The sequence below is a fragment of the Chaetodon trifascialis genome, chromosome 8 (genome assembly GCF_039877785.1).
Source record: "Chaetodon trifascialis isolate fChaTrf1 chromosome 8, fChaTrf1.hap1, whole genome shotgun sequence".
NCBI lineage: Eukaryota > Metazoa > Chordata > Actinopteri > Chaetodontiformes > Chaetodontidae > Chaetodon > Chaetodon trifascialis.
In genome coordinates, this window is record NC_092063.1 from 28,749,570 (window position 1) to 29,317,694 (window position 568,125).

At 42.3% G+C, this 568,125-nt stretch overlaps 9 protein-coding genes and 1 pseudogene across 17 annotated transcripts in view; 3 read left to right on the plus strand and 7 right to left on the minus strand.

Annotated features, from left to right (window-relative positions):
- ephb2a (eph receptor B2a) overlaps positions 1-23,947 on the plus strand; it is a 240,101-nt gene extending 216,154 nt beyond the window's left edge. Inside the window, exon 17 of the transcript XR_011602439.1 lies at positions 23,932-23,947. The gene's annotated coding sequence lies outside the window, so the exon portion shown is untranslated. The remainder of the gene's footprint in view (positions 1-23,931) is intronic.
- Positions 23,948-48,626: 24,679 nt separating this feature from the next.
- Positions 48,627-310,579, plus strand: vps13d (vacuolar protein sorting 13 homolog D). 4 transcript variants are annotated; one of them, XM_070967714.1, is made up of 70 exons: positions 48,627-48,796; positions 49,870-50,074; positions 51,175-51,252; positions 53,503-53,693; positions 54,137-54,217; positions 54,935-55,051; positions 55,905-56,009; positions 57,238-57,408; positions 61,830-61,930; positions 62,114-62,282; positions 74,139-74,240; positions 74,492-74,681; positions 74,815-74,997; positions 76,339-76,469; positions 76,622-76,673; positions 77,245-77,424; positions 77,940-78,070; positions 78,336-78,468; positions 78,584-80,857; positions 80,970-81,121; positions 81,761-82,816; positions 83,225-83,315; positions 83,455-83,581; positions 83,685-83,865; positions 84,089-84,271; positions 92,259-92,400; positions 92,737-92,953; positions 95,829-96,000; positions 96,623-96,738; positions 97,515-97,739; positions 97,859-98,160; positions 102,572-102,705; positions 103,121-103,276; positions 103,659-103,845; positions 104,055-104,129; positions 106,155-106,355; positions 110,377-110,466; positions 118,186-118,326; positions 118,488-118,613; positions 120,306-120,380; positions 123,039-123,141; positions 123,944-124,096; positions 135,012-135,147; positions 135,242-135,289; positions 144,052-144,202; positions 211,770-211,986; positions 212,070-212,317; positions 212,401-212,592; positions 212,717-212,843; positions 213,018-213,160; positions 230,610-230,740; positions 231,211-231,386; positions 233,516-233,639; positions 236,504-236,739; positions 236,849-236,951; positions 237,732-237,889; positions 238,085-238,193; positions 256,101-256,271; positions 261,919-262,017; positions 262,154-262,303; positions 262,992-263,141; positions 281,948-282,044; positions 282,132-282,280; positions 283,015-283,149; positions 292,035-292,202; positions 292,389-292,521; positions 296,104-296,299; positions 307,199-307,330; positions 307,438-307,678; positions 309,431-310,579. In XM_070967714.1, the coding sequence occupies exons 2-70, from the start codon at positions 49,978-49,980 to the stop codon at positions 309,560-309,562; spliced, it is 13,143 nt and encodes a 4,380-aa protein (XP_070823815.1). In that variant the 5' UTR covers positions 48,627-48,796; positions 49,870-49,977; the 3' UTR covers positions 309,563-310,579. The 4 variants fall into 4 exon arrangements, with proteins under 4 accessions (XP_070823815.1, XP_070823816.1, XP_070823817.1 ...); XM_070967715.1 differs by having other exon boundaries at positions 74,818-74,997; XM_070967716.1 differs by lacking the exon at positions 120,306-120,380.
- LOC139334899 (uncharacterized) lies at positions 67,216-68,082 on the minus strand (annotated as a pseudogene).
- Positions 310,580-318,369: 7,790 nt separating the features above from the next.
- On the minus strand, positions 318,370-443,919 carry icmt (isoprenylcysteine carboxyl methyltransferase). 2 transcript variants are annotated; one of them, XR_011602403.1, is made up of 6 exons: positions 443,680-443,913; positions 442,683-442,771; positions 442,121-442,290; positions 439,702-439,919; positions 437,696-439,529; positions 318,370-318,379 (listed from the first exon to the last, which is right to left on the minus strand). XR_011602403.1 is itself a non-coding variant. In XM_070968031.1 (5 exons), exons 1-5 carry the CDS (start codon positions 443,896-443,898, stop codon positions 439,350-439,352), a joined length of 876 nt encoding a protein of 291 aa, XP_070824132.1. In that variant the 5' UTR covers positions 443,899-443,919; the 3' UTR covers positions 436,959-439,349. The 2 variants fall into 2 exon arrangements, 1 of the variants encoding a protein (XP_070824132.1); XM_070968031.1 differs by lacking the exon at positions 318,370-318,379 and having other exon boundaries at positions 436,959-439,529; positions 443,680-443,919.
- On the minus strand, positions 327,087-406,127 carry igsf21b (immunoglobin superfamily, member 21b). Of its 2 annotated transcripts, XM_070968025.1 has the most exons (12): positions 405,895-406,127; positions 403,765-403,869; positions 399,845-401,410; positions 378,300-378,424; positions 373,483-373,604; positions 372,220-372,338; positions 371,275-371,387; positions 363,774-364,296; positions 350,080-350,180; positions 328,349-328,541; positions 328,208-328,246; positions 327,087-327,343 (listed from the first exon to the last, which is right to left on the minus strand). In XM_070968025.1, exons 3-12 carry the CDS (start codon positions 399,906-399,908, stop codon positions 327,261-327,263), a joined length of 1,482 nt encoding a protein of 493 aa, XP_070824126.1. In that variant the 5' UTR covers positions 399,909-401,410; positions 403,765-403,869; positions 405,895-406,127; the 3' UTR covers positions 327,087-327,260. The 2 variants fall into 2 exon arrangements, with proteins under 2 accessions (XP_070824126.1, XP_070824128.1); XM_070968027.1 differs by lacking the exons at positions 378,300-378,424; positions 403,765-403,869; positions 405,895-406,127 and having other exon boundaries at positions 399,845-399,915.
- On the plus strand, positions 405,119-424,255 carry rcc2 (regulator of chromosome condensation 2). The gene is made up of 13 exons (XM_070968024.1): positions 405,119-405,229; positions 411,818-412,032; positions 412,664-412,757; positions 414,825-414,968; positions 415,124-415,255; positions 415,597-415,685; positions 417,794-417,908; positions 418,276-418,442; positions 419,133-419,313; positions 419,535-419,640; positions 421,071-421,143; positions 421,288-421,365; positions 423,181-424,255. Exons 2-13 carry the CDS (start codon positions 411,832-411,834, stop codon positions 423,283-423,285), a joined length of 1,485 nt encoding a protein of 494 aa, XP_070824125.1. The 5' UTR covers positions 405,119-405,229; positions 411,818-411,831; the 3' UTR covers positions 423,286-424,255.
- On the minus strand, positions 424,611-426,950 carry LOC139334836 (large ribosomal subunit protein eL22). 2 transcript variants are annotated; one of them, XM_070968033.1, is made up of 4 exons: positions 426,897-426,950; positions 426,135-426,245; positions 425,732-425,856; positions 424,611-424,806 (listed from the first exon to the last, which is right to left on the minus strand). In XM_070968033.1, exons 1-4 carry the CDS (start codon positions 426,906-426,908, stop codon positions 424,662-424,664), a joined length of 393 nt encoding a protein of 130 aa, XP_070824134.1. In that variant the 5' UTR covers positions 426,909-426,950; the 3' UTR covers positions 424,611-424,661. The 2 variants fall into 2 exon arrangements, with proteins under 2 accessions (XP_070824134.1, XP_070824135.1); XM_070968034.1 differs by having other exon boundaries at positions 426,135-426,242; positions 426,897-426,934.
- A 335-nt stretch (positions 443,920-444,254) lies between the features above and the next one.
- Positions 444,255-513,707, minus strand: rtel1 (regulator of telomere elongation helicase 1). Of its 3 annotated transcripts, XM_070968021.1 has the most exons (33): positions 513,422-513,707; positions 504,509-504,707; positions 497,669-497,762; positions 497,322-497,403; positions 497,022-497,082; positions 496,694-496,769; positions 489,511-489,595; positions 489,066-489,131; positions 488,586-488,742; positions 488,393-488,431; positions 488,108-488,183; positions 481,628-481,725; positions 479,270-479,325; positions 478,674-478,745; positions 478,477-478,558; positions 478,012-478,144; positions 473,131-473,244; positions 472,706-472,746; positions 472,092-472,177; positions 471,647-471,724; positions 468,699-468,776; positions 464,928-465,074; positions 464,724-464,839; positions 456,754-456,877; positions 453,654-453,819; positions 453,380-453,537; positions 453,091-453,186; positions 450,441-450,651; positions 449,856-449,993; positions 448,467-448,598; positions 446,653-446,841; positions 446,410-446,532; positions 444,255-445,630 (listed from the first exon to the last, which is right to left on the minus strand). In XM_070968021.1, the coding sequence occupies exons 1-33, from the start codon at positions 513,521-513,523 to the stop codon at positions 445,560-445,562; spliced, it is 3,546 nt and encodes a 1,181-aa protein (XP_070824122.1). In that variant the 5' UTR covers positions 513,524-513,707; the 3' UTR covers positions 444,255-445,559. The 3 variants fall into 3 exon arrangements, with proteins under 3 accessions (XP_070824122.1, XP_070824123.1, XP_070824124.1); XM_070968022.1 differs by lacking the exon at positions 504,509-504,707 and having other exon boundaries at positions 513,422-513,637; XM_070968023.1 differs by lacking the exons at positions 496,694-496,769; positions 497,322-497,403; positions 497,669-497,762; positions 504,509-504,707; positions 513,422-513,707 and having other exon boundaries at positions 497,022-497,037.
- Positions 513,708-513,841: 134 nt separating this feature from the next.
- ndufb11 (NADH:ubiquinone oxidoreductase subunit B11) lies at positions 513,842-521,024 on the minus strand. Its single transcript, XM_070969036.1, has 3 exons — positions 520,814-521,024; positions 515,350-515,480; positions 513,842-514,641 (listed from the first exon to the last, which is right to left on the minus strand). Exons 1-3 carry the CDS (start codon positions 520,985-520,987, stop codon positions 514,512-514,514), a joined length of 435 nt encoding a protein of 144 aa, XP_070825137.1. The 5' UTR covers positions 520,988-521,024; the 3' UTR covers positions 513,842-514,511.
- Positions 521,025-543,538: 22,514 nt separating this feature from the next.
- On the minus strand, positions 543,539-553,692 carry LOC139334579 (tubulin alpha-1B chain-like). Its single transcript, XM_070967547.1, has 3 exons — positions 553,549-553,692; positions 550,642-550,675; positions 543,539-544,113 (listed from the first exon to the last, which is right to left on the minus strand). Exons 1-3 carry the CDS (start codon positions 553,690-553,692, stop codon positions 543,539-543,541), a joined length of 753 nt encoding a protein of 250 aa, XP_070823648.1.
- Between the last annotated feature and the right edge of the window lie 14,433 nt (positions 553,693-568,125).

Consider the following 568,125-nt stretch of genomic DNA (forward strand, 5'->3'; position numbering starts at 1 on the left):
TTTCAACTGTGTCCTTTTAACAATTGTATCTGTCACCAAGAAATTAATGATCTTGGTATATTACAGTTTTTTAAAGCAAGGCTACAAGGCTGTTGGTTTAATCTACCATACACCCATCCTCTGTTATGCCTCTAACGGCATATAATTGAAACCTCATCAATAGCAATCAGGAGTAGAACAGTCTGACTGCAGATCTGACCATAATATCACATTTTACTGCTTTTACAGCTGTGCAAACGTCATCAGTAATTGACGTCGCTTCGGACTGATGCTGTGGAGCGAGGATTTTTCATTTCGGAGTTTCGTTTCCTCCATCCTCACGTCCCTTCCTCGCATCCCTCTTTCATGTCCTCACTGGGCGGAGCTAAGACGCGAGGAGAGGAAGCGAGTGGAGGAGACGAGGAGACCAATTTATGGAATGAAAAGCAACCAGTGAGGTGAAGCCACCAGAAGCCATGACGGCGTCTGAGCAGCCCACCGACCAGTCAAAGCCTGGCCGGCAAACACCCAACACAAAACACACAAAAACAAACTAAAGCTCTCAGAAAACAACACTAAACCCACTCAACTAACAATATATCAAAGAATATCAACGTGAGAAAGTAAAGAAAGAAAATAAGTCTGTCACTCGAGATCACTCTCTCTCTCTCTCCCACTCACACACCTCTCACAAGAAGAAGAAGAAGAAGATTTTTGATTTTTTAAAGTTACGTTTATTTAAACATGTTTCTTTTCACTTTAGCAGGTACATAAATAACATTTTTTCAACAGAAACTTCAACAGAAACAGGCTAATGAAGACAGCTGTTGAATATCAGCTCCTTGTTGGACACACAGTTCATTAAAACGGTCTAAGATCCCCATGGCCCTATGGAAGCAGAACTCCAGCCTCAGCCTGGCTCTGACGTTGGTCCTCCACACGGCCATGGGGTCCAGGTCTGGTCCATCTTGCAGTCTGTCTCTACATGTAACAAAGATCGCCATCTTGGCTTCCCCAATTAAAAATTGGGGTCCTGCTGTATTTTACCCCACAGATAAAAACTGGGCTAGTAAAAACAACATTGAACTGATTAAAAACTCCAGTTAAAAAGCTAAAAAACCCTGTCAGTCTGCTGCACTCAGTAAAAACATGGAAGACATTCTCAGACAGACCACAGAAAGAACAACGGTTTAAAACAGTGGGATTGATTAGAGATAAAAACGCGTTGGTGGCAATAGCACCATGTAAAACTCTCCACTGTAAGTCACCCGTTCTCTTCTTCATTGGGGGCTTGAAAAGAGTCCTCCACTTGGGGGTCTGTCCCCCCAGTCTCTCTGTCAACACATTGACCAGTCTGTCTGCCAGGTTCTTTTTGGTTACGGTTTTCACACACAGACAGTACAGAGTCTTTTTGTCAGCATCATGCAGGGTTAGCTAAAAAAAAAAGTGGACCTCCTAAGTCTGCTAGTCGGGGTCTCCGGTGAGTTTCAGGGAAGGTGTCTGTGGGGTCCGGCTGCACCCCTCCCCCACTGTATTGTAGGGCCACTGGCCAGGTGGACCAGGCCCTGGCCCCCCTCCTCTCGGCGTAAAAACAGTACACTTTGTGGCACCCAGTGCTGGCCGCTCCAGAAGAACTCCACCATTCTCCTCTGGATGTCAGCGAGCAGGCTTGATGGAGGATCTAGGCAAGCCAGCTGGTGCCACAACAGAGAGGCTACAAAGTTATTTAAAACCAACACTCTGCCTCTGTAGGACATCTCTGAGTGCAGCCATCTCCATTTTAATAGTTTACAGCTGAGTGTGAAGCTTCTTTTGCAGATCTGTCCTGGTTTACTTAGTTCCCCTCCTGTGGCCGAGAGCAGTGAGTGGATAACTCTGCTCTGCCCTTTTTTCCTCTCCAAACCAAAGAAATAGCCAGAGGGAGCCTCCATCTCAGAGATGTTGTCTATCCAGGACCAGACCAGCGCACCCTGAACTTTACTGTCAAGCAGGTTGGCTAAAGCCATTCTTTTAGATTTGAGAGTTTCAAAACACTCTCATTTTCCCGTGGACTCGCTCAGTCTTTCTAAATCCACAACACCGGTCTCCAGATCTCTGATGCTGCTGGCATAATAATCTAATCTGGACTTTCCCATGGTCCCACAACTGCCTTAGACAAGTAAAATCCTTCTTCCTCTGTCTGAAAGCAATTTTTCTCATAAAAATTTACAATTTTTCTAATAAAAACACTACATAAAACTGAGTGATCAGTAAAACCAACAGGTAAAATTTTACGTGATTTAAAAACATTAAAACAATGTTTAAAACTATAGAAACGATCCAGACGAGCTAATGAGATTTTTTTTCACTCATGTGGGACCATGAGTACTGCCTGGAGCCTGTGTGCATCCTCTTCCATACGTCTACCAGGCCATGGGCAGAGGCCAGCCACCAAGCTGGATGAGGCTCTGCATGGTTCCGATATAAAATCTCATTTAGAATACAGTTAAAATCCCCACCAATAAAAACATATTTTAATGGCCCAAACTGTTTCAGTTTTTCATTTATGTTTTCAAAGAAACACCTTCTCTCCGCACCGCTGTTGGGAGCATAAATATTCATAAAAACAATGTTAAAAAGATCAAAAGCAGCCGGTACTAAAAGATACCTTTCCTGGACAACATGTTCTGTTTCTACAGACTTGAATCTCCTGGAGAACAGGACGCCCATCCCGACACTCTGTGTTGTGCCAAGATTTAAAAAGACTTCCCCTCCCCATTCCCTTTTCCAGTCCACCTCATTGTTGTTATCGCTGTGGGTTTCCTCCACAAATAGGACATCTAACTGCTTTAGCTTGGCTGCTTCGTATAGTAGTGTTCTTTTTTTAGCCTCTCTGGCCCAGGAAAGTTTTAAAATTAGTGAGTGGGTAGATGAACTCCTGACTCCCTGGCTGAGTGTTGGAGACACTGCTGTGGTCAGACACCCAGCTCTCACTGTCGCTGCCGCCTGAGTCCAGGCCTTCCCCCACACTAAGCCTGCTCGCCTGCTTACAGGCCTTAGCAGTAGCCACCACACACACACTCCTGCCTCACCTCACTGCTCACCACACACCTTCTCCATCACACACACTCCTGCCTCACCTCCCTGCTCACCTTCTCCACCACACACACTCCTGCCTCACCTCCCTGCTCACCACTCACCTTCTCCATCACACACACTCCTGCCTCACCTCCCTGCTCACCACACACCTTCTCCATCACACACACTCCTGCCTCACCACTCACCTCTTTTTCCTCACCCTTCTTCCCTACAACACCACTGCTGACACACTCAGGCCACTTCTCAAAAACGCCGTCTCGCATAGGTAGCACCCGCACCGGCAGCCCCGCCACCGCAGCCCCTGGCACCGGGAGCACCCGCACCGGCAGCCCCGGCGCCATGACCTGGCGGCTCTGTTCTGCCGTGTGTGCCAGCGCGCTGCGCTCCCGCCCCCGGCAGAGCCGGACCAGCTCGGCTTGGATACATTTTTATAACCTGGCCTTCCTCAAGAAGAGCTGCCTGCGGTGCAACACAACATGTTTCAAAAGGGAGACTTACATCCAGACAACATCTTCTTAAAGGGAGACACCACCTTCCCGTGCCTCGACAGCTCTCTGCTCAGAAACTCGTCGCTGATGAACGGTGGAACATTAGCCTGGCAAGACAGTCTTAAAATATACAGGAAAGCCCAATCCCAGGTTTCTCTTCAGTACTGTAGCCAGGCTGACAGCCATAATTCTGTTGAACCAAGTATTCCTTTAGCTCTGAACAGTAATGACTTCATGAGCTTCTTTAATGATAAAATTCTAACTATTAGAGACAGAATTCATCGGCTCCTACCCTCAACAGGTACTGTTTTGTCTTCAAACACAGAAACCGTAGAAACTGTTACTCATTCTGTCGCAGTTTTAGACTGTTTTACTCCTGTTGACCTTCACCAACTAATTTCAATAATTTCATCATCAAAATCATCAACCTGTATTTTAGATCCAATCCCGACTAAGCTGTTTAAAGAAGTATTACCTCTAATTGACTCTTCAGTATTAGACATGATCAATCTGTCTTTATCAACAGGTTACGTACCACGGTCCTTAAAATAGCTGTGATAAAACGGCTACTTAAAAAGCCCACTCTTGATCCAGGGGTTTTAGCCAACTATAGACCGATATCCAACCTTCCCTTTCTCTCAAAAACTCTTGAGAAAGCAGTTGCCAATCAGCTGTGCAACTTTCTAAACAATAATAGTTTATTTGAGGATTTCCAGTCAGGATTTAGAGTGCATCATAGCACAGAGACAGCACTGGTTAAAGTTACAAATGACCTTCTAATTGCATCTGATAAAGGATTTGTCTCTGTACTAGTCTTATTGGATCTTAGTGCTGCATTTGACACCACTGACCATGGCATCCTATTGCAGACACTGGAACATTCCATTGGCATTAAGGGAACTGCGCTAAGCTGGTTTAAATCCTTCTTGTCAGATCACTCTCAGTTTGTACACGTTAATGACGACTCCTCTGTGCTCACTAAAGTCAGCTATGGAGTTCCGCAGGGTTCTGTGCTTGGACCAATTCTATTCACCTTATATATGCTTCCTTTAGGTAAGATTATCAGAAAGCACTCAATAAATTTTCATTGCTATGCAGATGATACCCAACTATATTTATCAATGAAGCCGGAAGAAACCAGTCAGTTAACTAGACTACAAGCATGTCTTCATGACATAAAGACCTGGATGACCTGCAATTTTCTGATGCTAAACTCAGACAAAACTGAAGTTATAGTAGTAGGCCCTAAACATCTTAGAAAGTCACTTTCTGATGACATAGCAGTTATGGATGGCATTGCGCTGGCCTCCAGCACCACTGTAAAGAATCTGGGCCTCATCTTTGACCAGGACATGTCCTTTCACTCCCATGTAAAACAAATTTCAAGGACTGCCTTTTTTCACCTACGTAATATCGCAAAAATCAGGCATATTTTGTCTCAAAATGATGCAGAAAAACTAGTCCATGCATTCGCAACTTCCAGGCTGGATTACTGCAGTTCCTTACTATCAGGCTGCCCAAATTCATTGCCGAATATTCTCCAGTTGCTCCAGAATGCTGCAGCACGTGTTATGACAAAAACCAGGAAGAGAGATCATATTTCTCCAATACTAGCCACTCTGCACTGGCTCCCTGTAAAGTTTAGAATAGAGTTTAAAATTCTCCTTACTTACAAAGCCATAAATGGCCAGGCACCTTCTCATCTTAAAGAGCTCATAATACCTTACTGCCCCACTCGAACACTGCTTTCCCAGAATGCAGGTCTACTTATGGTTCCTAAAGTCTCAAAAAGCAGAACAGGAGTCAGAGCATCTAGCTATCAAGCTCCTCTCCTGTGGAACCATCTTCCAGTCTTTGTCCGGGAGGCAGACACTGTCTCTACATTTAAGAGTAGGCTTAAAACTTTCCTTTTTGATAAAGCTTATAGTTAGGGCTGGCTCAGGCTTGTCCTGGACCAGCCCCTAGTTATGCTGCTATAGGATTAGACTGTCGGGGGACCTCCAAAGATACACCGAGCTCCTCTGTCCTTCTGTTCCTCTCCATCTGCACGCTTTCATGTCCTACCATGGCGTGTTACTAACTTAGCTCCTTCCCCGGAGTCTCTGTGCTTAGTTGTCTTGCAGGTTCCACAGTGGCTGAATCTGAATTGTGGATTGCAGCTGCGTCTCCTGCCTTGGCCCTGCCTGACATCCACTGCAACTGCTACTAAGAGAATTTCCTTTATTCGTCACAACACACAACATGCAGTTGAGGAGGAAACTGTACATGCCATGCATATGTGAAATTCCATCCTGCTATTTGACCCATCCATGGTCAGTCCTTCCTCCACGGCAGATCAGGAGCGGTGGGTTGCCGGTTGACCAGCGCCCGGGGACCAGTTCCTTTTCATCACCATTGGTCAGGTGGTGATCTTCTTGCATGTTTTTAGTGGGGGTATTTTTATGGAGGATACCCCAGGTAAACACGGGGAGAACATGCAAACTGTTGCATGCAAGCCACCGTACTACTGTTATTACATCCACTGTCACTGTTACTGTGATTGCGTGTCTGTCTCTCTGTCTCTGTCTCTGTCTCTCTCTCTCTCTCTGACTGCATTTCTGTCTGTCTGTCTGTCTGTCTGTCTGTCTGTCTGTCTGTCTGTCTGTCTGTCTCACTCTCCCTCTTGCTCTCCCTCTCTCACCCAACCGGTTGAGGCAGATGGCCGCCCACCCTAAGTCTGGTTCTGCCCGAGGTTTCTGCCTGTTAAAAGGAAGTTTTTCCTCGCCACTGTCGCCAAGTGCTTGCTCATGGGGGAATTGTTGGTTCTCTGTAGATAAGAGAGCTTGATCTGTACCAGCTCTATATGGAAAGTGTCCTGAGACAACTTCTGTTGTGATTAGCGCTATACAAATAAAATTGAATTGAATTGAATTAGACAGAGTTACCTTGGTGGCAGGCAGAGTCAGAGGCGTCACCTGCACAAACTGCCTGTCCACCATGATGCCTGTCTCCCTCAGCTGGTGAGCCTGCTCCACCTTCTCCACAAACAGAACCACAGCACCATTCATCCTGGCTGCAGACTTCATGGAGCTGTGTCCGATCAGCTTCCCCACAGCCAGGGCCACCTCCTCCGCACTGAGCACATAGCCCGAGCCTACCTTCACGCCGTGCTTCCTGCTCAGCCCAGCCAAGCCGCCGCTGGTAGCCATGACGGCCACACACACCTGGCCGCCCCACACACACACACACACACACACACACACACACACACACACACACACACACACACACACACCTAAACTAACACAAACCCCGAAAAACACAACACTACATGAACAAACAAGTCCAACAAAAACAACTCGAGATCACTCTCTGCCTCTTCTCCTCACACACCTCTCACTGGAATCAGAAGAAGAGGAGGAAGAAGAAAATCGGACAAATTACAGTAGATTCCCCAAAACAACTAGTCTGGCAGCCACATACTTCCATGCATGCATAGACCCCAGCCTCCTTGGGATTGGATCACAAATAAAAATCTGAATAATGACAATACAGTTCCCTGCATCAATGATACTGGGAGCCATGCTGCATTGCATGTGTGGCCACCAGGCCCCTTGGGCTTGGACCCCCTAATATTAGTATCAGTCTTGACAGAATTGTAAATCTAGATATCAGAATTGGATCAAGACAGAACAAAGGTGGATTGGTGCATCTCTATTCACTGATCCAACTTATCAGTATTAACAGCAACGACATTCAAAGTCATTCAGGATGGTGCGATCAACTGGGGGTAAAAAGAGGAAAGGTGGTGAGGACTGGCTTAGGGTTAAGGATTGACTTGACGTTATTGATCCCAATTTGGGAAATTCTTTTGTTGGAGCAGCAGGTTAAACAATACACATAAACAGAATAAAACTAGGACAAAAGAGTGTTGTAAACAAACATAAGTATGTAAACATAGAAAAGCAGCAATTCTGAAAATTCAAATAAATAAGATGCCGGCGCATGCACAATGCGAGGCTCAGTGTCTCACTAGAATTCATCGTTATTTTGTACTAGTTTCGAGTCACTGTTCACTCATTACAGCTTTGCAAGCAATTCCTACACCAGACAGCAACTTTTGGATTTAAGATTTTGATGCACAAGCAGTGTATTCAATAAACTTCGGCTCCCCCAAGAGATCGTCAGAACAGTGAGACCAAGCGACTCAGCTACGCCAACCGGAAGAAACCGTCGGCGGCGGCGAGATCGTAAACAAAGGAGAGGGAAGCGCGGAGGTCTACAAACTAACTTACGGCTAACACCACACCGGCTACCGCTACCACCTATCTTCCTCACCAATGTTTGGTCTTTGGCAAGCAAATTGGATCACATCACAAAGGATGTTTATGGACTGCAACATCATGATTTTCGGTGAAACATGGCTTAACAACAGCATCCCAGACAATGTGATAGAGTTGCACGGATGCTGCATCTTCAGAGTGGACAGAACGGCAGAGCACTCCTTTAAGACCAAGGGCGGAGGACTGTGTATTTGTGTGCACAAAATGTGTACAGACTCTATTATCACTGGGAGCCACTGTTCTGCTAATCTGGAATATCTGATGATAAAGTGAAGGCATTTTTATCTGCTTAGAGAGTTCACAGTCACTGTGATAACTGCAGCTTATATACCCCTGGATGCTAATGCTAAACTAGCAATGAAAGAACTGTATGCTGCTATCCACAAACAACAAACTGCACACCTTGATGGAGCCTTTATTGTTGCTGGGGACTTCAACCACTCCAACCTGAGGACTGGTCTCCCAATTCCAATTTCACCAGAATGTCTCCAGCCCTACTAGAAGAGACAAAACCCTGGCCCATGTTTATACAAACATTCCTGAGGCTTACAAAGCCACCCCCCTCCCCCACCTGGGACAGTCTAATCACCTCTCATTGTCCTACTCCTCAAGTACACACCACTCATAGACGTGTGAAGCCATCAGTGAGGACTGCTAAAGTATGGCCAGAGGGAGCGGAAGCCACACTCCAGCACCAGTTCCAACACACAGACTGGAGTTTGTTCGCCACCCCAGCCATGCTGGACTCAGGATCCATTGACTTGGACTCATATGCCTCCTCTGTTCTGGACTACATTAACACATGTGTTAACAACGTCACCACCCACAAACAGACAAGGACTTTCCCCAACCAGAAGCCTAGGGTGAACAGTCAGGTCCACTTCCTACGAAAGGAACATGACACTGCCTTCAGATCTGGCAACGCAGTGGCCTACAGCTCATCCAGAGCTAACCCGAAGAGGGGCATCAAGGAAGCTAAACACGCTCGCAAGCTACGGATTTAGGAGCACTTCCACAACACCAACCCCCACCGCATGTGGCAGGCCATCCAGGCCATCACAGAGTATCAGCCAAAGACGACAGCCCCACCAACCAGCAATGCCTCCCTTAACAACTTCTATGCCCTCACGCTCTCCACCTACAACGTGTGTTCTAAACTAAGCAGGGTGAATGTCCGTAAGGCTGCTGGTCCTGATGGCATACCTTGCTGCGCACTCAAGGCCTGTGCAGAACGGTTGGCTGGGGTCTGGCCAAGGCAGCAGTCCCAACGTGCCTCAAGACCACCACCACTTGCACTCACCCCCATTATCACCAACTGCTTCGAGAGGCTGGTCTTGGCCCATCTCAAAAGCTGTCTTCCCCCCACACTGGACTCCCATCAGTTTGCCTACCGACCAAACAGGTCGACAGAGGATGCTATCTCCACGGCACTGCACTCCAACCTGAAGCACCTGGTCAACAACACCACGTACGCGAAGATGGTGTTCATCGACTTCAGCTCAGCATTCAACACAGTCATCCCCTCCAAGCTGATCAACAAACTTACTGACCTCGGCATCAGCACCTCCCTCTGCAACTGGACCCTGGATTCCCTGACCAACAGACCCCAGTCTGTTAGGTTAGACAACCACACCTCTGCTACCCTGACCCTGAACATCAGTGTCAAGTTCCTGGGCATCCACATTTCTGAGGACCTCTCCTGGACCCTCAACTCCTCCACCCTGATAAAGAAAGCTCAACAGCACCTCTACTTTCTGAGGAGACTGAGGAAAGTTAACCTGGCTCATCAGATTCTGGTCAATTTCTACTGCTGCACCATTGAGAGCATCCTGACCAACTGCATCTCAGTATGGTACGGCAGTTGCACAGCCTCCGAGCAGAAGGCCCTGCAACAGGTGGTGATAACTGCCCAGTACATCATCGGTGCCCAGCTAACTGCCATCGTGGACCTCCATCACAAGCGGTATCTAAGAAGGGCACGCAGCATCAGCAGTGATAGCGCCCACCCCAACCATGGACTGTTTGCCCCCCTACCATCTGATAGGAGGCCCAGGAGCCCCCATTCCTGCACCAGCAGTCACAGGAACAGTTTTTTCCCCAGAGCTGTTACCCTGCTGAACTCTGTGCACCAGCAGCACTCCCTCCAACCCCCACCACTCTCCCATTGATTGACACTGACACATTCTCTTGCCACCTAAATATTCTGGTTTGTGGGAATGGTGGAGATTAATTGTTTGAATTAATGTCGTATAGTGTGATGGCTCCTGGCAGGAATAATTTCCTGAAGCGGTCCTTGTGACAGCTTTAACCCTCAACCAGGAGAGGTTGAGGGTTGGAGACAGAAAGCTTGGCCAAAGGGGGGTTATGGAAGCCGTTGTGGAAAGTGGTGAGGTGTGAGGGGGTGGGGGAATGCGAAGCCACTCTTGGCTGTGAGCTAAACCTGTTAAAAAATGGTTTTGCTCATTGGCCCTCTTAAGGCTGCTGGCTGCTGGTCTCTTGCCTTGAGCCCTGTGATCTCCTCCAGTAAGTATCTCTGCTCTGCCTCAGCTTCTCCCTCAGATCATTTTGAAAACTCCTCTGTTCTTTTTATCCCCTGACCTGAAGGTTTGTTACTTACTGTTTAGCAGACTTGTTGTTACAGAATCTCGTGGCAAGAAATAAGGCCAGGACCCAGGAAGCAGAGACAGGTTTCACAGTTTTTTGAAAAAACGCAAACTCTAACAAAAATCTCCACACAGTGGGAAAAAGACAACTCCAGCTGAAAGCTCACTATAACTAACAAAAAGGCAAGACCAAAAGGGTCGCTAGAAAAAACACAAAATCACCCGTTCTGGGAATCTAAGTTTAAACAAAAAATCACCTTCACAGGAAATTAACAACACGAGAAAATAATGAGGATGGAAAAAACTTGAGAAAACCACAGGGGCTGGAGCACGGAGGCAGACAAGGCAGAGCTACGGCGTGATACACGTGCACAGACCAAGAAATCTTCCGGCACTTAGCAGGTGGAAGAGCTCGCTGAAGTAGTCAGCGGCTGATGAGCCGATGCCGCTCAGGTGCGTCTCCTCAAGTGGCCAGGAGATCGACCCCGCCTCCCTCCGCGCTCCAGCACTGCAGCTGAGAGAGAGAAAAAAGAAAAGAAAAACAGAGCAGAAAACACTGCACCAGATCTAGACCATAACACTTGTCAGTTCACTGGTGATCCATGGCTTATTGGGAAAGCAGTGTACAGTCCAGGTTGGCAGTATAGTCTGTTCACAGAATTTGATGTACTCTGTGGCGCAGATTGTTGATGTCCTCCCCAGGTGGCTCACACAACACATCATAGGCTGTTGTCTCAAAGCAGTCCTGCAGTTACGGTGGAGTGGATGACGTCACCCGCTGTTTCCCATCAGCCGTTGGAGGGATGTAAACAGAGATCACAATGGCAGGCATGAACTTCCAAAGCAAATAATAAGGCTTCATCCCCACAGCTAGCAGCTCAATGTCTTGGCTACAGAAACGTTCCTTAACAGTAACATGTCTGGGATTACACCACTTCTTATTCACAAACAGCACAATCCCTCCTCCTTTCTTCTTACAGCTCCAAGTTATGTCTCTTTCCACCCGCACGCAGCTGAAGCCAGGCATCTCCACACTCTGGTCAGGGATGTCTGAATGAAGACACGACTCAGTAAGGGCCATTAGACTGCACTGTTGGTATTCCCACTGAGTCCTGACCAGTGCAACAAGCTCATCTGTCTTATTTGCCAAGGACCTAACATTCCCCATGAAGATGAAGTGTCCTGAAACAACAACTGTTGTGATTTGGCGCTATACAAAAAATAAATTGATCACGGAACGGACGGTCTGTATCTCCCTGCCTTGGCCCTCCGTTTGGCTCTGGCTCTGCAGCCCTGACGTCATCTCTTCAGCTCGTCCAGGACTACAATCCTCTCTCCAGGCATCACCATGGGTTTACACAACGTGATCAGCTCCTCACGTGTGTAGACAGTGCCCCCACTCCCCTCTGTACGGCCCTGCAAAAAGTAACAGGAGAGCCGCCAAAAAAGCTGTGCACAAACATCACGACACAGTTACCAAAGCACAGTAAGAAATAGAATTAAAAAGAACAGAAAAAACACACTAAATGAAAAAAAAAACTAACAAAAACCACAGAGCTACTGCAACAGGTGGCACCTAACACAGCGCCATCTTGCTTCTAGAGCTAAAGCAGGGCTGGAGAATCATTTAGAGCCAAGGACGGGATGTTACTGGTACTTTCTGGTAGGCAAGGGACTGATGACATCAGAGTTGCCAGATGCTGAAGGCCTAGAGCATCAGGAAATATGGTTTGCCGAGCACAACAGAGTACGGAGATCCATGTTAAGAGATGGAGAGGACTTTGGGAGTCTGCTGACCTTTGAACAGATCACTGTGTGAAGGGCTGAATATTAGATTAGATTAGATTTGATTTAACTTTATTGTCATCGTCAGAGTGTAACACGGAGACAACAAAATGCACATTAGCATCTAACCAGAAGTGCAAATAGTCATAATATCCAAAAATATAAATACATGCAAGTAGTGTAAGTGGTATTAAGTATAAACAGCCTGAGGTAGGTGCAGGTAGTGCAAGTAATTTCTATGAAACCATAAAAACATGAGCAACACAGTGTGTAAAAAAGTGACATGTGCAATACGGTATGTAGACAGGTGACGTGCAACAGGTAGTGGCAGCGCAGGAAAAAAGTAAAAAGTATCAGTGAACAGATGAGGTATACAGCGTATATAAAATATAAAGTAGTATATACAGTATGTGCAATTTGGCATGGGCTGAGTTGTAATGTTCATCTTTATTGTAGACCCACAATGTCAATGGGAGGGTGGTGGGGGGTTGGGGGGCACGAGATGGTAAGAGGGTGTGTCAGTATCAATCAATGGGAGGGTGGTGGGGGTTGGAGAGGGGCCATGAGGTGATAGAGGGGGTGTCAGTGTCAATGGGAGGGTGGTCGGGGTTGGAAGGGGGGCTGCTGGTGGACAGAGTCCAGCAGGGTAACAGCTCTTGGGAAGAAGCTGTTCTGTGCCTGCTGGTGCAGGAGGCTGTGCAGCTGCCGCACCAGATTGAGATGCAGTTGGTCAGGATGCTCTCAATGGTGCAGCAGTAGACGTTCACTGGGATTTGACAAGTCAGGTAAACTTTCCTCATTCTCCTCAGGAAGTAGATGGGCTGAGATAGATAGATAGATAGATAGATAGATAGATAGATAGATAGATAGATAGATAGATAGATAGATAGATAGATAGATAGATAGATAGATAGATAGATAGATAGATACTCCTAGGTATTTGTAGGTCTAACTCCACACAGTCCCCTTTGATGGTCACAGGCTCTGGATGAGGCCTGGGCCTCCTGAAGTCCACCACCATCTCCCTGGTCTTGGTGGTGTTGAGGTGAAGGTGGTTGGAGTCGGACCATGTGACGAAGTCCTGGATCAGTGTCCTGCACTCCTCCTCCTGTCCACTCCTGATACAACCCACGATAGCAGTGTCGTCTGCGAACTTTTGCACGTGGCAAGACTCTGAGTTGTATTGGAATTCCAATGCGTACAGGGTGAACAAGACTGGAGAGAGCATGGTCCCCTGCAGTGCTCCTGTGCTGCAAACAACAGAAACCTAACAAACAATCAGACTATCATATAACCTGACAGATTGGCGTCTGTTGGTCAGGGAATCCAGGGTCCAGTTGCAGAGGGAGGTGCTGATGCCGAGGTCACTGAGTTTGTTAACCAGCTTGGAGGGGATGGCTGTGTTGAATGCTGAGCTGAAGTTGATGAACAGCATCGTTGTGTATGTGTTGTTGTTGTTGTCCAGGGGCATCAGGTTGGAGTGCAGTGCCATGGAGATGGCATCCTCTGTCGACCTGTTTGATCGATAGGCAAACTGATGGGGGTCCAGTGTGGGGGGAAGGCAGCATTTGAGGTGGGCCAAGACCAGCCTCTCGAAGCAGTTGGTGATGATGGGGGTGAGCGCGATGGGGCAGAAGTCATTAAAGGTCCCACATCATAAAAAACTCACTTTTTCTGGGATTTGGGGTGCTATTTTGGGTCTCTGTTGCTGCCACATGCATACGAAGTGTGAATAAGACCATCCATGCTTTTTTGAGTGAGATAGAGATTTCTGAAAGCACTGTAGTGGGACTTGCCCCCCCACCACCACCACCTTTGGATGTTCTTACAGTACTAAACTCGAGATCTGTATGATCTCAATGCTTTTCCCGTCTTTCTAGCTTTAAAATGACAAAACTAGGATCTTTGTTCTCCTCAAGAGTTTGTCTGAGTTTCTACCATGGAACCATACTGCTATCTAGACACTGGTAGTGGTTAGGTTTTAGATACTTGACATGAGACAATTATAATTAGTAGTGCTTATTTTGGAAAATGTAGTCTGCCTTTCCTTATTCCTTTGTTTTATTAGTTAGTTATACTATTAGTTATCATATATGTTAGTATGAGTATTGAAGAATGTTGTCATTATTCATCAAAAAGTGTCTGACGCATGTTGTGAACGATGTTGAAATGTCATTGAAAATTGATATTTTAAAATATATGTGATTGACTGTAGTGAGAGGCACTATCTCTCACTATTGCCAAACTCATTCTGCTATTATTTTGCTATAGTTTCTTCATCCAGTTGTTTGTGTTACATCATATCATCCATATTATTTGTCATATTATTCGCTATTCATATCCATTCTGATTATTGTGTCAAATAAATAATTCTTTTCATTTAAGTCGTTGTCAGACGGTGTCCTTTTAAGCTGGAAATAGACAATCCCTATATCGAGAATTTACGCTTCAGATTATCAGACTGATCTACCATTAATTAATTAATTATTATTACATCAGCATTAAAAGAAATAATAAATAAAATCCTTCTGAGCTGACAAAGGTTGGTGCTCCTTTCATATTGAGTTCAACATTAAACTTAAAGGTTTAGTAACCTTGTTCCCCTACAGCACCCTGCCTGCAGCTTCCAAATGAGCAGATTTCGAATAGAATTTGGCGCTTTCTCTTACGTAAAAAGCGGGCACATTTGCATATTGCAATGAGTTTTTTCTCTTGGAGTTTATTCATGAGTGATCCTTTTTTACGATGTATGTAGCTGTTGGCATAGCTATACATGTAAGATAAGGTTGATGTCACTTCTCTCTTTTTATATAGGCCAGTGCATCATTACATTTACCTGCAGTTGATCAAGTGTAGCAGTGAGCTGTTTAGCAGCCTTTAGTGCATGAACTTATACTGTAACAGTGCTGTCCTGTTCACTTCGAGGTATGCCTTGTTATCATAAAAATATATTTTTGTTACAGCTGTCCAGGCTACTAATGTTGTAATGCACTGCATTACAGCAAGAATGCTGATTGAGGACAAGCCACTGCATCATCAGGGGATCCTCTTTTCAAACTGAGCTTTGAGGAGAGTGCAAAGCCAAAACAGTGAAGACTGAGGCCACATTCGTAAGTGTTAACTTCTTCTTTTTTTTTTCACTCAAAAAATGAACAATATATTGTACATGACACAAAGTACTGCAACTCGGTACTTTCAACACAATAAATAAACTAAAAACCACACTTCAATACCTGAGAAACTACAAAATTCAAAGGGCAAAATGTCACTATATTACCAGTTGTTGAATAATTTGTAAATGATGCTAGTGATTCACTTTTTTTGTGTGTGTCTGTGTATTGCACAGGGTGCAATACACAGGGATGGACATGATCATGGAGAAGGTCTTTGTCGATCCATCATCGTACAGAGCTAAGGTTCTGAAGATAAACATCCTGCTGAACGTGTCTTCACAATATGGTCATCCACAGCTATGTGGCAACATTCAGTCGGGGGGTGGTGAAGCCTCTGTATCTTCAGGTTCTATAATGTCAACATCTGCATTCACATTTTTCTAATTTGGATTCAGTGAATCCTTCATTTGTACTGTATTTCCATGTACAAATATTCATGAATACAGTCAATAAATATTTATTGTATATCTGTAAAATGTTTCATGTGAGTAAATGTGCAATATACAGTATTTGCTTAGGAAAATATGATTTGTATTTGTGGCATTGGCTATATTTAGTTTATGTTTATTGTGGTGTATGAACAGTGAAGTTATGTAGGGTATTATAGACAAAACTCACTGCTCTATCCCCCACAGCTGTAAAGGACCGTCGTCAGCCCTGTAAATGTTGCATGCGTTCTGCAGCAAGAACACGCCTAGGCAAATATGTTTTAAATCTGGATGGTCATAAATGGAGGCCTTTCGTCCATGTCCAATCATGTATGTATAAGCTAAAGAAATATGAAACCTTGCGTTTTAGAATTGAATGTGTGCACACTGTTAAAAGGGATTTGGGCTTTTAGTCAGAAGGACTATTGCTGTCAAGCTGAGAAAACTCATTGCCTATTACAACAAAGTAAGAGGAGTTACAACAATTTCAACTTGAAAAAAGCACGGAAACTCATTAATAACCCATGATGATCCATTCAGTTAACTTCAGAAAATACGTGGTGGGCATTTCAACCAACGTGCATGCGCACACAATGTGACGTCACGCGCAGTGTTGAACTTTAAATCAAGCCGACCGCCATCTTTTTTTCTCGGAGCCGAGTAAGTACATTTAAAATTATTTTAGCTTAGTTAGTTCATCTGTTGGTAATGTGCACTGGCCGTCTAATGTCTCTCCATCTCAAATGACCCGTCAAAATATTAAACCTGTGATGAATATTTCATGTTCATTCATTTTCGGAAATACGTTAGCATGTAGCGCTAGCTGCTAGTGCCACCAGACTGAAACAGCAAGTTAATGTAGGGTTGAGCCTCATATTCGAATGTAACAAGTATTCGGCACCGACAATATACTCTTATAGGAGTGAAACAGTGCGAGACCTGTCCTTATTATTACGGAAATGGTGTGAACTGTGGGAATATTATACCTAGATCAACCCGCTAATATATGTGACGTTGTGACTTGTACAAGAGGCTTTGCTCGCACTCGAACAACCTGGCGCAGGATTGACAAGACAGCGAAATAACAGAGCAACTTATGGTCCATGAGGAAGAGGAGTGGAAAAACACTGACTACCGCCGTAGTGTATGGATATTTTTTATGTAGAGTTACATGCTGTATAAACATGTAGTGATAAGTGATTGTTTTCAGGTGTGCCATTACACTCTGTATCCATGGTAACGCGCAGCAGTGGGGGTGAACGGCCACAGGTTTTTTGGCCACTGGGAAAGGAGCCCTATGCCGTTTAAGCCCTATGGGTCAGCCCGGTAACCATGAGCCGCTTCCCCACTGGTCGACTAGCGTTTAAAAACCCGCATCGACCTGCTAACGCTCGGCATTTAGCTCCTTTCCTATTGACCAAAAAAACCCAGGTCTGATCTCTAGCTGGCTACTATACTTTGTATTTGTTAAAGAGCACAATACAGACATTGGTATGGCATATTAATACATTTATAAATTAATTAATTTTATATTTTAATAAAGAAACAGTTTGATTGTTAATTTGAATTTATTTCACTCTCTCTCTCTCTCTCTCTCTCACACACACACACACACACACACACACACACACACACACACACACACACACACATACAAAATCATGACCCTTCAGTACACACCAATAACACAAGAATTTCTTCATTTTTGTTTTTGTGCACTGAGTATATTTATGTAAAGTTAGGCACAGGCACATGCACGCGTGCGCGCGCACACACAACACACAAACAAAAAACAGACATAACCTGTTGACATGCGTATTAAACTTTGAGTAAGATTTTTTACTCAGTTGTGTTGGAATAAAACTTCACCAAAACAAACTGTCGAAACGAGGGAGGTTTTTTTCTTTTTGGCCAACTCATCATTTGTGTTGGCCCACAGTCCATTGCTGCTTTCAAACACACACACGTACACAAACAAACACACCTTCTGGCCTGATGTCTAAATTTAAACAACTGTTCACAGCTTTAAGATGACAAAAATTCCACAATAGCCTGGACTGAAACTGCTGATGTTTGTGATATACACTGATTTTAACACATATACATACATACATACATACATACATACATACATACATACATACATACATACATACCTTCTCAGTCCATTTTTTTCCTTTTTTTTTTTTTTAGGCCTGGAAAAGCAAGCTTTAAAATTCCAGGTCATTCCAGCGTCTTACACTACCCTTTTAAGCTTGCAACTGGGGCTGGGAAGCTACCCACCAAACATTGGACGTCGAAGAGACGTGCAAATCATGTCAGTCTTGGGTCGGTCCGTCGAAGACAATATCTAGAGGTCAGTGTGACGTGCAAAATAGGTTAGAGATTTAACGTCTAAATTGGATCTTTTTTAGACGTCATAATGACGTTCAGAATTTGGATGTCATCTGAAGACCAAATCTAGACGTTAAATCGACGTGCAAAATGGATCCAAGATTTTGACGTTGTTATTGGACATCTTTTAGACGTTAATCTGACGTTCACATTTGTATCTCATCTGGACGCCCGTGAAGGACCAAATCTAAACGTCAGCAGAACGTACAAAATAGATCCAAAATTCAGACGTCATTGTTAGACCTCTTTTAGACGTTAATCTGACATTCACATTTGTACCTCATCTGGACGTCTGTCAAAGACAAAATCTAGACGTCATCAGAACGTGCAAAATAGAACTAATATTTAGACGTCATTATTGGACTTTTTTTAGACGTGGACCTGACGTTCACATTTTTACCTCATCTGGACGTGTGCGTGTGGTTCGTCAAGTACCAAGTCTAGATGTTAAAGCAACGTGCAAAATAAATCCAAGATTTAGACGTCATATTAGCACGTAGCTGGATGTGCTGTCCACCACCAAATCTAGACGTCTGGGCAGCATGCAAAATTGGTCCAAGATTGACCTGTTTCAGATGTCAAAATTACATTTGTATGTTGTAGCCTAGGTGAGTGTAGTTAATGGTGTTGACAACATCCTATAATGCTGAAATGTTTTCTGTCATTCTGTCAGCATTCTTCCACCTCAGGAATATTGCAAAAATCCGGCCCATCCTATCATTTCGTGATGCTGAAACCCTCATCCACTCATTCATATCTACCAGATTAGATTACTGCAATAGCTTCTTCTCTGGTCTTCCCAAAACCACCACTAGGGGTCTTGAACTTGTTCAAAATGCGGCAGCACGATTTCTGACCAAATCCAGAAAATTCATTCACATCACACCCATCCTAGCCTCTCTTCACTGGATGCCTGGTTGCCAGCACGTTCTCTCTGTTCACTCAATGCCGGCCTTCTGGTTCTACCCCCTGTTAAAAAGAAAACTGCCGGTCATAGAACATTTGCCTACCGTGCCCCCCTTCTTTGGAACAACCTCCCTTCTCATGTTAAGGAAGCTCACTCAGTGGATATTTTTAAATCAAGATTAAAAACTCACCTTTACTCATCTTACTATAACCATTCTTAGACTGCTTTATTCCCTCCTCTTATTTTTATTATTGTATGGCATTTTTAAACGTGTGTTATCAATATACCTGCATATGTGGCCATGCATGTGTTATGTGTACTGTAATTTGTATTTATTCATGTTACTGGTATGCCTGCCACATGCATAACTTATTTTAAATTGTAAAGTGTTTTGAGACCATGCTGCATGGTGATTCTACACTTTTGACTTGACTTGATTGACCACCATATTTGATTTTGTTTTTCAAAAAAGGAAATGTAAGACACATGATAGAACATGGATACAAAAGGTGATGCCTAATTGGGAATCGATATTTTTCGTTTTAAGAGGGACATTCCAAAGTTTCATTAAAGTCGATGATTTAAAAAAAATCATCATTTGGATTTGAATATGTGAAGCACCATTGCCTTGTGGGTCGTGTAGTTCTGTTAGCTAATGCTCGTGTGTAGTCGTGTCTCACTTTCCCCTCAACATCGTGGTCACACAGTTCGACGAAAAGTTTTCAATTACTTAAAGGTAAGACCATATAATGTTATTTACACGTCTCACTTCATCTAGCCTACTTGCTTGAGCGAATTAGAACAGTTGTCCAAACTTTTGGTAGAGTTGTCAAAACTTTTGGGCGAGACCAGGAGCTAGCTGAAGGCAAAACGCAGTAGCGGATAATTTTAGACGCCATGTCTGCCTTTCGGAGATTTGGCTGAAGTCTAAACGCAGTAGCGGATAGTTTTAGATGCCATGTCGGCCACTCGGGAACTCAGCGTTGGGCCTACACAGGCCTCAAACTCGTGGCGTCGGCCAAAAGTTTGGATAACTCTCCCCCGTGCAGTTAGCCTTCAGTTAGCCTTCAGCTAACTGCACGCCATCTCTACCCCCGCGCTATATTTTTCATGTTATTTTAGTATTTTATATGTAGTTCAGTGTTTCCTCCAGGTAAGATCTCTTGGCGCTCTGAGACATCTGACGGGGGGAGGGGGGGGCACAATGTTGCACGGAGCCGTCACATTGCCTGCCGCTATGCGATCACTCACATGCTGCCCGCACATTCTGCGGCGGTGGTGGTGATGTCAGCAATTTAAAAAAATAAATAAATAAATTCAAAGGACTGATGGCTAGGATTTGGGAATGGAGGGCCTCCACTCCCAAATGAATGTCAAATTAAAATACCCAATATATCACTCAAATGTATACACTTAAATTCTAGGCTCCTTACCAATGGCTTGATGGCAAAGTTTAACCTTAAAGGAAAGAGAAAACAAAAAAAGATGGCCTTTGAAAAAACAAAGTGCTACACAACTGTGTTAGGTAAGACCATTCAGTATTTCATGTTGTCAACGAAAAACAGTCAATCTTTTAATCCTTTAAATTTGGCTAAACGTGTTCTGTTTTGATAAAATGGTGTTGTAATGATGACTGTGCACGTTTTACTTTTCCTCTAGATGCTGTCATGAGGTCTCAGGCTGACGCCACTGAGGGGGCCATTAAACAACACATTGCTGACCATCTGAAACATGCGCCAGCAAGGAGGGGAGGCCGGGATAATCCCTAGTCCCAGAATTTATGTTAAATAAATTGAAAAAAGTTCAATAGTTTGAATAGTGGCCAAAAAATTACTTAATTAAAAAAATCAATGTTAAGTTGATATAAATAAATGTAACAGTTTGTGGAAAGAGTTGGTCGTGTGTGTAATTTTTTTTCTGAGAATTCTTTGTTCTCCTTTTTCCTGAATGGCAGTCTAGAACACTTTGGAGGAAAGTTCTAAATTTTGGAAAGCCATGTAACTGTATTCACACAGTCAATATGCTTAAATCTCTCTCATTTTATCATTCTGTGCTACAATCAACAAAATGCTTTTTTTGTACAACTGGCAATTCTAATTACAATATGCTATTTCTGCATTATGTCAAGCTTAAACTGACAGGTTTTAGGTGCTGTAAAGTTTCAAAATTATAATTACAGAAGTGATTCAATATTGGAATTGGCCAGTTTTTATTCCACCCCCCACCCCCCCTTTTTTTTGTTGTGATTTTATATAAAAACCTCTATGCATAACAGTCTCTGTTCTACGTATGTAGTCTATGTTATGGATGGCGTGATTATGATGTAATTAGGACATCTTGTCTCGATGTCCTGTGGACGTTGAAATTGGGTTGATCAGGTGTTGTTCAAATGTAATCTAAAGGTCATGTGGACGTCAAGGTCGGATGTGTAGACCACGTCAGAAAAAGACGTAATAGAAACTTTCATTTTGCACCTCCAGAAGGCCTGATTCCAACGTGCAATTTCGACAGAATTTGCACGTCATGTGAACATCTGAACTGGAGGTCGGCAAGACGTCAGAATCGGACCTCCATATGACGTCCGAAAAAGATGTAATAAAAACTTTCATTCTGCACCTTCATGAGACCTGATTTGGATGTCAAAAAATTACGTTATATATATATAATATATATAATATACGTCATTTAAACGTCTCATTGCGCAGTGGGTAAATAAAATAAATAAATAAAATAGGGACATAGTTGCTCTCTTTACGTTGACTTCGGTTGGCTCTGGTGCTAGCGGAGACCCACAAAATATGGCGGCGATGCTGGATTACGCTCAAGCACGTAATGAGGCGTCTGTATTATGTCTATGGCTGCCATGGCAGCACGTTGCCATGGATACAAACTGTAACGGTACACACTCAGTGCTGTGCCATGTGGCTTCTGTTTTTACAATGTAATCACTTCCCATTCAAATGAGTGACATGGCCAAGTGTGTCCACTTTATAATAAAGTCATGTTTATTTCATGTTAGGATACATTAAAATCTGGAAGCTTTAAATTGTGAACTGTGCAATTTTTCAGAGACTTGTGGTGATGCACAGTATTTTGCACATCTAAAAATACACATACACATTAAGGAAACTGAACTTAGTGTGTTTTGTGCTGATAATGGTTGTATATGTTCTTTCTTTCTATCTTTCTTTCTTTCTTTTTTCTGTACAGGGTTACTTCACTTCAGTGTAGGCTGTGCTGTTTGGGGCAACTGCCCCTCAATTAGGTGGTCCCGGCAAGTGTTTCTCCTCGCCGAACCAACACACGCTAATTGTCCATTATATGTCCACCTTGTTTTCATTTTCTGACTTATTTCTATTGCTCTGTTTGGAGGAACACTAATCCATGTGATGTTATAGAGAAAGGAGCATAGACATTTCAGTAATGTCTGAATGTTTTCATTTTCAACATTTTGAGCAAGTTTCTCAGATACATTTTTTTGTTTGTTTTTATGAATCTTTGCAATTTACTGCAGCAACTCTGAACATTCACTCAGAAAGGACTCTGTTGAACTCGGAGAGTTATTGTTTTTCCCCAAAGGAAGGGTGCTCTTCTTTTTATGTATTATTATTATTATTATTATTATTATTATTATTATTATTATTATTATTATTATTATTATTATTATTATTATTTCGGCTATGTGTGGGACAGTGTAATTTCAGTTTGTAGTCCCAAGCAAAAGTGTGTTTGAGGGTGTAAGGGCTATTTTTTTAACATGTCCCAAGGAAGGTCTTTTTTGACGTCTCGACATCCATTGACACTTATTTTGAAGCAAGGCTGCTTCAAAATAAGTGTCAATGGAGTTGGACAACAAGTTGGACTTGTTGGTTTAAATAAAGGTCCTTATTGAATTGTCTTTTCCACTATTTTTTTCTTGTGTTAATATTTCGTTTGTCTAATTCTCATGTAGATTCTTTATAGATATTATTTTGCTTAAAATTTTGAAATCTAGCAATTTCTGTAAACTCAAGTAACTTGGCAATAGAGCACGAGAAAAAATAATAATGTTGCCCTAACTTGATAAAATATGTTCAACCAATATCTTTTTCAGTTCTCTTAAGTAATGTTTTCCAGTCCACATTACTTGATACAGAAAGTTGAGTCAACAAATCCCAAGTTGTATCAATTATGTATTCCATGTTGAGCCAACTTGATTCACAGTTGTAGGAACTTAATAAAATAAATTCAACCAACATCTCTTAAAGTTATCTCAAATAATATTTTTAAGTTCAACTTACTTGATACAGGAAGTTGAGTCAACAGACTGTATGTTGCATCAACTCATGTTTTGAAGTGTAAAAAACTTGACACTATGAGTTGACTCAAATTAATTCAGTCAAAGCAACAAGATGACTTCTTTTTTTACAGTGCACTCTCGCTACCTACTTTTTCTCAGCCTAAGGTGAATGGCCTGTAGTGCTGGTCAGCAGTGTCCTCTGTGTGTGCTCTGCCCATTCATGTGTAAATGAGATGGAGCGCTGAAACTAACAGTGCAGTTAGACCGGTCAATGTCTCAGCAACCCAGTGGTCGAATTTGATGATCAACACCTCTGTTGACCAGTCAGAGCCAAGAAGAGTCGAGGGGCAGCACCCAAGTTCACCACAGAAACACCAATGACAATCCAGAGGGAAGTAACCCCCAGAGACAGTGTATCACATGAGAGTGAAAAAGAAAACTTTGTCTCCAAATCAAAAATCACTCTAAACAAAACCAGGTACGAAAGCAAATCAGGAATTTATTGTTCTAACAAAAAGAGGCCTGATGTACAGGTAAAAAGGACCAAAGCCAAAACAAAACAAAATAGTGCTAAATATATACAGTGTTATCAGTTACAAACAAATACCTGGAGAAGATCAAAAACCACCACCAAAAACCACACTACTAATACTAACACTACCACAAATACACAGAAGATCTGGGGACAAAGTTCTTAAGTTAAATGCCAGAAACACACTGCTGTGCAACTGAGTCCCCCGGTGAATGAAAAAATCCCTGGGTTAAAACACGCTGGATTCGGCAGCAGGGACCAATGGGACAGCAACACCACTTGCTGTACGGAGGAGGGCAGGACCAGCACAGCTGCTACAAAAAGAGAAGAGCGCACACTCGGACACAGAAACATGGTCCAGACAAAAGGACACCACAGGACCACACAGGAACAACCAAACAGAGCGGAAGCAATACGGCCAGGGTCATAACACCCCCACTCCAGAAACCCCCTCCTCTTATAAACAACAAGGACCTTCAGACTCTCTGCTTTCATTTTACTTTTCACTTTACAGGGGGCGCTCGTATTGAATAGAAAAAAGATAGAAAGACATTTTTTGACTAATCATTCAGAAGCATCCTGCTGAATTCTCTGAGTCTGACGTTCTGTGGGAGCCTCCCCTCCCTTCAGGATCTGATTCGGTTCCGAACAGTTGAACTACTGAAGCACTCGGTCATTTCATTGCCGCCATGTCCGCTACTTTCACACAGGTAGTGCTACATTAGAGTCCAAGCTCTCCCTGTTACCACAGTAACATGGGTGGGGCAGCAGCAACTCATTTGCATTTAAAGTTACAGACACCAGAAACAGCGCATTCTGAAAGGGTCTGAAAAAGATGGAAATAGAGGGAGGCAAGAATCTTTTCCTAAGAGCTATTTCCAGCAAACAGCTTCAAAAACTTTCTGATTTTATGGAAATCGTAGACCTATCTAACTTGTGGAAAAAGCTTCATAAAATGGGACATTTAAGGCCCACAGCAGTTGACTGCTTCGGTATCGGCTCAATGGTGGTGGTCTTAAGGCACATAGGGACTGCTGCCTCAGCCAGTGACAGGTTGAAGATGTCAGAGAAGACACCGGCCAGCTGTCCTGCACAGGCCTTGAGCATGCAGCTGGGTATGCCGTCAGGGCCAGCAGCCTTACGGATATTTACCCTGCACTCTGCTGAGTGCAGAATGCATGTCATAAGTGGAGAGCGTGAGGGGGCTGTTCATCTGTGTGGGGAGCAGTTTTGATGGCTGTTTGTTTGTTGTCCCTGTCGAAGTGAGCATAGAAGTTGTTGAGCTCGTGAGGGAGGGATGCATTACTGGTTGGTGGGGCTGTCTTTTTGGCTGATAGTCTGTGATGGCCTGGATGCCCTGCCACATGCAGTGGAAGTGCTCCTCAATCTTTAGCTTGTGATCATGTTTAGCCTCCCTGATGCCCCTCTTCAGGTTTGCTCTGGATGAGCTATAGACTGCTGTGTCGCCAGATCTGAAGTCAGGGTTGGCTGTTTGAGGTGGAGGAGCCTAGAGCTTTTTTGCATTTCGCTTGTGTGGATTACGTGTGGGTGGGTAAATCAGTAAAACGAGGCTGACAATAGTTACCAACAAGGATCTGTTGCCTGAGCATGGCAAGCGATGGTTGGACTGGAGGTGGTGGCTAGGGAGAAACTATTTGGCTAATAACAGCATTGTTAGTCGCTGTTGGGAGGGTGGATGGAGCGACAGAGCTGGCTGGTATACCGTATGACGTACCGAGGAGCTGTTGTGGCTGATGAAGATGTAATAGGAAAGGTTGAGACACAGGAGAAAGAAAGGATGCTGGGATGAAGGAATGCATGTGCTTGGGCTGATTGTGAAGTTTTGGTGGAAAGGGGGAGAAGATGAGAGAGCTCATAAGCGAGGTGAGCTTGAGTAGTGTCTAATAAAACCTGGCCCTGTGGAAGGGCTGATGAGGAAAATGAGGAAGGCTGAGTTCAGCGTGCGTGCCATACACTGTGACGTCATTGCCGTTGGCTTCAGCACAGCACTGAGAACCCAGAAGTGCTTGGGATGCTCGGGAAGAAGGAGAGGTAGTTTGTGAGACTCGTTGAGCAGTTTGAAGAGTTTTGCTTTCCTGTCAGAGTTGTGGAAGTGGATATTTCGCTGCCTGAGAACATGTTTCAGAAGAGATACGGTCCACTCGGATGTGTTTGACACTGGGGAGCGGTTGGGGTGTTGTCTAGAAGTGTGCGTATGTCGAAGGCTTTGCCTGTCACTAGACTGGAGAGAGGTGTCTGGTGGGAACGGTGTTTCTTGGACGACGGAGACAAGGTCTTCCCCTAGAGCTTGTGGCTGGCAACAGACCGACGTGGGAATTGTCGGGGATTGTGAGCTACGATCGTCAGGGGAAGTGGATTTCTGAGTGCAGCCAGATTTCTGGCAGCATTGGATTGCAGAGAACAAGACCATGCAGAAAATGAGTTGAAGGGGGAAATGAATGAATTCGGAGCACCTAAATACATTGGTGCGGAATTAGTGTGTGTTTGAGGCATGGTCATGTTCCTGAACTTAATTAAACTTCAGAAATGATACCCCGTACAACAGCGGTGGATGCAGAACGTGACTGATGGGCGGGCGTGGATTAAGTCTGGGCGGGTCTGATCACCACTTCGCCAAAATTGATAAGGTGTGTGTGCTCACGCGCGCGCGCACGCACACGCACACACACACACACACAAACACACACACACACACACACACACACACACACACACACACACACACACACCTTATTGTGCACACACACACTGAAGCCACCACACATCAAGTATTTGATCAATCACGTGCGGCTTGAATGGAAAAAAGTTGAGAAAAATACGAAAACAAAACCAAAAACAAGCCCAAAGCGGCTCGCTCTCTGGCTCCAATCGTTCCCTTCAAACACACATCACTACTGTGTTACGCTAGAAAGTGTTCAGCCCCTACCTAATAGGGGGTTTGGGGCTTAATCCCCGATTATTATTAGTGATACAGTGCTTTCGCCCCTGCTGTGTTCAGGGCAAAAGCAAAGCACTGAACCACTATTGTTCTTCTGTGCGCTTCTTCTTCTTCTTCTTCTTCTTCTTCTTCTTCTTCTTCTTCCGTACAAATTTTGATTCGCTACTAGTCCTACAGTTTTGAGAGCACCCAGGCGAATTATATATCAAAACGTGCGGCTCGATCGGACTCGGTGTGCTATTATTTTTCTCTACAGAATACGCGTTTTTCGCGTCGTAAGACGCGAAAAACGCACGAAAAAATCCCATAAGAAATGAATGGGACGAGCCGAAAAATGCGAAAAAATCTCCCCCTTTTTCAAAGGGCTACTGCTCCGGCATACTTTCACCTAGAGACGCCGTTCCAACTTTAAAACGTAGACACAAGTCTCGTCTATAGGTGTATTAAGTCTCGTTTTGATAGGTCGTATAGTTTTTGAGCAGTCGCCGTTCAATAACCGTGAGTGTTTTGGGAGAAATTGTGAGTTTATAATGGGTGTGTATTGCACGGAATGTTCGCGCTAGAGTGGGGGGATTAACTGCCAGAGTGGAGAGACGCCCTGAAAATTGTGTGAAACTTTCGTCTTTCCACGCTCCTCCAAAGCACAAATTCAGTTCCACAAGTTCAGTGCCACTTGCGCTGATTCTCACGATGTGCCTGGCTAAGCGACAGGACTTACGGTTTTTGAGTTGTGAGCCTCTGAGCGAGGAGAGCGCCTCTAACCTCGCCCATAAGGCCCAATACAAATGAAAAATGGGAGAGACAGAAACCAGCCGTTTTTTAACTCGCTCTAAAATCCGCATTTTTCAGCCCAGCGAAAAAAGAAAGTGATCAGAGTGTACAGCAAAGCCTTGTGGCTCTCACGGTGAAGAAATTTCGGCAATAGGAGTTTCGGTGTCGGCGTGAGAAGCGTTTGTTCGGAGGGTGCGCAGAGGCCAAATTCAGACGTTTCTCAGAGTCTCGCAGACCCGCAGGTGGCCTGATCTCAAGTTGCCATGGCAACCTCTGAGCCTAATTGCCTCTCCCACACACACACATATGTAGCATGAGCTGCAGCTGTGCAGCTCAGTCAAATGATCAGTTCTCCATTAAGCTCTATAGTGACATGCTAACCAGCCACAGCCAACCTACCTACTGGTGAGTTGTATGTGTTAGTGATGTAATGAGTGATGTTGGCCTGTTAGCGTTAGCCACAATGCTAACATGCTAATGCTAACATGAGGTCCTATGAACTTGTTGGTGCCTGGAGGTATACCTGTTGATGTCGGTTTGGTGTGCTAACATGCTAATGTTAGCATGCTAATGCTAATATGCTAACTTAGGCTAAAATGAATCTTGAAGGCGTTCTAATAATGGTTCAGAGGTTTTTAATGTGTTATTTGACATGCTAATGTTAGCATGCTAATGCTAACATGCTAACATATGTTAAAATGATTGGTAAAGGCATTCTAAGGGTGTTTCAGACCTTTTCAATGTGTTTTTTGACATGCTAATGTCAGCTTAGCATTGTCGCCGATGCTGAAATTGGGTCCCATGAACGGGTTTGACTTTGATATCGGGCTGCCGTGCTAATAGCCACGCGCACGGGCCGGCGTTTGGCACACGGCCCGGCGTTTGCGCACTGTATCACTCTCCAAATTTCCCGCCGAGGGGAATTTGTCTAGTTATTATTATTATTAGTGATACAGTGCTGAGCACTGAACACTATTGTTCTTCTGTGCGCTTCTTCTTCTTCTTCTTATATTTTATTAGGGCCACGGGGCATTCGCAGAAAACACGTATTCTGTAGAGAAAAATAATAGCCATCGATTCCCGATCGAGTCGCACGTTTTGATATATAATTCGCCTGGGTGCTCTCAAAACTGTAGGACTAGTAGCGAACCGAAATTTGTACGGAAGAAGAATAAGAAGTTGAAGAAGAAGAAGAAGAATAAGAAGTTGAAGAAGAAGAAGAAGAAGAAGAAGCGCACAGAAGAACAATAGTGTTCAGTGCTCAGCACTGTATCACTAACTACTTACAAAAATCACAGTCACTCAGTTATACTTTCAAAAATTCTTATTGCACATAATGGAGTATTGAATTGAAGTAAGAATATAGTACTGCACATATGTATTGTTATTGCACAGGTTCCAGGTGAACATCATCATGTATCTCTGAGATTTTGGCCTGCCTCTGCTAGGGCTGTGGGGCTGCCATCACTGGCAACCTCTCAGGTTACTATGGCAACCTCTGACTTCCAGTTACAGGTACACAGCTGAGAGTAATTGATGGATTAGGGAGTCTAATATTTGATTTCGATGTGTTTTATCAACGATTTCAATGAGAAGACAACAATTTAAACACATTTCTATAGTTTCTGTCCAGTTTTAATCACTGATTTGTTGGCAGTTTCTCTGTGTAAATTACTTCACAGACTGAGAGAAACAGTGGGAGAGAGAAATGCAAGACAGACAGACAGACAGACAGACAGACAGACAGACAGACAGACAAGGTGACAAACTACATTATACTGTATATTTGTACATATACACGTCAATCAACCCCCTTAACTGAGTCTGAAAGTCATGAAAGTTATTTTTTTGTTTTGCCTTTATTGATACGGATGGAGAAGAATGAGAGTAAACGGGAAGTGCATAATTCGCTGCACGTTGACCCGTAATTACGGCGCAGCGTGTTGGCCACTTCTCCAAAGCGCAGCGCCGTAATTACGCGACTATCCGGACGCCCGTGAGAGTCTCTGTCGCCATGAGTGATCGTGTGCGTGTCTTTGTGTGCGCGTTGCAGTTCGTGTGTATGTGCTTTGCCTGCTGCGCTTGCATGTGTGTATGTCGGCTGTGTGTGTGTGTGTGTGTGTGTGTGTGTGTGTGTGTGTGTGTGTGTGTGTGTCTGTGTCTGTGTGCGCGTGTTAGAATGTGTGTGTGTGTGTGTGTTAGTGCGCACGCGCGGACATGCGCGATTTTCGTGCACGTGAGTATCCACCTTCTTTATCCTTAAATGATCAAGAAATTAATTAATGATTAATTAATCTTATGTATTTATTTTTGGTATTTAAACTGGTTTTCTTACGTGTGCTTTTTTTGAACTCATAGAAAAGAATGGCTGTTGTCAAGACATTTGTTGGTTGGATTTCCTGCATTATTTTTTACCTTTTATCTGTTTTGTCTTTTTATAAACAGGCCGCGGTACTGGTTACCGCCACCGGGTGCAGAGATGGCCAATTTCGCCCTTCACCGGGCACAGCCACAAATTGGTCATCCCACCTGAGACTCCTGACAAGAAGGTATGATTATTGTCCAGTTTAGAAAGGAAGTACTTGATTTTGAGAGGAATTTTTCATGCTAAAGAAATTATCTTTGTTGTTGCAGTTTGTTCTGATTGTCGGAGACTCCCATCTACGAGCCCTTGTAGATGGTTTGGTCGCGATGCCAGAGGGAAGCTTTTCCTTTGGTGTCATGTCGACCGGGGGCCTCTGCCTCTCAGCTGCGGACCGAGGTACTACACACTGTGGTTCCTCGGATCCCTGAGGCAGTTTGTGTGCTGGCTCCCAGCAACAACCTGACCGCCAGCAGGACCATCGACGAGGCAGCCGTCGATTACGCTAAGCTCCTCACTGCTGTGAGGAGCCGCTGGCCGAAGGTACGCCTTTTTTTATCTCTTGCTTGTTCTGGATTCTTGTTGGTTTAAGTATAGTGACTACTGTAATTAGATTAAATATATGAGATTTTTTAGGATAATGCGTATTTATTGTAACGTGCGTATGATTTTGAATGAAAATGGTAACAATCGTGTTTTGTTTTACACAGGTTTTCGTGGCTGACTTCCCTCCCCGCCTGACTGTCGAGGAGTCTTACCAGGACCTCCTTCGACAGGAATACCACCGGGTGGCAGCTCGTATGGGTATGTAAAAAAATATCATCTTTGGTGAGAAAAAATAGTAGAAGAGGATAAAAATGAAAAGAAATGTAATTAAAATATATGTTAAGATATATTATGAATTAAAAGTCATAATACATATATGGGCACTATAATGACTGTTATTTATTTAATTTTTGAAAATACTTTTAGGTGTGAGGTACTTCTCTACTGTGGAGCACTTCCCCCGTATGCGTCTGGAGCTGTGGAGCAGAGATGGTGTAAGTAGAATATCTGTGTTTGAAACAAAAAATCAAATTTGCATGTCTTGTGTGTTGATATGAAATGCTTAGTGGAGCTACTTTTTTTGAGTCAAAGTTTGTCTGCAAATGGACATGTAATGTCATTTTGCAGGTCCATCTGAGCGATCGTGAGGGGATGGGGATCCTCGTGCAGTTGCTGTGGTCCGCTACAAAGCAGCAACTGGAGACACCATCTCCAACGCCACGGGTCTCTCCCAGGCCTTCACAGCCACTTAGGAAAGTCTCTCCTAAGCTGGTAGTGAGGGGAGAGGTCCCTGCTCCACCGTCCCCTGACCCCTTTGAGTGGAGGCTTGCTGGTCAGGGCGGCAAGGTAATTATTACAGTGTAATGTGTTTGTACATTTTTCTGAAGCGATTCAGAAGTAATTAAAAAGCATCTATTTGTTTAATCCAATATGACTCTGCTTTTTTCATTCCAGACGAGCCAGCCTGGTGAACCCTCACAGTCCCAGGGTTCAGCCCAGACCAGGATGGCTCAGCAGCTGGTGCATTATATTGCTATATGCTATTTTTTTGACGTGTTTATTGGTTACTATTTAAACTTTTAAACTTACTATTTAAATCTTCATTGTTCTTTGTGTTGTTCTTTCACAGGAGAAGGGGTGCTTCCTTCCACAGAACCCAGTCTGGTTCAGTAGCACAGTCCTGCGTGCTATGGAGGAAGTCTCTCCTTCTGACCTGTCTTGCCTCACGGACTGCAAGCCTCCTCCAAAGTTCAAGAGGGTAAATTGTCTAATATCTATTCTAGGCTGTATTACAAACTTTCACCTGATTTCTGAACAGTCAGTACTGTGTACATTTTTAATGTTCACAATACTATTAAAATTAGTAATACGTTTTGAAAAGATGTACATAATTGTAATATGATTTAAGTTTAATTGGTGTTGTGTTTTATTTGTTGTTGCAGGTGGCCTCCTCAGCAGCAGCCAGACGGCGTAAGACCACGGACCGACCCCCCCGCAGCCACCGGTCTCCAGTGAATGACGTATGCTAATTTTTACCACAACTGACACACGCTCTGAATGTTTACAGATTACAGTGTCTTCACAGAGACATTGCTAAACTGTCCGCTCTGTCTGAGATTTAATATATTTGTTCTCATGTGTCAACAGCTGGTTGGATCACCCCCATCCAGGTTGTCCTGGAGTTCGGAGGAGGAGGCCCCTGCCAGCCCAGCTGCTTTGGCTCAGACGGTATGTTTTGTGTTGTTGTTTTTTTTTCTATGTTTGTTTGTCTGCACAGCTCTTCTTCAGCACAAGAGGTTACTTGCATGTTTGAAATTGTATCTGTTGATTTAGACTAGATCAAGACGTGCTTATGTTTTCCAAATGTAGCTGTAATAATACTACCACTAATATTTAGCTTTTGAATGAAGTCATTTACTTGCCCAGTGAGTATCTTGTATAATTATATTGATGTTTAGTATAAGTGATCTCATGTTTTAATTGGTGTGTCAGATGGCATCCCCCGTGGCAGTGAGACGGTCCAGGACCAAGGATGGACACCCCCCCCCGCACCCAAACTTCAGTGAACAACGTGTGTTACTCTCTGCTATAACAGACACAATCACACATAGCAGTGTGTTCACCGAGACATGTGAAGTTTAATATGTTTATTATCATGTGTCCACAGCTGGTTGGATCACCCCCAGCCAGGTCGTCCTGGAGTTTGGGTGATGCAGCAACCCCCAGCTGTTCACCAGCAGCAAAGGTAAATATTATTCCTCTTGAATAAAGTGTATAGTCTCATCAAAGTCTTCATTTTACTAAATGTTTTGCTCTGTATTCTCAGATGGCCAGGATTAAGACGCCTTCACCTGCTGGACCATCCTGGACCATAACAGATGCAGCCTGCGACTCTCCTTCCCCAGCTAAGGTATAGTCTCCCCTGTGTCTACTGACAGACACACAGAATGTTTACAGTTCAATCAGCTATATCTAAATAAAACTGGTTCATTTAAAATCTCTGATACCATCACGTTTCTCTGCATTTCACAAATGCCAGGGAATAACTTAAACAAGTTTGAGAGACTTTTCGTGTATCAACTTGGTGCATTGTCTTGCCTCATGTCTTAATATTCATTGGCATTATGTCTAATTACAGGCTGTGCGGACACCAACTCCCTCATCAACCAGTTGGCCCTGGATCCTGGATGATGCACCCTCCACCTCTCGTTCCCCAGCTAAAGAGGTAAGGACATTTACATTTACTGTTTAATAAAGTGTCTTTGTGTGAGTGTGGTTCATTTATACTGACATGCACAAATAGTCATTAAGGACTGTAAGGACAGAATTAATTAAAAGATAGGTGAATACAGGTGAAATTATTAACAAAACTCTACAAATAGTTTGATTTAATTTTATCAACTGCTTAAAGATAAACACAAATATTGGAACAGAGGTTTTCTGAACTTTATTATATTGTTATTATAAATGGAGTTAATATCCTCAGGTCAGTCTGGTGAAGGTCATAGCCTCCTTTAAAAAAATTTTTAAAGCCTCTTTTAAACTTTGTTCAAGAGGACCATGTGACAAAGGAGAACCGATGATGGTCTCAAAATATTTGAATTAATATCAATATGGATCAAATATGGATTAATGTACAAATAATATGTTCAAGTCAAGTATGCTTAACAATAATGTGGGTTTAAGATTGTGTCATCTCTTTTTCATATGTTCACTTGACATTGCAAATTTGTTTGAAATTATATTGAATAATTGTTACGTTACGATAGTGTAATTTGAATTTTTAATGCTTATTATTACTACTAGTAATAATAATCATAATAATGTTAACAGTGACAACAATGATGCTTATAATAGGTAAAAATATGGTAATGATAATACTAATTAAGTAATCCTTTAAAACCTAATTTCAGGTCAGGGTAAGTACTCAGCATGTTGTGAGGGCCAGTCATAGTCAGAGTGACAAGAGATACAGACACTTCTCTAGAAATCACCAGTGTTCTTGTATGTCCCTGACTTTTCTGGCTTATGAGAACGAGGGCTGTCAGTTCAACACGACTGCCCTCGACACGGTGCTGGCGCAGGGAGACTCGCTGTACGTTGGAATCAAACAACAGTTAATACTGGAGAACAGATTCCAAGATAACCGTCTGACAGTGGAAGAAATGCCGAAACAAGTCCTGACAGGCAGAAATATGTACAATGTCCGCATGGCCGATGTCAGATGTGGTGCCCTGAAAGCCCAAGCACTCAGCCCTGGAAGGCAGCAGTGGTATTTGCCCCTTGCCACACAATTGGAGTGTCTGTCAGGTGAAGTTAGCCACGCTTTGATCATAATAACTCCAGAGGTCATCGCGGTATTCCGTGACCGATCAGGAAGGTACGGAGTCTTTGATTCCCACACCAGAGATGCAGCAGGCTTACCACACCACCGTGGCACTGCAATCATGAAGACCTTCTCTAAAATCAGTGACCTGGCTGACCACCTGCACAAACTGTTTGCAAATCGTGGACCCTCTGCTTCCTATGAGTTTGTGCCCGTTTCATTTGAAGCTGTCAATTCTGGTGAAGATTGGCAACAGTCATCAGAAGACAATATTTCCAGGACAGCTGTCACACCGGCAGCAAAGAGTAGCGTGCACCATGTCATGCGCTAAATTGGAGAGCCCAATATGAAAAAAACAAGTATGTAAGCTGTCCAGAATTTCGAATGAAAAAAATTCAAGCACAGAAAATTAAATATGCTCAAGACACTTATTATCAGAAACAACGGTTATTGTCAGTCAAACGCTATTACGCAAATCCCAACGTTCAAAGTAAAAAGAAGGAAAAAATCACCCAAAGATATAAGGCAGATCCTGCTTTTAGAAATAGGCAAAAAAAATATTTTAAAGAGAAGTATCAGACAGATCCCGCTTTTAGGAGCAGAAAGAAAAACAAATTTACAGAGAGGTACAAGGTAGATCCTGCTTTTAGGAGCAGAAAGAAAAACAAATTTACAGAGAGGTACAAGGTAGATCCTGCTTTTAGGAGCAGAAAGAAAAACAAATTTACAGAGAGGTACAAGGTAGATCCTGCTTTTAGGAGCAGAAAGAAAAACAAATTTACAGAGAGGTACAAGGTAGATCCTGCTTTTAGGAGCAGAAAGAAAAACAAATTTACAGAGAGGTACAAGGTAGATCCTGCTTTTAGGAGCAGAAAGAAAAACTAATTTACAGAGAGGTACAAGGCAAATCCTGGTTTTAGGAGCAATAAGAAAAAATACATGTCTCAGAAGTATAATACAGATCCTGAGGCAAGAAGAAATAAGAAAATTTATGGTACAACCAGGTACGCACTGAACCAGAGCTATAGGCAAAAGAAAAAGGCAAATTTTAATTATAGATACCACAATGATCCAGAATTTAGATTGTATTGTATACAGCGTGTTACTCAGCGTAGAATTACCAAATTGGCCACAAATGCTGCTTTTTGCATTCATTACAAGATGCAGAGAGCACTTAGAATTAAAAGAAAATATAGAGAGATTGTAAACCCCAACCCTCACCATCCCCAGCCCCTTATCAACCCAGTCATGGAAGCAGCCATAGCATCCTTCCGTGAACGCATTAGGCATGGCCCCACATACGTTTGTACAGTGTGTAACAGAACATTGTTTCCAAATCAGGTCAAAGTATGCAAGAGAGGAAAATATTGTAAAAATAGCAAAGTGGCAGCAGCATGCTTGACAGGAAACTATGTTCATTTTTGTGACAATGACTGCCCTTCCCCTTGCCCTGTGCCACGAGAGAGACTGCAGGAGTGGATCTGCCACATATGCGACAACCACCTTAAGAGGGGACGCATGCCACCCATTGCAGTAGTAAACCAATTGGAGTTAGCACCTATCCCCCCACAATTGGCTATACTTAATGTGCTTGAAAGACAGCTTATAGCAAAAATTCTGCCATTTGCAAAAGTTGTCGCTTTGCCGAAAGGCCAACAAAGAGCTGTGCACGGAGCCGTTGTGTGCGTTCCGTCCGAGGTCGAAGCAACCGTGAACAGTCTCCCAAGGCCCAGAGATGAAGCACAGCTACTGCAAGTCAAATTAAAAAGACACATTAAATTCAAAGGCCACCAACACTTTTACACCGTCAACATGAAGAATGTGCTCGCTTCTCTGGCTAAACTCAAACAGCTTCATCCAGAATACAAAGATGTGTTTGTCGACGAGAGTGCCACTTTTGAGAGTCTCCTTGATGATGAGTCAGTGGATCAAAAAGACTCACATCACAACGCTGCAGAAGCTGCGCAGCCAGAGCAGCGCCAAATCCCAGATGAAGATGTGGAGACTGATGTAGATTTGGAAGAGGTGTTCAGCAGCCATAATGAGCCAGACCAGTCCAATGCAGTGGCACAGCAATCCAACGAAGTGGAAGAGGAGGAGGAGCTTAGACCTGGTCTGGCTCTGGACACCTGCATGCAGCCACCAGACATTGCACAGGAAATCCTTTCGTTTGGCAACGGAATCTTCAGTGTTGCTCCTGCCCAAGGAAACAAACCTGTGAGTTTCTTCGCCATACCGAAACTGGAAGCCATGGCCTTTCCTGTGCAATTCCCAACTGGAGAAAACACACTGGATGAAGCCAGAGCCATCTCACTCTCTCCCAGCAAGTATTTCAACTCCAGGCTATTTGCTGCAGACATACGCTTCACTAGTGACCAAAGTTACCTTTTCTTTGCGCAGTTTGTCACAGAGACACATTTGGCCACCAACAGCATGTCGATTCAAATGCGCAAAGAAAAAGTCCAAAACCAGAGACGGTCGATGAATTAACAACCTCATGCTCCAAGACAGAGAGGAGGTAGAGGGACTTATTATGAATCAGGACGCGACTCGATTTATGCAACCCCTCAGAGGCACTCCAGCCTATTGGAACAAAGCACTGAAGGATGTCCACGCCATGGTGAGACAGATTGGCACGCCAACATTTTTCCTCACGTTCTCCGCTGCCGAGATGAGATGGCCAGAAGTCATCGAGGTCATCAAGGCTCAGCAAGGTGAAGTAGGGGACTTTTCAGAGCTGGATTGGATCTCCAAATGTGACATTTTGCGAAGCAACCCCATCACAGTGATGCGTATGTTTGAGAAGAGAGTAGATGCTCTGATGAGCAACCTCATCCTCTCACCAGCACAACCCATCGGCGAAGTAGAGGATTATTTTTATCGCGTGGAGTTTCAAGCCAGAGGAAGCCCACACATTCACATGTTAATTTGGATTAAAGATGCCCCTAAATTTGAAGATGTTCTCGACAGCACCGTCATCAAATTTATTGATAAATATATTACGTGCAAGATGCCTGATCCCAAAATTGACCCAGAGCTGCACAAAATTGTTTCAGAGGTTCAGGTGCACAGCAGGAAACATTCAAAGTCGTGCAAAAAAGGTAACGTTTCCTGCAGATTTGGCTTTCCTAAACTGCCCATGAATGAAACAATGATCACCAGGCCCCCCATTGTTCAAACAGATAAAAAATCAGGTGATAAAATAGATCCAGCTGCGGAGTTAAAGCAGGAGAAGCGGGCACACTTGAGGATCCAGAGGGAAGCCAAGGAAAAACTGAAAGCAGTTCGGGAAGCTCTCATGGATCCAGGTGCCACTTACAGCAGCTTGTCAGACCTGCTCCGCCAGTGCAACTTGACGGAGGGAGATTACCTGAAGTACGTCAGGGGTCTGTCAAGCAGCAATGTAGTGATGCTGAAGCGGGATCCAAATGACTGCTGGGTCAACGGCTACAATCCGGACCTAATTCGAGCCTGGAACGCCAACATGGACATCCAGTACGTTGTGGACGACTACAGCTGCATAATGTACATCATGTCCTACGTACCCAAACCAGAGCACGAGATGACCGAATTCCTCAACAACGTCATCAAAGATGTGAAGAAATCCAATGTGAATGAGCGCGAAGAAATGAAGCAAATCATGCAGGCCTACGCGAAACACCGAGAGGTCAGCGCTCAAGAGGCTGTGGCTCGTACCTGCAGCTTACGATTGAAGAAGTGCTCTCGTTCTGTGGTGTTCCTCCAGACCGATGAGGACGCTCTGAAAATGAGTCATCCCATCAGCAGACTGCAGCAAATGGCACCGGATTCAGAGGAGGTGTGGATGTCAGGACTCCCCGAAAAATATTTAAACAGACCTCTGGGGCGAGAGTTTGAGGGAATGTGTCTGGCCGAGTTTGCGTCAGAGTACAGAGTACTGTACGGCCAGCAAAGAGAAAGCAAAAGTGCCATTCCCCTCAGATACGACGCAGGATTTATTCAGAAGAGAACTGACGGCAAGCCAGCCATCATCAGATTTGCTCGCTTCTCGGAGAGGAAAACACCGGAGAAGTTTTACAGGAGACTGCTGAAACTTTATCTACCGCACAGATCTGATGATGACCTGACAGATGAAAAGTACCCCACCTATGAGCGGTTTTACAGGTGTGGCGAGAGGTGGGATACGTCCGTCCAACAAATCGTAGACGCCAACAAAAAACGATACGAAGGACGAGGCAAAAAGATTGATGAGGCGTTCGAACAGTATCGGCTGATCGGTCCACCTGTCAACGCTTGGAACACGTTTGCGCCCGAGGTGGAAGTGGACCGGTTGGAGTGTCTGGCCGAGCACGAACCCATAGACACGGAGCATGAAGACATCCCTGACTACCAAGTCCAGAAAGACGTGGGGAGCTTCATGCCGAGGATAGAGGTGCCACAGTTGAGTCCAGACTTTGTGCGAAAAATGTATCAAAGTCTGAACGAGACGCAAGCTTCCATCTTCTACAGTGTGCGTCAGTGGTGCTTCAAACGTGTCTAGGGCATCAATCCGGAGCCGTTTTATTACTTTCTGTCAGGAGGAGCTGGCTGCGGGAAGTCTCACGTCATCAAGTGCATTCATCAGGAGGCAACGAGGATTCTGCGTGAGCTCCCCAGATTCTGCGACCAGGCCGACATGTCCCAGCCTGCCGTGCTGCTGACGGCCTTCACCGGCACGGCGGCCTTCAACATCTCAGGCGGCACGTTGCACTCCATCCTCAAGCTCCCAAGGTCCTTGAAGCCACCGTATCAAGGTCTTGGAAATGCACTTGACGAAGTCAGAGCGGCACTGTCCAACGCTGAGATTCTCATCATCGACGAGATATCCATGGTTTCCAAAGAGCTGTTTGCCTACGTCCACTGGCGATTTCAGCAGATAAAAGGAAACCGGAGACCATTTGGAGGGATGTCTGTCCTTGCTGTGGGCGACTTTTACCAACTGCCGCCCCTCGGGAGGGCCAAGCCACTGTGCGTGTATGAGGAGAATGAGTTTGATCTCTGGAGGGATGACTTCAAACTGGTCAACTTGACAGAGATCATGCGACAGAAAGACGATTGAGCTTTTGCTGAGCTCTTGAACCGCCTCAGAGTGAAGCGAAAGGAAGAACGTCTGAGTGAGGAAGACAGAGCGTTGCTCGTACAGACAGTGGCTAACATCCAGGATTGTCCAGCTGACAGTCTCCACATCTTTGCCACAAACAAAGAAGTGGACCGTCACAATGCGGATACTGTTGCCGCCCGGCACAAGGAAGCCATTAACATTGCAGCTGAGGACTTCAGGAAAGACCCCACAAGCGGCTGCATGATGATCCTGGACGTCAACATCAAAGGCCACAAAAGAGACTTGCCTGACAACGTAATGGCGGCTCAGGGAGTACGCGTTATGGTGATCAGGAATCTCGATGTGGAGGACGGGATCGTTAACGGCGCCTTCGGAACGATTACAAACATTGTGATGACGGAATGTGGGGCAACGGCTGTGAAGCTGATCGGACTGCAGCTAGACAATCCTACGGCAGGACAGAAATTCCGCAAAAAGATCCTGGGTCCCTCAGATAACTCGGTCTACATCGAGAGATCTGAGGAGAACGTGATCAGCAAGAAAGGAGTTGTTCGATGTCAATTTCCCATCAAGTTGGCCTTTGCATGTACGGCCCACAAAGTGCAAGGCATGACCATGACGTCGGCGGTTGTGTGCCTCAAACGCGTGTTCGAACCAGGAATGGCGTATGTCGCTCTCAGCCGCACAACTTCGCTTCAGGGTCTCACCATCACGGACTTCGATGAGAAAAAGATTTATGCTGACCCAGCAATCAAGACAGCTCTGGAAAATATGAATGTGGCATCTTTCCAGAGTGCCAGGCCACTCGTTGACTTTTTTTAAATCTATGGACCAAACTCCAAAGGCTCTGACAGTCATCCACCACAACACACAAGGACTTCCATCGCACATTGTGGACCTGAAAGCACATCATGAACTCCAACTGGCAGATGTGTTGTGCCTCACAGAGACACACCTTTCAGGGTCCTCCGTGTCCCCCATTTTCCACCTGGAGTGGTACAACATGTTCGCACGCAGCCGACAAACATCTTACAACACCTGCGCGGACATGGCAAGTAAAGATGGAGGTGGAGTTGCAGTGTACTGTAGATGCAATGTTCAGGCAGAGCCTCGCAGGTACATGCAAGACGTCACAGATTTGGAGTTTGTTGTCGATAAATCGAGGCTCCGGTCAAAGTGCTATTAGCGACTGTTTACAAACCCCTGCATTTCCGATTATGAACATTTTTACAAAACATGAAAAACCTCTTGGACTCATTGGACCTATTAGATCACCATCCCGTTGTTGTTTGTGGGGACTTCAATGAGGATCTCCTGTCTTCAGGGAAGAAAAGTATAAAAGATTTGTTTCAGTCCAGAGGTTACACTCAGCTAATTATGGACTCCACAACTGAAAAGAACACACTGATTGATCACATTTATATTTCACATCTACAGTCAGGTGTTCTCCAAACATATTATAGTTACCACAGTCCAGTGTATTGTACTTTGACTGACTAATAGCCTCTCTAGCCACCACATCCTGCTGACAATTTCTTCATTTTGTCTAATCACATGCATCTGAGTGTGTCTGAGTGCTTTCTGTCTCTTTGCTTTCAGTATAATTGTTTGTATGTTGTGTATGTATATATGTATATCTATGTATATTTATGTTGTTTGTATTTCTCTTCCTTATAAATGTTTCTTCTCTACACACTAATCTTGTTGTCACAGTGGCATGTGTGGACTGGAAATGTTATATTTGTGTTCTGTATAATAGTTCTTTTTATGTATTTATTTTTTATTTATTCGTGGGGTCAGCAATATCTCAGATATGATGAGTTGATGAGAAGGACAGTGCCAATTTATTGAAATGTAAAACAGGGAGCTGAAGAAAAGATTTAGGTAGGGACAGCGATGCCAGGAAGGAAGCTGAAGATCCAGGAAACAGAAGATCCAGGTAAATGCAAATTCTAGGTTAAGTTTAAGTTTGAAATACTCTCAATTTCGGTTCTTTTTCTGATATCATGTTAAATCTGAATTTTATATTAACTTGTGGTCAAAAGCACAGAAGTGGAGGAGATCCAGGAAGAAGACCCCAGGAAGAGGACTGCAGCAGATCTCTCTCCACAGACGACAGCAACCATCACCAAAAAAAGAAAGTTAAGACTTATTTCATTGACTTTTGTGATCAACTGTTTACAAGATGCTTTGAAACCTGTAACTTATTTTTGTCTTTTAAATCCTGCAACAATGCTAGGAGATCCAGGGAGAAGACCCCAGGAAGAATACGCCAGGAAGAAGACGCCAGGAAGAGGACCTCCAGAGGACTGCAGCAGATCTCTCTCCACAGATGACAGCAACCCATCACAAAAAAAGGGAAGTCTTATTTCATTGAAATTTGTGATTAATTGTTTACAAGATGCTTTGAAACCTGTAACTTATTTTTGTCTTTTAAATCCTGCAATAATGCTAAGAGATCCAGGAAGAAGACCCCCAGGAGGAAGACCCCAGGAAGAAGACGCCAGGAAGAGGACCTCCAGAGGACAGCCACAGACGACAGCAACCCATCACGAAAAAAAGTGGAGACTTATTTCATTGACTTTTGTGATTAATTGTTTACAAGATGCTTTGAAACCTGGAACTTATTTTTGTCTTTTAAATCCTGCAACAATGCTAAGAGATCCAGGAAGAAGACCCCCAGGAAGAAGACGCCAGGAAGAGGACCTCCAGAGGACTGCAGCAGATCTCTCTCCACAGATGACAGCAACCTATCACAAAAAAAGGGAAGTCTTATTTCATTGAATTTTGTGATTAATTGTTTACAAGATGCTTTGAAACCTGTAACTTATTTTTGTCTTTTAAATCCTGCAACAATGCTAAGAGATCCAGGAAGAAGACCCCCAGGAAGAAGACGCCAGGAAGAGGAGCTCGAGAGGACAGCAGCACATCTCTCTCCACAGATGACAGCAACCCATCACAAAAAAAAGGGAAGATTTATTTAATTGAATTTTGTGATCAACTCTTTACAACGTGTTTTGGAACCTCTAACTTATTTTTGTCTTTTAAATCCTGTAATAATGCTTAGAGATCCAGGAAGAAGACGCCAGAAAGAGGACCTCCAGAGGACAGCAGCACATCTCTCTCCACAGATGACAGCAATCCATCACAAAAAAAGGGAAGATTTATTTCATTGAATTTTGTGATCAACTCTTTACAAGGTGTTTTGAAACCTCTAACTTATTTTTGTCTTTTAAATCCTGTAACAATGCTTAGAGATCCAGGAAGAAGACGCCAGGAAGAGGACCTCCAGAGGACTGCAGCAGATCTCTCTCCACAGACGACAGCAACCCACCACAAAAAAAAGGGAAGACTTATTTCACTGAATTTTGTGATCAACTCTTTACAAGGTGTTTTGAAACCTCTAACTTATTTTTGTCTTTTAAATCCTGTAACAATGCTTAGAGATCCAGGAAGAAGACGCCAGGAAGAGGACCTCCAGAGGACTGCAGCAGATCTCTCTCCACAGACGACAGCAACCCATCACAAAAAAAAGGGAAGACTTATTTCATTGAATTTTGTGATTAATTGTTTACAAGATGCTTTGAAACATGTAACTTATTTTTGTCTTTTAAATCCTGCAACAATGCTTAGAGATCCAGGAAGATGACCCCAGGAAGAAGACGCCTGGAAGAGGAACTCCAGAGGACTGCAGCAGATCTCTCATAACATGGAAGATCACCACTGTGAAACATCCCTCTGACAACTGTACACACAACATGAAATGGCTTGTTGATTGTGATGTAAATAAACACGCAAAAAAGTAGTTTGTTTGAGGAGTGCTTTCTCTTATAAATATTTGAAATGTTTTAAGAAAGTCATCATAACGGCATTAATCAGAAACACGTAGCTGAGATGTGTGTATTTATGTGTGTGTTTTAATAACACTGCAGTGCCATAGAGGTCCGTGTTCTGTTGGTGCATACAGGTTTGACTTTTGATATCGGGTTGTTGTGCTAATATGCTAATGATTAGCATGCTAATGCTAACATGCTAACCTACATTAAAATGATTCTTGAATGCATTCTAATGGTGTTTGATGTGTTATTTTACATGCTAATGTTAGCTTAGCATTAGCCAGTGTTAGCATTGTTGCTAATGCTAACATCAAGTCCTATGAACAGGTTTGACTTTGATATGACGTTGTTTTGCTAATATGCTAATGTTAGCATGCTAATGCTAACATGCTAACCTAGGCTAAAATGATTGTTAAAGGCATTCTAATGGTGTTTGAGATCTTTTCAATGTGTTATTTGACATGCTAATGTTAGCGACGTGTTCTGCTTTTTGTACTGGACACTGACCTCTGTAGCGGTAACCGCACGGCCCGGCGTTGGCGCACTGTATCACTCTCCAAATTTCCCGCCGAGGGGAATTTGTCTAGTTAGTGATACAGTGCTTTTGCCTGAACACAGCAGGGGCGCACTGAACCACTATTGTTCTTCTGTGCGCTTCTTCTTCTTCTTCTTATTAGGGCCACGGGGCATTCGCCCGGGCCCTATTGCCCCTACAGCTATGAAATAGCTGTAGGGCAATAGGGCTCGGGGCGAAGACAATAAAACTGTCTGGAGGGACCAATGCCATGCCTCAGAGGAACCTCTAAAATCAGATAATGCTGATGGGTTGTAAATTAAACATTCCTGAAGCAAACTATGCTGTATGTATGTGTGCTTTTTCTCAATACTCCAAGATAACCAGACTTTTATGTTAAACTTAACTTTTGATATTTTCAACTTACAGGACTCGTTGTACGTATAATATTGATGTTTTCCCAGTATCTCTGACCTGAAGTATGACCAAGTTGTGATTTTAACGGTTTTATAAAAGTTTGTCTGAATTGTCACCACAAAACCATACTGCCATCCAGAGGTTCCTAACCGTCAGATTGAATATGCTTGACTTGACACATTTATCGATAAGTAACCGTAATCGTGATAATTATTTTGGCAAATATAGTCTGCCTTTCTTTATTTCTTTATCTTTATTTTTGTGTTAGTTATACCGTGAGTCATCATACATATTAGGATGAAATTGTTACCATGATTATCTTTAATGTTGTCATACAATCATAGGAATTGCCTAATGCATGTTGTGAACAATGTTGAAATGTCATTGAAAATCGATTAATTAATGATTAATTTGATTAATTCCAGCTCCATGAGGTGAGATTACATTGTGCGTCACAAACCATCTCACGTGTGTGATGGCCTGCCCATTGGACACGCCCCGGAGCGAGATTTAAATGTCTGCAGCTGCGGCATGAATTCAGTGCGCGTTACTCTGTCTTGTCTTAAGTTATGTTATGTTATGTCTTAGTTTTGTTTGTTACTTCTTAGTTGTCTTAGTCTTGTACAGTCGTTTTGCTCTTTAAGTTTTTCCCGTCTTCGAGCTACTCAAAAGCCAAACCGAGTAGCGTGATTTAATTTTCCGAAGACGTGTTTCTATAGTTTGCCGTAAACCTTCCTTTTTCTAAGCCACACGTTTTTGTTTTAGTCTGTAAATTTTAGTCAAATAATAATAATTTTGTAGACCCTCTTCGATCGGCCATCGAAGAGACTATCAATTTTGTTACTATCCGTCCAAAATAATTCTTCACGGACTCAACTGAACCAAAACCCTGCAGCCAATTGTTGATCCTTGGTCCGACTAACGACCATCCGTAGCCATCCCTCATCTGTAACCGACACCTCAGAACCAGTTCCAAAGACGTCACCGTCCAACATCAGCTCGTCACCTTGGTGCGCTTGGCCTTCACCAGACCACTGAGCAGATCGAGCCACGGACGACCATCTGGGCATCTTCGAGTTAGTTCGGAGCAGAACACAACGGGACGACATCAGTCAAGTAGGCATGCTAAGCGGGTTTGAATAAGAGTTGGTCCGTGAGGTTAAGATACTGCTAATTTATCCAAATTCTCTCGACTGCTCGTTTAATCCCTTAACTTTACGTTCGCGTCCCTATTATCCCCTTTACAACTACTTCTCACTATCGCCAAACTTGTTTTACCATTGTGTTGCCACAAGTTTCTTTTGTGTTCTGTCACATCACCTCATATCTTCTGTTGTATTATTCATGATATATCACCCATTATCCATAATTCTGCTTAATAAATTATATTTTGATTTAAGTCCTGGTTAGACGGTATCCTTTTGAACTGAATATATACGATCGCTGTATCCAGAGTTTACGCTTCAGATTATCAGCCTGGTTTACTGTTAGTTCATTCGTTAGTATTTTATGAGCGTTATAGCAGTTAAATTCTGCAGTCCTTCTTAGCTGAGGAAGGTGGTGCCCCGACATTTTATCAACGAATGCAACATCAAATTAAGGTAGTACACACTACACATATCATCTGTCATAATAAACAACTATCTTTGCTTCTGGTCACCAAGAGCTTGCTCAAGGGGGAACTGCTGGGTCTCTGTACATTGAAGAGTATGGTGCTGACCTACTCTACATGAACAGTGTCCTGAGACAACTCTAATGCACACACAGTCTCCCTCTACAGAAGACTATTGAATGAATGTCATAACACTCATTTTAGACTAATATGATGAATAACTGACCTTTGTTGGGTTACTCTGCATCAAGTGTGTGTCACTGTATGGCTGTCTTTCCTCCACCACTGCTCTGAGAACAGCCAGGGTCAACCTGTCCTCTGGCATCAGGAAAAAGCCAAACATCAGTAAATAAAGAAAAAAAAAACACTGCCATTTCAGAGACAGCAGAGACAGACTGTGCCTGTATTTGGTATTCAGACCTTTATCGACTACAAACCCTCATAGCAGACCTGTGACAGAGACATCTCTCTGCCAAACAATCTCAACAACTTCTTTGATTCTGATGATCAGGTCCAAGATTAACACCCCAAAAGCTGCTGGTCCAGGTTGGTTGAAAGAATGACCTCACCATCTCTCTGAGCCAAGCTGTTGTTGTTATGTGCTTGGAAGCCACCACTATCATACCTGTGCCAAAGAAGTTATCTCCATCCTGCTTCAATGACTACTGCCCTGTTATGCTGACCTGAAGCATCATGAAGTGCCTTGAAAAGTTACTCATGCAGCAAAAAAGGGCCATTCTCCTTCCCTCCCTGAAGCCATTTCAAATTGCATATTGGGCCAACCCATCCACAGATGATGCAGTCTCCTCTACTCTCCACTCAGCCCTCACCCACCTGGACACAAGAGACTCAGCCCTCCATCCTGAAGCTCCTTGACCACTTTCCCTTAATGTATTCCTGGTCTTGTAAGTTCCTCTTGTATGTCAGTGACTTTTTCTGCTATGTCAAAAAAAGACTTCCTATTTGCTATCTACTGCCCTACATTTACTTTCTAACATAATTTCGTCATTGTCATTCTCTGTCATCGTAACGAGAAACTATTGCAATGCGATAAAGTCTATGATACAGATCAATAATGATGATGTATAGTCCTTGTGTCAATGTCATTTTTTGAATTTCTTATCTATTGTGTTGGAACCATGAAGGTATTTATTATGATGAATATAAATAGACAATTTTGTGGTTTATATTTGGATTATTTTGGTTGTTATATTTGGGTTATTTTGGTTGTTGTATGTTTTTGATATCACAGTAATTGGGTCACGGGGATATGGGCGGCACGGCAGGGGGTAACAAAGAAAGAGAGGGTGAGTGGCTGGGAGGCCGTATTTTTTTGTTGACTGCCGTTTTGCTTTTGATCGCTGTGAGTGATTTTTTTTTTTCCATATTTTGTACATGTTATAATAAGTGGTTCTATTTCTTTAACTAGAATTGCATTTCCTGAAGAAAATGCGTGGGAAAGCTGGTAGATGCAGAAAACCGGAAACACATTTTTTGGATCTCAGCGAATATTTTGTACAGCATGTCAGACAATCAGCAAACACCCTACCCTCAGCCTCTCAGCGACTGCTTTGTCTCTGATACTAGTCGCTACACATAGTTTTATAAATAAATAAATATCTAATTTATGGAATATCACAGAATTTTGTCCAACATTCATAGTTCCCAGACAATGTAGCCTAATGCCAATGACCTTTTCTCAAATGCCAGAGAATCATCATCATCATCATCATCATCATCATCAGCAGCAGCAGCAGCAGCAGCAGCAGCAGCAGCAGCATTTTAATTTGTCTCTTAGTCTGGTTTATGGCAAAGTATCTGCAAAACTAATGGCATTTCCATCACCCCTTGATCATTAATTTAACCAGGTAAAAATCTTATTGGGATCAAAATCCATTCTTCAGGAGAGACTTGGCCAAGAGGGCAGCATTTGTCAATCAGACTAAGAGGTTTTTTTCATGAATGAGGCCAGGCAATATAACATGATTTCTGGAGTTGGAGACAAAATACAGCCCCTTTGATATTCAGTGAGTACTCTATTGATTGCATTTTTTGGCCTTCATTGGTAGTGATGCAGAAGAGACAGTTGGAAAGTGGGGAAAAAAAGTTTGAATGATGCACCAAAAGTCTTTGTCCAGAATCAAACTAGGGATGCTGCTGTTACATGGCATGTGTCTTTACCGCTCTCTCACTGGGACACCTCACCAGTTATCTTTAAGTCCTTTCACATATGGGTTAATAAACATTTTAAAATGGGCCTGCGTCTTATTTTACTTCTCATTGCTTTTGAATGCACACAGCTGAGACGTCTTTCTGACATACAGAAAAACAGAGCACAGTCATCTTCATCTACCTATGCCTATTTTGTACAACTGACCTTGTGCTAGGTCATATTAATATTCACCTCAGTTGCAGTTTGACTGGAGCAGAAACGTTAAGAGACAGATATATCAAAACCTGAAGGTGAGAGATAAAATCTTGTTACATTTTTTTACTCTCATGTATTACACAGTGCACATCCTGCAGGCTTCTGTAAATATAGATAATAAATAACATTGAACATTTAAATTCGCATCTTAATGTAAAATTGCAAGTTGTTTGATTATTTTGACACAAATCTGATTCCGTAGAGTTTTCCCGTTTGGTATCAACGCAGCACGCGAAGAATGGTTTGTTTTCGTCACGTGACAGGAAGTACATGTTGGAAGCGCAACCTTATGAGGAAGTATGCATTTACGATGTGGCGAACTTTGAAGTCTTGAAATATAACTACCACCCTCTGCTCTGGCAAGATTAACAGCTCTTTCGATGAAAATGGACGCGGTTAGTGTTTCATATGCGTCTGATTTATAGCCAACTGTCTGTTTTTGGCTGTGAGGACCCAACCTTTGCATGCTAGTTTTAGGTAAGTGGCTAGCTAATTTGGATCACAACCTTGCTCTGTCCGTTACCCCAACCATGCAAAGTTTTTGCTGTTTTGTGGTGGTGAAATCTTTTCAATAAGCCATTAGCCATTTTCACTTTGTCCTAGTTCAGCTATTGTCTGTTGTTGAGGCTGTCCACGGTATGCAGTTTTTGCAACGCTAACTATACATGGAGTCCTGTCCTGTTGTTTTGACAAGACATGTACACCTAACGTTAGTGACTGTGGCATTTAGCTGGCATTGACATGACCTCAGCAATGCTCGGTCGATAAGGCGATGAAGAGCTGCAATGTGGCCTTTGGCTTTTAGTCAGTAACGCTGCTGATGATATGTTACAACAACGCTGAGTTCATGGTAGCTGTAGTAAGGTCATGGTGACGACACTGCTTTGCAAACAGCGAACTTGAATATCTTAAATGTCGGATAAGTGAAGACAGCATTGGGTAAGCCATGCACTGTGAATAGTTATTGCCACTCCTTTAATTCTCTAACTAATCGTATTCGGGGACATTCCGCGTATTCCGAGTTCCGGGACATTCAGTCTGGTGTCAACCACCAAATTGTTGCTAGTCATATTTGCTGTCAAGTTCCTAAAAGCAACAGTACCAGTTTTTAGATAACGTGTTCCGTGGACATTCAATTTCATTCAAAGTTACCGTGAAACTCTGTGAAATAGTGTGGCCATGTTTAACATTGGAAAATAAGCATGTACCGTATCAAAGTAGACTGCAGCCGAAGGAACGAATATATTCCCCGTGCAAATATTACACAAAGGCAGTAGCGGGTGGTGTAATATTCAGGTTTTGTAACGGAGTTGCCTTATGTCTTGTATGCCGAATTTATCGACCGGCTAACCATTCTTCAGTTGTGTAAAAAGTCATACAGAAGCGTGACTATGAACAAATTGACTTTTTAAAATTCTCAATTCAAGAATGTACTGCAAATGATACCTCTCTAAACAGGAGAACAGAGTGTGTTTGCCGAATGAAGGCAGAGTTTTGATCAACTTAGAAATTTACTGCCTTTATGAAACCATTTGTCTTGTGTTTATTAGATATTGAAAACCTCCCCTGTGGTGGTTACAACTGGGAGGGTTGTGATTTCTTCATCTCAATTTCCCCCCACGCCTTGGAGTAGGTCTCATTGTCCCTGAACCACCAGGATGTTGGAGGGTCTTGTTGCCTGGGTTCTAAACACATACCTGGGAAAATATGTCAGCAACCTGAACACAGATCAGCTCTCCATTGCCCTTCTGAAAGGTAATTTCACATATGTGTGTTTTTCTGCATCATCATTATCATGCACTCAGTTCCCAGTTCATTCTCTCCACTCAGTGAAAACTAAAGTAGTCTGATACAACAGCTCAGCAATAAATCCTCTGTTTATGAAGATTCTACTGTTCAATTTTTGTTGAAACTGTTTTCGAGATAATTTTAGAAGATGTAGTTTGTAGTGCTGTTGACATGTCTTGTACCATACAACAATACAAAGAGACATTTCTGTTATTTAGCCTACCCTCTTTGATGTAAATAAATAAATATGTTCATTGTCACTTTATTAATTGCAGGGGGTATTGTTTGAACTGATATATGGAACACATGCATTGTTTATGATTCATCCCAGCTCTATTATCTAATGTTGAATGGCTTACCTTAATGTTTTCCAAAATTGTTTTGACTTCTGAGGCAGTGAGAACCAGTAAGGCTCTCTGTTCACACTCACTCTTCAGTAGCCATACACATACCATCATATATGCACACACATACATAAATTGCCTAAAACAATAAAGAACTCTTAGACAAAAGTGCAAGTTAGTAGAGACTACTATAAGTTAGACACAATTAAGTAAATGAAGGAGGGGATGAACACAGATTAGGAAGAGAAGACCAAACTACATAATTCAGTTCCATTATTCGATTCAGAGGAGGAGTTTCCGTTATTTAGCCTACCTTCATTAATATGAATGGGTGGACAAAATATAAGGAACACATGCCAGCATAGCATAGTGTAGTTCAAAAGTACCACAAACTACATCCGCTAAAATGATAATGAAGTTGAATCAACAGCTCTAAAACAGTTACAAAAAACAAAAAAATTTACCTTCAAGAATGAAGGACTGCTGTATTAGACTGCATTGGTTATAGCTAGGTATAGATCCTAACAAACTGGCAACTGAGTGTAATTTATCATAGGAACTCATTAAGAACTTCAAACCAGTGGTGTGGTCCTTTACATGCGACAGTCATTCAGACACTGTAACATACAGTTATAACCAGTTTCATTGGATTAATTGAAATCATTAGTATTTGTTGGGAAAGTGAGCAAAGACAACATTTGTCTGTTTACTGTCATTCCTCAGGTGCAGTGGAGCTGGAGAACCTCCCTCTGAGGAAAGATGCCCTCCGAGAGTTTGAGCTGCCATTTGAAGTCAAAGCAGGTGAGATTTACTGACTGATGACCTCAGCAAGTTTTAACAAAACTGACAAAAACTATAACCAAAGTGGAATAAGGGAATGCTCTGAAAGGCAGAGGCTGCACATTTATTGCATGGATGAGTCTGGACTGCTTTCATCAGTCCTTTTTTTTTGCCCATGTATTTTCCCTCAGATTGCTGTGCAGGAGCCAAGTTTATGTGATTAGTTTTGTGGAAGGAGGTGGATCACAGTGATGAATCAAATCTTTATTGATCTGTAATGATATTATATCTAACTGTGATAGGGGGCATGATGTCAATCGTAAATATAGCCATACATGGACATTCCATAAAGTTCATTGTTTTAATCAGCCCCACTTTTTCAGTCGGTTACTGACACCGCTGGCATTTCATGCTAATGTTGAAATAGTTAATCTCCACTGCCATTAATCTAGTAGCTTTTTTCAGTTTAGGTTGTTGACACATTGCATTTACTATGTTTTACATTGTGCCTGAAAATTGAAGATTGCTAAAAATGTTTGATGATTAAAGCTATGCATGTTGGAGAAGAGTTGTGCAGCATGTATAATTTTGATGGACTAATCTCATGCTTTGGCAATTGCTAAACATTGCATAATATTAAAGGATGCATATCTCTCTGTCCCCCGTGCATCCTTGAGGCTGTCCGATCACTGTTTGGTCCATCTTCTTCCAACCCTCAGGCAGAGATTTAAAACTGCTTAGCCTGTAGTTAAGACTGTGAAAAGATGGATCACTGACACAACGCTGGAACTAGGGTTGAGCGATATGGCTGAAAACTGTATCACGATATAAGTGTTTTATATCGGTCGATATCGATAATTATTGAGATTTTTTATTACCTATTTAAAATAAGGACCAGGAGAAAAATATATTCAATTTAAACCTTCCTCTGATTATAATCCCCTCAGCTATCAAGGCAGAAAGGAAAGGAAATGTCAACACAACCATGGAAAACACTCAAATAATAAATGTAAATAAAAGTGTAAAAATGTAAACAGAGAGAAACCTGAGAACTTTTTTCCTGCAGGTTTAGTGCAGGAAGTTCACAAGCTGATTCACCTTCTGTTGAATAAAATGTTTTCAAATGTGTGCAGTGTTTTGTAAACATAGCAGAAACTGAGGTAGACTTGACACGTGTAACATACAAAAAAACAAACATGATAGACAGCACAGTAAGATTGATTGAACTATAAATCCATCCTAGACACATGAATAATTTTAGTCACTCTTCTTACTCTAAACATACAAGAACTGTTCAATTATATTTTTATTGCAAGTGTGTTACAAAAAAAAGGCTTCTCCACAGCGCTCAGCGGAAGCATGTCTTTAGCTATATAATATGCCACTGCCTCCGTTATGTCTTTGTGCCTTTTAGATGATTTGTCATAAGGCACTGAAGGAGAGTACCTCTGCATGGTGGTCTGCTGATTGTGCGGTGGTGCTGCGGTTGCAGATGTTGTTGGACGTTGGTGAATACGGCTGCACTCCAAAGAGTGAGCGCGGCTAAGGTGGTTAAACAATTTTGTGGTATTACCGGTCTTGGTTGCATAAGTTACAGACCACATTGGCCTGACTACGGTCCAACTTATAAAATCCAAAAAACTGCTATACTGGTGAGCTGACTTTCCCTGTTTTATCGACAATTTCTTCACTTGCTGCAGCACTCACTTTCTATTTCTCATCTCACTCCTCGTGAAGAATCAAACACGAGACAACGAGATGGTGCAACCGAACATGATACTGTTTGATTGCTATGATTGGCGTGTTAGCGTGTCACTCCCACTGATCAGTGATTACTCCCTACGTTGCTCGGTTACCTGAGAGCGAGTGCCTTTCTTCATGCAACCAACCTTGCTTTGCAACTTCTGGTTTCTTCGGACAAAGAAAAAAAAAAAAAGGAATGTTTTATTGAAAGCATTTTTTATTGATATTTATTATGTATTTATATTTATTCGCGAGACATATTGTTATCGTTTTATCGCCCAGCCCTAGTCAATACAGCACTTATAGCACATGATTAAAACAGGTTGTCCATAACATCTTGGCTCAGGAATATTTTATATGCTTCTGGGTTCAGCCTAACCAATTCTAAACACTGAATATATATATAGTCAGAAGGATTATAGTTAAATACAGTATTTGTCAAAATTCAGAGTTTGGTGTTTATTATTTCTTCAGCTTCAGCCTATGTTTCCTTTAGTGTGATTCATGCATCATGTTGTCTTTCACTAGGCTTCATTGGAAAGATTACTCTCCAGATCCCTTTCTACCGGCCTCACAGTGACCCATGGGTCATATCCATGTCCCAGCTCAACCTGATCATTGGCCCCACCCAGCTGCAGGAGTATGACGTAGAGAAAGAGAGAGAGGAGGAGAGACAGCGCAAAAAACGCCTCCTCAAGGCTCTTGAAGACAAATTTATAGTAGGTGGTTCAACACTAAAGATTAAAAATTGTCTTTTTGTTTGTCTCACTAATGGTAACAAACCCAACCTCACAGGAAGCAGTAGCTATAGACATATTCTTTTTTTTGTGCTGCATGTTGCATGAATTGAGGTGTGTCTCTGAAATACTAGACCTTGGGGTTCTTTCAGTGATTTGCTCTCTTAGCAGCAAAGAGGGTTTATGTGTCAGCATTGTCAGATCCCAAAAAAATCCCACTCAGGAAAACAGATCTTAATCAAATAATGGAACTGAATTATGTAGCTTGGTCTTCTGTTTCTAATCTGTGTTTGCTCCATCCTTTATTTATTTATTTTTTGTCTAATTTATATTAGTCTCTACTAACTTGCACTTTTATCTTTAGAGTTCTTTGTTGTTTTTGGCAGTGTATGCATATTAAGATGGTTTGTATTTGTCTCCTGAAGAGTGAGTGTGAACAGAGAGGAGAGTCTTACTGGTACTCTGTCACTGCCTCAGTGGTCACCAGGATTGTAGAAAACATTGAGGTAAGTTATGCAACCTAATACACAAGAGCTGGGACGATTATCATGAACTACCCATGTGTTCTGTGTACCAGTTCAAACAATATCCCTTGCAATTTATACAGTGAGTTGGTAACATGCCTACTCCATTAAGATCAGTGAGGGTAGGCTAAATAACATAAACGCCTCTTTGTATAATGTAATAGAGGTTTAACAGCACCACAAACTACATCCACTGAAATAATCATGAAGTTGAATTAATCCATCTCTGAAACAGTTTCCAGAAAAACATTATAACCTTCATGAACAGAAGATTTATTGATTGAGTTAATTCAGACTGCTTAACTTTGCAATACATTTCCTTAGGGATCTACAACTGTGAATTTTGTCCCCCATCACTGACTTTGAAAGGAATCTTTTAATTGCCATTATGATCAGGACAAACGATTAAAGCTAGAAAAAGCTGTTTGAGTGTCCATATGCACCTGACTTGTTTTAAGACAAACTTTAAGCTAGGTGTACTTACTAAACTGGCTTGGATTTTTTTTTATGATACAGTACAATTAAACACAACTTAGACAATGTTTTAATCCAAGCAAACACTTAAAAAATGGACAAAATAAATATCAGGACAGAGAATTTCCATGTTCTATCTTGACACTGTGGTTGGCCTGCTCAAAGTCATCAGGCAGTCTGATCATGACTTACATGCTGAACTTTTATTATCTGGCTTATGCATAGCTAAAGATCCAAGATGTGCATCTTAGATTTGAGGATGACTTCTCCAACCCAGAGAAACCCTTTTCCTTTGGGGTTTGCATCAACAGCGTTTCTGCTCAGAACCCTTCCAAAGAGTTGGTAAGTGTTCATTCAAGGTGATTTTAGCCCAATAATATGAAATTACACACACACATACACATTCCTTTTCAGGTTGGCCTTTAGTGGATCATGACAATTTAAAGATTAGTACTGGAGTATAAGTTGCTCCGTAGTACAAGTCACATCAGTCAAAAAATGCGTCATGAAGAGTAAAAAAACATATATAAGTTGGACTGGACAATAAGTCGCATTCATTTGGAAATTTATTCCACAAAGTCCAAGACCAAGAACAGACATTCAATCTAGAAAGGCAAGTTATTCAACTAAACGATAGCACACAGAAAAACAGGCTGAATAGGTGTCCGGTATGTTAACCTAACACATTAACAGTTATTCAGCTTCACAATAACATAAAGAACATACCTGGGAGGCTGAATAGGCTAAATTAACATAACAAGCCAGCGACTCCAACAAGAAAGTTACCGGAAAGCAAGTTCACTAAGCTCCCGATATCATTCCACATCACTGATTCCGTTAAATTTTTCATCCTCGGTGTCGCTTCTGAACAACTATGTCAACTCCGAAGGAAGATGAAGCACCGTCTCCTCTTCTGCGAGGCTGTCACCAGACTCTGCATTCAGCATTCAGTTAATTTTTTCAGTGGTACAGGAGCAGCATATAGTTGTCACAAGCCTAGAGCGCCCTAGAGTAAGTCATTATTGCATTGCGTTCACCAAAGAAATTGTTCTTCTAAAGATAACTCAGTATCTTAAGGTTATGAGATTGGTATGATAAAATTATGAGATCTTTACATGTTAATTGGTTGTCTCAGTTGATTAGGGCTACCGCAGGCCTTTGCATTTGAGGTTAATGAAGGAGATTTTCTTTGCAGGTCCAAAAACTTCTCCGACAAAAGCAGCTGGAGATAGAAGATTTCAGTGTCTACTGGGATACTGAATGTGAAATGCTGGGAAAGCTGCCTGCAAATCAGATCCAGGTCAGGCATTCTACGACCTTCAACAGTTAGGAACCAGTGTCCAGGACAAAGAGTATTAGAGCTTAGTTCTGAACTGCATCCTGAGTTTTCCATATCACTTTTCTTTTGCATAAGGTACACGTTACAAAATAAATTTATTTATCCTTCTGTAACACAGGGTTGTCCAAAGAAATGCAAGTTGTAGTCCCTTGATGCTTCTCACAAAACATTTATTTATTTAGGATGGAGTGTGGAGAATGAATTGAGGAGTCTCACAGCCTGAGGAACCACTGTTCTGAGCCGGTTTAATCACCTGCTTCAGAGCTCTTCAGTACTGGGCCGTGCAGTGCATGTATACACATGGTCCCACTCAATACTCTTTGTATTGCTCCTTTGTAAAAGTTAACAAGAACTTGGCATAGAAATTTTGCTGTCTCAAATTTTTTGAGCTTGCTTTACCAGGGTGTACATGTGGAGCATCCATCTCTGTGATACTGGTTGCCAGGAACCTTTAGCATGTTCACCTGCTCCACCTCATCTCACTGATGTAGACAGGGGTGTGTCTTTCTCTCCTTTTTTCTAAAAACAAAAATCAGGTTGTTGGTTTTGTTGACGTTGAGCAGTAGGGTGTTCTCTGTGCACCACCCTACAAGATTGCCGATTTCCTCCCGTTATGATTATATGATGCTGGCATCATCTTCAATTTTTACAACAGAGCTCTCGCCATTTCTGGGATTGCAATAATGGGTATACAGCTTGAACAGGAAGTTTCTCAGGGTTTATTGTACCTGGCCACAGTAAACCACAAACACCAGAACATTTTTGTGTCCTGGAGCACAGGCCTCAGTGAATAAATTGATTTGATTGAGATTTGTTTTTTGTACTAAGGGTCACATGTGACTGATCATGGTAATTTCAGGTGCTTTAAAGGAATAGAAGACCACCTGTCTCAAGGAAATGACTTTAATTTAAACATTATGCAAGACTTGTAATGTCTTTTAGGTAAATTTTTAATATAATGGGGTGATATGTAGTCATGAATATCATCAATTATGAATTATCAATTATGAATCACAAAATACATGCTGTATGGTGTAACCTGACTTGACCTGATCTGAAATCTTTTGAATTATGTACTGTGATGATGCAAAACCAAATTAGATGTAAATGCATTGTCTAGGGTCAGATTCTCTTTTGAGGTTCGAGGCATAAAGTTGTCTGATAATCTGATTCTTTTGTAACTGTACAGGATGCAATGACCCAATGTATGCAGAGCCGTGAGCATCAGTACATCTTTGAACCAGTATGTGCCTCCATGTTGCTGAGAAGAAATGCCTCCAAGGAACCTCTGAGATCCAGAAACACCCCACGGATTGAAGGCCAAGTTCAGCTGGAGCCCCTGTCCTTACGCCTATCACAGGTCAGTATGAGCACCTGACAATTTTCTTTGTCACCAATGGCAGTTGAATTAACGAGTGATATGTGCGTTTCACTGAAGTTCTCTGGTGTCAGAAGAAAAGACAAATGATGTTTTCATCTGAAAACATATGCCTATGCGAAATTGAGATATTGAAAATGCTTACTTCATAATTTAATACTTAAGATGGCTCAGCACCGTATTAATGGATTGACCTCTACTATTTAGTCGGAGAAATCTTCAGTTCACAGCCGAAATATTTATTGAGATCACAGGTAAAGTATAGCAGCACTGATCTCAGAATGACAGAGCTCTCACAGGATCTCCATCAGAATGAGCTCAGATCTCTGATAAAAGTTCACATTTATCTTCTTGGGTTTGACCCAATCCCGTACAGACTTACGCGACCAAACGTAATTGGCCAGTTACCAAGACCTGGACAGCCCAACTACTGTCCACATCTTGTCCTTGGAATGTGATAAGCAACCTGTGTTTGAGTGTTGTTTAGGCGTGGATCTAATGCAACAGATGTCACTAACAGTAATGGATGAGAGGCGAAACGTCTTCCAAGACAAACTGACAAAGTCCAGTTGCGATCGATTGAATGCCTTGAAGCAGAGAAGAGAAAAGTGTCATCTGCTTCCTGTTATCAAAACTGTTTTTCACCAGTCATGTTATCTTATAACGCTAAACGGTACAAGGACATTCATTGGTTTACACAAGTGCAATAAAAGATCACAGGATGAGAACACATAAGATCACTTGAAAGGACCAAATCGTTATACTATTAACACAAATAATCATGATAATAACAATAATTCTAATAGTAATAATAATAATGTTAGAGAGCCGCTCTGTCCACTGGTACCAAAGCAGGATCAGTGCACTATCAGCAAACTCTGCTTTAACCATGTTTTCTATGTTGTTTTGTATATAATTTGGACTAAAGGAAGGATCAGGTACATTGTATCTTGATCTTTATGATACTGCCCCCATATCTGGAAGAGGGTTTTTTGGGGGGGATTGTCAATGTCTTTACATAAGGGAAAAGTGGGGAAATGAGGAAAACATGACCCAGCCTTCCTTTCCCATGCCCCTGTTCCAGAGAGAACTGTCTAGCTGCCACCTAAATATAAAATATTATGGTGGTGGAGGAGTATTACCCCTGATTTCCACCGGACACGTAATGTTCGAGTTCTGTCTGTGTGTATGATGATATGAATAATATTCATGACAAATGTTACCAAGTATTTTATAATAGGTACGCAACTTCTAAGTGCTTTCCAAAGGCAACTGGACTTGCTTGTGGTTCTAGATGTTTTGCCATGTTTTGTAGAAGTACCATTACCCAGATGAATGAGAATCTTCACAGAGGCAAGTATGCAAAGGAGGTGTATACATTTTCCATAGAAATATAATAAGTTTGTTTTTCCGGTGTGCAATATGTGTGGTGTTCCTTGTTATCCATTTCATGAAGATAGTTGTCTTGGCGATTGTTAAGGCTATGAGATGTAATCTTCTGTTTAATTCTGTTCAGGTTGATTGTTGATAGGTCTCCTGGTAAGCAGAACAACAGCAATAATGAGATATGGTAGAAGATATTAGGTGACTCTGATTTCTATCCAGTGTTTAACTGGTGTGTAGTGCCAGGTAGCATGAATATAGCTATCTAGGCTTTTTGTTTGCAATTTGAACAGATTTCTCATGAAAATCTCATTTGAAATATTTTTTGCTCATTGAAGTAAATTCTTTGGAGTATCCTATACTGTCTGAGTTGTAGGTTGGCATTTTGTGTCATGAGGTCGATTTTTTTTTTTTCAGAGTTAGTTCCACAAGTTGGCATCAGGACTGATGGAAGAGACCCATTTTAATGATGTATTTACAGTGTTTTCTTGGACTGTGATATTACTCTGCATATTTTGGAGAGGAGTACAAATTGTTGGTGATGCTGCTGTGAATGTAGTTCACACAAGATTGTGCAAGATCCAAGATAGCAGCCCCTAGATGCTAGACTACTGATTTAAACTGTCTTCTTTTCCATTTTTCCTCAAATTACACACGTTTGTGTGTGTGTGTGTGCCCCACATATTGTATTTTAAAATACAAAATGTCTCACCTGTCAATACCACCACCATCCTAGAAGAATGTTGAATGAATGCATGAACAGCTGCTCAGTAAAAATTGATAATGTTTATGCCCCAAATATGGACGACCCATCTTTTTTCCAAAATGTTTTTCCTCCTCATCTCAAACATTTCCAATGAAGCCCAGTCATAGTAGGAGGTGACTTTAACACAGTTATTAACGGAATGGAACCAATCTACATGAACCCAAGACCAAGACCAAATCTCTTCTGCAAAACCCAGAGGTTGACAGTCTCATTAAAAAGGAGTGGGCATCCTTCCTAAAAATAAATGATTCCCCAAAGCCATCATTAACTCCTCTGTAGGAAACAGGGAATGCAGTTTTAAGTTTTCCATTTATAAAAAATAAAGAAAAAGGATAAGAAGCTGAACTGAAATGAAAAATCTAACATTCTGAATTATTATTTTCTGATAAATGTTGGGATTGTACTGATGGAGTTTTACAGGTGTCACATAGATTATGAATAGCCTCTTGTATTGTATCAGTTTTAGTGCTGTGCTGATAGTCTGCTTTTGTGCTTTTAAGCAAGCATTTTTCCACTCATTCTCAGTAATATCTACTTTTAGATCATCTCTCCAAGCATTAAGTCTTGAGTGGGAATTGTCCTTTGATTTGGACCGCAACATACTATACAGTACTGACAACTAGCCCTGAGCATCCTTATTATTTACAGTAATCCTCTCTATAGCTGACATGGGGGGCTCATCCAAGGAGTGGGTCTGTGATTTTATGAAGCTCCTTAACTGCAAATATAAAAAAATGGTTTCTAGGGATAGCGTATTTACAGACCAGTTGATCAAAGGACATTAGTTTTCCCTCTATATATAGGTAATTTATTTTACTCAAATTTTTGCTACCCCATTGTCTGAATCCACCATCAGCTCTACCAGGTACAAAGTTATCATTACCCCATATTGGAGAAAACTGTGAGAGTGTGGACACATGCCCTATATGGCATGTGTCTCATGCCAAACAGAGAGGGTGTTTTTAACAAATTGGTTTTTGTCTGTTTCTTCAGTTTTTTTTACATGGGCAGAATACAAATATGATTGAAGACCTGATGTTGTAGTACGTTCAATAGCAAGCCATGCTGGAGGATCAGAAGTGGAGAAATAAAACATTGCTGTACGCAGCTGTGCTGCCCAATAATACCATTGTATATTAGGAACTTGAAGCCCCCCTCCATCATAGGGAAGATACAACAAGGAAAGTCGCAGTCTTGGACACCTAATGCTCCATATGAAATTTGAGAACAGTTTTCTGAGTTTGCAAAAAAAAAGGTTGTGAAAGTGGGAAAGGAATGGATTGAAATAAATAAAGAAATTTGGGCAGAATTGACATTTTAAGAACATTAATGCGGCCTAACATGGAGTTGGATATAGGCATCCATCTGCTCAGAGATTCAGTTACGGACTGCACCAAAGGATCATAATTGAGGGAGACAATATTTTCAATTTCCGGAGCAATTTTGATTCCTAAATATATAAAACCTTCTTGGGAAGCTGAGAAAGGCGTGATAATCTGCAGATTTTGTCTCTCATTCTTATTCAAAAACATAGTGGTGGATTTGGAATTGTTGACCTTATATCCAGAGAATTTTCCAAAGGTTTCTATTAGACTAACAAGTGATGGTATAGATGATGTCAGATTGGATAAGTAAATAATAAAATCATCTGCAAAAAGCAAGATTATATGCTCTGTTTCTTCTATTTTCAAACCTAGGATTCCTGGGTGCTGCCGGACAGCCAAGGCCAATGGCTCAATAGCAAACACAAATAAGACAGGAGACAGGGGGCAGCCTTGTCGCGTGCATCTATGTAGACTAAATGGCTGCAATATCTGATTATTTGTTAATATCTCGGCTGTATACAGGAGTGTCAGCCATTTGAAATATTTGTCACCCAACCCAAATCTTGCCAAGACTTCCATCAGGTATTTGCATTCAATCCTGCCGAAGGCCTTTTCGGCATCCAATGACAAGATTGCACTATCTTTAGCATCACATTTTTCATATAATATATTCAATACTTTGCGCATATTATGAAATGCTTGGCGTCATAGAACAAAACCATTCTAATCATTAGGGATCAGAGACGGAACATGCGTCTCCAATCTTCTTGCTAAGCCTTCGCAAAGTATTTTTGTGTCGCAACACATTAAGGACAGAGGGCGATAGGATCCCCTTTCTGTAGGTGGTTTGCCAGGCTTTGGGAGATGTTATGGTACAGATGATTCTACCCTGCACCGCTCTCACCCAAACCTAACCTGGTGTTTTGTAGGTCCAGTACCAGCAGATCATGTTGTTCCTCAAAGAGCTGGACCGTCGGGAGAGAGAGATGCTTTACCGAAAGTGGAGACCCAAAGTCCCCATATCAAGGAAGTAAGTTCACACTCAAACTACACACAAGTTCTTTATAGTGGGAGCAGTCTTCTTTTTCACCCTAGTCTTTCAGCTCAGCTGTAACAACATGCCACATCGCAATTCACTGCACATATTGTTTGTGTCATAAAACATTGAATCCTTGAATCAGATCTGAGCTTGAAACAGTGTAATTCCCTGCAGCTGCCGGCAGTGGTGGACGTTTGCCATCCAGGCTAACCTGAGTGAAATCAGGGAGCAGCGGCAGCGAGGCAGCTGGGACTTTGCCCTGCACAGGGCACGAGATGCCCAGACCTACACCAGCCTCTACTTTAGAAGGCTCAAAGGAGTCCCACTGAGTCCTCAGGAAGAGGTAATACACAGAATCAGAATCAGGTTTATTGCAAGGTAGGATTTGGTGACTTGTTAAAATTTTTCTAACCGGCCAGCCCAACAACCAGTGATTGCTGATATATTTTTCCCCCCTTCCACCCTCCAATGGGTGGTGATTTCACTACATCAAGAATTGTAAGTAGATTATAGAAAAATTGACAATAAAATATTTTAAAAATATCTTAAAAAAAAAAAAAAAGTATGAATGAGCTTCCCAGACCTTGTTGATGAGGACAGCTGCAGTTAGAAAGAAACTGTTGTTGTGGCATGAGGTTTTGGTCTTGATGGATCAGCCAGAGGGGAATGTTTCAAAGGCTTTATGTCCAGGGTGGGAGGGATTGCTTATAATCTTTCCTGCTCGCCTCAGAGTTCTAGCAGTGTGCAGGTCTTGGAGAGGTGAGACACTGCAGCCAATCACCTTCTTGGTAGAGTGAATGATATACCGCAGTCTGCTCTTATTGTTCACAGTAACAGCAGCATACCATATTGTGATGGAGGACAAGAGGAATGACTCAATAATGATGGTGTAGATGGTGGGAAAAGACCAGGGTTTTTATACAGCAGGGGATGGTTAGGGATCAGGTAGCCTTGCCTAGCTCAGGTCAGACACAAAGACACACATACAGAGAGAAAGACACACATGACACACCAGGAAGGGAAACACATAAGAAATCCTGACACATTCTTCTTCACAGCTACCTAATGCCACGTTTGCTCGGCTCATCAGCAGCACTTTCAGTGTTAGTGTCCACAATTGCACATTAGCTGCTGCTTCTTCTTCCTCAGCAGTATCTAACATTGTCCGATGTGTGTTCAGTTCATCAGCGCCACTTTCCGAACTTTATTATCTCTGTCAAGTCTCTGACCTCTGTACACTGACCCACAATCACCCAAATTCAGGCCCTGAGGACCTGCACTACATGATCCTGTACTCTGAGCTTGATCTCTGTTTCAAAGGGGACAACTGCACCATCTGCCTCTCCGTTTGTTGACTCCATGCAGAGCTTGGAGCTTTTCCATCTGGAGCCTGTAATTCAGCAAAAGTATATTTATTCTGCCACAGAGTCTCTCTCTACATATCTGACATTTAAGTCTATGTAGATGTAGATGTGAAAATATTCTGGTTCCATGCGGTTTCCTCTGCTGCTTCACTGATGTCAGACTAGAATTAGTGATGATTGGTGGAATGGTGAAAAGACAAAAAAAGGTTTTGTTGATTTTTATTTTGTTTTTGTCACATTTGAATGAGGTGTGTTTTATGATGATAAAATTTGTGTTTTTGTGAATGGAGTCAAGGACCTTTGGCGAGTGTTATAACAGCAGTTTCTGGTTAAATGTCACGGATCTTACTCTTTAATCAAAAGGTCTATCTCGCTCGGGATCCTTTCCATAATTTTGTCAGATACTTATTCTAACAATCTGAGCCTGTCAGTGGCAAAACAAATTTAGTGGATATATATTGATAGTGCACAAACTTATTAAATTAAGGGATTAAATTGCAACACGTTTTGTGGCTGCTGGCTGCTGCCCTCTTATTCAATACTGAAAATCTTAAAATTTTTTTGTCCTCATTAGTCACTTGTACACAAAAACATGGAAAAATAAGGTCCACAATCAGATAACATCTGACCTGAATTCCCCCCTTGCTCAGGCAATCACATTCATTGATTGAAAATGAAATGTAGGTCAAGCCGAAATGACAGCGGCATGTTTAACACATGGTAGAGGACATTATATGTTGTTTATTCTGTAATATGTAGCCCTTTTTTAGAGAAGAGCAGGGGACTGAGCACACAGCCTTAGGGGGCCCCTGTGCTCAGTGTGATGCTGCCTCAGGTGTTGTTGCTGACTCGTACTGCTTGTGGCCTCTGACTGAGGTTTGTCAAGTTTGCAGATGAGTTGTTGTGGTATTATGGTGTTGAATGCTGAACTGAAGTCTCTGAACAGCATTCTCACATATGAGTCTTTTTTGTCCGGGTGGGTGAGGGCTGGGTGAAGGGCAGATGTATGACGTGACTAGCTGTTCGAAGCACTTCATGATGCTGGATGTCAGTGCCACAGGGTGGTCGTGAATAAAGCAGGATGGAGCAGATTTCTTCGGCACAGGTATGATGATGGCGGCCTTGAAACGTGATGGAACAATGACTTGCCTCAGAGAAGTGTTAAAGATGTCCGTGAAGACATCCGTAAGCTCCTCTGCGCAGTCCTTCAGCACACGACCAGGGATATTGTCTGGACCTGTTGCCTTGTGGGTGTTGATAGTGGAGAGTGTCCTCTTCACGCTGGCGGCAGACAGACACAGAGTCTGATCATGGGGAGGGAGTGTGTTCTTCTCTGTTCAGGTTGTTGTGCAGAGAGGTGCTGCACTCGCAGCTCTATGGTGTGGGCTTGTAGTCCGTGATGGCCTGAATGCCCTGCCATAGGCTCTGTGCAGTGGCGCAAGCAGGTAGTGAGAGCAAGAAGGTTGCCGGTTCGATCCCCGGGTGGGGCCTTTCTGTGTGAAGTTTGCATGTTCTTCCCGTGCATGCGTGGGTTCTCCACGGGTACTCCGGCTTCCTCCCACAGACCAAAAACATGCTCATTAGGTCTTTGCATGTTGCCCTACAATCGGCTGGCGACCGGTTCAGGGTGTACCCTGCCTCTCACCCGTTGAAGCTGGGATAGGCTCCAGCCCCCCCCCCCCCTTCATTGATAAATATAGCTGGGTATCATCTGCATAGCAATGAAAATTTATTGAGTGCTTCCTGATAATCTTACCTAAAGGAAGCATATATAAGGTGAATAGAATTGGTGGAACTCCATAGCTGGCTTTACTGAGCACAGAGGAGTCGTCATTAACGCGTACAAACTGAGAGTGATCTGACAAGTAGGATTTAAACCAGCTTAGCGCAGTTCCCTTAATGCCAATGAAGTGTTCCAGTGTCTGCAATAGGATGCCATGGTCAATGGTGTCAAATGCAGCACTAAGATCCAATAAGACTAGTACAGAGACAAATCCTTTATCAGATGCAATTAGAAGGTCATTTGTAACTTTAACCAGTGCTGTCTCTGTGCTATGATGTACTCTAAATCCTGACCGGAAAAACTCAAATAAACTATTATTGTTTAGAAAGTCGCACAGCTGATTGGCAACTGCTTTCTCAAGAGTTTTTGAGAGAAAGGGAAGGTTGGATATCGGTCTATAGTTGGCTAAAACCCCTGGATCAAGAGTAGGCTTTTTCAGTAGCGGTTTTATCACAGCTACTTTTAAGGACTGTGGTACGTAGCCTGTTGATAAAGAGAGATTGATCATGTCTAATACTGAAGAGTCAATTAGAGGTAATACTTCTTTAAACAGCTTAGTCGGGATTGGATCTAAAATACAGGTTGATGATTTTGATGATGAAATTATTGAAATTAGGTGGTGATGGTCAACAGGTAACAGTTTCTACGGTTTCTGTGTTTGAAGACAAAACAGTACCTGTTGACGGCAGGAGCCGATGAATTCTGTCTCTAATAGTTAGAATTTTATCATTAAAGAAGCTCATGAAGTCATTACTGTTCAGAGCTAAAGGAATACATGGTTCAACAGAATTATGGCTCTCTGTCAGCCTGGCTACAGTGCTGAAGAGAAACCTGGGATTGTTCTTATTTTCCTCTATTATTGCAGAGTAATAGGCTGCCCTGGCACTGCGGAGGGCTTTCTTGTATATTTTAAGACTGTCTTGCCAGGCAGACCGAAATTCTTCCAAATTGGTAGAACACCATTTCCTTTCTATTTTCCGTGAAGTTTGCTTTAACTTGCGGGTTTGAGGAGTATACCATGGAGCTAACCTCCTCTGTTTAATTATCTTCTTTTTTAGGGGAGCAACAGAGTCAAGTGTCATACGCAATGAACCTGTAGCATGATCAATCAGGTAGTCAACCTGGGCGGGACTAACGTTAGCATAGGAATCCTTTGTTGTATTGAAACATAGCATTGGATCAAATACTGATGGGATCATATCCTTAAATTTAGCTACAGCACTATCAGACAGGAGTCTGGTAGAAGAATTTTTGCCTACTGGATGGTAGTCTGGTAATATGAATTCAAAAGTTATTAAATGATTGTCCGATAAAAGAGGATTCTGTGAGGAGACTATTAAGTCTTCGATTTCAATGCCATATGTCAGAACAAGGTCGAGGGTGTGGTTAAAACAGTGAGTCGGTTCATGTACATTCTGATGGAAGCCAACTGAGTCTAATACTGAAATAAACGCAGTGCTAAGGCTGTCATTATCAACGTCGCCATGTACATTAAAGTCACCTACAATAATTACTTTATCTGCTTTAAGGACTAAGCCTGATAGAAACTCCGAGAACTCAGCTATAAATTCGGAGTAAGGACCAGGAGAGCGGTAAAGTATAACAAATAAAACTGGCTGCACTGTTTTCCATTTTTCATGAGAAAGAGTGAGAACAAGGCTTTCAAATGAGTTATAGTCGAGTTTAGGTTTAGGGTTGATCAAAAGGCTTGAGTCAAAAATGGCTGCAACTCCACCTCCTCTGCCGCTGCCTCGAGGAATGTGAGTATTAATATGGCTCGGAGTAGTAGCTTCATTTAGGCTCACATACTCTTCAGGACACCAATATTCAGGACCAATATTATGGTCTGATATTAACTCATTTACTAGAACAGCTTTAGAGGACAGAGATCTGATGTTAAGGAGTCCACATTTAATTCTCCTATCTTGTTGTACTATTGCAGAGGTTGTTTTAATTTTAATTAGATTCTTATGTTTAACTCCTCTTCTCAGTACTTTTGGTTTACTTAGTTTACGTGGTCGGGGGGCAGACACAGTCTCTATGGAGTGTTGGGTGGGTAACTGCTCTAATGGAGGCGCAGAGAAGCGTGTAGGACTGCAGCTCTGCCTCCTGGTCTGAACTCTGAGTTGTCAGGGGTTAGGTTCATAAATAAAATCGGTCAGATTTCTAGAGATGAGAGCTGCTCCTTCCAAAGTGGGATGGATGCCGTCTCTCCTAATCAGACCAGGTCTTCCCCAGAACGTCTGCCAATTATCAATGAAGCCCACACCGTTTGCTGGACACCACCTTGACAGCCAGCGATTGAATGATGACATGCGGCTAAACATGTCATCACTGGTCAGATTTGGCAGCGGTCCAAAAACTACGGAGTCCGACATCGTTTTAGCATATGTACAAACCGATTCCACATTAATTTTAGTGACCTCCGATTGGCGTAACCGGGTGTCATTACCGCCGACGTGAATAACAATCTTACAGTATTTACGCTTATCCTTAGCCAGCAGTTTCAAATTTGATTCGACGTCGCCGCTCTGGCCCCCGGCAGGCATTTGACTATGGTCGCTGGTGTCGCTAACTTCACGTTTCTCAAAATGGAGCTGCCAATGATCAGAGTTGGTTTCTCAGCGGGTGTGTCGCCGAGTGGGCAGAACCTGTTAGAAACATGAAGCGGTTGGTGGTGACCCGTGGGCTTCAGCTTGGGACTATGCTTCCTTCGAACAGTCACCCAGCCTCCCTGGTTTCCTGGCTGCTCGGGAGCTATCGAGGGACGGCTAGTAGGAGCTGCACTTGGTCGGTCCGCACCGGCTACGGGGGCCTGGCTAAGGTTTGGTTTCCATGGTGCGGAGCCGAGCTTCCAATTCACTAAGCCTCGCCTCCAACTCACCAAATAAACTACATTTATTACACGTACCAGTATCACTAAAGGAGGCAGAGGAGTAGCTAGACATGTGACACACCAAGCAGGAGAGAGCTGGAGAGGGACAGAGGGAAGCCATCGCTAGCTGCTAGGCTAAGCTGGTGTAGCTAGCAGAGCAGACAAGCACGTAGACAAATGAAATTGACGGTCGCTAAATAAACAGACTTATGGGTGCTTGAGCAGAACTAATGTTACTTTAGAGCGCGGACAAAAGGCTGCTGTAACAAAACACAGAGCAAATTACACTCAGAGGAACAAGAGTGACAAACGCACGCTACTCCTAAGGCAGCAACCAGAAACAGGAAGTGAGACTATACGCTTACCTCAGCACATCCTCCACCGGTTTATGAGAATCCACTTGCCCGGCGATGCGCCGCTGGCGCACAGAGTTGACCAGGTCTGGGGTGGCGAGCTTTCAGCGCACTTTTACGCCGCCGGTGCAGACCAAAATGATCGAAAATCCCAATACGCCGGCTCATTATGCCGACACCTCCCCCCTACTGCGCCGCAACGCCCATCCTGGCGCACCTCTGTACGCCTCAGTTTACCAAAATACCAAATGCGCCGTGCGCCTGCCTGGGCTGATCGAAAGTACCACTGCGCCGGTGGCGCAGCCTGCGCTGCGCCGGCGGTGGAGTCGAAAATCGAGCCCTCTGTATGCTGGCATTAGCATAACAGTGATATAGTCAGAGAGTCCGATGTCTGGGAGGGAGGTGGCTTTGTCTGCTCCTTTGTGAGTAGTGTACACCAGGTCCCCCCTTGTTGGGAAATCAACATGCTGGTGAAGTTTTGGAAGGACAATCTTGAAATCAGCATGATTAAAATCTCTGGCGAGGATGACCTTATGATCATAATCTCCACCAGTGGTGAATAGTGTTTGCATAACACCAGAGCGTCCAGGCACCACGCATCACAGATGAAAACACAGACAGGACTTCAAACTCGGAGTATTAAGCATGACGCTTCTGAATAGCTAGTCAAAAAATGTCTCACTAGAAGTCACTAGAAGCTGGCGGTTAGCCTTACATCATTCTCAATGGCAAAACACACGCTACAACACGTAAGAGTTCACGCTAATCTACAAAAGAAAAACACACAGCTGACTCTTTGTATACTTACATGTCCGTCGTCTGCGGGTATTCCATGCAAAGTTGGAAGTGACCCCTCATTTAGAAAAAGTCTCCCAGCTAATCCTGCCTTCTACTGACACAGGTTGGAGAAACAGTCAGTCTTGAAGTGGTTAGCACACACCAACAGTTTTTTGCCAACTGTAGCTGGGACGTTGCCTTCAAAAATGAATTCAATCCAGGCCGCTTTTCTGTCGACTTCGTCTGGGAGCCAATGGAGTGATGTGTGCTCGTCTTTACAGCCAACAGAACACTTCACATGGTGTTTTCGATAACATAATGGTGGATCTCTGAGAAGGTAGCACTGTATCTGGTGGGTGGAGAGCATGGACGGTCTTATTTCACAGTTTGTATGCGTGTGGCAGCACCAGAGACCCAAATAACACCCCAAATCCCAGAAAAAGTGAGTTTTTCTTTATATGAGACCTTTAAATAGCTCTCGTTCCAGTGGCCATGTTCCCTCCTGCCTTAAGTTGTAGTGCACCCACTGCTTAAAATACCTTGCCTTGACCCTTTTGGATTTAAAAAAACCCATTTCTAAATGACCATATTTGGCAAAGAGAAGGTTTTTTTTACGCAGGGTTAATTTCTTTTCTGATTATAATACGTATCTTTGACAAACTGCATGTCATTGCACCAAAGCTGCTCTCATTTAAGTTACAAACATGCATCTGACTCTGGGGATTATTCACTTGTAATACCCCTTGCAGTGTTCCCCAAGGCACCATCATGGGTCCTCTGTTCTGTGTACGTGCTGCCACTGGTACATACTGTATCATGCCTAAACACAAAATTCAGTTAGTGTTATGCAGATAACAAACAATTTTCTGTCCAATTAAAATCAGTGAAGGCAAAACATCTTGGCTCTTTGTCTACAAATGTCAAACTTTTGTGAATGTAATATTTGACAGTGACCTATCATTTGAAAAACAAACAACAAAAGTTGTCCAATCTTGTTTTCAAACAGTTGTGGACCATGTGATCTCATCTCTCTCTTGGCCTGATCTCAAGAAGGTCATTCATGCTTTCATTTCATCTTGGTTATATTTTTGTAAATCATTGTATTCAGGGTTAATCCAATAATCTCTTGCCTTCAGCTGGTCCAAAACACAGCTGCTTGGCTTTTAACAAATACCAGAAGACAAGATCATATAAGCCCTGTTTTGGCCTCTGTTTATTGGTTACCACTAAGTTTTAGAATTGATTTTAAGACTTTACTGATTAGCAAGCAAGCAAGCAAGCAAGCAAAGTTTATTTATATAGCACTTTTCATAGACACCAGTCACAAAGTGCTTTACAGTTACACAACATTAAAATCAAAATATGTATACGTACAACAGTCATGGATACATGCAATCATATATAGCACCACAAAATGAATAAATGAATAAAATAGGATAAAATACATATATACATAAAATATACAGTCATACAAGAAGCATTAAGAAAGATGTAAAATGTCAGAGTTTATCCAAATGCCTGTCTGAATAAGTGGGATTTTAAGTGTTTTTTAAAGCTCTCCACATAATCAATACAACTCAACGTAGCTGGAAGGCTGTTCCAGAGTTTTGGAGCCGCACAATCAAAAGTACGATCACCACGAGTTTTGAAATTAGTCCGAGGAACTCTTAGCAGACCTGCGTTAGATGATCTTAATGCTTGGCCCTAGTTGTAAGGGTGCAGGAAGTTACTGATATATTTTGGAACCTGGCCGTGTAGGGCTCTGTATTGGCTGTTGAATTCTAAATTTGACTGGTAGCCAATGCAGTTCTGTTAAAATAGGGGTGATGTGAGACCATTTACTAGACCGGGTTAAAAGCCTAGCAGCAGCATTTTGAACCAGTTGTAGATGGTGAATTGAGGATCCATTGAGGCAGGTAAAAAGGGAGTTACAGTAGTCTAAACGCGAGGAAATAATGGCATGAATTAACTTCTCCAAATCATTTATTGAGACAACGGACCGTAATTTAGCTATGTTTCTTAAATGAAGGAAACTAGATTTAGTCAGTGCCTTAATATGAGCATCAAAGCTCAATTACACCAAGGTTTCACATGTTGGAGCAAGTAGAAAGGGATAGGGCACCAAGTTTCCCTTTAATAGGGACATTTATCAGGGGGCAAAAGATCATGACCTCTTATCATCATTTAGCTGAAGAAATTTACCTTTACCTTTAAAGTACTTTGTGGTTTAGTTCCCAGGTGATTGGGCTTTTGCAGTGAGGATCCCTCAGCTCTGCCTGAGGATCTGAGGCTTGCAGAAGCTGTCACATCTTTTAAATCACTTCCAAGAACATATCTTTTTCACAACTATTATTACTGCTACTACTCTGTTTAATTTTCAACGCGTCTTATTTGTTTTATTATTCTTGTTGTTCTTATCTTTATTATTGGGTGTTTTATTGTACTACTACTATTGTACTACTTTAAATTGATTTGATTTGCCTCAGTCCTTAAATGGTTAATGTTTTTATCCTGGTTCAACCATTTGAAGCACTTTGTAACTTTGTTCTGTGATTTATAAGTGCAGAATAAAGACCATTTGTACCACCAGTGATTAAAATCTCAACTGAATGAGTAACAAGGTCTGAGATAAAATTCTTTTAAAATGGATGATGTGGTCTATAGTGTACCATGGAGTGGAATTATCTGAGTCTGTTGCCCTGGACAAAGTAATTCATAGTTGGAGAGCCTCAAATCAGTTAAATTTAATGTCATGTTTGGAGGTTAAATTTAACATTGCCTCATAGATCAGGCCAAAGCTGCCACACTGTTTAGTGGCTTGAGCAACACGGGTATTGGTATAGTCAGATCAGAAAGCTTCATTTAATGGTAAGAAAACATTTGGTTTCAGCCATGTTTCACATAAACCAATCGTATCAAGGCTATGCTGAATTAATCTAATAATTTATCTGAAGACTTTGGTGTTTTCAGAAATTTCATATAGATTAGGCAATGAATTGGTTAACAAGGAAATGAATTAGCATATGAAATGTTAATGAAAATGCTAATTAGTTTCCAGCCAAATGGTTTATCCTGGAAAAGTTTTTCTTATGCCATGCTGTCTGAACATGTCGGACAGACTCTCTTAATCTGATGTTTGCAAAGGTGTGGAGGGAGGGGTTCTTTGTCCAACAAGCTGTACTGATGAACTGTACTGGCAACTTAAAGGTTACCACATTAACTTCATTATACATCTTAAGTCCCCTCATGTTTCCATAAAGTCTGAGTTGTCTGCCCAAGAATAGTCACAAGGTTGCATGTGCTCTTCTTTTGTGCACGTCCTGTGAGGCAATAATGTAACCTTGTCAGGTATTTTAAGATGATACAGTGGGGGAAATAAGTATTTGACCCCTTGCTGATTTTGGAGGTTTGCTCACTTACAAAGAATGCAACGATCTGTAATTTTCATTCATCATATCTACATTCTAACAGTGAGAGACGGAAAGAAAATTCCAGAAAATCACATCATATGAATTTCTAAAAATTGATAACCATCTGATGAGGAAAAATAAGTATTTGACCCCCTACCAAACAGCAAGTATTCTGGCTCCCACAAGCCAGTTAGTCTTTCTTCAAGACACTCCCCCAATCCCAACTAATTATTTACATCAAATACACCTGCCTCACCTCGTTACCTGTATAAAAGACACTTGTCCACACCCAAACAACCAGATTCCAACATCTCCACCATGGGCAAGACCAAAGAAGGAGGACATCAGGGACAAGATTGTTGACCTGCACAAGGCTGGTATGGGCTACAAGAGAATCGGAAAGCAACTTGGAGAGAAAAGATCAACTGTCTGTGCAGTTATCAGGAAATGGAAGAAGCACCACACCACTGCCAACCTCCCTCGGTCTGGGCCTCCACACAAGATCTCGTCTCGTGAGGTGTCCCTGATCATACGAATGGTGAGGAATCATCCCAGAACCACAAGGGGGGAACTGGTTAATGAACTGAAGGCATCTGGGACCACAGTTACAAAAGAAACGGTTGGTAACACACTACGCCGTCATAGTTTGAAATTCTGCAGCACACGCAAGGTCCCCCTGCTCAAGAAGGCACATGTACAGCCCCGCCTGAAGTTTGCCATTGACCACCTGGATGACTCAGAAGAGGCCTGGAAGAAGGTGATGTGGTCAGATGAGACCAAAATAGAACTTTTTGGGCTCAACTCAACTCGCCGTGTTCGGAGGGCAAAGAACACACAGTACAACCCAAAGAACGCTATCCCCACCGTCAAGCATGGTGCTGGCAACATCATGCTTTGGGGGTGCTTTTCAGCCAAGGGGACGGGACAACTCCATCGCATTGAGGGGAGGATGGACGGGGCCGTGTACCGTGGAATTCTGGACCAACACCTCCTTCCCTCAGTGAGAGAGCTGAAGATGGGTCGAGGATGGGTGTTTCAGCATGACAACGACCCTAAGCACACCGCCAAAGCAACAAAAGAGTGGCTGAAGAAGAAGCACATCAAGGTTGTGGAGTGGCATAGCCAGTCTCCAGACCTGAATCCAATTGAAAATCTTTGGGGGGAGCTTAAAATTCGGGTTGCCAGGCAACAGCCTCAGACCCTGAATGATTTAGAGGCTGTCTGCAGGGAGGAGTGGGCCAACATCCCTGCCGAAATGTGCACAAACCTTTTCACCAACTATAAAAACCCATAGCCATTATTGGCCATGGGTTTTTGTGCTGGCCAATAATGGCTTTTCTACAAAACATTAACATGCTGTTTGTCCAGGGGGTCAAATACTTATTTTTGACCAAAAATATGCAAATAAATTCCTAAAATGCATACAATCTCTTATTCAACTTTTTTTGGTGATATTCTGTCTCTCACTGTTAAAATGAACCTATCATTAAAATTATAGACCATTGCACTCTTTGTAAGTGGGCAAACCTGCAAAATCATCAAGGGGTCAAATACTTATTTCCCCCAGTGTATACTTTTGAACACGCTTAAAAAAAAACATTAGTGAACTGATGTTTGCGTTTGTCATTGTCACCTAGAATGAGCTGGAGCGAGTGGAAACGGAGCAGACATTAGAGGAGCTGCAGAGTCTCAGAGAAATTGTCCATGACTGGTTTCGAAAACAGGAAGAGATTGCTGAGGTAAGCTTACGTGATTTATACTGGTGCTTAATGGTGTTTGAAAGTAAGATTCCAACACGTAAGTGGTCTTTGTTGCCTTTGTGGCCATATTGGGAAGATAAAGCCCTTCTGCTTTATGTTAACCCTCTGTTACCTGCACTTTTCTTGCAACTGTTTGTCTGTTTGTGACCTCACAATCAACCGCTTTTGTTGTTAGTTTTTTTACTGTTAGTTAGTTGCAGCCTGTGTTCTTCCTCTGTCTCTTGTTCCAGAATGTGCGAGAGCCCAGCAGTGCCACTCAGCCTTGTTCACCCACCACATCCATCCCCAAAAGCGGGAGCTCAGGGATGATCCAATACCTGCAGTCTTGGTTCCCAGGATGGGGAGGCTGGTATGGAGAGTCTCAGAACGCAGACAGGCCTGAAGAGCTATTGCCAAATCCTTCCTCCTGGGATATTTTAGGTGAGAAAGTCCTAGGAGGTCTGAAGTTCTTAAAATGTTATTCCTGTAGTGACAGGCAGAGAAATGTGCCAGAGAAATCGGGTATTATCCAGGTATTCTGACTGCTGACCCTGATAATATAATTCCTCTTCAGCAGAGACAGAAGACCTGTTTGATTCATTGGAGGACTCTCACACTCTAAACACGTTCACCAGGCGAGATTACCTGTTTGCCCGGTTGGAGTTCTTTCTGGAGAAAGGCAGAGTCACACTCTTCCACCAGGACAGGAGAGGTTACATGCTGCATGAGAGTGGGGTCATCCAGCTGGAATTCTCAGGTACACAGAAGTGTTTAGTCAGATGGAAATTTGGTTTTGGGTTTGTTTTTGGTCGAGTGTAGTTTTTCACAACGGTGAAGTGCACGATTCTGCTAGTTTATCAATATGCGATCAATAGCAATTGGACTTTTTTTTTTAAATCTAACTAGACAGAAATGTCAGTTTTTGGCTAATCCTTTAAATTTTTAATACCTTAAAAGTCAAATCCTGTGAATAATCTGTCCTGCTAATTGAATTTTGCTGCATTTACCACAAAGGTTCTAATATAACCAGAGATACCAAAAGCAGCAACCTTGTTTCATCTGTTTGGGAAGATCTCTGACAGTTGCAGATTTTGTGATATTACTATATACACACTATATTGCCAAGTATTCACTCATCCATCCAAATAATTGAAATCAGGTGTTCCAATCACTTCCATGGCCACAGGTGTATAAAATCAAGCACCAAGGCATGCAGACTGTTTCTACAAACATTTGTGAAAGAATGGGTCGCTCTCAGGAGCTCAGCGAAGTGTGTAGAGGTCGGCAACTTCATGGATGAAAGAGTTTGGTGTGAATGAACCTCACTGGCCTGCACAGAGTCCTGACCTTAACCTGATAGAACACCTTTGGGATGAATTAGAGTGGAAACTGAGAGCCAGGCTTTCTCATCCAACATCAGTGTTTGACGTCACAAATGCGCTTCTGGAAGAATGGTCAAAAATTCCCATAAACACACTCCTAAACCTTGTGGAAAGCCTTCCCAGAAGAGTGGGTGGACCAACGTCATATTAAACCACATGGATTAAGTATGGGATGTCACTTAACTTCATATGCGAGTCAAAGCAAGTGAGCCAATACTTTTGGCAATATAGTCTATGTCTGCATACAAAAAACTCTGGTACCTGCTTTTCAAATGGACCATTTTCAGCTTTTTCTGATTTCTATCACAGTAAACTGAATATGCTCAGGGTTTGTGCTTATGTCCCAACAAAACAAGACATCTTGAACCCTTAATGGACATTTGTCACTATTTTCACACTAATTAATTGATTGAGATATTCTAAAAATCAATTTAGAACAATACAGTAATTCATTCATTTTAAATATAATCAACAGATTTGATTATGAAAATAATAGGTAGTAACAGCCCAAGAAATTTTACAGATGAAAAACTATTGAAGGGTGAGAGAGTTGTACATAATTATCAACTCCCCTCTATTTTTATTTTTCAAAACGTGTAGTTCACCGAGGTCAAGGAGTTTTTTTCTTTTCCCAAAAACTGATTTAGTTGTGACAATAGACTGAGAGCATGTTTACAGCTGTCTTGATTTAATTTACTGTGACCATGTTTCCAAAGGGGTGAAGGTGATTGTGGAGTCTCTCCCTCGTTCAGAATCCTCCCTGCTGTCCGTTAAACTTGGAAGTTTGCTCCTGAGAGACTTAATTACTCAAGGGACCATCTTTCCATTCCTGGTGTCCCCCAAAACGGTAAGCAGTGATGGAAAGAGGTGGGCAAGGAGTTCATAATGTGAAGAAAAGTTTAAAACAGTGAATTGCAGCTCCTCAAGTAAATAATATTTGTGTAAATTTTTTATCTTGTATCTCGCTTTTCATTTTTTAACGTCAGTCTGTTGTTGTAGGACCAAGTTGTTGCGATTAACCAACCATCTGGCCAGTCAAGCAGTATCTCAGGTAAGATTTTTGAAAATTGACTGGTTTTATATGGGCCATCATAAAATAATTATGACAAGATTTCACACATATGAAGAATGGGATAAAATGATGAAGTGATGTCCAAAAGGTCAAAGTTCAACTTCACTGTGACATGATAGTGTCTGCAAAAACACTTCTCTGGCCATCGTTCAATGCCATAGCTCAGGAACAGAAGGGAAGATTGTGTACCATATTTCACTTTTGGTCAGATACTGAATTGGTGACACTAATCTCGAGTGTCCTTCTTGAAACTGTGGTGATTGATCTTCTGTGCTGTAGATTTGTATACAGTCACAGAAATCAATCCTAATGCACTGTGTGTCTCTACTGCAAAGCTTCAGAGAGCTCTGTCAGCTGAAGTGTTGATTAAATCACAGTGGACAGTAGTAAAGGTAGCACTGCCAGCATCTGGTTCATGAGAGTTTAGCTGACTTCACTGCATTCAGCACCAGAGCTGAGAGAATTGGAGCAGTGAGCAAAAAAAAAGCTTTCACTGAAATATTTGTCTCTTAATTTGTTTACTTAGTTTGTTTTGTTTTTGTGTTGTCAGGATGCAATGCAGAGTGCTCTTCATCACCAGTGTTTGAGATGATTTATGAGCGTAATCCTGTGAGGTGTAAATTTGAGAGAAGACTGGAAGTGAACACAAGTCCATTGAACATCATTTACAACCCACAAGCAATCAAAAAAGTGACTGAGTTCTTTTATAAAGGACGAGTTCATACCTCGGGTAAGGACTGAAACTAAAACTACCCTATTATGGTGTACATACATTTTGTTGATTGATGAAATTTCACATTGTAGGCAGATACTCAGCACAGTTTTGTAGAAATACAGTACAGTTGCAGTTGTACAGTTGCAGATTGGATTATATTTAGTTTCCTGTCAACAGGGAATTGTAAACAGTTGCTAAAAGTAAAATTAAGCAACACATTAAATGACTTAAAAAAACAAATTCAAACAAGTTAGAAAAGTAAGGGATGGATCAATGAAGAACAATCCAGATAAAGACAACTGATCAAGCAAGCATTTTTTTCCCCAATCACAATTTTAAATTGTATCTGGAACTCTAGAAATCCATAAAATCTTTCACCAGCACTCTAAAGAAAGGCAACCCACAACATTACTCACTCATCTTCTAAGTTATTTCAAGCCACGTAGTACAAGTATAATTTCTCATTTACTTCTGATACCTTTTAATACTAGCAGATTGTTATATTTTCTACGTATTGCTTTGATACCCAGGTTTTGGCTATCAGTCAGAGATGGAGCTGAGAGTGGCGGAGGCTGCTAGAAGGCAGTACAACAAGCTGAAAATGCAAACCAAGGCCGAGATCCGACAAACCATTGATCAGCTACTAGTGGGAGAGTTTATTGTAAGAAAGATTTACTAAATGGTTACATAAAATAATTGCTATTTGACACCTGGTAGAGCTTGTACCATGTATTAAGATTGAGTCCTTACCACAGCAGCTCGCGCTTGACTCCAGCCCGAGCCCTTTACTGCATGTCATCTCCTCTCTTTCTCCCCTGCCTTTCCTGTCGCGCTCCTGCTGTCACTATCTAAATAAAGTCAACATTTCCCAGAAAATTATCTTAAAATAACAATTTCTGAATTCTGCTTATGTGTTTGCTTTGTAGGAAAACAGTAAGCGCTGGACCATGAAATTGGACATCTGTGCACCCCAGGTCATTTTCCCCGATGACTTCCAGTCAGGGGACTCGATGCTAGTTGTTGTTGATTTAGGCAGAATTCTCCTCACAAACTCTCAAGGTGAAACAATCAACAATTTTACCCCCAAAAATGAAAAGATACATTCAAATATCTCCATTCTTTAACCTAATGAGATTTCTAACTTAGCTGTTACCTGTAATTTTTTTCTTCGAAGATGATGCTAAGACCAGCTCAAAAGCTACTCATCCTGAAAGGGAAGACATGAGTGATGATGAGTACCAGACACCCCTTGCCACCCCGCCAGAGTCTCCACCACCTGAATTAGACATGTCTTTGAAAGAACAGCATAAAAGTCCTGAAATTTCCTGCCTCAGATCTCCTGAAAGTACACAGGCCTACAGCAGAAAGCTCTATGAAAAATACTCCTTGTCCTTTAAGGACTTGCAGATAATGGTTGGTCGCTGTAAGGACAACTGGAAACACCTTCAAGAAAGTGAGGTAGGGCCTACTCATGTGGTGGAGAAGTTTAATGTCCTGGTGCAGCTTGAACAGAGACTACGCTACACATCAGACCCCCAGCTACCTGGGGCTGTGCTGTCAGGAACCCTACCAGACCTCAAGGTCCATATCAACCTTGAGAAGATGACTGCCCTTAGGAGTTGTTTGGCTCAGTTAAGTAGTCCATCTGTAAGTGAAGGGGACAAAAGCCAGGAGAGAGACCCCAATATAAGGTCTCCTGACCCTCTTACCCTCCGCCATGACAAGATCTTTCAGAGGGAGGACAGCTCCTGGAAATTGCAAGGTTCAACCAAGAACCTGACCCAGAGCGTGATGATTTTAGAGCAACACACACGGGAAGTCCTGGTAGAATCCCGTCTTCTATTGGCTGAGTTTAACATTAACTATATGCAGCTTGGCATAGAGAGTGATGGCCGCTACATATCTGTTCTCAAGGTATTTGGCACAAATGCTCATTTTGTCAAACGGCCGTATGATGCTGAAGTCTCTCTGACTGTCCATGGTCTTCTTCTTGTGGACACTTTACAGACATATGGATCAGACTTTGACCTCCTTGTGGCTTCTCATAAGCATCTCAGTTTTGACATACCCACAGGCAGCCTCCGAGAGAGCCAGCCTTCATCCCCTGTGTCATCTGATGGCAGGTCTCCACAGCCTCAGGGCCACTATACTGAGTCATCCTCTGGCATGCCCATGGATGGACTCTCCCCCATCAGTTCCTTTCTGAAAGACCAGGAGGCTCTGATTAAGCTTGAGTATCAGTTTGTGAGTTCAGACTGCCCCTCCATGAACCTGGACAGCTCCCTTCAGGTGACAAGCATGCAGGTCAATAACTTAGACATCATTCTCAACCCTGAGACCATGGTGGAGCTACTTAAGTTTCTCCAGAAGTCTTTCCCCAAAGAAGAAAGCACCTGGACATCATCAGCGCAGCATCATACAAAACAGCCTTACAGTGAGGAAGGGGAGGGGACATACCAGGCCACTTATGACCAGAACAAAGAGTTGACTGTAGAGATCCATCGCCTTAACCTGCTTCTCCTTCGGACTGTGTCCACTGGCACTGTTCTGGGTGCTGAGAAGAAAGGGTTGAAGATTGCCACCGCTAGCATCACTGGTACCAAGGTCAACGTGTCCATGGGCAGTCGGATGGACATCAATGGTTCACTTGGGTCCATGCAGTTGGTGGACCTGACCCCAGAAGGAGGCCGAAGCCAGTTTGTGGTCAGCATTGGCAGTGTTGAGGACAGCTCCTCAACTCTTGGCAGATTAACATTTCTTTCTGACACTGGAGGTTCTTCCTCAGAGGCTTTAAATTTTTGCCTCAGGGAGAAATCCCATGGGGAGTGTTCCTTACAACTTCAAATGGCATCCTTGCACTATAACCACTCAGCCAAGTTCCTGAAGGAGCTGAGTCTGTCTGCCAATGAGGTAGAAGACAATTTCCGCTCCATGCTGAAAAGTGCTGCAACCAAAGTGTCAACTGTTCTAGCCACCAAAACAGCAGAGTACAGTGGTATGGTTTCACTCTTTGAGACCCCGTCACGGAGAACCCGAACTCAAAGTCAAAGCTGGGCTTATCCATTTGAGGATGAGGAGGACTTTCTCATGGAGGAACCAGAATCTACCCTAGACACATTCTTGGTCAAGCTGACCCTTAATGTCAGCATTGAATCACCAGTTGTATCCATTCCCCGTAAACCTGGACACCCAGAGCTATTGGTTGGTCACCTGGGAAGTATAACAATCCAGAATTTTGTTACTGGGCGAGACTCAGAAGGAGAAAGTTTGGAGGTGTTAGTGAAAGATATTCGACTGTATTCACTCAACATGAGTCATTTGGTTTTGAAGAGAGCACCCAAAAGGGATGCTGCTAGCAGCATGTCACCATCCCACAATGGGAGAACCAATCAGGATGAACCACAGTTCACACGTCACGACTTCTTTGAATCCCTCAGCCGTGGTAAAGGTGAGAATGTTACAAATTTATGGACAGGTGTGTTACAAATGCTAGAGTATACAGCATACTTTGTATATGCAGCTTGTCACACAAGTTCACATAATTTGTTTTTCTTCATCAGCTTTCCATATATTGAAAGATACTACTATACAGTTCACCCTGGAGAAAGTCCCACTTGAAGAAGACACCCAGTTTACCTTCCTCACTGCAGAGGAGCCCTATAAAAGCACAGGGTTGCTGAGAGTTGAGGGCAAATTTGTCAACCCTGTTCAGGTATAGACTTTATCAATACTACAATAAATTTAATCCTCTATTCTAATAATGATAAATCACAAGTACCAGCTGTATATTGTGGCCAACTTGAATAAAGAAACACCAGTCACCAATAAAGGCCTTGTAAAAAATACACTAAGATTAGCCTCCATAGCATCGGTACAACAGTCATGTCAGTATTTATTAAGTGGAAATAGCTATTTTAAAAAGAAATTTAGAGTGATATTGATATTTAGAGTGTTGTATAGTAATGCTGTGGAAATGTACACACTCATGAATGAATCAAGACAGTATGTAAATATGGAGAAACGTTGAGTTTGTGTTAACAGAAAATGCCATCAACAGTACAACAGAAAAATGAATATTTAGGAGAATACTGGAATTTACTGTTGTTGAAATAGATAAAGAACCTGCATACTATTTGAGAATTTAAAGTAATTAGAATAGATTGCATTGCAAATCAGCATAAAGCTAGATGTAGGGGCCTTTTTATCATTGACTTAGAGCACAATTTTTAGTCAAAGTTTTTAAAGGTGCTGCACTCCCATGGTAAACTTGCATTGTTAATTTTAATAAAATTTTGATGTGGGGTTACTGATTAGTCACTAATTGTATCAATATTTGACACTGTGGTGATAGGTGTTCCTGTGCAAGCCTGTGTATGAACAAGTCCTCCAGACACTGGACAATTTGTTCCTGATTGAGGAGCATCGTGTCACACCCAGCCAACCGCCTACACCCCCACCGCCAACTCCTTCCTCCACCAGACCTCACCGTTTTCCTGACCCACAGGGAGGTCTGTTTGCAAGGGACCCTCCCCATATCAGCTTCTCCCACTCATCGCTTCCCTCTCCTTTGCCTCTACAATCTCACAAACCCACTCTCCACTCTCCCTCATACACTCAGCTCCAAGTCACCTTGCATGTGGCAGAATTACAGGTCCAGCTCAGTGCTGACCTGACCCAGGGCTCCCAGGGCTTAGTCAGTCTGCGCTTCCAAGATCTTGAGGGAGAGTTTATCAAAGACCACCCTCACCTACTGGCAGTCCAGCTGGCTCTGCGCTCCCTGCTAATGGAGGACCTCCTGGAGCAGAACCCTGAGTCTAAGTACAAACATTTGATGGTGTCTCGTGGAGCTCCCAAGCCCTCCACCTTCAGTCCAAAGGAGTATCTTTCTCAAAGCTGTCCTTCAGCATCCTGTGCTTTGTACCCAGACATGCCTCGCTCACTGCCTGCACACATGGAGGAGGCCCAGAACGTTTTCCAGCTCTACCAGAGGCATCCCAGTACTCCTTCAGCTAGCAGTCGCAAATCCAAGAGAGACCCAGACTGTCCTACTACTCCACCTCCCTCTCCTACACATCATACACTTTCTCCTCAGCCACCCCCAGACTTTGATGACTCCTTAGTTCATATCAATGTGCTCCTGGTGGACCAGAACCATCCAGAGTTCAAAACGCGTTATGGCAGTGTGGGAAGAAGCGTGGATGTTGACTTTAACTGCCTGGATGTTTTGATCACACTGCAGACCTGGGTGGTTATCCTGGACTTCTTTGGTATTGGCTCTACAGCCAATAATCATGCAGTGAAGGCGCACCCTATGTCACCTGAACCTGTACCAGGACATCCTCTGTATGAGTCTGACATCATTGAGGAGGGGACAACAGAGGCCATAAACACGAAACTGGACCTAAAGGTTGGTTACTGGGCCTGGGCGTGCTGCTGAAATCGCTGGGCTGTCCAAACTGGTAGGCTGCACTTGTGCAGTTGGTGCAAATGTTGGTGTGGATACTATTTATTATGCCACACCTACCAGCATTTTAAAGATTGTTTTGATTTATATTAGTATCCACTGTTGGGATGGACAGATGTGCTATACTGCACTTTTAAGAGTGAAACCATGGTAGATATTGTAGCTGCTTTATTTTACAGAGCCATTCTATATGGTAGAACAGCAACCAGTGTGGTGACTCATAACCCTTTTCCTTTGAAAATATATGATTTTATTTTTTTATTCTCTCTATGTGTTTCTCTGTAAAACATTAAGAATGATTTCTGAAGTAAATGCTTCATTCCTAAAGATGTCAATGTTTTTTTTTTTTAGGTTCATTCTTTGTCTCTTGTATTGAACAAGAAACTCAATGAGATTGCCAGAGCAAGTGTGTCCAAGTTAGCTGCTCATCTGGAAATGTTTGGTGTGTATGAAAAATTACAAATTGATCTTGCTTAGATAAAACAATCCCTTCTCACAGCATAATTTTCTTTTACATAACTACATTCAGTCATGGAAGTAATTTGATTTTTAATGTAATCACATTTTGTCTAATACTTCAGATGGTGACCTGTCATTACAAGGCAGTTTAGGAAGTTTATCCCTGAGTGACCTTACCCCACATGGTGATCTCTACAGAGAGCGGTTCACTACTCAAGGAGGGGAGGCCCTTATTTTCAACATCCATAAGTATATATCACAAAGCTTTGAACAGACACCTACTCTGCATGATACTGAGGAACTTGGAAGAATTGTTCTTCTTTTAGTCACCTTTGTATTGTGGTCCATTCAGATACGGCCAGCCTGATCCTTACCTGGAGCGAGAATGTGACATCAAGGTGTCCTTGCAGATGGCCTCAGTGCAGTATGTCCACACTCAGCGCTTCCAGGCTGAGGTGGTGGCCTTCATCCAACATTTCACCCAGCTGCAGGATGTCCTTGGTAGACAGAGAGCTGCAGTGGAGGGCCAGGCTGTGAGTACTCCCTGCTCGGGTGCTTTACCATGATAGACTTACATACTGTAATAAAGATAACTTAACTATAAGTATTCTCAGCTGCTTCTTGCTCATCTTATTGCTGCTTGTCTTTCCTCTACTCTGTCTTACCTGTATTTGTTCTTCTGTTGTCTCTTTCCTCTTTTCCTCCAAACCCTGGCCTTCTGCCTCTCTGCTCTCTTTCTCCTGCCTCTTCCTGCAGGTGCGGGATCATCCTCAGCGGGCATCCAGGGTTCTGCTGGATATTGAGGCTGGCGCTCCGGTCATTCTCATCCCAGAGAGCTCGCGGTCACCAAAGGTTATTGTGGCCAACCTTGGCCAGCTGAGAGTGCAGAACTGTTTCCTGCCAGCTGGGGCTCATGGGACATTTTCCCTCAGAGACAAGGTAGAGACACTTACCATTGCACATGTCATTGAATGAAACATGAGTGGTGCAATAGTGAGTGTCTGCAGGTAACAGAGAAGCATAATGGAAATTCCTTGCAAGTTTGGGGCTGCATTTTTGCAAATGGAGTTGGAGATTTGGTCAGGATTAATGGTGTCCTCAATGCTGAAAAATACAGGCTGCCACAGAGCCCTGATCTCAACATCATTGAGTGTCTGGGATTACATTAAGAGACACAAGGATTTGAGGAAGCCTACATCCACAGAATATCTGTGGTTAGTTGATGCTGTTTTGAAGGCAAAGGGTGGTCACACCAAATACTAATTTGATTTATATTTCTCTTCTGTTCATTCACTGCATTTTGTTAATTGATGAAAATAAAGTATTAACAATTACATTTTTGAAAGCATTCTTAGTTTACACACCTGCGTAGGTGAAAGATACATCTTGCGGATGCGCTGGGACACATCATCAGTGATCTAACCTGGGGTCATTGGGTATTTCGGGTCTTTCAGCATCAGACACCCTCGCCCAGGCAACCCGACTGGGGTTGATCAGATCACAGCCTGTGTCCCAGCAGTGTTTACCCACGGATCTGCCCTCTTGATCCATAGCCACCTTGTGGCTTTCTCTGCGGCTTCAGTTACAGACCTGATGGCCTTCCTCTTTGCCTCCCTGGTGAGGCCCAGCACCATGAATACTTTGCAGGGGGACCACCCAGCAAATCCTTGGCAGCGCACCTCCGGAGGTTCACAGCGATTTTTCCAGCCTTGCCTTCTGGTACTTGGCATGCTTCCTCTGATTGGCCTTATCCATGCGCTCTTCCCAGGGCACTGTGAGCTCCAGAATGATCAACTGCTCGGTGGAATTTGACACGATGATCATGTCTGGTCGTAGCTGTGTAGATGTTATCCTGGCTTGGAACTTAAGCTGTTTGCCAAGATCCACTTCCAGTTGCCAGTCAGTGGCGGAGGTGAGGAGGCCAGACTTCGCCCGTGGTTGAATGTTAGGCTTCTCTCTGGCTCTGTGGAACCTGATGGTCATTGGCTTGTGGTGGCCCTTGATGGTGTTAACGGCCATGGCTATACTGTCAGCAACTGCCCTGAGCACCTGGTTGAGGTGCCAGTGATAGCGCCCGTCTCCAAGGGCTTTTGGGCAGCTGCTGAGGAGGTGTTCCGGGGATCCCCGTCCTGGACACTGGGGACAGGATAATGTTTCTGTTTTGCCCCAGACATGGAGATTGGATGGATTTGGTAGGACATCATAAACAGCCTGGACTAAAAACCTGATGTGATGGAAGTCTACTTTCCAGATGTTGGACTAGGTGATCTTTTGTTGCAGATATATATATATTCTCCCATTTAGCCCATGCTCCTTGTTGCCCCATTCCCTCCATCCTGCTAGCTCGTTCCTCCTCTGCGCCTCCCTGCACTTCCTCCTGAGTGAGATGTTGCCACTCCAGAGACCCCAGAGCTTTGTCTGCCCTCCATTTCCTGCCTGTTCACACCTGGATGCCAGCCAATGCCACCTTTGGATACCTAGATTCCCTGTACTGTAAGGCTTTCCGTGTTCTGGACACCATGAACTCTTCAGCAAGGCCACTGAATGGGAGCTGAAGGCTGTGAGAAGCGGAATTTGCCCACTACTTTTCCCCTCTTGAGCACTAGAGACTTTGATTTTGCTGGCTTTAAGCTCATTCTTGCCCAGGTGATGAGCTTCTCTAGACATTGGAGACTCCATCTACTGCTCGGGACAGATGTGGTGGTGACAGTCAGGTCGTCCATAAAGGCTCTTATTGGGGGCTGGCGTACTCCTGATTTTGTCAAGGGTCCCCTGCAGTCCACCTCTGCTAACTTGACTATCATGCAAAGACAAAAAGTATGACTGAGATAATGCACCCTGTTATTATGCCTTTCTCAAGTCGGTGCCAGTCTGATGTACCTGACCCAGCAGTAACTCTTAGCCTGAAATTATTATAGTAATCCAGAACAAGGTCAGTGACTTTGCTGGGAACATGATGTCGTCGAAGAGTGAGCTCAACAAGCTTGTGCGGTTTGGAGCTGTATGCATTTGCGAGGTCCAGCCAGAGTACATTGAGATCTCCTTTCCCTTCACGGGCCTCCTTGAGTTGTGTCCACGCCAGTGTGTTTCAAACATCCAGGCACTCCAGGGATTCCACCCTTCTGAACAGAGGTGTCAATGTAGCTGTTCTTCAGAAGGAACTCCGTCGTCGTGACAAGATGCTGAAGAAATTCTTGCCTTAGATGCTTAGCAGCGAGATGGTTCTAAACTGACTGATGATCTTGGAGTCCTCTTTCTTGGGGATCCACACACCCTCTGCACACCTCCATTGGCCTGCAACTTTTCCCCTGTGCCAGATCACCCTCTTCCAAAGGTCCAAGAGTTGTGGGCAGCGCTTGTACACAGTGTACGGAACACCGCTGGGGCCTGGGGCTGAAGCTGTTCTGGCTTCCTTCACAACCTCCTGAACCTCAGTCCAGCTGGGCTCCCTTGTTACAAAGTCCGTTGTTGGAGGTTGTGGGCTTATGAGGGCCCTTTGTGGTTCAAGCTCCTGGTCTCTGTCTGAGTTGCTCAGGGTGTTATGCAGGAAGGAGTTTGTGTCCTCTGTTGAGCACATGAGGTCGCAGCTACGCTTGTCCCCCAGCAGCTTCTTGGTGAAGGTAAAAGGGTTGGAGATGAAAGTGGTGTCTTCGCTCTTTTCTTCCCCCGCCTTCAGTGCCACTCTGCCCGGTGCTGCATCATCAGCTTCTTCCTGAGGATGTTGCGAAGCTCAGCGAGCGATTCCTGGCTGGTCTCCTCCTGCATCTCACCAGGATCAGATCCTGTGCGTTGCAATATGTTCTCCTGCTCCCTGCACTTCATCCTGGCCAGATGTATTTTTCAGCCACATGGGTTCTTGCACACTTTTCCACAGATGCGTCTTGCATTCATGGTTGAATTCCTGTTCTCATAGGTCAACCCCATTAAGTCTGTCCTCTTGGGCTCCCGTGGGGGTATATCTCTCAAGGCGTTTTCATAGCAATTTTGGGTTTCTAACTCGCAGAAGATACATGTTGGGGTGCTACCCCTCCCTGTCCTGGTTGCCGTCTTTCCAAGCCGTCATTTGTCTTTCCAGTTGTCACCAAACTGTTCCTGGTTGCCTAAAATAGTACTGTACTCACTGGCCACTTTATCAGGCACACCTTGCTAGTACCGGGTTGGACCCCCTTCTGCCTTCAGAAAGGCCTTAATTCTTTGTGGCGTACTTTCAACAAGGTGTGGAAACATTCCTAAGTGATTTTGGTCCATATAGACATGATAGCATCACACAGTTGCTGCAGATTTGTTGGCTGCACATCCACGATGCAAATCTCCCATTCCACCACATTCCAAAGGTGATCTATTGGATTGGATAATCAGTTGGATTGAGATCTGGTGACTGTGGAGGCCATTGGAGTACAGTGAATTCATTGTCATGTTCAAGAAACCAGTTTGAGATGATTTAAGCTTTGTGACATGGTGCATTATGCTGCTAGAAGTAGCCATCAGAAGATGGGTAAACTGGTCATAAAGGGATGGACATGGTCAGCAGCAATAGTCAGGTAGGCTGTGGCGTTTAAATGGTCAGTTGGTACCAAGGGGCCCAAAGTGTGCAAAGAAAATATTCCCCACACTATTACAACACAACCATTCTCCTCTGACCTTGACCTCTTACATCAGCGAGGCATCTTTGTCCAAAAAACTGCTGCTCACTAGATATTTTCTCTTTTTCAGACCATTCTGTGTAAACCCTAGAGATGGTTGTGTGTGAAAATTCCAGTAGATCAGCAGTTTCCGAAATACTCGGACCAGCCCGTCTGGCACCAACAACCAAACCACCTCGGTTTGAACTTCAGCAAGATGTCTTGGCTACGTCTACGTGCCTAAATGCATTGAGTTGCTGATTAGCTATTTGTGTTAACAAGCAATTGAACAAGTGTACCTAATAAAGTTTCTAATGACTATGTGTGTGTATATATATATATATATATATATATATATACACAAGTGTATCTCAATAAATTTGAATATCATGGAGAAGTTCATGTTTTCCTGTAATTTAATTTAAACAGTGAAACTTTAATCAATTTTAGATTTATTGCACATAAACTGGAATATTCAAAGCCTTTTTTATTCTAATTTTGATAATTATGAGTTACAGCCAATGAAAATAAAAAAATCCATCTCAAAATATTAGAATATTTCATAAGAACAATAATAATAAAAAAAAATTATAATACAAAAAAGTCAAACTTATGAAAAGTATGTTCATTTATGCACTCAATACTTGTTCGAGGCCCCTTTTGCACGAAGTACTGAATCAACATGCAACACGTGGCATGGCATGGAGGCGAGCAGCCTGTGGCGCTGCTGAGATTTAATGGAAGCCCAGGTTGCTTTGATAGTGGCCTTCAGCTCATCTGTATTGTGGGGTCTGACGTCTCTCATCTTCCTGTTGACAATAACCCATAGATTCTCTACAGGGTTCACAGTAATACCATGGTCAGCAAACCAGTTCTGAGTAGTTTTGGCATTGTGGGCAGGTGCCAAGTCCTGTTGAAAAAGGAAATCAGCATCTCCATAAAGCTTGCCAGCAGATGAAAGCATGAAGTGGTCTAAAATCTCCTGGTAGACGGCTGCGTTGACTTTGGACTTAAAGTTGAAGATAAAACACAGTGGACCAACACCAGCAGATGACATGGCACCCCAAATCATCACTGACTGTCGACACTTAACGCTGAACTTGAGGCAACTTGCATTCTTTGTCCCTTCACTCTTCCTCCAGATTCTAGGGCCTCTTTTTACATGAAATTCCAAACTTTACTTTCACCTGAAAAGTGGACTTTGGACCACCGAGCATTGGTCCAGTATTTGTTCTCATTTGCCCAGGTAAGACGCTTCTGACTTTGTCTCTGGTTCGGGAGTGGCTTGACACTAGGAATGTGATACTTGTAGCCCATTTCAAGGACACATCACTGCACTGCACTGACTTCAGCTTCAGTCCACTCCTTGTGAAGCACCCCCACATTCTTGAATCAGCCTTGCTTGACAATGTCTTCAAGGCTCCGGTCATCCCTGTTGCTTGTGCAGCCAGAACTTTCAGCAAAGATCTTCTGTGGCTTACCCTTTGTGGAGGGTGTTGAGTATAGTTGCTTTCGTCAATGAAAATTGTTACTTAATATTGTCGTCAACGAACCTTTATCACGTGACGAAAACGAGATGAGACGCAACGTAAATGCTGGTGATGTGACGATAACTTCAATTAAAAATATAATGCAATATTGTTGACAAATAAAAACAAGACTAAATGTGGTTTACAAAATAAAAACTCTGCTAAAATGTCTCTCCATTTCCGTTGACTAAAATTAAACGAGACAAAATGTTCTAACGTTATTTCATCTTGTTTAGTCGCATTGTTATTATTTTTCTGTATTTCTGTTTCCCGTGTCCCACTTCAGGGGCTGCATCAGGTCACACTGCGTAGTCGCAGGTGACATCACGGCATTAGTTCCCACTCGAGGCATTATTTAGAAGATGTAGCTGAGGCAGGTTAACGTAAACGTCAGACAACCGACACAGAGAACGAGACTGATGGCCGGCCAGCTGGCTTTGGTTGGTAAAATAAATATGTTGTAAATTCAAATCAGAGCATCTTCGTGTCTGGAATGGATGTATTCTTGAGTCTATAAGGTAACAATAATATAATAATAAGACAACTTTGTTTGAATTGTGAAATAGGTTTGACTAAAAGAAAATTTTTGTTTCGTCTATACTACTAGATACTATATTGACTGGGTTAAATAGAATTGCATTACTAAAAAGAGACTACAATTTTCATTGACTAAAACTAGACTAAAATATCATCAGTTTTCGTCGACTAAAACTAGACGAAAATAGTCACGGATAATTCTGACTAAAATAAGACTAAAATGCTCAGACTTTTAGTCGACTGAAACTTGACTCAACTATGAAAGTGACTTAAACTAATAAAAACTAAAACGAAGGTTGCCGGTTCGATCCTCAGGTCAGGCGGGGCCTTTCTGTGTGAAGTTTGCATGTTCTTCCCGTGCATGCGTGGGTTCTCTCCGGGTACTCCGGCTTCCTCCCACAGACCAAAAACATGCTCATTAGGTTAATTGATGACTCTAAATTGTCTGTAGGTGTGAGTGTGAATGTTTGTTTGTCCTTGCATGTGGCCCTGCAGTCGGCTGGCAACCGGTTCAGGGTGTACCCCGCCTCTCGCCCATTGTAGCTGGGATAGGCTCCAGCCCCCCGCAACCCCAAAAGGGATAGGCAGTATAGATAATGGATGGATGGAAAACTAAAATGGAAAGACTAGACTAAGATTAAAATTAAAACAGGCCGCCAAAAATAACACTAGTTGTCACAATACGATTTTTTTCCTGTTCATCTACACCAAGTTTCAAAGTACCAAAAATCTCAATTACACACTACAGACAGCTGACAGGTGACAGAATATTTCACTTATTTTTTTGACATGGACGCAGCGGTTAGCGTGTTGCTGAACTTGAAAACAGTTTTGAACTTTGTTGGAGCATTTGGTTTGGGTTGTATATTCACAGTACTCCTATATTTCTGAACCCCTTCAGGATATAGTTTCAGATAATTTGGTGTTGCATTACTTTAGTAACAACATAATAATTGGTTCTGGTTTGCAGTTTTAAAAGTCAATCATGTTTAAATTTACAGTTGAGGCCAAAATGATTAGCCCCCCAGGAATTCTGGAACATTTTCCTAAAATTCTTCCCAATGTTTGCCGCTCTAATAAAACTTGATATAATCAAACATTCACCAGTGCTATTTAGTAGCTTGTGTTGAAAAATATGTTGAAATTTGAGGAATAATATGCAGAAATCTGCTCATAGTGTAGCCTTAGGTCCTCGCTTGGTCTTCCAACAAGACAATAACCCAAAGCATACATCAAAATTGGTCCAACAGTTCCTGAAGGATACCAAAACCAAGGTCCTGGAGTGGTCCGCACAGAGCCCAAACCTCAATCCTATTGAGAATCTGTGGGGGCTGCTCACAGTGAATGTCCACGCTCGGAAACCACGCAACTTGGACCAGCTGGAACAATTTGCAGTGGAAGAATCGGCCAAAATCCCTCAGGAGACCTGTGCCAACCTAGTAAAGAACTACTCTAAGAAGTTGTTGTCAGTTGTGGCTCAGAAAGGGCACACTATTGACTATTAACGGCCAGGGGGCTAATAATTTTGGATGTCTCATTTTTGCCCTTTCTTGTTTTAACTGAGTGTATTAATAAAATATCCTAATCAAACTTAGTGGACATTTTGTCTTTGTTATTTTGGAAACAAATACACTATAAACACTTGTAATTTCATAAGGTGGGCTTATAATTTTGGCTCAACTGTATATTAATGAGAATGGCTGATCAAAAGATAAATCCCATAACACCACAAACTGTGAGATTTTTATCTCCTGACTGTCAAAACCAACTGGCCTGTACTTGCAATTTGGTTGAATCAGAAATGCAACATAATAATTCTTCAAAATGCATGAGACAAATTGTTTCAACAGTAGAAATAGTAGAAATGACAAACTCAATGCTGTGTTGAATTGTTTTTTCTATCTTAGGACATAATGGTACAGTGTCAGTGAGTTATCATTTTACCAATGATTTTCAGTGAATATAGTGAGCTATCACCTTTATCATTGTCCAAAGTACTTGTTCTCTTACACTGTCAATGATAAAAGTATGTGTCCCAGCCCTCTCATTCCTTTAAGTTTGAACACTGTCTTCTGTAGTGTTAAGAAAATTCTTTTAAGTGTAGGGGGATTGGTAATTGTCTTCAGTTTATTTTGTGCATAGGCCCCTTTAAAGTCATCTGCTTTCATGGGCATGTATTTTTTCCTATGTTAATGTGCAACTTTATGTCTCTTTTATTTGTTTTCTGTTAAAAAAAAGGAGCATGTCCTGAGTGCAGCAGGGAGGAGTAGCGAGCAGAAGAAGCCAAAAACCTCCATCTCCTCCACAGTGTTCAACCTTGGCAGGCCACAGGCCCCAGACACAGGCAGGACACTTGAGGAGGACAGCCCTCACATTCAAGGTTAGCATTGCTGCATAGTTTGAACGATAACTATTACAAGTATTGTTTGTATAGAGAGCTGAGACACTTGAAAATGTGGACCTCAGTAATGATAAGAGGCTTTCTAGTTTGCTTTGAACCCTTTCCAGATGCAGTTAAATGTTTGTTTCATCATAGAGCGACAAGGGTCACCTTGAAAGAATCACTTAACAGAAGATGCAATCTGGACTGATATTCTTCTAAGTTCCAGAAAAAGCCCTAACCTTTGTTGTGACTTGTCCCTTTATCAGTTATGCCTTTTTTCTCTCTCCACTCTATACTCAAAAAAGTGCAACCTAATGTGTTTTTCTGCCTCAGAAGACCATGTATGCCTGTTAGACTGCATTGCCCTGGACCTGCAGGAGATGGATATCTTTGCTGCAGAACGTCTGCCCTGTCAGCCCTGGGACAGTGGTACTAAACCCCCTAAATCCACCGACCTCATCTTTCCTTCGTACTGTGTTCGTCGCACTGGAGACAACCTGCTAAAAGACTGCTGCCGCCTCAAGCTTAAAGTGGAACGCAACCTAGACAAGTACGTTTTTTGTTTTATCAATGACAAAAATTATAACCTTTTAAACAGTTAAATCATGTTGAGAACTATGGTTCAGTCTCCACTTGTTCATCTATTTTTCATAGTTGTCATCGTGGTGTCTCTATGTCAAAAGAGAATACATAATAGAAACATTATATTTATACCTCATATTGTACAGTCAGGATGTAGTGGCCCATGAGCCAAAGCTGTCTCTCCATCAACAACAGTGCTTTCATCTAACCATAAAGCCAGTGGCGGCTGGTGAAAAAAATTCTTGGTGGGGCTGGTGTGCCAACAGATTTCCCTGCCTAATCTAGCATAAGCATTCAAATGAACAGTCAGAAAATGACGACAGTTCCACAATAATAATTTAATTTCACAGTTTCAAAGACAAAGTAACAATTTACAGCTATATTAAACTTCATGCTATCAAATACTATACAATACAATCAAGGGATAATTTCACAACAAGGGTATGATTTCAGCTGAATCTATACAAATCAACAGTGTGAGTGAGTGAGTGAGTGAGTGAGTGAGTGAGTGAGTGAGTGAGTGAGTGAGTGAGTGAGTGGAGGGGGGAAGTGTCTAAGGTGAGTGTGGGTTGACTTATTATATGAAGGGAGAATGAAACAGAACATTTCCTATTAAAATGTAACATATACAAAGAATTGGAAACCAAGTTCAAAAATTAAACATTAAACATAAACAGATGATTTTAATACCCTCTCTAACAAGAAAAAAAAGCAACATTTACTTGGAGAAAACAGCATCAGTGCCATAGAAGCAGCAAAATTTGTCATTACATGTCACAGCCTGAGAGAAACAACAAAGCAGTCTCCACAACTACATTATTACATACGGTTTTAATCTACCTCTTCATTGTGCCTTCTTACAGCAATGCGGTGCCCATCATCTAGCTACATTGCTATGCTAATCGTTTCGAACACAGCTAGCTTGACGCAGTTTTCCATGTGAACTTTGGATCTCTCATGCTTCTTGATCTGTTTGGAGAGGTGCTTTAAGTCAGTTAGTCCAGTCTTTGTCCAAGTCGAATCACATTTGTCACTTCTGAAGAGGATACCGGGGAAACAGACAAGTGCATAGGCTGCACCACAACCTGCCAGCCACGTCTTACGGTTGAACCAGGTCCGACAAAAACTACTTGCACAGTTTATCTTTCTCTGTGGTTTGCTGGTAAATGTTGATTTCAGGCTTGTCAGGTCCTAGCTCCTTAACAAGAAGTTTTTCCTCCGTCGTCCATCTCGCGAAAGGGTACATTAATAATGATTTCACCAAATTTGGTGGAAGCTGCTCTTGACCTCCAGTTCTTACCGCCATCGGCATCATCTCTCCTCGTCACCGAATTTTTTTCCCCCACTACGAAAAAAAACCTATCGCTGGCTCCTCACGTAGCTCTAGCAATCCTAAACCTTAATGTATTTTATGTAGCACTTGGGGCAACATTTCCAGCGCCCCACAGGCGTTAAATTTGGCAACGTTGATAGACCGATTATTCATCATTTTTCCCTAGCAACCATAACCGGATTGGCTATTTAGCTGAAAGTTAGGGGCGCTTTGCCAAGCGCCCCATGAGAGAATGATACGCTGTCTGTCAGTCAGTGGAAATTCACTGTTTAAGGAGTGTCAGTTGGTGGAAATGTTTTTTAAATGATTTAAATTGCATGTAGGGACACACACATACACAGACACACACACGCACGCACGTTATTAAGTAAAACTGACATTGATTAAAAAAAACGCAAAAATATCTTTTCCTTCCACAGCTGGTGGGGCGAAGCCCCAGCGGCCCCTATGGGCCAGCCGCTGCTGCATAAAGCAGGTCACTTGCTGGGAAAAAAAACCAAAGGTGGATAAACTTGTGGTGCTTGTTATATGATGTGCATGCTTGTAATAAGAGCATGATGAAGAGCAAACATTTAATAGGGCAAATGGGATCAGATCAGTAAATGCTTTGTACTTAAATATGACCAAATATACATGTCAAACATAGGAATTAGAACAAAAGCCCTGACTCCAATATGTGCCAGCTTCAAATACAAGCCTGGTACACTCTGCAGTTGAGGTAAATTCAGGTCTCTGCCACTATTTGTGAATTTGGGAAATACAGTAGTCTTAAACGAGCCTGAGGATTGACATTGGGGCAGATCTGGGCATATTTTAATGGATTGATAGTGACTAAAATAAGTCAATCAAAATCTGATCCTTTCTTTACCCGTTTGTGTTTATCTGAGCCTGCTACTGTTGCAGCATTGCTCTCATTTTACCACAGCAAGGCTCTTCAATGCAGCATTTCACTGCATATGAGAGTGAAAATTAGTTTGTCAGTGTAAAACATTATTTGCCATTGATGCTGAGAAACCTGTGACTTCTCTCAATCTTACTAGCAAAGAACAGTGACCAAAAGATATTGGTGGAAGCTGCTAATTTTCAGCCAAAATTGTCATTTTTGCTAAATGTCATTAACAGCAGGCCATATCAGCTGTTGCTAATTAACTTTGAGTCTGTGAGTTGCTCGATGGCAGGCCAAAACTAAACTTGGCTGTTATCAGGTTATTTGTGTGCTTCCTCTAGCCATTTCAGTGTTTCAGATACATGTTGAATAAACATTTACTGGTTGGCACAGTACTTTAATACATCAGGCTTATTAGCTTTATGATTAAGTGCCTTTTGTTCTAATCTGCAGCAATTTTACATGAATAATTGGAATGGTTTATGGATAGTAGTTGTGGGCCCGGTTTATGTTTTGGCTATAAAAGTTTGTCTGTAAGAAAGCAGTTAGTATGATTGTACCCAGTGTCAGTGTAGGACCCTACTCATTATCCAAACCCATGCTTGTGTTCATTGATGTTGTCAGGGAGCTGAGCCATGCGGTCCCTGACATGTCCATCCACGGCAGCCTGTCGTCAGTACACTGCTCTCTGGACCTGGAGCATTACCAGCTAATTAGAGGGCTGCTGGAGAACAACCTGGGAGAGCCTGTTGAAGATTTCCTGCGACCTTACAACCTGCAGGACCCCAGTACTTATGTGAGAAAGCAGGCACCCACACAGACACTGACCAACTAACTGAACGACTTACTGCAGTCTGTGCAGCATATCTATAAACAAATAAAAATATTAGTAGCAAATGCTATTTGTATTCATGAAATCCACTTGACTTGCCCACTAGGGCCAGCTAAAAAAGTTTGATATTCTGTAAACATGGGTTAGGCTTAAATATTATGTCAACACTTTAAATACACTGTCAAAAGAATGATTCATTGTGAAATTTTGATTTGAGACTTGCACACTTTGCAGATGATTTAAGTTGCTTTCATCTATATAGCCCAATATCACAAATGTGCCTCAAGGGGTTTTACAATTTGTGGCCACCTTAGACCCTTGATTACAATTATGGTCCTACCAATACTATGATATTGCACAGCAACATCAGTTTTTTTCAAAATTTTGTTAAATGCAAGCTGCAAAAATTGACCGTCATTGGGTTTATAGTTTACAATACATTGAACGGTATATCCATTATTTTATACTTCTGTTTCTCTTTTAATGATTGTTATGTCTATTTAGTGATGTAACTGTCACTTTTTCTCATTTCAAAATATCCCCTATACATGTCCTATTTATGAACTATTGTTGTATCTGTCTTCAGACGGTGTTAAGTGGAGATGTTTACACCAACTTGTCATTCCTGCTGGACATGATGGATGTCAGTCTGGAGCTCTTTGACAGCCCCAACCCCACTGAGGACAATTGCTCATTAGCAAGGTGGATCTTTTCTATCATTTTACAGCTCTATAAAAAATTGTTTTTTGCATTTTTCTGTGAATAGGTATACATATGATGTATTGTGGAAAACATCTAAGACCATGCAAATAATTGTTAAAAATAACCAGAGTTTACTTGACTTTTCTTGTGGAAATCCATGTGCCAGCATAGTTTGGGCATTTGTATTACATGCTAATAAAATTAATAATGGAACAGAAAGTATGCAAATGAGATCAAAGCCCCACACAGCAAATTCTCAAGGCCATAATGCCAGTACCACGGCGCACAGTGTAGAGACACCAAATATCTCACAGCCATAAACTATGAGCCAGATCAGCTCTTCTTTTTAGTGTCATTACTCTAACTTAACTGAAATTCTGAAAATCAGTGTTTCACTGCCCTTTCTGGTTGAATATGATTTGGTAGATTCTATGTTTAGGTAAAAAAAAAAATATTGCTGCCATTTCACAATCAGTTTTAGTGTGTCACCTGATGCTGAGCTCTTCAAAATTCTAGAATTTACACCTATTCAGTACAAATTGTACCATTTTAAGTTTGCTGGAAATATAACACTGAGGAAACTCTGAGATAGATTAAGAGGACTTGGTCTAACACTCATTTTGAACTCAACTCTCTAGGACAGACCAACATCCCTCACAGCTTATAGCTAGTTTATCAAAATACATTTCATGGAATAGTTATAATTGAGACAGGTTTCTACAGAGAAGTTAAAAAGGATGTCTTTTTAAAATTATGTTTGTATTTCTCTAACAAAGATTTGACTTCATGAAATCCAAGCTGCTCTTTGAGAGTTTCTCCAATGGATCCAAGTCTGTCAACTTGGTGTCTCACTCCCTGCTGGCATATGACACTCGGAACTCCAGGATGGATAAAAGTACTGGTCAAGCTGATGGCACAAAGCCCAATGTCTTTGACTGCATCCTCCAGCCCTCTAAAACAGGGACCAATCGGGCATCACTGCAGCTGGAACTACATTATAGGTATCACTGGAGAATGTTCAAGCTCATGAATATTTCTAAACATAAGTAGAAAGAGAAATTTTAGGTAGTGTTACATATTAAAGAGTTGGTCACACAAGTTGTATTCCACCTTCCTGCAGATCTACACGGGACTTCTCCTGCTTCACTGTGGTCCTCAATAACTTGAGGGTCTTTCTCATCTTTGACTGGCTCCAGCTGGTGCGAGACTTCCTGCAGGTGCCGGTGGAGAAAGCGTTGGGCGGTACTGAGTCTCTCTCTCATCAGCACTGGCCCAGTAACCCTAGCACTGACTCAGGCACAGCCACCAGTAGCACCACTGGGGCCGTCATGCCAAAGACAGTCAAGAGTGGTGTGGTCACCAAAAGGTCCACAGTGCCGGTTACCCAGGACAGCTGCTTGGAGGTCAAGATCAATGTCACAGGTCAGGGAAGAATGATAGATCACTGAGTAACCCTTGAAAACAGATCTGGGAACAGTAACCCTTGAAAGTTTTTGATTGTTGTTGTTGTGTGATTAGTTTTAAAGTCTGTGATTGTTTCCAATACAAGAAATAATGGACTATATATCCTATGGACATAACAATGTCAAAAACTCATAGTATGACAATACTTTGATATTCAGGCCACAATACAATATGTATTGTGATATTTAAAAAAAAAATTACTTGAAAACAATGTTAATGCATTTGCAGGTTTAACAGGCTCTGGTGGTCAGCTCAGCTGTGGTAGTTGAACTGTGGTGAAAAAACGCTGCTCAAGGCCTCACTCTCACCACCACATCTATATTTCGTGCATTGTCTGTACTGACAGCAATACCATAATTGTTTTTATTCTTCATATTGAGATGCAAAACAGCTGATCTCGAATCCTCAGCTATGTTGAGTCCAGTGTGTGATTGAAAAGGAGGCTGAATCTTTCGGACTCATCTCCCATTCGCTGGTCATAAAATGAGCTGTGACTGTAATCTAGCTGTGAGTAACTCATTAAGTCCACCCATCCGTGGTTATTGAGATGCACTTTGGTTCTGTAAGGCTCTGTGTCACTTTAGCTTTTATCTCTTAGTACAGAGTTACTATCACTTTGTGACTAAAGTGTGGCCTTGGTGGAATTATATGCTTTGACTTCAGCGTTTTTACTAACCTTGTTGTTGACCACAGAAAACGGCCTTAAGTCTTTGGCTATTTATTCATTGATGCATCTTGTTGTTTTTTCAGCTCTGGGACTGTTATGTGGAAGGGGGCTCAACATGATTCTTTCAAGCTCCCTCTGCTGTTCAAACAGAAACATTAAAATTTTTGACAAGGAGAGGTAGTAGATAACTATATAATGTCACGGTAGATAGCATCACAGTCTCACAACAGTAACAGGCCATATATCTATGGCTATGGTTGCAATATTGCAACATTTGATATATTGTCACATATACAAGGTAATTGATTAGGACTGATGCATCATTAAAGGTACAATGCATAAGATATAATAATAATAAGAAGAAGAAGAATACATTTTATTTTCAGAGCGCTTTTAACAATGCTCAAAGGCACTTTACAGGAGAAGGGTCAGATAAAAACAACAAGACCATACAGGATAATTAAAAAACAATCAGTAAAAGCAAAGCAGAGAAGAAGGAACAAGACAAAAACAAAAAGGATAGGCAAAAACAGAAGAAATCATCCTAACAATTCAAACATTAAAAGCTGATCTAAAGCAGTGGGTCTTGAGCAGTGTTTGAATGTGATGAGGTCAGTGCAGTCAAGGAGTGATTTGGGGAGTGAGTTCCAGAGTGTGGGGCCAGCAACTGAGAAGGCTCTGTCCCCCCAGTTCTGGCGCTTGGTCCTGAGGGGGGTAGAAAGGAGGTTGGCATCTGCTGAGCGGAGGTTATGGGGGGGATTGTATGGGTCAGTGAGGTAGGAGGGGGCAGGGTTGTAAAGGGATTTGAAGGTGAGGAGGAGCAGTTTATATTGAATGTGGTGAGGGATGGGGAGCCAGTGGAGGTTCTGGAGGATGGGGGTGATGTGGTCATGAGAACGGGTTTGAGTGAGGAGTCAGACAGCAGAATTTTGTATACTGGGGTCTATTGAGAGCTTTGGAGGTGGAACCGAAGAGAATGCTGTTACAGTAGTCGAGGCGGGAAGTGACAAAGATGTGAATGAGGGTTTTGGCAGTTGAAAAAGAGAGAGATTGGTGGAGACAGGCAATGTTGCAGAGGTGGAAGAATGCAGTTTTGGTATTGTGATTGATGTGACTGGGGTTCAATTGTTTGTGTTTCAAAAGTTTGTGTCAAATATCACGCTGAGGTTGTGGATGTGAGGGGAAGGAGACAATGTGCTGTTTTAGATGGTGATGGAGAGGTGGGGGGACTTTGTGAGGGATTTGGGGCCAATTATGATGAGTTCCGATTTGTCACAGTTAAGTTTGAGACAGTTTTTTTGCATCCAGAGTTTAATTTTGGTCAGGCAGTTGGTGAGAGTGGTGTGGGTTAGGGTGGAGATGGTTTTGGTGGAGATGTAAAGTTGAATGTCATCAGCGCAACAGTGGAAGTGAAGGTTGTGGCGATGGATGATGTCACTGAACGACACATTCTAGAGTTTTTGATAAGAAGGAGAGGTTGGAGATAGGCCGGAAATTATTGGGGAAGTTTGGATTAAGTTTTCTTGAGGATGATTGTAACAGATGCAGGTTTGAGAGGTAAAGGGACAGAGCTAGTACTGAGGGAGGTGTTGATGATTTTGGTGATGAGGGGGGAGATGACAGGGAGGCAGTTCTTGAGAAGGCTGGATGGGATGGGGTCCAGGCAAGATGAAGAGTTATTTGTTCTGGAGATGTATTTGGGCAGTTCCAGGGGGGAGACAGGGGAGAAATGAACAAGAGGGGGAATGTTGAGAGGAATGGGGGGAGGAGAGGGGGAGGAAAGAGGTGCAGATGAGATGGATAAGCTGCTTTGGATGGAATCAATTTTGTTTTGGAAAAAAGGAGAGAAAGGAGTTGCGCTCGTCAGTTGTGAATGAGTTAGAGATGTTATCGGGGGGGATAGGAGTTTGTTGATAGTGGAGAAGAGAGTCTTGGGGTTATTGGAGTCAGAGTTAATCAGGTGAGTAGTCAGTGGATGGGGCAGATTTCAGGGTGTCTTTGTACTCTTGGAGGAAGTTGGTGTAGACTTGAAGGTGAACTGTGAGGTGTATTTTCTTGTAGAGTCTTTCCAGCTGTCCTTTATGGGATTTCATATGGTGAAGTTCAGGGGTGTACCAGGGAGCAGAGTGGGTGAATGTGACTGTTTTAGATTTAAGGGGAGCTAACTGATCTAGGCAGGAGGAGAGGGTGTGGTTATAGTAATTGATGAGGTCCATAGGGTTGTCAGATGATGGGGGGGTGGGGGGCTGGACATGGCAGTGGACAGTGAAGCAGAATATATGGAGGGGGAAATTGATTTGATATTTCAAAGGAGATTGTCCGTTTTTCCTTGGGCATGGGGTTTATGTCCATAATTATTGCCAGTGATCAGAGATGTGGAGATTAAGGCTGGAGATGTGCAGGATTGAGAGACCAGAGAAGCAGACCAGATCGAGGATCTGCCCCTGGTTGTGGGTGGGGAAGTTGGCGTGCTGGGTGAGGTTGAGGGATTGTAACAGATCCATGAAGTCGGAAGCAGATTTGCAGTTGGCATTGTCAATGTCAAGGTTAAAATCTCCAAGAAGGAGGACAGAGGGTGATATGGCAGATATTGGGTGACCAAGTGGGAGAGGAAGTCGGAGAGGAATGAGGGATTTAGTTGGGGGGGGGCAGTGGATTATGGCAGTGACCAGGGAGTTTGAAGGCTAGGTGTTTGAATGAGAGAGCAGGGGAAATGAAGATGGGGTTTTAAAATCCTTCTTAAAAACAGCAGCAACACCACCTCCTCGCCCCTCAGGATGTGGTTGTTCCATGTAGGAGTATCCGGTGGAGGTGGTCTGGTTGAGTGTAATATAGTCCATTGGTTTGGTTTCAGTGAGACAGAAGACATCAAAGTTATTGTCAATGATGAGTTTGTTTAGAATGAGGCTTTTATTGTTGAGGGAGAGGGTGTTAAGGAGGGTGAGTTTCAGGTGAGTCTGCTGGCTGATTGGTTGTGGATGACATGGAAGTGAGCAGAGATTGGGGCTGGGCTGTTTCACGTGCTGTTTGTTGGGATGACATGGGAAGTTGCAGAAGCTGCAGGTCCAAATGGAGGGAATGGCGTTTGGGGCCAAGAAATTGGGATTAATTTCATCGACCAGGGCTTTCATAACAACAGGAATGGAGGTCTTCATGATTGTGGAAGTGTTGTGGGTCCATGGTGGAGGTGAAGAGCGGAGGCGTAATGGAACTCCTGTCTTAAATCTGGCTGATGTTTGCTTCCTGCCAAAAAGATGGATGAACTGCTTCTCCTAAACAGAACAAACAGATTTTTTTCCACTTCTGCTACCCTTCTGCTTCTGCTTTATTGAAACCTGGCTCAATGAGCACATACCAGTGACCAGATACAGTAGCCACACCCAAGCAGTCATCTTAGACACCATACAGTTTCTGCCACTCCAAATTTAAGAAACAACTTAAGTAGATCATGAGCTCCCAGATTTGGTTTAGTCCACAATAACATTTTCATGAATAGGGGTTATTCACTTTTGCCTGATACAAAAAATGTGTCTCCAGCATTTCGTTTTAAGTATTTCATTAAACATGAAAATGCCACTCACCTGCAGTTTGACAAAATACTTGACGCGGTTCTTTATACTAGCTCCTAAATGAGAGAATTATCTGCTCTGCGGATTTTACTGAATTTGTCTTTAAAATATTACATTGTTATTTGGTCTTCAGGCACTGAGTTTGTGGTTGTGGAGGACTCGTCATCTCTGGATACCAATGCCATCATTCTAAAAGGCACCACAGTCCTCACCTACAAGCCCCGTCTGCTGGACAGACCCTTCTCTGGCAGCCTCGCAGGAATAGAGGTGAAATTCTCACTATCATAGCATCATTTGATGCTCAAATGTTAAGACTGCTATGTCTACCAGCATTTTTTAAATCAAAGAATCCTAATCTCAAAGAGAAAACTTTATTATAGAGATGATGAATGATCAAAATACTGCTGCTGCTGCTACTATTCCTCTAATACCAGAAGTACTTTTACTGCCATTGCAAATACTATGATTGCTACCCAGAAAGCAGCTAAAAGTATTGCATTTGCTACTGCTAAAACTGTTACCAGCACTGTCTTACAATTTCAACTCCTCTTCCCCATTCTCTTCAGACCTCCTCACACCCTTTGTTCACATTGCATTATTGCAGGAGTACTACTAACTGCTAACCCAATATCCAGATCATAATTTTATTAGTTTTGATTCAGACATATCTTGTCACACCCAGGTGTTCTCATGTCGGTTGGGCAGTGAGCAAGAGACGGCGCTGTCCATCATCGACCCAGTCAATGTTCAGGTGGAGCTGTGTGGGAGCCCCACATACCAAAGCAGCTCTGGTCTACTGGATGCTTTCAATGTGGATGACATCCCACCACTACTGGAGGTAAGGAGTTAGCGGTAAGGCAGTGGTTATCACTGTTGCCTCACAGGAAGAGGGATATCCTTGTCAGCTGGCTCCTACATTTCCTGTAGTATAATTTGATAGTGTCTTTCATTTGCTTATTTCTGTCTCATAAATGCCGATATCTCCACACCTTTGGTTTATAACACAGGCTCTCTCTCACAAATGTGTAGTCTCCAAGAACAAGATAAGACACCCAGGTGTTGTCATAAATTATTTTCTCAGTCTTCCCAAAGCAAAACCAAAGAAGATATTTTTCAACTTTTTTCACAGGATAAATGGTACACCTCATTGCTAGTAAAGTGACTTTGGTATATGAACAGGGTGAATTGCCCCTTTAATTGTGAATGTGATTTTCTGGCAGATTCAGTTTCCTGCTCTGGACATCCGTCTGTCCTACAATGACATTCAGCTCTTCCTGGCCATTGCCAAGTCCATCCCTACTGCCAGCACTCCACTGCCCTCTGACTCGGATACCACCACTGCATCCAACATTGAGCCCACTGCTACACCCAAAGAAAGTTTCAGGCAGAAGACTGAGACCGTCATAGGTATGTAAAGACCAGTGCATAGACTAATTTTTAGTCTTTTACACTATGCGTTTCCTTCCTCAAAACAAGTACAATCCAGGGTTTCGTTGGCAGAATTGTTACAGGGTTGTTAGACTATTTAGTTATAGTGATGGCAGTGATACTGTTATTCCACTGCTTATTACTGTTCCTGGAAAAGCTATTTTTAAGGTTGTGGTTTGTCCCCACAGAGGGCCACCTGACCCATTTACAAGACCTCGGCTTCAGGAAAGAGGACTGCAAAAGAGCCCTGATTCACTGTAAAGGTGACACTGTGAACACTGTAACCTGGTAACACTGAAACCAGGGGCCATATTCACAAACATTCACAAGCTTCTGATAGTAGTCTTAGAGAGCTCCAATCTCAGCCTAAAAATTTCTAGCAAGTAGCCCCAGTATAGTTGCTTTCGTCAACGAAAATTATGAGTAAATATCGTCGTCAACGAACCTTTATCACGTGACGAAAACGAGACGAGACGCAACGTAAATGCTGGTCATGTGACGATAACTTCAATTAAATATATAATGCAATATCGTTGACGAATAAAAACAAGACTAAATGTGGTTTACAAAATAAAAACTCTGCTAAAATGTCTCTTCATTTTCATTGACTAAAATGAAACGAGACGAAATGTTCTAACATTATTTCGTCTTGTTTAGTCACGTTGTTATTATATTGCAGTATTTCTGTTTCCCGTATCTCACTTCAGGGGCTGCATCAGGTCGCACTGCGTAGTCGCAGGCGGTGTCACGGCATTAGTTCCCACTCGCAGCATTATTTAAAAGATGCAGCTGCGGCAGGTTAACGTTAACGACAGACAACCGACACAGAGAATGGGACCGATGGCTGGCCAGCCGGCTTTGGTTGGTAAAATAAATATGTTGTAAATTCAAATCAGAGCGTCTTCATGTCTGGAGTGGATGTATTCTTGAGTCTATAAGGTAACAATAATATAATAATAAGACAACCTTGTTTGAATTGTGGAATGGGTTTGACTAAAAGAAAATTTTTGTTTCGTCTGTACTACTAGATACTATATTGACTGGGTTAAATAGAATTGCATTACTAAAAAGAGACTACAATTTTCATTGACTAAAACTAGACTAAAATATCATCAGTTTTTGTCGACTAAAACTAGACGAAAATAGTCACGGATAATTCTGACTAAAATAAGACTAAAATGCTCAGACTTTTAGTCGACTGAAACTTGACTCAACTAAAAAGAGTATGAACGTGACTAAAAATAATAAAAACTAAAATGACAGCTTGACACAAAGACTAGACTAAAATTAAAACAGGTCGCCAAAAGCAACACTAAGCCCCAGCTTAGGAGTGATTTAGGACAATTTTCAGAGGAACTCTCCGAAACTTTTATCGAGTGATGAGGCCTGGTTGACCTTGTTGCTCGGTATGATGCATACTTTTAAAAGATGTGATTGGCTGATAAAAAGACATGTCATTCCTGGTGATAAGGGACAGTCAAATAGATAGTCCTAATCATAGAATTTAGTGTTTATTATGACAAGGTGTAATTATGAATACTGTTTGATGTAATGAACATCTCTGTTGAATAAATTTTAAGCCATACTTAAAAAGTAGCCTAAAAGAAAAAACCACAGGCCTGCTTGTGCAGTAATCTGTTCACATGCTGATAGTTAATATTTATTTGCTTATGATTTTTATCATGCTCTTAATTTTAGTATGCAGTCTATTTGATAGGCCTATTTATGGGGAAAAATGGCTCAGCTTTCATTAATTTCTGTGATATGGCCAGCTTATTTAAGTAACTCCATTAATTGACATAACTGTACCATAACAATATGAGTCTGTGAAGGCGCTGTAATTGTTTGTGTCATCATTCTGCTGATGAAGGTTGCAACAGACCAAAGTCTTCACTGCTGCCCTGCTGCATTTTCCAGCTTCCAAATATCTAGTCAAAGTTTTGTGATCATTTTTATATCTGGCTTCATAGTGTTATTGCGATGGGTGGGAGATGTGAGCACACACAAGCTTCTTAAAAATCCTCCTCCCTCTTCCTAACAGTTTTTCACCTTAGGAACTCTCTTAAGATGTAATATTTTTTGGGCATAACTTTTTTCTTTATCAGAATCCAGTCTAAGGAGAAATTCTTCCAAAAAGTCATCATCGAGAATTTTCTTAGAATTTCATCACTAAGTGCAACTCTTTGCACTCAGTATGGCCTGTGGTAACCTAGTAGTAGAACTCAATAAGAAGTCTTGACCCTTATTTAATGAAAACATATTTAAAGACAAAAGGATATATCCCTCAGGCCAGCTGGACCAGGCTGCCACATGGCTGCTGGAGAATGCTGAGAACATGGCAGGCTATCCCAGAGCCAGAGCTGACTCTGGTTCCAGCAGCCATTCAGCTCCTCTGTCTGGGGTGGAAGTGAAGGCTGAAAGTGTCTGCATCTGTTTCATCGATGACTGCCTGGACTGTGACATACCACTGGCTGAGCTCACCTTGTCCAGTAAGTCTCATTTATTATGTACATCTCACTGTTTCCCCTAGAATTTTTTCAGGCCCGGTGGCACCCATTGAAAAAACCCTAAACAGACAAGACGCGTGGGATGGTGTATTGGCACAGTTGGATTAAGTCAGGTGGCACAGCAAGCAATTTCAATTTCAATTTTATTTGTCTGCAAATTGTAGTCTGCAATTCTGCAATTATTATATTTGCATTCAAGTTTTTGTTCACCCAGACTGTATTCAAGATCACAAGAGAAAGGGTGAGAGAGGAGAGGGTGACTTAATAAGGTGCATTTATTGCATACAAATGGAACATGCTTGATTACACATTGGCACAGTGTGCATTGTTCTGTGCTGCACTTGATTTTTCTCGGTTTAGAGAAGAACTTCACGATAGCATTGTGGTAGGGGAATTTCCTACACATAATTGAGAATCTATCATTTATAAATAATTTAAACATTTAACAAACATTAAACATAGAAGTTTTTTATTTGTTTTATTATAACAGAGTTACATTCATTTGACAATGCCTGGGGAAAAATGACCCCTTAGTGGTTCTAGTGGAAAACTAGCCTATTGTCTGTGTTCTTTTCATCATAATTGCTTACCAAAAAAAAGAAACTCAATCAGAACAAAAATGTAAGGTGAACAACAAATTGGAAACTTACCATGGGAAGTGTGGTACAACCAAGGGCTGTATTTGTGGTTACCTCTTCAGTACCAGGCCTATTTTGTCTGCCTCTTCTCCCAAATGACCTACCCAAAATAAATAGAGTATATCTTCACAACTACATGGGCTGTATGAATAATCTTTGTCTCAAAGAAAGCTAAGACCTGTGAGATTACTACAGAAGTGCCAGAATCAAAACATATGTTACTATGTCAGAGTAAATTAATCTTGAACACAGTAGAAATTATTAATTAAAAAAAACAACAACATTATTTTGAGTAAAAACCACCTTTAAATCATGTGATAAAGGCCAAATTCTTCTACGAATTAGTAAAGTCATATCTGATGAGTAATTGTGCAAAAGTACATGCCAATTTGGTCATTTGGGGGGCAGGACCCAAGTTCACCATAGAAACACCAATGACGATACAGAAGGAAGTAAGCCCAAAGATAGGGTATTTGATGTGAGCACTCCCCCCACTCTTGAAACCCCCACCTCTTTATGGAAACAACCAGGACCCTCGCGGTCGATCGTAAACTAACACAGAGTCATAGGAGCAGACTGTAGCAGCGTTTTTTCGAGCTGGAATATAACTTTTGACCATAAAACAGCAAAGGTAAGACATACTGTATGCTTTTGAGAAATTTTTTTTTAGGACTGTCAGTTTAACGCGTTAATTAGATTAATTAATTACGCTGCAAATTAACGCGCTATTAAAATTAACGCAATTAATCATGAGTGGCAAGTCAATGCGCAAGCATTTTAGATTTGGCCCTTTGAGTGACCGGTAGGCTGCAGTGGCAGGTCGCATCCTACCTGAGCCACTAGTCAAAAACAGGGTGACAACAGACGTGGATGCGACACCGGAGAGCGAGGCAAGCCTACTTGGACCTTTGAATGGCAAGTTTATTTATAAAAAGAACAAAGACGGGACTATTAACAAGAACGCAGTGATTTGTACCTTGTGTAAAAAAGAATTTTCCTATCACCGTAGCAGCTCCAGCCTGAATTATCATTTAAACGCTAAACATGTAGTTGCCGCTAGTGCTACCGTGAGCTCACTCCGCCAACCCACACTTGCTGAGTTAGGAAAACGAATGAGTAGAGCCACGACAGAAAAACTGACAAACTCAATCGCAAAGTGGGTTGCTGCTGATTGCAGGCCGATTTCAATAGTGGAAGACGAGGGCCTAAAAGAGGCGTTTCAGATAGTGTCATCTGACTCTAATTTCCAGCTACCGTCGAGAACTACAGTGATGAAAAGAATTCACCAGCTGTAATGTGAATGTCAGTGAATTGTAATGTCCTAGAATTCAAATTCTTTATTTGGGGACCTTTAGCAGATACGAGATTAAAATGCGATTAATTAGATTAATTAATTACAAATCCTGTAATTAATTAGATTAATTTTTTTAATCGCCTGACAGCACTAATTTTTTTGCTACTCTTTGGCTGCTAGCTCACAGAGTTTTGGTCGCACAGTGCGGAGGCAGACATTGTCGTGATCATCAGACTCTCTGCTTTCATATGATATCAGGCTTTTGTGGTTTGTATAAAGTGGTGAACACAGCAGACGCTCTAAACTGGATGTACGCTGTTTTCGCGTTTTCCTTATATGCCCATATAATTTATTGCAGTATGAATTAGGTTTCGTTTTGGTGGCAATGCTTGATAGAGGCTTTTAGCTGAGTTTCTTCCCTTATTCTGGTATGGTACAAGTTAGGGCTGGTGGTTATGAGTGTGACCATTAATCATCAACGCACGCATCCCAGGTTGCCCCCTGTAGAGGGGGCACCGTACAGAAGAGGTTACGCCATTCGGGATCCCAGCCAGATTTTCTGTGTTTAGCTGTATTTTTTTTTTGACTAGGTTACCAGTCGGACCGGGCCCGTGGTCACCTGTCAGACGGGGGTTGGCAATCAGAGGCAGTAGGCAGTAGGCAGTAATGGTCCTTGAGCAGCCCCCCTCTCCACTGCAATCTTCCCCTGTCTCACCTGCACCTGTCATTTTTTTTTTTTTTGAGAGTTGCCTCTGTTACTCTCTCTTCATCTATTTTCCTTGGCTCCAAAGCCTGGCAGAAAAACTTCTTTATATTAAGACCCTGTTTACACTTGGGAAAACGCATATGTTTTCATGCGGTTTGGCCTCTCGTTTACACGCAAACAAGTTTTTTTCACGGAAAACGATCATCTTTAAAAACGCGTGTAAACTGGGTTAAACAGCGTTTTAGTTTCTGAAACGTCACAACATGCGACTGAATACTTCATGTGAGCGACTTATGTTTACACTCGCGCCCATAGGTTTGGCATACTTATGATGCGCTCGACGGCATATTTATCTGGGTTCATGTTAACGACAACATTTTTGAAAACGATGTTGTGTGCACGATGTTAAAATATCCGTTTTCCAAAGTGCCCTGCTACGTGTAAATGTAGGGTAAGTTGTCTGTCGCCCGCGATATTTTTTCTTTTCTTCGGTGGTGCCATAGTTGGCTAGCTACAAACCTTAAACATCCCATAAAATATGCCCGCACTCTCAGCAGCGGTGCTCGCATTGTTACTAGGCAATGAAGCAGGTTGACTCATGTTTCGCTGCACAGAGGCGCTCCTAAATGTAAATGATTATTGATTTATGAATGAATGGCTAGGCAGCTTATTTTTGGCATATTGATTTTTTTTTTGGCCTGGCAGGGGGTCTCCTTGGCCTGGCAGCCTGCCAGGCCTGTACAATGGTAGGGGAAACACTGCATCTGCATTATCAAACATATGATGAAGATTGGGGAATTAATTTTATTAAACTCATAACCAGTAATGTAATTATGATGAAAGGTTACGCAGCTCCTGCTTCAGTATTTGGTGCTCAGCAAATTCCTTTTTGAGTTTACTTAGAAATCACTGTCGTTCACTGTCAGTGACTGTTGTGGTTTATTGTTGCTTTTATTTGGCTCTGCTTATTTAAACCTGGGGTGGTTCTGTGGCCTGATGGTTAAGATGCATAGCATATAACCAGTGTCCAAGTTTGATCCCTGCCTACCATTGTCTCATCTATTTCTCTCTCTCTCTTTCTCTCCTTGCATTTCTGAATCACTTGCTTTCACTATCAAATAACTACCAAAATATTATTGTAAGCAACAAAACAAACTGAAATCACTTCTTTGTTGTCAGCGGAGTAAACACTCTGTATTAAGGATTGTAAAAGTTCTTAAGAACTCGCTAAGTGTCCCTCACTATGCTACAAGGAACAGTGCTTTAAAAAAGCCTTGATAAATAAATAATTTCAATCCAGGATCTTGAGGATGAACATCTCTTGTCGCAGCCTGACTGTGATCTACATACTGTTTGTTATTGCAGGGCTTTATGTTCTGCAGCGCATTGGTTCCAGCCAGGAAGGCAACACCAGCTTCACCCTGTCTGGAGACTACTACAACAGAGAGTTGTCAGGTAATACGGTTTACTTTAGTGTAAGTATAAAAACATTTGTTTTATCTTTTAATGTGAATGTGATATATACTTTTTAGTCAATCTTTGGAAGAAACTTGTTTTTGGCCATGAAGATAATTCAGCTCCATGTTTGTTCATACCTATCAAAATAAGAGTGGTTAAGTGAGTTCATGAACTACCAGCTGAATGACCTGATTCAAGTGGGCTCAAGCCAAGAATGATGAGTTAGGCAGAAGTGCCAGCCCTATACCATCTGAGTTCCAACACATGGACTGGCTTAGGTCGCAACACTGTTGCCTCACAGCTAGAAGGTCCTGGGTTCGATTCCTGCTGTGGGCGCTGGGACGTGTCCTCCACCATGCCTTCGGTGCCTGCTCTTTGAGGAAAAGGGGGCCTTTCTGTGTGGAGTTCGCATGTTCTCCCTGTGTTCACCTGGGGTATCCTCCTTAAAAAAATAAAACATTAAAAACATCACCACCTGACCATCTCATCACCTCTCATCATCCACCACTTATCCGGGGTCCGGTCACGGGGGCAACAGCTTCAGCTTCAGCAGGGGACCCCAAACTTCCCTTTCCCGGGCCACATTAACCAGCTCTGACTGGGGGATCCCAAGGCATTCCCAGGCCAGTGTGGAGATATAATCTCTCCACCTAGTCCTGGGTCTTCCCCGTGGTCTCCTCCCAGCTGGATGTGCCTGAAACACCTCCCTGGGGAGGCACCCAGATGCCCGGACCACCTCAACTGGCTCCTTCCAACGCAAAGGAGCGGAGCCTCTTCTCCAAGTCCCTCATGGATGACTGAGCTTCTCATCCTATCTCTAAGGGAGTTGCCAGCCACCGCCCTGAGGAAACCCATTTCGGCCGCTTGTACCTGTGATCTAGTTCTTTTGGTCATGGTCCAGCTCTCATGACCATACGTCCCTGCTGCTCCGATGTCTCCGACCAATCTCACGTTCCATTGTCCCCTCACTTGTGAACAAGACCCCGAGGTACTTGAACTCCTTCACTTGGGGCAAGGACTCATTCCCTACCCGGAGTAGGCAATCCATCGGTTTCCTGCTGAGAACCATGGCCTTAGATTTAGAGGTGCTGATCCTCATACCACCCACTTCACACACGAACCGATCCAGTGAGTGCTGGAGGTCACAGACCGATGATGCCAACAGGACCACATCATCTGCAAAAAGCAGTGATGAGACCCTCAGCACACTGAACTGCAGACCCTCCTCCCCCCGACTATGCCTTGATATCCTGTCCATGAATGTCACAAACAGGATTGGTGACAAGGCACAGCCCTGACGGAGGCCAACCCCCACCAGAAACAAGTCCGACTTATTGCCGAGTACCCAAACGCAGCTCTTGCTTTGGGTATATAAAGATTGGATGGCCCTGAGAAGTGGCCCCCTCACCCCATACGCCCGCAGCACATCCTACAATATCTCCCGGGGGACCCAGTCATATGCCTTCTCCACAAAACACATGTAGACTGGCTTGGCATACTCCCAGGCCCCTTCCAGGATCCTTGCGAGAGTAAACAGCTGGTCCGTTGTTCCACGGCCATGACGGAATCGGCATTGTTCCTCTTCAATCTGAGGTTTGACTATCAGCCGAACCCTCCTTTCCAACACCTTGGAGTAGACTTTACCAGGGAGGCTGAGTAGTGTGATACCCCTATAATTGGCACACACTCTCTGGTCCCCTTTTTTAAACAAGGGGACCACCACCCCAATTTGCCACTCCCTAGGCACTGTCCCAGACTTCCACGCAATGTTGAAGAGATGTGTCATCCAAGACAGCCCCTCAACGCCCAGAGCCTTCAGCATTTCTGGGCAGATCTCATCAATCAGGCTTTGCCACTGCGGAATTGTTTAACTACCTCAGTGACTTCCACCAGGGTAATTGATGATGATCCCTCATCAGCTTCCAGCTCTGCCTCTACAATAGCGGGTGTGTTGGTCTGATGCAGGAGTTCCTCAAAGTGCTCCTTCCACCGCCCAACTACCTCCTCCGTAGAGGTCAACAGTGTCGCATCCTTACTGTACACAGCTTGCATGTTTCCCCGTTTCCCCCTTCTGAGGTTCTGGATGGTTTTCCAGAAGCACCTTGGTACCGACCGAAAGTCCTTCTCCATGGCTGCTCCGAACTCCTCCCACACCCGCTGTTTTGCCTCCCCTATGGCTGCTGCCCGTCAGGCCTGTCAGTACCTTGCAACTGCCTCTGGAGTCCTCCGAGATAACATATCCCGGAAGGACTCCTTCTTCAGTCGGACGGCTTCCCTGACCACCGGTGTCCACCATGGTGTTCGAGGGTTACTGCCTCTTGAGGCACCCAAGACCTTTAGACCACAGCTCTCCGCCGCAGCTTCAGCAGTGGAAGCTTTGAACATTGCCCACTCAGGTTCGATGCCCCCAACCTCCACAGGGATGCCAGAAAACCTCCGCCAGAGGTATGAGTTGAAGATCTGTCGGACAGGGCCTCCTCCAGACGTTCCCAGTTCACCCGTACCACGGGGTTGGGTTTGCCAGGTCTGTCTAAAGTCTTCCCCCACCTTCGGACCGAACTCACGACCAGATGGTGATCAGTTGACAACTCTGCCCCTCTCTTCACCCGAGTGTCCAAAACATGTGGCCTCAGGTCAGATGATACGATAACGAAATTGATCATCGACCTTCGACCTAGTGCACTCTGGTACCATGTACATTTATGAGCGTCCTTATGTTCGAACATGGTGTTTATTATGGACAGTCTATGACTAGCACAGAAGTCCAGTAACAAACAACCGCTCGGGTTCAGATCAGGGGGGCCATTCCTCCCAATAATGCCTCTCCACGTGTCTCCATCGTTGCTCATGTGTGCATTGAAGTCCCCCAGAACGACTATGGAGTCCCCTACCGGAGCCCCATGCAGGACTCCAATCAGGGAAGGCCAAATACTCTGAACTGCTGTTCGGTGCGTATGCACAAACAACAGTCAGAGTTTACCCCCCCATAACCCAAAGGCATAGGGAGGCGACCCTCTCATCCACTGGGGTAAACTCAAACGTAGTGGCACTCAGCCGAGGATTTGTGAGTATCCACACACCCGCCCGGCGCCTCACACCTTGGGCGACTCCAGAGAAGAAAAGAGTCCAACCCCTATCGAGGGGATCAGTTCCAGAGCGATGCTGTGCAAATGCATGTCTTTCTTTCTTTCTTAACTGTGGCTGGTGCAGCCACCAAGCCAGCACTTCTGCTGGGAACAGATGTCAGAGCTTGGGTGCCTCTACTGCCTCTCTGTCCTTGCCTGTCCTCACCTCACAAAACTGGCAAGAGTAACAATAGCAGTGTTGAAAGCTTTCTGATGTTCAGCATGTGGTTGAAGATGCTATAAAAGTGATGACAGAACTGAGAAGTGGTCATGATTGCACGTCCTGTGACAGATTCTCTTCAGCAGGAAGAATTAGAAACAACAGGTGGCAAACGCAAGTATGTTGGTCCCCCAAAAAATACAACTGATGTGGTTTGGGATCATTTCAAACAGAGACAAAGATCGCCTTCTCTGGTGACCAGTCAAAGTGGCTGGTATTGCACTGATACTGAGGGCAGCCCAGGACATACACAATTTAAACAGTTGATCTCCACCAACCTCTCAAACTTTAAAAGTTCAATCATTACATATTATTTGCACTACTACAATAATGCAAATTATTGTTTACATTTATTTATCATCTGCAATTTACACATATATTTTCTGGTGCATAGTTTATAGCTGTTGCTCTTTCTCTTTAAGAACTGCTGTTATTCTTTGTTGAAATAGTTATAATTCCCAAATTGGGATCAATGAAGTAACAATCTAAGTCTAAGAAATTGTGCATATGTGCCAGAAGCTCACCATCAGAGCGGGTGTTCAGTACTGCAGGCAAAGTTGTCAGTCTGTTACATGTCCTACTCAAGCCTGAAAAAGTAAATATGCAGGTTTTTCTGACAAAAAAAAAAAAAAAAAAAAAAAAACTAGAATAGGCTCAAAGAAAAGCCTAAACTTGGTGTGTAGAACACACTTTTATGCTCATTTTCATTACAGCTTTTTTTGTTATTTGTTACTTTGTTATAATATGATATGCTGGCTGCATGCTATAGACTGTGGCTTTAAATTAATATTTGTCCTGGATTGTTGCTATAAACAATTTGTTGTTGATTTAACTCTGTTCCTTGAGAATTAGAATTGGGAATTTATGTCATGTCACTGAACTATTTGCAGGCCATCCACTGTATCTACACTCAAGTTTTATAATTGTTGTCAAGTGATGTTGCCAATGTTGTTAACATTTGCTATTCCATTTCTGATGTTGCTCAGAGACACTGTAACAAGTATCACATTTTGTTAGTGTGAAAATATTAATAAGAATTGTTAAAGACTTTAGTTGTATATCACCTTTCATACTAGAAATACTGATCTAAATACTTGACAGTGAAGAAATTATATGGACTGTGTGCTTCACATAAAAATGAATGTAAAATGAATATAAAAATATGTTAAAAACATGAATGTAACTTAAGATGGAAAATTACAGTAGAAGTGCGCAGGAAATACTATAGCAGCAATTGGCAGCTCCATCAAAGTCCTCCAGTGTGATTTCCAATCAGCTGGTAATACCATATACAACGGGAATATTTGGGGAGGGTTTAACAGTACCAAAAATTGGATATAGTCCAACCTTAAAGGGATCTGAAAAGGGGCTCCTCTTAAAAGATCCCAGTAAAGCTAATAAAGAGAGAATACTTACCTTGACTAGCATAGCAGAGCTTTTGAAGACACATGCATTAGCCTGTCAGTCACGTTAAATGACAGACTTTATTGATCCCAACTTGGGAAATTATTTTGTTGCAGCAGCAGTTTAAACATACACATAAAATATATACAATAAAGAAGAATAAGGATGCGCCTAATAACTAAGAAAAATAATGTTCTTAAAAAATTTAACTAGGAAACATAGAATAACAGCAATTCTTGAAATATAACTAAGTATAACTAAATATATAGTTACATAATATAGATTCTAATATAGAATACATGTTATATAATATTCTAATAATATAATAAAAACACAATATAACTAAATATAGAAACAAGTATTACAGTTTTTCTCCATTGGTTTGGCTCATTTCTTGAAACAGAAGTTACATTCTCAAAATAACATGGACAAACCTCCAAACCACTTGGCAGTTGTTCACAACAGAATTGAATTTTTCACCACTTTCATTTCACCAAATTGCAAATGTCTTAGTACATGTCTCGATGTCTCAGAATATCTTTGCAAATGATTAAGTACAGGTAGCCTACAGTTAGCTCAGTTAGCCTTCATTTAGTACAATTTCAAAGATCTTGTTGATCTCAACTGATTGTTGATTTCTCAGTCTAATGGTTGTTCTCTCCAAAACATACCAGCATCATTTCATTGTATAAGTCATCACATGCATAATAGTCTGTTCAATTGTCAAAATTAATCAAGAACATAAAACATGAATACCATGTATGAATCTCTTGGAACATTTGATAAATTGATTACACTAATTGACAGTCTCACACAGTTTTGAGAGGAGTTTCACACATCTCAGATGAGAAATCAAACAGTATTTTTAGTTACCTGACAGGTGCTGTCCATGATTGTGAATGCTGCCAAACATGTATATATAGAGCTTGACCAGGACCATTACAATCCCCTACAATCAGTGTAGGGGATGGTCGCGACATGCACTCCGTTTCTTCCCTCATTGCATTGCAAGGGAGAATATACGCTGTGATGTGGACGAGAATCTGTGGCCAGATAGACAGCAGCGTGGCCAGGAGGGTGAGGAGGATGGCTTGGGGGGCGAGGACGGTGGCCAGGAGAGGGAGGATGAGGACAGCGACCAGTGAAGAAGTGTTAGTTGTGAAACTCCAGCTTTACTTACAGCACTGTACAGGCTACATATAAGTTTTTTGTTTAGGTGTTTAGATTACAGTATATTGTGCTGTATACATATTATTTTTACTCTAATGTATGGAAGTTACTTAATAATGGTTACAATATCCTTGGCATTATCAGTGCAGTGTGTGATGTCAAACCTTGGAGGCTACTCTTACTGTAAAACCCTATTTTTTATTTTTAGTCTTTTTTTTTAGTTTTATGCACAATTGTATTCTGTTAGCTTGACAAAAAAACTAGTACAGTAACCATTATCAATGAAGGACTGGGCTAAGACTGAGAGGTGGACATGAGGGATATTTCAATGGCCCTCTGCCATAGTGACAAAACATCTAAACATTTTGACTTGCAGTGCTTACACAATGCCAAAGGGACAATGCATTTTAGGGGCACTGACTATTTGTATGAGAAAGGAATTAAGTTTTGACACATGAGTGAACTGTTTTGGGAGAGATATGAGCTTTTGCAGGTGAACCATGGTGTTGTGCTGAACCATCCAGGTTATTTTGGCAAAAGCACCAAGAGTGTTGAGAACGTCCGGTCTGTTTCAAGAAATGAGCCAAAGCGATTGAGAAGGATCTTTGCATTTTGGTGGCACTGACTATTTATATGGGAAAGGAATTTAGTTTTGAAGCATGAGTGAACAGTTTTGGGAGAGATATGAGCTTTTGCAAGTGATCTATGTTGTTGTGTTGAACTGTAAGACTGTTTTGTCAAATGATCTTAGAGTTTTGAGAATGTAATTTCTGTGTCAAGAAATGAGCCAACCAATGGAGAAAAACTGTAACAGCAGTTCTGAAGACAGAGACCAAGCCAGCGGGATGAACTCTATACACTAAATAATAGAAATGCTGAGCGTATGGAGATTGTCACCAAAACACCATGTAGTTACAGGGCTACTAGTAAAGAGTCCCCGCCTGTCTTTTATAGACAGGGCTGCCCTGTGTCATGTGACTTTTTAATATTAAATATTTGACCTAGCGGTCAAGAAAAAGAAATGGAACTTAAAACAGTAGTTTTGAAGTTCATCTCCTGGCACTGATAAAAGCCCTAAAAACTCACCTCTGTTTATCACAATTGCTTATGTACAGGGTTTGTCCATAAAAAATTCTCTAGATGTAACTCTATACCTTTTGCCTTCATTAAGTATGTATGGATCTATGAATATGTAAATAGTCCTTGCCTCAATCTCCTGCAGTCTGTTTTACTAACTACTGTAAGCTACACAATGGCAAGTGGTTATATAGGATTAATTCAGCCATACATGTTCCAGCTGGAAACTACTTCCAAAGAAGAGTGAAATGTACAGGGTAACAAGTCAACATATCAGAGTGGTAATGTATTGTATGTATTGCTTTCTGCAATGTTAGAAATGTAACAGGAATAGTTAATATGAGGCATTGGCATTGGAAAGCGCCATCCCTCAAATTGAAAGGATTGGTTCCTTAGGTGTTGTGACGTATGAAACCCTGGCTGTCTGAATCCAGTTTTTGAGACTGTAACTGAGGTTCCATAGGAGAAATGTTAAGCCATGGCGTTGACTGCTTATTTTGCTTCTGCAACATCCCATGGACGTGTTTGTTATGTTTAAAGTATTCTGATATTTATCAAGATGTGCAACAGCGAAGTACAGAGCAATGAATGATGAAATTATCTACAGATTGATTAGACCTCCAAGCAAACTGCAGTGGATCAACAAAAATGTTGCTATTTATGAATGATAAAACATAGTTTAAAGTCACAAAGTGGTAATCAATATCGTGTGTGTGCCAGGGTGGGAGCCCTTCATTGAGCCCTGGCCCTGCTTCCTTTCCTGGCAGCAGCAGGCTGCTGGCCGTCTCCACCCTCCGCGTCTGAAGATGGGGATTCGAGCCAAGCAGAGACTGGATGTAAACATCACTTCTGTCCTGTTGGGTGAGTATATAAAGAAACATGCACAGGCTGCAAGTTGTTTGAAGTGTTTTGAGGTTCACACAATCTTAAGTCAGATCACTTAAAACTATTTGGTGCTGGCTTCCAGTTACAGTTTTAAACTTGTCCCACAAGCCAGAAAAGCCTTTATCCTCTCCTTCCAGAACAATACAACACCACCAAGAGCTCCTGGATAGCTGACTACTGTAGCAAAGAGGAACAGACCCCCCAATCTTCGCCCCCCCTAGCCAGGATGGGCTCCTCAGTCGACCCACCCGGCTTTGGACAAAGTGAGTTCCAGCTACACACGGCTACACAAACAAATCACTGGGTAGTGAAGAACTTCACTTTGTTGAAAATATGTTTCGAATTGATTGAATGGATGGCCAGATGTGGCATCTTAGATAATGATTTTTTATGTGAAAATGATCAAAATAAATGAGACGATAATAGCATAGCCAGGTAATTGTTTCAAACGTTTAAGCTTATGCAGCCTCTTAATATAATAATAATTTATCTTGTACTAGTTGTTATCATCTTTATTTGCTGTTGTCTTTGTAGTTGGATATACCAGAGCTAGTCAGAATTAACATGCCAAGATAGCAACACAATCTGAAATTTGTACTTCACAGTGATGAAAGTATGATGGTCTTGGCCTGCTAGGGTTGCAGCGGTATACTGGTGTCAAATCAGCAGTTGTCATACCATGTACATTTGCTTATCTGCAGTATTGAATTCTATTATATTAGTGTTAGAAACTTAAAATAGATACATTTTAATATCAAGTTTCATGTCTGTCCAGACACAATATTTTGTGAAATTATATTAAAGTGTTTGTTCAGCCAAAAAAAAACATCAGATTTAATTCTTTTAAGGGTCATTATAACTGAAAATAAAAACAACTGTTATAGTCTATACTTTGATACCATGATATCATGATGAGATTACTGCAGAAAAATGTCATACCGTTGCAGCCCTAGTACCAATTCAAAGCACACTGAAAGACATTGTTGCCAGCATAAATTATATGTCTTGATGGTGATATTCTTTATTTTCCCCATTATCAACAAATATCATGTGCAGAACCAAACCAACACTGAATATATCTGATAAGTATGCAGAGGAATAAGTATATCTTATCTGTTGATTATTGTTTTGATTCATTAATTATTGATTGGATAAAAAAAGAAAAAAGCTAATGCCAGAAATCCACAATTCAAGTTAATTTAAGAACAAATAGAAGGGACAGAATAATCTTAAGCCTTAGCTTTTCTTTTTTTTGGGGGGGGGGGGGGTGAATTATAATTATAATCATCTGTTTCTCCTCTCAGTTGTTAGTCTCTGTCTTTGCTTTTTCAATTTGCTTACCGCAGAGACAAAATAGAAAGCCTAATTTCCTGTAATTCAGTATTAGTATCAAGAAAGTGTTATGACTGAATAACATATAGTTGGTTTTGATATTTTCATGGGATTTGTTGATAATAAAGAAAACACAGTATAACACTGGTAATCCCTTAAGCAGCTGTTTTAGGACTGGTTGCATTTCAGATGGTTACTTTGGCTGTATGAAGAAACTTGGTTAATGGGTTGCTCTATTCTGATGAGCTGTTGTCAGAACAGGAGGTTTAGCTGCTTTTGTTTTTTTTTAACATGAGCTAAGAAGTCCTAAAGGCATGAGTAGCATCAATCAGTAGAATTAACTGCAAAACCTGCCACTCATCAGCCAAGTTCTTCTGGTCCCTCACCTGAATAGGAAATGAATGGACTTTTGTTATGTTGGTTGCTATTCTTAACACATGTATATAGAGAGGAGATGACTTTAATTGAACCATGACTTACACTATTCTTAACAGTATGCATTTGCAGAGAAATTCTGATTTCCAATACAGAGTACAGAATGAGGATGATGAACCTCTAACCCTCATGTGTGTTCCCTCTGCACGTGTCTCTGTTGTGTAGTAACTGTCTCTCTCTGCTGTCAGGTGTTCCGCTTGCTCATCTTAGAACTAGGAGCACAGCCAGTTTGACCTGCCTCGAGCAGCAGATTCACTCCAGAGGTACAGTTCAGAGTTTAGTCGCCTAGACAGACTCCCTCAGCAGCACACTCAGCATTGCTGATCTCATTCACTCATTATAAGTTTCTCCCCATGGGTGTTAGACATCTTGCATTGTTTTGACGATTTGTTTGTAGAGTAGCTTTGGAGTAAGCATGAGTCAAAATAGAGTCATAAGTCTCTTAGAATGTTTTCTGCGAGCAAAATGTTCAAAAATGATGGCAGTATACATTTAGTATACAGTGTACATTTACCATTTTTAATTCAAAATTGGTCACCTAAGTGAAATGTGCAGATCTGATGAGAAATGGATTGATGAAGTGACTTCCATAGAAAGAAAATGGAGCATGCATATCAAATGTTGTGGATGTGCGGTTGGATGCATGTGCATTGACTGCCAAAGGTAGCAAGTGGCAGTAGAAATGCCCAATCAATTTGCTAGTCATAATACTGCATTGACCCACACCATTGGTCTGTGACCTGCTGTGGGAAAAAGCTGAAAGGTATCGAACACCAAATGTTCATGAAGCACCTTGTTTTTCCTCATCTTTCTAATCATCACAAGGCATTTAAAGACACTGTTCTAATTGTCACCAGGCTTTTAATAATTGTGGTTTCCACACACCGTAAATTTGAACTATAATCACCTAATCAGCAAAGAAGTAGTGGACAAAACCCTAACCAAGCACTGATCTCCCTTGTTGTTTGTTTTGGTAGCCCAAGGAAAGCCCTTCACAACAAGTAAGCTGCAAGATGCCAAGTAAAAAATGTAGAATGGACAGTAATATTGGCTGCTCCTTTGTTTGTGGCTGTTGTTCATTAGCCAGATGTATAAAACTCTGTAAGGCAGAAATAAACATGACCCTTCTTTTTGGTAATTGTCATTAAATGTAATGTAGTTTATATCACTCACTAAATCAAATTGTTTCACAACAAAGAGAAAAATTTAAAAAAGAACATAAACACATGGACTGGAATCCACAGGTTGCAGTAACATGCCAAGATCAGCTCTTATGTGTCAGCAAAGACAGCAAAGAAGAATGCTGCAAGCCTGTAAACATGGATAAAAGTTGTGGGAAAGGTGCCTGTGAACAGTGAGTGGTTAATTATTGTTACAACTTTCTCTGCGAAACTGTTCAAAAGCACTTTTAAAGTAGTGAGAATGGGATCACGAGCACAGGTAAAGAATTTTAACTCACAGACAACTTTCTTGATCATGTCAGGTCCCCTGCTGTAAAGCAGTGCTTGGTGCATTTGGATTTTGAGTTATACTTTGTGGTACATTCTCCATCCTTTTCTGAGTTATGTTCGTTATGATGGCCAGCATCTTATCACTAAAAAAAAAGTCAGAAAATGAGCTCTTCACACTGTCCATGAGACTGTCAAAAGTTCTCTTGAACAGTTAAAATTTCTATTTCTAAGTTCAGAGAAGCAAGATCATCTGGCGCTTCTGACTGCAACAGTTTCTTTTGAGTTGATGTTCTGTTTCTGTGGTAGTTTTTGTTTAGAGCAAAATGCTGTGCAACGTTTCTTTTCAGTGGCCTGTAAGAAAATCTTTTTTGATCAATAGTTTCTGTTTGTTTGTGTGCTTTTATTTCATAGTTGTTTCCACGTATTGATGTGTATACTGTAAGAGAAATTCTCCCTGTTGATCATTGAGAGTTGCTAATTCTCTGAAGAATTGCAGACTCGGTGTGATGAATCAGGTCTCTTTAATACATGCAGCATGGAGGGAAGACTCATGCGGAGTGTTCTCTGCAGATCTCTACAATGTCTTGGCTTTTATACTGTTTAGCAACAAAAAGGACAACTGGTTGTCGTATGCACCTGGTATTGGTAAATCAGTCCCTCAAAACAATGACCATTTGGGGGAATGCACTCATCGTTTCCCAGGGTTCATACTATACCATAAATTCCTCAGGTACAATGAATCGCACCCTAAATTTCCCCCTTCATCCTGTTTCCCTCATTGAATGTCCTTTTGTCCTCTTTCTCACCATTGTGAGAAAGGGCAACTACAATTCATTGACTGATTCATGGGATTAGTAATTCAATCTAACTTCTACAATATACAGACTATTCATGTGTAAAACATGAAAAATTATCAGTAGGCCAAGGTCATAATTGTTTACATTACAAAAATCAGAAGTAGGATTTTTCCTTTCTAAACAAGTTGCCTTTCTTACAGGGGTACTCCAATGATTTTTATGTTGTTGGGGGCACATTTAAAGAAGGAATGGTAAACATCAAAGCAGGTGGAGCAGATATATCATGGCTTTTAGTCCTTAGTAAGTGCCAGACTCAAGAAACACTGGATAAAGTAGCTTAAAGTGTATTTTCACACCCACTGTTCATGATGTAGGCTTTCTGTTCTATTTTCTGTTTGTAATCTTCAACTTCACCTGATGATGTGAGTCTCCAGAGCCACAGAGGGTACTGTACAGTTGTTATCACAGGCTGACCAGTTGTCTGGTCCCCACTTAAAATAAAAGAATTTTAATGTACCTTTGCCTTGGCTGTGATTTTAAGTCTCAAGGAAAAGTAAGGATGAAAGTAAGTGCATGACTATTAGAATTGAACATAAACTACCAAAGTTAATGCTGAATAATGTAATAGGCCTAGCATACTCATGTTCTATTTTTTCACTTAATTTTCCAACAGATGTCAAGCTGTCCAAGAGGAGGCAGCCGTTCGTGCCATATGCTCTGCGCAACCACACAGGATGTACCATGTGGTTTGCCACTCTGACTACAACCCCCACAAGGTAGGTGAAACTACAACCACAACTCCGTATGTTACCTTAACTACATGTACTGCAAACTGGTACAGCACGTTTGGGAGATTTTGAGTGATAACTAGACAAACTGAATTTACTGATGCCTAGCACGCTATGCTGATTAGTTTTCAGCAAGCAAAGTAATTGGAAACATTTGTGGAGGTAAAAACATTATTGTTATAGTAATTGCAAGAAAATATGTGACATCACCTATTTTGGTTTGCCGATTTGGTATAACATTATTGTGTGACAGACTATATAAGAATGCCAAATTTGGTGTCATTTAAACAGTGCTATGAAAGAACAATGTATCACATCACCATCCGTTGTTGGATTTGCATCAGATTCCATATGTTCAGCATAGAATTTTGGATCAGTGCAGCATGCTAATAAGTTGTGTAAATGTGTCAACAGTTCTTAAGATGGAGATATTAGCTGGTTTGTTCGTCTGTTCAGCACTTTAGTCCAGAGCAAGATATCTCAAAAACTGCTGTCGAGATTGACAATAAATTGAGCCAAATACCTCTTGATGTACAGTAATAAGCATGTTACAATGTTACAATTAACTGAGCGTATTCATGCTCCCATTACTTTTTGACAGTAATGATCCCATGGAACTTACTCTAGGACATCCTTGAGAACAAAAGATTTCAGTTCTCTAGCTATTAAAGCTATGAGAATATATTGTTGTTCAAGGTACTGCTTAGACAAATGAGACCAACAGTTCCAATGTCAAAAACTGATCTCTCATAAATTTCTCAAGCTAAAGCTTTTCACATGTTCCCTACAGGGTGGCACTGTCTCACAGCAGTAGTGCAGATTCCATCTCAGATGTCCACGGCCCAGGAACTGATGACACTCACAATGTTAGCCAGTGGAGAGAGGTCATGCCTGGGGAGGAGATTCCCTTTGAGTTCGAAGCCCGTGAGAAGCTCCGCCACCGGTACAGTTCTGATTCACATTCACAGCACCTGTAGATTTCATCCCACGAGTATGAAATTGTTATGATACTTTTATATAATATTGCTGGCATCATTCTTTCTTACTTAACAACATTTCACCACACACTGTCAGATTTGTCTTTTATTTCTATTTCTCCCCCTCTATTATGCTTTAAAATGTGATGAATCAGCTTGATTGCAGGGAGACATGCCAGCTTGTCTAGTCCATTTCATTTATATAGCAAACCAAATCAAAACAGATTTACCCGCGGTCACTTTTCATATAAAGCTGGTCCATACAGTGTCTAATATTATTAACAGAGACCAAACAATTCTCACCATGAGGAAGCACTCAGTGACAATAGCGAAGAAAGACTCCCTTTTAAGAGTAAAGAGAACATACAGTAGCATAATGCAAATTCCACATAGAGATGGAAAGTTATAGTAATAATAATAATACTAGTAGTAGTAGTAGTCGTAGTAATCTTGCAAACACAGATCCAGGCTCTACAGTTCCGGAGGCAAAAATACCTGCAGAAAGCGACAGAAAGAGCAAGACGAGAAAGCACAAAACTGCAGCACAGAGAACATGTTAAGTTATTAACATGTGTTGTATTGTACTGTATCTGTTGTAGATTTTGAAGTGTGCTTAGCTTTGTTATGTTGTTGTAGAAGCCATCCTCTTTGCATCTTCAGCTTTTTCACAGGCGGTGTGACGTCTCTTCCCCTATCAATGAAATATCCCCCATCCATTCGAGCCAGTGTTTAACAGTTGGAGAGGTGTTCATTTTCTCCAAACATACCTTAGCTGATTGGGGGCAGAAAGTTCTGTTTTAACTTCATGTGCATTAGAACAGCACACCACCACTCAAGTGTTTAGGTCTTTTGCATTCAAACAGGATTTTGATTTGCCTTTCTAGCAATTCAAGTTGTTCTCTTGGATCATTTTCTTGGTCGGCTCAACCTCAACATGACCTCCATTATTCCTGTTGCCTGTCATTTCGTAATTAGATCACAAACTGAGGAAACGCTATCTGAACACACTTTGCTATACTCTTATAGCCCTCTCCTGCTTTGAGTACATCAGTTATTTTAATTTTCCGAGTGCTAGCTGCCAGCTGCCGAGAGGAGCCTGTTGCTGTTGAGTGTTGGCACAAGGTTTGAGTCAGCATATTTATAAAGCTTTGAAATTTGCATCACCTTGCCTGATGATTGTGAACAAGCAATAGCCCTTAAAAGCTAATTGTTATATTAAAAGTTATGAGAGCTGAAATCTCTTTGGGTGCCCAAACATTTGTGTGTTTCTCCTTCCCTTTCCTTTCCTCTACAATTATCCAAAAAATAATACATTTTTCTTGCTTAAAATGTTGAAAAAAATGTTTCAGACATCAGGTCCTCCTCACTTAACTATTCACAGTAGCAGAGGTTTTGACCAAGAGAACCCAATTTCTTCATGCCAGTGTATGTGATAAAACAGTTATTTAAGTTTGCTTTATGTGGCAGTTAAAGGACCGATCCTGGTCAGAGATAACTAATGAAGAGACAAGTGTGTTTGTTTTTTCAGAAAATCTTTGGAAGGTGATTGGATGAACCATCTGTCTGTCTAACTCTGTCACAAACTAATTTCAATCAATCAGATCAACAAACCTTATGATGCGGTAGGACAGCTGAAGCACACCAGGAGGATAGCAAAAACATCTTCCATCGAGGAAAGCCTTCAGTCTGATTCTGTGCTCTTCTTTCGATGAAGAAATACTCTCTAGTTATGATACACCTGAAACTATAGTGGCTTCCATGCTAACCCCTTTAGGAACAGCCATTGTTGTTTTCAAACAAACAGTTGTGTGTCACACCCAAATCACAACCCTGATAGCTGCCAGGAATTCATCATAGGACACTGATTGGTCATAACCACTGTGATTCGGCCACAAGCACATAACGTGAAGCCTTGCAAGATACCTTCTTTATCAAATGATCTTGTGATTGTCCAAATCCAACTGCCTCACAAAATAACTGTCAACCTGGGTACAATGCTGAGAAGAAACATGGGGTTGTTTAGGGTTTTCCTCTATTAGTGATGAATGATAGGCGTACGCGTCACAGATGGCCTTCCTATATGTTTTTATATTATTTTGCCAGGCTAAACAACGATCTTCTCAAATTTTTGTGAATTTGTGGGTTTGGAGATTATACCGTGCCGCTGACCTCCTTTGTTTTATTGTTTTCTTTTTCAAATGGGTAATAGAGTCAAGTGTCATTCATAAGAAGCCTGCACCACAATCAACAAGATGAATAATTTTGAGACTTAAGTTAGAATTCCTCCGTTATGTTGAGGCATTAGTTTAATTCCAATGGAATCACTTCCTTAAGTTTAACTACAGCACTATCAGATACATGAAGTACTAAGACTGTCATCATAGACATCCACATGATTATTAACATCACCTACAATACTTTACTTTATCTGTTTTGAGGTCTAAACTTGATAATGTGGGATGTCCACCACTAAATCTTTGCTACTGTGCTGGAAGCATCAATAAGTACAAACTGATAAGAGAGTTCTGCACATTTAAATCTATGGAATGAGTGAAATATGGCATAGATCTTAAGTATGGACACATATCTTGACTTAACGTGAAAACTCTAAGAATTCAGATTAAAATTCAGAATACAGGCTAGGAGTGTAGTACAGTATCACATATAGAATTGGCTGTCATCTTCTCAAGGTAGGGTGTGAAAGACTAAGAACAAGGACTTCAAATGAGTTAGAATTGAGGTTTAGGGTCGATTAATAGACTTGAATTGGAGACGGCTGCAAGTCCCCCTCCTCAGCTGGTGCCTTGAGGAATGTGAGTATTAAAGTTACTTGGAGGGAGCAGATTCATTTAGACTAACTTACCCCTCATGACAGTCTCTGTAAGACAAAATAAATCAGTCTGATAATCTGATGTTAAATTGTGTACTAATACAGCTTTAGATGACAGAGATCTGATGTTAGAGTCCACATTTAATTCTCCTATCTTGTTGTACTATTGCAGTAGTGGTGTTAATTTATTCACTTTTGTATGGAGCATGTAAAATTTTAAACATTTAATTAAGCCAAAAACAGAAAACACTGACAAAACAGCACGAGGAAGACAAGGCATGTGAGAACATAAAGAACATTAATATCGTTAGAACAGGGTTACGTCAGCTGTTGTGTATTGCGTTGGTTTAATGTTGGCTTGTGTGTAAGTGTGTGGATGTGTGAGCATAAAAAATAAGGGAAAGCATTCGAAGGCAGATTAAAAAAAGAGCAAGACAATTAAATTGAAGAAAAATGACAGAAAAAAATAAGAGATAGAAAATGTACACTGATCACCCAATGATGCTTCCAGTGCTGCTGCTACTACTGCTTCTATTACCAATACTAATCATACTAATACTAAGAATACTAATAGAAATATTAATGAAACTACTACTATTGCTATTATTAATAATAGTAATAATAATATGCAGGAGGGCACCCTGTCCCCTGGTAGTGAAGCAGGATTGGGGTACCATCAGGGAACTCCAGAACGGGTCTTTACAGTCAGTCTGGTATGATCAACATAGGTTTTGTTGTTCTGTCAGTGCTCAGACCATACGTCGCACACTGTATCAAATTGGTCTGCATGGCTGTCGTCCCAGAAAGAAGCCTTTTCTAAAAATGATGAACAAGAAAGCCTGCTAACACTTTGCTGAAGACAAACAGACTAGGGACATGGATTACTGGAACCATGTCTTGTGGTCTGATGAGACCAAGATAAACTTATTTGTTTCAGATGGTGTCAAGCATGTGTGGTGGCAGCCAGGTGAGGAGTACAAAGACAAGTGTGTCTTGCCTACAGTCAAGCATGGTGGTGGGAGTGTCATGGTTTGGGGCTGCATGAGTTCTGCCGGCAGTTCATTGATGGAACCATGAATGCCAACATGTACTGTGACATACTGAAGCAGAGCATGATCCCCTCCCTTCGGAAACTGGGCTGCAGGGCAGTATTCCAACATGATAATGACCCCAAACACACCTCCAAGATGACCACTGCCTTGCTAAAGAAACTGAGGGTAAAGGTGATGGACTGGCCAAGCATGTCTCCAGACCTAAACCCTAGTGAGCATCTGTAGGGCATCCTCAAAAGGAAGGTGGAGGAGAGCAAGGTCTCTAACATCCACCAGCTCTGTGATGTTGTCAGGGAGGAGTGGAAGAGGATTCCAGTGGCAACCTGTGACGCTCTAGTGAACTCTACGGCCAAGAGAGTTAAGGCAGTTCAGGAAATAATGGTGGCCACACAAAATATTGACACTTTAGGCACAATTTGGCCTTTTTCACTTAGGGGTGTACTCACTTTTGTTTCCAGCAGTTTAGACATTAATGCCTGTGTGTTGAGTTATTTTGAGGGCACAGCAAATTTACACTGTTATACAAGCTGTATACTGACTACTTTACATTGTATCAAAGTGGCATATCTTCAGTGTTGTCCCATGAAAAGATATAATGAAATATTAACAAAAATGTGAGGGGTGTACTCACTTTTGTGAGATACTGTATATATCTTCTCAAAACATCATTAAACAATCTCTTCCAAACATATCACAATGAAAAAGAAATCACAATTTACCTTTACAAACTGTAGTCAGTGTACGGTTTTATTAAACTATCTTGGTTAATCTAATAACTCCCACCGCACGGGGTGTATCTTGACTAATGAAATGGTGTCATACTCAGCTCCGACACAATCTCTGTCCTTTTCCAGGTGTTTATTTTCTTCATTAGCAACTCCACACATGCTATGCACTAGTATAAACATTGAACGTGCCGTCGGTAGCAGTAGTAGGCTACAGAAGCAGGTAATCAACTGAAAAACACATATGTAAACAAAATCACTACATTAATGCCACAGATACATTATCCATTTCGTAATCATCATACACAAACATTATTATACATATGAACTCACCAGCTCAGCTTCACTGGTCAAAACGTGGCACAAGAAGTTATAATAATAACCACCTACTGAAACAATACGCGGTGGACCGCCGTCGCTAGGGAGCGCCACAAACTCGCACCAGTATAAAACAGTGTTAACCATCCAACATGCTTGGAATAAAGAGAAATCCACACAGTCAGGCTTAAACAAAATTGGGGGTATTGAAACAATAGGATTAAGGCTTTGTTTAAATTCTTAAGCCTTGATCAGCTTTTCAGGAAACACATATTTGAGAATATTTCATGCATATGAATGCCCAATTTCATTGGGCATTCATATGCATGGTATGGCCACCCCTGACACGGATCAGTGCATTAAGACGTTGTGGCATACTGTCCACAAGCTTGTTGATATTGTAATTGGGCAGGGCATTCCACTCTTCAGTCAGAGCCTGGGCTAACTCCCATAGAGTTAGACGAATATTGTACTTCTCATTGGTGGCCCGGCTTAAGGCATACCAGGCATGCTCAATGGGGTTCATATCAGCGGAGCAAGCGGGTCATGATATTCTCTCACTGCAGCTGCCCAATGTGCTCTAATGTTATCGTCTTGTGGACGAAAGTTGTTCCCATATACCTTGTCTTGTATGTGGGAGGCAATGGTTCTCCAGGATGTCCCTGTACACCATGGCATTGACGCTTCCATCCAGCATTACCAATGGTGTCTTTACTCCGTAATGAATACCAGCTCATGCCATCATTGAGCCGCCACCAGCTAGAGTGGTTTCCTGGATGCAGTCATCGCAAAGGTTTTTGCCACATAATTACCGATTGTCTTCCATCTGTATGGTTAAGGAAGTAGCAGCTCTCATCCGTAAAGATATGGAGATTTTCATGGCCTCAAATGACCCTCCTCTAGATGAACTTTGAGGATTTTATAGACCGTACCCTGGGCTATTCCGAGCATATCTGCTTGTTTGTGTCCATCCTGTCGGAGTGCAAGCACTCTTTGACATATTGCCAGTGGCATTGGACAAGGCATAGCCTAGGGAAGTTCTGTGTCAAATTATTTTAGACAGTTTTGGAAATGGGGGCCTATTGCATACAGTCTTTAGGCCGGAAACGGACAACACAGCAAATATCTTGTTTTATACTGCCAAACAAATGTTATGCATGAATTCATTCATCTGGGTAATTGGGACATATAATGAAATCAAATCAAATCAACTTTATTTATATGGCACTTTTCATACGTTCCTGTAGTAAAAAGTGCCTCACGGGGTAAAAACAAAAACGGACAGACATACATACACTAACTGTCACTGAGGAGACATGGCTGGGCACCGAGAACCGAGGTGAGGAAGAAGCTGCCTTCACCTTCATTACACCTGGTCAAAAGTGATTACAGTTGCATTTAAATAGGAATAAACAGAGGATTGTGTCTGAAAACAAAATTATTTCAACTTTATGGGCAACTGTTATAATTCGCAATGTTATTGCTATTATTATGGTATTGATATTCATGCTATTATTGTAATACTGCAGATAAATGCAAAAAAAATATTACTATTGTCATTATTGATTTTTCTCCCCTTTTCTGTTTTTGCTCTATTTTTTTTTCTTTTCATTCTTATATCCTTTTTCCTTATTATTCTTTTCTCTCTCTTATATTTATGCATGCATGTATCTGTGTGTGTGTTCATGTCTGCATGTATGCATATATGTAAGTGGTTATCCATGGTGGGTGTGTTCAAATTGTTATGTAATGAATGAGAGGTAACCAGATGGAGTAGAGTGGGGCTCTGTTTACATGTTTTTGAGACAGACATGTCAATTTTCCATAGAAATATAATCCATAAGGAAGTTTTTCCAGTGTGCAGTATGTGTGGTGTTCCTTGATATTTAGTTCATGAGGATAGTTTTCTTGGCAATAGTTAGGGCTACAAGGAGTGATCTGCTGTTTGATTTGTTCAGGTTGATTATTCATATGTCTCCAAGCATAGAGAAGGGCATAAGTGTATGTTGCAGCCCAGAAATATAAATAGAAACTTTGATTTCTTTCAAAAAAGTTGATACTTCTTCTGGGGGAAAAAAAAAAAGAACAAAACTATACTTTTAGTGCTTTAGACTATGTGATCGCCCCACCAATCGTACACGGGATAAGATTGCAACAAAGGATTTATCTAACAAGTTTTGAAATTTTTTTCAGTTGAATACATTAGATTGGATACCATGAGGTACTGCTTCACAAGGACACCTCTTATCTGAAGTGCGACAGTTAGGAAGTCAGCTAGAAGACTTTGACATTTACTACTTTGCTCGTCCCAACCAGGTGGCGTGAATGTAGCTCTCAGCTATTTTCTGTGTAATTCGACCTTATTTCTGATGAAAATCCCATTTTAAACACTTTTTGCAGTGTGAAATGGATTCTGTAGAGTATCTTAAATTGTATGAGTTGTAGGTTGGTCTATTTTGTCATGACGTTGACATTTTTTAAAAGTTGGTTCCGGAAGTCGGCAGCAGCAGCAATGGATAGGTTTCGTTCCCATTTTATTGACATTATGTACAGCGTTTTGTTGGACTGTAGTATTGTTCTATATTTGAGGAGGTATTTTTTTTCCCCTTTTTTCAGAAGAAGAAGAAGAAAAATTTACTTTTATTTATCACACATAGTTAGTTGCATCAATTCTCCTTTGTCACCATCAGGTGGTGATCTTGCATGTTTTTAGTGGGGGTTATTTAAGGAGAAAACCCCGGGTGAACACAGGGAGAACATGCAAACTCCACACAGAAAGGCCCCTTTTTCCTCGAGCAGCAGGCACCGAAAGGCATGGAGGAGGACACGGACACACAGGACCTTCTAGCTGTGAGGCGACAGTGTTACCACTTTGCCACCGTGCTACCCAAAGAAGAGATGCTAATTAACTGTGCTTGATGTAGGAAGGTTAAAATTGTTGGTGTAATGTAACATTTTTTTTGGATGGAAGTTGCAGATATTCCAGAAATTGATTGCTCTCAATGACCTTCTTCTTGACCAAGTGGGGGAATGATACCCCCACTTGTGCATTGTTTTGGAAGATGTGTTTGGAAGATGTGTTTGAGTTGTGTAGTGCCATTTTTTAGACCATGTGCAGAAATTAAGTGGGTTTTTTTGTTACTTATAAAATCAGAATTGTTCTAGATGGGAGTAAAATTACATGGTGTAAAGGTTGTGTCTGTGATTTTGTGGAATTTCCACCAACCTGTCAGAAATGCTGCTGGTATTAATGTTTTGAAAAAAAAAATTTGGCAGACTCTTTTATCCAAAGCGACCTACATATGAATTCACACACCGATGGCACAACATCAGGGACAGTTTTTTGGGTTCAGTATCTTGCCCAAGGATACTTCGGCATGTAGCCTGCCAAGGCCAGGGATCGAACCACCGACCTCCTGATTGGTGGACGACCGCTCTAACTCCTGAGCCACAGCCACCCCCGGAACAAGGATGGCATTTAATAGATTGACTATATCCAGCCATGTGTAATCTGATTGATTGGAGTGGAACCATTTGAATATGTGTTGCCAAAAGTAATGGCGATGGTGCTTCAAGTCCTTGTGTTTTTGGTTTTTGTGGAGTGTCTTGTTTTTCCAGTAGAATTTAGAGAAAATCGAATCTTGAAATTTGAACCAGGAGAGGGTGGGTTGGAATCACTGTGAATAGATCATTTATTTCAGAAAGTAGTCATTTTAACGGTGGCTGTTCTGCCCATAATGGATTGTGGAAAGTGTATCCAACAGTGGAGGTCATCATTTATTGTTTTGAGTAGTATGATGAAGTTGAGTCCAAACAGCTCTGAGAAAAACATTAATCCCTAAATATGTGATATGATCTGTGCAGAAAGGGATTGATGTGTGTAGGCTGCCACATTCCAGCTGTCACTATGTAATTGAAGGATAGAAAATGTATTCATTAATGGAGTCATCATTTTCAGAATATGCTTCAGTTAGCTTAATTGATTCTTGTAGCAGTTAGTGGGGGCTTTGTGAGAACCGTTCTGACAAATGGCTGCAGCTAATGGTTAAATGAAAATAGTGTTGTTTTTCTTTATTGCTTGCAGTTTCCCACAGAAGAGTTCGGGATGCCTTTGGGCAATCATTGATTTCTATGAAGGATGCCCACTCCTTTTCAAGGCTGTCATACTCAGGGTCTTGTAGGAGAGAGTGTTACCACAGCATGGTCACTAATAATGACAGGGTCGTTCTTTGACTCTGAAATATTAGACAAAATTCAGTTGCTGGTGAGGAAGAAGTCAATGCAGGAATGTGAGTAGTGGACTGGTAAGAAAAAATTATATTCTCTTGCAGGTGGGTGTTGCAATAGCCAACCATCGACAAGACCAAGATTGCTTGTAAACTGCTTTACTGTTTCTGTTGACTGCCAGATATGCATATTGTTTGAAACTTAGTATTGAAGAGTTGATGACTGTGCTAAAGTCACATCCTGTTATGACTGGGCAATTGGAAATATTTGAGATGAAGGGAAAAAAATCTGATAAAGGATGGATCGTCATTTTTGTGGGCCATAAACATTACTGATTGCTAGCTGTTATTGATTCATATGTTTGATGTTGGTAAAATATCCTTCAGGATCTGCAAGTGTGGTGTTGAGGATGAAAGTTCTGCAATAATGAATGAATAATCCTGCCTTGGGCATAATAATTAACGCTTGATATCTGGATCATAAGAGGAATTGAGAGAGGAGGAGAGGGGAGGTTGAAATAGCTTGGCTTCATGTGTGTAAAGTGTGTTTGTAGGTAATGGGGCATGGGCAGAGAGAGAGAGAGGAAATTGGTGGAGGGGAGGGTTAGAAAAGTCAGGGGGTTGTGTTCTTGTCTTTTTTTTTTTTTATTTTTATTTAGTGCTGTCAAAAATATCGCGTTATTAAGGCGTTAACGCAAATCAATTTTAATGGCGTCATTTTTTTTATTGCGTGATTAACGTTCTTTGTGACCTAGTGAACTTGTAGTTTTTTATAAGCTGGGACCACTGCTAGTAATGTTACAAAAACTACAGGATCCGATTGTAAACTGCAAACAAAACAATAGGCACGCCCCATGCATGTTTTTGTCTCGCCTGCTTGCTAGCTGTGAAAGTGTAGGCGGATGTCAAGCGCGAAACGCCGAAATGGATGCGAACAAGATTCTGAATAGAAAGTTTAGTTTCAAAAAGTTGCCAGATGGGTCGACTGACAAGACCAAAGTTTGGACAGGGGCATATGGATACTGCAACTAAAAACAAGCTTACTGCAGCCATAGCCGAGTAATGTTCATTGTTTCTGGAGAGAAATAAAAGGCTGGGTTGATAAGCCTCTGGTGAATAAATAGAAGAGCATTATAGTCTGACTGCTTGTATGTTCAGAGGAAACTTAAGAAAGGAAAGTTTAAGCCATGGTTTAACTGCACTATAGCCTGAGTCCTAGTTTACAATGATGTGCACTTTGTAACTTTATTTTGTATCACCCTGTTTTGATCCCTTAGAAAGGGTTGTTGCAGGGGCTTTTTTGTAACCAAGCATTTATTTTTTTGTCATCTGTTTATTGACAGTGTTAAATTGTGTGAGATTTGATTCATTCAAATGTGAATGACTGCTCAAAGTGAGAATGATAGTGTGAAATATAACACTACACATTGTTTTCAATAAAAAAACATTTGTACAAAGCAAGCCTATCCACTTTTCCATGTTGATAAGAGTATTAAAATGATAATTAATGGGACATTTAGAACGGATAAAAATGTGCGATTAATTTGCGATTAATCGCGATTAGATATTTTAATAGATTGACAGCACTATTTTTATTTTATTTCAATGCCATTCCAGTCTAGTGTAAATGATAGAGTGATGAACTGTCAACTATGAACTGTTATTACACAAATACGTTTCAGAAATTAGAATTATGTATCACTGATGCCTTGTTGCCTCCTCCTCTGTAGTCACACTCATGAGCTGAAACTGCACCAGCTCCTGGTTCGGGTGTGTGGATGGGAGCAGGTCAAGCCGGTATCTGTGGACAAAGTGGGTGTTTTCTTTCGTTATGCAGCTGCGGACAGAAACAACTCTTCCAACACTGTGAGCCAAGTCAAAACCTCAAAAACAAAATTAATGGTTACAATGTTAAGTGTTTCTAACAAGTTGATGTTAAACCTTTCTTTGCTTTCCACAGGTTGGCAGTCCTATTAGCAGAACCAACATCATCCACCCACATGTTTATGTAAGTCCGGCAAGTCTTGTTTCTAAACTATTGAGTTTAGACTATTAAATAGTTTATAGACTATTTAATAGTAAATAGTTTACTACTATTAAATCTACAGCCACAATAGCAGCTATTGTACACCAGGAAACAAAACACTGTATTAGAAATGGAGAAACAATGTTGGTTGGTAACTTAAATTTTCAACTTATTATTATTTTTTTTTTACACATATTTTTATTGGGAACCAATGCATTACAAAAATCTGGTTTGAAATTACAGGGATGCATTCCCCAGTGGTTTTTCCCCACTTTTTTTGTGCCGGAACAAGAACAGGGCAACACTTTCCTTCCCCATCCCACCCAATCCAGAATTCTAGAAAAAAGAAAAGAGAGAGAGAGAAAAAAGGAAATAGAAATCATAAGAGTAGTAATAATAATAATATCCACAACAGTAATAATAATAATAATAATAATAATAATAGTTATTATTATTATTATTATTATTATTATTATTATTATTATTATTATTACTATTATTAGTGCTGTCAAGCGATTAAAAAAATTCATCTAATTAATTACAGGATTTGTAATTAATTAATCTAATTAATCGCATTTTAATCTCATATCTGCTAAAGGTCCCCAAATAAAGAATTTGAATTCTAGGACATTACAATTCACTGACATTCACATTACAGCTGGTGAATTCTTTTCATCACTGTAGTTCTCGATGGTAGCTGGAAATTAGAGTCAGATGACACTATCTGAAACTATCTGGCCTCTTTTAGGCCCTCGTCTTCCACGATTGAAATCGGCCTGCAATCAGCAGCAAACCACTTTGCGATTGAGTTTGTCAGTTTTTCTGTCGTGGCTTTGCTCATTCTTTTTCCTAACTCAGCAAGTGTGGGTTGGTGGAGTGAGCTCACAGTAGCACTAGCGGCACTAGCAGCAACTACATGTTTACATGTAGCGTTTAAATGATAATTCAGGCTGGAGCTGCTACGGTGATAGGAAAGTTCTTTTTTACACAAGGTACAAATCACTGCGTTCTTGTTAATAGTCCCGTCTTTGTTCTTTTTATAAATAAACTTGCCGTTCAAAGGTCCAAGTAGGCTTGCCTCGCTCTCTGGTGTCGCATCCACGTCTGTTGTCACCCTGCTTTTGACTAGTAGTGCAGGTAGGATGCAGCCTACGGGTCACTCAAAGGGCCAAATTTAAAATGCTTGCGCATTGACTTGCCACTCATGATTAATTGCGTTAATTTTTATAGCGTGTTAATTTGCAGCGTAATTAATTAACCTAATTAACGCGTTAAACTGACAGCCCTAATAATAATGATAATAATAATAATAATAATTATTATTATTATTATTATGGTAAAGACTTTAATAGTGATAGAAATAATAATGGATGTAAAATAAATTACATTAATTAATTAACAGGAGCAAAGAAAAAATAATAATAAAAGGAATAAAGTAAAGTAAATAAGGTGAAGAGCAACAGAGGGAGATGTAGAATAGCAACATTAACACCTAAATAACGGAAACTATCATGGGCTAGTTGAAAAGGAAGTGTGCCTGACGGAATTTGTTTGGCTGCTTCATTAATAGGAAAAACACTCGCTTTTGTCAATATTTAGTTTATAGCCCGAGAAGGACCCAAAGGTTGTTAGAATGTTTAAAATGTCGCCTACGCAATTAACCGGGTCTTTGACATACAACAAAAGATCATCGGCATAGAGAGAAACTCGATGCTCCAGTCCAACTCTACAAACACCAGTAGAGAGGAAGACTTCAGAGCAATAGAGAGAGGCTCCACTGCCAGGACGAAAAGCAGGGGTGACAATGGACAACCTTGATGAGTTCCTCTTGTTAAAGGGAAATAGTCAGATCTTTGTGAGTTGGTTGTCACACATGCAGTAGGGGCAGAATATAACAGTTGTATCCAAGAAATAAATTTAGTCCCAAAACCAAATTTCCCTAAGACAAAAAACAAATAATCCCATTCAACCCAGTCAAAGGTCTTCTCCGCGTCCAGAGTTATAACCAGTGGTTAAAGTGGGATTTGACAGGTGGGGGAGCCCTAAAATTCGGTGTTGCAACACAGTAGGGAAAATTAGGTAAATGATAATTAATGATAATTAAAACATGAAATAATCTGTCTAAAGCAGTGATTCCCAAACTGGGGTAAGTGAAGTAGGGGATATGCGAAAAATTAAAATGAAAATAAAAACGTGACGCAAACAGCCTGATTACATTTTGAAACTGGCATATAAATAGACATACCGTCTGGTGCCTGCTCACATTGCAAAAAAATATATATGTATAGGTTAACCTGTTCAGGGAATTGCACTGCCAAAATAAATACACGTGCTTGACTCTCTGTGACTGATTGACACTGTGGGTGTGTCTGTGTAGAGTTGCTGTCACTCATACAGCTAACTGCCGAAAAAAGATAAATGGCTAAAATGGATCAAAACTGCTACCACCAGTCAGCCTACAGTCGAAGATGCACTTGCCAGCGACAACAACCAAGGTTATTCTTCAACTTCAAGGTCTACCTTTGACTGGGATGTTAGTAGCAGTGCAGATGTAGCTAGCGAAGCTGCTAGCATAGCCACGGACAGCGATGAGGAGTCGGATGCAGAGCCTCCTGATGCGGGAAAGCATGCAGCGGCAGCCTCAGGTAGAGAGAGTATCTCGTCAAAAAGGCGCAGGTGGCAGCAGGCTTACAGACACATTTCTTTTTCTAGCTGCTATAAGTGCGTGAGAGTAGGGGGTGCGTGGCTAAAGGTCAAATGTCTGAAGGGGTACGGGCTGTGAAAAGTTTGGGAAACACTGGTCTAAAGTAATTGCTAACATTTTTAATCAAATAAAACCATTATTCTACTTAAAAAATATTTTGACTCCATCGACTTCTCACTGGGTGATCTATCTTTTTTAAATCCTTACCCTTAAAAAATAATCAGTGATTCTTCTTCGTTTGTGCCCTCTCTTTTCTTCATCCTCCATCTTTAACCACAAAATGATCAGATATTATGTTTTCCAGTGGCTAAATAAATATTCATAAACATAACAATCTCACCAGTAACAGCCATAGGTAGCCTAGACAGCTTCTGCCTTTAAGTTAACCGGGATAACCGTTAACATTTTGCCATTACACAAGGCACATAATCTAAAGCAGCTAGCCATTTTTAAATTTAAATTCTTCTTATTGGCCTGTTTGAATTGTTGAATATTACAGAACTTCTCCATCAATGTAAATTTAACTTAACCCACTTACTTTGGCTTAAAAGCCGTTTCAAGCTCCCGCGAACATGCTCTCATTCAAACAATAACACTGACACGGTAGATGCTGCATGTTAAAGAAGGTGGGGCCAGCAGAGGGTGATGTTGTGCTCTGATTTGCTGAGCATCTTGGTGATGAGCGAGCCTTGCAGACTGTGCATGCGAAAATGATCTGTAGTCTGCGGCGGTACTGCCAGTTTGAATTGAATCATTTATTTATTTGACTAAGGAGGCAGAGCTCGGCTCCGGGGTGCCGAAGCTCAGCTCTGAGGTGGCGGAGCTCAGCTCCGGTGGGCTCCGGCCCACTTTAACCCCTGGTTATAACCATTTTAGCAACTTGAGCGACGTCAGGAGAAAGCACAATGTTTAACAGTCTTCTAATGTTAGATAATTGTCTTCCTCTGACAAACCCTGTTTGGTTTTCTGAAGTAATATCGGGTAGGCAGGGATCTGAGCGGCATGCTAGAACTTAAGTTAGAAGTTTAACATCTGCATTTAGCAGACTAATCGGCCTCCATCTACCACATTCCTCTGGGTCCTTGTCTTTCTTGAGAATGAGCGAGATTGACATTTGATTTAGAGTTGGAGGGAGGAACCTTGTTGCAAAAAGTCATTGAACATATCTAGTAATAATGGGGCAAGTAAATGAGAAAGTCGACCGGAAAGCCGTCTGGACCCGGCGCTTTGTTGTTTTGCATTCGTTTAAGACAAGTCACAATTTCCTGTAACTGTATGGGTTCGTCCAAATTATTTTTAATGTTAGGATCTATGCAGGGGATATCTAAACTATCTATAAAATTTTCCATTGTTGTCTTGTTTGTGGGGAGTTCAGATCTATAAAGATTAGAGTAAAAGGAGGCGAAAACTGAATTTATTTCTGTTGGATCTGTAATTGTGAGGTGGGAGGAGTCATAAACTTGGGATATAAAGTGAGAAGCAGACTGACGTTTGAGTTGGAGGGCTAAAAGGCGGCTGGCTTTTTCACCATATTCATAGTATGTCCCTTTAGTTTGTCTTAAGAGATATTCTGGCTTGCTTGTAGTGAGCAAATCATGTTCGGTTTGTAGTTTGTCTCTTCTGGTATATAAGTCCAGACTGGTAGAACTGGAGTATTCTCTATCTATGTTGAGGATTGCATCAATCAACTCCTGCTATTTTTGTTTATTTTCCCTGGCCAAATGTGTGCTGTACGAGATGATGTCCCCTCGGATTACAACTTTAAAAGTTTCCCAAAGCAGAGAGGGCGAAGTTGAGTCAGTTCTATTGGTCTCAAGTAAAATATTAATTCTTTTGGAAATAAAATCACAGAGCTCGTCGTTAGCTAGAAGACCTGTGTTGAATCGCCATTGGCTCTTAGTGTTAGTGATAGGTGAGAGTGATAAATCTAAAATGTGGGGGGCGTGATCAGAAATAACAATAGCAGACTACTCAGTGGATTTTACAGCGGAAAGGAGGGACCGATCTACAAAAAAATAATCAATGCAAAAATAGGCTTGGTGGACTTTAGAAAAATAATAGAACTCTGTAACTGGATGGAGGAAGCGCCAGGGGTTGATGCAGCCCAACTGATTTATGAGGGAAGACAGGGTCTTTGACATAGCAGAGGGTGAGAATGTCTTAGGATGTGAACGCTCAAGCTTAGGGTCTATTACTAGATTCAGGTCACCACCTAAGATAAGATGATGAGTGTCCAGGTTTGGAATATGAGAAAAAAGGGAAGTCATGAAATTTGGAGGACCCATCTGTTCTTCTCTGGGACGGATTTGGATTAAGCATTGATCACATCTAGGCGAATTGCATCCAGAGTGGAAAAAACCTTATAGATTACAACAGCTATGAAGTGGGCATCCCAATAGCACCCAGAGGAAGAGGGAGAAAACAAAAACAAACAAAAAAACAATTAAGTAACAATAAACAACACATTCCCCAAAAACAGAAAACATGAGTTTGATAGGGATGGAATCCAAAACCAGTCAGTGAGACATAGCCTAAACTCGTCAAAGCAGAACATAACAGGTTGCAGGACAGAATTGTACACAACCGATTTACTATGCAGTGGCTCATGCCTCCTGGCGAACAAAAGTTTACGTCCTATGAAAATTTTAAACAGTTAAGATTAGCGAGGAACATAGAGCAAACAGGGCAGAGATGAATATGCCAACCTAATCTTGGTAATGCATGGGAAAGTTAGAGAAGAAGAGCACGCTAATCTCTCTGTATCTTCCTAAAACTTCTTCCCATCTGAAAAGTACTCGTGGAGAACAATATGAAATGTGATTATACACAGCCAACTCCGTAGTGAGGGCGTGACAAAAGAGAGAGGTATAATTGCCAGGCTACTTGCATGGGCCTCCAGCCAAAATGCAGTAACAGAAAATACACTAAAAATCAAGTGACAGTAAAACAAAAGAATTGCGATTAATACACCGGTGTGACCATATCATATCAAGTGTGGCATAAGAAGAGCCATGGACTGTAAAAGGGTGCTTATGAATTAAAGAAGCCACATGTGCACCCACGCATGTGCTGACGCCCACACACACATACACAAACACTCAGACAGACAGACAGACAGACAGACAGACAGACAGACAGACAGACAGACAGACAGACAGACAGACAGACAGACAGACAGACAGACAGACAGACGCACACACACGCACACCAAACTAACATTTGTCATGTGCTCTAGGTGGTGTTTTTTATTTTTATTTTATTTGTTTATTTGTTTATTTTGTTTGTTGTTTGTTTGTTTTGCTTTTTGTTTCTCTCTTTGTGCTCTGTTTTTTTGTTTTGATTTGTCTTGTTTTGATTTGTTTGTGTTGTTTATGGTTATTGGCACATACATTATGCTGCTATTTTTGTTTACAAATTTCAAAACTATTAAATAAAAAGTATAAAAAAAAAAATAACATAGCTGAAGTCTTAACCTTGTGTGTGAGACGTTTTCAATACCAATGCCTCCCATTATTAAACCTCTGTGTTAGTTCAAAGTAAGAGGGAGAGGAGGAGTGGCGACAAACTAACACTCACGCACATACACATACACAAAAGACATGGCTTAAAAAAAAAAGCACACTGCCCTATCTGGCATTAATCAAGCAGTGCAAGCCTTAATTTACTGTCAGTTTCAACTGGAGGTGAGATAAACAAGTATAATAAAGTAAAATACCCCTTCTTAACTCTCTTGAGACATCTAGGCTGTGTCTGGAGTGAGACTGGTGCGCACGCAACAGAACAGAGAGAACCCCTTAAGAGTGTGTGGAGTCCAGTGCTTTAATGTCAGTGCCTCTTACTTCGATCATATTTTCACGAGTCCTGGATGCGCTCTCGATAAAACAGTTCCGCTTGTTCCGGGGAGTCAAAGACATGATTCACGCCCCTGAATGTGACATGCAGCCGGGCAGGGTAGATAATGCCGAACCGTATCCCTCTCTTAAACAGCGAGGATTTCACCTGGTTGAAGGCAGCCCGTCTCTTAGCCACAGCGGCGCTGAAATCCTTGGAAAACTTGATGCTGTGGCCCGGTAACTGATGTCGCAATGTTCCTGCGCCCACTGCAATACTCTCTCCTTGTCGATGTAGCGATGGAAACACACAATCACAGGGTGAGCTCCTTGATGGGGCTTGGGTCGGAGGCTGCGGTGAGCTCGGTCAAGTTCCGGGCGGGAGTCTGGTAGCGCATTCCCTGTTACCTCCTTGAATAAATCAGCCATGAACTGTCTCGGGTTGTTGCCTTTAATGTCCTCGGGCAGACCGATCACTCTTAGATTTTGACGTTTTGAACGACAGATCAGGTCTTCCACGGCCGTTTGAAGTGTAGTATTTTCCTCTGTTAGTGAGATTAGCTTGGTTCGCAGCTCGGCGACTTCTTGCTCTAGGCTAGCAATGCTATCCGAGTCGGTCGTCAAGGCTGTTTCCATCTCCGAGATGGTGGAAGTGTGCTTGGCCACGGTGCCGGTGATTGATTCAAGGGACGAGTGAATCAGGGCAAGGGCTTCGTTCAGCAAGGTGTTGAACTCTGCAGCCATGCTTTTCCTGGATTTTTCCAGCTCAATTACGAGCGCTTCTAGCATGAGAGGAGAGGGTCCGGCACTGGTAGCCATCTTGCTAGCTGCGTCTCCAGAGTGAGGAGAGGTTTGCTGTACCTGTTTTTTTTCTGACTGCTCGTGTGGATTTACTCATTCTCACGCAGAGTTAACGTACTAGTGATTAGAACAAACTATCTCACTAAGAGTAGACTTAAAAGACAGACGTAATCAGAAAAAGTTACTGAAATAATACAGAGGCACACACCAGGCGTCTTTCCACTACATCGCTCAACCAGAAGTTTTCAACTCATGACAATTTTATTTATATCCTAATATGTCAAATCACAATTTGCAGCAAATTGCTTTACAATCTGTACAGCATATAAGAACCTAAAAGTAAAAGCTGTTTTTCAAATAGTGGCCAGCATGAACACATAAAGGCCCAGTGTAATTCCTTGAGTGGATAAGGAATTACCTGTATTGTAATAGTTAAACATAAACTCAGCATAATGTACATTTGCATAGCACTATTTCCATCAGTACATCAGTACAACAGCACAGTCATCAGATACAATAATCAATCGCTCTTGCTTCTACAGTTTGTGAAACTTTACATTTCCTTTCAAATTAAATGCCTACCAGAACAGAGACTGAGTTAGGGCTGCAAGTAAGTATTTTCATTGAATACTTGTTGATTATTATCCTGACTTATTATTCACACGGTCTGTAAAACATCAGATTATGGGAAAAAAAAGTTGTATCACAATTCCTTAGAATGAAAGGTATCCCTATCAGAGATATTTAGTTTATTATGACATGGGGCAAGTTAAGTCTGAGATGATTTTTCTGTTTTCTTTGCAACACACTTAAATTCATTCATATGTTCATACACTGATGGTAGAGACCGCCATGCAAGGTGCTAACCGCTCAACAAACATTCTATGAAAGTGCCACATAATTCTATGCTCACTGACACTCTGTGTGTGTGTGTGTGTGTGTGTGTGTGTGTGTGTGTGTGTGTGTGTGTGTGTGTGTGTGTGTGTGTGTGTATGTATGTATGTATGTATATATATATGTATGTGTGTGTGTGTACACACACACACACACACACACACACACACACACTGTGTATATGTTTATTTTTTTGAGAAATAAGAGCACCAGAGAAGTGAGAATGCATTGACTCTGTTGTACTGATGGAGTTGGTGCTGTGGAAAAGGACATTATACTGAATGTGGAGTAAGTGTTGAGGATTAACAGTACATTCAAATAGGAGCAAACCAGAAAACAGAAAGGACAGAATTCCTGTCTCTAATAATTATGGCAGTGATAATTCAAATAAAGGCCAGGGTGAATGTCTTGAGCATTTAATGACAGCCCTGAAGTCGGAAGAACACAAATGCTCAGTATGAATTTAAACCTGATGTGAGTTTTTGTGTTGTGTGTGAATCCCTTTGACTTCTCAGTTCTCAGCCCTGCCTCCAGTCAGAGTAGTCTTCTCCATCACAATGGAGGGTGGTGCCAGGAAGGTCATTACTGTCCGATCTGCCCTCATGGTGAAAAACCGGCTGGATGTTCCTATGGAGGTCAGACTGGACAGCCCATCCGCTCCTGACAGTAAGACACAGCTGTTTTATCTTTCATATTTTGTTAGTTTTGTGTTTTATCCTATATATTTCAGCTCATTTACATTTCTTTTGTCATTGTTTTTAGTTTAGTTTATTATTTATTTTTTTATGAAATATTTATTGTATAATATTATCACATCGTTTAACATTATTGAATTTTCGATTTTTAACTTGTGTTACATATATAATATTCTTGTTATTAGGGCCACGGGGCATTCGCCCGGGCCCTATTGCCCCTACAGCTATGAAATAGCTGTAGGGCAATAGGGCTCGGGGCGAAGCCCCGAGCCCTATTGTTATTCTGCGTGTTTTTTCTTATTAGTGATACAGTGCTGAGCACTGAACACAGCAGGGGCGAAGCCCCTGCTGTGTTCAGTGCGAAGCACTGAACACTATTGTTCTTCTGCGCGTTTCTTCTTCTTCTTCGCCCCTGCTGTGTTCAGTGCGAAGCACTGAACACTATTGTTCTTCTGCGCGTTTCTTCTTCTTCTTCTTATTATTAGTGATACAGTGCTGAGCACTGAACACAGCAGGGGCGAAGCCCCTGCTGTGTTCAGTGCGAAGCACTGAACACTATTGTTCTTCTGTGCGCTTCTTCTTCTTCTTCTTATTATTAAAATTATTTTTCCTCTTCCGTACTTTTTTCGGTTCGCTACTAGTCAAAAACGATAGCGAGCACCCAGGCGAATTATATATCAAAACGTGCGGCTCAATCGGACTCGGTCTGCTATTATTTTTCTCTACAGAATACGCGTTTTTCGCGTCGTAAGACGCGAAAAACGCACGAAAAAATCCCATTCAAAGTAAATGGGAGAAGGCGAAAAACGCGAAAAAATCTCCCCCTTTTTCAAAGGGTTACTGCTCTGGCATACTTTCACCTAGAGACGCCATTCCAACTTTAAAATGTAGACACAAGTCTCGTCTATTGGTGCAGTAATTCTCGTTTTGATAGGTCATATAGTTTTTGAGCAGTCACCGTTCAATGACCGTGAGCGTTTTGGGAGAAATTGTGAGTTTATAATGGGTGTGTATTGCACGGAATGTTCGCGCTAGAGTGGAGGGGATTAACTGCCAGAGTGGAGAGAAGCACTGAAAATTGTGTGAAACTTTTGTCTTTCCACGCTCCTCCAAAGCACAAATTTCGCTCTATGTGCGCGAAACTTTCCAAGGTTGTAGTGCCGCTTGCGCTGATTCTCACGATGTGCCTGGCTAAGCGACAGGACTTACGGTTTTTGAGTTGTGAGCCTCTGAGCGAGGAGAGCGCCTCTGACCTCGCCCATAAGGTCCAATACAAATGAAAAATGGGAGAGACAGAAACCAGCCGTTTTTTAACTCGCTCTAAAATCCGCATTTTTCAGCCCAGCGAAAAAAGAAAGTGATCAGAGTGTACAGCAAAGCCTTGTGGCTCTCACGGTGAAGAAATTTCGGCAATAGGAGTTTCGGTGTCGGCGTGAGAAGCGTTTGTTCGGAGGGTGCGCAGAGGCCAAATTCAGACGTTTCTCAGAGTCTCGCAGACCCGCAGGTGGCCTGATCTCAAGTTGCCGTGGCAACCTCTGAGCCTAATTGCCTCTCCCACACACACACATATGTAGCTTTAGCTGCAGCTGTGCAGCTCAGTCAAATGATCAGTTCTCCATTAAGCTCTATAGTGACATGCTAACCAGCCACAGCCAAGCTACCTACTGGTGAGTTGTATGTGTTAGTGATGTAATGAGTGATGTTGGCCTGTTAGCGTTAGCCACAATGCTAACATGCTAATGCTAACATGAGGTCCTATGAACTTGTTGGTGCCTGGAGGTATACCTGTTGATGTCGGTTTGGTGTGCTAACATGCTAATGTTAGCATGCTAATGCTAATATGCTAACTTAGGCTAAAATGAATCTTGAAGGCGTTCTAATAATGGTTCAGAGGTTTTTAATGTGTTATTTGACATGCTAATTTAGCATGCTAATGCTAACATGCTAACATATGTTAAAATGATTGGTAAAGGCATTCTAAGGGTGTTTGAGACCTTCTCAATGTGTTTTCTGACATGCTAATGTCAGCTAAGCATTGTCGCCGATGCTGAAATTGGGTCCCATGAACGGGTTTGACTTTGATATCGGGCTGCCGTGCTAATAGCCACGCGCACGGGCCGGCGTTTGGCACACGGCCCGGCGTTTGCGCACTGTATCACTCTCCAAATTTCCCGCCGAGGGGAATTTGTCTAGTTAGTGATACAGTGCTGAGCACTGAACACAGCAGGGGCGAAGCCCCTGCTGTGTTCAGTGCGAAGCACTGAACACTATTGTTCTTCTGCGTGTTTCTTCTTCTTCTTCTTCTTAAACTTATTATTATTCATCATCCGTACTTTTTTTGATTCGCTACTAGTCTGAAACGATAGCGAGCACCCAGGCGAATGATATATCAAAACGTGCGTCTCGATCGGGATCGGTGTGCTATTATTTTTCTCTACAGAATACGCGTTTTTCGCGTCGTAAGACGCGAAAAACGCACGAAAAAATCCCATTCAAAGTAAATGGGAGACGGCGAAAAATGCGACAAAATCTCCCCCTTTTTCAAAGGGCTACTGCTCGGGCATACTTTCACCTAGAGACGCCGTTTCAACTTTAAAACGTAAAAACAAGTCTCATCTATAGGTGTATTAAGTCTCGTTTTGATAGGTCGTATAGTTTTCGAGCAGTCGCAGTTCAATGACCGTGAGCGTTTTGGGAGAAATTGTGAGTTTATAATGGGTGTGTATTGCACGGAATGTTCTCGCTAGAGTGGAGGGGATTAACTGCCAGAGTGGAGAGAAGCTCTGAAAATTGTGTGAAACTTTCGTCTTTCCACGCTCCTCCAAAGCACAAATTTCGCTCTACGAGTATGAAAATTTCCAGAGTTGTAGTGCCGCTTGCGCTGATTCTCACGATGTGCCTGGCTAAGCGATAGGACTTACGGTTTTTGAGTTCTCAGCCTCTGAGCGAGGAGAGTGCCTCTGACCTCGGCCATAAGGTCCAATACAAATGAAAAACAGGAGAGACAGAAACCAGCCATTTTTTAACTCGCTCTAAAATCCGTATCTTTGAGCCCAGCGAAAAAAGAAAGTGATCAGCTTGTAGAGCAAAGCCTTGTGGCTCTCACGGTGAAGAAATTTCGGCAATAGGAGTTACGGTGTCAGCGTGAGAAGCGTTTGTTCGGAGGGTGCGCAGAGGCCAAATTCAGACGTTTCTCAGAGTCTCGCAGACCCGCAGGTGGCCTGATCTCAAGTTGCCATGGCAACCTCTGAGCCTAATTGCCTCTCCCACACACACACATATGTAGCTTGAGCTGCAGCTGTGCAGCTCAGTCAAATGATCAGTTCTCCATTAAGCTCTATAGTGACATGCTAACCAGCCACAGCCAAGCTACCTACTGGTGAGTTGTATGTGTTAGTGATGTAATGAGTGATGTTGGCCTGTTAGCGTTAGCCACAATGCTAACATGCTAATGCTAACATGAGGTCCTATGAATTTGTTGGTGCCTGGAGGTATACCTGTTGATGTCGGGTTGGTGTGCTAACATGCTAATGTTAGCATGCTAATGTTAATATGCTAACTTAGGCTAAAATGATTGTTGAAGGCATTCTAATGGGGGTTCAGAGGTTTTTAATGTGTTATTTAACATGCTAATGTTAGCATGCTAATGCTAACATGCTAACCTTGGCTAAAATGATTGGTAAGGCATTATAATGATGTTTGAGACCTTCTCAATGTGTTTTTTGATATGCTAATGTTAGCTTTGCGTTGTGTTTTTAGCACTGGACACTGACCTCTGTCAGCAACACGGCCCGGCGTTTGGCACACGGGCCGGCGTTTGCGCACTGTATCACTCTCCAAATTTCCCGCCGAGGGGAATTTGTCTAGTTATTTTTCATCTTCCGTACTTTTTTTGATTCGCTACTAGTCAAAAACGATAGCGAGCACCCAGGCGAATTATATATCAAAACGTGCGGCTCGATCGGACTCGGTGTGCTATTATTTTTCTCTACAGAATACGCGTTTTTCGCGTCGTAAGACGCGAAAAACGCAAAACGTCGTCCCCACGGCAACCGCTGGATTTTCAATGGGTGTGTATTGCGCGGAATGTTCGGGCTAGAGTGGAGGGGATTAACTGCCAGAGTGGAGAGACGCTCTGAAAAGTGTCTGAAACTTTCGTCTTTCCACGCTCCTCCAAGGCACAAATTTCGCTCTATGCGCGTGAAAATTTCCAGGGTTGTAGTGCCGCTTGCGCTGATTCTCACAATGTGCCTGGCTAAACGATAGAACTCACGGTTTTTGAGTTCTCAGCCTCTGAGCGAGGAGAGCGCCTCTGACCTCGCCCATAAGGTCCAATACAAATCAAAAACAGGAGAGACAGAAACCGACCGTTTTTTAACTCGCTGTAAAATCCGCTTTTTTGAGCCCAGCGGAAAAAGAAAGTGATCATCTTGTAGAGCAAAGCCTTGTGGCTCTCACGGTGAAAAAATTTTGGCAATAGGAGTTTCGGTGTAGGCGTGAGAAGCGTTTGTTCGAGGGGTACGCAGAGGCCAAATTCAGACGTTTCTCAGGCTCGTCTCATGCGTTTCCCATAAGAAATGAATGGGACGAGCCGAAAAATGCAAAAAAATCTCCCCCTTTTTCAAAGGGCTACTGCTCTGGCATACGTTTACCTAGAGACGCCATTCCAACTTTAAAACGTAGACACAAATCTCGTCTATTGGTGTCTTAATTCTCGTTTTGATAGGTCATGTAGTTTTTGATCAGTCGCCGTTCAATGACCGTGACCGTTTTTGGGAAAAATTGTGACTTTATAATGAGTGTGTATTGCACGGAATGTTGTGTTAGAGTGGAGGGGTTTAACTGCCAGAGTGGAGAGAAGCTCTGAAAATTGCCTGAAACTTTCGTCTTTCAACGCTCCTCCAAAGCACAAATTTCGCTCTACGTGCGTCAAAATTTTCAGAGTTGTAGTGCCGCTTGTGCTGATTCTCACGATGTGCCTGGCTAAGCGATAGGACTTGCGGTTTTTGAGTTATGATCCTCTGAGCGAGGAGAGTACCTCTGACCTCGCCCATAAGGTCCAATACAAATCAAAAACAGGAGAAACAGAAACCAACCATGTTTTTAACTCGCTGTAAAATCCGCAATTTTGACCCCAGCGAAAAAACAACGTGATCAGCGTGTACAGCAAAGCCTTGTGGCTCTGACGGTGAAAAAATTTTGGCAATAGGACTTTCGGTCTTCGTGTGAGAAGCGTTTGTTCGAGGGGTGCGCAGAGGCCAAATTCAGACATTTCTGTGTCTGCTCCTCATTGACTCTAATCAAATGCATGTGTGTCCGCACCTGTGTCTGAGTGGGTGACATCATGGATCAGGCCACCTCAAGTTTCCATGGCAACCTCTGAGCCTGATTGCCTCTCCCACACACACACACATATGTAGCTTTAGCTGCAGCTGTGCAGCTCAGTCAAATGATCAGTTCTCCATTAAGCTCTGTAGTGACATGCTAACCAGCCACAGCCTAGCCTACTATTGGTGAGTTGTATGTGTTAGTGAGGGAATGAGTGATGTTGGCCTGTTAGCATTAGCCACAATGCTAACATGCTAATGCTAACATGAGGTCCTATGAACTTGTTGGTGCCTGGAGGTATACCTGTTGATGTCGGGTTGGTGTGCTAACATGCTAATGTTAGCATGCTAATGCTAATATGCTAACATGCGTTAAAATGAATGTTCATCGCATTCTAATGGGGGTTCAGAGGTTTTTAATGTGATATTTGACATGCTAATTTTAGCATGCTAATGCTAACATGCTAACCTTGGCTAAAATGATTGGTAAGGCATTATAATGATGTTTGAGACCTTCTCAATGTGTTTTTTGATATGCTAATGTTAGCTTTGCGTTGTGTTTTTAGTACTGGACACTGACCTCTGTCAGCAACACGGCCCGGCGTTTGCGCACTGTATCACTCTCCAAATTTCCCGCCGAGGGGAATTTGTCTAGTTAGTGATACAGTGCTGAGCACTGAACACAGCAGGGGCGAAGCCCCTGCTGTGTTCAGTGCGAAGCACTGAACACTATTGTTCTTCTGTGCGCTTCTTCTTCTTCTTCTTCTTCTTCTTCTTCTTATTCTTCTTCCGTACAAATTTCGATTCGCTACTAGTCCTAGAGTTTTGAGAGCACCCAGGCGAATTATATATCAAAACGTGCGGCTCGATCGGACTCGGTGTGCTATTATTTTTCTCTACAGAATACGCGTTTTTCGCGTCGTAAGACGCGAAAAACGCACGAAAAAATCCCATAAGAAATGAATGGGGAGAGGCGAAAAAAGTGAAAAAATCTCCCCCTTTTTCAAAGGACTACTGCTCCGGCATACTTTGACCTAGAGATGCCGTTCCAATTTTAAAACGTAGACACAAGTCTCGTGTATGGGTGTATTAAGTCTCGTTTTGATAGGTCGTATAGTTTTCGAGCAGTCGCAGTTCAATGACCGTGAGCGTTTTGGGAGAAATTGTGAGTTTATAATGGGTGTGTATTGCACGGAATGTTCGCGCTAGAGTGGAGGGGATTAACTGCCAGAGTGGAGAGAAGCTGTGAAAATTGTGTGAAACTTTTGTCTTTCCACGCTCCTCCAAAGCACAAATTTCACTCTACGTGCGCAAAACTTTCCAAGGTTGTAGTGCCGCTTGCGCTGATTCTCACGATGTGCCTGGCTAAGCGATAGGACTTACGGTTTTTGAGTTCTCAGCCTCTGAGCGAGGAGAGCGCCTCTGACCTCGCCCATAAGGTCCAATACAAATGAAAAATGGGAGAGACAGAAACCAGCCGTTTTTTAACTCGCTCTAAAATCCGCATTTTTCAGCCCAGCGAAAAAAGAAAGTGAACAGAGTGTACAGCAAAGCCTTGTGGCTCTCACGGTGAAGAAATTTCGGCAATAGCAGTTTCGGTGTCGGCGTGAGAAGCGTTTGTTCGGAGGGTGCGCAGAGGCCAAATTCAGACGTTTCTCAGACTCTCGCAGACCCGCAGGTGGCCTGATCTCAAGTTGCCATGGCAACCTCTGAGCCTGAGTACCTCTCCCACACACACACACACATATGGAGCTTTAGCTGCAGCTGTGCAGCTCAGTCAAATGATCAGTTCTCCATTAAGCTCTATAGTGACATGCTAATCAGCCACAGCCAAGCCTACTACTGCTGAGTTGTATGTGTAGGTGATGTAATGAGTGATGTTGGGCTGTTAGCGTTAGCCACAATGCTAACATGCTAATGCTAACATGAGGTCCTATGAATTTGTTGGTGCCTGGAGGTATACCTGTTGATGTCGGGTTGTTGTGCTAACATGCTAATGTTAGCATGCTAATGCTAACATACGTTAAAATGAATGTTCATCGCGTTCTAATGATGGTTCATAGGTTCTTAATGTGTTATGTGACATGCTAATGTTAGCATGCTAATGCTAACATGCTAACATAGGTTAAAATGATTGGTAAAGGCATTCTAAGGGTGTTTGAGACCTTCTCAATGTGTTTTCTGACATGCTAATGTCAGCTAAGCATTGTCGCCGATGCTGAAATTGGGTCCCATGAACGGGTTTGACTTTGATATCGGGCTGCCGTGCTAATAGCCACGCGCACGGCCCGGCGTTTGCGCACTGTATCACTCTCCAAATTTCCCGCCGAGGGGAATTTGTCTAGTTATTTTTCATCTTCCGTACTTTTTTTGATTCGCTACTAGTCAAAAACGATAGCGAGCACCCAGGCGAATTATATATCAAAACGTGCGGCTCGATCGGACTCGGTGTGCTATTATTTTTCTCTACAGAATACGCGTTTTTCGCGTCGTAAGACGCGAAAAACGCAAAACGTCGTCCCCACGGCAACCGCTGGATTTTCAATGGGTGTGTATTGCGCGGAATGTTCGGGCTAGAGTGGAGGGGATTAACTGCCAGAGTGGAGAGACGCTCTGAAAAGTGTCTGAAACTTTCGTCTTTCCACGCTCCTCCAAGGCACAAATTTCGCTCTACGCGCGTGAAAATTTCCAGGGTTGTAGTGCCGCTTGCGCTGATTCTCACAATGTGCCTGGCTAAACGATAGAACTCACGGTTTTTGAGTTCTCAGCCTCTGAGCGAGGAGAGCGCCTCTGACCTCGCCCATAAGGTCCAATACAAATCAAAAACCGGAGAGACAGAAACCGACCGTTTTTTAACTCGCTGTAAAATCCGCTTTTTTGAGCCCAGCGGAAAAAGAAAGTGATCATCTTGTAGAGCAAAGCCTTGTGGCTCTCACGGTGAAAAAATTTTGGCAATAGGAGTTTCGGTGTAGGCGTGAGAAGCGTTTGTTCGAGGGGTACGCAGAGGCCAAATTCAGACGTTTCTCAGGCTCGTCTCATGCGTTTCCCATAAGAAATGAATGGGACGAGCCGAAAAATGCAAAAAAATCTCCCCCTTTTTCAAAGGGCTACTGCTCCGGCATACTTTCACCTAGAGACGCCATTCCAACTTTAAAACGTAGACACATATCTCGTCTATTGGTGTCTTAAATCTCGTTTTGATAGGTCATGTAGTTTTTGATCAGTCGCCGTTCAATGACCGTGACCGTTTTTGGGAAAAATTGTGACTTTATAATGAGTGTGTATTGCACGGAATGTTGTGTTAGAGTGGAGGGGTTTAACTGCCAGAGTGGAGAGAAGCTCTGAAAATTGCCTGAAACTTTCGTCTTTCAACGCTCCTCCAAAGCACAAATTTTGCTCTACGTGCATCAAAATTTCCAGAGTTGTAGTGCCGCTTGTGCTGATTCTCACGATGTGCCTGGCTAAGCGATAGGACTTGCGGTTTTTGAGTTATGATCCTCTGAGCGAGGAGAGTGCCTCTGACCTCGCCCATAAGGTCCAATACAAATCAAAAACAGGAGAAACAGAAACCAACCATGTTTTTAACTCGCTGTAAAATCCGTAATTTTGACCCCAGCGAAAAAACAAAGTGATCAGCTTGTAGAGCAAAGCCTTGTGGCTCTGACGGTGAAAAAATTTTGGCAATAGGACTTTCGGTCTTCGTGTGAGAAGCGTTTGTTCGAGGGGTGCGCAGAGGCCAAATTCAGACATTTCTGTGTCTGCTCCTCATTGACTCCAATCAAATGCATGTGTGTCCGCACCTGTGTCTGAGTGGGTGACATCATGGATCAGGCCACCTCAAGTTTCCATGGCAACCTCTGAGCCTGATTGCCTCTCCCACACACACACATATGTAGCTTTAGCTGCAGCTGTGCAGCTCAGTCAAATGATCAGTTCTCCATTAAGCTCTATAGTGACATGCTAACCAGTCACAGCCAAGCTACCTACTGGTGAGTTGTATGTGTTAGTGATGTAATGAGTGATGTTGGCCTGTTAGCGTTAGCCACAATGCTAACATGCTAATGCTAACATGAGGTCCTATGAACTTGTTGGTGCCTGGAGGTATACCTGTTGATGTCGGTTTGGTGTGCTAACATGCTAATGTTAGCATGCTAATGCTAATATTCTAACATACGTTAAAATGAATGTTCATCGCATTCTAATGGGGGTTCAGAGGTTTTTAATGTGATATTTGACATGCTAATTTTAGCATGCTAATGCTAACATGCTAACCTTGGCTAAAATGATTGGTAAGGCATTATAATGATGTTTGAGACCTTCTCAATGTGTTTTTTGATATGCTAATGTTAGCTTTGCGTTGTGTTTTTAGTACTGGACACTGACCTCTGTCAGCAACACGGCCCGGCGTTTGCGCACTGTATCACTCTCCAAATTTCCCGCCGAGGGGAATTTGTCTAGTTATTATTATTCTTCATCCGTACTTTTTTTGATTCGCTACTAGTCCTACAGTTTTGGGAGCACCTAGGCGAATGATATATCAAAACGTGCGTCTTGATCGGGATCGGTGTGCTATTATTTTTCTCTACAGAATACGCGTTTTTCGCGTCGTAAGACGCGAAAAACGCACGAAAAAATCCCATAAGAAATGAATGGGACGAGACGAAAAATGCGAAAAAATTTCCCCCTTTTTCAAAGGGTTACTGCTCGGGCATACTTTTACCTAGAGACGCCGTTCCAACTTTAAAACGTAGACACAAGTCTCGTCTATTGCCGTCTTAAATCTCGTTTTAATAGGTGGTATAATTTTGGAGCAGTCGCCGGTCAATGACCGTGAGCGTTTTGGGAGAAATTGTGAGTTTATAATGGGTGTGTATTGCACGGAATGTTCGCGCTAGAGTGGAGGGGATTAACTGCCAGAGTGGAGAGAAGCTGTGAAAATTGTGTGAAATTTTTGTCTTTCCACGCTCCTCCAAAGCACAAATTTCGCTCTACGCGCATGAAAATTTCCAAGGTTGTAGTGCCGCTTGCGCTGATTCTCACGATGTGCCTGGCTAAGCGACAGGACTTACGGTTTTTGAGTTGTGAGCCTCTGAGCGAGGAGAGCGCCTCTGACCTCGCCCATAAGGTCCAATACAAATGAAAAACGGGAGAGACAGAAACCAGCCGTTTTTTAACTCGCTCTAAAATCGGCATTTTTGAGCCCAGCGGAAAAAGAAAGTGATCAGCTTGTACAGCAAAGCCTTGTGGCTCTCACGGTGAAGAAATTTCGGCAATAGGAGTTTCGGTGTCGGCGTGAGAAGCGTTTGTTCGGAGGGTGCGCGGAGGCCAAATTCAGACGTTTCTCAGAGTCTCGCAGACCCGCAGGTGGCCTGATCTCAAGTTGCCGTGGCAACCTCTGAGCCTAATTGCCTCTCCCACACACACACATATGGAGCTTTAGCTGCAGCTGTGCAGCTCAGTCAAATGATCAGTTCTCCATTAAGCTCTATAGTGACATGCTAACCAGCCACAGCCAAGCTACCTACTGGTGAGTTGTATGTGTTAGTGATGTAATGAGTGATGTTGGCCTGTTAGCGTTAGCCACAATGCTAACATGCTAATGCTAACATGAGGTCCTATGAACTTGTTGGTGCCTGGAGGTATACCTGTTGATGTCGGTTTGGCGTGCTAACATGCTAATGTTAGCATGCTAATGCTAATATGCTAACTTAGGCTAAAATGAATCTTGAAGGCGTTCTAATAATGGTTCAGAGGTTTTTAATGTGTTATTTGACATGCTAATTTAGCATGCTAATGCTAACATGCTAACATATGTTAAAATGATTGGTAAAGGTATTCTAAGGGTGTTTGAGACCTTCTCAATGTGTTTTCTGACATGCTAATGTCAGCTAAGCATTGTCGCCGATGCTGAAATTGGGTCCCATGAACGGGTTTGACTTTGATATCGGGCTGCCGTGCTAATAGCCACGCGCACGGGCCGGCGTTTGGCACACGGCCCGGCGTTTGCGCACTGTATCACTCTCCAAATTTCCCGCCGAGGGGAATTTGTCTAGTTAGGGCCACGGGGCATTCGCCCGAGCCCTATTGCCCCTACAGCTATGAAATAGCTGTAGGGCAATAGGGCTCGGGGCGAAGCCCCGAGCCCTATTGTTATTCTGCGGGTTTTTTCTTATTATTAGTGATACAGTGCTTTTGCCCTGAACACAGCAGGGGCGAAGCCCCTGCTGTGTTCAGTGCAAAGCACTGAACCACTATTGTTCTTCTGCGTGTTTCTTCTTCTTTTTATTATTATTCTTCATCCGTACTTTTTTTGATTCGCTACTAGTCCTACAGTTTTGGGAGCACCTAGGCGAATGATATATCAAAACGTGCGTCTTGATCGGGATCGGTGTGCTATTATTTTTCTCTACAGAATACGCGTTTTTCGCGTCGTAAGACGCGAAAAACGCACGAAAAAATCCCATAAGAAATGAATGGGACGAGACGAAAAATGCGAAAAAATCTCCCCCTTTTTCAAAGGGTTACTGCTCGGGCATACTTTTACCTAGAGACGCCGTTCCAACTTTAAAACGTAGACACAGGTCTCGTGTATGGGTGTAGTAATTCTCGTTTTGATAGGTCGTATAGTTTTCGAGCAGTCGCAGTTCAATGACCGTGAGCGTTTTGGGAGAAATTGTGAGTTTATAATGGGTGTGTATTGCACGGAATGTTCGCGCTAGAGTGGAGGGGATTAACTGCCAGAGTGGAGAGAAGCTGTGAAAATTGTGTGAAACTTTTGTCTTTCCACGCTCCTCCAAAGCACAAATTTCGCTCTACGTGCGCGAAACTTTCCAAGGTTGTAGTGCCGCTTGCGCTGATTCTCACGATGTGCCTGGCTAAGCGACAGGACTTACGGTTTTTGAGTTGTGAGCCTCTGAGCGAGGAGAGCGCCTCTGACCTCGCCCATAAGGTCCAATACAAATGAAAAACAGGAGAGACAGAAACCAGCCGTTTTTTAACTCGCTCTAAAATCCGCATTTTTCAGCCCAGCGAAAAAAGAAAGTGATCAGAGTGTACAGCAAAGCCTTGTGGCTCTCACGGTGAAGAAATTTCGGCAATAGGAGTTTCGGTGTCGGCGTGAGAAGCGTTTGTTCGGAGGGTGCGCAGAGGCAAAATTCAGACGTTTCTCAGAGTCTCGCAGACCCGCAGGTGGCCTGATCTCAAGTTGCCGTGGCAACCTCTGAGCCTAATTGCCTCTCCCACACACACACATATGGAGCTTTAGCTGCAGCTGTGCAGCTCAGTCAAATGATCAGTTCTCCATTAAGCTCTATAGTGACATGGTAACCAGCCACAGCCAAGCTACCTACTGGTGACTTGCATATGTTAGTGAGGTAATGAGTGATGTTGGCCTGTTAGCATTAGCCACATTGCTAACATGCTAATGCTAACATGAGGTCCTATGAACTTGTTGGTGCCTGGAGGTATACCTGTTGATGTCGGTTTGGTGTGCTAACATGCTAATGTTAGCATGCTAATGCTAATATGCTAACATACGTTAAAATGAATGTTCATTGCATTCTAATGGGGGTTCAGAGGTTTTTAATGTGATATTTGACATGCTAATGTTAGCATGCTAATGCTAACATGCTAACCTTGGCTAAAATGATTGGTAAGGCATTATAATGATGTTTGAGACCTTCTCAATGTGTTTTTTGATATGCTAATGTTAGCTTTACGTTGTGTTTTTAGTACTGGACACTGACCTCTGTCAGCAACACGGCCCGGCGTTTGGCACACGGCCCGGCGTTTGCGCACTGTATCACTCTCCAAATTTCCCGCCGAGGGGAATTTGTCTAGTTAGGGCCACGGGGCATTCGCCCGAGCCCTATTGCCCCTACAGCTATGAAATAGCTGTAGGGCAATAGGGCTCGGGGCGAAGCCCCGAGCCCTATTGTTATTCTGCGGGTTTTTTCTTATTATTATTCTTCCTCTTCCGTGTCAAATTTTAATTCGCTACTAGTCCTAGAGTTTTGGGAGCACCCGGGCGAATGATATATCAAAACGTGCGGCTCGATCGGGATCGCTGTGCTATTATTTTTCTCGGCAAAATACGCGTTTTTCGCGTCGTAAGACGCGAAAAACGCAAAAGTTCGTCCCCGCGGCAACCGCTGGATTTATAATGGGTGTGTATGGCGCGGAATGTTCGTGCTAGAGTGGAGGGGATTAACTGCCAGAGTGGAGAGAAGCTCTGAAAATTGCCTGAAACTTTCGTCTTTCCACGCTCCTCCAAAGCACAAATTTCACTCTACGCGCGTGAAACTTTCCAAGGTTGTAGTGCCGCTTGCGCTGATTCTCACGATGTCCTTGGCTAAGCGATAGGAATTACGGTTTTTGAGTTCTCAGCCTCTGAGCGAGGAGAGTACCTCTGACCTCGCCCATAAGGTCCAATACAAATGAAAAACAGGAGAAACAGAAACCAGCCATTTTTTAACTCGCTGTAAAATCCGCTTTTTTGAGCCCAGCGAAAAAACGAAGTGATCAGCGTGTACAGCAAAGCCTTGTAGCTCTCATGGTGAAGAAATTTCGGCAATAGGAGTTTTGGTCTTCGTGTGAGAAGCGTTTGTTCGAGGGGTGCGCAGGGGCCAAATTCAGACGTTTCTCAGGCTCGTCTCATGCGTTTCCCATAAGAAATGAATGGGACGAGCCGAAAAATGCGAAAAAATCTCCCCCTTTTTCAACGGACTACTGCTCCGGCATATGTTGACCTAGAGACACCATCCGAACTTTCAAACGCAGACACAAGTCTCGTGTATTGGTGTATTAATTCTCGTTTTGATAGGTTGTATAGTTTTTGAGCAGTCGCAGTTAAATGACCGTGAGCGTTTTGGGAGAAATTGTGAGTTTATAATGGGTGTGTATTGCACGGAATGTTGTGCTAGAGTGGAGGGGATTAACTGCCAGAGTGGAGAGAGGCTCTGAAAAGTGTTTGCAATTTTTTCTTTCCACGCTTCTCCAAACCACAAATTTCGCTCTACGTGTGTGAAACTTTCCAGAGTTGTAGTGCCGCTTGCGCTGATTCTCACGATGTGCCTGACTAAATGATAGGACTTGCGGTTTTTGATTTATGAGCCTCTGAGCGAGGAGAGTACCTCTGACCTGGCCCATAAGGTCCAATACAAATCAAAAACAGGAGAGACAGAAGCAAGCCATTTTTTAACTCGCTGTAAAATCGCCATTTTTGACCCCAGTGAAAAAAGAAAGTGATCAGCGTGTTCAGCCAAGCCTTGTAGCTCTGATGGTGAAGAAATTTCGGCAATAGGAGTTTCGGTCTTCGTGTGAGAAGCGTTTGTTCGAGGGGTGCGCAGAGGCCAAATTCAGACGTTTCTCTGTCTGCCCCTCATTGACTCCAATCAAATGCACCTGTGTCTGCACCTGTGTCTGAGTGGGTGACATCATTGATCAGGCCACCTCAAGTTACAATGGCAACCACTGAGCCTCAGTACTTCTCTGAGCACCCCTCTCCCACACACACACATATGTAGCTTTAGCTGCAGCTATGGAGTGGCCTGACAATGAGCCACAGCCTAGCCTACTACTAGTGAGTTGTAAATGTTAGTGAGGTATTGGATGATGTTACCCTGTTAACATTAGCCACAATGCTAACATGCTAAAGCTAAAATGCTAACCTTGGCTAAAATGAATGTTCATTGCGTTCTAATGGTGGTTCAGAGGTTTTTAATGTGTTATGTGACATGCTAATGTTAGCATGCTAATGCTAACATGCTAACCTTGGCTAAAATGATTCTTGAGGGCGTTCTAATGATGGTTCAGAGGTTTTTAATGTATTATTTGACATGCTAATGTTAGCCTAGCATGCTAATGCTAATATGCTAACTTAGGCTAAAATGACTCTTGACGGCGTTCTAATGATGGTTCAGATGTTTTTAACGTGTTATTTGACATGCTAATGTCAGCTTAGCATTAGCGGTTGGCATCGTCCGGCGGCGGCACCCGTGGCCCTTTCAAAATTTCCCAGGGGGAAATTGTCTAGTTATTATTCTTCCTCTTCCGTGTCAAATTTTAATTCGCTACTAGTCCTAGAGTTTTGGGAGCACCCGGGCGAATGATATATCAAAACGTGCGTCTCGATCGGGATCGCTGTGCTATTACGTTTCGTAAATTTATCGCAGTTTTTCGCGTCGTAAGACGCGAAAAACTGCGATAAATTCTCCATAAGAAATGAATGGGACGAGCCGAAAAATGCGAAAAAATCTTCACCTTTTTCAACGGGCTACTGCTCCGGCATACGTTCGCCTAGAGATGCCGTTCCAACTTTAAAACGTAGACACAAGTCTCGTCTATTGATGTTGTAATTCTCGTTTCGATAGGTCGTATAGTTTTTGAGCAGTCGCCGTTTGATGACCGTGAGCGTTTTGGGAGAAATTTTGAGTTTATAATGGGTGTGTATTGCACGGAATGTTCGCGCTAGAGTGGAGGGGATTAACTGCCAGAGTGGAGAGAGGCTCTGAAAAGTGTTTGCAATTTTTTCTTTCCACGCTTCTCCAAACCACAAATTTCGCTCTACGTGTGTGAAACTTTCCAGAGTTGTAGTGCAGCTTGCGCTGATTCTCACGATGTGCCTGACTAAATGATAGGACTTGCGGTTTTTGATTTATGAGCCTCTGAGCGAGGAGAGTACCTCTGACCTGGCCCATAAGGTCCAATACAAATCAAAAACAGGAGAGACAGAAGCAAGCCATTTTTTAACTCGCTGTAAAATCGCCATTTTTGACCCTAGTGAAAAAAGAAAGTGATCAGCGTGTTCAGCCAAGCCTTGTATCTCTGATGGTGAAGAAATTTCGGCAATAGGAGTTTCGGTGTTGGCGTGAGAAGCGTTTGTTCGAGGGGTGCGCAGAGGCCAAATTCAGACGTTTCTGTCCCTGCTCCTAATTGACTCCAATCAAATGCACCTGTGTCTGCACCTGTGTCTGAGTGGGTGACATCATTGATCAGGCCACCTCAAGTTACAATGGCAACCACTGAGCCTCAGTACTTCTCTGAGCACCCCTCTCCCACACACACACATATGTAGCTTTAGCTGCAGCTATGCAGTGGCCTGACAATGAGCCACAGCCTAGCCTACTACTAGTGAGTTGTAAATGTTAGTGAGGTATTGGATGATGTTACCCTGTTAGCATTAGCCACAATGCTAACATGCTAAAGCTAAAATGCTAACCTAGGCTAAAATGAATGTTCATTGTGTTCTAATGGTGGTTCAGAGGTTTTTAATGTGTTATTCGACATGCTAATATTAGCATGCTAATGCTAACATGCTAACCTTGGCTAAAATGATTCTTGAAGGCGTTCTAATGATGGTTCAGGGGTTTTTAATGTGTTATTTGACATGCTAATGTTAGCCTAGCATGCTAATGCTAACATGCTAACTTTGGTTAAAATGACTGTTCAAGGCATTCTAATGATGGTTCAGATGTTTTTAACGTGTTATTTGACATGCTAATGTCAGCTTAGCCTTAGCAGCTGTTCGCATGGTCCGGCGGCGGCCCCCGTGGCCCTTTCAAAATTTCCCAGGGGGAAATTGTCTAGTTATTCTTCCTCTTCCGTGTCAAATTTTGATTCGCTACTAGTCCTAGAGTTTTGAGAGCACCCAGGCGAATTATATATCAAAACGTGCGGCTCGATCGGGATCGCTGTGCTATTATTTTTCTCGGCAAAATACGCGTTTTTCGCGTCGTAAGACGCGAAAAACGCAAAACCCGTCACCGCGGCAACCGCTTGAGATTTCAATGGGTGTGTATTGCACGGAATGTTCGCGCTAGAGTGGAGGGGATTAACTGCCAGAGTGGAGAGAAGCACTGAAAATTGCCTGAAACTTTCGGCTTTCCACGCTCCTCCAAAGCACAAATTTCGCTCTACGCACGTCAAAATTTCCAGAGTTGTAGTGCCGCTTGTGCTGATTCTCACGATGTGTCTGGCTAAGCGATAGGAACTACGGTTTTTGAGTTCTCAGCCTCTGAGCGAGGAGAGCGCCTCTGACCTCGCCCATAAGGTCCAATACAAATCAAAAACGGGCGAGACAGAAACCAGCCATTTTTTAACTCGCTGTAAAATCCGCATTTTTGAGCTCAGCCAAAAAGGAAAGTGATCAGCTTGTAGAGCAAAGCCTTGTGGCTCTCACGGTGAAAAAATTTCGTCAATAGGGGTTTCGGTCTTCGTGTGAGAAGCGTTTGTTCGAGGGGTGCGCAGGGGCCAAATTCAGACGTTTCTTAGGCTCGTCTCATGCGTTTCCCATAAGAAATGAATGGGACGAGCCGAAAAATGCGAAAAAATCTCCCCCTTTTTCAACGGACTACTGCTCCGGCATATGTTGACCTAGAGACGCCATTCGAACTTTCAAACGCAGACACAAGTCTCGTGTATTGGTGTATTAATTCTCGTTTTGATAGGTCGTATAGTTTGTGAGCAGTCGCAGTTAAATGACCGTGAGCGTTTTGGGAGAAATTGTGAGTTTATAATGGGTGTGTATTGCACGGAATGTTGTGCTAGAGTGGAGGGGATTAACTGCCAGAGTGGAGAGACGCTCTGAAAAGTGTTTGCAATTTTTTCTTTCCACGCTTCTCCAAACCACAAATTTCGCTCTACGTGTGTGAAACTTTCCAGAGTTGTAGTGCCGCTTGCGCTGATTCTCACGATGTGCCTGACTAAATGATAGGACTTGCGGTTTTTGATTTATGAGCCTCTGAGCGAGGAGAGTACCTCTGACCTGGCCCATAAGGTCCAATACAAATCAAAAACAGGAGAGACAGAAGCAAGCCATTTTTTAACTCGCTCTAAAATCGCCATTTTTGACCCCAGTGAAAAAAGAAAGTGATCAGCGTGTTCAGCCAAGCCTTGTAGCTCTGATGGTGAAGAAATTTCGGCAATAGGAGTTTCGGTGTTGGCGTGAGAAGCGTTTGTTCGAGAGGTGCGCAGAGGCCAAATTCAGACGTTTCTGTCTCTGCTCCTAATTGACTCCAATCAAATGCACCTGTGTCTGCACCTGTGTCTGAGTGGGCGACATCATTGATCAGGCCACCTCAAGTTACAATGGCAACCACTGAGCCTCAGTACTTCTCTGAGCACCCCTCTCCCACACACACACATATGTAGCTTTAGCTGCAGCTATGCAGTGGCCTGACAATGAGCCACAGCCTAGCCTACTACTAGTGAGTTGTAAATGTTAGTGAGGTATTGGATGATGTTACCCTGTTAGCATTAGCCATAATGCTAACATGCTAAAGCTAAAATGCTAACCTTGGCTAAAATGAATGTTCATTGCGTTCTAATGGTGGTTCAGAGGTTTTTAATGTGTTATTCGACATGCTAATGTTAGCATGCTAATGCTAACATGCTAACATTGGCTAAAATGATCCTTGAAGGCATTCTAATGATGGTTCAGAGGTTTTGAATGTGTTATTTGACATGCTAATGTTAGCCTAGCATGCTAATGCTAACATGCTAACCTTGGCTAAAACGATTGTTAAAGGCATTCTGATTATGGTTCAGATGTTTTTAACGTGTTTTTTGACATGCTAATGTCAGCTTAGCATTAGCGGTTGGCATCGTCCGGCGGCGGCACCCGTGGCCCTTTCAAAATTTCCCAGGGGGAAATTGTCTAGTTAGTGATACAGTGCTGAGCACTGAACACAGCAGGGGCGAAGCCCCTGCTGTGTTCAGTGCGAAGCACTGAACACTATTGTTCTTCTGCGTGTTTCTTCTTCTTCTTCTTATTAGTGATACAGTGCTGAGCACTGAACACAGCAGGGGCGAAGCCCCTGCTGTGTTCAGTGCGAAGCACTGAACACTATTGTTCTTCTGCGTGTTTCTTCTTCTTCTTCTTATTATTAAACTTATTTTTCCTCTTCCGTACCTTTTTTCGGTTCGCTACTAGTCAAAAACGATAGCGAGCACCCAGGCAAATTATATATCAAAACGTGCGGCTCGATCGGGAATCGATGGCTATTATTTTTCTCTACAGAATACGCGTTTTTCGCGTCGTAAGACGCGAAAAACGCAAAACGTCGTCCCCACGGCAACCGCTGGATTTTCAATGGGTGTGTATTGCGCGGAATGTTCGCGCTAGAGTGGAGGGGATTAACTGCCAGAGTGGAGAGACGCTCTGAAAAGTGTCTGAAACTTTCGTCTTTCCACGCTCCTCCAAGGCACAAATTTCGCTCTACGTGCGTCAAAATTTCCAGGGTTGTAGTGCCGCTTGTGCTGATTCTCACGATGTGCCTGGCTAAGCGATAGGACTTACGGTTTTTGAATTGTGAGCCTCTGAGCGAGGAGAGTACCTCTGACCTCGCCCATAAGGTCCAATACAAATCAAAAACAGGAGAGACAGAAGTCAGACATTTTTTTAACTCGCTGTAAAATCCGCTTTTTTGAGCCCAGCGGAAAAAGAAAGTGATCATCTTGTAGAGCAAAGCCTTGTGGCTCTCACGGTGAAAAAATTTTGGCAATAGGAGTTTCGGTGTAGGCGTGAGAAGCGTTTGTTCGAGGGGTACGCAGAGGCCAAATTCAGACGTTTCTCAGGCTCGTCTCATGCGTTTCCCATAAGAAATGAATGGGACGAGCCGAAAAATGCAAAAAAATCTCCCCCTTTTTCAAAGGGCTACTGCTCCGGCATACTTTCACCTAGAGACGCCATTCCAACTTTAAAACGTAGACACAAATCTCGTCTATTGGTGTCTTAAATCTCGTTTTGATAGGTCATGTAGTTTTTGATCAGTCGCCGTTCAATGACCGTGACCGTTTTTGGGAAAAATTGTGACTTTATAATGAGTGTGTATTGCACGGAATGTTGTGTTAGAGTGGAGGGGTTTAACTGCCAGAGTGGAGAGAAGCTCTGAAAATTGCCTGAAACTTTCGTCTTTCAACGCTCCTCCAAAGCACAAATTTCGCTCCACGTGCGTCAAAATTTCCAGAGTTGTAGTGCCACTTGTGCTGATTCTCACGATGTGCCTGGCTAAGCGATAGGACTTACGGTTTTTGAGTTATGATCCTCTGAGCAAGGAGAGTACCTCTGACCTCGCCTATAAGGTCCAATACAAATCAAAAACAGGAGAAACAGAAACCAACCATGTTTTTAACTCGCTGTAAAATCCGCAATTTTGACCCCAGCGAAAAAACAAAGCGATCAGCGTGTACAGCAAAGCCTTGTGGCTCTGACGGTGAAAAAATTTTGGCAATAGGACTTTCGGTCTTCGTGTGAGAAGCGTTTGTTCGAGGGGTGCGCAGAGGCCAAATTCAGACATTTCTGTGTCTGCCCCTCATTGACTCCAATCAAATGCATGTGTGTCCGCACCTGTGTCTGAGTGGGTGACATCATGGATCAGGCCACCTCAAGTTTCCATGGCAACCTCTGAGCCTGATTGCCTCTCCCACACACACACATATGTAGCTTTAGCTGCAGCTGTGCAGCTCAGTCAAATGATCAGTTCTCCATTAAGCTCTATAGTGACATGCTAACCAGCCACAGCCAAGCTACCTACTGGTGAGTTGTATGTGTTGGTGATGTAATGAGTGATGTTGGCCTGTTAGCGTTAGCCACAATGCTAACATGCTAATGCTAACATGAGGTCCTATGAACTTGCCTGGAGGTATACCTGTTGATGTCGGTTTGGCGTGCTAACATGCTAATGTTAGCATGCTAATGCTAATATGCTAACATACGTTAAAATGAATGTTCATCGCATTCTAATGGGGGTTCAGAGGTTTTTAATGTGATATTTGACATGCTAATTTTAGCATGCTAATGCTAACATGCTAACCTTGGCTAAAATGATTGGTAAGGCATTATAATGATGTTTGAGACCTTCTCAATGTGTTTTTTGATATGCTAATGTTAGCTTTGCGTTGTGTTTTTAGTACTGGACACTGACCTCTGTCAGCAACACGGCCCGGCGTTTGCGCACTGTATCACTCTCCAAATTTCCCGCCGAGGGGAATTTGTCTAGTTATTAAACTTATTTTTCCTCTTCCGTACCTTTTTTCGGTTCGCTACTAGTCAAAAACGATAGCGAGCACCCAGGCAAATTATATATCAAAACGTGCGGCTCGATCGGGAATCGATGGCTATTATTTTTCTCTACAGAATACGCGTTTTTCGCGTCGTAAGACGCGAAAAACGCAAAACGTCGTCCCCACGGCAACCGCTGGATTTTCAATGGGTGTGTATTGCGCGGAATGTTCGCGCTAGAGTGGAGGGGATTAACTGCCAGAGTGGAGAGACGCTCTGAAAAGTGTCTGAAACTTTCGTCTTTCCACGCTCCTCCAAGGCACAAATTTCGCTCTACGCGCGTGAAAATTTCCAGGGTTGTAGTGCCGCTTGCGCTGATTCTCACAATGTGCCTGGCTAAACGATAGAACTCACGGTTTTTGAGTTCTCAGCCTCTGAGCGAGGAGAGCGCCTCTGACCTGGCCCATAAGGTCCAATACAAATCAAAAACCGGAGAGACAGAAACCGACCGTTTTTTAACTCGCTGTAAAATCCGCTTTTTTGAGCCCAGCGGAAAAAGAAAGTGATCATCTTGTAGAGCAAAGCCTTGTGGCTCTCACGGTGAAAAAATTTTGGCAATAGGAGTTTCGGTGTAGGCGTGAGAAGCGTTTGTTCGAGGGGTACGCAGAGGCCAAATTCAGACGTTTCTCAGGCTCGTCTCATGCGTTTCCCATAAGAAATGAATGGGACGAGCCGAAAAATGCAAAAAAAATCTCCCCCTTTTTCAAAGGGCTACTGCTCCGGCATACTTTCACCTAGAGACGCCATTCCAACTTTAAAACGTAGACACAAATCTCGTCTATTGGTGTCTTAAATCTCGTTTTGATAGGTCATGTAGTTTTTGATCAGTCGCCGTTCTATGACCGTGACCGTTTTTGGGAAAAATTGTGACTTTATAATGAGTGTGTATTGCATGGAATGTTGTGTTAGAGTGGAGGGGTTTAACTGCCAGAGTGGAGAGAAGCTCTGAAAATTGCCTGAAACTTTCGTCTTTCAACGCTCCTCCAAAGCACAAATTTCGCTCTACGTGCGTCAAAAATTTCCAGAGTTGTAGTGCCGCTTGTGCTGATTCTCACGATGTGCCTGGCTAAGCGATAGGACTTACGGTTTTTGAGTTATGATCCTCTGAGCGAGGAGAGTACCTCTGACCTCGCCCATAAGGTCCAATACAAATCAAAAACAGGAGAAACAGAAACCAACCATGTTTTTAACTCGCTGTAAAATACGCAATTTTGACCCCAGCGAAAAAACAAAGTGATCAGCTTGTAGAGCAAAGCCTTGTGGCTCTGACGGTGAAAAAATTTTGGCAATAGGACTTTTGGTCTTCGTGTGAGAAGCGTTTGTTCGAGGGGTGCGCAGAGGCCAAATTCAGACATTTCTGTGTCTGCTCCTCATTGACTCCAATCAAATGCATGTGTGTCCGCACCTGTGTCTGAGTGGGTGACATCATGGATCAGGCCACCTCAAGTTTCCATGGCAACCTCTGAGCCTGATTGCCTCTCCCACACAAACATATGTAGCTTTAGCTGCAGCTGTGCAGCTCAGTCAAATGATCAATTGTCCATTAAGCTCTATAGTGACATGCTAACCAGCCACAGCCAAGCTACCTACTGGTGAGTTGTATGTGTTGGTGATGTAATGAGTGATGTTGGCCTGTTAGCGTTAGCCACAATGCTAACATGCTAATGCTAACATGAGGTCCTATGAACTTGTTGGTGCCTGGAGGTATACCTGTTGATGTCGGTTTGGCGTGCTAACATGCTAATGTTAGCATGCTAATGCTAACATGCTAACATAGGTTGAAATGATTGGTAAAGGCATTCTAATGGTGTTTGAGACCTTCTCAACGTGTTTGCTGACATGCTAATGTCAGCTTCGCGATGTGTTTTTAGTACTGGACACTGACCTCTGTCAGCAACACGGCCCGGCGTTTGCGCACTGTATCACTCTCCAAATTTCCCGCCGAGGGGAATTTGTCTAGTTAGTGATACAGTGCTGAGCACTGAACACAGCAGGGGCGAAGCCCCTGCTGTGTTCAGTGCGAAGCACTGAACACTATTGTTCTTCTGCGTGTTTCTTCTTCTTCTTCTTATTATTAAACTTATTTTTCCTCTTCCGTACCTTTTTTCGGTTCGCTACTAGTCAAAAACGATAGCGAGCACCCAGGCAAATTATATATCAAAACGTGCGGCTCGATCGGGAATCGATGGCTATTATTTTTCTCTACAGAATACGCGTTTTTCGCGTCGTAAGACGCGAAAAACGCAAAACGTCGTCCCCACGGCAACCGCTGGATTTTCAATGGGTGTGTATTGCGCGGAATGTTCGCGCTAGAGTGGAGGGGATTAACTGCCAGAGTGGAGAGACGCTCTGAAAATTGTCTGAAACTTTCGTCTTTCCACGCTCCTCCAAGGCACAAATTTCGCTCTACGCGCGTGAAAATTTCCAGGGTTGTAGTGCCGCTTGCGCTGATTCTCACAATGTGCCTGGCTAAATGATAGAACTCACGGTTTTTGAGTTCTCAGCCTCTGAGCGAGGAGAGCGCCTCTGACCTGGCCCATAAGGTCCAATACAAATCAAAAACAGGAGAGACAGAAACCGACCGTTTTTTAACTCGCTGTAAAATCCGCTTTTTTGAGCCCAGCGGAAAAAGAAAGTGATCAGCGTGTACAGCAAAGCCTTGTGGCTCTGACGGTGAAAAAATTTTGGCAATAGGACTTTCGGTCTTCGTGTGAGAAGCGTTTGTTCGAGGGGTGCGCAGAGGCCAAATTCAGACGTTTCTCAGGCTCGTCTCATGCGTTTGCCATAAGAAATGAATGGGACGAGCCGAAAAATGCAAAAAAATCTCCCCCTTTTTCAAAGGGCTACTGCTCCGGCATACTTTCACCTAGAGACGCCATTCCAACTTTAAAACGTAGACACAAATCTCGTCTATTGCCGTCTTAAATCTCGTTTTAATAGGTGGTATAATTTTGGAGCAGTCGCCGGTCAATGACCGTGAGCGTTTTGGGAGAAATTGTGAGTTTATAATGGGTGTGTATTGCACGGAATGTTCGCGCTAGAGTGGAGGGGATTAACTGCCAGAGTGGAGAGAAGCTGTGAAAATTGTGTGAAATTTTTGTCTTTCCACGCTCCTCCAAAGCACAAATTTCGCTCTACGCGCATGAAAATTTCCAAGGTTGTAGTGCCGCTTGCGCTGATTCTCACGATGTGCCTGGCTAAGCGACAGGACTTACGGTTTTTGAGTTGTGAGCCTCTGAGCGAGGAGAGCGCCTCTGACCTCGCCCATAAGGTCCAATACAAATGAAAAACGGGAGAGACAGAAACCAGCCGTTTTTTAACTCGCTCTAAAATCGGCATTTTTGAGCCCAGCGGAAAAAGAAAGTGATCAGCTTGTACAGCAAAGCCTTGTGGCTCTCACGGTGAAGAAATTTCGGCAATAGGAGTTTCGGTGTCGGCGTGAGAAGCGTTTGTTCGGAGGGTGCGCGGAGGCCAAATTCAGACGTTTCTCAGAGTCTCGCAGACCCGCAGGTGGCCTGATCTCAAGTTGCCGTGGCAACCTCTGAGCCTAATTGCCTCTCCCACACACACACATATGGAGCTTTAGCTGCAGCTGTGCAGCTCAGTCAAATGATCAGTTCTCCATTAAGCTCTATAGTGACATGCTAACCAGCCACAGCCAAGCTACCTACTGGTGAGTTGTATGTGTTAGTGATGTAATGAGTGATGTTGGCCTGTTAGCGTTAGCCACAATGCTAACATGCTAATGCTAACATGAGGTCCTATGAACTTGTTGGTGCCTGGAGGTATACCTGTTGATGTCGGTTTGGCGTGCTAACATGCTAATGTTAGCATGCTAATGCTAATATGCTAACTTAGGCTAAAATGAATCTTGAAGGCGTTCTAATAATGGTTCAGAGGTTTTTAATGTGTTATTTGACATGCTAATTTAGCATGCTAATGCTAACATGCTAACATATGTTAAAATGATTGGTAAAGGTATTCTAAGGGTGTTTGAGACCTTCTCAATGTGTTTTCTGACATGCTAATGTCAGCTAAGCATTGTCGCCGATGCTGAAATTGGGTCCCATGAACGGGTTTGACTTTGATATCGGGCTGCCGTGCTAATAGCCACGCGCACGGGCCGGCGTTTGGCACACGGCCCGGCGTTTGCGCACTGTATCACTCTCCAAATTTCCCGCCGAGGGGAATTTGTCTAGTTAGTGATACAGTGCTTTTGCCTGAACACAGCAGGGGCGAAGCCCCTGCTGTGTTCAGTGCAAAGCACTGAACCACTATTGTTCTTCTGCGTGTTTCTTCTTCTTCTTCCGATTATTATTCATCTTCCGTACTTTTTTTGATTCGCTACTAGTCTAAAACGATAGTGAGCACCCAGGCGAATTATATATCAAAACGTGCGGCTCGATCGGACTCGGTGTGCTATTATTTTTCTCTACAGAATACGCGTTTTTCGCGTCGTAAGACGCGAAAAACGCAAAAGTTCGTTGCACGGCAACCGCTGAATTTATAATGGGTGTGTATTGCGCGGAATGTTCGTGCTAGAGTGGAGGGGATTAACTGCTAGAGTGGAGAGACGCTCTGAAAAGTGTCTGAAATTTTTGTCTTTCCACGCTCCTCCAAAGCACAAATTTCGCTCTACGCGCGTGAAAATTTCCAGGGTTGTAGTGCCGCTTGCGCTGATTCTCACAATGTGCCTGGCTAAACGATAGAACTCACGGTTTTTGAGTTCTCAGCCTCTGAGCGAGGAGAGCACCTCTGACCTTGCTCATAAGGTCCAATACAAATCAAAACAGGAGAGACAGAAACCAACTGTTTTTTTAACTCGCTCTAAAATCGGCAATTTTGACCCCAGTGAAAAAAGAAAGTGATCAGAGCGTAGAGCAAAGCCTTGTGGCTCTCAAGGTGAAGAAATTTCGGCAATAGGACTTTCGGTCTTTGCGTGAGAAGCATTTGTTCGAGGGGTGCGCAGAGGCCAAATTCAGACGTTTCTCAGACTCATCTCGTTGATTTCCCATAAGAAATGAATGGGACGAGCCAAAAAAAGCGAAAAAATCTCTCCCTTTTTCAACGGACTACTGCTCTGGCATACGTTCACCTAGAGACGCCATTCCAACTTTAAAACGTAGACACATGTCTCGGGTATTGGTGTATTAATTCTCGTTTTGATAAGTCGTATAGTTGTTGAGCTGTCGCAGTTCAATGACCGTGAGCGTTTTGGGAGAAATTGTGAGTTTATAATGGGTGTGTATTGCACAGGATGTTGTGCTAGAGTGGAGGTGATTAACTGCCAGAGTGGAGAGACGCTCTGAAAAGTGTCTGAAATTTTTTGTTTCCACGCTCCTCCAAAGCACAAATTTCGCACTACGTGCATGAGACTTTCCGAGGTTGTAGTGCCGCTTGCGCTGATTCTCACGATGTTCCTGGCTAAGCGATAGGACTCACGGTTTTTGAGTTCTCAGCCTCTGAGCGAGGAGAGCGCCTCTGACCTCGCCCATAAGGTCCAATACAAATCAAAAACAGGAGAGACAGAAACCGACCATGTTTTTAACTCGCTGTAAAATCCGCTTTTTTGACCCCAGCGGAAAAACAAAGTGATCAGTGTGTACAGTAAAGCCTTGTGGCTCTCACGGTGAAGAAATCTCGGCAATAGGACTTTCGGTCTTCGTGTGAGAAGCGTTTGTTCGAGGGGTGCGCAGAGGCCAAATTCAGACATTTCTGTGTCTGCTCCTCATTGACTCCAATCAAATGCATGTGGGTCTGCACCTGTGTCTGAGTGGGTGACATCATTGATCAGGCCACCTCAAGTTTCCATGGCAACCTCTGAGCCTGATTGCCTCTCCCATACACACACATATGTAGCTTCAGCTGCAGCTGTGCAGCTCAGTCAAATGATCAGTTCTCCATTAAGCTCTATAGTGACATGCTAACCAGCCACAGCCAAGCTACCTACTGGTGACTTGCATATGTTAGTGAGGTAATGAGTGATGTTGGCCTGTTAGCGTTAGCCACAATGCTAACATGCTAATGCTAACATGAGGTCCTATGAACTTGTTGGTGCCTGGAGGTTTACCTGTTGATGTCGGTTTGGTGTGCTAACATGCTAATGTTAGCATGCTAATGCTAATATGCTAACTTAGGATAAAATGATTGTTGAAGGCATTCTAATGGTGGTTCAGAGGTTTTTAATGTGTTATTTGACATGCTAATGTTAGCATACTAATGCTAACATGCATTAAAATGATGGGGAAAGGCATTCTAATGGTGTTTGAGACCTTCTCAATGTGTTTGCTGACATGCTAATGTCAGCTTAGCATTGTCGCCGATGCTGAAATGGGGTCCTATGAACGGGTTTGACTTGTGATATCGGGCTGCCGTGCTAATATGATGGCACTAGGCATGCGCACGGCCCGGCGTTTGGCACACGGGCCGGCGTTTGGCACACGGCCCGGCGTTTGCGCACTGTATCACTCTCCAAATTTCCCGCCGAGGGGAATTTGTCTAGTTAGTGATACAGTGCTTTTGCCCTGAACACAGCAGGGGCGAAGCCCCTGCTGTGTTCAGTGCAAAGCACTGAACCACTATTGTTCTTCTGCGTGTTTCTTCTTCTTCTTCTTATTATTTTTCTTCCGTACCTTTTTTCGGTTCGCTACTAGTCATAAACGATAGCGAGCACCCAGGCAAATTATATATCAAAACGTGCGGCTCGATCGGGAATCGATGGCTATTATTTTTCTCTACAGAATACGTGTTTTTCGCGTCGTAAGACGCGAAAAACGCAAAACGTCGTCCCCACGGCAACCGCTGGATTTTCAATGGGTGTGTATTGCGCGGAATGTTCGCGCTAGAGTGGAGGGGATTAACTGCCAGAGTGGAGAGACGCTCTGAAAATTGTCTGAAACTTTCGTCTTTCCACGCTCCTCCAAGGCACAAATTTCGCTCTACGCGTGTGAAAATTTCCAGGGTTGTAGTGCCGCTTGCGCTGATTCTCACAATGTGCCTGGCTAAATGATAGAACTCACGGTTTTTGAGTTCTCAGCCTCTGAGCGAGGAGAGCGCCTCTGACCTCGCCCATAAGGTCCAATACAAATCAAAAACCGGAGAGACAGAAGTCAGACATTTTTTTAACTCGCTGTAAAATCGGCTTTTTTGAGCCCAGCGGAAAAAGAAAGTGATCATCTTGTAGAGCAAAGCCTTGTGGCTCTCACGGTGAAAAAATTTTGGCAATAGGAGTTTCGGTGTAGGCGTGAGAAGCGTTTGTTCGAGGGGTACGCAGAGGCCAAATTCAGACGTTTCTCAGGCTCGTCTCATGCGTTTCCCATAAGAAATGAATGGGACGAGCCGAAAAATGCAAAAAAATCTCCCCCTTTTTCAAAGGGCTACTGCTCCGGCATACTTTCACCTAGAGACGCCATTCCAACTTTAAAACGTAGACACAAATCTCGTCTATTGGTGTCTTAAATCTCGTTTTGATAGGTCATGTAGTTTTTGATCAGTCGCCGTTCAATGACCGTGACCGTTTTAGGGAAAAATTGTGACTTTATAATGAGTGTGTATTGCACGGAATGTTGTGTTAGAGTGGAGGGGTTTAACTGCCAGAGTGGAGAGAAGCTCTGAAAATTGCCTGAAACTTTCGTCTTTCAACGCTCCTCCAAAGCACAAATTTTGCTCCACGTGCGTCAAAATTTCCAGAGTTGTAGTGCCGCTTGTGCTGATTCTCACGATGTGCCTGGCTAAGCGATAGGACTTACGGTTTTTGAGTTATGATCCTCTGAGCGAGGAGAGTACCTCTGACCTCGCCCATAAGGTCCAATACAAATCAAAAACAGGAGAAACAGAAACCAACCATGATTTAACTCGCTGTAAAATCCGCAATTTTGACCCCAGCGAAAAAACAAAGTGATCAGCGTGTACAGCAAAGCCTTGTGGCTCTGACGGTGAAAAAATTTCGGCAATACGACTTTCGGTCTTCGTGTGAGAAGCGTTTGTTCGAGGAGTGCGCAGAGGCCAAATTCAGACATTTCTGTGTCTGCTCCTCATTGACTCCAATCAAATGCATGTGTGTCTGCACCTGTGTCTGAGTGGGTGACATCATGGATCAGGCCACCTCAAGTTTCCATGGCAACCTCTGAGCCTGATTGCCTCTCCCATACACACACATATGTAGCTTTAGCTGCAGCTGTGCAGCTCAGTCAAATGATCAGTTCTCCATTAAGCTCTGTAGTGACATGCTAACCAGCCACAGCCAAGTTACCTACTGGTGAGTTGTATATGTTAGTGATGTAATGAGTGATGTTGGGCTCTTAGCATTAGCCACAATGCTAACATGCTAATGCTAACATGAGGTCCTATGAACTTGTTGGTGCCTGGAGGTATACCTGTTGATGTCGGTTTGGCGTGCTAACATGCTAATGTTAGCATGCTAATGCTAATATGCTAACATATGTTAAAATGAATGTTCATCGCATTCTAATGGGGGTTCAGAGGTTTTTAATGTGATATTTGACATGCTAATTTTAGCATGCTAATGCTAACATGCTAACCTTGGCTAAAATGATTGGTAAGGCATTATAATGATGTTTGAGACCTTCTCAATGTGTTTTTTGATATGCTAATGTTAGCTTTGCGTTGTGTTTTTAGTACTGGACACTGACCTCTGTCAGCAACACGGCCCGGCGTTTGCGCACTGTATCACTCTCCAAATTTCCCGCCGAGGGGAATTTGTCTAGTTATTCTTCCTCTTCCGTGTCAAATTTTGATTCGCTACTAGTCCTAGAGTTTTGAGAGCACCCAGGCGAATTATATATCAAAACGTGCGGCTCGATCGGGATCGCTGTGCTATTATTTTTCTCGGCAAAATACGCGTTTTTCGCGTCGTAAGACGCGAAAAACGCAAAACCCGTCACCGCGGCAACCGCTTGAGATTTCAATGGGTGTGTATTGCACGGAATGTTCGCGCTAGAGTGGAGGGGATTAACTGCCAGAGTGGAGAGAAGCACTGAAAATTGCCTGAAACTTTCGGCTTTCCACGCTCCTCCAAAGCACAAATTTCGCTCTACGCACGTCAAAATTTCCAGAGTTGTAGTGCCGCTTGTGCTGATTCTCACGATGTGTCTGGCTAAGCGATAGGAACTACGGTTTTTGAGTTCTCAGCCTCTGAGCGAGGAGAGCGCCTCTGACCTCGCCCATAAGGTCCAATACAAATCAAAAACGGGCGAGACAGAAACCAGCCATTTTTTAACTCGCTGTAAAATCCGCATTTTTGAGCTCAGCCAAAAAGGAAAGTGATCAGCTTGTAGAGCAAAGCCTTGTGGCTCTCACGGTGAAAAAATTTCGTCAATAGGGGTTTCGGTCTTCGTGTGAGAAGCGTTTGTTCGAGGGGTGCGCAGGGGCCAAATTCAGACGTTTCTTAGGCTCGTCTCATGCGTTTCCCATAAGAAATGAATGGGACGAGCCGAAAAATGCGAAAAAATCTCCCCCTTTTTCAACGGACTACTGCTCCGGCATATGTTGACCTAGAGACGCCATTCGAACTTTCAAACGCAGACACAAGTCTCGTGTATTGGTGTATTAATTCTCGTTTTGATAGGTCGTATAGTTTGTGAGCAGTCGCAGTTAAATGACCGTGAGCGTTTTGGGAGAAATTGTGAGTTTATAATGGGTGTGTATTGCACGGAATGTTGTGCTAGAGTGGAGGGGATTAACTGCCAGAGTGGAGAGACGCTCTGAAAAGTGTTTGCAATTTTTTCTTTCCACGCTTCTCCAAACCACAAATTTCGCTCTACGTGTGTGAAACTTTCCAGAGTTGTAGTGCCGCTTGCGCTGATTCTCACGATGTGCCTGACTAAATGATAGGACTTGCGGTTTTTGATTTATGAGCCTCTGAGCGAGGAGAGTACCTCTGACCTGGCCCATAAGGTCCAATACAAATCAAAAACAGGAGAGACAGAAGCAAGCCATTTTTTAACTCGCTCTAAAATCGCCATTTTTGACCCCAGTGAAAAAAGAAAGTGATCAGCGTGTTCAGCCAAGCCTTGTAGCTCTGATGGTGAAGAAATTTCGGCAATAGGAGTTTCGGTGTTGGCGTGAGAAGCGTTTGTTCGAGAGGTGCGCAGAGGCCAAATTCAGACGTTTCTGTCTCTGCTCCTAATTGACTCCAATCAAATGCACCTGTGTCTGCACCTGTGTCTGAGTGGGCGACATCATTGATCAGGCCACCTCAAGTTACAATGGCAACCACTGAGCCTCAGTACTTCTCTGAGCACCCCTCTCCCACACACACACATATGTAGCTTTAGCTGCAGCTATGCAGTGGCCTGACAATGAGCCACAGCCTAGCCTACTACTAGTGAGTTGTAAATGTTAGTGAGGTATTGGATGATGTTACCCTGTTAGCATTAGCCATAATGCTAACATGCTAAAGCTAAAATGCTAACCTTGGCTAAAATGAATGTTCATTGCGTTCTAATGGTGGTTCAGAGGTTTTTAATGTGTTATTCGACATGCTAATGTTAGCATGCTAATGCTAACATGCTAACATTGGCTAAAATGATCCTTGAAGGCATTCTAATGATGGTTCAGAGGTTTTGAATGTGTTATTTGACATGCTAATGTTAGCCTAGCATGCTAATGCTAACATGCTAACCTTGGCTAAAACGATTGTTAAAGGCATTCTGATTATGGTTCAGATGTTTTTAACGTGTTTTTTGACATGCTAATGTCAGCTTAGCATTAGCGGTTGGCATCGTCCGGCGGCGGCACCCGTGGCCCTTTCAAAATTTCCCAGGGGGAAATTGTCTAGTTAGTGATACAGTGCTGAGCACTGAACACAGCAGGGGCGAAGCCCCTGCTGTGTTCAGTGCGAAGCACTGAACACTATTGTTCTTCTGCGTGTTTCTTCTTCTTCTTCTTATTATTAAACTTATTTTTCCTCTTCCGTACCTTTTTTCGGTTCGCTACTAGTCAAAAACGATAGCGAGCACCCAGGCAAATTATATATCAAAACGTGCGGCTCGATCGGGAATCGATGGCTATTATTTTTCTCTACAGAATACGCGTTTTTCGCGTCGTAAGACGCGAAAAACGCAAAACGTCGTCCCCACGGCAACCGCTGGATTTTCAATGGGTGTGTATTGCGCGGAATGTTCGCGCTAGAGTGGAGGGGATTAACTGCCAGAGTGGAGAGACGCTCTGAAAAGTGTCTGAAACTTTCGTCTTTCCACGCTCCTCCAAGGCACAAATTTCGCTCTACGCGCGTGAAAATTTCCAGGGTTGTAGTGCCGCTTGCGCTGATTCTCACAATGTGCCTGGCTAAACGATAGAACTCACGGTTTTTGAGTTCTCAGCCTCTGAGCGAGGAGAGCGCCTCTGACCTGGCCCATAAGGTCCAATACAAATCAAAAACCGGAGAGACAGAAACCGACCGTTTTTTAACTCGCTGTAAAATCCGCTTTTTTGAGCCCAGCGGAAAAAGAAAGTGATCATCTTGTAGAGCAAAGCCTTGTGGCTCTCACGGTGAAAAAATTTTGGCAATAGGAGTTTCGGTGTAGGCGTGAGAAGCGTTTGTTCGAGGGGTACGCAGAGGCCAAATTCAGACGTTTCTCAGGCTCGTCTCATGCGTTTCCCATAAGAAATGAATGGGACGAGCCGAAAAATGCAAAAAAAATCTCCCCCTTTTTCAAAGGGCTACTGCTCCGGCATACTTTCACCTAGAGACGCCATTCCAACTTTAAAACGTAGACACAAATCTCGTCTATTGGTGTCTTAAATCTCGTTTTGATAGGTCATGTAGTTTTTGATCAGTCGCCGTTCTATGACCGTGACCGTTTTTGGGAAAAATTGTGACTTTATAATGAGTGTGTATTGCATGGAATGTTGTGTTAGAGTGGAGGGGTTTAACTGCCAGAGTGGAGAGAAGCTCTGAAAATTGCCTGAAACTTTCGTCTTTCAACGCTCCTCCAAAGCACAAATTTCGCTCTACGTGCGTCAAAAATTTCCAGAGTTGTAGTGCCGCTTGTGCTGATTCTCACGATGTGCCTGGCTAAGCGATAGGACTTACGGTTTTTGAGTTATGATCCTCTGAGCGAGGAGAGTACCTCTGACCTCGCCCATAAGGTCCAATACAAATCAAAAACAGGAGAAACAGAAACCAACCATGTTTTTAACTCGCTGTAAAATACGCAATTTTGACCCCAGCGAAAAAACAAAGTGATCAGCTTGTAGAGCAAAGCCTTGTGGCTCTGACGGTGAAAAAATTTTGGCAATAGGACTTTTGGTCTTCGTGTGAGAAGCGTTTGTTCGAGGGGTGCGCAGAGGCCAAATTCAGACATTTCTGTGTCTGCTCCTCATTGACTCCAATCAAATGCATGTGTGTCCGCACCTGTGTCTGAGTGGGTGACATCATGGATCAGGCCACCTCAAGTTTCCATGGCAACCTCTGAGCCTGATTGCCTCTCCCACACAAACATATGTAGCTTTAGCTGCAGCTGTGCAGCTCAGTCAAATGATCAATTGTCCATTAAGCTCTATAGTGACATGCTAACCAGCCACAGCCAAGCTACCTACTGGTGAGTTGTATGTGTTGGTGATGTAATGAGTGATGTTGGCCTGTTAGCGTTAGCCACAATGCTAACATGCTAATGCTAACATGAGGTCCTATGAACTTGTTGGTGCCTGGAGGTATACCTGTTGATGTCGGTTTGGCGTGCTAACATGCTAATGTTAGCATGCTAATGCTAACATGCTAACATAGGTTGAAATGATTGGTAAAGGCATTCTAATGGTGTTTGAGACCTTCTCAACGTGTTTGCTGACATGCTAATGTCAGCTTCGCGATGTGTTTTTAGTACTGGACACTGACCTCTGTCAGCAACACGGCCCGGCGTTTGCGCACTGTATCACTCTCCAAATTTCCCGCCGAGGGGAATTTGTCTAGTTAGTGATACAGTGCTGAGCACTGAACACAGCAGGGGCGAAGCCCCTGCTGTGTTCAGTGCGAAGCACTGAACACTATTGTTCTTCTGCGTGTTTCTTCTTCTTCTTCTTATTATTAAACTTATTTTTCCTCTTCCGTACCTTTTTTCGGTTCGCTACTAGTCAAAAACGATAGCGAGCACCCAGGCAAATTATATATCAAAACGTGCGGCTCGATCGGGAATCGATGGCTATTATTTTTCTCTACAGAATACGCGTTTTTCGCGTCGTAAGACGCGAAAAACGCAAAACGTCGTCCCCACGGCAACCGCTGGATTTTCAATGGGTGTGTATTGCGCGGAATGTTCGCGCTAGAGTGGAGGGGATTAACTGCCAGAGTGGAGAGACGCTCTGAAAATTGTCTGAAACTTTCGTCTTTCCACGCTCCTCCAAGGCACAAATTTCGCTCTACGCGCGTGAAAATTTCCAGGGTTGTAGTGCCGCTTGCGCTGATTCTCACAATGTGCCTGGCTAAATGATAGAACTCACGGTTTTTGAGTTCTCAGCCTCTGAGCGAGGAGAGCGCCTCTGACCTGGCCCATAAGGTCCAATACAAATCAAAAACAGGAGAGACAGAAACCGACCGTTTTTTAACTCGCTGTAAAATCCGCTTTTTTGAGCCCAGCGGAAAAAGAAAGTGATCAGCGTGTACAGCAAAGCCTTGTGGCTCTGACGGTGAAAAAATTTTGGCAATAGGACTTTCGGTCTTCGTGTGAGAAGCGTTTGTTCGAGGGGTGCGCAGAGGCCAAATTCAGACGTTTCTCAGGCTCGTCTCATGCGTTTGCCATAAGAAATGAATGGGACGAGCCGAAAAATGCAAAAAAATCTCCCCCTTTTTCAAAGGGCTACTGCTCCGGCATACTTTCACCTAGAGACGCCATTCCAACTTTAAAACGTAGACACAAATCTCGTCTATTGGTGTCTTAAATCTCGTTTTGATAGGTCATGTAGTTTTTGATCAGTCGCCGTTCAATGACCGTGACCGTTTTTGGGAAAAATTGTGACTTTATAATGAGTGTGTATTGCACGGAATGTTGTGTTAGAGTGGAGGGGTTTAACTGCCAGAGTGGAGAGAAGCTCTGAAAATTGCCTGAAACTTTCTTCTTTCAACGCTCCTCCAAAGCAGAAATTTCGCTCTACGTGCGTCAAAATTTCCAGAGTTGTAGTGCCGCTTGTGCTGATTCTCACGGTGTGCCTGGCTAAGCGATAGGACTTACGTTTTTTGAGTTATGATCCTCTGAGCGAGGAGAGTACCTCTGACCTCGCCCATAAGGTCCAATACAAATCAAAAACAGGAGAAACAGAAACCAACCATGTTTTTAACTCGCTGTAAAATCCGCAATTTTGACCCCAGCGAAAAAACAAAGCGATCAGCGTGTACAGCAAAGCCTTGTGGCTCTGACGGTGAAAAAATTTTGGCAATAGGACTTTCGGTCTTCGTGTGAGAAGCGTTTGTTCGAGGGGTGCGCAGAGGCCAAATTCAGACATTTCTGTGTCTGCTCCTCATTGACTCCAATCAAATGCATGTGTGTCCGCACCTGTGTCTGAGTGGGTGACATCATGGATCAGGCCACCTCAAGTTTCCATGGCAACCTCTGAGCCTGATTGCCTCTCCCACACACACACATATGTAGCTTTAGCTGCAGCTGTGCAGCTCAGTCAAATGATCAGTTCTCCATTAAGCTCTGTAGTGACATGCTAACCAGCCACAGCCAAGTTACCTACTGGTGAGTTGTATATGTTAGTGATGTAATGAGTGATGTTGGGCTCTTAGCATTAGCCACAATGCTAACATGCTAATGCTAACATGAGGTCCTATGAACTTGTTGGTGCCTGGAGGTATACCTGTTGATGTCGGTTTGGCGTGCTAACATGCTAATGTTAGCATGCTAATGCTAATATGCTAACATACGTTAAAATGAATGTTCATCGCATTCTAATGGGGGTTCAGAGGTTTTTAATGTGATATTTGACATGCTAATTTTAGCATGCTAATGCTAACATGCTAACCTTGGCTAAAATGATTGGTAAGGCATTATAATGATGTTTGAGACCTTCTCAATGTGTTTTTTGATATGCTAATGTTAGCTTTGCGTTGTCTTTTTAGTACTGGACACTGACCTCTGTCAGCAACACGGCCCGGCGTTTGCGCACTGTATCACTCTCCAAATTTCCCGCCGAGGGGAATTTGTCTAGTTAGTGATACAGTGCTTTTGCCCTGAACACAGCAGGGGCGAAGCCCCTGCTGTGTTCAGTGCAAAGCACTGAACCACTATTGTTCTTCTGCGTGTTTCTTCTTCTTTTTAGTGATACAGTGCTGAGCACTGAACACAGCAGGGGCGAAGCCCCTGCTGTGTTCAGTGCAAAGCACTGAACCACTATTGTTCTTCTGCGTGTTTCTTCTTCTTCTTCCGATTATTATTCATCTTCCGTACTTTTTTTGATTCGCTACTAGTCTAAAACGATAGTGAGCACCCAGGCGAATTATATATCAAAACGTGCGGCTCGATCGGACTCGGTGTGCTATTATTTTTCTCTACAGAATACGCGTTTTTCGCGTCGTAAGACGCGAAAAACGCAAAAGTTCGTTGCACGGCAACCGCTGAATTTATAATGGGTGTGTATTGCGCGGAATGTTCGTGCTAGAGTGGAGGGGATTAACTGCTAGAGTGGAGAGACGCTCTGAAAAGTGTCTGAAATTTTTGTCTTTCCACGCTCCTCCAAAGCACAAATTTCGCTCTACGCGCGTGAAAATTTCCAGGGTTGTAGTGCCGCTTGCGCTGATTCTCACAATGTGCCTGGCTAAACGATAGAACTCACGGTTTTTGAGTTCTCAGCCTCTGAGCGAGGAGAGCACCTCTGACCTTGCTCATAAGGTCCAATACAAATCAAAACAGGAGAGACAGAAACCAACTGTTTTTTTAACTCGCTCTAAAATCGGCAATTTTGACCCCAGTGAAAAAAGAAAGTGATCAGAGCGTAGAGCAAAGCCTTGTGGCTCTCAAGGTGAAGAAATTTCGGCAATAGGACTTTCGGTCTTTGCGTGAGAAGCATTTGTTCGAGGGGTGCGCAGAGGCCAAATTCAGACGTTTCTCAGACTCATCTCGTTGATTTCCCATAAGAAATGAATGGGACGAGCCAAAAAAAGCGAAAAAATCTCTCCCTTTTTCAACGGACTACTGCTCTGGCATACGTTCACCTAGAGACGCCATTCCAACTTTAAAACGTAGACACATGTCTCGGGTATTGGTGTATTAATTCTCGTTTTGATAAGTCGTATAGTTGTTGAGCTGTCGCAGTTCAATGACCGTGAGCGTTTTGGGAGAAATTGTGAGTTTATAATGGGTGTGTATTGCACAGGATGTTGTGCTAGAGTGGAGGTGATTAACTGCCAGAGTGGAGAGACGCTCTGAAAAGTGTCTGAAATTTTTTGTTTCCACGCTCCTCCAAAGCACAAATTTCGCACTACGTGCATGAGACTTTCCGAGGTTGTAGTGCCGCTTGCGCTGATTCTCACGATGTTCCTGGCTAAGCGATAGGACTCACGGTTTTTGAGTTCTCAGCCTCTGAGCGAGGAGAGCGCCTCTGACCTCGCCCATAAGGTCCAATACAAATCAAAAACAGGAGAGACAGAAACCGACCATGTTTTTAACTCGCTGTAAAATCCGCTTTTTTGACCCCAGCGGAAAAACAAAGTGATCAGTGTGTACAGTAAAGCCTTGTGGCTCTCACGGTGAAGAAATCTCGGCAATAGGACTTTCGGTCTTCGTGTGAGAAGCGTTTGTTCGAGGGGTGCGCAGAGGCCAAATTCAGACATTTCTGTGTCTGCTCCTCATTGACTCCAATCAAATGCATGTGGGTCTGCACCTGTGTCTGAGTGGGTGACATCATTGATCAGGCCACCTCAAGTTTCCATGGCAACCTCTGAGCCTGATTGCCTCTCCCATACACACACATATGTAGCTTCAGCTGCAGCTGTGCAGCTCAGTCAAATGATCAGTTCTCCATTAAGCTCTATAGTGACATGCTAACCAGCCACAGCCAAGCTACCTACTGGTGACTTGCATATGTTAGTGAGGTAATGAGTGATGTTGGCCTGTTAGCGTTAGCCACAATGCTAACATGCTAATGCTAACATGAGGTCCTATGAACTTGTTGGTGCCTGGAGGTTTACCTGTTGATGTCGGTTTGGTGTGCTAACATGCTAATGTTAGCATGCTAATGCTAATATGCTAACTTAGGATAAAATGATTGTTGAAGGCATTCTAATGGTGGTTCAGAGGTTTTTAATGTGTTATTTGACATGCTAATGTTAGCATACTAATGCTAACATGCATTAAAATGATGGGGAAAGGCATTCTAATGGTGTTTGAGACCTTCTCAATGTGTTTGCTGACATGCTAATGTCAGCTTAGCATTGTCGCCGATGCTGAAATGGGGTCCTATGAACGGGTTTGACTTGTGATATCGGGCTGCCGTGCTAATATGATGGCACTAGGCATGCGCACGGCCCGGCGTTTGGCACACGGGCCGGCGTTTGGCACACGGCCCGGCGTTTGCGCACTGTATCACTCTCCAAATTTCCCGCCGAGGGGAATTTGTCTAGTTAGTGATACAGTGCTGAGCACTGAACACTATTGTTCTTCTGTGCGTTTCTTCTTCTTCTTCTTATTATTAGTGATACAGTGCTGAGCACTGAACACAGCAGGGGCGAAGCCCCTGCTGTGTTCAGTGCGAAGCACTGAACACTATTGTTCTTCTGCGTGTTTCTTCTTCTTCTTCTACTTCTTCAACTTATTATTATTCCTCTTCCGTACTTTTTCGGTTCGCTACTAGTCAAAAACGATAGCGAGCACCCAGGCGAATGATATATCAAAACGTGCGGCTCGATCGGGAATGGTGTGCTATTATTTTTCTCTACAGAATACGCGTTTTTCGCGTCGTAAGACGCGAAAAACGCAAAACGTCGTCCCCACGGCAACCACTGGATTTATAATGGGTGTGTATTGCGCGGAATGTTCGCGCTAGAGTGGAGGGGATTAACTGCCAGAGTGGAGAGACGCTCTGAAAATTGTCTGAAACTTTCGTCTTTCCACGCTCCTCCAAGGCACAAATTTCGCTCTACGCGCGTGAAAATTTCCAGGGTTGTAGTGCCGCTTGCGCTGATTCTCACAATGTGCCTGGCTAAACGATAGAACTCACGGTTTTTGAGTTCTCAGCCTCTGAGCGAGGAGAGCGCCTCTGACCTCGCCCATAAGGTCCAATACAAATCAAAAACCGGAGAGACAGAAACCGACCGTTTTTTAACTCGCTGTAAAATCCGCTTTTTTGAGCCCAGCGGAAAAAGAAAGTGATCATCTTGTAGAGCAAAGCCTTGTGGCTCTCACGGTGAAAAAATTTTGGCAATAGGAGTTTCGGTGTAGGCGTGAGAAGCGTTTGTTCGAGGGGTACGCAGAGGCCAAATTCAGACGTTTCTCAGGCTCGTCTCATGCGTTTCCCATAAGAAATGAATGGGACGAGCCGAAAAATGCAAAAAAATCTCCCCCTTTTTCAAAGGGCTACTGCTCCGGCATACTTTCACCTAGAGACGCCATTCCAACTTTAAAACGTAGACACATATCTCGTCTATTGGTGTCTTAAATCTCGTTTTGATAGGTCATGTAGTTTTTGATCAGTCGCCGTTCAATGACCGTGACCGTTTTTGGGAAAAATTGTGACTTTATAATGAGTGTGTATTGCACGGAATGTTGTGTTAGAGTGGAGGGGTTTAACTGCCAGAGTGGAGAGAAGCTCTGAAAATTGCCTGAAACTTTCGTCTTTCAACGCTCCTTCAAAGCAGAAATTTCGCTCTACGTGCGTCAAAATTTCCAGAGTTGTAGTGCCGCTTGTGCTGATGCTCACGATGTGCCTGGCTGAGCGATAGGACTTGCGGTTTTTGAGTTATGATCCTCTGAGCGAGGAGAGTACCTCTGACCTCGCCCATAAGGTCCAATACAAATCAAAAACAGGAGAAACAGAAACCAACCATGTTTTTAACTCGCTGTAAAATCCGCAATTTTGACCCCAGCGAAAAAACAAAGTGATCAGCATGTACAGCAAAGCCTTGTGGCTCTGACAGTGAAAAAATTTTGGCAATAGGACTTTCGGTCTTCGTGTGAGAAGCGTTTGTTCGAGGGGTGCGCAGAGGCCAAATTCAGACATTTCTGTGTCTGCTCCTCATTGACTCTAATCAAATGCATGTGTGTCCGCACCTGTGTCTGAGTGGGTGACATCATGGATCAGGCCACCTCAAGTTTCCATGGCAACCTCTGAGCCTGATTGCCTCTCCCACACACATACACATATGTAGCTTTAGCTGCAGCTGTGCAGCTCAGTCAAATGATCAGTTCTCCATTAAGCTCTGTAGTGACATGCTAACCAGCCACAGCCAAGTTACCTACTGGTGAGTTGTATATGTTGTATATGTTAGTGATGTAATGAGTGATGTTGGGCTCTTAGCGTTAGCCACAATGCTAACGTGCTAATGCTAACATGAGGTCCTATGAACTTGTTGGTGCCTGGAGGTATACCTGTTGATGTCGGGTTGTTGTGCTAACATGCTAATGTTAGCATGCTAATGCTAATATGCTAACTTAGGCTAAAATTAATCTTGAAGGCGTTCTAATAATGGTTCAGAGGTTTTTAATGTGTTATTTGACATGCTAATTTAGCATGCTAATGCTAACATGCTAACATATGTTAAAATGATTGGTAAAGGCATTCTCAGGGTGTTTCAGACCTTTTCAATGTGTTTTTTGACATGCTAATGTCAGCTTAGCATTGTCGCCGATGCTGAAATGGGGTCCTATGAACGGGTTTGACTTGTGATATCGGGTTGCTGTGGTAATATGATGGCACTAGGCATGCGCACGGCCCGGCGTTTGGCACACGGGCCGGCGTTTGCGCACTGTATCACTCTCCAAATTTCCCGCCGAGGGGAATTTGTCTAGTTATTTTTCATCTTCCGTACTTTTTTTGATTCGCTACTAGTCAAAAACGATAGCGAGCACCCAGGCGAATTATATATCAAAACGTGCGGCTCGATCGGACTCGGTGTGCTATTATTTTTCTCTACAGAATACGCGTTTTTCGCGTCGTAAGACGCGAAAAACGCAAAACGTCGTCCCCACGGCAACCGCTGGATTTTCAATGGGTGTGTATTGCGCGGAATGTTCGCGCTAGAGTGGAGGGGATTAACTGCCAGAGTGGAGAGACGCTCTGAAAAGTGTCTGAAACTTTCGTCTTTCCACGCTCCTCCAAGGCACAAATTTCGCTCTACGTGCGTGAAAATTTCCAGGGTTGTAGTGCCGCTTGCGCTGATTCTCACAATGTGCCTGGCTAAACGATAGAACTCACGGTTTTTGAGTTCTCAGCCTCTGAGCGAGGAGAGCGCCTCTGACCTCGCCCATAAGGTCCAATACAAATCAAAAACCGGAGAGACAGAAACCGACCGTTTTTTAACTCGCTGTAAAATCCGCTTTTTTGAGCCCAGCGGAAAAAGAAAGTGATCATCTTGTAGAGCAAAGCCTTGTGGCTCTCACGGTGAAAAAATTTTGGCAATAGGAGTTTCGGTGTAGGCGTGAGAAGCGTTTGTTCGAGGGGTACGCAGAGGCCAAATTCAGACGTTTCTCAGGCTCGTCTCATGCGTTTCCCATAAGAAATGAATGGGACGAGCCGAAAAATGCAAAAAAATCTCCCCCTTTTTCAAAGGGCTACTGCTCCGGCATACTTTCACCTAGAGACGCCATTCCAACTTTAAAACGTAGACACAAATCTCGTCTATTGGTGTCTTAAATCTCGTTTTGATAGGTCATGTAGTTTTTGATCAGTCGCCGTTCAATGACCATGACCGTTTTTGGGAAAAATTGTGACTTTATAATGAGTGTGTATTGCACGGAATGTTGTGTTAGAGTGGAGGGGTTTAACTGCCAGAGTGGAGAGAAGCTCTTAAAATTGCGTGAAACTTTCGTCTTTCAACGCTCCTACAAAGCACAAATTTCGCTCTACGTGCGTCAAAATTTCCAGAGTTGTAGTGCCACTTGTGCTGATTCTCACGATGTGCCTGGCTAAGCGATAGGACTTACGGTTTTTGAGTTATGATCCTCTGAGCGAGGAGAGTACCTCTGACCTCGCCCATAAGGTCCAATACAAATCAAAAACAGGAGAAACAGAAACCAACCATGTTTTTAACTCACTGTAAAATCCACAATTTTGACCCCAGCGAAAAAACAAAGTGATCAGCATGTACAGCAAAGCCTTGTGGCTCTGACGGTGAAAAAATTTTGGCAATAGGACTTTCGGTCTTCGTGTGAGAAGCATTTGTTTGAGGGGTGCGCAGAGGCCAAATTCAGACATTTCTGTGTCTGCTCCTCATTGACTCCAATCAAATGCATGTGTGTCCGCACCTGTGTCTGAGTGGGTGACATCATGGATCAGGCCACCTCAAATTTCCATGGCAACCTCTGAGCCTGATTGCCTCTCCCACACACACACATATGTAGCTTTAGCTGCAGCTGTGCAGCTCAGTCAAATGATCAGTTCTCCATTAAGCTCTGTAGTGACATGCTAACCAGCCACAGCCAAGTTACCTACTGGTGAGTTGTATATGTTAGTGATGCAATGAGTGATGTTGGGCTCTTAGCATTAGCCACAATGCTAACATGCTAATGCTAACATGAGGTCCTATGAATTTGTTGGTGCCTGGAGGTATACCTGTTGATGTCGGGTTGGTGTGCTAACATGCTAATGTTAGCATGCTAATGCTAATATGCTAACATACGTTAAAATGAATGTTCATCGCGTTCTCATGATGGTTCAGAGGTTTTTAATGTGTTATTTGACATGCTAACAGGTTAAAATGATTGTTAATGGCATTCTAAAGGTTGCTCAGAGGTTTTCAATGTGTTATTTGACATGCTAATGTCAGTTTAGCATTGTCGCTGATGCTGAACACTAGGCACGCGCACGGCCCGGCGTTTGCGCACTGTATCACTCTCCAAATTTCCCGCCGAGGGGAATTTGTCTAGTTAGTGATACAGTGCTGAGCACTGAACACAGCAGGGGCGAAGCCCCTGCTGTGTTCAGTGCGAAGCACTGAACACTATTGTTCTTCTGCGTGTTTCTTCTTCTTCTTCTTCTTAAACTTATTATTATTCATCATCCGTACTTTTTTTGATTCGCTACTAGTCTGAAACGATAGCGAGCACCCAGGCGAATGATATATCAAAACGTGCGTCTCGATCGGGATCGGTGTGCTATTATTTTTCTCTACAGAATACGCGTTTTTCGCGTCGTAAGACGCGAAAAACGCACGAAAAAATCCCATTCAAAGTAAATGGGAGACGGCGAAAAATGCGACAAAATCTCCCCCTTTTTCAAAGGGCTACTGCTCGGGCATACTTTCACCTAGAGACGCCGTTCCAACTTTAAAACGTAAAAACAAGTCTCATCTATAGGTGTATTAAGTCTCGTTTTGATAGGTCGTATAGTTTTCGAGCAGTCGCAGTTCAATGACCGTGAGCGTTTTGGGAGAAATTGTGAGTTTATAATGGGTGTGTATTGCACGGAATGTTCGCGCTAGAGTGGAGGGGATTAACTGCTAGAGTGGAGAGAAGCTCTGAAAATTGTGTGAAACTTTCGTCTTTCCACGCTCCTCCAAAGCACAAATTTCGCTCTACGAGTATGAAAATTTCCAGAGTTGTAGTGCCGCTTGCGCTGATTCTCACGATGTGCCTGGCTAAGCGATAGGACTTACGGTTTTTGAGTTCTCAGCCTCTGAGCGAGGAGAGTGCCTCTGACCTCGGCCATAAGGTCCAATACAAATGAAAAGCAGGAGAGACAGAAACCAGCCATTTTTTAACTCGCTCTAAAATCCGTATCTTTGAGCCCAGCGAAAAAAGAAAGTGATCAGCTTGTAGAGCAAAGCCTTGTGGCTCTCACGGTGAAGAAATTTCGGCAATAGGAGTTACGGTGTCGGCGTGAGAAGCGTTTGTTCGGAGGGTGCGCAGAGGCCAAATTCAGACGTTTCTCAGAGTCTCGCAGACCCGCAGGTGGCCTGATCTCAAGTTGCCATGGCAACCTCTGAGCCTAATTGCCTCTCCCACACACACACATATGTAGCTTGAGCTGCAGCTGTGCAGCTCAGTCAAATGATCAGTTCTCCATTAAGCTCTATAGTGACATGCTAACCAGCCACAGCCAAGCTACCTACTGGTGAGTTGTATGTGTTAGTGATGTAATGAGTGATGTTGGCCTGTTAGCGTTAGCCACAATGCTAACATGCTAATGCTAACATGAGGTCCTATGAACTTGTTGGTGCCTGGAGGTATACCTGTTGATGTCGGTTTGGTGTGCTAACATGCTAATGTTAGCATGCTAATGCTAACATGCTAACATATGTTAAAATGATTGGTAAAGGCATTCTAAGGGTGTTTCAGACCTTTTCAATGTGTTTTTTGACATGCTAATGTCAGCTTAGTATTGTCGCTGATGCTGAAATGGGGTCCTATGAACGGGTTTGACTTGTGATATCGGGTTGCTGTGCTAATATTATGGCACTAGGCATGCGCACGGCACGGCGTTTGGCACACGGCCCGGCGTTTGCGCACTGTATCACTCTCCAAATTTCCCGCCGAGGGGAATTTGTCTAGTTAGTGATACAGTGCTGAGCACTGAACACAGCAGGGGCGAAGCCCCTGCTGTGTTCAGTGCGAAGCACTGAACACTATTGTTCTTCTGCGTGTTTCTTCTTCTTCTTATATTTTTTTATTATTCATCTTCCGTACTTTTTTCGGTTCGCTACTAGTCCTAGAGTTTTGAGAGCACCCAGGCGAATTATATATCAAAACGTGCGGCTCGATCGGGAATCGATGGCTATTATTTTTCTCTACAGAATACGCGTTTTTCGCGTCGTAAGACGCGAAAAACGCACGAAAAAATCCCATAAGAAATGAATGGGACGAGCCGAAAAATGCGAAAAAATCTCCCCCTTTTTCAAAGGGCTACTGCTCCGGCATACTTTCACCTAGAGACGCCATTCTAACTTTAAAACGTAGACACAAGTCTCGTCTATGGGTGTATTAAGTCTCGTTTTGATAGGTCGTATAGTTTTCGAGCAGTCGCAGTTCAATGACCGTGAGCGTTTTGGGAGAAATTGTGAGTTTATAATGGGTGTGTATTGCACGGAATGTTCGCGCTAGAGTGGAGGGGATTAACTGCCAGAGTGGAGAGAAGCACTGAAAATTGTGTGAAACTTTTGTCTTTCCACGCTCCTCCAAAGCACAAATTTCGCTCTACGTGCGCGAAGCTTTCCAAGGTTGTAGTGCCGCTTGTGCTGATTCTCACGATGTGCCTGGCTAAGCGACAGGACTTACGGTTTTTGAGTTGTGAGTCTCTGAGCGAGGAGAGCGCCTCTGACCTCGCCCATAAGGTCCAATACAAATGAAAAACGGGAGAGACAGAAACCAGCCGTTTTTTAACTCGCTCTAAAATCGGCATTTTTCAGCCCAGTGAAAAAAGAAAGTGATCAGAGTGTACAGCAAAGCCTTGTGGCTCTCACGGTGAAGAAATTTCGGCAATAGGAGTTTCGGTGTCGGCGTGAGAAGCGTTTGTTCGGAGGGTGCGCAGAGGCCAAATTCAGACGTTTCTCAGAGTCTCGCAGACCCGCAGGTGGCCTGATCTCAAGTTGCCGTGGCAACCTCTGAGCCTAATTGCCTCTCCCACACACACACATATGTAGCTTTAGCTGCAGCTGTGCAGCTCAGTCAAATGACCAGTTCTCCATTAAGCTCTGTAGTGACATGCTAACCAGCCACAGCCAAGCTACCTACTGGTGAGTTGTATGTGTTAGTGATGTAATGACTGATGTTGGCCTGTTAGCGTTAGCCACAATGCTAACATGCTAATGCTAACATGAGGTCCTATGAATTTGTTGGTGCCTGGAGGTATACCTGTTGATGTCGGGTTGGTGTGCTAACATGCTAATGTTAGCATGCTAATGCTAATATGCTAACTTAGGCTAAAATGAATCTTGAGGGCGTTCTAATGATGGTTCAGAGGTTTTTAATGTGTTATTTGACATGCTAATTTACCATGCTAATGCTAACATGCTAACATATGTTAAAATGATTGGGGAAAGGCATTCTAAGGGTGTTTCAGACCTTTTCAATGTGTTTTTTGACATGCTAATGTCAGCTTAGCATTGTCGCCGATGCTGAAATGGGGTCCTATGAACGGGTTTGACTTGTGATATCGGGTTGCTGTGCTAATATGATGGCACTAGGCATGCGCACGGGCCGGCGTTTGCCACACGGGCCGGCGTTTGCGCACTGTATCACTCTCCAAATTTCCCGCCGAGGGGAATTTGTCTAGTTAGTGATACAGTGCTTTTGCCTGAACACAGCAGGGGCGAAGCCCCTGCTGTGTTCAGTGCAAAGCACTGAACCACTATTGTTCTTCTGCGTGTTTCTTCTTCTTCTTCTTATTAGTGATTCAGTGCGAAGCACTGAACACTATTGTTCTTCTGCGTGTTTCTTCTTCTTATATAATATTATTATTCCTCTTCCGTACTTTTTTCGGTTCGCTACTAGTCTAAAACGATAGCGAGCACCCAGGCAAATTATATATCAAAACGTGCGGCTCGATCGGGAATCGATGGCTATTATTTTTCTCTACAGAATACGCGTTTTTCGCGTCGTAAGACGCGAAAAACGCACGAAAAAATCCCATAAGAAATGAATGGGAGACGGCGAAAAATGCGAAAAAATCTCCCCCTTTTTCAAAGGGTTACTGCTCGGGCATACTTTTACCTAGAGATGCCGTTCCAACTTTAAAACGTAGACACCAGTCTCGTCTATTGATGTAGTAATTGTCGTATTGATAGGTCGTATAATTTCTGAGCAGTCGCCGTTCAATGACCGTGAGCGTTTTGGGAAAAATTTTGAGTTTATAATGGGTGTGTATTGCACGGAATGTTCGCGCTAGAGTGGAGGGGATTAACTGCCAGAGTGGAGAGAAGCTCTGAAAATTGCGTGAAACTTTTGTCTTTCCACGCTCCTCCAAAGCACAAATTTCGCTGTACGTGCGCAAAACTTTCCAAGGTTGTAGTGCCACTTGCGCTGATTCTCACAATGTGCCTGGCTAAGCGGCAGGACTTACGGTTTTTGAGTTGTGAGCCTCTGAGCGAGGAGAGCGCCTCTGACCTCGCCCATAAGGTCCAATACAAATGAAAAATGGGAGAGACAGAAACCAGCCGTTTTTTAACTCGCTCTAAAATCCGCATTTTTCAGCCCAGCGAAAAAAGAAAGTGATCAGAGTGTACAGCAAAGCCTTGTGGCTCTCACGGTGAAGAAATTTCGGCAATAGGAGTTTCGGTGTCGGGGTGAGAAGCGTTTGTTCGGAGGGTGCGCAGAGGCAAAATTCAGACGTTTCTCAGAGTCTCGCAGACCCGCAGGTGGCCTGATCTCAAGTTGCCATGGCAACCTCTGAGCCTAATTGCCTCTCCCACACACACACATATGTAGCATGAGCTGCAGCTGTGCAGCTCAGTCAAATGATCAGTTCTCCATTAAGCTCTATAGTGACATGCTAACCAGCCACAGCCAAGCTACCTACTGGTGAGTTGTATGTGTTAGTGATGTAATGAGTGATGTTGGCCTGTTAGCGTTAGCCACAATGCTAACATGCTAATGCTAACATGAGGTCCTATGAACTTGTTGGTGCCTGGAGGTATACCTGTTGATGTCGGTTTGGTGTGCTAACATGCTAATGTTAGCATGCTAATGCTAATATGCTAACTTAGGCTAAAATGAATCTTGAAGGCGTTCTAATAATGGTTCAGAGGTTTTTAATGTGTTATTTGACATGCTAATTTAGCATGCTAATGCTAACATGCTAACATATGTTAAAATGATTGGTAAAGGCATTCTAAGGGTGTTTGAGACCTTCTCAATGTGTTTTTTGACATGCTAATGTCAGCTAAGCATTGTCGCCGATGCTGAAATTGGGTCCTATGAACGGGTTTGACTTGTGATATCGGGTTGCTGTGCTAATATGATGGCACTAGGCATGCGCACGGCCCGGCGTTTGGCACACGGCCCGGCGTTTGCGCACTGTATCACTCTCCAAATTTCCCGCCGAGGGGAATTTGTCTAGTTATTATTCTTCATCCGTACTTTTTTCGGTTCGCTACTAGTCATAAACGATAGCGAGCACCCAGGCGAATGATATATCAAAACGTGCGGCTCGATCGGGAATCGATGGCTATTATTTTTCTCTACAGAATACGCGTTTTTCGCGTCGTAAGACGCGAAAAACGCACGAAAAAACCCCATTCAAAGTAAATGGGAGAAGGCGAAAAACGCGAAAAAATCTCCCCCTTTTTCAAAGGACTACTGCTCGGGCATACTTTTACCTAGAGACGCCGTTCCAACTTTAAAACGTAGACACAGGTCTCGTGTATGGGTGTAGTAATTCTCGTTTTGATAGGTCGTATAGTTTTCGAGCAGTCGCAGTTCAATGACCGTGAGCGTTTTGGGAGAAATTGTGAGTTTATAATGGGTGTGTATTGCACGGAATGTTCGCGCTAGAGTGGAGGGGATTAACTGCCAGAGTGGAGAGAAGCTGTGAAAATTGTGTGAAACTTTTGTCTTTCCACGCTCCTCCAAAGCATAAATTTCGCTCTACGTGCGTCAAAATTTCCAAGGTTGTAGTGCCACTTGCGCTGATTCTCACGATGTGCCTGGCTAAGCGACAGGACTTACGGTTTTTGAGTTATGAGCCTCTGAGCGAGGAGAGCGCCTCTGACCTCGCCCATAAGGTCCAATACAAATGAAAAACGGAAGAGACAGAAACCAGCCGTTTTTTAACTCGCTCTAAAATCCGCATTTTTCAGCCCAGCGAAAAAAGAAAGTGATCAGAGTGTACAGCAAAGCCTTGTGGCTCTCACGGTGAAGAAATTTCGGCAATAGGAGTTTCGGTGTCGGCGTGAGAAGCGTTTGTTCGGAGGGTGGGCAGAGGCCAAATTCAGACGTTTCTCAGAGTCTCGCAGACCCGCAGGTGGCCTGATCTCAAGTTGCCATGGCAACCTCTGAGCCTAATTGCCTCTCCCACACACACACACATGGAGCTTTAGCTGCAGCTGTGCAGCTCAGTCAAATGATCAGTTCTCCATTAAGCTCTATAGTGACATGGTAACCAGCCACAGCCAAGCTACCTACTGGTGAGTTGTATGTGTTGGTGATGTAATGAGTGATGTTGGCCTGTTAGCGTTAGCCACAATGCTAACATGCTAATGCTAACATGAGGTCCTATGAACTTGTTGGTGCCTGGAGGTATACCTGTTGATGTCGGTTTGGTGGGCTAACATGCTAATGTTAGCATGCTAATGCTAATATGCTAACATACGTTAAAATGAATGTTCATTGCATTCTAATGGGGGTTCAGAGGTTTTTAATGTGATATTTGACATGCTAATGTTAGCATGCTAATGCTAACATGCTAACCTTGGCTAAAACGATTGGTAAGGCATTATAATGATGTTTGAGACCTTCTCAATGTGTTTTTTGATATGCTAATGTTAGCTTTACGTTGTGTTTTTAGTACTGGACACTGACCTCTGTCAGCAACACGGCCCGGCGTTTGGCACACGGCCCGGCGTTTGCGCACTGTATCACTCTCCAAATTTCCCGCCGAGGGGAATTTGTCTAGTTAGTGATACAGTGCTTTTGCCCTGAACACAGCAGGGGCGAAGCCCCTGCTGTGTTCAGTGCAAAGCACTGAACCACTATTGTTCTTCTGCGTGTTTCTTCTTCTTCTTCTTAAACTTATTATTATTCATCATCCGTACTTTTTTTGATTCGCTACTAGTCTGAAACGATAGCGAGCACCCAGGCGAATGATATATCAAAACGTGCGTCTCGATCGGGATCGGTGTGCTATTATTTTTCTCTACAGAATACGCGTTTTTCGCGTCGTAAGACGCGAAAAACGCACGAAAAAATCCCATAAGAAATGAATGGGGAGAGGCGAAAAAAGTGAAAAAATCTCCCCCTTTTTCAAAGGGTTACTGCTCGGGCATACTTTTACCTAGAGACGCCGTTCCAATTTTAAAACGTAGACACAAGTCTCGTGTATGGGTGTATTAAGTCTCGTTTTGATAGGTCGTATAGTTTTCGAGCAGTCGCAGTTCAATGACCGTGAGCGTTTTGGGAGAAATTGTGAGTTTATAATGGGTGTGTATTGCACGGAATGTTCGCGCTAGAGTGGAGGGGATTAACTGCCAGAGTGGAGAGAAGCACTGAAAATTGTGTGAAACTTTTGTCTTTCCACGCTCCTCCAAAGCACAAATTTCGCTCTACGTGCGCGAAACTTTCCAAGGTTGTAGTGCCGCTTGTGCTGATTCTCACGATGTGCCTGGCTAAGCGACAGGACTTACGGTTTTTGAGTTGTGAGCCTCTGAGCGAGGAGAGTGCCTCTGACCTCGCCCATAAGGTCCAATACAAATGAAAAATGGGAGAGACAGAAACCAGCCGTTTTTTAACTCGCTCTAAAATCCGCATTTTTCAGCCCAGTGAAAAAAGAAAGTGATCAGAGTGTACAGCAAAGCCTTGTGGCTCTCACGGTGAAGAAATTTCGGCAATAGGAGTTTCGGTGTCGGCGTGAGAAGCGTTTGTTCGGAGGGTGCGCAGAGGCCAAATTCAAACGTTTCTCAGAGTCTCGCAGACCCGCAGGTGGCCTGATCTCAAGTTGCCGTGGCAACCTCTGAGCCTAATTGCCTCTCCCACACACACACATATGTAGCTTTAGCTGCAGCTGTGCAGCTCAGTCAAATGATCAGTTCTCCATTAAGCTCTATAGTGACATGCTAACCAGCCACAGCCAAGCTACCTACTGGTGAGTTGTATGTGTTAGTGATGTAATGAGTGATGTTGGCCTGTTAGCGTTAGCCACAATGCTAACATGCTAATGCTAACATGAGGTCCTATGAACTTGTTGGTGCCTGGAGGTATACCTGTTGATGTCGGTTTGGTGTGCTAACATGCTAATGTTAGCATGCTAATGCTAATATGCTAACTTAGGCTAAAATGAATCTTGAAGGCGTTCTAATAATGGTTCAGAGGTTTTTAATGTGTTATTTGACATGCTAATTTAGCATGCTAATGCTAACATGCTAACATATGTTAAAATGATTGGTAAAGGCATTCTAAGGGTGTTTGAGACCTTCTCAATGTGTTTTTTGACATGCTAATGTCAGCTAAGCATTGTCGCCGATGCTGAAATTGGGTCCTATGAACGGGTTTGACTTGTCATATCGGGTTGCTGTGCTAATATGATGGCACTAGGCATGCGCACGGCCCGGCGTTTGGCACACGGCCCGGCGTTTGCGCACTGTATCACTCTCCAAATTTCCCGCCGAGGGGAATTTGTCTAGTTAGTGATACAGTGCTGAGCACTGAACACAGCAGGGGCGAAGCCCCTGCTGTGTTCAGTGCGAAGCACTGAACACTATTGTTCTTCTGCGCGTTTCTTCTTCTTCTTATTATTATTAGTGATACAGTGCTGAGCACTGAACACAGCAGGGGCGAAGCCCCTGCTGTGTTCAGTGCGAAGCACTGAACACTATTGTTCTTCTGCGTGTTTCTTCTTCTTCTTCTTCTTAAACTTATTATTATTCATCATCCGTACTTTTTTTGATTCGCTACTAGTCTGAAACGATAGCGAGCACCCAGGCGAATGATATATCAAAACGTGCGTCTCGATCGGGATCGGTGTGCTATTATTTTTCTCTACAGAATACGCGTTTTTCGCGTCGTAAGACGCGAAAAACGCACGAAAAAATCCCATTCAAAGTAAATGGGAGACGGCGAAAAATGCGACAAAATCTCCCCCTTTTTCAAAGGGCTACTGCTCGGGCATACTTTCACCTAGAGACGCCGTTCCAACTTTAAAACGTAAAAACAAGTCTCATCTATAGGTGTATTAAGTCTCGTTTTGATAGGTCGTATAGTTTTCGAGCAGTCGCAGTTCAATGACCGTGAGCGTTTTGGGAGAAATTGTGAGTTTATAATGGGTGTGTATTGCACGGAATGTTCGCGCTAGAGTGGAGGGGATTAACTGCCAGAGTGGAGAGAAGCTCTGAAAATTGTGTGAAACTTTCGTCTTTCCACGCTCCTCCAAAGCACAAATTTCGCTCTACGAGTATGAAAATTTCCAGAGTTGTAGTGCCGCTTGCGCTGATTCTCACGATGTGCCTGGCTAAGCGATAGGACTTACGGTTTTTGAGTTCTCAGCCTCTGAGCGAGGAGAGCGCCTCTGACCTCGCCCATAAGGTCCAATACAAATGAAAAACGGAAGAGACAGAAACCAGCCGTTTTTTAACTCGCTCTAAAATCCGCATTTTTCAGCCCAGCGAAAAAAGAAAGTGATCAGAGTGTACAGCAAAGCCTTGTGGCTCTCACGGTGAAGAAATTTCGGCAATAGGAGTTTCGGTGTCGGCGTGAGAAGCGTTTGTTCGGAGGGTGCGCAGAGGCAAAATTCAGACGTTTCTCAGACTCTCGCAGACCCGCAGGTGGCCTGATCTCAAGTTGCCATGGCAACCTCTGAGCCTAATTGCCTCTCCCACACACACACATATGTAGCATGAGCTGCAGCTGTGCAGCTCAGTCAAATGATCAGTTCTCCATTAAGCTCTGTAGTGACATGCTAACCAGCCACAGCCAAGCTACCTACTGGTGAGTTATATGTGTTAGTCATGTAATGAGTGATGTTGGGCTGTTAGCATTAGCCACAATGCTAACATGCTAATGCTAACATGAGGTCCTATGAACTTGGTGGTGTGTGGAGGTTTGACTAGTGATGTCGGGTTGTTGTGCTAACATGCTAATGATAGCATGCTAATGCTAATATGCTAACATACGTTAAAATGAATGTTCATTGCGTCCTAATGGGGGTTCAGAGGTTTTTAATGTGATATTTGACATGCTAATGTTAGCATGCTAATGCTAAAATGCTAACATAGGTTGAAATGATTGGTAAAGGCATTCTAATGGTGTTTGAGACCTTTTCAATGTGTTTTTTGACATGCTAATGTCAGCTTAGCATTGTCGCTGATAGGCACGCGCACGGCCCGGCGTTTGCGCACACGGCCCGGCGTTTGCGCACTGTATCACTCTCCAAATTTCCCGCCGAGGGGAATTTGTCTAGTTATTTTTCATCTTCCGTACTTTTTTTGATTCGCTACTAGTCAAAAACGATAGCGAGCACCCAGGCGAATTATATATCAAAACGTGCGGCTCGATCGGACTCGGTGTGCTATTATTTTTCTCTACAGAATACGCGTTTTTCGCGTCGTAAGACGCGAAAAACGCAAAACGTCGTCCCCACGGCAACCGCTGGATTTTCAATGGGTGTGTATTGCGCGGAATGTTCGCGCTAGAGTGGAGGGGATTAACTGCCAGAGTGGAGAGACGCTCTGAAAAGTGTCTGAAACTTTCGTCTTTCCACGCTCCTCCAAGGCACAAATTTCGCTCTATGCGCGTGAAAATTTCCAGGGTTGTAGTGCCGCTTGCGCTGATTCTCACAATGTGCCTGGCTAAACGATAGAACTCACGGTTTTTGAGTTCTCAGCCTCTGAGCGAGGAGAGCGCCTCTGACCTCGCCCATAAGGTCCAATACAAATCAAAAACCGGAGAGACAGAAACCGACCGTTTTTTAACTCGCTGTAAAATCCGCTTTTTTGAGCCCAGCGGAAAAAGAAAGTGATCATCTTGTAGAGCAAAGCCTTGTGGCTCTCACGGTGAAAAAATTTTGGCAATAGGAGTTTCGGTGTAGGCGTGAGAAGCGTTTGTTCGAGGGGTACGCAGAGGCCAAATTCAGACGTTTCTCAGGCTCGTCTCATGCGTTTCCCATAAGAAATGAATGGGACGAGCCGAAAAATGCAAAAAAATCTCCCCCTTTTTCAAAGGGCTACTGCTCCGGCATACTTTCACCTAGAGACGCCATTCCAACTTTAAAATGTAGACACAAATCTCGTCTATTGGTGTCTTAAATCTCGTTTTGATAGGTCATGTAGTTTTTGATCAGTCGCCGTTCAATGACCGTGACCGTTTTTGGGAAAAATTGTGACTTTATAATGAGTGTGTATTGCACGGAATGTTGTGTTAGAGTGGAGGGGTTTAACTGCCAGAGTGGAGAGAAGCTCTGAAAATTGCCTGAAACTTTCGTCTTTCAACGCTCCTCCAAAGCAGAAATTTCGCTCTACGTGCGTCAAAATTTCCAGAGTTGTAGTGCCGCTTGTGCTGATGCTCACGATGTGCCTGGCTAAGCGATAGGACTTGCGGTTTTTGAGTTATGATCCTCTGAGCGAGGAGAGTACCTCTGACCTCGCCCATAAGGTCCAATACAAATCAAAAACAGGAGAAACAGAAACCAACCATGTTTTTAACTCGCTGTAAAATCCGCAATTTTGACCCCAGCGAAAAAACAAAGTGATCAGCGTGTACAGCAAAGCCTTGTGGCTCTGACGGTGAAAAAATTTTGGCAATAGGACTTTCGGTCTTCGTGTGAGAAGCGTTTGTTCGAGGGGTGCGCAGAGGCCAAATTCAGACATTTCTGTGTCTGCTCCTCATTGACTCTAATCAAATGCATGTGTGTCCGCACCTGTGTCTGAGTGGGTGACATCATGGATCAGGCCACCTCAAGTTTCCATGGCAACCTCTGAGCCTGATTGCCTCTCCCACACACACACACATATGTAGCTTTAGCTGCAGCTGTGCAGCTCAGTCAAATGATCAGTTCTCCATTAAGCTCTGTAGCGACATGCTAACCAGCCACAGCCAAGTTACCTACTGGTGAGTTGTATATGTTAGTGATGTAATGAGTGATGTTGGGCTCTTAGCATTAGCCACAATGCTAACATGCTAATGCTAACATGAGGTCCTATGAACTTGTTGGTGCCTGGAGGTATACCTGTTGATGTCGGTTTGGTGTGCTAACATGCTAATGTTAGCATGCTAATGCTAATATGCTAACATACGTTAAAATGAATGTTCATTGCGTCCTAATGGGGGTTCAGAGGTTTTTAATGTGATATTTGACATGCTAAGTTAGCATGCTAATGCTAACATGCTAACCTTGGCTAAAATGATTGGTAAGGCATTATAATGATGTTTGAGACCTTCTCAATGTGTTTTTTGACATGCTAATGTCAGCTTAGCATTGTCGCTGATAGGCACGTGCACGGCCCGGCGATTGCGCACTGTATCACTCTCCAAATTTCCCGCCGAGGGGAATTTGTCTAGTTAGTGATACAGTGCTGAGCACTGAACACAGCAGGGGCGAAGCCCCTGCTGTGTTCAGTGCGAAGCACTGAACACTATTGTTCTTCTGCGCGTTTCTTCTTCTTCTTCTTATTATTATTTTTCATCTTCCGTACTTTTTTTGATTCGCTACTAGTCAAAAACGATAGCGAGCACCCAGGCGAATTATATATCAAAACGTGCGGCTCGATCGGACTCGGTGTGCTATTATTTTTCTCTACAGAATACGCGTTTTTCGCGTCGTAAGACGCGAAAAACGCAAAACGTCGTCCCCACGGCAACCGCTGGATTTTCAATGGGTGTGTATTGCGCGGAATGTTCGGGCTAGAGTGGAGGGGATTAACTGCCAGAGTGGAGAGACGCTCTGAAAAGTGTCTGAAACTTTCGTCTTTCCACGCTCCTCCAAGGCACAAATTTCGCTCTACGTGCGTGAAAATTTCCAGGGTTGTAGTGCCGCTTGCGCTGATTCTCACAATGTGCCTGGCTAAACGATAGAACTCACGGTTTTTGAGTTCTCAGCCTCTGAGCGAGGAGAGCGCCTCTGACCTCGCCCATAAGGTCCAATACAAATCAAAAACCGGAGAGACAGAAACCGACCGTTTTTTAACTCGCTGTAAAATCCGCTTTTTTGAGCCCAGCGGAAAAAGAAAGTGATCATCTTGTAGAGCAAAGCCTTGTGGCTCTCACGGTGAAAAAATTTTGGCAATAGGAGTTTCGGTGTAGGCGTGAGAAGCGTTTGTTCGAGGGGTACGCAGAGGCCAAATTCAGACGTTTCTCAGGCTCGTCTCATGCGTTTCCCATAAGAAATGAATGGGACGAGCCGAAAAATGCAAAAAAATCTCCCCCTTTTTCAAAGGGCTACTGCTCCGGCATACTTTCACCTAGAGACGCCATTCCAACTTTAAAACGTAGACACAAATCTCGTCTATTCGTGTCTTAAATCTCGTTTTGATAGGTCATGTAGTTTTTGATCAGTCGCCGTTCAATGACCGTGACCGTTTTTGGGAAAAATTGTGACTTTATAATGAGTGTGTATTGCACGGAATGTTGTGTTAGAGTGGAGGGGTTTAACTGCCAGAGTGGAGAGAAGCTCTGAAAATTGCCTGAAACTTTCGTCTTTCAACGCTCCTCCAAAGCAGAAATTTCGCTCTACGTGCGTCAAAATTTCCAGAGTTGTAGTGCCGCTTGTGCTGATGCTCACGATGTGCCTGGCTAAGCGATAGGACTTGCGGTTTTTGAGTTATGATCCTCTGAGCGAGGAGAGTACCTCTGACCTCGCCCATAAGGTCCAATACAAATCAAAAACAGGAGAAACAGAAACCAACCATGTTTTTAACTCGCTGTAAAATCCGCAATTTTGACCCCAGCGAAAAAACAAAGTGATCAGTGTGTACAGCAAAGCCTTGTGGCTCTGACGGTGAAAAAATTTTGGCAATAGGACTTTTGGTCTTCGTGTGAGAAGCGTTTGTTCGAGGGGTGCGCAGAGGCCAAATTCAGACATTTCTGTGTCTGCTCCTCATTGACTCTAATCAAATGCATGTGTGTCCGCACCTGTGTCTGAGTGGGTGACATCATGGATCAGGCCACCTCAAGTTTCCATGGCAACCTCTGAGCCTGATTGCCTCTCCCACACACACACACATATGTAGCTTTAGCTGCAGCTTTGCAGCTCAGTCAAATGATCAGTTCTCCATTAAGCTCTGTAGCGACATGCTAACCAGCCACAGCCAAGTTACCTACTGGTGAGTTGTATATGTTAGTGATGCAATGAGTGATGTTGGGCTCTTAGCATTAGCCACAATGCTAACATGCTAATGCTAACATGAGGTCCTATGAACTTGTTGGTGCCTGGAGGTATACCTGTTGATGTCGGTTTGGCGTGCTAACATGTTAATGTTAGCATGCTAATGCTAATATGCTAACATACGTTAAAATGAATGTTCATCGCATTCTAATGGGGGTTCAGAGGTTTTTAATGTGATATTTGACATGCTAATTTTAGCATGCTAATGCTAACATGCTAACCTTGGCTAAAATGATTGGTAAGGCATTATAATGATGTTTGAGACCTTCTCAATGTGTTTTTTGATATGCTAATGTTAGCTTTGCGTTGTGTTTTTAGTACTGGACACTGACCTCTGTCAGCAACACGGCCCGGCGTTTGCGCACTGTATCACTCTCCAAATTTCCCGCCGAGGGGAATTTGTCTAGTTAGTGATACAGTGCTTTTGCCCTGAACACAGCAGGGGCGAAGCCCCTGCTGTGTTCAGTGCAAAGCACTGAACCACTATTGTTCTTCTGTGCGCTTCTTCTTCTTCTTCTTCTTCTTCTTATTATTCATCTTCCGTACTTTTTTCGGTTCGCTACTAGTCTAAAACGATAGCGAGCACCCAGGCGAATTATATATCAAAACGTGCGGCTTGATCGGGAATCGATGGCTATTATTTTTCTCTACAGAATACGCGTTTTTCGCGTCGTAAGACGCGAAAAACGCACGAAAAAATCCCATTCAAAGTAAATGGGAGACGGCGAAAAATGCGACAAAATCTCCCCCTTTTTCAACGAGCTACTGCTCCGGCATACTTTGACCTAGAGATGCCGTTCCAACTTTAAAACGTAGACACAAGTCTCGTGTATGGGTGTATTAAGTCTCATTTTGATAGGTCGTATAGTTTTCGAGCAGTCGCAGTTCAATGACCGTGAGCGTTTTGGGAAAAATTGTGAGTTTATAATGGGTGTGTATTGCACGGAATGTTCGCGCTAGAGTGGAGGGGATTAACTGCCAGAGTGTAGAGAAGCTCTGAAAATTGCGTGAAACTTTTGTTTTCCACGCTCCTCCAAAGCACAAATTTCGCTGTACCTGCGCGAAACTTTCCAAGGTTGTAGTGCCGCTTGCGCTGATTCTCATGATGTGCCTGGCTAAGCGACAGGACTTACGGTTTTTGAGTTGTGAGCCTCTGAGCGAGGAGAGCGCCTCTGACCTCGCCCATAAGGTCCAATACAAATGAAAAATGGGAGAGACAGAAACCAGCCGTTTTTTAACTCGCTCTAAAATCCGCATTTTTCAGCCCAGCGAAAAAAGAAAGTGATCAGAGTGTACAGCAAAGCCTTGTGGCTCTCACGGTGAAGAAATTTCGGCAATAGGAGTTTCGTTGTCGGCGTGAGAAGCGTTTGTTCGGAGGGTGCGCAGAGGCCAAATTCAGACGTTTCTCAGAGTCTCGCAGACCCGCAGGTGGCCTGATCTCAAGTTGCCGTGGCAACCTCTGAGCCTAATTGCCTCTCCCACACACACACATATGTAGCTTTAGCTGCAGCTGTGCAGCTCAGTCAAATGATCAGTTCTCCATTAAGCTCTATAGTGACATGCTAACCAGCCACAGCCAAGCTACCTACTGGTGAGTTGTATTTGTTAGTGATGTAATGACTGATGTTGGCCTGTTAGCGTTAGCCACAATGCTAACATGCTAATGCTAACATGAGGTCCTATGAATTTGTTGGTGCCTGGAGGTATACCTGTTGATGTCGGGTTGTTGTGCTAACATGCTAATGTTAGCATGCTAATGCTAATATGCTAACATACGTTAAAATGAATGTTCATTGCGTTGTAATGATGGTTCAGAGGTTTTTAATGTGATATTTGACATGCTAATGTTAGCATGCTAATGCTAACATGCTAACCTTGGCTAAAATGATTGGTAAAGGCATTATAATGATGTTTGAGACCTTCTCAATGTGTTTTTTGATATGCTAATGTTAGCTTTGTGTTGTGTTTTTAGTACTGGACACTGACCTCTGTCAGCAACACGGCCCGGCGTTTGGCACACGGCCCGGCGTTTGCGCACTGTATCACTCTCCAAATTTCCCGCCGAGGGGAATTTGTCTAGTTATTATTATTCTTCATCCGTACTTTTTTTGATTCGCTACTAGTCCTACAGTTTTGGGAGCACCTAGGCGAATGATATATCAAAACGTGCGTCTTGATCGGGATCGGTGTGCTATTATTTTTCTCTACAGAATACGCGTTTTTCGCGTCGTAAGACGCGAAAAACGCACGAAAAAATCCCATAAGAAATGAATGGGACGAGACGAAAAATGCGAAAAAATTTCCCCCTTTTTCAAAGGGTTACTGCTCGGGCATACTTTTACCTAGAGACGCCGTTCCAACTTTAAAACGTAGACACAAGTCTCGTCTATTGCCGTCTTAAATCTCGTTTTAATAGGTGGTATAATTTTGGAGCAGTCGCCGGTCAATGACCGTGAGCGTTTTGGGAGAAATTGTGAGTTTATAATGGGTGTGTATTGCACGGAATGTTCGCGCTAGAGTGGAGGGGATTAACTGCCAGAGTGGAGAGAAGCTGTGAAAATTGTGTGAAATTTTTGTCTTTCCACGCTCCTCCAAAGCACAAATTTCGCTCTACGCGCATGAAAATTTCCAAGGTTGTAGTGCCGCTTGCGCTGATTCTCACGATGTGCCTGGCTAAGCGACAGGACTTACGGTTTTTGAGTTGTGAGCCTCTGAGCGAGGAGAGCGCCTCTGACCTCGCCCATAAGGTCCAATACAAATGAAAAACGGGAGAGACAGAAACCAGCCGTTTTTTAACTCGCTCTAAAATCGGCATTTTTGAGCCCAGCGGAAAAAGAAAGTGATCAGCTTGTACAGCAAAGCCTTGTGGCTCTCACGGTGAAGAAATTTCGGCAATAGGAGTTTCGGTGTCGGCGTGAGAAGCGTTTGTTCGGAGGGTGCGCGGAGGCCAAATTCAGACGTTTCTCAGAGTCTCGCAGACCCGCAGGTGGCCTGATCTCAAGTTGCCGTGGCAACCTCTGAGCCTAATTGCCTCTCCCACACACACACATATGGAGCTTTAGCTGCAGCTGTGCAGCTCAGTCAAATGATCAGTTCTCCATTAAGCTCTATAGTGACATGCTAACCAGCCACAGCCAAGCTACCTACTGGTGAGTTGTATGTGTTAGTGATGTAATGAGTGATGTTGGCCTGTTAGCGTTAGCCACAATGCTAACATGCTAATGCTAACATGAGGTCCTATGAACTTGTTGGTGCCTGGAGGTATACCTGTTGATGTCGGTTTGGCGTGCTAACATGCTAATGTTAGCATGCTAATGCTAATATGCTAACTTAGGCTAAAATGAATCTTGAAGGCGTTCTAATAATGGTTCAGAGGTTTTTAATGTGTTATTTGACATGCTAATTTAGCATGCTAATGCTAACATGCTAACATATGTTAAAATGATTGGTAAAGGTATTCTAAGGGTGTTTGAGACCTTCTCAATGTGTTTTCTGACATGCTAATGTCAGCTAAGCATTGTCGCCGATGCTGAAATTGGGTCCCATGAACGGGTTTGACTTTGATATCGGGCTGCCGTGCTAATAGCCACGCGCACGGGCCGGCGTTTGGCACACGGCCCGGCGTTTGCGCACTGTATCACTCTCCAAATTTCCCGCCGAGGGGAATTTGTCTAGTTAGTGATACAGTGCTGAGCACTGAACACAGCAGGGGCGAAGCCCCTGCTGTGTTCAGTGCGAAGCACTGAACACTATTGTTCTTCTGCGTGTTTCTTCTTCTTCTTCTTATTATTAAACTTATTTTTCCTCTTCCGTACCTTTTTTCGGTTCGCTACTAGTCAAAAACGATAGCGAGCACCCAGGCAAATTATATATCAAAACGTGCGGCTCGATCGGGAATCGATGGCTATTATTTTTCTCTACAGAATACGCGTTTTTCGCGTCGTAAGACGCGAAAAACGCAAAACGTCGTCCCCACGGCAACCGCTGGATTTTCAATGGGTGTGTATTGCGCGGAATGTTCGCGCTAGAGTGGAGGGGATTAACTGCCAGAGTGGAGAGACGCTCTGAAAATTGGCTGAAACTTTCGTCTTTCCACGCTCCTCCAAGGCACAAATTTCGCTCTACGCGCGTGAAAATTTCCAGGGTTGTAGTGCCGCTTGCGCTGATTCTCACAATGTGCCTGGCTAAATGATAGAACTCACGGTTTTTGAGTTCTCAGCCTCTGAGCGAGGAGAGTACCTCTGACCTCGCCCATAAGGTCCAATACAAATCAAAAACAGGAGAGACAGAAGTCAGACATTTTTTTAACTCGCTGTAAAATCCGCTTTTTTGAGCCCAGCGGAAAAAGAAAGTGATCATCTTGTAGAGCAAAGCCTTGTGGCTCTCACGGTGAAAAAATTTTGGCAATAGGAGTTTCGGTGTAGGCGTGAGAAGCGTTTGTTCGAGGGGTACGCAGAGGCCAAATTCAGACGTTTCTCAGGCTCGTCTCATGCGTTTCCCATAAGAAATGAATGGGACGAGCCGAAAAATGCAAAAAAATCTCCCCCTTTTTCAAAGGGCTACTGCTCCGGCATACTTTCACCTAGAGACGCCATTCCAACTTTAAAACGTAGACACAAATCTCGTCTATTGGTGTCTTAAATCTCGTTTTGATAGGTCATGTAGTTTTTGATCAGTCGCCGTTCAATGACCGTGACCGTTTTTGGGAAAAATTGTGACTTTATAATGAGTGTGTATTGCACGGAATGTTGTGTTAGAGTGGAGGGGTTTAACTGCCAGAGTGGAGAGAAGCTCTGAAAATTGCCTGAAACTTTCGTCTTTCAACGCTCCTCCAAAGCAGAAATTTCGCTCTACGTGCGTCAAAATTTCCAGAGTTGTAGTGCCGCTTGTGCTGATGCTCACGATGTGCCTGGCTAAGCGATAGGACTTGCGGTTTTTGAGTTATGATCCTCTGAGCGAGGAGAGTACCTCTGACCTCGCCCATAAGGTCCAATACAAATCAAAAACAGGAGAAACAGAAACCAACCATGTTTTTAACTCGCTGTAAAATCCGCAATTTTGACCCCAGCGAAAAAACAAAGTGATCAGCGTGTACAGCAAAGCCTTGTGGCTCTGACGGTGAAAAAATTTTGGCAATAGGACTTTCGGTCTTCGTGTGAGAAGCGTTTGTTCGAGGGGTGCGCAGAGGCCAAATTCAGACATTTCTGTGTCTGCTCCTCATTGACTCTAATCAAATGCATGTGTGTCCGCACCTGTGTCTGAGTGGGTGACATCATGGATCAGGCCACCTCAAGTTTCCATGGCAACCTCTGAGCCTGATTGCCTCTCCCACACACACACACATATGTAGCTTTAGCTGCAGCTTTGCAGCTCAGTCAAATGATCAGTTCTCCATTAAGCTCTGTAGCGACATGCTAACCAGCCACAGCCAAGTTACCTACTGGTGAGTTGTATATGTTAGTGATGTAATGAGTGATGTTGGGCTCTTAGCATTAGCCACAATGCTAACATGCTAATGCTAACATGAGGTCCTATGAACTTGTTGGTGCCTGGAGGTATACCTGTTGATGTCGGTTTGGCGTGCTACCATGCTAATGTTAGCATGCTAATGCTAATATGCTAACATACGTTAAAATGAATGTTCATCGCATTCTAATGGGGGTTCAGAGGTTTTTAATGTGATATTTGACATGCTAATTTTAGCATGCTAATGCTAACATGCTAACCTTGGCTAAAATGATTGGTAAGGCATTATAATGATATTTGAGACCTTCTCAATGTGTTTTTTGATATGCTAATGTTAGCTTTGCGTTGTGTTTTTAGTACTGGACACTGACCTCTGTCAGCAACACGGCCCGGCGTTTGCGCACTGTATCACTCTCCAAATTTCCCGCCGAGGGGAATTTGTCTAGTTAGTGATACAGTGCTGAGCACTGAACACAGCAGGGGCGAAGCCCCTGCTGTGTTCAGTGCGAAGCACTGAACACTATTGTTCTTCTGCGTGTTTCTTCTTCTTCTTAAACTTATTATTATTCATCATCCGTACTTTTTTTGATTCGCTACTAGTCCTACAGTTTTGGGAGCACCTAGGCGAATGATATATCAAAACGTGCGTCTTGATCGGGATCGGTGTGCTATTATTTTTCTCTACAGAATACGCGTTTTTCGCGTCGTAAGACGCGAAAAACGCACGAAAAAATCCCATTCAAAGTAAATGGGAGACGGCGAAAAATGCGACAAAATTTCCCCCTTTTTCAACGAGCTACTACTCCGGCATACGTTGACCTAGAGACGCCGTTCCAATTTTAAAACGTAGACACAAGTCTCGTGTATGGATGTAGTAATTCTCGTTTCGGTAGGTCGTATAGTTTTGGAGCAGTCGCCGTTCGATGACCACAAGCGTTTTGGGAGAAATTGTGAGTTTATAATGGGTGTGTATTGCACGGAATGTTCGCGCTAGAGTGGAGGGGATTAACTGCCAGAGTGGAGAGAAGCTCTGAAAATTGTGTGAAACTTTTGTCTTTCCACGCTCCTCCAAAGCACAAATTTCGCTCTACGTGCGCGAAACTTTCCAAGGTTGTAGTGCCGGCTGCGCTGATTCTCACGATGTGCCTGGCTAAGCGACAGGACTTACGGTTTTTGAGTTGTGAGCCTCTGAGCGAGGAGAGCGCCTCTGACCTCGCCCATAAGGTCCAATACAAATGAAAAATGGGAGAGACAGAAACCAGCCGTTTTTTAACTCGCTCTAAAATCCGCATTTTTCAGCCCAGCGAAAAAAGAAAGTGATCAGAGTGGACAGCAAAGCCTTGTGGCTCTCACGGTGAAGAAATTTCGGCAATAGGAGTTTCGGTGGTGGCGTGAGAAGCGTTTGTTCGGAGGGTGCGCAGAGGCCAAATTCAGACGTTTCTCAGAGTCTCGCAGACCCGCAGGTGGCCTGATCTCAAGTTGCCGTGGCAACCTCTGAGCCTGAGTGCCTCTCCCACACACACACATGTGTAGCTTGAGCTGCAGCTGTGCAGCTCAGTCAAATGATCAGTTCTCCATTAAGCTCTATAGTGACATGCTAACCAGCCACAGCCAAGCTACCTACTGGTGAGTTGTATGTGTTAGTGATGTAATGAGTGATGTTGGCCTGTTAGCGTTAGCCACAATGCTAACATGCTAATGCTAACATGAGGTCCTATGAACTTGTTGGTGCCTGGAGGTATACCTGTTGATGTCGGTTTGGTAATGTTGGTAATGCTAATATGCTAACTTAGGCTAAAATGAATCTTGAAGGCGTTCTCATAATGGTTCAGAGGTTTTTAATGTGTTATTTGACATGCTAACTTAGCATGCTAATGCTAACATGCTAACATATGTTAAAATGATTGGTAAAGGCATTCTAAGGGTGTTTGAGACCTTCTCAATGTGTTTTCTGACATGCTAATGTCAGCTAAGCATTGTCGCCGATGCTGAAATTGGGTCCCATGAACGGGTTTGACTTTGATATCGGGCTGCCGTGCTAATAGCCACGCGCACGGGCCGGCGTTTGGCACACGGCCCGGCGTTTGCGCACTGTATCACTCTCCAAATTTCCCGCCGAGGGGAATTTGTCTAGTTAGGGCCACGGGGCATTCGCCCGAGCCCTATTGCCCCTACAGCTATGAAATAGCTGTAGGGCAATAGGGCTCGGGGCGAAGCCCCGAGCCCTATTGTTATTCTGCGTGTTTTTTCTTATTATTCTTCCTCTTCCGTGTCAAATTTTGATTCGCTACTAGTCCTAGAGTTTTGAGAGCACCCAGGCGAATTATATATCAAAACGTGCGGCTCGATCGGGATCGCTGTGCTATTATTTTTCTCGGCAAAATACGCGTTTTTCGCGTCGTAAGACGCGAAAAACGCAAAACCCGTCACCGCGGCAACCGCTTGAGATTTCAATGGGTGTGTATTGCACGGAATGTTCGCGCTAGAGTGGAGGGGATTAACTGCCAGAGTGGAGAGAAGCACTGAAAATTGCCTGAAACTTTCGGCTTTCCACGCTCCTCCAAAGCACAAATTTCGCTCTACGCACGTCAAAATTTCCAGAGTTGTAGTGCCACTTGTGCTGATTCTCACGATGTGTCTGGCTAAGCGATAGGAACTACGGTTTTTGAGTTCTCAGCCTCTGAGCGAGGAGAGCGCCTCTGACCTCGCCCATAAGGTCCAATACAAATCAAAAACGGGCGAGACAGAAACCAGCCATTTTTTAACTCGCTGTGAAATCCGCATTTTTGAGCTCAGCCAAAAAGGAAAGTGATCAGCTTGTAGAGCAAAGCCTTGTGGCTCTCACGGTGAAAAAATTTCGTCAATAGGGGTTTCGGTCTTCGTGTGAGAAGCGTTTGTTCGAGGGGTGCGCAGGGGCCAAATTCAGACGTTTCTCAGGCTCGTCTCATGCGTTTCCCATAAGAAATGAATGGGACGAGCCGAAAAATGCGAAAAAATCTCCCCCTTTTTCAACGGACTACTGCTCCGGCATATGTTGACCTAGAGACGCCATTCGAACTTTCAAACGCAGACACAGGTCTCGTGTATTGGTGTATTAATTCTCGTTTTGATAGGTCGTATAGTTTTTGAGCAGTCGCAGTTAAATGACCGTGAGCGTTTTGGGAGAAATTGTGAGTTTATAATGGGTGTGTATTGCACGGAATGTTGTGCTAGAGTGGAGGGGATTAACTGCCAGAGTGGAGAGACGCTCTGAAAAGTGTTTGCAATTTTTTCTTTCCACGCTCCTCCAAGGCACAAATTTCGCTCTACGTGTGTGAAACTTTCCAGAGTTGTAGTGCCGCTTGCGCTGATTCTCACGATGTGCCTGGCTAAGCCATAGGACTTACGGTTTTTGAGTTCTCAGCCTCTGAGCGAGGAGAGCGCCTCTGACCTGGCCCATAAGGTCCAATACAAATCAAAAACTGGAGAAACAGAAACCAAGCCATTTTTTAACTCGCTGTAAAATCGCCATTTTTGACCCTAGTGAAAAAAGAAAGTGATCAGCGTGTTCAGCCAAGCCTTGTAGCTCTGATGGTGAAGAAATTTCGGCAATAGGAGTTTCGGTGTTGGCGTGAGAAGCGTTTGTTCGAGGGGTGCGCAGAGGCCAAATTCAGACGTTTCTGTCCCTGCTCCTAATTGACTCCAATCAAATGCACCTGTGTCTGCACCTGTGTCTGAGTGGGTGACATCATTGATCAGGCCACCTCAAGTTACAATGGCAACCACTGAGCCTCAGTACTTCTCTGAGCACCCCTCTCCCACACACACACATATGTAGCTTTAGCTGCAGCTATGCAGTGGCCTGACAATGAGCCACAGCCTAGCCTACTACTAGTGAGTTGTAAATGTTAGTGAGGTATTGGATGATGTTGCCCTGTTAGCATTAGCCACAATGCTAACATGCTAATGCTAAAATGCTAACCTTGGCTAAAATGAATGTTCATTGCGTTCTAATGGTGGTTCAGAGGTTTTTAATGTGTTATTCGACATGCTAATATTAGCATGCTAATGCTAACATGCTAACCTTGGCTAAAATGATTCTTGAGGGCGTTCTAATCATGGTTCAGAGGTTTTTAATGTGTTATTTGACATGCTAATGTTAGCCTAGCATGCTAATGCTAATATGCTAACTTAGGCTAAAATGACTCTTGACGGCGTTCTAATGATGGTTCAGATGTTTTTAACGTGTTATTTGACATGCTAATGTCAGCTTAGCATTAGCGGTTGGCATCGTCCGGCGGCGGCACCCGTGGCCCTTTCAAAATTTCCCAGGGGGAAATTGTCTAGTTGTATATTATTATTACAAATATTCATTTTATTTTTATTTATTGAATTAGCTTAGAATGTATTTTTGCATTTCTATTATCTTGGTTTATGTGTTCTCATCTGTCATTTTCTTTTTAATGTCTTTTTAATATTTTATTATTCTTATTTTATTACATTTTAGTGTCATTTTATGTATATGTTTTTAAATATAAATTTGATTATATCAAAAATTCAAATCATATTATTTACACCAGAACCAGTGGTGTTGCCTCCTATCTTGCCTGGCCAGGCCTTGGCGGTCCCCCTCCACCTGACATCCTGGCGGCTGCAGGCTCGGCCCAAAGGCCTGGGCTTGTTCTTCTGTAAGGTTCCTATTCACTGGACCAGCGTGGAGCGAGCTGGAGAGATCAGCAGCAGTAAGAGGGAGTGTCAGTCAGCAGACTTTGAGGACAACCTGAAGCGCAGTTTCAGGTGAATAGAGTCAGACATCTGGTTCTTGGTTCATGTTTTACTCACATCTGGTACTGTTCCCTTAATTCCTCTGTATCTTGCAGGTTTTGCGTGGTCATCAAGAAGGAGAACTACCCAGAACAGCAGCCTGCCAAAAGGGTTTCTGGCGGTGCAAAGCAGATCTACCGACAGCCAGGCCACACCATCTACCTGCTGCCCACCATGGTGCTGGCCAACCTGTTGCCCTGTGACCTCAACTATTATATCAAAGGAACGTCCATCAAAGGCTCAATGAAGCCGGGAAAAGAGGCCGTACTTCACTCTGCTGACACCTCGCAGAACATGGAGCTAGGTCAGGATTGTCATAGAGTGCTGTGTATTTGCAAAGTGTTTCCCGTGTTCTCTCTTCTTGTATTCATGATGTGTGTCCATCAGGGGTCCTGCTGGAGAACTTCCCTATGTGCAAAGAGCTGCTGATTCCTCCTGGGACGCAGAACTATGTAGTGCGCATGAGGCTGTATGACACCAACAAACATCTGCTTTGCCTCACCATCCGCATTGTTCTGCGGGCACAGGGGGCACTGAAGATCCTGATTTCTGCCCCCTATTGGCTTATCAACAAGACTGGTAACGTTTTCTTCTTGTTGTTAAAAACTGCAGTTGTGCAGATGAGAAAAAAAACCTAATCCTGTCATTGCTTTAAGAGCAAGCTTCTTTATTAACATTCCGTAAAGCAATGTTCTTCCCACAGGTCTGCCGTTAATTTTCCGTCAGGACAATGGCAAAGGCGATGCAGCAGGCCAGTTTGAAGAGCACGAACTGGCCCGAAGCCTCAGTCCATTACTATTCTGCTACACTGACAAGGAGCAGCCTGCTATGTAAGTGTGTGTCAGAGACCAGACCATTCTTTTCCTCTTTCTAGTGATGAGTACCTGAATCTGGATGATACATAATCTCTTAGGTAGTCAGCAATGTTCTACCCAACCATCTTCCTGGTGTTTTCATTCATAAATTTTCGCTTTCCATTTTGTCCCCATCTATTTTGATCGCAGGTGTACTATGCGGATCGGGAAAGGGATTCACCCAGATGGAGTTCCAGGCTGGTGCCAAGGCTTCTCCCTGGATGGAGGCAGTGGAGTCAGAGCGGTGAAGGTTATCCAGCATGGGAACAGGCCAGGCCTCATCTACAACATAGGCAAGTTGTTACATTCGCAATCAGCTCATTCTTCTTTAGCCACTGCTTTGTTGCCTTGGCCGTATGTTTTGGGTCATTGTCATGCTGGAAGACCAATCCACAACCCATCTTCAATGTTCTTGCTGAGGGAAGGAGGTTCCCCTTCAAGATTCTGCAGTACATGGCCCCGTTCATTGGCCCCTCAACGCTGTGAAGTCTTCCTGTAGCCTTTGCAGAGACATAGCCCCAAAGCATGATGTTACCCACCAGTGGGGATGGTGTTCTTGGGGTCACTAGTGAGCATTTCTCTGCCTCCAAACACGGTGAGTCAAGTTGATGCTAAAGAGCTCAATTTTGGTCTTATCTGACCACAACATATTCTCCCAAGCCTTATCTGAATCATTCAAGTGTTCATTGGCAAACTTCAGACGGGCCTGAACATGTGCCTTCTTGAGCAGTGGGACCTTGCAGGCACTGCAGGATCTCAATCCATTATGGCAAAGTCTGTTACCAATGGTTTTCTTGGTGATTGTGGTCCCAGCTGGCTTGAGATCATTTAGAAGTTCCTTCCGTGTAATTCTGGGCTGATCCCTCACCTTTCTCATGATCATCCTTACCCTAATGTTGCAATCAAAATTATCCCCATTGCATTTTAGGCTTATTGGCAAAATATACAATTCCTCAGCTGTTTGCAATAAACAAATTACACAAGAACTGTTTAAGTAGTTCAGTGAAACTAATATTACAAGGGTTTTGATCCAAATTCAACACAAAATGCTACTTTTAATGACTACTGCAGTGTCAAAATTATTCAACTCCTTCTTGGTATGCGGTCAGGCCCACACCGGACTCAGGGACTTGGACTCCCCTGCCATGCATAGTCCCCCGGTGCCCGGCTCACAAGCCAGCTGCAGGGAGTGGCAGGGAGATGTCCCTGACACTGCCCCACCACCCCGAGATGTTCCGGGATGAAAGGGGCGAAACATCAATGAGGGGTGGCTCCCGGCTGGCGACCCTGCAGCGCGCCCACTGGCACCGTTGGAGGTGCGACAGGCACTTATGCCCAGCAGGCTACATCTACCTGTACTCCCATCTATACAAGCATCTTTGATACTTAGTAGAGCACCCTTTTGCTGTTATGACGTGCTGCAAACCAACCAAGCCTTGGTGGACTTTGAGGTATGCTTATGATCATTGTCCTGTTGGAAGATCCAATGACGCCGAGCTTCAGCTTCCTCCCAGATGGCATGACATTTTTTCCTAAGATTTCCTGATACTTGACTGAATCCATCGTGCCCTCCACACACTGCAGGTTTCCAGTGCCAGGGGCAGCAAAGCAGCCCTAGAGCATCACTGAGCCACCGCCATGCTTCACTGTAGGCAGGGTGTTCTTTTCAACATATGCTTCATTCTTCGTCCTCCAGACATACTGCTGGTCCATATGCCCGAAAAGCTCCATTTTCATTACTCCACAGAATAGAATTCCAAAACCGACTTTTCTTCTGCTTTTGGGTCAGTAGTGGTGTACGTCTTGGAGTCTGGGCATGGAGCCCTTGAATGTTTAGTATGCGTCTTACTGTGCAAACTGAAACCTCAGTACCTTCTGCCACCAAGTCTTGCTGCAGGTGTTTTGCAGTCACTCAAGGGTTTTTTACCACTTGCCTCCTCAGGAATCTGGTTGAAGCCACTGATAGTTTCCTCTTTCTGCCATGTCTGGGTAGTGTAGCCAGTGTTCCTTTAACTTTGAACTTGCGAACTATGCTTCAAACTGTATCTCTACAAACATTCAGAGCTTTTGCTATCTTTTTGTATCCTTTTCCTTGTTTGTGCAAGGCAATGATCTCTTCTCTGAACTTTTTGGACAATTCTTTTGACTTAGCCATAGTTCTAACATCAAATCAAACGTATATCTCAACAAACTCCTAGCCAGTCCAGGTATTTATGTGTTCTATCTCAAGCACACTATGAACTAATGAAAAAAACTAATGAAGCCCTTGATTAGTTGCACTAAGGCTGTGTCTCAATTCAGGGGCTGCATCCTTCGGAGGACGCATTTGAAGGCCGATTACGTCATAGCGCTGCGCGAAGGCTGTCCCAATTCATCCAAATTTGAAGGGTCCTCCAAATGCAGCCGACAAATGCGTCCTCCTTTTCCCTGTTTTCGGAGGATGCATTGCTGCTATCCTTCGCGGCCTGCCATATCCCAAGATGCGTTGCGCACCGATTGTTTTTTTAACATTGGCGACCAACAGCACCAGCAGCACCATTATTATTGCTATTGTCGTTATTATATCGAACAATAATTTTGTCTGTTGACATAAAAGAAAAGATGCTTTACATGTCATTTTGTGAGCAAGGAGCAGACAGAGGAGTTTATTAAATTCCGTGGTCAAAACGACCACCCGTTTACAGGGGCCAAAAACACGGCCACACTCGGATGGAGGTAAATGTTTAGGCATAAATAAATAGCCCATTTGTTCTCTATACATGCTGTGTATGTGAAAGTTACAGGAACAAGGAACAAATATAATCTTTGGATCACATCAAATGAATGTCTTGTGTGTTTACCTTTTGTCATGCTTCACACATGTTTAGAACAATCCTGCAAAAAATGGGATTGACAAAAAATGATTGACAGGTGCTGATTTTTTTATGTTTTTTTTTTTCTGTTTGATTACGTTCTGTGTTGTTAGATTTAAATTGTTAATTAAAAATATTGTGTTCTAAATTAAAATCTTATAACCTCGTTACGTTATCTTTTCCATTTCTTATTTACAATATAAGTAGACTTTTGAACTACTTTTCAGTGACAACATAATTAGTTTATTTTTTCTGATACAATATGAATATTTCTATTTACAAGTGGGCATTCTTAAAATGTGCAACTGTTTACAAAAGATCAGCAGAAATTACTATTTACAGAGATTTGCAGAGAACATATATACAGTTGAGGCTGAGCAGGAGTCCCTGGTGGTGCTGCAAGATTATTGAAGCAAACAGTTTGCTGTTCCGATAACCGTGACCATCAGGACCGCTTGGAGGCTTGATCCTCACATGGCAGCCGTAGATTGCTCCAGCAGCTTTTCGAAAAGCTCTGTGTCTTGCTAGCCCTGCAAACCCCTGAGTTACTGCCGCCAGGTCTTCTGTGGACAGAAGAGACAGACCAAGGTCTCTATTGTGGCACCCCATCGGTATCGCCTTTCCTGGTGGAGAAGCTCCAGCAGCACCGCCAGGGACTCTCTGCTCACCCTAAAATCTTGTCTGGTGTCATGATTGTTGAAAAATAATAGCAGAACAGGAACACTGATTTTTATGCAGCAGTACATCGCCCTTGCCTGGATGGAGAAAGGAGGGTAAGAACAGGAGGATTAAACAAGAGCAACTGAATTTTAGTTGATACAACAACTCTAGTGAATGTTAAAGCTTAGACCAATAATGGTTCATTTCTCCATCTATTACACTTTGGCTTCTCAATATGGTTCTGAAGTTTAATACACAGCATTTTAATAGGCTATTGAATTAAGTCAGGGTTATTTACAGGGTTTGTACACATTTAACTATTCAATTCAAGCACTTTTCAGATCTTGAAAACATAGCATTAAAATTACAGCATACAGAACCCTGTATCAAGACTCATGGTTAAATGACATATATGTCAGACCATAGTTTATATGGCAAGCGTTTGTCACTAAACGGTATCGTTTATTAACAGGTATATTAATTACCATGAACTATGGTAGCTATGTATGAACATTAATATGGGTTAAAATAGCCGGTTAATGTTACCTCCCCACGGCGCTCTCCCAGCCAGGAGTTAAACAAGCCGCCAGTGTCGCAAAACCTCTGGCCCCATTGTCGTCTGTCATCTGTCTGTTATGTTTCCGTCGTCTTTCGGTCATGTTTCTGTTGTGTCTTCTGTTAAATTTTTGTCTCCGTACGTGTGTTTTTCCTGGGTTAGGTTATAAGTTATGACGTCGTGACGCAATCAGGAAATGCTCTGAAGGCTAGACCGTCCCATTTACCAATAGTGGCCTCTGTGGGCCGCATAGGCTGGGTCCTCCGAAGGATGCAGCCCCTGAATTGGGACACAGTCAATGTGTGCTTGAAACAAGAGATTGGGTAATTTTGATTAGTTGCATCAGATGTGCTTCAGACAGGGGGTTGAATAAATTTGAGACAGCAGCAGTGATTAAAAGTAGCATTTTGTGTTGAATTTGGATTGGAAGATGGCAATGCGGACGGCTGCCTCGGTGTGTTGGTGCGCATTGTTTTGTTTTGTGTTTTAATTCTGTTTTTTGCGACGGTACCCGGAGCTCTTTCACCAGAGAAGAGTTTATGAACATCAGGGTAACAACACCAGAGGATTTATTTCCAAATTTTCTGCTCCCAACACTGGAAACACATCCTGGTCAAAGGTGCGCGCACTTTTGCTCACGCAGCAAAAGGCTGGAGGAGAGAAAAAAGGGCCAGTGTGCTTGTGCGTCTTCGCCAGTGCCTACTACGCAGTGTTACTGGGAATATTTCTCTCTAACATGCGTTCACTGGCCAACAAACTGGAGGAATTGCAGCTGCTGTTGGGTAAAAACAGAGACTTTTCTTCATCTGCAGTTTTGTGCTTCTCAGAGATGTGGTTGTGTGGATTAATACCGGACTCTGCCCTGCGGCTGGCAGGCTTCCAACTATACCGTGCGGACAGAGACACGGAACTTTCCGGCAAAACTACAGGTGGAGGAATCTGTTTCTACATCATCAGTGGTTGGTGCAACAACATGATCGGCGTTTACATCCCGCCGCAGGCCAACGTGCAGGACGCACAGCGCGTGCTCGCAGACCAGATACTGTGTGTGGAGCGGACCAACCTGGACTCTTTAGTTATTGTCCTTGGTGACTTCAACAAAGGTAACCTCACTCACGAACTCCCTAAATACAGACAGTTTATTAAATGCCCGACCAGAGAGGAGAATATTCTGGATCACTGTTACACCACAGTCAGCGATGCTTATCACGCCGTCCCCCGTGCTGCACTGAGCCACTCTGACCACGTCATGGTCCACCTGATTCCTGCGTACAGGCAGAAACTAAAGCACTGCAAACCTGTAATGAGGACATCAAGGAAGTGGACCAGTGAGGCTGTGGAGGATCTCCAGGCATGTTTGGACTCTACTGACTGGGATTTGAAGCTTTGAAAGACAAAGGGAGAGTCCAGCAACCATCCCCCACGACACCTCCCAACAGTTTCAACTCCAGTCACCTCCACCAATATCCACCTTAAAGGTACCCCCCCCCCCCCCCCCCACCCATCTCCATGATGACTCTTTTCATCCATGAGAGGGACGTCAACAAACTCTTCAAGAGACAGAACCCCCGTAAAACAGCTGGACCAGATTCTGTCTCCCCATCTGCCTTGAAGCACTGCACTGATCAGCTGTCTCCAGTGTTCACAAACATTTTCAACGCCTCACTGGAGAATGTCACGTGCCAGCCTGTTTCAAGTCTTCAAACATCATCCCTATTCCCAAGAAACCAAGGACCACAGGACTCAATGACTTCAGACCCATCGCCCTGACCTCTGTGGTCATGAAGTCCTTTGAGCGTCTTGTGCTCTCACACCTCAAGGACATCACCGACCCTCTCCTGGACCCCCTGCGGTTTGCCTACAGAGCCAACAGGTCTGTAGACGATGTAGTCAACTTGGCCCTCCACTTCATCCTCCAGCACCTGGACTCCGGAGGAACCTATGCTAGAATCCTGTTTGTGGATTTCAGCTCTGCCTTTAACACCATCATCCCACCTCTGCTCTCCCAGCTGACCGTGTCTGACTCCACCTGCAGGTGGATTACAGACTTCCTGTCTGGCAGGAAAAAGTGCATGAAGCTGGGGAAATACGTCTCCGATGCTCTTCTCCCTGTATACAAACAGTTGCACCTCCAGTCACCAGTCTGTCAAGCTCCTGAAGTTTGCAGACAACACCACCCTCATCGGACTCATCTCTGATGATGACGAGTCTGCCTACAGGTGGGAAGTTGACCATCTGGTGGCCTGGTGCAACCAGGACAGTGGAGATGGCTGTGGACTACAGGAAAAACTCAGCCTCACCTGCCCCATCACCCTCTGTGACTCCACTATTGACACTGTGAAGTCTTTTCGCTTCCTGGGAACTATCATCTCCCAGGACCTCAAATGGGAACCGATCATCGGCTCCCTCATCAAGAAAGCACAGCAGAGGATGTACTTCCTACGGCAGCTGAAAAATCCAATCTGCCAAAGACAATGATGGTGCACTTCTACTCAGCCATCATTGAGTCCATCTTCACCTCCTCCATCACCATCTGGTACGCTGCTGCCACTGCCAAGGACAAGGGCAGACTGCAGCGTGTCATTTGGTCTGCAGAGAAGGTGATTGACTGCAATCTCCTGTCTCTTCAGGACCTGTACACCTCCAGGACCCTGAGGCGTGCAGGAAAGATTGTGGCTGATCCCTCCCACCCTGACACAAACTCTTCGAGACACTGCCCTCTGGCAGGAGGCTGAGGTCCATCAGGACCTAAACCTCATGCCACAAGAACAGTTTTTTCCCATCTTCTGTCGGCCTTATCAACAAAGCCCGGAACCCCCCGACACTCTTCACACTCCCTCTGCCTCTACTTGTCACATTGACATTGCCATAACTCTATGCGTTACATTAACGCTCAACTTGGATTTCCCTGTTATTTTACTGTTTCACTGCCAGCTGTAGTGCTCTTTTTATTCTGAAAAAAAAAGACTGTGTATATATATATATTTATATTGTTATTTTTTCTACTTTTTAATAGCTTTTTTCTGGAAGATTGTCATACACCAACTTCACCAAAACAAATTCCTGGTATGTGTGAAATCATACTTGGCAATGAAGCTTTTTCTGATTCTGATCTGATTCTGATGAAAACCATAGTAATATTAGTTTTATTAAACTGTTTCAACTGTTCTTGTCTACTTTGTTTATTGCAAACAGCTGAAAATTGTATATTTTGCCAATAAGCCTAATGTGCAATGGGGGTTGAATAATTTTGATTGCAACTGAATGAGGCGAGATGCATGGAGCTCCAGAGCAAAGGGGATTGATGGTTATTTTGTATTTCTTCCATTTTCGAATAATCGTGCCAACAGTGGTCTCTTTCTCACCAAGCTTCCTGCTGATGGTCTTGTAGCCCATTCCAGCCTTGTGCAGGTCTGCAATCTTGTCCCTGATATCCTTTGACAGCTCTTTGGTCTTGCCCATGGTGGTGGAGAGGTTTGAATGGAAGAGACTGATTCTGTGACAGGTGTCTTTCATACTTATGACGAGTTGAGGTTGGGAGAACTTTCTTAAAGTAACAGCTTTTTAGGTGCCCCATGGGCAACTGGTCTGTGGAGGTCAGGATTCTTGCTGGTTGGTAGGGAATCAAATAATTATTTCAAACGATCGAATGCAAATCAATTTTTTATCTTTATATAATGTGTTTTTTCAGGATTTTTTGTTGATATTCTGCCTCACTCTGTTGAAATACACCAACCATAAGAATTATACACCGTTCATTTCTTTGTAAGGGGGCAAATTTACAAAATCAGCAGGGGATCAAATAATTATTTCCCCCACTCTATGTATATAGAGTACAAAGAATGCTTTTATAGTTTATTTTTATCAATTAACAAAATGCAGTGATTGGACAGAAGGTGTGACCACCCTTTGCCCTCAAAACAGCATCATTTCGTCTAGGTCACTTGCACACAATTTTTGAAGGAACTTGGCTGGTAGGTTGTTCCCAAAATCTTGGAGAACTAATCACAGACCTTCTGTCGATGTAGGTTTCCTCAAATCCTTGTGTCTCTTCATGTAATCCCAGACAGACTCAATGATTGCTGAGATCAGAGCTCTGTGGGGGCCATACCATCACTTCCAGGACTTCTTGTTATTCTTTATGCTGAAGATAGTTCTTAATGACATTGGCTGTATGTTTGGGGTCATTGTCCTGCTGCAGAATAAATTTGGGGCCAATCATACACCTCCCTGATGGTATTGCATGATGGATAAGTATCTCCCTGTATTTCTCAGCATTGTGGACATTATTAATCCTGACCAAATCACCAACTCCATTTGCAGAAATGCAGCCCCAAAATTGCAAGGAACCTCCACCATGCTTCTCTGTTGGCTGCAGACACTCATTATTATGCCACTCTTCAGCCCTTCGGCAAACAACTGCCTTCTGCCACAGCCAAATATTTCAAATTTTGACTCCTCAGTGCAGAGTCCTGCTGCCATTTTTCTGCACCCCAGTTCCTATGTTTTCATGCATAGTTGAGTCGCTTGGTCTTGTTTCCATGTCGGAGGTGTGGCTTTTTGGCTGCAACTCTTCCATGAAGATCTCCTCTGGCCAGACTTCTTTGGAGAGTAGATGGGTGTACCTGGGTCCCACTGGTTTCTGCCAGTTCTGCGCTGATGGCACTGCTGGACATCTTCCAGAGCTTGAACAGCACATCTTGAAACTCAGCCTGCTTTTTAATCTTTGTTTGGGAGATACCTTGCTGATGCAGTATAACTACCTTGTGTGTTGTTGCTGTGCTCAGTCTTGCCATGGTGTATGATCTGTGACATGAAACTGTCTTCCCAAACCTTACCTTGACAGCAGAGTAGAGTTTGGCTGTTCCTCACCCAGTTTTAAGCCTCCTACACAGCTGTTTCGGGTGAAATTTATGGAAAATGTAAAACATTCATGCTACAGTGATATTATATCATGAAAGTAGAGCATTTAAGTAGAAGTATGCAATGGTGATTTCCTCATCTCAAACAACTTATTGAAACAAAAGCCAACAACAGTAGTGGGTATACCACAACAAAAAATGTCAATGTCTCAATAACTTGTCATGTGCCCTTAAGCATCAATTACAGTTTGACAACAATGTCTCATGCTGTTCACAAGTCGACTTATTGTCTGCTGAGGCATGACATCCCACTCTTCTTGAAGGGCGGCCCTCAGGTCATTGAGGTTCTGGGGTACAGAGTTATGAGCCTCTACACAGCGTCTCAGCTTATCCTATAGGTTTTTTTTTCATGGGATTTAGGTCTGGAGAAAGTGGAGAAAGTGCAGGCCACTCCATTTGAGTTACTGCAGTCTCCAGCAGCCATTCTCTATTGATGTGACCTCGATGAGCTGGAGCACTGTCATCCATGAAGATGAAAGGGCACTTTTCACAATGAAGTGGTCATCAGTGTGGGATGGACGTCCACTTCTATGCCTTTCTGTGACTCTTCCAGTCTCACTGTATCTCTGTTGCAACCTGCTGATGACACTGTGACACTCTAAGGTCAGTGGCCACTTCCCTCTGAGAACATCCTGTTTGAAGCCTCGCAATGGCGAGGAACTGTTAATCAGTTGTTAGGTGTTGTCCTTCTCATGATGTCAAAATGTGAACAGCATGATGAAGAGGACTGTTTAAATACCAATTCTAATTGAACCAGGAAATTTATTGGTCGATTCATGGATCAAACACCTGTTGTGAATTTTGCCATTCAGCTGTGCAAAAAGTACTGAAACATTGAACAGTTGGACATGTTCATTCCAAAGTTTAGAGAAGTTCAAAGTAAGTTCACCTGTAAAGGTTATAGTGCATTTTAGGATCATCCTGAAATTTCACTGAAAGCTGAATATCTCTTTCAGTCTATCTCTACACTTTTCGTGAATACACTGATCAAGCATGCAATTTTGTCCTCAAAGTTGATGTGTTAGTAGCAGGAAAATGGGCACACGTAAGGATTTGAGTGAGTTTGACAAGGGCCAAATTGTGATGGCTAGTTGACTGGGTCAGAGCATCTCCAATACTGCAGCTCTTGTGGGGTGTTCCCAGTCTGTAACGGTCAGTATCTATCAAAAGTGGTCCAAGGAAGGAACCGTGGTGAACCAGCGACAGGGTCATGGGTGGCTCAAATTGCCAAAAAAGTCAGTGCTGGTTCTGACAGAAAGGTGTCAGAAAACACAGTGCATTGCAGTTTATTGCGTACAGGGCTGCATAGCAGCAGACCAGTCAGGGTGCCCATGCTGACCCCTGTCCACCACCGAAATTGCCAACAATGTGCATGTGAGCATCAGAACTGGACCACAGAGGAATGGAAGGAGGTGTGGCCTGGTCTGATGAATCAAGTTTTCTTACATCACGTGGATGGCCGGGTGTGTGTGTGTGTGTGTGTGTGTGTTGCTTACCTAGGGAACACATGGCACCAGGATGCACTATGGGAAGAAGGCAAGCCGGCGGAGGCAGTGTGGTGCTTTGGACACCGCTCTGGTGGGAAACCTTGGGTCCTGCCATCCATGTGGATGTTACTTTGACACCTACCATGTACCATGTACACCCTTTCATGGAAATTGTATTCCCCACTGGCTGTGGCCTCTTTCAGCAGGATAATGCGCCCTGCCACCAAGCAAAAATGGTTCAGGAATTTAAGGTGTTGACTTGGCCTCCGAATTACCCGAATTCCCCAGATCTCAATCCAGTCAAGCATCCTGTGGGATTTGCTGGACACCAAGTCCGATCCATAGCCCCACCTTGCAACTGCTAACATCTTGGTGCCAGATACCACAGCACACCTTCAGGGGTCTAGTGGAGTCCATGCCTCAACAGATCAGGGCTGTTTTTGCAACAAAAGAAGAAGAAGAAGATAATATACTTTGTTAATCACTGCACACACATGCTAGAGGGGGGAGACTGCACACACGTCATGCTTAGTGAAATTATTTTTCTCCGCATTTAACCCATCCTGGAAAGTCCTTCCTCCGCGGTAGACCAGGAGCGGGGGGCTGCCAGCCGACAGCAGCGCCAAGGGACCCAGTTCCTTTCGTCACCAACGCCCAAAAAGGAATAGTTTTGGATGTGGTGGCCACGGACAATTTCTCTCTGCTTATCCTTCCTTCTTTTCTAGTTTTGAGTTCTGTAAGTGTCCTTGTCACTACTTGTAGCAGGAGGCGGTATCTGCAGCCCAGTCAGGTTGCACATATAGTCCAGCTCTTCCAGGGTGGCACATCCATATGTGCAGTTGCAAGAAGGTTTGCTCCCAGCACAGTCTGAACAGCATGGAGGAGATACACAAGGAGAGCTGGCCAGAGTTGTAGAAGGGCATCAACCCAGCAGCAGGACCGGTATCTGCTCCTTTGTGCAAGGAGGAACAAGAGGAGCACTGCCACACTACAAAATGACCTCCAGCACACTACTGGTGTGCATGTGTCTTACCAAACTGTCAGAAACAGACCCCATGAGGGTGGCATGAGGGCCCGACGTCCTCTAGTGGGATCTGTGCTCACAGCCTAGCACCTGCAGCTCGATTGGCATTCGCCAGGGAACACCAAAATTGGCAGGTTCGCCACTGGTGCCTTATTCTCTTCACAGGTGAGAGCAGATTCACACTGAGCAAAGACTCTGGAGATGCTGTGGTGAACGTTATGCTGCCTTTTACATTATCCAGCATGACCGGTTTAGCGGTGGGTCAGTGATGGTCTGGGGAGTTATATCCTTGCGAGAGTCGCACAGACCTCCTTGTCATAGCCAATGGTACCCTGACTACTGTTAGGTACCTGGGTGAAATCTTCAGAGCAATTGTCAGACCTTACGCTGGTGCAGTGGGCCCTGGGTTCCTTCTGGTGCAGGACAATGCCTGGCCTCATGTGGCCAGAGTCTGTAGGCAGTTCCTGGATGACAAAGGCATAGGGGGATCAGGTCAGTAAACCAAACAAACAAATTAATGGTAGATCAATCTCATCATCTGAGGCACAAGCTCTCAATAGTGATTGTTTAGTCCCAGCTCAAAAGGACACTGTCTGACAACAACTTAAATGCAAAGTATTATTTATTTGACACAAAAATGAGAATTAATAAATATATGAATATAATATGAATAATGAATGATACCATGAAGAATATGGATTATATTATGTAACACAAACAACTGGAAGCTATAGCAAAATGATAAAAAGAATGAGTTTGGTAATAGTGAGAAGTAGTTTTGAGGAAAAATAAGAGCGAAGAATGTAGTGTTAATTTCTTGCATGAATGACTAAGCGGTTCTAATGAAAATTGAGATTATTATAGCCTATGACACCACCTCTTATTCAAGCAGCATGGAAAAAGCCTACTTCTGTGCCAGCAGCACTCCAATGGTGGTCGGTCCCGAACTGAAACGGAGGGGCCCCAGGCTGTCATTCGTGGTTCCATTCTGCGCTGCAGTCCAACGGGGTGAACCAGTTGAACCACGATTGAGAGCCAATATTGGACAGAGATGCTGCAGGAGCTGGAGGGCCTCCAGTGTTGGCAGCAGATGAGGAGCGGCTCTTTCGGTTGCTATTTGACCCAGACGGATGGGTTAAGGCTGGCTGCAGGACTTCAGTCCGAAGAAGTTGACGGCCATATGGCAAAAAGTTCTCGGTTAACAATAAAGTCAAGAATACTTTCGATGGCCAGTCGAAAATATCTACAAAAATATTCTTAAGTGATTCGGCTTTAATGTTTAAAGACAAGGGGAGTTCGGCTTTAACTCTGAAAAAGTTATGCAGTTTAATGTGGCGAGGAAAAGTAGACAAAAGATTAAAATAACACGCCAATAGGCGGGCAGAAGAACCGACGAGCAAAAATTGAAGTTACAAAAATTAAACAAAAACTAAAATGCCAAAAAAGTGTCACGAATAAAGAACATGTAAAGAGTGTGTCTAGCACAAAGAAGTGAGACCAAGGAGAGACAAAAAGACATCCAAGAAGAAGTGTAACAAAGAAGAGAAGTGAGCACTTCCGCACGCTGCGGGGCATATACCATCCGGAGCTCCGGGGCGTGTCTGTGACGAACAGACCTTCATGCATGTTGAATGATTTACAGGTGAATGCTGTGATTTCATCTTATAGAGAGAAAACATTAACACATTATGATTGCGTGCGATGGACTCATCTGCTTCTCACTATGGTCAATGACATATATTGTAAATGATCAATTTTTCATAACATTTCAACATCGTTCACAACATGCGTCAGAAGCCTTTTGATGAATAATGACAACATTTTTTAATACAAATACTAACTCATATGATGACTAATACTATAACTCTAATGGAACAAAGGAACAGGGAAAGGCAGATTATATTTGGTGAATTAAAGGTTGCTAATTATAACTGTCTCTTTTCTCGTATCTGAAACCTAACCGCTTCTAGTTTCTAAATGGCAGTATGGTTCCATGGTAGAAACCCGATAATAAAATAATTATGAGAGTTAAGATCATAGTTTTGTCATTTTACAAGCAAGAAACACAGTGTTAGCCCAGTTCTTTTATTGGAAACCCAAGAACAAACCGGAGAAATCTTCAGTTCACAGCCGAAGTATTTATTGAGGTCACACATAAAGTACAGCGGCGCTGGAGTGAGCACAGATCTCTGATAAAAGTTCACATTTATCTTCTTGGGTTGAGCCAGCCCCGTACAGAAGGCTAATTGGCCCGTTACCAAGATGTGGACACACCCACCACTGTCCCCATCTTCAATTCAGTTCATCCATCCATCCATTATCTATACCGCCTATCCCTTTCGGGGTTGCGGGGGGCTGGAGCCTATCCCAGCTACAATGGGCGAGAGGCGGGGTACACCCTGAACCGGTCGCCAGCCGATTGCAGGGCCACATGCAAGGACAAACAACCATTCACACTCACACCTACGGACAATTTAGAGTCATCAATTAACCTAATGAGCATGTTTTTGGTCTGTGGGAGGAAGCCGGAGTACCCGGAGAGAACCCACGCATGCACGGGAAGAACATGCAAACTTCACACAGAAAGGCCCCGCCTGACCCGGGGATCGAACCGGCAACCTTCTTGCTGTGAGGCACGCGCACTACCTGCTGCACCACCGTGCAGCCCTCAATTCAGTTCAATTCAGTTCAATTCAGTTTTATTTGTATAGCGCCAAATCACAACAAAAGTTGTCTCAGGGCGCTTTCCATACAAAGCTGGTACAGACCGAGCTCTTTTATCTTACCCAATAATTCCCTCATGAACAAGCACTTGGCGACAGTGGCGAGGAAAAACTTCCTTTTAACAGGCAGAACCAGGCTCTGGGTGGGCGGCCATCTGCCTCGACCGGTTGGGTTAGACAGGGAGAGCAAGAGAGAGAGAGTGAGACAGACAGCGAGAGATCGACAGAAATGCAGTCAGAGAGAGAGAGACACAGACAGACAGACAGACAGACAGACAGACAGACAGACAGACAGACAGACAGACAGACAGACAGACACTCACAGTAACAGTGACAGTGGATGTAATAACAGTAGTAGCAGTTGCAGTGGATGTCAGGCAGGACCAAGGCAGGAGACGCAGCTGCAATCCACAATCCAGATTCAGCCACTGTCCATGGGAACCTGCGAGACGACAAAGCACAGAGACTCTGGGGAAGGAGCTAAGTTAGTAACACGCCGTGGTAGGACATGAAAGCGTGCAGATGGAGAGGGAGAGAAAGACAGAGGAGCTCAGTGTATCTTTAGAGGTCCCACGACAGTCTAATCCTATAGCAGCATAACTAGGGGCTGGTCCAGGACAAGCCTGAGCCAGCCCTAACTATAAGCTTTATCAAAAAGGAAAGTTTTAAGCCTACTCTTAAATGAAGAGACAGACAATGTAGTCTTGTCCTTGGAATGTGATGAGCAACCTGTGTGAGTGTTGTTTAGGCGTGTATCTAATGCAGCAGACCTCACTGACAAAAAAGAGAAGCATCATCTGCCTTCTGTTATCCAAACTGGCTTTCACCAGTTATGTTATCTCACAGCTCTGAACAGTACAAGGACATTCATTAGGTTACACATGTGCAGTGAGAAAGTACAGAATAGGAACACATAAGATCACGAGGCAGAGCCAAATTGTTAAAGCGGGAAATACATTGATACCATAAAAATTGTGAGTTTAGTGCTGTGGAACACCCAAAGTTGAATCAAACATATCATTTGCATTATCCTGATGTGGTAGTAAAGAAAGCACACAGGCACACAAAACAGTTTGCTACAGGAATGTCTGATTTATCTGATTCTTGTGGTCTCTCTGAGGCCTGCAGATTGTCCATTTAGACGTTTTTAATGCCTTCATCTGGTGTAGAGCTGTAAAGAACGAATTAGCATCTCCATGAAACGGTTTAAGTGATAGGTAACAATTTGAAGTTGAAATGTCTGTTGTCTCCTGTCCTGGGGGGGGGCCTTCGGGCCAGACATTACGTGTCCCTGCATTAGCACCTTTCTGTAAACAGTCAAAATGATAATTAACTCAGTCAAAAAAAGAGGTCTTTTTCATCCTGCTACAAAGGCATTGATGCCATTGACTGCCCTTGATGGTCCTCTGACTTAAATCCAGTTGAATATCTGTGAGATGTTATGTAACACTGCATACAACGTCATGATCCAGGTCTGGGTGGAGATCCCCCAGGACATCATCCATGGACTCATCATGAGCACGCCCAGATGTTGTTGGAAGTGCATACAGGCACCTGGGGGCCATACACACATTCCTGGTCACATTATGAGCTGCCATGATGAAATTCATGCAAGTTGGATTGGCCTGTGATTGAAATTTTTTACTTTGTTTGTGATTTTGAGTCCTGCCTGTTAGCTTTGAAGCTTATTGGAAGCTCAAGAACGGTCCGTTCTTGAGCTTCCAGTCTTCAGTTCACAGTCAAAGTATTTATTGTAGGTCACAGGTAAAGCAATGCAGCGCTGGACTCAGACTGACAGAGCTCCCTTAGGATCTCAGCCAGAATGAGTACCGTTCACAGACAATCGTTCACATTTAAGGAGTTGGGATTGACCAGCCCAGTACATTAATCAGTTCAGGACATTCTAGACATCTTCAAGTACTAACCACTAAACATGTGATAAGTAAAACATATGTGTGTATGTGTGTTGTGTCTGGCGTGAGGATAATATTGCAGACATCGTAAATAAGGAGTAGAGGTGCCATGGACATCTTGTTTGCCACTACTGATTGTCTCTGGGGATATGATATTTATGACTCAGGGCTAAGAGTCACACCTTCTATCACAGTGACAAGATGTTTTCGTATGCCAGAGTACAAAACAAGATGTTAGAGTGTTTAAACAAGATGTTCTCCGCAACAGCCTTCAATGGGTTGATGATTTTGGTTTCCACTGACCATTGTTACATCATTTTGTTCTCAACAAATTATACAATGTGCATCAGTAAAGATTTTCAACTTGAATAATTTGTTCCTCATGATCCTATGTGTGATTTAAGTGTTGCCTTAATTTTTTTGAGCTGTGTGTGTGTGTGTGTGTGTGTGTGTGTGTGTGTGTGTGTGTGTGTGTGTGTGTGTGTGTGTGTGTGTGTGTGTGTGTGTGTGTGTGTGTGTGTGTGTGTGTGTGTGTGTGTGTGTGTATACACTGCCAACTATACTATAGTATAGTATAACTATAGTACTGTCAACTATTGCACAGAAACCTGCCACCTTCAGAAGTTTTCTGATGACTCTGTGATAGTTGCATGTATCAACAAGGGTGATGAGTATGAGTACAGGGCTGCTGTGGACAACTTTGTCACATGGTGTGAGCAGAACCATCTGCAACAAAATGTGGCAAAGACTAAGAAACTGGTAGTGGACCTGAGGAGAGCCAAGGCACCGGTGACCCCTGTTTCCATCCAGGGGGTCGGTGTGGACATTGTGGAGGATTACAAGTACCTGGGGGTACATACTAACAATAAACAGGACTGGGCAAAGAACACTGACACTCTCTACAGGAAGGGCCAGAGTCGTCTCTATTTTGTGAGGCGACTGAGGTCCTTCAAGATCTGCCAGACTATGCTCAGGATTTTCTATGAGTCTGTGGTGGCTAGTGCTATTTTGTATGCTGTTGCGTGCTGGGGAAGCAGGCTGAGGATGGCAGACGCCAACAGACTCAACAAACTGATCTGCAAGGCCAGTGACGTGTAAGTGTGAGTGAGAGTGTGACTCTCTGATGGTGGAGGAGGATGCTGACTAAACTACGGACTATCTTGGACAACGTCTCACACCCACTTCATGATGTGCTGACCAGGCACAGGAGTGCGTTCAGTGAGAGACTCATCCCACCAAAACTCAAGACTGAACGCCACAGGAAATCATTCCTGCCTGTGGCCATCAACCTGTACAACTCCTCCCTCTGAATGGCCCTTGGACTTCTCACCGCCTGTTCTGATATATATTTGACCAAATTCAATTTTGCACATCCTTCTGTATACACTCTGTTTATTTTTTCTCAGTATATATATATATTTGTTTAATATTTTGTTTTATATATATATTCTCAGTAAAGATATTTTGTTTTTAATATTTGCTTTATATATATGTGTGTGTGTGTGTGTGTGTGTGTGTGTGTGTGTGTGTGTGTGTGTGTGTGTGTGTGTATTGTCACTAAAAATGTTTGTCAGGCATTCATTGTTCCCTGTCTGATCAACACAGGCATTAGTGTGCGGAAAGGAAAAGGACGCTACAGGGACACCCACATTGTGACCTTTGCACCACGCTACCTGCTGGACAACCGCTCTACACACAAACTGGCCTTTGCTCAGAGAGAGTTTGCAAGAGGAAAGGTGAGAAATTCACTTAAAAATTACTGTACAGGGGTGTTCAGGTAGTCTAGCAGTTAGGACACATACCCTATACAGTGATGGAAACAATTTGAGATCAAGGATCTTTGTTTCATGTCTGTTTGCATCTCTACTGAGACATATCTAATAAAGGCAAAATACAAAAAAAGAAAGAAATGAACTGTTCCTAGGGCATCTCTGTGGCTTGGACCTTTGTTCCATGTTGCCAGTGAAATTAAACATGGCTCTGTTCAGTGAGTAAGTAAGTAATTTCAGTGAACCAGCAGTTACAATAACAGGCCCTGGGACTGGAACCTAAATGGAATGCAGCTATGTTATATTTGCACCGTTGCTTGATAAGTCAAAATGTGTGCTGTGAGAAAGCTCTGTCTGTAGCCCTTGTCCCTGTTTCACTCACAGGGGGAAAATAAATACAACATGACAGAAGTCATTAATGACTACATTTGTGCTAGGGTACTGCCAACCCGGAGGGATACATCTCCACACTGCCAGGCTCCAGCGTTGTCTTCCACTGGCCCCGCAACGACTACGACCAGCTGCTGTGTGTGCGCCTCATGGACACCCCCAACTGCACCTGGTCTGGAGGCTTCGAGGTCAACAAACCCAAGTCCTTTCACATCAACATGAGGTAAACCACATATACATAATACGCTCTCCAGCACCAGCAAATGGTATTTACTCTCTTTCTCTCTCCGTTTATCTATATAGATAGATAGATAGATAGATAGATAGATAGATAGATAGATAGATAGATAGATAGATAGATAGATAGATAGATAGATAGATAGATAACTTTAAAAGTTAGAATGCATTTAAATTGAAGAATATACTGTATGCCCTAATTTCCCAATAACTTCTCCTAATTATATCTATATATTCACCATTAACTAGTTGCTTATTAGCGTTGCATATTGAGAACTCCTGGGCACATATATAAATTAATATAAATATATATAAATATTAGTGCTGTCAAAAATATCGTATTAACGCAAATCAATTTTAACGGCGTCATTTTTTTATCGCGTGATTAACGTTCTTTGTGACCTAGTGAACTTGTAGTTTTTCTATAAGCTGCGGCCACTGCTAGTAATGTTACAAAAACTACAGGATCTGATTGGAAACCGGAAACAAAACAATAGGCACGCCCCGTGCACGTGGTTTTGCCTGCTCGTTAGCTGTAAAAAAGTAGGCTGCCGGTTTGTGTGGATGTCAAGCGCCAAACGCCGAAATGGATGCAAACAAGATTCTGAATGGAAAGTTTAGTTTCAAAAAGTTGCCAGATGGGTCGACTGACAAGACCAAAGTTATCTGTGTGTATTGTCGGTGTGAACTAAATTATGACCGCACCCAGTCTGAGATGCCACTTGATGGCCAAACACACAGTGAATGCGAATTCTCTGCCGCCTCCTTGTCAAAACCAGGCGACAATGGATGGCTTTCAACAGAGGCATATGGATATCGCAACTAAGAACAAACTTACTGCAGCCATAGCCAAGTAATGTTCATTCTTTCTGGAGAGAAATAAAAGGCTCTGGTGAATAAACAGAAGAGCAGTATAGTCTGACTGCTTGTATGTTCAGAGGAAACTTAAGAAAGGAAAGCTTAAGCCATGGTTTAACTGCACTATAGGCTGAGTCCTAGTTTACAATGATGTGCACTTTATAACTTTATTTTGTATCACCCTGTTTTGATCCCTTAGAAAGGGTTGTTGAAGGGGCTTTTTTGTAACCAAGTATTTTTTTTTGTCATCTGTTTACTGACAGTTTTAAATTGTGTGAGATTTTGCTTCAAATGTGAATGACTGCTCAAAGTGAGAATGCTAGTATGAAATATAACACTACATGTTGCTGTTGCTATCCACTTTTCCATGTTGATAACAGTATTAAAATGATAATTAATGGGACATTTAGAATAGATAAAAATGTGTGATTAATCGCGAGTTAATTATGACATTCATGAGATTAATTGCGATTAAATATTTTAGTCGATTGACAGCAGGTTGATGCCCTGTGATGATTAATTCCTGTTAATAATTTTTTAGATATCATTGTTACTACTAAACTACATTATTACTAATAAACCAACCTGCCCTTTGCCATGCAAAGATGAAACTGTATATAAGCCAGATCCAGAAACACTGCCACCTTCTCAGGTCCTGAGCTCAATTAAGATGGCCTGAGGTGAAGTGGGAAAACTGTGATCTGATGAGTCAAAGTTTGACATTCTTTTTGAAACTCATGGCCACGTTCTACTAAATAAGAAGGGGAGGGAAAATCTGTTAATACAGGCCTAATGTAGAAGACAGAGCTTTTATCGAGGGTATATCAATGTTGTGCCATTTGCTTTCAAAATGTCTTATATTACGTATTAGAACTGCAGTCTGTGTCACTGAGATCCACAGTTGCTTTTAAGTTTTGTAACTTATTGCTTTAAAGGAGAGAATTTAAGTGCCCATCGCCCATACTGGAATCCAGTCCCAGGTGGTAGCCTTACTAGTTGCTGCCGCAGTCCTGCCTTGGGTCCAGCCCGGACAGCTGAGCCAGTGAGGCCTATAGCTGTGCCAGCAGAGCAGAGCTCTTTAGCTACTGCTCAATTAAAAAAAGGGAAACAGAAGTAGTTCACAATTTACACATTATACTTTACTTTCTAATATGCTACTGCGTGAATCTATTACTTCACCAGTTCCATCACATCACGTGCAATACAGTGGTGGAGAACTGAAGATTTAATAGAGAAATTGGATCTTGACTTGAACAGGGACACACTTGGGAAATGTTTCTTCCTGCGGACAGAGATCACCCTGAAAGGAGCCACCTACCAGATCTCCTTCACTGACACTGACCAGCTGCCACCACCCTTCTGCATTGACAACATCTCTGAGGTAAGCCAGTGTTATCATCAGCAGTATGACCTGTTACTAAGGGGTGGACATACTCAACAAAGAAAGGACACTTGTGGTAGAATCATTTATTGAAGTCCGAGTGCTCTCTTTCCATGAACTCATGGCCATTCACGGTGTTTCGTTCTGTTGTACATACAAAAAATTTGGCAGAAGTTTTGAGTTATTAGTTGAGAGGAAAAAAGAAAGTTCAAGATGCAATTTCAAACCTGGACTACTTTCATAACTTCACACACCTGGCCAGTCACTGTATGAAGTGATTGTGATTGCTGGATTTTTTTGTTTCAGAAAGTTTATCAGATTCAGCCAAGTCTGATTTGGCAATGACAGTGCGCAGCGGAGGCGTGGTGCAAAGTCAGGTCTGCTTCGCCGATGGGGCGTGGCGGCGCAGACTTTGGTGTTTTCATGTACTGTGCTGCCGGCAACTACTGCCCCTTCTCATCTCAGTCCCACCCAGCAGCGCAACTGGGAAGAAGGGAGGGGAGAAGGCGTGGAGTGGATTTTACACAGCTGAGTGTGTAATGTTCACCAATCACACCAGCTCCTCGCCTCACCTTAAAAACCCTGCTGGCGAGGCGCATGGCAAGTTTCCCGTGCAGGAAAGTGTCCGACGCCCAAACTTCTCCCAGGAGGAGACTGACGTTCTGGTCTGGGAGGTCCAGGCTCGCAGTGGCTGTATCTACGGCCTCGCGAAATGTATTTCAACACTGTCTATCTGTTTAGTGTGGAAAGTTATTGATTGTCAGGTGTTTTTTGAACTGATGTAACCGCAAATACTCACTTAATGACAATGCTGGACGGCGAGGCGCTCCCTCCTCTCCCGTGCGCTCTGCTGCTCTCCCAATTGACACGGCACATGCAGTTCGGCCTCTCTCTGTCTTATGTCCCTTAATGTGTCCTCCGTGAGTTCATAGTGACATCCACGTCGTACAGCCATGTTGTGTAAAACGCAACATGCCACAAAGAATGCACTGACACTCTGAGGGCTGTATGTTAAAGAACCACCTGTCCAGTCCAGACATCTAAAACGCATTTTGAGAACCCCAAATGTGCGTTCGATGACTGACTGAGCACTGCTGAAAACACCGTTAAAACCATGCTGCCGTCTTGTTGAAGGTGTAATATATAGCGTCCACGTTTTCAGTGGCCGTTATCACCTAGCAGCCACCCATCCAGAGGGGTGTCCCCCTGAAAGCCAGGATGAACAAGTCATGTGCCGCCCTGAGGAAAATGGCATACACGTTTGTCTCCAGGCAATTTGAGTCACAGATCACCAGACATCCCTGTTTCACCTGTGTACATTCAGCCAGGTTGAGTGATCATTACACGTGCCGAACGCGCTTGCGATGTGGTCAGATGAGATACTAATCATATATGTAAATGTAGGTCTGACTGTATGTGCTGACTCAGATAGTTGCATTGAATCATGGCTGTTGCTAATTATTGATTGCAGTGAAATGCCAGACACTGTGGAAACCTGCCTGTGAGTTATTGGTGACGTGAGCGCACGACTCTGCTGGTTTACAAAAATACACTTGCCCAGCAGCGCACCGCTGGCGCACAGAGTTGACCAGGTCTGGGGTGGCGAGCTTTCAGCGCACTTTTACGCCGCCGGTGTGGACCGAAAATCCAAATCCTCCGGCTGATTATGCCAATACCTCCCCCTACTGCGCCGCAACGCCCATCCTGGCGTACCTCTGTGCACCTCGATTTACCAAAATACTAAATGTGCTGCGCGCTGGCCTGCGCTGCATGAAAATACCACTGCATGGGGTGCGCACCCTGTGTCCCGCCAGCGGTGGGGACAGAAATAGAGCCCAGAATGTGCCTGATATTTATAATAATATATGAGTGAAAAAGGCAGTCATTGAAATTTGTTTTATGTGGGAGCTAAAGGACATATCCTGATCAGAGATAATTTCCAGATTCCTTATGGTGGTGCTGTAATTAGCCTGAATAATGAAGGAGCACACTGTAGCAATATTGAGATAAGCTTTGAGTAACACAGCATTCAGAAGTGAGATAATACGCTTTCCTCAGCATGTCAGCAGCATGCTGTGTAGGAATTTCTAATAGATAGATTTATCAGAGAAGTTAAAGACTTATGATATCAATTTTTAACTTTTTTTTTTCAACAATATCTAAGACATCCTTAGGCTTAGACCCTCTTAGGCAATCAAATGCCTTAATTTCTGTAGATTCTGAGGCATTTCCAGTTGCAAAAACAGGGAATTCATTATTTGCAAGTTCAAGAACTCTTGATCTCACAACACTACTGATTCCACAAAGAGTTAAAGATTGTACATATTTCAAGATTTTCCATATTTCTTCTTTATCTTCTTACTTTTGATTGTTCTTTCATTACCTAGTTTTGAACTGTATCACCCTGTGTAATTTGATTCATGTTTTACCTTGTAATTTACTATTTCCCTTAGACTTATTGATTAGTTTAATAAAGTAAACAACTTAAAAAAGGAAACACACTTATTGTAAAACAAGCACTTACAAGCACTTAGTTTGAAAGTTGCTGAGATTTAATGTGAGTATTCAGGTCTAAATTACAAAAATGTTATTTTTCAATGAGAATGCTTGCCAACACAGTAGTCTCATTGGATGGCTGAGGGGGGCTGTGTTTTTATTATGCTATGCTGCTGTCAGCCTTCCAGACACAAATAAAAGACCGAATACAATACATCATCGAATTGTTGGTTTTCTGTAGATAAAAGAGCTTGGTTTGTACCAATTCTATATGGAAAGTGTCCTGAGACAACTTCTGTTGTGATTTGGCGCTATACAAATAAAATTGAATTGAATTGAATTGAATTGAATCATTTGAATCTCTTCAGGTGCCTATCCAGTTTTGGCAGCATAATGTGGCTGACATCCGACTGCACACTGAGGTAAAGGCAGGTTCTGTGCTGGACTATGCCTGTGATGAACCCACACTCCCCCCCTATCTCACGGTGACTGTGAAGGGAGCTGGATCCTCAGAAGTCACAGCTGACATGAACTTCTTGAGAGAATACAACAAGCTCTACTATGAGAACTTCATCTACATCGCAGCCACACACACTTTCTCACAGTATGGACCAATGATATTATTAACTAATAATAGCATCATTTTATATCATCCAGATTTCTCGCATATAAAAGTTTGCCATAAAGGTAAGCAGCATCATTTGTTGATGCAGGAGTGTTGAAAGGAGACCTGTTGGGAAGAAGTGTCTGGTGAGCTGTGCTGAACTCGTTCTTGATGTGGACACCAAGACTCAAAGAGTCATCCTGAAAAAAAAGGTACTGTTATTAGTTTAAAATAATCAAGAATGAACAGACATACATGGATGTATGTGTGGGTAACATGGCAAACAAGGGTACTTCCCATGTTAGGATCTTGTAAGACAGGTTGGGTTATTTGCTGATAGTAACTGTGCTTATTGATATCAGTAACTGAATTAATATCTATAAAATTATTCATATAAATTAACAGTAACAGGGCACCACCCTTAGATGAGGGATGAGTAACCAAACAGTGGATACAGTCTCAAAAAAGGGCTGCACTTGAAATGCCAGTGTTCAGAATACCATTTTACATTTATCAGGTGGAGGGTTGAATCGGAACACTGACCCACACAACCAACTATTACCACAACACATATGTACAAATGGACTCAGATTATATTTTGATGACATCATGGCTGTGCCATGGAGATTCCCCTGGTTTCAGTGGGTGCCATGAATTTGGATTCAAGCTAAATCTGACGCACGTGTGATTTGCAAGGCCTAGCAAGATTTGGTGGTTTTCCTTTATTCTGAGTTTAGAATCAGGCATTTGATTCTGCATTAGGACCTTTTTCAGGCTTCACATCTAGGACCCAACAAAAAGTTTGGAAAAAACATAGACTTTTGAAGATGTACCATTGGGCTCTAGGAAAAAGTGATCAACAATCTTATCATTGTTTTCCAGCATTTTATAGCTTAAAGATTAACTGGTAACAGAGTTGTAGTCCAAGAAAAAAGCATGGTTAGAAATTCATTTATTAACTCTGTAGTAAAATGTACTTCGTCATCTTGCAGGAGCCAGGGAAGCGCTCCCAGCTGTGGAGGATGACTGGGTCTGGCATGCTATGTCATGAAGGCTCGTCTCCACCACAGAGCAAGCCAGCCCAGCCACGGCCACTGGACTCTTCTTTGGTGCTGGACATCGCCGGTCTCGCAGCTGTTAGTGACAACAGGTTTGTACTGTGTGTTTCTGCAGTGTGTCTATAAGCTCAGCACAACAGATATTTCACTCAGGAGTCTTTTACTGTCAATTTCCTGGAAAGAAGTCTATCATGGAAGATTGCATGTAAGAGGTCTCTCTCCCTCTCTCTCCACCTCTACGTTTACCTTTACCTGTACCTGTACCTGTACCTGTTTATCTCCCCCAGTTTTGAGCCACTGATGCTGAGGAGGCCAGATTCACGCCGCAGCACCACCCAGACATGGTACTTTAGCTCAGGCATGCTGACCTGTGGCCTTCCCCGGCTGGTAGTACAGGTGGGTACACCTAGCTCTGTTGATTTGTCTTAGTTGTGGAATTTAAAAAATGTCATGAGGGAAGAGATCGTTTTACACTCATTCTGGGCAACATCTCCAAAGAGGAAAATTAATAACCAGCTTAATTCAGTGAATCCAAGTCATGACTTCCTGATTAAATTGATCGCTGCACTGAGCCTGACCCCTGCTGGCATCTCTTCTCCTCGGATCGTTTCCGGTTCCGGTTGCTTTCCTGTTGCGGTAAAACTAACCTGGGTAAATCAAGTGAAAACACGGATTAAAACTCTGTTGTGAGTGTTCGCTTTGGCTTTCCAACTCTGTGAATCTGTAACTGAACAAAGGTGGAAGCTGGGTGGAGATATTATTAGGGAGGATGCGGCGATTGTATTTTAATAGCCGTGCCCGCGTTAGCAGTTGCCATGGCTCCACTTACCTCGCCGTCCGACTGTCAAAGCTGTGTCGACCTCGGTAAGAAAATTGCTGTGCTGGAGCAGAGGATCTCCACTCTACAAAATCCAAGAAGCTGAGAGACACCTGGACACTATCATCTTCGGCCCTGCACAAGTCTCTGCCACCAGTAAGGAGCTTGAGGCCACGGCTCCCTGCTCGGCTGATGCTTCCACTCCTCTGGCTTCTGACTCCACGCAGCATGCTACTGTGACCCCAGCCACCGGTTCCATTTCACCCACTGCTGCTTCTGCTCTGGCCGCTGCTACCGCTGCCTCAGTACTCGGTCCTATGCAGACCGCTGCTACTGCCACCTGGGTGGTTGTCGGTGATTGCAAAAGGAGAGAGAGGCTGTCACTTTGCACTCCTACAACCTGTGACATCCAGCTAAAAAATCGCTATGACATCCTGGACTCACACGAATTTCCTGGGGCCTTCTTCTTCCTCTTCTTCACCTCCCAGGATTTTAAATGAATGCAGCAGATCTCCACCACTCCCGGTTGTCCCGGACATCAGACCCGGGCAACCCACCCGCTCCACACCTCGCTGTGCATAGCAGAATTTTACCCCGGCTCAGCTGGGTTTTTGTTCTGGCCGTCCTCCATCATCCGCTCCCATACCAGGTGCACAGTCTGCCAGTGCAGCAGGATTGTTTTTATTGACAATTTTAACCTCTTTTGGAATTGTTATTTCTTTTACTGTGGAGATGGTATCCATCCCAGCAGGCTGGGTTCATGTATATTAACGGACAACATATTTTACTCCGTTTTAAATGCTCCGACAGTTTGACTGTGGCCTGCCACCTCCTTAAATGACCAGGTGTGCTCATCACAGGTCATTACTAGTCACCAACCACCGTCCTCCTCTCTGCACCACTGTTGTCATCCCAATCAGGTACTGTCTCATCAGCTCCCCGTTGTGCTCAGGTGGTTTCAAGACCAATACAAGTTCCTCCACTCAGTGCTTCTCTGAAGTCCGAATTTGTTCCTTGCCCATCTCTTACTCCTTTAGATTTTAAGAATAGGAGAGGGCTGGGTTTAATTCACTTAAATATTAGGAGCATTACTCAGCATGAGAAGCTGGATCAGCTGAAAATTTTAATGACTCATACAAATCCTGATATTGTGGTTTTATCTGAAACTTGGTTAAGATGCACTGTAAGTGATCCTGAGGTGGCCTTGGATGATTATAACCTACTCAGAATAGACAGAAATACCAGAGGAGGAGGTGTGGCCATTTATTCAAGATCTCGTCTTACTTGTACTGTTCTGAAAGCAGTCTTAGTTCACAAATCTTTTGAGCTCTTGGCAGTGAAAGTGTCTATAGCACAAAATAAATTTATTGTTGTGGTTGGTATATACAGACCACCTACTGCTCCCTCTTCTGCTATTAATGAGCTAGCTGACCTTTTGGCAACTTTTAAAGATTCAGAGCTGATTGTACTTGGCGATTTTAACTTAAATTGGTTGAGCTCTGCCTCTGAGCACTTAAAAGAAGTCTGTGACAACATTCTCTCACAGTTAATTACTGACCCTGCCAGGCCAAACTTAAAGGACCCCTCTAAGTCTTCTCTTCTGGACTTAATTTTAACAAACAGAAAAGAAAAAAATACTGACTCAGGAGTTTTTGAACTTGCCATTAGTGTCCATTGTCCAGTAGCCTGCATCAGGAATACCAGAATAAGAAAACAATGTCCTCGTATGATATCCAGAAGAAACTTCAAACATTTTGATGAAGTAATGTTTCTGAATGATCTTCTGACAAGTGATATTCATGACACTGCCAAAATGTCAGATGTTGATCGAGCTCTAGACCACTTCTGTAAATCATTCAACTTAATAGTTAATAAGCATGCAACCTTTAAAAAATATATAATACAGAATAGGTCAAGCCCCTGGTTTTCATCAGAAATTTCCTCTCTGATTAAAGAGAGAAATAAAGCCTGGACCCTGGCCAGGCGTACTGGGGACTCTGGTCACTTACTTTCTTTTAGACAGCTTAGAAATAAATGTACTTCTGCAATAAGAAAGGCTAAATCTGATTATTATTTAAATCTAATTCCCAAATCTTATTCTAATCCTGCGAATTTCTGGAAGGCAGTAAAATCTTTTAACCATAAGTCTTCTGTCTCATTCCCTCCTCTCACCACAGCACAGGGGTATTCTATATCAGACCACAGGGAGATTTGTGTTGCTTTTAATGATCATTTTGCATCTGCTGGTAAATTGTTCGACAACTTTTATACAGGACCACCACTCTCTACTATTGATCCCACCGCCCATATTATGCCAACTCCTTGCTTTTCACTGCGGCCATTTTCTATCGATGAAGTAGCTAACGCACTTCTTCCCTTGGATTCCAAGACATCTGTGGGAGAGGATAAACTTGACTCCCTCTTTCTAAAAGTTGCTGCTCCAATTGTTGTCAACTATATTACATACATTTTTAACCTTTCAGTTTTAAATAGCACAGTTCCTAAGGTTTGGAAAGTCGCATATGTAACACCTTTGCATAAAGGTGGTGGAACTGCTAACTTAAATAACTACAGACCTATTTCTAAATTATCTTGCCTGTCAAAAGTCTTGGAGTCTGTTGTCAAAAAACAATTAAAATCTTTCAACACATTGCATCCTCAGCATGCATCTATCAGGATTTAGGGAAAGACATAGCACTATTATTGCCTTTGTTTTAAATGACATTATTACAGCCTTAGATAGGAAAAAACACTGTGCAGCTCTTTTTATTGATCTTTCAAAAACATTTAATACAGTGGATCATGTACTGCTCTTAAAAATACTTCCCAGTCTCGGGTGTGATGACCTGGCTTTTAAATGGTTTCAGAGCTACCTTAGCGACAGACAGCAGTGTGTGTTCATTGGGGATAGTAAATCTGAATTTGTGCAATTAGCAAAAGGTGTCCCACAAGGCTCCATCCCGGAGCCTCTTTTGTTCTCGCTTTATATCATGATATTACCTCAGTTGTCACTGGGAGCAATATTCATTTATATGCAGATGACACCATATTGTACTGCATTGCAAATGATGCACACTCCACCTTAAATTCCCTCCAAAAATGTTTTTCTGATGTTCAAGTTGCACTCAATAATCGAACTGGTTCTCAATGCAGACAAAACAAAATTTCTGTTGTTCTCCAGATCACAAAATATAACTCCTGACAGCTTCATCATTTCTACCAGGAATGGTGCAAATATTGAAAGGGTGACAGAGTATAAGTACCTTGGTATTTGGATTGATGAAAAGTTAACCTTTAAGTGTCATTTTTCCAAGTTTGTGTCTTCATTGAGAATGAAAATTGGTTTCGTTTATAGAAACAGACCTTCCTTTCCGCTGCATTGTAGAAAGATGCTTGTTGAGGCAACTTTTTTATCGGTTTTAGATTATTGTGATATTTTATACATGCATGCCTCTGCTGCCACACCCATCACTGTGACCTGTATACTAAGGCTGGGTGGCCCTTTCTCAGTGTAAGACGGGAAAGACACCAGGTTTTATTTATTTCTAAAGCTCTTGTGGGTCTTTTACCTTCTTACATTAGTTCTATGCTCTCTTTTAATGTGGGTCCTTATCATACTCGGTCCAGTGATTGGATCATGCTGCAGGTGCCAGCTGTTTTTACTGAACTTGGAAAATCCAGTTTTTCATATTGCGCACCTGCAACATGGAACAACATGCAGAGCCATTTAAAGCTTTCCTCATTTTTATCCATAGGGCAATTTAAATCCTTAATTGATTCATACTATGCTTCTAGGTGCTCCCGTTTTACTTGATTAATGGTTTGCATTTTTACTGTTTTTACTCATCGTTGTTGCTTTTATTTATCTCAGTTATTTTAAGTGGGTCCTTCTTCTATGGCTTTTATTGCTCTTTCCTCTTACTCATTTTTATGTAAGTTTTATGTCATTGGCTTTTTCCATGTCTAAGTGCTTTTGTTTTTATTGTTTTACTCGGCTACATTGTAAATGAGGTCTCTACCTCAATGTATTTTCCAAGTTAAAATAAAGGTTGAATGAATGAATGAATGAATCTACTGAAATGACTTTATCTTCATGGAATCCTTAGTGTACATTGTGGGTATGGTAATGGTAATTATTGCCACCCACCATGGCTCTTCTCTCCCCTCCTATTGTTTCATTCAGAGAATAGAATAATTCCTTTATAAAAGTCCATGGTCTGGGGAACTAGGTCATTAAATATTTAAGTTTAATGTTGCACTCATTAATATGAAAGGGGCAGCAACCTTCCTCAGCTCACAAGAATTTTATTTATTATTTCTTTTAATGCTGATTTAATAAAAATTAGTGCTGTCAATCAAGTAAAATATTTAATCGTGATTAATCTCATGAATGTCATATAACTCGCAATTAATTGCAAATTAATTGCACATTTTTATCTATTCTAAAAGTCCCTTGAATTATCATTTTAATACTCTTATCAACATGGAGAAGTGGATAGGCTTGCTTTGTGCAAATGTTTTTTATTGAAAACAACAACGTGTAGTGTTATATTTCACACTAACATTCTCACTTTGAGCAGTCACTCACATTTGAATGGATCAAATCTCACACAATTTAGTACTGTAAATAAAGAGATGACAAAAAAATAAATACTTTGTTACAAAAAAGCCCCTTCAACAACCCTTTCTAAGGGATCAAAACAGGGTGATACAAAATGAAATTACAATGTGCATATCATTGTAAACTAGGACTCAGGCTATAGTGCAGTTAAACTATGGCTTAAACTTTCCTTTCTTAAGTTTTCTTTTGAACATAATATCATCCATATGCCTGTGTCGAAAAGCCATCCATTATCACCTGGTTTTGACAAGGAGGTGTCGGAGAATTTGCATTCGCCATGTGTTTGGCCAGCAAGTGGTATGTCAGACTGGATGTGCTCCAGTGAGAATTCAGTTCACACCAACAATACACACAGATAACTTTGGTCTTGTCAGTCGACCCATCTGACAACTTTTTGAAACCTTCCATTTAGAATCTTGTTCGCACCCAATTTGGCGTTCGCACTTGACATCCACAAAAACCGGTAGCCTACTTTTTTCCAGCTAGCGAGCAGGCAAGCCCAAACACGTGCGTGGGGCGTGCCAATTGTTTTGTTTCCGGTTTACAACCGGATCCTGTAGTTTTTCTTACATTTCTAGCCGTGGTCACAGCTTATAAAAAACTACAAGTTCACCAGGTCACAAAGAGCGTCAATCTTGCGATGAAAAAATTGACACCGTTAAAATTGATTTGTGTTAACGTGATATAACGGGATATTTTTGACAGCATTAATAATAATTAATGAATTAATGGTAGATCAGTCTGATAATCTGACGTGTCAATTCTCGATACAGGAATCGTCTATCATCTCAAAAGGACACCATCTGACAACGACTTAAATAAAAAGTATTATTTATTTGACACACATGGGAATGGATATGAATAGTGAATAATACAACAAATAATATGGATGATATGATGTAACACAAACAGCTGGATGAAGAAACTATAGCAAAATATTAGCAGAGTGAGTTTGGCAATAGTGAGTAGTTTTGAGGAAAAATGGGGGTGCCAACATAATGTTGATTTCTTGAATGAACGACTAAGTGAGTTTAATGAGAATTGAGATTTTTATAGCCTTAAGACACCAACTCTGTTCAAAACCGCATAAATGTAATTTCTGCGAGGCTACGGTGGATGTCTGCTCTGAACTGAAGCGAAGGGGGCCCCAGGCTGTCGCTCGAGTCTCTGGTCTGCTCTGCGGTCCCATGGGGGGGGGGGCTAGTTGAACCGCGGTGCTGAGCCAATCTTGGACAGAGAAGTTTCAGGGCTTTCAACCTCTGGTGTCGGCAACAGACGAGAAGCGTCTTTTTGAGTCACAGATCACCAGACATCCCTGTTTCACCTGTGTACATTCAGCCAGCTTGAGTGATAATTATGCGTGTCTGACTGTATTTGCTGACTCAGATAGTTGCATTGAATCTTGGCTGTTGGTAATTATTGATCGCAGTGAAATGACACTGTGGAAATTTGCCTGTGAGGTATTGGTGACGTGAGCGCACGACTCTGCCGGTTTACGAAAATCCACTTGCCTAGTACTACCATGAGGTGGTACTAGGGGGTTGTTTGACCCAGACAGATGGGCTAAGGCTGGCTGCAGGACTTCAGTCCCAAGAGGTTGGCAGTCGTACGGCAAAAACCTTTCTGCTAATAATAAAGTTGAAAATACCATTGATGGCCTGTCGAAAATGTCTCCAAAAATATTTTTATGTAATTAGGCTTAAACTTTGGAAAAGTTATGCGGCTTGACGTGGCAAGCAAAAATTTAAGTTGCACGAAGACTGAAAAGCTAGAAAAAAAAAAGTTTTTTGGAATAGAGAGTAAGTGAAGACTAACAGAATACTGAGAGAATACTAAGCGAGCATCTGACTCAGGCTGCAGGGACTATACCCCTCGCTCCAGGGCTTGTCTATGATGAGCACATCTTTGTGCATGTAGAATGATTACTGGTGAACGCTGTCATTTCATCATAGAGAGAGAACATTAACTAATGATTGCAATGGATTCGTCTGCTTCTCACTACGGTCAATCACATATCTTTTAAATATTCAATTTTCAGTAACATTTCAACATCGTTCACAACATGCATCAGACAATTTTGATGAATAATGACAACATTCTTTAATACTAATACTAACTTATATGATAACATTCTTCAATACTCATTCTAACACATATGATAACTATTAATATTATTAAGTAATAGAACAGAGAAATAAGGATAGGCAGATTATATTTGCTGGATTGAGCACTACTAATTATATAACTGTGTCATGTCAAGTATATAAAACCTAACCACTATTAGTCTCTAGTTGGCAGTATGGTTCCATGGTAGAAACTTAGACAAACTCTCCTGGAGAACTAAGATTATAGTTTTGTCATTTTGTAGCACTCCACCACTGTCACTCTCTAAGATGGGAGAAATTACTTTGACCAGACTGATGGGGTGATTGGGTTCGGTTTTGGTCTAAAGGTAGCTACCCAAAGGTTTACCTGATAAGGATAAACATAATTACCCTACTACTCTGACTGGTTCAACCAAACTGTACACACTTACTTATAATATTATAATTAACTGACCCCAGACAACGTTTTAAAGTGAAAAGGAGTAAAACTTTACTCAAGAATTGCAGGAACACAAATATTAAAACCATTATATGAAGATTAATTTAAAAAAAAATAAAAATTCTTACTGATTATCAAAAATATGCAAAACCTCAGTAATATAAAACTTAACGTCCGAGCCGAAATGTCCATAGCACTGCAGATATTTAACACTCCAAAAGTATAAATACAATTTCCTATTACCTATTACTTACCTATTGTGGGTCCACACACGCACTCACACACACTCCAAACAAGAGAAAGAGCACTGTTGCAGGCCTGTTAGCTGTTCCAGTACAGCCGTTGGAAATCATTTCGTCCGACAGGAACAGTCTTCCTCACCAAGAATGGGTGGTGCAGGTTGCACTCACAGCAAGTGGGAACGTCCTCCTCCTCCGGCAGCGTAGGAGCCATCAGTTGCACTCACAGCAAGCGGGAACATCCTCCTCCCCATGGGCACACAAAAAGCACACAGTTCAGGCGGGACAACCCTTGTCGGCCGTCTCAGAAAGAACCCATACAACTGCTGCAGCTAAACTTTACCAGCGAGTTGACTGTCTGCGGCTTTGTCGTCTGACTTTCTGGTTGTGACTTCGCCTTAACTTTACTAATGCACACACACGAACACAAGTGGACGTGTTGTCACTAATTGACTACAGGTCCTTCTGGTTACACAAACACACACACAAAAATGAGCTAACAAAAAGCTAATGCCATGTGTGCTCTCCTCTCTGACTTCTCTTCTTTGTGACCTAGTGAACTTGTAGTTTTTTATGAGCTGTGGCCACTGCTAGTAATGTTACAAAAACTACAGGATCCAACTGTAAACCGGAAACAAAACAATAGCATGCCCCATGCATGTTTTGGTCTCGCCTGCTCGTTAGCTGTGAAAGTGTAGGCGGATGTCAAGCGCGAAACGCCGAAATGGATGCGAACAAGATTCTGAATAGAAAGTTTAGTGTCAAAAAGTTGCCAGATGGGTCGACTTACAAGACCAAAGTTTGGACAGAGGCATATGGATACCGCAACTAAAAACAAGCTTACTGCAGCCATAGCCGAGTAATGTTCATTGTTTCTGGAGAGAAATAAAAGGCTGGGTTGATAAGCCTCTGGTGAATAAATAGAAGAGCATTATAGTCTGACTGCTTGTATGTTCAGAGGAAACTTAATAAAGGAAAGTTTAAGCCATGGTTTAACTGCACTATAGCCTGAGTCCTAGTTTACAATGATGTGCACTTTGTAACTTTATTTTGTATCACCCTGTTTTGATCCCTTAGAAAGGGTTGTTGAAGGGGCTTTTTTGTAACAAAGTATTTTCTTTGTCATCTGCTTATTGACAGTGTTAAATTGTGTGAGATTGGATTCATTCAAATGTGAATGACTGTTCAAAATGAGAACGTTAGTGTGAAATATAACACTACACATTGTTTTCAATAAAAAAAATTTGCACAAAGCAAATCTAGGGATCCACTTTTCCACGTTGATAACAGTATTAAAATGATAATTAATGGGACATTTAGAATAGATAAAAATGTGCGATTAATTTGTGATTAATCGCGAGTTAACTGTGACATTTATGCGATTAATCGCGATTAAATATTTTAATCGATTGACAGCACTAATTTTAAGTGTTCCCAATTAATCACTCTTGTCTCTTATTAAATGTGATTTTATTCTCTTTGTTTCATTTTATTTCTCATGTTTTATACCCCCCATCTCTCTGGTTATGTTTATCTCACTTCTCCTTTTGAAAGACATATTAATTTAAATCCCTTTATGCCCCAAAATATATTATTTTAACCCGTCACTGATCACCGGGCTACAATTTTAGCTAGTTAGGAACACAGGAAAAGCATTGATATCATACAGATTATGAGTTTAGTACTGTAAGAACAAACATATAGATTGCATTATCCTGGTGTGATAGAAAAAAAGGCACTCAGACACACAAAAACATTTTGCTAGGGGAATGTCTGATTTACAACCTGTCAGTACTGTCTGATTTTGAGGTTCCTCTGAGGCCTGGCAATCCTCCATTTGGACGGGTTTATCGCCTTTTTCGAGTGTAGCTGTAAAGAAAGAATTAGCATCTCGATGAAAACGCTCTAGGTGAAAGTAACCTTTGAAGTTGAACTGTCTGTGTCTCCCCCTCCCCTGAAGGGATGGGGGAAGGTGTTCCAAGCCAGACATCCAGTCTCTCTTCGAATTCACACCTTCTTGTAAACAGTCCAAATGGTCAATAACTCTTTAAAAGTTGAGATGTTTTATGACTCCATTTCTCCTGAAGAAACAGAGGATGGAAGAAGCTCAGTTATAAGGCAGCTGGTCCTTTGATACAGAGCAACCTAGGGCTGAAAATGCCCAAAACTGAACTGGAGGTGACAGTGTACATCAGGAGAATCCCGGACTCTGCGGGACTAATCCCGGACTGCAGCTGGCTGGCTTCCAACTCTTCTGCGCGGACAGAGACTCGGAACTTTCCGGCAAAACTAAAGGTGGAGGAATCTGTTTCTACATCAACAGTGGTTGGTGCAACGACGTGACAGTGATCCAGCAGCAATGTTCTCCTGACCTGGAATCTTTTCTCATAAACTGTAAGCCCTTTTATTCACCCCGTGAGTTCGCCTCATTCATTCTGGTCGGCGTTTACATCCCGCCGCAGGCCAACGTGCAGGAGGCACAGCGCACGCTAGCAGACCAGATACTGCGTGTGGAGCGGACCAATCCGGACTCTTTAGTTATTGTCCTTGGCGACTTTAACAAAGGTAACCTCACTCACGAACTCCCCAAATACAGACAGTTTATTAAATGCCCGACCAGAGAGGAGAATATTCTGGATCACTGTTACACCACTGTCAGGGATGCTTATCACGCCGTCACCCGCGCCGCACTCGGCCACTCCGACCACGTCATGGTCCACCTGATTCCTACGTACAGGCAGAAACTAAAGCTCTGCAAACCCGTAGTGAGGACATCAAGGAAGTGGACCAGTGAGGCTGTGGAGGATCTCCAGGCGTGTTTGGACTCTACTGACTGGGATGTGTTCAGGACTGCTACCAACAGTCTGGATGAGTACACAGAGGCTGTGACGTCCTACATCAGCTTCTGTGAGGACTGCTGTGTTCCATCACGCACCAGGGTGAGTTACAACAATGACAAACCCTGGTTCACAGCCAAACTCAGACAGCTAAGGTTGGCAAAGGAAGAGGCCTTCAGGAGTGGGGACAAAGACAGATTCAGAGAGGTGAAGTACAGGTTTAGCAAGGCAGTGAAAGAGGCTAAACGGCTGTACTCTGAGAAGCTCCAACACCACTTCTCAGCTAATGACTCTGCGTCTGTCTGGAAAGGGCTTAGGCAAATCACCAACTACAAGCCTAAAGCCCCCCAGTCCATCAACGATCGACGCCTAGCCAACGACCTGAATGAGTTCTACTACCGCTTTGAAAGGCAAAGGGACAGTCCAGCAACCATCCCCCACGACACCTCCCAACAGCTCCAGCTCCAGTCACCTCCACCAATTCAATTCAATTCAATTCAATTCAATTTTATTTGTATAGCGCCAAATCACAACAGAAGTTGTCTCAGGACACTTTCCATATAGAGCTGGTACAGACCAAGCTCTTTTATCTACAAAGAAACCAACAATTGCCAATTCCCACCTTAAAGGACCTTAGGTTGTGGTTGGTTGTGGACTTTAGGAAAAACTCAGCATCACCTGCCCCCATCACCCTCTGTGACTCTACTATTGACACTGTGGAGTCCTTCCGCTTCCTGGGAACCATCATCTCCCAGGACGTCAAGTGGGAGCGGAACATCAGCTCCTTCATCAAGAAAGCACAGCAGAGGATGTACTTCCTACGGCAGCTGAAGAAATTCAGTCTGCCAAAGACAATGATGGTGCACTTCTACACAGCCATCATTGAGTCCATCCTCAGCTCCTCCATCACCATCTGGTACGCTGCTGCCACTGCCAAGGAGAAGGGCAGACTGCAGCGTGTCATTCGGTCTGCAGAGAAGATGATCGGCTGCAATCTCCCGTCTCTCCAGGACCTGTACACCTCCAGGACGCTGAGGCGTGCAGGAAAGATTGTGGCTGATCCCTCCCACCTTGGACATTAACTCTCTGAGACACTCCCCTCTGGCAGGAGGCTGCGGTCCATCAGGACCAAAACCTCACGCCACAAGAACAGTTTTTTCCCGTCTGCTGTCAGCCTTATTAACAAGGCACGGAACCCCCCCGACACTTCACACTTCACCTCTGACTCTACTTGTCAGTGACATTGCCACAACCATATGCGTTACATTAACGCTCTACTTGGACTCCCTTGAAAAAACAGTCTGTGCCTCTGTTAAAAAAAAAAAAAAAGACTTGTGTACATATATTTATATTGTGAGATTTTTTATTTTACTACTGTTACAGTTCTTCTATTGTTGTATTTTTTTTACTTATTTTCTTATTTTTATATTATTTACTTACTGTCATATTTTTAACTTTTTAATTGCTTCTTCTTGATAGATGTGTCATGCACCAACCTCACCAAAGCAAATTCCTCGTATGTGTAAAATCGTACTTGGCATTAAAGCTTTTTCTGATTCTGAGAAGCTCCTCGACACTGCCCCCAGTTCATCCAGATCTGTTGCAACAGCCTCAAAAACACTACATTCAGTTCCGTCAAAGCAGGCCTGCAGTGCCAACTTTGTGTCAGTGGTCCATCTTTTCACAGTCTTGACAACAAACATTGCAGATTTCTGTGTCTGCCTGTAGTTTGGAAGAAGATGGACCAAACAGGGATCAGAGAGCCTCAAGGATGCATGGTGGACAGAGCAATATGCGTCCTTTAAAATTGTGTTGCAATGGTCTGGTGTATTACTGTCCCTTGTGGGACACTTAATGTGATGTCTGTATTTTGACAGTTGGTGGCTGAGGTTTGCTCTGTTGGAGTCCCCACAAACAATGAGCAGGGAATCTGGATGTTTCTGTTCCACGTTAGTAACCGGGTCAGCCAGGTGTTGAAATGTGAACACCAACCAGATTAAACGAGGAAAACTCCTGTTAGCCCCGATTCTTTTATTGGAAGCCCAAGAACAGACTGGAGAAATCTTCAGTTCACAGCTGAAGTATTTATTGAGGTCACAGGTAAAGTATAGCAGCCCAGGCATTTACAAAACCGTTTTCATCAACATGCAAATGAAAAGGCTCTGAGTAGTTTGGTTTGGAGGGAGCAGGCTGTGGACAGAGCAGTTTTAACATCAACTTTCAAATGACATTAAAAAAGCTTTGTCATTTGATGTTTTGGCATCCTGCAAACATTCCCCTTACTTGCATTTCCCTAGTCCAATCTACTAATCTATCCATTCCTTTATCTTCTCCCTCTTTCGGAATTTTCTTCTGCCATCTAGCCACTGTTTCATATAATGCCACCCCCAAGGAGCCGGGGTTACAGTCCTTCCACTTATCAATAATTTTCTGTGACATCTTTAAATATTTTTACACGTGTTATTCAGAGGTTGAATAGCGCAGTGCCTGAGTGACCAACCTCCGTAACACCCTAACTGAAAATCCCCTCTAAACTATTCCAATGCCCCCTTTTACAGAACTACTTGAGATCTGTGTCAGTACAGAATAAGAACACGTAAAATCACTAGACAGAGCCAAATTGTTACACTCCCATGGTGAATAAAAGGGTTTACATTTCATCAATATGGTCTCTTGGTCAGGGCTGTGTGATTTCTTCAGCACTGTGTCATCTGTATACCAACCTTTCTAAATGTAGAAGCAGATTCCAGCTTTTCTGGTTTTCCCTAAAAGTTCCATTACGCGGTCTGCTCAGAAAAGTTGAAGGGCAGGCAGATTTAACACACGTTTAGGAGCAATAGTTCATCCATCTTATTTGTCAGTGAGTGGAGAGTGGCCAGATGTAAAGACAAGAGTGCTGTACCAAATCCCTGCTGTTTTCAGCTGAACAAGCACTCCCCCTTCTGTGTCCCAGACAGAGCTGCTACTCCAACGAGTTCAGAAAGACTTTGCAGAAAGTCTGGACATTAGATTTACCAATGTGCAGAATATTGAATATTTTAACATCTAACTCTTAAGGGTTTTAATTTCAACTAGATTTGGTGACAGAACAGTGGAAAGATGTTTGTTTTTTTTAGAGTGAGTTAACAAGGCAATGAAGCTCATCTTAGTTCATTGTAAGAAAGAATCTTGAATTCAGAAGGCATACGGTTGTGTTTTTCTGTGGTTTGAGCCAAGACAGCATAACATTACAGCGCATTACAGATCCACCTTTTTGTTTGTTTGTTTGTTTGTTTGTTTTTGTAACTTAAGAGCACAAGTCAAAATGCAAAACAACATAGGGAAGACAAAAAGAGTAAATACAGTACATACGGGTCAATTATTTGAATTTCACAGGGAAATATAGATTAGATTAGATTAGATTAGATTAGATTAGATTAGATTAGATTAGATTAGATTTTATTGTCATCGTCAGAAAGCAACACAGAGACAACGAAATGCAGTTTACCATGAGGTGGTACTAGGGGGTGTCAGTGTCAAAAGGGAGGGTGGTGCCGGTTGGGGGGGGGCTGCTGGGGGACAGAGTTTGGCTGGGTAACAGCTCTGGGGAAGAAGCTGTTCCTGTGCCAACTGGTGCAGGAACGGAGGCTCCTGAATCTCCTACCAGATGGTAGGGGGGCAAACAGTCTATGGTTGGGGTGGGAGCTGTCACTGCCAATGCTCTGTGCCCTTCTTAGACACAATGTGCGCTGGAGGCCCTCAATGGTGCAGCGGTAGAAGTTAACTAGGATTTGATGAGCCAGGTTAACTTTCTTTAGTCTCCTCAGGAAGTATAGTAGAGAGTAGATTCTGTTGAGCGCTCTTTATCAAAGTGGAGGAGAGACATCAGGAGGAGAGGTCCTCAGAGATGTGGACACCCAGGAACTTGAAGCTGGAGACACGTTCAACCTCAGCCCCATCGATATGAATGGGGGTGTGACTGCACCCTTTGGTTTTCCTGTAGTCCACAATGAGCTCTATGGTCTTCTTGGTGTTGAAGGTCAGATTGTTGTCAGCGCACCACATCACCAGCTGCTGAACCTCATCTCTGTAGTCTGACTCTTCGTTGTTGTTAATTAGGCCTGTCACCGTGGTGTCATCTGCGAACTTGATGATGGAGTTGGAGCCTTGCACTGGCATGCAGTCGTGGGTGAAGAGGGAGTAGAGAAGAGGGCTCACCACACAGCTCTGTGGGACACTGGTGTTCAGGGTCAGGGTGGCGGAGGTATGGTTGTCTATCCTAACAGACTGGGGTTTGTTGGTCAGGAAGTCAAGGGTCCAGCTTCAGAGGGAGATGCTGATGCCAAGGTGACTAAGGCTACGTTCCCACCAAATGCAATGAAACAAGATCGCGCCGCAAGATTACATACAAAGTCAATGCAAAGACACGATATGAAGCGTCATTTTGCCGGGCGACGCGATGGCCGCGATTGCGCGGCGCGATGGACGCGTTGGCCGCGCCATCGCTTCATTGCTCGAGTTGAAATTATTGAACTTTTGCGGCGGATTCGCGTGAAGACGCGCCGCGACAGCCTATCAGCGTTGAGATCATCATCGACGTGCTGACGTACGGACGTAGTCGACGAGAGAATGAAATGTTGTTGTTGGGCGGGGCTTGTCGCGCGATGCGTTTTGTACCAGCGTCAAAACTGGAGCGTCTGGCGCGACGCGATTTCATTTGAGGCGCGATTTGAGGTGTTTGGTGGGAACGTAGCCTTAGTTTGTTGACCAGGTTGGCGGGGGTGACTGTGTTGAATGCTGAGCTGCGATAAATTTCCCATAAAGAATGAATGGGAGGATTTTCCTACTGCCTACTGCTCCGGCATACTTTCACCTAGAGACTCCATTTAAACTTTAAACTGTAGACACAAGTCTTGTGTATTGGTGTATTGTTCCACATTTTGATAGGTCATATAGTTTTTGATCAATCACTGTTCAATGACCCTGATCGTTTTTGGAGAAATTTTGAGATTATAATGGGTGTGCATTGCAGTCAGAGTGGGAGAAAGCTGAAAAAAACTCGAGATTTTTTCTCTTTCCACACTCCTCCCAGCCATAATTTACACTCTACACGCATGATTTTTTTTCCACATTTGTAGACAAATTTGTTCAGTCTCTCACAATGTGCTCAAAAAATCAGTGTGGCCACGTCTGTCTCTGCTCCTCATTGACTCCAATACAAAGATTTTCTGACAGAAGCAGAACGGACCCCTGTATTAAATTTGTAAGTATCTCCAAAATATTTTCTGTAGAAACACCGAAATCACACCAATTGTTCAGGAAGTCCTGACAGCGATGACGGTCTGTGTTTGTTTCTGATAGGAGCTACCGTTTTGTCAGCATAAGCCCAAATGTGAGACCAGCGCAGAGGCAGAAAATGGCTCTTTTTCTCCACGTTTCTGTCTGCCCCTGTCTCTCTGCCTGTGGGGCCCCGTCAATGGCAACCACCTCAAGCTGTGTGGCAACCTCTGAGCCTCAGTACTTCTCTGAGCACTCCTCTCCCACACACACAAACACACATATGTAGCTTCATGTGATTACAGATTACACACGAGACACACACAGACACACACAAAACACCAACACACATGTAACCAGGGTTAAAATCCTCAAATTTGGTCCAGTAGGGGTTTTTCCTACCCTCTGTAGCCCTTGAATGAAATTGAAATACAGGTTTGACTTTTGATATCAGGTTGCTGTGCTAACATGCTGACGATTAGCACGCTAATGCTAACATGCTAACCTACAGTAAAATGATTCTTAAATGCATTTTAATGATGTTTGAGATCTTTTTAATGTGTTATTTGACATGCTAATGTTAGCATTAGCCACAATGCTAACAACGGTAATGCTAACATGAGGTCCTATGAATTGGGCTGTTTCTCAATATGCGTTCTTCTCTGTACTTGTGTTCTTGTGTACTTGAGAAACGTCATCAGTCTCAGTCCAAGTAGTGTTCCAATTCAAAAGTCCGCATCTCGCCAAGTACAGTCAAATACCCGGATGTGTTCTTGCACCTCCCATTTTATCGAGGATGCATCAGGTGGTGACTTGTGTGGACTTGGGACAGCCACATATCCCAGAATGTATTTCGTAGCAACGATGTCGGAGGAGAGGACTCACAGCTGTAAATTGCAAGTTTCGAAATACTACTGTTTTAGTAGTATGGAATGTGGTTTTAAGATTATTTTATGTGAGAAAGTGGATGTTAAAACTTAAAATCTGTGGTCAATTCATCACGATAGCGCGTAGTTTTCTGAGATGTGTCGTCCTGCTGACGGACGAGCTGAGATGGTGACATCATCAAGTACGCTGCCATCCCAGTTGCAGAATGACGGTCCTGCATCCTCCCGTCCTGGAGAGACTGTAGTCCCAGGTCGAACTTGCTAAGTCCGAACAGCGAAGTTCATATGTCCAAACTTGGCGGACTTGGTATTGAGAAACGGCTCTTGTTGGTGCATACAAGTTTGACTTTTGATATCAGGTTGTTGTGCTAATATGCCAATGATTAGCATGCTAATGCTAACATGCTAACCTCCGGTAAAATGATTCATAAATGCATTCTAATGGTGTTTGAGATCTTTTGAATGTGTTATTTGACATGCTAATGTTAGCTTAGCATTAGCCGCTGTTAGCATTGTGGCTAATGCTAACATGAGGGCCTATGAACAGGTTTGACTTTTGATGTCAGGTTGTTGTGCTAACATGCTAATGATTCGCATGCTAATGCTAACATGCTAACCTACGGTAAAATGATTTTTAAATGCATTCTAATGGTGTTTGAGATCTTTTTAATGTGTTATTTGACATGCTAATGTTAGCTTAGCATTAATTGTTTGAAGTCTGAAGAATCTCATCATAATGTACACACTCCAGCAGTTGCCCTCATGGCCCTTTCAAAATTTCCCCAGGGGAAATTGTCTAGTTGATGATACTGTAGGTGTTGTCAGTAATAATAGCAATGACAAAATGTAAAACATATGAAATCAACAGAGGAGAAAGTGAAACAGAGTGAGATTTGTCCAGTGGTAATAACAGTAGCTAATGACAATGACCGGATTACTTTGTGAAAGACTTGTGAAAGAGATGTCTGCATCTATGATGATTCCTGTTTATTGTTATGATGAATAATCCATTAAACTCTCCATGGCAGTGTCAGTAAGTTCTTTATTTTTTCCACTATTGTTTTCTTCAGTTGTATTTTTGATTTATGATTTGTACATTCAGGTGAAGGGTGGGGTGGCAGGCCTTACTGATGGAGCAGAGGTGGTGCTGGGACCAGACTCTGGGCTGCTGGAACCTGGCCCTGAGCAACAGTTCATCAACCAAAAGATGAGACCTGGTTCTGGGGTGCTGTCAGTCCAGGTGCTGCCAAATGGACCCACACGTGTCCTGCAGGTGAGAAAAACCCAGTTAAACTCAAAAGAATTAAGTGTTGAATTAATCACTCATATCAGTTTGACCTACATTTCTATTTCAGTCAATGAAAGTGACATGTGTGAGTGTACCAGTTAACATGTCCTGGAAGATTTTGTTGTCTCACACAAATGGGAGAAGTTTTGGTCAAATATTATATGCGATAATAGGCCCTATTTTCCAATGTTTTTGTGTCCAAGTGACTAATAGAGACAATAATTTTTGAAATTGGTCCAATATTGAGCAAGAGCGCTGCGGCCACAAAACACTCTGCAATGTAGTCCCTCTACAGATGGAGCAGCCTCGAAATTCCCCTCCAGGCCAGAGGCCATCCAGTTCCCAGCCGGCTCCCAGCCGGCTGCCAGCCAGCTACCAGTCCCCCCCTCCTCTTGGGGGTGTGCCCAGAATCCACTATAAACACGCCTCTTCATTCAATTGCAGGGTGTCACCAGGAGATGGCGTGTCCCTCACAGGAACACATCTCAAGGGCAAAGATTTTTACTCCACTACATTCATCTGCTTTAGTAGGCTTATTTGTACTTAGGCAGTCACAGTTACTCAACTATTTTACGTTGATTATTTAGATCAACTTAGAAAAATATTTCTCACACAAAGTCTTAAAAAAGTCTTAAATGTGTGTTTCCATCAGCCTGTTTTAATGCATATTTTCGATTTGCAAACAGAAAATTCCTAAGTTTTTCTCTTACAATATACTGTATGAATGTTTTTGTGATTGTTGCGATCAAAAAAAAACCAAACTCATGTAAAAAAGTTGTATATAATCACTTCCTATATGACAATAACCATACTTCACATTACAAAAACAATCGAAAAGATTCAGTTCCCATCTTAAAAAAAAACCAAACAGTTTTAACTTGAGAATGAGAAGTATCAGCTCAAAATTAGGAAATCATGTGGCGGAGATTTGGCGCAGTTGGTAGTGGCTCCGCCCTATGTATGAAGTTCTCTGCAGCGGCTACGGGTTCGATTCCGTCATTCAGCCCTTTGCTGCATGTTATCTTCTTCGAAAAAAAAAAAGTTACAAAATCATTCCTGAGTCATAAAAGTGATGTAGCTTTACAAAACAGCCTGTGACTCCAAGAATAAACAGGCTCCATCTGTTTACATAGAGTTTGCTTTTGATAATTATCAACAAAAATGATGACCTAATTTTACTTTACATGCGCTGGAACAGAGACAGAGCTGCAGGAGCAGAGCGCGTCATCTGGAGATTCCAGGGCTCGCCTATGTTTTCTGCAACAGGCGCGCGGCTCTCGGCAAAAATAGACCAGGAAGCGGCCAGTAGACAGTCATATTAGTATTGGTTGAATATGCGCTAATTTTTGCGATCGCAAGATTTCCTGGTCGGACTGATAATATACATTTTGATGCATGAGGGAGGTGGGAAAGTTGGCTTATCCATAAATGTAATTAAGTGTAATGGAAACATTTAGTGAAGTCTATAAAGTAGCCAGCGACACAATATCAATATCTGTGGCACAAATTGATTTTTAATTACTGGAGGTACGCGCTCCCCTCAGCCCTCCACCTATTTTACTGGCCATAGCGAGTCTGTGGGACAGTGGGGGCTGGGAGCCTGTTTGGCTGGCGACCATCCATTGAGTTAGAACAAAGGATGTGTCAGTGAAACTACAGGTTTACTCAGCTCTGAAATGTGCCGGGAGTTAATCGCTTCAAATGCACAAATGCAGTGAAGTTCACAAACCGCCAACAGTTTATAGAATAGGATGGACTGTCTATCAGTGGCCATTAGAGCAGCTCTCTAATAATTAAAATAGATGTCACACTGTGCGGAAGAGCTTAATAAGTTAACAAGAGATTTGGCCACGACAGCTGAAGCAATGAAACAATTGGATTTATACTTTATCCTAAATCGGGGTGAAATATTGCATGCCACGGATTAGATAGATACAGAAATCATCATCTGAGAAATACTCATGATACTGATTTCACTGTTTCTTGGCCGTTTTCATGTGTGTGTGTTAACTGATTGGCCAATAAAAACAAGGCCCTTTATGCCCCACAACATTGTTTTTTTCCATTGGTCTGATCGGCCCATTAGGATTATTCATGATTGAATGTAGGTGTCCGTGCGGGGGATGAGGCTCGCTGGCTGCGGAGGGAGAGTTGATGTTGTAGTAAGAACCTGTCTGCCTGGTCTAACATGATGAAGTCATGTTGAACATTTCCGTTTCCCAAAAAAACATTTATTTGAGGTGCAGCGGCACAATATTAATATCAAACACGCGTGCACAACGCCTGACGTAAAAAAATGCATTCTTGGTGCGCTTCTGAGCACTATGTCTACCCGCGACTATAACTTTTTTTAATAGTTACTGTTTATGTTCATCGCGTGAACAGTCTGAAAAAAGAGACAGAGACACAGAGAGGAGGACACAGACAGTCACACAGACAGAGTGATGAAAAAGATCAGTGATAATTAACTACAGTTTATTAAGCCTATGATGTTGAACATCACAGTGCGAGCCGTCTGCTGCGCTCCGCAGCCGCCTGTGAAGGCGAACGAAATCTGGAACCTTTCAGCTCAATGACATGACTTTGAAAGCACCAAGTGACTTGTTTTAACGAATTTCGTTAGATTAAAATATGTAGAACTGTAAAATATCACTTCCATGAGGCTGTTCAGTCAGACATTAACAGATCACAGGCTGAAAATTGGCATTTCATCCTCCCGTCCCTCCCTCTTCAGCGCACTGTGAATGATTTCTGTCCAGTAATATACTGTACACACACATACAGAAACTGCGTATTGCTGGTCACCGCATCAAATAGCGACCCGCAAATCTAAAATGCGCTACAAACAGGAAACCCACCAACTGAAAAGCAGAGTGGTTCCGTGAATCAGGCAGAGTATTAAACATTTAACTGTTTAGCAGTTCAGAATGCTAGAAAAACGCGACGCACAACTTCTGTTATTCACGATTAATTTTCTGGGCACAAATCACTCGGCACGCGGAGATGCGCTGGGAGCCTCTCCAAAGGTGGAGAGAGATGTGGAGGAAAAGGCAGGATGGGCAGATGAGCAGATCCAAGAAGTTTGTGAACGAGCACTACAATAATGTGAATGATTAAGCATAATTATATTTAAAAAACTGCACAGGGTGCTCTACTAGACAAGCAGTTTTTCTTACAGCAGTGGAGGCCATGTGCAGATCTAATGAACGACTCAGCAAAGCTGACACGGTAATAATGACTGCTCCTCCTGGTGGACTGATCGAGCGAGTGCAGGTAGTTTCCGCAAATGGAGCTTAGGGGCGTTACGAGTTGGCCCCGCGCCGATGACGTCATCGCGGGGGATCTCATTACAGTCACGAACCCGCCTACTGCAGAGCAGGGACCGGTCACGGACCCGCCAGGGCCCCAGCATGAAATTGGGGGAATTTCAAGGCCGCTCCATCTGTAGGTAGGCATTTGTGTACCATAGATGTACGTCCACTAAAAGTGTTTTTTTTTGTTACTGGCAGACTAACAGATAATAACAGGTTATTATTTTAAATCTTTAACAACATTATGGAAAGGATCTATACAGAGATAGACTTTTTTTTCTAACCAGAAACAGCTGCTGTATTGCTCTCGCCAAAGCCACCAGATTCATTCACAGAAACAATCATTTATCATTGTAAAACACACTTCATTCAAATGTGACCAAACAAAAACAAAATAAAACTCACCAAAACTTTCTTGTCACAATCATCACCAACTCTGGTTTGGTCAAAATATACGTTTAATTCCCCAAATCAGAAGAGGAGTGAGGACATCACAGAAGCAGCAGGGGAAACAGTGTTTTGTGCCAGAATATTTTCACCTTCAATTTAGGAATTTTTTTTCAAATGATATTATGATAGAAGAGATTTAGGTAGATTAGGTAGATTCAGGTAGTCAGTAGTTACTTTGTAACAATTCTCCTTATTCAGAAAAAACGTAAGGGGAAAAGCTACTACGCACTATCTATAGGTCACGGGTGGATTGGATGAGTGTTGCGCCACCCCCAGAGAGTGATCAAATGAGTTTGTTCATATACTCAAAGCCCAACAACAACCAAAATTATTGTTGAAATTATTAATTAATGAAAGCGTTTAAGAAACTTCTGATTACAAGAATCTATTAATGAAAACAAACTTAAATTGCGTCCGCTGCAGGACTGCTTAGACAAAGAGCCAGTGCGGCGTCACTGCGAACAAACAATTCAAAAACAAGATAAACACATACACCCACAGTTCATCGTTCTTTAAGGATTCTTCAGTTCGTTAAAGCAACTAAATTAGTCCCATGAAAGATGATCCCCCCAGAAGTCAGAAAGAAAGAACAAAAATCTTCACTTAGAGAGGCAGGTGAGTGATGAATGCCATAGCTTTGATCATTGCAAAAAAAAACAAAAAAAAAACATATTCTCTCACCGGATATTACAATTACAATTAGTCATTTGCAGACGCTTTTATCCAAAGCAATGCGCATATGAATTCACACATTGATGGCACAGCATCGGGGGCAGTTTGTGGGGATCAGTATCTTGCCCAAGGATATTTCAGCATGTGGACCGCTGAGGCCAGGGACCAAACCACCAATCTTCTGACTGGTGGATGACCGCTCTAACTCCTGAGCCACAGCCGCCCTCAGATATGTCCCGTTTGGAATCCAGGTCCCGCTCGCGTTGATCCACAGGTACAATTCACAACAAAGAATTGTCCTCCCACGCCGCTAACCTCCAAACGCCGACATAGCTCCGTCTTTCTCGCTATCATTTCTATTCTGCCCCATCTCAAAATACTTTTACACAAGGTGGACCTAAGCAACTATTACAGCTTTTCATTTACATACACTTCTCAAAAATTTCTTTTTGAGACCTAAAAGCTGCAGGTGTTTACAGTGAAGACTGCATTTTTTTGTTACCTAAGTCCTCATTCTGCATGCACCATGATAATAGCACTCTGTTTGCCTATGTTAAGCCTGCAGCTGGAGAGGCTTGTGTATTTTTACAATGTACATTTGATTGAACACACAGTATCAATACACTTGACTGGCTCGTACATCACAACAACCCCATGAATGACAAAATTATCTCTGTATTACTTACTACTGTATTACTTTGTGTATTTGAATCAGAGAGTGAGAGAAATGTTGATTGAAGGTCATTTAGCAGTTTAATGTCCACCCAAAGCTGTAACAGTAAAACATGTGGAGATAAATATACATTTATCACAGGAATTTCAAGAAGCAAGTAAGAAAACACTAACCATTTAATGAGCCTCACAAAATTGCCTCCTGCACTAAATTATAACTTTTTTTCTATCCAGTTCTGCTGCAATGCACTGTGCACACAAATGTCCTTTTTCTTCATTACTGTCAGTGAGCTCTGTTGAAGTTTCATTGTTCAATACCTCGCAGAAGTCAGGAGGCCACCTTCACAACCACCACACTCCTTATCTTTGTTTTTTCTCTCTTACAAAATGCTTGTGTACATACAATGTAAATTAGATAGCAGAGCTTCTTTCAGAATGTAATCCATCTCTGTTGCTCTGTTAACACCTAATAATCACAGAAAGATTGCAGAGATGGCAAACCTCATCATTTCTACTTACATTTGTAGATCAGTGACTTCAACCAGAGGAGAATGATTCGGAGCTTACCCAGCACAGAACAGGACAGAAGCAAAGATGATCTGAAGAAGAGAGAGACTGAGCTTGAGGTATGAAATTATTTCATGGAAGCATTATACATGTACCATGGTGTATTACCGACATTCACACCTAGCAAAAACATATAATTACTATACTGCCTCTATAAAAAAAACCTCTGCTCTGATGTCTTCTTTGTATTTACAGGTGTTGGTGAACTTGGAGGAAGGTTTGGGTGTCTCTCTGGTCAACAAGGTTCCTGAGGAGCTTGTGTTCACAACACTGTCTGGTATAGATGTCCACTTCATCCATACTGCTGCCAGTGAGGTGTTGGAGCTCAGCATTCAGAACATCCAGGTGAGATCAACACAGCAATAAAAACATTCAGTATTCCAGTTTAAGATCAGACTTTATTTGTATAACACCAAGGCCCTTGGCATGATAATACATATGCACACATACTGTATTTTTTTTAGATGGTGAAAGAGAACCATAGTGATGTAATTGATGTCATTAGAGGATAGTGAAATCCTGAATGTGGCCAATGGGAAGGGAGGTGGGACAAAAAGAGTGGGACCCCACACAGTATGCCATGTTTGTTCAAATGAAAGTTACTGTGTGACTATAATATTCTGGTTGCACAGCTTGGATTCATACCAATGAAGAACAGTATCAGTACGACCCCCTCAGTTCATGGCCATATCCACCACAGAAAACACCTGTTTTTTAATTCCATTTTATTGTACTACTCATCATTCAGATCATCTGAATTCAGATTCAGATGAAATCCCTTTGCAAATTACTTAAACTTATTCCCAAAATCAACATGGCACATAGTGATAGATTCATGCCAGTATTACTGACACTAATCCTAGATTATTGCAGTCTATATACATTGTGCTGGTTTGGGTTTCCAGAAGCTTCTGGTGAATATAAAGCATGATCAGTACTCATATAGACCTATTTTCTGCTAATAATGCATTTGAATTGTGTTTTCATGGACAGTGCTATATGAGTACTTGGTCTGTCATATTGTTGTAATCAGGTGGACAACCAGCTGCTGGGTACCACCCAGCCTGTAATGCTGTGTGTGACTCCCAGCTCCAGTGACAGCAGTGTCAACGACAGTGGCCCAGCCTTGCAGGTCAACTCAGTCAAGCTTCCCAGCAGCCTCGTGCTGACTGATCTCTTCAAGGTGAGTGTCACACACTGAAGCACCAGTCTTTCTTTCTTTGTCAGATAGATGTTTGTGCACACCAGATAATCCCCGGTTTCTTGTACACACCAGAAAACTAGTGTGCTGGAGTGATACTAGAGTCACAAGGTACAAGGATTATCATTGAGCAACACAAAGTTGTACAACAAAATGCAAACTAGAAAATTTCCCCCCCCGGCAGGAAATTTTGAGAGTGATACAGTGTGCAAACGCCGAGTGTGTGGCTAGTGCTATAGAGGTCAGTGTTCAGTACTAAAGACAGAACACTGACCTCTATAGCACTGCAGTGCTATTAAAACACACACGGAAACACACACATCTCAGCTTTGTGTGTTTCTGTTTGTGTTAGTAAACACCACAGACAGCACTGCATGAGATCCTTGTAAAGGCTATAGAGGTCAGTGTTCTGTGTTTTCTGTCTGTGTTCGTTCAGCACTGGATCACTAATACCAAGAACACACAGAATATGTATTCTGCTATTGGTAGTTAAGTGCTTCGTACTGAACACTTTAAACAGTGAAGCACACCCCAAGGCCTGAAGACCCTACAACTGGCTGCATAAGATCCTTGTAAATGTCAAACTCTCATACAAATAAAGTTTAGGTTCCATTCCTTCCTGCCTGAAGAGACTAAAGGCATGGTAATGGCCCCCACCCTTGGGCTCGCTCTCCTAGGCCAGCAGTCGCCGGTGATGGGCCCTTTTGGCTCTGTGAGGGTCTGAGAAACGTCTGAGAACAAACGCTTCTCAGGCAAACAACAAAACTCCTATTGCCGAAATTTCTTCACCATCAAAGCTACAAGGCTTTGCTGTACACGCTGATCACTTTATTTTTTTGCTGGGGTCAAAAAAGTGGATTTTAGAGGGAGTTAAAAAATGGGTGACTTCTGTCTCTCCTGTTTTTGATTTTTATTGAACCCTATGGGCCAGGTCATAGTTGCTCTCCTCGCTCAGAGGCGCAGAACTCACCATCGTAAGTCCTGTTGTTTAGCCAGGCACATTGTGAGAATCAGCACAAGTGGCACTACGACTTTGGAAAATTTCACACGCATAGAGTGAAATTAGTGGTTTGGAGGAGTGTGGAAAGAAAAAATTTCAGACACTTTTCAGAACGTCTCTCCACTCTGGCAGTTGGTCTCCTCCACTCTACGCGAACATTCCGCCATAGACTTCCATTATAAACTGAAAATTTCACCAAAATCAGTCATTGTCAATCATGAGGGATCGATCACAAAGCCGAAGACCATGCTGAACAGATGAGACCTGTGTCTATGTTTTAAAGTTGGAATGGCATCTCTAGGTGAACGCATGCCGGAGCAGTAGTCCTTTGAAAAAGGTCGAAATTTTTTCTCTTTTTTCGCCTTGTCCCAATCACTTCGAATAGGAATTTTTTTTAATTTTATGTATTCTGTGGAGATAAATAATAGCACACCAAGTCCGATTGAACCGTACGTTTTGGTGAATCATGTGCCTGGGTGCTTGCTTTCGTTTTTGATGAGTAGCAAACTGAAGTTTTACGGAAGAGGAATAACAACTAGACAAATTCCCCTCGGCGGGAAATTTGGAGAGTGATACAGTGCGCAAACGCCGGGCCGTGTTGCTGACAGAGGTCAGTGTCCAGTACTAAAAACACAACGCAAAGCTAACATTAGCATATCAAAAAACACATTGAGAAGGTCTCAAACATCATTATAATGCCTTACCAATCATTTTAGCCAAGGTTAGCATGTTAGCATTAGCATGCTAACATTAGCATGTAAAATATCACATTAAAAACCTCTGAACCCCCATTAGAACGCAATGAACATTCATTTTAACGTATGTTAGCATATTAGCATTAGCATGCTAACATTAGCATGTTAGCACACCAACCCGACATCAACAGGTATACTTCCAGGCACCAACAAATTCATAGGACCTCATGTTAGCATTAGCATGTTAGCATTGACGCTAACGCTAACAGCCCAACATCACTCATTACATCACCTACACATACAACTCACCAGTAGGTAGCTTGGCTGTGGCTGGTTAGCATGTCACTACAGAGCTTAATGGAGAACTGATCATTTGACTGAGCTGCACAGCTGCAGCTAAAGCTCCATATGTGTGTGTGTGTGTGGGAGAGGTACTCAGGCTCAGAGGTTGCCATGGCAACTTGAGATCAGGCCTCCTGCGGGTCTGCGAGAGTCTGAGAAACGTCTGAATTTGGCCTCTGCGCACCCTCCGAACAAACGCTTCTCACGCCGACACTGAAACTGCTATTGCCGAAATTTCTTCACCGTGAGAGCCACAAGGCTTTGCTCTACAAGCTGATCACTTTCTTTTTCCGCTGGGCTCAAAAATGCCAATTTTACAGCGAGTTAAAAAACGGCTGGTTTCTGTCTCTCCTGTTTTTCATTTGTATTGGACCTTATGGGCGAGGTCAGAGGCACTCTCCTCGCTCAGGGGCTGAGAACTCAAAAACCGTAAGTCCTATCGCTTAGCCAGGCACATCGTGGGAATCAGCGCAAGCGGCACTACAACTCTGGAAAGTTTCACGCGCATAGAGTGAAATTTGTGCTTTGGAGAAGCGTGGAAAGACAAAAGTTTCACACAATTTTCAGAGCTTCTCTCCACTCTGGCAGTTAATCCCCTCCACTCTAGCGCGAACATTCCGTGCAATACACACCCATTATAAACTCACAATTTCTCCCAAAACGCTCACGGTCATTGAACAGCGACTGCTCAAAAACTATACGACCTATCAAAACGAGAACTACTACACCTATATACGAGACTTGTGTCTACATTTTAAAGTTGGAATGGCGTCTCTAGGTGAAAGTATGCCAGAGCAGTAGCCCTTTGAAAAAGGGTGAGATTTTGTCGCTTTTTTCGCCTTCTCCCATTTACTTTGAATGGGATTTTTATTCTGTAGAGAAAAATAATAGCACACCATTCCCGATCGAGCCGCACGTTTTGATATATAATTCGCCTGGGTGCTTGCTTTTGTTTATGACTAGTAGCGAACCGAAAAAAGTACGGAAGAAGAATAATAACTAGAAATGCATTTCCTGAAGAAAATGCGTGGGCAAGCTGGTAGATGCAGGAACTATAAGCCAAAAGCACAGCAACACACCGAATACATACGACGCTGTCACTCAGGTAGTCAAGCCACATACACATCCACACTTCACTTCCTTTACCCGGCATTACTTTCAAAATAAAGGTCCCTTCAGAATAAAAGAAACATGTACGTGTGTTTTCCTCACGCATTTCCATTACTTATCACACTTCATTCTCTGTCTTCCTGTCTCTCTGTCACACACACACACACACACACACACACACACACACACACACAGACACAGACACAGACACACACACACACACACACACACACACACACACACACACAGGTTTGCAAATCTGCGCGATTCCCAGATCACACCCTTTAAAAGTATAAACGCTACGCTGAAACTACGCTGGAACTGAATCTATTTAAAAACGCACCTCTTCTCTGGGCTATAAAATAACAGCACCACAGTGTGACAGAAGACAAATTTCTCTACGTTTGTATTTTAACATTGTACATGAAGGTTGAACAATGAGGGAAATACAAGACGTTAAAAGACGTTTGACGAGCGGAGCTGAAGCTCGAGCACGGGTCACATGACACGTGCTGTCTGTTTGATGCCGTCCCACAGCGGACGCGATCTAAGGTGGTTTTCTATTAATACATAAGGAAATTGGAACTTCCTGAAGCACTGTCGTTACTTAATAATTCCAGCATTAATTTTGGTTGAGAAGGAGAGAGCACACACACACACACACACACACACACACACACACACACACACACACACACACACATCACTCCTCATCATACTGTCATCATGCTTAATTCACCCACACGGGGAAAATGAAAAAAGCAACGTATTTCACGTCGGTTTCGAACCGGGGTTACTTGATTCATAGCGCTGCTCCTTATCCCCTAAGCCACAGACAAGTGAAACTTTCACGCCTCGATCACATCTTTTATCCACATACGCCGCGCTGTCTTTTTGATGATGTCCCACAACGGACGTGTCATTTGTTTTTACAGCACTGTCGTTACTTAATAATTCCAACATGAATTTTGGTTGAGAGAGAGAAAGTGACAGAGCGTGGACACGTTAAGAGATCAGTGAAAGTCAAACCCAGCCGCCTCGATCACGTATTTTATCCGCGGAGAACACAGCATGATAACAAGAACCTGACGTCGTTAGCTGGCGCGTAGAACCATGATTGAAACCACAGACTTCAGAGTTTTACTATACTTTTCCTATATCTCTATTTAAAAACTCACCTCTTCTTTGGGCTTAGTCCTGTTTTGAAATGCTCCGCAGACACCACGGCGCGCTGTCTGTTTCATGCCGTCTCAATCTGCGCGCTTCCCAGATCACAGCCTTTAAAAGTCTAAACGCTACGCTGTCATACGTCCACGTAGAAACGTGATTGAAACATTTTTCGGGTCTCAAAGACTTCAGAGTTCTCCGGTGAAATCTGTATTTTGATATCTAGTAGGGTTCTGACAATATCGCAATTTAAAAAGTCCCATCATTTCCGTGTTCAGGCAGTGTTTCGCAGCTGCAGTTTGAATGGCTGTCTATGGGCCTGGTGGTCGGCACTCTCTGCAGACAGAGGCGATGTATTCCAAAACCGTAATTCGTATCACAATGACAACAACACTGTGTGACAGAAGACAAATTTCTCTACGTTTTTATGTAGAAATTGCGCATGAGGGTTGACAAATGAGGGAAATACAAGAGGTTGAAAGAGATTTTTTCAAGCCAGACAGCGTTAGAGCGTAGGTCACGTGATACGCTCTAGCTGGGCGCAATACACACCAATGGGACAGATCTGAAAGGCTCGGAAAACAGCAGTAAACTTAAATTATGATATCGCCGAAACTATGACACATACCAAAACGATGTGTACAACATGTAAAGTACAACTTCTTCTGACCCGTTTAAAAGTTGAATGAAATTTCTAGCTGAAAGTATGAAGGAGTAGTTAGAGTTGAAAGAGGGCTGGGTTTGAGCTTTTCCAAACGTGTGTTCCATAGACTTCAATGTTAAAAATATTGTTGAAAAAAATTAATTATTGGAAGAGTACAGGACATATCACAAAGTTGAATTGTAGAAAAATTCTGCTAGGTAAGATGAATAGTTTAGATTTTAAATGAAATTTCTGGCTGGAATTATGAAGGAGTTAAAAATCTGGAAATATTGCTGATTTAAGAAACACGCAGAAGAACAATAGTGGTTCAGTGCTTTGCACTGAACACAGCAGGGGCGAAGCTCAGGCAAAAGCACTGTATCACTAACTAAACAAATTCCCCTCGGCGGGAAATTTGGAGAGTGATACAGTGCGCAAACACTGGGCCGTGTGGCAAACGCTGGGCCGTGCGCGTGCCTAGTGCTATCATATAAGCACGACAACCCAAAATTACAAGTCACACCCATTCATAGGACCCAATTTCAGCATTGGCGACAATACTAAGCTCACATTAGCATGTTAAAAAACACATTGAGAAGGTCTCAAACACCATCAGAATGCCTTTACCAATCATTTTAGCCAAGGTTAGCATGTCAGCATTAGCATGCTAACATTAGCATGTCAAATAACACATTAAAACATCTGACAATATCTGACAACATCTGTTAGCATGTCACCACAGAGCTTAATGGAGAACTGATCATTTGACTGAGCTGCACAGCTGCAGCTGAAGCTACATATGTGTGTGTGGGAGAGGAGTGCTGAGGTTGCCACAGCAACTTGAGGTGGCCTGATCCATGATGTCACATGCATTTGATTGGAGTCAATGAAGAGCAGAGACAGAAACGTCTGAATTTGGCCTCTGCGCACCCCTCGAGCAAACGCTTCTCACGTGAAAACCGAAACTCCTATTGCTGAAATATTTTCACCATCAGAGCTACAAGGCTTTGCTGTACACACTGATCACTTTCTTTTTTCGCTGGGTTCAAAAATGCCGATTTTAGAGCGAGTTGAAAAATGGCTGGCTTCTGTCTCTCCTGTTTTTGATTTGTATTGGACCTTATGGGCGAGGTCAGAGGCGCTCTCCTTGCTCAGAGGCTGAGAACTCAAAAAACGTAAGTCCTATCGTTTAGCAAGGCACATCGTGAGGATCAGCGCAAGCGGCACTACAACTCTCTCATGCACGTAGAGCAAAATTTGTGGTTTGGAGGAGCGTGGAAAGAAAAAATTTCAGACACTTTTCAGAGCGTCTCTCCACTCTGGCAGTTAATCCCCTCCACTGTAGCACAACATTCCGTGCAATACACACCCATTATAAAGTCACAATTTCTCCCAAAACGGTCACGGTCATTGAACGGCGACAGCTCAACAACTATACGACCTATCAAAACGAGAATTAATACACCAATACCCGAGACTTGTGTCTATGTTTTAAAGTTGGAATGCCGTCTCTAGGTGAACGTATGCCAGAGGAGTAGTCCGTTGAAAAAGGGAGAGATTTAATTTCAATTTCAATTTTATTTGTATAGCGCCAAATCACAACAAAAGTTTTCTCAGGACACTTTCCATACAGAGCTGGTACAGGCCAAGCTCTTTTATCTACAGAGACCCAACAATTCCCTCATGAGCAAGCACGCAAAGGAATACATGGTTCAACAGAATTATGGCTCTCTGTCAACCTGGCTACAGTGCTGAAGAGAAACCTGGGATTCTTCTTTTTTTCCTCTATTAGTGCAGAGTAATAGGCTGCCCTGGCACTGCGGAGGGCTTTCCTGTATATTTTAAGACTGTCTTGCCAGGCGAACCGAAATTCTTCCAAATTGGTAGAACGCCATTTCCTTTCTATTTTCCGTGAAGTTTACTTTAATTTGCGGGTTTGAGGAGTATACCATGGAGCTAACCTCCTCTGTTTAATTATCTTCTTTTTTAGGGGAGCAACAGAGTCAAGTGTCATACGCAATGAACCTGTAGCATGATCAATCAGGTAGTCAATCTGGGAGGGACTAACGTTAGCATAAGACTCCTCTGTTGTATTGAGACATGGCATTGAATTAAATACTGATGGGATCATATCCTTAAATTTAGCTACAGCACTATCAGACAGGAGTCTGGTATAAGAATTTTTGCCTACTGGATGGTAGTCTGGTAATATGAATTCAAAAGTTATTAAATGATGGTCTGACAAAAGAGGATTCTGTGAGGAGACTGTTAAGTCTTCAATTTCAATGCCATATGTCAGAACAAGGTCGAGGGTGTGGTTAAAACAGTGAGTCAGTTCATGTACATTCTGATGGAAGCCAACTGAGTCTAATACTGAAATAAACGCAGTGCTAAGGCTGTCATTATCAACGTCGCCATGTACATTAAAGTCACCTACAATAATTACTTTATCTGCTTTAAGGACTAAACCTGATAGAAACTCTGAAAACTGAGCTATAAATTCGGAGTAGGGACCAGGGACCTCATGTACAAAGGGTGCGTACGCACAAAAACGTGGCATATGCACTTTTTCACGGGAAAGTTCAGTTTTATCAAGAGTGAAATGACCGTGGACATGTGCGGTGCCTCACGCCAACTTCATGGCTGGTGTAAGCACGTTTCTACAGCTGTGGATCCTTTGCCAACACTTAGAGGTGATGCTGGGATGTGTACATCGGAGACACATGAACAATTAACACTGAAAAAAATTAACACTCACGTGTCTGCAATTACATGAGTGGATATAAAAGCATGCGCAAAGTGGTACAAAAAAATACCGTTCAAAACAGTGGCTGCTTTAGCAGTATTAGAAGATATTGCAAATGGTGCAATAAGAATAGAGTGTGTGTTCAGAGACAGAGATGATTTACTGGCAAATGATGACAACTAGTTCATCAGCCGCTTTAGGTTCCCGAGGGCAATCCTCATGGAACTGTGCGCAGAGCTGCAGCCGGCCTTGGAGCGCAACACAGCAAGGAGCCATGTGCTGCCTGTGTCCATACAGGTGCTGACCACACTGGGGCTCCTAGCAACCGGGGCATTCCAGGGGGAGCTGGCCGACCGATCGGGACTGTGCCAGTCGACCCTGAGCCGAGCCACGCCAGCCGTGTGGGACGGAATTATCCGCATTTATACCATGGTCTGGGTGAATACTCGATTCTGATTGGCTGCAGGGTGTCCATTAAAAAGTGTTGTAGGACACCTATAAAAAAGTTTCGGTCAAATAGCCTGATTGTTCTAAATTATTGCGCTGGCTCAAACACTAGTTGGTAACCGTGGCAACAGATTTAGGATAGACTTGATACACATTTAATGATCAGAGTGAATGGTGGATAATATTTCTTGCAATAAAAACGATTTAGGAAACTATCTGTGGACTTTGATTCTTTGAAACAAAATGTCTCATCATCCTCTGGACACACACAAGCGGTAAGAGGTGCACTTGCCCTCTGAAATGTATCATGTAACATAACGTTAAGCAATCATCTCACTTCCCTCCACTGATTCGGCCTAATGTAACAGCTGCGGCCAACGGAGCTGCAGGTTCTGTGGCCAGAGCCGGTTACCTTGGCAACACGTCACAACGAGAGATATTAAATAGTCCACTCAGCCGCTTATTTAGAAAAACTCCCGATCTTAATGGTAAAAAACAACATTAACGTATTAATAACTGATTTAATATTTATTTCTTTCGTAAGTGACCATGCACCGGACGGTTCACCCCTCTGCATCATCCATTCATTTCTAATAATGGACACCTCGTCGGGCATTATCCCTTACGTCAGCCAGGTATATCAAATTCCCATACAATGCAGCTGAACAGGTCAATAATAAAGAGCAATTTGCAGCAAGAGCTGGTTTTCCAGATGTAATTGGAGCTATCGACTCCAATTATTGCTATAAAAGCGCCATCACATGATGAATTTATATATGTCAACAGGAAACATTTTCATTTGATCAATGTACAGATCATATGTGATGTGCAAATGCAATTAACCAACATCGTAGCGAGGTGGCCTGGTTCAACGCACGATACATTCTGAGTAACAGCATGGTTGGGAACAGACTTACAAGCTGGCTCTGTGCGCGATGGTGGCTTCTTGGTGAGTACATTTATTTGTGTAATTGTCCTAATATTAATCCCCATGATGCGCATTCAGCATGTGCGTCCCCAAATTCTATCCTGTCTTCACAGCATCATTGCTAGTCAGTGGTTAAAGTTAGTGATTTCTTGTTTCTTGCTGGTTAAACTACAGCTTAAGATCTTTCTAACAAGCCCCTGATTGTCTCTGTGTTTAAAGTACTCATGTTAATAACACTGTGCATAAAGCGTGAAATGTCTTAATCAGCCTCACATTTTCCCCGGCACACTTCTGCACTAATCTGCAACAATAGTGTGTGATCCATGTGTATAAAATTAACAAATGGAAACTGTAAATCTTTGTCTGCTTTCAATTGACCCCAGGCGACCGTGGCTACCCACTTAAGAGCTGGCTGATGACCCCTCTCACCAACCCTCAGACTGACCAATTGACCAAGACCATTGACAGTCTGTTACACACTCTCCCACTCACTCCTCTTCTGTTTGTTGCTTATGCTGGAGGACAGCGTGCCAAAGAGCACATTTTTGTGCACCTCCACTTCAGCGAGTAGCGCCTCCAATTCGCTTTTGGTCAAATTCTTTTTTGATTTTCTGATGTGCAGAGACGGAATCCCAGGTGCCGGGCTCATTTAAATATGATTTGCGTATTTAAATAGGGGTGTGGACAGGGAGGGGTCGTGTACTCCAACATGTGCACTCAATTACACGTTGATTGGGATGTACAAAGGAAATGTGCTTGGATTTGTGCATGCGCACAGAGTCATACATCTGGATATTTTTGTGCGTATGACGTTTTCTGGATTTGAGCGTACGCCATGTCTCAGTAGGAAATCCACGCAAGTCTTTGTACATGAGGCCCCAGGAGAGTGGTATACTGTAACAAATAACACTGGCTGCACTGTTTTCCATTTTTCATGAGAAAGAGTGAGAACAAGGCTTTCAAATGAGTTATAGTCGAGTTTAGGTTTAGGGTTGATTAAAAGACTTGAGTCAAAAATGGCTGCAACTCCACCTCCTCTGCCGCTGCCTCGAGGAATGTGAGTATTAATATGGCTTGGAGGAGTAGCTTCATTTAGGCTCACATACTCCTCAGGACACAGCCAGGTTTCAGTCAGACAAAATAAATCAACATTATGGTCTGATATTAACTCATTTACTAAAACAGCTTTAGAGGACAGAGATCTGATGTTAAGGAGTCCACATTTAATTCTCCTATCTTGTTGTACTATTGCAGTGGTTGTTTTAATTTTAATTAGATTTTTATGTTTAACTCCTCTTCTCTGTACTTTTGGTTTACTTTTTGGCCTGGCTAACTACAGCTAATGGTTTGGTTTCCATGGTGCGGAGCCGAGCTTCCAATTCACTAAGCCTCGCCTCCAACTCACCAAATAAACAACATTTATCACATGTACCAGTATCACTAAAGGAGGCAGAGGAGTAGCTAAACATGTGACACACCAAGCAGGAGAGAGCTGGAGAGGGACAGAAAGAAGCCATCGCTAGCTGCTAGGCTAAGCTGGTGTAGCTAGCAGAGCAGACAAGCGCGTAGACAAATAAAATTAACGGTCGCTAAATAAACAGACTTATGGGTGCTTGAGCAGAACTAATGTTACTTTAGAGCGCGAATAAAAGGCCGCTGTAACAAAACACAGAGCAAATTACACTCGGAGGAGAAAGCGCGACAAACGCACGCTACTACTAACACAGCAACCGGAAACAGGAAGTGAGACAATACACTTACCTCGGCACGTCAGCCCTGCTGGAGAGCCCTCTTGTCCTGGGCTGTGCGCATTCAATATGCCTTTATTCGTCCCATGAGGGGAAATTCCAGACCATACCATGCATACCATGCTTATTTGAATATTTCCAGTCAGGATGCTCTCTATTGTAAATGGTTAATGGAATGTATTTATATTGTGCTTTTCTAGTCTATTGGACCACTCAAGGGCTGCACATTGGCACAGCAGGTAGTCCGCGTGCCTCACAGCAAGAAGGTTGCTGGTTCGAGTCCCGGGTTGGGCCTTTCTGTGTGAAGTTTGCATGTTTTTCCCGTGCATGCGTGGGTTCTCCCCGGGTACTCTGGCTTCCTCCCACAGACCAAAAACATGCTCATTAGGTTGATTGGTGACTCTAAAATTACCCCTCGGTGTGAGTGTGAATGGTTGTGTGTTTGTGCCCTGCGATCGGCTGGCGACCGGTCCAGGGTGTACCCCGCCTCCCGCCCGTTGACAGCCGAGATAGGCTCCGGCCCCCCCGCGACCCCGAAAGGGATAAGCGGCATAGAAAATGGATGGATAGACCACTCAAAGTGCTTTACAACACAAGCCAAAATTCACACACGCATTCATACGCTCAACCCACGAGGGATATGATGTTGAGCACTAGCGTCTGGGATCTGTGAGGAAGTCCAATATTCAATTAGAGTGTGGTACCCAGAGTGCTGAGTTTGCTAATTAGTTTCGTGGGGGAGATTGCATGGGATGATGAGCTGAAATCAACACTGAGGGTCCAGGGATGGAAAGATATTTTTTGCCTGACTGATTTTGGGCTTCTTCAAGCTAGAAGACTGATCACTCTTTTCTGGAAAGATATACAGTTGCCCTCTGTAAAGTTATAGTTGAAAGAGCAACATATCTGTGTTGGAAAAACTTACATATATTGTTAGAGGGAAAAAAACAAACAGTTTTTAAAGTATGAGGATGGGATGGGAAAGGATGAGAATGTTGCAATAACTTGAAGATCATCACTACTGCTGCTTTTTCAATTATTTATTTGTTTTTATTTTACTTCTGTTATTACTGTTTTGCTTGTATTATCATTATTCTATTTTTATGTATTTATTTTGTCTTCGTCTTTTGATTGTTTTGTTGTATAGTGCACTTAAACATTATTTGCTGTTGCTGTGGTCATTGTCATTTGTATGTTTTCTATAAAACTTGATAAAATATTTAAAAAAAAAAAAAATCATTTAAACTCTGTGATTGACCATAGTGAGAAGCACGCAACTGTTACTTAAGGCCTTTTCACCCAAGGACGAAATTGTTCACCTGTAATCATTCTGCAGCAAGCAAAGGCCTGTCAAAGACACACCCCTCAGCTGATGACTTTTGATGGGTCATTATCGTAAATATTGGAGAAAAGGATTAGAGAAGTTTGGACTGTATTTTCTGTCCAATTTTACTATATATGCCCTGGAGCACATATTCCCCCGCAGCCCGCGTCAAATGCTCAATCTTTACTTTTACTTTTCTCTTGACTCCAGTTGCGTGTACTTCACTTTCAGTTGTTTACCTCTTCTCTTCAGAAAGACTTTTTTCGCTAGTTCTTTTTCCAGTCCTCATGTAACTGTAACTTCTGCTCACCACGTTAAACCGCACAACTTTTTCAAAGTTAAAGCCAAACTCTTCTTTAACCATTGAGGCAATCAGGTAATAATATTTTTTGTAGATATTTTCAACCGGCCATATGGCAGTCAGCCTCTTCAGACTTAAGTCCTGTGGCCATCCTCAACCCATCTCTCTGGCTAAAATAGCCACCAAGAGAGCCGCTCCTCTTCTGTTACCACCCCCAAAGGACCAGCCCCTGAAGAATCTCTGTCCAATATTGAATCTCAACACCGCAGCTCGACCACAGCACAGATCGGAGCAACGAGTGACAGCCTGGGGCCCCCTTTGTGTCAGTTCAGGACAGGCCATTATCAGAGCACCGCTGGCACGGAAGTGGGCATTTTCCATGCTTTAAGCTGCCAACAGACAGTCACTGTATCGAGATCTTATGCTTCAGATGATGAGACTGATCTACCATTAATTCATTTATTATTATGGTATCAGCATTAAAAGAAAAGAATAAATAAAATCCTTCTGAGCTGATGAAGGTTGGTGCCCCTTTCTATATTCCCCTACACATGAGTGGATTTGTTGAGCAGATATTAGAGACTGTTGTTCTTACATTGACATATCTTTTGAAGCAGCAGAGTGTTGTCCTGGTGTGACCTGTCCGTGCAACACATGCCCCTGAAGTGATCCCCCATAGTTATTAGGGTGGTTCTCCCTGTGGTTTGCTGATCAAGATATATTCCAGCACTAGGTTCGGTTGCACTGCATGTCCCTCCTGCAGCTTCTACATGTATTTGTTTAATCTCCTCCAGTATTACCACCTGCACCTTCTCCTTTTGTTCCTCTTTTAAATGACTTAGGTGATGGGCGTGTGGATCCAGACAACTAGCTTTGTTCAGCAGCATAAATGCACCATTTTCCTGAATTTAAATTTAGAATTTGGGCAACCATTCTTCCCCCATTTACTATTAGAATATATATCTGAATTTGGAATATTTGTTGACATATTACTGTCAAGTCTACTCTGCCTTAAGAGGGCCTGCCACTCTCAGTATCCACAGCAGAGAAAAGTGAGAGCTACGCTCTCTATCACCGTACTCTATACAGGTAAACTTGTACCTGAATTGATGGGCAACTTAAGTATCTGAAAAATTATGAAATTATAATGCTAACTAGAAAATAACAATAACAGCCGTAAAAATAAAGAGTTTATCTGCTCCCCATATAGACCTTCCTTTAACCATGATTTCCCCTGCGAACAGTATCTTATCGTGGGGTTATAACAGTGATAACAAGAGCAACAGCAATACAAATGATAGTAAAAGTAATTTAACTAAAGCTAGATTGCTACATACATGAATAACACTGACTATTGATAGTGTAATTGCTGAACAGAAACAGAGAACAGAACCAAATGAGTGGAGTCAGAAACTAGGGTTTTTTTTATCACTTTACCCAGCTTCTTGTCTATAAGTTGCTAGATAGTTTATCTAGATTTTCCAGTAACTTAAAAACTTATCTTGTTCAAGCCTGAGAATGAATGCTAGCTTCTCCATTACAAGAACATCCTGAACCACTTGGATCCAATCCTCGACTGTAGGAGAATCTTTTGCCGACCATTTTCTTGCGATTGCTTTCGTACTTGCCAAGAGTATAAATATTATACATATATTTGTTTTCTGGTCCCTTCACAGTAGTGTTGTTTTTGGTGGCCTATTTTAATTTTAGTCTTGTGTCAAGCTGTCATTTTAGTTTTTATTAGTTTTAGTCATGTTCATACTCTTTTTAGTCAAGTTTCAGTCGACTAAAAGTCTGAGCATTTTAGTCTTATTTTAGTCAGAATTATCCATGACTATTTTTGTCTAGTTTTAGTCGACGAGAACTGATGACATTTTAGTCTAGGTTTAGTCAATGAAAATTGTATTTTAGTCTATTTTTAGTAATGCAATTGACTATATTGACTATTTAAGACAGTCAATATAGTCTAATTACCTAGTAGTATAGACAAAACCAAAATTTTCTTTTAGCCAAACCCATTTCACAATTCAAACAAGGTTGTCTTATTATTATATTATTGTTACCTTATATACTCAAGAATACATCCATTCCAGACACGAAGACGCTGATTTGAATTCACAACATATTTATTTTACCAACCAAAGCTGGCTGGCCGGCCATCAGTCCCATTCTCTGTGTCAGTTGTCTGTCGTTAACGCTAACCTACTGCAGCTGCATCTTCCGCGAGTGGGAACTAATGCCGTGATGTCGCCTGGGACTGCGCAGTGCGACCTGATGCAGCCCCTGAAGTGAGACACAGGAAACTTAAACTGCAAAATGATAGCAACGCGACTAAACGAGACGAATTAACGTTATAACATTTCGGGCTCTATTTTCAACTCTGCCACTGGTGCGGCGTAGGCGCGGCGCAAAGTCAGGTCCGCTGCGCTGATGGGGCGTGGCGACGCAGACTTTGGTATTTTCGTGCGCTGCACCGCCGGCGCATCTCCTCCTCCTTCTTATCTCAGTCCCACCCAGCGGTGCAACTCTGAAAGAGGGAGGCGAGAAGGGGTGGAGTGGGTTTGACATAGCCGAGTCAAATTTTCACCAATCATAGCAGCTCCTCGCCTCACCTTATGAACGCTGCTGGCCAGGCCCATGGCAAGTTCCGAGGATGACTGAGACCACACAGGAAAGTGTCTGATGCCCAAACTTCTCCCAGGAGGAGACTGACATCACTCATGTCTCATGACATGCGTTCATATTACTTTGCACACCCATTTGTATATACTGTTTATTTTTTCTCAATATATATATATTGTTTTATATTCTGTTCTATATTTTGTGGTAAATTTTGTTTATATATATATTCTCAATATAAATATTTTGTTTGCTTTTTATATATATAGTTCTCTCTCTTTTCTTTCTTTTCTAATTGTATTCTAATTCTGTTCTACTGCTGCAGCATGTGCCGCGCCGGCATTGAAAATAGAGCCCTTTGTCTCGTCTCATTTTAGTCAACGAAAATGAAGAGACATTTTAGCAGAGTTTTTATTTTGTTAACCACATTTAGTCTCGTTTTTATTCGTAAACTCTGATGGAATCACTATTTTCATGATTTTCTCCATGTTCAATTTAATTTTTTCCCAATATTTTGAAATGACCGGGCAATCCCAAAACACATGAAAATGTGTTGCCTTGCTCTCACCACAGGATCTCCAGCAAGATGTATTTCCTCCCAGAGAAGTCCTTTGAGCTGGAACTCTAAAAAAACCTAACCATACTTTTCCACCCAAATTCTCTCCAGGACAGAGCTCCACTGTTGCAAAATATTTTTTTCCCATGTTTCCATCTGCATTATGATGTTACTCTCCTTCTCCCACTTCTCTTTTATACATGGAGTATCCTCCCTTACTAGCTCTTGCAACGTCTGATATGTTCGATATATCCATGTCCAGGGTCTGACCTGTAGCTGAGTAGGAATATCTTCACTATACCAAAATTAGTTTGTTGCAATTCTCCCTTTTTCATTGTTTTCTCTGGGTAATGTCTAAGTTGCAAAAATCTATATATAATCTATAATAATCTTGATTGGTAAAACCAAATCGATTTTTAAGATCCTGGCATTGTCACAGTGTGCCCCCCTCATAGAGTTCACTGTGTTTTATTAACCCTTTATCGGCCCACTGTTTAAATCTTGCATCCATCCTGTTTGGTAAGATATCTGAGTCATATGCTAGCCATCTTATGATCCAGTATGGTTCTTTGGCCTTGTTTTAATTGACTACCCTGTGCCAAATCCTAATTGACATTTTTATCCATGGATTTATGTCTTTTAGACAACTAAATAACCCACTGCCCCCTATAAATGCTTGTAAAGGAATGTCACTGGCCAGAGTCGTCATCCAGGGTTTGGGTCGTCTGGGCTCCCGCCCACGAATGCCACCCTTATAGACCGGAAAAAGGTGGCTTGCTCCCACCAGGTTGGGGGAGAGTTCCTGCCTCAAGTGAAGGAGTTTAAGTATCTTGGGATCTTGTTCACAAGTGAGGGAAGGATGGAGCGTGAGATTGACAGGCGGATCGGTGCAGCGGCAACAGTGCGGTCACTGTATCGGTCTGTTGTGGTGAAGAAGGAGCTGAGTCGAAAGGTGAAACTCTCGATTTACCAGTCAAGCTACGTTCCTACCCTCACCTATGGTCATGAACTTTGGGTCATGACCGAAAGAGTGAAGTCCCAGATACAAGCGGCTGAAATGAGTTTCCTCCGCAGGGTGGCAGCGTGCTCCCTTAGAGATAAGGTGAGGAGCTCTGTCTTTTCTTTCCTTCTGTCTTTTGCTAGTGAAGAGTCTTATAGCGAATTCTTGGCCTCTAGATTCCACCTGGTTAGATCAGATTTAATTTGGGAAATTAGGGGGTCGTAATTCTCTGACATAATCATGTTCAGGTGTTTTGGAATATTCATACCTAGGTATTTAATTGACTCTGAGTCCCAACTGACTTTAAATTTCTCTCTGATGGGTTGGCTAGGAGAATAATTAAATGTCAAAATTTGAGATTTGTGGGTGTTGAGTTTATAACCTGATAATCCATATTCCCTCAGGGTTAAAAGAAGTTCACTTGCCACATATCTTTGATCTTGTTATTGTTGAGGTCTCTCTCTGGTCTCTGCTGATATCTCTGCTTTGCCTCTTTTATGCCAGCTTTCAGTCTTGATCTGGCAATGTTGTAGCCTATGCTTTCTTGTCACCTGACCAAAAAGCAGCTTCCTTGGCTCTGGATAGATCTCTAATCTCCATTCATCATCATGATGTCACTGTTAATGTATTTCTTCAAGACAGATGTGGTTCAAAGAGAGCTGAGCCAGAAGGCAAAGCTCTCGATCTACCAGTCAAGCTTTGTTCCGACTCTCACCTATGGTCATGAGGGCTGGATCATGAGTGAAAGAACTAGATCGTGGGTACAAGCGGCCAAAATGGGTTTCCTCAGGAGGGTGGCTGGCGTCTCCCTTAGAGATAGGGTGAGAAGCTCAGTCATCCGTGAGGGACTCGGAGTTGAGCCGCTGCTCCTTTGTGTTGAAAGGAGGCAGTTGAGGGGGCTCCCCAGGGAGGTGTTCCAGGCATGTCCAGCTGGGAGGAGACCACGGGGAAGAGCCAGGACTAGGTGGAGAGATTATATCTCCACACTGGCCTGGGAACGCCTCAGGATCCCCCAGTCAGAGCTGGTTAATTTGGCCCGGGAAAGGGAAGTTTGGGGTCCCCTGCTTAATCTGTTGCCCCCACGACCCGACCCCGGATAAGTGTTGGAAGATGAGAGAGATGTGGTTCACCCAGATGGCAGCATCTCTGAACATGTACCAGTTTGTGCACTCAAAACAGTCCTGTAGAGCTGGTGTAGCTTCATCTGTCCACACCTTAACTGTTCCTGTGTCTCCGCACCAGATGTTTCTCTGCCTGTCTGTACGTACGTACACTGCATGCACAATTATTAGGCAAGTGAGTATCTTGACCTTATTCTCATTTTCAAAATATTTTTATTAAGATCAATTGCAGAGCGTACAGAGCATTTTGCATAGTACTTGAGTAAAGAAATAAAAACACTTAGGCATGCATACAAAACATATATGTATGATCCGAATTGCATCAACAACTACTCCAAACAAAAGCACACAATGTATATATCTTTTTTTTTTTTTTTTCTCCCCCCCAGGAACAAAAACAAAACACCTTATTCTCATTTTCATGCATATTTTCCAACTCCAAGCTGCCCCGTCTTGGGCAGATTGAAGCACACTTTTGCATTTTTACTTGCAATATCTGTGGCATTGTGCTGTGTCATAAAACTGAACATTTCAGAGTGGCCTTTTATTGTGGCCAGCCTAAGGCACACCTGTGCAATATTCATGCTGTCTAATCAGCATCTTCATATGCCACACCTGTGAAGTTGGATGGATTATCTCCGCAAAGGAGAAGTGCTCACTAACACAGATTTAGACAGATTTGTGAACAATAGTTGAGAGAAATCGATCTTTTGTGTATATAAAAAATGTTTCAGATCTTTGAGTTCAGCTCATGAAAAATGGGAGCAAAAACAAAAGTGTTGCGTTTATATTTTTGTTCAGTGTACTTTTCAGTACAGTGGACTTTTAATGTGCACCTCAGCAGTTTATGATGATGTCAAAGATTGTTCTTTTCCAGCAGTGTCAATTTATTTGAAATTTTGGTCGCCGATTAGTCCTGGGTATTTTTTCCTCTGATTGAGATCACCAACTCCAAATTTGTCATGTCACTGCTGATGACCTCATACAGCAGTAGTAAACAGAAATGTAGCAAATAATGATATAACCATTATGTGTTCACAGCACCTCATGGTGACGGCCCGGCGCTTCACAGTCATCATCGAGGAGAAACTGCTGCTCAAGCTGCTTAGTTTCTTTGGATATGGACAGACAGAAGCTGGTGGGTCATTAGAGGTCACATTGGAATGCTAGTTTGTTCTCTGAGTAAGCAGGTTGTTTTGCTTAAAAAAAACTGTAATGACTGCAGAGCTGGAGAGGTTGGATGAAAACCTCCATGGGAAGCTCAATGAGGACACAGGACCTCCCAAACGTTACTACTTTGAAAACCTGAAGATCAGCCTCCCTCAGGTCAAACTGAGTGTCTTCACCTCTCACAAGCTGCCTCCTGATCTCAAGGTAAGATGATCTTGTTTTTTCTCCTTTGATTTTTTTATGTGTGCAGCTTCAGAAATCTGTCAAAAAATCAACTTTGGTGGAGAGCTAAATGTAACTTACTGGCTTCACTGGGTGGTGACATCACCTTCTTCAAAGACCTACGCTGACAGCAGACTGCACCTGTAACTGCATGCTGTAAAACAGAAAGGCTTCAAAGGTGGAGTAGGGTTGTTTTAATCTCAAAGCAATTTAAAATCATTTAAAAACCCTGCAGTGATGTCGTTTGAGGCATTATCAATATGATTAAGCTTTATCTTCACAGAAAATAAAGATTCAAGACACAAAGGAACCTGGAACTGTCGCCTGTATTCAAGATTCCTTTCTCAACATTTGGAACAGTTTGTAGCTGGATTCAGCACTAACCATTCGGAGGCACTAGCAATTTCACTTTATAATAGTTATATATTATAAATATAATATATGTATGAAACTGTAGGTTAATAAGACCATCCAGTTATCATAATCAGCTGACAAAGACAGAAGGGTAAATGTCACATTTTTAGGATTAAAGAAGCTATGGACCTATTGTTTTAGGCCTGCATTAATAAGAAGTGTTGTTAAAATTTATTTTAGTTGTACGACTTTAAAAGTTTGATCCATTTATGGGTCAGACTTGATGTCACTCTGTTGCCTCCTCTCCCATCAGCTGCTCTGCTTTCATATATTTACATGGATGTTATTTTTTGTCACCATAGGCTCTGAAAGGCACCCTGGGTTTTCCTCTGGTTCGGTTTGAAGACGCTGTCATCAACATGTACCCTTTCACCAGAGTGCACCCCTACGAGACCCAAGAGATCATCATCAACGACATCCTCAAACATTTCAGAGAGGTAAGCGGTACACACAGTTCTTTTAAACATTTTCTCCTTTGAACTTATTTGATCAATTGCCCATTACAATCAAAACATTAACAACGTGTAAATAAAGCAATGTGAACATTGCAAATAAAGAGCATGTTTTGTAACAGCTTTATATACAAAGTGTCCTTTTTGACATAATGGACTCCAGCTGAAAACAGTGCAAAGACTATATATTTGATGTTTTACCTTATCAACTGCATTGATTTTTATAAATATATACTTTTTCTGAATTTGATGCCAACTTGTTTCAACCAAGTCGGGACAGGAGCAACAAAAGACTCGGAAAGTTGTAGAATGCTCAAAAAACACCTGATGTTGTTCCACAGGTAAAACAGGTTCATTGGTATCATTTGTTAGTATCATCATTAGGTATGAAAGGAACATCCTGGAAAGGCTCAGTCGTGCACAAGAAAGGATGGGGTGAGGTTCACTACTTTGCCAAGCACATGATTCTATGAAAGATATTTCTACATGGCTCAGGAAGGTTTTATAAAACCATCCTCGGTAAACATAGTTTGTTTGCAAATGGTTACAATCTTATTATACAGTAAATAAAAAGTACACAGTAAACAATTTTTAGAATCAGCAAATATAGTGAGTGCAAATTTAAATTCTTGTATCACTTGGTATTGTAAGACTTGGCTGTGGCTCAGGAGGTAGAGCAGGCCGTCCACCAATCAGAGGGCTGTTGGTTTGATCCCCAGCTGTCCTTGGGCAAGATGCTTAACCCCAAATTGCTCCCAATACTGTGTCATCAGCGTGTGAGTTTGTGTAAATGGGTTAATGAAGCATGTGTTGTAAAGTGCTTTAAGTAGTCAAAGTAGATTAAAAATTCACTATATAAATGCAGTCCATTTACTTTTAGAAGATTCTTTCTGCAATGTTTTGCGCTTAGGATTTTCTACCAAACGTAGTAATTTGCTCTCCACAACAAATGGTGCTATGAGTTTATTTAAACATGCCGGGAGGTTGAGTCATAGCAGAGCATAGCAGTTGGAACAGCCGAAACAACAGTTGGATTTTATTATAAAGGAATATGCTGTAGCAATGAATTGGCTTCAGTCTTCAGAATTTGAGTAAAGCCACTTCAGGTAGTTTCATTTTGTTTGAACAATTAGTGAGACCAATCACTTGTTTCATCATCACAGGGTCTGCAGCATTTCAATAATTCTGCACTCAATGTTCTGTAATTTGTCCTCCCTTCCTCAGATTTGAACAAAACTGGGTGTGTATGTTCAGGAGATGTCTCCAGTGAGTAAATATGACCAAATATGTGACAGTCCACGCCCACATGCACCAAACAATATAAAACTTGACATTTTGGTTAATACTTGCCCCCATAGCATGTGCACCGAAATTGGTGTGAACACAGTCTGAAGACATTAATTAAGAATTATCATGATGGCACACATCATTAAAATTATGGCTATTTTCCCTCTAAGCCCTGCCCTTTTCATGGTTTACTGGTCAATGGCAGCCATGTTTTATTTAATCTAAATTTTTCATTTATCAAGCCCTTTGGGGCTTGAAGCAAATGATAATAATAAACTGACACAGACTTGCTTGAACCCAATATATATCTTCATTACCACTGTCACTGTCCGTCCATACCTTAATCACAACTGACACGATCTGTGCTTACATGTACCTTTAACTCATTCCATTCTGTATGAATGTTTCTTTCTCCACTTTTGGCAAATTCCCTGTCTCTTCTAACCACTTTTATTTCTCCCTATATAATAAAATCTAACTGTGTTTTTGGCTCTAGCTCAACCTCCTTGCATGTTTAAATTGCGCATGTTTAAATGTTTAAATTCATAGTGCCACCTGCTTTTGTGGAGGACAAATTACAAATTGTGGAGGACATTTGTGAACACAAATCATAGATGGAAGATTGTTTCAAAAGTCCTGTGATTGGTGGATTTATTGAGTGAAAGACAAACGTCTTTGTTTGATATTTTTTTTGTACTTCTAAGACATGCTCTCGTTGTTTCAGAAGCATGAAATATTAGATATATGTGTGTTTTTTTGATGGGTTTGTTTGGTCTTTGCAGATTAGTTTGTTGACAGTGTTTTGTATTTGCAAATCACAGTGTTTGTTAGTGAATCACAGAGCATTTGTAAAATGTTTTGTTTAATTTTTTGCTGGCAATTGGCAGATCCATAGTATACACTATCCCAAAGACATAACATTTCCTTAAAGTAGCATATAGACATGTACAGTATCAAATGTGAAGTACAGGTATGTGCATATGGGTAATTCAAATGTTCATAATTGATAATTTGATGTATTTTAAATCTTTGTAAACTCTGTTTTCCTACAGTCTACAGTCCAGCATTATGAAGCAAACTATCCATCCATCCATTTTCTATGCCGCTTATTCCTTTCGGGGTCGCGGGGGGGCCGGAGCCTATCTCGGCTGTCAATGGGCGGGAGGCGGGCTACACCCTGGACTGGTCGCCAGCCGATCGCAGGGCACAAGCACACAACCATTCACACTCACACTCACACCTAGGGGCAATTTAGAGTCACCAATCAACCTAATGAGCATGTTTTTGGTCTGTGGGAGGAAGTTGGATTACCCGGGGAGAACCCATGCATGCACGGGAAGAACATGCAAACTTCACACCGAAAGGCCCGACCCGGGAATCGAACCGGTGACCTTCTTGCTGTGAGGCACGCGCACTACCTGCTGTGCCACCGTGCAGCCCTGAAGCAAACTATTCTTTTTTTTTTTTTCTCTTTAATAGCTAGGATTAAATAATGTGGGGTACTTGGGCAGAGTGCTGGCAGATCAAAGGAGGGCTGCTGGGCTGATGCAGCTGGGGGAGGGGCAGATGCATTCTCAAACCTGAAAAGTAGGTGTTCAGCTCATCTGCCCACTTTGGAGTTTGGCTCCTGGTGGCCTGAGATGGTTTTCAGGCCTCTCCAGACTATCTTGGTGTTGTTCTCCTGCAGTTGTTCCTCCATTCTCTTCCTGTATTTGTCCTTCCCCTCCCTGATTTTCCTTCTTAGCTCCCTCCGAACAGTTCTCAGCTGTCTGTCAAACTGTCAATGTCTTCCTCATGAGAGTCACTGATTTTTTCCCACACTGTTGTCTCGAAGCAGACCTTCAGAGCCTCTTCAGCCTTGTCAGACCACCTCTTCACTGTGCCGGACACAGCTGGTTGCCTGCTGACAAGGGGCTTGTATACAGGCAGGAGATTAACCAGGTTGTGATCAGCTCTTCCCAGAGGAGGGAGAGGTGATGATTCGCATGCCTCCTTGGTGTTGGCATAGAATAAGTCCAGTGTTTTATTGTCTCTGGTGGCACATTGTGACATACTGGGTGACTTTGGGCAGAGCGGAGGACAGAAAGGCATGATTAAAATCCCCAGAGATCAGTAAGAGGGCCTGTGGTTTCTGAGTCTGCAGCCTGCTGATCACAGTGTTGATGAGGGAGGAATATATACAGCCACCACTATGGTGTGTGAGAACTCCTGCAGCATATAATATGGCCTCAAACTAACAGCCAACAGCTCGATGTCCGGGCAGTAGTGCTGCTCTTTAATAGTGATGTGCCTGGAGTTACACCATCTATCGTTCACAAAGGTCATATTCAGGTCATATTGACAAAATTGTAGTGAAGTCACCTATAAAAATTATCATGACTAGTCATTGCTTTCCTCCATATACCTGCAGAAACTCAATTCAAACCCTATAATTTTCTTTTCTGATTCTGATTTCTGATTCTGATTCTAATGTTCCACATCTTTCACAATTTGAGGTTTATTCAACTTTTCAGTCCCATTTATAGTAATTAGACTCTTTCTCACTTTCCATCTATTCCTACTTCTTCAGCTGCTTGTCTGTATAAATTAAAGCCAGCAATGCAGTTCATCTTCCAGCGATCACTTAAACAATGTAATTAATCTCACAATTTACACTATATTTTGCTTTTGTGTCTGTTCTAACCATGGCATCACAGCATTGCAGGATTTGCACAGGGATTGCCCTTCTTATCTTCTCGGCATATGGAAGAAACATTTTCAGTCCACCCAAATGATTTTTTCCTTCTGATGTCTTAATATAGCTGAAATGAAATTCAACTGCACTCCCAACTTGTTCCTTATGGATGAATATCCCCCTTACATATATCAGATCACTTCTTTATTCAATTCTCTTTATCCTTACCAGAGCATCCTCACGCTCCGCCACAAAGGGTCTCCTTCAGAGGAAACCTCCGGTCCCTCAGGCTGGCTCAACTCTCTGATGAGGTCTGGGCAACCATGCCTCCTCACAGTGTTTTCTCCTCACTCCCTGTGAATGAGGCAGCAGACACTCTGCTCTTCTCTAGTCGCCTCTCTAAACAATCTATGCCCACTTACATCCAAACTTGCTCATAAAACCCCCACCAGTCCATGGCTCACAGAGAGCAACAGGCAGTGCTCAGAGCAGCCGAGAGAGAATGGAGCAAAACTGGACATCCCTCTGACCCTTAGGGACTATCAGATTCTCCTGTCTGCATTCTCCTCCCATCTGAAAAGTGGTAAGTCCACTTATTATCAGGAGAAAATCAGTAGCGCCAAAGATGCTCGGAGAGTATTTTCTGCTTTTAACTCCCTAATCAACCCCCCACCACCTCCACCCTCAACTTTGCTCACAGCCGATCACTTTTCTTCCTTCTTTACTGATAAGGTTTCAACCATCAGCAACCAGTTCTCTGAGCCTGGCCGATACCACCAGCTAACAGGGCCTCACTTGCCTCATTTTCCCATGTCACAGAGGAGCAAGTCTCCAGTCTTCTGTTTGACTCTCGCCCCACTAACTGTCCATTGGACCCTGTACCCTCCAACCTCCTGCAGGCCGTCTCACCCACATTTATCCTTGCTGTCACCTACATGATCAACTCCTCACTTACAATGGGTGTGTTCCCGACTGCTTTTAAACAAGCCCAAGTAACCCACTGCTAAAGAAACCTACACTCGACCCAGCTCAGGTTTAAAATTACAGGCCCGTTTCACTCCTCACTTCCCTTTCCAAGGCTCTTGAATGCACAGTCTTTAATCAAGTCTCTGAATTCCAAGTATCTGAATTCCTTTCTAACAACCTGCATGATCCTAGCCAATCCAGTTTCAAACACAGATACTCTACGGAAACTATGCTCTTATCTAGAGTGGAAACACTATGATCAGCTAGAGCTACTGGTCAGTCCTTTGTTCTACTATTGCTCGACCTATCGGCTGCCTTTGACACGGTTAACCACCAAATCCTCCTCTCCACACTCGCTGAGCTTGGCTTCTCAGGATCTGCTCTCTGCTGGTTTGAGACCCCCCTCTCAGGGAGATTCTTTGCAGTATCTTAGAGGGGAGAAGTGCCTAAAGCCCACTGCTTGTCCACAGGGGTACCTCAAGGGTCAGTGCTTGGATCCCTTCTCTTTTCAATATACACTCCCGCGCTTGGTGCAGTCATCTGCTCACATGGCTTCTCATACCATTCATATGCTGACCATACCCTGTACAACATCAGGAAGATCAGACCCTACCTGTCTGTGCATCCAACACAACTCCTAGTACAAGCGCTGGTACTATCATGCCTCGATAATTGTAATTCCTTACTGGCAGGGCTCCCTGTATGCTGGATAAAATCCTTGCAGATGATCCAGAATGCGGCAGCTCGCCTGGTCTTCAACCAGCCCAGATGAGCATGTCACCACATGCTCGCCTACAAAATTGCCATCAAAACCACTCTACCCGAACCTCCCCATTTAGGTTTATGCTCCCTCCCGCTCACTATGCTTTGCCCAGGAATGGTGCCTGGTGTTGCCAACTCAAAAAGGCCCTAAGTCTCTAGCTAGACTCTTTTCTTCTGTGGTTACCCAGTGGTGGAATGAGTTACCAAACTCCATTCGATCTGCAGAGTCCCTCTCGATCTTCAGAGAAAGACTAAAGACCAAGCTCTTTACTGAACACCTTCTTTCTTAAAGAAAAAAACCATCTTCTATTCACTCTATGCACTCTATGCACTGCCTCATAGCACCTGTGTCCAGTTGGACCATTGCTTTAGCGCACTTCTCTTGTTGTTCTCTCTGTATGAAAATCTCATATGTACGTTGCTTTGGATAAAAGTGTCTGCCACATGACTAATTGTAATTGTAATTGTAATTGTAATCTTCCACTATGTTTGAATGCATATGAGTTATATGGAAACTTGCTCTTCTTAACATGTTTGGAAATGGTTTCCACTTTCACTATTCCTGAGTAATGCCTACTTCAAGACATTAGCTGCCTCCACCTCTACACAGCGACTCTGTGAGGTTTATTGCTTCTTGATCGCAGCCACTTTTTTTTGCTCTTTAGTTTTTAACTAACTTTGGTATATTGGTTATCCAGTACATGGATCTTGAGCATTAGCACCACCACCAACTCAGTTAACACAGATGGGTCACACTCCATTTTCGGCTGTTCTGCATGCCTTTGGGTAAGTCAAACAATCGCAAAACTCAGGTCGGATTTCCAAGCTCTCCCAGATCCAACAGGATGAGCAATTCTTACACGGCTGCAGAAGCCTCCTGCATTTTCTACAAAACTACGCTTCATTGTCTCAGTCCCTCTGTAACCACAGAGTCGAAGCCACAGGTCCTCAGATCAATCCACAAGGAGGCCTAGGCATTAAAACCAAACCCAAGGCACAGATCTGTTCCACACCTGCCCCTTTGGAAACCCTGGATTGTCACCAAAGGGAACAATAAATGAGGTAGGGTCTCCTCCTGTTCTCCACCAGCAGGGTCTGTCTCACTGAATAAGTCCAATGTGTAGAGAAAGCTGGAGCAACAACTGTCCTCTGATGGCCTGGAGTCCATGGCCAGTCCAGCACCACTGCCCACAAAGTCAAGTGGCTCCTGATCCAATCCCGGTCTAGGGAGTGGAGCTCCTACACCAGCAGCTTCCAGTTACATTTATATGTCAGAAGCCTACTTCCAATGTTTTCTACTTCCACATTTTGATACATGAATCTCCAGACATCCTTTTTCTGACTGAAACATAGCTCAATGAATACAATGTACACAGACCTCAAGAAATCTGATTATGGTAGCTCACCTGGTACAATACAGACAATACAGCAGAAATGTCAAAAAAAATATAGCTAAAAAGAACATGGAAATATGAATATATTTTGAACTTCTGTCTTGGTAGGGCCATCCATGTGACCATTGTTGCCCTCCTTCAGTGCATTTTGATGCCTTGGAGGGCATTGCAAAACTGTGGTAACTGTATACCTCCTCTGTGTTGATAATAACCTGGACTGGCTGTCTGATAGCTCTAACAAAATTAAATAACAGTGCATGGAACTTAATCTTTATCAGTTCAGCCAAATCCGATTTCAAAAATCTATTTATCTCCTCATTGATTGAGATCATAGTCCCACTAACACCTTTGCCCTTGATGTTTGTGGTGACTGTTTTGTTGACTGTGTTAAAATGTAATTCTAATCATTTTAATCTTCTGATTTTTAACATGTTTTGTCAGTTTCCGACATTGCATATACTGTATCACTGCATATAATTCAGTTCAGAGAATCTGACAAATCTGTACGCAAGGGACAATGCCGAACACCAATATTGGTCGCAGTGATCTTTGGGTCTTCAGACAGCACTGCATTGAAAATAGCCACGATTCTGTTGTGGACATCACTGCATTGGCTCAGGAACACTTCCAGAAACCATTGTCTGTGAACACATTTTGTCGCTACATCCACAAATGCAAGTTGGATCTCTGCCACACAAAGACAAAAATGTATATAGGCCAGATTCAGAAACGCTGCTGCCTTCTCTTCTTGGAAATCATGGATGCTGCATCCTCCGGTCTAAAGAGGAGAGGGACCATCCTTCTTGTTATCAGCGCACAGTTCATAAGCCAGCATCAGCACGGATGAATCCATTCATACATGTTTCTGGACCAGCTGCTGTTTGCAGAAGTCAGACCTGCTGAGGTAGGTGGTCCAGGGCGGTCATCTCGGTGTAAAGTGCGTATTGTGCGGGAGTTCAGTCTCGGGTCTCGTCCTCTTGAACATCTGGAATTGAGCGCTGCGTAAAGCGCGCGTGTGTCCCGAGCCGTGTATTTGGTTATTACAGACTTCAAATAAATATATATTTATTAAAAAAAAATAGTGAGAGAGAAGCCCGGCCCGACCCGACCCAAAGTTAATAATTGACATTTTGGACCCGGCCCGAATTTCGGGCTCGGGCTTGGGCTTAAGATCTTACCTCTAGTATGTATTACACTGCTCTGGAGCACTTTGAATTGCCTGGTGTATGAATTGTGCTATACAAATAAATTTGCCTTGCCTTGCCTAAAAGAGTCTGAGTACTAACTGCCCTGCAGTTCCACCTTTTCACCCCTTGAAAATGTTTGGCACATTATGAAACATAACATATGACAAAAGAGACCCTGAGCTCTTGAACGGCTCAAATCGCACATCAAGCACGAATGGGAAAACATTTCACTTTGAAAATTATAGCAATTGGGCCCCTCAGCTCCCAAACACTTACAGAGTGTTGTTAAAAGAAGAGGTGATGCAACGGAGTGGTAATCATGACCCTATCGAAACTTTATTGAGACGTATAACTGGCATCAAATTCTAAATGAGGATATAATTTTCAGGAACAATGAAATTTTTATTTCAACATTTGAGATGTTGTCTTTGTGGTATTTTCAATTGAATATGAAGTTTCAGTGTGTTGGAAACAGGGTTGCATATTTCCATCACCTATGAGATGCTACATGGACAGATATCACATGCAGGTGTGTCATGTGGTGTGGCAGATTGTCCAGTTTGTGTCAGATCATTACTTAGTCATGTTTCCTGTCTGTAGGAACTGATCAGCCAGGCAGCCCAGATCCTGGGCTCTGTGGACTTCCTGGGAAATCCCATGGGTCTTCTCAATGACGTCACTGAGGGTGTGTCTGAGCTCATCAAGTACGGTAACGTGGGTGGCCTCATACGCAATGTGACCCATGGTGTGTCCAACTCTGCTGCCAAGGTACACCTCTGCTGAGTTGCGTATCAGTGACTTTTATATGTTTGCTGTTGCAGTGTTGTATTATTTTGTACAGGTGTTCCAGTAAATGTATCCAACTCATGAATATACACTGTCTGAAGAGTAAAAATAATTAATATTATAAAAGTGCAGGAGGCCATTTAGTGTGAATGTCCCTCTCTGTGTCAGTTTGCAGGGACTTTATCAGATGGTTTGGGAAAGACCATGGACAACCGGCACCAGAGTGAGCGGGAGTACATCAGATACCATGGAGCCACCAGTGGAGAGCACCTGGTAGCAGGGATCCATGGACTAGCTCATGGTACAACCTGGAAACATTTTTGTGTCTGGCTACAGTTTCAGCAGTTGCAGCTAGTGGAGCAAATCATTTAGTGGTCGTCTAAATTAACAATTATGCCGTCCCGAAAACCTAAAATTAAATTTTGACTAACCATTCAGACTAATGAAAAAATATACTTGTATAGAAGTTTATGAGGTGTGAGGATGATTTAATGTTAAGGCAGCTCACATTGTTAGTATTGTTGAGTGAAAAACTGTGCAGTCATTTGTCAGGCTTAGTGATTAATGACTTGCTGATGAGTTTTAAGTGCATTTAAAACTCAGGGGACTGTGTCTCAGGATGTAGAGTCGCCATCCACTCAGAAGGCCCCTGCAGTCAACATGTCAAAGTACCCTTGGGCATCTTATGTTGACCCAAGTTTTGCCAGTTTTTAAGAAATATGCCATACAGTGGCTTCGGACAGTATTCAAACCTCCTCACTTTGCACGCTTTATGGTGATGTAGATTTGATTTTGAATAGCTAAAATTGCTGTTTTTGCCTATGAATTTACACTCGATATGATGATTGAAGTCCCCCTGCGAAGAATAGATTGCACGTAGTTTAGAAAGGCACACACCTGTGTATATAAGGTCCTGCAATTCACACTGCATGTCAGAACAAAAACCAAACCCTGAAGTCCAAGGAACTCTATGTAGACTGCTGTGATAAAATTCTGGTGAGACATGGATCATGCTAAGGGTATAAAATCGTTTTTTAAAGCTTCTAGTGTTCCCAGGAGCACAGTGACATGAATAATTGTGAAATTAGAGGTCTGGAACCACTGGGACTCTTCCATTAGTTGGCTAATGGAAAAAAAATAGTTTCGGGTACCAGGTACTATCCCTAATGGAAACACAAAACAACCGGGTAGAGTAGAGTCGAGTCGAGTCGAGTCGAGTTGAGCCGCACTAGTGGAAATGTGGCATAAGAGAGCTTTGGAAGTCCTCTCCGGAGATGAAAGAACCTGATAGAAGGACGACCATCTTCACTGCATGAAAAACTACATTTTCGACCCGTAAATCCCTGCGAAGTTCCTTGATTTTCGGCAATTTACGGCAAGTTTACGGGGAACTTCGCCGGCTCCGAATATCGTCAGAAACGAACCATCTCTCGGCGGGGGGCGTGGTTAATCGCGCCTTTGAGAAGGTGCGAATAGCTCTAATTACGTTGATCTACTCAGGCTGGCCTGCTGACTTCACAAACAACCATTGGATGATTCCACAGGCATTTTAAAAGGAAACCCTCATGTGATTGGATAGCAACTGCAATCACATGTGTGAGCGATCATGTGATTGGATGACAACTCTGCTGCTATTGGTCATCTGTGCGCCACAAATAATAATAATAATAATGGTAATAGTAATAATAAATACATATTAAATTAAATACTATATAATAAATTAATAATTAAAAATAATTATTATATTGTTATATTTATGTATATATAACATAGAAATGATATATATATTTTATTTGATTGATAATTCATTGATTTATTTGGCTATCCACCTTCTACACTACCACACAGTAGAACACAAAGAACACAGTTGACAGAAACATTTTGAAAAAAAAGTCTTTAATGAAATCGTGACACACACATTAACAAGGATCAACCAAGTATAATCAGGGACTACTGGGGAAAAAAAGCAAGGAAATGTGCAGAGGGGTTCACTGATAAGAGTCTCTGGGTTGGGCCATGCCGCTGGTCCATGGTGCATGAAAAAGAGTCTAAGGCCTATGGAAATGCTTCTTTGCTGCCTCTGGGTCATACTGAGTTGGCACCTGTTGCTTTGAAGGGGACTTGATCCGAAGCCTCTTGCGGTGTGTCGCCACATACTTTGGGTCGCTCTCCAGCCGATTTTGCAGTCTGGCAGAGTTTTGAGAGCTAGGACACTCCTTCTTGCTTCCAGCAGCTGAAAATACAGGTGTTAATATAATATTAGTACTGTTAAGAAACAATAACACATGATAACATATGTGAGCATGTTTGTCAAAAACAATGCAGCTAATAAATAAAATTCAGCCCATTTTTACATTGTTGTGAAAATAAAGCGGCATTCATGGGACTCTTACCTGCTTCCTTCTCTGTCTGCTGCGAGCTGAAATCTTCAAAGTTGCTGCCTGAACTGAAAGAGTTGGCTGGGCATACCTGAAGCTCCTCCACACCATCTCATAATATGTCTTACAGGCCGATGGAAGAAAATATATATTGGTTTGAAATAATTAAGACAGGCTTCAGTAAAAACAACAACAAGAAACAACAGAAAGGTTTTAAAAGACTGCTGTCCACACCATCCATGTCTGGACTCCCACTTAAAGTCGCCATCAAATATGACGTCACCGTTTCGTTGTGGGGCGAGTTTAGTCTGTAAAACACAAAAAGTACAGGTCATGCAACGTTTACGTCTACTTATATTCTGCAGAATATTTCCTGTGTATTTTATTAACTTACCCCTGCTCAGGTTCATATCGCCTGTCGTTTCCGTCACTATTGTGCAGATGTCGCACCTTTTCCTTTAAAATACAAAATACATTGTAATGTTAAATGTAACGTGAATGATTACCAAACGTTCGGAACGTAGTGCAATAAGAATAATAAAGGTTTGGCGCCCTAAAAACTGCACAATGTAGTACTAAATGCTAACGTTACTTACGTAACTTACGTACGTTGCGCACCCGTCTCTTCGTCTCCGCAGCTGCAGTTCGGTCGGGGCTGCTTCTCCAGAGCGAGCAGTCTGGCTTTTATCTTGGTCATTCTCCTCGCCAACTGCGCGATCAGCTGCGTTAGCAGCCGAGACAATCCACTGAAGACGCTCAGCAGTTTCTTCTCTAAATTGTTTGGACTTTCTGGATATGGTCGCTCCACAGCCAGGCCGTCCACTCGTCGCAGAGGAGTGCCTTCTGGGATGAACTGAAGATGATGTCCGGCCTTGTATGAACAGAGTTAAAGTTTAGCAGGACCCAACACATAACTGTTCTAATCCAAGCTCGATTCGCGTTCACAGACGCATCGAGGTCGTTTTCTGCCGACGTCATTGCGTCAGAGGAGGCGTCCAATCATATTTTTGTACCTGAATATTTTATAAAACATGTAAACTTCTTTAAAGTGACATCATCGAAAATTAAAAAAAGAAAAGTTACTTTGGTGTATTCCCTTTTTATTCCTACTTAAAGAATCCTCAGCGGACTTACTCTGCTGGAATTTTGCAAGCTAATCACACAAGCATTGTTCATCTGGTGTTGTTGAAAGTTATTAGCTTATACAGTAAGCCAGCTGACAGAAACTCACTCCTACATGGACAGTCCTTTCACCATACACCTTTAAAAAGAAGCCTTCCTCTTTCTAAGTTTGACTGTATGCACCATGCTCAGATACTCAGATACTCAGATTTCAACAAACACGTCTGACTTGGAACACAAATTCCTGCAAAGAGGGTACAAAAGTGAGTGGGTGTACATGAGAAGCTGAATACCTCAGTGATACCAGTCAGATTCCATTTCTGTCCTCCTTAAAGGCCCTGTCTCTGCAAGATATCCTTTTAAATAACTCTTCCTTCCCCCAGGTATCATTGGAGGCATGACGAGCATCATCACCTCCACAGTGGAGGGGGTGAAGACGGAGGGTGGAGTCAGTGGCTTCTTCTCAGGCCTGGGTAAAGGTTTGGTCGGCACTGTGACCAAACCGGTGGCTGGAGCTTTGGACTTTGCCTCAGAGACGGCACAGACGGTCCGGGACATGGCTAGTCTTAGTAACCACAGGTGGGTTGAATCGATTACCTGTGTTATGGAAAAAGGCTCCACCTTCTGTATTATACTGAGTCAAAGAGATTTTCAGGTCTCTGCAGAGTTAACATTTGCTACCTCTTATAATAACACATTCTGAAAGTGACTTGACATGCTTATATGTTCATGATCTGTCTGCTGTCAATTAGTCCTAACTAACAAACATTAAACACATAGTTCTTCAACTTGGAAAGCTGAAGAACTATGTGGAAGGAGATTTTATTTGCTGTATGTATGCAGATGAAAACTTGTGACCAGAGCAGGTAAATGGTTCTCTACATCATGAAGCATGCAGGGGACCTTGTTCTTTTAAGCCCTGCCTGCCTTAGAAGTCTGTTTATTACCTGTGGCTGAGCATGCAATTACATTTATATACTACTAAATATTTACTACTATATTTCAATGGGAAACACTTTAAGTCTTACCATTTAATATTGATAATCAATATACAAACGTTAATAAAACATTATAGCATAAGCAGCATCTTGAACTGTTTACTAATGTACAGCATTTGTCACCCATTCGAAACTCTCCTATGAGGACATCGAGATTCAATCAAAAGTTTGGACACATCTTATCCAATTGTTTTTCCTTATTATCTTCTACATTGTAGAACTGATGACATCAAAACTATGAAAGAACATGTGGAATTATGTAGTAAACAAAAAAGTATTAAACCAACCAATTCAATTTTATTTGTATAGCGCCAGATCACAACAAAAGTTGTTTCAGGACACTTTCCATACAGAGCTGGTACAGGCCGAGCTCTTTTATCTACAGAGACCCAACAATTCCCTCATGAGCAAGCGACAGTGGCGAGGAAAAACTTCCTTTTAACAGGCAGAAACATCAGGCATAACCAGGCTCTGGATGCCTTGTAAAAACTTAATTTGTGGAATTTCTTGCCTATGCATTTGAGACCATTTGTTGCATTGTGCTGAGATATAGACATACAGTTAATAGCCCTATTTACTGTAGTAAATATAAAATGGCAAGAACCACTCAACAAAGTATAGAGAAACAGCAGTCCATCAGTACTTGAAGACATGAAGGTCAGTTAGACTGGAAAATTTCAATAACTTTGAATGTGTCTTCCATGTGCAGTTGCTAAAACCATAAAATGCTATGATGGAACTGACTTTAATGGGGACTGCCCCAGGAAGTGAAGACAAAGAGTTACCTCTGCTGCAGAGGATAGCCACAGAAATCAATAATTATCGGCACCTCACAACAGAAGTTATTTCACAGCACTTTTCACATTGAGGAGATCTAGACCATTGATTCTCAACTGGTTTGTCATTTTCAGTGGGTCACTGGGATTTTTTATGCAGCAGAGTGCCATCTATTTATGTCGCGGCTTGGGTCGCAGCATGTCATTAAGGGGTGGTGGTGGGTCCTGGTGGGACCCAGCAATAAGCAAAACTTTTTTTTATTTTTTAACAGGCAGAAACCTCGAACAGAACCAGACTCTGGGTGGGCAGCCCTCTGCTTCAAGTGGTTGGGTTTAGAGTGGGTATATGATAGTATATGTATATGGTATATGTATGATAGAATATGTTTAGAAAAAATGTATAGCAATACTATAGTAATAGAGATATGACTCTTTAGTATACATATGCCATAACAATAATATGTAAACTGTATAATAAGAATAGAAATATGACTAATGATAATAACAGTAGCAGTAGGCGCAACCAAGATCCACAATCCAGGCACGGCCAACCACAATGTCTGTTTGTGATGCACAGAAGTTGAACAGGTGATATTTGCATGTGTGGTTCCAACTGTGAAGCATGGAGAAGAAGGTGTGGCAGTGCTTTGCTGGTGGCACTTGATTTATTCAAAATTTATAGCACACTTAACCAGCAGCACCCACAGCATTTTGAAACAACATGCCATCCCATCTGGTTTGCACTTCGTGGCCCAAAACACACCTCCAGGCTATTTGAGGTCTATCAGAATCAGAATCAGGTTTATTGACCAATTATGTTTGCAGATACAAGGAGTTTGATTTCAGTTTAAATATTTCACTCAATATACAGTACTTGCATGGGGAAAAAATACGTACAACTCAGTGGAGACAAAAAGACAACAATAAGTGAAGTTGTACAAATAAAATAATAATAAATAATAATAAACTAAGCAATATATACAAAGACTGATGAAGCCATAAACAATCTGTGCAATGAAATTTCCAAACTGTAGGGATTTATGTTGACAATGACAGTAAGTGAAAAATGTACACGTTAAAATTTGTGCATTATTGGATGATAATTGGCCTGTCAGTTGATATTTTGTTGTTAGAGGGTTAGTGACACTGTATGACTAGCTAACTGTTCACCAGGTTGGTGGCTTGTGGGAAGAAACTAATTTTGTGTCTGGTTGTTTTGGCGTTCAGTGCTCTGTAGCGCCTACCATAGGGGTCAAGTTGGAACAGGTTGTGCCCAGGATGTGAGAGGTCTGCAGTGATGCTTCATGCCCATTTCCTCACTCTGGAGGAGGGCAAGTCCTGAATGGTCCAATGATTTCCTCAGCAGTCCTTGTAATTTGTTGTTGTCTGTTCTTGTCCTGTTTGGTGGCAGACCCAAACCAGATGATAATGGATGTGCATGGAACAGATTGGATTATTCCTGTGTAGAACTGGATCAGCAACTGTTGAACAGGTTGAACTTCCTGAGCAGACACAAGAAGTACACGGTGGCAACACTGTCGCCTCACACCTAGAAGGTCCCGGGTTCGATTCCCGCTGTGGGCGCCGGGGGCATGTCCTCCATCATGCCTTCGGTGCCTGCTCGAGGAAAAAGGGGCCTTTTTTTCTGTCAGAAGTTTGTTATCCACTGACTAGGTAATACTGACACAGTGAGCTGGGTGAGTTCTGAGTTGAGGATTTCTGTGGTGATGGTGTTGAACTGAGCTGAAGTCCACAAACAGGATCTTGAAAATGTCCCTCAGTGGTCAAGGTGTTGCAGGATGTAGTGCAGTCCATGTTACTTCCTCCACTGACCTGCCCAGTAGGCAAATTGCATAATGTGCAGGAGGTAATGTCTTTCAGGTTAAAACCAGTCAAAACTAGTCTGTCAAAAGATTTCATGACCAAAGGCACCAGGGCAACTGGCCTGTAGTCATTTAATCCTCAAATGGAGGATTTATTTGGTACTACAGGTATTATGGAGTGTTTGAAGCATGAGGGAACTTCTCACAGCTCCAGTGAGTTGAAATCTGTGTAAGATGGGTGTTGGCTGGTCAGCACAGACTTTCAGACAGGAGGCGGACATTCTGTCTGGGCCTGAACTTCTGTCTCTTTAAGAGGTGACACACTCTGTTCACAGATCCTGAGTGCTGGTGGGGGGTCAGTGAGGAGAGGTGATAGTGGTGCAGGGCGTGTGCATGCTTATTTGTTTTTTGTCTGAGCCAGGGTCAGTGATGTGTGTTGATGTTGGCCTATCAAACCTGCAATGAAATGTGCTCAGGTCATCAGCCACTTGGTGGTTCTCAGCAGTGTGGGGGGGATGGTCTCCTGTAGTTGGTAATGTCCTGCAGTTTTCTTCATAGTGATAAATTGTTGTTCACTGAAAAGCTGTCCTTCAGCTTTTTGGTGTAGCACCTCTTTGCTACTTTAATCTCCTTTGTCAGTGTGTTTCTGGCTTGGTTGTACAGGACTCCTCACTTCTTCAGGCCTCCACCTTAGCCTGGAGAAGCTTTCTGAGTCTAGCCAAGAACCATGGTGTGTTGTTGTTGTATGTGCAGAAGGTTTTAGCTGGCACACAGAAGTCCTCACAAAAACTACTTTAACATGTCACAGTACAGTTCAGCCAGGTCTGTTGCAGTAGACTCAAAAACACTCCAATCAGTGCAGTCAAAGCAGGCCTGTAGTTCCAGCTTTCCATCAGCGGTCAGTCTTTTCACAGTCTTAACTGCAGGCTTAGCAGATTTCAATTTCTGCCTGCAGGTTGGAAGAAGATGGACCAAACAGTGATCAGAGGATCCCAGGGATGCACAGGGGACAGAGCAATATGCGTCCTTTAATATTGCATAGCATTGGTCTAGAATGTTACTGTCCTTTGTGGGACACTTGATGTGTCTGTCTTTTGGTAGTTTTTGGCTGAAGTTTGCTCTGTTGAAATCCCCACTAACAATGAGCAGGGAATCTGGATGTTTTGGCTTCATGTTACTAATCTGGTCAGCCAGGTGTTTTAAAGCCTAACGCAGACCTACAATGGGATGTAGACACCTTCCAGAAGAAACAAGAAATCCCGCAGTGAATACAGGGATATGGATATAGTCTCAAGGTGAGGGTTGTACACCTAGTTCAAGTTTGTTTGTTATTCATCCGTAAACATTACATAGTACACAGCTGACTGCTGACCTAACAGCAGTCAGGGTACCATTGACTATGACATGGAGGTCTGTGGGACTCTGCAAGGATATGCCTCCCCAGACCATCCCTGACCCACTGCTCTGCTCTGACAGTGCTCCTCCTGTTCCTCCTCCATGCCTAATTGGGGTAAATATACGTAGCACAAATAGGAGGAACAGAGGTGATGATGGACTGGTATGTGTGTCCTTGCAGCCTAGTCCTGAGATGTCCAGAGATGTTTACCATCTTAGGTTGACTCTTCTGCCAGGCAGCTGTGTCAAGCACCATCCTGGTGGCGCCGCCTCTTCATTTGCGTACTCTAGGTTGTACCCAAATGAAGAGGGCAGTGTGCCATGTCTACAAGGTCTGCTTCACTTTTACTGTACATTCAGTCACAGTGCCATGTGCAGAAAATAAATAGGATGACCTGTGAGAAAAGATAATTGTTTTATTGCACTTTTTCTAGCACACTTTTGGCATTCATTTTTATATGATTTCTAAAAGTATGGTCAATCAGTAACACATTCTCAGCCTACTGACTAATGCATAGTTCAAAATCCATTACAGCATCATGACACTGTCTGAAAAAATTATGACTAAAACATTTGACTAAAATTAAAGAAAAATCTTGCTGAAGACCAAAATGTGACTTAAACCAAATACAATTTTCAGTAAGCAACTAAGATTAAAACTAAATTTAAAATTATTTTCAGTGAACGACTAAGACTAAAACTAAATTTAAAATTCTTGTCAAAATGAACACTGGCACTGTTAGTAGGAGCTGGAGGGGCTCCTGCATTTGTGTGCGCTGCCATCTTTTATAATACAGCAGTCTTTGTTAATTTAGAAGCAGAGTCTGCCTCCTCTGATTTTTCCCAAAAGCTCTGTTATGCAGTCCGCTCACAAAAGGTGGAAGCAGTGTCTGGTGTGTGCTCACTGAACCATGTTTCAATAAAGTACAGGCCAGCGGTTCTGCAAAAGTCTGTGTTTTGTTTTCTTGAGCAGCAGCAGTTTGTCCATCTTATTTGTCAGAGAGCAGACATTTTCCTAAGAAGGAGAGTAGTGGAGTGCTGCATCAGATGACCTGGCCTCCCCAGTCACCCAACCTAAACCTAGTTGAGATGACTTACACCACAGAGTGAAGAAAAAGCAGCCAACAAGTGCTCGGCATATACAGGATTTCCTTCAAGACTGTTGGAAAAACATTCCAGGTGACTACCTCATGAAGTGGTTGAGAGGGTCCCAGTAGTCTGCAAGGTGTCATCAAAGCAAATGCTGGCTACTCGGAATAATCTTAAATATAAAACATGTTTTGCCTTCTTTATACTTCTTTGCTTACTACATAATTCCATGTGTTCTTTTATAGTTTTCATGTCATCCATATTAAATCTTAATTGCACAAAATAAAAATAAGAAAGAAAGAAAAACCATCAACTGAGAAAGTCTTTCTCACTATCTTCCGATTCAGCTTCCTGCATGGAAGATGATGGAGATGCACTTTCCAGTCACTGTTTTGCCTCTGATTAGCTGTCTCCTTTCACAGATCAACATGGCTTTGGGTCAAATGTCTCTGTGGTCATCTTTGATAGGTGAATGTGTATCAGACAAGTATGCGATGTGAAGATCTATACTTGGTTTTTATTATATAGAGATGTGAGAATCCCCTCTCACATGCTACACTGGTTGAAGGCAGTATAAGAGACAATTTAGCAAAATTGTTGATTTTGGAGTAACAATCTGGATTGTTTGAATGTACTACTTGCAAGTCATACATAGGGCTGGACGATAAAATGATAATGATATGTCTCGCGATAGACAGGTAATCAATATCAATTAAAAATGCGTTCGATAAAACATTCCATAATTTTTTTTTCATTTCGTCGGAAGAAACCAGTAGTTGCGAAGCAAGGTTGATTGCATGAACAAAGGTACTCGCTCTCAGGTAATCGAGCAACATAGGGAGTGTAATTACTGATCAGTTGGAGTGACGCTAACACGACAACACAACCAAAAAAACACACTTACGCAATAAAAATGAAATTGAATAGTTTATGTATGTTTAGAGTAAGAAGAGTGACTAAAGTTCTGGTTTTAAGGCTGGTTTTATAGTTCAATCAATCTTACTGTGCTGTCTATCATGTTTGTTTTTTTGTATGTTACAGATGTCAAGTCTACCTCAGTTTCTGCTTTGTTTGCAAAACACTGCACATATTTGAAAACATTTTATTCACCAGAAGGTGAATCAGCTTGTGAACTTCCTGGCACTAAACCTGCAGAAAAATCTGCCTTGATAGCTGAGGGGATTATTATCAGAGTAAGGTTAAATTTAAAATAAAAATGTTTAAATTGAATGTATTTTTCTCCTGGTCCTTATTTTACATAGGTAATAAAAAATATCAATAATTATCGATATCGACCAATATAAAACACTTATATCGTGATACAGTTTTCAGCCATATCGCCCAGCCCTAGTCATACACAGGGGATTCTGCAAAGAATTTTCGTGCTTGCTTGCATCTATGCTTTCCTATTGGAGTCTCTGTCAAGTTGAAAAGTTTTTTTTGTGATGGCCTGCTACTTTGCTCTCAACTCGCCAGTGATTTTTCCCCCCTTCATCTGTATAACACGCACCTCAGATATTTGTCATAGCTGCTACAATCAAGCAAAATCCTCAGCATAGGAAGACATAAGTTGTGCGTCTTTAGCCTTATGAAATGCTCGGAGAAAAAAATTACACAGAGCTTGCCATTAAACTTGATTCAACTTGTTTCACTATTTAGCAAGGGAATGATTGGACTTTTCGGCCTGACTGCCTTATTTGTCAGTAATAGTTTGTGCCACATTGGTGTGCTACATAACTCTTTTTGTGTTTATCAAATAATGGATGATTGAAATTCTTTGAGCCTGTTTTGTCTGCAGAAAATGCATGCAAATAATATATCGCACCACATTTTTGTGTGCTTGTTAGCTTCAAGCCATGGCACATCTTGGAGCCACTTTTCAGTGTTTTCTTCTGTTCGGGTTCAGTTTGGCATTTCTTTGTAGGTGCCAGAATGCCAAAGTAGCTGCTTAATGTCTGATGTTTTCTAGACTTCTTTCACAGTCGGTTACTTCATTGGCCAGGGCTGTGCATTTATCAATTTATCAATTGAACAAGTATATAACAGGCAAATGACATTAAAGTTGGGCAGCACAGTGGCGCAGCAGGTAGTGCGAGTGCCTCACAGCAAGAAGGTTGCCGGTTCAACCCTGGGCGGGGCCTTTCTGTGCGAAGTTTGCATGTTCTTCCCGTGATGCGTGGGTTCTCTCCGGGTACTCCAGCTTCCTCCCAATTGGTGACTCTAAAATTGCCCCTAGGTGTGAGTGTGAATGGTTGTTTGTCTTGTATGTTGCCCTGCAATCGACTGGCAACTGGTCCAGGGTGTACCCCGCCTCTCGCCCGCTGATAGCTGGGATAGGCTCCAGCCCAAGTTTAACCAAGTATCCTTTATCATACATAAATGTCTGGGATTTGTAACAAAGCTAACCACTTGAAAATTGATTGAAAATTCAGCAAGTTATGATGATTTTAGTTATGGTTAGACCTCCTGCCTATTTTTACTTGTGTTAGGAGGTGCAGTTTCCCTGTAACAATATGGTGGGCGTCCCCTAGGAATTGTCAGAATTGATGTTGGATGTATTGACTCTACACAGCCAGAAGCATGATTTTTAAGCGTAGGACAGACTTACAACTACCAAGTAGAAGAGTGATGCACTATCCATTCATGTCGCACACAAACAAGCACACTCCAACAGGCACTGCTGGCTATGTTCACATTTTCATTTCAAAGTAGTTTAAAACAAGAACAATCCCCATCCAGATGAGTGTTTTAGCACCATTTCAGAATGTCTCACACACATGCCTTATCACACAGACGCTAGTTGCGATAACTTCATTCATCGCACAGAGCGACTTTTTTCATAACCTGTGCAGCATATGTTGCACTGTACAGCCATGTTGAGTCAAATGATTTCACATTTGAAGGCAGAAAGCTAGAGAAGCTGACTGGAGCTTGAAGCTCAGCTCTGAGAGGTACTTGGTAAGTCCACCATGACGGTCAAATCACACAGCCACTTGCTGTCACTGATTTCCACAATAGGTATTCCCTTCACCTCCATTTATTCTTTGAGACTGACATTTGAAACAATTTTACTTTGTCTGCTGCACAAGGCATTCCTTCACAAATTCTCCTTTTGAATGAGGTTTCAAATTCTTTGTAATTACCTCACTCACTACAAAACTTCGGCATAACATTATGTCTGTCAGAGTGCATTCTTGTGAAAACTGCTTGTTAGGCACCCAAACTCTGCAGAGTTTGGGAGCCTTGACCTTATCTAAGCTCATTTGACCTTATCTAAGCTCATTTGTCTTTACAACAATAATTTGTCCTACTTTTATTTTGTTGCATGATGCATTGACATGATATCAACCACTATGTCACTCAGGAACCATTCAGAAGAATGTGTCAGCTATTTAATATTATTTTCTTTTATCTCTTGAAATAAAGTAATTGCAGTAATTTTTGTATTAATGATTTGCTTTGTGGGCTGGATCAAATGGTCTCAGCCATAAGGTGCTCACACTTTTGCACATCAGAACCACAATCCCACCTGATCTGGATAAGGACCAGTTTGCCTACTGGGAAAACTGCTCCAGAGAGGATGCTATAACAACAGCTTTCCACATTGCTCTGTAGCCCCACAACCTCACATTTAGATGAACCAAACAGTTATGTTAGACTGTATATTCGTGGACTTCAGGTCCACATTTAACAAACCCACAAACCTACCACATCATGTTGATAACATCACAACCCTGGCTCTGGGTTATGACAAATGAAGGGAAAAGACTACAAAAGGCTGGCAAGTCCATGTTTTATTGTAAACCAACAATAATCCAAAGGAAATGGGGTGTGTTTCAATCAGTAATATCAGTAATGTTCATGTGGTTGCACGGATATGATGTTGTGATGAGTGTTGTGCAGTAAACTAAAGATTAACCAAACTGAAAAGGTGCAAGCGTGGTCAGGGTCTGAGAGAGAGAGGGGCAGGCAAGAAGCTGGGCCTTTTATATACTGTAGAGCACTGAGCCCAGGTGCTCCCAATAGCCACAATCAGGTTCTCCTGGTCACCATTGCAATCAGCTCCCACCTCAGAGACAACACACACAGACATACAGGAGCCGTCACAGTAACCACACCTCCTCCACCTTCATCCTAAACACAGGAACCCCTCAGGGCTGTGTGTTGAGCTTCAGCTCAGTGACAGCTTCTGAAACACAGCTTTAAATACAATATTGCAAGAATTTTTTCCAGCATTTGTTTGTCAGGGCAACGAGACAAACTTAGTTTTACAAAAGACTGGACGTAGAAAGGCAAAAGTTTGCCGAAAAAAGAAAACAGTTTGGGAAATCCTGCAATAGAATGCAGATGAGGAGACAACTCTGGATACTCTGTCACACAAGTGATGATTCTCTGACCAATCAGCATTCTGCAGTGTTTTCACTCCATCCAGTATTGGTTCAGCTCTCTTGGTAGAGGTACCAGATACCATCCACAACTTTTGACAATGGAAAAATAAAAAAGAGTGAGTAGAGTCAAGCCAACCAAAGTAACAGTAGTTGTAATTGTAGTAGTATGTATAAGCAGTAGTATACAGTAGTAACAGGGTAATAGTTGATTCACTGCTGGGCAGGTACCACCGGTATAAGGAGGTGGGGGTGGTTTGGGAATAATTGCTGCCACCTACTAGTCTACAGGAGTGTACCACATTTTAAGATGCATGGCTAATTGCGCCAAACAGTTTCGTATTGGCTGTCAACGGATATTCTAAATTTGAATGAGGCGTGCTGCAAATGGAGCATGCTGGCAGGTAGGGAGTCCCAGACATTTATATTCTTGCAGGATCGTTGACCCACCCAGCCATCATGTGAGTCATTAGAGTCACATGAGTCATGGTGTCATTGGGTCAATAGGTGTTAATGGGTGGGTCATTATCTTTTGTTTTAGGGTGTGGGTTCTTTAAGCAACATAAATTTTATCATATGGACATCTTAATACATCACATTTTCTCCGGGTAACTCAACATGATCATGACGTGCCATTGGTGACAAAGGCTGTGAATTCAAGACTCATGTGATGCAGAATGAACAACTTCCCCCTAATTTACCTAAAAAGATTAGGTAAAGATGGTGGTTTTAGTTTAATATTGACAAAATAAATGCATCTGATCTTGGGTCACATTTGGTCACCATTTTTCATTAACCTTAACAGAGTGCTTCTTTCTTACTTCTTACTGTACTCTTGATAAAAACCTAATTGTAATCTCTTAGAATAAAGCACATCAAGGCAAGCAGATAAAGAGAGTGCCATCAACACAAACTCATCATATTAACATGGATATAAAAAGGCCCAATTAAAAAATGAATTCTTGATCCCTTCTTAAACACTAAGTCACTAAGTTCTTGCTGTGTGGTTCAGGCTCAGCGTGCAGCGGGTCAGGAAGCCTCGCTGCTGTAAGGGACCTCAGGGTCTGCTCCCTCGACACTCAGCGACACAGGCTGATGGTCAGGAGCAGCTCTTCCGCCTCACTGACAACATCCACTCTGAGTTGTGAGTCTCACTCATTTCACTGCACTCATATCCACCGCATGTGTCTAATACTCTGATTATCTGCCATTCCATCACACAGAGAGTTAACTATGTGTTTCCCACACTAGTTTCATTGCTGTGGAGCCCATCGACAGCTACTGCGTCCTCATCTCCTCCAAAGTGGTCTACTTCCTGAAACCAGGAGACTATGTTGATCGCGAGGCCATCTTCCTGGAGGTCAAGTACGATGACCTCTACCATTGCCTGGTCTCTAAGGATCATGGGAAGATATATGTGCAGCTCACCAAGAAGGCAGAGAGCACCAGCAGTGGTGTAGCTATTCCTGGCCCCTCACACCAGAAACCTATGGTGAGACACTCATATGACAGATTTTTCATATGCAGTTTCAGGATAGTACAACTGCTTTAGGATCACCTAAATTCCACAAAAAATAGTGCTACCCTTGCAGGGGTAGTACTACAAATGGCAACTACAACTTTTTGTACCACCTCATAGCAAGTTAATACTAGAATCGATATAAGGATGGGAGTCCCACATTTCTTGTTGTTTTTCTAATGTTTAAAACAAGGTGTTTAAAATACAGATCGAGAGAGCGAGGTGATGGTGGATACATTGTAAAGCAAATACAAATAGCCATCAACCCTCAGCACATTGCATACTGTGGAGACAGGTCCTCTCGAGTTTCACAGTACAATAATTACAACAACAACAACAACGACAACAGGATTAGTCTTTTGTTGTTTTCTTGTGTGAACATTGTGTTGTCACCCATCATGGATCCAATGTTCAGAATCTGCACGGTTATTCAGATACAGTGGACACACATACAAGACAACAGAAAAGTTCTCCCAGTTTAGTCCTGGAGTTCCATAGTTCCTGGAACCGTTTAGTCGAAAAAGTTGTATAGTTTCTAGAAATAAATGTTAGCGCATCCTGGTTCCAGACCTCCGAATTGCATCTTTGATTTGCACAGGGATTCAAATAGTTCTGGCATTATGCTCTATGATGGTGATGGTTGTGTCTTCCAGCTGGAAAAAAAAAACATGACAATCAGAGCCATGTAGGTGGGATTAAGGATATGATGTCATCCTCATAGTTGGCTACTGTCCATCTGTGTAAAATAGAGAGAGATAATGGACATGAAAATGATGACTATTGTTAATGAGATGTTTGTTGCAGTACAGGTTGACGTAAATCACTTCACAGAAATAATACATTTTATGTCAGCAGGACAGATCACTGCTTATTGGTTAGGGTAAGACAAAATGTCATTGTTTGCTTTGAGCAGTACAAACTGAAGTTTGTACTACTCTATTATCTTTGGGTGGATGCCACAGAGTGACAACTTCTACAGTCTTTGGTGACACTGACCAATAACAGCACAGAATGCTCTTCATTTGGGCTAACCCATAACTATTTGACCCCCCCCCCTTCTCGTCAGGAATGCTAAATGAATCCCACCTGTTGGCTGTGATGTCATCCTTTTCACCCACACTGCCATCACCTTTCTACATATAGAAGGAAAAGACAACCAATTTCCCCACCTAGTTATCGTGAATGCTTCCAACTTCACTTTCATTCATAAAAACCCTGATTATATATGGAAACATTTATTGTTACTGCATCACAGTGACTATTTCAAAAGCCTACATGACCTACATGATATGCAAGTAAGACAGGAGGTGCCAGAAACAGATTCCAGGATCAGGAATGACAGTAACTGTGTTGATCACAGAGTATATAATGTGTTAGTAATGCTTTATTTTATTCCTAAAGCTTGCTGTCTGAGTGTCTGATCCCAGCATCGGTGTTTCCACTTTTAGATAAGATTAGATTAGATTCAATTTTATTGTCATCGTCAGAGTGCAGCACAGAGACAACAAAATGCAGTTTAGCATCTAACCAGAAGTGCAAATAGTCATAATATCCAAAATATAAATTCATGTAGGTAGTGCAATTGGCATGAGGTATAAACAGTATGGCTTTTGTGCAGGTAGTGCAAGTAATTTCGATGAAACTATAAAACATGTGCAACATGGTATGTAAACAAGTGACGTGCACTTGTTACACTCATTAATCGTGTGACAATCCTCTCCACAGGTCCATGTGAAGAGTGAGAGTCTCGCTATCAAAATCTCTCAAGAAATCAACTATGCCAAGAGTCTCTACTACGAGCAGCAGCTCATGCTCCCTACCAGTGAGAATGAGGACTGCTTACTGCTCGAGTCCTGATAACATGGCTTTTCAAAGGATATTGATTGTTGTAAGCCTCAGTCTTTTAAACTGTTTAACAAACTGCAGTAAAGGGAATCATCAGACACCTGTGTACTTTGTTTAGCCACATGACCTGATCTTTGACAAAGCACATACATGTACATGACTTAAAAAACATATGCAAGGACATGTAAGTTTGGTTTTCCGTATGACGAAAACGCACTGGTTCTCTGTGTTTACTGTGTATGACTGCTGATGGCAGCAGGTGTACTCAACATTGCAGTTCTTTATATTTGTGAATAGACAGAAATGTAAATAGAGCCACTTACCAATACCATAAACCAGTGTACAAACTGTATTAATTATGAAGTATGGAGAATAACAACAGAAGCTGATATAATGCGAAAGTAACTGCCTTTACAACTCTATTTTGTGTATAAGAGATTATTAGTTACAGTCTGTTAAGAATGAATTGCACTGACACAGGGAGGGACCTGCAGCCCCCCCTGCCTCACACACTGGAGCTGCCTGTCACTGTCTTTCTGCCTTTCACAATTGCAGACCTCCAGGTCAGTCATGTCTCTACTTTTATTTAAGAATGCTTTTTTTTTTTTTTTTTTTTTTTTTTAAAAAGGAGCGCACTCTTCTTTGTTACCAAAGTTCTCCTTGAAAGAATAGTGCTGACTTCTAACCAGATTTCATTCAAAATTGTACACAACTTGTTGAAGCTTGAACTTTTGATTTTGGTGTCAGATGAGATTTTCATGAGCTGTGTTTGAGATGTGTGGTCAAGAGGAAGATTGGGGTTCGAGACAGGTCTGTCAGAGAGGTAGAGGACTTGATCTGTGATCCTGTAAAAAAATGTTCACATGGACACTGCTTCAAATAAAGCACCTCAAGTGCAGCACTCATTGTGTTAGACCTGTTATTTCTCAACTTAACGAGTATTTGCTGTGTACTATCATTGCATACACAAACTGTTTGGGTGAAGGTCATGATGATATTCATTACAATAAATCCCAAGGTTCAAAATAATCAGAGATTGTTGAAAGTTATATTTTTTAAGATTTGCAAGTTTCTTAAGCCTGACAGCAATTATAAAAATGTGTCTGTAAAACAAGACAGTGGCCATTTTCTGCAAAAGAGTAGATTCTCTGACACTGCAAAATTTGGTGTCTTGGGGGTTGTCATTGATAATATATTTATTTACCTATAATTTTGCAATCATTTTAGCTTGTCCAACACTTTGTTTTATGAGCTGCAAAATACTGACATTCCCTACAGCCTCAGTTTTACTTTGTTTTTACTGCTAATTAGCAAATCTTAGCATTAGGGTTGCCACCTTCAGTGTGGAAAAATAAGGGACAACTTGCCAGCTGCCCCATGCCCACGGGATACTTATCAAGTGGGTGTCCAGGGGTCCACCCGTCTACCTCAAATACAGGTAGACGGACATACCATGTCATCATTCAAGAGAGCTAGATTAAGCAACTTTGAAGATAAGAAAACCACTTGTTCTGAGTTCAAGTAAGTTGTAGCTGCCACAGTTTATTTGACAGGGTGTCAGCAGTGCTCAGAGAGTTTAGCTGCCAGAAAACATCAACTTTGAGCAGCCTGGAGACAGATTCGGATGGCACAGATCGACTGCTGTGAGGTCCAGGTAAGCACTTACCTATGCCATGGACCACAAAGCTGAAAACATTTTCAAGTCGTTCACCTCTGGAGAAGGGAAAGAGAGAGGACAACTATGAAATGGTATGAGCTAAATTTGAGGGTTAGGTAATGGTAAGGCAAGCCGACTACATACCACAGCAGAGCCAGCAGGAGCAACAGGAAGCATTCAATGTGCAGAAAGTTGCTCAGCAACCATTGCAGAGCGGTGGGAGATCACCTGTGGAAGAGAGATGTGATGGATGGGGGCAAGCCCACTCAAGGGACTCCAGGTGTCGCTTATATGGGAAGGAGAGGCACAAAGCCCCAGCCAAATGCTAAGCATTACAATGTAAGTGTAGAAAAGTTGGCATGGGGAGACAGAATTTTTCTCCAAGGCAGTAAGGGAAATCACTACCCGTAAAGACCCTGAGGAAATTTTTTTTTTTTTAAATCTGGGAGCAGTAAGTAAAGTAAACCTGGACAGTGCTGAGCATTAGACAGAAAAAATAAATAAATGTAGGACACACTCTAGTTGAATTGATAGGTTTAGAATTGATAACTGGAAGTGATGTTGCCATAATTTACCTGAAGACATTCAAAGCACTTGTAGACAAAGCTAGTTAGAACTAGTGGACCTGCAGACAGCCCAGGAGGGACACAAAATTTTTATGGGACAGTCCATGGCTAGTATGTCACAAGGCTGTGACAAATAGTATTTTAATATCCCCGGGCCACACCAACACAGACACAAAAGGAAGGTACAAATTCAACAATTAAATTAAAAAGACAAGGTTTAAAACAAGGGGTGTAGTTATTAAGGAAGAGATTTTAAAAAAAGAATAAAAGTTACTGCAGTCCTTTAACGTCTCATAGGTTCCTGTCCAGTCTAACAAGAGTTTTTTTACTCAGCAGTGAAGGTTCCGTGGCAGGGGGCGTGGTCCGGCGTCAGCGTGCAGGCTGTCAGCTGTTCTTGTCTCTGCTCGGCTCTCGTCTCTCCGCTCGTCGTCGATCCGTATTGCTGCAATCATCAACAGTCACAATTACTGATGGACACCACAGCAGTTAGCAGCACACTCACACAAACTATACAGATCAGGCGGGTTTTCGTTCCTTTATTCATCGAGATATCTGGTCCATCACAGTATCACAGTGGCGACAGCGGCAGCAGCAGCAGCGTCATGTCGTCTCGTCTCGTCTCGTCACAGCCCGTCACAGCACAGCCTAGCCCAGCAACAGCACGCCGTCTCGTCCGCCTTGCCAGCACGACTGATCGCCCTGACTCACAGGTTGACACACCAGGAAGACCTCGAGCTGATGATCGCCAGCTGTTTTATATCAGCTGTCTTAATTGACAGCCAGTCACGGGGAAACGAAGGAGGTGACGGGGTGGAACTATGAAAGTTAATGGCCACAAGGTTTAGTCCATGCAATGAAGAAAAACTGCTTCCCCTCTACAAAAAAACACATTAAAAGGGGAGCGAAATACACACATCAAAATAAATACACACAAACCATAGTGGCTATAACTAAGCAGTTCGTTTCACCCCGTGACAGGTACACTTCATGAATAGAGGAAGTTCATCTTGCTTGACATCCTCCTCTTCCTCTGGTAGCTCGTTTCTGTCTGGGCTTGTGATTTCCCATCTTGTTTTGTGTATTTATTTTAATTTTACTTAAACTTGAAAATTTTAATTTTTGGCTGAATTTGACATCTAAAGACATATTTTCTGGACAAATATTTCAAATTTGTGGATGACCCTTGCAACTTCTGATATTTCACAGATACACTCTGCACTGGCCTACTGACAGAAAAAGCCTGCTTCGGCCTATCAACAGAAAAGCCTGCTGGCAGCTAAAGCTAACTAGCACCAAGATGCCTCCTTTCTCCACAGATGACCTCTACAAACTTCTGCAGCAGGTTGCAGTGTTGGAAAGCAAAGTTCGGCATCTGGAAATAAACACAGAAGTGAACGGACCTTGTGGAAATGGCACTTTGCCACTGACTCAAAACAGCGGACTGGAGAATGCTAACATCCAGCTAATTAGCTCTGATACAGCTGCCACGAAACTAAAGGGCTGTGTACCGGGCAATAAATCTGCCAGTATTAGTCCTCCCTGGAATGCTCTTGGGGCAAAGCCCAAGAGTAAATCAGCTGATATGGGGAGTCGTCCAACAGGTAGAACCCAGCGCCCAGAGATCCGTGATGCAACAGGCTGGCCTGCGTTATCATCCTACTCAACACCTGTGCAGAGTAAGACACAGCCGTGAGTAAGACACAGCCAAACCAGCTAGTGTGCAGTTACAAAATCGGTTTGCTCCACTACTGCAGAACCCTGGATGTCCAACTGAAAACCTGGACAATTTCTCAGACTCACAGAGAAGGGTAAGGCCTGACAGGAAGTCAGAAGCTAGAAAGCTACAATGAAAGCTACTGACTGGTCCTGAGACTCTGGTTGTTGGTGATTCCGCTATTAAAGATGTGGGAAGAATGTACAGTAGAAACACAAAAGTGTTGTGCTTTCCTGATGATACAGTCTCCAACATGACCGACAAAATCCTCAGTATTGTTGCAGAAATTCCAACTCTGAAATACCTTGTACTGCACACAGGGGCCAATGATATTGCGAAATGACAATCTGAAGTGCTCAAATGACATTTAGGTAAACTGCTAACTGCAGTGAGCTCTCTGAATGCTGAAGTCTTCTTCAGTGGGCCTTTACCACCAGTCAGAGGAGGAGGAGAGAGATTCAGCAGATTGTTGGCAGTAAACAGATGGCTTTCGACTGCATGTGATGTCCACTCAGTGCATTTTATTGACAACTTCAACTTTTTCTGGGACCGCAGACATTTTTTCAAAGGACGGACTTGCCTCCAACCTATCTTCCTTCCTGTGTCACACTGTTCCCTCTCCCAAGGACAAGAGACAAGAGGAATCCAAACAAAAGCAGCAAACACCAAAACATGATGAAGAACCAACTCACCCCCCACCGGTATGCTCTACCCATGAGGGATGCCAGAGCAAAAAAGGGGATGCCTCATGTCCTCCACCAGGGGCCACTGCTCGTGAGGATTCACTGACTAACCACTAAAACTCCACCTAGGTCACCATCTCCAACTGCCCAAACTCCATCTAGCTCATCATCTTCACTGGGTATCCCATCACCCTCCTCCCCCCTACTGGAGTTTACTGACCAAATGAACAAACTTGTCAGTGCTGGTATCAGACTTACTCCTCGCCCATCGGGGATCCTGTCCCCTACAACCACCCTGTCCCCCTCCACCACCACAGCGCCGACGGGCACCACCTCCACAGTTTGATCTGAACCTACTCCAGTCCCCCTGTAAGAGCCCAGCACAGCCACCTATTTGTGTTGGTAACTGATGTGTTCTGGGTCCAGCTTTTAAGGCAAATGTTACGCCTGACTTTTCCAAGGAAAAGCCAGGGCCCATTGTGCCGGAAGCTTCATTGATTCATGTCTTTAACATGTATTCCATGTCAGCCACAGTATGTTCTAAAACATGGGGATGTTGGACATTTTAGCACATTGAAGTTAGCTCTTTTAAATGTTAGGTCTTTGACAGGCAAATCATTCTTAATCAATGACTATCATCAAGCACAAGATTGATTTTATGTTTTTAACTGAAACTTGGTTAGGACAAGATAACAGCGCAGCAGTTCTCGATGAGCCAGGCCCTCCGAATTTCAGTTTCATAAGTGAAGTAAGAATGCATAAGAGAGGAGGTGGAGTTGCCATTTTGTTTAATGATAGCATTCAATTCAATAGGGTCTCTTACAGTCATTTTGAATCTTTTGAATATGTTGCCACTTAATCAAAGTCTCCCTGTCGATCAGTCTTTGTAACCATCTACAGGCCCCCAAAATACAATGCAAAGTTTTCCGGTGAGTTTGCCGATCTACTGTCTGTTGTTTGTATTGATTTTGACTGTGTTGTGTTAGTGGGTGACTTCAACGTTCATGTTGATAATCTCGAAGATGGATGTGCTAAAGAACCTCTTCAGTACCAGGCCTATTTTGTCTGTCTCTTCTCCCAAATGACCTACCCAAAATAAATAGAGTATATCTTCACAACTACAAGGGCTGTATGAATAATCTTGGTCTCAAAGAAAGATAAGACCTGTGAGATTACTACAGAAGTGTCAGAATCAAAATATATGTTACTCAGAGTAAATTCATCACATAGTAGAAATAGTTAATTAAAAACAAAACAAAACATTATTTTGAGTAAAAACCACCTTTAAATCATGTGATAAAGGCCAAATTCTTCTATGAATTAGTAAAGTCATATCTGATGAGTAATTGTGCAAAAGTACATGCCAAAATAATGAACCTGAGCAGTTTTATGGAGGTTTTCCCACAGGCGCTCGTCTGAGCGGAGTACCGTTATCTCTGATGGCTCTCTACCAATCTTCTCTGTAGCAGCCGTTTTCTTTTTTCTGTTGTTTTTACCCTCATGAAAGGACGAAATACAAATAAAACAGTAAAATAACACCTCGGCCTGTTTAGCAGGGTCGTCTGTACGCCTCTGTAAGTGCTCTGCCTATTCACTTGTGAATGACACGGAGAAGTGAAACTAACTGCGTACTTACAGTAGTCAGTAGCCTCCCCGCCCCATTTGGTCATTCGGGGGGCAGGACCCAAGTTCACCATAGAAACACCAATGATGATACAGAAGGAAGTTAGCCCAAAGATAGGGTATTTGATGTGTGCACTCCCCCCACTCTTGAAACCCCCTCCTCTTTATGGAAACAACCAGGACCCTCGCGGTCGATCGTAAACTAACACAGAGTCATATGGGAGGAGACATTAGCAGCGTTTTTTTGAGCTGGAATATAACTTTTGACCATAAAACAGCTAAGACACACTGTATGCTTTTGAGAAATATTTTTCTGCTACTCTTTGGCTGCTGGCTCACCGAGTTTTGGTCACACAGTGAGGAGGCAGACATTGTCGTGATCGTCAGACTCTCTGCTTTCATATGATATCAGGCTTTTGTGGTTTGTATAAAGTGGTGAACACAGCAGAAGCTCTAAACTGGACGTACGCTGTTTTTGTGTTTTCCTTATATGCCCATATAATTTATTGCAGTATGAATTAGGTTTCGTTTTGGTGGCAATGCTTGGTAGAGGCTTTTAGTAGCTTTGAGTTTCTCCCCTTATTCTGGTATGCTACAAGTTAGGATTGGTGCTCGCGAGTGTGACCTTCGATCATCGACGTGTGCACGCATCCCAGGTTGCCTCCTGTACAGGGAGCACCGTACTGAAGAGGTTACACAATCTGGATCATTTTGGCCTATCTCAGCACATAACACATTCAACACATAACAAAGGGCATGTATTAGATTTGGTTATCTCCAAAGGGCTTAATATCTCTGAGGTTGTGGTCACGGATGTTGCTCTTTCATTTAAAATGGCCACACCGGTTATGGACCGCGGTTGATAAGGGCGCGTTTTGGACCCAAATGCAGTACAGTGGAGAGCAGGGACAGTTGGTAATGACCTTTATTAATACCACAGAAAAAGCAAGGTACGGAGCAGAGTGAATAGCTTACTGCAGCTGCTGATGACGAGGAGGGAGCTCCGCAGCCTGAGAAACAACTGATTGAACAGCGTTGCCGGCGAGCAGCGGAGTAACGTAATTCAGCCGCTGATGACACGGAGGGTGATCGAGCAGCGGTGCCGGTGAGGAGAGAGCAGAGTAGTTGGAGGCAGGCGGGGAGGTTGAAGCCAGATGAGCAGTCCACGGAAGCAGAAGTACTGATGGGGAGCAGGCAAGAGGATAACTGAGCCAACAGTGTGCAGCTCCAGCTCAGGCAAAATGGTAAGTCCATCTGTGCCTTCTTGTTCTCCACTTAATCTAGCACATTTCAACCTTCTAGATCACGCAAGACTGACAGAAACTCTATCACAGTTAAAATCAACAACATGTTGCCTTGATACTCTGCCAATGAACTTTAAGAAAAAATGTTTTTAATTGCTCCAGATGTGTTGCAGATAATAGATAATTCTCTTCAGTCTGGTCAGTTTCCCCAGGCCTTGAAAACTGCAGTAATAAAACCTCTCCTGAAAAAGACTAATCTGGATGCTTCAGTAATAAGTAACTACAGGCCAATATCAAATCTTCCCTTGAAAGGGTTGTTTTTCAACAACACATGCTTTCATGATGCAGAACAATCTTTTTAATGCATTTCAGCCTGGATTTCGTCCACACCACAGCACTGAGACTGTACTTATCAAAGTTTTAAATGACATACATCTGAATAATGATGCTTCCAAAACCTCAGTCTTAGTATTATTAGATCTCAGTGCTGCCTTTGATACAGTTGATCATGACATACTTCTTGACAGACTGGAAAAGTGGGTGGGACTTACTGGCACTGTACTACACTGGTTCAAATCCTATTTACAAGATAGAGACTACTTTGTATCAATTGGTGAGTATATGTATGAACGAAAAAAGATGATGTGTGGGGTTCCACAAGGGTCCATTCTCGAACCACTTCTTGTCAATATTTATATGTTGCCCCTAGCTCAGACTATGGAGCATCATAATATTTCTTATCATACTTACGCAGATGATACACAAATTTATATTTCTGTGTCGTCACATGACTACAGTCCCTTACTTTCAGTAAGGGAGTGAGTGTATTCATCAAATAAATGATTGAATGTGCCAGAATTTTCTACAGCATAATGCAGATAAGACAGAAGTGATTGTATTTGGCACCAAAAATGAAAGCTCAAAGATCAGTGCTTACCTTAACTCCATGTCACTGACAACAACAGATAAAGCCAGAAATCTTGGTGTAATTATTGATTCTGACTTGAATTTTAACAACCATTTAAAGCTGATAACCAAATCAGCCTACTACCACCTAAAAAATATAATCAGAATTAAGGGATGTCTGTCTGAAGAAGACATGGAGAAACTGGTTCATGCATTCATTTTCAGTAGGTTGGACTATTGCAATGGAGTCTTTACTGGCCTAAACAAAAAATCAATTAGGCAACTACAGCTGATTCAAATTGCTGTTGCACGAGTCCTTACAAACACCAGAAAACTGGACCATATCACACCAGTCCTCAGATCACTACATTGGCTTCCTGTGAGTCAAAGAATAGACTTTAAAATCTTACTGTTGGTCTACAAAGCATTAAATGGTCTAGGACCAAAATATATTCTAGATTTATTAACTCCATATGAAGTATCCAGACCTCTCAGGTCATCAGGGACAGGTCTGTTGTGTGTTCCCAGAATGAGAACCAAACAAAGTGAAGCAGCTTTCAGTTATTATGCTCCTCACCTGTGGAACATTCTTCCTGCACACCTGAGGTTTGCACCAAGTGTCAGCTCATTTAAATCAGGGTTGAAAACATTATTATTTGCTACAGCTTTTATTTAAATATATTTGCTCAATGATTTTAATCATTCTAAATGCTAAATTATTGTCTTTTACTGGCTTCAGTTTTTAATTTTCCTGTAATTGCATTTTATTTTTATTTTTCGATTCTCTTATAATCTTTCTTTCTTTATCTTTGAAATGTATGATTTTAATGTATTTTTATGCTTCTGTAAAGCACTTTGAATTGCCTAGTGTATGAATTGTGCTATACATATAAATTTGCCTTGCCTTGCCTTGCTTAGATGTGGTAGTCCCCTGTTGAATGTTGCTTCTGGTTGGGAGAGTCCACCATGGCATGTACTCATTCCCCACCAACTGGAACAATCCACTTGCGGTTCGTGGCTGAGATCTGTATTTCCACAGCCTCTTTCTTTCTATGAGCTGACTTGAACTGCAGGTATTCATAGACATTTTCTAAAAACTGATATGTCTTAATTTAATTTCACTAAATCCATGAATAAGTAGACATTTTGAATTGTCACAGAGTTCTGTTTTTATCTTTTTTTTGTTTAATCACTGACCAAGTCTCCATAAAATGGACAACAATGACACTGAGTGACAGAAGTTTATTACTTTAGGGCTCTATTTTCGTCCCCGCCGCTGGCGGGGTGCAGGGTGTGCACCCCATGCGGTGTTATTTTCGTGCAGTGCAGGCGGGCGCGCAGTGCACTTGGTATTTTGGTAAACCGAGGCGCACAGAGGTACGCCAGGATGGCCGTTGCGGTGCAGTACGGGAACGTGTTGGCAGGATCAGCTGGCGGATTCGGATTTTCGGTCCATTTTGGTCCATGCCAGCGGCGTAAAAGTGCGCTGAAAGCTCGCCACCCCAGACCTGGTCAACTCTGTGCGCCAGCTTTGCACTGCTGGGCAAGTGGATTTTCATAAACCATCGGAGTCATGCGCTCACGTCACCAATACCTCACAGGCAGGTTTCCACAGTGTCTGGCATTTCACTGCGATCAATAATTAGCAACAGCCACGATTCAATGCAACTATCTGTCAGCACATACAGTCAGACCTAAATTTCTATATTTTGATCAGTATTTCATCTGACCACATTGCAAGCACGTTCGGCAGGCGTAATGGTCACTTAACCTGCCCAAATGTACACAGGTGAAACAGGGATGCAAACTAATTAATTAATGTCACTGTGCCAACCAGTAACAGTCATGGCATCCTATAGAGCATATATACTGCATCTATCTCAGAACACTCGAGAGACAGAGAGAGACAGACACATGGAAAAAACGTAAGTGATGATTGTTGTCCGCTATTACCCATGTCATTTCATTCCAAATTCAAATGTTATCATAGTAATGCTTAATGTTATCTGCAAAAATGGAGTACATCATTGCTTTGAGGAGGAGGAGGAGGAGGAGGAGGAGGAGGAGGCCAAGGGTTTACCATCTAAGGACCTCCTCCTAGGAGAAGTTTGGGTGTCAGACAGTTTCCTGCGCGGGCTCAGTCATCCTTGAAACTTGCCATGCACCTCGCCAGCAGCGTTTTTAAAGGTGAGGTGAGGAGCTGGTGTGATTGGTGAAGATTGGACCTGGCTGTGTCAAACCCTCTCCACGCCTTCTCCCCTCCCTCCTTCCGAGTTGCGCCACTGGGTGGGACTGAGATGAGAAGGGGGAGGAGATGCACCAGCAGCGCAGTGCAGGAAAATACCAAAGTCTGCGGTGCCGCGCCCCATTGGCGAAGCGGACCTGACTTTGTGCGTGCCTCCGCTGCACCGGTGAAAATAGAGCCCTAGGTGTCATTCTCTTCCACAAATTCTGATTTAATGCTTCTCTGTTATGTCCTGATACTCTTTTGGTTTTATTATAACTCATGTCATTCCAAGCATGTGAAAATGATCATTATGCATAACACTATGGTATCCACAAAGATATGAGAGAAATAGCATTGTGTGTTGATTCAGTAAGCTAAAGAGCATTTTTATTTTTTAATACAAGAAGGTTCTGTATATGAGACAGGTGACAACCTTAGCATGCTAACATGCTACACAAAGGTGGTGACCATGAAAAAAAAAAAAACTTCTGACCATATTAGCATTGTCGTAGTAAGAATTTTAGCTTGCTGATGTTAGCATTTTGCTCAAAGCACCACTGTGTCTATATACGAGAGTCCAAATGCTGATTTTACACATCTGAGGTACCCAGGTCTGTGAACCAGTGGGAAGTGAGTATGCGCCTCTTTTGTGCAACAAAAGTAGCAGATGTTGATAGATTACTACTTTTAAAACTGATTCCTTTTCCTTTTGCCTCAGAGAGGCTAACTGGATCCTTAATTTGAAAAAATCAATAAAGGCCCAAGAAAAACTCAAAAACTGTTCAGGTAGTACTAGACAGAGACTTTACCCTCAGCCTGTTATGAAAATGTTCCTCATCAACATCATCGTGTGGGAAAATATACTGTGATTTAATGCTAACATTAACTATTACTGGGCTGCACAGTGCGCGTGCCTCACAGCAAGAAGGTCGCCGGTTCGATTCCCGGGTCGGGCCTTTCTATGTGAAGTTTGCATGTTCTTCCCGTGCATGCGTGGTTTCTCTCTGAGTACTCCGGCTTCCTCCCACAGACCAAAAACATGCTCATTAGGTTAATCGGTGACTCTAAATTGCCCTTAGGTGTGAGTGTGAGTGTGAACGGTTGTTTGTGTATATATGTTGCCCTGTGATCGACTGGCGACCGGTCCAGGGTGTACCCCGCCTCTCGCCCGTTGACAGCTGGGATAGGCTCCAACCCCCCCGCGACCCCGAAAGGGATACGCGGCATAGAGATGAATGGATGGATGGATGAACTATTAGGCTACGTTCCCACCAAACGCCTCAAATCGCGCCTCAAATGAAATCGCGTCGCGCCAGACGCTCCAGTTTTGACGCTGGTACAAAAACCCCTTGCGGCATCAACGCATCACGCGACAAGCCCGCCCAACAACAACATTTCATTCTCTCGTCGACTACGTCCGTACGTCAGCACGTCGATGACGATCTCAACGCTGATAGGCTGTCGCGGTGCGTCTTCACGCGAATCCGCCGCAAAAGTTCAATAATTTCAACTCGAGCGGTGAAGCTAGGCGCGGCCAACGCGTCCATCGCGCCGCGCAATCGCCCGGCGCCCGGCAAAATGACGCTTCAAATTGTGTCTTTGCATTGACTTTGTATGTAATCTTGCGGCGCGATCTTGTTTCATCACGTTTGGTGGGAACGTAGCCTTACTCAGCGACACGGGCGGGTCTTCCATGGTGGCGGGACACCCACCCCCCCTTGCAATCTGATTGGCCACCCCGTGTGCCCCCCCAATCGTCATTGGCTCTTGGTCATGTCAATCATTGTGCTGGTTGCTACCACCGGAAACAGTACTGAAACCTAGTATAAGACTGGACTGTCTGTGAAACTCTACAGGGCTTTCACTTTCACAGATACAGGAAGTGGTTCCGTGGCTGCACCGATTAAATGCTGTAACTTCACCAGTCACGGACTTTCCTCTTGTTCAACTTGACGTTAGCAGCACAGCAGCATGCGCTGGAATTGAGGAATACCAACTGTATTTTACCATTCACGCAGTGAGGGCTTCTAGCGTCTTGTGTGTTACAAGCACCTACCTGTGATGTTCAGAGGACAATGCAGTTTTGTCTACACTACGAGCTGTAAATAATTTTCTGAATTTCGAGCTGTCTGTAGCTAGCAGCGATGCCAATGTCATAAATTTTTCAAATGAAGTTGACTGCGCATTAAGTCAGAACAGTAATTAAACTTGAGCCAAACTATGAATGTGTTAAAGGAAAAAAAGAGTATTCACACAGACAGTTAATGTGCTTATTATCTACACTATACATCTTTTTTTTCTTTGTTTGTTATTCTCAACATATTTCTACTGCTCAGTTTAAATTTAAAATGTAATTTTAAAATTAAATTGTAATTTTACTGTAAAGGACAAATATCTTGTAAAATGCAAGTTGTATTGCTTTAAAGGTTCTCAGTGCACAGAGAGGTGCACACAGCCTATTTTAGGAAGCTATTCCTTAAAAATGAGCCATCAGGATGTCAAAACAGTGGTGTCAGAGCTATACAGCCTCCAGAGTGGAGGCTCCACTCTCTGCCATTTGTTCTCAATTTCACTGTGAGAATTGAAAGACTGATTACAATACAAAACTAGGAGATGTTTACTGTACAGAACGGATTAAGAGTCTATTAGTAGTTATCAGTAGTTAGTGCTCAGCTCTGTACAGTAAACATCTCAGTGTTCTGTAATCAGTTTTATGAAGAATAAGCATCACTCAAATTCTCACAGTGAAATTGGAAACAATAGCAACAGTATCCTATACTCTTAATAAGAATATAGAATAATGTGGTTCACTGTGAAAATTTGAGTGGTGCTTATTCTGCTTAAAACCGATTACTAGACAGAAAATTGAGATATTTACTGTACAGAGCTGAGCACTAACTACTGATTAAGTGTATAGAATATTGTTGTTCACTGTTTGAGTTTATGGTGCTGCTTATTCTGCTTAACACTTATTGTTTACTACAGAGTTGAGGAGCGCTGATCATAATGATTAAAAAATGTAATAAATGTTGCAATATGTGATGTGATCATTGACAATGCTGTAAAGCAGGGGTGGGCAAACTGTTCCACAAAGGGCCGCTGTGGCTGCAGGTTTTCTTTCCAACCAATCAAGAGCTCACAGTTTGACCAATCAGCTGTGTGAAGAGTGAGATCAGTTGATTGAATGAATCAAGTCTGGTGTGCTGCTGCTTGGTTGGAAAGAAGACCTGCAGCCACAGCGGCCCTTTGTGGAACAGTTTGCCCACCCCTGCTGTAAAGGCTGCTATTGGTGAGCTTACTAATTACACGTAAGAGCCAGATGTTGATGAGAATATTGTAAACAAGGGGACATGTCCATCAGAGTTTTAATGTTGACAGTGGAAAATGAAAAGGTCATATGCACCCTCCGTACAAGATAAGAGTTAATGTAGCCAACAAAAGCAAGATGAAGACAAAAATACACTGTGTAAATGTACAATCTAAGAAAAGTAATTGTTTCCACTAGTCTAAATATTGAAGACAGAGGTCGGTGGCAGCCTTCATTTTTGTCACTTTTGGGTACACCCCTCAGTTTAACTGTTGTTACCCCCTGTGCCCCCCCACCTGAAAATACTCTGGATCCGCCCCTGCCCAGAGAGTGTGCTATTAAAGAGTAGTTTGTTGTATATTGTAATATGTTTGTTGATGAAGTACATATACCCTTACCTTTTTAACCTGAGCAGCAAGGAAGTAAAACACTATCTAAAAAACATATTTCACTAACATCAAACACATTAACAACTTCATTTTACATTTTATTCCAGAGGAGGCATGGTTTTACATCAATGATGGCTTCTCAAACAGGTGAATTACTACAACCATGTAGTAATTCTTCAGCTAATTTAGCATTTATTTTACAGACACTACAAGAAATAATATTTAGCTTTCTTTCTTTCTTTCTTTCTTTCTTTCTTTCTTTCTTTCTTTCTTTCTTTCTTTCTTTCTTTCTTTCTTTTTTGCATGTCTGCCTTTTATTATTCAGATAGTGACAGCTGGAGAAGGACAGGAGAGGCAGGGGAAAGAGAGTGGATGAGATGCAGTAAGGTGGCTTGGGCTAGAATCCAACCCAGGCTGTTTAAAGACTCAGCTTTGATGCATGGTATATGCTCTACCAGGTGAGTTACCAGTCACCCAATTTAGCCCAACAAAAACATTATGTAACACTACCTTAAGTCTTGAGCAGAAAAACATGATCATTTTCATGATCATTTTCAAATTTGTTCAGAAATAAATGAATAAATAAATAAAATGACAGCTAATGTTATTATACCCCCTAAGGACATAGAATGAAGTAATGAATGAAATAATTTTCATTCATTTTTTTTTTTCCTACAAATATGACCCAGGATATGATAGAAAATATGACCCAAACAAACCATCACAGTCATTTAAGGTACATGTGAGAAGCTGTAATGTACAGTGCACAATGAAAACTACTAATGTTCTCTAAATGTATTTATTTTTGAGAAGCAGCCCTTTTGGATGGTCACATCCCAATCACTTTCACATGGCTGTTTGCCCTCCAGAGATTCATGATAATAATAATTTTTTAAGTTTATTTTGTGTCTTGTAATGTCCAATAAGGAGCACACTGGTGATTAGTATGAGAGCTGGCTGTGCTGCCTATAGCCTATCAGGACCACCATAGTCTATAACCAAGATTTCCCTCAATATGATGCAGTTAGAGCTTTTTGTGTACTCATAATCAGTCAGGTGGGCTGCACGGTGGCGCAACAGGTAGTGTGCGTGCCTCACAGCAAGAAGCAAGCGATCCTACTTGTCAGATCGCTCTCAGTTTGTACGCGTTAATGATGACTCCTCTGTGCTCACTAAAGTCAGCTATGGAGTTCCGCAGGGTTCTGTGCTTGGACCAATTCTATTCACCTTATATATGCTTCCTTTAGGTAAGATTATCAGGAAGCACTCAATAAATTTTCATTGCTATGCAGATGATACCTAGCTATATTTATCAATGAAGCCGGAAGAAACCAGTCAGTTAACTAGACTACAAGCATGTCTTCATGACATAAAGACCTGGATGACCTGCAATTTTCTGATGCTAAACTCAGACAAAACTGAAGTTATAGTAGTAGGCCCTAAACATCTTAGAAAGTCACTTTCTGATGACATAGCAGTTATGGATGGCATTGCGCTGGCCTCCAGCACCACTGTAAAGAATCTGGGAGTCATCTTTGACCAAGACATGTCTTCCTCACTCCCATGTAAAACAAATTTCAAGGACTGCCTTTTTTCACCTACGTAATATCGCAAAAATTAGGCATATTTTGTCTCAAAATGATGCAGAAAAACTAGTCCATGCATTCGTAACTTCCAGGCTGGATTATTGCAATTCCTTACTATCAGGCTGCCCAAATTCGTTGCTGAATATTCTCCAGTTGCTCCAGAACGCTGCAGCACGTGTTCTGACAAAAACCAGGAAGCGAGATCATATTTCTCCAATACTTACCACTTTGCACTGGCTCCCTGTAAAGTTTAGAATAGAGTTTAAAATTCTCCTCCTTACTTACAAAGCCATAAATGGCCAGGCACCTTCTTATCTTAAGGCGCTCATAGTACCTTATTGCCCTACTCGAACACTGCGTTCCCAGAATGCAGGTCTACTTATGGTTCCTAAAATCTCAAAAAGCAGAACAGGAGTAAGAGCATTTAGCTATCAAGCTCCTCTCCTGTGGAACCATCTTCCAGTCTTTGTCCGGGAGGCAGACACTGTCTCTACATTTAAGAGTAGGCTTAAAACTTTCCTTTTTGATAAAGCTTATAGTTAGGGCTGGCTCAGGCTTGTCCTGGACCAGCCCCTAGTTATGCTGCTATAGGATTAGACTGTCGGGGGACATCCAAAGATACACCAAGCTCCTCTGTCCTTCTGTCCCTCTCCATCCGCATGCTTTCATGTCCTACCACGGCGTGTTACTAACTTAGCTCCTTCCCCGGAGTCTCTGTGCTTTGTCGTCTTGCAGGTTCCCATGGACAGTGGCTGAATCTGGATTGTGGATTGCAGCTGCGTCTCCTGCCTTGGCCCTGCCTGACATCCACTGCAACTGCTACTACTGTTATTACATCCACTGTCACTGTTACTGTGATTACATGTCTCTCTCTCTCTCTCTCTGACTGCATTTCTGTCTGTCTGTCTGTCTGTCTGTCTGTCTGTCTGTCTGTCTGTCTGTCTGTCTGTCTGTCTGTCTGTCTCTGTCTGTCTCACTCTCCCTCTCTTGCTCTTCCTCTCTCACCCAACCGGTCGAGGCAGATGGCCACCCACCCAGAGTCTGGTTCTGCCCGAGGTTTCTGCCTGTTAAAAGGAAGTTTTTCCTCGCCACTGTCACCAAGTGCTTGCTCATGGGGGAATTGTTGGTTTCTTTGTTGATAAAAGAGCTTGGTCTGTACCAGCTCTGTATGGAAAGTGTCCTGAGGCAACTTCTGTTGTGATTTGGCGCTATACAAATAAAATTGAATTGAAAAAAATTGAATTGAATTGAATTGAATTGAATTGAAGGTCACGGGTTCGATTCCCGGGTCGGGCCTTTCTGTGTGAAGTTTGCATGTTCTTCCCGTGCATGCGTGGCTTCTCTCCGGGCACTCCGGCTTCCTCCCACAGACCAAAAACATGCTCATTAGGTTAATTGGTGACTCTAAATTGCCCCTAGGTGTGAGTGTGAGTGTGAATGGTTGTGTGTATGTGCCCTGCGATCGGCTGGCAACCGGTCCAGGGTGTACCCTGCCTCTCGCCCGTTGACAGCCGAGATAGGCTCCGGCCCCCCCGCGACCCCGAAAGGGATAAGCGGCATAGAAAATGGATGGATGGATCATCAGTCAGAATTGGGATTAGGGAATAGGGAAACCAATCCAAACCAGCCTGATGCTGTAACAGTATGTGTCCTCTCTCCCAGGGTTGAAGTCCTGTTGCTCCTTTCATGTTCCAGCACCACTGAATGCTTTGTTGCTAGTAGCTGTGTGGAGATTTAGCTATCTCCAGGGGCTCTTTACAAAGCAGTTGCCTCAGGTGGATGTGGGTGGGAGGAGGAGGAGCCTTGGATCACGTCAGTTTGCAGGTAAAGCTCAGCAGCAGCAAGATGGAAGTTAAAGTGAGGGAGCGTTGACTGACTGCTGTGCCAATGGCTGCACACAAACAAGACAGCAGGCAGAGCATTGCTATGAATTAATATATTTACAAATTACACCATGACTGACATGCTGACAATAACTGTCATGTAACAATTTCCCATTGAGGGATAAGTCTATTTTCTGTTTTCCATATATATATATATATACATATATATTTTTTATCTTCAACAAATCTCTTGTGCAGAGCCAGATCATGCCCAGCTTTGTTAAGCTAAATAAATAAAAGATGTTATTTTATGTTTCTGTGTTTATTTATGGCAGCAGCTAGATAGCTGATTCAGAATAACTTTGACATTCTTGTTGCTCTTGTTTACAGATGCTTACTGGCAAATTCTGGCTATGGTTGTTGACAATGCTTGTTTAAGAGGCCGGGGGCATGTGATGTGATTTTGTAAATGGGTGGAAACAATGCTACTGTCATTAAAAGTGGAATGAAATGTAACTAGAACTGTGAAAATGTCACTATTAAATAAACACAGACTTTTGATAAAGGGTTTTTGAAATTGAAATATATTAAATAAATCGTATAATGCTGAAGAAATGACATTTCACTGACTTGGGTTTTGATAATGTTAAATTATTTCACACATTATTTTTCCATTGAAATATTTTTCAGTTTCTTCATGTGATTATTTCATCATTGTTTATTTATTTAACATTGAATCCGGGGATCCATAAAAATTACTGCTTTTATTTTACAAAGTTTCTGTTATATTTTAAAAGCATTGTATTCTGAAATTGCTTGTCACAGCAGCCCTGTGGTGAATTGTGGTTATCCTATGTTTATGCTACTGGTTTATTACATTCATGGAAAATTAACCACAATGCTGAAACTGACTATGATATAAAGTGACTTACCAATAAAGTGTTCTTTTCCCTTCTTCAGTCTTGGGTTGTCTGAAAAAACACACCGAAAAAACCCCCCAAAATGAATAAATAAATCTTTACTATGAGCACACTGAACAGATTAGAACAAATCCCCACCACAAACAAACTCACCGAACACAATGAGGCGGATGTGGGTATCTGTGGAGCCCAGAGGATTCTGGGCCGTGCAGCAGAACATAGAGCCATTAAGCTCAGCAGGAATTCTCTCCAGAACGAGCTCCCTTCCATCATTCTCCTCACTGCCATCCAGGAGACGTCCGCCGACTTTGGTCCAAGTGAACATTGGCTCAGGGAAGACCTTGCTCTGTGAATACACAACACATACAGGTGTGTGAGGAGGGTCACTTTATGGATGAACCAGCTTGGTCCACCTCACAAGAGGGAGGAGGGGCACTACCATAAGCTTTTGCATTTTGTTCAACATGCAAGGTTGGCTCAACACATGAACTGTGCCAAACTGTGTGGAAACACATACACATATGTATGTGTGTGTGTGTGTGTGTGTGTGTGTGTGTGTGTATATATATATATATATATATATATATATATATATATATATATATATATATATATATATATATATATATATATATGTAATGATTTCTTCTCAGATTCTTACACACACACACACACACACACACACACACACACACACACACACATATGTGTGTGTGTGTGTGTGTGTGTGTGTGTGTGTGTGTGTGTGTGTGTGTGTGTGTGTGTGTGTGTGTGTTCTAACAGTAAGCTCACCTGTTCCAGATTAAGCTCTGGTCTGTCATTCAGTGTGTGAGCAGACTCTATTTCCTGAGGAGGCTCAGATCACGTGTGCAGCAAGATGTTGGAGATCTTTTACCAGTCTGTTGTTTCCAGTGCACTCTTCTTTGCTGCAGTGTGCTGGGGGAGCAGCATCGGAGCCGGCAACACCAACAGACTGAACAAACTGATCAGGAAGGCCGGCTTCATTATTAGCTGCAAATTAGACACTTTTGAGAAGGTGGTGGAGAGGAGGACACTGGACAGACTGTTATCCATGATGGATAACCCTGAACATCCTCCTCACCACCTCGGGGACAGACAGCGGAGCTCCTTCTCCAATAGACTGCTCCAGCTCCGCTGTCATAAGGACCGCTTCAGGAAATCATTCCTGCCTCAAGCCATCACACTGTACAATAGCAACTTAAACAGGTAATCCACCAACCTCACAAACCCCAATATTTTACATATTATCTGTACCACTGCAATATTGCACATGTCTACTGTTTATATTCATTTATCATCTGAAACTGCACACATGTTTTACTGTAAATACTTGTTTATATACTTAGTTATAATGCATTTGTATTATATTATTATTATATTATAATAATAATATAAGTGATATAAGTAATATAAGTGACTACGTCACTCGGCTGGCCTGGGAACACCTCGGGATCCCCCCGGAAGAGTTGGAGGAAGTGTCCGGGGAGAGGGAAGTCTGGGCGTCCCTGCTCAGACTGCTCCCCCCGCAACCCGGCCCCGGATAAGCGGAAGATAATGGATGGATGGATGGATATATTATATAATATGTATTATACATTATAATGTATATTATTAAAACTATATATTTAGTTATAATTAGTTCTATTTTTATTTTTAACAAACTGCTCTTATTCCTGTTTATATTTTTGGTTACTTTTTGGTTACTTTTTGTGTTTGTATGTATATTTAATTGCTACTGAAACAAAATAATTTCCCAAATTGGGATCAATAAAGAAGCAGTCTAAAGTCTAAAGTCATTTAGCCTGATGAAAGTAATAATAAGGTATTGCACTTGGTGCTTTTTATAAACTAAGCGCTCTATTTTCGACTCTGCTGCCGGCGCGGCGCAGGCGCGACACAAAGTCAGGTCTGCTGTGCCGATGGGGCGTGGCGGCGCAGACTTTGGTATTTTCGTGCACTGCGCCGCTGGCGCATCTCCTCCTCCTTCTCATTTCAGTCCCACCCAGGCGAAACTCGGAAAGAGGGAGGGAAAAAGGCGTGCAGTGGGTTTGGCACAGCCGAGTCAAATCTTCACCAATCACAGCAGCTCCTCGCCTCACCTTTAAGAATGCCGCTGGTGAGGCATGGCAAGTTTCCAGGAGACTGACGTCACTCATATCTCCTGACATCCCTTTGTATTACTTTGCACACCCGTTTGTATATACTGTTTATTTTCTCTCTCTCTCTCTCTCTCTCTCTCTCTCTCTCTCTCTCTCTCTCTCTCTATATATATATATATATATATATATATATATATATATATATACATTCTGTTCTATATTCTGTTCTGTATTTTGTTTATATATATATTCTCAATATAAATATTTTGTTTTTAGATTTGGTTTTTATATATATAGTTCTCTCTCTTTTCTTTCTTTTCTAATTTTATTCTAATTCTATTCAGGAGCAGTGCAACAAAAACAATTTCCCCTCTGAGATAAATAAAGGATTTCTGATTCTGATTCTGATGTATAAATATGAGGTCCTTAGATGGTAAATCCTCGGCCTCCTCCTCATCCTCCTCAAAGCAATGATGTACTCCATCTTTGTAAATAATGTTAAGCATTACAATGATAACATTTGTATTTGGAATGAAATGACGTGGGTAATAGCGTACAACGATCATCACTTTCGTTTTTTCCATGTGTCTGTCTCTCTGTGTCTCGAGTGCTCTAAGATAGATGCAGTATATATGCTCTGTAGGATGTCGCGGCTGTTTCTGGTTAGCACAGCGACGTTAACTGATTAGTTCGCATCCCTGTTTCACCTGTGTACATTCGGTCAGGGTGAGTGACCATTACGCATGCAGCTGCAGAATGGTTGCTCATGAATGGAAGGACAGCTCTCACACCAGGGATCAGGATCTGCACATTTATTCTATAAAGAGCAGCACGGGGCACAGTCAATACACACACACAGTGGCACTCCCCCCCCCCCCCCCCCCATTACATAATAACATATTGACTCAGCTACATACACCCCCCTGAACTTCTCAAAACCGTTCAAGTATAGGGCTATAGCTAAATCCGGGGTAATGCTGGCTTAGCCTGTTATTACTTCACAACATACATCTTTATGTGCAACAAAAGTGTTTCCCACTAAAAAGGGAAAGTGATATAAGGAAGTTGGCCAGACTCCTAATATCTACCCGCTGAAGAAAGTGCCTTATACACAATCTCATACTGATGATTAAATAACAGTTACCCCAAGTTTGAGCATACTCAAAAGAAAACACATTCACTGTGACCTGAGGACAATCCTAGCATAACAACCAGGTGTTATCTATGTAAATAAAGTTTTGACAAACCCACTGACCAGATTGCTTGCTTGTGTATTTCTCTGAGTCATGTTTTGGATCAGTCTGTTAACTGGCTTCACCACCCTGCCAACCCTTGTTCTGATGTGACCCACTGGACTACTTGGTGGTTTTAAGGCCACCTCATTGGTTTTCCCCTCCGCTGCTTGACTCTCCTGATGACCATCTCCTGATTTTGGCTGCTCTCCACTGTGCTTCGTCCCTGCTTCACTGCAGATGTCCTTGTCTATTTCAGAGCAAAGCTCTGTCTCATCTGTAGCAGGTCCCATGAATGCCGCTTTATTTTCACAACAATGTAAAAATGGGCTGAATTTTATTTATTAGCTGCATTGTTTTTGACAAACATGCTCACATATGTTATCATATGTTATTGTTTTTTAGCAGTACTAATATTATATTAACACCTTTATTTACAGCTGCTGGAAGCAAGAGGAGTGTCCTAGCTCTCCAAACTCTGCCAGACACTGCAAGAGCGGCTGGAGAGCGACCCAAAGTATGTGGCGACACACCGCAAGAGGCTCCGCATCGAGTCCCCTTCAAAGCGACAGGCGCCAACTCAGTATGACCCAGAGGCAGCAAAGAAGCATTTCCATAGGCCTTAGACTCTTTTTTATGCACCATGGACCAGCGGCATGGCCCAACCCAGAGACTCTCATCAGTGAACCCCTCTGCACATTTCCTTGCTTTTTTTCCCCAGTAGTCACTGATTTTACTCAGTTGATCCTTGTTAATGTGTGTGTCACGATTTCATTAAAGACTTTTTTTCAAAATGTTTCTGTCAACTGTATTCTTTGTGTTCTACTGTGTGGTAGTGTAGAAGGTGGATCGCCAAATAAATCAATGAATCATCAATCAAATAAAATATATATAACATTTATATTGTATATATACATAAATATAACAATATAATAACTATTTTTAATATATTAATTTATTATATAGTATTTAATTTAATATGTATTTATTATTATTATTATTTGTGGCACACAGATGACCAATAGCAGCAGAGTTGTCATCCAATCACATGATCACTCATTCATGTGATTGTAGTTGCTATCCAATCACATGATGGTATCCTTTTAAAATGCCTGTGGAATCATCCAATGGTTGTTTGTGAAGTCAGCAGGCCAGCCTGAGTAGATCAACGTGGGTAGCATTCATGTGCTAATTAGAGCTATTTGCATCTTCGCAAAGGCGCGATTAACCACGTCCCCCGCCAACAGATGGTTCGTTTCCGACGATATTCGGAGCCGGCGAAGTTCCCCGTAAACTTGCCGTAAATCGCTGAAAATCAATGAACTTCGCGAGGATTTATGGGTCGAAAATGTGGTTTTTCATGCAGTGAAAGCGTCGACGACAATGTTCTTACTACCAGGTATGTACTTGATGCTGAAGTTGTATGGTGACAGCTTGGCTACCCATCTTTGCTCACACGCATCAAGTTTGGGTTTTGTGAGGATGTAGGTTAGCGGATTATTGTCCGTCCAAACTGTAAAGGTGTATCCCTTTAGCCAGTGGCTGAATTTGTCGCAAACAGCCCACTTCAGTGCCAAAAACTCTAGACGATGGGCAGGGTAGTTGCTCTGAGCACGAGTGAGTGCCTTGCTGGCAAAGGCGATGGGGCGTGTTTTACTTTCACCATCTTGGGCTTGAGATAACACAGCACCTAAGCCATCTTGAGAAGCGTCTGTAGAGAGGATGAATGGTTGACTGAAATCAGGGTGTGCAAGTACAGCCGACTCCATGAGTGCAGTTTTCAACTGTTCAAGTGAGTTGCGATGTTCTTCTCTCCAATCATTTGGATGTAACTTCCTGAATGCAGCAGCCCCTCGTGCAGTTCCTTTCTTTCCTTTAGGCGCAGCAGTCAGTGCAAACAGTGGCTTGGCTATGCAGGAGCAGTCATGTATGAACTGCTGATAGTACATAACCATGCCCAGGAACGACTTGATCTTCTTCTGAGAGGGCGTGACACCATCCTCCATCATGAGATCAGACTCTGTTATGGAAGCAATGGCCTTGACTTTGTCAGGGTCTGTTGACATGCCGGTTCCATCCACTACATGCCCCAAAAATCTCACACTTCTCCGGACTAGCTGGCATTTTTTGGGGGCCAGCTTTAGCCCATGAGTGCATAGCCTGCTGAAGACTATTTCAAGCCTCCTGAGGGCTTCAGCTTCATTGGGAGCAAACACAAGCATGTCATCGAGATAGCAGAGAAGGGTCAAGAAGTTCTGGTCACCAAATATACCCATCATGAGGTGCATGAAGCTTGCAGGGCTATTACACAAGCCCTGGGGGAGCCTGTTGAACTCATAGAGCCCCATTGGTGTGGTGAAGGCTGTCAGCTTCTTGTCTTCCTCTGCCATGGCAATGTTATAGAAGCCAGAGGTAAGATCCATGGCACTGAATATGCCATTACCTCCCAGAGCCGCCAGACAGTCTGATTGATGGGGCAAAGGATGGGCATCCTTGACTGTGCGCACGTTCAACCAGCGGTAGTCCACACATATCCTGAGGTCCCCATTCCTCTTCCATACGAGCACCAGTGGGGACGCCCACTCACTGTTAGACTTGCGTATGATCTCTTCCATCTCTGTGAGAACTTGTTGGAGTTTGTGGTACTGCCCTGGTGGGACACAGCGGTATGGGAGGCTGAATGGTCGCTCATCAGTCAAATGGATGCGGTGGACGAAATCCTTAGCCTGCCCACAATCAAGCTTGCTCCTTGAAAAGACATCCTCGTACTTGTGAATCAGTTGGAGTAGTTGGGATTTCCAATGGTCTGACACCTGACATGAATCAATGTCCTGTTTGTCCAATCCGAGATTATGCAAACTGTCACGAAAGGTGGAGCAACGAGTTGGATCAGGGCTGTTGGCTGTTCCACTACGTACTCTCTGGTTCTGCACTTTGACTTCTTCAGCTGGCCTTTGGTCTGGGGTTAGATCTAGATCCTAAATGGCTATACAGCTGGACATATCTGCCACCTTGGTGTGACGCTTTAAAGTGACAGTCTTGTCGGAGGTGTTCAAAATCCTGACTGGGATCCATCTGTCACCATTCATGGAGGCCACAGATCTGCAGACGATGAAGTCTTTCTTGTGGATTTGTGCCTTCAGAGATGGGTGAGGCTACAGGTAACTTGCCCCAAACCAGGTGCTCTTGCTTTGGAAGGAGAGTTACGGCTTGCGCCAGTTTGACAGTCCCAATAAAATCTAGAATTGTGTCACCCCTCCATCTGTTGATGCCTGCCAACATGTTGAGGAACTGCATTATCTCAGGTGCGTTTGTGGAGTCAGGTTTTCTCAAAACCTGCCTGAAATGAGGAGACTGCTTGAACTGCCTTAAGAGATGCTTAATGACATTTGTGCCAAGGATCAACTGATCTTTCTGGCCAGAAACAACTAAGGCAGGCACGCTGAACGTGTATCCGTAAACTTCCATTTTCAAGTTGTGAATGCATTTAGGTGTGATTTGAACTCCACCACAGCCAACGAGAATAATATCAGTGGGGACACAGTTGGGTTCTGACGCTAGTCCAGCATCCTTAAGCATCTGCTCGGCCTCTTCACTAATGGTGCAAGCCATGGAGCCAGTATCTAGTAGAGCTTGCAGTGAAACCTTATCATCCACTTGTGCATTGGTGTAAAACAAACTGTCGGCTTTGTCAAGCCTAGTTATGTTCTGGAACAGCACAACAACACCAGGTAGGGCGGACTTTAGGCTTTCTTCATACAAGGATTGTGGATCTTCACTGGAATTGAGGGTTTCACCACTATCACTCACACCATCCCCTCCCAGGTGTGAGTGACTTAGTTTCCCTGATCAGGTGAGGTCACATCTCGCTGGAGGGCAGTGGCTTTTGGACAGTCTTTTCGCTGATGTCCTAACTCTAAGCAGGCTAGACATCTCCTTTCTCTCATGCAATGTGTTCGGGTTGAATGAGAGCTGTTCGCAGACCTGGCATGAGGTGAAACGAGCTGAGGGGAAAACTGAGGCCTAACAGGCTGAACAGGCTGGCTGGTATGCTCTAACACTCTCTCTAGCATACTTAGCACACGCTCCAGGGCACTGGGTCCTGAAACAGCTGCTTCGCTTGACTTGGTTGTGGTAGCTGAGGTGCATTTGGCTGTATTCACTTGGGTATAATCATTTCCAGGTTCAGGAGAGCTAATGGCAGTTACAGCGGTAGCGACTTGGAGAGCATGTGATTTGGCCCTGTTTGTGTTTGACTTCTTTACTTGAGACTCTCTTTGATGTTCATCAATAGCCTCCTGCACCTCTGCGAGTGACCACTTACTTATTGGTCTACACTTGAAACTACGCTGCCAATGACTGTGTTGTGCGTCGCTAATTAGACCCCCCCCGCTACAACAGGTAACACGGAACTATAAAAACATTTAAACTATTAATTCAATGTGAAGGTAATACAAAATTAAAATTTAGGTTACAATACATACTTTGATCTTTTTTTTATGGCAGAGGATATTATACATAGGTTTTGAGAATGTTCACAAAAATAAGAAAATATAAAAATAACATATTGACTCAGCTACACGTGCCGAACGCGCTTGTATGTGCTGACTCAGATAGTTGCATAGAGTCATCGCTGTTGCTAATTATTGATCGCAGTGTGCGACCGAGCACTGCTGAAAACACCATTAAAACCACACTGCCGTCTTGTTGACGGTGTGATATATGGCGTCATCAACCACGTTTTCAGTGGATAGCCGTTATCACCTAGCAGCCACCCATGCAGAGGGGTGTCCCCCTGAAAGTCTGTAGGGATGCTAGAATTCGCCAGGATGAACGAGTCATGTGCCGACCCGGGGAAAGTGGCATACACGTTTGTCACCAGGCAATTTGAGTCACAGATCACCAGACATCCCTGTTTCACCTGTGTACATTCGGTAAGGTTGAGTGACCATTACGCGTGCCGAACGTGCATTCAATGTTGTAGGGGAACTACCTTGATTTGATGTTGCATTCGTTGATAAAATGACGGGGCACCACCTTCCTCAGCTAAGAAGGATTGCAGAAATTAACTGCTATAACGCTGATAAAATACTAACAAATGAACTAACAATAAACCAGTCTGATAACCTGAAGTGTAAATTCTGGATACAGGGATCGTAGATATTCAGTTCAAAAGGACACCGTCTAACCAGGACTTCAATCAAAATATCATTTATTAAGCAGAATTATGGATAATGAGTGATGTATCATGAATAATACGACAAAAGATGTGAGGTGATATGACAGAACACACAAGAAACTTATGGCAACACAATGGTAAATAAGTTGGCAATAGTGAGAAGTAGTTGAAAGGGAATAATGGGGACGCAAACGTAGAGTTAATGGATTAAACGATTAATGGAGAGAATTTGGACGAATTGACCGTCGTCCAACTCTTATTCAAACCCGCTTAGTGTGCCTACTTGATTGCTGGCGTCCCGTGAGTTCTGCTCCGAACTAACTCGAAGACGTTCCAGATGTTCGTCCATGGCTCGGTCTGCTTGGTGGTCCGGTGGAAGGCCCAGGCACACCAAGGTGAAGAGCTGATGTTGAACGGTGACGTCTCTGGAACTGGTTCTACGGTGTCGGTTACAGATGAGGGACGGCTCCAGATGGTTGTTAGCCAGACCAAGGATCAACAGCTGGCCGCAGGGTTTGGTTCGGTTGAGTCCGTGACGGATTATTTTAGACTGATAGTACAAATTAAGAGTCTCTTCGATGGTCGGTCGAAGAAGGCTACAAAATTAGTATTACTTGCCTAAATTTACTGATGTTAAAACAAAACGTTTGGCTAAAAAAATTAACTTGAAAGCTTACTGCAAATTATAAGAATACGTCTTCTGAAGATAACTTACGCTACTCGGGATGGCTTTGAGTAGCTTGAAGACGAAAAACTTAAAGAGCAAAACGACTGTGCAAAACTTAAGACAAAGAAGAAGGGAAAAAGAACTCAGCTGAGAGTAACTAGACGTAGAAAGAAGAAAATTAAAAACAGAACTAAGACCTAACGTAACATAACTTAAGAAAAGACTGAGTAACGCGCACTGAATTCATGCTGCGGCTGCAGACATTTAAATCTCGCTCCGGGGCATGTCTAATGGGCAGGCCGTCACACGTGAGACGGTTTGTGACGTGCAATGTAATCTCACCTCATGGAGCTGGAATTAATTAATGATTCATACAAGGGGCTCATCTGCTTCTCACTATGGTCAATCACATATATTTTGAATGGACGATTTTTAATGACATTTCAACATTGTTCACAAAATGCGTTAGGCAATTCCTATGATTGGATGACAACATTGAATGATAATCATGGTGACAATTTATAATACTCGTCCTAATATGAATGATGACTCAAGGTATAACTAACACAAAATAAAGAAATAAAGAGAGGCAGACTATATTTGCCAAAATGATTATCACTATTACGGTTACTTATTGATAAATGTGTCATGTCAAGCATGTTCAATCTGATGGTTAGGAACCTCTGGATGGCAGTATGGTTCTATGGAAAAAATTCAGACAAACTTTATAAAACCGTTAAAATCACAACTTTGTCATACTTCAGATTAGAGATACTGGGAAAACACCAATGTTATGCGTACAATGAGTCCTGTAAGGTGAAAATATCAAAAGTTAAGTGTAACATAGAAGTTTGGTTATCCTGGAGTATTGAGAAAAAGCACACAGCCTAAACCACAAGTTGCTTAGGAATGTCCAATTTACAACCCATCAGCATTTGCTGATTTTTGTGGATTCCTCTGAGGCATGTCATTTGTCTCTCCAGACAGTTTTATTGTCTTGATCTCCCATGGGGCTATCAGGAGAGAATTAGCGTTGCCATGAGAGACATAGTGAGGAAAAGGTGAGGAGAAGGCAACCTTTGATGTTGAGGTGTCTGTGCCTCTGGCTTCCCCGAAAAGAAAACATGGAGGAGATTCCTCTTGGCCAGACATCTTGTCTCTGAAATTAACACCTTCCTTGCAAGCAAACCAGGTGATGTATAACTCAACCAGTTAGACTGGTTTACAACTCCATTTCTCTGGAGAATTGCAGAGAGGGTAAGAGAAGGTCAGTTAGAGGCCAGTTCTGCTACAATGTGGTCAGATGAGAGACGAATCAAAATATATAAATTTAGGTCTGACTGTATGTGCTGACTCAGATAGTTGCATTGAACTGCGGCTGTGCAGTGAAATGCCAGACACTGTGGAAACCTGACTGTGAGGTGCTGGTGACGTGAGCGCACGACTCCGCCGGTTTACGAAAATCCACTTGCACGCTGGCACACAGAGTTCACAAGGTCTGAGGTGGCGAGCTTTGAGTGCACTTTTACGCCGCCGGCGCAGACCAAAATGGTCTCATTATGCCTATGCCCCTACTGCGCCGCAACGCCCATCCTGGCGCACCTCTGTACGCCTTGGTTTAACGCGAGCTGGCGGCGGAGTCGAAAATAGAGCCCCATGTGTTAAACCACAACAATATACTATGCTTAAGCTGAAACAATATGAAGAAGAAATGATCACTTTTTCACTGCATTTCACTGCGATCAATTATTAAGAACAGCTGCAGTTCAATGCAACTATCTGAGTCAGCACATACAGTCAGACCTAAATTTATATATTTTGATCAGTATTTCATCTGACCACACTGCAAGCGCGTTTGGCAGGTGTAATGGTCACTCAACCTGACCGAATGTACATAGGTGAAACAGGGACGCGAACTGATCAATTGACGTTGCTGTACCAACCAGAAACAGCCGTGACATCCTACAGAGCATATATCCTACATCTATCTCAGAGCACTCACCTCCCCCTACTGCGTCACAACGCCCATCCTGGCGTACCTGCCATTCGACTTGACCAGCTTATGTGCCACAGACCAGACAGAGCCTTGGATAAGGGAGGGAAAACTCACAGTGGTGGAGTCTGTGTTTACATCAGCAGTGTTTGGTGTTGTGGATGCTTTGGCAGTCAGCAAACACTGTTCTTTGCTGGTAGAGTTTATGTTTGTCAAGTGCCAACCTTTCTATGTGCTGAGGGAATTCGCTCGGTGCAAGACTCGACTTCCGTTCTACTTCCGTTCCCTCGAGTGTACGGGGGATTACTTTCGGCAAGATGGCTTTGTTTTATACCAGGTGTCTCCAAGACCTAAAACTAAAACTAACTTTATCAGATATCCACAGACTCATCCGAAAGGGATGCTCTGCCCCCCGGAGTAAATGGGAAAAGGGGTACAAGATGTACCTTTCCAGTTTTATTGACATCTATGAAGGTAAGCTTGAAATTGATAGCAAAACAAATTTACATTATGGTATCGCTAACTAGCTAGCAGTAGCTATGTAGCTAACATTTAGGTCAGTTGTCCTGTAGAGATTTTAGATTTATAGAGTTATCAAGTGTTTTTAAAGTTTAACGTTTTTAGTTGAGGTGCATACGACCCAAACAAAAACGCAGCACCCTGAAAAATCTTTTTAGAACCAGAAGGAATGATTCAATCGGACGCAGAGAAAACATAACCTATTGCTATCGGACACTAACGTTACGTTCAGAGTTAGACAAGTAGCACAACCGATCACCAATGGCCACGATCAAGAGTATTTACCACCCTTGTACGTGCATCATGTTGTACATTACTGTACGGTGTTGAAAAGAAGTCCACTGTGTTTTGTCTAACATTACATGAATGATGTTGAATTTCTACAGTGTCAAACAAAGACCCTGCAGGGAGGGTGACCGTCAGGGCTGTATGTTATAGGTCCATGAGGAAGCATGAGAAGCCTCACGACCTCAGAGTAGGGAGGAAAATGTGTTTAATAAGTTCAAGTCAGATTCTGGGGTATTTCTGCGGCTATAGTTGGTGATGTGGATGTAGAAGAACAATATTAAAACTTCAATCTGTTTATTTGACTTAAACCTGAACTATACTTTCGTGGACACCCCAGGAACTGATTGTTACTGCTCCCGTTCTTTGGAGCACAAGTTCAAGTAAGCCTATTCATGGTGGGAACATTAGTCAGTCAGAGCTTGTACCCCCAGTCTAGGCTATACTAACCTGTTCAATGCTTTACGAACACTGTTGTTCTAACTGTATTATAATACCAAGAAAGAGATTATTTTAAGAGATTACGGAGGCAAGCTTATTTGTTCTGGTTGTTCTGGTAGCCTAATGAATCACACCGCTACTATTTGCTTGAACAGTTAGCCTGCTCTCACCTTTCACCTTTAGTGTTTTTTAAATAGTTGTTATGTAATGACTTAGTGTAATTGTAGTACTAAAATCATGTTTTATTCATAGATTACTTTTGAAGACAGCTCACCAATCGAAATTGGGGTTAGGTACTGCCTGAGGAAGATGAGGCTCACCTCCTCCAAGTTCCGGGAGGTGTGCCATGTCCGAGGTCACAGCTCTGCAGAGAATCTTGCGCAACGCATCTGCAAAGGTGGGGTTCAGACAGCCTTGATGAAGAGGGGGCTGTCACTGGAGCCAGTAGCTATTCAGGAATATGCCCACATTAAAAAACATCAACTACTGGCCATCAGGATTTGTCATTCATCCGGATGCTCCCTGGCTTGGATGCTCTCCAGATGGTGTTGTTTTTGATCCAATGGAGGCACCACCATTCGGGCTGCTGGAGGTGAAGTGCCCCAATGTGAAGAGCTATGTGGACTGTGGGTACCTGTACATGCAAAGTGGCGCCTTGCGCCTGAAACCAGGCCACAGCTACTATTGGCAGGTGCAAGGCCAGCTGCTTATCACTGGAATGCAGTGGTGCGATTTTGTGGTTTTTGCAGAGGAGGACCTTCTTATGCAAAGAATTTATAAGGATGCGGATGTTGCTAGGGTTATAAGGGAGAGGGGGGATTATTTCTTTTTCTGTTATTACTTGATCTGATCTTTGTGCGTTGTGTATTGATCTATTGTGTATCTGATCTATGACACTGCCTGCCTATCACAGGGACCTCTTGGGCTTTACTCTTCCCCGCTTACTTTTTGTGTTTGTTTTTTGACATAGGAATATTTGCAGTCTTTTTATAGGTCTAGTATATAGGTATAGTCTTTTTTCTATGGCTGCAATGATAAGCCAATTAAGAGTGTCCAGACCAACAGAGCCACACATGCCTTTAAAGGCCACAGCCTGTGTTTGACCTACACTGTGAGCTGCTGTATAAATATATATAGGAAAACAAATAATAGCACTCGAAGCCTATGCATTGGGTTACAGTGGCTTCATACTATTCTTCCTGTGCTCACCAGACAGATGGTTTTCCAGACAAGACTGAAAGACACAGGGTGGCTGAAATGTCGAAAATCAAATTTCCCCCCAATGAACAAGAAGAGTCAAAACTGTGCAATACAATGCAAAGGACTTCAATAAATTTCAGATGCACTCACATACCTAAACAAAACATTGATGGTGTCATGTAAGGTGCATATTGTACTCCACATTAAATAAAAGTGAGGTTGTCTGTCTCCCTTACAAGGATAAAAGCTTTCACCGTGTATGGGTATTTTTTTTTTCTATTTTGCTTTTCCCCAAAGATTAGGCAAATCTAATCATTACACAGTGCTAGGATGCCATGTATATTTCATACTGTGGCTCATTCGCAATAGTGAATACATTTGATACTATAATTACATGAATATACCTCCTCTGATACAACAACCCGCCTCACTAGGAGGCCGCAGAGATTATTCTAGTCAGGACACACCATAATTACTCTAAGTGTAGAGATACAGTAGGTGGGGGATCTCAAATAATGGTTTTTAAGCAGCAAGATAGATCTTTAATTCATTGCTGAGTTGCCCATGCAACAGCCCATTCTGATAATTGACCAGTAAGCAGGCCACACTGAACAACTGATCAGTGTTCCCGCATATAGACAGTGGTATGTCCCTGTCAAACAGTTTGTTCTCCTTCACTCTCCTGATGCACCTCTCAGATGTGCAATCTCCTGTGTCTGTCTGACATCCTCTCGACTCATTTGTTGTTTGCTGAGAAAGGCAGGCCGGTACACCTTACAAGGAGCAAGGTTGTCCACAACAAACCCTTTGTCCACCATGATCGCCATACCTGGCTTCAGCAGCTTTACAATCCCGGAGAGCTTGACGATCTCACAATCACTCATAGAGCCTGCATACAGACCAGACACAAAGGTAACAGCACCGTGTGGTGCCATGCCAATCATGGCCTTGAATGTAGTGTGAGATTTGTAGTTAGAGAAAACCTCACTCTGAAGGAGCAGAGAGGATGGCGTCTGACAGAATATCTCTGTACAATCAAGGACCACCTGTGTATCAGAAAAAGCTGCAAACTCAGGTGGCAGGTGAGCTCTCACTAGCTCTGGAGGAATCCAAATGCGCTGGCTTCCCAGCAGGCAGTACAGGAAATGAGTCCATGTGGACTCGGCCCGCGGACGCCATTCCCAGACGCTTGGTCTGGGCGCGGGGAGTTCGTACCCATTCCAGGAGAAGTAAACGGGTACGGTTCCCTTCTTCAGCCTCCTCAGCCCCCCCGGAGTCACAATAAAATCAGTCTGCTTAAAATGCTGACTACAGACGGTCTGAAGTCATCCCGCCGGATCTTCTGCATCCACTCAGCCCGTATCGCAGCGTCAACAGGGAAAGCATGAAAGCTGGCTTCTTTGTTGTAACTTGATGAAACGGTACATAACGGCACACAACAATGAAGTGCCGAGGTTCTCACCCTCTGAAATGCACATCGCCTCTCCTTAATCCTAAAAACACTCATTGTGAAAAACTTTCTCTCTGCTTATCTCTGGTTCTCGGTTGCTGTTGTCTCTTGCTGTCGGAAGCGCACCGGAAGTATTGCCAGGAAGTACTGCCCTGCACACTCAAGTTCGAAGGTCAACAGTCGCCATATTGTGCACGGAGCGAATTTACTGCCATTCTGTTGGTCACTGTTTACATTTCCCCCAGCCCCAACAATAATGACAGAAAGGAGGGACTTGGGGAAAAGTATCAGGCCATCACTGAGCAACAGACCACCTAGATGTATTTTTCATTCTAGCTGTGGATTTCAATCATGCAGACCTTAAGTATGTGCTTCCAAATATACACCAGCATATTGATTTTCCAACAAGGGGAAATATACACTGGACCGGTTTTACACAACCCACAAAGGTATCATCCACAAGGCATCATCCCTTCTTGACCTTGGCCTCTCTGACCATATCATTGTCATGCATACAGACCATGGGTGAGTCAACAAAATGGCTCAGAATAAGGTAAGTGTGTGGCCAGAAGGTACCACCTCTGCCCTTCATGGCTGCTTTGACACCACAGAGTGGGACATGTTTTAAGCAGGCAACCACTTACAACAAACACGCCAATATTCAGGGATATTCAACATTTGCTGGACTATGCTCAGGATTTTCTATGAGTCTGTGGTGGCTAATGCTATTCTCTATGCTGTTGCGTGCTGGGGCAGCAGGCTGAGGATGGCGGATGCCAATAGACTCAGGGTTAACCCTAACCCTAACCCTTGGACTTGGACTCACTCCCTGTCAGATCATTCATATTTATACTGCAGTTCACTGTTGACCTAATACAATAATCAAGTTACTATTGCTCAAAACAAAGCACATGCCTTTACTGTATATACTCCTTTTATTATCTATTTTTGCTTTTGTTTATGTGTACACTTGTAGTTAAAGTTTGAATGCTTCTAGATCAGAGTCTGAGAAAGTCTCCAGAATGACCATAAGCAGACAACTGACGGAACAAGGCTTAAAGGGAATAATAGCTGCTAAGAAGGCATTATTAAGGTCCGCAAACATCCAGAAATGCCTCAGATTTGCCAGGGAGCACAAAAACTGGACTGTTGATGACTGGAAGAAGGTACTCTGAATGAACGGGTCTGAGTTTGAACTCTTCGGTCAGTAACATTGTGTTTATGTCCGCAGAAATGTTCTTCGACCAAGAAAAAGGAATCTGAAGTACTGGCACTGATGGACTGGCCAAGTCAAAGTCCGGATTTGAATTCTATTGAACAAATTTGGGATTTAATAGATTCAAAGATTGATCACACAAAAGTTTCATCAAAAGCAAGTCTGTGGGAACAGCTAGAAACTATCTGGAACTCAATAACAAAAGAGACAAAATATTACGTTTTTTGGTTATTATGTGTGAAACGGACTATTTAGTCATTTCAGTTTGTTATTTGCCAAATAACTAACAATAACATTTTTAGTTTTAGACAAGTTTTTGAAAGATTTCTAAAATATTTATGTTTTCTCATTTTTATGACAGGTGGTCTAATAAATTTGTTAAGCACTATATATATATATATATATATATTTTCTTGTAAGGAGCACCTGTAACAAAAATAATTTCCCCTCAAGGATCAAAATAAGGTGAATAAAATACAATAAAGTATTTCTGATTCTGATTCTATCAGAACTATCACTCGGATCACTCCCTTTAGAGTCAGGGACACAGCTGGTCTGAGAAAAGACAAGGCTAACTTGTCCTGTGGCATCAGGAGAGCCAAACATTAGTACACAAAAAGGATAATCTGCCATTTCAGACACAGCAGAGCCACACAAAGCCTGTGCCAGGGTATTCAGACTATCATATACTTCAAACCCTCACCACAAATATGTGACAGCAACATCTCTCTGCTGAACAATCTCTTCTTTGCACACTTTGATGCACAAAACAACACACCAGTACAGAAGACTACAGTTGTGTGCCTGTCCCCAGCCAGCATGAAGAGGTCTCTCTCCAAGATCAGTGCCTGCAATGCTGCTGGTCCAGACAACATACAGTACCAGTGTTGTGTACAGTACAGATTTCCACTGGTCTAATGTCCATGTGTTTCTTGACCCGAGCAGTTCTTTGTGTTCATCCTCAGAAGCGGTTTCTTTGTAGCATTTTGACCATGAAGGCCTGATTCACGCAGTCTCCTCTGAACAGTTGATGTTGAGATGTGTCTGCTACTTGAACTCTGTGAAGCATTTACATGGGCTCTAATCTGAGGTGCTGTTAAGTTGCAGTTTCTGAGGCTGGTAGCTCTGATGAACTTATCCATCTGCAGCAGAGGTAACTCTTGTGGTCCTCATGAAAGCCAGTTTCATCATAGCATTTGATGGTCTTTGTGACTGCACTTGAGGATATGTTCAAAGTTCTCAAAATTTTCCAGATTGACTGACCTTCAGGTCGTAAAGTAATGATGGACTGTTGTTTTTCTTTACTTAGTTGAGTGGTTCTCTCCATAATATGGATTAGAACAGTAGTCATAGGTGCTATTCACTGTATAGGCCTTTGTACCAACCTTACCTCTGCACAACACAACTGATGGTCTCAAACACATTAAGAAGGCAAGAAATTGCAGAAATTAACTCTTGACAAGGCACACCTGTTAACTGAAAACCATTCTAGGTGACTACCTCACGAAGCTGATTGAGAGAATGCCAAGAGTGTGCAAAGCTGTCATCAAAGCAAATGGTGGTTAATTTGAGGAATCTAAAATATAAAACTAAACACTGGTTTGTTTAACACTTTTTTGTTTACTACATAATTCCATATGTGTTCCTTCATAGTTTGGATGTCTTCAGTATTAACCTACAATGAAGAAATTCATTCATGCATTCAACCCCATCATCCCAAAATCTCTGTAATTGGTTGCTGAACTTTCTCACTGAAAGACTGTAGGAATTAGATGAATCATTAATCCCAGGAATTAGTCTATGAATTGTAAAAGTCTTTGTGGCCCTTTCTCACTAAGGTGAGAAAAAGGACAAAAGGACATTCAATGAGGGAAACAGGATGAAGGGGGAAGTTTAAGGTGTGATTATGGTAAAGTATGCAGGAAACAGGATGAGTACACCCCCCATATGTTCATTGTTTTAAGGGACTGATTTACCAATACCAGGTGCATGTGACAACCAGTTGTCCTTTTTGTTGCTAACAGTCTAAAAGCCAAGACATTGTGGAGATCTGCAGAGAACACTCTGCATGAGTCTTCCCTCCATGCTGCATGTATTAAAGAGACCTGATTCATCACACCGAGTCTATAACTCTTCAGAGAATTAGCAACTCTCAACAAGCAACAATGAGAATTTCCCCTACAAGATCACGAGCAGTATGGGTTGGCAACAACACATTAACCTCCATTACACTTAGAACAGGGCCACCCCAAGGTTGTGTGCTCAGTCCCCTGCTCTTCACCCTACTGACTCATGCTTTCGGGCGTAATGGACAAAGGCTGCATCCCCAAGCTAAGATCTGAGTCTGGGATGACACTAAGATTGTAACCTCGGATTTAATCAAAAGAAGTTAATGTTAGGGTTTTGCAGCTGCGTAGAAGGCAAGATGAGAACCCAAAGATGCAGACAGACAAGAAGGCTGAGTGGAAACAGTCCAAAATAAGGGCAAACAAAATCCACTAATAACAAAATTCAAAAACAAAAGGCAATACCAGAAAAACAGCAATCTATTAACAAACTGGGAAACAAGAAAGAAAGAAGAAGAGAAGAACCCGTACTTTATTGATCACGCATTACATGCACATGCCATGCTATTGTGAAATTCGAATTTGACCCATCTTGGTCCGTCATTCCTCCGCGGCAGACCAGGAGCAGTGGGCTGCCAGCTGACAGCCAACAGTGGCGCCCGGTGACCCATCCTTTTTCGTCACCATTGGTCAGGTGGTGATCTTCTTGCATGTTTTTAGTGGGGGTTATTAAGGAGGAAACCCCGGGTGAACACGGGGAGAACGGGGAGAACATGCAAACTCCACACAGATTCGAACCAGGGACCTTCTAGCTGTGAGGTGCCACTTGTGCGACCGTGCTACCTAAATTAATTCTCCGCATTTGACCCATCTTGATCCGTCGTTCCTCCGCGGCAGACCAGGAGCGGTGGGCTGCCAGGTGACAGCCGACAGCGGCGCCTGGGGACCCATCCTTTTTCGTCACCATTGGTCAGGTGGTGATCTTCTTGCATGTTTTTAGAGGGGGTTATTTAAAGAGGAAACCCCGGGTGAACATGGGGAGAACATGCAAACTCCACACAGAAAGGCCCCCTTTTTCCTTGAGCAGAAGGCACCGAAGGCATGGTACAACAAAGGACAACAAACAAAGGACTAGACTAGAATACTCACTATAATTATGGGAAAAAAGGAAAGCCACACATAAGGGATGATGCCACAAAGACAAAGGAAACACACAGACTTACCCTACGTTTACACGTAACAGGGTATTTTGGAAAACGGATATTTTGGCCCCTCCGTTTTCAAAAATAGCATCATGCACACAACAACGTTTTCAAAAAAACCTCTGTTTGCGTGTAAACAAGAGGCCAAGCCACATGAAAACATATGCGTTTTCCCTAAGTGTAAACGGGGTCTTAAATAGACAGGGAACTAATCAGACTCAACTGAACACAATCACAAGGGCGGGGAAAATACAGGAAGTAAAATAAACACAAGACACATCAGGGATTGTTACCAAAATAAAACAGGAACTAACCACAAAATAGTCTAATCATAGCAGTTAATTTCCCCAGATTATTATTATTCTCTCTTTGTTTTAGATCTAAGACAAGTCTATAGCAACCTCACCAACAGGCAAGTTAAGTACTCATTTGTGTTTTGTGTCCTTGTCTTATATGTTATCTTATGTTAGTTTATTTGTGTTAATTTATTTTAAATTGTGCGGGGAGCCAGCAGGCTGAATCGGTGGAACGGGTGTATTTTATCGAACCTTGTGGGGTTCAATATGGGCAGTAGCTCCAGTGTGTACTGTATACTGTGTAACAGAAGCGTGCAGTGGCGTGCTGTGATTTAAACCAGAGTGCTGTGTGGTTAATGCTAGTCCAGTTTCTATCTAGCTCTTTATGGTGTGGGATGAGTTTTGCCTGTCTGTGTTTTATAGCCACCGTATTCCTGCGCCCTAATTTATTAACTATAGGGGTACACCCTGGACTGGTCATCAGCCGATCGCAGGGCACATACACACACCATTCACACTCACACCTAGGGGCAATTTAGAGTCACCAATCAACCTAATGAGCATGTTTTTGGTCTGTGGGAGGAAGCCGGAGTGTCCGGAGAGAACCCACGCATGCACAGGAAATACATGCAAACTTCACACAGAAAGGCCCAACCCGGGAATCGAACCTGCGACCTTCTTGCTGTGAGGCATGCACACTACCTGCTGCACCACGGTGCAGCCCTAATTTATTAACTATTTTAAGAATATTAATAAAGTATATATTTCATACATTACGGCTGTCCGTCCTTTGTGGATTTATTCAATTCCAACATTACCAGTAAGAAAGCTTACTGGTAATGTTGGAGCCAAAATACATTTTTGGTTATTTATTCAAATGAATCATCTGACCTTGCTATGACATCATGTGATGGTTTCACAGCTGTTTTAAACGCATTGGGGAAGATGCCTGTTTGCAGAGATGTATTTATAATCTTCAGGATATGATTTGAGACACTGTCAAACACCTGTTTTAAAAACACTGTAGGAATAAGGTCAATGCATGAGATGGATGAGTTGGACTAAGTGACAGTCTTGCAGAGGTCAACTAATATAATACAGGTGAATTTTCCCCATGGTTAATTTTTTTTATAGGGTTTGTTGAGGTCATCTGTGTTGACATCAGCAGCAATGCTGGCTCTGATTGAGCTTATTTTGTTAGTGAAGAAAAATGCTAGTCAATGCTGGTCAATAGTGGAGAAAAATATTCTAGAATTGAAGGAATCCAGGGATCGAAGCACAGAGATTCTGATTAGTGGACAACTGCTCTACCTCCTCAGCCACAGCAATGATATACTGGTTCTTCAAGGAAATGGGGTCATTTCCTTGAACAACCAGTATATCATTGTCCCTGCTTGTAACAGCTTCTTTGCATCACAGGCCGAAATGTCTCAGTTAGCTGATTTTCAAAATTACAGAAAGGAACTAAAACCAATTGTCGCCTGGAACGGAGAAATTCAATCCAAAACCTTGTGGTAGACTTTGAAAAGTTGTCAGGAGAGTGCCTCTTTTTTCTGTCTATATCTTTGATATAGATGATTGTGGGCTGCACGGTGGCGCAGCAGGTAGTGCGCGTGCCTCACAGCAAGAAGGTTGCCGGTTCGATCCCCGGGTCAGGCGGGGCCTTTCTGTGTGAAGTTTGCATGTTCTTCCCGTGCATGCGTGGGTTCTCTCCGGGTACTCCGGCTTCCTCCCACAGACCAAAAATTGGGTTAATTGATGACTCTAAATTGTCCGTAGGTGTGAGTGTGAGAGTGAATGTTTGTCTGTCTTTGCATGCGGCTGGCGACCGGTTCAGGGTGTACCCCGCCTCTCGCCCATTGTAGCTGGGATAGGCTCCAGCCCCCCGCAACCCCGAAAGGTAGGCGGTATAGATAATGGATGGATGGATAGATGATTGTGTCCCCTACCCATTGGTGCCATTGTTTGCACTCCACAGCGTTTTCCATGTTTAAATAGCCACTGTGTTGTAAACTTACTGCAGAAGGTCCCAGCTGGAAGCCCTGGACAGAGATCCGCACTGTGTCCCCCACTTTGGCCTTACTGGGGATCATGGACAGCTTGGGTCCTCTGGGAGCAGCTGATAGAAAAGTAAAATACCACATTGAACTATACAGAACAACAACTTTCAGATGTCTGAATGTATGAACAGTAAAAAAGTTCATGTTACTTAAATGTGGCTAACCACAGTTGCAGAATGTACCAATCTGCTGGGAGAACATGCACACCTCCTTTTCACGTGACTGTGGAACAAACCACCTGAAGTGAAGCAGTGCAAACTGTACTGAAGACTCAGGATGACCCATTTTGTGTTTACTGTTCTCAGATCAGTTTAAATTAATGAATTCAGTGTCTTGCCCTGTTAATTCTTCTTAGCCGCAAATGTGTCGTCTAAAAAAATGCGGTTGTGTGAAGTTTGAATCTTAATAGCCCCTTTGAAATGGCATGTATCAAGACACAGAGTATGTTTTACTTCAGTATTTACAGAATATTCTGTATCTTTATTTTTTATTATATCTGAGTAGTCTGAGTAATTGTGTTAAGAAAGGGAACTAACTGACCTTTAACCCTTTCCCTCACTGCTCCAATCACAAGAATTCTACTTGTGAATACTACTACTACTACTACTACTACTACTATTACTATTACTACTACTACTACTAAAGTGCTTTACAACAAAGCACATGCACCAAGTGCTTCACATAAAAAAGTATAAACATAAAAATTAACAAAATCAGATGGAGAATAAAACCCACTTGATAATATAAATTCTACATGCTACTGGAAGTACTACTGGTAGCAGTACAGAGCAGCTAAAACGACAGTTACGTATGTAACTACGGTTCTATGAATCCTGGATTATTGTCATAATCAGAGGGACTGGTGGGAATGTGTACAGGAGACCCTCTGGCCACTCGTGTGCCAGGGCATACAGAACCCATTGGCATGCCCTGTAACATGAAGGCCCTTTTCCTCTATGGAGACAGAGCAAGGAGGCAGTGCCATGACACCCTGATCTTCCTGTGCCTGTGCCACTTGGTGTCCAAGTGAAAGCTGTTCAGCCACCGTTGAAGAGGGCGAAGTGACAGCAAGCCCAGAGGAACAACAGTTGTGGCAGCTGTCAACTTGCCCAGGATACGCAGATACTGCACGTAGGGCAACCACCTGCCCTGCCGGAAGAGGGGAAAGAGGCGGAGGATGTCGTTCACCCGCCGAAGAGATAGACAAGCCTTCATGGTTGCAGAGTCCAGAGCCACACCGAGGAAGGTGATACTCTGGGAGGGGATCGGACAGCTCTTTTTGATGTTCACCCTGAGACCCAGCCAGGCTAGGTGAGCCAGAAGAGCAGCTGTATCCTGCATCACTTGAGACTGGGAAGGCGCACATACCAACCAGTCGTCTAGATATGGAAGGATCTTCATGCCCCCGACTGCTGAGAGCGGCACTGCACAGCTGCTGAAGAACTTCTAGGTCGAGCAGGGGGAGGCACGCTCCTGTGGAGACCTGAGAGCTGCTGTCTAGTCTGCCTGGCTTGGACCGTCCGTTCTAGTGCCTCTAAAGCGGCCGACCCAAACAACTCTTCTGGTTCCACCGGGATGCTGCGAAGGGTCCTTCTGCACGCCTCTGAGAGGGCCAGCCAAACCTGGCAGCGAGCCTGGACCAGGGTGGACATCACACGCCCTAGCTCCCTGGTCATTAGGGCGAAAGCCTGCAGGGATGCATCGCTAAATTATGAGCTGATACGTCTTGTGTAGTCTCCTGAAGGCAGGCTGAGAGGGCAAGCATGAGGTGTGACATCGAGTTACTGATGCGTCCCATACGAGCCGCTGCATCATAGGCTTTGGAGAGCAAATCATCTGTGACACGACACTGGGGTGAAGGACGCCTCGCATTCAACCTCAGGGCCTCATCAGGAGAGACTATGTGCAGCCACCGTCAGCTCAACAGCTGGCATGCGGCCAAGGCCGAACCTGGCCACATCCTGCATGGCTACCAGTGTTCAGCCATCAGACGTTGCATGAGAAAGAGCCTTAGAATCTCTCCAACATGCATGCAACTCCTTTAGGTACTCCTCTGAAGGAGGCACAGTGAATGTGGCAGGGGCTGAACTGCGCCTGAAAAATGTGCTCACTGGAGGTGGTTGGGCTTGCGGCTTATCTAGCTGCAGGCAAGCCAAGGCCATGCAAATGATGGCCCCCATGGAGCTACCCTCTGAGCAACCACCTGATCTATGGACCGAGGAACGAGATCCCGCTTCTGAGGGATGGGAGACGGTGTCATGAGAGACAGTGTCTGCCCCATATTCCCCAAATTCAGTGGCTGAAGCCGCTGTTGAGAGGATGTCATCCTCTGGACCCGACAAAGCCACAGGAGGGACAGACGCACACGCACTCCCTGCACCAATCCCTGTCTGGAGGGCTAAAAAGATGGACTACATTTGATTAAGCTCTGCTGCCAGGAGGTCCACCCTGGAAGCAAGCTTACGTTCTTTAGCCTTCTTCCTGGAGGAAGCACCGTCAGTGTCCGGAGCCCGCCGCTTTGGCTGGCTAGTTCGGGCTGGGGACAGCCTGTGAGCGTCAGTTAGGCCTTCTGGTGAGGGGACACCACCAAAAAGTCGCTCCACCTCAGCCAGTCTTGCAGCCGTCACTGCCCGGGGCATGAAGCTGCAGTTCATGCAGGGGTCCTCTGAAAGACCTTCCCTCAGGTGCTCAAGGCCAAGACATGAGGGGCAAAGGTCATGACCGTCCTCAGGCTGCAGAGGAGCCATACAGGCGGTGCAAGAGTGTCATCATAATGGCGCTTGCCACCGATTATGAAGAACCACACTTAAAAAACAATGTATGCTGGGAATGGGAGCAAAAAACCCGACTTCCCAACAAAGTTGCAACTACAAAACAAGTGAGCTAAATAAGGAATGCTGTAGCTATAAAAAAAACAGCACGGGTACGACCGGGTCACCACCAAAACAAACAAATTCACACAGCAAGCACCGTTGCTAATCCAAATCAAGAAGGGACGCTGCAAAAGTACAAGGCACAACCGCGTCCTTACCACAACAATAAGATTAGCTTGAGCGAAAGCAATGCTGCTAACCACTGCTGTCACCAACAAAGTACAATATGCGCTGAGAAGTGGTACTTTACCATTCGAGTCCACCGTAAGATGAGGATGAACCGAAGAAAGGAGGGTACGCGATGCCGGTGAGACAGCACACACCGCCTCCCAGAGGGACAGCTTGCCGCAGCCCTTGGAGGGCGAGCTCGCAGCTCCGACCAGCAATGAGCGGTCACAAGGCTACTGGTGACAAGCTTGTAATGCGTACTTCCAGCAACTATTAAGTAACGGTGATAATTGGCTCCAAGCTAATGCTACGACCCTAGTACACCTGTGAAGCGAAAAGAACAAAGGAACAGATCCTCTGACGACACCGGAAGTTATAGCCTGTCCGGGGTTGTCAGGGGGTCATTCACAGGACTCTTAGTTTTACAAATATACTGTTTATTTTTTCTCAGTATATATATTTTGTTTTATATTCTGTTTTATATTTTGTGGTATATTTTGTTTTATGAGTAAATATCAGACCATAATATTGATTTATTTTGACTGACTGAAACCTAACTGTCATGAAGAGCATATTAATCTGAATGAAGCAACTCCCCCCAGTCATTAATACTCGCATTCCTCAAGGCATTCGCTGAGGAGGTGGAGTTGTAGCCGTTTTTGACTCAAACCTATTAATCAACCCTAAACCTAAACTCAAAAGCTTTGCTCTTAGTCTTTCACATCAAACCGGGAAAACACTACAGGCAGTTTTATTTGTTAGAAAATAACATGCTCCTGGTCCTAATTATGAATTTATCAAGTTTTTATCAAGTTTAGTCCTTAAAACAGATAAAGTAATCATTGTAGGTGATTTTAATGTTCATGTGGATGTTGATAGTGGTAGCCTTAGTACTGTGTTAATCTCATTATAAGACTCATTGACTTCTGTCAGAATGTACATGAACCTATTCACTGTTTTAACCTTACTCTTGACCTTGTTCTGACATATGGCATTGGAGCTATGGCTGGAGCCTATCCCAGCTGTCAGGCTGATTGAAAGTCATAATTCCATTGAACCATATCTCCCTAACCCTAATTACCTATTGTAACTTATATTGTTATTTTATGTCTTGCATATAAACACCTATTGTAACTTATATTGTTATTTTATGTCTTGCATATAAACTAACAAACCTATTGTAACTTATATTGTTATTTTATGTCTTGCATATAAACGCCCTTATCTAAACCTAACCCTTCTATCCCCTTTAATCCTCCTCCTAACCCCTCCCCCGCCTTTTTCCTAACCTTAACCCCAAGCCCTCTAACCCCTTTGAACCCCCTCCTATGACTTCCCCCCACCTCTCTCCTAACCTCAACCACTCCACCCCCCCATCCTCCCTTCTACCACTTCCCCTCACCTTCCCCTAACCCCAACCTGCCTGACCTTCTTCCTAACCCCCCCCCCCCCCCCACCTCTCCCCTAATCCTAACCCCCCTAACTCCCGAGCAATCAACTAATTTTACGGATCAAACAACACATTTTTAAGATGAATAGTGGGAACGGCACAAACACTTTATACAACCATTTTAAACTTCATGGACCTCACAATCTTCAAAGTATAGGCCTGGAGAGCAATCAGAGGTGGTCTACGGCACCGCGACGGGTGGCGGAGAGAAGATGGATCCACCAACTAAAAACCATCCAACCGACAGGATTAAATGAAAAATTCTGAAAATGATCCATCTATCTCTGCCTTTTAACTGAATTTTAACTTCTCTTCTGCTGGACCCCACTACTTCCCTGTCTAACCTAACCACACAACCTCTGTCCTCAGACCTCTGTGCGTTGGTGGGGGGTGAGGTTGCGGCGGCAGTGGGGGGCCCCGATGGAGTGATGCAGCCCCAGTTGCCCAGACGCAACCCCAGGCGGCAGGTAAAGGTGCAGCTCAACCCCATCCCTCGAGCTGTACTCAACCGCCTGGGGACACAATCGGTTGGGTCCTCTGCCGGGGCCCTCCCCGCTCCCTCCTCCTCTCCCCCCTCCCACCGCCACCATCCCTCTTCTTCACACACAACCATTAACTCCACAGAGTCTACGCAGCCTTACAGCAACGTCACTCTTCCCTGCAGTAACACCATTTCTTCTTCTCCATCTCCAGATTCACCACCACACACACAGCAGAGCGGGTCAGAGCCGCTTGCCGTGGGGCCCTGTGGGGCCCAAGAAAATACTGAGGTGGATAACAACTCAATGATGATGAAGGGTAAAATGAAAGCTAAGCTGAACACTACATTAACATCTGAGACATCCACCTCTTATTCAACCGGGGGCTCTGTGGCGGCGCCTGACTCCCTCAACCCCCCAGAACCACACACACACCCACGTACTTTCCGTAAATTACAGGATTGGTCGCTGGAGGTGCGGAAGAAGGTACTCATCATAGGCGACTCCAACCTTTCCCGTATACCCACATTCAGGGACCCACACATCCAAATTGACGAGCCACCTTTCACCACCACCACATCATCATCGCCATCCTGAAAAAGCTGCCACCCCAACACACCATCACCCAGGTCATACTTTCTGTCGGACTCAATAACTGCCTTTCAGAACATGAACCATCCACTTTTCTCAAACAGGCACAGATGATGTGGAGCACCAGTCAGACCACTTTCCCAAACGCCACCATCTACTTTCCGGAGTCTGGACCACCGCAAGCAGACCCTACTCACCAGACTCAACAACACAATAGCCTCCAAATACAACTTCATCCCAGAAATTAACCCCTTACTTTTTCAGACCTCCGCTGGAAAGAACACCTAAACTTCTGAAGGGAGAAAACTGTTCACCTCCCCAACACCCCTCAAATATAACTAATCTTTCTGCTGTTTTCTCCCCCATGGCCGCGCAGCTGGAGATATTAGAAAAAGGACTCACCTTCATCCCGACTCCCAACCCTCCCACCCGGCCGGAACTCAGAAGGGACCTCTATGCCTTCCACAGAAGGCTAAAATTAATGGACTACTTCCAGGGGGCCCAGGGGCGGGAGCCTGTACTCTTCACGGGACCGTCCACATGGCAACCACACCCGGACACCATCTCACCAGCCATAACACAACTCATTACTGAAAACAACCGGGCACTCACACATTGGCACCCCCGTCCACACAGAGCACCCAACATTAGTCAGGAACATAAGCGCACCCTCAGCACACTAGGTACATGCAAACACATAGTCATCAAACCAGCAGACAAGGGGGGCCAAATTGTCATTCAGGATAGGGACAATTACATATTAGAGGCACACAGACAGTTAAATAACAACACATATTACAAACCACCAGACTCCATTACAGCAAGAAACACAAACACTAGTTAGGGCCATTAGACACACTACACAAACAGAAATACATCACAACCAAACAGAAAAAGTACCTGGACGGTCCCGAGGAGCCCAGGCCCCGCCTCTTCTACCTTCTACCCAAGATCCACAAGCCCCCTGGAACGTGGACAGTCCCTTCTGTTGTTCCGGTCGGCCGGCCCATCATCAGCGATTGCGGCTCAGAAACCTACCATCACCGAATACATAGACCATTTTATCAACCCCCATGCCAAACTCCACCCCAGCTACATTCAGGATACATATAATTTTGTACAGTCCATAAAGAACCAGCAGGTACCCGGCCATACTCTCCTATTCACCATAGATATAGACTCTTTATACACCAACATTGAAACCCCACTTGGCCTAGCTGCAGTACAGTCCATTTTCAATAAATATCCAGACCCCACTCGACCCGATAATCACATCCTACAACTCCTAGAATTAACCCTCACCCGTAATGACTTCATGTTCAACAACCAGCACTATCTCCAGCTGTGCGGCTATGCAATGGGCCGTAAGTATGCACCGGCCTACGCCGACATATATCTGGCCCATTGGGAGGAAACAGCATTTGCCACTATCCCCATCAAACCCAGACTGTATTTCCGGTACCTGGATGACATCTTCGGCCTCTGGGACAGCACACCGCACACCACCTTCATCGACACTCTCAACTCACACCACCCCAAAATAAAACTGAAACACAATTTGCAACCTCACACAATAGAATTCCTGGACACAAGTGTCTTCTTCTGTGACTCCATCGACCAAAACAAGGTACTGGCCACCAAAGTCCACTTCAAAGACACAGACCGCCACACACTCCTCCATAAATCCAGCTACCACCCAAGGCACACGTACAGAGGTCTGATAAAGTCCCAGCTGATACGCTTCCACAGGATCTGCACCCTCCCGGAGCATGTGGAGGAAGCCGTTAGCACCCTCTTTAGTGCGCTGAGGCCTAGGGGTTACTCGAGGCGCTTCCTCAGGAGTGTCAAGGCAGAGGTCAGCCGAACTTTCAAGGACAAATATCACCATGTCGTCCCCCAGCCAGCCGGCCCCACCCTCTTCCCCCTGGTGGTCACCTACTCGGAGACCACCAGGGGCCTCCTCTCCACCATTAAAACTAATTTCGAGGGGGCTAAATCAAACTGTAATGCGCTGGGGGACTGCCGGCTGATCTCTGCCCACCGAAGAAATAAAAATCTCAGAGACATATTGGTCCATTCCAATTTGAACAAACCCACACAAACTGGGGAAGCGCGTCGAGGCTCGGCGGTTGGTTTTATTTCTTTGCCCCACATTTTTAACCCTCACGCCAGAGTAGGCATCAATCCGTGGCAGGCCTTCAAACCCTCAACGACCAATGTCACATATGCGATTAGGTGCAAGGCCTGCCACAAAATGTATGTGGGGCAGACTAGACATTCAATTGTGACAAGAATTAAGCAGCATTTTTACATCATGAACAACGGGAGTGGCACCAGTGTCCTGTGTAGTGTGTACTACCTTAATTTGATGTTGCATTCGTTGATAAAATGTCGGGGCACCACCTTCCTCAGCTAAGAAGGACTGCAGAAATTAACCGCTATAACGCTGATAAATACTAACGAATGAACTAACGGTAAACCAGTCTGATAATCTGAAGTGTAAATTCTGGATACAGGGATCGTAAATATTCAGTTCAAAAGGACACCGTCTAACCAGGACTTAAATCAAAATATCATTTATTAAGCAGAATTGTGGATAATGGGTAATGTACCATGAACAATAAGACAGAAGATGGGAGGTGATATGACAGAACACACAAGGAACTTATGGCAACACAAGGGTAAATAAATTGGCGATAGTGAGAGGCAGTCTAAAAAGGAATAATGGGGACGCGAACGCAGAGTTAAGGGAAAGACGATTAATGGAGAGAATTTGGACGAATTGACCTAATCTTAACCTCACGGACCAACTCTTATTCAAACCCGCTTAGCGTGCCTACTTGGTTGCTGGCGTCCCGTTGTGCTCTGCTCCGAACTGGCTCGAAGGCGTTCCAGATGTTCGTCCGCGGCTCGATCTGCTTGGTGGTCTAGTGGAAGGCCCAGACCTCCAAGATGACAAACTGGTGCGGAACGGGGCGTCTCTGGAACTGGTTCGGCGGTCGGTTACAGATGATGGACTGCTCCGGATGGTTGTGAACCGGACCAAGGATCAACAGCTGGCCGCAGGGTTTGGTTCGGTTGAGTCCGTGACGGATTATTTTAGACTGATAGTACAAATTAAGAGTCTCTTCGATGGCCAGTCGAAGAAGGCTACGAAATTAGTATTACTTGCCTAAATTTACTAATGAAAACAAAACAAAACGTTGGGCTAAAGAGGAAGTTAACTTTGAGATTTACGGCAAATTATAAGAATACGTCTTCTGAAGATTACTTATGCTACCCGGAATGGCTTGGAGTAGCTCGAAGACGAAAACTTAAGGAGCAAAACGACTGTGCAAAACTTAAGACAAAAGCAAAGAAAAGAACTCAGCTGAGAGTAACTAGACGTGAAAAGAAAACAAAGGAACAGGACTAAAACCAACTAACAAAAACAAAAATCTACTGAAAATCTACTTAGACGGAACAAAAACAAAAAAACAAAAACCAAAAATCTACTAAAAATCTACTACTCAAACGCGCACTACACGCAGTTTTTTAAAGGTCGCTCCGGGGCGTGTCGAAAGGCAGGCCATCGAATCACGTGAGACTCTTTGTGACGCGCGGTGTAATCTCGCCTCCTGGAGCTGAACTAATCAAAGAATCATACGAGGGGCTCATCTGCTTCTCACTATGGTCAATCACATATAATTTCAATGACCAATTTTCAATGGCATTTCAACATTGTTCACAGCATGCATTAGACACTTTCTATGGTTGGGTGAAAACATTAAATGATAATCATGGTACAGTTTTATCCCAACAGGTATAATAACTCAATGAATAACTAATACAAAAATAAAGGTAGGAATAAAGAGAGGCAGATTATATTTGTCAAAAATTGATTATCACGATTACCGTTACTTATCGATAAATGTACCAAGTCAAGCATATTCAATCTGACGGTTAGGAAACTCTGGATGGCAGTATAGTTTGTGGTGACAATTCATACAACTTTTATACAACCGTTAAAATCACAACTTGGTCATACTTCAGGTCAGAGATACGGGAAAAACATCAATATTATGCGTACCCCGAGTCCTGTAAGTTGAAAACATGAAAAGTTAAGTTTGACATAAAATCTGGTTATCTTGGAGTGTTGAGGAAAACACACAAACGTGAGTCACTAGTTGCTTCAAGGGATGTCCGGTTTACGACCCATCAGCATTTGCTGATGTTTGTGGATTCCTCTGAGGTCTGCCATTTGTCTCTTCAGGCAGCCTTGTTGCATGGAGTCCTCGGGCTATTGGGGAAGTAATTAGCATAGAGTGGGACATCCTGATTTAGAGATAGGCGTTGACCTTTTGGCTTTCTTTCTTTAGTGTGTGAGTAAAGTATTTTACTGAACCAGACTTCCTGTCTCTCTTCGAAATCAGATTGCATTATAGGTAAACCAGACGGTCTATAATTCAATCGGTTGGCGGGTTTACACCTCCATTTCCCTTGAGTATCACCAGAAAAGGAGGGAAAGAAGGGGTCAGTTAAAGGCCGGTTCTGCTACACCTGTATGCACATTTTAAACTCCATGGCCAACACAATGTCCAGAGCATGGGCCTAGAGAGCAGAAGGGATTGGACCATGGGCCAGAGACAGGCGGTGGAGAGGAAATGGATTCATCTACTAAAGACCATAGATCCCACCGGGCTTAATAAAAAGTATGGCTGATGAGTCCATTTCCACTTGATAACAAACCTTTTTTACAGCATTTACTAGAAGTGCTCACCTCCTTACTTTCCAGGGCCTCTTCTCCCACAGGTTTCTGACAGGGCTCCGGCGATCCATGAATGAAATATTCTTCTTTTAATGGTCCTCTGCTTTCCACCTACTTTTATCGTCATTTTACCTTTGCTAACTTTTAAACTTCTTTTCTTAAATTATTTATTACCTATTATTGATATATTTATTCTACTTATATGTATGGATATATATGTGAATAGACATAGATGTGAGTGTAGGCATGTTGATGTGTGTATGTAGGTGTATACATACATGTGTGTATACAGGGTGGGTGTGTGTCCATGTATGCACATGTGGGGGTGTGCGTGTGTCTGTTTGCAAGTATATAGGTACATATTCTTATTCATAATTTTAAGCTTCCTCTTTTATACATGTACATATGTGTGTATGTGTGTGTGTGTGTGTGCGTGTATATACATTACTCTTATCAGTTCTTTTTTTTTAATTTACAAAAGGCTTATTTCCTCATAAAGAGGCCTCTCGCCGCAGCCTGAGCCGTAATTAATCTCTGTTATTAATAATTTTTTTTTTTACAAAACCTTGGGGAATTTGGTGTCATTATTATGGTTAGCATTACAAACACTTTTTAGCAAAGAGCAAGCTCCTTTTAGAATTTTTTTTTTTTTTTTTTTTTTTTACAAATGTAAGGTTTTAGACAAAGAACAATAGTCTTATGCATGATTTCATTTTAACCCTGTATATATATGTGTGTGTTTTTCCCTTATTTAATGGCTATTTTTTAGCACTTGTATATATTTTGTGATTTTTAACAGCACTTTTTTTGAAAGCACTTATTTTATGTTTTACTAACCCCTCTTGTTTTATGTCTAACTCCTTGCATTCACATCTTAGCACTTATTATAATTTTTTCTTTTATTATATTGTACAAAGCTTGCTCTCTTTTAAGTAATGACAGCCTTAAATGTTACAGCAGGGACCCTGGAGAGGGAAGGGGGACTTTGATAAACACACAAGTTCCCGTGACCGGCCTGTACCGTGGCCCAATCCGCCAAGCACATTTTATTCAACACCACACTGGGCCAGTCTTTTAAGTATTTCCAAGGATCAAAGATCCTTTGAGCCCACGAGAGCCCGTGCCCTTCGGAGTGCTCCCTCAAGAGCACTGCGCCCTTATCTAAACCTACATCACTGCAGCAATGGAAAGGTGTGGGATGACAAAAGCTGCAATCCAGCCACAGAACGGAAACAGACAGGGCCAACAGAAGAGGAAGAGGTGTAAGATGTGCCCAAGAAACCAAGACCGCAAAGCCAGCAATAGTTGTTGGAAATGCAGTGACCCAGTGTGCAGTGCTCTCTGCCAGAAAAGGGTACTTTGTGACAGCTGCTCACAGTGAGAAGAGAGAAGACAGCATGTGTTTATATGTGTGTGGACATACAACAGAGGGACACACAAACACTGAAAGTTAATGTTTTGATAGCTGTATTGATAGCAAGTTTGTGTTCAAATGAAAGATGAGAAGAAATTAACATGTAAAATATGAAATCATTCTCATATTGGGATCATTTTTGGATGTTTACCTTTTTTACCTTTCTCAAAGTTGTTCTGTGATAAAATGATGATAAAAAGTGATAAAGGAACATATCAAACATGAAATAATTATTTTATGGACCATCTTTTGTTAAATCATCTTTAACCAAAAGGAAAGAAATTTCTTAAGTTTACAGCTTAAAACGCATTCATTCTGATTGGGGTCATTTTTGACCCCACTCATGGAAGAGTGTAGGTATTGGTAGGTCATGCATCTAAGGGTTAAAAGAGTGAGACAGAATATCAACAAAAAATTCTGAAAAAACACATTATATAAAGATTCTAAATTGATTTGCATTTGATCATTGGATATAATTATTTGATCCCCTACCAACCAGCAAGAATTCTGACCCCCACAGACCAGTGCCATGGGGCACACAAATTAGTGCTGTCACTTTAAGAAAATTCTCTGAATCTCAACTTGTTATAAGTATAAAAGACACCTGTCACAGAATCAATCTCTTTCATTGAAACCTCTCCACCACCATGGGCAAGACCAAAGAGCTGTCAAATGATATCAGGGTCAAGCATGTAGCATGACAAGCTGAAGTTTGCCAATGAGCACTTGAATGATTCAGGTAAGGCTTGGGGGAATGTGCTGTGGTCAGGTGAGACAAAAATTGAGCTCTTTGGCATCAACTCGACTCGCCGTGTTTGGAGGCAGAGAAATGCTGACTATGACCCCAAGAACACCACCCCCACTGTAATATCATGCTTTGGAGCTGCTAAGGGTACAGGAATACTTCACCGCATTGAGGGGCCAATGAACGGGGTCATGTACCATAGAATCTTGGAGGAGAGCCTCCTTCCCTCACCAAGAACACTGAAGATGGGTCGTGGATGGGTCTTCCAGCATAACAATGACCCAAAACACATGGCCAAGGCAACAAAGGAGTGGCTAAAGAAGAAGAACATTGAGGTCATGGAGTGGCCTAGCCAGTCTCCAGACCTTAATCCCATAGAATATCTGTTGAGGGAGCTGAAAATTCGAGTTTCCAATCAACAGCCTCGGAACCTTAAGAATTTGGAGAGGTTCTATAAAGAGGAGGGTACCAAAATCCAAAAAGATGTGTGCAAACCTGTTGACCAACTACAAGAAATGTCTGACCTTGGTGCTTGCCAACAAGGTTTTCTCCACCACGTACTGTCATGTTTTGCTTGAGGATCAAATACTGATTTCACTTGATCAAATGCAGATTAATTTCTAACCTTTATATAATGTGTTTTTTCTGGATTTTTTGTTGATATTCCGTCTCTTTCTATTAAAATAAACCTACCATAAAAATCATAGACCGTCCATTTCTTTGTGAGGGAGTAAACTTATAAAATCAGCAGGGGATCAAATAATTATTTCCCCCACTGTAACTAGAACTATAAAACTATATATAAAAAAAAAAGTATGGCAAAAACTTCTCTACAGCTAAATAAACACTACACAAGTTTTTATTTCTGCCCTAGATAGCATTGTCCAGAATGTGATGGAAATTCTTGGCTCTTTATTTTCTCATATTCTCATTTCTACGGGACAGGTTTTGAGTCTTGATCAACATGCAAATTATTTGGTTTGCTTATTTGGTAGCAGCTCGGAAGCAATGATAAATTCAGATCCATTATGCCCAGAGCTGAGATGGAGATGATTACGCATGCATTCATTTCCTCCCGTCTAGATTACTGTAACAGTGTGTCTGATATCAATAGTTATTTTATGCATCAATATACACCCTGACCTGTATGTTAATTTAGCCAGAGTGTGTTGGTGTATAACTCACCCAGTGTGACCTCAGCCTGCATAGGCATGGACAGAGCTGGGTGCTTGACCTCACAGCTGAACAGAGCCTCGTTGTCCAGCTGGGGGTTGAGGCTCCAGGTCAGCATGGCTCTCACCTCCATGGTGCCGTCACCTTTTGCCTGCTGCCAATGCTGGAAGTAGTAGAGTGGGTCACTGCTCTGGACCCAGAGGGGAAACTCACGGCTCACCACTGTCTCAGGGATCACCTCAGCGGTTGGCTCAGAGTCCGACTTTGAACCTTGTTCTTGTCTGTGTTTGGGGCCATTGGAGCCATCTTGCCCCAGTCGAGCCAGCTTCCCTTCTTGTTCCAGTTGGGAAAGGGAGTTCTGGAGTTTGGTGTCATCAATGTCTCGAGTGGTTAGAACCAGGGAGCTCCAGAGCGCTGCCTGATGCCAGCCCCGCCTCTTATCTTCAACTGGGCCCTTGCTTTGGTCTCCCACTGAAGAGGAAGACTGGGCAGCTGGTACCACATCAATGAGCTCACCATCCCGCTTGAAGTACACCTGAAAGGCAGGGACTAAGGCAGGTGAGCTCAACAGACACAATGGAAGTATTTCAAATTATCTTGACCCTTTCCCTTTTGCACAGACCCACTGTCAGAAATGATAGCTTGCTGTGCGGTCTCAATGGCTTTAGGGGCAGGACAAGCATTTATTGAGTCAAATGCTTTGCTACCATTAAAGCTGGGTGAAGGACAGGAAGTTCAACTGGAGGACTGAAACCATGGTGGGTATCAGAGTGTCACTGTTCCCCCGATAAATCTTATTCATCATTTTAGAAAACCTTCCAGAAGACAAGGAGTTGTGATCAGTCACTGTTGTCATTGCCTCATTGCAAAAACCTTACAGGACATGACTGCTGGTTAACACATACTTAACATATACTTAGCCCACATTACAGTTGGAAACTGTGAAGCACTACTTATTCAAATATTTTTGATCACTTCAAAGATTTATAACAACAAATCATGTACTTTGGTTTTTGCAAAACAATCACATCACTTTTAGAGTAAAAGTTCACTGTGCACTGACTTGAAAATTCTCCCCTCACAGAGACTGATATCCTTTGATGTCATTGCTCCCTACTGAGGGATGTGTCAGCTGTGTGTTAGCTGCTGTCTTTAGGGAAGAACCAATGTCACCTCAGATCAGATCATCCAACTACTAGCGTTGTGTCTGCTTATTTCATACGTAAAGGGTATTTCTACAAGCAAGCCACATGAACCGCCAGGAGGTCACCCATCTCCCCAATTATAGCCACTATAACTTGTATACATATACATTTTGAACAGATCACCCCGACAACAGCTTCTACACCTTAATGGCACAAAGACAGGATTTTGACCAAACTTCTTATTGTATTTTGAACTCTAACCACCACTTACAAAAACAAAAACAAAAACCAAAAAAAAACAATTCTAGATTTCATAGTCCCAGTCTCTGTTCATAGACTAGAATAGGTCCTTTAAGATAGGTTCACATAGGTTCCTTTAAGATAGTCCCAGTCTATGAACAGAGACTGGGAACCTATGTGAACCCGTGAATCTCAAAGGATAGGTTCACATGTTTTACATCCATCCATCCATTTTCTACGCCGCTTATCCCTTTCGAGGTCGCGGGGGGGCCGGAGCCTATCTCGGCTGTCAACGGGCGAGAGGTGGGGTACACCCTGGACCGGTCGCCAGCCGATTGCAGGGCACATACACACACCATTCACACTCACACCTAGGGGCAATTTAGAGTCACCAATCAACCTAAAGAGCATGTTTTTGGCCTGTGGGAGGAAGCCGGAGTACCCGGTGGGAACCCACGCATGCCTGGGAAGAACATGCAGCACATGTTCTACAGTTTTTCTCAATTGCTAAAATACTAAACCCTGTTGTCTGAACCAAATGCTTCATTGCCTGAACCCACTGATTGAATCAGTCACTCTTTTGGCAAAACCATAAGCACTTTTCACCTGTTTAGTCACAACTTGGCAACACATTTTCATTGTGATGCACCTGTGTTGCATAATGGTGATCACAGGTGGCAGAAGTCAAACACAAGTAAAGCACAGGTGTCACTGGTTGAACACAACAGCTCAAAATTGATCACACTTGTAGCTAACGATGTGAGGGAACATATATATAGAGAGAGCACTGGTTTGTGAGGCACTACAATGGATAGAAATCTGAGAGGGGGAGTTCGTGTGAGAGGTGGTCGAAGTGGTTGAGGAGGTCAAGGTGGTCAGCCAAGGCAAGTAATATCTGATGAAATCAGAGCTACTGTGATTGACCATGTTCTTGTCCATGTTATGAGCATGAGGGAGGCCGGACAAAGGGTACAACCAAACATGTGGCTATGTGGCATCTGGCTATGGGGACATGGAGTGTCACCTCACTGTGGGGGAAAGAGCCTGAGCTAGTGCGGGAGGTTGAGCGGTACCGGCTAGAGATTAGTCGGGCTCACCTCCACGCACAGTCTGGGCTCTGGAACCCAACTCCTTGAGAGAGGCTGGACTCTCTTCTACTCTGGAGTTGCCCGTGGTGAGAGGCGGCGAGCTGGTGTGGGCTTGCTTATAGCCCCCCAGCTCAGCCGCCATGTGTTGGAGTTCTCCCTGCTGAGCAAAAGGGTCGCTTCCCTGCGCCTTCGGGTCGGGGATAGGTCTCTCACTGTTGTTTCGGCCTATGGGCCCCCCTTCTAGGCGCAGCCAGGGGCCGGAAGGGGTTCAGTTCGGAAGCCGCCAGATTTCGTCTCTGCTTTTTGCGGATGATGTTGTTGGCTCCCTCGAGCCAGGACCTTCAGCATGCACTGGGGCGGTTCGCAGCCGAGTGTGAAGCAGCTGGGATGAGAGTCAGCACCTCCAAGTCCGAGGCCATGGTTCTCGACCGGAAAAAGGTGGCTTGCTTCCTTCAGGTTGGGGGAGAGTTCCTGCCTTAAGTGGAGGAGTTTAAGTATCTTGGGATCCTGTTCACGAGTGAGGGAAGGATGGAGCGTGAGATTGACAGGCGGATCAGTGCAGCGGCAACAGTAATGCGGTCGCTGTACCGGTCTGTCATGGTGAAGGAGCTGAGCTGAAAGGCGAATCTCTCGATTTACCAATCTATATTCCTACCCTCACCTATGGTCATGAACTTTGGGTCATGACCAAAAGAACGAGGTCCCAGATACAAGTGGCTGAAATGAGTTTCCTCCGCAGGGTGGCGGGGCGCTCCCTTAGAGATAAGGTGAGGAGCTCTGTCACCCGGGAGGAGCTCAGAGTAGAGTCGCTGCTCCTCCACATCGAGAGGAGTCAGCTGAGGTGGCTCGGGCATCTCTACCGGATGCCCCCTGGACGCCTCCCTAGGGAGGTGTTCCAGGCATGTCCCACCGGGAGGAGGCCCCGGGGAAGACCCAGGACACACTGGGGTGACTATGTCACTCGGCTGGCCTGGGAACGGCTCGGCATCCCGGAAGAGCTGGGGGAAGTGTCCGGGGAGAGGGAAGTCTGGGTGTCCCTGCTCAGACTGCTCCCCCCGCGACCCGGCTCTGGATAAGCAAGAGAAAATGGATGGATGGAGTTCAGTTTTGAGCACAGATTGAACTGTTTTGAGGCGAGAGTTCAGTTTTGGGCACTGATTAAACTGTTTTAAGCTGAAAGTTTGGTTTTGCAAGAGAGGAGTCTGAGGTTTTGTGAATGTAGCTTGAAAATTGGGTTTTGTGTTCACAGTTTAGAGAAAAGGAGAGCAGCGTGTCTTAGCAATCGAGAAAAACTGTAAGTCTATCTAATATAGCACTTCAAAAACATGTACATTGACAAGGTTATTGGCCACTGTAATTGCTGCTGAATGGTGCTAATGCCACAGATGATGCAGAAGAAAAAAATGTCACAATGATGACAATGTGCAAAATGAGTGTTTTTCATTGAAGGGAACTAGCAGCTAAGGATGTGGAAGAGACAGCGGAGAGTATGGAGTACCGACCAAAGACATATAGCATCTCTGGTGGATCAAGTGTAAGACCACATTATGTGGTATGGGAAAGTGACGTACCTCTGTGGCTTTCCCTGTTCACCACACTGCCATTACAGCAGAGACGGACCCCCTTGGGATTTTGGTGCCCCTCTAGGAGTCAGCACTTTATTTAAATGGCTTGTCTTATATAGCTATTTTCCAAGGTTTAACTTTTTTTTTTTTCAATTTATCAATGCCAGTCCCTTTCATTGTACATCATTGAAAAAACAGTGAAAAGAGTAGAAAACACACTACCTATGAACTACCTACCTCAAAATGTACAGTTCTTATCATTCTGCTCAGAACACATCCATATCAGCACAAAGACAGAATTTCATCCTAGACCTGAAACTTTGGAAGAAATCCACTTGATCTGTCGGACTCAGACTGCTGACATAAACTTCAGCTGAACTTCAGAATATATTTTTAGAGAGAACAAGGATTGTGGTTCACTTTTCCCTCCATCACTTACACTGAAATTGCTTTAAGAATGGATCTTTTTAGGACCACTACAGACAGGAGGAAGAATTACAGCAACTACTATTCCTCTCAATGTACATATAGGCATGTGAATATTGTTTTAAAGTAGACTTCAATACAGTGGTTTTGGTGGTCTGAAAACCCAGTAACTCAGTTAGATTACTTCTCTCAAGCAGCTGGAGTCACAAGTGCAAAAACCAGAACATCATCCCTCCTGTGCTGTAGGTCTCCCTTAGGTGGTGGTCGACCTCGGCTTTGGAGCAGGCAAGTTGACCACCACCGTTCTGCCCCAGCAGCTGCTTTGTGAACCCAAACGGATTTGCTAGAAAGGCAGCTTGCTTCCTGGACCTCTCCTTCTTCTTATTCCTGTGCCACTCGGCCCTCCTCAGGGTCATTGGCCTCTTGCAGATTACGCTACGTAGCTCCGTAAGAGGTCCCCTCTCCTCTTCCCTTGCCACCTTGAACTGCTGCCTCAAGCTCTTCAGCGCCTGTCTGAGCTGATGGATTTTGCTAGCTCTGTTGTTCATGGTGTAGGCGAGTTTTGCTGTTCGCTTGTCCTCTAGACCGAACCTCTCTGCAGCTAGGCTGATAATGACCATGGTCATCATCTTGAGGCATCTATCAGCTTCTCCTTTGACAGTTGCTTCCAGGATGGTATCGGCGTCTTCATCGAGCTGAAGCCACTTCTTCTCCTTGCTATCTTGAGGCCATTTCACCCAACGATGTTCTAATGTTCTGTGTGCATCTGGTGCTTGAGTCACCTGGAGGCTCCGGGCCAGGCTCCTCCTGCGTCTCACTAGGTGTAGTTCCGGCGCGCTGTGACTTTAATCATATATTCTTTTGTAACTCATAATCATGTGTTTTACTAAAACTACCAATGAATTGATTATTCTTAGAATCTCACCATGGTTTTGATAATCCTAAAGTGCACATGATGACAATACTACTCTGTACTATGTTCTTATTACTCTTTATTATGCTTTATTATTCTTTTTAATAATGGCAGAAGTAACAGCTAAGAACTTATGGTATCTAGAGTTGATAAAACTCCTTTTTTAAAAAAAAAAAATCAGATAACCTGAAGCAGAAACATAATGGTGAAATCTGGAAGGAGAGGAGAAAGGAAAAAAATGGAAAAAACCAATGCAGATCAGCTGCCAAGAGATTACCTAATGGTGTATCATATGCCTGTGAATATTCTCATTCATCCAGGTCATTGTAAGCTTCAGGGCATTCAATCGTTCGCAAATGGACTTTGTCAGTTTGTCTTGGAAGACGTTTCGCCTCTCATCCGAGCAGGCGTCATCAGTTCATGCGCATCAGACTAGACAGGACAGCTCTAGTCTAATGAAATGGTGTTAGATTCAAGTATTTATCCTCTGAGTGAGGCCAACCCCCAAAACCAAGGATGGTATCACTCTATTGTGAGGCAAACGATCCCCCATTAAGGCGGGGTAGGGTGCAACCCTTGGGTGTCATTGACATTCGTCTCCCTTGTTAGTGTCCCATTCTTGTCATTGGGAGGCTCCTTGAGCCATGTGTGTATGGCTTTGTTTTTTATTTTCAGAGGCGAAATCTTTGAATCTCTTTGGAAGAGATGAAAGGACAGCATTGTATGTGGGAGATAGGTGGTGTCTCAGACCTCCCCCTCTGTTCAGAGATGGTTTTTCAACCTTGACATGCATGGCTTCTCTCACTCCTCTTTCAAACCATCTGTCTTCTCTGTCCAGAATATGCACATTTTCTCCTCAAAGGAGTGTGCTTCCTCCTTGAAGTACAGGTAAACAGCTGAGTCTAGACCTGAAGAGTTAGCCCTTCTGTGTTGTGCCATGCGTCTGCTCAGTGGCTGTTTTGTTTCCCCAATATATAAGTCTGTGCATTCCTCACTGCACTGGACTGCATACACCAGATTGTCCTTCTGAGTATGAGGTGTCCAGTCTTTGGGGTGCACCAGCCTTTGTCTGAGAGTGTTCCCAGGTTTGAAATGTACCAGGATGTTGTGTTTGTTAAAAATCCGCCTGAGTTTTTCTGATACACCAGACACATATGGAATGACAATGTTATGCCGTCTGTCTCTCTTTTCTTCCTCTGTCACCCTGTTCTTTCTGGAAGCGGCTGAACTTTTCACAAAAGACCAGCTGGGATAACCACAGGTTTTGAGGGCATCCCTCAGGTGTTTGTGTTCCTTGTCTCTGGCCTGTTGGCTGGTTGGAACATTATCAGCTCTGTGTTGGAGAGTTCTGATAACACCTAGTTTGTGTTCCAGTAGGTGATTTGAGTAAAAAAAGGAGGTACTGGTCTGTGTGAGTAGGTTATCTGTAAACCCCAATATGGAGGCTCCTGTTCTCTCCAATGTGGACATCACAGTCCAAAAAGGGCAAACTCATGTCCTTGACATCCTCTCGAGTGAATTTGATGTTCTTGTCCACTGAGTTAATGTGCTCGGTGAAGGCTTGCACTTGAACTGATGAAGCCTGCTCGGATGAGAGGCGAAACATCTTCCAAGACAAATTGACAAAGTCCAGTTGCGAACGATTGAATGCCCTGAAGCGGTGTATCATATGATGACTCTGGAAAATACCTAAAAGATGTCCCAGAGGCATGGAAGACCAGTACCAAACTGAATATAAAACAGAGCACAGACCATTGTAGTTCAGAATTCTTCTGGTGTGCCTCCTGTGCATATCTGAACAAATTCTCCCTTTCTGTCAACATTAAAGTCTTTGCCCAGAATCCTGACTCCTGTTGATTTTTATCAAGAAGATTTTTCTGAATTGATTTTTGGTCCATGTGGCTTGGGGCTTCAGTTCCAATACACCACATCCTCCCTTGACACTGGGTCAGGGACAACTGACGTGGTGTTCCCCCGGTGTTAGATTCCTGGATGGATGGATGGATGGATGGATGGATGGATGGATGGATGGATGGATCATGAGGCTTCCTTCCTTCAACACAAAGTTGTGACTTCAGTTTGACTATGGAGACTGAGTCTTTCAAAAGAAATAAAGAGTAAAATGTTCCATCTCACCATGGGAGCTGGCTTTGCACCTGTAACAATGCAAACCAGAGTGAAGTTCTGGGCCTCATGACGGCTGAAAGGAGACGGGCTGTTGGCTGCCACAGAGATTGACTTGGGAGGTACTGCAGAGAAAACACACAAGGTGCTCAAATATAGAAGTGTCTTTGATTTATTGAAGGAAAATAAATATGTAATAAACTGTAACTCATGAGGTATTTATCTAGTAATAAAAAAAATCACTGTCAAGTGAGTGGTGACTGTGAGCTGAGACTGCTGTAGGAGCATCTTCAAATAAGAGCATTTAAAATCAATTCAATTATATTTAACCAAGGAATACATTCTGGTAAATCTGCTAATGTGCTTTCTGATGATAATCTGATGTTCAGATTAATCTCTTGTGTTTTAAATATAGAGCTGAAGTTAGGATATGATTTGCCTAGCTGAGCATTAAGACTGGAAAGAGAGGGAAAATGCTACCATTTTGTGCATAATTCAAGCTGATCATCATCTTTAAAGATCATAAATTAGCATGTTTCATCTTGTTAGTTTAACTCTTACATAATAGAAATGTAAAAACACTGTATGTTTTGAGGGGATTTTTCTCCCTGTAACTTTGAAACTGACATTTTGGCTGTAGTGGGGGTGCCCTAGGAGTTCACCTAGAGCTTAGAGTGTGCACCCTATGTACAATGACTGCCCTTACCACAGGGGCCCGGGTTCGATTCCAACCTGCATGGGACCCTCTGCTGCATATCATCCCCTTTCTCTCCGCCCTTACCTGTCTCTCTTCACCTACACTATGAAGGCAAAAGGAATGACATTGTGGCTGTACTATTCGAACTGGTTGCTGTGAAATCTGGTACAGATAACATGGTGTCCACAGGATGAATCCTAATGAGTTTTCTTAGATGTGGTCTTTGCAATTCACGAGACAACCTTGAAATAGGTACATACCAATGACAGTAAGAATGATGCTGCCGGAGGCTAGAATCACTTTGTCTCTGGAGCTCCTGTCATAGATTCCCACATGACACTCATACACGCCATCATCCTCGATCTGGACCTCAGGAAGCCTGTTCATATATAGATTACAAAGTTTTACATGCGTGTTTTTCAACTATAGCTTTCATTTTCGTTAAGGTTCTTACGCTTAGAGAAAAAAATTCCATATGTGGCAGATTGAGTGTCCCCCCCCCCCCCCCCCCTCTAGTGGGATTAACTGGCAGCAGGCTGCGCTCAATCAGTCATCAGCACACTGATTGCGAGGTGGGGCTGCTCACCTTTACATCAAAGGTGTGTTAACACTGCTCTGGTTCCACTTCCTAACCTTCGGAGTCTGGCGTCTGTGTGAGCAGGGTGCGCTTGGTGTGCCATCCGTGGCGTGGTGATGTGCTGGCTGCAAGCCTAAGGTAGGCACTTATGGCACTTCCTGGTGCCGCACATCTCTCTGGCTCTGGCTTCATGCGAGTTGGTGCAGTGAGGTAGGTTTGCTGGAGTTAAGTTAAACTGTAGTGGGTCGCTGCCTGGTCCTGTCTCTAGTTAAATTTTCTCTGTTTTCCGGTTTTGTTTTTGTTTTGTTTTGTTTTTGTGAGTGTGTGTGTGTGTGTGTGGTCAAATTGGCAATTTTTCTTTCAGTTTGTGGCACCCATATAGGCCAACACTAATTGTGTCTTCTCTGTTGGACAGGAGCGGTGGATCATGAGCCAGTGGTAGGCGGACCTCCCGGTGGTGGTGCCCCCCCCACATTTTTTTATTGTTTGCTGTCTTTTGTTGATGTAATTAGATTTCACAGGTGGTGTGTTTCTTTTCTTTGGATTCGTCCTCGTTCCTTTTTGGTCCGTCCTCCATGGTAAGCGCCCCTCCGCTTTACTCCTCAGGCCCTTATGCACAGTAGATGTTGGTCCATAGTTGCTTGGTCATTTTATAATTGCAAATTGTTTCTAGCATTTATATCATTGGCAATAAATTGTGGTACAGTTTTCTTTGGATTCTGGTCTCTGTCAATGTGTCATCGAACCTGTGAGCCTCATTCTTGGTGTCCCTGGTAAGGGTGAAATCATTACTTCCTGGGGTTGACATTGTCGACAATACATCGCCATCTCTTGGTATATCTTCTGTGTCCAACTTGCCTCACATAGGATTTGCTCTAAATTCATTTTCCCCTGCCATTACTCCCCCTGTGCATAACACAACTTGTACAATACCACATAGTCTTACCGCATAGTTGACTGGTAGACCAGGTCCTCTCGTCTGTGATTGTCCTCCATGTGAGAGTAGCTGGTATTGTCCATGGCATCATAGGTGAAAATCTTCTGCTTGGCACTTCCTCTTTCAATCACCTGGGAGGGCAAAGTACATTATCAGCACTGAGTTTGAATACTGTGGTATTAACTGTGCAGACATGAAAATCCTGATACAGTCTGTAACTATGTAGACATGAAAATATTCAGTATGTATGAAGCTTGACATATACATCATGACTAAATACCTAATAACTGATATTGGACTCCTGATTTCAATCAAATCTGGGTACCAAGCAAAGACAGTGGGTGCTTTTCATTCCATAAATTGGTCTCCTCGTCTCCTCCACTCACTTCCTCTCCTTGCGTCTTAGCTCCGCCCAGCGAGGACATGAAAGAGGGATGCGAGGAAGGGACGTGCGGACGGAGGAAACGAAACTCCGAAATGAAAAATCCTCGCTCCACAGCGTCAGTCCGAAGCGACGTCAATTACTGATGACGTTTGCACAGCTGTAAAAGCTGTAAAACATGATATTATGGTCAGATCTGCAGTCAGACTGTTCTACTCCTGATTGCTATTGATGAGGTTTCAATTATATGCCGTTAGAGGCATAACAGAGGACGGGTGTGTGGTAGATTAAACCAACAGCCTTGTAGCCTTGCTTTAAAAAACCGTAAATATATACCAAGAATTTTCATTAATTTCTTGGTGACAGATACAATTGTTAAAAGGACACAGTTGAAACAAGAATCAAGATTACATTTGTGAAGACCTGCTCCCGCCATGATTCAAACGTGTGCCACATACGACACGCCCCTTAAATAATAAAAGACTTCCGCGTAGGCTACACCGGTGTATCCTCACTCTGATCTCCTTCAGAAGCCTCCTCTCTCCTCGCTCCTCATCTCCTTCAGGTGCATTTAAGCAATTGGAAAATCATCATGGTGGAGGGGAAACGACTTCCGGGTCGACGAAGGAGAGAGGAGACGAGGAGGCGCAATTCAACGTAATGAAAAGCACCCAGTATGCTTTAAAAGTTTTCCATATTTCTGATTTGCATTGTCTGGCACATTGAAAAATCATCAGTGTCTCTCTGGCCCTACCTGTTAGTCTTGTGGTCTTTACATTGGTATATTATGCACATAAATATAGCTTTTCCAGGCTCTATGGAAGTTTTATTAATATCAAACCTTCATGTTTTACAGCATAAAATTAATTCTAAAAAGTTTTTGCAGTTGGAGGTGTCCTGACAACAGTTTTACATAGGTTTTTAATTGGGGGCTATGGGAAAATGATGAATGAATTTAACGTTTTCACCAAGAAGAGATGACCTAAGAGTCATGTATTAAATTTTATATATGAACATTTCCTTCCTGATCTTGCAAATGAAATTTCATAGCTGTGTGAAAAAGTATGCAGATTTCTATAGCCGACAGTGGTTTTCAGGTAATTAAGTCAATATTTTGATTAGCACGGATACTGTTGAATTTAGAATTGTGTAACATGTATTAGATTAGACTTTTGTCTCTTGGGTAAAATGTGAGATATTTCATCTATCATAATTTTAAACCACCATGCTACATAGCTAAACAATGGCTGTCAAGGTGGGGAGGATTGAAACAGCTTTTAAAAATTTTAAATGAAAACTAACACAATATCCTGGAAAGGGATTTATGGACAGCATTGTCCTGAAATAGCTTTCTTCGCTCTTCTTTCAAACTACCTGTCCTCCCTATCTGCACTGAGCCATGTCTGTGCATTCCACACTGCATTGGACCACATAAACTAGACTGCTTTCTTTCTGTTTGGGTGTGGGGTCACACACATAGAAGGACAGATGAATTGAAAGAGGAATGAAGGACGCTCAAAGTAGAGATACCATCCCTCAGCAGAAGAGGAGGTCTACGACTCCATCCCCTTATCCCCTACCTACAATGTTGTCCTATCATCCCTTTGCTGGAGATTTAACAACTATTTGGCCTCATTTGACAATTCAAATGACTACCATTTACACTTGGCCAATAGTGACTCCAACAACTCGAGTAGCCAGGAGCACCACCCAAGTGGTATCAATGAACCTGATAACAAGCCTACAGAGGTCAAATTTGGGACTCCCCATCAGTCAGTGAGAACTGAAGAAGCTTCTTGGATGAAAGATGAATGATTTGCAGTAACTGAAACCAAGTCCAGTTGCCCTAGATTCAACCATCATTTGATAACCATGACCTGGGTAACTGGGAATCTTTACGGACAGCTTAGACCTAAATAGGACTTGGTTTTTAGTATGTATTCAGGTAGTATTTTTTTTTCTTTTAGGTCAGGAATTTTGCATATCAATTTCCAGTGGAGTACAAGATCAAGCACACCTCTCATCATAGCATAAGAACAACACAACAGGTTCTGATTGGTTCTCAGGCTTCATGCAATGAGGAATGAACTTCTTCACATGCATATTTTGCGGTGCAGTCTCATTTTTTAATTCATCATCAATATTGTTACAATTTATCCCAATTTGTATTACAACTTAACCAGTTAGTGGGGTAAGCTTCAACAGTGGAACTTGTATTCGATATGAATTCATGAATTCTGTGACATCCTTGGAGAAGACACTACTTTTTTAGGGCCCTCTCCATGGTGGTGCCCCGGGCAGTCGTTATTATGATGCCCCTACTCTTCTTTGTTGTCTTCTTCAAATTTCCTGTGGAATGCGCATTGCCAAAGGAATTTGCCAATTCATGAGTATATTTGTTTTCTTTATGACACCACCTGGGCTCCATAGATCAAAATATATGCCAATGGTTGGTGAACATTCTAAATAACCTGCTAAACATCACTGTGACACCACAGAGGTTACATGTCATCGTGAGCATATTAGCATGCTGACGTTAGCAGTTAGCTCTCACAGCCAGCTAGGTAGACTTTAAGTCTTATTTGTGTTTACAAGAACCAAATAAGCAGAGGTGAAAGAGGTATACAGATCACTGATGAAGTAAAAATACAAGTGCTGTCAAAAATATTGCGTTATTAAGGCGTTAATGCAAATCAATTTTAACTGCGTCATTTTTTTTATTGTGCCATTAACGTTCTTTGTGACCTAGTGAACTTGTATTTTTTTTATAAGCTGTGGCCACTGCTAGTGACGTTACAAAAACTACAGGATCCGATTGTAAACCGAAAACAAAACAATGGGAACGCCCCATGCATGTTTTGGTCTCGCCTAGCTGTGAAAGTGTAGGCGGATGTCAAGCGCGAAACGCAGAAATGGACGCGAACAAGATTCTGAATAGAAAGTTTAGTTTCAAAAAGTTGCCAGATGTGTTGACTGACAAGACCAAAGTTTGGACAGAGGCATATGGATACCGCAACTAAAAACAAGCTTACTGCAGCCATAGTCAAGTAATGTTCATTCTTTCTGGAGAGAAATAAGAGGCTGGGTTGATAAGCCTCTGGTGAATAAACAGAAGAGCATTATAGTCTGACTGCTTGTATGTTCAAAGGAAACTTAAGAAAGGAAAGCTTAAGCCATGGTTTAACTGCACTATAGCCTGAGTCCTAGTTTACAATGATGTGCACTTTGTAACTTTAACTTGTATCACCCTGTTTTGATCCCTTAGAAAGGGCTGTTGAAGCGGCTTTTTTGTAACCAAGTATTTATTTTTTGTCATCTGTTTATTGATAGTGTTAAATTGTGTGAGATTCGATTCATTCAAATGTGAATGACTGCTCAAAGTGAGAATGTTAGTGTGAAATAAAACACTACACATTGTTTTCAATTAAAAAACATTTGCACAAAGCAAGCCTATCCACTTTTCCATGTTGATACCAGTATTAAAATGATAATTAATGGGACATTTAGAATAGATAAAAATGTGCGATTAATTTGCGATTAATCGCGAGTTAACTATGAAATTTATGCGATTAATCGCGATTAAATATTTTAATCAATTGACAGCACTAAGAAATACCAATACTTTAATACAAAAAATATTCTATTGCAAATAAAATTCTGCATTCAAAATCATACTTATGTAAGAATACAGAAGTAGTATCAGCAAAATGTACTTGAGTATCATATATAAGTACTCATTCTGAAAAACTAAAAAAAGGCAGCTGGCTATAATTGATATATACATACATGTAAATTGGTCCAATAGATCCCCATATGGCCTTCCAAAGTGTTACATGATAAATCTGAGGAGCTGTGAAAAGATTAAGGATAGAACAGAAAAAAAAAACTAAAGTTCCGACTTGAATCACTTTCTTTTTATTTGATTTTTTGGGGGAAATATTGGGTAATTTGATTCCTTTACAGGTCTTATTCATTTAGATAAATGACCATCTGAGAAGTTTAGAGGGAAAGTCATTCTTTGTTGAAACTCTTAACACCTGAGAGACATCTGAAACATGACTAGGAGCTCTGAGAAAAGATACTTCTTTCTTTTCTCGGGGTCACAAGTCAAAAAAGTTTGAGACCGTGGGTTTAATCTTTAACAATGCATTGTATTTTTTTTTCCAGTTATATCCCAATTTGAAAAGTGACTAGTAACTACAACTATTAAATAAATGTCATGAAGTAAAAATGTAAAGTAGCATAAAGTGAAAATAAAACTGTACTTATATACAGTACTTGAGTAAATGTCTACCACTTTTAATAACAAAAGGGATAAGACAAAATCTACTGCTCACTGTACACTAAATATTTTCACACATACACACACACATACTGAGGGCAGGATTTTCATCAACCTTATACAGTAAGAAGTTGGCAAGTAGCTGTTATTGCATAAATTCACCTGTGTGCTCACCCGAAACCATACAATCTCTCGGAGGTTGCCATCTGTTTGGAAGTTGCACTTGAGTGTTACTGTGTCTCCAATGACAACATGGGCAAGTGGCTCAATGGAAACAGTCAAATAAGCTGCCAAAAAGAGAAGCATGGGAGACATTTGGAAATGACATTACATTCCCCTGTATAACTCCTACGCTGAACTGTAATGAAGAAGAAGAAGAAGAAATGTGCTTTATTTATCACTCATAGTTGCACACACTACATGCACACGCCATGCTTCCATGAAATAATTTTTTCCGCATTTGACCCATCCTCGATCTGTCGATGCTCCACGGCAGACCAGGAGCGGTGGGCTGCCAGCTGCCAGCCGATGCCGGTGCCCGCGCCCGGGGACCCATCCCTTCTCGTCACCATTGGTCAGGTGGTGATCTTCTTGCATGTTTTTAGTGGGGGTTATTACGGAAGAAACCCCGGGTCAACATGGGGAGAACATGCAAACTCCAAACAGAAAGGCCCCTTTTTCCTCGAGCAGCAGGCACTGAAGACATGGTGGAGGACACGCCACCAGCGCCCACAGTGGGATTCGAACCGGGGACCTTCTAGCTGTGAGGCGACAGTATTACCACTTGTTCCACTGTGCTACCCAATGGTCTTATGCATTTACAGTGCAATGTATTATGACAGAGTTAACATGGACTTCATGTATTGCACCCATCAGCTTCACTGTTAATAACCCTGTAGCCTATAGGATTTGTAGCAATTCAGCTCTTGTTGCATTGATAGCTTTTAAGGGAGGTCAACATAAAATTAACACTTTACAGTATGCAAGCTACAACAAACTGTACCCTCATAAAAATCAGATGCATCAACACCTGTCTGACCTTTTTAAATTGCAGACGCTTAACCAAACATAGCATATCAAGGAGCCATTGTACTCCTTTGTCTGAATGGAGCAAGACAACAGCCATGTACAGGTACTTAGAAGTATCAATGGAGGAGGAGTCTCTTCAGGGGAAGCTGCAGTCTGCTTTTAGAAACTAAAAGATACAACACATAGTAAAACAGAGCAGGGGAAATTACAAAGAGAAAACAAGATTAAAGAAAAATAAATATATCATATTTGTATATACTATGCTATATGTACAACATATAGTTTAGTGTCTATTATTGGAACTCCCACTGTGATTGCATTTCTGTCTGTCTCTCTCTCACCCTCTCTCTCTCACCCAACTGGTTAAAGCAGATGGCTGCCCACCCAGATCCTGCTTCTGTCTGAGGTTTCTGCCTGTTAAAAGGAAGTTTTTCCTCACCACTGTCACCAAATGTTTGCTCACAAGGGAATGTCCCGGTCAGTAAAACACAGTGGAGACACAAAGGAAATCCTTTCACCAAGGCCTGGCAATATTCTTATAGTTCAGGTCATGAAAAGCCACAGGTTGCTACATTGATAAAGGGCAATCTAACATACCCTTATTAAGGACTGTTGTACTAGAATGTACAATTGTTTATATTACTGTGTCCACCCCACTGATTTTTTTTACTTCTTTTTTATTATTTTTTTTAACAAAACTGGAATATGTAATAAGATAAGGTATGTAATATGTAATAAGATAAGGTAAGATAAGATAAAATTGATCCCACACCAGGGAAATTCATTTGTTACGGCCACCAAGTATAGTATAGTACATAAAAATAGTCATTGTGGCATACAAGGATCAAAGATAAAAAGGATACAGGGTAAAAATCAAAAATCAACTATGTATATGTATATTATTTACAGACTATAAAAAACTGTTGCCATTCTTATGAATAATCTACCAATGTTGAATTGTGCTTGAGAAATACTGTTGCATAAAAAAAGAACATTGAATTACATTGAAATTGAAACACTGAAATACTATTGCACAGTTGAAAAAATATACAACACAGTAAAAAATAAATAGAAAATGTAATGGATGTGAGCATTCAGTTCACTTTTGCCACCTCCTGTGTTATAAGTCTTCCATCATGTGTCAGATTTTACTTTACTTACTGTGTTTTCCCACAGTTTCCCTCTGTCCTTGTCGGTTCATTCCAGTTTCACCTGCCCTTAAGTCCTTTGTTGCCTTATTTTGTAAAATAAAGTATATGAACTGCTTCCGCCCCGCCTTTTTGTTTAGTCTGCATAATTGGGCTTCCTGTTATTCCCGGACCACAAATTATAACAGAATAAATCAACCAGACATGAACCCAGCAGACATGCATCCCTGTTTGGAGGAGGTGAAGGACTTTCATTCTATAATGCTTTACTTGCTTTTATGTTGGGACAATTCCCTCGTGTCTGGGTACAGTTTGGGAGCTTTAACCTCCTTGGAAACTCTGATATATCATAAAGAATGGTTCTAGGAAAATCCTGGTAAGTCTGGTGTATTGCGGAAAATAGATTCCATTTAAGCTAGGCTGGAGAAGCAATTAGTTCATCGTCTTTCAGTCCCAGCTCCTGCTCCCAGCCGAGTCAGCTGGCCCCTGCTAGCCTCCGGTCAGCTCCCGTGCCTGAGGTCCAGCCGCCCAATGTCCCTGAGGTCCAGCTGCCTGGCGTCTCTGAGGTCCAGCTGCCCAGCGTCCAAGTTGACACCTCTCCAGTTCCTGTGCTGCAAGCGTCCCCTGAGCCAGAGCTGCAGGTGCCCCCTGAGCCAATACTGCAGACGTTCCCTGAGCCAGAACTGCAGGCATCTCCTGTCACAAGCGGCGCACTCACCCCCTCATCTATTCATCCTTCCTTCTATCCCCTCACCCATCAACCTTCATCCTTAACCCCTCAACCCTTATTTCTCGTCCCTCATCCCTCACCCAATATTCCTCACTCCTCTTCAATTCAATTCAATTCAATTCAATTCAATTCAATTCAATTCAATTCAATTCAATTCAATTTAATATTCCTTTATTAGTCCCACAAGGGGAAATTCCAAATAGAACTCTTCAGGGTTCTGAAAGGAAAACCACACTTTTCAAACCACTGACTGAGCAAAACACAAGCATCTGGAGCATTTCCGTGTTCATGGTCTGTCTCCTCTCCCCCTTTTCTCCCAAACTTCATAAATAACCTGAGCACATGCATACCTCCATCCCAGCACCCTTTCTTTTTCTCCTCCCTCTACCTTTCATATCCTATCTTCCTTGGCCACCTCACCTTTTCCCGCCTCTACACCGGTAAGGACAGCCGCTTGGACCACTCCATCAATAGCGATACACAGTAGCTATGTTTACATGGACACAAATAATCGGAATAAAGGCCCAATCAGATTAAAAATGCTTCATGTAAACATGTCAATCGGAAGATTCTGATCCGATACGGTCCATTCGGAAAGAAATTTCATTCGGAAAGAGAGAAGTGGTTTATGCCGATCATTATTCCGAACGGTGCCCATGTACACACCCGTCCAGATCCTGTCTTCCTGGTTGGGGTAAAATTATCTCCACTGCGGATGTGTGCAGTTAGTGTAACGCGTTTCCGCCTTTGCGGCAGCCAGTTGTTTTTCGGCAAGCAGCAAAACTGGTCTTTTGCTGACACAACTTTCTTGCTGGAAACTTTAAGAGATCTCAGGATTGTTGAACGTCTTGATGGTCGAAAGGCTAGAAACACGGAGTTGTACAAGCAAGTTCATGAAAAGCTGCAGGAAGCCGGAATTCACCGAACCATCGACCAAATCAAAATGTACTGTACTACATTACTATATTATACGTAAGGGATAATGCCCGACGAGGTGTCGATTATCAGAAATGAATGTGAAAAACTACATTAACAGACACTGAGCCAGAGGGGAGGAAAATAAAATGTGAGGGGCACAAAGAGTGAACGAGGATGTGCAGACAACGCTGCTTTTGTTTTCTTCTACTACTATTTCTGCAAAATTAGACAACTCCGCGCATGCCCAAATGATTTATTCTGATTAAACGCTTGGTGCATGTATACACACGTCATGATCGGATAATTTTATTTAGTGTCCATGTAAACAGTGGATTTGGAATTTCCGATCAACCAAGGTTTAGATCAGATTGGAGAAATTTGCGAATGTAAACAGCTAGTGGCACCTTTAGCTAAACCCCTTAATGTTCTGACAGCTTGTCTAAATATTGTCGTTCATTTTCTTGTCGTCCAAATGTTTTCGTTCATTTTCTTCTTGTCTATAAACACAAATGCTATGTTCATGTTTATACTCACACCATACTACTCTGTACTATAGAGTATAGAGTACTGTGCAAAAGTACAAAACACTACTTAATTATCCATATTATTATATTATATTATGTATACTACTACTACATATTTTTCAGTTAGCAATATTATTTTTTCTACCCCCTTTTCACACAGAGTGTACATATACATTGCTGATATTTCCTGCAGCTTTTCATGAACTTGCCCTGCCAAATCTGACCAGTGATGATATGTTTAGCCGCATGTCATCATTCAATCGCTGGTTGTCGAGGCGGTGTCCAGCAAACTGTGTGGGCTTCATTGATAATTGGCAGACTTTCTGGGGAAGACCTGGTCTGATTAGGAGAGACGGCATCCATCCCACTTTGGAGGGAGCAGCTCTCATCTCTAGAAATCTGACCGATTTTATTTATGAACTGAACCCCTGACAATTCAGAGTTGAGACCAGGAGGCAGAGCTGCAGTCCTACACGCTTCTCTGCGCCTCCATTAGAGCAGTTACCCACCCAGCACTCCATAGAGACTGTGTCTGCCCCCCAACCACGTAAACTAAGTAAACCAAAAGTACCGAGAAGAGGAGTTAAACATAAGAATCTAATTAAAATTAAAACAACCTCTGCAATAGTACAACAAGATAGGAGAATTAAGTGTGGACTCCTTAACATCAGATCTCTGTCCTCTAAAGCTGTTCTAGTAAATGAGTTAATATCAGACCGTAATATTGATTTATTTTGTCTGACTGAAACCTGGCTGTGTCCTGAAGAGTTTGTGAGCCTAAATGAAGCTACTCCTCCGAGCCATATTAATACTCACATTCCTCAAGGCAGCGGCAGAGGAGGTGGAGTTGCAGCCATTTTTGACTCAACCCTAAACCTAAACTCGACTATAACTCATTTGAAAGCCTTGTTCTCACTCTTTCTCATGAAAAATGGAAAACAGTGCAGCCAGTTTTATTTGTTATAGTATACCGCTCTCCTGGTCCTTACTCCGAATTTATAGCTGAGTTCTCGGAGTTTCTATTAGGCTTAGTCCTTAAAGCAGATAAAGTAATTATTGTAGGTGACTTTAATGTACATGTCGACGTTGATAATGACAGCCTTAGCACTGCGTTTATTTCAGTATTAGACTCAGTTGGCTTCCATCAGAATGTACATGAACCGACTCACTGTTTTAACCACACCCTCGACCTTGTCCTGACATATGGCATTGAAATCGAAGACTTAATCGTCTCCTCACAGAATCCTCTTTTATCGGACCATCATTTAATAACTTTTGAATTCATATTACCAGGCTACCGTCCAGTAGGCAAAAATTCTTATACCAGACTCCTGTCTGATAGTGCTGTAGCTAAATTTAAGGATATGATCCCATCAGTATTTAATCCAATGCTATGTTTCAATACAACAAAGGATTCCTATGCTAACGTTAGTCCCTCCCAGATTGACTACCTGATTGATCGTGCTACAGGTTCATTGCGTATGACACTTGACTCTGTTGCTCCCCTAAAAAAAGAAGATAATTAAACAGAGGAGGTTAGCTCCATGGTATACTCCTCAAACCCGCAAATTAAAGCAAACTTCACGGAAAATAGAAAGGAAATGGCGTTCTACCAATTTGGAAGAATTTCGGTCCGCCTGGCAAGACAGTCTTAAAATATACAGGAAAGCCCTCCGCAGTGCCAGGGCAGCCTATTACTCTGCAATAATAGAGGAAAATAAGAACAATCCCAGGTTTCTCTTCAGCACTGTAGCCAGGCTGACAGAGAGCCATAATTCTGTTGAACCATGTATTCCTTTAGCTCTGAACAGTAATGACTTCATGAGCTTCTTTAATGATAAAATTCTAACTATTAGAGACAGAATTCATCGGCTCCTGCCGTCAACAGGTACTGTTTTGTCTTCAAACACAGAAACCGTAGAAACTGTTACTCAATCTGTCGCAGTTTTAGACTGTTTTACTCCTGTTGACCTTAACCAACTAATTTCAATAATTTCATCATCAAAATCATCAACCTGTATTTTAGATCCAATCCTGACTAAGCTGTTTAAAGAAGTATTACCTCTAATTGACTCTTCAGTATTAGACATGATCAATCTGTCTTTATCAACAGGCTACGTACCACAGTCCTTTAAAGTAGCTGTGATAAAACCGCTACTGAAGAAGCCTACTCTTGATCCAGGGGTTTTAGCCAACTATAGACCGATATCCAACCTTGCCTTTCTCTCAAAAACTCTTGAGAAAGCAGTTGCCAACTTGTGCGACTTTCTAAACAATAATAGTTTATTTGAGGATTTCCAGTCAGGATTTAGAGTACATCATAGCACAGAGACAGCACTGGTTAAAGTTACAAATGACCTTCTAATTGCATCTGATAAAGGATTTGTCTCTGTACTAGTCTTATTGGATCTTAGTGCTGCATTTGACACCATTGACCATGGCATCCTATTGCAGACACTGGAACACTTCATTGGCATTAAGGGAACTGCGCTAAGCTGGTTTAAATCCTACTTGTCAGATCGCTCTCAGTTTGTACGCATTAATGACGACTCCTCTGTGCTCACTAAAGTCAGCTATGGAGTTCCACGGGGTTCTGTGCTTGGACCAATTCTATTCACCTTATATATGCTTCCTTTAGGTAAGATTATCAGGAAGCACTCAATAAATTTTCATTGCTATGCAGATGATACCCAGCTATATTTATCAATGAAGCCGGAAGAAACCAGTCAGTTAACTAGACTACATGCATGTCTTCATGACATAAAGACCTGGATGACCTGCAATTTTTTGATGCTAAACTCAGACAAAACTGAAGTTATAGTAGTAGGCCCTAAACATCTTAGAAAGTTCTGTTTCTGATGACATAGCAGCTAAAGATGGCATTGCGCTGGCCTCCAGCACCACTGTAAAGAATCTGGGAGTCATCTTTGACCAAGACATGTCCTTTCACTCCCATGTAAAACAAATTTCAAGGACAGCCTTTTTTCACCCACGTAATATTGCAAAAATCAGGCATATTTTGTCTCAAAATGATGCAGAAAAACTAGTCCATGCATTCGTAACTTCCAGGCTGGATTATTGCAATTCTTTACTATCAGGCTGCCCAAATTTGTTGCTGAATATTCTTCAGTTGCTCCAGAATGCTGCAGTACGGGTTCTGACAAAAACCAGGAAGAGAGATCATATTTCTCCTCCTTGAACTACCACCTTATCGTGGTGGAGGAGTTTGAGTACCCGAATGATCCTAGAGGCTATGTTGTCCGGGGCTTAGTGCCCCTGGTAGGCAAACAGGTTCTAGGTGACGGGTCAGACTAAGAGCAGTTCAAAAAGCCCCTTATGAAAGAAATTAAATCAAGGAAGTGTACGTCGCCCGGATTGGCGTCACCGGGGCCCCGCCCTGGAGCCAGGCCTGGGGTTGGGGCTCGCAGACGAGCGCCTGGTGCCGCCACGGCCAGGTCCCGTGGGCAAAGACCCGGCCGGGCACAGCCCGAAGGAGCGACGTGGACCCGCCTTCCCGGGGACATGGAATGTCACCTCACTGTGGGGGAAAGAGCCTGAGCTAGTGCGGGAGGTTGAGCGGTACCGGCTAGAGATAGTCAGGCTCACCTCCATGCACAGTCTGGGCTCTGGAACCCAACTCCTTGAGAGAGGCTGGACTCTCTTCTACTCTGGAGTTGCCCGCGGTGAGAGGCGGCGAGCTGGTGTGGGCTTGCTTATAGCCCCCCAGCTCAGCTGCCATGTGTTCTCCCTGCTGAGTGAGAGGGTTGCTTCCCTGCGCCTTCGGGTTGGGGATAGGTCTCTCACTGTTGTTTCGGCCTACGGGCCAAACAGTAGCGTAGAGTCCCCGGCCTTCTTGGAGTCCCTGGGAGGGGTACTGGAAAGTACTCCATTGTCCTGCTGGGGGACTTCAATGCTCACGTGGGCAGCGACAGTGACACCTGGAGCGGTGTGATTGGGAGGAACGGCCTCCCCGAACTGAACCTGAGTGGTGTTCTGTTATTGGATTTCTGTGCTAGTCACAGTTTGTCCATAACGAACACCATGTTCAAGCATAAGGGTGTTTATCAGTGCACGTGGCACCAGGACACCCTAGGCTGGAGGTCAATGATCGACTTTGTAGTCGTATCATCTGACCTTCGGCGGTATGTCTTGGACACTCGGGTAAAGAGAGGGGCTGAGCTGTCAACTGATCACCACCTGGTGGCGAGTTGGATTCGCTGGCAGGGGAGGAAGCGGGACAGACTTGGCAGACCCAAACGTACCATGAGGGTCTGTTGGGAATGTCTGGCGGAACCCGCTGTCAGGGAAGTTTTCAACTCCCACCTCCGGGAGAGCTTCAACCAGATCCCGAGGGAGGTTTGAGACATTGAGTCCGAATGGACCATGTTCTCCACTTCCATTGTTGATGCAGCCATCCGTAGCTGTGGCCGAAAGTCGGCGGTGCCTGTCGTGGCGGCAACCCCCGAACCCGGTGGTGGACATCGGAAGTAAGGGATGCCGTCAAGCTGAAGAAGGAGTCCTATCGGGCCTGGTTGGCTCATAGGACTCCTGAGGCAGCTGATGGGTACCGGCAGGCCAAGCGTGCGGCAGCTCGGGCGGTTGTAGAAGCAAAAACTCGGGTCTGGGAGGAGTTCGGAGAGGCCATGGAGGAGGACTACTGGTTGGCCTCGAGGAATTTCTGGCAAACCGTTCGGCGCCTCAGGAGGGGGAAGCAGCTTTCTGTCAACACTATTTACAGTGGAGGTGGGGAGCTGTTGACCTCGACTGGGGATATTGTCGGGCGGTAGAAGGAATACTTTGAGGATCTCCTCAATCCCTCTGTCATGTCTTCCGTAGAGGAAGCAGAGACTGGGGACTTGGAGGTCGATTCATTCATCACCGGGGCTGAAGTCACTGAGGCAGTTCGCAAGCTCCTCGGTGGCAAAGCACCGGGGGTGGATGAGATCCACCCTGAGTACCTCAAGTCTCTGGATGTTGTAGGACTGTCTTGGTTGACACGCCTCTGCAGCATCGCGTGGCAGACAGGGACAGTGCCTCTGGACTGGCAGACTGGGGTGGTGGTCCCTCTTTTTCAAAAGGGGGACCGGAGGGTGTGTTCCAACTATCGGGGGATCACACTCCTCAGCCTCCCTGGGAAAGTCTATTCCAGGGTACTGGAGAGGAGAATCCGGCCGATAGTCGAACCTTGGATTCAGGAGGAACAATGCGGTTTTCGTCCTGGCCGTGGAACACTGGACCAGCTCTATACCCTCCACAGGATGCTTGAGGGTTCATGGGAGTTTGCCCAACCAGTCCACATGTGCTTCGTGGACTTGGAGAAGGCATTCGACCGTGTCCCTCACGTCATTCTTTGGGAGGTGCCCCAGGAGTATGGGGTTGGAGGCCCTCTGTTGAGGGCTGTACAGTCCCTGTACAACCGGAGCAGGAGCTTGGTCCGCATTGCCGGCAGTAAGTCAGACCTGTTCTGTTCATCATTTTTATGGACAGAATTTCTAGGCGCAGCCAGGGGCCGGAAGGGGTTCGGTTGGGGGGCCGGCAGATTTCGTCTCTGCTTTTCACAGATGATGTTATCTTGTTGGCTACCTCGAGCCAGAACCTTCAGCATGCGCTGGGGCGGTTCGCAGCCGAGTGTGAAGCAGCTGGGATGAGAGTCAGCACCTCCAAGTCTGAGGCTATGGTTCTCGACCGGAAAAAGGTGGCTTGCTCCCTTCAGGTTGGGGGAGAGTTCCTGCCTCAAGTGGAGGAGTTTAAGTATCTTGGGGTCCTGTTCACGAATGAGGGAAGGATGGAACGTGAGATTGACAGGCGGATCGGTGCAGCGGCTGCAGTAATGCGGTCGCTGTACCGGTCTGTCGTGGTGAAGAAGGAGCTGAGCCGAAAGGCGAAGCTCTCGATTTACCGGTCAATCTACGTTCCTACCCTCATCTATGGTCATGAACTTTGGGTCATGACCGAAAGAACGAGGTCCCGGATACAAGCGGCTGAAATGAGTTTCCTCCGCAGGGTGGCGGGGCGCTCCCTTAGAGATAAGGTGAGGAGCTCTGTCACCCGGGAGGAGCTCAGAGTAGAGTCGCTGCTCCTCCACATCGAGGAGCAGCTGAGGTGGCTCGGGCATCTCTATTGGATGCCCCCTGGACGCCTCCCTAGGGAGGCCCCGGGGAAGACCCAGGACACGCTGGGGTGACTATGTCACTCGGCTGGCCTGGGAACGCCTCGGGATCCCCCCGGAAGAGCTGGAGGAAGTGTCCAAGGAGAGGGAAGTCTGGGTGTCCCTGCTCAGACTGCTCCCCCCGCAACCCGGCCCCGGATAAGCGGAAGAGAATGGATGGATGGAGATCATATTTCTCCAATACTAGCCACTCTGCACTGGCTCCCTGTAAAGTTTAGAATAGAGTTTAAAATTCTCCTCCTTACTTACAAAGCCATAAATGGCCAGGCACCTTCTTATCTTAAAGAGCTCATAGTACCTTATTGCCCCACTCGAACACTGTGTTCCCAGAATGCAGGTTTACTTATGGTTCCTAAAGTCTCAAAAAGCAGAACAGGAGTCAGAGCATTTAGCTATCAAGCTCCTCTCCTGTGGAACCATCTTCCAGTCTTTGTCCGGGAGGCAGACACTGTCTCTACATTTAAGAGTAGGCTTAAAACTTCCCTTTTTGATAAAGCTTATAGTTAGGGCTGGCTCAGGCTTGTCATGGACCAGCCCCTAGTTATGCTGCTATAGGATTAGACTGTCGGGGGACCTCCAAAGATACAGCGAGCTCCTCTGTCCTTCTGTCTCTCTCCGTCTGCACGCTTTCATGTCCTACCACGGCGTATTACTAACTTAGCTCCTTCCCCAGAGTCTCTGTGCTTTGTCGGCTTGCAGGTTCCACAGTGGCTGAATCTGGATTGTGGATTGCAGCTGCGTCTCCTGCCTTGGCCCTGCCTGACATCCACTGCAACTGCTACTGCTATTATTACATCCACTGTCACTGTTACTGTGATTGCATGTCTGTCTCTCTGTCTCTGTCTCTGTCTCTGTCTCTGTCTCTGTCTCTGTCTCTCTCTCGCTCTCTCTCTCTCTCTGACTGCATTTCTGTCTGTCTGTCTGTCTGTCTGTCTGTCTGTCTGTCTGTCTGTCTGTCTGTCTGTCTGTCTGTTTGTCTGTGTCTGTCTCACTCTCCCTCTCTTGCTCTCCCTCTCTCACCCAACCGGTCGAGGCAGATGGCCGCCCACCCAGAGCCTGGTTCTGCCCTAGGTTTCTGCCCGTTAAAAGGAAGTTTTTCCTTGCCACTGTCGCCAAGTGCTTGCTCATTGGGGAATTGTTGGTTCTCTGTAGATAATAAAGCTTGGTCTGTACCAGCTCTATATGGAAAGTGTCCTGAGACAACTTCTGTTGTGATTTGGCGCTATACAAATAAATTGAATTGAATTGAATTGAATTGAATTGAATTGAATTGAATTGAATTGAATAGTTTAGAGGTGTAGTTCCATGCCCGCCAGAGGGTGGCGCACCCGCTCTGTACTTCTGTACTAAAATTTAGTGCCTGTCTCTCGGCTTGCTCTCTCTTTTCATCCGAGACGTTGTCCTGAGAGTGCGCGTTGAGCAAAGATCCCCTGGTATGAAAAAATTATATAGAAATCATATATCAATGATTGAGCCTCAAATATCGTGTGTTAATAAGTTGCTTGTTTGTTAGGACAAAGTCCTGTGTGTCTAAATGAACGGAGGAGCTGCTTTCTTCGAGTGAGCTCTCTCACGGTGAACTTCGGTAAGCATAGCCATTGTTGCTAAGAGGCTAGATCTCCATGTTGATAATATTAGTTGGATGCTTATTACATCATACAATTGTTTACTGATATTTTCTCTAAACCAATTGAAGTCATTGAGCCTTTGATACAACTCTGGTACAGACTGTATCACAGTTAACTGTTCAAAACGATGAGGAAAAAGATCGCTTTATGCTAACGCCATCATTACCTATTAAATTTGTGTGCTAAAAAGATAAATACAAATTCATAGTTGTTAGTTGTTGTTGTTAGATAAAAATATAAATAGTGTCTTTTAAGGTTACATGATTTTATTGTGTCATTTACATACAGATTGTGAATTCATGATGAATTTTTTTTGTTTTGTTTGCACTAAAATATTTTTTATTGTGATCTGATTTAAGCTGTGTAGTTTATTTTATATGGAGAGATATGTTGAGTGATGAAAGTAATTTGAGGTCATTTGATTAACAGAAAAATAGTAATAAGAGATGTGTATATGTATCTATATAAATGTATATATTCTACACTGTGTGTAGATTTTTTATTTATTTATTTTTTTTTTTGTGGACCAGGAATTGATTAGTCTGATAGTGAACCCTGGAGGGTTCAGTGGCGAGCCAGAACCAGAGAACTGACTGTGGACTGAAGTTCCAATAATTAAAGGTATCCAGCTTTCCGAGCCTAGAGTGAATGTTGCTGTCATTAGCATTGGTGTAACATCGAGTAAGACTAAGGGCGCTACACTGTATTCACAGTAGCAGTATTTGGTAGAGTGCTCTAGGTATCTTTCCTGACACTAATATTTATTATGGACTCTATCCATATCCACTCTATCCATTTAGTTGCCTCACAGCTAGAAGGTCCCCGGTTCGAATCCCGCTGTGGCGCTGGTGGCGTGTCCTCCACCATGCCTTTGGTGTTGCTGCTCGAGGAAAAAAGGGGGCCTTTCTGTGTGGACTTTGCATGTTCTCCCTGTTATTCCCTCTGTAATAACCCCCACTAAAAACATGCAAGAAGATCACCACCTGACCAATGGTGACAAAAAAAAAAAAAGATGGGTCCCCGGGCGCGGGCACCGGCATCGGCTGGTAGCTGGCAGCCCACCGCTCCTGGTCTGCCGCGGAGGATCGACAGTCCGAGGATGGGTCAAATGCGTAAATATGATTTCACGAGAAGCATGGCGTGTAGTGTAACTCACTTGTGTGACGTGATAAATAAAGTACGTTTCTTCTTCTTCTTCTATCCCTTGGAGAGGATGAGATTAAATTTAGCCAAAATGTACAGCTGCTATTGCTGGTGCATTTCTTTACTGTACTCTGGTTCCTGTATCTTTGATTAGCAACTCAGCATCAAGTGGTGCTGTTAAGACAGCAAAGCGTGTTAATCATTCCATCCATGAAGGCCAGCTGCAAGTATATTCCACAGTGAACTAAAAGTTGATCCCTGCTGATTTAAGACAGCTCACTGCTTACTGTTCTAGTAATCCCCAAAAGTAACAATATTTACATCAGCCTGAGGTCTATATGTTGCTGTGCTGTGATCACTGGGATTAAATGGATTGCTGATGCAAATTGCAATTTATCAGATGTACATGTGAAACACATTTCATGTGTTTTTTACATGCAAAACCATTTTGCATGTGAAAATCCATACAGGTAAAATCAGGATTATTATATACAGTACCAGTCAAAAGTTTGGTCACACCTTCTCATTTAATGGTCTTTCATTTTCTTCATTGTAGACTGATACTGAAGACATCCAAGCCTGGTTGACTCCTGTTTACAGTTCCCTGTTGACACCCGGTCCATAGTTGCAGCTGCCTCCAGTTCCTGTGCTGCAGCAGTGTACTACTCTGCTGCAGTGACCCAGTGAGCCTGAGCTCCAGCAGTAATCAGTTCCTGTGCTGCAGCAGCAGTGATGTCCTCTTCCTGAGCTGCAGCAGTTGCAGTTCTCTGTTCCTTTGCTGTAGCAATCCACTGAGCCTGAGCTGCAGCTGTTATCAGTTTCTGAGCTGTAGCAGTGAAGAGATCCTGTTCCTGTTCCTGCTGAGCTGCAGCAGTCATCTGTTCCTTACCTGCAACAGTTCCTGGTTCCTAAACTGCAGCAGTCACTGGTTCTTGTGCTGCAGCAATTCATAGTTCCTGTGCTGTAGCAGTCTCCTGTAGCTGTGTTTCAGCAGCCTCTTGTTTCCATGGTTCCACTGCCACACCTGATGCTGCACTCTAGTTCTCATCTCCAGCCTCATTGCCAGATGACCTGGAGATCATGTGGTCTCTGCTCATCCTCCAGACCTGTTCCACCTCCTGGTCACCCTCTGAATCTACTCTGCCCTTCAGCTATGCCTCCTGGTTACCCTCCTGATCTGTTCAGCCCATCAAAAGAGATCATATTTCATCCAAATTTGACTCTCTGCACTGGCTCCTTGTAAATCAGGAACAGAATTTAAAATCCTAATTCTTAACTATATATATATAGATAAGTTATTTACAGATATGTGATGTACATCTCAAATGTGTCTGATATGTCACGTGTGGGGAAAAAAATGTGGTTTTTCACACATAAAACAGCATTTCACATAAGGAATGCATATGCATTCCAAGATTAATTGGAATATATAATAAACTGAAACTAAGCCCCAGTCTGATCTAGTCTTAACATTGTGTGTCTGGTTCACGTGAGGTGAACTGATGTCCTGGAGCTGAATGGCTGCTCATGGACACAGGCTGGTACAAAAAGCACCTTGCAGAGGAGAAGCTTGGCAGTGCTGGGAGGCACTCTGATGCCCTCTGTCATCACAGTTCGCCTCACCTCCATAACAGTGGCCTGTACTGCATGACATCAGCTTGCTTGCAGATTGTTTTTCCTCTTAATCCTCCCTCTATCTTTTCATCCAAAGAGCCAGGCATTCACCAAGCTTTGGTCTGTCTCCATAACACACAAACAATGTGGCAGAGAAATTAAGAAAAAAAAGCACTTGCACATGATAACTGACTCCACTGGTCCCACTGTAAACAACAGAAAGCAATTATTTAACTAAGGGAAACCGTATTTTGGACTGCTGTCTCTACTCAGTTTAGCTTTGACTGTGGACTATGGTTGCTTTTGCCCTACTTTAATATGGCAGACATAGAAAGAACAATTCAAATGTTTTGCCTTTACAGAGGGCTATACACTCTAACACTCTAACAAATCTTTTAGCACAAACCATTAAGCAGTAAGGTATTTTACTAACTCTTTTTGGGATATATTTGTTCACTTTGTTTCTAAGAGTGAGTTATTTTCAGATCAATCAATGTGTTTAGTGCAGAGTCAGTATCTGGTTATCCTAGCTTAGCATAAAGACTGTAAGCATGGGGGAGCAGTTAGCCTGGCTCTGTCAAAAGTTCAGTTCTGTACACAAACAGGTTTAAAGAGTAAAAAAGCAGGCATACTGAAACACATTGAGGTAGATGATTTAACATTCATCATGCTTACAATGCTAATTAGCACTAAACACAAAGCACAATTAGCAGGACAGGGTCAGAAAATGGATAAGAAAGATAGTATAAATGCAGTCATTGGAATATGTTTCTGGAATATGTTGTGTATGTTGGAGTATGGGTTATGTGATTATGCTTGGCAGATTTGTGATACGCTAAAATATTCATGGCATATTTTACAAAGCTTGACTTTTATAAAATATTCTATTTAGTGAGATACTTGTACAAACTTTTACAGCTAATGTTTTACACAGTGTCACCTGCATTACTTTAGAGCCAGGCAGTTGTGCCTCCTGTCAACGTTACAGCCAATCTTTATATGGGAAATATACAAATATGGGAGACAAGGGAGGACAGTAGAAGGCTAAATTATGGGAAAATCTTAGGAAAACTGGATACTGGCACTGTGGACAGTGTCAGTGCTCCACATACCATCAGTGGAGGGCTTCAAGCTGCTTCAGTTCTGTAGTTTCTAGCAGTGGAAAGGGAGAATCATTCATAATGCTAACTATAGACAGAGGCTCCCAACATCATCGACAGAAATTCTGTGAATTCTGCTTTGGGATTAACATCCATGCACTGAACAGATTACCTTCAGCAATATGGGTCAGAGTAGGACAATGGGCTTTTGATCCCCAAGAGGAATAATCTCCAAACAGCATTAGGTAACTTACTAGATGATCTCTCCTGCTCTGGCCAGGCTATATAAAATCTGAATTCCCTTTAGTACAAAATATGTTTCGCTTTAGACATCAACAGGAGCCATCACAATAGCCTGCAGCAGCTGGATTTACACAGCAATATTAAAGTACTGTATATTCACATATACTTTTTTCCAAAGCAGATAGTTTTTCAATATTTTCTTTTTTTATGTTTTATTATTAGTTGTTATTATTCATTATTTATTACAGGTTTCCATTCACTTCACTTTGGCCAGAATAACTGTTAAAAGGACCTGAGGCAAAAATGTGTGGTCTCCTCTCAGCCTTGGAGTAACCAAAGAAGACATGGATATTGGACAATTCTGCAAAACCTTGGATCACAATAAAGTTTTTAAAATTTGATGACATTTTTTCAAATTATTTCTTGCTATAAAATCGGTCCATGGTTATGATCAAGGAAAAATTGTGGTTATGGCAAATAAAGAATGGTTAAGTATGTTTTGTTGTCATTTGATATTTGATTTGTTGTTTTGGGTTATGGTCAGGTTATGATTGGGGCTATCGATGTTTGAATAAAAGGTGAATGTTAATTACATCTGAGTCAGACCTGATACATGCCCATCAATCATCACTACCTGTATGTCCTCTTTTTCCTCCTGCTTCTGTATATACTGTTACTGTATATAAATTGTGACATGCAAAATCATCTTCCTTCTCCAAGACAGAGCCACACTATTAGGTAATAATGCTAAACTCACCTTAGTTGATTTTGTACTTCAATCATGAAAATTGATCTACTACCAAATTAATCTACTATCCATAATTACCGCATGTCGGTGTCATGATGCACATGTCGGTGCTTCCTGTGTATGCTGGCAATAGTAGCATGATAAGAATACAGACTTTAACTGCTGGATTAGCCTCCCGAGTTCAAAGGTTATCAGAATCAGAATCAGAATCAGAAAAAGCTTTATTGACAAGTTGTTAGGACCTGGCAGTGTGTCTCTCCCTTTTGTTTCATTTTCCCCTGTTTTCCCCAGTGTGTTTTGTCTGTTTGTCTCCCCCTGTCTGTCCAGGACCGTGCAGTAAGGCTGCACCTGCCAGTCAAGCTCCACCTGCCTGCCTCCTCTCACACCTGCAGATCATCAGCTCATCAGCAGCTGCATTTAACCCAGGCTTTTCCCTCCAGTACTCGTCAGATCGTCTGCTTACCTCCGTGGTAGTCTGTCTTTCCTCTGTCAGTAGACTTTTCTTCTGTGTGCGTCCGGTCCATTCTGACCTGTGTTTTTGTCTGCCCTCTTCCAGGAGCCTTTTGCCCTGTGGATAAGCCCTCAGCCCAGCCTAGCCTCGGTCGTGAGAGGAGTTGGAGCTTCCAGCAGAGTGTTTGTTTGCTCTCGCCTTTAGTTTTTTCCCGTTTTTGTGGACACCTTTAGTTGCTCTGTGCAGAGTGTTTGTTTGCTCTCGCCTTTAGTTTTTCCCGTTTTGGAGGACACCTTTAGTTGGACGTTGCAGAGTGTTTTTGTGCTCTCGCTTTTCGTTTACCCGTTTTTGTGGACACCTTTTGTTAATAAACCTTCTGTTGAATTTACCTGCCTTAGTTTTGTATTCTCTCAAGCCATCCCTGAGAGTTCACCTTCTTCTGGTCTTGGTGTGTGTACTCACATAACACAAGTACGATTTTACACATATGAGGAATTTGTTTTGGTGAGGTTGGTGCATGACACATCTATTAAAAAAAAGCTTTTAAAAAAGTAAAAAATATAACTATATAAATATATATATACTGAAATCTGTTTTGTTTTGTTGTTTTTTTTTTCCCCAGAAGGACAGTCTGTTTTTTCAGAAAGAAGTCCAAGCAGAGCATTAATGTAACAAGAGCTATGGCAATGTCAATGTGACAAGATGAGGCAGAGGTGCTGCACACACACAATCATGACACCCCCGGAAATAACTTGTTCACCTGCATCCGGAGGCAATGATGACACAACTCAAAGGATTCTTGATCATGATAATATGAAACTGAAAACTTTTCAATATAGAGATCATAATTTACTGGACATAGAAAACAATATAGATCTGGACAACAATTTCTTTTCCAACATTAATGACAACTGCTGTTATTACACGAACGAACAATACAATCAGACCATTAAAACAGACAACAAATTGTCCATAATCCATTTCAACAGCAGAAGCATGGATACAAACTTCAATAACATCAAGGACATCAAGGTCAGTTTACAAAACCATTCAAAATTGTTGCCATATCAGAAACTTGGATTAACGCTGATAAGGCAATGGATTTTGAGGCAGATGGATATGATCTCAACTATATAAACAGAAAGAACAAAAGCTGAATGTGGACAGAAAGCTGAATTATAGGGTAGTGCAAAATATGTCAACGGCAATTGACAATCAGTTTGAATGCATAACTATTGAAATCTGTAAAGAAAAAAAAATAAAATAAAATAAAAATAAAATAATCACTTTTATATATAGAGCCCCGGGTTCTAGTATTTATTTTTTCAAGGACTGGATTGAGGTATATTTTTCAAGGATGAATCAAAAAGTTATTTTCATCTGTGGTGATCTTAACATTGATCTTTTATATCCAAATAAGCACAAAACGACTGAAGAATTCATTAATACAATGTACAGTATGAGCCTTTATCCAAAATTCACCAGACCCAGCTGAATCACACCCCACAGTCCCACATTAATCGACAATATGGATGATGTAGTTAATTGTTTTAATCTTTTTTTGTTTTGTTTTTGTAAATGTTGGACCAAACTTGGTAGAAAAAAATCCCGATCCATTGTCATCTCAGGATTGGAATAATAATCTTATTAATAGAAATCAGAGCTTAATTTTCCTCACAGCAGTGGAAAAAAAAAAAAGAATTAGTTGATATTGTAAATGAATGTGGCGCAGCAGGTAGTGCGCGTGCCTCACAGCAAGAAGGTTGCCGGTTCGATCCCCGGGTCAGGCGGGGCCTTTCTGTGTGAAGTTTGCATGTTCTTCCCATGCATGCGTGGGTTCTCTCCGGGTACTCCGGCTTCCTCCCACAGACCAAAAACATGCTCATTAGGTTAATTGATGACTCTAAATTGTCCGTAGGTGTGAGTGTGAATGTTTGTTTGTCCTTGCATGTGGCCCTGCAATCGGCTGGCGACCGGTTCAGGGTGTACCCCGCCTCTCGTCCACTGTAGCTGGGATAGGCTCCAGCCCCCCGCAACCCCGAAAGGGATAGGCGGTATAGATAATGGATGGATGGATGTAAACATAAAACATCTACTGATTGTAATAACATTGATATGAAAATTGTGAAAAGGGCCATTGAAGGGATTTCAAAACCACTAACTTTCATCTGCAACTTATCATTCCAAACCGGTTTTGCACTGGGTGAAGAGTTATTTAACGGAATGGAGACAATTTGTGAAGTTGGGAGACTACACTTCCTCATGCTTGGACATTGCTTGTGGTGTCCCCCAGGGGTCAGTACTGGGTCCAAAACTGTTCATCCTTTATATAAATGACATCTGTAAAGTCTCTTAAGTAATAAAATTAGTTTTATTTGCAGATGATACAAATATTTTTTATAAAACAGGATACACAGGAAGTAGACACATTAATTACTAAGTGGTGAAGGGGTAGGATTAAATAAGCTTTTGCTTCTTCCTACTCCTTTTCAAACATGTTAAGTTAATATTGTTTCATTTGTTTTTAATTTTGCTGTTTTGTATTACTTTTACGTGGTCGAAATAAAGCATTCATTCATTGATTCATCTAATGACCAAAAACCAATTGTCACACACTGAACCTTGCCCCTAGAGGTCTGTACCCCTGAGGAGTTGTTCATTTTGTGGTGTTAATAATCTTGCAAATTGGTGTTGATAATCTTGAAATAAATTATTCTATAAACATCTACTTGTAGAGTCTTAAAACTTGCTAAGTTATGATCCATGATAGTCTGCTTTTATTGTGTCACTCTTTCATGGTCCTGTTGCTGTGTTGTCTGGGATTTTGTGGTCTGTTTGCACTGTTTCACTTTTAAGTTCCTGTGCTCCTTCTCCAGTCACTTTCCCTCTACACATACCTTGCATCAAGTTTTGTCAGCTCTATCCTGTTCTCAGTGTTCCCCAGCCAATCAGCTCTCACCTGCTCTTCCTTTTCACTCACCTGTTCCTTATTTTCCCATCAACTCCTCAGTATATTTACTGGTCATATGCCTAATCCACACATACATGGATCATTTTCAAATTGTACCTTTTTCTGTGTGTTCTGTCCTTTTGTCCACACACAAAGGAAGTTTGAATGAAAGTGGAGCTTTTGGAAAACTCTTTCCAGGGTGAAGATGGAAAAAAAATCAGTCATCAAACCTGTTATCTGTGTCCTGGAATCCTGTCACCTGTACCTGCCTGTCTGCCTCATTGTTTTGTAAGCCTAGAATCATATTTGTGGGAATACATCATTGATCTGCACCAGCTCTATCGCCATTGTCTGTATTTGTGTCCTATTTCTGTTGTCCTGCTCATAGCGTTTATGGCAGACACTTATTATTTGTAATAATACAGTTCTGAAAGGTCTCTACTGCATTGTCATAGAACAATAATGCACAGTGACTATGACAACAGTAAAACCAGATTTCCAGAACTCAAGTGACTGTGCAAGTCCATTTTCATCTTATATGGAAACAAGTGTTGGACTGTAATGTCTGCTTGACATCTAACTCTTGAAACACTCACAGCAGCATTTAACACTGAACTGAACTCACATAGTCAACATGGAACACAGACTAACTCTTGTACCTAAATGTCATGATGTGCTGATGCCCTCCAGATACCATCACTGTCATAGGAAATTCCATCCATAACTTGTAAAATATACATAAAAACTGACAAAATGCTTTTTTTCTATCAACAAAGTGTTCTCAATTACTGATGAAGACCATTAGGTATACTTAAAAGACCTGGGAAAAGCTAGAGAGTTATTTGACAAGCTACTTTTCTAAAGGTCGACAGTGACCACAATGAAGAGTTCAAGAAATACAGAAACACATGGCAAACATGCACTCGCACACATACACCATTTGATAAATGAAATCCAGTAAAAGTAATGAGTGGCTCTCAGTCATGCATGATTAAGTTCATCACACGACTGGTGACAATGATCGCAGTTTACAGCTATAAACCGCAACCACACACTATAGACCATATTCCAACAATCAACATATCAAGATATTTATGTCTAAAAACATTATGTTGAAAATTATTTAAAAAGTCTACCAGACCAGAGTGTCTGTATGTTGGATCAAGAAAGATTAAAACACAGATTAAAACACAGGCAGGTTAAAACACTAGAATCATCATCACAAAAATCACAAAAGCAACCTGATCTTCCTCTCATTCAAATATTGCACAAGTGTCAGAGAAGGTGGTCATTGTGTGTTATGTCCACTTACCAGCTGTTAGATGGAGAGAGTGAGCAGAGAGGAGAAGGCAGTAGAGGGTGATAGGACCAGTCATCCTGCTGGGTGCTGCCGCTCAGAATGAAGGATGCTCCATCTGTCATCAGAGTGGAGGACGGCAGCGTTTGATCTCCCATCCTTCACACTGAGGTTTGCTCACTGTACTGCTCCGGTTTATAGTCAGAGGATTACAACAGGTGTCTCTCTCTCTCTCTCTCTCTCTCTCTCTCTCTCTCTCTCTCTCTCACTTTCTCTCTCTGTCCCTAACTGTAGTTTTATCCCTCTCTCTTTAACTTGGTCTCTCTACCTCTCATTCTCAGTCTTTGTTTCTCCAGCTCTACTTCTCTCTGCTTCAAAATTTTAACACTCTCTTTCTGTGTCTATCTCTGTTTTGCAGTTTTTAAGCTTTTAAGCTTCTTTCATTTTGTGTGTGTGTGTGTGTGTGTGTGTGTGTGTGTGTGTGTGTGTGTGTGTGTGTGTGTGTGTGTGTGTGTGTGTGTGTGTGTGTGTGTGTGTCAGAACTAGCTTTACGCACACACAACATAAAAGCATTGGATGAAACTAACAACATAATAATGATGTGTGCATTTCAGGAGCCTGAGTATGGCATTAGATAAAAGTTCCATGTCCACAATGCAAAGAGTTCACCTGAGGTGCATGAATGTGCTCCAGCTTTGTTTGTTTGGTGTTTTAGTGTTTGTTTTGACTTGTCTTGCTGTTTGGTAAAAATTTTAGTTCCTATAAAATTTGTATTTTTCATCACCCCCCTATGTTCTTTAATGGTGAATATGGATTTTTGGTACCAACGAATGATAACTGTACAACAGCAAAAGTTTAGTAGTTTACCGCAAACATGCAAAAGCTTACAGGTAGGTAGATGGACAAGTACAGGTTAACCAAGACACTTTTTCTTAAGTGTTGGGATGCTACCAAATTTTATACATCTAGGTGAAATGTATTGCAAAGAATTGATTGTGCGATTGTGAAAGTACAATGCCTGGAAATTGCAAAAACTGCCCAAACATTGCACAGTTAATTAAAAATAGAAGAGTTCCTGTTGGGTTTAGGGTACTGCTCCAACAGGCTTTTTTTTAAAGTCTGGAAAATGATTCATATGCCCACCAGATTTCATACATCCAGGTGAAGCATACTGCGAGAGCTACTTTGTTGACATTTAACAGAGATGCTATTGCGACATGTTGCCATACCCAGTCCTGAGAGCCACGTCAGATACGATTTAGCACCAATTCTGATGTGTGCAGCAGGTTTTGTGAGTTTTAGAGGATCCCTGGCCCCTCAACAACAACTTCCTGTTTCCATGGCAAACATCCAAATTCCCTGCACCACTTGGGCAATTTTGTCATACAAAAAAATTACAATCTTCACAATGAACATCTTCATCATCAGCATCTTAAGGATTTTCTGACCACATTTGAGCTGGATCTGGTCAACCCGCTAGGAGAAGTACATCGTAGTATAAAACATCCATTTCCTATTGGCAGTAGGTAACACTGTGACAATAAGATTGGCGTGCAGATATCTTCAGGCTGGGACTCAAACCTATGAAGTTTGGGGTAGATTGGAGAATGCATATTTGAGATACAACAATTTCCTGTCCCATGGCAAAACATCAAAATTCACAATGGCCATGCTGTTCAATGACAGCTCAAGCTTTTAACAATTTTTGTTGTTTAAATTGCACAGACTGAATTTGAAGTCGATCTGATTAATCCTGTAGAAGATGTTTGTTAGAACACAACACCTGGAAATGGCAAAAACTGCTGAACCATTGCATGGTGTATTCAAAGTGGCTCACTTCCTGTTGGGTTTATGGTATTTGCAAGAGTAAGTCTGGACATGATACATACACTACTCACAAAAAATGAGGGATATTTGGCATTCAAGTTATTTTTTTTGGGGGGGGGGGGGGCTTTTTTAGCCTTTATGATAGAGACAGTTGAAGGTACAATAGGAAAGGGGGCAGAGAGAGAGGATAATAAACAGCAAATGAGCTGCAGGTGGGAGTCGGACCTGCGGCCACTGTACAGGACTGGCAGCCTCAATGTATGAGGCGCACACCCTACCAACTAAGCTATAGGGGTGCACCTTTCAAGTGAAATTCATGGAAAATCAAAAAAGTTCATGCTATGGTGATATTATATAGGGCATTTAAGCAGAAGCATGCAAAGGGGATTTCCTCATCTCAAACAATTTATTGAATCAAAAGCCAACAACAGTGGTGGTGGGTATACCACAACAAAAAATGCCAATGTCTCAATAACTTGTCATGTGCCCTTGAGCATCAATTACAGCTTGACAACGACGTCTCATGCTGTTCACAAGTCGACTTATTGTCTGCTGAGGCATGGCATCCGACTCCTCTTGAAGGGTTGCCCTCAGGTCATTGAGGTCCTGGGGTAGAGTTATGAGCCTCTACACAGCGACTCAACTGATTCCATAGGTTTTCTATGGGATTCAGGTCGGGAGAAAGTGCAAGCAACTCCATTTGAGGTACCCCAGTCCCCAGCAGCCGTTCCCTAATGATGCAACCTTGAGGAGTTGGAGCATTGTCGTCCATGCAGATGAAATTAGGCCTGTGCTGTTCATGCAGGGGCCAGTCCAGTATGGCCAAAGGATGTCCACTTCTATGCCTTTCTGTGACTCTTCCAGTCTCTCTGTTGACAGAGTGACACTCTAAGCTCAGTGGCCACTTACCTCTGAGAACATCCTGTTTCAAGCCTAACAATGGTGAGGTACTGTTGATCAGTTGTTAGGTGTCGTCATGGTCTCATGATGTCAAAATGTGAAGAGCATGATGAAGAGGACACCAATTCTAATTGAACCAGGAAATTTATTGGTTGATTTATGGATCAAACACCTGTTGTGAATTTTGCCATTCAGCTCCTTGTTAGAGAACAGCAAATTGTAAAGAAGGTCAAATTATGTTCACCTTTAAAAGTTATAGTGCATTTTAGGTTCATCCTGAAATTTCATCCAAAAGCCAAATATCCCTAACTTTTTTGTGTGTAGTGTATGCCTACTGTTGTGGAAACACATTGATGGTTGAAAGTTAAAAAAAGATTATTGTTAGGGAGATGCACCACAGTAAAAACTAAGGTCAGGACAATTCAGTCACAGCAAGCAGTTGTTACACGTGTGAGCTGAACATGAGTTTTCAAGCACATTCAGACCCTGAAAAAATGCAATTCATTTTGTGAAATAACTTGACCCTTGCAAAAGTTATACTTTCTGGCCAATGCAAGTTGGACCTGCAGGTGTGCAAGTAGCACGTTGAGAGCAGCACAAAGATTAGAAAGACAACATTCCTTCATGTGTCCTTTGGAAGATATTGCTTTACAATTTCTCCATTTTGTGTCAATATTTCTAAAAAACATTGACATAAAAGTTAGGATAAATGTCCATGTTCAGTGCCAGGACTTGAAAATGGAGGCCTCATAGGTACTGATGAGGAGAAGAGTAAACATTTGTATATCACTTATGTTCATCATATTATGTTTAGCTGGGCTTGCACAATATATCAGGTTAAAACTTAACTTCAGAAAAAGCAGTGTCATTTTTTTCAGTTTGTCCTGTTTAAGGTTTGATAATGTTTGGCTTTCACCTGTGATTTTGTTAGGACCCAACAATGCAGACCAGAGATGAGATAAGAAAAGAAAATGATAATTTATTCTAACAATAAACATGCAACAAACAATGCACTCAGGAGTGGGGAAAGAACAAACAAAAGCCCACTCAAAAAGCAGAGTGAGTAATAACTAAGGGAGCAGGTTTGAGGCAAAGCACAATATTGACAAGGCAGGAGGACACTGAAACATAAAGCACACTATGAGTGGCAGTCCATTCAAAATCCAACATTAACAAAGTTAGCACACAATCAAAGAACTAGTACTCACACTGGAAGGAGCCAGGACAATCTGGCAACAGGTAAAACAGAAGCTCTCCCTTTTATCCTGGGCCTTAATCAGGCTCATGCGTGCCAGGTGTAGGACCACAGCCAGCTAGACAGACAGGTGAAAGAGACAGACAAGCAGATAAGACTAGGGAAAAGGGGAAAAGAAAGCACTAGGAACAGACAGGTTTAGTGGATCGTAACACTGTTAGGTAGCTGGGTTTGTTACTTTGTTTTTGCTTTGTCTTTCTCTCATGCCGGAGACATCCTAGCCACCTTCCTAGTCTGCCTGTCTTATTCTAGTCTAGTATTTTTTCCTACCTGCTTGCCACAGTGTAGTTGATTTTTTGTTTCAGGGTTCTTTGTGTTATTGAGACTTTTTTTTTCTTTTTGTATTCAATTTTACTCATGTATTGTTATTTTCTGTTTGTGGCATTAAACCATTTTGTTTAAACGGTTCCCTTTGTGCTGTGCTCACCTTTCTGTCACCTTGGGTCCTAATCTAAAACCTAACCTTAACAGATCAAGCATATGTGACTCGAAGTCGAATGACATCTTCGGAAAATCTTATTTCAACATTTAAAAGCCATTGCCATATATTCAAACACACTGAATATACATTTATCTACAGAGGAAATGGGAAAATATATTAAGGCAAACATTAAAGGTCTAGATGTACACATAACAGACCTCAAAAAAACAAAACAGATATTGGATGATGACATTTGTATTACAAAAACATGGTAAACAGCACATAACAATATTGCAATGTCAGTATGGGCATTTCACCATAAAACAACAGGGCAATTTTCTCAGACATTTTGCTACACATACAAAAAGAGAGAGAGCACAGGCAAGACTAGGTAGCTAGTCTGTCAAATACTGGATGCTATGTTAATGACATAATAACTGCATAGACATAAAATGATGTAGGTGACTGCTACAAAGTTCCAACACACAAATACCACATTCAAGTGATATGTAAATAGGTGCCTGTGGTATGACTAAAACAACCAATGAAAACAACAGCAGGAAGTAAAATAAAGAATAACTAATTACTGATATTCATAAAATTTGATAGACTGTCTAAGTGTGAAGAGTGCCATTCTTTATTCCAAGCTTTGCACGGTCCAAAGCGGCACAAGAGGTACTTGTAATGGCATATATTCTTTTTCCAGGCTTTGATTATTTTCTCAATAGAACTTCTCTAAAGTAGCAGCACAACTCTCTATAATCCACGTTTGTCAGTGTCAGTTATGTTGAGGTTTTGTTTTCAGTGCAGTCTGTAATTATTGACAAGCTCCCCATTTTTGCGTCACAGCCCTGAACGGCCAGTTGTATGTGACTGCTTGGTTTCCTCTATGAATACTTAATACAACCCACGTGGTGTGAAAGCAGACTGCAGCTTCTTTTGTTCAAATCAATCAAACCGGAGACGGCAACAGAGCTGCTGAATCAGGAAATCACTGGTACATTTATTTATTCTTAGCTTTATCAAATTACAAAAAAACATGTTTTCTAAATCACAAAAGTCAAACGTACGCTAAATGTAAAAAGTGTCCTGTCAAGAAAATATCGAAAAAGTTTGTGTTGTAGCATCGTTTTCCTTTAACGTTAGTGTCTGGCTGTATTCAGAATTCCTGTTAGCTTACAGTAGCGAGGTAACGTTAGCTTACTGAATACTATCAGTCGGCTGTTAAGCAAATTTCATTTTAAATGTTAAAGTTATTCCACTCTGTGTTGAATAGAATCACCCATTTCTGTATACTGTACGAACTTCGCCTAGCTTCTTTGTCTCACGGCTAACTACATAACTTCACAAGTTAAGCTTTAGCATATCGGCTAGCTTGCTACCCAACCATGATGTGAACAAAGAACGACGGTGGTTAGCTGCTTAGCCTAATGAAGCTAGCAGATAGCTGCTCGAGGGACACCGGTACATGTCATAGCTAATGTAGTCTGCTGTTTGTTTTTGGTTTGTGGCCCTAGTTTCCACTTGCATTTCATTAGACTGCCATTGAAGAAGTTAATTTGAGAAGACAAGCTAAATTTCAAATTTTACCTGCTTGTAGTTGACAATAAAGGTAATCAGGGCTAACGGTACTTTAAATCAGCTAGCTTACATTAAACTTGCCTTTAACGTTAGCTCATCGAAAGATACAGTAACGTAGTCCGTAGCGTGTGAGTTCAAGCGTGTTTTTGCAGGGAGTTAAATCGGAGTTGTTCACTGGCTTAAGTTTGTAAAGTTAATTTAACGGAAAGCAGAACTGTGAAACTTATTGCTTTAGAAATACCCATTGTTCCACGGCTTGCTCATGAGTTGTAATAGTTGGTATCTGCATTAGTTGATGTTCAAGTACGGAAGCCGAGAACGGCCGTGCTTGCAATTTTTAATGCCATTATCTTGAGACCACGAGTTAATTATGTCATTATCTCGAGTTACATCTTGTTTTCTTGCGATAACAGGTTAGTTTATCTCGGCTCGATAAAACAAAAGGCTGATTTCTTGAGATAGCGAGAATTTTTCTCAAGAAAATGCTACCTTTCTCTGCTTCAACCAGCATTTGCTCAAATAAAGCCTATTACAATGACAGAGGTAAAGACCTTATTAAGGCTATCCGATTTGCAGTGAGACTTCCAAGGCTGTCCCACTTTACATATGGGGCTTCTCCATTGGTAATTTTGGCTGGGTTAATTCAAACCATGCTACACTGATTTATGATTCCATTACCTGTTTAAACATGGGTTGCAGCCAAGAAATTCTGGAGTCTGGTTGAAAAGTGCCTGACTGCCTCTAAATGGGTTGTGGTGGCATCATGTTGGTTTTGTCATCATTAATGGATGATTCAGTGACATATTTTAATAGCTTCTGCTGCTATTGCCAGACACAGTGGAGTTTTAGACAGTTTCAATCATCAGTCATCATTCGCAGGTGCTAAGCAAAACAGCCCAGTAAACAGCCCTAAAGAGGGTGCTCGGTTAAAGACACACCTTCAATCTGGTGTCCTTGTTGTAATGGTAAATTGTAAATGGACTGCATTTTATATAGCCCTGTTCTAGTCTTATCGATCACACAAAGCACTTTACAACACAAGTCAGCATTCACCCATTCACACACACATTTAGACTCTAGAGGCAGAGGTTACTATGCAAGATGCCATCTGCTCACCAGGAGCTATAACCATTGACATAACGATGGCACAGCAAAAAGAGCAATTTGGGGTTCAGTATCTTGCAGAAAAGCGATTTAGATATGTAGAATGCAGCGACCAGGTATCAAACTAGTGACCCTCTGATCTGTGCACGAGGTAGAGTGGGAGATGCAAATCTGTGCTGTGTGACGCTGATGCGCCAGAGTCAAGCCAAGTCAGCACATACAGTCATATGAAAAAGTTTGGGCACCCCTGATCATTTTCAAGATTTTCCTTTATAAATCATTGGTTGTTCGAATCAGCAATTTCAGTTAAATATATCATATAGCAGACAAACACAGTGATATTTGAGAAGTGAAATGAAGTTTATAGGATTTACAGAAAGTGTGCAATAATTACTTAAACAAAAGTAGACGGGTGCATAAATTTGGGCACCCCAACAGAAAAATTACATCAATATTTAGTAGATCCTCCTTTTGCAGAAATAACAGCCTCTAAATGCTTCCTATAGCTTCCAATGAGGGTCTGGATTCTTGTTGAAGGTATTTTTGACCATTCTTCTTTACAAAACATCTCCAGTTCAGTCAGGTTTGATGGTTTCCGAGCATGGACAGCCCGCTTTAAATCATACCACAGATTTTCAATAATATTCAGGTCTGGGGACTGAGATGGCCATTCCAGAACGTTGTACTTGTTCCTCTGCATGAATGCCTTAGTGGACTTTGAGCAATGTTTAGGGTCGTTGTCTTGTTGAAGTATCCAGCCCCGGCGCAACTTCAACTTTGTCACTGATTCTTGAACATTGTTTGCAAGAATCTGCTGATACTGACTGGAATCCATGCGACCTTCAACTTTAACAAGGTTGCCAGTTCCTGCACTGGCCACACAGCCCCACAGCATGATGGAACCACCACCAAATTTTACTGTGGGTAGCAAGTGTTTGTCTTGGAATGCTGTGTTCTTCTTCAGCCATGCATACTGCCCCTTGTTATGTCCAAATAACTCAATTTTAGTTTCATCAGTCCACAGCACCTTATTCCAAAATGAGGCTGGCTTGTCCAAATGTGCTTTAGCATACCTCAAACGTCTCTGTTTGTGGCGTGTGTGCAGAAAAGGCTTCTGCCGCATTACTCTCCCATACAGCATCTCCTTGTGCAAAGTGCGCTGCACAGTGACACCATCTGCAGCAAGATCATGTTGTAGGTCTTTGGAGCTGATCTGTGGGTTGAGTTTGACTGTTCTCACCATCCTTCGCCTCTGCTTATCTGAGACTTTTCTTGGCCTGCCTCTCTGGGCCTTAACTTGAACTGTGCCTGTGGTCTTCCATTTTCTCACTATGTTCCTCATAGTGGAAACTGACAGCTGAAATCTCTGAGCCAGCTTTTTGTATCTTTCCCCTAAACCATGATGCACAATCTTTGTTTTCAGGTCATTTGACAGTTGTTTTGAGGCTCCCATGTTGCCACTCTTAAGAGAAGATGCAAAGAGGAGAACAACTTGCAACTGGCCACGTTACATACCCTTTCTCATGATTGGCTTCATCTGTATGTAGGTCAAGGGTCAATGAGCTTACCAAACAAATTTTGAGTTCCAATAATTAGTGCTAAAGGTATTCAAATCAATAAAACAACAAGGGTGCCCAAATTTATGCACCTGCCTACTTTTGTTTAAGTAATAATTGCACACTTTCTGTAAATCCTATAAACTTCATTTCACTTCTCAAATATCACTGTGTTTGTCTGCTATATGATATATTTAACTTAAATTGCTGATTTGAACAACCAATGATTTATAAAGGAAAATCTTGAAAATGATCAGGGGTGCCCAAACTTTTTCATACCACTGTATGTATTAAAAAACCCCCAGACACCGGGTGACCGGGGACTTTTATCAACAAATGCACGGCATAGCTTTTTTAGCAGGGTGTTTTGTATACTTGAATCAAAATTCATTACATTCACACTTGCTGAAGAGATGACACAAGACTGGTGATGCCAAAGTATTTCGGCAAGCTAACTTTTGATGTGTTTTGGTAATGGCGAAACTACTGGGTACTCCCTGATCTGACATTTTCACCTTAAGTCAGTTGCTACAGTTGACAAGATCCTATCTGTGTGTGATGGGATGGCATTCCTGGTCTCTGATAAACAGATGAGGAAACAAGCTTTTGTTTTTTTTTCAAGACAATGCAATGATTAAATTGTGATCTTGAGATAATGGCATAAAAAATTGCAAGCACGCCTGTTTTTAGCTTCCATAGTTACGTATTAGTTATTTCTTCTCATGTGGAGCATCTTCATTGTGGCATATGTCGCTTTTCCTTTGATTCTAACTGTGTTGTGCTATTCTTCAGACATGAATTACTCTGTGATATATCTTTTTTTTTTTAGACATTTTCCATGGTTTTCTTGATAATAACCAAAATCACTTAAGTTCTTACTTCAATAGCTATGGCATTGTACTGCCCAAAACAGTGCTTTTAGGCATTCCATGTAGGGCTGGGCGGTATACTGGTTCACACTGAATACCGGTGTATATTTTTGTTATGATATGAATTTTTAATATACCGCCACACCGGTATGTGATTACACATTGTCTGTAACGACACTGTTTCAGACGGGACCCTTTTCAATGTTGCGCTTCTAAACAGGCATGGTGCAGGGCGTGGTGAGGGTAAAATGTTGCGCTCTGGTGTTACATTACGGTGAAGATGGATGGGACAGACATTGAAAGTTCCGAAATCGAAGCTGCAGAACTAGTAGAACATGATGACACAGAAGAACTTGTGGAGCCGTGTCTGTTGTTTTTTGTTTTTTTTTCAGGCTAACATGAGCAATTTGTTCCACCACCTTAGCCGCAAGCATGTCTTGTAACAAAAAGATGAACACAAGCCTGGTATCACATGAAAGCAGAGAGTCTGATGATCACGAAGATCTCTGCCTCCTCATTGTGTGATTAAAAACTCTGCGAGCTAGCAGCCAAAGAGTAGCGGAAAAAACTTTGCTAAATCATACAGTATGTCTTACCTTTGCTGTTTTGTGGTCAAAAGTTATATTCCAGCTCGAAAAAAATGCTGTTAATGTCTCCTCCTATGACTCTGCATTAGATTGAGATCAGTCACGAAGGTCCTGGTTGTTTACATAAAGAGGAGGGGGTCTCTAGAGTGGAGGGAGTGCTCTTCGTGCGGTAACCTGTCTTAATCTATAATAATCTCTGGGTTTGCTTCCTTGTTTTTGGGCTTATGGTTCTCCATTTTGAGTTTGATGATGTTCAATGGATTCAGATCTAGTGATTGAGCAGGGCAAGGCATGGTTTGAATGTTCTGGTTCTCCATACAGGCTTTAACTGACCTTGCCCTTTGGCAAGGGGCATTGTCTTGTTGGAAAATCCAGTCATTCGAGGCAGGAAAGAGTTTATCAGCTGATGGAAGAAGACTGTTTTCAAGAGTAGCCCTGTACGTGACCTGGTTCATTCCCCCTTTGCACAATTGCATTTGCCCTGTTCCACCCATACTGAAACAACCCCAGATCATCACCGATCTCACCCCCATGTTTTACTGTTGTGGCAAGACAGTCCGGTTTGTAGGCTTCTCCAGGCTCCCTCCTGGGCATCAACTCAAAATTGGATCCATCACTGAAGAGAGCCTTAGCCCAGTCATCAACAGTCCAATCCTTGTGATCCCTAGCAAAGAGTAACCAAGCCTTCCTCTGCCTTTCGTTGATGAAGGGCTTCTTCCATGCCCTGTGTGACTTCAGACCAGCTTCAAGAAGTCGGTTTCGAACTGTTCTTGCTGAACAAGTCATATTTCTCAACAGTGCCCACTCATTTTTAAGGTTCCTGGAGGTCTGATGACGATTCCTGACACAGGAAATGATGAGTGCACTGTCCTCTCGTGGGGTAGAGAGTTGTTTCCTGCCTCGACCAGCTAGCAATTTGGTAGTATCACGTTCGGCTTGCTTTTTCTTGGTGTAATGAACACCTGTCTTGGAGATCTTCAGTTTTTTTTGGCTACCTGTCTCTCACTCATGCCAATTTCCAGCAGTGCCAAGATGGCTGCCTTTGTGGCTTCACATAATTCTTTTGTTTTAGGCATTATGTGAGAGCTGACAACTTCTGAGTTGTGTTACGGCTTGAATGTAAGCAAGAAACCACTCTAGGCCCTTGCATGTGCGGTGCTGCTTATGACATGAAATGGCCTCTTATATACCCTGGGAATACAATTAAGCTTAAGCATGTCAAATAGGACATAAAGTATTATGGAATCAGCTGCATTTTGTCATGTTTATTGTATTCTTCAGGTAATATACCTTTAGTGGTATCAGGCATTAAAATGAACAAGAATTCGAAGAAAACAAGGGTGGTCTAATAATTTTTTCCATGACTGTATGTAATATCTCTGATTTGTTCTTGGTACTTTTTCTTGCTGTGACCTTAGAGTGTCTTTAATTCCTGGTAGCTTACAGTAGCGAGGTAACGTTATCTTACTGAATACTATCAAGCAAATGTTACTGTAAACTTTAAAGTTATTTCAGTCTGTGTTGAATAGAATTTCTGTATAATGCACAAACTTTTTCTAGCGGCTAACTATATAACTTCACAGGCTGAGCTTTAGCATATCAACTAGCTTGAGACCCAACCATGATATGAATAAAGAATGGCGGTGGTTAGCTGCTTAGCCTAATGAAGCTAGCAGATAGCTGCTAGAGCTGCTATTCTCACCTGATGTTTTTATTATGCTATATGTAATATCGCTGATTTGTTCTTATTATTTTTCCTTGATGTGGCCCAAAAGCTCCCTATATCATTACATTTTCACTGTTTTGAGTTCTGATATAGTTAGTCTTAAATGCACATTATTGTTATACCCTGTATAAACTGATCACTTCCTCTTTACCACAAAAACAGCTTCTGATTGAAAAATGCCACGTAAGAAGGTGACAGATGTCTCAGGGAATGGTGGGATGAAAAAGAAGAGGACCAGCGGCAAAAGGAAAGAGAGGGACTTCAGTAGCGATGATGAATTTGATTACGAGCAGGAGAACAACAAGAAACCTGGCAAGCCTTCTGCCAAGAGTGGTCTCCAGCCTGTTACTGTGGCAGATGACATCAAAGAGAAAATAGTGAGTTGTATTCACTATCTGAAAATGAATTTGCTTAATAAAATTTTAATTTTAAAAAGTTTCTTGAGTTTATCTATTGTATAATATCCCATTTATGTGTTTAAAATAGGTTTAGCAGACAGGAAAATCTCATGATTCTGACTGAATGTTGAATCAGTACCTCAGAACAACGACTTCCAGCTAGCCAGTCAGCCACTTTTTTTGTCTGTACCTGTATTTGTGTTTTATTGTTGTTTTTCCCCTTCATGTAGGACAGTCTGACCCTTGGAAAGTTTCTGCAGCATCTTTTATCTGCTCTCTAATAAAAGGAAATATTCTCTGGAAACATTTTCATGTTCACTTACAGTGTCTTCCAGAAACTTATTTATATCCAAACTATCTACAAGGATTGACTGCATAATGATGGTTTGATTTAAAAGAAAAATCGATGTTCATCAGATATTGGTTGAAAGTTCAGGAAAAAAATAGATAAATGGGCATGTCTTTAAACTGCATAATCAAGATGGTGAAAAGACTGACTAATCAAATTGCAGATGCTGTGATCCAGCTGTTGTTGAAATAATTTGCTTTTTGGGTTTTGAAAACATGAGCTTTTTTTTTTGTCACTAACCTCATTTTGTCCTTTCTACAGAAACTTGAGTGCCCAAAAGTTAAAGGTCAACTGCTCATCTTTGGAGCTACCAACTGGGATTTAATTGGAAGAAAGGAAGTGCCCAAACAACAAGGTTAGGAGTACTTTCATATTAAATAGCTGGGTTGGGTCTAGAGTGGGACCAATACCTATGGCTCTTAATGTCCCGTTTTTATATGCTGATGCATCAAAATTTTTGATTTCCATACTTTATTGTATGAATTTTCACAATAAGAATTGTGTATGCCTATCATGTAAAAGTCATTTGAAGTTGTTGCCATTATCATTTCAAAATGCAAGTGAAGAAAGGCAGCAGGTGTTGGCATGGTACAGCAGCCATGAGAGAAATTAGCCTATTTTTGTGATCAAATTTTGAGACTTTATTTGAGTGGTTAAGAGTTACACTTACTTCAGTCAGCTCTTGCCTTTGAACAGGATCACCTTGTATATTGCCTTGTGCTTTAATGGGACTTATGTGGTGGAACTATTTCTTGATGTGCAGCAGCTAAGTGGAACGACTGTGTGCATCTTCTGTGAAATCTTTTCATCATAATGAGGTTGTCAGGTTTGGTGCCATTGTGTCTTACCGATACTTGTGCTCACAGAACGTATCTAGTAACCTGCACTGCAGCCCGCACGGAGGTATTGGACGGATGGATAAATCATTGTTTGTTAAGAAATAGTTCAGATGAAAACCTGTTAAGTTACTCACTGTTATTTGGGTTCAGACACTTCATAAAAACTAGTTCATTTGAAAATGAGCAAGAGAGATGAAAAGTGCAGTATGATGTGGAAATATACGAATTTGGCAATATTAAATACATTTAAGCTTAGAAAACACAGAAATAAATTGCATTGCCAGTGTATATTAGGTTAGAAAATATAGCATATGCCTGATATAACACAACTTCTAATATAGACATGAATTAGGGGCACTTCAAGTCTCTAAATACAGAGACAGATCATTTTCTTGGTTAAATGAATACAAATAATAACATCTGTGCACCTATGGATTACACAACCACAATTCATATTAATCAGTGAGCAATAGAGATGTTGGTAGGTGTATTTTTTGAATTGGCTTGACTCCCTCTCTGTACTTAACACATAGATATGAAATTTAGATCCATCCTCTCATCTCACTCTTAAATGGAACAAGTGTATTTTCCTGAATATTGAACTGTTCTACTTTTACTAAACGGGGAAGAGACTGACTTGCTTGTTCATCACAGCCAATTACCAGTAACCCTGTTACCTTGTCAGCCTGGTATGAATAGTTGGCTATTTTGACAGATTTGTTCACCAGAGAATGTGGTGGAATTACATAACAGTACTTTCACCACTATGATCTCAATTGTAATGTGGTGTTCACTGTGTGTTGAATATTGACCTCCTAGAGTGAGATGTCTGTGTGCACCCCTATAGATTACAGAGAAGTTATAGGACACAATGTGAGGTTTTGATTTATCAATTGTCTATATCTACATATGTATACACTCCTGTATTTTCCTTAACCCTGAATGGGTTGTATTGATAAGATGTAGGAGGTTGTACAGTTAGACAGAATCAATAAAAGATTAATATTTTTTTCCAGTGTGTCTGCAGCAGAGAATGAAATAACTATGGATGGCCACACAGTAGTCATGCATGTGTCTCTTTGTTTGTGTTGCACAGGCCACATAAGTGTTACAGACTGTAAGACTCCATAAATTAATTGTGACAGTAATATCTTCATATATGCTTATTCTGTGCTGCCCTCTGCAGCTGGCCCACTGATGCCTGGGGCAGGCTGTTGGCTGCCTTAAATCCCTGCCTCACTACTCTGGTACACACTGATGAATCTGCCTTGTTTATATTGGAAAGGTGGTGGGTGTCAGCAGGAACAGCTGCATAGACAAAAACCATCTCTGGGGGAGGGGCCAGATACTGTGCCTACCAGAACACTGAAAATGCATTCTAATAATTCTTAACATGGTTTATAGCTCATCAGACATATGGCAGTATACCAGGTCTGTTTCATTCATTGACTCTAGTCATGTTGTTCTCTCTTGTCTTATGCAGTAGTCAGGGAACAAAATAGTAGGAAGAAAATAACATGAGACTGGTGTTGAGAGATGGTGTCTGTATAAGATGGATATTGTCATGTTGTGTGTGTTTCCAGCGGCTTTCCGCAACCTGGGCCAGAATCTGTGGGGTCCTCACCGCTACGGCTGTTTGAATGATGTACAGGTTAGCTGCGTGGTATCTGGTCCTTGTGCAGCACACAGTCTTCTCATAACCACTGAGGGCAACCTGTGGAGCTGGGGTAAGTAACATGTTGAAGACACACTCCAAAGGTTATGGGTTTATTCTCTGCAAATACAGCTCTGATTACTGACTATAAGTGTATTTGCATGTAGGTTTGTGTCAGACAAACCAGCAGCTATCCATCACCGAGCTCTTGGTTTCTGGCTTCCCCAGGTCGTAATGACAAAGGGCAGCTGGGTCATGGGGACACCAAGCGTCTGGAGGCCCCCAAGCTGATTGAGGCCCTTGCAGATCTTGTGATTGTTACTGCAGCCTGTGGGCGCAATCACACCCTGGCACTCACAGGTAGGCCAAGTCATGATGTACGTTATCATCAGGGGTGTCTGTGTTTTCATTCAAGCCCAATACTACATCAGGTGATTTCAGTAATTTAGCTCCTGTAGTTAGTGAAATCTTCTGCTTGTAGTCATTGGTTCGAATGAAAACCAGCATAATCTGGGGTCATAATAATTCAACACAAAATAGATTTGTTGCATTGGTTGACACAGGAAGTCTTCTAAAAATGATGGAATCCAGTTGTTATTTCTCTTCATTTTCAAATGTATCTAAACGTGTATCTCACAGTGGACAGAATGTGTGAGTTAGTATATGTTTCTGCGTTTGCTGATGTCACTCTTTCTCCTCAGAGGATGGCACTGCATACTCTTTTGGTGAGAACAAGCTGGGCCAGCTCGGCCAAGGCAGCCAGACCGATGCAGTCCTCAGCCCAGCACCAGTAAGCCATCCCTGTCAGACCTAGCACACACTGAAATTCCAGTCACTGATTATAGACCCAATTTTCTCATGTTTTTGTGTCCAGCTGACTAATGGACAACACTATTTGAAGTTTTTCCAGTATTTAGCTGGAGTGTTGTCAATTCAATTCAATTCAGTTTTATTTGTATAGCGCCAAATCACAACAGAAGTTGTCTCAGGACACTTTCCATATAGAGCTGGTACAGACCAAGCTCTTTCATCTACAGAGAACCAACAATTCCCCCACGAGCAAGCACTTGGCGACAGTGGCGAGGAAAAACTTCCTTTTAACGGGCAGAAACCTCGGACAGAACCAGGCTCTGGGTGGGCGGCCATCTGCCTCAACCGGTTGGGTGAGAGAGGGAGAGCAAGAGAGGGAGAGTGAGACAGACACAGACACAGACACAGACACAGACAGACAGACAGACAGACAGACAGACAGACAGACAGACAGACAGAGTAACAGTGACAGTGGATGTAATAACAGTAGTAGCAGTTGCAGTGGATGTCAGGCAGGGCCAAGGCAGGAGATGCAGCTGTAATCCACAATCCAGATTCAGCCACTGTGGAACCTGCAAGACGACCAAGCACAGAGACTCTGAGGAAGGAGCTAAGTTAGTAACACGCTGTGGTAGGACATGAAAGCATGCAGATGGAGAGGGACAGAAGGACAGAGGAGCTCGGTGTGTCTTTGGAGGTCCCCCGACAGTCTAATCCTGTAGCAACATAACTAGGGGCTGGTCCAGGACCAGCCTGAGCCAGCCCTAACTATAAGCTTTATCAAAAAGGAAAGTTTTAAGCCTACTCTTAAATGTAGAGACAGTGTCTGCCTCCCGGACAAAGACTGGAAGATGGTTCCACAGGAGAGGAGCTTGATAGCTAAATGCTCTGACTCCTGTTCTGCTTTTTGAGACTTTAGGAACCATAAGTAGACCTGCATTCTGGGAACGCAGTGTTCGAGTGGGGCAATAAGGTACTATGAGCTCTTTAAGATAAGAAGGTGTCTGGCCATTTATGGCTTGGGGCAACCTGATAGTAAGGAATTTCAATAATCCATATGTGTTCCTTCATAGTTTGGATGTCTTCAGTATTAATCTACAATATAGAAAATAAAAAAAATAAAGAAAAACCATTGGAGGTATGTCTAAACTTTTGACTGGTACTGTATACACAAATACACATTTTGTAAGAACATGTGCTGCTGCGTACCATACATGAACATTACAGTAGTCCAACCTGCTGTTGGTGTAAGCATGTATTAACTTTTCCGTGTCTGTCTGGGATAGAAACAGTCTTATATTTTAGTTATGTGACATTTAGTAATGCAGTGTTCTAAGTCTAGGTTGGAGTCAATGATTACACTAAGGTTTTTGACCTTTTCCTTAATGTTTAGTAGTAGGTTTAAGTTAGTTAAAGTAGTTTTAGCTGTGTCTCTTTCTGAGCTTTTGCTTCAATAACTAGGATCTCAGTTTTGTCTTGATCTAGCTTTAAGAAGTTCTGAGTCATCTACAAGCTAATGTCAGAAATCCACATAATAAAGTTGTTAAAGCTAATCATTTGAGCGTATAGACAGATATAGCTGATTAGACATCACATATGTTATCATACACTATACAGAAATGGCTTCACAACAACACTCAGCCAACACAGCGGTGTCAATTCACAATCCCTGCATGTAGTTAGATGATGATAGACACATGAGTCACTGCCTCTGTATTAACAGTCACAGCCATAACAGTAGTCATAATCAGAATAGCAGCACCCATATCTATATGCACGCCAGTCTACAGTCTTGTCTTGCAATCACAGCCAGGACAGAAGCCATATTATATAGAAGCCATAGTAAAAGGAACTTGATAGTCATCCAGTTGTTCTCATAATTAGCTTTAATGATACAGGCTGAGTTACATGCCATGACCATGGCTATAGTCTGTTGTGGTCACAGCCAGGAATATGGATCAGAGGGAATGCAAAGTGATTTATTTGACACAAAACCTGACCATAGTAAATCATTGTGACCTTTCAGATGCTTCAAGTAAGAATGTTAGTGTACCTTGTTTATAGTCTGCCTTCTCTTTTTCCCTCAAGATTTCATACAATGGCCAACCCCTGGTGAAGGTGGCTTGTGGTGCTGAATTCAGCATGGTGGTGGACTGCAAAGGAAACCTGTACTCCTTTGGCTGCCCAGAGTATGGACAGCTGGGTATGCACGCAACATGCAAACACATCTATTGTTTTTAATGTCAGCTTTGTGTGTTTGAATAATGGTCAGCTGTTTTACAAAACAAGCTTATCACAGATCTCTCTGTATCAGCACCTGCACATCATCTAAGGTCATTTAGAAACTGTGTCTCCATTATGGTTTGTCTGCCTGAGAGCACTGACAAGTTGATTTGTATATTTTTTATGTGAAGTGTTAATGTTATAAATGCAATTATTGGCCAATACATCCTATTTTTAAAACTGAACACGACATTGGCATATGCCTCAATAATATTGTATTGGTTAAGTTATTTTGTTTTATGTCTTAATATTTGTATAATATTGACCCCTCATCTGTCTCATTGCAGGTCACAATAGTGATGGGAAGTTCATAGCACGCGCCCAGCGTATTGAGTTCGACTGTGAGCTCATTCCTCGCCGTGTCGCCATCTTCATTGAAAAGTCCAAGGATGGCCAGATCATGCCTGTGCCCAATGTTGTGGTCCGAGATGTGGCCTGTGGGGCTAACCATACGGTGAGAAAATACACTTCTTGTTTTCATCAGAGTCAAATCAAATTATACAGTTTTTGTTTCCGTACATGTCCAGTCAGGCTGTATATAAACTCTTTTCCCACATAGCACTGATGCTACTGAGGTTGAAAGTTTTGTACCACAAGAAATGCAATTCATCACTTAAACAGGTATATAACTAGCAAAGGACATAATGTTGCATATAGGGCACACAAAATCCTGCTTGCTAATAAAACACACATATATCACACTCCAAATCAACAGTACAAAAGTCAGTATTTCTATCATATATACAATATTAATTTATATTATACTTTATTTTGATCATACATTGTAGGTCTAGGTCTAAGTGTTTTTTTTTCTTATTGGTGATTTGGTGATTTACAAACAAACACGGGAAGCGGTGTAACAACTAAAAGTAGAATCCAAAAGATTTCTTGGTTTCAAGAGAATGCAACAGATTCAAGTCATTGGCCACAACTCGGGTCTGTGGGCAGACATCACAGAATTAAAGGACTCATTGTGTAACAGTCATTTCCTCAAATCTTTTCTGGGGCCATGCATCAAAACAAGAGTTTTTGTTCCTTACTGAAGTTTTCTTTTTATTTCAAAATTTTACTTCTTAGGTTTTCTTCTTAAGTATTACTGTTACTGTCACACTGAGCATAAAAACTCCCGTGTGTGTGTTTGCAGCTGGTACTGGACTCTCAGAAGCGAGTGTTCAGCTGGGGTTTTGGTGGTTATGGGCGTCTGGGTCATACAGAGCAGAAGGACGAAATGGTTCCACGACTGGTCAAATTGTTTGACTTTCCTGGACGTGGCGCCAGTCAGATCTGTACAGGCTACCAGTGTTCCTTTGCTGTCAGTGAGATGGGTAAGAAGAGATCATGGTGAAAAGACATTTCTGGATGCAGTCTCACTCAAATAGGCTTAGTTACATTGTTGTCCAATGTGTGCAGATTCCTGAACTTTTGCTGATGTTCTAGTATATAATGCTGAATATCAAATGTGAAGTTAAGTCAAACTAATAATTCTAAATTATCATGTTTGCATGCCTCTGTGTTTGTGGATGTCTGATCAGTGTTATTCTTGCAGGGGGACTGTTTTTCTGGGGTGTGACAAACACTTCCAGAGAGTCTACTATGTACCCCAAAGCTGTGCAGGATCTGTGTGGCTGGAAGATCCGTAGTCTGGCCTGTGGGTAAGTGTTCACATTACCTGTCCCCACTGTGCCATAGTGTTTTGGGGTTTTTTTTCGTTCCCCTAAAGGGTCAGCTCACCCAGGGTCGTGCGCATGTGCACACACACACACAGTTATTATTAGTCAACTCATGTGAAGTACATTATGTGGTGAGGCTGTGGTTCACAGGGTTGAGAGGTCATCCACTTGCCAGAAGGTCAGTGGTTCAATCCCTGGTCCCTAGTCTACATGTCAAAAAATCTTTAGGCAAGATACTGCTCCCCAAATTGTTGTGCCATCAGTGTGTTAGCGTGCGTGTGAAAAGTTACTACTTGTTATGACCAGGTGGCACCTTGCCTCCAGTGAATGAATGTATGTGTGAATGGGTGAGTGCTAGCTGATGTTGAAAAACTGCTTTGAGTAGTCATTAAAGACAAGAAAAGTGCTATATAAATACAGCCTATTTACTATATTGAAGCATCTGTAATAATGCATGCATGCAACTTTAGCATAATGTTTCATTGTTCATGGTAAGTGTCTAGAAAGATTCTATGTTGCATCATAAGTGATTATTATGTAACACCAGAATACAGAGAATTTCAAGTAAATTCTGTCTGCCTTTGGAATGGAACCAGTGTTTATTGGGGGATCTACTGCCCCCTGAAAGAAACAAAATATTTACTTAATACTTTTTTAAAAAAAATCAGTATGACAGTCTTTACTGTGTTTTGCCCCCCAAATATGGCTTGTAATTCTCTGCATTTTGCCACCTGGCATGATCACTGCATCACTTATGATGCAGTATAGATTCTTTTAAATGCATTAAAAAGCATTTAAAAGACCAACAATGAAATGTTATTATGAAACATGCATTATTATAGATGCATCAGTACGTACTACACATACAGTGACAACATATGATATCACATGGGCTACTATAAAATACTATGAGTCCTACTACAGTTGATTGCTGAGGTGACTATCGGTAGTTATAATGGATTGCAAGTTAGTCAGCTTCTAGTTTATAACTAGTCAAGAGTGTCCATGAGACACTTGAAGTTATAATTAATTCTAATTTGCATCTATAATGTTTCATGACTATTGATGCACTGCATCAGAAAGCATTGTGTGTTTTTGTGTGTAGTCATGAAGCATTATGAATGCATTATAATTCACTTTGAATGCCCCTGTAACACACTATAGATGTGGTTCATAGAAAGTGTTACCAAAATGTTTTCTAGACAAACTCTGCTGTATAGGTACTGGGAGACAGTACTGTACTGTTGTATAAATACGATCGTACAAGGACAAAGTATGTAACGAGCAAGGGAAAGTGTTGGTAAGTTCAATGGGGCTCGTTAGTGACTACTAGTTTCCCATCCCTAACTCTATATATACATGTGCAGTAGTTCCCATTCTCTGTGGAGTTTGAATGTTTTTGTATTTAACAGGAAGAGCAGCATTGTTATTGCTGCAGATGAGAGTACGATCAGCTGGGGCCCCTCACCGACGTTTGGAGAGCTGGTAAGACCTGAGGCCTCAGTAGTGGCTAAGTCATTACAGGATACGCTGTTCTTCATTGAAAGTGGTACAATACCATTGACAGGAATATTGGCTGTGAGTCAGGACCTCATAGCTAACATAGCTGAATCTTATCATGTCTTTAAGGGATATGGAGACAACAAACCCAAATCCTCCACCACCGCCCAGGAAGTCAAGACCTTGGATGGCATCTATATTGAGCAGGTAAATGGATATATGAATCACTGGTTCTGACCAGATCCTAATGAAGGGGACTATAAGTACATCACACATCACCAAGAGAGTGTCCACACTGAGTAATCTAAATTTAAGATGCAATTTTCTCTCTTTTGCCTTTCAACTACACTAGGGCTAGAAAGGAAATTTTTTGAAAAGGCTCAAATGAGTGGATGAATCAACACGAGTCAAGAGCAATGCCAGCAGTTCTATAAGGCTGTACTTAACCCCAGCAGTGCTTTGAGCTGAATGCTCATGTTAGCACGGTAACATTGTCTAGCATCACGCAGAGCACTGACTGGCATTTGATCCTGTCATATGATCCACCTGGCTGTTGATATGATCTGTTCCAGTCTATGTTTGGTGTGGGCAGAGGATGCAGGGTACCACACAGTGATGCTCTCAATGGTGGCTCTGTAGAACTGGGTCAGAGGAAGAAAATCCTCTGGTGAGCTCACTTGATTACATGAGATGAGGTTGCTGGTGATTGTGGTGCACAGAAATATTAAACCACCATCTTCGCCACAGTTTTGTTGATGAGTAGGGGGGGTATCTGCAGCTGTAGCAGCTTGGTGTGCAGATGGTTAGGGAGGATAGCATTAAAGACTATTAAATCTGTAATTCTTTTGTTCAGAAGTGCTGCATGTGCATTATGTTACAGTAAAATAATAAATGCATTATCTGGGCTTTTTGGATCACAAAAAGCCCAGATATAAAATATTTTAGTTGACATTAAATATGGATGTATGAAGTTTCACATGTCATCAGTCACACGGTGTCATCATTTGACAAAATGTATTGAAACCGTGAGTTCACAGGAGTCAAACAAGATTATGTATCATCCACCCATCTATACTAATTAGCAGCAAACACATAGTACTGTAGAGGCTGATGAGATGTGCACTGAAAAAAAAAAATCTCTTCTTTGTACACAGCACTGGGTCTGTAAGTGGCTCGAGCCAAACAACAAAATACTGTTTCAGCATTCAGCAACAGGTGGTGCTCGTGCACAGGACAAGGGGAGAAGGAGGGGAACAAGAGGCACAGTAAATCTGGCACATGTTAACATGTAATTGCATTGTGAAGAAGGAACGGTTATGGTTTGGCCAAAGCGACAGAGCCCTTTTAACATTGGTGAGGCTTTCCAGTGGTGGAGAAACGTGAGAGAGCTGAAAGGCATGACGGCAGATGCTGAGGTCGCTCTGTTTCTGCGTGATAGAAGGGTAACATTAGTGATGCTGTGTTTTTCTGTTATCTTTGTGATTTGTTGTGAGGTAACGTTGAATTACTTGCCCAGGGACCTTTAGTTTATTTAGTAGTTTGCTGAGATATGTTGCATGTTACATGCCAATGTTAGTGCCAGGAGAGTTTTGAGTATCACTGTCTGTAGCTGGTGTGCCAGTGTGTGAAAGTATCATGTCCTCTGCATGTTAGCTGTGTATCTGTGAGCTTTGGAGCACCGAAGAAAGGGGTGCATTTGTTTGGATGCTGTTGTTAAAATATCAGCTATCTTTTTCCAGATTGGCTCACTCTACCTTTAATGGAGAAATCTGACTGTAACTGAAGTGCATGTAAATGCATGGAATGAAACATTTCCAGTTTGAACTTTTTGCACTGCCCAGGAAAAATGTGCATCTGGTCAAATCGAAGTGTGTATTCATAGTTCATTAGACCTGGTGTCAAGAAGGTTCCAAGGAATAAAATATGAAACTTTGAGATGCTTTGTCAGAGTTATAGGTTGAAGAAGCAAAAGGTACAGGTCCTTTGGAAAACATTGCTGAGTGTCATGTGTTGTTTTTGCAGGTGGTGATGGGCTACTCTCACTCTCTGGTTATTGCCAGACAGGACACTGAGCAGGAACAGGAGAAACTCAAAAAGCTGCCTGAATACAACCCCCGAACAATCTGATTGGGCAACGAATGGCAACACCTCAACCTTCTTCACTTGAGCAGACCAGCAATGCTCAGCAGGAAAACCTGCCAGTCTCTGTGGTGTACTAGTGTGATGGTTGAATTCAGGGGGGAGGCGCTTACAGGTTTGAAGGATATCCACTCATCTCAACTACCACAAAATAGCTCTACACCAATTTGGACATGGAAATCTGAGAAAATGGGACTGGAGGCAGAAGTCCAGCTCTCACAATGAACAGCCAAAACATCTTCATTTTCCACTTTGAGTGAACCTGCAACAGTTTACTCCGAGCACTTCACACCTAGCAGAGCAGTGCTTCCCAAAAAACCTTTTCTATTTTGTAATACAGCCAAACATTCATGTCTTGTGTATCTTGTTTTCTTTGTTGTGGTATTTGAAATGATAAAGTTGTCACATTTACGGGTGCTACTTCGGGACCCTCAGTCTTTTTTTACTGAGGGGTTTTCAAAGACCAATACTCCATACCTGTGCCTTTTTCTACATGTTCAGGATATGGAAGTCTTGTTTGTGTTAAGAGGATCAGCTGATCATTATGATTTGGTTTATATGGCAGCATGAGCAGCCATGTGTGGGCAGCTGCCAAAGACTACAATCAGCATTTGGAACATGACTTAATGCACTCCATTCAATGTTACATTCCTTTTGTTGTCCTTTTCAGTGTTTGGATCAAGGATGCACACCTCAGTCCTTCCCAGACCACAGTCTCCTAGCTTTTGTCTTTGCTAATTTGATTAATAATTCCAATGCTTATTGGTTTCACAAGCAGGTCATAATATTTAGAACCAACAATGCAATGTGAGGAAATGGTCAGTGTGCTGGAAATGAAGGCATGTCCTTAAAAAAAAAAAAAAAGTTTTTTCCTCCTACTTGTTCTGCATTTTTTATGATGAAATTTCTCTGGGTTACAATTTTGTTTTCACTGAAAAATAAAGATTGACATGAATTTAATTTTTCTCCATTTATTCCTACAATGGTACCATTTACTTAAGTCTACAGTCATGTTTATTTTTAGTACTTGTTTTTATGAGTGCAGGAAAAGATGGTGGGAGTCCCCTGAGTTCACAACTCAAAATCAGTAACTGATTAATGCATCATCTAAATGCCTTTTTGTTTCGAGTTGAGTGTGGAAGTTAATTCTTGACCTTGGGAATAGGTGAATGTGGCTCAAATTCAGCAAAATAGATAATAGGTAACAATTACAATTAAGACCAAAATGTTAAACCTACTGTAAAGTTTAGGTTGTCTGTATTCAGGGTAGCCTATGAGCCATGTTGACAGAAAACTCGCAGGACAAGTTCATGTACTGTAAACAACATTTATTTAAATGTACAAAAATCAGATGAATCATCAATTTAATCTTCATCTTCCTCCTCCTCTTCATCCTGGTTGATCTGGAAGTAGCGGAGCTCGTAGCTCTCTTTGGTGTTTGCCACAACACGCAGCCAGTCACGAAGATTATTCTTTTTGAGGTACTTCTTGGTCAGATACTTCAAGTACCTGCAACATGAGACAAGAACTGTCATTCACTTTACATGAATCACTTTAAGAATAGGTGGGGACAGTGATTACAATATCAAAGTCTGATTGCTCTGTTAGTTTAGCACCATCTCACCTCCCCACTTGTTATTTATTCTAATATTTACTTGCCTTTAATAACAATTTACACCAACACTTAAAATACATTAATGTGCAATGTGACCAATATTGAAACCTGTTATGTTTGCATTCTATAAAATCATTTCTGCTCTACTCTAAAAAGGTCATTAATGTATTTGGCCTAACTACCAAATCAATGATTCAATCATCCCATCAAGTCCATTTTCAACTGATACTAATATGGAAACTGTATCTGGATACTGACATCTGATCCACTGGTCTTTAAATTTACAGCTACTATTAAGTGTTGCTGTCCTCTTCATTCTGCTCACAGATTTCATTATGCCAATTAGCTAGGCGGAGCTGTCAACAAATAGAGCCTCACAGGTCAAAGGAAGCAACGTCACCGACCGACATGATCAATTTTGTGCGGAAGACAAACTAGCTACTACTGCTACTTGAAGCTCTTACTAGCCATCTTCAGCTTCAGGTCAAGCTGGCTGCATCTAACCATATTTTAATCATGTGTTTCACTGCATTTACACCTGCATTAACATGTCTTTTTTCTGATGGAGATAGGATATTCAGATCCAGAGCGCATGTTAATACCAAGTGGAAATAGGCTCTATATGATCATCAATACACACCTATTGTGGCATACTGTAGGCCAATAGGGTTGCACTAGTGTCCTCCAAACTCTGCATTTCTGAATGCTGCATGTCATCAGATGTCTGGGATAGCCTTATCAGCCCATGCGAACATATTAAGTTTAAAGTTATGCTGTGACCCTTGAACAGTTTACCATAGAAGCACGTGTGTTTCTAACCTTTTGGAGAAGGGCACCTCAGAGGAAACCGTAATCTTGCTCTTGCTCCTCTCTATGGAGACCACACCACCACCCAGGTTGCCGGCTTTTCCATTCACCTTGATGCGCTCCTGAAGAAACTGCTCCTAGAAACATGTTTATGGAAACATCACATACAGACCACTGACAGCCATTTGTACACTATTCTGAGATCAATATGCTCAGTCTAAATATCTGCAGTCAGTGACACATATCACATATTCATGGATGACCTAACACAAGCAAATGTTAAGTCTCCATTAGTTGGTTTTAATATTTTGTGACATTCATTTCTGTCTGGGAAAAGCCGACATTAATATGGACAGTATTTGATTTGTATTAAACAGACTAAAACACACTGAGAACGTCTGATGAGTGGACTTACAAAGTTGGCAGCGTCCATGATACCATCTTCTACAGGGTGGGTGCAGTCCAGTGTGAATTTCAGGACCTGCTTCTTCTTCTTACCACCTTTGCCGGTGTTCTGCTTTTTCTGCTAAAAAACAAGCAAACAAAAATTTATTTGGCTGCAGTGTGGGGTTAGCTACAACTACAGGACTTCACTTTTCACAATTCCAAACAGTTTGCTGGAGAACGTCACGGCAGTCACCATTTAAAGCTAACACACTGAGAGTTCCTTGCTTGTTACAAGTCTTGCAGAACATTGTTGAAAATATACTGCAACGAATCAGGACGTCAAGAACAAATCCATTCATTCGTTTTAAGTTACGTGTTATGAGGCGCGTTGACTTATAAGTAAGCCAATAAGTAAGACAAACCATTTCACTGGATCTGCTTTCACTGTTCAACGTTCAAGTGTCGGAGACACAGTATAAAAAGGGAGCAAACATTAACCTCATCGGGGATCAACCGCTTCTTTAACTACATAAACTGGGAAACTTGTTAAATTGCTGTCATGCGGCAATCCGGACATGCTAGCCGAGTGAACAACGTGGTGAACCGAAGGCCATAGAAAAAACCCATCTATATATGTGCTCATAAAACCACTTCCAAACCGAACCCAAACCTTGCCTTTTGACCATGACTACTACAACAGCACTGTCAATCCATTCTGCTTGTTTTCTCTGGCTTTCACACTGGAACATCTACGTTGTAGGTAGAATTATCGACATGCAAGTTTACTTACAATAGGCGCCATAACGGAGAAGCTAGCAGAAAGGAAGAACAGACAGTGCGCATGCGTTACATTTACAAATCGAATGCCAAATTATTGATTGAATCCGTGCATCTAAGGTCGATTAAGTTTTTACCACTTGGTTTGAAATGTAAGTAAATGCAAAAGCGTGTGTAATATTATTAAAGAATACGGAGACTACCTTGGGTCAAGGCGAGAATTAAGAATTAAGAGGACTCTCTACGAAAGTAGTATATGGAGTTCTGGACAGGTCTATTGACCTCAAAGCGACGAATTGAATTATTCTTTAACGCCATTATCACTCAATTGCCCCAAAAGCATAGGATAATAGTTCAACCTTCAATTTAAATGTAAGTTTTTATAGATGGGGTGGTTATATTGCCATTAATTTATTTACCTGAAATTACAATGAAATACTGATAGGAAACCTGTTGTTGTTAGTTAGCAAATTATTATTATTATTTTTTAATTACTTTGTAATTTTGAGGGACAGTTTTCTAAGAGGGCATTGTAATTCATGTTGAACTACATGAAAAAATCATGTATGACTTACTATCCTGGGATCACTTGGATGAGACAGCACAGGTGTGCCCTTCACACATGATCAGGCCATCAAAAAACATCAATGAAATTAGGAAATCAATGTACAAAGGTATTTATTTAAAGGCCCCAAATATGTACAGGGATACGCCAATTTGTAACAATCATGCCTTCAAGCCTTCTGCTGGAAACCCAGTGTTTGCTCAATGGAGGGAGAAGGGTGCAGGGTCCCTGGGCGATTTATATCAGGGGGTGCACCTGATGTCTTTTGAACAACTGAAAGCTAAGTATAACCTGCCAGCCTCGCATTTCTTTCGCTATCTGCAGATCAGAAATTTTATAAAGGCCCATGTATCAACGTTATCAGACATTTCACGACATGATGCACTTGAAAGAATAATTAAAATCATGCCAGGTAAAAAAGGAGCAGTATCAAGTCTATACCAGACACTCTTCAATCAGATAGAAACTAGCACAGAAAAGCAATGGTCTGAATTGGGAGTGCCTCTGTCCATAGAATACTGGGATACATGTCTTTCAAATATTCATCAATGCTCAATTAATGTTAGACATAAACTAATTCAGTTTAAAATACTTCATAGATTACACTACTCAAAGCTAAAAGTTAACAAGATGTATCCTGATGTATCAGCCTTGTGTGACAAATGCAAGAATAAGGTTGGAACACTCACTCATCAACTTTGGACGTGTCCCAGTGTCCACTCATTCTGGTCTTCAATATTTGATTTCTACTCAAAGACATTTAAAAGGTTATGTGTACCCTGCCCCTTGGTGGCCATTCTGGGATCAGTGGGTGACTCAACTCATTATTCTAAAAGTACAAAGTCTTTACAACAGTCTTTATGTTTTGGTGCCATTTTGGCTAAAAGACTTATTTTAAGACACTGGAAGTCAGATAATGTACCTTCAATTGAAATGTGGCTGAGGGAGCTCAGTGAGACCCTGTGCATGGAGAAACTTAGATATAAAAATGCAGGCAGACGGGCAATTTTTGATAAAGTATGGGAGCCTGTATTAAGGACTCAATCAATCAATCAATCAATCAATCAATCAATCAATCAATCAATCAATCAATCAATCAATCAATCAATCAATCAACTTTATTTATATGGCACTTTTCATACGTTTATAGTAATACAAAGTGCCTCACAGGGGGTAAAAACAACAACAACAACAGCAACTCGAGTGAGGTCAATGGTACAATATGAACGACTTCTCAGGACAACTCTGTGATGATGTTGACTGTAAGCAGGTCCTTTTCCCTGTCATATGCTATTGATTTCATTTGTTGTCAGACGCATAGCTTATTTTTAGTTTTTACTGCCATTGCTGTCTTATAAACTTCCAGCTCAGGCTTGCACTTTTTTTCTTGTTGTTGCTGTTTTGCCACAGTACCCAAGCTGTGTAAAAATCCGCCATATTGTCATATCCAATCTATTCATGTTTGATGTTGCTGCCGTGTTTTTTCTTTTTGTATCTTATTTTATTTTTGGATATTACAAAAAATATATAAAACTATGATTGCTTTGTAATAGACATGTATTCTATCCAATGTGCACTTGGCAATAAAAAGAATTTATATAAAATACATCAATGATCCAAGCAGCAAGCCCAGTGTTATGCAATGCCAGAGCTTTACAGAACCTGGGACTACCTTTCACCTGCCGATGATGGAGATCTGCAGATCTGCAGAGCTGCATCCACCTTTCACCAAAGTGTTCCAGGCGACCAAGACATGTTTGACATATGGAATATCATCTGGCAGAATCGCATCTGCTTAGTCCAAGAGACCCATATGAGCCAATGCACTTATACATACATTTCGATCAGGAGACATAAGTGAATGATGTAAAGATAATTTGTTAATTATGACGGATGATAATTGATAAATAAGTCTCATAAGAAAGACTTTGGTGCTTACATTCTACAAGGAGATTTTGTAATCTAGGGACATCACCCTGAGCAGCAGCAACATAAATCCCCCCATGGACTGGTAGTGATGGTGGCTGATGACTCTGTTGACTGATAGACTGATGAGGATGATGAAATGATGAAGCCGAAGATCTGCAAAGACTGTCAGTTTTGGGGAGGTGGAGGGATGCGCATAACAGTATCATGAAAGAACTAAGGAAGAGAGAGTCATATTTTAAAATCCATCCATCCATCCATCCATCCATCCATCCATCCATCCATCCATCCATCCATCCATCCATCCATCCATCCATCCATCCATTTTCTATGCCGCTTATCCCTTTCGGGGTCGCGGGGGGCCGGAGCCTATCTCGGCTGTCAATGGGCGGGAGGCGGGGTACACCCTGGACCGGTCGCCAGCCGATCGCAGGGCATATTCAAAAATACAGCAGCTAAATAGGTGAGGTAATAGGTGAATGATGAAGGTGTGTTGCTGTGCTATTGGATAGATGTGACCACCTGATGACAACAGCTGATATCTTAATTAACTGCCCCAGGCAATGATAGCAAAAGAAATTATGAATGAGCATGTGAGAGGAGTGAATTACAGGCCTAAGTGTGTAAAGTAATAGTCTTCCTGACTGAACTTCCACTAGAGCTTCACCTGAGAGATGTTATTCTTGCTTGTCTGTGGCTGTGTAGGTCTATAAAAGCTACAATATATACCTGAATATACTCTACTCATACTTACTAAGTGGCCTAGCAATGTTATGTAGTTGTTTTGCAGATGTTGTGGAGAATTTCCTCAAAATAGATTTCTAAATCTGAGTGTATGGTGTTTGAATCATGGTGATGAGATTTTAACAGCGTTGACCAAGAAGAACTAATTGAGATCTTACATAACACAGCTACAGGATGCCAACAACCAACAGTGTCAATGAAATTATCCAGGAGTTTGCCCATGCAAGCCTTGTCCAGGGGCTGCCTACATAATCAAATAATGGGCAAAAAAACTCAGCATCACTGAGCACTGCCTTCAGGACATCATAACAGTATGCAAAACCCTGCAACCAACAATGAGAAATGTTGTGAAGTCTCTCACCTCCCAAACACAATGAATGTCCAATAGGAGGATATTCAGAAGTACCTGATCAGATACTTGAGGAATACTAAGATTCTGCAAAGGATCACATCTATTCCTAGGAAAGCAGTTGTTGACATTACTCAGATTCAAGGCTTTCAGGACCTGTGGCTCATACAGTATGTGTACATGTGTGCTGGAGTTGTCAGTCCATTATGACAGCTATCCATCCATTTTCTATGCCGCTTATCCCTTTCGGAGCCTATCTCGGTTGTCAACGGGCAGGAGGCGGGGTACACCCTGGACCGGTCGCCGATCGCAGGGCACATACACATCATTCACACTCACACTCACACCTAGGGGCAATTTAGAGTCACCAATCACCAACCTAATCAACCCTTTTTGGTCTGTGGGAGGAAGCCGGAGTACTCGGAGAGAGCCCACGCATGCACGGGAAGAACATGCAAACTTCACACAGAAAGGCCTGAACCCGGGAATCGAACCTGCGACCTTCTTGCTGTGAGGCACGCGCACTACCTGCTGCGCCACCGTGCAACCCCATTTTGACAGCTACCCAAAGTAAAATGAGATGTGGGATCACAGTCTCTGAGGAATGGGCAGAGGATGACGCAATCCAGCAGGAAGGTGACCTCAGGGTTTGGTCTGGGAACAGACAGTAGAAAGACAGCACAAAGAACAAAGACAATCCGGCAAACAGGTAGTTAATAGCTAAGATTCTACATATTGGGAGGACTGAATTTTACTGTTACAGGTAATGAGTAAAATTGGCAGAAAACTGAACAATGATAGAAAGTAAAACATACTGAAATGCATGAAAGTAATTACTACAAAACAGGAAATGCAGTTAACTATAATCCATGCAAGCTGTCACAGGCACACCCTGAATGTTCCTTATCTACTCTCTACCCAGCCCTCCTGCCCTTGCAGTCTGTGTTGCCTGGCTGCCATCACCATGTCATTCCATTCTCTGATTCTGATGTCCTTGTGAAACCAAGGTAAGAATATCCAGCCAAGGATCACATTCAAGGGAAAACAATTCCCATCTTTATTCAAATTCTAAGCCTGATCCTATCTATATTATCCATCTGTATTAAGAAAAGAATTACATAGTAGTAATGCTTGGAGGAATTCTCTCACTTTTGGTTAAGAAATCATGTGTATAATGTTAAAATCTCAATCAAGAAAATCACGTTTGTATAGTTTCTTTTTTTTATTAATAGTAGGATTATTTTTAGATATCATTTTCTATTCGTTTTCAATGTTTAATGTGTTATGGTGGGGGACTGATAAGCAACTTTTGCGTGTAAACGGAAAGATGAATAGATGAATTACCCAATCCATTACATAGGTTACTTTATTATCCACAGGTCAATGCTGGGCTCTTCCATTAGAGGGTGATTATCAGTCAGTACATTTATCCTGTGTTAATAGATGGTAGTTTAATACATTTTCATTTAGACTAAATTGGTGTCCTGTCTATTCCTTTGAAGTGGGGATGGAAATCAATTTAATTGAGAAGTCATAACTTTTAATATCAGACTGATTAAGTAGATTTACTCAATTAATTTGGTTATTAATTTTCCTCTTAAGAGGAAGTGGCCCAAACAAGTGTGAAAAAATTAATTATTCCCTACAGGGAAAATAGGAATATGTAAGAATCTTTCAAAAAATAAATAAATAAATAAATAAATTGGAAGCTGTCACATTTCTTGAATGAAATCAATGTCTTTTCTTCTTTGTTTTGTTTACAGGAAATGGCAATGTTTCCGTATAATTGTTGTATCTGTTAGAACTGTTGCTGTGTTGGCAATGTTTTGAAAAATTTAGTACTGTACAGATGTACAGATGTATTAGATGCATTCAAAGCATGTGCAAGATAACCTACAGGTGCTGAAAAATGCTTGACCCTACTTTCGCTGATTTAAGACCATGATGCTACAAAGAGTAAACTGTAGACTCATAACAACTAACCACCCACATTGATGGTGAATGACCAGAGAAAAAAAAATTAACTATTCAACTATTCAAATAATAGGACCTCTACATCAGCTTGCCAGTCGCATTTCCACTGTTGTCGAAGAGCAGTGACCAATGCATCCCTGGCACCCTGAGCAAGCACCGTCGTTGTCTACACGGCAATGCCATGAACGGAGGGCAGGTGAGAAAAGCAAGAGCCTGTGAATTGTAAATCATTCAGCAGCATGGATAGTGCCTTATGCACATAGACACGATTAGTGCATTTATCCCACTCTATCAGGCTGTCAATTAAGAACAAGGAATTGCTGGTGTACTTAGATTCTATTCATTTTGTTTCATTAACCCTCTTCACACATAGTCTATTCTATTTTACAAAACGTCTTTATCAGCAAAATAATGATGATGATAACAATACAATCCTGATTCCAAAAACTAATTTCAACCTAAACAAATTTAAAAGAACAAAAAAAATGTATGAAGTGTTCTCTAGTTTTTCTTTGTCTGTCTCCATTCATGATTGTAGAACTTTTGAACCTTATTCCATTACTTAAATAAATACATAAGTGGTGGGTGGCACAGAGTAGGAAAAGGGGATATGTACAAATTAGTCAGGTTGTAGATACAGGGCTACCTGCAGGAGGAAAGCAGGTTGCAACAGTTGGTTCAGGCCAGTGGAGTGAGGCAGGTGCACACCTCATTCCACACTGGCATGCAGGGAAGTAGTGATGGGAATTCCGGCTCTTTTAAGAGAACCGGTTCTTACGGCTCAACTCTCTGAAAAGAGCTGCCTCTAAGAGCCATTTCGTTGACAACCGACACATCACTACAGGGAATGCGGGAGTGCAGGCCTTTTCTGTATTTAATGTGTTGATATTGTCTGGTTTGAATATGTGCCACATTTATTGTTCTCATGTATTTCAGACCTGCTTCGATCCCTGCAGGGTTGAAGGCAGCTGGTAGTCGATGAGGAAGTAGATCTACGTACCAGGTATTTTAAAGTTTAGTCGTTAGTTTTGTAGTTTTTAATATTTGGGCAAAATCGGTATGTATTTTGATATTTCTTTAATAAATTGTTGATTTTTATTATTTGTTCTTCTGCAGAGCATCAGTGGTCCATTAGCTGCTCTTCCTGTGGGACTATTTTGTTGTTTTCATTTGTTTTTGGGGTTTCTTTTCCTGTCTAGTCCAGCCTGGCAAGTGTGCTGGGAGAGGGCAAAAAGATCTGGGAATTGCTCTTGGAGCAGACTAGGTTTTCTTTATTTTCGTTTGTTTGTCTTGTTTTTTGGTTCGGCTTACTTTAGCTTGAACACAGTGTAGCCCATACCCTAAACAAAAGTGCTGCTTTGCACTTTAGTTGCAATTCTGCAGCAAACTTGCTCCTTTCTGCAGCACACTTGCTCCTGCACACTACACACTATTTCATACATAAGACACTTCGTTCATAAAAGAAATCTCAGGGTACCATTGGGAAAACACATCCATTAAAATACAAAACACATTGGGTAATTGGAAATAGACACACACCTGGAGATACTTTCTTACAAAACTGAACACCAATCAGCCAGCCACAAATGGGCATCAGCTAAGCAAGAGTTGGCTAATGCTCCTTTTGCAACAAAAATTGGAAGTTCTGTGAAACATACAGTACAGTATAGTACATAACACTGCACCACTGAGATGTTACAGTACTGTGTACAGTATACAGTACAGACCTGTAAATACAATAAAGTTGCATGCAGTGCACTGATTATATTGAGATGTTTCGGTATACACAGTAAAGTACAGTATATACATTACTGTAAAAAATAAGCAAACCAATAACAATTTGTGGTTGCATTTTCCCACACAATGGCTAGAAGACCTTCTGGGGGTGGACGCAAAGCCTGTTCACCCAACAGCAGGAGCTTGCCATTGTAGAAATAGTCAGAGCAAACAATGCAATCTGTCTCCACCAGCTGTGGCAACAAAAACTTGCAGAACGTAAATCGAGTAAGCTTCACCCTATCAGACACATCTTGATAAAGCACAACATCACTATAAAGCAATTGTATAGGGTTCCATCAGAGAGGAACGGTATCAGGGTCAAAGGACTTCGGCATGAATATGTACAGGTAAGTGTTACAGTCCTTTACATTTACAATATAGTATTGGTGAAATCTAGTGATCGCTGAATATGTACCATAGTATCAGTGCCACATAGATACATTCAGAGAAAGGCCACAGGTACCTGTGTGTTTGTGTGTTGGGGGGGTGGGGGTGTTTTTGTTTTATTTTCTCTTTACTGCATGTACTGTACTGTAAAGTATAGTACTGTAATGCACAGTATTGAGTTGATGTAATTTGTAACCTTACAGTAACTCTGTTACAGTACTTTACATTTTTGGTTGTTGTGAAAACCTTTGTTGGAAAAAAACATAACAAAAACTGTGTAACAAACAGTGTTGCATTGAGCTTCACATAATGATCTGAGAAACTGAATAAAAACAGTGTAAATGAAAGACTGCAGTGTTTTATATAAAGTACACTAGTGTATTGCTGTGACATTTTGACAAAGGATTGTTAGGTTTTGATAGCAAAGTTTCAGTTTGATATAGATGTGAATGCTTTATTTCCCAGTGTTGAGTCTTTGTTTGCTTGTGTGCAGAGTTTTGACACACTGAGCCAAGTTTTGCAAAAAGTGTTCAGTAACAAGGAAAAACTGTAAATAAAAAGGACCTGCCTTCATGAATGGGTCTTGTCCAAACAGCAACCTCTGTGACTGAAGAATGAAGCCTAAGTGGACAGCCAAAAACAGGAACCAAAAGCAAGAAAAATCCTCATAAATCCCCATTTTTAGATGCCTCTTTACAGCAGAAATAAACATGTTTACAGCCTGGTACAAAAAAATGGTTTTGGTCTCTATAGTTAATTTCTAGTCTTGTCCAAAAGCAGCTACGTTGGCAGTGAGGTCTGTTATGGAGCAGTGACCTCCGTAGCGCATTCTGATGCTTTAATTAAAAGGGGTTTTCCAAAAGCTCACAGTGACTGAAAACTGTGTGGACCAAAGGGCGAAAAATACATAGAAAAGTTGCATACCCTTACCCTTAATACCCTTACATGTGTCGACTACACACAAGTCATTATTTTGAGATACCAACACATTATTTTGAGAGTCGGTTAGAAAACTGCTGTGTTTTTTCCCCATCCCATTGGCAGAAATGGGCTTTCATAAATGACCATGTTTGCTTTTTAATACTATTAATACAAAATTGCCATCCTATAGTGCAATGCAACAAATGCACTGGATTACATTTTATAGTAACCATTACTATTGGTCATGTACATTAAGACTTAACCATCAAACAACAACTAGCTTGAAAATCATTTCTGCATCATGAGAGTAATACAGACAGAGCCTTAATAATAACTGTTTTATTTCACACAAGAGCTGTTGAGAAAATCTTGTGAGTAAATACACAGTAGTCTGTCAACAGTTTTCACTCAGTGACTGTTAAATACAGGGCTAAGCTAAATGGTATTCTATACGCTGCAGCACATGTTGTGACAAAAACCAGGAAGAGAGATCATATTTCTCCAATACTCGCCACTCTGCACTGGCTCCCTGTAAAGTTAAGAATAGAGTTTAAAATTCTCCTTCTTACTTACAAAGCCATAAATGGCCAGGCACCTTCTTATCTTAAAGAGCTCATAGTACCTTATTGCCCTACTCGAACACTGCGTTCCCAGAATGCAGGTCTACTTATGGTTCCTAAAGTCTCAAAAAGCAGAACAGAAGTCAGAGCATTTAGCTATCAAGCTCCTCTCCTGTGGAACCATCTTCCAGTCTTTGTCCGGGAGGCAGACACTGTCTCTACATTTAAGAGTAGGCTTAAAACTTTCCTTTTTGATAAAGCTTATAGTTAGGGCTGGCTCAGGCTGGTCCTGGACCAGCCCCTAGTTATGCTGCTATAGGATTAGACTGTCGGGGGACCTCCAAAAATACACCGAGCTCCTCTGTCCTTCTGTCCCTCTCCATCTGCATGCTTTCATGTCCTACCACAGCGTGTTACTAACTTAGCTCCTTCCTCGGAGTCTCTGTGCTTGGTCGTCTTGCAGGTTCCACAGTGGCTGAATCTGGATTGTAGATTTCAGCTGCGTCTCCTGCCTTGGCCCTGCCTGACATCCACTGCAACTGCTACTACTGTTATTACATCCACTGTCACTGTTACTATGACTGCATGTCTGTCTGTCTGTCTGTGTCTGTCTCACTCTCCCTCTCTTGCTCTCCCTCTCTCACCCAACCGGTCGAGGCAGATGGCCGCCCACCCAGAGCCTGGTTCTGCTCGAGGTTTCTGCCTGTTAAAAGGAAGTTTTTCCTCGCCACTGTCGCCAAGTGCTTGCTCATGAGGGAATTGTTGGTTTCTTTGTAGATAAAAGAGCTTGGTCGGTACCAGCTCTATATGGAAAGTGTCCTGAGACAACTTCTGTTGTGATTTGGCGCTATACAAATAAAACTGAATTGAATACTGTAAAGTACAACATAACCAACACAAAACTCAAGTTTGCTATGTCAATCAGCTCATTATCTCAACACCTTGCTTTTAAGATGTTTCATTATCCACCCCTATACGTTGCACTTCACAAATGTGCTGTGTGCTGTGCCAGGTGCTTGCTCATGAGGGAATTGTTGGTTCTCTGTAGATTAAAGAGCACAGCCTGTAGCAGCTCTATATGGAAAGTGCCCTGAGACAACTTTGTTGTGATTTGGTGCTATACAAATAAAACTGAATTGAAAATTGAACTGAATATTCTGTTACGCGGTGTGTAAAAACCATGCAGCTCTCTGCCTTATTTTGTGTTCATAGCAGCAGCTACTGCCACTTGCTGCTGCTCTTAAAGGGGCAGTTAAATCAAGTCTTAAAAATAAAAATTTATTCTCACACACACACACACACACACACACACACACACACACACACACACACACACACACACACACACACACACACACACACACACACACACACACACACACACACACACACACACACACACACACACACACACACACACACACACACACACACACACACACACACACACACAGTTTGATCACGATTGGGGAAATTGCATACTTACATTTTTTATTGGAGACTTACCCTACCTGATGCTGATAGACATGGTAGGACAATACTGTTCAGGATGGTGATTTATCACAATACAAGTCAACTAATGATTTATATATTAAACGCCAAAAAACAAAAAACACAAAAGAGGTTTAAACAAGAAGTGATGTCAACACTTCCTTTTCCATAAAGATAATGTGCGGGAGGTGGAAGCAACTTTTATTTTCTCCACTGAAACAACTTTTAATCATTTATCATGCCTCATGCCCCTGTGTACACAAAGATCTCAATGAAATGACGGAGAAACATAACAAAAAACATTCAAAGGTTTTGTAACCTAAGTGTTTTAGCCTGAGTGTACAATGAGGAAGTGGCCATCAGGATTAGGTATAAATCAGGCCACTATTAGCCCAAAATTAAATTAGCCTGTAAATGATGGCGCTTCCTCACTAACCATTCAACAGTCTCAAAAACCTGATAGAAACCTTTATTTTCTTAAGATGTTGTATTAATTCTATTATAGATAAATAATAATTCTGTGTATAAATTCTTCAATAAAAAATCTAATGTCACCATTTGGATGTACTGGTTCACCCTGTGTTTGAGAGCTTTTAACTCCTTTTGATTCCTTTTAGGTTTGATGGACATCTTTAGCATAGCATGGTCAATTCTGTTAAGGAGGTTTTTCTACCATAAAAAAGGACAAAATTATTAGGGACAGTTAAGGGAATACTTATGGAAATTATTTGGATTCGTATGTTACTGGTTCTTAAATTAATGTTAACACACAACATGTACCAGAGCTTTTGGGTTATGGGGAGGTGATCTCATAATAAAGTCCAGGTTTGGCTCTTAAGTGGTGTAAAAAGAGTGGATAATGCTGCAGGAGCTGTCACCTTCTCTAAAGGTATAAGATACAACTTTTCAGAGAAGCCTTTCAAGACTGCACTGCAATTGAAAAAGAATCATATCGATCCAAATTGGTCCTGAGGATACAAATGCATGTCGTTGATTCTGCACATTACACACTTTTCACTTGCCTCCTAACGATGAGACATGATCTGAGACCTGCAGCAATACAATGGGACCTTACCAGAACCGATCAGACTGAATATCATTTTGACCCATCTTGCCTCATGTCCATTGATGTATACAGTGTGGACCTGTGAAGAGCTCAACTGCAGCAGATGACTAAGATTTGAAGAAGAGCTTCAGAGAACTCCTTTAAGCATTTGTTTGTTAGGCTAAATTACTGAAATTTGGAAAAAACTAGGGATACTGATGGCAGCTTCATGAAAATATTGATAATTCTTCTAAATATTGCTAATGTTAACATTTGAAGAAAAATAGTGAACCTGGTGGTTTCCTGTAAAACTAAAACATCTCAAAAGGTTGGCCCTTAAAAATTGAAAAAAAGGTTATTTAACTCTGCTGACATATGATCCCAAAGGGCCCAGTGTAAAGTCATTTTCAAATTTGGTCCTCAGTGAAAATACTAAGCATGTTCAAAGCATGCAAACACAAACTCAAGTGAAACAGATTGAGTGGCTCTCATTGGAATAAATGTAGTGCAGTGAAACATGACTGGTCTTTAACTGGATTTTGGAAGTTGGGTAGAAAATCAGCAGCCCTGCAACTGTCACCGTCTCTTTCTGTGAGCTACAGGCTCTCAGCCAGCTGCACAGTTTCGCTCCAGAGGGCAGCCACCATGGCAGATGTCACACACCCATCAGGTCTGACCCACTTTAGTGCTTTAAGTTTGTTGCATCCAGCATCCAGCTCCTTGGACTAGTTGACACGGATGCCTGAGATAAAGGGCAGCCCAGTGGGGACCTTCTTCTTGTACTCCACATAATCCTCAGCAAAGAAATGGATGAGGGAGAGCTCCTCCTCTTCAATCCGCTCCCGGAAGAATCGCCAGCTGGCTATCGTGTAGCCCAATATACACACCGGGTTACACAACATGACCTACGACAAGACGGCAGTCAATCAGTCCACAAAGCAGAAGATATGGGAAATGTTCACAACCAGACAGAGTGTCTGAAAAATGGTGACATGTACAATATTAAACTATTCTACAGCCATACTGTATATGGAGAGTGAATTAAACATGAGGCGGAGCAGTGCTGTTGCAGCTCACCTGTGTTCCTGTGCTCCAGTAGAACCAGCCCACATAAGAGGGGTGTCTGAAGTAGGAGTAGACCCCGCTGGTGACCAGCACATGGCTCTGGGCCTTCTCATTCTGGACAATGTGGTTGAAGTTGGAGCCTGCCGTCAACATGGCCGCCTTACGCAGGCCCTCACCACACAGTACCATGAGCAGACCCACAAAGCTCAACCAGTTCAACTGTTTTAGTCCTGAGGGGGAGGACATGCTGATGAAACACTGGTGGGCAAATGAAAGTCTCACAATGCAGGACCACAAGAAACTCTAAATTATGCGCACACACGCATTAACAAAGAGGAAGAGGTCAAATCATACTGAGAAATATTAGCTATTAGCTGGGTGAATAAAACTTAATGTTCCTTATGAAAAGTGAAGACTAAAAAAAGGGGCAAAGAATGCTGATCTTTCAAGGTTCATTAGGAGTAAGCACACATCAAGTACATCATGTTTAGGAAAGTAGTTTACAAGTGTGCATGCTAAGGGCAACCATTCACTGAATACTGCCACTTGAACTGAGTATAATTAGCCTGATCACACACCATCAGTTATACAATACAAGCACACATTATTAGATTGTAAACCATGAATTAAACCAATATCTAACTGCAGTCAATGAATATCAAACAACCATATTGTATTTTAGCCATTACCTTGTGCTCCTGTGTCAGTGACAAAACGTAAAAAAACATTAATGCTTTATTTGCATTAAATGGAACCTCCATGTGCTTTCCAGGGGAAATATCCACCAAAATCCATTTAAGACATAATATGACATAACAACAATTCCTTATATGTCTGCAAAAGCACACGACTTTAGGAACACAAAATAAAAGGCGTCATATGTTGACAGTCTTCTTGTCAATTCAGCATTAATATAATCCATAAAATAAGATAAGGTAACACGTTATTAATCCCCCATAGGGGAAATTTAAAAGACTGAATGTATTTCTGTGCAAACTTTACAGATTTTGGACATTCTTGCCTCAGTTGAGATTTCTCACTAAACTATGTGTTAGTTGGTGAATCATTATGACGCCAATTTAAGTACAAACTCAAAACACTGTTAATTCAATATGTAGCATCAGAGAAAAAAAAAAAACTGTGTACATCACCTGTATGTGTCTACAGTGAGTTAATCATACATTAATTAGCATGTCGGGCTGAATCAAAATGATAGTTAGGAAATGCCACATCATGCAAATTTCAAAGCTTTATAAATGCTCTGACTCTTCAAACCTTGTCCCCACAATCAGCACCTCTACACAGCTGACTAACACTGAAAATGAAAATAATTCAGCTCTACAAAGCAGGAGAAGGTTATTAGAAACCAGCAAGGCATTTTCATGTAGCTGTTTCCTCAGGTGGTAATATAATTAAGAAATGCCAGGTGGAGGTCAAGCTGAGGTCTGGAAGAACAAGAAGACTTTCAGACAGAACTGCTTGTAGGATTGCTAGAGGCAATTCAAACTCTGTTTGACTGCTCAAGAAGTTCAGGAGATTTGATTTAAGAAAGACTTTTTTGGTTTGGCTCTTGGCTGCAATGAGCAAAGGTATGTTTGGAGAACAAAAGGCTGCAGTAGAAAAGAAAAGAACACCTCTCCAACTGTTAAGCACAGTGCTGGATCAATCATATTTTGGGCTTCTGTTGCAGCTGTTGGCACAGGGAACATTTTACTGAAAAATGAGGATGGCTTCCAGAACCGGATAATGACCCTCAACACACCTCAGAATCCACAAAGGACTACGTCAAGAGGTGCAAGCTGGAGGTTTTGCCATGGCCCTCACAGTCCCCCTGACATAAACATCATCAAAATCTGAGAATAGCTGTAAAAGAGCAGTGCTTCCAAGACAGCCCAAGAATCTAGGAGAAGTAGAAACTTTTGCAAAGCAGAACGGGAAAATATCCCCTCACAAGAACTGAAAGACTTGCTGGCCACAAAAAAGCCTTTACAACCTGTGGCGCATGCCAAAGGGAGTGTACTGTAAAACTGTAAAAACTGTAAAAGATGGAAATTTAAAAAGTAATTGGGCTCGAAATATTTTTGAAATGTGTCATCTTCAACTTTATGTCATTTGGAAATCAGGCCATGTCTTACTGAAGAACAGAAATTTTGACCAGTGGTGCCCAAACTTTTGCATGCCACTGTAGGAATGTATCTATTGAATCTCTGAGTAATTTAAGTTACTTGCAAGAGCTAAAAGCTAATGCTAATTAAGGGTCTCAAAGACTATAAAAGAGGCTCGGGTAGCCACTGGGACATGCTCAGGAATTTCACAGACTCATAATGTGACTTAGCCATTATGCTATTAACTCGTCCATGCTCTGCATGTCCAGTCTGCCCGTGTCTTGAGCCACATGTCACTTCATCAGAGGTTACACTGGCAGACCAACCTGGAACTGTCAGCTTCTCCACTGTGAACTCCACCCATGACGACACAGCAGCCAGGGTGTACTCCACACTGTGGTTGAGCAGGAACGAATCCAGTGACAGGCTGCGAGGGTTGATGATGGCTGTTACCAGGTACTCAGAGTAATGGAAAAATGACAGGGAGCACATGTACCTGCAGAGAGGCACATTACCACACACATTCAACTGCAGCACGCCTAAGTTATCAGATAAACACCGCTCTCAAAATACGATACATGCCCTGATTCACTGTGCATCTCTGTACAGATGAACAATTATCCAAGATCTATATATCAATCAGACATACATTTCAGTCAAATTTAATTCACTGTCATTCAGTGGTGTTGTATAATACAAAATAAAACAGCCTGGTGAATACTGCCTGGTGAAGGGGTCGGTACTGTTTCTAAACATGAATATAAATAAAGGCTAAACCATACCAATTTAATAAAAAAAAAAAACTAAGAATGAAATATATCAGTAACATCATGTTACTTAAACTGATCAATACTAAACGACAAGTAACATCTGAACATATTTACATACCAGCCAAAATGGGTCCAGGTGGTCTCAGAGAAGCTTATAATTAGGCCACAGCCAAAAGTAACTCCCAGAAAACAGGCTCTCACAGCAACCTAGAAGGAGTTGGGACACTCAGGTTATCCCTGATCCCTGATGAAGCAGCGTCACCTAAACAAACACAATTTCTATCTGGCTAGCCTTAAGACCAGTTGGCCACATTGCTAATTCACAAAACTAACAGCATGCTTCAGCGGCCTACACTGCGGATCCCCTATCCGGTAGCGCCCACGGAACTCATGCTTAATATCTGGCATTTTAATTATGCGTTCCCTATTGATAAAACTCCATACCTAGTATGTTACATATTTTAGCTGAAGAGAATACACTTTTGAATTCGGTTACTTTTCTCACCATCTTCAAGCAACAATTTAGAGCAAACCAACTCTAGAAGTTTAACTACGTAAAATTTTGTCATAAACATAACTAGTGTGTGTTTTAACCAGTGGATCACACCGAATTACTACCATGAGGCTGGTAACTCATCAATAACTTACGTCTTCTCAAGCCTTATTACAGAAGCAAATTACATTCTTTACAAAGCAAGGGAACACTGAAACACCATGTTTTGGATTGGGTTCTTGGCCACATTCTTTCACAGCACATAAAGAACCTGTCAATGCTAATTACAGAATAAAATTAAACATACCAAGAGACAGGAAGGGAGTTAACGGTATCCACTGCAACTTTACCTGGCCTAGACCAGCTGTCTGGATCCTCTTTAGCTAATAAGATTAACTAACGCAAACGTATCTAGGTAGCTAATGTTAGCTAGCTCGGGCATTTCAGTTAGCCAACTTTAGCAATACACATTCAAGTTTAAATGGCGAAATAAGTTGTCAGACTCCGCAAAATTTGCTTTTGGTAGATGAAATACTTTAATTCTGGATAGTAACTTACTAAAACTCACGTGCACTTCATTCAACATGAGATAAAAATCAGACGCAGGTCAATAAATGCTTACCTTGTATAGAGGTCCCCTGTATATGATTAGCAAGAGGCCGTTGATAACTGCAATATGGACACAAATCGCTGTTTTCCCCGGAGTTTCCGTCAGATGATCAAACACCCAGTCAATATGTCCAAACCAGGTTCTGATCAATGGGATTAAAACCACGCTAAGCCCTAATACAAAAGCGTTTATACTTATTCTTCCTTCTAGCACCAACTTACTACCTGCCATGATGAGAGTACTGTGCTGACGGAACTCTCGCGATACCTAAACAACAGCCTCGTGACTTATTGACTTAAATAAGAGTTTTTGACATGTTTCAGTGAAAATCTCAAGGGATTTTTAACAACTCTGACTGAATGCAGGGGCATTCCTTGAGAAGTCTACCCTGGATTATATGTGAGAGGATAAACACCGGTCAAATATCCTTAGACTATAATTGGTGGTGATATATTGTACCACTGTTCAATCACTTGCTGTAGAGTCTTTGACTTAAATGTAAAGTCTTTGAATCAAGACTAATACATTTGGCTTCAGATGCGTGTTCTCGGCAACAATAAATAACCAATGTCCAGTCAGGTGTCTTTGAGTTCGGTGACCCATTTATTTTCATTCACTTATTTCTCACCTTAGCACAGGTAGCCTAAAACTTAGCCTATACCTTTCCATAGATCATCAGTATCATCACAGGTATGTTTCCATTCATCTGTTCTCTTAATCACAGGGTTTCATTCGTCACAAAGAAAAGCGACCTCACTTCACACTGACACAAAAACTGTTTTCCCTCCTCTTCACACACCTTGCTCATTACCTGGGGCATAGCTATATGCCGTTTTCTGGTGTTAAGCACCACCACTGGTTAAACACAAAAATGGCATATACACTGATATGATTTTCAATATAATAAAGAAACAAAGAAAAAGAAACAAAAATGAAACAAACAACAAAAATTGTATTAAAAATTGTGTTATTATAGGTCCAACACTTGCGTTGAAAATAGTGGCAAAGTCATATTTACCCTGGCATCCCTTAGTGGGTTAATTCAATCCTCAGTATGAAGCACCATGACTGGGTGTGCTGGGTCACCAGAATACATCAAATTCGTGAAAAGGCTTATGTTGTTCAGCCATGTTTTTCCATCGATCAAACATAACATTAAAGAGTATATCAAAATATGGTGTGGACTAGTATGAAAGTGAGATGTACAAACAGGGGTCTGTCAGTTTGGAAATGGAAGATGCCCCTCATCTACAAATCAAGAGGCTAAATTATACAGATAACAAAGCACTATGGTCACAGAAGAAGAAACTGAAGGCAGATGTAGATTTCATTCATTTAATCAACTCAAAAATACATAAACATTTTTTTCTGCATAGTACATTTTCACTTTTCGTGACACTAATTCAATACAGAACAAGATTCATTTAGCCATTAGAGCCTTTGTGCCAAAATTCATGGTAAATTAGTAGTGATCTACTCTGCTTCATTGTTTACAGGGTGTTACTCTCTCCAGATAGAGAAAAACACAATATTGTGTTTTAAGTACTGTTGTTCACTCTTGAGTGTTGAGTTTATGAGACATCGATGTTAGTTCAGTTTGCTCTGAAATACATTTTTCTGCAAGTAAAAGGTCAGTTTGCAGGAGTTCTCTCTTCTTTTATACATGGTCATTGACTCATATGCTCCGGTCTTTAAGAAACTGAAGGTGTGCATGAGTTTTTATGGTTCATATCATTAATTCAGGCTGCCAATGAACAGAGTCCATCCCAGTGTTCAGTGTTCAGATACGTACACAGCCAGATTACTGCACCAGAACAATTATGTTTATGGTTTTTGTCAGCATTAACATTAACCTTTTGAAGTGCATAACCAATGATGCTGTAGTTCAGATTCTACTTTCTTTGGCTGCTTGAGAAAAAACTGGAAATCTTGCTTTGTGTCTTCAAGGTAGGTGATAATGAAGCTGAAAAAAAAAATGCAAAATGTGTTGTAAGGTCTCGTCTTTGTCAAAACTGAAACTTGCGAGAAACACATCATCTGCAATGTTTTTTCTCCCCACACTGTTGAAAATATCCAACTTGTACTGCCCAGTGATGGTGTGAAAGGAAACACAGTGGTAGGCTGATGTATATCTTTAAAAAGATACAGTAAGTCTGGCTATATTTTATATTTTTCCTCTTGTAAACAAATCTCTTGACAACACTGAATGCATCTACTAGTAAGTCCATCCATCCATTTTCTTATCCCTTTCGGGGTCGCGGGGGGGCCGGAGCCTATCTCGGCTGTCAACGGGCGAGAGGCGGGGTACACCCTGGACCGGTCGCCAGCCGATCGCAGGGCACATACACACAACCATTCACTCTCACACCTAGGGGCAATTTAGAGTCACCAGTCAACCTAATGAGCATGTTTTTTGGAGAGAACCCACGTATGCACGGGAAGAACATGCAAACTTCACACAGAAAGGACCGACCCGGGAATCGAACCTGTGACCTCCTTGCTGTGAGGCACGCGCACTACCTGCTGCCTCTACTAGTAAGTATTATGTATATATCAAAGCCTGATATATCTTCTTACTGATATATCGCATGGAGGTACATACAACACATACCAAAACAAATAAAAAAACATCAATGAGCCTAATGGTATCAGTGACCTTCGGAGGAAGATACAAAAAGTATTAGGCAAGATATGACAGAAATACAAACACCATTCTATCATACTATAATACATTGGGTTTACCTTGTCTTTGCTGATCTTCACTCACAGCAGGAACATCAGCAGCAGAGACTGCCTCACCTACCAAAGCATCCACCATCTGTTTGTATTGCGTCTTATGGTGAGGACGAATAAACATGCCAAATCCTTAAGGAAAGAAAGATGAAAGATGTATTTGAATAGTGACAACCACTGACAAGAAATTCTTGTTCAACCCTCCAAAATTTAAAAGAATGTAAATGTGTGTTGTGATTTGAAAGAACTTACTGACTAGAAGGCGTAAGTCCTCATCTCTCTCTGTGAATAAGCTCACCACTATGGTCACCAGGTTTTCATAGTTGTCTGTCTTTTTGTAGCTGTAAATGGCCTGAAAGAGCTGAGCTGATTTTTCTTCTCCGAGGGCTTTTTTCACATCAGCCAGAAAAGTAGTGTGGACTTCACTCTTTGGAGCAGAACCTGAAGAGAGTACTGGATTTTATTTCATGCTTTATAAGAAAATATGTCATGTGGAATATGTTTGTTGGCTGTGTCCATTGTGCTTGCAGATATATATCTGTATTCCAAAGATTGACATGACAGATTTCTTCATGCCTCTATATCTTCAAAGTCCATAATGCTTCTATAGTATCCTTGTTATGTGCTCAGTATACTAATTTAGAACATGAGGAGGGAAATTTATTTGTTTTTTTGCCTTTACTGGCGATAGTGATGAAGCAAATAGGCAACAATGGGAGAGAGAGTGGTATGATATGCAATGCGGGTCCCAGGCCAGAATAGATCATGGACCATGATTATGTGGCATTCGCCACATAATCAAATCAAAGCAAATCAAAGCATTTGGCCACCTGCATGGATATTTAGTCTTTAATCTAAGTATGTGTGACTAAATAATCTCAAATCAATGTGCACTTCTTAGCTTTTTTCTTGGGACAATTGTATTTAAGGTTTCAACATATTTACATCCAGTACATCAAACACATCCTCCTCAAATAGGGAAAACAACTAAACAAAAAAGCAAGACAAAAGCTGGACAGCACTCAAATTATTAGCATATTTGCCAATGATACAGGCTTTGCAGAATAAGGTAAGCCACAGGAAAGACTGTGATCTTTCAAAGTCTTTCAAAGGAGTTTAGAGTGGATGTCCTTATCCAGACCATCAAAATGGTCCCCAAATCTAGTTACATTTTTCCAAAGCGGCCAGTAGCAAAGTGAAACTGGGAAAATGTAAAATGTTCACGCTACAGTGATATTATATCATGAAAGTAGGGCATTTAAGTAGAAGCATGCAATGGTGATTTCCTCATCTCAAAGCCACAAAGTTGTCATCCAGTATGCAATTCAGGTTTCTGCTTTTTTTGCTTGCATCTGTGGAGAAAAGTTGTAATCTCCTCTCTGAGATCACAGAAACGCTCCAGTGTTCTGCCTTTGGACAGCCATCTGACAACGTGTAAAAGCTGGTTGTGGTGTGCAGCAGATATTTCTAACAGCAACTGGCAGAATAAGCGATGTTGGAGGCTTGATGTGGAGCAAATAAAATTAATTGTGGCCATAACGTTGTCCATTGTTATTTTAAGCTGCCTACTTATTTTTGCGCACAACACCGTTTGGTGCACAACACAGTGTAAAGATGTTAACTGAGGTGTAATAGCGGACCAACATGCTCCCAAACCTCTTACTTTACCAGCCATGGATGGAGCCCCATCTGTCACAAGCATGCACACACGCTTCATATCCAGACCACTGTCTTTGAAAAATGCTGAAACTTTCTCAAAGACTATCTAGCCAGTTGTGTTGTCCTTTTAACGGCAGTAGGTCAGGCAACTCCTCTCGGAAGCTTCTGCTGTCAAAAAAACTGACATGCATGCACAATGGTGCAGTGTCACGTCTGTCTGTGGACTCATCTAGCTGACTGGACTGTGGGCTGGGCCACTTCGGGTTGCTTCGGGGCCGCATGTGGCCCGTGGGCCACTATTTGAATAGACCTGATCTAGATTGTCTTCACATAGTGAAAGTCTTATGCAAGTGCATTGAATACTTCATAATGACTGTATTCAAACATATAAGGATGTCATGACCTACCAGTCTGAGGCTCACTTAATCCCTGCTGGCTTAGGTGCAGTCCTCCTTTGTTGAGCTGCTCTGTATTCATCTGACTGCATGTAGATGTCCCACTGGAGGACGTTAGATCCAAAGTTGTTGGTCTGTCTGTAGCTTCAAGACAACAAAATATATCAGTTACAGAGTTTGTCTTTCTTTCCTGGTGTTGGTTAATTGTTAAGTCAACAGGCATCAGTGAAGCATAGATAAACCCTGTTCATCTGTTCGGCTTTTAAGAATTAAGAATGATACAAACACACAAATATCAAGCAGAAAGACACGGTAGGACCAGCCTGCAGTTTGAATGCTCTTCGTCATTTCTGTCCCTATAACTTCCCAAAACTAGCGACTCGGAAAAATTACTGAAAATTCCAAAGCTTTACTTAAAATGCATGCAGATTCTAGAGCTGGGAGAAACACTGAAATGTTGTTTGTGTTTTACAGTAAGTTTATGTCACTTTTTTGGGGGGGGGGGCTTAGTGCATCAGTGATAATGATACATATATGTAGTATATATAGCACAGTATATACATATTTGATATACTTTTGTATGTAATATATGTACATATTTGTAGCAACTGGTCATACTAGACTAAATAAGGATGTAGCAGGAAAATGCTGTAGGGATTCAACTTTTCAAAATCAATTAACTGTCATTTAAAAGCCAAGCATTCCAATGTGAGAATATTTTCCTCTTCTCTGTATTATTTCATTGTAAACTAAATGTTATCATTAGAAATGACATATCTTTGGGTTTTTGTATGTTGGTTGGACAAAAGAAGTAACATCATGATATGATGTGAGGGTGGCACGGTGGGACAGTGGTAACACTGTCACCTCACAGCTAGAAGGTCCTGGGTTTGATTCCCGCCTGGGGCGCTGTGGGCGTGTCCTCCACCATGCCTGCTTCCCTTTATCTCGAGAGAAAGGGGCCTTTCTGTGTGTAGTTTGCATGTTCTCCCCGTCTTCACTTGGGGTATCCTCCATAAAAAACCCCCACTAAAAACATGCAAAAAACATGCACCTGACCAAATGGTGACAAGAAGGAACTGGGTCCCCAGGGCAGCCCACTGCTCCTGGTCTGCCGCTGAAGAAGGACTTACCAGGATGGGTTAAATGTGGAAGAACAATTTCACTGAAGCATGGCATGTGCATGTTGTGTTGTGTGACTAATAAAGGATGTCTTAATCTTAACATTATCCTAGACTTGATGGAGTAATGCTCATTTTTTAAACATTTCAGAAACTTTAAAGACTCAATTATTAGTACTTTAATTAAAAAATAGTGAACAAAAAAAATATTGCATCTTTGAACCAGTATTCTCCGTGAAACACATTTCATACACATAAAGAAGAGTGCAGTGTTTCATACTATTATGCAGCGTGAGTATTGTCCTCCTGTCCTTAGCCAGTGAGTGATCAGGTTTGTATCCACAGCCCTGCCCAGTCAGCTCCTGGCATTTCTCATCAAACCTCTTCTTGTGATGTGGACGGACAAACTGGTACATGCCTGTGACACAGTGGCTGCATGAGAGCTCAACTAGTGACAAAGTCAACATGGAAAGATGCACACGCATACATGTTACCATCCTTTTAAACTAGTACTCCTTCTATCTCCTCTTGCGTCACTTTTTTTGTTTATTATCTATAAGCACAACAGGTCTTACTCAACATTGAGGAGTGATGAAAACGGTCTATGTACACTGAAATGAAATGAATCCAATAAAACAGACTAAGAGTCTCTTTGGCTTTACTGAGGCACAGGTTGGTGCTGGGAGCTAAATGCTAACACATCTTAGTTTAGTGTCAGACAGACCACCCCTGCTAGTATGAGTCTTTGTAGTCTGTTATTTATCACAATTTAAAGCTCACTGATACACTGAAACTATGTGCCTATAAATCACAGTGTAATGGTGCAGATTACATAACATATTGTGTTGTAGAGCAGAACTCTTACCTCGGAGCAGTCTGTGAGTATTAGCATCTTCAGATAAGACAGCTGTCTCAGTCAGCAGGACATCCAGGATGTCAGTCTTCTTATAGACCTGCAGAGCTTGAACGATGTGGTCAAAGCTGACCTGGCTCAGTGACTTCTTCATCTCTACCAGGAAAGTCTTTGCCTTGGTGGCTTTACCTTCCTCAGACACATCATCTGCCCTGCTCATTTTCTTAAACAAGGATAGAGAAAAATTATGAAGTAACTATTTTATCTTAACGTGCAATTTCCAACAAGATGTTCGGAAAAACTTCAGGGCTTGATGACAAGTGGAGAAAAAGTCTGACCAATAGATTTAAAGATGTTTAACTTTTCCTCCCAACTGTATTGTATCAGACAAGGACAGCTCATAACGCAACAAATATACAGAAACAAAGAAAGTACTAGAGAGCACAGTACCAAGGCAGCCATTCAGGGTGCCATGATGGATTTCAATCAGTAACATATTAAAGAATGTTACGTAAAGCATGTAAATCACAGTAGAGGTGATTCCATATAAAGCCAGTTATTAAATCATGAACACAGAAATCAATTTAGATAAGACTTAGAAAATGGGTCACCATTTTTTTTTCTCACTTCCATATTTAATAGCAAATAACTGAATTGAGCGAGGACTACCATGGTAACAAAATGGATGGAACACATTTGGACTTTTAATATTTTGTAGAGCCTGGAGAGTACTAATTATGATCAATTAGTAAACTAATAAATGATAAATTATTTAACTAAACTTGATAGGCTGAGTAGTACTCCTGATAATGAGTCAACTGACCTGTACTACACTTTACTACACTTCCCATTAATTGATTGTAAAACCATTAAACTAAAAATGTTAAGTGTGTCAATTATCATCATTAATAATCTTGAAATGGAAGCAAATAAAAATTCTAATGGTTCTGCTAATATTCCATCTCAGCTAATTTCTTTACTGCTTTAACATTTATGGAAATTGTAAATGTTAAATCATGTTATGATTATTTTAATTAGAAGACAGCTCTTTACCATTTATCTCAATAGACAATGGATGGATGGATAGATGGATGGATTGGTGACAAGGCACAGCCCTGATGGAGGCCAACCCCCACTGGAAACAAGTCCGACTTACTGCCAAGTACCCCAACACAGCTCTTGCTTTGGGCATATAAAGATTGGATGGCCCTGAGAAGTGAACCCTCACCCCATACGCCCGCAGCACCTCCCACAATATCTCCTGGGAGACCCAGTCATATGGCTTCTCCAAGTCCACAAAACACATGTAGACCGGATGGGCATACTCCCAGGCCCCCTCCAGGATCCTTGCGAGAGTAAAGAGCTGGTCCATTGTTCCACGGCCAGGACGGAATCCGCATTGTTCCTCTTCAATCTGTGGTTCGACTATTGGCTGAACCCTCCTTTCCAACACCTTGGAGTAGACTTTACCAGAGAGGCTGAGTAGTGTGATGCCCTTGTAATTGGCACACACTCTCTGGTCCCCTTTTTTAAACAAGGGGACCACCACCCCAATTTGCCACTCCCTAGGCAATGTCCCAGACTTCCATGCAATGTTGAAGAGATGTGTCATCCAAGACAGCCCCTCAACACCCAGAGCCTTCAGCATTTCTGCATGGATCTCATCAATCCCCGGGGCTTTACCACTGCGGAGTTGTTTAACTACCTCAGTGACCTCCACCAGGGTAATTGATGATAATCCCCCATCAGCTTCCAGCTCTGCCTCTACAGAGGGCGTATCGGTCTGATGCAGGAGTTTCTCAAAATGCTCCTTCCACCGCCCGACTACCTCCTCCATAGAGCTCAACAGTGTCCCATCCTTACTATACACAGCTTGGATGGTTCCCCGTTTCCCCCTCCTGAGGTTCCGGACGGTTTTCCAGAAGCACCTTGGTGCCAACCTAAAGTCCTTCTCCATGGCTGCTCCGAACTCCTCCCACACCCGCTGCTTTGCCTCCTCTACAGCGGAAGCTGCAGCCCATCGGGTCTGTCAGTACCTTGCAACTGTCTCTGGAGTTCCCCGAGATATCATATCCCGGAAGGACTCCTTTCCTGTATTCCTGTATGGGGCGCTGTGGGCGTGTCTTCCACCATGCCTTTGGTGCCTGGTGCCCCGTATCTCGAGGAAAGGGGCCTTTCTGTGTGGAGTTTGCATGTTCTCCCAGTGTTCACCTGGGGTATCCTCTATAGAAAAAACCCCCACTAAAATCATGCAAGAAGATCACCACCTGACCAATGGCGACGAAAAGAACTGGGTCCCTGGTTGCTGCTGTTGGCTGGCAGCCCACCGCTCCTGGTCTGCCGCGGTCTGAGCCACAGCCGCTCATCATCCACAAAGTAGGAGGAGAGGAGCAGCAAGGAGGTGTGATTGGTCAGGGGTTATATGCTGGGTCAGGCCAGCATTCTAGCCATTATTGCCTTAGTAATTGTGTTTGACAAGTCAAATTTTTAGCTGATATCTGAAATTGATATATGAATACGCCTAGAAGTGATAAAATGCTGGCAAATTTGCTGATAATTGTCAAGGTACCTGGATGTCATCATCCTTACTCTCTTGTTAAAAATAGTTCTAAAACAGCAAATTTAACATCACCAAAAACTTAAAAACTAACTTAATACATACCTGTTCCTGAACCAATTTGATTTTACGTTTGCCTCCCCGCAATTCATCGTCCATCCTCTTTTCATACTGCAGAGATAGTGTGGACAAACGATTTGCCTTCAAAAGAAAATGCACAATTGAACATTAACATTGTGGTTTTATGGCATCAGTAATAGTTGTATTGACCCACCAAACATTTACCATAAGGTACTGCCTTATTTTTTCACAAAACCTCTCTTTTGACATGTACGAACAACGGACATGTCAAGAAGAGTGCAGAGGCCACAGTGTCTCACAGACAACAGGCTACCTTTTCCTCTCCCACAGCAGCATCATTGTCCTCTCCACTGCAATGGTCATCTTGCTCCAGAGCATCCAGCAGGTTGACTGGTCTCCTCTGACTCTCCTGTACCTCACACTCATACTCAAAACAGACCCTGGCCATCCCATGTGCTCCAGTGTGTTCATCTGATCACAGAGCCCAGACAACAGCCAACAAATCAATCAAGAACTGATATTTGATTTGTGACATGTTTCAGGATTTTAAGGTGGTGTGGAAATGGTCCCTTTATCTTTTTACTCACTGAGTCTCCTCCTCTTCAGACTGGGAAGGTGGGCTTCCAGCACCTTGGCCTTCTTGGTGTGGGAGCTTTGGGAGGATGAGCAGGAAGTGAAGCCTGAGGATTGAGTGTTTGGTAAACACACTGTGCCACAGGTCTCTGCTGCAGACATCTTCGCTACCATAGGCCTCTGGTACATTCAAAAACAACCACAGTCAGCCGACAAATGAAACTGTAAACACCTTACATAATGAAGTGCCAACAGACACTGACACTTGCTGTGCACTTGATGTCACATTTGACATGTCATTTAAGCATCTGCAGTGTGCATCTCTCTCATTGCAAAACAATTTAGGGAGGGTCATACAAACAATGGCATACATGCTAATAGAGGCTGATCCCTTAAAGGTCGATTGTGTCAGTTTGACTAACAAAACAACTGAAAAAAACAAACAAAAACAGTTTATCATTATATTACAGAAATCCCAATGACCTCAATAAGAGACAATTGTCAGCACAAAAATATAGCTGCACTGTATCAGTAAACAGTGTTTGCAGAGGTTTGGGTACATTTTGTGCATCTTGCTCCATCTCATTTTCCTTTCTAATGTAAGGCATCTTTCTCATATTGTATTAATAATATAACTAGAGCTTAAATATCCTAAGATTATGATTTCATGATGCTGGAGCCTCACTACATGGATAAACAAAGACATAAGTGAATGTGCAATCTGAAGCCTGAGGATAACAAAGAAATACTGCCAAATCCCATCTTGCAGGATTTGCAAATCACACCTAAGTGTCAGATTTGTTTTGCATCCAAGTCCTGGTTTCCAATCAGATGAGACCCACCAGGACTCAGGGGAATCCCCACAACACAGTCATGTTGTCATGAAGGATATAACAATCAGTGCTCCCCGCCACACGTTGCCTTTCCACTGTGACGCGAGTTACTGCAGGAGAAGCACAATTCCTAATCAAACGTTTGTATTTTGACTTGACTTTTAACTCACTGGGTGAGTTCTGAACTGATTGTGTTCACAGAACTCGTTTGCACCCTCAAAAGGGCTAGCTATGCTGTTTGCTTCTCCGATAGCCTGATTTTAAAGACGTGGATTATTAATACATGGATAATGTGTCATCAATCAGCTGTTTTCCTCTGCTGCCTACAAACTGCCAAGGAAGAAACGTAAAAGACCCTGTCATCGTCTGAGCTCAAAGGAGCACCACCAGACACACTGGACAGACTGAAACACATGTTATTTGGTTCCGAAGTGATCTCAAATAAGAGGCTTTTGTCTAGGCAGAGACAGTTTATGCTAGCGTGCTAATGAAAGCTTCATCATTGTCTAAGCCTTACTGTATTGTGAAATTAACAGACCGTTGAGTCCTGTTATTGCTGTTTGAGATACCTCAATCACTCTATTTACTGCTTGTTTCCATGTGCTCAGCACATTGTGCTGATTGTGCCCCGCACTGTCAGGCTTTGTTTTGTTTTGTGTCAGTTTCTGCCACTGCTGAAAAGCCATTAAGCTGCACTTTATCATGTTAAAAGACTAGAGCCACAGCTGACCCTGAGTGGAGTTCGCACATCAGGTTTCTGTGTGATAAAGGGGCAGTTACTGTATTGGCAATGGCAATGAAGATCTCTTTTTGCTTGGCTTTGAACAGCTTTTCCTATCCCTTTTACTAGCGCACACATCCAGGCACCTTTAGAGGCGTTCACGCACACACACCTGAAAGGTGAGGACAGTTGTGGTATTAAGCATTGCTCCCCACCATCTTGTGTTGAGAGACATGTAAACACATCCTCCATTGTGTTTCTAATATCTTTTGCCAAGGCTTGCGGTCTTGAACCTTGCGTGGAGTGGTCATGTACCACCATGGCTGCCACAAAAGCAAATGTGGGAATTATCTTTGATAAGGATATGTCACACACATTTCAAGGGCTGACTTTTTTCACCTATGTAACATTGCAAAAATGAGGCACATCATTGTCTCAAAATGATGCAGAAAAACTAGTCTTCTAGGTTGGATTATTGCAATTGTTTATTATCAGGCTGCCCCAATAAAGTTGTTAAAGAATGATCCAGGATGCTGTGGCATGTGTTCTGACAAAAAATATAAAAAAGAGACCATATTTCTCCAATATTAACATCTCTCCACAGGCTCCCTGTAAAATCCTGAATAGAATTTAAAATCCTTCTCCTTACTCACAAAGCCCTAAATGGTGAAGCACTATCATACATTAAAGAGTTTAGAATTCCCTAATGCCCAGCTGCCTCAGACCAGCCCAAAGTTATGCTGCTGTGGACTCTGGCTGCTGAGGGGACTTCCCATGTTACACTGAACTTCTCTCTCCTCTTCTTCCTCTCTGACTGCATTCATGTCCCATTGATGCATAATTCTAACTTTTGAGAAATGCTTTCTCGTTATGCAGGTTCCCATGGATTGTGGCTGCAAGTGGATTGTGTTCCACTGATACTGTTACTATCATTTGTTATATATACATATATACTATACGCATAGACACATAGCCATATTTCAATTATTATATACATATGATATACTTATCATACATATTTACATATATTATTGTATGCTATTTTATCATTAGTCATATTTCTATTAGAACTGTAGCTGTCATTATTGTCATTGTTTGCTCATGGGGGTATTGTTGGAACTTTTGTTGTGATTAGACAACATAAAAATAAAACTGAATTGAACCACATCAAGTCAAAATTAACACTGTGCAGTCAAAATATTCATTTTTTAAACTTGGTGGACTGTTACCACCAGCGAACTGCACCTATTAAGGCCTCTGTCACCTGCAGAATGTGGCTGGATTATCATTCCCACACTCACACAGTGCAGAATCTGACTGCAGAATGAGCTGCAAAATTATTTTCAAATGTGGCCCTTAACATATTATCAAGCACATTTTTTTTCATTTTTGGTGCTTTCAGCACCAAAAATCAGATATAACAGTCCATAGATGTCATAGCAGTCTAGTCACCAGTCAATGCAAAATCATAGTTGTTTTGTGTTACTACAGCAGGACAGTTACTGAATAGTTTATGCAAGGGTTCACAGCATTTTTGTCAACTGTGTGAGTAGAACATACCATTTTCTGTGCAACCCTGAAGAATTGAGAGACATCACGGACCACATTCCCAAAATTGTCATACAGACGCATGTAAGGCCTGACCCATGATGGAAGTTGAGCCCTGGCATCAGGGTTTTTAAACCTGGGGAAAAAAGTCATATATTATTTGAGTCATGTGAAGCTGGAAAGAAGTGGGCATTTAGCTGGCAGGACTGAATGACCGTTTCTCAATACCAAGTACGCCAAGTTCGGACTTACGAACTTGGCAGTTCGGACTTAGCAAGTTCGACCTGGGAGTACAGTCTCTCCAGGAAGGGAGGATGCAGGACGGTCATTCTGCAATTGGGACGGCAGCGTACTTGATGACGCGCTATTGTGATAAATCGACCACAGATTTTAAGTTTTAACATCCACTTTCTCACATAAAATAATCTTAAAACCACATTCTGTACTACTAAAACAGAAATGCATTCAGGGATATGTGGCTGTCACCACCCAATGCATCCTCGATAAAATGGGAGGTGCAAGAACACATCCGGGTATTTGACTGTACTTGGTAAGATGCAGACTTTTGAATTGGAACAGTACTTGGACTGAGACTGATAACGTTTCTCAAGTACACAAGAACACAAGTACAGAGAATGCATATTGAGAAAGGCCCAATGAAAACCACTATCAAGTTGCATTGTGGGAAATATAGGACCCAGTTGCATTGTGAGCTTGACCCATACTTGGCTTTGACTCCAAGCCACATTTGCAGGTGGTTTGAAATGTGATTCCAATTAGATTTCCACAAATGTGTCTCCATCTGCATGCCCTGTCCAATAAAGGTATTTTGCGTCAGTGGCAATGAAACACTCAAGGCCAGCATGACAAAAGTGACTCAGACTGACAAAGCAGAATCCATGCTTCTACTAGAGTGGTATAAAAGACAACACAGAGAACAACAGTCCATGGACAGATCCTGAAATGCATCTGTTGGCACTTTGGGGAGAGGGTTTGTTTTGGAAGGCGAAATGATGGATCTCCTCTTTCACATGATTCCGCATTGCAAACCCATGTAATCACTAACAAATATTAGTGCAGATAGTCTGTCTTATAGATCAGACTTAAGAAACAAGTCTGATTTGACTTCACTCTGAACAAAGCCTGAAATTCAGTATTAACATTAAGGCTGCCAACGACGTGTCATTAGGGCAGCACTGTACTGTGACAGATACAAAGAGGAAACGATCTGTTAGAAGTTAAATAAGTAAAGCAAAGCAATCTATGACTAATATGAGAGGTGGTCATGTGACATGCACAGAGATATTAGGCGGTCAGTGATGTCATGCTGTCTGGTGCAACAGAGGATGATACTGGACAGAGACCTGCATAAAGACCTTGAGCAGCCAGCTGATGGAGTGAGAGAATGTCCCTAATAACCACAGTAAGCTGCCATGCCAAAATAAGCTAATAAAATCACAAAATCTAAAACTAGTAAAACAGCAGCCATGATGATGATGATGATAATATGGTGAATAGAAAATTAATTTTGCATTATGTATGTCATAGTTGTATATTTTATTTTAGTTAATTTCAGAAAAATAATAACTAGTACTAATAATAACTAGACTCATTCAGGTATTATGATGCCTGATTTTGTCCTACAGAGATACTGAGGCAAACTATCTGTAAATGACTGGTACAAATCTGACCCAGTTGAGAATTTTGCTTGGAACTAAGAGAATACTTTAAATATGAGAAAACTGGTGAATGCCTCAAATTATCTTTAGTTCTGCAAATACTAATTATATTAATTATTGATTAACCTGCCAATTGTATTCTGGATTAATTAATTAATTGTTCCAATGCACAAAGTGTCAAGTTTTTTTTTAACTTTTTATTTTTAATTTTATTCACAGTGAAAACATTATACATCTCAATCCGTATTGTGTCAAAATTATTTAGAGCTTGAGAAAACCATACAATAACAACATGATAATGACACAAAATATCAGCAAGGGAGGCAAAAAGAAAATAAAAACCAGTTAGAAAAGAAGAAGAGAAAAAGAGAAAAAAAAGAAAAGGGTCAATAAAAAGGGTGTGTGTCTACATCACTAACAATCTAGTGAGTTGGGGACTTCACTGCATTAATAAATTCATTACAGGACTCCATCTTTTATCAAATGTATTCTTTTGTAACCTTAGGAGGTAAGTTATATGTTCCATGTCATAGATATCCCTGATTCTCCGAATCCACAGATTATAAGTTGGTGGTTCGGGTTTCAGCCAGTTAACTGTTATACATTTCAGTGCGGCAGTTAGTAGGATCTGTAATAATTTGCAGCTCTTCTCTGGATGTTTTGGGGTTTTAGTCCTAATAGGACAAATCGTGGGTCTTGGGTAATATTTACATGAAACACCTTTTTAAGTGCCTGAAATATCTCATCCCAGAATACTTTTAATACAGGGCATGACCAGAATATGTGTAGGTGATTCTCTATGTGGGCTCCACAATTTCTCCAACACTTATTAGTGTGTGTTGAGCCCATCTTTGCCATTATTTGAGGTTCGAAAGTATCTGGTCATAACTTTCCATTTAAATTCCCTCCACATATTTGAACTAGTTACCAAACGTGCTTCGGAGCATATGTCGCTCCAATCCTCTTTCGATATTCTCTGTTGCATCTCCTTCTCCCATTTTTCTCTAATGTGCTTTGAGGTCATTGGGTTCATAGCTTGGAATTTCTGATGTGATTGAGAAATTATCTTCACTACATCATTTCCAGATTGTATTTTTATGAAAAAGTTTTCTACCCCAGTGGGGTTTAAAATCATGTTCCAATCTTTTTGTTTTGTTAGGAAATCCCTCAATTGTAGGTATCTGAAAAAATCTGTATTAGGGAGAAGGAAATCCTTCTTTAATTGTTCAAATGATTTTAGAAAACCTTCATCACACAATTGGTGTATGTATTTCAGTCCATATACTGACCATCTTCTGAAACCCGTATCAAATTGAGAGGGTGTAAAATTTCTAATTGAACCTATATGTGTTAATGAGGAAATTAACCGGGGTAGTCGAAGTGATGATTGAATTTCTCTCCATATTATATATATGTATATATATATATGTATATATATATATATATGTATATATATATATATATATATATATATATATATATATATATATATATATATATATATATATATATATATATATATATATATATATATATATATATATATATATTTATATATATATATATATTTAGAGTGAACATAGTCCATTCTCCTATTTTGATATTTTTTGGAGAGTATTCTTAGAAGGGTAACTCGGAGAGAGGTTCCTGGCACTGACTTTTTTCAATATTAAGCCATCTCGTGTCTGTTAGATCCTTTACCCACGCAGTCAGTAATTTCAGTTGTGCTGCCCAGAAATAATATCTAAGATTTGGGAGTCCAACTCCACCAGCCATTTTTGGTAATTGCAGCCTTTTAAATCTAATTCTTGGACGCTTGCCATGCCAAATGAATCTAGAAAATAGTTGGTCTAATTTGTTAAATGTCAATTTTGGTATTCCAATCGGTAACATTTGAAACAGGTACAGCAAACAGGGCAGTACGTTCATTCGTATGCTTTCTTTGCGTCCCAGGAAGGACAGAGGAAGAGCTGTCCATCTGTCCAGATCCTCTCTGATATTTCTGATTATCTTATAATTAGCATCATATAATTTCTGTAGCAATGGTGGTATGAATATTCCCAGATACTTAATACCCTCCTTGGGCCACTTAAAGCCACTGTCCAATATAAAGTGCTGTGGGATTTTACCTCCTATGATCATTGCCTCGGTCTTGTCTATGTTAACTTTATATCCTGAATAGAGTCCATATTTAGAAATGATCTCTTTTAGGTATGGGACTGTTGTTGCTGGTTCTGTGAGATATAACAGGACATCGTCTGCATACAGCGAAATTTTGTGCTCCTCCCTGTTAATCATCACTCCTTTTATATTATTATCTTCTCTAATAAGTTAGGCCAGCGGTTCTATACTAATGGCAAACAGGAGAGGCGAAAGAGCGCATCCCTGCCTGCAGCCACGTTCTAATACAAAGGCCGCTGCTCTATGTCCGTTTACTCTGACATAAGCCTGTGGATTCGAGTATAGTGTTTGTATCCATTTAAGAAAATTTGGGCTGAATTTGAATCTCTTCAATGTTTGGATAAGGAACTGCCAAGACACCCTATCAAAAGCCTTATGTGCATCTAATGATAGAATCATGGCGTCTTGTTTCTGACCTTGTCCCCATAATATCTCCCCTCAATAAATCCAGTTTGGTCCGGATTAATAATATGGGTACTGATCTTGCGCACTCGCTTCGCTAAGATAGTTGTTAAGATAGGAAGATCTCCATTCAATAGCGATATTGGCCAATATGACTGACACTCAGTCAGTCATATTTGCCCTCTTTGTGGATCACCACTACTGTTGCTTCATTCCAGGAAGGAGCCATAGCCCCAGATTCTAGAGCACAATGGTATGCTTGCAACAGTAGGGGGATATTTCATCTTTAAAAAATTTGTAGAATTCGTTAACATAGCCGTCTGGGCCTGGGCTCTTGTTTGTTTTTAATGTTGAGATTACCTCTCGTATCTCACTTTCCTTTATAGGTTCATCTAAATCTTTGATCATTTTCTCTGAAAGTTCTGTTACTTTAATATCTTTCAAGTATTGTTTTATTTGCTCGTCATCGGAACAGGTGTCTGTATTTTGGTATAGGGACTAATGAATCAGCTATTTCATTTGGTTTTGTTGGGAATTTAGATGGGATCTTAGATTTTAACTTTTGCACAATGTTTGATGATTGTTGTTTCTTTAAGCAAAATGCAAGTAATCTGCTTGCCCTATTTCCGTGTTAATAACACCTCTGCTTTGCAAATCTTAAATTTCCTTCAAATTTTTCAGAGATTAAACTATTAAGCTCCCTTCGTGCCTCTTGAAGCAGAACTAATAAATTGTTTGATGGTAACTGTTTATGTTGTTGCTCTAACTTTTTAATTTTCTCCTCCAGTTCCATCTGTCTGGCAATAATGCGTCCTCTAATTAAGGCTTTAGCGTACTCCCATACAATAAGTGGAGATGCATCTGTGGAGCTGATGTCTAAGTATAATTTTAATTCAGTTTTGATAAAAGTAATAAACTTCTCATCATTTAAAAGAGAGGTATTTAATCTCCACTGCTTTGATGTTGAACTATGCCCGAGATCCCATGACATCAGCAGGGGAGCATGATCTGAAAATGTAATAGGAGGTATTTTTATGTCAATTACTCTGTGAATTTCAGATTTGGGAGTAAAGAAGAAGTCAATCCTTGAGTAAGATTGATGTCTATTTGAGTAGTAGGTGAAATCTCTTCTATTAGGTAGCTTATGTCGCCACATATCTACAATGCCAGACTCTATACACTGACCAATTAGCATTTTGCCCATTCTTGGGAGTGGGGCTTTTGGAGCAGGCTGTCTATCTAGGGACTGTGACATGACACAATTAAAGTCTCCTCCCATTAATAAAAGCCTAGTGCTATGTTGTAGTAGAAAACTGAAGACGGTCTTTATAAAGACCGGATTGTCTTCATTTTGGGCGTATACATTCATCAGGGATATGTTTAATCCATCAATGATTCCATTTCCTAAACCATACCTGCCCTCCGTGTCCTTATGAATTGCTGTTGCTATAAAATTTATTGATTTATGCACCAAGATCGACACTCCTTTTTTTCCCTGACATGCGTGAGGAATAGTACACTTTATCTGCCTAAGATCTTTTTAACTTTTCATGTTCTTTGTCTGGGAGGTGGGTCTCTTGTAGGAGAGCGATTTGACATCCAATTTGTCTTAACTGGCTTAGAATCTTTTTTCTTTTGATAGGGCTGTGGAGTCCTTTAACATTGTAACTAACTATTTTAAGGGAACCCATAATTTAGGATATAATCTGGGGTGGATACCAGGATAAGTGAAGGAAAAAAAAAAAATGTCACTGAGCTTAACAAAGGTGAAGCATTTTGTAACATGAACATGAATGCTCTTCTGGAGCAATGAGATCTCAGGGGAACATGAGATATGGAATGTCCGGTCTGAACGTTCTTTAAGCGACTTGGGGTCATGGAACGTAGGAACATCCAGGACTGCTCTATTGGCTCCTGGGCCTAAGCTGCTAAGGTGGCAGCTATGCAAACTAAAGGAGTTCGCGTACTCCTACTTTAGTACTGTTGTTGCACAGTATTCAAGAGCTCCCACAGAACCTAAGAAATATTATGTTTGACACTCTTAAAAATAATAACCTACTAACCTGTGATAATCAACACATGGGAAAAGTCAAGAAATATTCATGTGCTATAAACTATGTAACACTTACAAATAGAACCCAAAGTATATATACAGCTCTCATTTGTGCTGCGTACATTATATCTATCTCAGTCCTACAGTCTTTTTCTCTGATTTATCAAGGATATTAAAGGTTTTTTTTTTTTAACTGGGGACTGGACCTTTAATCCGCAGTGAGGGTGCTGTATGGTCACTCTCCATTATCACTTCTGAATGTGATGTTTCTGGTCACATACTCCATGGCCTTGGCTGGATTGAGGAACTCCTGGTCCTCACCTTGGAATGTAATGCGCAATGAGTTTTGCTGGGAAGAGAAGACCATAGCAAATCCAATGTCGACCACGGAGCATTTTTTTCACGTCGTTAAATGCTGCCCTTGCCCTCGTGACACTGGTCATGTAATCTGGAGAAATGGCCACCGGATCTCCATCAATATTCAGAGGGGCTCGCCCTCGGGCACGCTTCAAAATGTCCTTATAGTGCTGGTAATAATGCATTTCGATTATTCCTTGGTGCAAGACTGCGATGGGAGCGATCCACTACCAGGTCTCTATCTATTTGCAGCAACTCTTTCAGAAGTTTAGAGACCGCTGCAGTGGTGCTTGAGCCCGGCTTCTCTGCAACTCCCGCGATCCGGATGTTGCCTCGTCTCATCCTCCCTTCCATATCCTCACATTTCTCTTTCAAATCTTCCACTTGATTTTTGAGCTCACTCACTGTATCTTGTATCGCCACCATCTCTTCCAACCATGTCGATAAACCACCTTCGACTTCTTTGATGTTGGTTTTCATCTGGTCCATTTCAGCACGTATTGCCATCGTGTTGCTTGCTAATTCCGCTCTCATTGCCTGTAGCTCACCTTTCAGATGGCTGAAATCATCCGCCAGCATGTTCTTCATTTCTTCTCTAATTATCAAGCCGATGTCTGCTCGCAGGGAAGAAAGGATGTCCTATTTCAGCATTTCAGCCTCTGTCTCCATGAGTTGTTGTGTAGCAGGTGGCGGCTGGTCCGGGTTGTCAGATGTACTCTGCTCCGAGGCTGTACATGACCTGCTGTTTGAAGGTCCGGTGTACTTGTATTTTCGTAGTTTTGTCGTCATCTCGGAGATTTCCCCACTCTCTTCTCAGCGTTGTAATTTATGCAATTTAGGTTTTATATTGAATATTTGTAATGAGTGCCATTGTTATTCCCTTTTAATCATATTTCTGCGGGAGCTCTTGAAAACACGTCTTATGCCATGTTTGGCTCGCTAGAGCCCCAGTGTCAAAAAATTTTGAAAAACTGATGATCAGAATTTCTTACAGCCCAACATGACATCTTCAAATTACTTGTTTTTTCTAAAACTCCAGAACCAAAAGATATTCAGTAGTATAATGTAATCAACACAATGCAGCAGCTTAACTAGTGAATGTGGTATTTTTGCCTTAAAAGTGACTGTCATTGATTATCAAACAAGTTCTCAAATTTTTTGCTGATTGAGTAATTGACCAATTGTCAAGATCACTCATCCGTACCACTTAAGAACAAATCTGTTGATAAGAATGGTGCTTGCATTAGGCCTGAAGTTCTATGAAGGTCCTCAGGAGAAGTAAAGATATGACTGAAATCTCCATGTCTGACCTCTGATCACACAGGAAGATGGCTCCATAGTCCTCCCTGTGGCGAATGACTCTCCCAATGGCCTGGTTCACGGCTCGGAAAGCCTGCTGTTTGTACCACTGCTGCCCGGACAGGTACTGCACGCACACACATGCACAAGCACAGACTGAACCACTGCAACAACATCAAGCCTGTTCAGTGACCGAGTGAGCAGTTTCCTCTTACCTTTAGCCCAGGAGTATTCTTCTTGCTCATTTCATCCAAGAACTGCATCTTCAGGATGACTCGAGGGTCCATCTTGGGAGGGTAAGGAAGGCCGGTGATGACAACACCCCGACCAAAGGTGTCTGCAAAATCCAGACCCTCGCTAGCCTGACACAGGAAGACAATGAAAGAAGTGCCATAAGTGGGCAGCATTTGTGTAACCTTACATGTCATGCTGAATAACAATGAAATCTGTGACTGTGATAATATTACATATTTTTACTGTAATATATGAGATAAGGACAGTGGAAAAGTTAGATGGGACACTCTTAAAATAACTTGTTTTTCGAGGACGAGTGTGTAGGATTTAGTGGCATCTAGAGGTGAGGTTGCAACCAACTGAACAATCCTTAGCACACCCTCCCTCATGGTGGCCATAAAAACCACAAAAGGTGCTCTCTGAAGCCAGTGTTTGATTTGTCCATTCTGGGCTACTGAAGAAACATGGCTGTGCAAAATAGCGGACCACATTTGGATTTGTGTTGTTACTTGAGTTGTGATGTCATTATTAATACGGGTTGGGCAAAGGGCAAATGTTTATGATATATTTTCTGTGATTTATTGTGTTAATATTCTTAACTTATTCATTGATGTTCTGACTTATTTGATACGACGTGTGTATGATGTAATGTGTGTGACGTGGGTTAACCACAAATGTCACCTATATGATTGAAATTTGTTTCAGCGGTAGCCCCGTAGTTTGGCTTGCACAAAGGAAATGAGTTTGAAGGTAGCTGGCGGGCGCTAGTGTTTGGATGTCGTTACTCTGTATGTAACTCGGATTGCACTTTGGCTGAACTATATGAGAAACCTTTTTTTGACTGAAGAAATGACTATTGGATTGTTATTCTGCATTCCTTGGAGAGCGCAGCGAGGCATGATTATGGATTGCTTTCTTTTGTTTATGATTTTGTACAGTGATTTTATGGCTATGTAATACATGTAGTTTGCTATTTATATGTAGTGGATAATTTAGCACTGTGTGAACCGAGTGAAATGCTTGTATTTGTTGCAACTCAACACTGTGTTATGGTGATGATGATTCAGCGAACAAAATAAAGACACCTTATGCATCAGTCGGGATTCTCTTATTTCGGATTCAAGAGCTCCTACACTTTGTGTCTGTCTTCATTCGTCCATGTTTTTCTTTTTCTCGCCGAGTAGCTTGATTTCTTTATTCAGAAAAATGTTCTTTTTTCAAATTTTTTTTTATTTGTGACACTTTAATTTTTGCTTGCCATGTTAGGCCGCATAACTTTTCCAAAGTTAAATTGTAGTCACTAATGATTTTGGAGACATTTTCGACCGGCCATCGATGACAGCCTGGAGCCCTTCGTGTCAGTTCAGAGCAGACATCCACAGGAGTGTCAATGGCAAAGTAGGCACGCTTAAGTGGGTTTGAATAACGAGTTGGGTCCGTGAGGTTATGATACTGTCAATTTTCTTAAATTCTCTCAACCATTCATTCAAGAAATTAACTTTTCATTTATGTCCCAATTTTTCCCTCAAAACTACTTCTCACCATCACCAAACTCATACTGCCATTATTTGCCATAATTTTCTCTATGCAGTTGTTTGTGTTATGCCATATCACCCATATCCTCTGTCGTACTATTCATTATTTATTATTGTATTTAATAAATAAGAATTTTTCATTCAAGTCGTGGTCAGACGGTGTCCTTTTGAGCTGGATATAAACAATCCCTGTATCGAGAGTTTACGCTTCAGATTATCAGACTGGTCTACTGTTGGTTCTTTCGTTATCATTACATCAGCATTACATGAAATACTAAATAAAATCCTTCTGAGCTGAGGAAGGTTGGTGCCCCTGTATTTTATTAACAAATGCAACATTAAATTAGAGGTTTTATAAACTGATTCCCCTACATCATATATATCATAATAGGCAGTGCATCTTATGTAATGTAAGAAAAGCACAGTGCTGGTACAAGAGACAGCCAGAGACAAATGCCACATTTCCACTAGCGCGGCTCGACTCGACTCGACTCTACCCGGTTGTTTTGTGTTTCCATTAGGGATAGTACCTGGTACCAGATACTACTTTTTGGTACCTGCTCTGGCGAGGTTTTAAGTGAGTAGAAGCGATACTATATGTGTGATGTCAAAAGACAGAACAGCACACAGGGCAAGCTGTTAAATGCTAAATGGCACAAGGGAGGATGAAGATGGACGGAAAGCAAGCAGAGCTTCTGAAATCTGAACCTGTTCATTTATGCTCAAATTTAATGTTACTAAACAACCTCAGAAATCTGATTGAAAGTTTTCATGAATATGGTTGTGTGGAAATCTGAATGTAAGGAATACTCTGAATTGGGAATTGTAAATATTGTTATCAAATTTATTGGAGACCCCAAATGAGAAATATTAATTCAACACAAAGGGTGAAGTTTCCAGACGTGATCTTTCTCACCCTTTGCACTCATCATGCTTTTATTCTCAGGGTGGTGCTATACACAACTAAGGGCCACCAATCTTCTCCCAATTTAAATTTTCTTTTATCCTATTGTATTTATGTATTGAGTAAATATTGTATTAAGTAAATATATAAATAATATTGCTTGCTGATACCGTGTCTCTGCCGGTTGTCCTTATAAGCCATAAGTGAAGCCACTTATGCGCCACTTATGCAGCGGAGTGCCGTCTATTCGTGTTGTGGCTTGTCATTAAGGGGTGATGGTGGGTCCTGAAGCCAGACCAGTTGAGAGCCACTGTGATAGGCCTACCCCACACATGGCCTAAAGATATCTATCCAGATTTATGATTGGGAAAATAGTTAATGAGTTATTGGCATTTCTCCAATACGCTCCACCCCTTGAGACTTTTTTTGGTTGGTGTTTTTCAACCAATTTTGCTCATTTATAGTAGAATATAGTGTATCACAGTCCCACGATGCTGTATATCCATTTTGATGTTCACAGAGTCAAAATGCAAGTTCTGTTCATGTCTCTGTTTTTCAAAAAATTCTAAATGCTGGAAAACCCATCACTTTTATAGTGCAAGAGGCTTTATTGTAGAGCACATTGAGGACTTGTGTGTCCAATTTCAAGTTAATCAGACTTACGGTGTGAGGGGCACAGGCTTTCCATAATTGCATTTTCGGGCCTTAATTACTGCACCACTATTTGCCCGATTCTGCACATATTTCTGGACAAGCACTTGCACATTATTTTCAGTTACTGAGTTTAACTCTAGCTCATTCATGCTCACAGAAATTTGGGCCATGGCATAAGACAACAAATAATAATAACAATAATGAACTGGCACAAACACAATAGAGTTCTGTCACTTCAGGGCTTGAACCCTAATAATCTTTATCATGACCATAATCATGTCTGCAACTGTAAACATAACAATAACCATAATCATATCCATAACCAAAATCCTAACAATAACCAGAACCATAACAATAATATTAATAACCAGAGCCATAAACAGTAAGCCCAGTGACAATTTTTCTGTGCTTAAAGACTGTCCAGAAGCAACAAAACAATGTTTAATCTCATGGTAACAAAGAAGAAAAGTGATGGGACCAGTGAAGACATGATATCGCCTCTAGATGTCATGCATAATCCATAATACATTTCATGGCAATACACTCTATTTATCTAAAATGCTCCATTTGACCATGTTGGAGACTGACTTGTCAGAAAACCTTTAGTTTTTGAAAGATTTTAGACTTTTCCTGACTCCATGGACACACATTAAGCTCACCTTCCCTCGACACACAGCAAAGAAGGTTCCCCCTTTGGATGCCGGATCATTGACTTTGTTGTAATATCCGTCAATAACCTGAGAACAGAAAGAGATACAAGATCAACTGTTGTTAGCAGTTGTGACACTGACAAGTCCTTCAAGGACGCATTTCTAGCTCATACCATAATTGGCTCATGAAACACTGTGAGACCTATAAAGAAAGCTGGAAATTGTGTCAATGGAGGTTTCATAGTTGTACCATGAATCAACATGTATGCTTATAAACATTTAGTATCTTTTAGTGATAAATGAATTTACCCTCCCTGAAGTTGTGGTCCACATGGCCTCTGGGTCAAGGAACAGGCTTGCAAGAATCATGGTGGATGAACACAGGAATACTGAGCCTCGGTTTGGCAGGTGGGGACCTAAGCCAGTTTATTCATTTATGACCTACTTTCACAGATCAGTCCCGATACCAACCTACAAATGACCCTTTGAAGAACTACTATTCCATGATCTGGACTTTATCAAGGAAGCACATGTGAAACAAAGGACAAAGGCATTGATTTTGCAATGTGCATTCATTGATATGCATGTTTTATCAACTACATAAAAGGAAAGTCTTAAGTTTTGTTTCAACAAAGATGCTGGTGCAACAAACCCACTCAACTGACAGGAACGGTTTCCTTATGTTAAGATGTGAAGTCTTTTTACAAAGCATGGCCATTTTGTTGTAGTTGAAGCAAACCTATTTTTCAGTGATACTGTTGATAATTTGGGAAACAGTTTTATGAGTGTAAGTCCTTGCTTCATCAATATTCTAAATTGATGTCTATTTTTGCTTAACCTCAAACATATGTCTAAAGGCTTCTTTATATCATTATAATGCTTATGAAGGAATGAATATATGTATATAAATATAGATATATAGATACTACTAGTACACTAATTTCATGATCTTTTTGTTATTCATTAAGATGAATAAGCTGAGCCTTTAAACATGGAAGCATTCAACATGTCATAAACCTTGTTAATTCTTTAGGAAAGAAATTGGAACAAAAGAGAAGAATTAAAAAAGTTTGGGGCCTCTAAAACCAGACATCTGGCACCAGACACCGACCCCTCTCCACAGAGGACTATAGCAAGCAGAAGCAGAAGCAAAAGCTTCTTCAGTACATGCTTTATCTGTTCCGACTTTAAACTTCTTCAGCCTTGTCCCTGGCAAATGGGCTGCTGACCCTTTCATCCAGAGACGAACTTCCACTGCGCACAGATCAGCTGAATCTGAAGCCACACTGAGCAAGACAATTACCAAGACATCCAGCTAACTTAAAAGAAAGAAACCTTTCTTTGCTCCAGAGTGCTCCAGTCTGCTCAATGCCTGAATTTCTAACTCGATCAAAGTTTGAAAAGTCAGAACTGTGACCACACTTAACTGCACTCAACTTTGTGCACCGTGAAGAGGTTATCACATGCAGTTGATGTTATAGATTGATAGAAATAGAACAATTTCAAAAATTAGGACTTTCCATGAATATAGTTACAATATCTTGTTATTTCAGACATTTTATTTTGGGCTTCCCAGACCTCTCTGCTGCTTTAAGCCTTACTTCACAGCTTAATCTCCCAACATTTCCACTGGTTCTTTGGTGTTTCCACAACTATGTGCATCTGATTGATCACTCACAAATTTGGTATGTTGCTGCATTCACAACTTCAGTCATTCTATAATTTATTCATTAATTGTTAATCACAGTATTCTTAGTATTTATTCATTGTAGCATATCACCTATTAATGGTCTCATTCATTTGTTCATTTATTTGTATATGTTGTAGTCACTAGTTGTATGTGTAGTCTGTAGTTACAAATAATAGTGTTTTTTGCATCATTATTGTGTGTAGTTAGCAGTAACAAAGATTTCATTTATAAAGACACTAGTTATATAACTCTGTGTTTATGAAGCATTATGTCCATGAGTCAAGAACTCCAACAACATAGTAATCTTCAGAAACTGAATTAATTAAATGGCTATCAATTTTTACCCCTTCAAAGGAAAGCTCCCGAAGGTGAGTTTAATGCAATTAAATTATGTTATTTAATCTAAATACTGACTATTTCTGTTAGCTGGAAGTGAGTGTAAATCCACTAATTCCTCATAGCAAGATAAGGTTATTTGCTATAACAATTAAAAACTGTTCAGGTAAAATATGCTACATAGTCCTGTATCTAGATCAGGGGTTGTCAAACTTATTATTCAAAGGTCTGCATCTGGTTTTTATTCAAGGTCAGAGGTCTGGAACAATTGTTGAAAACAACATAACATTGAATCAAAGAATCAACATAACTTTTCTTGTGACTAGGCCTGCATGTAACACTCAAATTAATAAAGTGTCTTATCTTATCTTAGTCCATATTTATTTCTGACTCAGACATATTCTTTTAACTACATTTACAGAAGTCATTCTGTACTAGCGAAAAAGACATACATTCTGCACCTGCGATTTAGGAACTGATACTCTCTGGTGTAAGATAAATGTGTGAACTCAGCAGCAACAACACACAACACTCTCTCCAGCAGTTAACGTCATCATTACAAAGATGTCAACAATAGGGAAATCAGCTACATGAAAGTCACATTCATTTGGGGACAAGATCACAGTGGAATGATCTCCAGCTGCACTGGATATTCAATGCAACAGGTGCCGAATGAAAACAAACCCTTGTGACAACTCTTGCATCTAATTGACGGACAATTTGTGATTCTCTGGGACTATCTATAGAGCAGGTGAACTAAGAATTGGGGCTTTGTGGATGTGTGTGTGGATGGGAATGTGGCGGGCTGGATGTGACCCACGGGCCACCAGGTGACAATATGGGCTGGGTCCGGATTAACTTGCCGTCTGGCCTTTGAGAACCGCTGATCTAGATATTTATAGAAATTTTATATACTTCATAAAACACTCACCTCAGTGAAGCTGCCCTTTCGTTTCGGTTCAACAAATATGGGCTTTATGGTGTCAATGCGATCTGCATGTCCATTAGCCTGGTGAGACGACACACATGTGCCTGATTTTATCAGAATCAGAATCAGAAAAGCTTTATTGCCAAGTACGATTTTACACATACGAGGAATTTGCTTTGGTGAGGTTGGTGCATGGCACATCTATTAAAAAGAAGCTATTAAAAAAGTAAAAAATACAACAAGTAAAAAATATCACAATAAGTAAAAAATATAACAATATAAATATACATACATGTCTGGTTTTTTTTTGTTGTTGTTTTTACAGAAGCACAGTCTGGTTTATACGACAACATTCAATCCAGAAATCATTTGGAACATCCAAAATAAGAACATTAAAAAAAAATACCCCACAGTATAATGACAGTGATTTTGCTGAGTCTCCACTTACTCTCCAGAAGTCCAGGGTTTTTTCCATTAAAGGGAAAGAAGGAAAAAACACTAAGAGACCATGAGGAACCACACGGCTCAGGTTGGCTGAGGGGAGAACACAGTAACCAACACATTCATGTGACGACCGAGACAGAAATTATGTAAAATATCAAACTAGCAGCCTACAGACACAATTCAAACTGATGGTAAAAAGCTAATAAGCCTCCTGTTCAAATAGGACGTGTAAAATGTAAGTAACTGGATCTCATTATTCACCGCAAAGTTAACTCAAAACAAACACTCCAAACTTTTATTTCGGTGATCTTTTAGCATATGTTTTCTCCAATGGTGTATGTATGTGTTGTGTGTAATGTTATGGGATATGTGCAATTCTGTTGTGTAATTGTTGTTGAGATGGTATGCCTGGTGATGTATTGTTTGTTGTTATTGTGGCTGTCAAGGCATTTATGGCACAGTTGCTGAGTCCAAGACAAATTTCCCTCAGTGGGAAAATAAAATATATTGTACTGTATTGTACAATGATGGTGATCACGTCAGATAGAAAAACATCTTCAGAATGAAAACTTTTATTATACATATTATAGAATACATTATAGAATTGCCTGATCTTACCAACAGTGTTGCCTAAAGATGCCATGTTTTCAGGAACAAACCTATTACAGAAGAAAGGTTTGTTTTATTTTATTACACCATCAGAGCACCAAGTTAAAACATCTGTAGAGTAAAAGTATATTACTATTAAAGTTGCTGCTCCATGTCAGATGTAACAAACCAAACACATGGGATATGGTTAGTATAGAAAAAGATGGATATTTCAATTTTAAAGTCAGGCAAGCTCAGCAAAACAAATCAAAAGAAAAGATGAGAAGAAATAATATCAAACCCCACAAGAGGAAAGATTACAAAACAATGCGTAACTCTGCCCAATAAAGTAGCAACTTGTTAGCCATGTGCCTTCCCTTATATTTCAGCAGACGTACCAAAACAAAAATATAAAAGGGAGCAATTACTTATATGTTGTGAAGTGTAAAACTAACCTTCTATCAAACGCTGAACTTAACTGCACTCCATCTGGGCCTTGGTCAATGACGCTCACAAAGATTTGGTCCCGCTCAATCACATGGCTGTTCTCCAGACTCACTGGGAAGTCTCTAATCCAACAACAGCAAAACACACTGGATCAAGGCTAACTTGCTGTTAATACAACAAAAATAATGTCTTCAAAGAATAAAGTCTATGGTTTGCTTGAAACTTTAAACGGTGATATTTTGGAAGACATATCCCAAGATGCGGGAGTATCTGGTGTGAAAATTCTTTATATTTGAAGAAGAGGAGCATAAATAATTACACCAGATTTCAATTCAATTCAATATTCCTTTATTAGTCCCACGAGGGGAAATTCCAATTTACAGCAGCATCAATAAAGTGGATAGAGTATTGAACAAGTGCGACAAACAAGTATATATACAAAAGAGTGGGATAAAAGAATAACGTCATCCTAAGAAATTGTAAATAGTATTTACAGATTGTTATGCACCGATTATTGCACTGATTATTGCACAGGTTATTGCACTGATTACTTGGAGCAGTTTATGTTGTACAGTCTGACAGCTGCAGGAAGGAATGACCTGCGATACCGCTCCTTCACACACTTTGGATGTAGCATCCTGTCACTGATGGAGCTCCTCAGTGCAGTGAGTGTGTGTTGGGGGGGTGGGAGTCATTGTCTGTCATGGAGGACAGCTTGGCTGTCATCCTCCTCTCCCCCACCTCCTCCACCTGTTCCAGAGGGCATCCCAGGACAGAGCTGGCCTTTCTGATGAGTTTGTCCTCTTCCTGTCAGCTGCTGTGATGCTGCTCCCCCAGCAGACTATTCCGTAGAATAAGGCAGAGGCCACAACAGAGTCATAGAAGGTCTTCAGGAGTGCCCCACACACCCCAAAAGACCTCAGCCCTCTGAGCAGGTAGAGTCTGCTCTGTCCTTTTTTATAAAGTGCAGTGGTGTTATGAGTCCAGTCTAGTTTGTTGTTCAGATGAACACCCAGGTACTTATAAGATGTGACCATCTCAATGTCCCTTCCCTGGATGTTCACTGGTGATGGGGGAGAGTGCGGGCGGCAGCGGAAGTCCACAACCAGTTCCTCGGTTTTATCCACATTAATCAGCAGGTGGTTCTGCTGACACCAGTCCACAAAATCCTGAATGAGTCCTCTGTATGATCTATCGTCCCCATCTGTGATGAGGCCGACAATGGCAGAGTCATCAGAGAACTTCTGCAAGTGGCAGGTGGGTGACAGGTGGGAAAAGTCAGCTGTATAGAAGGTGAAGAGGAACGGTGACAGCACCATTCCCTGGGGGGCCCCCACACTGCAGAGGACAGTCCCTGACACACAGTCCCGTGTCCTCACATACTGTGGGCGGTTGAAAAGGTAGTCCACTGTCCAGCATGTGAGGTGTTGGTCCACTCCTGAAAGCTCCAGCTTGTTTCTCAGGATGGCTGGCCTGATGGTGTTGAAAGCACTGCTGAGATCCAGGAAAAGGACCCGAACAGAGCTCCCCGGCAGCTCCAGGTGAGACAGGGCTCGATGGAGGAGGAAGATGAGGGCATCGTCCACTCTGATGCCACGCTGGTACGCTAACTGCAACGGGTCCATGGACGAGCTCACCAGGGGGCGCGGGTGGGCAAGGACCAGCCGCTCCAGGGACTTCATGAGGTGCAATGTTAGTGCCACCGGCCTGTAGCAGCTAGGGTCCTTGGGATGTGGGGTCTTTGGCACAGGTACCACGCAGGACGTCTTCCAGAGTCACGGCACCTTTCCCAGTCTCACTCAGGTTGAACAGATGTCCAATAATCCCGCTCAGCTGATCAGAGCAGGATCTGAGAAGTCTGGGACTGAGGCTGTCCAGTCCTGCAGCCTTCCTGGTCTTTAACCTCCTCAGCTGATTTCTCACCTGGAGAGGTGTGAGAGACAAGTTGGAGCATGGGGGCTGGGAGGAACAGTGGGGGGTGGTGTTGGAGGTGGTTAACTGAATACTGCAGGGGGGGGGGGGTTCAGTGGGGTACTTGGGCAGAGTGCTGGCAGAACAAAGGAGGGCTGCTGCAGGGCTGGTACAGCTGGGGGAGGGGCAGATGTTTCCTCAAACCTGCAGAAGTAGCTGTTCAGCTCATCTGCCCACTTGGAATCCCCAGCTGCCTGAGAGTTTGGCTTCTGGTGGCCTGAAATGGTTTTCAGGCCTCTCCAGACTCCCCTGGTGTTGTTCTCCTGCAGCTGTTCCTCCATTCTCCTCTTGTATCTGTCCTTCCTCCCCTGATTTTCCTTCTGAGCTCCCTCTGAACAGATTTCAGCTCCTCTTTGCTTCCTGACCTGAAGGCCCTCTTCTTCTCCTTTAAAAGAGCCTTAATGTCAGGATTAATCCAGGGTTTGTTGTTGGAGTGACACCGTACAGTCCTGGTGGGTACAGTGGTCTCCACACAGAAGTTTATGTAGTCTGTGATGCTGTCTGTCAAACTGTCGATGTCCTCCTCATGAGAGTCGTTGAATATATCCCACACGGTTGTCTCGAAGCAGTCCTTCAGAGCCTCTTCAGCCTCCTCAGACCACCTCTTCACTCTGCGGGATGCAGCTGGTTGCCTGTTGACAAGGGGCTTGTATACAGGCAGGAGATGAACCAGGTTGTGATCAGCTCTTCCCAGAGGAAGGAGGGGTGATGATTCGTATGCCTCCTTGGTGTTGGCATAGAATAAGTCCAGTGTTTTATTTTCTCTGGTGGCACATATGACATACTGGATGAATTTTGGCAGAGTAGAGGACAGAGAGGCATGATTAAAATCCCCAGAGATTAGTAAGAGGGCCTGTGGTTTCTGAGTCTGCAGCCTGCTGATCACGGAGTTGATGACGTCACAGGCTGCTTCGGTGTTAGCAGAGGGAGGAATATACACAGCCACCACTATGGCGTGTGAGAACTCCCGCAGCAGATAATATGGCCTCAGACTAACAGCCAACAGCTCAATGTCCGGGCAGCAGTGCTGCTCTTTGATAGTGATGTGCCTGGAGTTACACCATCTATCGTTCACAAACACTGCCAGCCCTCCTCCTTTCCTCTTATCGCTCTTCTCTGTCAGGTCCGCCCGTATGAGTGAAAATCCATCCAGCGCTACAGTCGTGTCTGTGTGCTGCGTTCCAAGCCAAGTCTCTGTGAACAGTAGCAAACTGCACCGTCGGTAATCCTGTTCATGTCGGGTCAGCGCTGCCAGCTCATCCATCTTGTTGGGGAGAGATCTTACGTTTCCCATGATGATGGACGGGAGAGTCGGTCTGTAAACTCTCCTCCTGTCGCGATGTTTAATCCCTGCGTGGCCGCTCCTCTGGCCGGACAGCTGTGTTACGCAGGGCCAGCAGCTGATCCCTACTGTAAACAATGGCAGCCATTGTCTCTCACGGACCCACAGACATGGCGAAAGTTGCACGGTTTCTAAGTGGTCTCAAAGTAGCGCCAGAGTTTTACAAACACGTTGAACTAAAAGAAAGAAAGAAAGAAAGAAAGAAAGAAAGAAAGAAAGAAAGAAAGAAAGAAAGATAAGAAAAACTCCTAAGAGTCTAGCAAGCTGCTGTAAAAGGCTGCCACTCGTATGGCGCCGGAAGTAAGTAATTTGGTTATGAATAAACATAAATGACAGACATACCTGCATGAAATTGTTTCATTTAGAGCTGCACATTTTTCCTGAAACGGTTTGAATACAAAACGTGATACTGAGTGGTGATCATGCCTATCAACATTGGGATTTGAAAATTAAGAGAAATTTTCCCGCATCTCATCCTGAGCCACCCCACCACACTTAACACTGTCCACATACCCCTTACTTTGAGACTAGGGTACACACAGTGAATCCTCAAATCACCACTTGCTTTAAAATATCAGAGCAACAAGGATTGAGGTAACTAGTTCCTACATCAAAGCTGTACTAGGTAAGCTCGAGAAGAGAGCAGACTTTGAACTAACACAAGTTCCACGTCACTCCCCCTCCCTCTCACTGCACTCATGCCCTGCCTCCAAGCCCCTCCTCCCTGTGGCATCTGTTTGGCTGCCGTGACAACCAGTGACGTTAGCCTTAGGATCTGCCAAGCCGCTACATCACAGTCGAGTGTTACTGTAACAATCACCATATTAGCTTTATGGTTATTTGTTGTCTTAGCCGTATATGCTGTTGTTGGCAGCGGCGGAATGGGCAGTTTCTCCTTTGCTGGTGGCTGTTGCTCCGCCATAGCTTTCACTAGCTTTTCACTGGTTTGCAGCGTGTGAGTAGTGATTGACAGATGTCAGACACTCCCTCAGATGCTCCTCTGATTGGTTGTTTTGTGTTGGGCGCGGTGGATTCTTGCAAATCGCAGTAGGAGCAGTAGGTGGAACCAATGGAGTTGTTTTTTTCACAGATTACATGTCTCGTGCTGCTGTCTGGACATAGGGACAGTTTTAGCAAATATGACAAAAAATTGCTTTTATATAAGTTACATAATGCAGCTTTAAGTTAATACAGCTGGGTGGTCATAATTGGATACCTGTGAAATGCTGTAAACATCCCTGCATTACTTGACTGAAAACTCAAAAGGGCGTATAAATTCAGCACTTCAGTTTAGTTCATTCAGATTATTTCTGTATTATTTGAAGGATATGTAGGAGAATGTGGCAAACACGTCTCCTGTTTTTTTTTTTTTTTGCTTTGTTTTGTTTTGTTTTGTTTTTTTTGGGGGGGGGAGGGTAATGGGAGTTTTCTTCCTCACTGCCACAGATGGCAGAAATCCAGGGATCACATACCATCTTTAACTTGTACCACACAGATCACACCAGTACTTGTTGAAGAAATGTTATTGTGCAACTCTGTCGGTAAAATGTGCTTTGAGGAATGAGAGGTAACTTACATCCTCATCTCAGAGGTGAATGAGGCCAGAGGAGAGAGGGTACCACTGGTCAGAATGATACAGCGGACACCTTGATTTACCAGATCGCGCATGCTGAAGCCAGGAGAGAAGCACCAGTAACTCAGAATGTTGCCTACAAGGTGCAAAGAAAGACATAAGGACCGTTTAACCAGGTTTACTCAGAAAGTGACAAATTAAAGACAAACTTTCAAGGGCTCCGCCTCTGGGTCTGAAATCCACACAGAGAACTTCATGGCAGTATTTCCATGAATTGTGAAATAATTTAAAGAAAGGCTGGTCTTGCAGTATGAATGGTTAATGCTTAATACACAATACTACACAACTGGAAAAAAAATAATGGTATTCAGTATCTAACTTTTCTAACTCAGTGTCTGAGTAAAGGGCTCAATGATTACACTGTTATAACTATGTTAATACTGCATGTCACAGACTGTGTATCATTACCTTGTTTCTTTGATGAGGATGAAGACCACACATCAGTGCTCTGTTTTTTCTTATTATAGCTGGTGTCTCGATGGATATGAACCTGAGCCAAACAGACATATACCATGGCTGACACTGTCATTGAATCCATAATGAGAGTGTGTGGAGATGCACAAACATTTCGACATGGCTGCCTTTGGTTTTTAATGAACACACACCTTAAAATGAGCTGTATTGGACTGCATCTGCTGTTGTCTGTCCTTTTCTGATGATTCTCCACAGAACACCAGCTACAAGAGAGAAAGGAGGAATTAGTGTTGCTACTGTAAAATGAAAATTAACTGCTGTTCATGCAATGGATTAATGACGTGTTCTAACATCAGATGCAATGTAGTGAAGGAAACCCTGTAGGCTACAATAAGTCATTTTGGGAAATATGGCCAATTGCTTTGTACCCCAAAGTTGCTTTAGTGCAAGTTACATATGTGCAATTTCTTAAAAAACAATGGTGCGTTCATCAACGCAGCTTTTCTGTTCAGTTTATCCAGCTACAGTACACTTAAGGTACAATATCCTGCTTTTTTAAAAAAGTATTTATTGTATTTTCCTTTCCCCCCTTTCTCTCTTCTGTTATTTTAAGCTGGTGGTATTGTTGTTTTGCTCCTATGTGTGAGTGTGTATGTAGAAAGAAGAACAAAACCATCTGTTTTTACATTTCTGTTTGTGTACAGGTTAAACAAACCGATACATGATAATCAGTGAGCTTTAAAGGTGTACTTTCGAACTATTCCTTTAATTTCACCATGTAGCATACCTGTATGATATCAGCCAGCTTCTGCAGTCCACCTGTGTTCAGGAATATTCCTGGTTCTGGGAACAACATACAACTTTTTTGTTGATTGACTACACGTGATTTGTACTGTCACAAGGTCTGTATGATATTCAGACTCAGATGATGAGTCCCTGTATGAAATGAGTAGATCATGACTAGGGATGCTCCGATCACAATTTATTGCCACCAATATTGTTTGCCATTTGTCTATGAGCTATATCTGCTGACACTTAGCCGATTCCATCAGTGTCTGGACTCATATGTACGTCGCTTTGGATAAAAGTGTAATTGTAATTGTAATTGAACCATGAACACAGGAGCGGGCTTACATCCTGTGCATGTTAAAGTGATGTGAGGCTGCCTGATCACCACATGATCAGAGTATGACTTTGTGGCAGTTGGATAAATTTTGGGGTTATCAATAAGTTAATGAAGTTAAGGTCAGTGTATGCATACCTCATGACTTCAGACCAACTCAAATGTTAGTGTTTTGTCTAGATGAAGACAATAAATATGGTCTCAAACACATTAAGAAGGCAAAAAATTCCAGAAATTTACTCTTGACAAGGCACACCTGTTAATTGAAAACTATTCCAGGTGACTACCTCATGAAGTTGTTTGAGAGAATGCCAAGAATGGGCAAAGCTGTCAGCTAAGCAAATGGTGGCTACTTTGAATAATCTAAAATATAAAACATATTCTGGTTTGTTTAACACTTTTTTTGTTTACTACATAATTCCATATGTGTTCCTTCATACTGTGGATGTCTTAAGAAAAACCACTGAATTAAAAGGTGTGTCCAAACTTTTGACTGGTATTATATATATATATATATATATATATATATATATATATATATATATATATATATATATATATATATATATATATATAAAAACATAAAAAAATTAGTTTAAGAATTTATTATACACTTGGTCGTAATACGATCATCACTGAAGTTGCCAGCAACCGTTGGAAAAATCTTCAAGGTCCAGAAAAAATTCTGCATGAAAAATATGGCAATGCTGCCTGCCATACAGTTGTTGCCTACATGGCACAAAAACGTAGGTTTTCCAAGGCAGGAGCTTTAATCATGTTTCTCTGAGGTCCTTGAAGAAAAGGACCTCAAAACAATTCGAGAGTAGAATCAAAGAAGCTAAAATACATGCCTCAAAGAGGGTTAATAGTAATTGGTCACAGCAGCTTGTAAGTTCGAAGCTGTGGGAGCTTTGAATGTATTAAAGCATTTGTTTCCTTGCATATGGACAATGCACATGATGATTCTGGTGCTGCTGACTCTGAGGACTCTTGCTGATGTCCAGGAGGAAGTACAGCAGGGAAAATAAGTATTGAATGGGTCAACATTTTTGTCAGTAAACATATTTCTAATGGGGCTATTGAAATGAATTTTTTATCAGATGTCAGTAACAACCCAAGTAATCCACAAATACAAAGAAATCAAAACAAATAAGTCCATAAGTAAATGCACTGGTATGTGGAAATTCCTGCTTGGCATTCCTGCCTGTCGCACCTCCTCCAGGAAGGAGGAGGCTCTTGGACAACTGTATCTGGATTGGAAGGCCAGAGTAGAACTGGAATACATTTGTGTGACTAAAATGGCCTTGCTTGGGGTGAGGTTAAACCAGCCAGCTGGGATTCAACTGCTCCATGGCCTATTGCGAATGACTCTCCTTACCAAACTCAGCTGGCAGCTTTACATCCATTGGCAATGTGTCTCTGAATAGACTCTTTGGAGACAGGAATTAGCCATCACAAAGGTCAAGACTGTCAGTGCAAGCCTCAAAGAACAACAAAAAAGAATCTCAGATGGATTATAAAGATTGCAAATATTCTATTTCCTCAGTTTGAGAGAAAAAAAGAGGGGTAGAGCATCATTCAGTTGTGCTCTGGCAGCACTACATGTACGATCTTGTTGTTTTCTGTCAACAACATGCTTTTTCTTAGTCCATTTAATCAACAAAGCATTACAGAGAACTTCCAAGGAAAAATGCAACAAGTCGCCTATGGTAAGTTTTGAAGAACAGCTGAAATACGCAGTATTAATAATCTCTCTACCCCTCTTCTTGCAGTGTGCACAGGCAGTCAGTGTGGAAATATCAACCGGCGGGTGACTGATCAGGGCATCCTTAATCAGGACTAAAGCATAATACAGCTGTTTTACCTAAGTTCCTACTTACCACAACATAGATGTGGGTATGAGAGGAAACAAGACTTCAGGTGCAAATGATATAGAACATGATGGAAGCTGAAATGTAACAGATACTAAAACAAGTGACATGTTGTGTGAACAAGAATATGAAGAAATCAAAGCATACTGACGCCCTGCTATGTATCCACTGATCTGCTCCAGAGCTTCATGGACTGCCGTCTTACTGCTGTAGGTCAGGTGGGCTCTCTCCAACAGCTCATAGATGAAGCTTTGACAGGCAGAGAAAAAGATGGACATAACATAACTATCAACCAACTTTGCCCTTTAAAGTCCAAAAGATGACAGTGCCTATAGAATCCCCCTTGAACTTTTAAATACAACAACCTGGAATTCAAATACACTTTATTGGTGTTTACCATTTGATTAATTCAACACTCATAGTGCTTTGAAGGTGTAAAATACTTATGACAAGACAAGAAAACAGACAGCATGATGGATGGATGGTCTACCATGTTGACTAGCTAGGTGAAAATAGCTCAAGCTATGTCAGACAAGATGGATACTCATACTCATGTAGTCTCTTGGATGAATTGCAGAGCCACAAAATGACGGTTACACACTGACCATTTTTACTTTTAGTAAAAAATGGATACTGCTTCATTCCCTGCACATGTCTTGTACACTCATATCACTGCATTATACAGATGGTCCAGACATACAGACAGTAACTGAAGAGGACTACATTATCCAGGACTACATTAAGGCGATGGACCTCAGCAGCAACTGACATGCTTAGGGACTGCATACAGCACACTGACTGGGAGTCTGAGAGGCCCTAAGGACAACAACACATTTGCCAACACTGTATGCTAATATATGCATCAACGATGTAAAAAACCAGCAGTCGGAGGTCCTGAAGACAGACTTTGTGTTGCTGATCGACCGCCTAATTATCTCCGGCCCGCTTCCCCCACCACACTATGGTGACGTCATTACCAGCCGGCTTCGCCAGCTGCACCTGTGGCTGAACAGATACTGCCTGACCAAAAACATCCCGTATGTGGACAATTTTATAGCGTTTTTAAACAGGCCTTGCCTTTTTAAACGGGACGATCTCCAACCCAACCAGGAGGGTTTGATCAGTCAACACTGACCTCACTGTCCGGTCTTGCACTTCAGCCACCGCCTGACTAACTGGTAACACTCATGCACACAAACCCTCTGCTCCACACTCACCCTCACCCTCGCCCACTACATGTTTCACCCACACCATACACACCTTTTCATCAGTAACCCCCCTCTCTGCCACCAAAAACTCAGGGCATTCATACCATTAGAACCATCACTTCACAGAGACATTTAAAACCCAGGAATGTTTTTAGACCCAGCACTGTTTTTAACATTCCTTTAAAACACCATGATGAGCGCACATTCAGCACAGATATCAAATTAGCTGTGCTGAATGTGCGTTCTCTTTTAAACAAATCTTTTATCATAAATGATTTAATTTTAGACAAAAACCTAGATGGCATTCTCCTTACAGAGACATGGCTTGGCACCGATGCACCTGTTGTTCTCACTGAGGCTTCCCCACCAAATTTTAACTTTTTATTCTCTACTAAGGGGGACAAAAAAGGAGGCGGAACTGCCTCTATTACAAGAATTACAATGTCTGCACATGCAGCTCCTTTTAACAGTTTTACATCATTTGAGCACCATGCATTAGTTTTTAGCAGCCCTCCGATTCTTTGCATAACGGTCTACAGACCACCCCAGTATTCATCCTCTTTTATCAGCGAATTCTCTTCAATCAATCAATTCTTATCAATCATTCACACCACCTACAACAGGATTTTAATAACCGGTGATTTTAATCTACACATCGACAACATCTCGGACACAGTATCCAGAGAATTTTTAAACCTATTAAACTGTAATTTAAAATGGATTTTAAACAGAATGTTACGCAGCCGACCCACAGCAGGGGGCACATCCTGGACTTGGTCATAACTTATGGCCTGTCCGTGGGTGTGTCTTCTGTTGTGGATCTGGCTGTGTCCGACCACTACTGTATGTTTTTTAACATCACCAGTTTCAATCAGCGGGAGGCACCAGTGAGAACAGTGAGTAGATGCTACCTAACTCCTGAAGTGGCTGCAAATTTTATCCAGATTTTACAGAGCATTCCTGCAGAGATTTTACCAGCACCCTGTGATTTTATCGTTGACAATTTTAACAGCAATCTGAAGTCAATGCTGGACTCAGTGGCTCCTCTTTTAACAAAAACAATTAAGAAAAAAACCTATACCTCCGTGGAGAAATGAGGAAATTAAGCAACTGAAAAGAAACTGCAGGAGTGCTGAGAGGAAATGGAGAATATCAAAACCAACAGTCCATTATGAAGTTTTACGTCAACACCTCAAAACTTACAATAACACTATTAAACAGTCAAGAATCTCTCACTTCAAAAAACTAATCTCCAACCACAAAAATAATCCCAAATTTCTCCACAATTGATCTTTAAACAAACAGTAATTTTAACAGATCTCATAAGATAATAACAAATACCCTGTGTGAAGACTTTGCAGACCACTTCAGGCGCAAAATTGATAACATCAGATCCAGTCTTTTATTTCAACAGGTTTTAACTACCAACACATCTGGATCACAGGTTTTACCTGAGGAAACACTGGAAACCCTGGTTGATGCAAGGACACTTGGTCGAGTTTTCTCCCAGGTAAACCCTACAACCTGCCTTTCAGATCCAATTCCCACAAGGTTTTTTAAAACACTCTATGGATTGTTTGAGGAACAGCTGTTATACATGGTGAATTGCTCTCTTCAGATGGGTGTCTTCCCCTCCTCCTTTAAAACGGCGGTGGTGAAGCCCCTTCTGAAGAAGAGCAATTTAGACCCCAACATTCTTAATAATTGTACCTGTATCCAACTTACCTTTTTTAGGTAAAATTTTAGAAAAACTGGTTATTAACCAAGTAAATGACTTTTTAAACAAAAAGGACATTTTAGAAAGGTATCAGTCTGGTTTTAGGATGAACCACAGTACCGCAACAGCCTTATTAAAGATTTTAAATGATATCAGGTGCAACTTAGATAAACACAAGCTCACAGTCTTGGTACTACTGGATCTAACCGCCGCCTTCGATCCAGTAGACCATCACATTTTATTAAACAGACTGAGGCACTTGGTCGGCCTCTCAGGTACTGCTTTTAACTGGTTTGTCTCATACCTCACTGACCGACACTCCCTTGTAAGTTGGGATGCATGTTCCTCAGGAACCCATGAGATCAAGTGTGGGGTTCCCCAGGGGTAAATTTGAGGTCCAACTCTTTTTAATCTCTACATGCTACCCCTCGGGGATGTCATCAGGTGGCACGGCATCAGCTTCCATAGTTATGCTGACGATACGCAACTGTACATTGCTGTGTCTCCTGATGACACAGGGCCAATTGATGCCCTTTTTAACTGCATTTTAGACATCAAGTCATGGATGGCAGAAAATTTCCTTCAGCTCAACCAGGACAAAACAGAGGTCTTAGTCATTGGTCCTGAAGGCCACAGAAAGAAACTTTTACCAAAACTACAAGATCTTAAACCAACACATTCTGTAAAAAATCTGGGCGTGATTTTTGACTCTGAGCTTACTTTTATTCCACACATCAAAAACATAACAAAGATAGGTTTTTACCATCTTAAGAATATAGCCAGAGTGCGCCCGTTTCTCTCTCAGGCCAGCACGGAGGTGCTGATGCATGCTTTTATCTCTTGTCGCTTAGATTACTGTAATTCCCTGCTCTCTGGTCTTCCCAAAAAAAGTATCTCCAATCTTCAATTACTACAGAATTCAGCCGCATGAGTGCTGACAAGGACCAGAGGGCGGGAGCACATTAAACCAGTTTTAAAATCGCTGCATTGGCTCCCCGTGCATTTCAGGATAGATTTTAAGGTTCTTTTATTAGTTTTTAAATTTCTTAACGGTCTTGGGCCTCCTTATTTACCTACTTTTACCCTACCAACCCTCGTGGACCCTGAGGTCCTCCGGCACTGGCCTCTTAACCATATCAAAAGTAAGAACTAAAACACACGGGGAGGCGACTTTTAGTTATTACGGCCCCCGACTGTGGAACAGCCTGCCGAAGAACCTCAGGGCCGCAAAGACTGTTGATGTTTTTAAAAAGAGGCTCAAGACGCCTCTTTTTAATCAGGATTTCAATTGTTTTGTTTATTTTTTCTTATTCATTTAATCAGGCTTCTTATCATATTTAATCTGTATTTGTATCTTATTTTAGTTGCATGTTTTAACGACATGTTTAATTACTATTAATTTCATTTATTCATTTTATTTCATTTCATGTTTATGTCTTAGTCCCTTGGCTTTCAGCTGTAGTGTTTCATTATGAGGGCCCTTGGTTTTTAGTTGCAGTGTTTCCTCATGGGGGCCCCCCCACACTGGGAGCTGCTTTTGGTCTACTGATGGGGACACTGCTGAGGCGACGGCTCTGGCCTGGATGGCTGGGGGCCTCTGCACCTTGGTGTGGGGCCTCCTGTCTGCCTGGGTCGGGGTGGTCTCGGTCGGCGCTCCCTAGTCATGGGCCAGGGGCCCTCTCAGTGTGGATGGCCCCCAAAGGTGTCTTATTCCTTGCCTTGTCTGTATGGGTGTATGCGTGGGTGTGGGTGTGGGTGTGGGTGTGCGTGCGTGCGTGCGTGCGTGCGTGTCTGTGAGTGTGTGTCTCCATATGTCTCTGAATGTATTTATGAGGGCGGGGGGACGGGGGGGGCGGGGTTTTCTTCTATGTTGTTTTTAGCCTCTGTGAGGCACTTTGTGTTGCTTTTAAGTATGAAAAGTGCCATATAAATAAAGTTTGATTTGATTTGATATTAATTTCTGTGAGCAGGTCTACCATTGAAAGGTACAATAACCACAAGCCCTGGTTAAAATAAACACCTCAGAACGCAGGGTGACATGCATACATTCTGGCTGGCTAGACAGAACCTCAAGAAGGCCATCAAATCAGCCAATGAGGAATACAAACGCAGACTGGACTGTGATTCAAGCACCAACAATCCTGCAGCTGTCGACACACTTAGCGTGAATGACTACACACCTATTGCTCTGACATTTGTTGTGATGAAGTGAAAGACTGATCCTGCCTTTCCTCAAACCAATCACTGACCCCACTGTGGACCCTTCACAGTTTGCCTAAAGAGCCAACCACTCCCTGGATGATGCTGCCAACCTCAGCCTCCACCACATACTTCAGCACATGGACCAATTCAACACCTATGTCAGAGCTCTGTCCCAGGGCTTAAGTTCAGCCTTTCATACTATCCTCCCCGACCGTCTGCACACCAAGCTGCCACAGCTGCAGGTACCCTACCCTATCTGCAAGTGGATTAGGGACTTACTAACAAACATGAAGCAATAGGTGCAGCCTGGAAGCCCCATGTCTGTCCCCTTCATCACCAATATCGGAGTTCCACAAGGTTGTGTCCTCTCACCATATTTTTGTTCTCCCTGTACACCAATGACAGCAATTCCAGCAGAGTCTGTAAAGTTTTGACGATTACCAGCAACCTGATCTCATGTCATCAAGCCAGTATGAGTATGGTCTTTCTGAAATTGCTCCAGAAGATGAAAATCTCTCCACCTAAGCATGCACCTTGACAACAGATGTTATTGGCTGCAAATTAGACACCTTTGAGGAGGTGGTGGAGAGGAGAAAACTGGAAAGACTGGTTTCCATCATGAATAACCCTCAACATCCTCTTCACTACCTCCGGGACAGGCAGCAGGGTTCCTTCTCCAATAGACTGCTCCAGCTTCGCTGTCACAAGGACAGCTTTAGGAAATCATTCCTGCCATGAGCCATCACACTTTACAATAATAACTTAAACAGTTAATCTCCATCAACCTCACAAACTCCAATAGTTCAATCTTTACATACTGCAATATTACACATTACTGTTTACTTACATTTATTTATCATCTGCAACTTGCACATATTTTTTCTGGTATAGAGTTTATAGATGTCTCTCTCTCTCTTTAAGAATTGCTGTTATTCTTTCTTTATATACTTAGTTTTATTGTATTATATTATATTATTGTATTATATACATATTATATATTGATACATATTATAATATATATGATATTATTATAACAATTATATAACTATATACTTAGTTATACTACATTTTTTAAGAATTGCTGTTATTGTATGTTTACATATTTAGTTATATTTAAGAACATTCTCTTAGTTATATTCTCATCCTTATTCTTCTTTATTGTATATATTTTATGTCTATGTGTATGTTTAACCTGCTGCTGCAACAAAAGAATTTCCCAAATTGGGATCAATAAAGTAAAGTCTATCAAGAGTGTCCTCCATCACTGCATGGTACCACATACTATGCTCACACCAGACACTGGAAATAATACAGGTCAAATGACATGTCGTATAATTTAAGGTGTAACTGTGTGAGGTATGTCACACCTGGGAAGTGGTGTCAAGATGGACTGGAAAGGGTTTTGTGGAAGTCGATATCAGATGTCATGTAATCTAACGGGTAGATGAGAACATTTCTGGAACAAGGCCAGATTGAATACATTGAATACCACACTCTCACACACATTCCAGGTTTTGTGATGCCTCTGTCATTTGGAACATCATAGGAATCGATGGCAGCCTCCAGATCCAGCAGTATCTCTGTAAAAGCAGGTTGTAAACATCCAAGAGAGCACCGGTGAATGGTTGAAACATGTTTATGAGATACTAAAATGAGGCCTATTTAACTTCTTCATATCTATCTATCTATCTATCTATCTATCTATCTATCTATCTATCTATCTATCTATCTATCTATCTATCTATCTATCTATCTATCTATCTATCTATCTATCTATCTATCTACTTACGTTTGATCTTAGCAATGGTGGTTATTTCCATTTTCCAACCTGAAACAAAACAATATTACCACATGAAATACTGGTTGGACAGCACTGGTTTAAATTTTGTGCCGATCAAATACTATAATATAATCAATTCAATGCTTCAATTCCTTTCCCCATGTGTGTAACCTCAATGACTGGCACAAATAAGCATTCTGACCAGAGTTGAGTGAGTCTACACTGAAGTCTTCAGTGACAGAGTCTCCATGGCTGACATTTTTAGCCTGCTCCACCAGCAGCCTGTCCACAGCATTAATGGCTGAAGCTACATCATAGGGAGTCAGGTCAAATGATGTTGATTCTTCACATGTCTTCTCCTGCAGATAACAGAAACATCATCCTAGGGTTTCGGTAAAATGAAACACAACATCATCAGATTTTTATGGTTTGCACCTCCACTCCAGTTAATGCGCATTAAACTATAAAAGTCGCTCGTGTGCATTTGTGCAAAATGGACAGTACCCAAAGTGTCAATTCTTAGCAGGTGTGTGAGGGTTTTTATGAACAATCAAGTGCAACATCATGACTGTCATATATATACACACATACATATTTAACATAATTAATGCTGGCTGTTTAATGGATCCCATGCAATCTTCAATGAAGAGTGAGAGTAAATACGTGCAAAACAGAGTCTTACCACATTGTGGGCTTCATCAAAGATAACCACAGCTCCATTTAGCTCAATGTTGTGTGCCCTGCGGCTCTGTGGAACAAAGGGAGAGAACAGAGTACAAGCATTTATTTGGATATGTAATGATGACACTAAAGTCCATGTTAATGCAATTCATAAAATCCTACACTGAGCATTAAATCAATTTCTGCCACAGAAGTGGTGAAACATAAATCCAGCTTTAGCTTTAACACTGTCAGATGTAATTTAACAGGAATTTGTCATTATTACCAGAAGTGGACAGCATTCCATTCACAATTGTAACATTTGTGTCTTATTTTACAAAAGGTGAAAAAAGATGTCATCTGAATCTTTGAGTTTATTCATAACATTAGTTACTTTAAAGTACAAAAACAGAAAATGAACTCTGCATCCTTATTCACAGCTATCTAACCTCTGTGAGTGAGCTCACCTTTGGATCCAGCAAATAGTTGTATGGCATAAAAATGACATCTGCTTGCTGTTTCAAGGAACGGGAGAGGTAGTAAGGACAGACCCTGCAGAAAAATGTTCAACCTTGAATTAAAATGTGCACACTGCATTCAAAAACTAAGACTGTGATTATTTGATTTAACTTGTCTAATAACAGAGCTGCTGCAAAAAGTACAAAATACAAAAATAGAATATAAAAGATTACTGACATTAAAATACAGAGTGAAGTCTAAACAGAATGAAGACCACAGAAATTAGTCAGCATCACTCATTTATCCTGTTCTCTGTCCTCTCTCTTACAGCTGTTATGGACTCACTGCCTGGCAGGTATGAGGCTGGTAAAGGAAGGAAGGAAGGAAGGAAGGAAGGAAGGAAGGAAGGAAGGAAGGAAGGAAGGAAGGAAGGAAGGAAGGAAGGAAGGGTTGCTGCCTCAGCAAGAAAGTCTACAAGAGTTTCCTCAAATTTGAGATGTGGCTAAATAGCCACTTCTCTCAAAAGTGCATGAGCACTCTGGCTAAATCATAGCAGCAGTGAATAAGGGACTGTAGACAAAACAGTTAAATGGCTTTACTACATGTGCGATAAGAGGCATTTGGCAGAGGTTTGCCAAGTGAATGCAACAGCACTTAGGTTGTGACCACAGTTGGGGTGTTGTGCCCGCTCGCTAGGGATTTGCTAGAGGGCTAGAAATGTATTTGGGGAGGCTGATGGTGTATTGCTAGGTGGTTACTTGGGTAAAATAAGTAACTGCTACATTGATTCTTGCTTATGTCATTTTGCTGGCTCAACAGTTGATTACATAATTGCTAGGGTACTTCAAGACAAGTTTCATTTCAAAAGGCGAGGTACTTTATTTTTTTCTAACATAGACAAGTGCATAGCATGGGCTAATGACACAAACTAGAGCATTAATAGCCTTAATATAGTCTAGTTTGCAAAGCTTGTACCTACCTGGATAGGCCTTTATACAAATGCACACATTTTCTCTCTGTATTGACAGAATTTTGTTACTAGTTACATACACTCATAACTAAAGCTTGTAAACTTCATTTATCAAGACTCAGCTGTCAGTCAAACCGTTTTCCGCCGCCTCAGGTTAAAAGGCAAAGGCAAATTTATTTGTATAGCACAATTCATACACCAGGCAATTCAAAGTGCTTTACAGAAGCATAAAAATATATTAAAATCAAAATCAAGAAAGAAAGAAAGAAAGAAAGAAAGAAAGAAAGAAAGAAAGAAAGAAAGAAATTAGAAGAGAATAGAAAAATAAAAATAAAATAAAATACATTTAGTTTACTCAATAAAAGACAATAATTTTGCATTTAGAATGATTAAAATCATTGAGCAGACATATTTACTTTAAGTACAAGCTGTAGCAAATAATAATGTTTTCAACCCTGATTTAAATGAACTGACAGTTGGTGCAGACCTCAGGTGTGCAAGGAGAATGTTCCACATGTGAGGAGCATAATAACTGAAAGCTGCTTCACTTTGTTTGGTTCTGATTCTGGGAACACACAACAGACCTGCCCCTGATGACCTGAGAGGTCTGGATACTTCATATGGGGTAAATAAATCTAGAATGTATTTTGGTCCTAGACCATTTAATGCTTTGTAGACCAACAGTAAGATTTTAAAGTCTATTCTTTGACTCACAGGAAGCCAAAGTAGTGATCTGAGGACTGGTGTGATATGGTCTAGTTTTCTGGTGTTTGTAAGGACTCGTGCAGCAGCATTTCGAATCAGCTGTAGTTGCCTAATTGTTTTTTGGTTTAGGCCAGTAAAGACTCCATTGCAATAGTCCAACCTACTGAAAATGAATGCATGAACAAGTTTTTCCATGTCTTTTTTGGACAGACATCCCTTAATTCTGGTTATATTTTTCAGGTGGTAGTAGGCTGATTTGGTAATGAGCTTTAAATGGTTGTTAAAATTCAGGTCAGAATCAATAATTACACCAAGATTTCTGGCATTAGCTGTTATTGTCAGTGACATGGAGTTAAGGTGAGCACTGATCTTTGACCTTTCATTTTTGGGGCCAAATACAATCACTTCTGTCTTATCTGTATTAAGCTGAAGAAAATTCTGGCACATCCACTCATTGATTTGATGAATACACTCACTCAGTGAAAGTAAGGGACTGTAGTCATGTGATGACACAAAAATATAAAGTTGTGTATCATCTGTGTAAGTATGATAAGAAATATTATGATGCTTCATAATCTGAGCTAGGGGCAACATGTAGATATTGAAAAGAAGTGGTCCGAGAATGGACCCTTGTGGCACCCCACACATCATCTTTTTTCGTTCAGACACATGCTCACTAATTGACACAAAGTAGTCTCTATCTTGTAAATAGGATTTGAACCAGTGTAGTACAGTGCCAGTAAATCCCACCCACTTTTCCAGCTTGTCAAGAAGTATGTCATGATCAACTGTATCAAAGGCAGCACTGAGATCTAATAATACTAAGACTGAGGTTTTGGAAGCATCATTATTCAGATGTATGTCATTTAAAACTTTGATAAGTACAGTCTCAGTGCTGTGGTGTGGACGAAATCCAGACTGAAATGCATTAAAAAGATTGTTCTGCATCATGAAAGCATGCATTTGTTGAAAAACAACCCTTTCAATAATTTTTCATAGAAAGGGAAGATTTGATATTGGCCTGTGGTTACTTATTACTGAAGCATCCAGATTAGTCTTTTTTAGGAGAGGTTTTATTACTGCAGTTTTCAAGGCCTGGGGAAACTGACTGGACTGAAGAGCATTATTTATTATCTGCAACACATCTGGAGCTATGCAATGAAAAACATTTTTAACAAAGTTTGTTGGCAGAGTATCAAGGCAGCATGTTGTGGATTTTAACTGTGCTACAGTTTCTGTCAGCCATGTATGATCTAGAAGGTTAAAATGTGCTACATTAACTGGAGAACAAGAAGGCACAGATGGACTTATCATTTAGCCTGAGCTGAGGCTGCACACTGTTTGTCTTATCCTTGAAATTTTATCTGTAAAAAAGGCTGCAAAATAATTGCATGACACGACTTCTGGAGGGACTGATGCTGTGGGGTTTGTCAGTGTATCTACAACAGAAAACAAAGTGCGGGCATTATTACAGTTTCTGTTGATAATCTCTGAGAAGAATGCTTGCCTGGCTTCTTTAGTTCATGGTTATAGGTGTGGAGACCGTTTTTGTAAATCTCATTATGAACCTGGAGTTTGGTTTTTCGCCACCTGCGCTCTGCCTGTCTGCAGACTCTTTTCTGGACTTTGACCAGTGTGGTGTTTCTCCAAGGTGCCTTTTTCCTTCATGACAAAACTTTGGTCTTAATTCTTAATTGGGGCGGTGGAGTCAATAACAGTCATAACTTTGGAACTGAAACTATTTACAAGGTCATCAGCTGAAGCTGAGGGCAGTGTTGGTGATGGTGTAAGAGACTGAGTGAAGACTGCACAGGTATTATCATTAATATAATGCTTTTTAATTACCTCTGTTCCACTTTTGCTGAGAATAGCAGTTGTGGCCTTTTTTAATGACACACAGCAATGATCAGAAAGAGCAACATCTGTGACCACAACCTCAGAGATATTAAGCCCTTTGGAGATAACCAAATCTAATATATGCCCTTTGTTATGTGTTGAATGTGTTACGTGCTGAGATAGGCCAAAATGATCCAGAATGTTTAAAAGTTCTTTAGCACAATCAAAATCAATACAAACAACAGACAGTAGATCGGCAAACTCATCAGAAAACTTTGCATTGTATTTTGGGGGTTTGTAGATGGTTATGAAGACTGATTGACAGGGAGACTTTGATTGAATGGCAACATATTCAAAAGATTCAAACTGACCATAAGAAACTCTCCTGCACTGAATGCTATCATTAAACAAAATGGCAACTCCGCCTCCTCTCCTAAGCATTCTTACTACACTTATAAAACTGAAATTCGGAGGGGCTGACTCATTGAGAACTGCTGCGCCGTTATCTTGTCCTAACCAAGTTTCAGTTAAAAACATAAAATCAAGCTTGTGCTCGATGATAAAGTCATTAATTAAGAATGATTTGCCTGCCAAAGACATGTAAAAGAGCTAACTTAAATGTGCTAGAAAGTCCAACATCCCCATGTTTTAGAACATACTGTGGCTGACATGTAAAACATGTTAAATTTGATGATGTGATGTTTCTGGAGAGATGGACTGATCTTCTCCTCCTACCTATTGAGACATGAATCAATGAAGCTTCCAGCACAATGGGCCCTGGCTTTTCCTTGGAAAAGTCAGGCATAACATTTGCCTTAAAAGCTGGACCCACAACACATCAGTTATCAACACAAATAGGTGGCTCTGCTGGGCTCTTACAAGGGGACTGGAGTAGGTTCAGATCAAGCCGTGGAGGGGGTGGAGGTGGTGCCCATCGGCGCTGTGGTGGTGGAGGGGGACAGGGTGGTTGTAGGGAGTGGGGTGGAATTTGGGGGGACAGGATCCCAGATGGGTGAGGAGTAAGCCTGATAACAGGCCATTAAACTCCAGCAGGGGGGAGGAGGGTGATGGGATACCCAGTGAAGATGATGAGCTAGATGGAGTATGGGCAGTTGGAGATGGTGACCTAGGTGGAGTTTTAGTGGTTGGAGTCGGTGAATCCTCACGAGCAGTGGCCCCTGGTGGAGGACATGAGACATCCCCTTTTTTGCTCTGGCATCCCTCATGGTTAGAGCATATAGGCAGGGGGGAGAGTCGGTTCTCCTTCATGTTTTGGTGTTTGCTGCTTTTGTTTGGATTCCTCTTGTCTCTTATCCTTGGGAGTGGGAACAGTGTGAGGCAGGAAGAAAGACAGGTTGGAGGCAAAAAGTTTTACTCCTGACTTGTTTAGGGAAAGTCAGTCTCCTTTGAAAAAATGTCTGCGGTCCCAGAAAAAGTTGAATGGACATCACATGCAGTTGAAAGCTATCTGTTTACTGCCAACAATCTGCTGAATCTCTCTCCTCCTCCTCTGACTGGTGGTAAAGGCCCCCTGAAGAAGACTTCAGCATTCAGACAGCTTACTGCATTTAGCAGTTTGCCTAAACCTTACCATTTGAGCACTTCAGATTGTCGTTTTACAATATCATTTCGCAATATCATTGGCCCCTGTGTGCAGTACAAGGTATTTCAAAGTTGGAATTTCTGCAACAATACTGAAGATTCTGTCGGTCATGTTGGAGACTGTATCATCAGGAAAGCACAACACTTTTGTGTTTCTGCTGTACATTCTTCCCACATCTTTAATAGCAGAATCACCAACAACCAGAGTCTCAGGACCAGTCAGTAGCTTTCCTTGTAGCTTTCTAGCTTCTGACTTCCTGTCAGGCCTTACCCTTCTCTGTGAGTCCGAGAAGTTGTCAGGTTTTCAGTTGGACATCCAGGGTCCTGCAGTAGTGGATCAAACCAATTTTGTAACTGCACACTAGCTGGTTTGGGAGCTTTGTTGCTCATCTTCCCTTTAGCTTTCATCCACGGCTGTGTCTTACTCTGCATAGGTGTTGAGGAGGATGATAACGCAGGCCAGCCTGTTGCATCACGGATCTCTGGGCGCTGGGTTCTACCTGTTGGACGTCTCCCCATATCAGCTGATTTTCTCTTGGGCTTTGCCCCAAGAGCATTCCAGGGAGGACTAATACTGGCAGATTTATTATCCAGCACACAGCCCTTTAGTTTCGAGGGAGCTGTATCAGAGCTAATTAGCTGGATGTTAGCATTCTTCAGTCCGCTGTTTTGAGTCAGCGGCAAAGTGCTGCCATTTCCACAAGGTCCGCTCACTTCTGCGTTTATCTCCAGGTGCTGAACTTTAGTTTCCAACACTGCAACCTGCTGCAGAAGTTTGTAGAGGTCATCTGTGGAGAAAGGAGGCATCTTGGTGCTAGTTAGCTTTAGCTGCCAGCAGGCTTTTTCTGTCAGTCAGCCAGAGCAGAGTGTATCCGTGAAATATCACGAGGTCGCAAGGGTCATCCACAACTTTTAAATATTTGTCCATAAAATATGTCTTTAGATGTCCAATTCAGCCAAAAATTAACACTTTCAAGTTTAAGGAAAATTAAAATAAATACAAAAAACAAGATGGGAAATCACGAGCCCAGACAGAAACCAGCTACCAGAGGAAATGTTCACTACAGGGCATTTTTTTGAGGGCATTTCTGTCACTTTTTCCAAATACTTTCATTCTTACTTCCTTCCAGCCAGAATGATCATATCTTTAAAATGTAGTTTGTGAAAATTTATATAGTTTGACTGATGATATCAATATCGATATTTGTAAGAATTTGCTAAATACATACATACATACAAACATATGGGGCGATGTTAACTTCTGGATTAGGATCCCTTAATATGGCTATTACAAACCTTTGACAAAGAAAGACAAAACTTCACATTTCTAATTACTGCAAATACATCTTTGCAGTTTCTGCACTTTGAAGTCTAACTCAGCAGCCAGCATGTATGCTGACACTGGGGCTGTCATAATCATGAAATGTTAGTTGACAAATAACTGTCACACAAAAAATTGTGAACAATGATTACATTTTTTTCCCTGTTCATTTTATGTCACAGAGGTGTTGTTGTGTTTGGCTTTGAAACTAGGCCTAAATCCATGTTCTAAATTGGTACTCAGTTTATCTTCAGTATAGTTTCTTAAACAATGTTTGATAGAAAAATAACCTATTATTGGTAAAATAGTTAAAAAAAAACTTGGACCAGAAAACAGAAACCCCAGATCTGGGACTTGTGCTTTATGCATAAGTTATGAGCTTTCTTGTTGCCAATTTATTTTTGCCAATAATTTATGTTGATTAACATAAAATTAATAAGCAACTATTATGATAATCAATCAGGGTTATAGGTCTTCTTTTCTTGTGAAAAATGCCAAATATCATAGGATGGGATAGAATTTGCTGGTTTTCTTGATCTCATTTGATAGTACAATTTTGATGTATTTGTTGGATTCAACAAGTTGTTTTAAGAAGTCAAGTCGGGCTATGGAAATTGTGATACTTTCAGTGTTTCCTGACATTCTATAATCCAAACAAACACCATGCACCAGCTGTTTCATTGGTATTCCAATTAATTAGGACAGTGACGGGTTAGTTAAATAGACAAGTAAGTGAACATGAATACATAAATCCCACCTCTGTTTGTTGCCAAATTTGACCAAGTCTTCCACGTCAAGGATAGAATTCACCAAGTCTCTGTCAGTGTTCTTCTCTAAAGAAGAAAAGGCCATACAAAGAGATTCAAGTAGCATCTAACAGATGTTATGTCATTACCAGATGAACACTTTAACTCCACTGCCAGAAGAACACCGGTTGTGCTCTTTCATGAATGACCCAATAATCTTACTGTGGTACTGATATTAGTGTTAAAATAGCACATGTAGCTTTCAACTCATTTGTGCTGTCATGTGCTGCCTTTTCAGACCTCTACTGTATGTGGTTCTTCCAGGTGTTAAACCATTACCTTCAAAGTTATTGTAGTACACACATGACCTAGTGGAAACTTTTCCTCTGCACATATGGACCTGAAAAAGAGTTGATACCATCCAATCAACAGTGTGAAATAGTTTCAGATCTGTGCAGCATAGTTCATTACCACCTTTTCATCTCTACTAGAGCTACAATGTCTTGCATCTGACTTCGTGCTTCTTTAAAGAGAAACTGCAGCACTTACTCACCCAATATCGATTGCTGCGTCAGCAGTTACAATTCACTGGAAACTTATTTGCAGTCTTATGGCAAACTAATGTTGATGTTTGCTTACCTTGACGTGGTTGCTCTCCTGACAGATCACTTCCTGGTTGATACACAACTGCTCTCTTGATCCCAGCACACACATTTTTGGCCTGTACCAAGACATTGAGGTTACAATGATATAGGGGTTTAACAAAAATGGCCTAAAACTCTGAACTCAGCTGAACTGCATTGTACATCTGGAAAAAAAGGTACTGCGTTTGAGTCAATTTCAAACATTTTCATGGTGGTTAAGAATCAGCATCAAAAGCAAACCTTAGTATGAAATGTACTTAATCCTGTTCACAACACACATGATCATACACAACCCAAGAATATGTCTAACATCTTGTATAGACTAGAAATGATGTAGTTCACCTGTATGAAGTGTTCTTTAACTCACTGATAACCTGTGCAAGCTGAGAGTGTGTCCTGGATGCATATATGATCTTTGGAACATCTGTATAGTTGGCTGGAAGACAAGAAGAAAATACAATGATGAATGAAACAATGAAACATTACATTTCGTACAGTTACATGAAGCATAACAGTGAAGAGATGTAGTTGTGTCAGTGGCTGAATGACCAGATCTGGCCTGTGACATTAGTCCATTGGGGTTATAAAGGATTTTCAATGTAACTGGAATTCCATGAAGCAGTCTCTTCATTGATCTTTAAACATAATCTATGATTTGGTATAGCATCCAACGGTGACTTGGGATGATGCAACACATATTTCATCAATCTGTTTACAGTATTAAAGTCTGAAGTAATGACCATCATGAGTTCAAGATACATTTGTCCCAGTTCTTATAGTGAATTATGTGATAAATTTTATCATCAATTTCATCATTTATTGGGGAAATCAGCGGCCTATTTTATAATGTCCTACAGTGCACAAACATAGAATGACAAACTCTTAAGTTGGGACAATTCCTATTTGCTCACATGCTGTATCTAATGTGCATGGCCAGGTATCCAAAATTGAAAATGGAGAGAGGGAGTGCTGGTCACAATACTGGTGGCTGGCGGGTCGGATCGGGCCTGCAGACTATTAATGATTTCAGAAAATGTATGCATCCAATGTTCCTCACTAGTGGAAGAGGCCCAGTCCGTCCAGAGAGTGTTGGTTGATTAGCTTATCAATCAATCAATCAATCAATCAATCAATCAATCAATCAATCAATCAATCAATCAATCAATCAATCAATCAAATAGAGGCTTTAACTGACCTTGCCCTTTGGCAAGGGGCATTGTCTTGTTGGAAAATCCAGTCATTCGAGGCAGGAAAGAGTTTATCAGCTGATGGAAGAAGACTGTTTTCAAGAGCAGCCTTGTATGTGACCTGGTTCATTTGCCCTTCGCACAATTGCATTTGCTCTGTTCCACCCATACTGAAACAACCCCATATCATCACCGATCCAACCCCATGTTTTACTGTAGGGGAAAGACAGTCTGGTTTGTAGGCTTCTCCAGGCTTTCTCCTAACCAGTAAGTTGGCTGGAGTGGGCATCAACTCAAAATTGGATTTATCACTGAAGAGAACCTTAGCCCAATCATCAACAGTCCAATCCTTGTGACCCCTAGCAAAGAGTAACCAAGCCTTCCTCTGCCTTTTGTTGATGAAGGGCTCCTTCCGTGCCCTGTGTGACTTCAGACCAGCTTCAAGAAGTCGGTTTCGAACTGTCCTTGCTGAACAAGTCACATTTCTTGACAGTGCCCACTCATTTTTAAGGTCCCTGGAGGTCTGACGACGAGTGCACGATCCTCCTGTGGGGTAGAAAGACGTTTCCTGTCTCGACCAGCTAGCAATTTGGTAGTACCATGTTCAGCTTACTTTTTCTTGGTAGTGAACGGCTGTCTTGGAGATCTTCAGTTTTTTTTGGCTACCTGTCTCTCACTCATGCCAATTTCCAGCAGTGCCAAGATGGCTGCCTTTGTGGCTTCACATAATTCTTTTGTTTTAGGCATTATGTGAGAGCTGACAACTTAGTTGTGCTATGGCTTGAATGTAAGCAGGAAACCACTCTAGCACACTCTCATGTGCAGTGCTGCTTATGACAGGAAATGGCCTCTTATATACCCTGGGAATACAATTAAGCTTAAGCATGTCAAATAGGACATAAAGTATTATGGAATCATCTGCATTTTTTGTCGTGTTCATTGTATTCTTCAGGTAATATACCTTTAGTGGTATCAGGCATTAAAATGAACAAGAAATTGAAGAAAACAAGGGTGGCCTAAAATTTTTTTCCATGACTGTATTTGTCCTTGGACAAATATAGTTGAGGAAACCTGCCAGACCTTGTGTGATGAATAGGCTACAATGCGTTATGAAGTGTAAAGTTTTCTATTTTGAAATAAATTTTCTATAATGATAATGATGATGAATGTGGTTTTAATGTGGCTTATTTATCTATGGTTGACATCATTGTCATGGTTGACATCATTGTCATGGAGTGTAATGTAATGTCATTTGTGAACTGCTGTCGAGTTCACAAATGAACATTACACTGGAAAATTTGCTATCAGCTTGTAAATCACAGATACAGAACATGTCTCCTTTTCACTAATACACAACTTGTACAACTAGAGCAACAAAAAGAATGTGTCTGAGTCAGAAATAAATATGAACTAACTATCTGAGTCTTATCTGCCTTGGTTTCATGCTGGCCCAATCACAAGAGATGCTATGTTAATTAACTGATTAAATTTCATTTTGTTATCACCAATAACAAACTGTGGAATCTTTCCACTTCCTGGGAACTATCATCTCCCAGGACCTCAAGTGGGAGCGGAACATCAGCTCCCTCATCAAGAAAGCACAGCAGAGAATGTACTTCCTACAGCAGCTGAAGAAATTCAATCTGCCAAAGACAATGATGGTGCACTTCTACACAGCCATCATTGAGTCCATCCTCAGCTCCTCCATCACCATCTGGTACGCTGCTGCCACCGCCAAGGACAAGGGCAGACTGCAGCGTGTCATTCGGTCTGCAGAGAAGGTGATCGGCTGCAATCTCCCGTCTCTTCAGGACCTGTACACCTCCAGGAACCTGAGGCGTGCAGGAAAGATTGTGGCTGACCCCTCCCACCCCGGACATAAACTCTTTGAGACACTCCCCTCTGGCAGGAGGCTGCGGTCCATCAGGACCAAAACCTCATGCCACAAAAGAACAGTTTTTTCCCATCTGCTGTCAGCCTTATTAGCAAGGCCCGGAACCCCCCTTGACACTCTTCACAATCCACCTCTGACTCACTTGTCATTGACACTGCCATAACCATATGCATTACATTAACGCTCTGCTTGGACTTCCTTTTGAAAAAACAGACTGTGCTTCTGTAAAAAAAAAAAAACTGACTTGTGTACATATATTTATGTTGTTAGATTTTTTTACTTACTGTTACAGTTTCTACTATTGTTATATCTTTTACTTATTTTTATATTATTTACTACTGTTATATTTTTTACTTTTCTAATAGCTTCCTTTGTAATAGATGTGTCATGCACCAACCTCACCAAAGCAAATTCCTTGAATGTGTAAAATTGTACTTGGCAATAAAGCTTTTTCTGATTTCTGAATTTCTCTGGACCTTTGACCTTGAATAAAAATCAAATTGAGTCCTTTGAGTGACAAGTTTGAGAACCCCTGCAATAGACCGTGTTCATGCGGTGGCATTTTCTCTGCCGTCAATCTCAGGTTGGGAAGCCAAGGTAATGTAATGTAATGTAATGTAATGTAATGTAATGTAATGTAATGTAAAAGCTGCCTCTTTAGGCCACACAAAAACACTAACTGCTAAAGTGCTTTGAACACACTTATGTGCAATTACGAAAATGGATGGCAGTATAAATGACAGTTTAAATGCAGTAATTGGTGGAGCATATGTTTACACCTCTTAGGCACACTTAGTCAGATCTGTCATTATTCCCTCTGTGTGATACACTAATATCCATGTCCAGTCCACCCCACACAACTGTCAGTGCAGGTGTAGTTAGGGACTGTCAAAAAGTGCAATATGATCCATTTCAATTTTCAATAAGTTTTTTGGTTTTCAGCATAGAAATCTCAAGCCATTGACATTATACAGATTGATAGCCCTGAAACATTTTACATTAATAAGTTTGTAAAACCAATTATACAAAATAAAGTTATATATTTTTATTTCAATAGCTTGCTCATTTATGAATATACTGACACCAAGCAGTTACTCCGGGATTCCATTAGAGACAGCTGCCAAGGCTTGCATTCTGTTTGTGATCACGGTTTTCCAGTCCTCCACGAAGCTTCAAACCCCACCGAGAGTATTTCAGAAGAGGAGCTTGTTGCCTGCCAGGCTTTGTTGACTTGAATATCATAATCAGTGACTTATTGACTAAAAATGTAATTTTCAAGGTTGGTATTTTAAATAGCTTGCTCACTTATAAATATCTTGAAATCAAATCACCTCTCATATGTCTTGACATTCTCTCAAAATTTCAAAAGCTTGCTCAATATTTGTATTTCTTGTGATGTAAAGTTTGCACATTATTATGAACAACCTAGCAAAATAGAATGTTCTTATTGTAGGACCCATGACCACATAAGGAGCCCCTCTGATAAGCAGGTTTTTTTGTCCTAAGCACAGCAGGGTAGCCTATTTGGTGTGCTGTGAATTTTTTGTACATATTTTGTTACTCATTTTTGATTACTCATGTTGTGTATTGTATGTACCAGTATACACAAAATGAATCAGCATTGTACCAAAACATTACATATATTTTATTTTCACTGAGACTGAGGTAGGGACTCACACAAACATCTCACTGACAATTTATGTCACTGCCTAACTAACTCGCAGTGGATCGGCCCGATATTTTTCAGGGTTCTCACACAAAGTGTGAGAAGTTGTTTGATGTTAATATATTCAGAAATGAGCACTCTTGAAATTACAATCTTGAAAAGTGCATATTTTACACAACAGATCACTAATAATGTTAATGGATTCCCTAAGGGCCTTTTCACAAACTAACAGCTGTGAAAGTTGTGACACGATGTTCAAGTGTGAAATGTTCATAATTCAAATATCATAAATGGACTGTATAGCACTATTCTTATCTGATGACCACTCAAAGCACTTTTATAACACAAGTCTGCGTTAACCCATTCACACATACAGTCATAAGATGGTTACAAACTTATGGATGCAAAATGTTTACATGCTGTCACTGTGTATAATGTCAGTGATTTTAGCTTTCTATGTCGAAAAATAAAAAGCTATTGATCATACTGCACTTTTAAGACTGTCCCTGACTATGCTTGTACTGACAGTCACATGGGACAGACATTCTGAGCTTCAAACTGCGTCGTCATCTTTGCTGATTTTGAAATGATGTATGAAATAAGCTCTCCAACATATCCCACAAGTGTGGGAAATCCAGGCTTTGACATAGACCTATTGAAGGTAATAGCCACAAAAAAGAGAGAGAGAGACTGGGAACAGAGGCTTCTCCATGACTAATGTAGGAGTCCTGAAATTAGGACTGACATGGTACTCATTAATGTCTTCTAACTCAGCTAGTTAGGAGCTACTATTTTGTACCTTTAGCCTTACACGTCTTATAAATACAACTTCTAACTTGATAATATTATCCTTGTGACTTGGGCACCTATTCAGACATGAGATAAGTTAAGAGAACATTTACATAATACAGTGCAAGTCTAAGAGAGGGTATAGTTTCAAGTGTTCCACTGGAATGCATTATACTATTGGTGTTGGGTATAGTGGAAACACCTTAGCATCATTGGCACACCATTTAGGCAGTCACGGTGGGGACATTTAGCTTGTTTATTGACCCAAGGATCGCCTGTTTAACCTAGTCACATAAATCTATCACACAGATAGTTTTGAGGTTTGTTAAATATTGTGGAGGAGACATCCACTCCCAGGAAAAGACCAGCTTCTATCATGACAGAGAGATTTACAACAGAGGCCTGGTGGGATTAACAGGACTTATTAATATTGACATTTGTTTCCCCAGAGAGGAGAGAAGATAGCATCAAAAGAAGTGGAAGCATCACTGAGGTGTGACTATTACTATTACGGACCCAGTAGGTAGGACAATAAGTATAAATCTGCTGGCATACCAACAGTGACTTGAATACTAGCACCTATCCTTTCAATACATGTGGGAATTAAGATTAATAATTTGCAATTATTGCAGGCTTGTGAAGAAATCTTTTCATTTTCTCTAGATTCCCTGCTACAAATCGCACTGACTGCCACAGGCATCTGTACGCTGAAGCTGCAATGGAATCAGATGGAGCAGACTCATCTATTCTTGATAATTCCTGATCTACTACAGCTGGCCAACTTTGGTAGCAATGTGCAAGTCAAATTGGGTGCCCAGCCGGATACTATTAATAACGGTCTATAGTCATTCATGCAAGTTCATTGTGACACCACCCGCACTGACCCAGAACCCTGTTCATTGCCTCCATATCAATGCAAATCAGACCTAGTCATAACATAGCAGGCATTCTCAACTGTCCAAGGACCAGAGCTTTTCCAAGCACACTGTGGGGACTGGACTTTCAAATAAAAGTAATTTAACTGATTTAGGCCTATGAGCGTATAATAATGTTATGAAACAACTCCTAAAAACATGGAAAATGCATAACGATAACTAGATGCCTAAGTAGAAAATGCTTTCAGACCTCTAAAAGCACTCAATACAAAATATTTGGTAATAATTCTAGGAGGAATTCATTCCCTTTTGGTTAGGTAACCGTTTGTTATGCTGAAAGTTGTGAATAATATGCTATCAAAGAAAATCATATTTGTATTGTATTTGTTTTTACAAGTGAAGTCATTGCAAAACCGATTAAAACTTTTATTTTTTTCTCATTACCAAAGTTTTGCTTCAAGCCCTTTGAAGGTTTTGCGTCATCCTGCTAATGCAAAGTCTTTCATAAGTTATCTAGCTAAAGACAAGAATAGTAAAATAGTATGGTTATTTCACCATCAACCAGCAAGAGATCCATGAAGACAATACATCTTCCTATGACTGCCTACATGACCTACCAAGCTGTGCACTGTACATTGAGTTTGTCAGGTAATGCATGAGCTGAGCATTTCCAAACTAGTTGTGGTGTTTACATTTGTACTAGGTCCTGAAGAAGACAGCCAATGAAACAATTCAAATTACACTGAGCTGTCAGGTTTGACATGAACATACTTGGTGTGTCAACATCTGTAGCTGCCATTCCCCAGGATGACAGAGGTGTGGTTAGGAGCATCTCCTCACTGCCCAGCCTCTCTGCTATCTTTTGGGCAGAAATGGTGTCCTTGCAGTGCTCTCTCCATGCCAGGGTAGCACACAGAAGGCACAGGGTTTTACCGGTACCTGTGGGACTCTCCAGAACACCGTTCACCTTCTGGAACAAACAGGCAGACATGTACACTGGTTTCATTTTTGGAGACAGATTCTATCAAACTGTTGTTTTCTTGCTTATTGTCCAATGTTAACCCCCAACAAGATATTTTCCGGACTATAAGTCGCACTTTTTTTCATAGTTTGGCTGGACCTGTGACTTATAGTCGACTTACATATCAAAATATATATAATTTAACATGTTTTTAAATGCAGTGGCACAGTGAAACAGCAGGTAGTGCGCGTGCCTCACAGCAAGAGGGTCGTCGGTTCGATCCCCGGGTCGGGCAGGGGCTCTCTGTGTGAAGTTTGCATGTTCTTCCTGTGCATTCGTGGGTTCTCTCCGGGCACTCCGGCTTCCTCCCACAGACCAAAAACATGCTCATTAGGTTGATTGGTGACTGGTGGTATGAGTGTGAATGGTTGTCTGTGTGTATATGTTGCCCTGCGATCAGCTGGCGACCGGTTCAGGGTGTACCCCGCCTCTCACCCATTGACAGCTGGGATAGGCTCCAGCCCCCCCGCAACCCCGAAAGGGATAGGCGGGTATAGACAGATGGATGGATGGATGTTTTTAAATGTTAATTCATACTGACTGACATGAACCAAGGAGTAAATATTACCGTCTACAGCCGCTTATAGTCCAGTGCGACTTACATATGTTTTTTTCCTCTTCATGACGCATTTTTGACTGATGCGACTTATACTCCGGAGAGACTTATAGTGCAGAAATACGGTACAAAGGATGATCATTTGCTGATTAATGCATTTAGAAACTGAGAACAATTAGCTGATAATTAGTCTGAATAGATACTGTCATTTAACAATACAAATACACATTATCAGACTATAAACCATTAATTAAACCAATAACTAACTACAGACTGACAACCTAACCAGACTTTAGCAGGTACCTTGTTTCTGTTGTGGGGACAAAACATTTAAAAACTAGAGACACAGTCTCAACAGAAACTCCCTGCACATGTCAACACAGAATAGTAGCAATTCTGAAATTATAACAATAATATAACATATAATAACAATAACAAATATAAGTATGTAAAATATATAAAATACAATAAAGTGTAAACAAATATTAACATCAGTTCTTAAAGAGAGAGAGAGCCAGAGGTATAAAGTATGTCCCAGAAAAACTATGTGCAAGCTGCAAATGATAAATAAATGTAAATAAACAGTATTGTGCAACATTGCAGTAGTGCAAATAATACATAAACACTGAATATTGGGGTTTGTGAAGTTGTTAGAGATTAACCGTTTAAATTACTATTGTACAGTGTGATGGCTGAATACACAGTGGTCGTGTGGTCGTCCTGTTCCTTTTGAAATCAATCACCATCTCCTTGGTCTTGGCCACATTAAGCAGTAGGTGTTTTCTACCAGACCATTCCACAAAATCGTCCACCACTGCTCTGTATTCCTCCTCTCATCCATCCTTTATATAACCCACCACCGCTGATTCATCCGAAAACTTCTGTAGGTGGCACAATGAAGAGTTGTACTGGAAGTTTGAGGTGTTCATGGTGAAGAGAAAAGAAGACAAAACAGTCCCCCGTGGCACTCCTGTACTACCGTCCATGGTCTCAGACAGAACATTGCCCAGTTGAACAAACTGTGTTCTGTCTGTCAGGTAGTCAGTAATCCAGGAGATTGTGGGCATTGTGCAGCATCTCACCCGGGAGCAGATGCTATTGGATGGTATTGTCCGTTGTGGACAGTGGTGAGGTGTGAGGGGGAGATTGAATGCAGGGCCACTCCTGGCTGTGAGCTAAACCTGTTGAAAAAGTGCAGTGTTTCCTCTACATTCATTTAGGAGTGGCGCGCCACCATTCCTAAATCCTTGCCGCAGTTCCTTCTAATTTCTTTTCTTTTCTTTTTTTTTTATTGTCGCAAATACACCACCACCGTATGTCTCCACCTTCACAGCAGAGTCCAACGTTAGTTACTCACGAGAGCGCGGCCTTGAAAGTGACATTATGTCAAGCACCCAGGCACCAGGTCAGAGAGTCAGAGGAGTGTAGCAACTTACCGGAGAAAAGGTAGACTTATTAGCTTAAGATAACTGATAACAGATTTTACGAGTTAAATAGACATATATCAAATAATTAAATATATTAAATAAATGGACAAAATATTGATGGCCAGCTAACGTTACGTAACATATCGGTAGCTTAAGCTAATTGGGCCCGGTGCCAACTTGCTAACGTGTCCCTAACGTGAGTAAACTAATTGATAGCATTAAGCTAATATCTACACGCCATGATGTAACTGGTGACTGCATTTTCAGATGAGCTTGTTCAAATATTTCTCTAAGGAGAGAAAGACAGCTGATGAAGATGACGCTAGTCAGTAGTGATGTGTCAGTCGCGAACGAAACAGCTCTTAGAGCCGCTCTTTGAAGTGAACGATCGGAGCGAGCAAGAGCCGCTTTGGGGTTTTTGTAACGAGTAACGAGACATGGCAGGACACTGAGGATTGAGGATAATGCCACCTTTGGGGCCGTCCACACGGAGAGGAGTCATCATGGACTGTGAGCACAGGGGGCACTGGCCACCCGGGCCCCCCCGACCCTGACAGACCGGCGGACCCCCACACCAAGGTAGGGAGCCCCCCCACCAGCCGGGCCGAAGGGACCCAAGGACAGCACCCCCCGGCATCAGCTCCGAGTGTGGACGACCCCCCTGAGGAAACACTGGAGTTAGAAAATAAACAAAACATTTAAAAGAAGAGAAGTTCATAAGATAATGAATAAAGTAGATAAAATATGGTAAAATAATACAAAATATAAAACAACAAACTAAAAGGCATCAACATAAGATAAATGATAAAATGTAAGAAGAATTTAACGGTCAATTAAAAGCCTGATTAAAAAGGTGTGTCTTTAACCTTCTCTTAAAAATATCAATGGTCTCTAAAGACCTGAGGGTCTCCGGCAGGCTGTTCCACAGGTGAGGAGCATAGTGGCTAAATGCCACCTCACCGTGGGATTTTGTTCTGGCTTTTGGTATGGATAAAAGGCCGGTGCCGGAGGACCTCAGGGTCCACGAGGGTTGATACGGTAAAAGCAGGTCAGATAAGTAAGAGGGCGCAAGCCCGTTAAGACATTTAAAAACTAGTGTAAGAACCTTAAAATCGATCCTGAAGCGGACAGGGAGCCAATGCAGCGACTGTAAAACTGGCGTAATGTGGGCCCGCCCTCTGGTCTTCGTCAGCACGCGTGCAGCTGAGTTCTGCAGTAATTGGAGGTATGCAATATTCTTTTTGGGAAGACCAGAGAGCAGGGCATTACAGTAATGTAAACAACAGGAAATAAAAACATGCATTAGCACCTCTGTGCTGGCCTGAGAGAGAAACGGGCAGACTCTGGCTATGTTCTTGAGATGATAAAATGAGAGATAAACACATACACATTCAGCCTTTAAAAAGCAATTTTCAACTGGCCATTCAATAAATAGGTTGTAAAAATAAAATGTGCAGTCAAGTGTCATTTGCTTACACCGCCATGGCTCGCCAGAGAGACCTGCCCCTGCTGCTGAAAAAAATCCTAGAGGAAATACTGAAGTGGGTTAGCTCATTGCCGGCTGCTGGTCTGTCTTTTGCCTTCAGCCTGTGCTCTCCTTCATTCCTGTCACTCCTGACACATCCTTCACTCTGTTCTGCTGGAGTTTGGCCCCCAGCTTCCTCTTGTCTTCCATCTCTGCTCTGTCTCAGCTTCTCCCTCAGCTCGTGCTGAACACTCCTCAGTTCTTTTTTGTCCCCTGACCTGAAGGCTTGGTTCTTCATATAGCAGACTTTTCAGGTCACTGGTGATCCAGGGCTTGTTGTTGAGAAAGCAGTGTACAGTCCAGGATGGCAGTATGATCTGTTCACATAATTTGATTTACTCTGTGAGGCTATTGATGTCCTCGCCATGTGACTCACACAACACATCCCAGTCTGATGTCTCATAGCAGTCCTGCAGTGACTCACTAGCCTCCTGAGTGCACCCCCTTGCTATCCTCGTGGACACAGCCTGCCTCTCTGGACAATAGAGACATACTGAGGTGTTAACAACACTGTACTGCATGCATACTCTGCATTAGCATACAGTCCAAAGAGTTGTGATTAAAGTCTCCAGTAATAACTACAAACATGTTTGGTTGCTGCGTTTGTAGCTCCACTACATTGGAGTGCATGACGTCACACGCTGCTTCCCCGTCAGCCTTCAGAGGGATGTAAAAAATGATCATGATGGTGGACGTGAACTCCCGAGGCAAATAATAAGGCTGCATCCCCACAGCTAGCAGCTCAATGTCCGGGCTACATAAATGTTCCTTGACAGTAAGATGTCCGTTACACCACTTCTCATTCACAAACAGCGCAATTCCTCCTCTGTCCATATCGCTCCGAGTCACGTCTCTGTCGGCCCACACACAGCTGAAGCCGGGTACCTTCACGCTCCAGTCTGTGACGTCTGAGTGAAGCCATGACTTGGTAAAGACCATTAAGCTGCACTGTCCGTATTGCCACTGAGTCCTGACCAGCGTAACAAGCTCATCCGTTTTATTTGCCAAGGACCTCACATTTCCCGTGATGATCAGCAGAACGGATGGTCTGTATCTCCATGCCTTCACCCTCCATTTGGCTCCAGGTCTGCAGCCCTGATGTCACCTCTTCAGCTCATCCGGGACTACAATCCTCTTTCCAGGTGGCAGCGTGGGTTTACACAATGCAATCAGCTGCTTGTAGGTGTAGACAATGCCCCCACTCCTCTCTCTATGGCCCTCTGTTACAAAGAGTGCAAAAAGTAACAGGAGGGCCACCAAAAACATTGCAAAACTGCACGCAAATATCGTGACACAGTTACCAAAAAGCACAGTTAAAAGATAGAATAAAAAAATAAAAAAACTGAAAAAACACACTGAATGAACAAAAATGAATGCAAAAGATGGAGCTACTGCAACAGGCGGCCACCTAATACAGTACTATGCACTATAACCAGTAAATGACACAGTAAACTCAACATAGAGCTCGATATTGTATATTGTAGAGTATCGAATTGTATTAAGAGTTCCTAAAAATATCATGGAAACATACATACCCATGCCCTACCCTGCAGAAAAATACTGATGCAAATATGGTTTTTATCATTACAGATTCTACTTTGAAATTCTGGAAGTCAAAATGATTTCTTATGGTAGTGCTGGTAATTATGGAATTCCGGTACTTCTATTGTTAAATGGTAAATCTTAAATGGACTGCATTTATATAACACTTTTCTATTCTACCAAGCACCTTGAATAAATCATGAGTTTGGCAAATGTAGTGGTATCTAAAGCAATTTTGGCTGGAGTTGCTGGAGTAAAGACTTACCCAAAAGAGCACAACTGAGGTCCTATCATTACTTTGAATTGTAAAATAGCTGCATTTTGCCTCACAGGTTGATCTGTCGTCAGTCCTAACGGTGAATCTGTGCTAAAATTTGCTGTTGAAATGAGAGCAGATAAAGACAAAGTTTAATTTTGTCATGTTTGAGGTTTCTGAAGGACTAAACAAGAAATTATGCCACCCTCCAAACTCTCGAGATATCAGGTATCACTGTGCTTAGAGCCTCATGTAGACTGCAGTAACATGTAGAGCAGGGGTCTCAAATTTTCGGCCTGTGGGCCAGACACAGCCCACCAGACCATTTCACACGGCCTGCCACTTGATGTCAATTTTACCACGTGAAACCAAGTGGGAAAAACTATTCACTGAAGGTCAGTTTCTGAAAGACTGCATGCTGCAAGTTGCAAATATTGTCTGTCCAGAAGAAAAGAGTAAATTCAGCAAAATCAGCCAACAGTTGTAGAGCAGATCCCTGAGATATCAAGTGACATTTATGAACAGTTGCGTGACAAAGGCAATAGTTTCAGTGCATACTCTGTGGCCCTGGATGAGAGCACTGTCATTAATGACATGGCTCAGCTTGCCATTTATGTCTGCAGTATGACTGAGAAGTTCGAAATAACAAAAAAGTTATTAAGTGTGAGGCACCCTTGGCAGCGATTACAGCCTCAAGTCTTCTTGGGTATGACGCTACAAGCTTGGCACACCTGTATTTTGGGTATTTCTCCCATTCTTCTCTCCAGATCCTCTCAGGCTCAGTCAGGTTAGATGGCGAGTGTCGCTGCACAGCTGTTTTCTGGTCTTTCCAGAGATGTTCAATCAGGTTCAAGTCTGGGCTCTGGCTGGGCCACTCAAGGACATTCACAGACTTGTCCCGAAGCCACTCCTTCGTTGTCTTGGCTGTGTGCTTGGGGTCGCTGTCCTGTTGGAAGGTAAACCTCTGCCCCAGTCTGAGATCTTGTGAATGTCATCTAAGAAAGAGCTCTTTCTTGGATGACAAGTATCTTAGATACATTATCTTCGTAGACAGGATGACTTTGTTCTATCATCAGAACAATGTCGACACAATAGGCACGTCATAATTTGTTGCACAATCCGGGACAAAAGCTTCACTTAATCAATGCATAATAACATGTGGTGTCATGGTCAGCAGATTATGGCACACGCACACACCTAATCATTTGACATGGTTATTCATTTGGCTTTAAGACAGTGAATGCTTATGATTGAGTAAAAGAGAAGATGAATAATAAGAATTTCCATTCTAAAAGTTAACCTGGCTCATTAAATCCTAGTTAATTTAAGAGCATCCTGACCAACTGCATCTCAATATGGTACGGCAGCTGCACAGCCTCCGAGCGGAAGCCCCTGAAAACCACCCAGTACAGCACCGGTGCCCAGCTAACTGCCATCGACCACCTCCAGTGCAAGTGGTGTCTAAGAAGGGTGCGCAGCATCAGCAGAGAGAGCTCCAAAACCAACCATGGACTGTTTGCCCCCCTACCATCTGGTAGGAGGTTCAGGAGCCTCCGTTCCTGCACTAGCAGGCACAGGAACAACTTCTTCCCCAGAGCTGTTACCCTGCTGAACCATTTAGTCAATTATGCACATTTGTCCATTGAGAAAGAATTTTCAAAAGGCTTGGTTTGTTACAAATGCCAGACTTATATTTTTTATGATTTAATTAAAAATGTAGGTATTTGCACCAAAATTCTTATGTAGATAGTAGCAGTAATATTCCTACAATATTTAAAATTAACTTATTCCTCATAATTAGTTTCAAAGTATATTCTTATTTCTGAATTCTCCTGGAAATAAATGAGGACTTAATAAAAAAAAAAAAGGACATAATTACAACAGATACTATAAAACTGTTAAAAGATTGAGTAAACTTCTGGTAGGCTTCACTGCTTTTAATTACATTTACATTGAAAAATTCTGCTTTTGCTAAATATTTTAAGTTGCACATTATGTACAAAAAAAATATTTTTTATACAGTGTATCAGCAGACTGTGTAGAGTTGTAGTCTAACACTTACAGTCTGATAAACTAATCTTACAGCTTTGTGCACCTGAAAATAAAAAGGCACCAGGGAAACGACTTACAGCTGCATGTTTTATGGTAGTGGCAGAGACACATTCTCACAAGTTGAATGTGTGATCTACTGTATATATATCTGTGAGAGAGTTGAGCTAGATGACACAGGTGCATAGGACTGGGAGGAAAAAGTGGACTGTGTACACGGGGCTTCATATGACAAGTGCCCACAGAGACAGTAGAATGAATAACCATAGAACAAAAACATTTTCAGTTTTATACTGTATGGTCAATATGAATGTAATAGATATAATACTGTATGACAATATAAAGTTAGTGAGATTTTTACTCCTCATCTGAAACATAATATAGGGATGGTATGTATAGCAAGGGCGTTGTGTCCCTGAAATGTACGATTATGGGCAAATAAAGAAATGCTTCCTGTTAAGGTTCGAATGGTGCCCCATATTCAACAGTAATGTTCTTTGCCAGTCCCATGCCTGTTTTAGATGAAGTGTACTATTTGAGGTTGTTTTTGTTGAGGGTAACAGAGGTTTTGTACTAGTGCCACAATTTTGAGCTTTGTAATACAAAACTTTCAGCTTCTGTAGCACCACAGCTATGTGCAAACAGTTTACATAAAACCATTGAAAACCCAGAATTTTTTAATGTTTTAAAATATCTTAAATTTAAACCTAGAGAGAGAGGGGGAGTGGGGGTTCTGAAGAAAAAAAGATTAAACAAAGTACCCTAAGATAATATATAACTATGTTGTTCATCCTACTATGCTGTGCTAGTCCAATTAAAGAAATCTAATATATTTTGCGTAAATGTTCTTCCATTGATCTAATATTATCAAATTAATAATGCAGTGTGCAAATGCATTCCCTGTGTAAACGTTTTTGTTTTCAGCTGCAACAATTCGTTTTTTTCTGGACGACTGTTCAGCTTAGAAATTTTACAGAAACAGGTATACCTCACGGTAGCCAACAAGAACAAAATGAGCAAGAGCCGGAAGCACGCCTAGTGTGAGAAACGTGCTCCAGTTTCAGAGACGATGCTAATCAATAAACAAAAATTTGACAAAAAACAAAACATGATAAAAACGTGCTGCCTAATGCCAAATACATCAACACCAAACACACTGGGAAAACAGACAAGATTCAAAGTCTATAACACACAAATTAGACATAAAAACACCTCTTATCGAGTCAACAGAACGGGAGTTCTCCAGGCCTTTAGCTACATGAAACAGCTCCACTGTTTCCATTAGCAACATTACATGTAAATACTCACCTTCTGAAGACATTCAATCACTTTGCTCATGTAGTCCTTCTGACAGTCATATGGAGGAAAAGGGAAATTGACCGTCACTCCATTCAGAGTAAGTAAAGACATCGTGTCAGCAGCAGCATTAATGAATGTAGCGTTTAATGGCGCACTTCACGTTGGGTTGACTGTCAAAATGTTAGAAGTTCGCGAAAAGTGGTCAAACTAACAATAGATAGAGACCGTCCACTCTCTCAACGACCCCGTGCTTGCCGCCTCACTCTTTCAGTCCACTGCTCATGCGTACTGTGATGACGTCAGCTGGTGCGTTCAAGTACTCACAGAATAATGAGGGTCACATACCACCTGGACTGTCGACAGTTTTTTCAAAGTAGACCATAATGGGCCTTTTTAAAAATTGTATATAACTGACGGTGAAAATGATGTGTAAAGGCACTAATATTTATTACAAACCCGATGCTCAATTATATAAAAACGATACGTGTGGAATTGTTCATTTTGATTCATAAGTAATTCATTTAGACATTTCCAATAATTTGTTTTTAACATATAATGTAATACTTTGGTAACAGTTTAATCGGCCAATAAATGAATCATATCAACTGTGCTTCAATGTGGCAAAGATGGATTAATTAATTGTGCAAAAAGGGCTACTGACAAAAGCTGTAAAACACACTAGTTCAGGTTCACACAGACCATTAAATAGAAACACCACAAACCTCTTCCACATACTCAAGAGGCAAAGTGCATCTTATAGTTTTCTGAAGGCTCTATGACTGGAAGTTGTAACATAAGTCAACACTTAATTAATGCATTTTAAAAAGCAACTGATGTAATGACTTCAGTGGGATCAAGAAGAATTTTGAATGATAGTTATTTGTAGGATTGGCTATCAGTTCTTTGGTACTGACCAAGAAGAAAACTGTTATTAAAAGGGTTCAATCACCACAGATTTGCCTTTTTAAGTAATTCAGAAACACTCAAGCTGTATGTTAATAACACATTGTCCACATGTAATATTCACATAGTTTATTTTATCATAGTGAAAAGCAATAGTCGTTAAATGCAGCAAGTGGATGCTGGATATCTTATTATCTTATGCCTCTCCAGCTGTGGGCAGAATGATCTTGTGTGGGTCATAGTAGTTCTCCTCAATGAGAGGAAGATCTTCCTTCTCTCTCTGCTGGATCACACGCTCTGCCTCCCTTCTGGCCCACTGGCGCATGCTGGAACACACAGAGAGAGAGAGAGAGAGATTTTCTGGTATGGCATCAGGGTGAGAGGCAGCATAGGGTGAGACAGGTCTACTATAGTCTCCTACATTAATTTAGTTATACGCATTTTGTAATTCAAATATAAACATGGAGGGGAAAAGCAACTAAAGGATAGAAGCAAAGTATCCCACAGACTTGAAGAAAAATTTGACAGTGAAAAAAGACAATGACCACAACACTGATGAACACTACGCTGTGCATCAGCGGAATCATGGCTGAGATTTAAGGCTATCCGTTAGATATAAAGACAGAGCTAAACAACTCTTCCTACATGTCTAAACACAATGAACCTAGCTTGCTCAGGGCTTGAATTTGGCAAATTAAGCTGCTTCCTTCTGTAGAACAAAGAAGAGTTTGAACTCTGAATTGACTCTTACTTCTTAATTTATTTTGGTCAAGAAAAATAATAGTCTGCTTTTGATATATGTAGTCATGTGATGTAATCAATATCAATAATCATATTTCTGTATAAAGACAAGCAAAAACATGAAAAAGACTTTCACTCACTATGCTCTCTGCTCGTTATGCTCACTGACAGAAAACCACAGCTTGGCTGAACCTTCATAATGGTATGAGCCGAAATGTCTTGACTATTGTCATCTCATGTTTGACAGGGAAAATAATACCACAAATGAGAAGATGGAAAAACTGAGAACTCACCCATGATCTGGTAAATAGTGGATAAATGTTCCTCCTATAACAAGAGCCACTGAAATGCCAAAGAAGAAGCCCACCCTCATGTTCCACACATCCACCACAGGGTCACTGGAAAAGCCATGGTAATCAGGATTCTAAAAAGCACAGAGGGGGACAAATTATAGACGAGAGGCATCCAACACAGTACAGATCTTCAACTGGTTTCACTTGGCCATAGAAGTCCATCATGATGGATTTTCCACCATTTTGACTTAACTAAAAAACATTAATAAGATAATATAAGATAGACTTTGATTTAGACAAAAAACTTTATTGTCATTCAGTAAACAGCAAGTGTACATCGAGTGAAATTTCATTGCAACAGGCTCAGCACAGGGTAGAGAATATTTAAAAAGTGTGTATATATATATATATATATATATATATATATATATATATACACACACACACACACACACACACACACTCTTTTTATTTCTCTCTCTCTATATATATATATATATACGTCTGTGTGTGTGTGTATATATATATATATATAAATAAAAAGTATGTTGTGATATGTACAAGCAAATAAAATGCAATGTAAATAAACAGTATGTAGAATAAACAGCAGGAATGTACACTGAGGTTATATTAAAGTGCATTAGTGAAGAATGACCTGAGGCATTAACAGTGATGCAAAAATGCTCATTTAGAGTTCAGCAGTCTAATGACCTGGGGGAAAAAGCTGATACAGAACCTGGTGGTCCTGCAGGGAGAACAGGCCATGGTGGGGGTGTGAGGAGTCACTGATGATGTTTCTGGCACAGGACATGGAGCGTTTAGGTCCAATGTCCTGAATGGAGGGGAGAGATGTCCAAATCTGCTTTCCTCACCACTCTCCTCACATTCTTTCAATCAGCGGAACTGCAGCCTCCACACCACACAGAGATGCAGTTGGTCAAGATGCTATCAATGGTGCTTCTGTAGAATGTAGTGAGGACGGACAAGGGCAGGTGGGCTCTTTGCATCCTGCATAGGAAGTGCAGGCGTTGCTGTGCCCTCTTGAACAGTAACGCAGTGTTCACAGACCAGGTGAGGTTGTGACGTGCACCCCAAGGAACTTGGTGCTGCTGACCACCTCCATAGCCATGTTGTTGAGGAGAAGTGAAGCGTGGCTGTGCTGGTTCTTCCTGAAGTCAACAATGATCTCTTTGGTTTTGTCCACATTCAGGATCAGGTTGTTGTCATTGCACCAGCCCGCCAGCTGCCCGACCTCCTCTCTGTAGGCCAGGTCATTGTCGTCCCTGATGAGGGCCACCACGGTTGTCTTGCCCACAAACTTCACTAAGTGGTTGGTGGCAGCCCTTGGTGTGTAGTCATGTGTCATCAGGGTGAACAGCACAGGGACGTGCTGAAGCCCAGGGGTCCCAGTTTATCTACCAGATTCTGTGGAATGATGGTATCAAACGCTGAACTGAAGTCCAGAAACAGCATCCGCATGTGAGTGTTCTTCTGGTCCAGGTGTGCAAGGCTCAGGTAGAGAGCAGAGGAGATGGCGTCCTCAGTGGAGCGGTTAGGCCAGTAGGCAAACTGGAAGGGGTCGAACATGGGAGGGAGTCTGGGGATGATATGCTCCTCCTTTACGTCATTGAGTGATGTGATCCGAGGTTTTTTGGCACTGGGATGACCGTTGGCTTGATCCAGTGAGGTGTTAATGTCCGTTAGAATGTAAGCCAGCTGATCTGCACATTCCCTGAGCATCTGCCCATTGTCAGGGCCCAGGGCATTCCGTGAATTGACTCTCCTCAGAGACCTCCATACATTAGCTGTGTCGAGACAGAGTGCCTCTTTATCCTGCTGGGGAACAATTTTTCTCTGCAGGACTGCTGTTTAGTGCATCAAACCTCCCAAAGAAGATATTGAGATTGTTGAGGAAGTCTGCATCATCATCACATGCAGGAGGGGCTATCTTGTAGTTTGTGCCAGCCCGTATGCCTTGCCACATATTCCTGGTGTTGGTAGCGTCATGGAAAAAATCCTGGATTTTTTTGGCTGTGGGCACGCTTTGCTAGTCTGTTGGCACGGTTCAAGTTGGCTCTCGCTGTTCTCAGTGCCTCCATGTCTCCCAACTTGAAGGCTGAGTTCCATGCCTTTCGCATTTTTTGTACATCCACAATCATCCAGGGTTTTTGGTTAGCGGGTGATGATGTTCTTCACGTTGTTGACGTCATCCATGCATTTGTTGATGAAGCCTGAAACAGTCATGGCATACTCATCTATGTTGGTGTGATCACTGTAAGAGGCAGCTTCCTTGAACATGTCCAAGTCAGTGCACTCAAAACAGTCCTGTGGTGCCTCCATAGCCCACTCAGACCACACCCTCACTTGCCTCACTGTAGGTTTTTATCTGATCAGCAGGGGCTTGTATGCAGGAATTGGCATAACAGACAACTGGTATGAAGAGCTGAGGTCGGGGCAGGGGGCTACTCTGAATGCATCCTTGATATTTGTGTAGGCCTTGTCTAGTGTGTTCACTGGTTGCACAATCCACATGCTAGGGGAAATGTGGGAAAACTGGCTTCATGTTTGCCTGGTTAAAATCCCCAGCAGCAATCGGCACGGAATGTAGCTTGCCCCTCGATGCTAACCGCATTGTCCAGAATTGATGAGTTGAGCCATGTCTCTGTCAGAATTATTGCGCAGCAGTTCCTTATCTCCCGGGCTTCAGGGCATTTAATCATTCGCAACTGGACTTTGTCAGTTTGTCTTGGAAGACGTTTCGCCTCTCATCTGAGCAGGCTTCATCAGTTCATGCGCACCAGACTAGATAGGACAGCTCTAGTCTAATGAAATGGTGTTCAAGTATTTATCCTCTGAGTGAGGCCAACCCCCAAAACCAAGGATGGTATCACTCTATTATGAGGCAAACCATCCCCCATTAAGGCGGGGTAGGGTGCGACCCTTGGGTGTCAACGACTGTTGAACAGTGGGTGCAGTAGCACAGCATGCCACTTGGACACAGGCCGGGGTCTGATCACCCTCGGTCAGGTTGCCTGCGAGGAGGGTGTCTATTGTAAGACCCAAAACACCCGGTGACTCCAAGAAATAACACTGATGATGTGTACAAGGTTGTGCATCAGTAGGTGTATTATTAACTTTGGGGTGCACACATATTCTCCCTCTCTCAGAAAGAGTTAGCTATTTTATTCTGCCAGATTTCTCCTTTTTTGTGTACGTTGCAGACTTTAAGTCTTATCTGAAGAGAAGCTATGAAATCTGTACCATAGAATCACACATGCATCACAATTTAACAAACTCAATGGGACTTGGTGTTTTTTCAAAGTAAGATATTAACGCAAAGCACATCACAAATACATACATAGGAATATGATTTAGTGGATAAAAATTAAACACATAAACTGTATCTCTAAAAAAAATATCCTTTGAAATAAAAACCAAATGCTTTTATTGTATCAATGAGTATGTATCATGAGCTGTTTTCCAGGGAGTAGGGATTATTCCCTACTATTCCAGTAGACAGATAAAAGTGATAAAGTATGCATTCAGCAAACAGTAGCACTGAGAGATTCATAAAACGAGAATCCAAATTATGTGCACCAATTGATTTCCTTGCATCAAATGTAAGAGTATCAGTAAAATCCCAGGCAGGTATACTAAAGCTTGAAGAAATGGTACCCTGTGATTTAGCCCAGGATTCAATGTTATGATTCAGATTACTAATATTGTTAACAAAAAGATGAGCAGACTTGGCTTTTCTTAGTGCAGTAGTAAAGCAATTCCTCAGCTGTCTAAATAAAAGTCAATGGGAGGGGGTTTTGGTGCATCCACCTTCAGTCCAAGCTCTGTTTCTTGAATTAAAGAGGTCAGCTAGGTCAGCAGTGAACCACAGACTAGATCTGGCTTTTACCCTAATTTTCTTAAATGGAGCATGATTATTAACAATTAAACTAAAAACATTAATGAAATAATTCACACCAAGGTCTGTGTCTCGGATTTTGATGGAGCTTTGGTACAAATCACGAAGAAAGGCTTGATTGATAAAATGTTTTGATTTCCCCTAGTAATCATATGTGAAGTTAATTTCTTCATGCTCACATGTCCGATGCAGGCTGTAAGATAGTGATCACTTATCCCACGATCAAAAAAAAAAAACAATAATTTATCAGGTTTTTTAAAGAGTATGATATCAACTAGGCTGGATTTTAAGATGTCATGTGGATTTGGTCATGTGGGTTCATCAAATTCATACCAATACAAAATTCAGCTTGTTTGATGCAGATGATAACCAGTAAAGATTGAGATCACCATTCACCAAAATAACTACCTCTAAGGTTACGAGGTGACAGGAGCTCAGCCAATTTATCCAAGGCCTAAGGCCTAAGTATTAAGCCTTAAATGAATGCAAATCTACTGTATGAGAGGAAGAGCTCAATGTATTTTGGACAGACTGGTAATGCCTACACGTGGAGGCATGGGTAACTGGAATTAAAATATTTGGGTTCCTTAAATTAATCTGAGTATTCAATACATCAACCGGTTTAGCTCAGTTTGAAATTCTCACTGGAATGGCCATAGGTGTGTGAGTGGGGTTCGACTCAGTAACATCATAACCCATTGGGTTGAAAGCAGTTACACTGGGATTACAACTAAAGCTAAAAGGCAGGCAGGCCAAGCACATCAAGATGAGGGCAGCGTTGCCACAACAAATTCAATTTGTCAATAAAACCAAATTGTAAGTAGCAGCACTGAGACTGAAGCCAGTTGTTCAACTGCAACAGTGCCCTGAAGCATCAAGCACAATGGTTGAGAGAAGATAAAAATGTCCCTTCTCAGTGAGCTTAAGTCACAGCATATTTATATTGTTATATTTTTCACTTTTTAAATAGCTTCTTTTTAATAGATGTGTCATGCACCAACCACACCAAAGCAAATTCCTTGTATGTGTCAAATCGTACTTGGCAATAAAGCTTTCTGATTTTGATTCTGAATAGATATTTAGTCTGGGATTTCTCCAAATTCATTCAGCAAAAATGTTCGGTTTTTATTTCAAAGGATACTTTTTATATATGTAATTGACACTGTTCATATGTTTTATTTTAATCTAATTAATCTTATATCCAGATATGTATTTGCTATGTGCTTTGCGTTAATATCTTATATTGATGCATGCGTGATGCTCCGGTACAGCAAAGATTTCATAGTTTCTCTTCAGATAAAAAGAATACGCGTTCACTCCAAATTTAGGGGCGGCTGGACCACGGATTTGCGAATAACTTCTGGCTTGACCGCAGTCACTTCACTGCGAATCAACTTTACACTAGTAGGATATAATGTAATTTAGTACATATTTTGATAGTTTCGTTCGGTCACCACTGTCGGCATGTCTGTGTATTGACACAAACCTGATTTGTGTTCGGCTAACGTTATTAGCAGTTTACGTAGACTACCATGGAGATGAACTCACCTTGACATACTCGCTGACCTCACCGTGTCCAGCCTTTTCCCCTGCTTGTTGCAGCTCCGTCACAGCGTTCGAAGCAGCGGCACCAGACGTGCTTGATTGGGAGACGAATCGAGCCGCGGGATTAGCCAGTAGCCGCGGCAAAGCAGGACCAAGACGTGATAGTTGGGTCAACATTTCTCCTCTTCGTGAAGTGTTGACCCGGAATCGGAAACAAGATAGTTTACCCCTCTTCTTCCTCGCTTCATATAGGTTAAAGTGCCCATTACCACCACGTAGTGGTGATCGGCGGTAATGTACCATAAGGAATCGATTGCAGGCACAAGGCGTGGTATATTTGTCAAAAGTAAAAACTATGTCAGATATGTGTGGTGGGTGGCATAGAGTAGGAAAGGGGGCAGGTGTGTTAATTAGTCACGTCAGCGATAAAAGGCTACCTGCAGGAGGAACACAGGTGGCAGCAGGTGTTCAGGCAGAGTGAGGCTGGTGCACACCTCATTCCACGCTGGTATGCAGGGAAAGCTGGCGTGCAGGAATAAGTGGTAGGCTTTTCTTTCTGTGTTTTTTATATGTCTTATACTGTGTAGTTTGAACATATGTTGTATTTACTGTGTTTGTGTATTTCAGACCTGTTTCAATCCCTGCTGGGTTAAAGGCGGCTGGTAGTTGATGTCGAAATAGATCGACGTACCAGGTATTTTAAAGTTTTAGCTATGTAGTTTTTAACATGTGGTCGAAATTAAAGATGTATTTTTGTTTGGTTAATAAATTGTTGATTAGTGTTTGTTCCTCCGCAGGGCATCAGTGGTCCATTTGCTGCTCTTGCCGTGAGACGGTTTTTTTGTTAGTTTTATTTTCTTTTTTGGGGCTTTTTGTTTTGTCTAGTCCGCCTCGGCAAGTGTGCCGGTAGCGGGCAAAAGAGCTGGGTATTGCCCCTGGGGCGGACTAGTTTTTTATTTTTCTTTGTTTTTTGTTTGTTTGTCTGATTTTCTTTGTTCGGCTTGTTTCCCCCATTCAAACACTTATCTTTAATGGGTCGATCCCGGTCGGGTGATCACGGCAGGCTTACGGTGTGTTTACCCTTCTGTAGTGTAACTGTTTTTGCATGTGTGTAAATCTTCGAGTTAAGCTTGGGATTGGAGTGTATTTATTCCGTGTACAAGCCTTGTTAACAGGGTGAAAAGGTGTGTTTTCACATATTCCAGCCCCTGCCCGGGTTAGTCTGACTGGGGATTAACCACAAGAAGATTAAGTGTGACAATGGCTTATCGAACATAATTGTAAAGCCGAGTTTACTGGTAATAAATAAATACTTTTCTATACCTCATGGCTAATCGTTATTTCTGGTGCTAGTGACCTGCGGTGGGTGTAACATATGTAATACGTCCAATGTCTTTTTCTGAACACTTTTCCTTTGATGGAAAACATCATGTTAGTCAAGGGAAGACATGAAGGTGAATTCATAAACATTTAGGAAACTATGCAAGGTCAGCAAAGTGTGAAAGAAACGAAGGTGAATGAGATCAGAACAGAAAATGCTCCATATACAGACACTGCACGGAAAAACAGCTTATCAGAATATGTGCTTGGACAAGAAAGGATTTTTGGCATTCATTGCCATGGTTATTAACTGCTGACGTACAGGGGACATCAGAGAGGATTAAAATGGTGTTTGACAGAGTGAGGAGATTCTTGAACATGGACATATCTGGAGAAGATCTAGATGCTGCTCTGATTCTGATTTGAATTTACAACAACATTTTACCAACCAAAGCTGGCCGGCCGGCCAACGGTCCCATACTCTGTGTCGGTTGTCTGTCGTTAACGCTACCTACCGCAGCTGCATCTTCTAATTGACGCCGCGAGTGGGAACTAATGCCGTGACGTCGCCTGTGACTGAGCAGTGCCACCGGATGCAGCCCCACCTGATGCAGCCCCTGAAGAACGATACCTCTTTCCAACCGTGGTAACACAGACAACGAGCTACAACCTACTTTTTTTTTTATCAAAATAAGCCGTCCTCTGTGCAGTATGAATTAAACTGGTCTCTACGAGCAACCGGCAGCAAGACTGGAGCGCAGGGACCGTCTACAAATGTCTATACCGATAAGAAACAATGAAAGATTATTCAATAGCTTCACTTCTGTTAAATGTAGTGCCACCAAACTCACCTCACACATTAATTGCATCCTGCTGGTTATACTACATCATTTGCTTTGGAGAAACATGCTTTTACATAATTTGGGGGAATTTTTAGAGGGAATAATATAATAAATAAATAATAAACACCAATAGCCTCCTCCTGTTGATACTACAACACTTAGTTTGGGAAAAGGTACTTTTACAGAATTTTTGGGAATTTTTCAATGGAAGTTTACCGCAGTCCTCCCCTCGAAAGTTTTGCTGTACATAAGTTGCAGTCCACCTTGTTTTTGTCGCTCTCATTCACCCAGAAATATTTCCACACTGCTGACATCATGGTGACTCCTCGCTGCCCGCCTTGCAGTCAACTACTGTAAACTGCACGCTGCCATAAAGTGGTATCGGTGTTGTGGTGTCGGTGGCAATTTTATGAGTACGAGTAGGAGTACTTATGCCCGGTATCGGCTCAATACCCGATACCAGTATTGGTATCGGTGCATCCCTAAAAACTATAAAGGAAAAGAGTAGATAAGAAACTAAAGTAGGAAACCAGACTTAATAATTATAATTAATAGAAATAGTCTTGACTCAATTGACTGATGAGCTGCTCTCCCAATGGCGGAAAATAAAATATATTTTTTTCCAGAAGGAGACACTTTTCCTGCCCATGGGAGAATAGACAAAAAGTTAAAGCTAATGATAACTGATTAATGAGCTGTTGCTTCTGAGGGAAGTGATATCTTTCCAAAAAGGGGAGAGGTGTTTTTCTCGCCCACAGAAGAAACAGACCTTGAGATAAAGGAAATCTATGAACCACCCATCCTTGCTATCATAAAGGCAGAGTGGCAAGTGGAAGTTGTTAGAGGATAAAAATCCATTAGCCACCTGGCCTCCTGCCATAAGGGCAGGGCAGCAAGTGGACATTGTCAGTGATGTTGAGGAAGTAAATTAGATTTGAGTTATAGTTGGTGTAGATACCACTCTCAGTCTCTGAACTGTTGTGCCACAGTGTTTCAGTGAAGGAGAGCTGTGTGTGTGTTGCAGCTTCCCAGTAAAGCAAGGGGCTGAAATGGTAGAGTGGCTTATTGCCTAAAGAATAGGCAAGCACACAGTCACGAATGAGACAGTGAGTAGTAGGAAGTATTGCTTGTTTATATTGTTACAACAACGTAGAATTAGCCAGGAAAACTGCGTAAATACTGCGTACATGATGAGTATATAACAGAGTGATGTGTTGATATTGAACTGTGTAAATAATGAGTGTATGACAAGAACAATGTATTAGGGTTGAACATTTGACTATAATAACTTTCTGAGGAGCAAAAAGGAGCACCGAGAAGTGTGGGAATCAAAAAGTGCTGTTATATAAAATCAAGTACACCTTAACACCAATAACACCTTTGAATAATAGTATAAGATAGTAATAGTCACACACGCACGCACGCACGCACACACACACACACACACACACATATATATATACACACACACAGTGTTGTGCCTGAACGCGTTCATTGAATGATGGTTCATGAACTCCAACAACATATTTTGGGCGAACGTGAACTGAACGTACTGTATTACTGCCTGATGAACGTTACTGTGAACTCGTTCATTCTGGTGTCTGTGAACGGCACGCTCTCTCAGTTTAACTTTGTTCAATAGGGTGCCAGATTTCTATAGAGCCTTCCAGGCAAAAACCCGGCAAAAACATACCGTAAACAGGCCTTAATATGTATCAGACAAAACACCCAATCTGGCAACACCTGCCACCAGTGTCGCACCACCGTATGCGTCATCAAAACAAAAAGCAGCATGGAGGCGACAGCAGCAAGGAGGCACCGTATGATCATTTAAACAGGTTATATGATGAGGTCGGTGAGGATGGGAAAAATCTTACATTTCTGTGCAAACTTTGCCTGCCGGCTTTGAAAAAGAAAATCCGCGCTTCAGTCACATCTACAGCAAACCTGAAACAGCACATTGAACTGAAGCACCCGGCTAGCCTTTCAAGGTATGTTCTGATGCATAGTTACAGTATTAAAACTGCTAAAATAATTGCTGTCTGTGGTTCTATATGGGCTGTGGCAATAATTTTGAAAAATAATAGCTCACAGCAACAAATGGGAAAAAAAAGAACTATGAACTAGTTCATTTTTGGAATGGTGAACTGAAATTTGTGAACTGAATTTTGAACTAGTTCATGTAGAAAGTGAACTTTCCCAACACTGTATATACACACACACACACATACACACACACACACACACACACACACACACACACACACACACACACACACACACACACACACATATATACGTATATACATACATACATGCATACATACATATGTGTATATGTGTGTGTGCGTGTGTGTGTGTGTGTGTGTGTGTGTGTATACACTGAACAAAAATATAAACGCAACACTTTTGTTTTTGCTTCCATTTTTCATGAGCTGAACTCAAACATCTAAAATATTTTCTATATACACAAAAAACATTTCTCTCAAATATTGTTCACAAATCTGTCTAAATCTGTGTTAGTGAGCACTTCTCCTTTGCCGAGATAATCCATCCCACCTCACAGGTGTGGCATATCAAGATGCTGATTAGACAGCATGATTATTGCACAGGTGTGCCTTAGGCTGGCCACAATAAAAGGCCACTCTAAAATTTTCAGTTTTATCACACATCACAATGCCACAGATGTTGCAAGTTATGAGGGAGTGTGCAACTGGCATGCTGACTGCAGGAATGTCCACCAGAGCTGTTGCTTGTGAATTGAATGTTCATTTCTCTACCATAAGCTGTCTCCAAAGGTGTTTCAGACAATTTGGCAGTACATCCAATCAGCCTCACAACCGCAGACCACGTGTAACCACACCAGCCCAGGACCTCCACATCCAGCATGTTCACCTCCAAGATCATCTGAGACCAGCCACCTGGACAGCTGCTGCAACAATCGGTTTGCATAACCAAAGAATTTCTGCACAAACGGTCAGAAACCATCTTAGGGAAGCTCATCTGCATGCTTGTCGTCCTCATTGGGGTCTTGACCTGACTGCAGTTCGTCCTTGTAACCGACTTGAGTGGGCAAATGCTCACATTCGACGGCGTCTGGCATGTTGGAGAGGTGTTGGGGTGTGATGACTAATGGGTTTCACTGTTCAGGGCAGATGGCAGACAGCGTGAGTGGCGTTGTGTGGGTGAACGGTTTGCTGATGTCAACATTGTGAATCGAGTGGCCCGTGGTAGCGGTGGGGTTAAGGTATTGGCAGGCGTATGTTATGGACAACGAACGCTGGTGCGCTTTTATATATTATGGCATTTTGAATGCACAGAGATACCGTGACAAGATCCAGAGGCCCACTGTTGTGCCATTCATCCACGACCATCACCTCATGTTGCAGCATGATAATGCACGGCCCCATGTTGCAAGGATCTGTACACAATTCCTGGAAGCTGAAAACATCCCAGTTCGGTAACCCTTTCTTTTACGGTACAGTAATTACTGGGTATTTACCCAGTAATTAGATGGTAACAAAAACATGTTACCAGGTAATTACAACTGGTAACAAGAAGGTAAGTACAATGAAACTATGGACAAATTACTGGGCATTTACCTCGTAACTGTTTGGCAAATTTTAGTGTGTTATTGGGTTATAAGCTGGTAATAAGCAGGTAGCTACAGTCCCCTAATTACTAGCTACTTACCCAGTGAATATATGGTAACAAAAAGATATTACTAGGTATTAACCACTCTAATAAGAAGGTAAGTACAATGAAACTATGGGCAAAGTACTGGGTATTTACCCACTAAATTATAAAGCATTATTGGTAATTACTACTGGTAATAAGTGAGTAAAAACAGCAAATCTCCGGCTGAAATACTAGGTATACTAGGTAAATTATGCTTAAGATTGTAGATACTTTCCCTTTGCCATTGAATCAACACAAACTTGTACCATGTAGGTTCAGATATATTACTATGTAATACATGATCATTTACCTGGTAAGTAAACTGAAACTGTACTGTAAAAGAAAGCCTTGTTTGTTTCCATGTAATTACCATGTTCTTACACATATAATTTGTAATAGATAACTCACCTCACTGGTAAATAAACACAAACTTGTACCATGTAGGTTCAGATATATTACTATGTAATACATGATCATTTTTGTGGTAAGTAAACTGAAACTGTACTGTAAAAGAAAGCCTTGTTTGTTTCCATGTAATTACCATGTTCTTACACATATAATTTGTAATAGATAACTCACCTCACTGGTAAATAAACACAAACTTGAAACTTATAACTCCACAACATTACTAAGTAAAACATGTCAAATTACCCAGTGAGTAAGATGCAACTGTACCATACAAAAAGGAATGTTTAATCGTTTAAATGCATAACAAAGGCACAGTAGAAAGCAACAAGGTGTGCAAAAGTTTAAATTGTTGCAAACATGAGCATTATTAAATAATATATACTTATTTCTGCAGATTTGGGATTCAAAGACAACACTGCAACAACACCAAAAAAACAAACAAACAAACAACAAAAAAAAACAGAATTTTAAAATCTGAAATAAAGTATCCTGCTGTACACAAGTAGAGGCAGAGACAGAGGCAACTTTGGGAAAAGACATTACCTTTCACAAGACACTTGAAATTTGGACTAGGGAAAAACTGTAATTTCTGCACTTTCACCAGAACAGAACTGGCAGAACTGGCTTCAACTTCCTACAATAGGGAAAAACACATAACCCTTCCTAACACTGTAGAAGTGTCTACGACTCAGTGAGTAGTGTGAACCCTCACTTTCTGAATTTACATTTTATAGGTAGCAGCTCAGACTTTTTTTTCATTTGTTTAATTTTTTCTTCAAGAGGTTTATTACCCTCCAGGAAGGTCTTGCAGGTTTTGGCATAGTTTCCTATAGTGTCCTCCTCAGTGAACTCTGGCAGAAGCCTGAAGTCTTCACCCTCTGCAGCAATCAGTACTTCTGCAATGATTGCTGTCAAGGCGATTGTGTTTCTGTCCACGCTCAGCGATTTACAGCTGAGGCTGACGCTCCTTGTACGCCTAAATTCTTTCAGAACAGCTCTGTATCAGTGTACGACGTCCTCTGGAGTATTAACTGCAAGACAGATTATTAAATATGATCTATTAACATTATATCATGATCACAAATACATACAAACATTGTATCATGTATATGATAATCCATCAATCCACTGATTGATTATCAAAGGCTTCAATGAAAACAAGTGCACACAACCGAGGAGGGTGAGCAAAACAGTGGAGAAGTGACCAGACTTGCAGATTCACTTAATGATGCAATTTATAAATCAATAAAAGTCGTATTTTGATCAACCTTTGTGATACGTATGAAATAGGGATGTAAACAATTAATCAACTATTGATTAATTGTCAGTAAGAATTTAATCGATTAAATTAAATTAATTGCAGTTAATCTATCCTTTCCACAGGAGTTTTTCTGTGAAATGTAAACAAGCAAAGCTGACATAATGAAGTGGGATCTCTGTTTAAAACGTGTGCATAGCGCACTAATCACACAAGGGAGAGAGAGACAAAGCTGTTGTAGCCTACCTACTGACCTCAGGCATGTAGATCGCTAAAACACCAACAGCCAGTGAGTAACGAGTCAAAAAGCCACCGACAGTGCTCACTGCTGCCTGAACAGTAGCCTGTTACTTCATGAACACAGCTCAAACTGACCTGGTGCCTCAGCACGGCGCCCAAGCTTTGGTAAAGACACCGAATCCCTCCCGTATTTTAGTCGGGTCGCTACTGAAGCTAAATTTAAAATTAAAAAAAAATTAAAAACGCTCGTCACAGTGGAGCTGAGAACAGCGGAGTTTCCTCTACTACAGCTGAACAGATGACATCTGGTCAAGACATAAGGACCTGTCACAGTCTCATGGTGCATTTCATTATTATAAACTTAAACCTCAAAGCTGTCAGTCCTCAGACTGTCCTGAACTGTCCCTGAACATCACACAGGGACAACATGGAGCTGTGTGATTTGTTAATGAGTCTTATTAATGTTTATATCAGGCTGGGTTCAACAAATCAGTTTATGCTAGTGTGATTTAAGTAGTTTAAATAGAGTTAATATCATCATAATAGTGTAGCCTAGTGGCAGGAAAGACCAATTCACCTGTATGTATTGTGTATGGCCCATGCTTGGTCACGTTAGAAGTCAGGTCAAGTTAGAGGAAAAATGTTTAGGGTGTTTTTACTGTTCTCAAATGTAAAAATGGGTCACATTGGACCCTCAGCATTATTAAAGGGTTAAATAACGTGTTACTTAAACATTTTTTTATTGTGCTCTGAAAGTAAACAAATAAATATTAGTGTAGAGCCCTGTATAACCAATGTTCAGCTTAAATTTTCCTTCTAACAAACCTAAATTTCCCAGTGGAAAATTTAGGTTTCTCAGGAAAATTGCCACTTATTAACTAATCGTTAATCGATCGATAAGGTCTATCAATTAATCGATAATTTGCATCCCTAGTCTGAAATTAATTATTTCACTCATAAGCCGTATAATAAGCGGGACAATGTAGAGTTAATCTGTTGTTATTGAGAAATAAAGACTGAGAAATCCTTCAACGTAGCCGATACAGTCTATGATCGTAGCTGTGCCTAGGTCCCCGGTAGGTCCTCAAGATGGCGCTCACAACAAAAACTGGAGCTACACAGGAAATTGGGGGGGGGGGGAGCCCATTTGAAGTGCTAAAGAAATAAGAATTTGCATTCAAAAACTGTGGGTTTAAAACATTTTTGACTTTACTGTGAATATCTCTGTGGGCCTTACTTCTTCTGTTTAACTAATATACAGTGTTTCTAATAAATAGCTGTCATACTAATTTCTGCGTAGGACATTATTGAAAATCAGTTTCTATCATAGTTGTTGACAATACTCTGTCCTTGGCAATGCCCTGAACTATGATGAACTACAATGACTGTATTATACAATATAAGATGATTGTGTGTTTTATAATGATTAAAGTTACCTCTTTTCCCAAATTTTGCAGGGTTTTGCTTGCTATTCTTCCTCTTCTTCTTCCTCTTTTCTTCTTCTGAGGAGGAGTCTGACCCAGAGTCTGATGAGTCAGACTCTGAGGAATCCATTAGCTTCCTTTTATCTGAGTCATTAACAGAGTACCAAAATTATGAAATAATTATTTTTATTCTTTTTTCTGATTTTCCACCTAAAAAATTATCTTGTTGTAGAGTTTTCTTATATTATTTGTGTGATATGGATACAAAATACGGAATTCATTTAGAATATAGAAATAGCCTTCCATGTTGTTTTTGGTAAGAACACTGTCTGGATACCTTTAGAAGAAGTTGAGGGTCTGGTCTTAAGTTTCTCCTTAATGAAATCCCGCTCCTGTTTGAGTAGTCGGTTCTCCTCTTTGAGTAGTCGATTCTCCTCTTTTAAGAGTCTATAATCCTCCTGTAGGTTAGCCATGGTTGAGGCAGTGGTTGGAGCAGAGAGATGCGTAATCTCTTCAACTAAAAAAGATGCAAAGGAAATTATTACATATTGATATATATTAGGGCTGCAATGAGCTGCATAATAATACTGTCATTATCTGGAAGCGGTGGAGGGGTCTGAGAACAGGTGCTCGGAGTTAGTGTTTCCAAAACCTGTTTCAATTATCAACCAGAGGAGGGTGCATGATAACAATTTTACACCGGGTGGCCATTATACACTTAATGTTTTTACTTTACATTTGCAGTATATTATATTATTGTCAGAACCTGTCTAGATAAACTGCACAGTACAGGCCATTAAATGTCAACCAAGGGAAGTACTCCTCATGACTGGGGCAGCATATACCCCTTTTGAGCCAGGAAAACCCTATCTTGCAACCACACAAAATACTTTTGTAGTATTTACATCCTTTCCCATATAAAATTAAGTTACCTTCATTGCCAGACTGCAGCAAGTCTTCATCTGGTGGGTTGCTTTTTCTTTTTGATGTGTCGGTTCGTCTCTTACCCCGTGTGAATGGCATGACTACATGTAAAAGAAAGAAAGAAAAAAGAAAGAAAGACTAACATTGTGTTAGTGTCCTTTAGCACATGGACTGTAGCTAATGTTTAGCAAAATAACTTAACACTAGAACCACCAAGGGATCATTTTTACCCCCCTGGCATTTTCAAATGCACGTAATTCTGTGAAAATAAATTCCTGACATCTGTCAGTTCATGACTTTACCTAATATTGATTTATTAATCATGTAGTGAATTATTAGGAGTGTGAGATATAAAGAAAAAAAATATGACCATTTATGCCTAGAACCGCAGAGGGGTCATTTTTACCCCCATAGAAATAGCTGTATGGCTGAACTCTAGATTGGCGCCATGCCAGGTTGCTTAGCAACGCATATTGTTTACTCAAGACGTTTCATTCATTAGGAGACAGCACAGCAGCCTTTGCTTGCTATTAAGCTATATCTAGCTCACCAAAAGACAGAAAAAAACAAGAAACAGGCCGTATAAAAAGAAGTGGAAGTGTCAGAGACTCTGACAGCTTCAGGACCTCAGTGAGGATGGAAAATCTGATGAGGGAGAAATTTCACTGTGACTGACCCCTCATTTCCACCTGATCAATCGTCTTCAACTGATAAAAGAGTAAATATCATAAACGCGAATGATTTTGTGTGCTGGCTCTATGAAATATTGCTTTGTATCACGTACCAGCATCTCAGGCTGCAGAGTTGCTATGGCTCCAACACTGTACAGCGGGTTTCCTTGGCAGTGTGGGACGGAGAGAAATAATCCGCTCAGTACGTGGCTGCTAAAAAAAAAAAAGTCCGGAATTAAACTGTAACGTCAAAACACATTAGCATAGTTCAAAAAGCGAGCCTGCTACATCTTGAGAAAGACTGTACATTGGCTGGCGTCAGTACACAGGGGCTTGTCTGTTAAATGATTACAACAAAAAAATTATATGCACAACAGAATATTAACTTATATGCATCCCAAAGCCATGGAGAGAATCCATCACTCTGGTTAAGTTTGTTCCCTGTTGCGTTACATTGTTGCTGAGTTTTGGTAGTCAAAATGCAGTAGGCTACAACGAAGCAATAACGTTATGCATCTAAATTTGCACAATCAAAATACCTTAGCAAAATGCTCCTTGAAGGGCGCGTTATTCACTCCCAGCCGTCTTCTTTTCTCATCAAATTTGACAGAGCAGCACCACAGGTCTGACGCATCTTCCGGTCTACACGGACCTCGCCAGCAAGTAAAAGACATTTCTGTTTAACAATCTACGTACATGTGACAGTACAAATTACATGTGAATGAATGGACTTGAAAATATTCAATAAATGTTACGTAATGAAAGTGACTTATGAAAGACTGGTGCTTTGGCGCACTCGTACAGTTTTTTTTTTCACAAGCGACACTCTTATTGTGAAGTATTTCCGTTGTTGTAGTCGGTGCATTAGTGTTAATTTTATTAAAGTGAAAAGGCCGGGAAATTCAGCAGGAACTGAGGACAGAAGAAGAGGAGAACGTTGCTGATATCTATGGGGAGTTTCGAACCTGGTAAAAGTAGGTTGAAACTATTAAATCAATATATAAAGGCAACACGATGATATTACAAATGCATTTAATGTTACATCCGTTATATTTTGAATTGTTTTTTTTTTTCTTTTCAGTAAAATGACACAGACAAGAAAATTACTGCAGAAGACAGCACAAGGTGGTAAAAACCTCATATGATGGCTTCAGAAGAACAGGCTGTTGGCAAGAAAAAAGCGATGCCCTGTCTGCAACAGCAGAATGAAACTGAAAAGAACAGACACAACAAAAGATGGATATAGGTGGTAAGGTCGACGCATCATTGCTACACACACTTATATGTGTACCATTACATTGCTGTGTCTTTAGCCTTCTTAAAATTGATCAGGTTTTAAAAGAAAATAAGCATTTTGTCATTCAGAATATTGAAATACCAACCAGACCTAAGTGGGATTATTGATATCTAGATCTGTGTGTGTTTTTTGGTCTATACTTAGGGTTAGTGGTTGAGGTCAATTACATGTAGAATGGCATTCAAGCATATTTTGTCTGCACAATCTCTTGACTAGAGTGGTGACTACAAGTCCCACACTTGAGATGTGCTGTAATCAATGGATATGCAACCACGGAATTAATATGACAACTGTGCCCAATGATAAACTACACTTTTGGTGCAAGAAATGTTAGAAACAAGTAAAAATGCTTTGCAATATTATTTGTTATTGGTGAAAATGACTCTCTCCACACAAATATTTTCAGTGCACACACATGTATTTGGCATTTCATATAATATTAATAAATAAAATATATAAAAATACATATATTTGTGGATTCTTATTGCATATATTTAAAACAATAAATATTTGTGTGTGCATCAGAAATACATTTGTGAAACTTTTTTGGTTATTTGTGGATTTTTTTTTACATTTATATTAAATATCAAATATATGTGTGTGCACTGAACATATTTGTGTGGAGAGTCATTTATATATAAAATCTTAACATGTATTTGTGAATCCTTTTGTGTGCATTTATTAATATTGAGACTAATCTAACTCCATATAAAACTACACTAAAACTAAACTACACAAAATACCCAGTACTTTGCCCATAGTTTCATTGTACTTACCTTCTTATTAGAGTGGTTAATACCTAGTAATATCTTTTTGTTACCATATATTCACTGGGTAAGTAGCTAGTAATTAGGGGACTGTAGCTACCTGCTTATTACCAGCTTATAACCCAATAACACACTAAAATTTGCCAAACAGTTACGAGGTAAATGCCCAGTAATTTGTCCATAGTTTCATTGTACTTACCTTCTTGTTACCAGTTGTAATTACCTGGTAACATGTTTTTGTTACCATCTAATTACTGGGTAAATACCCAGTAATTACTGTACCGTAAAAGAAAGGGTTACCCCCAGTTCTTGCATGGCCAGCATACTCACCAGACATGTCACCCACTGAGCATGTTTGGGATGCTCTGGATCGTGTTCCAGTTCCATCGAACAACATCAAAAGACGCCCGCTCCTCAGAGAAAAGGATGAAACACAACAGCAACGGCAAGTCCAAGCTCAACATAACCCAAGACAATGGCAAGACACTAGTGGCAGCATTAGCCCAGTCACACACTTACTTGAAGAGAATGAAGCACAACTTGAGCAGATGACGGCTGAGGTCGACCAATTACTGGGGGGCCTAAAGCAATACCAAATATCAACACCCTTACAAAAAACATGTAGAACAATACAACATGAAAATCATGACGACACAGAGACACCAGTATGATGTTGGGAAAAAGATGATACATCCATCAGGTGCACAGTGAAGACTATGATGCAGCTGAATGGCAGGCACTGACAAGGCTAAGGGACCAGATAAGAGAACAAGTGCACGACCTGCATACATATAACTGAGGATACAAGCCCAGATGATTCAGGATGAGAGATCAAGGGCCAGGAGTGGCCAGCCATATGGTGCACTTTACGAGGAGAAGAGGAAGAAGAGGAAGAAGAAGAAGAAGAAGAAGAAGAAGAAGAAGAGTTTGAAGCATCAATGTGTCCTATAGTAACCACAGGACCAGCACAGACTCGCTTATGTGCTATGGTCATTTATGAACATGATTGGCCCAGCTAACAGGCTGATGGGGCAGATTAATGGACGGGCATGAGATTGGCCCATAGAGACGTCAAAGCCCTGCTGATGCACGTGGCAGGGAAGCATCCCACAGATGACATTTTCAAAAATGCGAATTTGTCAATGGCAGTGAACAGAAACATAACAGACGATGTGGGATTCGGAGGACATCTTAATGATGTATGGAGAGAACTGAGGTACCATTACAACCTACACATATATTGGCAGAACTGGCTCCACTCTTCCCCTCTTAAATTCATCTGTCAAGACCGTAGGCTTCTCTGGGGAAAGCCCAAGTTATACCTCTCACACAGCCAGTCCCCAAGCGAATTGCAGGAAGATCCGTACCAGTCGATTTGCTCGGAATAGATATTTTGTGGCTCTCAAATCCAACTCAATTTCTCTGGGGGGACAACTGTTGCGATGATGGCCGTTCAATGAGTAGAATAGTAATAAATAAAAGTCAGATAGCTAACTTTACAGTGTTACATTGTATTGTTTAATTTGGTTTTCCTGTTCAACAACTAGATGGCAACACCAGACATGAATTGTACATACTGTATGGTATTTTTGTATAGCTATATCAAGGTAAATATCTCAAATACAATAAATTAGGTTCCACAATAAAACACTTTCACCGTGGCCATCAACAGACACATTGTCATCCAGTAGTTTGCCCATGAAATCACTGTTAGCACAGTTTACAACAGGGGTCGGCAACCTTTGTGACATGGAGTGCCAGTTCGAAATTTTCTTCTCAACAAGTGTGCCATTATCAGCAATGATGCAAAGTTAAATTATGACACAAAATACAAAAACATTTCCAACACACCTGGAATTTTATTCCATCCATATAGAGCACATCCAATCATATTTTTAAAGATATGTTTCTGTTATTAACTCAAAACACTGCCTCCATAAACACATTTTAAACATATTGCACTTGGGAGAGCCAAAACTGAGACAACAGTGCCACTGTACTATATCTGTATATCATAACAAAACAGCCATAATAGTGCTATATCTGTATTATATAATAACAAAACAGCCTTAACAGTGCTATATCTGTATTATATCATAACAACATAGCCACATTAACATTAAAGGACATGGACAAACAGCTACAGATTTAAATTAAAACCAAGTGTAGGTTGAGGCAACATCAAACAACAAATTAACAGATGCCTACCAGATACTCCGTGTGATCCCTGGCCCTGCTTTGCTTGGCTGAGCTCTGTGATCTGGGGCTTGAAGTTAGTTACTTTAAGTTGCAAACATGCCTCAGAGTGCTCTGTTGTTAACCGACTGCAGGTGGGGCTGAGCACATGTTTCATGTGTGAGAATACCTGCTCACAGAGATATGTTGACCCGAAGACTGACAGCAGCACCAGTGCAATGTCCTGGAGACAGCTGAACTTCTCAGGTGCAGATGCCCAGCAGGTGAGGATGTGGGCTCCGTGATCTGACACTGGTGTGGCTTCTAACTGTTTTCTGAGCTGCAAACTTCGTCACCCACAGCGGTGAGCTCTTCAGCTCAATCAGTTGCATTTCCATGTCCTCTGTATCCATCCAGTCAATCAGAGTAGCATCCAAATCATGTTTCATCAAAGCTGTCGGGCTTGATCAAGAAAGAGAACATTGGTCCGTACCTGTTAAAATCCACAAATCGCGTTGTGAACTCAGCCTCCAGCTCACGCATGTACATGGTTATTTCAGTGGTGCTGATGTTGCGGTGGGAGCACAGCTCCCTCAGGTGTCGGAAGTAGCGGAAAGTGGAGATGGAAATGACATCTGAGAATACTGCCAGCTTACCGACAAAAGCTGTCCATGTCTCAAACATGTCCAAAACAGTTTGTCCTGCACCTTGCAGTCTGAGATTGAGCCCGTTCAGGTGTCCTGTAATGTCCGTGAGAAACATAAGTTTCACAATCCACATCTTGTCCTCCAATTCTCGATACTTTTGGCCCTTCACAACCAGAAAGGCCTTGATAGCATCAAAGCAGCTGACAAATCGCTCCAGAACTTTTCCGCAGCTCAGCCATCTCACTGCTGAGTGGAGAGGGAGATCTGTGTATGCGCTGTCCAGCTCCTCCAGCAGGGACTGAAACTGCCAGTGCGTCAGCATAGATCGCTTCACGATGAAGTTTTTTGACATTTTTGCACACAGATTTTCTTGATGTACTATGCAGTTGAGGGTCATGATGGGGTGGTCAACTTTTTCTTCAATCAGTTTGACAGCTCCCTTTTGTCTCCCAACCATGGTGTGGTCACTGCAAACACTTTCCAGATGTTAATCCCTCATTCCTCAAAATGTTCAATGAACGCCTTGGCTATGTCTTCACCTTTTGTTGTGTCAGGCATTGGTTTTAAGCAGCAATGTTCCTCTCTGACAGTTGAATCACAGTACCTTGCCATGACTGCCAAACGCGGGATGTCATTCATGTCCACGCTTTCATCAAGTGCAATGCTAAATACCGCAGCATCTTTTAATCCATCTGTTTGCTGAATTCTGACATTTTCAGCCATTTCATCGATACGTAGCTGAACACTTCTAGCTGACGTGGGAATGTCCTTTACTTGTGACTTGATCGTTTCTTTATTTGGCAAGGTTTCAAAAAGAGTATCTGAGCAACTGAGAAAAGCCTCCTTAATAAATTCACCATCCGTAAACGGCCTCCCATGCTTTGCAATGCAATGGGCAATGCGATGGCTTGCTTCTGTACCGTGGTTTTTAGGAGTGGCAAAAACTTTGAGGGAGCTAACTTGTTCTTTCTTCTCTGCTCTTCTCCCTGTATACAAACAGCTGCACCTCCAGTCACCAGTCCGTCAAGCTCCCGAAGTTTGCGGACGACACCACCCTCATCGGACTCATCTCTGATGGCAACGAGTCCACCTACAGGTGGAAGGTTGAGCATCTGGTGCAACTATTGACACTGTGGAGTCTTTCCGCTTCCTGGGAACCATCATCTCCCAGGACCTCAAGTGGGAGCCGAACATCAGCTCCCTCATCAAGAAAGCACAGCAGAGGATGTACTTCCTTTGGCAGCTGAAGAAATTCAATCTGCCAAAGACAATGATGGTGCACTTCTACACCATCATTGAGTCCATCCTCACCTCCTCCATCACCATCTGGTACACTGCTGCCACCGCCAAGAACAAGGGCAGACTGCAGCGTGTCATTCGGTCGGCAGAGAAGGTGACTGCATGACTGCAATCTCCCATCTCTTTAGGACCTGTACACCTCCAGGACCCTGAGGCGTGCAGGAAAGATTGTGGCTGATCCCTCTCACCCCGGACACAAACTCTTCGAGACACTCCCCTCTGGCAGGAGGCTTCTGAAAAAACAGACGGTGCTTCTAGAAGAAAAAATCAAACAAACAAAAAAACAAAAAACAAAATCAGACTTGTGTATTTGGATTTAGTTATATTTTTAGTTATATTTTTTACTTCTTTAATAGCTTATTTTTAGTAGATGTGTCATGCACCAACTTCACCAAAACAAATTCCTCGCATGTGTAAAATCGTACTTAAAGTAATAAGGTTTTTTCTGATTCTGATTCTGATTCTGATTCTGAAACGATACTCCATCATAGGTCATGACATTTACCTAAGATCACAAGGAGCAGCAGCAGCTGTGGAGCTCCCACAAGAACTTCAAGAATGGTTTCGAACCAAGGTATCATTGATGATAACTGAAGGATGTGAGTCTCATGAACTGGGTCCAATGGTGAAAGCAGCCCTACATGTGCAGAAATGGGAAACCACTGAAAACCAAAACATTCATATCACTCCAGACAGACAGTACATAAGGAGATCAATGAAATCGTATGATGTAGGAGTAGCAGAGAAAGTCATAGTGAAGGAGAGACCACCAACTCAAATACCATTAACTGCAGGAAGAAACCCTACTGAACACAATACCATCAGAACTGTGTTGAAAACACAAGACAGATGTTGGTTATGTCAAAACAGCACAGCCAGTGAGGATAAAATCAAAACCAGGAGCTAGATTACCATATGAAAGACAATATCCGCTCAAGCCACATGCCATGGAAGGAATCAGACCCACAATTGAAGGTCTCTTTGAAGCTGGAGTCTTAAAAAAGACCAAGAGCCCCTGCAATACCCCAATTTTTCCAATCAAGAAACCACATACTAATGACTATCAATTAGTATATCATTTCAGGGCAGTTAATGCCATCGTAGATGCCGAAACCCATGTTGTCCCTGATCCACACATGTCGCTCTCCAACATTTTTATATAGATTCAACATATCACTGTCACTGATCTCTGGTCTGCATTCTTTTTTTTTTTTTTCAATATCTTTATTAATGTTTTAAAATTACTTCCAACAACAAAGACACAGGTATGTTTTCATCCAGCAAGAGAAATATCAAAAGACAGAAAAATTATTGTCCAACATTGAAATCGGACTTTCTCTTATATGTCAGACATTTGGAAAGAAACTAAATGCAAAGAACAATAACAATTTCAAAACAAATGGCAAAAATAAAATAAATAAATAAATAAATAAGATTAAAAAAAAAAAAAAGAAGTTTCTCTGCTTTTTCAAAAGGGTTCCCCTATTGTTATCACATCATTACATCATTTTCAAACTCAAGGAGGAGTAAGTTCAGACATCTGCAGAGGACCATGTACATTTATATCTCATCTGCCACATCCATCACACTACTTAGATCCACATTCTCCATATACAGTGAGGTCAATTAAGTATTTGATCACCCTGTGATTCTGCAAGTTCTCCCACTTAGAAATCATGGAGGGGTCTAAAATTTTCATTGCACGTGCATTTCCACTGTGAGAGACAGAATCTAAAAAAATTTTTTTTAAAATCCAGAAATCACATTGTAAGATTTTTTTTAACAATTTATTTGTATATTACTGTGTCAAACAAGTATTTGATCACTTGCTTATCAGACAGATTTCTGACCGACAAAGACCTGCTATGCTGCTTTTAAATAGTCCAACTCCACTCTACTCATGATTCTAATTTAGTAGCACCTGTTTGAGGTTGTTAGCTTTCATAAAGGCACCTGTGCACCCCACAATCAGTCAAAAGTCTAACTACCAACATGGGCAAAACCAAAGAGCTGTCAAAAGACACAAGAGACAAAATTGTAGACCTTCACAAAGCTGGAAAGGGCTACGAGACAATTGCCAAGCAGCTTGGTGAGAAAAGAACAACTGTTGGAGCAATTGTCAGAAAATGGAAGAAGTTAATGATGACTGTCAATGTCCCTCGGACTGGGGCTCCACGCAAGATCTCACCTCGTGGGGTATCAATGATGCTGAGGAAGGTGAAGAATCAGCCCAGGACTACACGGGAGGAGCTGGTCAATGACCTGAAGAGAGCTGGGACCACCGTTTCCAAGGCTACTATCAGTAATACACTAAGACGTCATGGTTTAAAATCATGTAGCACACAGAAGGTTCCCCTGCTGAAGTCAGCTCATGTCAAGGCCCATCTGAAGTTTGCCAATGACCATCTGGATGATCCAGAGGAGTCATGGGAGAAAGTCATGTGGTCAGATGAGACCAAAATAGAACTTTTTGGTCTTAACTCCATTCGCCGTGTTTGGAGGAGGAAGAAGGAGGAGTATCATCCTAAGAACACCATACCTACAGTGAAGCATGGGAGTGGAAGCATCATGCTCTGGGCATGTTTTTCTGCACAGGGGACAGGACGACTGCACTGTATTAAGGAGAGGATGAACAGGGCCGTGTATTGTGAGATATTGGGCAAAAACCTCCTTCCCTCAGACAGAGCGTTGAAGATGGGTCGTGGCTGGGTCTTCCAACATGACAACGACCCGAAGCACACAGCCAGGAAAACCAAGGAGTGGCTCCGTAAGAAGCATATCAAGGTTCTGGAGTGGCCTAGCCAGTCTCCAGACCTAAATCCAATAGAAAATCTTTGGAGGGAGCTGAAACTCCGTGTTGCTCAGCGACAGCCCCGAAACCTGACAGATCTAGAGAAGATCTGTTGGGAGGAGTGGGCCAAAATGCCTGCTGCAGTGTGTGCAAACCTGGTCAAGAACTATAGGAACCGTTTGATCTCTGTAATTGTTAACAAAGGCTTCTGTACCAAATATTAAAATTGTTTGACTCAAGTGATCAAATACTTATTTGACACAGTAATATACAAATAAATTGTTAAAAAAATCATACAATGTGATTTCTGGATTTTTTTTTAGATTCTGTCTCTCACAGTGGAAATGCACCTATGATGAAAATTTTAGACCCCTCCATGATTTCTAAGTGGGAGAACTTGCAAAATCACAGGGTGATCAAATACTTATAATAATCAAAGAGCGACTGTTTATCTTTAATAATGTAAGTGATCTTTTCCAGAGGTAAAGTTATAGACAGTTCTTGGTTTACCGGTCTTTTTCCATGAGAGTGATATGACTCTTTTTGCAGATCCAAGGCAACCATAATTCTGGTAGGAGTGTAATGTTTATCAGGATGTAAACCTAAAATGAAAACCTTGGGCCCCAATATATTCTCCAGGGCTTGTTTAATCTCCCTCCAAAAGTGAACTTTATCGCATTCCCAAACACAATGAAAAAATGTCCCTTTTTTCTTATCCACACCTGATACACAAGTCCGCGATAGCACTATTGTACTTGTTTAGCTTTTCTGGTGTCATATATGTCCTCATCAGCCAGTTATATTGTACCAGTTTGAGCCTAGTATTGACAGTTTGTGTTTGTGCTTGGGCACATGCTGCTTCCCAGTCCTCAGAAGAGAAATCTTGGCTTGAAGTTTTAGTAGAGAAGTGGTCTGCATTCTTTAATGTACCGGTCCACCCAGATTCACAGCATTTATTTGCATTCACGTACAAAGGCCAACAGTACACGCACCCCAGGGGTCCCTGGAAAGACTGTCAATCTTTAACAGAGTGTTGGCTCAAGATCTGCAAAATCTGTAGGTCCCCAGTACTGTAATTCAGTATGTGGATGACTTGTTAATTTGTAGTCCCACCAAAGAACAGTGTCAAAAAGACTCAATTGATGTCTTAACAGCTCTAGCAACCGGCGGACATAAAGTAAATAAAGACAAACTACAATTCTGCCAACAAAAAGTAAACTACTTAGGCAGACAGATTTGTGGGGATAAAAGGCTAATTGCCCCATCCCATGTTGAGGCCATAACCAAAATCCCAAAACCACAGAAAGTTGGTCAGTTGCTCTCTTTTCTGGACATGGCAGGATACAGCCGGCTGTGGATCTGTGACTATGCCCTCAAAACAGCACCACTGCATACCTTGATCAAAGATGCAGGACAATCCAACAAAACCACCAAATTGCTGTGGTCCAAAGAAGCCAAGGGGGCCTTTTAGGCACTAAAGGAGGACCTGCAGACTGCTCCAGCACTAGGAAATCCAGATGATTCAAAACCATTTAATTTGCACATTGCTGAAAGATCAGGCTATGCATGTGCAGTACTGATGCAAGATTCCATGATGATGCAAGATGACAGGAAAACATCCATTAGCTTATTACAGCACCAAGCTAGATTGCACTGCATGTCCTTGTGTCTGTGTTGCACTCTGATGATGACAATTAAGTTGAATCTAATGTGGTGGCAGGGCTGCCACCCTGCTACCAGGGTTTGCCAGCAGCTGTGTTTGCTTTTCAGAAAGCCTCTTCATTGACAATGGGCACCCAGTGACACTTTATGCATCCCATCAACTGCATGCATTACTTACCAGCCCAAGGTTTGTTTTGACTCAAGCCAGGAAGACTGGCTATGAAGTGATCCTCTCTGCACCTGAACTCACTATCCAGCCCTGCACCACCATCAATCCTGCAACCAGGATGGTGTTACCGTGTGAAGGTGAGCCTCGTGATTGTGTACAGAGCACAAATGCATTCATGCGCACACAAGAAGATTTGCATAATCAACCAATACCTGCAGACCTAACCTTTTTGTCGACAGATGTTGCTTTTGTGATACAGTGGGAACACACGCCAGCTATGCTGTGGTGCAGCTGAATGAGGATGGCACAACATTCTAAGATGTTCAAACGATGAAGATTGCTCAGCTGTGTTCTGCCCAGTTAGCTGAAATTAAAGCTTTAACTGCTGCCTGTCAGCTAGCAGCAGGTATAAGACTCAATGTGTATACAGATTCAGCATACGTGTATTTTGTGTGCCACGTCTATAGTAACAGATGGAAAGAAAGGCTTCCATAGAGCTGATGGCACACCAATAACACACGGAAAGGCTATTTCTGATTTACTAGAAGCAATCCACCTCCCAACAGCTATAGCTATTATAGCACACCAGAAAACACACACTGTGATGGCTAGAGGTAACAACACAGCCGATGATGTAGCCAGACGAGCCGCAGCACAGGGCACAATGGGACCATTGATCGTCGAACAGGATCTGGCACCTCTTATAGACTTGCCGTCTGCCACAGACAGCCACATTGAATGCCCCAACACATATATCAGGATGCTGTTTGTTGACTTTAGCTCGGCATTTAACTCCATCAGCCCCAGCCCATCTTACTAAGTACAACACTTCTGCCCAAAAATAGCAACACCCTCAACAACCGCCTCAAGAAGATCACCCTAACCACACATAGACTGTCCCTTATATAAGGGTGTTTGCTCCACTAATTTGCTGGTACATACCATTTACTGAAAGCAACACGGATATTTACATGTATAAAGAAACAATAAATATTTACGTTAACCATCACCAGAAATATACATCAATCCTAGTAAATATCTACACACCCAAATACAGCATTTCAGGAACTTTATAATTAAGAACAAAATTGTGGACTCACAATACAAACATTTTTTGAACACATTTAAGCACATTTAAGAACCAGTGGACTCCGTTTTAATACTCCTCTCCTTCCTCCTCTCCCTCACCCCCAGTGTAGTCGATTTCAACCTTCTCATAATCCTTCTCCCGAGTGGCCATATCCTCTCTGGCTTCAGAGAACTCTCTCTCTTCCATCCCCTCACGCACATACCAGTGAACAAAGACACGCTTAGTGTACATCAGGTCAAACTTGTGGTCAAAGCAAGCCCAGGCCTTGGCAATAGCAGTGGTGTTGCTCATCATGCACACGGCCCTATGGACCTTGGCCAGGTCTCCACCAGGAACGACAGTGGGCGGCTGGTAGTTGAGGCCAACCTTAAAACCAGTGGGGCACCAGTCCAAAAACTGGATGGAGCGCTTGGTCTTGATGGCGGCAATGGCAGCATTCACATCTTTGTGCACCACATCACCACAATACAGCAGGCAACAAGCCATGTACTGGCCCTGGCAAAGGTTGCAGTTCACCATCTGATTGGCTGGCTCGAAGCAGGCGTTGGTGATTTGAGCCACTGAGAGCTGCTCAAGGTAAGCCTTTTCAGCAGAGATAACAGGGGCATAGCTGGCCAGGGGGAAGTGGAAACAGGGATATGAATTAGTTCAAATTCTGCGTTTTTCCTAAAACGTCTGAAATCTAAACATCTGAAATAACCCAAAGTGTCTATTATCACTGAAAAAATCTAAAATGTTCTGTCTGTGGATGTTCTTGCTGCTTTGCTCACTTTCATCACTTGGGGGCAGTGTTGATGAACAGATGTTTGAACTCCACTCAGGCTAAAACTGCAAACTACTGTAAATTTCAAATTGTTGCAGGTGGCCTGTACTTTACCTACCAAATGACTTCAACATCAGGTGCGTCCATGCACCATTTACAGATCTCACATCTGTTTAAAAGTGTAATTTGTTACATGCACAGTCTGGGAATAACTGAGGCCTAACCCGGTCAGGTTTGGTGTTGACTCAGCTGTCAGGGGCCTGTAAATAAACTATGATTGCAAGTTAAATTCAGTAATTCAATTGAGTTTTACTGAGACGCTTCATGGAGTTCATTAATTCTCCTTAAAAGCTTTTAGGTATGTCCTTTCTGAGGGAACCATACCACAGTTCTAAAATGTTGTCAAAAGTATTACATGTCACATTTATTTCCTCATTTAGGTATATCAACATGCAGAGATAGTTTCTCTCACTAATACAATGAAGGTGAATGAGGTTCAAATTCTGGTGCTCAAAGCAGTGTTAAAAATAACACTGGACAAAAGTAACTGGCAGCATTGTTTTCAGAAACTGGCGGTTTAGTGTTACCTGGGTCTGCTTTGTACTTTATGGTGCAATTCAAACAGGAGAGACAAGTGAATGAAGAAAAGATCGTTTGTAGCATGTGATAATCAAGTCTTGTCAGAAACAGTTTTGAACTCTTTGTCACCTAAAACAATTACTTGATCAAACAACATACATATAGAATAAGATCATGATTCTACGTTTGTAAATGAAATTGTTGGTGGGCCGAATTAGTGAAAATAAACAACAAACTGTTGGTACTCCAGTGACAGAAAATCTCCACACAGCAGTGAGCGGCATTATCAACAGAGACTCAGATTCATGGGACACAAAGTGCTTTCGGGGATTCACAGAGGTGTAGACTTGACATTTCAGGACTTTGGACTTGACTTGGATTTGGCTGCTGTGGGACCTGAGTGACTTTAGATTTCAATGATACAAAAACATTGAAGTGTTGTGTTTTGAGCTGATAAAATGCTGCAGTCCTGACAGACTCGCAGCTGACCCACAATATGCTTATGAAGACTCACCTCAGACTCTGGGGATTCACACTGGACATCCTGTTTATTAACTCATTATGTTGTCTGGTGACAGTGTGAAGTCATCTTCTTTTTGAGCTTTAATTGCAAAACTTTCTAACTACAACACTCAGTAATTACAACAATTATTACAACAGAATTAGAAATGCAGAAAAGACCAAACAGTTCAGGTAAACAATGAGAATAAAATCTTCATTACTGGAGTGCTGCACAGTTTCAATGTACTGTTGCATTTCCTTTACTACAAATTTTGATATAAGTTTTCCGGTAGAATTTGGTTTACTTCACAAAATACGCTTTAGTGGGCATAAATTCTTTATGAAATCATATCAAATCAATCAATCAATCAGAGTCTCAAAACAGTAATGAAAAAGCAACACACATATCATAAGAAATCTCTCCAAACAATAACGGTATGTGGACAACTTGTACAGTAAACAGCAATTAATATTTGAGCAATGACTATATTCTAGCTTCAGAGGTGGCACCAGCTCTGGTTTCACCTCCCTGCTGTGGAGTGTCTCCATCTACCCAGCTCCACACTGTAAGCAATTGCTGTAAATTACACTTGTGCAACTTTAAGAGTCCATATTCATGAGTGACATCAGCTTCTGCAGGCCTTTCTGAGTGCTGGTACCTTCTTCCCTCCAGGTGTTTCAGTGGAGAGGGGCACACAGTTTTTCTTAGATGACTACAATGATGTAATCAGAGAGGCAGTTGCACATCACAATTTTGGGTCCACAAACACTGTGATAACCAATGAAGTGTCTGTGAAGGGGACAAATACAGAAAGAACATGCTCATTGTGATTAATGATGATGATGATGATGATGATGATGATGATGATGATGATGATGATGATGATGAGGGGCTTGTTACTGGAAAAGTCAAAGTGGTTCTTGTTCATAAGGATTCAGCAGTATATTTTATTGCTGAAAAGTATCATGCCCTGTGTATTCCTGACATGGGTGTTTACAGCCTCACACTGATGCAGAGAAGCTACAGTTGTATTAATCAGGAGAATTTGCTAGATCACTATCTTTTGTCTGAGTACACTGTCCATGGCACACCACTGATAATTCTTCGCCATTCTTTCCCTCTAGTCCAGAATGATGGAGAACATGAGTGCAGAAATCAAAGAGATCATCTGCATGACCTTGCCAGATCTGTCTGAAGAGACCCAGTGGCAAATAATTTCAGAACTTCAGAGCTCCAGCTTTGAGTCAAAAGAAGACTTAAAATATGTACAACAGACATTGCTTATCTGTTACCTGTTATCCAGCGCCAAAAACTCCTGGATGTATTCAAATTAGGTAATGTATGGTTAATTTAGTGTGGCATTCTCTTGTTATATTCTCTTGTTTATTCAGTTGTGGAATTTCTTTTTTCTAAAACTAGATAATGCACCTTTAAACTTTTCAAAAATGCTTAATATGAGGAGAGTTAAGTTGACTTTTGGCCAATTGTCTGCTGTGACTCTGATATAGCTTATTCGTTGTGTGCCCTAATTCTTTTTTTGTTTATTGTTTGTTTGTTTATAAGAAACTGAGACAGCTACACTGGATTTTCAAGTCATTCCAACTACCATGCCCTGAGGAAAGAGGGGTCCAACTCACACATATGCAGGTACACGATTTCAGCCAGAGCTACCCCCAGAAGAAACTGATGAGACTGTGGAGCAGCACCACCAGAGACTGGAGGAGATTTACAGACAGGATGGTGCAGGTGGAGCAGAAAAAGCAGAAGTTAAAAATCTAATGGAGCTCACATTCTCTCTACAACGTCGCCATATGAATACACTTCCACCACCTGACATTGAAGCTGTGAAAAGCAAATGGCCTTTTCTTTTCATGCCAAGCTATATATATGCACATTTTGAGTTGCTCACAGACATCAATGTGCTTCGTAGCTTGGAACTCAGTATGGAGGAATGTGGAAAAGCCATCACAGAAAATGGTGAAGATAATGAGATGGCACTTGTTGTTCAGCTGCTCATGACACACTTTAGAGAGGACCTAACCAGGCTGATCCTTCTTACAGATCTAAGTTTTATTTTTTCTTTCTAACCCTGTGTTTTAAGGGTGACTCCACCAGTATTAAGTATCCTCCAGTCTCCTCCTCCTCCTCCTCATCCTTCTCAAAGCAATGATGTACTCCATCTTTGTAGATAACGTTAAGCATTACAATGATAACATTTGTATTTGGAATGAAATGACGTGGGTAATAGCGGACAACGATCATCACTTACGTTTCCATTTGTCTGTCTCTCTGTCTCTCGAGTGCTCTGAAATAGATGCAGTATATATGCTCTGTAGGATGCCACGGCTGTTTCTGTTGGCACAGCGACGTTAACCGATTAGTTCGCATCCCTGTTTCACCTGTGTACATTCGGTCAGGGTGAGTGACCATTACGCGTGCCGAATGCGCTTGTATGTGCTGACTCAGATAGTTGCACTGAATCGTCGCTGTTGCTAATTATTGATCGCAGTGTGCGTTTGATGATTGACTGAGCACTGCTGAAAACACCGTTAAAACCACGCTGCCGTCTTGTTGACGGTTTGATATATGGCGTCATCAACCACGTTTTCAGTGGATAGCCGTTATTACCTAGCAGCCACCCATGCAGAGGGGTGTCCCCCTGAAAGACTGTAGGGATGCTAAAATTAGCCAGGATGAACGAGTCATGTGCCGACCCGGGGAAAGTGGCATATATGTTTGTCACCAGGCAATTTGAGTCACACATCACCAGACATCCCTGTTTCACCTGTGTACATTTGGTAAGGTTGAGTGACCATTACGCGTGCCGAATGCGCTTTCGATGTGGTCAGATGAGATACGGATCAAAATAGGTCTGACTGTATGTGCTGACTCAGATAGTTGCATCGAATCGTGGCTGTTGCTAATGATTGATCGCAGTGAAACGTCAGACACTGTGGAAACCTGACTGTGAGGTGTTGGTGACGTGAGCGCACGACCGGTTTTAGAATAATACTTAGGAGGTTTGATCTGAATCCTTGTCAAAGGGATTTGCTTTTGCTCTACTCACATCATCATAATGCCACAGCCACCGAGATGCTCTCTGATGTGTGATGTTGTCCTCGATCTTATTCTGGCTGTTCACTGACTGTCATTGACTTTTGACCAGGTTCCAGTCAACGCAGTGACTATGATCGGAGCAGCCTCCATTCACTGTTGATCATTACATGCATTTGAAAGCTAAAAAACAAAACCAACAAAAACCCTTAGTGACCCTTAGTGTTCATACATACATCTGGCCTGGGTCCCATTCTCCAAACGCGGCATTTCCAATCAAGGCTAACATTTCAGCCAACCAAAATGATCCGATTAATTCTCATCCAGTGAACTCGGTCCTTCAAACACAGGTTTGATTTATTAACCTTATATTAAGTTATGTTGATTAACAATGCACTCTTATTTTGAAATGAAGATAAAATAAGCAGAGAGTTGAAACTGGTATCAGTGTTCATGTGATTGGCTCAATATTAACAACAGACAACACATTTTTACTGCAGCTGTAGGTCATTTAAGGGACCCAATTAAACACTTTCATCAGGTTTAGACAGCAAAACTACTTGGTTAGTTTTGGGAAAAGATCATGATTTAAATTAAAACAAATACCTTAGTTACACGTTACTTACATACATTAGAATACTTAGGTTCCATTGCTTCACTTATAAAAGAAATGAACCTTAACTCTGGTTTCACACAGGACATGAAGCCCAGAGTGAAAGTCCTGCACTTTGTCTGTCCAACCACCCCACCCTCCTCCAAATGTGGACTTTTGTCACTTGTTATACGACACCATTTGACTTGTTGGGCATGAGAACGGGATGTCTACTGACGTCTGTCCAACGATGCTGTGAGTTGAAATAGTGACGTCAAGGGGTCCTGACTAAGTGTCTGTATGTGATGAGTTTAAGGTGAGAATGGAATGGTTGATTTTATTTGTGTAACCTTTTTTTTTTTTGGAAGATTCTCAGTAATTTGCATGTTATTATCTGAAAAAGAGTTCACGTTTGGGATTCATGTTGAAAAGTGCTGGTCACATAATTGTAAAAAAACAGGACTTGTTGCTCTCATGACAGTTCTAGATACGTTTTAAGATGCTTTGAAGAGAAATCTAGGCTGGTAAATCAACATTCACATCAGTTTAACTCAGCTAGCTGCATACAAAGGCCCAAGACCTGCTGGCTCGTTCCACACTATTAATCAATATTTGTCAGGGGATGAAACTGGAGCCTATTGAAAGCCTTATAGTTTGTCTTTTCATCTTATTAATCTTTTTTATTATTACCCTGTCCACTTTATTGAGTTGATTTTATTCCTTATATTTCAGTGTTAGCTGTTAGCCTTTTATATTGTCTCTAATTTAAGAACAGCACTTTTTAACCCCATGAAAACTGATTTACACATTGTTATAATTAGTGTTATTGTTATTAAGTAAAAGAAAAGCCTAACTCTATGGTGGTGCAGACATGAGTTCAACTTAGGAACAAAGACTGAAAACTTGTATGATACAACATTGAAGCGAATGTACCAAATGGATCTTGTACAGAGTAGAGATGTTATTCAACTGCTCCACATCACCATCGTCATGATATCCACATTTACCCCTGTGAAAAATTGCTCACTGAATAGGCGCTTCAGACAGCTATTTAGCAAACGAAATGCATCTTGCATGGTGGATCTGCGTTGCTTGATCAACAAAATGGCAACATTGATCCTGGAGGTGGCTCTCAGCCTCATGAAGGTCCCATGCTCTGTTGGACTGTGAGCCCGTCTTGTTCTTGCTGTAATCGCCTGTGAAAAAACAAGTTAGCGATGCTTTCGACAGAGTTGTAACACGCCAGCAAAACAGTAAAAAAATACCCGACCGTAAGAAATTAGCTATGTTTCCAGTGACGGCTATCACTTTAGGAACACTTTGACTTTATTTTTGTATCACTCACTGGGCTCAGTATGACAGATTTGCATCTTTTCTCTTCAGTAATGCTAAATTTAGCTACCTCACAAAGGGATGATGAAATGCCATGAGTCCACTCTAATCACTGATTTCAAAATATACAGTTTGGTACATATTTGCTGTTCAACTTCAGTCTCCTTCTTTCATAACATTGGTGTTTATTAGCAGAATGATTTGGTTCTCTTGTGTGTATGTTCATATTGCTGTGGGCCTTCATGGCCCGATGAGATTCTATTTGTTGGTTTGAGGTGTGGTTCCTAAAGCACGTGGAGACACAACATTTGAAATGCACCACATCAGTTTGAACTTTGACCAGACACGCACCAGGCTTGTCTGGCATCCTGTTGTGGAAATCTGAAACCAAAGCTAAATTATTGTGACAAAAAAAAGTCTGTGCCCCCCCCCCCCCAACAATGCAAAAACAGATGTTAAAATCATATGGAAATAATTCCCTCCATCTGAAATTGGATTAGAGTTTGAGCTAATATTTGTGTTTCACTTGTTTAGTGAGACCTCCATGCTTTCTGATGCACAGGCAAAAAGGCTACAGTGAATTTAACAGCATAATTGTGTCTGAGTAAGGAACATCCAGTCAAATACTTTGGAATGAATCGATACAAGGAAGAAAGAGAAGCAAAGAGATGAAAGAAGAATAAAATGCTTTGAACTACAAACACATTTGACTGCAAATGTGTTTAGGAATGTGCTACACTGAAATGGTTCTTTCCTCTTGAAGCTGTGCTTTGAGGAAAGTCACGGTGTCATGATCAAATCTAATCAAATCTCCAGTATTTCATTGAGATGTTGCATTACCTTAATGAATGCATTTATTCAATTGGCCACACAGCAGATCTTGGGCCATGTATTGTTCCAGCATAACAATACATATACACTGCACAGAGAGGGGAGGAATACAGATAAGAAGAAACCAGCAGCTCATTTTTGCCTTGGAGCCTGTTTGCAGGTTAATCCAGACATGATGGTAACTTTTGTGCTAGACTGGCCTTTGATTTGAATGCGTTTTTGAACGTTTCAAAAGTAAATATGTGCAAATAATAATAATAATGCCAGTGGTATGAACTATTGCTTTTAGGCTTTAAACTTCTCCTGACCCTGAATGATGCTGTCTGAATATACATTTACGGCAGCATACATATGTTTTCTGTTTTTAAAAAAGGATGAACAGAATTTTTTCCCAAAATGGATTTGATGTAACTTGAAATATTTCAAGTATATTTATTATTCCTGATTTTGAATGTGAAAGTCATGTTGTTTGGAGCAGACAGGCCTGGAACTTTTGCCGTTTGGTGAACTGGGGCATTCATGGCTCAGTCACCAAGATTGATTAAGTGAAACCAATTGACACTGTGCATGGTGAATGGGGGCTGCTACTTTCATGTGGCTCACACAGGCTCTTTTCTTTTTGGCATTTATGAGGGTAAGCCTGATTTAACTGGTTAATACAAAAACAAGCAACCAGCCCATCACATGATATGGAGGCTGCAGTACAGGGCATGTCAGCAGAGGACATGGGGAACAGATGGAACTCTACTGTCAGAGAAAACTCTTAGCAGATATCATAGCCTGTGAACCCCACAGTGAAACATCTAAGGCTGTTTTTGTGATTGAGAATTAGTCTGAAAATGCCATTATATTAGAGTGAAGTGGTTGTCAGTAATGTTTAGAGGCCTAAAAATATCAGATTATCCAGTAATTCACAAAAATAAAGTTAAGATTAAAGGAACATCAGGAAAAATAAATATAAGTATGATTTCACAAAGTGGTGACCCTCTTTCCATCCTCGCTTGTGCCTTTCCAGGATGCCCCTTTCATACCCAATCCCAAACCCAATGATACTCTTACCTCTACTCTTACCAGTGAACCTGTTTACCTGTGGAATGTTCCAAACAGGTGTTTTTGGAGCATTCCACAACTTTCCCTGTCTTTAGTTGCTCCGGTCTGAACTTGTTTGAAACATGTGAAATTCAGGATAAACATATACTTACAAAAATCAGTGAAGTTGATAAGGTTCAACGTTCAACATATTGTCATTGTAATTTGTTTCATTGAGTATATGTTGAAAAGTATTAGCAAATTATCACAGTGTTTTATTTATGATTCACACAGTGTTTTTGGAAAAAAAGGATTGTATAATGCTGTGAAGCAAATGTTTTTTTTCCTGTTTCTTTTATGCTAGTAATTGCCTCATGACCCCTCAGATTTATCTTGCAACCCACTGAAGGATCTTGATCCCCACATCTAGAGATTGTTTATGTAAACAGGCCTATTAAATCTGCTGCGTTGAAGTCTTTATGTAAAACATCACGATAATAAATGCTGAACCTGTTGAAAAATTCCAGACTAGTGTAAAGATACACAAACATAACACACTTTCAAATGATGAACCATGATGGACTCAAGATGAAAAAGAACCCAGATGCTGGAGCAGCCATGAGGGGCACTCTCCTTTGACCAAAGGATTACAACTACACAATATCCAAAGTCAAGCAGTCTACTGTATGTGTCAGCTGATCCATCTCCACTCTTGTTCTTTGCTCCCAAACAACACAGTCTTACAGCAGTTTAAGAAATTTAGTTAATGAAATTTAATCCTTAGGATTTGTGTACATGGACATGAATTTTCCATTTTTTTCATGACAACTCAGTTTTGGCGCCAAAACAACTTAGTTATGTTATGGCAGCAAGGAATAATTTCTAATGAAGCGGCGGTAAAAATTTGCAAACCCTAGGAACCTTTGCAGTTGCTTACGGGTCGCTGGAACAGGCCACTCCTTTACCGCCTCAACCTTGGCTGGGTCACCTCTAAGCTGTCCTTTCTCCACCACATAACCCAAAAAGTTAACAGAGGTTGTGTGGAATTCGCATTTCTCAGCCTTTACGTACAACCGATTCTCAGACAGTCTCTTAAGATGGCTTACGTGTTCATTAAATGTACGAGAGAATATTAAAATATCATCGAGGTACACAAATACCACTTTGTTTAACAAGTCCCTTAACATGTCATTCACCATAGCCTGAAAAAAAGCAGGAGCATTAATCCAAAGGGCATCACCAAATACTCATAATGTCCTAGGTGAGTGTTAAATGCCGTCTTCCACTCATCCCCTTCTGTACGCATTTCTCAGGTCTAGTTTGGAGAAAATCTGCGCCTCGTGAAGGGGACTGAAGGCAGAATCAATAAGAGGGAGTGGATATTTATTTTTAACGGTGATTTCGTTCAGGCCAGTGTAGTCAATGCAGGGGCGAAGAGTCTGGTCTTTCTTCTCCACAAAGAAGAATCCCGCCCCTACTGGTGATGATGATGGGGGGATCAGGCCTGCCGCCAGCGAGTCATTAATGTAAACTTCCATGGCCTCTCTTTCTGGTTTAGTGAGATTATATAACCTCGTGGTGGGGAGAGGTGCACCTGGAAGCAAGTCTATTGCACAGTCATATGGGCGGTGAGGAGGAAGTGAACGAGCCTGGTCCTTAATAAAAACTTCCCTGAGGTCATGATACTCACTGGGTATGTTGGACAGGTCCACCGTTTCGGGTGGATTAGTGGAGCCAAGGGTCTTCGTGGAAACTGCTGCTTTGAGACAGTGAGCGTGACAGCCGTGGCTCCAATTTCTAATGGTGGTGTGGCCCAGTCGATGTGTGGATTGTGCTTCTTAAGCCACGGGATCCCCAGAATGACAGCAGAGAGAGGTGATGAGATGACATAGAGTTCAATAAATTCGTGGTGATTACAACTTTATAGGTTCAGTTCTTAAATAAGTTTGCCGTCAACGGCTAACATCTCCTTGGGGGTAGTAAGCTGGTTCAGAGGAATATCATGGGTTTTAACAAAGTCTGAGTCTATAAAATTATCATCGGCGCCCGAATCCACCAGCACCTGCAACGGAAGTGTTTGCTGTGGCCTGTGTATCATACCTGAGATTTGCAGCCGGAATGAGGAGGAAGAAGAAATTCGGCTCACCAGCGCCCCCCTGCCTACTGACGAGCCTGGTCTTTTGGCCTCTCGGGACATTGAGCGAGAAAAGGTCCCCTCTGCCCAAAGTAGAGACACAGCTGGTCTCTGTAGCATTGCTGCTGCTCCGCTGGCGTAAGGCGAGCTCGGCCCAGCTGCATGGGTTCTTCCGCAGGGTTGGGTTGAGTGTTCGGGGTGGTGGAGAGAGAGGGGGCTGCCTGTGGTGCTGACTCCGTAGGACCAGTTTGGGGAAAAGCGAAGGGACGCATTCTTCGTCTTTCGAGACCTTCCCTACATCTTTCCCTCATCCTATTGTCTAGGGCAATGGCTAGGTTGATGAGACTGTTTAGTGAGCTACAGTCGTCTAGGACAGCTAGTTCGTCCTTTATTTCCCCTGCTAATCCCTTGTAAAAGATCACCTGGAGAGCAGGCTCGCCCCAGCCACTCTCTGCTGCCAAGATACGGAAGTGAACCGTGTACTGCGAGATGGGCTGACTACCCAGTCTTAAATCAAGCAGCCTACTTAGAGCCTCCCTACCCTTGACTGGGTGATCAAATACTCTCTTCATTTCATCAGTAAAGAGGGTGTAATCATTAACTAACTCCGTGTTTTGACTAGAAATTGCGAGGGACCAAGCCGCCGCCTGTCCCGACAATAGGCTCATGACAAAGGCTATCTTCGCTTGGTGAGTGACGTAAGTAAGAGGCTGCTGGCTGAACACTAGCAAACACTGGTGTAAGAATTGGGCACAAGTGCCTAAATCACCTGAATACCAGGCTGGGATGGGAATGTAAGGTTCCCTCGTCTGAGGTGCAAGATGAGCAGGAGGATCTGCGGCTGGAGATGGAGGAGGAGGTCCCACTGGAGATGTGTGAGTCGCTAGCCGCTCTCTAATGTCTGCCAATTGTTCTCCCAGCTGCGTCACGCTGCTGGTTAGCCGCTGAAGATGATCTGTGAGCTGACGCAGAGTCGAGTCATGCTGGTCGATCAGAGCCCCCTGGCAGGTGAGAGCTTGTTTCATACTGTCCGTCTCTGCTGGGTCCATGTTCTGTTATGGCAGCAAGGAATGCGAGGACCCAGGATGCAGAGTGGTAGTAAAGCAGTTTATTATCTAACAAAAAACTCTCTGAACGGGGAAAAACTGCAGCTCAGGCAGATAAAAAAACAAAATCACAGCTGGAGGAAAAATCAACTCAACAGCGCACAGGAAGAAAACCAAAATCACTGTTAGGGAGAAAAATGCTCTCAGGCTGACCAAACACAAAAGCCTCAGCTTAGGGAGGACTCAGCGACCGCTGCAAATGAACGAAAAATCACCATTAAGGGAAAAAGCTCTCAGGCTGGCACAAAAGGTGAACTCAAGATGACCACAACTTGTCTTTCCAAGAGACGTGGCAGGGACCAGGATAATAGTCTGTAGCGAGACACAGGCGACACATGCGAGAATAATCTGGCACCAGAGTGGTGTAAGAAGTCATCTTAAAAAAGCAGAGTCCTGATGAGCCCAATTAGATACAGGTGTGTCCAGCCACCGCTCACCTCAGAGAAGATTGGCCCCGCTCCTGCCACGCTCCAGCCCTGAGGAAACACAAAAGCAGAAATCAGAGCAGCCAGAACACAGCCATAACAAGTTAGGTTTAGGAAAAGATTATGATTTAGTTTACAATAACCACTTCCTTAAAACAGTCAAAGATGACTATTGGTTTGATACAGCAAACAAACCAAACCAAAATCTGCTCAGTGAACGTCTTGTGTTGGACCCATCCATCCACCCTGGTTAGTTTTCTGCATGGACTTTCTCACACTTTATACTATGTTCGTCTTTGTTAATTTGTTAATTTCACACTCGTGTCCATGTACATGACTCTAATAGATTAAATTTCATGACTGCTTTATGAACTGCCCTCATACTGGGCTGTTCCATGATGCCACTTAGATTTAGACAGTACTTTACATTGCAGCATTTAGTAAGCCTCCTTCTCTGCATTGTGGAAGTAGATGTTTGAGTAGAAGAAGAAATCCTTTATTAGTCACAATTTTACATACACAACATGCAGAGTTAGGGGGGAAACTGCACACACACCATGCATTTTTGTGAAATTCTTTCTCCGCTTTTGACCCATCCTGGTCGTCCTTCCTCCGCGGCAGACCAGGAGCGGTGGGCTGCCAGCTGACCGCCGCCCGGGGACCAGTTTCTTTTGTCACCATTGGTCAGGTGGTGATCTTCTTGCATATTTTTAGTGGGAGTATTTTTATGGAGGATACCCCAAGTGAACACGGGGAGAACATGCAAGGCATGCCTTGAGCAGCAGGCACTGAAGGCATGGTGGAGGACACGCCACCAGCGCCCACAGTAGACACACCCTGACTTTGACAACCCGGCAGCAGGGTTGATTTGACTCACCTGTGTCTCATCCTGCAATCAAGCCGGCTAGTTAAGCCAGCTCCAAACTTGCCTCTGTGCCAGAGTATTGCGTATTGCTTCTCTCATGTGCCCTGCTCTCGAGCTTAGTTCCTGCCTCACATCGTTTTGCTCCAGTCTCTATAGATTTTCTTTGTACTTTGTCATTCTCCAGTTTGAGCATTCTCCTGGACGTTTTCGGTTGTTGTAAGTAATTTGTCTTGTGTTTTATTTGACTTTTATTTGCTACTTTTTTCCCTTCAAGGTGATTTTCAGTTGGTTGTCCTCGGATCGAGTGTTTTCCCTTTATGGTGATTTTTTGTTGTTACTTTTGGAAAATAAACTTGTTCTTTTGTACTCTGCATTTGGGTCCTGGCAAATTCCTTGCACGAACCGTGACAGAATACTCTGGCCAGAATGGACCCAGCAGAGTCAGAAAATCTGAAGCACGCAATCAGCAGCCAAGCCGCCATGGTGAATCAGCACGAGTCTTCTCTGCGGCAAGTCATGGAGCACTTGCAGCAGCTCACCACCAGCGTGGCCCAGCTGACTGGACAACTGGCGTCCGTGAGGGATCAGCTGATCCCTTCCACCGGACCCCCACCTCAGGCAACTGACCAGACCGCCAGCCCGCCTCCGAGCCCCAGAGAGCCATTTATTCCCATCCCAGCCAGGTACTAAGGTGATTTAGGCACGTGTGCTCAATTCCTTCACCAATGTTCTTTAGTGTTTAATCAGCAGCCCAGCACTTACGCTACACACCAAGCTAAAGTAGCTTTTGTAATGAGCCTGTTAACAGGGCAGGCAGCAGCCTGGTCCTTAGCCATTTCTAGCCAACATTCGGAGCTGACTTCTAATTACCCCCACTTTGCTGAAGAAATGAAACGGGTTTTTGATCACCCTGTTAAAGGCAGACAGGCAGTTAGTCAACTCCTAAATTTGAGACAGGGTAGCTCCTCAATATCTCAGTACGCTTTTCAGTTTCAGATTTTGGCAGCAGAGAGTGGGTGGGGGGACTCAGCTCTTCAGGCCATCTTTCTCAAGGGGTTAGCTGGGGAAATTAAAGATGAGTTAGCCGTAAGAGAAGACTGCTCCTCTTTAAATCAGCTTATAGATCTATCCATACGGTTAGACAATAGAATCAGAGAAAGAGCACGAGAAAGATCAGAGGCTAGGAGGAGGCGGGCTCCCACAAACCACCAGTTCCAGCTTGCAGACTCCACGTCCTCCTCTCCTGGTCCCGCCCACACCGTCCCTGATACGCTCCGGACTTCAGAGGAGGAACCCATGCAGCTGGGTCGCACGCGCCTATCTCCGGCTGAGCGACAAAGACGCATCAGGGAGAAGTTGTGCCTTTACTGTGGCAAGGGGGGCCATTTTCGCAATCACTGTCCAGAGCTGCCAAAAGATCAGGCTCACCAGCAGACAGGAGGACCCTGGTGAGCCGTATCTCCTCTTCCTCCGCGTCACGGATCCAGGTTCCAGGTATGATTCATGGACATGAACAGACTCTTCCAGTCCAGGTGTTGGTGGACTCGGGAGCTGATGATAATTTCATTGACACTGACTTTGCCCACAAACACAAGCTGCCCTTGAGCAAATTGTCCTCCCCTAAGGAGATTCAGGCAGTAGATGGAAAATTGTTGGAAATGGTCACACACAGAACGGAACCTGTTGAATTAGTATTATCAAGTAATCACCATGAGTTTGTTGAGCCGTCATAACCTCACCTCTCACCCCTGTAATTCTGGGAATCCCATGGCTCAAGAGACACAACCCCCACATAGACTGGTCTTCTGCCACCATCCGCAGTTGGAGCCAGGACTGCCACGCCCACTGCCTCCGGTCAGCGGTTCCGGTAAGACTTCATGGTGAGAAACCTTCTCCTGAGGTAATTGACTTAAAAAATGTGCCACCTGAGTATCATGATTTAAAGGAAGTGTTTAGTAAGTCTTCCGCCACCTCACTCCCTCCACATAGACCTTATGACTGCGCTATAGACTTGTTCCCTGGAGCCCCCCTCCCAACCAAACGCCTATACAACCTCTCCAAGCCTGAAAGGGAGTCAATGGAAACTTACATTAATGACTCGTTGGCAGCAGGCCTCATCCGTCCTTCCTCTTCTCCGGTGGGGGCGGGATTTTTCTTTGTGGAGAAGAAGGATAAGTCCCTACGCCCCTGCATAGACTATACAGGCCTGAATGAAATCACAGTCAAAAACAAATATCCACTTCCACTGATCGACTCTGCTTTTAGTCCTCTTCATGATGCACGCCTGTTCACTAAACTGGATTTAAGGAACGCCTATCACCTGGTCCGCATTAGGGAAGGCGACGAGTGGAAGACCGCCTTCAACACGCACCTGGGACACTTTGAGTACCTCGTAATGCCTTTCGGACTGACCAACGTACCAGCGGTGTTTCAAGCTCTGGTGTGTTGAGAGACTTGTTGAACCGTGTAGTTTTTGTATATCTGGATGATATATTGATTTTCTCACGCTCCCTAGAGGAGCATGTATCACATTTGTGGTAGAGGTTGATGCCTCAGACACCGGGGTCAGGGCCGTGCTCTCTCAACGCCTGCCTGCGGACAACAAGCTCCATCCCTGCGCATTCTTCTCCAGACGTCTCTCTCCAGCCGAGAGGAACTATGACGTGGGGAACCGGGAGTTGTTGGCAGTGGTTCTGGCCCTGCAAGAGTGGCGGCATTGGCTGGAGGGGGCGGCCAAGCCGTTTGTAGTGTGGACGGATCACCTCTCTTACCTCCGCACTGCCAAACGACTGAACTCACGCCAGGCCCGGTGGGCCCTTTTTCTGGGCCGCTTCCAGTTCACCCTCACCTACTGCCCTGGCTACAGAAACGTCAAGCCTGACGCTCTCTCCCGACAATTCACGGTGGAGGGGAGGGAGGCCGACGCTGAGACAGTCCTCTCACCGGGCTGTGTGTTGGGGGCGGTCCGCTGGCAGGTGGAGCGGGAGGTGCAGGATGCTCTTCAGGGCCAAACGGTGCCGGATGGCACAGAACCGACTGTTCGTTCCCCAGGGGGTGAGGTCCTCTGTGCTCACATGGGGGCACACGTCACGGGTGGCCTGTCACCCAGGAGTCCACCGAACTCTAGCCCTACTCCAACAGAGATTCTGGTGGCCCAGCATGGCCGCGGACGTGCGGGCCTTTGTGGTAGCCTGCACTACATGCGCCAGGAATAAGGCCTCTCACCGGCCCCCAGCAGGACTCCTCCAGCCTCTTCCTATTCCCTCACGCCCCTGGTCCCACATCGCCGTGGACTTTGTTACTGGGCTCCCGCCATCAGAAGGTAATGACACTATACTGACAATCATTGATTGGTTCTCCAAGGCAGTGGATTTTGTCCCTCTCCCCAAACTCCCCTCCGCCTTGGAGACCGCAAACCTACTTGTGACTCATGTGTTCAGGCTCCACGGCATCCCCACAGATATAGTGTCAGACAGAGGCCCTCAGTTCACGTCTCAGGTCTGGAAGGCATTCTGTCGGGCTCTGGGCGCCACCACCAGTCTCACGTCTGGTTACCACCCACAATCCAACGGGCAGACGGAGCGTGCACACAACACTCATCAGCTCAGCCACCGGACTCTCGCCCTTCATGATAAACTCAGGGTTCCAGCCTCCCCTGTTCCCGAGCCAGGAGTCCGAGGCTGCAGTTCCCTCGGTGCGGGCCCAGTTCCGCCGAGTCCAGCGTGTGTGGCGAGAGACGAGAGCTGCACTGGGCAGGACAGCTGAACGGAATCGAAGGCTGGCCGACCGCCGCCGGGTTCCCACCCCTGAGTACAGGGTGGGGCAGCAAGTCTGGCTGTCTTCCCGAGACCTTCCCCTGCAGACGGACTCAAGGAAAATGGCACCCAGATACATTGGCCCTTTCCCAGTGGAGAAAATAATAAACCCCAGCGCCATCAGACTCCGCCTCCCGGCCTCCCTCAATGTCCACCCTGTTTTCCACGTCTCCCTCCTCAAACCCGTTGCCGAGAGTCCCCTTCAGCCGGCCGCTCCACCGCCTCCTCCCCCTCGCCTCATCGAAGGGCATCCTGCATACACTGTGATGCGCATCCTGGATGTCCGCAGGCGGGGCAGAGGTTTCCAATATCTAGTTGACTGGGAGGGGTACGGCCCCGAGGAGCGCTCCTGGATTGGGCGCTCCCTCATCCTCGACCCACAGCTGCTCCGGGATTTTTACAGCAGGTATCCGGGTAAGCCAGGTAGGACGCCAGGTGGCATCCCTTAGGGGGGAGGTACTGTCATGTGTCACTCTTGTGCTCTGATTCTCAGCAGTAACCCCTTTTCTCTCTCTCCCTCTGCTCCTAGACTGAGTGCACAGAAGCGGGGCGATCAGCTCGGCAGCAGGGTTGATTTGACTCACCTGTGTCTCATCCTGCAATCAGGCCGGCTAGTTAAGCCGGCTCCAAACTTGCCTCTGTGCCAGAGTATTGTGTATTGCTTCTCTCATGTGCCCTACTCTCGAGCTTAGTTCCTGCCTCACGTCGTTTTGCTCCAGTCTCTATAGATTTTCTTTGTACTTTGTCATTCTCCAGTTTGAGCATTCTCCTGGACGTTTTCTGTTGTTGTAAGTAATTTGTCTTGTGTTTTATTTGACTTTTATTTGCTACTTTTTTCCCTTCAAGGTGATTTTCAGTTGGTTGTCCTCGGATCGAGAGTTTTCCCTTTATGGTGATTTTTGGTTGTTACTTTTTGGAAAATAAACTTGTTCTTTTGTACTCTGCATTTGGGTCCTGGCAAATTCCTTGCACGAACCGTGACATATTCTTTCCATTGTTTAAATTCATTTTATTTTTCCCCACATTTCATTCTCTCTTTTTGTTGGTATGTTTGTTTCTTTGTTTGCTTTGTTTTTATGTCTGTAAGTCTTTGTACTGTACTACTGACTGCTGTATGAGTGCATGTAAAATGTAAATATTAATATGTATATGCATTTCTAATAATCTGTTAAATGAAACTGGTGAAATGCTGTTAAAACCATCTGCAGATGGTCATATGATGTGGCTGAAAACTCCAAATCAAATAAGTCGTAAGTATGTATAATAATAATAATAATAATAATACGTTTGTTTATTCATTATTCTTTTTGTCAAACTCTGTAAATATAAAAATGAATCTTTAGCCATCATCGTAAAAAGGTGATGGCGCTGCAGTTATGAGTGTGGAGAGACTTTAATTAAACATCCCTTTGAAAGCAACATCATGCTTACCTCATTTATGCATGTGTACAGGTAAACTAAAGATGTTGCCAATTTGTTGAAATGCTGTCCACTCATGTTTTAAGCATGGCCAACACAAAAATAATACAAGGCATTTATCATCTGCAGTACTGTTTTATTTATTGGAAAACTTGTCCGTGTGGCATGACCTATTTAAACAAAATGCATGTTAAAACTGAGAATCCGAGATTATCCTTGGTGGCTGCAATTATTTCTGTGTGCTCTATTGGCTGTGAGGTGAGTGTTCGAAAGTGTTGCCCCAACGTTAAAGAGTGGGAACAAAATCCACAGTCTTTGTTTTGTGTAACAATGTATTCTTAATTTGGTCTGATGCAAATAATTTCCACACTGGGGATTACGCACCACATTTATGTTTATTGTTAGTCTGCTACGTCTGTCGACCATAGCAATTATGATAGGAACAAAGGATGAAGTCAGGTGATGTAGTACAAAGAGCAAGAAAGCTCTCACATGGAAGAGGTAGTGTGGATGGATGGCTCAAACAAACACAAGCACTTTCAGACCGCTGTTTGTGTCATGTGTGAAACTGAAAGCCAGTATTGACTTATTCTAACTGAGACTGAATGAAACACGACACACACAAGACAGACTTTTACTTTATTGATCCCAATTTGGGAAATTATTTTGTTGTAGCAGCAGGTAAAACTTACACATAAACATAAAATATATACAATCAAGAAGAATAAGGAATGAAAAGTAAGAGAAAAAGAATGTTCTTAAACATGTTAAACTAAGCGTATAAACATGAAATAACAGCAATTCTTATATTATAACTAACTAAATATATATAGTTATATAACATATTATGTTATATAAAACATATTATATAATATTCTAATAATATAATAAAAATACAATATAACTAAGTATATAAACAAGTATTAACAGCAGTTCTAAAGAGAGAGAGAGAGAGAGAGAGAGAGCCAGAGCTATAAACTATATAGCAGAAAAAATATGTTGCAGATGATAAATAAATGTAAACAATAAAAAGTATGTACAATATTGCAGTAGTGCAAATAATATGCAATATTGAAATATTGGGGTTTGTGAGGTTGCTATTGTACAGTGTGATGGCTCGTGGCAGGAATGATTTCTTAAAGCAGTTCTTCTGATAGCGGAGCTGGAGCAGTCTATTGGAGAAGGAGCTCTGCTGCCTGTCCAGGAGGTGGTGAAAAGGATGTTTAGGGTTATCCATGATGGACAACCCTGAACAACTGCTACTAATGACAATGTTAGGACTAATAAAGCTTTGCTCCATGCTCCATCCAAGTTATTTTAAAAACCTTAAAGATTTGGGGCTTCTGAGAAAACATTTGGGGCTGGAGCCCAGGAAGCTATCCACACCACTCCGTCGTTGAAGACGATGAGGGTCCAGTACGACGAAGGTCTAGTATGGCTTTTGCTGACACTCCTCCACAGTCATATATGATGTTTTGAGAGTCTTTGGCAATCAACCTATTCAGTGGTTTAGGTATTAGGACATGTTGGTCTGAATATTGATCTTGCTTGTTTGGTGGCCTTTCAACTTGCAAAAGCAATTTGCTGTCATTTCAATGAGAGCTATTTCTGACACTACTTGAAAGCAAACCAAGATGAATGAAACAAAAAATACTTAATGCACACAAAGCTTGCTTGATTATTGAATTCTGATCTATTTTCTTTGCAACAGAGGGTGACTACAGGTGCCATTTTTGTGCTAAGCTGACATTTGTAACTCTCAAATGCTCCTGTTTTTCCTTTGCGGGAAGCACAGTTTAGACCAATCTCCTCAAGTCAAAACAACAGAATATTTAATTGGAAAAGATTTACCCATATGAGGGATTTTTTTGATCTGACATCCTTATTGTCAGGACAACACTGTGTTTACTTTCCAAAACCATTTAAAATGATTCATATGACTAATACCTGATACAAGGAGAGAATTTTGAGGCTTTTTTGGGTTAGCAAAGGATCATGGTTTAGACGAAGGGAAATAATGGCAGAAACTAACAATGACTGTTGGTAGGAAATGGGACAGAAACCGTGGCGTCCCATTCTACCCAGTCTACCAAGACGCCCTCCTGACCAGACTTTGAGCCTCTATATTACATTATGATATTATTGCCTCTGACACAACACTTATTTTACCCAGCCACTGGAAGTTTTTTTTTTTTTTCAAATCCTATCAGTTAATAGTTAAATGTAATGTCCAATTTAGAAAACCATGTCTGTCTTCAGTTATTGAGATTATCTAGATAGACGAAAAAACAACAAATACCATTTCATTTTTAGTAGAGCACGCCGACATGTTGGAGACATAACCATAATAAAACATAATGCTGTTTTCTCCTGTTATCTATTCATGTGAGAGCAGCTGGTAGACCTAAAGTATGGTTTAAAAGATTTGGAGAAATTTTCAGATTTACACAAAGAGAGTAATATCTTGATAGTTACTCAGTTGTGTGAGAGGTACAATATTCTACTGTTTCATATTACTACTATCTGAACCTGCCTTGTTGGGGATGTAAGCACTGACACTCACTCATATGGTTTTTGATGTTATTATTGCATTCAGCTGACTCATCTTGCTCCATCAGTGACAGGATGCTGCATCCAAAGTGTGTGAAGGAGCAGTATCGCAGATCATTCCTTCCTGCAGCTGTCAGACTACACAACAAAAACTGCTCCAAGAAATCTGTGAATTATCTGTGCAATAATCTGTGCAATCCAACCTGCACATAACAGTCTGCAAGCACTATTTATAATTTCTTAAGATGACGTTTTTTTTTTTTATTCCACTCTTTTGTATATACTATTGTTTTTACCCAATCCGTTTTATTGGTACTGCTGTAAACTGGAATTTCCCATTGCGGGACTAAAGAAAGGAATATTGAATTGAATCTGAGACAGATGAGTTCAATTGATGAGGAAAGACGGGACATTAATACATTGTTTATGGGAATGCCCAAAGCTATAGTGATTCTAGAAGAAGGTTGATGAATGAAAAGCCCTGTGACAAGTAACTCCTCCAATCAAAAATCTGCGGAATTTGTGTGCAGGCCTGTGCTATTGTTTTGTTGCAATCTTTGCTTATTGACCTTGGACTCCTGCAGGCCAGGAGGATAACTGCAGTCTCCTGGACACGTGGACATGGACATGAATGGAATGCGCAGCCTGACTTGTTTTACAGTGATTGGCTTATATTGTTAAAGGGAAAGACAAGAGCTTTATTCGATTTAGACACTGCTGATTTTTTATTTTTTTTTGCTGTCTTTGAACATATTAATGTACAAGTTTTGTAACTGTACAGGTCATGGAGCTACTAAACACGAGACTTCAGAACAAAAGTCCACAAACCAATGGGTGATGTCATGGTAGCTATGTCTTCTTCATTTATACAATCTAAAGGAACATCTCACAATCCCCCAGGAATCACTGGACATAGCTATGACATAAGCTACTGTGCTCTTCTGCAGCTGTAATGTGGATCTGGACACACACACACACACACACACACACACACACACACACACACACACACACACACACACACACACACACACACACACACACAAAGACAACACTTTATTGACTTCCTCAATAAAGTCAGGTAAATATATGAACACACTTACAGGTGGCATGACCATGTGTCCAGGAGACTGCAGTTATCCTCACCAATAGAAGCTCTTTAACTGAAATGATATTTTTAATGCTAAGATATAATTATTATTGTTATCCATGAATTTTCAAATTAACTGATTTACAAAAAAAAAATATGAAAAAATAGTAAAGCACATTATCATTTCTTGATTAATATGTCAAATTATAGTTATTTACTTACATTCCTGAACAGAAAAATTTGTTTTAGTGGTTGAATGTTGTGCTTGATTAATTTCTGACTTCTCAGAGAAGCCCTGTGAGCCGGCTCAAATTTGGGTATAAAAAGGTGGATTCAGTTTCAAATTCCTCATTCCTGTTCAAAATAGTAAAACGTCGAGAGCTCACTGAAAATGAAGGTCTGCATTAAAGCACTTCATGATGCTGGATGGTCTCTGAGACAAAAAGGGAAAGACATAAAGGGCTCTATTTTCGACTCAGCCCACGCCGCCGGCGCAGTGGTATTTTCGAACGGCGCAGGCAGGCGCACGGCGCATTAGATTTTGGTAGATCTAGGCGTACAGAGGTGCGCCAGGATGGGCGTTGGCGCAGTAGGGGGGAGCTGTCGGCATAATGAGCCAGCGCATTGGAATTTTCGACCATTTCGGTCTGCGCCGGCGGCGTAAAAGTGAGCTGAAAGCTCGCCACCTCAGACCTGGTCAACTCTGTGCGCGGCGGCGCAAGTGGATTTTTGTAAACCGGCGGAGTCGTACGCTCACGTCACCAACACCTCACAGTCAGGTTTCCACAGTGTCTGGTATTTCACTGTGATCAATTATTAGCAACAGCCGCGATTCAATGCAACTATCTGAGTCAGCACATACAGTCAGACCTAAATTTATATATTTTGATCCGTATCTCATCTGACCACATCGAAAGCGCGTTCGGCACGCGTAATGGTCACTCAACCTGACTGAATGTACACAGGTGAAACAGGGATGTCTGGTGATCTGTGACTCAAATTGCCTGGTGACGAATGTGCATGCCACTTTCCCCGGGTCGGCACATGACTCGTTCATCCAGCGAATTCTAGCATCCCTACAGTCTTTCAGGGGGACACCTCTCTGGATGTGTGGCTGCTAGGTAATAACGGCTATCCACTGAAAACGTGATGACGCCATATATCACACCGTCAAAAAGACGGCAGCGTGGTTTTAACGCACGCTGTGCTCGGTCAGTCATCGAACGCACACTGCGATCAATAATTAGCAACAGCGACGATTCAATGTAACTGTCTGAGTCAGCACATACAAGCGCATTCGGCACGCGTAATGGTCACTCACCCTGACCGAATGTACACAGGTGAAACAGGGATGCGAACTAATCGGTTAACGTCGCTGTGCCAACAGAAACAGCCGTGGCATCCTACAGAGCATATATACTGCATCTATCTCAGAGCACTCGAGAGACAGAGAGAGACAGACACATGAAAAAACGTAAGTGATGATCGTTGTCCGCTATTACCCACGTCATTTCATTCCAAATACAAATGTTATCATTGTAATGCTTAACGTTATCTGCAACGGAATTGCGCCGCTGGATGGGACTGAGATAAGAAGGAGGTGGAGATGCGCCGGCGGCGCAGCACACGAAAATACCAAAGTCTGCACCGCCACGCCCCATCGGCGCAGCGGACCTGACTTTGTATAGAGCCCGCAGACTGCAGTAGCAGGAATCAAACCACTGACTTTCTGATTAGTGGACGATATTGGACAATATTGTTTTACTGCTGTGCAGTGTATATTCTTATATATTTCTGACTGACTTTACATTAAGTTGTATTGCATTTTCACTTTACCTCTGTATTTTTTATTCTTTACAATGTCCATAATCACAATTTCCTCTCTAGAGAACTCTATATTTCATATCCCATATTTAATATTCACTTAGTTACTTACCTATCCAGTTACTGCATAGTTTGCCTTTGCTCTTTGTTTTTCTTATGTTATTTTGATTTGCTCTTTAAAAACCTTTTTTGTGTACTTTCTATTACACTTTACACAAAGCCCATAATACGTCTGTTACTAGTGTAACTCCATCAATCAGAATGATAGTGCAGCCTGTATGTAGCCTATAACTGGGGAAACAAAAGGCTGGTGCCCTCCTGCTCATACAAGTCATTGCTGTGAACCATGGTCAGGAGGCGGCCCAGGTGAGCTTTTCAAACTTTTTTTAACTTTCATTTGGATTTTGACTATTCGACATTAGCTGAATCGGTTGCTGTTCGAGATAATTGAATAAACCAATCAAAGTAAACGTGTAAATGTGGGGGTATTGGTATTTACTATTAACATATGCAGTGTGCACTGCATTACTGCGCAGTATTTGCTTTTTTAAAATAATGTTACATTACATTATTGAAAGGTGTTTTTGCTTGCTGCAGCTGTACATACAGACGCAAGGAGAAACAGCACAGCAGCTGCAGTCTCAACAAACACTGATAAATAACCCTCAGCTGTTTATTGCAGAGTTATTGCATGGGATTGCATTATATTTGACAGGTGTATATGTCTTTGTGTCCACCCTTGT

Coding starts and splice junctions, on each gene's coding strand:
- vps13d (XM_070967714.1), top strand. CDS start 49,978: ATGTTGGAGGGTCTTGTTGCCTGGGTTCTAAACACATACCTGGGAAAA. Junction 54,218..54,934: donor GGATTGTAGAAAACATTGAG/GTAAGTTATGCA, acceptor GCTTATGCATAG/CTAAAGATCCAAGATGTGCA. Junction 124,097..135,011: donor CGTGAGAAGCTCCGCCACCG/GTACAGTTCTGA, acceptor CCTCCTCTGTAG/TCACACTCATGAGCTGAAAC.
- igsf21b (XM_070968025.1), bottom strand. CDS start 399,908: ATGACTGGTCCTATCACCCTCTACTGCCTTCTCCTCTCTGCTCACTCT. Junction 372,339..373,482: donor GTCTACCAGTCAACTATGCG/GTAAGACTATGT, acceptor ATATATGAACAG/GCTTCCTGAGGTCCAGATCG. Junction 350,181..363,773: donor GCAGGCTGAGGTCACACTGG/GTGAGTTATACA, acceptor CTTTTCTATCAG/CTGCTCCCAGAGGACCCAAG.
- rcc2 (XM_070968024.1), top strand. CDS start 411,832: ATGCCACGTAAGAAGGTGACAGATGTCTCAGGGAATGGTGGGATGAAA. Junction 417,909..418,275: donor CCCAGAGTATGGACAGCTGG/GTATGCACGCAA, acceptor GTCTCATTGCAG/GTCACAATAGTGATGGGAAG. Junction 421,366..423,180: donor ATGGCATCTATATTGAGCAG/GTAAATGGATAT, acceptor TTGTTTTTGCAG/GTGGTGATGGGCTACTCTCA.
- LOC139334836 (XM_070968033.1), bottom strand. Junction 425,857..426,134: donor TCATGGACGCTGCCAACTTT/GTAAGTCCACTC, acceptor ACATGTTTCTAG/GAGCAGTTTCTTCAGGAGCG. Junction 424,807..425,731: donor GAGGTGCCCTTCTCCAAAAG/GTTAGAAACACA, acceptor CTCATGTTGCAG/GTACTTGAAGTATCTGACCA.
- icmt (XM_070968031.1), bottom strand. CDS start 443,898: ATGGCAGGTAGTAAGTTGGTGCTAGAAGGAAGAATAAGTATAAACGCT. Junction 439,920..442,120: donor GGAGAAGCTGACAGTTCCAG/GTTGGTCTGCCA, acceptor CCTCCCCCTCAG/GACTAAAACAGTTGAACTGG. Junction 439,530..439,701: donor ACTGGAGCACAGGAACACAG/GTGAGCTGCAAC, acceptor GTCTTGTCGTAG/GTCATGTTGTGTAACCCGGT.
- rtel1 (XM_070968021.1), bottom strand. CDS start 513,523: ATGTCTTTACTTACTCTGAATGGAGTGACGGTCAATTTCCCTTTTCCT. Junction 478,145..478,476: donor ATCCTCATCAAAGAAACAAG/GTAATGATACAC, acceptor TGCACCTTGTAG/GCAACATTCTGAGTTACTGG. Junction 453,820..456,753: donor TCAGGGTTGCACAGAAAATG/GTATGTTCTACT, acceptor TGAATGTACCAG/AGGCCTATGGTAGCGAAGAT.
- ndufb11 (XM_070969036.1), bottom strand. CDS start 520,987: ATGTTGACCCAACTATCACGTCTTGGTCCTGCTTTGCCGCGGCTACTG. Junction 515,481..520,813: donor AGGTCAGCGAGTATGTCAAG/GTGAGTTCATCT, acceptor TGTGCTTTTTAG/AATCCTGATTACCATGGCTT. Junction 514,642..515,349: donor CACTATTTACCAGATCATGG/GTGAGTTCTCAG, acceptor TGTGTGTTCCAG/CATGCGCCAGTGGGCCAGAA.
- LOC139334579 (XM_070967547.1), bottom strand. CDS start 553,692: ATGGAAGTTTACATTAATGACTCGCTGGCGGCAGGCCTGATCCCCCCA. Junction 550,676..553,548: donor CTGGCCTGAACGAAATCACC/GTTAAAAATAAA, acceptor CTTTGGTTTCAG/ATTTCCACAACAGGATGCCA. Junction 544,114..550,641: donor ATGCCAGACAAGCCTGGTGC/GTGTCTGGTCAA, acceptor TTTGAACTAATT/CATATCCCTGTTTCCACTTC.